This window comes from Puntigrus tetrazona, chromosome 12, assembly GCF_018831695.1.
Source record: "Puntigrus tetrazona isolate hp1 chromosome 12, ASM1883169v1, whole genome shotgun sequence".
Classification (NCBI taxonomy): Eukaryota; Metazoa; Chordata; class Actinopteri; order Cypriniformes; family Cyprinidae; genus Puntigrus; species Puntigrus tetrazona.
In genome coordinates, this window is record NC_056710.1 from 12877493 (window position 1) to 13381313 (window position 503821).

Sequence of the window (503821 nt, forward strand, 5' to 3'; positions counted from 1 at the left end):
GTGGTTTTGTTCCATTGCTTTGGCTGGGATCTTATAGTAACCCATCCAGCTGAAAGAAAACCTGATTGTAGTGGGTCTGAAGACTCTGCAGGCAAATCAAACTGAACTTAAACAGCTTAAATTAAGTCTTAGTCTCTTTTATTGATTGTCTTTTAAGTCTAGATATACCAGTTTTTCCCAAGGTCGCCCGTTTCATCTCACCATGTCTTGTCAGTGTAACTAATCAAAGTCTAGCTTCATTGACAACATGTTGTAAGGATACATGAGCAATTTGAGGACACCGTCACCTAGTTATCACCTTTTTTGCTACTCCTACAAGACTGGGATCAATGGATCTTCAAATCATGGCAGAAGAAAACAAATCAATGCTTTTTTCCTCAAAACAATGTGGATGTAGTAGCAACAGATAGTCAAGTTATGGCAGAAGGTAGTTTGTTCCAACCCTCACATATAGTTTTGCAGTGCGCCTACATATTTTTTAGCAACAGGCTTCTAAGATTTTATTGTATTTTTTATATTAACATGATGAATTTGATTAGGTGTGTCTTTTTAAATCTACTTGGACATGTTTGGGTAGAGATCATTGGGTCAGTTTAATGCATGTCGGTGTCATGTTACATTGGCAGGGGTTTGACAGGAACCCTTTGTGTCCGGGGTAATGGCTTTGTTACTTTTTTTTCTCTTTTTTTTAGTCATCAGCTGCTGGGAACTGTATATCAATAAGTATCTAATTTTCCATTCTCCATCAGTCTTATCAATCGCTTATGGCCATGGGAAAAACACCTGTTTTACTGGAAACATGTGGGTAAACTGAAATTGGCTTTCCCATGTTTTTTCCACAGTCTTTCATCACAGTGTCTCTGTCTGTTACCCTGCACCTACTCCAGTGTACACTGTGTTTGTCAGGTCTTTGTTGATGCTGCTATAGCTGAAACAGCTCCTTCCTTTTGAACAATGTGCAGATTAGCAAGGTCAGTCGTGCACTTCACAGTAACCCGATCTCCCCTCACGTCTCTGTGTGAGTGTGCAGGAAGTGAGAGAGGTTACTGTTGGTGCTCAGGGACATGGGACATGCAGAATCATAGACGGACACTTGTGTAGGCTGTAAAATTGGCAGAAAGACTAGCATTTGACACATTACGGGGTTGAGATGGTCACACTATGCTTGGATATGCACAGACATTTCATTTTTAGTTGCATAACGATGTTGCCATTCGGTTAGCTTGTATTTTTCCATGATAGAAGAACTGGAACAAAACTCATTAAAGTAGTAGTTCATGTAAAACTCAATTTTTACGCTTTCCTCAGGCCGTCCAAAAGGTGGAATGAGTTTGTTTTGGCTCAGATTTGGAGACTTTTAGCATTGCGTCACTTGCTCACAGATTCTTTGAAGTGAATGGGTGCCGTCAAATGAGAGTCCAAACAACTGTTAAAGGCATGACAATTATCCAAATAATCTAAAAAGTAGTAAGTGAATACATTCATTGTTAAGACGTTTTTGTTGCTGTCCTCTAAAATACAATTCCTCTATCCATAATATTGCTTACTCCTGTGAAAAAGTAATCTCATCTGAATCAGGAATGAAATATGCGGAGACATTTTGGTGTGAGAGGAAAACGGGATGGACATTTTCACTGGAGAAAGCATTATTATGGATAATGGACTGTTTTGGCCAGAAGCCTTTGTCCTTAATGATGGATTAAGGACACAGCTTTTCACTTCACAAAGCTAATTGATGGACTGGAGGCGTATGGATTACTTGTGGATTATTGTGATGTTTTATCACCTGATTCTGGCATTCTGATGTGGCTGATAGCATGAGCTACCCCACTACCAGCTTGATTTTCCAGCGGGAACAAAAGTGCAAGTTTTGTAGTGTTGGTATATTTTAAAATGTTACAGAATTTATTATTGAAAACCTAGGTTGTGACAGTACATCCTGTTGCCTGTATTCTCCCACTAGACTTTATGGAAGGTAAAGAAATATATATATATATATATATATATATATATATATATATATATATATATATATATATATATATATATATATATTTTTTTTTTTAATTTATATTTCAAAAGAGTTGACAAACCCATTATTGTTGAGTTAACAGTAGTATAATCATAGCACTTTTCATCCATAGTTGGTCTGTTTAAACATCCGCTTTTTTAGCATCAAATGATGTCTTAGATTACAGTATTTCATAAAAATTGTTTGCATTACAATTCTGGCATCCAAAGGCAAGAAAAAAACATTTTTTTTCCTTTTTTGCATTGATTTCACCCGTTTCGCTCCACTTGTTACCAGTGTTTTTCTGCCACCACAATGTGCAGCTGTAAATGACGTAACTGTGACATCTATTCCAAATCGGTCTATTTAGTTCTGTAAAATGTAAATCTCGCCTTTTCTATCGCCCACATGTAAACCGAATAATCAAGTGAATGCAAATAAAAAGTGTTTATTTACATTTGACAGAAGAAGCTTGGCATACTATAAATAAATCTGAGCCATGCTGTTGAAAAGATGTTAAGGCAAGAGACACAGTAGCCAAACTGAGATTCATAACCATAGAAACCATCACAGTAAAAGCCCTCCATAGTCAGCAGTGGAGCTTCTCGGCCTGCAGGGATCCTGGAGTAGTTCTCCTCCAGACGTCGTGATCACTTCCTCCTGCAGGAAAAGCAGATCATCGGCCAACAAAACCAACATCAGTCCTGGGACGACCGAGCAACGCTATCAATCCTCTGCATCAAACGCACAGATGGAAGGACAGGTGTGCTCGCCACATCTATGTTCCTCATGCCCCATGGGGTCTGCAGTCGCCTCATGAGCATGTTTCTCAGTCACGCTACGACAGTACTATTTGTCTATAGTTCCAGCTTACCTTATGGAAGTCGATGAGGTCAGCTAAAGTGGCGTGACGGTTCTGGTCTACACCCAGGAAGCCGTAAAAGTCACCCGATGCGTCGATGAGGAAGTGCTTAAAGCCAGAGGGGGTGCGATAGGACAGTGTGTAGCCCCAGATCCGCTCACTCACTCTGACCAAGAAACAGCCTTCTGCCGCATTCGCTAGCAAAGCCTCTGACTCCTGCCGTGATATTATTCCTGCAGTGGCAGGAGACGAGTGACAGTGAGAAAGACAGATGGAGAGCCGGAGACGAGATGAGGCAAAGTGACAGACAGGAAGAGGCAGATATGGAGAGAGATTGAGTGAGAGTGTGGCTGGAAGTGCAGGTGTTGTGCTCTGATCTTAAAGTGACGCTGGCAGCGCTCTCGTGTTTCCTGGTCGAATGGCGTCACTCAGATGGTCGTTAATCTTATCATTGTCCAATCAGAGGCCACACACTGCGGCTCCAATTATCCTGGCACAAGCAGTCATTTATTGAGTTTTTCTGTCTGCCTCTCTTTTCCTCTCTCTGTCTCTTTCATTCTTTTTTTCTCAATTTAATCAATGTCTTTTCTTCACTGCAACCACTAAACTACTGCCCGTTCCCAACTGTGACTTCTGAGTCCATTTTTAAAAAAATACTTTTTTTTTTTTTTTTTTTTTTACGTGACTCCTGTCAACATTGCCCCAGTGCAATGAACTCTTCGGAGTGCATCAGCGATACCCTAGCACCGGTCAAGCGCTGTAATGTGTTACTTGAAGTTCAAACAATTTCAACTCCAACTTCTACTGACCCCGCTTGCCACTGACCTTTTGAAGTGCAGTCAATGGTTAATGGACAGTTTTCATGATGTGTCTTTGCAATCTTTTGGTCTTTTTCTTGCCTTCAACTTCTGCTTGTAATTTTTCATACATGATTTTGCCTCTTTTGGCTCTTTCATCTGTCTATCCACTGCCATTCAAAAGTTTGTGGGCAGTAAGATAAAACTTATGTTTAAGAAGTCTCTAATGTTCAAATAATACAATAATGTGGTGAACTTTTACACACACACACACACATATATATATATATATATATATATATATATATACACATACATATATATATATTATTTGATGAACTGAAAGTTAAGAAATGTGTTTTTGTCATTTTTTATCAATTTAAAAAAAATTGGCATACTTTTTGCTGTTATTTTTTTATGAAATTGTGATTGTTCACATGTCATCATTTTACGTGGCTAAATGTCAACCCCTGTCCTTTGCTTTTTATAGTTTGTGTTTACTTTTAATTTTAATGCAATCTCATGAAATCACCCTACCGTGATGCTATCTGCTTGTTGTGTAAAGGGGTCAAAGCATAATGCTTGTAATAAAGCCCTGAAGTGAGCTGTGAAAGGAACCTTCTAGCCGTCTTTACCGTGGAACCAGGGTGCTATGCCGTTGCTACTTCTCTCATATCCCGCTCGTCTCGGTCTCTGCTCCTCTTTAAACCACCGGATGATGGATTCACGAGAGTTAGGTCTTGGGGGACGAATCCAGACTGGGCTGAAAAGCAGTGGAAGATATTACTGTGATGTTAGCAAGCGTGATAGCATGCAAATCTTTCATTATGTTTCACTTTCTGAATGTTTTGTTCGGAATGTAATTTCCTCTACGTTAATTTCTTGTTCCAATCAAAACAATATCACACTCGCAAAAAATAAATGGGATATGGTCTAGATATTTATTATAGATTTGATTATTGATTTTACCATTCCTTGAGCGACTGTGTGACTGGACTGCTGTAATGTCGGTATTGTCTGCGTCTGTAATGGCCTGAGGTAAGTTGACCGGAACTAGCTGCAGGTGAATGGCTAGCCTCAGCCGGTGGGGTCGGGTGTTCAATGGCTGGGGCGTGCCTTCGGTTGTGACCTGATCCGTTCAGGTGTGTCTTATGGAACAGGCCGCTGAGTCCAGCCACCAGGCCCTTCTCGATAGCCCGCAGAGACTGCCGCTTGTATTCATCTCTAGCCCGCCGTGCCTTGCACTTCATCTCCTCATCTGCCGCCTTGGAGCGTCGCACTGTGGGAAGCGGAGAGGAATTTGAATAGAAATAAGCTACTTTGTATTAGAGCAGCCAAACTACCCATTTTCTTTGCCATTCCGTTTGTTCTCGCACATTGTTCCCGCCATTCTTTGTCATCTCTCTCGCTCCTCTTTTCCTCCTGCTTCAGAGAGATGTACAACTCCTTTGCTCTCCTTTCCTCCGTTTGGCGGATTTCTTCCTCGCCCTTCTGTCTCTCTTCCTCCTCACATTTCTGTGAAAAATGAGAAAGAATCAGCTCTAGCTAACACAAAGGCACAGAAGTTTCGCACCGCCTTGCTTTCATTTTCTCATTTTCGGTGTCATTAAGCTTTGAATATAAATGATTAATTTGGTGGACAATGTCATTAACCCAAACATCAGTGCTTTCAACTCTATTATGGATCAGGCGTACAAATGTTGGCCTTGTGTCTCAGAGATCACTATCTACATTCTGAGAGGTTGCCAACTTTTAAATAATTCATCCTCTGAACATGGAACACATAGTAATTAAACCTAATTAACCTCAATCTCTATTATGAGACTATGATTAAAGGCCTGGTTGAGGAATGAATGCAAGGACCCTTAACTTTAGGATATCTTGTCACAACTGAGCCAGAGATCACGACTGTCATGCTATTTTTTCAAGGGGTTATACATCTATTTTAAAGGGTGCTTTAAAGGTAGTTACAATAAGTATCAGTCACCCATGAAAAAAGTAAATGAGTGTTTAATAATGTATGTGTAAGATATGTTTGTGAGACCTACCAGTCATTTTTGTTTTTTTTTTAATATCTGAGCTTTAAAGTTTTAATAATTATGTGCTGCTTTTCTCATCCTTTTACATTTTAATGTATAGCTTAGGTTTAAGTTTTAGCTATTTTGGTACATAAGGTAAACTAGTCGTAGTGTATATAATCTCAGTTTTTGTTGTAGTTTTAGTTTTTCTGCACTAGCTAGTTAGACAGGTCTTATAATGCATGACGGGTGTTCAACCTCAAGTAAAGTTAAAACAAAAAAAACGTTAAAAAAAGTAAAGTAGAAAATCATGTTTTCAAAAGCACTATGCATTGTCCTTATTTGTAAAACTTTTTAATAAGGACAAGTGTTGTTTTAAAATCCACTTGGCTTTAATATCTGAGGGAACACGAGGCATGACGCAGCATTTGATGTTTTGTTTAGAACTGTGTCACCCTTTCAAAAGATGCATAAAATATTCTGTGTTTTTGTCGTATACTCAAAGGAAAATATTCCAGCCAAACCCACCTTCAGTTCCTCTCTAATGCGATCTTCCTCTTCTTCCTGCTTGGCTGCCTTTCTGTCATCCGTCTCCTCCTTCCATTTTTCTGCCACGAAGCGAGCCTTTTCCTTCGCCATGGCATCTCGAAACTTCTTTTCAATCTCTGCCTCCTTCACACGCCTCGGGAAATTCAGCAGGGGTTGAGTGATGCACTTTCCATCCCTCTATACTTCTATCATTATTACCCTGCACCAACCCACCCCTCCCGCTCTCTCTCTTTCTCTCATTTTTTAGCTGCATCACATCTGTCAATCTTCACCCACCTCTAATGTCCCACTGCTCCCATCCCTTGACCCTGTCCCATGGTTCTCTCACCGGAGTTCCTGTGCCTCTCGCTGGGCCTGCTTCCTGGCTCTCTCCTCCATCAGTTCCTCCACAATGTCTTCAAAGGGCTTGTCCCCCGGGGCCTCCCCCATTACCCATACCCACACCTCTCCATCCGAGCCCAGAAGCCACTGAATGCCTCTGCGGTTGCCTGGAAAGAGACAGCAAACTGCAAATATGAAAAAAAAAAACATATTTCCTCCACTTTCCAGACCCATCAGACCGTATTCAGATAAGATAAAGACAAAATAACAGAGACGGTGCAACAAAGCTAGAAGAGATTATCCTACTGGGATCCTTTGTACGCTGCGGGAACATGACAACTGAACAAGATAATGTAAGAACTTTTGAAAACAAGGGGACATTAACTGTCAGCTCACAGACACAATCAGTGACGCCCTTTGATGCAGTGAGATTGCTTTTGCAATATGATGTAAACCTAATCCTGCTCATTTGCACTACTGCCTTAAAGCTGAAACGTGTCATTTTGTAGTTATACTTTTTCCTACACCTCTTCAGTATGTAGAGACAACTATACAGCATTTGTAGGTTGACTTACTGAGAAAGTGTTAAAACTGTGGTTCTGAACCAGACCTACATTGCAACATTGGTTCTGCGGAGTTCGAGGTGGGATCTGTTTGTCAAAACAAGGGAGGATGGAGAAGTTTTCAAACCATTATTTTTCAAATCATTATTTCTGCATTTTCAGTTGGTGGTGCTAATGGAACAAAATGGAACAAAATGACACACTTTAACCTCACAAGACAATCTAAGTAGAAATAGTTTTCTATTTCACTTAGAAAAAAATGATAATGACTTAATAACTACTTTAAAGGGCAAGATAATTTGAACTTTTAAAATACTAATTTGAAATACTTCTTATGATGATCGAAAGAAATGAATACTTTTATTCAGCAAGGACACATTAAACCGGTCTGAAGTGACAGTAGCAAAATATTTCTGTTTCAGATAAATGCTGTTCTTTTGAACTTTCTGTTCATCAAAGAATACTAAAGTCTCCAGAAAAATATTAAACCTCACAAATGTTTTTAGAATCTCTAATAATAAGAAATAATTCTTCAGCACCAAATCAGCATATTAAAAGATTAAAAGATTTGAATAATGGCTCTTGAAAATTCAGCTTTGTTATCACAATAATTAATTATAATTATACAAAAATAAAATAGAAAGAGTTATGTTTAATAGTAATAATATTTAAACTGTGTGTTTGACCAAATAAATGCAGCCCTGGTGGACACAAACTTTTAAATGGAAATGTATATGAATACCAAACAACATAGGACATAATGTGTATGTAATCATGCCTTGCCTAATAACTTATACAGACTTTATAACATAGTTTTTCATTACTAATGATAACAAATGACCAAATAAATGCTATCTAAAACCAAATAGATTTCTTTAATAAATGCCACTTGGTTTGGCTATTAGTTATCTAACACAAAGACATTTTTAAGAGTAGCTTAAATGTAATCACTGTTTATTAAAAACACTCGTGTTTCATTTGTAGACGTTATCAAATAAAAGTACATAATGAACCCTGGACTCACTCTTCTTTTTCACAGCATGGCTCGGATCTCTATTCTCCCTCTCATTCCAGCGTCGCACCTGCTCCTCCCGAATCTTGTAGAAGAGGATCTGTTTCTGCTCTTCATTGAGTTCAGCCAACAGGTCAGGCTCTATATACATATCCTGAAGAATCTGCTGCATCATCCTGACAGCCTGCCAGGTATATGTCTCTCTCGACTTCTTTGACCTTTGTCTGTAGTCACCTCAGACTGCTAGTCCAAGTGTCTGTCTGTCTCTTAGGATCAATCTTCACCGGCTGAGGAAGGCCCAAGGTGTGTTCAGAGTAATGCAAAACTGACCTGAAGCTCCTTTGGAGGGTGTGAGCTCTCCACTTCCTTCAACCCTCTATTTTATATACCTCTCTCTCTGCTCAACAAGTGTTGCTCACAACTGCATCCCTTCCTTTAATCTTCAGCCAAGTATGGTCTCTTTCTCTACACTTCTCGTATGCTGCAATGGTGTTTTGTTCTTGCGTTTAGATCCTTTATGGGGTTTAATTTCACCCTCTCCCCCCCCTCTATCTGTCTCCTGCAGTGACCCTACAGACCAGGTGTGTCTGACACTGCTACCTGTGTGTGTGACAGCTCGAAATGTTTTGTTAAGTTCTTTTGCAGATTAAAATAATCCACAAACATGTTATTTGATTAATTAAATTGCATAGAAATAGTTTTCTCTAAGCTACACCTGCATGTCACAACAATTATATTAAATGGCAGATTGATATCCACAATATGCAAGCAATTACTCAGTGAGGTCAAATTATGAAACATGCATACTATTACGAGAGAATTTATATGCAATTATAGATGCAGCATGAACATTTGGGATAAGTTGGTTTATGTATGTGTATGTGTGTGTGGGCATGTTATCTGACCTGTCCCTTTCTCCCCACCTTTTCATGGTTTAATCTTACATCTGCGACTCATATTGCCATAGCTCTGCACTAGCAGATGGTGTTAACCCACCCACACCCCCCTCTTTTAACCCTGGTAGTCCTTGAGAAGACAATAATGGCCTTAAAAGGGCTTTGGTTCGCCGTATAATTATTGGTTTGAAGTCTAATTTACAGGGTCTCATTTTCTAGTTTTATTGGTCACATTTAATATACATTATTTGGTCACATGCTGTTTAATGATGTCGGCCTAATTGACAACCTTATTATTTTTGTGCCGGATAAATACTGCTCTGATTGTGTCTGATGTAATGTCGTTATGTAAGTTTGATTGTTATGTATTTAAAAAGATATTGCCCCCTCAGTGTGTGAGACCAGAGGTCTACCAATGAGTGGATCTTTGTGAAATAGACTGAATAAAAGTGATGAAATTGACAGAAATTATACAAATAAATTCCTTATTGGCAAGTAACACGCTGAAGTAAATGTGAAATTTCGGAATATAAAGAATGAAATAGTAAACTTGGAAAGATACATTTAAACAAAATATAAATACAAACATAGAAAGTCAAAAACACACAGTGTTGTAGTTACATAATCATATTACTTTTTTAAAGTAACCAGAAAAATAACACATTTTTTATTTTGTGATTGAGGAAAATGAGTTAAACTTTCTTCTTTTGCATTCTATTATACAGATATAATTCAGAATGGCATTTTCACTACAAAACACTGCTAAGCATTCTGCAAGCTGCATTAAAAAAAACCTATTGTGACTCTTGAGAGCCAAGCGGATTTGTTACAAAAATATATGATCATTTGCAAAAAATAAATAAATAAATAAATAAAAATTTTATTGATATATGGGTGATTCTATAATTGCAGGTACATTTGGTGTCAGAAATCTGTTACAATAATAAATTCAGTTTTTTTTTGTTTTTTGTTCTACAAAATAACTCTTGGTGTAAGAATTTTTTAGATGAAAATATTTTTTTGTAACTCGATACGCTACATCGTCAAAGCAGCTTCCCCATCATTGGTTCTGTATAATGTAATTGACTTTCTGACGTCAGTGTTTTCATCTTCACGTCTCTCTTCACCTCTTGTCCCTTGGCGCCCTTTGGACTCTGGTTTCTACAAGGGGCTTTTCATGTTCTGCATAAAACCCCCCTGACCTCGTAATTACTCTTCTCTCTCCTGACTATTATTCCAGTGTCACTTATTCATCCTGGTCACTATTAGCCAAAGGGAACAGGGAACAAGAGCGAGGGAAACAGAATAAAGAATGAGCAGAAGAGAGAAAGAAAGAAAATGAACAAATTAATGCATTTGGTAATTGTCAAACTGAAACGTTTTAGGGAAATTTGACATTCAAAAACACTACAGCGGTAATATTTTCACATCCGCTGAAACCTGTCAAAGAGGTTCCTGCGTTCATGGGAGAACTCCAACACAAATGCTAATTACGCCATTGATGTAATAATCATGTCTAACAGTGAGACTCGTTATCAAATACAATTAATCAAAAACAAAACCCTGTCGTGGCTGTCCAAAGCTCAGTGTTTACACTAACGCAGCTAATTCATGGTGGGCGAATTTGGGCGAAAGATCGAGACTAATTATGTCATTTAGCCTTTCGCACTGCACAGCCAGCACTCCGCATGTTTACTTTCCTTTCAAACTCACCGCGGCTTTCCGCTCATCCCCGCAGACTTGCGACCTGAGAGGGCCTCGCTTCCATTATGCGGAAAGCAGTGGCTTTTAAAATCACTACTGCAGTACACAACATTATCAAAGATGTGTGTTAGATGTTTATGTCAGAGCTGCTTAATAAAACACGAGCACTTTTCATCTTCATCTGATGACCTGTCAAGCCAAATTGGCCCTTATAGACAGTAGAGGACTGGGAGGAGCTTGTTTCCATGCGAGCCCATTAAATAATGATTATTTACTCCATCTGATCGCTGTGCATCCAGATTGATACTTGGTGTTTATTTAATGTGCCACAGAGACATACGCTGAACTTGTTTGATCTTTACTGTCACCGAGTATTTTAAATGCAGGCTTGGGCGTAAAAAAAAATAAAGTGAAGGATGGAGCAGAGGAGACTGAGATCTGCATTGACAGCTGTCTGCCATTGCTAGGAACTGTGGGATTGTGGCTCACTGTAATTTCCACTAGAGGCCACTGTTTTTCAGTTCAACCACAGCGGGGCGGTGCAACCCATCATCAATCTGTGCCCTTGCCTCCCTCTCAAAACATAATTACTGCAGCCAGAATTGGTCCAACCGGCCCGAAAACCATCCTGTAGACTCTTCCTGTGAGTGGTAATGAGAACAGCTCACACGGCTCAGGAAATGAAAGTGGAGGAAAATGAGAGACAATAGTGACACAGACAGCCTGACATGGCATGTCAATTTGACCTGAGGATGAAGCAGAAAGAGACAAGACACAGGAGGTAATCATATACACATACGCAGCAGTCCTACTGTGCTTGGCTTGATGCCTCTAATTCCGTATTCAGATCTCATTTACACTGCAAAGGTCACACATACCTCATTTCTACATAATACGATGGAAGCAGTAAGTGTCTGAAACCAAAGCTTCATTTCACAGTGTGTGAATCAGTTTTTTGGTGTCGCAGAAACACCCTGCTGCTTTTCTCCTCGCCACCTCAGAGGACGCGTCCCCTTTTGCCTCCTGCAGGTCATTCTCTTGAGGAAGCCTCTGTCAGAGTCTGTCATCAGCGCCAGCTGTGCCTTGGTGAAACCAGCATATGGATAGGCAGTTTTATTTGCGGCTTGTCAAGCTATATTTGGGCAAAAGGTGAAAAGCTAACAATTTAACATACATTTTGTGTCAATTACTTTTGAAAATGTGAAAAAAAAGTACATATTAGATAGATCGACAAACGTTTTTTTCTTGTAATATTTAAAAATGAAACAATAAAGAATATTTTAAAGCATTGCATATATGTTTATATACCTCATCGCATATTTGCCTTAATTTGGGTGATTTTCTCCGCGATCATTGATTTATGCAATTAATTCGATTAACTAATCAAAATATGATGTCATTAACTCAATTAAAAATTTCAGTCGATTGACGGTTGCAAAAAAAAGTCTGTCAACATAAATTTAACATGAGATCCTGTCATCTCCTTACCAGAGCAGACAGACAAAGGACCAGACAAATAGTCAAAGGGAGAAACTCTGACACTGATAAATATTTTTATGTGACTGCTGGGAAGGTTGTGATAGTGCCCTTCACGTTTATGAATGTGAGTTATATTTTATTATTTATTGATTTGCCCGATTTTGATTGCAACCCATGAGATGGAGGTAGAGAAGACAGCTTTTCAACACCACTTTGTCTCAGTAGTCGAGGTTGTACACATATGCTCATTTATTTCTCTATGGATTTTGCTTGTGTTTACCTAAAACACAAGCACTGAGATATAATGACAGATACATAATTACATTTAGTAAAAAATAACCCAAAACATTATTATATTTTATATGTATGTTTTATACATTTAAAATAAATAATATGTCTGCAAAAATATATTTTCAACTACATAGTAGTAGAATTGTTTTGTACAGTATTTCTGTTTCATCTTTTATGTGGTAATTTATGTGGTAAAAAGCCATTTCTGGTTATATGTTTTAGTGACAGTATTATGAAAATTTAACTAATGTGTATTTTAACCTCATTTATTTATTTTATTTATTACGTTTAAGTTTCAGAAACCTTAATAAACATAAAACGTCCATGCTTTGTTTTGCGTTAGATGATTTGGAGTTCAGTGTGTTTGAAAAGGCGTTTTATTTTCAGCGACCTTGACGTATGAGTGAGTGAATGAGTTCGTCTGTGACTCGTTTCACTGAAAAGAATCAGAAGAGTCATTCACCTGCGAATCGGATGACACTGCCCACTCAGCTGTTGTGCGGGAAATGCATCCGTATTTTTCCGAATATGAATTTAATTTAATAACGACTTCCAGACGGTCGATGTATCGCTCCTTTTAGACATGCAGGTGAGTTTGATTCATTCACAGTCATAGGCTAACGCTTGCTTTATGTTGCGTTTGTGAGTTATATTCTTTGACCTATTATGTCCTAATAACAACCGCGAAAACTGTTTGTTTTTTACCGACGTCCAGAAACTGTCGCGAAACGAATTTGATTCAGGTGTTTTTTTTTTTTTTTTTTTAAATGGAGCAGTTCTCAATTCCCAGGCCTACTCAGTCAAGTCTGCACCACTGCTTTTACTTGTTTGTCACAGACCAGCACTGACAGTGCTCACTGGGCGAATACAGAAGCTCCCAGATTGAAACAGCAAAAGCTGAGAAGAATCAGTGGAGATGAAACACAGTTCTTGAACAAAGGCACTAAGATGTGACAAGCTCTTGCTCTTCTTCTGTCATTCACACAGAGTGTTTTCTCAAACCGCTTTTTGATTTGTGGTGTTACCTTTTGATGGGCTTCTGCCGTCTGGCTCCTATGGATGACCCTGTGTCCTTCCGCCAGCCTCTTTTTAACTGCACTGACACTGACACTGAGTGACAAACACACTATTTGTGTTTGCGACTGTGTGTATGGCTGTTAATGTGTGACAATGCAAACATAACCCTTGCAATGACCTCTCATGGGATGCTCTCAGCAGATACACGCTTCACCCCAGACTGCTGAAAAGGCAAACAAGTCTCATCAGAGCGGACAGGCCAAGGGAGCATCTCACAGCAGCGGCCTTTTACTGCTGTCACTCAAACAGCATTCTGTTCCTCCATCTCTCACAGTCCAGCTCTCAATTAATGGCCAGAGAGGGAGCGTGTGCGTATGTGAGCTGAGAAAGCTTTGATCCTGTGTTATATTTATTCTGTGGATTGCATGTATTTTAATGCAATGCCGATGATGCTTAGTGCTTTTCGCACTTTTTCATCTGCATGCATCCATTGCTGAAATAGGGCTGATTTCCACTCTTCCCCTGAGGCCCACAAAATAATAAGACATGTATGTCTCTTGACTAGATTAATATTGTTGTCTATTTGTCTGATTCTGGGCTGCACCTTTGTTCTGCTGTTTGTTAGGGCCGTCAATTTAACATGATAATTAAGTGCAATTAATTTTAACAAAACTAATAAATTATGCCCACTGATCTGTATGTAATCTGTACTCCAGCTGCTTTCAGGCGGTTAAAATGTTGCACATAGCAGAACAGAACAGAATGGAATGGAAAAGAATGAAGCTTGGGGTCCGTAAGATTACTATTAATATTTTATTTTTGTACCAAACTAATTCAGTGAGAACACATTCAGTTATTTAGTGACAGTAAAGAGGATTACATTGTTACAAAAATGATTTAAAAGCTTTAAACGTTCTATTATTAAAAGAATGCTAAACGCAAAATAGTTTCTTCAAAAATATTAAGCACAGTTAATCACAGTTGTTTTCAACATTGATCAATATATTGGGCCTTATAAGCATGTATAAAGAACCCTACATATAATTTAGATATGTTAATTATATATTACAAATTGATAATAAAGTATAATTAGAGGTCCAATATTAGAAACATACATACATACACACACAAACACATACGCACATATGTATATGTATGTATGTATGTGTGTATGTTTGTGTGTGTGTGTGTGTGTGTGTCTCACCTTTGGAGGCACACTTACTGCTTGAAGACATTGCGACGTGTGCAGAGAGCGTGTCTTTAGAGAGTGCACAGATATGTTTTCTGAGAGTAAGGAATGGCTGTTCAGTCCCTTTAGGTTGCCCAGAGAAGTCCTTATTGATTTAGCAAAACCTCACGTTCATTAAAGTTCTTTGTCTTTTTTTTCAGTGCCATAATTGTCTTCCTCTGGATGAGGGCCGCTTTGCAGAAAGCCCTTATATGGAGATGGTTTGGGTGTGTATTATGCAAATTACTAACCTTGTGCAGGTTGGCGCTCGTTTAGAAGACTCCAAATTCACTAACACTAAGAACGGGTTTAAGAACAAGCGGCCGTGCGTACGCACGTGTTGTGAATTAGGCAGAACGTTTTTGTGAGAAGTTCAGATGTGTGTATAAATAAGCAAAATGTTTACAGTTATTAGTGAATGAGACCCACTGTTTTTGTGCATGCTGCTTTAAATGCAAATGAGCTCCCCTTCCTCTTTTCAAGAAAAGGGCTTTGCCTTTACGGCTCATTCCTCAGATACTCCGTTAAAAACGATTTAATTTTGATTATCATGTCTGTTGCACAGAAATCATGTGTTTTAAAGCGTACTAGTTTAAAATTCTGATATACAATTTAATAAGTACTCACATCTGAAGCACACGCACAGAAAGCGGCTGTCACATGGCATTATTTCGCTTAAACTGTCAAAAAGTGTATGATAAAGACACATAAGTTACAAAAACAGCTGGGCAAGAAATTGCATGTTTATTTTAGATCTTTGTGGCAGCAGCTTAATATACAGTAAATAAATCAATAAATGCACTGTTCTCTTGCTCCTCTGAGGCTGGGACTCTAAATAGTGTTCTGTACTCATCTGTGCAGCCAAAGACAGAATAGTTAGCATGCTTTGCTTGAGCTTTTTCTACTGGGGTAGAACTTAAACACAGATATCATTTGTGAATTCTCAGTAGATGGTAATATGATATTAAGATCCCCATTTTACTTAAACGGTGAGATCAAAATTTGAGCAGCTTGATTTTTCACAAGCTTTCAGAAGAAGGCTTACCAAAAACACAAAAAATTGTGTGACCTTTGTTAATTCTTTGTTAATTTTCACATTTTCTGGGTTGGTAGATGCACCAGGGACCTCACTGTAGGACCTAAACAAGCAAAAATTCAGATTTTCATGATATATCACATTTAAATATCTAACGAAAGTTAGATCTACTTGACTGCTTCATTTGTTGTGCAATTGTTATAGTGTACTGCCAGATCACAAATCTGGATGTTAATTAAAATTTCTTTTTGTTTCACAGAAGAAAACACAATGGAACAACATATGGGTGAGTCAACAATGTCAAAATAAAACATTATCAGGTGTACCATGCGAAAGAAAAAAGTGTTATATGCAGGTAAAGTGTTTTAGTCTTCATTATGTAATTATTTCGCTTTGGGGTTTTGCAGCAAATATTGATCTCTGTGATTAATGAGATTCTTTTCATCATGTCTTGTGTAATATTTTCTTGATCAACACCCACAGTATCCTGTGTGCCTGTGTGTGTATTCGTTTGTGTTTTAGTTGATTTGACAAATTTTACACCAAAGAGTGTTTTCAAAAAAACGACTTCTTTGTAAGACTGGTGGTGAGCGTTCCCCCCTTGTGCTCTGGTAGACTGCTAATTGAAGCAGATCTAATGTCTGATTTGTTTAAACCTCTCTGTGTTGTCTCAGCACAGTTGTGGGTTTGGACCAGGATGCTTTGTTGTTGTGTTTGTGTTGACGTTAATTAGAATCAATTAAGCAAGTGTCTGGATGCATGCGTGAACGAGGGAAAGCATAGCTGGCTTCTGATTGAAGTGGAAATGGCAGTACCTGACAACTGGATCATCGCCAGAGCAAGTGCACGAGATTTAGGCCACGGCAGGGTCAGCATCGCAGTCTACGCTGAGAGTAATTTGTACGCTCGTCGCGGGGCCGGGCAGCCATCTTAGAGTGCTGTCTAGACTGCAGAGAAGATCCAAAGCCTATTGGGGCCACACGAACTGCCATTCATGACAAATTACTGTTGTATTAAACCTCGGACTACAGAGGCACAGAGCTTGCTCTCTACACACTGGATTCTTGGCGTATTTGGAAAAGGTTTGAGAGGGAAAACTAACAGTAAACAAACGTCTTACACCTGGGAATTTTTCACTGTTGAAACAAAATTATCACTCTGGCGTTTTTTAACCGTGGGAGATGTTGAATTATTGCATTCGTAAAGACTTTATCAGAGCTTGCGCGGCTCACATTTTTTCATTGTGAGAATGGAGCTGGTTGGAAAAATAGCCACGTGGATGTTTATCTGGCTCGCTAGCATTGCTGGGCTGTGAAGCATTAGTGGGGGTGGAATCTTCTTTTTGGTATCAGAGGTTACTAATGGTGATGTAGTACTAGCTCTCCATCCTATAATAAGTAACTGCATACAACGCACACTCGAGCACTGATAACAGTACTCCACCTTACACAACACTGTTTTAGATGACTTGTTAATACACTCCATATGTATTCACTCTGCATGTATGGATGGCCATAAATGAGTGGGTGTGATTGAAGGGTCATTCCTGATATGCAGGAACAGTCAATATGAGCAAAATGAACTTACTAAATGATTAGTTTACCCAAAATTTAAATACAATTACACGTGATTCCAAACATAGGGTACTCTCAGTGTAACAAAAGTTAAAGCAATTGCAGTTTTTTTTTTTTTTACAATATAGCCATATTTGTAAGCTTCAGACTCAATTTTTTTTATATGGCACCTATTATCATAGGATTTCCAATTTGTAATATTAGTTTTTATATTAGCAAATGTATTTCTCATAATTGAGTCTTTATAACACAGAATTTGATTTAATAGCTTAACGTGTGTGATTTATATTATTATTATTTTAATTAGCTTTGGCCTTTTTTTCTAAATCGCCAAAACTGCAGATGTAATGGCTGCACTTCTTGCTGTTTGCATTGGTAATGGTTTCTTTCCATCTTCTTCCTCATTGAATGAGATTTCATAGCTAATATCAAATGATACATCTATGAACAAAGTATCATTTGCCATGTCTGTTTATAAACAGATTAGCTATTTTGTAATTAGCTTATTGTGGAAGCGGTTGCATTTTGTAATTAGCTAACGGTCTGATTTCCAGTATCACTTGAATATCACACTTCTCTAAGCCAATCAGATTTGTATCATTAATAACATATATATATGTGTGTGTATGTGTAATATTTTTATAGTCATGACAATAAGGACATTTTAAATTTGAATTTATATATATAGCACTGAGGTTAAAAAATAATTTTAATATATTGCAGAAAATAGGTTGAAGACATGAAAACGTACTGCATAACAGGAATGACCCTTACAGCACTGCTCTAACCTGTAAATCTATAACTGTTTATTCCCCTCAGTGAATAGGGAATGATGGATTATCTCCAACAATAGAAACAATTTTTCCAAGGCGAGGATGGAGCACGTCCAAATAAAACATTGACCTCCAGGCCAGGGTACCTAAGCAAACACTTTCACGGTCAGGAGACCAAGAGGTCAACAGATCTAGTTTAAGCTGTGGTGACCCTGTGACCCCACAATGGGAAATCTTCCAAATGGCTGACTCACAGTTAAGTATTCTTATCTCCTGTTCCCTTCATTGTTTCTTACAATCTCTTTTTTTCTCATTTTCTTTTGCCTGAACCTTTTGTCTCTCTTTTCCCCAGCCTTTTCCTTGTGTTATTGCCGTTTTCTTTCTCACCGTCTCTTGCTTGCTTGCTTGTTTTGCAGCATTTGAATAGAAGAATACAAAAATGCACAACAGGAGAGAATTATATGCAGGAGATATCTGAAACTTAATTAGGCTAATTTGAATAGCTCTCCTCGTTAATGAGATTTACTGAACGCCGGATCAATCTGAAGAAAAAAGATGAAATTTACGGAAAAATAAACTAAAACAATGAGGTTAGTTTTATCAACACTATATTTAGAGCCCCGCATTTACAAATGTTTATCTATAATGACATCTTAACAATGTGAATTCATGCATAATGAACATGTCTGATTTGAATTGATTGTGCAGTACAACAACGAAGGGCATCGTATTGTTGAAGGTTGTATATCTTGGTCTCTTCATTTCTCTTGTGCCTGCCTGCGTCTGATACGCTTGTTCTCCGTTTCTTCCTTCTGTTCGATGCTCTTTTCCTTTTCACACGCACCAAAAATAGCTTACAGAAGTGTGTTTATTTGCCAGAGATCATGCAGAGCTCCCTCAACACGCTGTATCCTCTTTTCTTGTCCTGCTTGCGAAGATCTGCTCTCTCTTCCACTGAAGTGGATAAATTGGCTAGAAAAATGAACAAGAAAACTAGGGTTAGTTTTGTTTGAGGAATCCTCAGGGTACGAGCATGTGCATAGAGCCCAAGATCAAGTGAATGTAATTGTGATGATTATTTGTTTCATATGAAACTTTCATAAGGCTGTTTAAAAGATGTGAAGTCAGTGTGGTTTAGCCAGAGGTGATGCCTCTGGTTGCTTTAAAGGTTCCTGTAAAACCATATTTAGATGACTTTATCTGTAGAGCTGCAACAGAACAGCACCTGGCAAGACCAGGCTTTGAGTTTCATGCCATGTTTTAGATGCAAGTTATAAAACTGTGCTGAGTGTGTTCAGACAGCAAGTCATTTTATTGTTGTGTGCTGCTATATAAATAATTTATTCGCAATTAAATACAAAATAATGTAATAATACTGATTTCTAAAATTCCATTAAAATATATATTTTTATAATTATAATTTCTAAGAATAAACAGTATTTTTCAGTGAGGCAAAATATGCATAATGTGTTAATTAGCTAAATCATTTTTAACCCACCCTTATTTTAACACAACATAAATTGTAAGATTATTTCCATTTCAAGATGCTTTGGCAAGTACTCCATCTTTTGTTTATTTTGCAATTTAAAATTAATCACATGGTGGCCGGTATTCTCCCAATTCTTGGCAAATAATCATATCTATTAATTTAGAAATAATTGTGTGTTTCTGCTTCTAATTTCTCCGAGACACCCACTGAGGCTCGGTTCACATGTTATTTAGCCTCTCTGCACTCACTCATAGAGCCCCTTCTCTCCTCAGCTCATGATTTCCTGTAATGGTATTTGCATGAGAAATTAGATACCATCTTTCTAATTAAGCTCATAAGCATAATCTCATTGCTCTTATCAATTCTGCTGTACACGAGTTCAAAAAGCACACCAACATCAGTGGGGAGAGGCATCACAAAGCCAAAACCCATAATACTTATCTTTTATCTGATAATGTGGATATGTGCACGAGAGATGGAAAACGTGTGTGGTTAATAAGAGAGCGGTTGCTAGTTACGTTTTTATATTTCATTTATTTCAAATGGCGCTTTTACGATAAAAACAGCTTTACAGGAAAAACTCGACTCCTCAGGTGCAGATAAATAAATAAATGTGCTTATGCAAAACTACATGTGCAGTAAAAGTCATGTTTGTTTAATAATTGAATTCATGTTTTATGGACTGTCGTATTTGTGAGCTGAAGCGATGCATTAGGAGATCATCGAAGCATCCATCACTGTATGGGTGTAGTTGGCGGAAGGTCTGGCACGAAGTAGAAAAATCACTTTGGAATGGAGAAAAACACAGATTTAACAAATTAGTTGCATCTGTTGTTTGTTAATTCTGTGTTGCCAGAGGAAAGGCTTACTGTAAACCATTTTTAAATCATATGTATCTCATTATGATATTGACAGCCTAAGCTTTATGTCACATGTCACTAATCCTGGTTTATTGAAAACAGTCTATTCACTGGGAATTTCATTGTGAAAATCCAATTTAATGGGTTCTATTTACCATGAAATACATTTGAATATTTTAATATTTTATCTATCACATACTTTCTTAGTAGTCTCACCGGAATAATTTTTAATCAACTCCGTGATATGAAGTAATTTCACTGCATTTTATGGACACCTTTAATACATTGCGTTCAGACGCAGAGCAAAATGCATTTGACAAGTGCCTTATATCATTTGCTATTACAGTGTATGGGTGTCAGTTGCCTTTAACAATGACAGCAAATAAAAAAGTGCACTTTTGTAAACAGTGGCACTGGATTTATGATCAAGTATATTGAAGTAGTCACATATGTTTTACTGATCCACCACTGCAATGTAGTTAATCATAAGTTCCTTTTGCATGTAATCAACCTCATTGTCAAATTCACATCACAAAGCACTGTCTCACTTTGGGAGAATTCAAAGTTAGTCTATTGTGCACGTATTCACCTTTCATCTGCTGTATGAAATGTCCTTTGTAATATTAAGCCTCGGTGCTGAATGTTAATGATGTATAGTTTCACTTAACTGCCTAATTAAACCTGCAGTTTTGTACTTTTGTGTTCATTTAACACATTTTACACATCAAGAAAATGTTTTGTAAAGAGGCATCTGAATGGTGCACACTCACATCAGATTGAAAGAAATCTTCAATTATTGTATTTCAACATGTTTAATTGATGTGTACCAGAGAGAATCTTTAATCTTGGAGTGTAACAGTCAGGTTCTTGATGTAAAACAGTTTGACTGTATGCTGTGATTAACAAGGTTGTTAATGGAGCCATCAACCCTCATTATTTAGACATATTCTCATCTTCATTAGAATTTGTAGTTATTTTTATCATTTTAATTTAGTACCTAGTGACGTGTTTGTCATTTTATGTTTTACAGTTTTTATGTCTATTTATGTCTATTTAGCAATTTTTTTTTTTTAAGTTAAAATTCAAATGAAATCAATTCAGGTGCTTTCAGTAACTCTTTAGCTAGTATTAGTATCAGTCTTCTTTACACTTGTGGTATTCATACTTCAAGCTCAAAAAGAACTTCTGCTTCTTTGTATACTTAAACTACAAATACCACAAAAGAACCTCAGTGCTAATGCTGGCTAAAGAACTTCTGAAGGCATCTCAATTGAGTCTGGGTTAACATGGCCAGCAATATTTAAATGAGTGAAACGTCTCATTTAGTAACACATTTTTCATGTTAAAAATTCAGACCTTTTTAAGATTTCTTTGTAGGATGTGAGCAAATGACTTTCATTTCACATAGATTGCACCGATTTGCAAGTGTGATATTGCTTAAGCATCCCATTTGTAATAGAAAATGTGTTTTGTTATTAAACATGAGAAGTTCTTTACATGCAAACCAAAGCTATTAAAAAATAAGCAATCTGTTTATCTACCGTATCGCTGAATGCACTCATTATTTATTATCTTTTATCTACTGAATAATGAAAAAGCTAGTCATCCATCATAAAAACGCCTTTAGTTTGGGTTTGGGCTGCGAGTTGAATGGTAAAAGAGTTTTCCTTTGCAGTTATTACAAAATTACACACAAGTTGTGTTCTGGCCCAATGCGAACCATCTAGAGATTTTGAATTCTTTAAACAAATCAAACTAAAGGTACATTGCTGCGAAAAGAGCAATTTTGAAGTCCTACTGCTCATTTCAGGTGACAGATACATTTCACATCTCGCCACTGCTCTCATTGCGTCTACATTTTCCACGCATTGTGTTGTTCAGCTCGGCGCTCATTTCCCACCAGCATCTGTTGGTCTACCCCTGTTGTGCTGTGCAGTTGTACTCTCTCTAATGTTAGCAGCCTGCCTCAAGAAATATCCTGCCTTTATTAATATATCAGCATAGAGGAGAAATGGGCCTGCTCCTCAAACATATGCAACAGCACAGGGATGAGGCATTCTACCAAAAAAAAAACAAAACAAAAAAAACTAACACGCACACAGGACTCTGAGTCTTTGTGCATTACATCAGTGTTTTCATGGCTTCCTCCCATCGGAGCAAAGATTGACTTGAGATTGAATATTAAGCTGGTGGATGAACACATGTAATGTTCTCACAAAATGAAAGGATAACCCGTTATGAGTTTCAAAGCCAATGGCTCACGCTAGATCTGCGGAGAGACACGGTGCACGAGAGCAAAACAAATATGTTTGTCTGCAAATTAATTAAAAAAATTGCCAAATGTTGCTTCTGTGGTGCTCAGTTGGAAGAAATTGTTGGCGCAGCCTGCCAGCGGTTGCGTTTTATTTTTTCTTATTTGGATTATAATGTCACATCACGCTGAGACTCACGCTCAGAAAATTAGCCCGATAATTCATAAAGCGTTCTGGGTGCGACTCGCTCGTGTTGCCCTCGTTTGAGGTAAACACGACGAGAGACATCAATGACACCGCGCTTTAATCTTTCTGCTGATTAATTCCACCCTCACCTAAAAAAAAGCCGAGCTAGTTAAGAAAACTTTTTTCCTCCCCTTTTGCGGTTTCAAAATAGCTGATGCAAAATAATGAGTCTGGGCTTAATTAGCAAGAGCTACTTTCACAGGAGATAAACAAGTAAATGATTAAATCCGTTGATGGTCTCGTTGGATAGAGAGGCTGCTGCATCCGACTCCGCCGATCTCTGTTGCCATGGAGACAGACGGTTACTCTGCCGGTTTCTCTCCATTCAGCACGTTTGTTGGATCGTTTCAGGCGATGGTTGCGGATACCTGGCTGCGGCGGTCGGCGAGCTCTCTGCTAAAAACAGAAGGTGTGAGATGCACGACATCGATCGCACGGTTACGGCCAGATACTCTCTGATCAAGTGACAGGGTGACATTCAGATTTTATTCAGAAACTGCCGTTTTTCTTCTCAAGACCTCAAGCAAAACAGACAAAAAGACAGAGCTGGGCTGAGATTATAGAACAGCAGTTATTGGAAAAAAAGCTTCTGCATTACCATGTTTTGCATCTTTATTTTCGTCACTCGGTATGTCATATACATGGAATATATGACATACATATAGTTTTGACATCTATTATATTTTTTCTTCTTTACAGTAGAGAAACAACACTGAGATGAGACACTATTTGGTTTCTAAATTGAAGCTTTTTGTTAAATAGTGGCATATAAATCCTCTCCAATAACTCTTTAGATCACCATCCCACCAAAGTCTTCATTCTCTCGCATCTATTCACATTGTGTTGTCAGTAAGTCAGAGTTTTAAACCGAATTGTCATTAGTTGTATTTCACAATGCAGTAAAATTGTTCCAAAAGTAAGTGTTTTGCACAAGAGGGGACGTTCCGGCCCCCGTCCACACCGACGTGGAGCTTCCAAAGCAATCTTTCCGTTTATCCAATCAGCTTTTGGGATATGTGAGGCTGGCCACACCTCTAACCCCGTCAGAAAAAGAGCAGTCTTTTTCGTCCCCTAAACCGTCATCCTGCTGTCCTTCGCCGAAAGCAGAGCGGGCCTCGTGTCCTCCGGCAGCCTTAGACAGCGGGCTGGCGGTGTACTGCGTGGTTTTCGCCCCTGATCCCAGTACGGTCATAGAAATGACAGTCTTTGCTCTTCTGGAGCTTGTGCCTGATCCCAAGGCTGTTGTGTAGGTAACAAGGCTTTTGTGTTTGATTTGGCCCCTTGACATCAGTGCAGACTCGGAGCAGGTGAGTGTCTGTGGATCCTGCACCGCCACAGAGGAGCTGGCAAGTGATCGGCTGGAATTTGCCACTGACTCCGCCTCAGTCTCAGGATTGATTAGGTTGTAGCTGGAAGATCCCCTACCCCCGTTATGCAGCTTGTTCCCGCCCCCCTCCCCAAAATCAGGTCCCTGAACGGAGGGGATAATGGGTACGGAGTGGGCTCGGAAAGAAGGGGGAGGAAAGGTCGTTCCCTGGTCGAGACGAGTGCACGGAACGTCGGTGTAGCCCATCTTTCCTTTGGAATGGGCGGAGAGCATAATTTGCATATTCAGATTACAACGGCTTTGTTGATTGCTGTCCGAGTGAGACTGGCACCTAGAGGACGAGAAACCCAGGGAGTTAGTACTTACATCTCATTATCCATTACACTGATTTTGTCTGTTACACGCGAAAGAAATCGCTTGGCCACTGAGAATGATGTGAAAACAATTTAAGAACAAAAAACAATCACAGCAGTGATCAAATTATTTGGAGGTTGTGGGAATTTTGAATCTCAATGTAATTATTTATAATCTGCAGCTTGGGCTGTGAGCCTGTGGTAGCATAAATGTTAAAGCTGAGCTCGTTCAGTCTTCTGATGAATCAGTTATAGATTTAAGTAGGGCTGGGCGATATGGCCAAAAATGATAACCCTCAAATATATATCAAGTTTCCCTTTCAGATTAATTGAAGGGGGGGTATAAAATTGAATCATGCAATATACATAACATTTAACATAACATTACATTACACTATACTATGGTACAATACAATTTGCATGAATATCCTTGATTTTTGAGTTTTTAGTGGATCCAATCTAGTGGATTTAGTGAAAACAGTCCGTGTGGCACAGTTTAAATGAGTAGTGCTTTTGAATATTTCTCTTTTTGACATTATTTTATCTTTTGAACATTATATGAAACATTTACTGAAACCTTGTTATCATTTTATTGAGTAAATTTTTGTTGTGCTAATTATTGTTTTATCGCTCAGCCCATGATTTAAGCCATTCCGAGCAAAGCTTGTGTATTGTTCACCCAGACCTATGAGTTTATGAAGACCACGCTTCTTCATTTAGCTCTGGTTTTGATCTCGCAGGAGAGGACTGCTTATCGAATCCAGCACACCTTGTGGTGACAAACCTAAAAACCTTTTGGTATTTTGCTGGGAATATGCAGTGGAGTAGCACTCAGATCTTGCAGCTTGACCCAACTGGTTATCTAGGGTTTGTCAGATGTAGAATCATAGGAAATGTTGTGGGTTTCTTAATGTTGAGGTTCAAACTGGCCCAGTTATCACCCTTTATCTAATCCTTGACATGATGACATTTAAATACAGCTTTGGAAGAGCACCAAATCATTCTTGCTTCTGGTAAAATAAAAAAAAAAAAGCATCAGACACACAAAAATGCTATGTTTTGTCAGTTCTCAGAAACCCCAGTTCATCTAACCACTGAGTTATTGTCTGACATCAAAGACTGTTAAATAACAGGGCTTAAATAATTGAGCCCTATAACACAATGCATGGGTATTAAAAGTGTATTCTAGCTTCAGGTTAATCCGGCAGATCGCAGCAAATCAAAACAATATCTAAATATAACTGCACCGATGGCACACGCAGTTTCAATCCATATTTCATCTCTGACAGGTAAATATGTGTCTTTGCAGTGGGTTTTTTTTTTCATAAAACTGACAACATTCTGTGGGGGTCCTGCTGTCATAGCGAAGGGGGATAAGCAAGCACTACGTGCCCATCTCTCTCTCTTTCCCCCCTCTCCTCACTTCTTTTTTTACTCCATTAGACTGGAGGGTGTCTCCATGGCAACAAGAGAGAGGTTCGGGGATGGTGTTGGTGTTTTAAAGCTGTTAAGTCTAGAAATAGGTCAGTTCAGCCCCAGTCTGTCTTTCTCTGGGCTGGCCAAGACAGGCCTGAGAAAGGTTGAGAGCGGCTTATCAATATTTAATTAATCGTGAACAATAATAACAATAGCTGGACCCCTATAGTGGGGTAACCCATTGGTTATGCTTTCAGACATGAGCTTCAATTAATTAAGTAAAAATCAAGCTAACCCTTTAGACTTTACCAAAAAAAAAAAAAAACAACAGCAGCCAAAAAAAAAATAAAAAAAATCACAGAGAGCCCTGCTGCCGACACACTGGGAAAAAGAAAACCCCCTTTTCTAAGCGTGTTAGTACGTATGTGCTTGATCACAGGCTTTAAATGAGTCTCCAAGCTCAAAGCTGCACTGTTTAAGAATGTAAATTATGGAAATAGGTCAAATAGAGAGAGTTTGGCAGAGAGTGGAGTTTACAAGTCACTGTGAAGCTGGATCAAGTTGGCATGGTAATGAGAACATTGCTTGGAAATTCAGGAGTAAGAGCTACTTGCACACATACACCCTACTTAACTGAAGGACATTATTCCTGCCATGGGCCCTGTCAATGAAATTCAGCTTCACTCTCTGACTATATATTGTTTCTTGGAAATCTCATTCAACTCTCATTTAAATCTCATTCTGGTCTGTTTCTAGACCAGCTCTGTACAGAATAATTATGCAGTTATGGTCTTAACATAGCCCTCCCCCTACCAATGTCAGATGACCCTCATTCTAATAAAGATATTAATTTCCCTTTGTAAAAAATGAGAAAAACAAACCCAAAACTTTTGCATCACAAGAGAATAGTCAATTTTCCTTGAATCATTTTTCTGATCCAACAAGTGTCATTTCCACCACATTTCAAATAATTATATATATTATCATCATTTGAAATGTGGCAGAAATGACACTTGTTATTAAGTAATGATAATTAAAAATAATTGCTAAATAATAGTTATTTCATAATTCTTTATAAATGCTAAAGTGATATAGTGAAAAGGTTAAAAAAAAATTGTTGAAAGTTGAAATCTGTCAGTTTTGATTAAAAAGTGTCTGAAAAGACAAATTATTGCTATCATTGTATTGTTTATTGGATGTATTTAGCATTTTATTGCTTACCTTCTCAAGGACTGTGGCATCACCTCATTCACCTCCACTTCCTGGAGATGTTTATAGGAATGAAGAGAATCTCGAGATCCTCCACTGAGATGATGGCCTGCTCTAGAGATGGGCGGGGTCCACTTTGAGACAGCTCGATAATTGGTTACCTTGTGTTTTAGGGCAGGGCTTGAGGAGAAAGAGCAGCTTCTGTAGAAACAGATAAAAGCTTCTTAAGTGAGGAGACAAAGATGGTAGATATTTCATATGAAACAGCCTTAGGTTCAAACTAAAGTTGATGATAATTAATTCAATTAATACATTGTAAATAGCTATTGTGAAAAACTGATTTCACCATTAGGAAATGTAAATTGTCATGGTTGCTACCAATTACAATTATTATAATTCTTTCAAGTGGTTCATTTTTGACGTTAACATATGGTGCCATATTGAGAGCTGATTAAATTTCTTCTTCCGCTGCTTTCACTTCTGTGGAGAGGGATAGAATGTCAGAAGTTTTACAATAGATGTGAAGCTCTGGGAAAGTACCTGCAGCGCTTCCCCATGGAGAGACTGCGATTATGATTTGGTAGAGAAACTTTAGAGCTGCTGAGAACGATACTGGCCGCCTGCGGAGAGGAGAAACCATGGGCTCTTCTGCTCTGTAGAGACGAACAGGAAATAAAAGATATTGCAGACAAACCAAACTATATAGCGTATGACCTCAATGATTATAATTTCTATGCATGTATGACTCAAGTCATTTTCAAACACGTGCTAATGTGTGAAAAAGTTTTGAAATTGTGAAATGGTAGCAGCTCTGCTAATGAATATTAATTAGGTATTAATTAGATATGCAAAAATGTGAGCATAATATTAGACATGTCCCTGGAATCGTTTCAAAAAACAATTTTAGTAGCACACTGGTTTGTTAAGATATCACTGGGTTGAGGAAGAAATCTTAAGTCTTTATAACCAAGTTCACACGCCTGAATAATTCTGTGACATTTGTAAATGTGTGATATTTAATTTGACAACTTCATTCCTATATCTGCTACTGTCGGGTCATGATTTTGCAGGTCAGTGATTTTTTTTTCCCCCTTATTTAACTTTTTTTCAGCTACAATCAAAATTGCAGCCACTCATAAGTCTGGGGCTGGAACAATTTTTGTAACGCTTTTAAAAGAATGTTTTTTAAACGCTGCATTTATGTACAAAATTTAAAATGCATGTTAAGTGTTATTTACTCCGGTGCTCAAGAAACTTTTCTTATTATCATTATGGTTGAAAACAGTTATGCTAGCTACTTAATATTTTTGTGGAAACCTGATACATACTTTTATTTAAGATTCTTTGCTGAAAAGAAAGCTCAAAGGAAAAGAATTGACTTGAAATATAAATCTTTTGTACCATTATTAATGTCTTCACTGTCACTTTTGATCAATTTAATGCTTCCTCGCTGAATAAAAATATTCACACTTCCTTTCACTTTTGAATAGTAATGGGAAAACATTTGTTTGATTTTGTTTCGTGACTTAACTAGAACGGATAGAGCTGTGTGCATCTGGGAGCCATGTGAACACTGTCGCTTTCCTCCAGTGATGACAACCGCAACAACCACTCAGCAAAACATTAAAATCTAATTCCAGCGCCGGATTGCCACTCGTTATAACACACACTAACAAAATGACAACTCTTGTTTAGAAATTAGAGATGCTTCCTCTGTATTACATACATCGCTGTTGCAAGCTATTTCATGAAGTGGTGTGGACACAACCAGCTGTAAATAACATGCATGCTTTCTTAGTGTTGCACGGCATCTCATTTCACTTCTCCACACTTGTACAAACAGATAAATGTAAGAACACACACACAGGCTAAAGATAAAACGGAGGGATCGTGAACTCTGAAGAGAGGCCGTATGGAGATGTTCAGTCTGTGATATACAGGCCCCTCAGTGAGGGAAAGCCATTTTAATTAGACTTTACATTTAAACTGCAGATTAAGCGAGGCGCACTCTGATTATTCTTCCTTTCGACTTCCCCAGTCAGGAATTAATCTCAGACAAGATTACATTAATGAATTCCTAAACTATTTTTTTTTTCAGTCCCCTCTTAAAATTAAAGCCATTATCTTACAACAACCGAGAGCAGCCTGCAATAAGTATCCCGAGCCCCCCTCTCAGTGTCGCCAGAGCTGGAAAAGACAGTCGATAATGCAGTTATTCCAGTTAGTGAAATCTCCCTCCCTCTGCCTGTCTTGTGGAACATCATTAAAACGATTGAGTTTGACTTTAAACTAGTTTGGGGCCTTACAGCTGAAAAAGCATGTCCTTCTAACACTGCTGCTTCCTTGGGGACCTGTTAGCATTGTTCTTCTCTCCAACAAGAAAATTGGATGATTTCTGACCACCCTTTCATCGCCTTGGCAGGGTGAGAAAACTCAGAGGAAGAGAACCAGAACAGCTACTGTAATTGTAAAAAAAAACTTTTTGAAGGAGGGGTGAAACATGCAAAATCTGTACAAAAGATTGGAGCTCCCCCTCTCAGCCTCTTCTTAAATTACTTTTATAGTCGTCTGCTACTGGCTCAGCAGATTTCGGTGACGATTATATAAGCGGTCCAATTAAAGGTTTGCTGTGCATGCTTGGATTAGCAAGAGTGACACTCATCTGATATGCTGCACCCAGTGTCATTTACGCGCTATGTGCATTTTCATATAGATGACTTGCGCAGGGAAATGTAAATGTAAACCGTTGGGAATAATTTAAGCTCGGGTTCCTCACTCTCATTGGAGCTGATGGCACACATGGGAACGTGAGCGTCAACATTTGTGTACGGGATGAGAATGAACCGCCAAGTGGCAGCAGAGAGAGATTGATCTTCCAGTTTGGATAATGTAACTCTATTCATCCAGTTCTTCATCAGCTAGGTGGCTGCTTGCCTTTGACTGTTGCATCAGATAGATGCAGTGTTTACTCCCCGAGCTGCATGCAGTGTTATTTCTGTCAGCTTGAGGGATCTTCAGAGCAGGTGGGAAAGCAGTAAAGCCATGGAGGGCATCATTCCCCCAACTGCCTGCTGGCCAATTGTATTCATTACTGGTGACTGTTATGCACAGGGGACTTGATTTGAATCCCGTTAACAGCACATGTAGGTGGCTTGATTTCCGACTGTACACGTATATATTTGGTATTCACAGTTTTTGGACAAGCGATCATTATGTGCATTGTCAGCACAAGCGCAGATTTGCTCTCTGGGACATAAACAAACAGCAGCGAGTCGTCACCTTCTGAAGCTGGAGGGCGCTCTCGAGTCGGGGGCTGGATTTAGACATGAGACCCGAGGCGTTGATAGTACTGTCCCTCAAGTTGCGAATTTCGGTCAGGTGGGCTCGATTCTTCTCTCTTTGTCTCCTGCAAATATTTTTAAACCACAACATTTTATTTCCTGTATTGAGAAGAAAAAAGCAAAATTCTTTCAAAATCGATTCCTTAGGTTTCAAAAACATTGTGTTTTTTTCTTACAACAAATATAATAAATTATTAATTAAAAAGCAAAACAAATCAAAAAACAGTTAGGACATTTCATTTACTTTTATAAATTTGCTTTAGGTAAAAACACTACTGGTATGCATCTTGAGACAAAACAACAGAACTGACTTATTTTAGGAAAAGTCTGTGCAAGTTTATTTCAGTTAAAACAGTCCAGACTTGCATTTTAGGCTTAAGCCTTGTTTGTGGAAGCAGAGGATTATGTTTTTTGGGAGTTGCATCATGGTATTTTACAACCTAACCTTACCGTGTCACGAAAATGTTAAAACGATTAATTATTTCATGAGATCTTGACACGTGACTGATTTTACAGACAACAACTTTTTAAATATTAATAAGCAGTGAAGAAGTTTTGTTAAAATATTTATCCTCTAAGAAATAATAAAAGATTATGCCAAACTACTAAACGATGTTTTCTTTTAAGAATTTCAAGAGGCATAAGCCATTGTATATACAAATTGCAGTGTAAATACATGTAAATGTTTAATTGTCTTTTTATATTTTATTATTTATATTACCTTCAAAAACAAATACACTGAGAATTATGTTGAAACAATGCCATTCCAGCATCCAATGATGATTTGGACTCACTTGTTTTTGCAGTAAAGAGCCATGCAAGCCACTCCCAGCAGGCTGATCCCCATGGCTATGCTGAAGATGGACAATATCTGTCTCTGATAGGTTTCCGCACTCTCTGAAAAGACAGACAAGACAGCACACACTCATCTTCAGACTTCATTCACAGTCATCATTATGCCAATCTTGATTGAACAAAAGAATCCTGTGTAGCTAATTGGCTCTTAGAGGTTTTAAAAAAGTTCTGTCACAATAATGGAAATATTCCCTGTGCAAGAGAATATGAATTTTAAAAGATGATTGGAAAGCGACCGTCCTAAAACTAATCAGCTAGTTCTTTCATTTAACTAGAATGCAAGCATGTGCACACAATCACATTTGATTTAATGACCAGGGACAGAAAGCAGAGAAACATGCAGGGAGCTGTCAGCTAGATATTCATATGTGTCGGAGGTCAGGCAGGCTTGAAATGCGCTTAAAGAAAGAATCGACCTAATGACCGGTTGATAGACCACCAGTAGGGTCCTATGACATCCATTAAATTTTTTCGAAATATTTTATTTTTCTATTTTTAAGCATGTCTTATTAATTAAAATCATGAAACTTACTATGTTAAACAGCAATTTATTAAAAATAAAAAAGATTAAAATTCCATTAATTTTCTGGATTCCATTTCAATGATTTCTTTAAATATTTATAATCAAAAGCATTTCTCATTAAATGACTTCAGAAAAAAATACAAATTTAATTTTTTCCAGAAATACTGTTCTGTATTAGAATTTTTCTGCTAAATAAATTCCCCTCATTTTTTTCTGGTAAATATTTTTATAAAATAATGTATTAATAATAATTGTATTATTAATAGTAATACTTTCATTATATTAAATAATACTTCTGTCACAGTTTCTGTGCCATTCATACAGAGATGTGCGGAACATTCATATTTAAATAGTGTTTTTGTGACTAATAATATTCACAGACACTGGTCTATAATCATGTTTTGATTTAAGTGTACTGTCCTACTTTTGCTGTATCAAATTCGGCAACATTTCGCGTCATACAGCAAATTCAGTTTTTATTCAGTGCTTCTGTCCATGTTTTCCGCATCACGAGCACTACACAAGCATTACTAAACTGAACTGAAATTTGAATATGAATGACAGGAAGTTAAAAATAAAAAATAACATGCAGGGAAATTGAGCATTCTTCTGTTAGCATTTTGTCTCAATCAAACTTAGCTTTTCTGGTTACAAATAATTATTAACTGGAATATATAAAGCTTTCTCAGTTAATATCTAAATGATCATTATTACTTATCTAAGAGGAGTTCCACTAGATGTCAGAACGTAGATGCTGAGATTTGCTTTGTGACTCATATCCTGCTGTTCAATTGATTGTAAAGGTGTTCAAAGGAATGCATGTCTGAACTTTGTTCTTCAAAGCTATTTGTACTACACCAGAATCAGTAAATAACCTATGGATCTGTCTTTGTGCTCATCCAAAACGGTCCGGCATCATGTGTCTGTGGAAACCAAGAACAGCTAGCGGCACAGCAGGGACCAAAAGACCAGTCCTCGCAGGACACTGAGCTCTGGTTTGGTGGAAGGTCTCCGAGAGCAGATGGCTAGACTCCCTCACAAACACAGACCCGTGACTGAAACACTCTCTCATGCCACAAACGCACAGAGCTGACCATTCATGCACACGTGCACTCAACACCCCCCCTCCCCTCGTCTCTCTTTCTCATGAAAACGCTCCGTAATGGCCACAACTGGACTCGCTCACCATCCAGATTAAAATCACTGAGGCAGTCATTTCCGAGAAGCAGAAATGCATATCAGTTCCACTTTAACTATCTCTCCTTCTCTGACAGTTTTTGAGGAAATCTTGAGGCGAGTGTGTGAAGCACGACTAATGGAAAACTTCACAGGATTCACTCGTTCACTTAAAGAAATGCTTTCAGTTGTCAGGCACATGAGAGAGGACGGCGGGGCAGGGTGTGCGGGTACAGAAAGGGAGAAAGCCTGTGGAAAATCCATTTTCACAGCAGTTTTTGGGCTCCTGTTTGTTGACACTGCTTTAAGTCTGTGGTTTGTCAGGGTAAAGGCATCTATTTAGCCCAGGGCTGTGTGATATTTCTCGTCCCCAGAGACTTGCTATGCAACATGCCACCTCAGCAAGGTGCACACCTCTGGGCTTTGCAGTAATTAACAGCGACATACATAGCATCATGCGCAGACGAGTGCAAGCAGACACGCATGTACGCACACAAGCCGCATAGACCGCATCGCCCATACAGATGCTGCCCCGTGCCTTTACAATACATTTCTTTTGCTCTGTTTCCATGGAAACTCAAGAACATTACGCTTCTGTGAGGAACAGAGAGCATCATGTGTGTTTGTATACATTAATGCTGGTCAAGAATGAGGAGAAGTCTGTGGGTGTTTGTTTTTGAACATCAAGATACTAGGTTTACATGTACAGAAATTTATGAGAGAAAAATCTATCTTAAATACTTTTTAACCATTTAAAAGGTTCTGCGGTGTGACAAATGCATTTTAGTTTCTAAAGTCTAAATTGAAATGTGGTTATAAAATTGAAAATGACATGAATCATGAACAGTGAAAATGTTTAAAAATAAATGACAAATTATATATACACTGTCATTAATGTTTTTAAAGAAGTTATGTATGCTTATCAAGGCTGTGTCTATTAAAAATATAATTTATTCCTATTAGACAAAGCTGAATTTTTAGCATCATAATTCCAGTACTGAGTGTCACATTATCCTTTCAGAAATCATTCTTATATGCTGATTTATAATCAATGTTGGAAACAGTTGTGCTGCTTAATTTTTGGGACCTGTGAAAATGTTGATAATAACAATGTATACTACTATTCAAAAGCTTGGGGTCAGTAAAAATAACTAACTGGTATTTAAAAGTATATTAATATAGGAAAGCAATATTACAAATTGAAACAGTACTTTTTTTTCCCTGTATTTCCGATCAAATAAATACAACCTGGATGAGCATGAGAGAAAAAGCGTACTAATTACAAACTTTATAATATAAGAGAGAGTACAGAGAACTTCTGTGCACATGTTAATGAGGTAGAAAATAAGATGGGTTAAAGAAATAATAAAAAAATACATTTCCTTACCCATAAACTCAATGCCCAGCTCATCTGCTGCTTCAGGGAGTAATAACAAAGAGAAAAGTGGTTAAACAGATGGAGAAAAAGACAGAAACAAGGAGACTGATGTTATCATACAGATTTCCACAAACAAATACATATTAAATCACCCGGATAATAACCGTGAACAAAAAGCAAGCGAGTTTTGTGTCAACTAAAACTGCTCATTGTTCGGAAAGAAAAAAGATTCTATAGTGGCATCGCTTCGGCAACAAAAATAGCTTTCTCTTGATTACCCAAGATACGAGCAAAAACATATTGAAGAGGGTGAAGCAGTTTATAATCGAAAGCACATAAAATGCCTGTTAGTTGCCTGTAGATAAAATAGGCTCCCCTAGAGAAGCTGGATTTTGTCAAAGGCAGTCTTTAGAAATGCCTCTGTCAACTGTAATGCCCAGGAGATGCTTATAATTGTCTTTTGTAGTTGCAAACTTTTATTAATTCATCCGAAGACTTCAACCAATATGCCTCCTCTTTAAGGGAGTGTTCTCCAGCAGAGCACGGCACAAGCAAATCGCCTTTCTAAATGCAGACACTCCCTCTCTCTCTCCTCTATCCCACTGAAGCCTCAGAACTGCTGGTGCTGATAAAGAAGAACACTCATGCTCTTTTCATTTGAATAGTCCCCTTTTTCACGCCACTGTAATATAATCTCATTTAAATTAAAATGAAACCCTCACACTTAATTGCTTTTCTGACAGAGGTGGTCTAAGGTTTTTAAATAGACTGCGGCTTGCCCGAGAAAGATTATTTTAGTGGACATACTTAGAGGGGGAAAAACAGAAATCAAACACGGTGACAGAAAACCTTCTGTCAAATGATGAATCGCCACATAGTAGCCTCAATTTTTCAACGACACCTTTTTGCATATATTCATGCGGCAATTTAAACGTGATCTGTGGGAAAATAATGAGCCGAAATGTCTATTTTTTTCCCTCTCGAAGAGGTCGTGCAGCAGTTCCTAATGAGAATGCAGGGAACGGTAGTTTTGCCAATTCCTGCTTATGATTTAAATTCGTGGCGAATAAGGACTGAGCCCTTGTTTACTGGCAGCTGCACCATAGCGCAGGCACAATGAAGTATGAGGAATCGCTTAAAGGTTGTTTTAAATGCTAATGTAAGCAGAATTGTTGGTAATACTCCTACCCGAGATTTTAACACACTGTCTCTCCTCTGGGCCTTTTGAATTCGCAGTGTTTTGTAGGATCGGGTGAGATTTTTTAAAAACACAACACGGCTCTGTGAGACAAAAGGCCCAGGCGAGGATCCAGCGGTTCTGTCGTATCCCTACTGCCAGCATAGCTTGGCCCATTCATGCTGCGGCTGCCTCTGATTGCCCACAATAACTGCCACATTCATCCAGTCATAATCGCTGTGCTGTCATGAGCCACACACACAAAGTCATTAAGCACGGATATGCATGCATTCCTCGAATCCTGGCAGCAAGGTCCTGATGTACTGCTCCCATAAACCACAGCCTTCCATCCGTTGTCCCGTCACCCTTGGGAGACATTTACGCCTTGGAAGAGAGATGGGATCCAGAGCAGTGCATCAACGTCAGTCGCTCAGAGACTGAGTGGAAGAACTACAAAAATGAATCAAATCCTTAATCCTTCCGTTAGTTGGAGCAATAGGCGAAAGCTCCTTTGTGCGGCTTACTTACATAGCCTAATGCTCGAGAGATAAATACCTAAATGAGAGGGGCGCTGTCCCTTGAGCAAGCCAGTCATGAAATCCGTCTCCCTTGAGTCACCGGCTGAACCCCCGGTTTATCCACAGCTTGGAAAACTGCTTCACTAACCAAACTCCTTCCACACAAAATTAATATTCTGTTATCACTTCCTCACGAAAAAATTGTTTCTGAAGACTTTGCTGGTCACTATTGTTTGTCCAATTGCAATAAAAGATTTAAAACTTTCAAAAGTGTTCATAATAGTGGTTCATATGACTGGTACGCTATATTTCATGTCTTCTAAAGGCATACAATAGCTTTTGCAAAAAAAAAAAAAACAACAACACATTGAACATTTCCTCTCCTGTGAGCTTTTAATCACTACACCAGACTGAGTGAGAACTTGTAAAATTCATGATTTGTTAAGCAAATCATTTAACAGATTTAATCTAAAAGAGTAGATTTAAGAGTCAGACAATACTACTGATGAAATTGTCTCTTCTGGTGAGATTTTTAACCTCTACAACTGGATTGTTAAGTCAGAACATGAGAATCAAATATGTGAACAAATCATTTAGATCATTTTTTGAAAACAAATCAGAAAAAGATATAATTTAAACAATGATTTGTTCATGAATACTTATATTACTTTGCAAAAAGCTATAATTTGGCTTTAAAAATAATTGAAATACAGTCCATGATACTATGGACCACTTTTAATGATACTTTTATGCATGGCTTTTACAGCTCGAAAACATCAGTCCCCAAAAGAGCATAAAAACTAATTTTCTCCCTCTGTGTTCTGTGAAAGAAAAAAATTCATACAGCATTAGAACAACATGAAGGTGAGAAAATGGTTTCATTTACTGATAGAACTACTGTTCTAACACCTCCTCTCACACAGTGCAGGGAAAATTCCTCATATTAAGCAGTGGGGTTTTTGCAGACACTGACCCGCAGTGTTTTCTTATGCCAGGGAGCTGGGAGGAGGCAGGGGCCAAGCATAAGCAAGGCTCTTTGCAGCATCTCTTATGTGGTAGTCGATATGGAGACAAAAACGACAGTCGACAGATGATTTGCGCTAGTGTGTTGAGCAGAGATAGATTGTGAAAAGCTCGGGGGACAAAAGACTAGGTGGCAGATAAAGCCAAGCCGCCTCCAGGGGGTGATTTGTGGCTCATTTGGTGGGTTAAGTGAATAAAGATGCACTGGGCCATACACATCGAGCTCAAACTAGGAATTGGGAAAAACAAACAATGGCCTCTACAGCATGGAATAAAGATACATTGAAAACATAATATTGAGCACTGTCATTTCTCCTCATGTGGGCCGCTGCAAAGCCTGTTGTGTTTGTTTTCATGGCAGGAATGGATTGTAATTCAAGCATAATCTGGATTAACTGGATCATCTTTATCAGTGTAGTATAGATGGATATGAAAACCCCCAAAACAAAAACTAGAGATCCTGAAATCTTCACCTACATTTAGCAGATTTGCAACATCACTGGCCTACAATTGCTTTAATGCTAAACTATGTCAACAAGAGGGTGGAGGAGGCAATACCAGCAGGATTGTGTAGGTGTATCCATGAAGAAGATGATGGCACTGCTAGAGATGAGGGCTCCATCTCAGGGCATGATGGATAGCAGGCATTTGAATGCTCTCATTGAGAAAATCGGATATGAAAGAGAAGCATCAGGGACACAAAGTGGGCCTTGGCAGAAAGGCTACAGAAAGATCCCATTTCCAGCCACTCAGTGGGGTCAGCAACTCAAAGTGCACTAAATGGGAGTTTAGGTTGCTGTCTCACTCACTGTAAAAGATCACTCCCCAAAAGCTAGACAATTCATACACGCAAGCCATTCTGAGAAATAGCCTCGCTGCAGATTCATCGATGCGCTGGACAGCTCTTTTCTCTGCTTTCTCCTTCCATGGCTCTGACTTCCTTTCATATCGGTATAATAGCTCTCGGAAAGTTGAGTCACAGGAAGAAGGTTTTATGAATCAAAGCTTTGTGAGGTTTCACAAATCTCTCCGAAACCAACCTATGAAAAAGCAAACATCTCTCTTTGACAGTGCCTATGAGCTTCCCTTTGGCTACTTGTGTCCTTTTTTAACCTGTGAGACACTCATCTAGCACAGAAATTGCTAATGACTTTAGCATCGACCTAAAATTAGCAAAGCAATTACTTTCATTCAGGGACTTTCGTAATGGCAGGGGAAATGTACTCTTCTTGAAAAATGGTCACTTGATAACATTTCATAGCCACTTTGAGCCTAGTTAGACTCTTCAATCACATTGTGTAGCAGGACAATGAAACGCAGGAAAATATACGCACTATATCTGTCATGATAAACAAAATCCTTCTCTTGCAGAGTTCGAGATCAGCTTTCCCATAGAGAAAATAGCATATGCAAATGCTTTCTGATTTTCATGAGAGTGTGGCATTGTAGGGTGACGGCAATTTCAGCACTTAGAGCGAGAGGTATAATTAACTACTTAAGCAATACCGGTTCTGAGAAACGGCAGAGAACTCTCAGCCCTGGAGGCTAAGACACTCACCTGATGCTAGAGAGACAGAAAACTTCTAAAACTAAGACTGGAAAGCAAGTAAACAACAAGTAAATTATGTTCTCTCATCTTTGGTTTGCTGTATCATGAAACATTTTGTTGCCGAAGGGTTTTGTTTTGTTCATGCTTGTAGAAATGGAAATAACTCAATAACTTTGTGTTTATCCAAACCACATTCATTTTTCCATGTACTCCATGATATTAAAAGATTCCTTCATATTTTCCTTTGAAGAAAACATACAGTGAAAAAAATACGTACTTGGGTCTGATAAGATGGAGTCTGTCTTTGGGACAAACTGGTCACAGCGAAGTCCACGGTAGCCCTCTTTACACCTGCAAAGGAAGAACAATGTTCAACATTTCAGTACAGGTGTCATCAATAATTTAGTCTAGAGGATTTTTGAATTTTTCTGTACAAAGTTAGAACATCAAAAACAAATTGATCAAAAGTGACCGTAACGGCATTTATGTTCCAAAAGATTTCCATTTCAATAAATGCAGTGTTATTCATCAGAAATTTCTGTAGATCAAAATTATGGTTTCATTAAAATGTTAAGCAGGACATCTGTTTTCACATTAGTAATCATCCGAACCATCTAATAACCTTGACACTGAAAACTAGAGTAATAACTACTGAAAAATGAGCTTTACAAACACACAAATAAAGGAAATGTAGAAAAAATATAAAAATACAGAACCTATTATGCAGTATACTGTATTATATGGAGAAAAAAAAACAGTATGGTATTTCCTGTGGTGTAACAAATTTTTTAGAGATCAAACATTCAATGCAATCGCTCAACTAAAAGTAATAAAAACATCATTATCTAATTATACAGAAGTAGAAAAATGTTTAAAATAGTTCTGGAAGGATCATGTCACACTGCAGGGCACCACTGTTACTACCTGACATGTCTTGCCGACCCATTTGGAATACAGATGTGGCATTTATAATACCAAGTCCATGTGTCCATCCATCATTATGTCATTTTCACAGAGAGATTGACTCAGCATTAGAAATCAGAATATCCAGAAATGTTATGAATTAGCTTCATGCAGAAAAGGACAAGGAAGTAAAAGAGGGAGGGGTGATAGGGACAAGAAAGAAGGAAGGGAATATAGGGATAACAGGGCGGGTCCGTCCAGAGCTCAGTGGTGCCTGCACTCGCACAGATAACACAGTCTTGACATTTATGTCACATCCCCAATGAGCTATGGGACTATATGGAAAAGACGAAGGCATTTGACTAGACGCTTACTGTGAGATCTATGCGAAACAGGGGACTTTTTTCCAAAAGTAGTGATGTGTTCTGAATCTGTGTAGAAGAACCACACAGAACACCAGCTGTCCTCCAGCTAATGCATTTCAGACAACATCTAATCTCTCTCACCCTTTCTTTCTTTACATTTTTTTTTTGGAAGTCTTATCCTAACTGTAGTTTTCCCATGCGCACCTACATATACAACACACTGCTGCAAACACAGACTCATCTCCATTTACCAGCAGCATCACTGCTTTTATTCAGCACATGTTTACCAGAAAATTGCCCAATTCTGAGATCTGCCTCTGCGATCACTTCTCTCCTGTGCAACGCTAACATAATTTTGACGAGACATACCATGGTAATGGCGCTTCACAAAAGGAAACAACAAGCGTACAGGCTGAGAAGAATCAAATAAACCCTTAGCACAATGATCTTGATGTTGTTTCATCTGGCTTCGTCTGCAGTGTATGTGTGACAGCTGCCTAGATGCCTAGACTCAGTCTTGTCTGTGTGTCTGGCTTGGAGAAGCATGAATGAGGTTTGCTGAAAGAAACAAGCAAGAGATGACTGAAAAGAGGGAAAAACATAGTTAGACTGTAATTACAGTCACGGAAACAGGTGAGGAGCGTGAAGTGCGGTCTCATCTCCTGCTCCCTTGCGCTGCTAGCTCACTGTCTAGTTAACACTCGTATGTTGACGGCAGAATGACGGCCATGACTGTTGGCAGCCTGTTTGTTTCTTTCTCCCCTTTTTTGTTAGAATAAAGTTGAGCTTTTAGGCGTATGCCGAGAAAACAAACCGACAAATGATTTCATGCATCATCGTTTACTTGGTATCGAAGGAAAGGAAAATCAATGTGTGCGCATGTGTTTATGACATTTGAGGTGCCTACAGAGTAAACAACATTGTAAACTAGAATTTCTGCATCTGCTTCATGGCTTTTCATTATCATTCAAGGACTCGTTGCTTGGCATCAATGATCGTGCCCCCGTTGGTTAAATTACAGCTAGAGAGAAAAGCAGAGAAAGGATATATCTTCCCCGAAGGAGGCCAAGGCAATGAGCAGGACTTGCATTTGACTACCGCCCAGCTTGTTAATTAAAGCTGAAGTGTGTAATTTTTTCAATGTTAAAATACTCTCGTCTCAGCTTAATATGCAGAGATGACTAAAAGTAAGCCATTAGTGGGGCGATTTCCCTGAAAAGAGTAAACACTGTCTCTCTGTGGCCCTATCAAAACATTGCTTGCTTTGTTAAAGAATTCCGACCAGCACAGCAACAGCGACTCAGCCAATGGAATGAGTTAAAGGGTGGGGCACTCACTTTCTTGACTAATATAGATTCTTGAGGGAAACCTCTTTGAAAACAGTTGTTATTTTGCAGTAGCGTTTGGTGATTCTGATGGCGCAAAAAAATACACTTCATCTTTTGAAGGTATGTGGAGGTAAGTTGGAATAAACAGGTGAGCTTGTTTGTGCAGAAAAGCGTGTCTGCGAGTGGGATGTGCGTGGTGGTATTCTTTTCCTCCCTGTCAAACAGCTCCCACATAACAGACTGAGCTTGTGGCTTGCATGTGGGTGCTGCATATACTACCCACATTCACACACCCACATACTGTACAAACACACATTCGCACAAAGATATTGTCATCCCTCCTCAGGATCCTGTGACAACTTTCCTCCATAAATAAGGTGCAATCTGATCCTGACATCCTCTATATAGAGGCTAAAATAAGGCAAGTATTGGAAACAATCTCTGTTCAATTGTTCCTTACCCAGCATCCCTGTCAAAAAAAAAGTGCTGTTTAAGAAAAACCTGGCTTCTCTATTATCACACGGCCAATTCATATTCATATGTATCTGTCTGGGTTTGAGGAACGGGAGAGGGAAAGTGGGCATTGCAACGGAATGATTTTATTTGTCGAATGACATTGAATGATGCCTGCTTCACTATTCAGGATGTTTGTTTGCAAGACAACCTCGCTTATCAAATTCAGTACACAAACAAGGACCAGTTCGCTATCTCTTCAACAAGTGTTTTTTTTTTTTTTTCAGGTTAATGTCTCAGGGGTTGACGTCAGCTTGAATGAACAGATGACAAACTACTTTTTTAATAAAGACTGCATAATAACTTAGAAATATTCATTATTTAAGTACTATGAAAATGTCATTTATGTATGGCATTTATTGATTTACCCTTGTCCCAGACTCAGACTTGCAATATTAAACTATGAAACTATCCATCATAAAAATTCATTATTTCATATTAAATTATGATAATCTAAGCAAATAATGAAATAAACATAAACCACATCCATTATTGTGTGCAAATCAGTTATAATATTTAATAACCATGAATTCAAATATCATGATTCTTCTACAGTGAAATAATTTCCACTACTCCAAACAATGAGAAATGTTTGTATTGTAATTTTATATAAAGTAATTTATATAGCATAACTATATATATAAAATAATATTAAACTACAGTCATATTTAATACTACAGTTATTTTTCATTTTTATATAGAGTAAATATGTGTATTGAGTTTTTGATGTGTTTTTAAAAATTTTTCTGCCACCATTTCAATCACAATAAATGTCTAGAAAGAGTTTAAAAAAGGGTTTGCAGACATATATTCTAACATTCAACAGGACAAGAAAAATGCCTATAGTTGGATAAAACCCCACATAAGAAATACTGCATGTATAGAAACAAGACAGTAAAGAAAAATATATCTTCTTTCAGCAGCCATACATTTACCCTACGCTTTGTTAATCTTAGGGTTTTTCTACTTTTCGCATGCTCTTTAAACCACAAAAGCTCAACTTGAAAATAAACCTATTAAAATGGTAATCACGCATGAGTAGATAAGTCCCCTAAGCTTTTACTTGCGGGAAGCGCAAATACTCAACCGGGAGTTCTCCTGACGACGGTATTGTCATGGCAGAGCACTGGTTAGAGATAAGAGGAAGCACGGCGTTATATCACAAAACAGTTTGTGTGGAGTCTATCCACCAGCGTGAGGATCAGCAACCGTCTAAGAGTCACGTGGAAGAGGGAGAGAAATGATTTGGAGACATCGATGGCCATCTTCACATGTGACTTCACAGCTCTGACACGCACACACAGGTGCTATTCCATGAGGCTCCGATAAAAGGGCGATCACAGTTGGGTAAATAGAGCAGGGCTCTGTTCCCATTGCTCACACAATACTGATCTGTTCCTGTCAGACTAGCAATCACACAGGTGTCAATGGGAACTAAATGACATTTTGTCACACATCACATTCTGTGGTTGTTTTTAGGTCAATGATGATGGATTATTCAGGTAGGTGTCGGTGCGATCCTGCGTGAAAGTGCGCAAATGTTCACAGGATCATCTCACTTACATGCCACATGATGACGCAAACGGGCACATGTGCAGAGGCACACAGAAACTGAACTGCCAGTGTCTGTCTCTTTACAATGAAAGCATGAATATCTCATTTTTCATCAGATATGGCGAGATAATCCAATGAAGCTGTGAGAGCGGCAGTCTGTCTCAGAGGTGTTTAAAAGCTTATCCTCCTTAATATCATTTACATGGCCCTTCTGCAGTCAGGGCAATAAGTGTAATTCCGTTAAATTGCGATATTGTCTTTCCCATCATTCCTCAGTCTCTCAGTCTTTATATATAGACTCTGGTTAATCCTTTCCTTTTTAATCAAGCCGCTTTGATGTATTCATCATGCCATTTTATTTAATTTGCTATTCCCCTGCAGGGGAGGATAGAGGTGGACACTGATGGAATCAACGTGTTGATGAGATGTGCATAGGTTCTGCATCTCTGTGGTAACGTTCACCATGGTAACTTGACGTGATTGTGGGCTTCGTGCCCACTGGATTTTCGATGCAACCATAGAAAGGCATGTGAAAATAAGAACGATGGGCATTGTTGCCAATGAGATGGTAAATGTTGCTAAGAAGCCTCAGTCCATTAACGCCCTACAAAGAAAAATTGCTCCACGGATTCAGAGTTTTAGGTGCATCTCTCTAAAAAAATCAATGCATTTGATTGACAACTCATTACAGTCGAGTTGTTCCTGAGCACACATTTTCCCCATGGGAACAGAGCAAAATTTTCATTTGATTCAAACTAGTTATTTAGGTTATTATCGTAAGACACTAATCAAGATTTCATAGAAATTTTTGTGCCGTAGGCTGTATTGACCATATTGAAATCCTAATTAAATGCACTTCTTATCTTTTTTCTTTAAAGACGAAAACAAATGCTTTATCTGCAGCCACCTTATCTGTGTGACGGACATCTCTTTACTTGATACTGGAATAAAGGAATTACAGTCAATATAGTTTTTTGCTGTTTTCTCTCAATTCACAAAGACGAAACTATATCTTCAAGCAGTCCACGCATCCCTAAGAAAGCTTTCAATTAAATTACAGGTTGTATAAAGTATGTGCTAACATTACTCTAACCTCTTTTAGGCATCGTAGAATACTAACAAGGCCAGGAATTCGCAGGTGGCTGCTAATTTATAGTGTCAACCTGTTTCTGGTGTTGATGACACAAACAGAGTTGTTATTTAATCATATTTAGCTTGTTAAGGCTGAAGGGCTCAAAGTTGCCGCAGCCATCGTTTAATCTTGAAGTGTGTGGCATATGTTTACCCTGTCAACAAGAACCATGCCATTTTAGGTCTGTGTGTCTCCCTGAAGTATCCTCAGAAAGTTTGCCTTCATTTAGTGACAGCTCCCTCTTTCACGTCTTCACATCCCCGCGGGTGATATTCACAGAGGCAAACCACCGCTGCCACGTTTGAACAGAAGTGACATGCTCTAACCTGGGGTGGCAGGGAGCAAAAGGTCCGGGGGACATGGTTTCAACTTAAACACCCCCGCCACTACACAGCTTGCGACACTGCAGAATATGCAGAAAATATCCTGGGGCTGGACGAGATGCATCTCGGTTCAGTCAGGAATATTAACAGCATGGAAACGCTTGTATTCTTTCATGCGGCTGCTGCTTGGCTGATAATGCCTGTACAGAGTAAGACAAGCAGATGTAAGATCACAGGGGAAACCCGTCTGTCTGAGCTGAGTTTGGAGTCTTTTTTTTTTATACTTTTCCTGGAAATTTACTATAGGTGTTCCCTATTTGCTTGGCTGGGAGGTATGTTAGACAATTAGACAGGCCAAAGCAGCACTTTTAAGCATCTGGTGCATTAATTAGCAGCTCTTGTGAAGGCCTGAAGACTGAGCAAACATATCTTTGAAGAAGCTGATTATTCGCCAATTCATCAAGGTGTATGATAATAAAAATCGCGATTTTAAGTAGCAACGAGGCAAGGCTGTCGAACGGAAAGTATTTCTCAGGCACTGTTAACAAACCTGGCGTTCAGAGGCATTGTGCTTCCTCTTGCGTGACGGAACACAACCGCTTCGGGCACTGGATTTTGGCAGCCATCAGCTCGCATCTTTGCCTGATCAAACAATCCCCACATTTTCCATCGCTGGTCTGGCACTTCTACGCTTCTGTTCATCTGGCCAACTGCATAGTTTTTCGCGTGACCTCGACTCAGCTGCCAACTAAGCTAATGCTCTCTGGCGTTTTAAAATTGTTTTTGCGTAAATAAAGACAACGTTGCCTTTGTGAGCGACATTTGTGATTCTGACATTTGCTTGAGCAATGTTAATCCTGTCAGCGGCATTCAGGATGACTGAGCTAAAATAATTGAAGATGAGAGTGTGCTCAGAGGGACAGGATCTCACTTATGTGCCCCAAAAACACACACACAAATGAAACTAGTCATGCTAACTCTAAGACACAAGCTAATTCGTGAGTGGCCATTTAGCAGATTTAGGACACTAGCTGGATCTGCTGGTGATGGATTAAGGTCCTCTCTCACAGAGGTGTGCCAGTTTCTCCCGTCTCACTCTCCAGCACCTCTCAGGACTGGAAGTAAGGGCAGCCATCTTAAACCCGCTCTGAGCCGCAGCTACAGCTAAGACTAAAGTGAAAAGCTTGTCACCAATCTCCACCAAGCTCCATGTGTCAAGGACAGGCTTTTTGGGGGAAGAGGAAAAGCAGGCTTAAGGAGCTCAGGAGTGGCTAAAATCCATAACCTGTCTGTGTGCCAGCTGTAATTCACCACAAAATTTTTGTGATAGGATATGAGAGGTAATAGGCGTGTCATGGGTCATATATATTTGCGCAGAGCATATTGAGAGCATGGAATGTTCTGTACATCTCTGACTTGGCTTACTTGTAAGAAAATTAATTCAGAATCCAATCAATAACAAGTTTAACAAATAACTTTTTATTCTGGGAACTCACTGGTGAATAAATAAGAAAATATTGGTGTGTTTACAAGAACGTTTGGTACATATGCATCACTGTCAGCAGAGGACAAGAATAAATCTATAAGGTTGCAAGAAAGAGCACTTTGGGAGGTAGTTTTTCAAGCACAATTTTGCTATAATGAGCTTTCCATCCATAAATTTGCCTCAGTGACCCATTTTTCATTTGTAAATGTGCTGTGTGTTCTCACAATTGTCTAGAAGCCTTTGTCTGCCTGCCAAAGAGCTGTTTACTTGTGTTTACATTTTGCTTCTCATCACATTTTGGGATATGTTCTGCTCTAGGCTATATTCTTGATGTTGGCTTACACCTCATAATTTCGCTCTAATAATAAGCATTCCATCTGTGAATAATAAGATTAGATGCCATATTATGTAAATATGCTTCTTCAGTCTCTTTAAAGAAATGAATGATAGGTAAGGTGAGGAGAGTTGTCAAAATGTTGTTAAAATGAAGAGAATAATTTGTTCACCCTTGTGTTGTTCCAGAATCTTCTTGAGCGGAAAAGGAAGCTGCTGACTTGAGAGCTGCCGTGATTAGTTCATCGAGTCAGTGAGTTAAAGTTGATTCGATGATTCACTGATTTGATTCGCAAGTTTAATCCACTAAACTAATGATCTGGTTGCAGCAGTTCTCTAATTATTGGCTCATTGGAGATTAAGATCCGTATTGGAATACCATAGACTACCCTCATGGTGCCTTTTTTGTTGTTTTGGACCTTACAAGACAAACATGTTCTGGTAATAAACTGTCATTGTAGAGCATTTAAAATAACCTCTTTTTGTGTCGTTGGAAGATCATTAGGTGAGTCAATAATGGGCAAATCTTTGGGGGTGAAAACTATTCCTTAAGTTTAAATGTAAATTTTAGAATGTGAAAGTTTTCACGTATATTTTGCAAGTCTTTTGCCACCTTATCAATCTCTGACTTTGTCCACTTTTCTTGTTAGCATCTGGTTTGTGGGCTGGGCGACATGGCATGTCATTGTCACCGTTCATTACCTCCGCATTTCCTGTGCCTGCTGTGACAGAGAGGTAACGCCCTTCACAGAGAAAACTCATTCCAGCTCCACAGGAGCACTTTGTCTCTTCCACACTGCTATTGCACCACAGAAAATAACAAAAACGAAGAAATAATTTGATTTGTTTGTGTGGTAGGTAAGCGTTTTCTGAAAGGCACTGGAACCCTGACATCCTAATCCTTATTAAAACCCTCATTAATGAGGTCCTCCGAATTCTAGGTTTAGGTCTTGAACACAGGTAATAGAATTATTCGCACACACAAGGGCTTACCGTCAAGAACACATATTTCATTTAAAGACTTATTGCAAATAGAGAATTTAATATTTGCTGCAAAGGGTTTAACACCCGAATACTGACTCTCAGCAGGTCTGCCCCAAAAAGAATTTTTGTCTGCTCTCTGATTGGGGAAAAAGAGACTGATTAGAGCATCTGGCCACTTTCAATCAGACAGACAGACAACTTTACGTTTCATTAAAACATAATTAAACCATCCTTTTAAGTTCTGGTGAAAACATTATGTTAATTCAGCCCAAGTCCAATGACCAGCGCTTTTTAATTCAAAGCATGCCTTTCTCTATTAAACCAAATCGAGTTTCAACAATGTATCAGGTCAGTGCGTCTTAAATGAGCTTCTCTGAAGTAGCTCTCAATAACTTTTTGTTTTTAACTTGTATTTTCAAGACTATGTGCAAAATGGTACCGCCCATTGTTACTATTGTTAAGAATAAAATATTAATGCTAATGAAAATAATAATAATCACATGATTCATTACCTTTAAAATAAATCAATAGTTTTCATCAGAAATCTCCAAAAAGAAATTTACACTTATTTTTAAAATATACCATTATGTTTGTGGAGACTCACACCACTATAGACATTACTTTTAAAAATTTAATTCTTTTATTTGGATTTTTCTTCTTCAGATATCAGGGCATTTTTAACTTCATGCAACACAATTTTTTTTAAATGGTTCTTTTTTATTCAACCAACTTAACACTTTACTCTTTTCCCACCCAGTAAAGTAATATATAAATAAGAGCTTCAGAAAATTTTAACCAGAATATCATTATCTCATAATGCCACAGACCTCATATAATGACAGGAAGTGATAGTGACACACGTGTCATAGACAGAGAAAATATTCCTCTTCCACCATCTCCAAATTGCAGGCTTTACAGGCTGGGGGCGATGCTGTTCCACCTAATAACTTTGTTTGATCCCATACTGCTCAAGTATGCATTACCAATCAGGTCTCTCCTTTCAGGCCTTGCTTATAAACCTGATAAGTGCACGCAGCTTGGAATCCTAATCACTGACGCCCTTCTGAAAATGAGAAGCAGTCTGTGAAAATCAAATCTGATTGCACTCAGCAAACAAATACATATCATGAGTATGGAACATAATCAAGATTAACCAGAATACGTGACCCGCTTCTGTGGGCATGTTTGCGCGTGTGATTTGAGCATTAAATCGCTGTGCCCCCAGAATATCAAGTGATAAATAGGTGACCTCTTTCTAGCAGTAACCAATTTCCACATGAAGTGGGGAAGATAATCTGATCACAACAAGGTGTAAAAAGATAAAAGAAATCCCCATTGCCCCTCTTTCTATCTCAGAGGGATTTTATCCTGTACAACTCCAAAAAGCACAGCTGTTTTTGAGACTTTTTATTAACAACGTAATCAGAAGTACTTATCAGAATTAGTTTAAAGAAAAAAATTTAGTAGGTAATTACAGAATAGTACTGGCAGTACATTCCAGAAAGCAACACAGTTAAATTCTTTCTCTCTGCTAAAGCAATGTTCCAGGTTTAGTACAAGCTTTTAATTGATGGCACTTATAATGTTGAAAGCCTCAAAAGTGAACTTCTATCCTTTATTATAAAGAAAGTGCCAACATCTGGGCTGCGGAGAGACACTTACAAATAGTGGTGAACTGTGACTAATTCAGAAACACAGTAAAACAGTAAAACCACAAAACATTAACAATATGTTTAAATACAGTTTATTTTTAATGTGAAACAGTATCTTACTAACCTTCTCTGGTAACAGTGTTGAAGGTAACGCATTACGCATTACAAGTAACGCAAGTTATGATTACTTTTGAATAAGATTACTTTAAGGAACTAGTAAAGTAACGCATTACTTTTTAATTTACAAGAAAACTACTTTCTTTTTTATCCATTCATTTACTGACAAGACTCCTGTCCCCAGTTTGGTAGAAATCGGAAGTGCAGAGGTGCTGTGTGAATGCTGTAGTTCTGTACTAAATGCAAATTAATTCATCACACTCGCAGAAAACAGATTTAGTATTTATTGAAATTAATAAAAACAATGTAATTACTTAATGAAATGCAAAAATTAGACAAACCTTCAATATGTTAACGCAAATATCTAATCCCATTTTATTCCAATGTCTCTGCTGCTGACCTTTAATGATCTAGTTCAACCATACTAATAAGCAAAAAATAATACAAAAAAAACAAACAATTGTGCTTCATTGTTTTTAACTGTTGAATAGTATTGAACCATCTTCTCTCCTGTATTCTACTGTACAGATGTGAATAAATTTTTTGTGAATAAATAAAATGATCAGAATACCTTTAAAGATCAAATAATATACACTATAAGAATTAACGTAAGAACTTTCATATAAGTAAGGCTTCACAATTCCGCTAGTAAAATTCAGAAAAGACCCTTTTTCACTTGTAAGTGCATCACCTCATGCCACGAATGTTGCCAATTGAGCTTAACTCGCCTTGAACCCAAAATATTCCTTTAAGGCCTTTTTCTGCATTTTCTTAAAGAACAAACACCAATTTCTTGGCTCAGTCTTACACAATTCTCTTTTTTTATCTCTGCTTTTTGTTAATTGTCGTCTTCTTCTCAGTTTTAATAATCTTTTTGCCTAGACTTTCTGTGATTGCAAGTTGCTGACATTGCGGGGCTTTTTCCCCAAAGTCCTGGCGCAGATTCTTAGTAAACAGGGGTAAACAAACACAAGAAAACCATTAGCCGGTGCCCACAAACTAGAGTTTGCAAAAAGACTCTCTTTGGAATGAGGGCTGGTTGGGTTCTGTTTGCTTATGTTGCTTAACTCGCACACACACAGTACACACAAACACAGAGAGAAGTGACACAGAGGCTGCTCATTAACGGAAAAGAGGCGACGGTGACTCAGACACGCTCTCACGGACGTGCCCTCACCCAATTCCTCCAAGACGTTTCCAAATCCTTTCAGGCATTCATTTAAAGCAGGAAAGGTCATGTTCTAGTATCGCCACAGAGGATCTCTGACTGATTGATTAAAACAGACGGATACATGGCAAGCTGCATCGGATCAGTCTGAGATGCTCGTGTTGTTGGTATTTCTGCTAAAAGGCAAGAGAAGGAGGCATATGAAATACAAAGCATAGAAAAGGAATACCCGGCGTGACTCTCCGCAGATTAATTCTTCAGCTGAGCCTCTGCTCAAAGTCCCGGTCTAATGAGGTGCGCCGAACCTCAGCTAGGTTTAATGGAATAATAAATGTATCAATGCTTTGGAAACCTGCAAGGTCTCTCACACGAAAAACACACACACACACACACACACTCGAACAGGATAGAGATTCCTTTGCTCATGTGCATCTTAGCCCCTCTGTTTAGCACCACTGTATCATTGCCGATCTGTGCAGGATCTTTTGATAGACAACTATAGAATACAAACTCTAGATATTCTGCATCTATATAAACATAATTCTTTGTTCTTGACAGAAAGGATACCCGATTTCTACGGGTTTCCAGGTTGTGACAGTAGTTTAGTCCTGTAACAACAGCAACTTGTGAAAAAGAAACCCACTCAAGTAAAACGTCCAATTTCTTAACAAGAAGGAAATTATTTATCGTATGACTCCCCAGCTATAGATTAATATTTCTTTCCAAGTACATGTAATTGGAGATTTAAACACAATGTTCTTGTTTTTATTATTTAGTGCAGTCAATCATTTCAACAGCCAAATCACAAAAATGCAAAAATTAATTTTACACAATTCTAATACAAAAATTATTCAAATGTATCATTCATATATGAATATTTAAAAAGAAGCAATACATATAGGAGATTTTTCAGTTACTCTTTTTGGCAGATTAGATCATTACAGCAGTAGATGGTGACTGCTACAAGTGAGTTATTGAATCATGAAACAGTTCTTCTGTGTCTTCATTTAGAACTACTTTAGTTGGAGGAGTAATAAATAGGCAGAGTAACTAGCAATCACGGTGTCTACAGTATGTTTCCCAACGATCACTTCTACTTTAGTGCCACCACAAGCTACAAATCCAGAATATAACCCTTTTTATTTCTAAAACAACCATGCTGGAAGACATGCCTATGCCCATATTCCAGAATGACAATGCCGAAGATTTATCAGGCTCAAATCGTAAAGATTGGCCACCACAGAGACCTTAACCCCACTGGAAATCTTTTGGATGTGCTGAAGTACTTTACACCACCTGGCCAAAAATAATTCTCACACTATATTATTGATGTAGACCGCCGTAGCTCCTGCAACATGTTACATTTTTGCAATAAATGATTTTTTTTTTCTTTTCAATAGTGCTGTCATGCACTGAATATCTGCAACATGAACGCAGGAGACTGATAACAGTAAACTGACTTTTTCACAGAGAAGCAAGTTTTAAAACTATAAAATAATTGAACAATTTCAACATTTGAAAGGCAAACCTGGTAACTTATTGACAGATACAGCACTGCTGTTTCTGGAGTTTTACATTAAGCGGTTCAATAACACAGGTCCAAACTGCCTTAAGCGAGTCCTCAAAACAAAATTACCTTCACAGCTCTTGAGTCACGCATCTCCAGCACATCCATCCAATACTTCATATTTTTCTACAGACTGACTCATTCTCCAAAGTCTCTTGAGCCACAAATTCATAGATTCTTCTTTGATTTTGTTAACGCCTGTCACTATAGACCTCCTTTCAACTGTGGTGGTACACTCTGCTCTCTTTGCTGTTTTAAGGAACCAAGAGTTGATTTGATGCATCCTTCTACCTGGTTACCCAGATGATATGCTGCTGAACTGTGATACAGGATATGAAGTATCTGGACAAAATGTCTCAGTTACTCCGCTGGCCTTCCAGCTGGACCCTGCTTACCTGAACCATCCTGAAGGCAGAGGCGTGGCTTTTCATGGGGGCAACAAGATGCAGCTAATTATATGTACACAGCATTTAAAGTTTGAGGTCATTAGGCAGAAGAGATTGACAGGGCTGCAGAGCAGAGCCAAATGGATGAATATGGATGCCGCTATACTTGATATTAAAGCTTGTAAAGCATTACTGCGCTCATCCACTCTTGTAATTACAACAATTGTATTTGTGATTACCAACAGCTATTTGGCACTATGGGTGGAAATAAGAAGGCTGCATGTGGGAGGATGATTATTGATAACTCCTCATGGATGAGGGACGGTCAAGGCAGCAAGCGATAGAATAATCCCCTGATTATCTTGTAGCGGAGATTGGCTGTAAGAAAATTAGCCGTGTTGGCTTTTGCTAATGATCAGATTATTAGCCACAAACACATGGACTTCTAACTTTGATTGCAGCCGCAGATTGGGCCATGAAAGTGGATTAAGCCTTGTTTAGGCACTGGGGGCTGTATTTATAAGCGAGCAAGCTTAATGGAATGCAAGCAAATCAAGCTAAGCTACGGCTAATTCTGTCAACCCAAAATATCATTCTGCCCACAAGCATACAGTGAGAGTGAAGTTAAATGACCAACATTACCATGGATACACAGCGCTGTCGAACCAAAACAAATAACAAATCAAGATGAAGTCCTCCTCGGTATCTGCAGAAATTATGCTTATTCATATTATAGCCATGATTGCTAAATTACAAAAACAAAGCCAAAGCTGCAGAGACATACGGCTCCCAAACGAAAACAAGGCCTTCCAGGCTGCTTTTTCCCGCGACAAGATCCGATCGGCAACACCACTGTGCCTATAACGGTTAATTATCACGACAAACAACACCATCGTGTAATCTTTTATGGCGGGCCTGGTTTGTAATAACTTTTGTCACATTTGCTAAAAGACCAGGCACCTAACTTCCCTCTGATATTGTTTCCTGTTTATACACTAACGCGGCTTCTGGAGCTGTATATTCAACAGTTGTTGATTAATGGGCATGGTGCCTCACAGCTCGGTCTCAGTAAAAAGACCTTTGGCACAGTAGTCGACGCAGGCTGCAGATGGAAGGAGCCTGTGCAGTGGAAGCTGAGTCAGTGCCAATCATGGCCGTCTCTCGTCCCCTCTCTGACCCACTGCTTCAGTGCAAGATGGAGCTAACTAAATTATTTACAACTGCAGCATTTCCAGATCAGACTGAGATATTGTTGGAAAACGTAATGTTTAAAAACATGCCACTGAGCATCTCGTGTCTGGAGCATCAGTTAGGTCTAATTTTTGGCCGAAGCTGTTGTCACCGCTGAGTAAGACAACAGAACAGTGCACCGTATGAATTTTACAGGACATCTCGATGCATCTATTGCTTCTTCAGAATCGGTTTAACATCTTCAACATCACTCAAAGAAGTGTGAGAGAGAAAAGAGAGAGAATTGTTCAGCATGTCATCTTTTGAAAAGATGAATCCTGGTCCTCTGTTTAGCTCCATCTGACAATTTTTTGTCTTTTTGGTCATGCTGTCTTCTGTACTTACATTCTCTGTGTATCTCCTGTAGACAGACATACATAAACAAACTGACATAACTGACACTTTTTTCCATGATTTAAGCCTATTATTTTGTGAGCTGCAATACCGGTGGACTGCTGGACAGACAGCAAAGAGAAGATTTGCTTAATGAGATAGCCTAGAATGACTTGTGTGTGGTGAAAGTGCAAATCTTCTGCAGAAAAAGCAAGGCAAATCCTAAATGCGTTATTGATTCCCGAGGGACTAAACAGAGGATTCCATTCATCTCTCTGTGCCCTTTTGAAAGCGATCCCTCACCATCAAACCTTTTCTGGCTCAGTGGACTTATAAAAATGAAGGTAATGTCCCTTCTTTATAGTAATGTAAGAATTCATACAGGTCCATTTGATGTTTCATGGTTTTCAATTGAATGTCTTACAGAACCATTAGTCAACAAATCTCATAACAGCATATTAGTAAGACAAATTTCACAAACACGCCATTATGTTTTTGTTTTTGCGCTCTAGAGGAAGTCAAAGTTTCTATTTACACATTTATTATACTTCATTATTACATTTATTTGTGCGATTTGAGTAGTGTAGTTTTTGTTGCTCATATGCATTCAAATCTATCTTTATATAAAAGGTTGGACACAAGGTAATTCAAGATTCATTATTACATGTTAATGTGAACTATAATGTGTTTGTGGCTCTGATTAACTGAGATGATCCTTAAATGATTATAAGAATTGTTTGCAAATGTGATAATTATTTTGTACAACAGTTCAATAAACAAGAATACGTGACTTCTAGTAAAACTATTGTCTGATTTTGCTCCATTTCATCAATAAAATAGTAGCAAACAAAGTCAAGCTGAGCTGCTGCATCTCCAAGTAAACACAGCAGTGTTTTGTTTAGAATCTCTTTTTCAATGAATTCAATTGCATTAAAGTATTTATTTATTTATTTAATTTTCTTACCTGTACTGTACATACAGAGGAGTGGGGTTCCAAATAATATATATTGAATATTCCAGAATATATTATTGTCTAACTTGATGTCTCGGTTTTGTTTATTCATATTGTTTACTATTCTATTTATATTTGTTTTATGTTTATTGCTTTAATGCTTAGAATTTCCCACAGAGGATTAATAAAGTACCATCATCCCCATCTATCAATCAGATTCTGGACTATCTAAGGTAACCTTTAAATTCACAGTTCATCTAGAGTTCCATTTCATTTTGGCTGAGTGATTTCTGAGTGAGTGAGGTTGTTTTTTTTTCAATATTGGTTCCTCATGTATCTACATTCAGAAATTCTAAATTTAAAAAGAATTCAAACTAAGGTGTGAACTGATAAGTTAAAAAAAACCACTCAAAGAACATAAAAAAAGAATGAACAAAAGACTAAATCAAAAGAATCATCAAACAACAAATCAAAAGACCAAAAGAATAAAATGAACAAATAAACAACAGACACTTTCCAGTTGCATTTTCTGTTCTGCAATACCTCAATGAGAACACCATCTCAAAGGAGGTATAAAATCCTTCCTCTGATACTTATCTGCTAGTCACTGGTTTCAAATGGTATTTGAGCTCATATGTAGTAATACTCTGCGTTTTTATTTTGGAACTGTAGATTATTTTTCGCATCAGTGAAAATGGCCTTGATTCATTTCTTGCTAAAAGGCCAAATAGTGCTTAGCTTGCGCTCAGATCTGTGACAGCTGTCATAGGCTGTGACGTGGCAATTGTAATGAAGTGTCAATCACAATAAGGTACGCGTGAACAATGGAAGCGGTTTACTTATGAACGTGCGCTCTGGCTACTGTACCTTTAATTTTAATAATGCCCACACAGGAGTTCTGACAACAGCCATGTAGCCTCAGACATTACATCACCATTCATCACAGCCACATTACTCCTGCGGTCAGAATGCCAGACACACAGGGAATGCGAGAAAGGAGAAAGAAGTCGAAGACAAAAGAGACGGGACACATGGAGGAAGCCAAAGCCATCAAAGCACTTTATTGCATAACCATGGGTGACAGGGAAAAGATGAACTTTTATATAATCTGAAGTGGATCCAGGATGAAGGAGGATTGCCACTCTGCTTAAGCATGAGAAGCTGAGCATGTCCCACAATTGTGACAGATAGGCGCAGATCTCCTCGTCTGTGATCCTCCGCCAGCAGCACCATCCTGCTCGCCAGAGGCGCACACTTTTGAAGAAAAGATGCAAATCGCTCCCCGAGGAGTAACCTAGATGGAGCCATAGTTAAACTAAAGCTTGCATTATCTCTCGGGCGGTAACAGGGTTACCAGTTGTGTTCTGCTTTCATATCTTCCCACACAAACAAGCATGTCTAGACCTATTTAGGAAGGGTTTCAGCCCCCTCTCATATCAGCCCCAACCATCTCAAGTTGCTTGGCTGTCAGCCCACTTAAAAATCTGTGATTATGAGATCTCTCTTCTTGTTTATAATGCTTAGCTGCACAAAACATATCAGGTTATTTCATTAGAATCCGCCTTTTTTACCAATCGACTTAGAAGCTTAAAACTTTTAAATTAAAGATGTGCGACATCCTGGCATGGCAACACCACCAACTGAAGCAATGAAAAAACTTTTGGCATCTCATAATCAGGCTGAAAGCGAGAATCCAGCCCCTCTTGCTTCGCCTCTGCCTCTTTCCACTGTGAAATATTGTTCTGACCTTAACCTCCATTAAATTCAGTGTGATTTATTAAGTGTCTTCCCTACCAGGACTCTCCTGTCTCTTCTTTTGATGTGCGAGATCTTGGTCTTACACTTTAGATACTCGCTCCCCAAAATCAGGAAGTTCTTAAATGGATCATGCTATTTTTATTCTTTGAAACATGGCCGAGTACGGGTTTCAGCTAACAAAGAGGAAATCCAAGACTAGCGTGGCGTGAAAGCCTCAGCAGAATCAATAGAGTGGCAACCGTTTCCTAAACACAGACCTATCTGGGTTTTACTGTAGCTGAGTGACATTTATATGTGGAACTGAAGAATTTTGAAAGCTCTACTGTACTGAGCAGGAGAAAATATTGCCTCTGCGACTTCTGTCAGAAGGAAGAATGCTCGACCATAAATGTTTACAGAGCACATAGGTCCATGCAGATTTATTGTGGGAATAACAGGCTTCTGTGTTCAAGACACACTCCCTATCCTGAATCGATCCGCCTTACCTCTCTCCATAATGGGGAACACTGTTGCTAATAGGCTGTAATAAAAAAGTAACTTCATTAGCACTACTAAAATCTCTGCATTTGTATAAGTCTGCGATCGATCGGCGTCTTGATATAATTCAGCATTAATGGTCAGCCCATGTGGATCAAGACCTGTGAAAACAAAGCTCCTGACTTCAAAGGCAAGCATAAATATGCTGTGCTTTACAAGCACATATTAGCTGTGACAAGCCATTAAAGAGGTAAAATTTTCCCAAGCGGTGAAAAGTGCAACGTTCTGCCCCTCCTTTCTCCAAGAAAACACCCCAGAGCTGGGATTTTAAACACTGGATGATCCATGATTTTGCTTGACTAAAACGTTAAATATTCACATCAGGAAAACCAGTGAGGAAAAATCAACACCGTCGTTTGTTTGTTGCTTCCCCTGGAGAATTTTTAGTAGATGGCTATGGGAAAAAAAGAATTAGCATTTTCTCGTGCTATCTATAACCTTCTCTTGTTCTAGATTAATGTAACTGCCATGTTCAATTATGGTCTCAGCGTGTGACTGTTTCCCTCTCCAGTGCGAATGCATAGGATCTGAAACTTTTATAACCCTCAGCTTCTGAACAATGAATTGCTCACATACAAGCGAGCGCCTCAGTCTTCTTAGACACGTAAAGATTTTACCACGTCTAATGCGTGCGTCTGTCTTCGCAGCACTGTTTAACTGGGCCAATGAGGAAAATAAACAAAAACATTCATGGATTTGGGGATAAGCATTAATTTTTAAAAGGCCAGTACCCACCTGCTGTGGCAGAACAAACACAGAAACAAACAGTCCTTGCTCTCAAGTAAATGGTTGTTTCAGGTTCATTGCCAGTCAGGAGTGTTTTTTTTTTCTTTCTCTCTCTGGCTATGATTGCGTTGAAAGTATCACAGCTCTAATGTCTCTTCTCTCTCACCTCACTGCAAAACTCATTTGAGCTACTCAGAAATTTGAGCCTTCTTGCTCCCAAAGCACACATTAGGCTGAGCAGTTCATTGCAAATGGAAATTGATGCTGCCTCTGTCACTTGCTGCAAAGCTTTCAAGACAAAAAAAGAGGATAATTTTTCTGTGGCAGAGAGGATAAAAAAAGTGAAGAGAGAATGGAATGAGAAACAGAAAACATGTGGTTTGCTGTAGAAGATTTTGATGAGACGTTGTTTGAGAATACATTGTCCTCAAACCTGATTCTTCAGGCAGCTGGACTTCAGACATTGTCAGGTTTAGTAGAGAAGCGTGCGGTGTTCTGCAGAGCTACAACCATGTAAGCAATCACAAGTGATAATTCAGCCAAATAGGATTGCCTCTCATCTCGTCTCCCTTGCATATTTTGGTTGCAAGGAGGAAATGAAACAGTCAATCTGGTCTCATAGACATTCGCGAAGAGGGCTCGTGTCACTCTTCAGTCTTATTCGCGAGCATCCTCCTCTACTCTTTAACATTTCTAAACACAAAACATACGTGTTGGCAGTGACAAATCAGGTGATCATGTGATGAGATCATATCGCATTGTAAATATACACAAGGTGTCATTCATAAACCTAGATGATTTATAATCTGGAACAAAACAAATTTCTGAAAGATCGAACCAATAATCTATTACTGTGTGCATGAAGCAACATACGCTTTTTTTCGAAAAGCATTAAGCACCCGTCAATGAATAACCAAATAACGAAATATTCGCGGGTTGTTCATTCATTGTACATAAAACAACAATGAATGTATTATGTTTAATTTTTTCTTATTGTAAATATTAATGTTTTAATATATTTAATACATTAATATTTGAAATCATATCCTTATTACTGGCATTAATAAGTAATTATAATAATCACAGCAAAATAATAGTTGGCATATGGAAATATGTGAATAAACTTTTAAAATGAAAAAAACATTCAGTAAACTAAATATTCAGCAGTCATAAAATAATATTAAAGTAATTTGCAGCACATTAATATTTAAAACCTGTTTATTGTAAATGTAAATTATATTTGCCACATGAAAACTATAAAAGGAATAGAGATTTTTTAAAAAGGCCTATGCTTTTGGTTTTCATTTAAAAGTATATCATCAGTTGTAGCCTAATACAGATACAGATCTGTTTGTCGTTGCCTTGCTTCTGAATACACATACAAATAATGGCTTGACTACCTATCTGATGAGATCTTCCCATAAAACTGTCAGCTTATTTGAAACAAGTACATTTGCTGCATGACTGGATGACAGGCAGTTGCAGGAAAGCTCAAGAATAGGTGAATAGAATCACAGAAGATGCACTCTTTATCAGTCCACTTGTCTGCCCTTGTACCTAAATGCAGTATTTGTTCAAATAGGCTATTGAAATCACAACCTCTTTACTTTGATTGTTATAGCCAACACGCTCCGTTCCTCAGACAGCAATTCACACTCCACACATTCTGCCAGGGTTTGGGCATAAGCAGGCTCGTTTGCATATATTTGCATGTAATTAGCACATCAAACCTTCAGACTTGAAGGCGCCTTGTCAAAAGTATTTTGCATCTCCCTCTCCTCTCCACACCTCTCTCTCACTATCTCTCTCTCGCTCGTCTTCTGCTTCTCAATCTTAGCCTCTATTATGAATGTGTGTGATTAGAGAACAATTATATAAGTTAAACCTCTCTGATTAACCAGGAATTATACAGAGTTTTGATATTTGTTTCTCTGACTTTTATCCAAGACAAAATTCTGCCAGTGCGACCCACAAATGTAAAGGATTCATCTCACTTTGCTTCCACTGATTGTTGATTTTTCACTAATTATGAAAGTCACTGAGATGATGAAGACAATCCCATTGATCAGTGCGTTGCGCGTCAATTAGAGTTAACAATGATGTCGACATGTATCAGTCAAGCCTTTGAGTCACAAGCAAACATGCACTGAGCCATAAAACAAGTGCCCAAACAATTAATGAACTTGCAGTCATTTGCAGAACACAGGTGTAATATAAACCGTTTGAAAACAGGGCTCCATAATGCAGCTCAAGGGACTGTAATTTTTTCGTAAATCACTGCGACACTTCAGCCCCTGAGTGTCATATGACTGTATGTGAAATTTTAAGCATTATATGCATGGGTTGAAAGTGTTTCTTTGAAAGCTCAAAAGGCTAGGGGAGCATAATGTTAGCGATACCAAAGCGTGAGTTGGAGTCCCCGTGGAGAATGCATGAGCTGATCAAATGTATATGGTTGTAACAAAAGGATAGATTTGTAAAACCATCAGTTCTTCATTTAAAAAATGAAATTGCTATGATGAGTCTGCACAAATAAAGGTTAAACAAGATTCTCCTGTTTAATATTGAACAGAGAAATGCATGCTGTAAAACAAATGTTTGCTCAAAACAGTTTTAACTGTAATAGTGATGTCGTGTGGTTCTTGAGCCAAATTTAACATATTTCTAAGAAGGATTGTGTGACACACTGAAAACACAACAGTAATGTTTTACTGAAAATGTAACTGCCATCACATGAATAAATTTCATTTTAAAGTGGGAAGAAAATAGTTATTTTAAATTTTAGTAAACAAGCTCACTAAATATTATGTTTTTAAACATTAAAAAAATGTCCCACAACCGTAAACTTGCTCCCATTGTGTAAGTTGGGGAGAATAACACCTGCGCGGGCCACACACAAAAAATGGTTACAGGCAAAACGTGTACAACCATCCTAGTCTCCTTAACTTTTCAGATGCAAAACCATAAGAGCGCTCTGGATAATTGTGTTCATTAAATGTGTAAATGTAAATCTGAAATCTTGATTATTACTGCAACATATGCATATTCCAAGATGTTCCAATGCCAGAGATTTTAACATCTCATTTTACAGTATTATTCTAGCAAGAAATACATTATACACATGCCAAGTGGTTCAATTGACATATCTGGGTTGCACGTGCATTATATCTTAAAACAAACAGCTGCATTGTGATTACATTTCCCCATATTTAACTCTCATAATCTCCCTGTACTCTTATAGCTTGTTTCCAGTGATTATCCTTTGTCATGTGTTCATTGGAAGTGATGTAGCTCAGGTGTTTGTTTTATCATATGCTGTGGTTTGGTCATGTCAATCTCAGTTTATTCTATCTCAACATGAATCCTGTTTTAAACAGACACGTTGCTTGTTTGTGAGAAACTGGAAACTCAGCAGAACAGTTCTTTTCCTAAAGGAAGCATCACAGAACAAAGCGCCGTGGTTTTGCATTTAATGTAATTACAACAATAAAAACACTATAATAAATTGCAGTTATGTCCTGTAATGTCACGATATCTAGGGCTAAAATCCCAGTTCAGCACATTTCTGACCAGATAATCAGACTGGCAGTACCTCACAAGGCAAGAAATTAGTTCACTTGTGGGCCACCCATGGCTAAAACACTGCACTGAATTCGCTGTGCATGTTTGTAAAATACATGCAGAGATGAGGAGATGTGTCACTTGCTAGGTGTGGAGAGGTAGCTGCGTTGGGGATCTCGACACTGCAGCATAAGCTGACCTCACTTCACCCGGGGCTCTTAGGAAACACACTTGATGGTGCCCATCGATGATTACCCAGATGTTTATTCCCCTTTTCTCATTGTTAGTGCATAGAATGATTATTCGCTAACCTCTCTCACTGACGTCTCGTCTCACTCGGGAAAAACATGCGCTCACTTATGCCCTTGTCTCTTTCTATGTCTCTCCTCAGTCCCTCCATTCAAATCAAATTCAATTCAGAGCACTCCATCTGCCATCACACCACTATATAACAACTACACCAACAGTAAAACAGGCAACAAATAAATAAAGACACCCATACATTGAGAGAATAGTTAAGTGCGGTTTAACCCAGACTACTCAGTAAAAAATAATAAGATTTTATATTAGGCGGCACTTTACAAAGCGTTCCTGTCTCTTTCTATACTCCGTTGTCCATCTCTTTATCTCTGCCTCGTTCTGTTACAAAGCTGCTGGAGTTTGACATTCAGAGAGTGGTATCAAATGTGCTAAACTACCACTTATCACCACATCTGCGATTGTGAAATTCTTGTCTGAGAAAAGCCCTTTTATCCAAATAAACCTGTATATGTGTTTAAGTATACATGCTAATTAAAAACTCTGAACTGTCTGTCCACTATGTAAGTAATCCATTTTAAACACCCAGAATGAAGCATCCCCAGATGATCAATCATGTATACCAGCTGAGCAGCCAAAAGGGAAGGACAGTACCAGCAGGCACACTGTCTGCGTTTCAGGTTAGCCACCAGTTGCTGCCACCTGACATGCTGTTCACGAGCCAACAGATTTTGTTTGTGATCTGTTCCATTATCTCGACAAATCCGTATTTACCGACTTACCTGTAGACTATACATGTGCCAGTTTCCGGTGTATTGTTGTAATAAACACGCACTGTATTGATATCGACCAGGCACTTATATACATGAAATGCATTATTAGACCGTTTTCCAAGGCTGTAAGATATATTAAACCTATTTAAAAACTCTAATAAGGCATAATGCTATTGTGAATTCACAAATACTATAATTCAAATAAATAAATATGTAGCCTATGTGCAGTTTAATTATTTACATGCGTGTAGGTTACATATATGCCTTTGTGTGTCAGAATGGCTCTGTTCATAGTAAATGCTCCGCTGGCTGCTCTGCACAACACATTTATTGCACATATTATTATTCTTAAGCTTACTCACTGTGGTATTCATCATACAGCACAGCATTTTTATTTATTTATACTCAGTATATATTCATTCATGTCAAAGGTTGGTTAACAATGTTCTGTATTACTATTATTGTGTTAAGGTTTGCTATTAGAGAGACATTATTAAAATAACCTGAAATGTGTCTTTTTAACCTGTTTCGTAATGCAATTAAGTATTGTAACAACTGTTTCAGCAATTATCATGATACAATGTGATATTTTTGTAGCAGCTATGCAACTAACCTAAACAAAACCTAATCTTAACTCTATAATAAATGCCTACTTAGGTATTTACTTGAGTACTTATAAGTATAATTACACTGTAACACTACTAAGTGCAACGAAATTTTAATCACAAGTGTCCGTGTCCCCCCCCCCCATTCATTCTTCTTTCCAGTCTCATCTTAACACAGCCTCTTCAGCAACAGAGACAATGCTAAGGTAGTTCGCGTGGGATGTTTATATTCTTGAGTGAAAATTTGTGTATTTATGCATGCCATAATTATATAGTCTTACTTAGTTAACATCCTTTAGATGTTATTTGGGCGTTAAAGAGTGTACAAAGGGTACATCCTCCTAAGGCCAGCGAAAAGAGAGAGACAGCTTCCTGGATTAACACTGTGTGTCGAGATCTGACAGCTTAATCATAACTGCTTCTTCAGGAAAAGAGAGTGCTTGATAAGAAACTTGAAAAAGAGATATAAATCATCATTAATATGATTCATTTGTCAAGTCATATCTTAATACCCCTACCAGGGTTTCTGAGATCCTACTCCTGCATTATACATCTATGTCTTTATCATTTGTCTTCAGTGAAGTGCATCGAACAATCCCTCCTGTCAGATTTTCCTTCGTTAGTGAAATAGACACATTCTATTTATTAATCCTAACACTGTAATTCTCGCTCTAGCTCTCTTCCTGCCATCCTTGTAGACATTTACGGGCAAATAACTGTGATAAAATAACACAGCGTCTTTTAAAATGTAACTTTTAATTAACAGATACAACAGTATATCACATTTACTTATTATAACGTCAATGGCTAGTATTACGAGAAACCAGGTTTTCTCATTACCACTGTTCACTTTATAAGTGCAATAAAGGTGATGGAAAACAATTCCTAATTGCACAAACGACTGATATTGGAGGCATCCTATCTGTGCCGTGAACATTAAAATATATAAATAGTTTTATTACAGCAGCACTTGGACACAGCTCTATATTATCTGTGTGCATATAATGAACACCAAAGATCTGTTACCATGGCAATGACTGGGGAACAACAATCCCATTAGTGGGATTGATAAAAGCCAAATGGAAAAAAGGATGAAAAGAGAAAATGAAGAAGAGAAATAACTGCAATAATATGGGTAAAACCTCTGATTACGCTTACCGGATGTTGCTCTACTGAACATTAGCCTGCGTTAAGCCTTTAGCCTGAGGTAGTGGTGGTTATTTAAAAAAAAAAAAAAACACTTATTACATTTGAGTGTTAAAGAGGAGGCAGACAGGTTTGTCGGATGAAAAGGGCTTTGGGAGTAGTGAAGAGAACCTCTGATAGGGTATAACACTAAAAGGATATTTCTAAACATCTGCAAGTTCTCCTTTTAAAAACATTTTTAGATTTACAGCCAGAGATGAGCATAGTCATATGCTTCTGTTTCTGATTTCTTCTAACATTTCTGGTTACTTAATGGTTCTACAAATTATTCCTAAAGTAAAAACTTGAAATAAATAAATAAAACAATACAGTTCCAATTTCAAACAATGATTTTAATATTTAAATATTTACATAAATTCTTGCTAAATGTTTAAAAAGACTAATTTAAGACAATTAGTATGCAGTAATGAACGGAATTAAGACAGATTATTATGCTAATTTTGCAACATTGACACTGCAAAGCCATAATTTATGAATTTTGCAACATTGGCAGGTCATTGAACTAAACTCAAGCAGAAGTGAACTACTCTCAGTTGAACAATAGCACTTTTATCTTCTGTACAGCTGCATTACAGCTTATTTATTCTTTAATAATTGAGCAATTTACATGAACACTTTTGTTCAGATATATTAATGTGAAGCTGCTTTGTACAAAGTGATACATAAATAAATACGTCTGGACTTATCAATCATTTTTTCTTGTCTTTTTATAAGCATTATAAATGTAATACATTAATTAATATACTATACAACAATACTAATCAAAAAAACAAACAGTGTGTTTAAATGATTTTATTTTTATAAAATAATACTGAAAAATAACTCATGTTTAACCTGCTAATAAATATCTATTTATTAAAATCATTTCAGAAGTTAAACTATACAGTACTCGCTGAGCTGTACTGTATATTTTGATAACACAGAAAAGAACAGACCCAATAGCACCAAATACTTAGGAATTGGAGTATTCTGGCTGTCTCTGATTCACTAAAAAGAACCAAATCAGAATAATTTGTTCATAAATTGGACTACACTGGTTTAGCTATATGTTTTTGATTCACAGAAAAGAAACCACTCGATAGCTTTGCGCTACCTCTTTGATTCAGTAAAAAGTTTAAATAGAGTACTACATTCAGAAAAAGAAAAAGCACTGCCTGAGCATGGCTCATAACAGAGATGTTCTTTCTGAAATGATAGCACTGATTGCTCCGTAGATTTAGTAGCTGTGCTGTGGCACCATTTCATACGTATTGCAGGAATACTTCTAGAGGCCATTCGCAATGATTGCATTTTTGCATTCTACTCATGACTGCTTTTACATTGTTCTTCTATGCAAACATGCATTTATTATGGCGCCAGTGGGAACATGCACATGCAAGAACCATTAATAGAACATTGGTTTTAGCTCTACCAGTTCCCAACCTTATTCACAGCCCTTTCCTTTAGAGATTCCTTCTAAAGAACTTTAAACCATTCAGTAGTTTTTGACTCATTTGAATCATTAATGACAGATTATTTTATTTGCAGAAACATTCTGTGCAAAACAGCAGTATCTTTCACAGTCAGCCCCCAGCCCACCCACCACCACCACCACCATTATTTGTTTCAAGCGAAGCCACTCATCTTTGAATGAGCTGGACTCATCAAACTCTTCAGGTTAAGTCATTCAGCCATTCCATCATGGTGGATCAGCGTTCTAATTATACCCTTGAAATCCTGGCTTTTAAGACAACTATCGCATTTGCCAAGATTTTTAAAATAGACCACTTGCGTTCAGCATGACTCCTCCTTTCATCTCACATCATTGGAATAATTTGCATCTGTATTTTAGATATTTTCAGCATACGTTGAGCCTATCCACTGCAGCACGTCACCACAGCCTTTGTTTTCTGTGCATTTGCACATGGATTAGTTACAAAAGGGTTATAGCTACTCAAAAACCCCTGTAAAAACAGATCTTGGAGTTCGTTGTTTTCATTGAGGAAAATGGTAAAGATAGAAAAACCAATTTAATCTGTGACACACACTCACACACTCACACACACGCTTACCTGCAGTGTCTGTGTACACCTGCCACTGTTTCGATGATGAAGCATTCTCTCCTCATTCAAACAGAAGGCCATCTCCTGACTGTCTTGGCACGGCTTGAAGAACTCTGAACGTACGGTGGAGGTTGTAGGGGCAACTGCATTTGAAAGAGACACAGGAGGGCAAAAAAGATAAGGGGGGACAGAAAGAGATTAATCAAGATTAAATATGTTTAATTCAATGAATCAAACACTAATAATCCATCCATTTCCATAATGTCCATTCCAGTGATAAAATTACGTCTGAGTGATTTCTCAATATTATGACATGAATGGTGTTAATTGAATCACATGTTCAAGTACGATGGTTTCACAATCACTCCACTGATTTCAAATGAGCCCATGTGAGGACCAGAAAATATTCTAGAATCTATTATAGAGCTTATATAGGGTATGAGGGTTTAATGACACAGGCCATCAGAGATAATAAACCTCATGTAATAAGCTACAACGTGGGTTTTTCAGCCGTTTTTATGCCACTCTAGCTGCAAGGGACCGTTTATAAAAACAAGACAGTTTTTACGGCAAAATTTATAGAATTACATAGCATATTATTATCAAATGTATTATATATATACACACACACACACACACACACATGTAAAATATAATAACGTTTAATAAAATAATTTTATTGTGAAATAAAATATTGGTTATTTTGATAAATCATTTTTTTTTTTTTTTTTTTTTATTAAATAGTTATGTGCCTAATATTTACTAACTAAAATTACTTATGACTGAGACCCGCTGTTTGAAAAATCCTGAGCTACATATCTGTTTATTCTATTGCACCATCATTTCTACAAAGGCAATAATCAAACAAGCTGAAACAATGCCCGCTTCGCCCTCTTATAAGAAGCTTTGGGAATTCTGATTCATTGTAGAGAATCAGTTTGTTCTGATTGCTCTTTTAAACTAACCAGGATAAATAATACATATATGTATGCCCGGTCATCGTTGTATATATTTAGCGCTTAACAAGAAGGGACCATAATGAATTGCATATTTAAAATATTTAATTAGCGCTATTTATAAACCTAATCAAGACAGAACGATAATGAATCAGAACACTGGTCAAAGCTAAACATCCTGCATTAGCACCTTCATGTTGTTCTCTGTTTAAACTACAGTGATGATTCACAGAAACATGACTGCTGTTTATAAAAACAGCCTGCACCTTTTAATCTAAATCAGAATAGGGCTAGACTGAGGAATCTGGTTCCTCTGACCCTTCTTCGCTTCCTTGACTTCAACATGGACATCAACATCTGCTCTGCTGTTAGCAGGCACTCTGAACACAAAACCGAGGCCTGCAGCACCTGGTACGTGTTTACACAGTCATGCCACCACTAACCATGTCTATTAGAAGAAAACAATGCACTGAAAGCATGCACGCACATAATCTCCAAGACATCTGCCACGAGGTGCAATAAAGCAGAGACATTCAAAGATGCCACTGCTAGCAGAGGAGGCATCGCACGCGCATACGTCCTGGTCAAAAACAAGGCAATTCAAATAGCACCAGACACCTGCAGTAACACAGGAAAGGTCAAATCAATCTGTTGTTCTCACGTATTGATGGATAAATCTCCGGTCACTGGTGCAGAAGACGATGACGGATTTGAAAATTGTTGAAACGGGAAAAAGAGAACAAAGATGCTTCGTTCGTTTGAGAAAGCTGCGATGGATGACTTCATTACTTTGAGTCACACGGTAGCCAAAAGCGACTGCTTTGCACCATAAACAATACAATAACAGCACCAAATGCCTTATCCCGGCCCTCAGATTGCAACTGACTGGATTTTTCATATCCTCTTGTTCAAGTGTCCATAGAAACGGGGTGGGGTGTGGGGGTTATGACTCAGTATAAATCATCTGAGAAGCATCGATCAAATGACCATTGATCTGCACATTTTGTTGTTAAAACGGAGGATTCTGTTGGGTAGATTATTAGTCTCATTTTTCTCCAGAGTGGCGTTTCAAACCTGACTGGTATACTGCTGCTGACTGGCCAGTCGATCAGCAATCAGCAGTGTTTACTGTGTGACCCAGGGCTACTTATGGACTGATCTCTCACCACTACAGCTCTAATATAGGTGCTCATAAAATCTGCCATATTGAGCCCATCCGCAGGCTATCACTGGTGGAACATGCAATAATCATTGCACAGGACTATATTAAAAGGAGGGGGGAGGGGGCTCTGTATAATAAACACACGATCTCAAGAGAGGGTGGCGGAAGTGCTTGGTGAATTAATAAACATGGCAATCGATGCTCTGGGATTCAGAAGCGCTATTAGCAATCAGCTTCATTTTAAAAGTGATCATTGATGAGTTTATTAAATCAAAGGTACAGAACGCCTGCAGAGGCAGTACTGAAGCATAGCACCCACTATGCGTGCTTTATTCTTTTGCTTTCTATCGACAGGTTATTGAAACAGAACAGAAACTCGGAGCATGTGGGCGACGACCCCCACCAACCAGCCTAATTAAGTCTGCAGGGAAGTAATGATTTCCTCTGCCCACAACCAGGTTTCCTGTAAAGACGAAGTTTCACAATTGTGACAAAATCTAACGCAGGCAGATATCGTGCAAAGAACTGAATAAAGATGACTACCCAGATCCCATTCTCCGAGTTTGCCATTACCAGTTGAGGCCATCAGAGAAAAACGAGCGCATTCACACTGTGCACCTGCGCTGTGGGACTCGAGAGTGCTCTCTGCACATCAGACACTGTGGTTTCATGGGCGGCCAGCTCATGCATGACATGATAATTGCTCAGCTTCTGGTTATTTAGTGATAAATCCTCCCCTCTTGTTATTCCCAAAATGGTTTGTCATAACATTTGATTCATCCCGGTTGCTTTAAAATTAGCCTATTTTTTTTTTTTTTCTGGAAGGCAATCCACACAAGTAAGTCCCTTGATAAGGTGCACGAAACAGTCTTGCAGCAGTTCAAAACTGAATCAGAAATCCCTGTGGGTTTTTCGTCTGAATAGATGATATGTGATGAGCTAATGGACAAAAATAACATGTCCACCCTTTATGCATGCTGAAAAAGTAAATATATAAATCCCGCAGTGGAAGCTAAATTGTAACTGCAGCTTATAATTTAAAGTACTGAGTTCAATCACAGTCAGCTAACAACAATTATCTGTTTAAATAACCATCAGATCTATCTATCTATATATGACATTTAGGAAAATGATATATATATATATATATATATATATATAACATAAAAGCACTCTGTATGATTTATAAGAATTTTGAAAAGTAGGGACATAAGTCATCTTCTCCTCATAAGTCATCTTCTCCTCGTAATACCTATGTCATACCCATGTCATTATAAAAATTTGTGTCCTCATATGTCACAAAAAGCGGCACACACATAAACTAATTTTGTTACTTTAGACTTTTTTTCAAAAAAGAAAGTAAAATGTGCAGGCATCTAGGGTGGTTTAAAATCAATTATTTTCTGAACTGGTTCATTTCAAGCTAACCATGTCACTGAATGAATCACACTTTCGAATGTTTTATGTGAAATAGAGAAAGAGTGTGCAGGTTACCACATTTGATTAACACCTTAACAACACAACCTTAAAACAAAATGTATAGTAATACAGAATGTGTGAAAAGTACATGTTCTCAAGTCAGAAGAAAAATATTTATCAATGTAGTTGGGGGGAGAGCAGGGGCATTTGTAACACACAAGATTTCTTCAGGAACAGTGATGACACTTTTCAGCATCATATGTGGTATTCGGTAGTGTTCTCTCTATCAGCCTGAAAAAAAGTATCTTGTCACTTACAAAAAGCTGACACCCAATATTTTTTCTTATGTCTTTAACAATATGTTGTTGGTTAAAAGAGTCGTGGAAAATGCAACAACACTAGTTCTAAAAGAAAAATGAGATTACTCAACTAAAATTGTTTTTAATGCACGATTAACATCATTTCATTAAAACTATCAAGAGTACCGTTCTACTTAATTAAACAATTACTTTTTGTAAAAAAACGATTTTTCAAGTAATAATTACCTAGGTCTAACTACAACAGTACACAAATGATTTCTGACAGCTAAAAGAATTAGTGCCAGGAGAAAACTGTACAGTGTTATTAATAAGTATTAAAGCATTATGATATTAGCTCTCATGTGAGGTGAAGTGGACAATCACTGTGATAGGGAGAGTTGGTGCTCTTTAAACACACACACTAAAATACAGCTGATGCATTTGTAATAGCCTGGGAGTTCTGAAGAAAAATGGAAAGATGTTTTTAAAGTGCGGTTGCCTTGGTCTCCCCTACTTACAGCAGATTAAAATTGTTCAAGTCGCTTTGAATACGAGAGCAAATCATAGGCTGTTGTTCCACTAGCTAGTTCTGCACACAATGTCTTGTATTATGTAATGTATGTAATATAGCAGTTCAACAACTCAGCTGTGAAAATAATCAACCAATTTAAAAATCGCAGCAATCTCTAACTCTAATTTATAATTCCCTGGTGCTCTCTTTCGGTTTCTAGTCCCAAAACACCCAAGCTGAAGAGATGAAAGGAAACGGATTTAAAATATTAAAAGCACATCACTATTAATCACCTCCATGTATCGGACAAACTATACATATCCATGTGTAAAAACACACATGCTTTCTGTCACAGCAGAGACAGCCATGCACATTTACATTTGTAACGTTTTCCTGAAAGCCTTCTCGTAATCACCCTGCTCATTAGTGTGCTTATGCGCTGGCATATCTCTGGGGAGACACCAGAATGAGCAGAGTTCTTCTGTGCTGTTTACTGCACTGCACATCAAACACTGCACACACACAGAGCTGGAAGCTCTTCTGGGAACCTGGGCTTAGCTTTCCCATCATGCACCGCTGCCCACTGCCCTGCTGCTCTCTCCTGAGTGGTGTAGTGAGGCAGGGAGTCTGTGTCTGACCGCTGAGCGTACAGAGCTTCTGGGACACAAGCAACACTTAGAAGCCCCGGCATTTCTGTGGTGTTTGCATATTTTGAATAATGTATGCCGATATATTAGAATAAATTATGTAGGAAACTGTATCTGGCCTTCACTAACAAAAATAGTTATTAAGAGCATATTTTTGTGGGTCAAGGATTATACAATATTTAGTTCTGGTCCTCTAATTTGATTTTCGAATGGTGTCCCAGGATGGCTCATATACAGTTCAAAAGCATTGGGATGCTTCACCGTTTGTATAACTTTGCTCATCTGCTGGTAAATAGTGTTTGAAAGTATGTAGGGCTCCTAACAAATTCAGTTTTATTTTTTCCAAATTCCATTTTTTTCCCGTTTTTATTTAAATTTTTTTAGTGTGTGCTTTGATTTTCTAGACTAAATTAAATTGTATTCATCAAAAAGCATGTCTAATTAATTAAAATCATAAAACTTATTAAACAGCAATTTATCAAAAGTAAGGCCATATGAAATGCTTTTTCTTCCTAAATTAAAGTTTATTCTTAATTTTCTGCATTTCATTTTAATGGTTTCATTACATATAATTAATCTAAAGCTTTTCTAATTTGCGGATTTTTATTATTATTATTATTATTATTTTTCCCCAGAAATATTTTGTTGTGTATTTACATTTTTCTGCTAAATAAATGTTCTGGCAAATATTCCTTTAAAAACATTGTTTTATTATTACTTTAAGTAATATTTCTGTTACTGGTTTCAAGTTGAGAACTTTTATTTTGATGGGTTGCTGCGAAGACCTTTAGTTCTATATAATATGAAAATAGTTTTACCTAAAAGAAATGGTAAAATCCTTATGACGTGACTTTCCAACAGATATTATGCTTATGTGTTCATTTACTCATATATTGAGTTGACAGAGGCTGAAATCACTGCGAGCATCATGTGCAATTTAGTATGTGTGTAGTAAAGGAAACTGCACATCTGCGCCATTCACACAGAAACACACAGAGCATGCAGGATTCACATTCAAATAGTATTTTTGCAGCTTAATATTCACAGACACTCGTCTATATCACATTCTAATTTAAGTGTACTGACCTACTTTTGATTTATTCCTTTAGAATTTGGCAAATTCCATTTTCTGACCAGATTGCACAATTCTGCCTGCTTTTCGCATCACAGAAATCATGGGGCCCCAAGTATGTGCAATGAGTAAAAAAAAGAGTGCACTTTTCTTCTGGTTTGAAATTTAAAATGCATGACTGTGAGTGCAATTTTGCTAGTATATTGGTTCAAAAGTCAAATTTGAGTAACAAATTTTAAAAGGCATAAAATTCCCAGTTACACTGACTGTTTTTGTTTTGCTTGTTCCGTTGAGTCATTGTCTCATAAATAAAAACACTCGTTTTAGTCCTGTATGAATCAGTGTTTTGAACAAATTTGTTGAGTAAATGGCTCGGTGACTAACTCCTTCCTAAATGAATCAGTGTATAAAATGAATTGGCTCTGTATTTCTGTGTTTCTGCCATACACTCAGTAACCTGTTAATTTCAGGATGAGTCAGTGTTTTTAAACACATCATTTTAGACTGGATGATTCAGCGACTCACACCACACCATCTACTGGTGTAACAGTGTATCTTACAGAAAGAATCGCAGAAAAAAAAACTGACGGCCTGTCATATCATCTTTCTTGGAATGCTGTTCGCCAAATTTGTCAATGAATCAAATCTGAGAAACAGAACTAAATGTTAATTATAGTACTACTGCCATGTGCTCACTTAGTGATAAATTAAATGAGTTGATTTATCTCTTGTACACATTTCACTGTGTATAGGCCATGACACAAGTCACCTACTCACATGGTCACCTTTGACAGCCTCCACCTTGCTTTCCCTCTCACACCTACCCAGTGGGGCCACCTGTCATGGACAAATGGAGGTTAGTGGGGACTTGTGCGTAAAAGCATAAGCCTTTACTGTCAGAGGGACGGCGAGCAAATGCGCTTCTGTATACTGACAGCTCATGATGGCTGTACACACAGACATCTGTCACACAGTAACAGTGTGCCCTGTCCTTCACCGGTCAGGATGACAGGCCCTTGGGGCAACTTTCTGCAATAAGCCTGTTTTCTGAACTCAAAACTAGAGTTGGGGAGTGAGAACTGATTACATAAAAAAGATACCGAAACCCAATGGTCTTCATTAAATTCAGTTTTGTAAATGGCTGCTGAATGTCTCCATTCTTTTTGGATGTAGAGGAACAGTGCACTAAAAGCAGTGTTTCCTGCACAGCAGGACTGTGCTGATACCAAATCTACAGCAAAAGAAATCATGTTTTAGCTGAGTTGAGGCTTTCAGTCTGAACTGAAAGTGATGAAAGTAATACTTCATGTACTAAAAGAATTGTTAATGCAATTGCGAAGAGTGCAGGTTTTCATACTGTATGCTAAAATATTTGCACTATTGCATTTTCACTATAGTCTATAAAAACTTTTTTGACCAGCCCAACATGTCAACTTTGGCTCAACCATGAGGCATGAGATTTATAGAAAGAGGCAGGGGGTGTGTTGAAACCAGTAATTTTTGTATAAAATTTCATATGCACAAATTCTACGCTGCAGATTAAAAACGGAAAGGGAGTCATTAAATTCCTTTCTAGCCCTGCTTAACGTACAGGGTCTTTATGTGTGAGAAGACCCACAAAAAGCTAAATTCACACTAGGCTACTTTAACAAATTGAGATAAATGACGAATACCAATGATCGCCTGAAACACACTGAGGTTATGGATTAAGTATATAGATCTGCTAATGCCTTTAGTGTTGCAAGAGCATTTTTACTCTGTCCTTTGAGCATTTTCATTATGCTAAGCAAATTAAAAGCTTTCACCTCTGGATTACAGTGAAGATGAAAAAGATGATTTACTTCCAAAAAGGACGAAGCTAGAGAGTGCTACAGGGCTTACTTTTGTAAGACATGATGCTACCGAAAATCATTTTTTGGTCATGAATATAGCACATTTTAATCTGTTCATAGAGCCACCGTGAAATGAACATTTTTTTTCTTTTCTTTTTTAAAGGGAAGTACCCTGCCCATTTTTCATTTAGATATTCCTGCAGTACAGAAAGCTCAGATGACAGCATGTATGAGGCAAGCAAAACTGTAACAAACTCGTATAATGGATGGCTGCGCCAGCACAGCACCTTTACATGTCAGACAGTTGAAGTTTCAGAGTAAACAGTGATTTTTCGCGCTGCACTTGCATTAACATCATCACAATGGATCTCCTGGTCAGTCTCAATGTAAGAGGTCTGAAGTAGCATATTTCCTAAAGCAGGGACGATTGATGTTTAACATTAAGGAAGCAAGAAAGGATTGAATGGTATAGAACCCACTTATTCTAATTCTAATAAATAATTTTTTTGCCTTCAGTGAAAACCCTTTTGATAGATACCATAGAGAATATATCGCAGCATGCCTTTCACACTGGGTAAATATATAAAGATTCTGCAAAGTTCATTACAGCTGTCTAAAATAACCATAATTGAACAGGAGAAAACCGAGGGAAGACAATTTGTTGCTCTGTTAAGAAGAGTTGAAAGTGTCTAGACAGATGACTTCCCCTGAGAGGAAAGGAGACTGACTCATTAAATCCCCCTGCGGCGAAGACAGGGAAAACTTAAGACAGATTAATGCCAGAAACGAGACCCATTACAGCTCTGAACAGGAAAAAAAAATTCAGACAGAATAAGGGTGCGATCTAGAAAGGTGAATGGACTTGTCTTAGCACTTCCCCTAGAAATAATGACAGCCATGGCTGAACAAAGTGTTCCTGACAAAATGCAAGTGACAATTAAGACAAAACTAGCGGCCTGGAGGACTTAAACCAGAGTCTGCCATGACAAAAAACATATTCAAAATACACAATCATGATGTACTGGACAGGAAACTAATCTAAATTAGTTTTAGCACGCTAAAAGCAAACATCCTTAATTAAACTAAATGTCTCACATGCATTAGTAAAATATAAAAGGCAAATTATGTGCTTTCACAACCTCCGCTATGATAGTCGATAAATGACTCTGAACTGCACAACTTGAAATGGTATGAATTATTACGCCTTCCATTTATATGCAGGAAACATCTCACAAACATCTCCCAATGCCGCCAAAAGGGTTCTTATGTTCCCTAAATTAAAGAAATAAATGATATAAAAATAGATGATGTGGAGGCATATTAGTGCCGATTGTATGCTTTTAACGAACAAGGGGGTGGATTTCCATCTAGTCTCTAAAAAGCTTTTAACTTTTTTACCTGTTAATCATGTGACAAAAACAATAATTGTCTCGTAATATGATAAATGTATAAACAGAAAGCAGCAATAAATGTAAGAGCTGCTACCTTCCTTTTTTATTATACATAAAAGTCATCATAAATCTAGAGAACATGACAGCATTTTAAGGTATCAGATGCTCCTTGATGCGAAGGCTGTTAAAAAAGCTGGCAATTTAATTATGCTGCCTTCTAGCATAGTGTAATCTCTCTTAGTCAAGTACTAAGGCATGTTAATGTCATGAAGTACATGTTCTTCATGGTGAAGGCAATGCCAGAATTCATAGCGACAAGCTCGGTGTAAAAAAATAAAGATGGGAAATATGGTGATTATAAACATATATTTCATTCAATACTCTGAGAAGCACTGAACTAAAAATACTTCAGCGTAATTAAAATGGATCACTTCATTAATATTTGTTATTATATTTGTTTGCTTATTGCACTATTAGCTTTGCAACGAGCTAACATCAAACTCCTCATAAGAAAGCAGCCATGTATATAGCAGAAACGAAACATTCAGAATTGACTTGATAATGGATTTCAAATGCTAATTCAGTTTCTGAATTCGTACTTATGTAGCGAACAAGTTGCAAAATTGCAACCAGAATTATAATATAAATCAATTGAAAGTAATAGGTAACACTAGTATGGGCATAAATTCTCACTATATTAACATGCCTGTTATCAAGATATTGGCCATTTATTAGTACTTGTAAAGCGCATATTTGTCCTGCATCTCAAGTGTCAAAATCAAATTTGCCAAGACAAATTTAATTTAAAAAAATCTTTAAAAAGACTTGAAGTTTACTGATTTATTCCTACAGTCAGACAAACGGAAGTCAGACAAATAGATAGCTAGATAGAGGAACAGGGCAGCTCAAAACTAAGTTGTACAAATTCTCTGTACTTGTCAAACAAAGGCCATTAATTGATATTTTATAGCACATTATTCTCCCAGTGTGCTGATATCCTGCGGCAGAAACACAAGCTTTAAAAATCCTCGACACTGGAGATCCAGATTACACACTATTGTCTTTTATGAGGTCTTTCTGCACAAGGCAACAAACCCAGGACCCTTTAGCCTTCCAAAGTCTCCTGATGTACTGCAGATTTGGCCAGTTATTCATCATTTGATCTGCTCAAATCGCTCTGCCTCCCACACTCTCAAAACGTCAAACTGATTCATGTATTCATTATCCAGTGCCGAGGATGCATGCCTAAGCTTGCTCACTCTCTTTCTCTCCCAGTCCCTATATCTCGCTATTCTTATTCGTCTTCTTCCTCCTCCTCCTCCTTATCTCTCTCTGTCTCTTGTTCTCACACGAAGCTACTTTATGTTTCTGCTTGGTCTCATGTTTCTCCATAAGAGGAGGAGTTATAATGAGCCATGTCTCTAAAGGCACGGTAGATAACAGACTTCTCCTGCGAATGTAACAGATAAGCTTAACCAGCTAGAGCAGTGATGCCTTATCAAAGGCAATCTGCTGCTTTTCACATGCATCTTGGGTAGAGCTCCTAACATGCTGCAGCACATGTTTCACAGACTTCACCGGGTGTTTGACCAGAGTAACCTTGGCGATAAGAGAACAGCTGCAGGGTTGATCCAGGATGGAGGGGAGTCTCCTTTGAGTTGGGTGTCCTCTCGCCTCTCCTGTCTTATACGCCCTCCTCTTTCCCCTTAACTCCTGTCCTGGGGAGGAAGTGTAGCTCTGTCAGCTTCGCTGTGAGCACAGCTATATTTAACGCCCGATGAAATATTTATCCTCAAGTTGAGACACAGGAGGATGTGCAGAGCCAGCATAAATGGGAGGACTGAGATACAAGAGAGTGAAAGAGAGACGGGGTGAGGAAGTGCAAGGAACGAGTGGTCTGGATCGCCTGCACAAATAAATGTCAATGAAAAAAAAAAGCAAAACTGACAACTGTGTATGCAGCTGTTTGATTTGCTGCACACGTTCTAGTTAAATTGTAAATATTCTACTGTTAATTTATAAGATATATGTAAACTAATGAGGTGTTTCTTCAACTATGCACAAACTAACCTGATAATTTCATGACCATATCCAACATTTAACATTATAAATGCGACCCATGCTGGCAATATTATTCGGAATGCACAAACGTTCAAAAATGAGTTTTTTTATTTTCACATTCTCCATTAAAATACCTTCAAAATGATATATGACATAAATAACTGAGCTACAGCCGTTTGAAGGCAATAGAGGCAGCAGATCTGATTTAGAGAAAAATCAAGTCAAATATTTCAAAGTAAAACCACAAAGCAAAGTTGCATATTTTCTTAATAATAATTAATATATTATTAATCACAATATAGCTTTTTTATTTGTTATTAAAACAAGAAAAAGGTGCAAATAAACAGTAATTTTATCAAGAGCAGCGGGGGTCTTTTCTTTGAATGTGTTTAACATTAACAGATCTACTGTAATGCATGGATCGAATATAACGTTACACAGATTTTCCCCTATCCGCTAACTAATATAACAGAATATGACTATGTGAATCTTGGCAAGGCATATTTAGCAATAATGTATTTTATAAGAGAGATTGTGCGCTTGCAGAAATGTGCGTCTTATGTATTCGCTTTGCAAATTTCAGTCAGCGAGATTGTTTTGATTTCAAAATCTAGCTCGAAGAGGGCATAATAAACTTAATGTTTTTGTTTTTTTTTGTGAAAACCTCACATTCATCCAAAACTTTATTCACTTATTTTGCCTGTAGATCAAAATTAGTCAGTGCGTATTCTGATTATTTTTCCAGCACAGTTCACATACTGTGTTTAATAGAATCCTGTGATGGAAATATAATTTAAACTGAATGGCCAACTCGTTTGTTTTGCTAAAACATCCTAAATACCCAATATTAAAGGAATAGTTTAGTAACTTGAAGTGCGTAAAATTTACTTACCTCAGGTCATCCAAAACACAGATTCATTTGTTTTGTCATGGGAACATATTTTGAGCATAAAAATATAATATAATAAAGCATTGTTCATAAGTAAAAATAGGTTAGAACAGTTCTAAATAATTTCAGCTTCCCAAAAACTTGAATTAAGTATTAATAATTTTGGCAACGCTTTATTTTAATTAGGTGTCTATTAATTAGGTGCTTATTAGCATGCATGTCACTAGTATATTAGCTATTTATTAGTAGTAATTATGCACATATTAATGCCTTTTTACAAGACCTTATTACCCAATTACTCTATTATCTGTAATACCTTAAAAACTATCTTCATAACTATTAATTGGAATTTATTAATAGGAGACGTCATTGTTAATAGTGAATAAGTGTTCCCCATTGTAAAAAAGAGTTATCAAGATTTTCCCTACATTTCATGTATCTTATATTTTATCTTAAGCTCTTCATTGATGCTGTCTCCTTGGTAACCAAGGACACTCATTTTTATTTATTTATTTATTTGGCTAAAATGACACCACAGTTAAGGACCAGTCATAATTTGCGTTGAAATTCATTTCAAAACAATTTTAACACAGTTCCATTCAAAATGGTTTATGATTATTTCATACTAATGTAATCATTTAAAATATCATAATTAAAGCAATAAGCCACTGGAGAATGTGTGGTACAATAATTTTACTACAGCTAAAGGCTATTCTTATGATTTTATAAGAATTTTAAATGAAAAAAAAAGAAATCTATCCCTTGGACATAAAAGTGCCTGTAGTTGAAGAAACACCCAATTATGGATTCAAATACATCCTTTGACAGAAACAAGTGGTTTCTTATTTTATCTTACTTTTTCCCAACCGAGCATCTTGATTAAATCCTCAACATGATTTAGCGAATCAAAATCCTCTGTTGGTCCTGGAAAAGTACTCCTTTGAAACAATCATATCCTTAATCCTAACCTTAAACCTACCCCTAAATATCACCCCCTCCGTAAATTTGATTGGTTGATTCGACTACCAACAAGAGTGATTCAGGAGCATGTCCTACTTGGCTAAATCACATTAAGCTAGATGAAACACATATCCCTTTGAATTTAAAAAATCAGGTTTAAGATGAGTAACATTCAGCAAACAGCATGACCTAGATCTCAAGCTTCAGTAAAGCAGTACGTCTAAAAATCAGGAAAAATGAAACTGAAAGGTCTGTCTGAATTAGGAAACCTCAAACACTTTCCCGTTTGCTGTCACTGCTGTCTTCGGCGGTAAGCTAGCACAAAGGCTGCACTCTACCGGTCTATTGGAAAAAAAAAAAAAACTATGAATGAGAGATACTGGAGTGGAAAGATAGCAGCGAGTTACAAGTATAGGTGCGCTATGGTTATTTATTCTTTCAACCTGTATCTGTCGCTTTCCATTTTCTCTCAGAGCGCCAGACAAATCAGACGAGCGATTCCTCCACTACCCTCCGGAGTGAAATGTGATTCAGCAGTGGGCAGTGAGGTTGTGAGGTAGTGTATAGTCTCAGCAGTGTGTGTGTGTGTGTGAGATGAAGCAAAGCAGGGTGTGATGTACTGCTAGCAGGTGGCCTGGTTTTAGTATGCACGAAAGCAGGATGGAGAGCAGAGCGTGTGCATGCCAGTCTCAAAGTCTCTCTCTTCCTGTCTCTTTCCTCCCTTTCCCTTGGCTCTGCTCCCAGCATATGGCTAAAAGATGGGCATCCACGGGGCACGCATTAGGACCCACTGACACATAAACCAACAGGCCTGATGCAAGACTGACCACACTGACCTTTTTCTGCACTGTGGCCAGTGCTTGCTATTTGTTTGCTTGCGAAAATTAGCACCACTGCACAGGCCATTGATGTGGGTGAGGTGATAATATTAATGTTAACTAATCAAATGAATCACAATTAACTGCATATGCATCAGTATTTTCAGAAGCATGGAAAGGAGGATAATTTAAGTCATAACATTACATACCATGCCATCTGCTGGGTATTTTTTGCAGTAGGCCGCTGATGTCTAGATGAAGGATTGTATTAAGATCTGTCTGCAATCTAATCTCCATGTTAGTACTCTTATCCGAACTGTGGTTTGCTTGAATTCGTCCAAACAAACATAAGAGGTGCCAGCTCTCTGGATTCCAGAAAAGAGGATTACAAGGCTGAAGCTCAGCACACCCTCCACCCGTTTCCTTCACGAGCTGGGCTGATCCAATCATCCTGACACACTCTAAACAAGTGAGGGGTCATGCTCTTTGCCTCCTTGGAGTGTCTATGATGGGACCCCTGGGTGCTGGTGCATTTGAGTGACACAGACTCTGAATGTGTGTGATCCTGTTTAACCTCTGTGCCCTGCCAAGTGCCAGGCTCCCTGCCTGTTTAGTATGCAGACCTGTGACATCCATCCAACCACAGAGAGCAAAAGATGGACTACTGCCAGCCAACGCAGAGGAGAGAGGGAAATGGAAGAGATGAGAGGAGACTGAATAAAGAGAGGAAACAAGAGGGAGAGAAAACGAGAAGGGAGGAGACAATGGGAGAGGAGGAGAGACAAAAGTCAATAAGAGAGGAAAGGAGAGAAGCCATGAGGAGAACCGAGAATGAGGTGGATGAGAGGAGGGAATAGCAGGAGGTGAAGAGAAGAAACTAGAAGTGAAAAGGTCAACGAGGAGGGTTAATGGGGATGAGACAAGAAAAGAAGAGAGGAAAAAATCTGAGATTAGAAGAGAACAAAGGATGGAGGGATGAGACAGACGTGAACAAATAAGACATGAGGAGAAGAAAGAAAAGTGGACAAGAGGAGATTAAAAAGAGTAGACTAGGAGGTGAAAGGGAATAAAGGTGATGGGAAGGAGGTAAGAGGCAATTCAAGAGGACGGGCGAGGAGTACGCTAGAGTGGAGAACCAAGGATGGGAAATGAGATTAAAGGAGATGAGAGACAAGACAAAATAAGGCAGGAGAGAAGAGACAGGAAGGAACAATCAGATGAGAGGAGAAAAGAGGAATAAAGATGAAAGAGAGTGAATGCTATGAGCCAAGAGGAGATGGATTCAGAAGAGGTATGAAGAGAACAGAGAGCTGGGGGTGAGAGGAGGGAAGAAACAAGACAAAAAAGAGAGGCAATGAGGGAAGAAAAAGACAAGATAGATAAGACAAGACAAGAAAGAGAAAATACAAGAAGAAGGGAAGGAGAAAAGGAGACAGAAGGAGAGAGGATAATATGAGTCAAGAGAATAGGGAAGGAAAGAGACAAAACGTCAGAACAAAAGACACACTTTTGAGAGAAGAGATGAGAAAATAGGAGAAAAGCAGAGGAGAGGACTACATGAAAAGAGATGGGATGTGAGACTTATACAAAATGAGGGGAGAGAAGAGGGAAGAGACGAGAGTAGAGGAACAAGTGAAAAGGTTAGGAATAAGAAAGAAAAAGGAGGAGACAAAAAATTGGGAGAGGATAAGATTAGACAGTGGGGGGTGGGTTAAGAAGAGAGGAGGTGCGAGTGGAGGAAATTAGGTGATGCGAGAGGAGGCAAGATTAAAACAGATGAGAGGGGAGAAGAGAAATATAGGAGGAGAGCAGCACAGCCTATGAGAAAAGAAAAAAAGGAAAGGCCCTTGTTGCTGTGCTCACTTTCTCTCTTAGTATCACTCCTCTTCCCTCCTGCCTGAGATTTTCATTAACCAACAGCCCTGTGATTTACGAGCAGGAGCCCAGCTGAAGGTGGGGGAGTACAGCCTGTGTGCATATGCACTTCTGCACACACACACACACACACACACATACACGCACGATTCCTCTGCTCAAACGCACACAGATGTGCTGCTACAAACATTCCCTGAAACACAAACACACATTAATAATATACTTCATCAGATATGCATCAGTCGTGTTTGTAAAATGCCTCTTTTCACAGTGGGCAGCTGCAATTATCTTCTCTTCGTTTTTGATGAAGAACCAAAGATAAGATTTAATCGAGAGAAGGTACAGATTTGATGAAACAATCTGTCTTCATACAAATTTAAAGGTGAAGTCTTTCATTCCTGCTTTTCCCGCAGCGACAATCAGAAATGAAGACATAAGGACCGTTTTAAGCAACAAAAAAATGAAAAAAAGATTTCTAAAATCTTCTGTTTTTCAGCTGAAAAGCCCCAGCCTAAAATCACACAACCGGTTGAGCCAATGTTGTTCAATTGCAATTCTGTTTTGGTGCCACTAGTGCTGCACAAATTACACACTTCACCTTTATGCTGCAATCATTTCAGTGAGAGAGCAAATTATGTACTCAGAACTGCGAAGCCCATCTTACATGTTTTCAGCCAACATCAACCCTATCTGTTTATTCACATTTGAACTGTACTTATACAAAAACACAGAATTGCTTTAACAAAATATAAACCTGGCAGAATGTACTGACTGACACAGCAGAGCAGGCCAAGCTGATTAGTTGGCCGACATTTGGATATTTCAGAGATTACCAGCATTGACTGCAGTCACATGAATATCCATAGTCTAAGAAGATTTAGGAGTCCACATTTCCTGTTTTGAAATATTTAAATGTTAATTCATGAATTCATTTTTTAATCATTTATCAACTTGTAGGATATTTATTTTGCTCATTCATATTATATGAGATGTATGTCATTGCAAAACTATGTTTAATTTGCTTTTTTTTTTTTTCACATACTACATAGGCAGATGCCAATATTGATACCAATACCACTATTAATATTATTTCTGAGGATAAAATAAACAACTACAGCATATCCCTCAACATCCTATTCAAAAGCCATAATTTTTAAAGATTTAATAGGCTTACAATGTACATTTTAAAACTGTTGTTGTTGTTTATGATTTATTAGTAATAATTATAGAGCATGATCAATCTAACAGCCTTTAATTTAAACAATTATACTTGGCTTATGTGATAATTGTTGTAAGTGTTTGTCAGTGCTATCTGTCGAATAAAAGGCTGTTCATTTTATTATGAAGATTATTTTATGCAGTAATTTTCAGAATGATTAAAATCACTACTTAAAAACACTGCTAACACTGCTTAGTATAAGGACCGATTCTCAATATCAATGTCGAGTAGTTGCTTATTAGCATGCCTATTAATACTGGGTTTTTATTAGTACTTATAAAGCACATATTCAACATGACCGTATTTTACATCCGCAATTCTACCCAATACCTAACTATTAATGAGCAGCAAATTAGGAGTTTAGCTAATGGTTTGTAATTGTGAGTATAGGACCCTTAAATGACAGTTATAAATTATCATATACACTTAACACATTTTATATGTACATGCTTCACAATCCATATGAGCAGTATTAAACCAATGTAAAATATAGACAACATCTATTTTCCAAAAAGTCAGTTTGCCACTAGAAAAAAGATGGGATGGAAACTGATATACAGAAAGAGCAGAGAAACAGACGCAATGTAGTGATAGAGCGCAAGAAAAAGACAGGCCACATCCTGGAAGGACATCTGAAAGCGTGGCCCTGACACACAAAATGTAGCTTCCGACTGATGGACCTGTTTCTCAAAATGGTTTCCACCAGAGCGCAGCACTCCTACTAGACATATTTATCAAAAATGTTCTGCTCTGAGGCATGTTGTGATTTTCGCAAAAGCTAACTCCACACTCAACAAAAACAGCCGTTCAGGGGTGGAACGTGTGAGTGACACAGGCACATACGCCGGGGACATTGTGTCTGCATCACCCGCCAGTCCTGAGGAGACAAATCGAGTTAATTAGCTTCCACTTTTTCAAAACCTTGCACCTGAAGTATGTGTTTGCTTTCGTTCAGCATAATGCCAGCTATGAGTTTGCATGGGGTGCAACACAAACAGCCCTTTCTGTTCCCTTAATCTTGTTCTGCGTGGAGCGTTCCCATTCCACCTGAGCTCAGAGGTCTGTATGTTCGCTCACAGCTGAGATGAAATAGCTGCACCGAAACGATGTTTGCGAGCAAACAAATTATTTGGGGAAAAAATGAGATCTGTTCCTCAATTACATATCCGTCCTCCTTCAATCTGCTGCCTTCGGTAATTGCTTTCCTTTTCATATTTTTCATATTCACGCTAGGAGAGCAGCTTAAAGGTTTTGAAGCCTATTAGTCACATGATCTGACGGTTCTGTTCAATCTTCTTTTCTTCACTATTACACTAAATTCTCTGATGCAATGTCTTTTTGTTATTTCTGTTTGCTCACACGTTGGGACAGTGATATCATAGTGAACTGTGTGTAAACATCTGCTATTAACTTTACTGGTGTCTTCATTTTGTGTATTTCAAGAGTCGCCCTTGAAACATTGGGCTTGATTTGTTCTAGCATTAGTAAATGAAGGGGGGCATGTTTTTCCTGCATTGTGCAATTTTGTGTTCCTCCTTCATCTGAGTGGGGACGAGAGGTGATAATCACCAAATGAGACCGGCGCAGTCTCATTTTCTCTTGGAAACACACATGCACACTCCCTGCGGCTCTCTTCACTCTCACCATTTCTATCTGTTTCTAGCAGAAAATCAGGGTGAAGCCTGGTGCCAGCAGCCTTTACTGCAGCCATCAGTTCACAGCTGAACTCACTGCAGTAGCCGCCCATGAGCCGGCTTTCATTTCTGCCTGTATCTGATAGGCTACACTCCACCGCAGCCAGTTCATATAATTAACCTGTCAGCAGGATCAACCTGGGTTACACTTCGCTGTCCAATCTTATATTGAACCCAAACATTCTCACATCTTCATTCAACCAAAGAAGGACACTTTAATTTCGCAGACCATCCTGACCTGGTCTTCGCCGCTCTGCAGACATATGTGGCAATTAATCTCTTAGTCAATAATCCAATAATCTATTAGTATTGGTCACACTTTATCTTCTTTGAAAGTCTGGACACCATCTTTGGTGTTCCCTTTTCTCATTCCCTTCGTATCAGATCGATAAATTGTGAGAAATAAGATAAAAATTGGTCAATTACAACTGGTGAAACACTTTATCTTTAACTACAGACCTGAATTTACCTGTTTATGGAAGTTAAAGGTCAAGTGGGTAATTTGTGGATATTTATACTCAGATACACTAGTTTATTATATAGAGACAACTATCAGTAAGCCAATAGAAAATATAGCAAATTCTGTGACACAAATATTGTAAAATATGTTGTTTTCATGTACTTTAAAATGTAATTTACTCCAGTGATTGCAAACCTGAATTCATTCTAATATGCTGATTTAGTGTTTAAAAAGAACAGCATTTATTTGTAGATTTTTAGAATATTAACCAATTAAATGCATCCTTGTTAAAAAATAAGTATTAATTTATTTTTTAAAAAGTATTTATACCAATCTTATATATGTTATATATAGTATATTAACATAGGCCGAACCTACAGCTTGCAACATTATACTGTCATTTATTGTTTCCTATAAATGTAAGAGATGTCTTGTAAATCTTATTACATTATAATCCCTTTATAGTTACTGATCTCATAAAAATATTATTTGCGTTACATGTAGGATTTGCCACTGTGTCACTAAAATCCTACAACAAATATTATAAAAAATAAATATATTTAAGCAAACACTTTTAAGCTGCTTTTCTTTATTTAATGCACACTTGCTGACTTGCTCAAAATGAAAATAATCTTAATTGTATAACATTTACACTTAAGAATACAATTGAATACAACACATACCAAACATACCATAAAAATATATATATTTAGCCCCGCAAGAGTTCTAGAGTTGATGTTTTGTTCCTATTTTATTTTAGTTTTCTGCTGATGGTTATATGAGAAATGTCCACATATTCATATTAGCCCTTTGAAATGCATACTTGGTTTACAGCACTAGTAGTTACTATATGTTAAAATTTGACATTGAAAGTGCCATTGCAAGATTTATGACTCACCTACAACTCGCACAACAGTTGCTTATGAATAGAACTTTGTGTCTCCGAGATCCTGTCTTTAAATAACCACATTTACGTAAAAGAACACCATGTACAGATGTTCCTAGAAGTATTAGTACTAGTGTTTCTGTAAGTTAAGGCTGGCTCCTCTTACTCATTTTTACAGCCTAAGGAAGAGGGAAGAACTATCTTCAGTAAACTCTTTGTCAAATGACTGAACTTTAGATTTCACTTCTAGTCTTTACTGAGATTACTGGGGTGTTTATGGGGTGAAAACGATATCCGCTTACAATACAGATGATAATATAGATATCAGATAACCCAAGTCCTCTGTAATGCTTTCTATCTGGTGTGCACACATGGCAACACAGATAAAAAGGTTTAACTTACATTAACAGTAAAAGATCAATTATTAAAGATTAGTAGTAAGAAAAGTAGTAAAATTGCTACAAAAAAAGTCCATTATGGCATAAGAAAATACTGTACTAATAAGTAAACTAAGACAAATCTACGTTATAACCGAAGCAACTAATTTCTGTTTAAAATATGCTCCAAAACAGATATGTCTTACATCATACATTAAAACCCGACTCTCCCATCACTTTACTTTCAAAGGGAAAACCCACTGGAGTTGTTTGGATTACTTTAATGATGGATGAATGACGACATATACATCTATGAAGCGATATCTTGGAATATTTGGATCATTTTTGGGCTAACTACTCCTTTAATAAATACTATGATAGTGTACAAATACTAATTATTAAAACAGCACTACAAATACATCATAAATGCAAATAGTTCTTGAGTACTATCATTATCAAATACAAATTTTATCTCTTACTAGGCAAACCGAAATTGCAATATGGGATGTGGACGAGCTGTGATTGTTTGTAATGGGAACGGTGTGCTCTGAAGCGTACCCGTGCACCTATGCAAGAGGATGGCATTACTTAAGAATGCAGAGCGAAAGAGTGACAGGCGTCAGGGGACACGGAACGGCCCAGACGTGTACGGGACAGCCAGCAGAGGCGGGAAATTAGCGAGTGAAAACAGATCCAATGAGGCGTGAAGGAGCCTCTCCTCTCGTTCACTGGCAGTAAATGAAGCTCTTCCTCAGTCTAACTTCAGTCACGAGGCTCCGGGGCCCAGGAGGACGAATGAATGAAACGCCCGACAGGCAGACAGGGGAAAAACAGGAATGAGCCTCTGTAGGGACAAAGCACAAATGTGTTTGTTTGGCAACCATGTTTGTTTGCTTTGACAGTGGATAGTTATGAGAAGCTGTCCCCGTTGAATCTTCAGCAGGGATGGCAAATGTACATGAGGGCTTTCTATGTAATAGCACTCGCGGGGGAGATGCAACTTAACGGCGGCTGTAAACGCGAGGGGAGCGTACGCGCATAAACACACAGGCAATCGCGTAATCACAGCTCTAAAGAAGCAAAAATGCATGCCTATGCACTTATGTACATAATCACGTGCGCTTTCTGCTACACATCACGTTCATTTATTGCCACTGATTGGCTATTACACGTTGCAGTCATCATTATGCAGCTGACAGCGAAGAGGCTCTAAATGCAAACAATGCAGAGCTGGAGGCAATTTATATCTTCCTTATCATCATCATCACAGTTATGATTGCTCTAACCTTTAGGGGCATATGGGGGGAGAAGAGTGGTACTTGTTTTAATTACATCCACAGGGATTTTGGTTAACCACTTTAACTATTGTTGCTTTCTGCATACATTTTCCACCTCTACCTCCAGACAGTAAGAAATAGGTGCTTCTTAATCTTTCATCTTCCTCTTTGCATCGTGACTCTATTTCTCGTGTTCACACTTTCACACAAAAACACATGGGCGCATTCTCTTAGCTTAAAAATTTGAGGAACTCATCTTTGTCCAGACACTATCCATCATTTTCAGTAAGTCGTCAGTCTGGCAGGTCGATGGTAAATGGTAGACACAATAATAGGCTGGTCATTCATGTCACATAACGTGTATGTGTGTGTGTATATTGCTCGTGCTTGCAACAACTCTACCATCACTCATCCTCTTCTGGCCTAAAGGAGACATTTTTCTTTGATTCACCCAAACAGTGAACAATGTTACTATCAACTAGGACTGTCAATTATATGTAATCTGGATCAATATTTGCTAAAAGAATAATCAATTAATATACATTACTGTGGTAAATGAGAAAAGCACCAAACAGACATTACAATACATGACATACAAAGCCAACTTATTGTAGTCAGATATTTAGAGTTAGAGTTGGGTTTATGGCTAAAATTAGAGACCTGAACAACAGTGTAATCAGTCTATTTTTACTCTGATTTTAAAAGAAGGTTATAGAAAGGCCTTCCTTGACCAAAAACATCCTGCCTATATTAGGCTTGTGTAGTACCAGAATGCTTCACAAGCATACACCTCAGCACTGACTAACACTGACACTGTCAAAGAGATTCGGGCACCAGTGTCAGGTGTTGTTTTTTAAAAGTGGCAAAGCACAGATGTCACTTATCATTGGCAAGATGTGTACTCAAGCCTAGGTAATTATGATGTCTGTAATGTTGCACCTACAAACAGTAAAATTACTTAAAGTGTTACTCCACCCCAAAATAAAAATTTGGTAATTAATCACTTACCCCCATGTCATTCCATTCAAGTAAAAGCTTCATCCTTGGAACACAATTTAAGATATTTTGGATGAAAACCAGTAGGCTTGTAACTGTCCCATTGACTGCCAAGTAAAATACACAGTCAAGGTCTAGAAAAGGATGAACTACATTGTCTGAATACTCCATCTGCCATCAGTGGTTCAACCGTAACGTCACGAAGCAACAAGTATACTTTTTGTATGCAAAAAAACCCCAAAATAATTTAATTCACAAATTAAACATCTTAAAGTCCTCGTAGCACCATTTTGGTTCACTATGCATCCACTGGATGCACATAGCGTACGTTCTTCTGTATCAGTTGTGTCAGACACACAGATGCGCTGTTAGCATTCAAATCAAAGAGTAAATAAATGTATCTGTGTGTGACAACTAACACAGTGTTTTTTACTTGGCAGTCAATGGGACAGTCACAAGCTTCCTGGTTTTTACCCATAATCTCTTAAATTATGTTCCAGGGACCAACAAACATTTACTGGTTTGGGACGACATGGTCATAAGTTATTAATGACAAAAATTTCATTTTAGGGTGGAGTAATCCTTTTAATGAAAACAATTGACTATTAGCTCAAAACCGTATTCTAATTATCCCAATATCCCACCTCCAAGCACTCTTTGTTTGGTAAAGATTTTACTTTCAAATGCTGTCATTTGTTGCAAAGTTCCACTTATTTAAGATAATTTCCTAGTCTTTTCCTATTGTATGCAAATAGTACTTAAATACAAATGGATGGATACAGATAGTGAGACAGATATATAGATGGATAAAAGGTCTGACATACAATTTGATATGACAATGATATATAAACAGAACAATTGATACTTAGAGCAATACGAGACAGACAGATAAATAGATAACCATATTAAATAGCTAGACACACATTCTGAAAACCTAATAGAATGAATGACAAAAAGATCAATTAACAGATAGATGGACAGTTTGAACAAAAGAATGACAAAATGAAATGGACAGATCGACTGATAGGACAGAAGAATGCTAAAGGCAACAGAAAAATAGGTAGATACACAGATGATATACATAATGCTAGACAGAGAGATAGACTGATGTGTTTATGTATTTATTTTATAGGGCTTTTGGACTGTGCTGTTGCTGCAGACAGGCACCAATGACGTGAGAACAGGAATGAAGTGACAACCACGCTGACACAGACATGCCTCCAGTCACAGCGCTCCAACTCTGAACCATAACAGATCAGGCAGCTGTAACATGTTCCCAGTCAAACACACCTTTAGGGGCCAGAGCAGACAGGTTCTTGACCAATGCACTCATGGGACAATATATGACGTGTGCAGGCTGACCAGACTCGTCGCTAGAGTAGAGTTGCCGAATCAAAGACTGTCAAAGATCAGAGATAGAAACTGCTGCCAGAGCAAACTGGAACAGTGCTATGGACAGGTCCCAGATCTGTAGGAACACACTGCCTTGAGCCACAGAATAACACTCCTTACTACACTGGATTACTTTGCATCCCAAAGGTGCGGATTTGAGGCTTTGTATGAGAACACACCAAATCCTCACTGGATTTTCAGGACAATACAGTATGTACTCATCTCTTCACCAACTCGTAAATTCCTCTCACAGTGCACAGCAGAGAAAACAACCTGCTGGCGTGCCACTGCTGAGTCATACTTAAGTTCCTTCTAAAGTAGTTCTATCATATTGCTACTGTATATTAATCAAATCAAAGTTTATGGGATTTCACAAATAGATACCAATTGAAATATTTAATCTAGCTTAAAAATTCTAAAGTCTGACTGTAAAGTCTGACTTGAGTAAAGAATATTCTATTGGCTTTGCAGTAGATTTCTTAGTTATTTTGCAATAACATCCTTTTGACCCACACTTCATTCTTTAATGCCTGCAGCTATGAATATTATTTTATACAGTAATTTATAAAGAGAACTTTTAATCTAGTTTAACAAAAGCGGCCCTGGAGTCTCAGTGTTTTTCCAGTTCCTGTTCGACCCAGGTATGCTTCACTTTCCGTGTTATACTCAGCCGCGACACACACACACTACCGCCTACTGGGCTCGTTCTGTGTCAACATGTTGTATGTCGACCGTTCACAGAGTGTGTGAAAAATGTGTCATGATGACAGTGCGCTGATTGTTGCAGAATTAGGATGGCCAAAGTACGCCAATTCCAATGGAACAGAAATATTTTGCTATAAAATATGATATGCTTCCTTCTTGGTATATTAAATACCAGAGGACTGGGTACTGCCACAGATTTCACAATTTGAATTGATATAGAATCATTTGGAAATGTTTCAGATATTGTTTTAGATTTGGAAATATTTTAGTTTTTCTAAATGATGTAAATTATACAGAGAACCTTCTCACTTGTTACATTACCATAAAGTTCAACTGTTTTAATTCAATTTATTGTTAAATATAATAATCAGCAAAAATTTTAATTGCACACAAACCTGCCTTTCTTCATGGTTTTACTGTATTGAAACTTATTTTCTCATTTAAATTTTTGACGATCCACTGTCTCCTTTTTTTTCCAACTAATAGCAACAATTTATTTCACTCTCTGCACATCATACATGCTCTCTGCCCATCAGGAAAACACCATGCCTTAGCAGCCCTAATGAAAACTTCATTAATTCAAAATGAACTCACCTATTATTATTTATTTGGAAGCACGGTTAGCCGATGAGATTTTTTGGTCTATTATTCTGCACTGTGTAATCAGATAGATTTTAAAAGGTGCAATGCACATCAAAATATCTTTTTTTCACAGCATTTCTGTGACCTAGTATCATCCACTTGAAATAATCCCAACTATAATTATATCACTGGCAGGAATTGTTATCCCCTCCTCTCTGGGTAAGGAAAATAAGTGTTTTATAGCTGTCAAATATTATGTGTGGTATCATGTGCGTATTTGAGGGTGAAGGGGAGGAGAAGCAGTTTGCGCATATGTGCGTATATGACATTTCTATCCGAGCTGAGAGGTGCCGTTCTTTGAATGCTGTCTTGGACTCAGCAGGAGGTGAAAATAATTTCTACCCAGGCAAAGAAAAGTCACTAGTTGTGTCTCAACCATCATCTCCATATGCCTCAGTGTGACTCACTTTATCTGGTGACAACTTATAGATTTTTTCATGACATTTGACATTAGCAGTTCCAGTGATAAATAGTCACATTGAGCTGTCAAAAGTTTTTAATGCGCCTACCAGATTTTAGTCAAAAAAGTTGTAGATGATTATGACAAGCATTCAGACTAACTCTAACATCTCACATCTCAATCATAATGTATCTAGTCGAGGTTCTGATGTGTTGTTGATCTGATGCTCTTGTTGGTATGTATTTTGTGTGACAACTGTTATTCAGGGGCCTGATATGAGTGTGTTTGGGTCTTTTGTAACATTGCAGTAAACTGTGATTATAGCTTCTGGCTAAGCGCCAATCAAGCCAAGAGCATCCAGACTGCAACCACAAGCTATCTCAGCCAATCAGATTGGGGCTGCTGTTTGGTACCGAGATGTATCAGAGCGAGAAACTGCACTTACTGCAAGGGTTGCTATTTTGGATTTCCAAGGAAAAATAATCCAAAAAGGAAGGAAAAAAACGAGATTAAATTTCATTGTGTGTGGAGAAGACTGAAGATGGGTGAGTCAGAGGACAGGAAAAAGAGAGAAAGTAAGGAAGACGAAAGACAGAAATAGGGGGAGATAAGAGAGGAATCAAAGACTGGGTGAGAGGAAGAGATAAGAGGAGAGAAAGGGAGAACTGCTCCCATTCGCTGAATCTCTCGCCAGACCTCTGGGTGAAAAATTACAACCAGTCACCGCGGGGCACGAGTGACTTCCTAACCACTTTAATAAACTGCGGAGAATGTGATTGCACAGTTAGATAGTCTGTCAGTGTGTTAATGAGAAACGGGCTTTTATCAGAGTCAGCTACTCTAGAACCACCTGGACACATTAGGGTAAAAACCCATAATCACCCATCTATGGTCTCTTTAATAAAAGAGCAAACAGCCTTCCCAGCAACACTTGCACTTTACCTTCAGACAGACACAACAAAACAGAACACTCATACCAAAACAAATGAAAGAATCTGCAGAAGTAAATACGGGAAGCAAAAATTCCCCCCAAAATATTGGCTATGTATTGATACAGTTAGATGATTCTGTTAGCATACTGTCTTTTTATCATGATGGATAGATATGTTTTTTTAGATATTTTGTTGCATATACACTTTGACTATTAGTTGATTTAATCACTAAAAATAAATACTAGGCCTGTCATCAGAATAAAATAATTAAAAACAACAACTCATGTGATTTTCCATTGTTATTAACAACTTAACACATTCAGTTGTTTTTCTTTTTGGTTTTTTTTTTATGAAAAGAAAACAAAATATGCGCGAGTGTTAGGTTTGGCAATTTGTGTGGATGACACTTGTAGAAAAATATGCATATATAAAGACTCCATACAGGGGTGGATTTCTGCAGCAGTGCTCTTTACGCATCTCGCTCACACTTCTCCATAACAAAACAACACTCTATTTTTGCCTCATCAGATGACTCAGCCAATCAAACCAAATAAACGCAGTTATAAAATACAAAATTTCTCAAACTGCACTGAGTTTGAGAGAAAGCTACTCGGTAACTTTATCACTCACATTATTGATTGTCTTTAAATGACTCATTATAGTAATGCTCATTTTAGTAATATTAATGATGCCGAGTGATGCTAAATGATGCTACAAGTCCAGAGATGAAACGCATTTTTCACTTAAAGGACTAACTAGGGCCTGACTGGTGGGTGCACCAAAAAGACAAAAAAATTAGATGTCTAGAATCATCTCTGCTTTCAGACAGATTGAAGGGCTCATGTGATGTAACGGCACCCAAAGCTTATTTTTGGATACTCTCTTTGGGGCGACCCTTGCCTAGACCTTCTAAAGAATCAGTACAAGAACAGGTTTCAGGAACATTTTCCTGGCAACGGGGGAATGAGGCAATCTATGTAAAGCACAGTCAGGGCCTCCCTAAATCTGCTCAGAGGTAGCACAAAATCCCGCTGAGACTGAAGAATGGAGCACAAAGCATGCCGCTAAATCACCGTGTTATTCCCTGCACATGCTTGTTTGATTGGTGCACTCGCTTGAATATAAATAGCTATAGAAAAGGTCTGGCCACATTGTGCTCATCTTCAGTGCTCAAACGTGTTTGTGTTCGCCATCTCTCTTTTTATTTCTCAGAAACCTCTTTCTATGCTGCTTCTTTGTGCTTAATTCTCATTGCGAGTTCAAATGAACCCATAGGAACACTGAATGCAAGCAATTCAATAGACATACGAAGCACAATCTGCAAGGACGCGCCATTTTAGCTCTGATCAAAGAGGCCCGACAGGAAATCGCTTTATTATTCACGTACAGCAAGGTCTCTTGTACCTGTTTTACTCGGCCTCTAGTACCCATTTGAGTTAAGTGATCCGTGTTCTGAGGTCGAGACATGATGTTTGGGCAGGAAGTCGGCGGTGGGTTAAAGGCCTGCGGGCAGGATGGGAGTGACAGAGGAGCAGGGGTGGGGGGAGGTGGAGGTAGGGATGTTGAAGGCTAGAAATGAAAGTGAAAATGAATCCCACCAGTCTGCCAGAGCCAGAGTTGGAAGGTGAGAGCCTCTTAATCCATTTCCCGTGCCACCTCTGCCTGCCCTTGCGCTCTCTGCACCAGGTTTCAAAATGGAAGGTGACAGACTGTGAGCAAGAGTGCGCTGCGGAGAAGGCTAATCGGCCAGTCCTTCCCAACTCGGGCTCCTCCATCTCCCTTAGGGGCAGGAACAGGCCCAAGCCTCCAGCAGGGGATAGATATATATAAATATACATGCACACTCACACTGCAGATGCAAAGCAGCGGGTGGCTGATGACTTATAGGCAGATTTGGCAGCCTGGCTCCTTTTCTCCAATGTGCAGAGTTACTCATGTGAAGCTCGGGCTCAATCAGGAAAGTACGCTGAATACAGAAACAATCATCATTAATCACCGCTCCGCCGGCTCAGGGTGAGTTTCCAATTAGCATTTGGGCACTGGTTTCCCTGCCACCAATATCCCAGCATGCCGTGTTTGTCTTCTGCCTTACAAATCTATCTAGCTTCAGGCCGCGCACAGTTGCAGAAGTGCCTGCGTGTTTATTTTACGACGACAGCCGGCAGCGAAGTGCGAACGGCGGGAGCATGGTCCTCCAGGACCCGTGACACAACTTCGAACTCATTTTGCTTCCAATAGCGAAATTAATGAAGCAAGTTATCAAAGTGCCAATCAAGCGAACGCAAAGAAAAACAACGCTGACTTTGTGCGTTTTTAACAAGTATCTAATAAAAGCGCTCTAGATGCGCCATAAAACAATATACCGTTACTTATAATAAACCATAAACATTCATTGCTTTCTTATTCATTCGAAATAAACCGCAATTGAGCATAACGGTTTATGAAGATTGGCGTGTGATGGTTTTCCGTGGCTCCTTTGTTGCTTCGACAGTGGTGGAGGCGAGAATGGCAAGAGGTTTGTCGCGCTGAATGGAGGCACTGAGTCTCTGTTTGGTGCTGAATGGCATAATGTACTGCACTGTGCCCAATCTAGTGTTCTGGATGGAGTCGCCCTTTGTCCGGATATATCCGTGTGTGAGCAGACACAATGTCTTTTCAGACCTCAGGTCTCAGCTGGGCTTTCCACTCTGTCTCTCTTTATCTTCTCTAGTGTAAACTTGCAAGAATGGCATGGCGGGTACAGTCACTTCAATTTGCTTCAGATAAAGCCTAAACTCGCTAACAGAGATCATGAGCGTCTCTGTCGACCCTATCATTCTGAGGGGATCTCTTTGCAAAAACAGCATCTAGAGGCTATCTGATAGATACCAGCTACAAAAGTGCCAATCTCCCTATCAGCTTGCCTCAGTGTTAGCTTATGAAATAGCACTGTGTAATCTTTGTGATTACATAGTTGAATTATAGCGTATGATCATCCAGCACGTTTAAGCAAGCCAGCACTTCCCCACTAACAAGATAATGCTACCTAAACCATTCAAACATGGTTAAATTACGAAGACGGATGGGATTCTTAAGCACTAGATAGAAGGGAGCTGTTGCCATGGAGAGCAACTTTGTGATATTGAATGCAGGTGTCAATTGTTTTTTGTTTGCCTGAGACAACGGGGAGCAAGAAATAAAGATTTTGATGCAAAGTCAGTGAAGGACTCTACCCAAGATAATATGTTTTATGACATGATTTATACAATGATGAAGGGGAAATTCACTGTTGACTATGCAGCAACCTTGACATGCTGTGAATAACAAAGATGGCTTGATGCTTTGCTTTCAATTTCTTCAGGTGAACAACATCCGTCCATCCATCTATCTATCTATATAACAAACCATTAACTATGACTTTGCCTCAAACTCCTAATTTGCGTCTTCTTAATAGGTATTGGGTAGGATTAAGGATGTATATGTGGAATATGGTCATGCAGAATATGAGCTTTATAAATAATAGACTAATAAATAGACAATTTGTTGTTAATTGGCATGCTAATAAGCAACTAGTTAATAGTGAGAATTGGTCCCTATATTAAAATGTTTTATTCCTTTTTTTTTATGTAGAGTTGACTAACCCCACTTTGTGGTCATTGGAAGCCCCCAAACCTTAGTTTGAACTAACAAACTAGACTTTTTGTAGTTAAAATGCCTTATAGGGGCACCGTTATTGCATTCTAAACACAACATATGTTTATTACTGACTATGATGGTTGCTTCAACAGGGAATATCTCAGGGCCTAATAAAGATGACTCAGATTAGCCCAACATGTCATGCTGCAGAGGGGAGGGTGGAGGGAAAAACATAATTAGCAGCAAACAAACAGCGTTAGTTTGGAATGAGAAAGACGTAGTGTGATTTTCATAGAGAGTGCTAGAATCTCAGAGGGACGTGTGTACTCTGGGCCGTTTGACCACTGTCAGCACCTCTCTCTGAGATCAGACAGGCCGTATGCCAAGATTCAGAGAGCAGAGGCTGACGCAATCCTCTTAGTACACACGTCAGTCCACACTGCATACACATACATTGTCAAGTCTGCCAACTGGAACTACAAACACATTTCTAACCTGAGCATACAGTTAGGGCTTACAATTGGGGAACTATGTCACTAGCAAAACACAGCAGGTTATTGCTGAACAGCGTTTACAATGCACAGGCAAACAGACACTTGCTGCCTAGTGGAATCTGTCCTAGTGTGCACACTAGCACCAGTCAGCTCTTGTCACCTGGGCCCACTGGAGTCTTATGATCAAACCACATTTATCTGCAGGTTCCAAAAGACCTAATCTTATGATTTATGGTTGTGATTAGAACTGAAACATAATATAGTATATGTTAATATATATATATTAACATGTTATACATTAGCACATCGTAATATTACATACAGTATACCATTATCAAATTTTTAATCTGCAAAAGTGTTACAGATAACATAAGACAGTATTAGTGAAAGAAAGAGATATATGCAGGGTTGTCTTTATATATTTCTTTTTTTAATTCTGCATTATGAATGAATATGATGTCACAGGCTACATGGTTTGAGTAAATCTAAATAATTAGAATGACCAGTGCTCTTGTTGGCGTACAGCACCTTACTTCAAGCATTACCTCAGAAAGGCTTTCTTTTTAACTGTCTAATTATACCTTGCATGTTATTTTATCTTGTGTGTCCAAAGATGAAGTCTTTTTATTCAAAACCTTTACAATTATATGAATAATCAGAATTAACTTAATGGATTCTTTTTACATTTCTGCAGTTGGAAGCAGAAAGATGGATCACAGCAGTTAAAAGAGAGAAATATGATGAATTTTCTGTCACTTTCTCAAAATCCCCACTGAAGCAGTTAACTATAGTTTAATGTAATTTAATGTCAGCATAACAGGGGTTTTTTTGTTTAAAGAAAAAGTAATATACTGGCACTTATAATCTCTTTGTAAGATTTGCTTATAAAATATTATTCTGTGATGTATCCAATCCGCAACCAAACTGCAAAGTTGTTAAATGTTACTGGTATCAATTCATCCATTCATGAAGCTGTACCCCCATAGCTCTTCACTGCCAAACATAGAGCTTGAAAAACTTGCCTGTGTCAAGGGGCATGAAACACTCATTTATATCACTGGTATCACTCACATTTCCATGTACATTCACTGCCAGTAAAATCAGCACTCTGGGTGAAGTGGGCTGTTTAAACTTCACTTGTCTCCGCTCACCTGAGAGACTCTTGACACAAATGTCATTTTGAGATTGCTTGTTGTTTTTTGCAACTGCTTATTTAGGCACCTTTGTTGTTTGGCCCAGACAAACCACCGAGGCCTACATCTACCGCTGATACATTGTGTGCTTGAATACGTGTCCGCCAGCACAGCTGAGACACTTGCCAAATAAAGAAACCTTCAAACAGAAATGTCAGGTAATCTTTAACCTCCAGCAATGAGGGAAAAACATAAAGCACGCCACCATTATATTTCCCATTATGCTTTGGTTGAACCCCCTGCATACAAATCAATTTATTTCATGTCTTTCAGAGTTCATTGACTGAGCAGACAAGCCATGAAAGAGCTCCTAGGAGAATATTCAGTGTCTGGGAAATATAGTAGCATTGTTTAGAGGCAAAGTGCTACTTTACATTCTGAATACAGACATTCGAAGCGGACAACTTCTACATGCATGTATTGACATCTATATGCAGGGAATGAATGTGTTTGTGAGGACATGCCCTCGAGCATTTCTTTGTTATGGACAAACATGACATTTTCCCTCCTTTATTAATAAGTGCACCATCTTTTTTCTCGCTTCCTGTGTGCTCTCACCCTGACCCTGCCGCTTCTTCTGCCACTTATTAAAGTATATTCTTCTGAATATAACTTGGCTCCATAAAGGCTATAAATTAGTGATGTAGATGTACAATTTCCCTGTCCCTGTCCCCAAAAGTGGTGCTCTTCCATGCATGAGCGATAAGAGGAAGATGTGATCGCAGTCTGGCCAGAGGCTGACGGATACCTCTGAATGACTTGGAGATCGATGGAAGATCGCTGAAACGTGTCACAGAAAAAAATTTATCACGGCTTCTAGTATGAGCACTGATACATATCGCTCTGCATTTCAATGAGCCTCTCAGAGGCCAGGAGGTCCTCCACCGCAGCGACACAGAGACTGACAGACTCCCACGAACATTTGAGATGACCTTCAACCCGTCAACAATAGCACGGAAAGACAACGCTTTAGCCTCAGTCGATGTTTATCTGTGGAGCAGCAGTAAATTCTGCGACGTCTCAACTTGCGGTGTGCAAAAACAATTATTCCTGGAAAGCGGGAAGGAAGGAGGAGATTTAGACACACTGACAGACTAAAGAGATTTAGCGTGGCTCTGTAAACTAAGAACAGCATGCATAAACTGTAGCGGGTTGCATGAAAAACGAAACGAAAGAGGTTCTTTCAACTTGCGCGCTCGCAAACACACTTGTATGCTGACACAAACAAACATAGTAGCTTATAGGGAGTGCTTTGTCTTCAGCTGCACCAATAATCTCATCAAACATGCTTTCTGTCTGCTTTTCTGCTTTTTCCTCTCTTTCTCTCTCTCTCTCTCTCTCTCTCTCTCTCTCTTTCCCAAATAAACACATCACATAGACAAAGCCCATTTTGTGAGCTACTTCCTGAATTCATTACAGATTCGCTCGGAAAAAGGCCAAGCAACACTGTTGCAGAACCTATGTGAGGGATGCGGCCTTCTGCCACATTCTGCCTTAACAAGAGAATAATTAGACAAGTAATGCTTGGTAAACTTGTCTGCCAAACCAGTGAACCATGGGGAAACCAAACCAGCCAGGCTTCATAATAGAGCATTTTGTCCTTGGTCTCCAAGGTGCATCATTTCATATGCGATACATCAGTTGTAAATGACTGCAAGTCGGTTCAAGTCTATAATTGAGAGATGATCACAGATTCCTGTGACACGTAGAAAACGGGGTCTGCCAGAGTTTTGACAGAGAGTCTGCAGAAAGAAGAAACTGCTGTGTTTTTAACAAGTATGCTGGCTCATTGAAATGCCCTATTATAATACTTGAAGGTGCGCTGGGTCCTATTCACTAACAAGCAAGTACTTCTGTGTTTCTTGAACTATGGCCACTTTATGTGGACTATTCAAAAAGTGAACAGGGCGTTTGCGGGTGATTTCACCTCCGTATTGTGACGTACTTCTAAGATAAACAGAATACTGAATGAGGAAAATGGCTTGAGGAGGGCATGGCTTGTTTTTTCTACTGCAAATTGATTGGATGTAGTAAAGTAGGTGTTTCATTCAGAAATGAATAATAACACTTGAAGGGCGGTTAAGGATGTCATGCTAATGACCAAGACGTCAAACTGTTGTCATCTGAGAAGGCCTGTCATTTTAGAGGAAAGGAAAATTTTCTGATCTGATTACGAAGAACTGACTTTACCACCAAAATAAATACAGTCAATTTTGACTTCATGCTGACTTTAAAGATTACATTTTAACTAGCAATGCGACTACTAACAATATCTAATTCGGGTCATGCATGAAAAAGTAATATTCCCATCTTTGTGTGATGTCGAACATCCCCAATTAAGTTTTTCATTCTGTGATGGAAATTATTATTATTATATTTAAAAAAATATGGCTAGCTTGGTTTGTATCTAAAATGGTAAAATTTATTTTATTTTTTTCATTTTTTGCATTACTTGAAATGTTTGATTGAATGCAAAATAAAATATTGCTTTCAAAGCATTGGTTCTTTGCTGTGCTGCGCATATCATATTTTTGACAAACAAATTTATAATACATTATTATTAATATACTATTATAAATAATAAATGAATTTTACAAACAAAACCTTTATCAAGCTGATCAATCTTTAAATACTGAAACATTTCACTATTTTTTTAGCTATTCCTAGTTTTATATTATATAATTATAAATATAATTCATATTTTTATAATAGATTATCATATTTTATAGTCAGAAATCTGGGTCTGGGACATGAAAATAAAAATTAAAATTAAAAAAACCATGAGACAAAAGACCATGAGACAAACATTTGCCTGAAAATTTACCCATTTATGTGAGCCAGATTCACAACAGGAGCATAAACGCACATACAATTGAACCTACTCTCAAATGAGAGTGTGCATGCCTATATTTTTGTGATAATTATCATAGTGCATGCACAACATATAAGGACGGCTTATTCTCTCTAAAAACACACTTACGTCAGAGAGAATGATTATATAAACATTTTATTTAAATGCATATAATTTTGTTACACTAAGAAATAACTCAATAAATAATAAGAAATAAAAAAATAACTAATCTAGGCTCTCTTAATTATTCAATTTATAGTACGAACACGCACAAAAACAGCATCTCAACACATTCCATGTTTCTAAGGCAACTGGAAGTCAAATTTTTTCATATGTGTGGATTCTGTTGGTTGAAAATTGGATTGGATTAAAAAATTTACTTGTAAAAATAAAGCACACTAAAGTACAAAGAAACACATGAATACACGCGATCAGAAAATGAAACCTGATGAGGATGTCACTGCTCTATTCCTGTGGAGCCAGCTCAGACTGCAGATGAGCTCTGTAAATACCCTTGTGGCCTTACAACTGCCGCCCCCACCCTAGTCCACAAGCTCATTACAGACCTCCACTACACCCGTGGAGCTTCCAATCCGTGACTTTCACCTAACATAACCGCACAGCCAAAGAAAATTAGGTGACGGTTTGGAGCGAGGAGAAAGAGAGACAAAGAGATCAAAGACAACAACAGACGGAGATACAGAAATAATGTATAGCAGCTAGGGATGAGTCACGAAGTCATCCAACGATAAACTAGAGGATACGTAATGCCCACAAGTTTATGTGGATTTCTACACCTTTAATATTGTGAAAACTATTTTAAATGGCAACTGCTGAGATATTAAGATGGCTGCCAGTCAGTGAGGAGGAAGTGCAGAGAGAGTGAGAAAAAGAGACACATACAAACTGTTATAACGTGGCAAAATTCCCAAAGGATGCAGTGTGAGGGGGCGCTATTAATGAATGTGTGGGCTGAGTAGGACTCTTAATTTAGATCAGGAGTGAAGGTGAGAGTGTGGTGTTGAACATGTCGTCAGAAACGGGCAGGAGGCCGCTCAGTCTGGCGTAAAGCACTTGAAATGTGAGTGAAATATTTCTCATCACCACAAACCATGTTAATCCGGTGGATCAGCGTTCATCTGCCCCCCCACTTTGGGGATGGCTAAGCACTTCAGCTGGCAACATTGTAATTCTCTTTGAGATGTCACAATGGACCCACTGAGCTCAGTGACGTGTGTCGGCTTTAATTCAGCAGGATAAATCTAGAAAACTTTTATTTTCTCTTTTAATGTACACTGTTTAATCCAGACTGCACTGGATCACTGTATTGTCTTTTATATTACATTATTGTTATTTAATTTTTTGTATTCAGAGACAAATTAATGTAATTTGTAAGTAATTTATCGTAAGAGCTGAAAATATTTGCGTTACAGAACAGCAAGGTACGCTAGGGTACAGAAGCTATAGGAGAAAAATTTATTTTTATTTATTTATTTTTAATAGAAAATGTGATAGAAAATATCTCATGTTCAAGGCTGCGTTTTAGTTAAATGCACACATAAAATATTTCTTTATTTTTAATCAAATGCTTTTATTTATTTAGATTTTCTTAAAAATAATCAAAAATAGCTATATCCCCAGGGTTAAAGAAACATTTAATTTATAAAATAAATCAAAAGCCGTACAAATGTATTTATGAGGGATACTGTTTCCATTACAAGAGCGAGCGTGATTGTGTTCTCGTTTTATTTGTTAGAAAGCTAGCTAGTTTATTGGATGAATGAGTCCGTAATCATATTTAATGTTGTGTGAGAAATGCTACAGTAATTGTGAAATTAAATTGTTTAGTAGTTTTGACAAGATTTAACTGCGCTGTTTAAATGGTTATATTGCTTTCAACTCTACCACCTTTACAAACAAATTCATATACAGCTGCTGAGGGAAATGACAGTAAATTTGGCACCTTCCTCTTCTGACTGCTGTAATCCATCTCTCTTAATTTTTTCCCCTTTTATACAGCAAAGTAGTTTTTCATTTGCTGTTTGAGCAAAAGGAAATGCTGCATTGACATTTGCTGTTCTTCTGTTTTACCTTTTTTTATCAGTTGCCCTGCTGTTGTTTACTTCCGTAGCAAACCCAGAAATAAAAAACGGTCCATGCAGGGAGCTACTGAGACGCCTGAAGGAATAATTGACCCAAAAAAATAAAATTTTGTCATTATTTACTCAGCCCCAGGTTATATGCCGCATTTTTGTTTTATTCCTGTAGAACACAAAAGCAGAATATATAAAATCATAGCATAGCTATGAAGCTGGCAATCTCTCTTTTTTTTTCTCTTTTGCTTGGGAAGGCTGCATTTATTTGGATAAAAATACAGTTGAAACAGTAATATTTTTAAATATTATTACAATAAAAAATGACTTTATATTTTAATATCCTTCAAAATATATGTCATTATTCTAATAGCAAAGCTGATTTTGTAACACTCTCCAGTCTTTATATTAATAGGTTAATCGGATACTTTTCATATTATTTTACCTGTGCTGCTAAATCATTTTGTGGATACATATTTGTGACCCTCTCTGTGAAATCCAGACTAAAGTATTATGAGATCAAGCATCAAAGTTTGATTCAGCCATTCATTTCTAGTGCCGTCAAATAATTAATCATAATTAATCACATCCAAAATAATTTTTTTTGTAAGTTTATGCATGTATATATTTTCAAAATACATACTGTATGTGTGTATTTATACAGTATATACATAATAAATATACACAGTGCACACACATATATTATTAACACTATTTTATTTTTATTTGGGATTCAATTAATTGCAAATTGATTAATAGTTTGACAGCACTATTAATTTGTTGATGTTCTTAGTCAGTCAGTATTTAATATATCAAGGTTACATTTTCACAGAATGTTCTTTTCCTTATGAAGTAGGATTTTATGTAGAACACACTAAATTAACAAAAAGTGACTACAGCTGGGTTTTCACAGCCAGGGTCTCATTTCTTAAGCATCTCTGAATAACAGAAAGTTGAGGGACAGCATTTATTTAAAAGTAGATATATTTTGAAACATTGTCACTTTTGATTCATTTAACACATCCTTACTAAATGAAATATTGATTTCTCTTTAAAAAAAAATGCGGCACCATTTTTGCATCTGAACATGATCACAAATGAGATTTCAGAGCTTTGGGGCAAAAAAAAGATGATGAATGAATAATTTAAATGATTATTTTTTTGTAAACTCTCTTTTAACCAGATCACTGCACCCTTGGGGCAGCAGCAAATGATGTCATTTGAGCCTAGCTCTGGCTTTGAAGATGAGGCGCAATTCAATGTCCCTCTCGAGTTACATAACAAGTGCTTCCTCACACTGGGGCCACAGCTGGACTCCTCCTGGACCTCCTTGTGGGAATACTTTTCACCAGAGGATGGATACTTTTCAGACCAGGAAGGGTTAAACAGTGGATCCAGACCTGCTTCTCAGTTTCATAAAAATGGATTCAGCCCTGCACGCCTGGATTCGTGGCAGCTGGCATGGCTTACATTGGCCTCAACTCCAAGGCCACAGGCTTAATCTTTGATCCCTATTATTCATTTTTCTTTTTTCTCTCTCGCTCTCTCTCTCTCTCTCTCTCTCTCTCTCTGTGTCTTTCATAACCTCTCTCTCCTCTCTACCTCTCTCCCCTCACTTTTCACTCACAACCCCCTCACTTTTTTTTTTTTTTTTTTTTTTGGTGCAGCTCTGGCCAGTAGTGATGCCCAGTCACATGACCTGCTCCAGTCTGCAGTACTGATTATAGAGGAAGATAAAGGTGTCAGACAAAGACCAACATAAGAGAATCCGGACCAAGGAGGTCTATGATATCTGGCGAAACTATCTGTTAGTCTTCCCATTTATCTGACAGCTGTTGGGTCAGCACAGAACCCCCTGGAAGTAAGCAATTTGAAATCTGCCAACTTTGCCAATGGGAGATTTTTGAGCAAATCACCTGAGCTGTAAATGTCATGTGATTAATCACTCTGGAGCTAAAGGAGAATGATACCAGGACATGCTAATTAGAAGGATGTGAACGCATACAGTCTCAAACTCTTGCTGACTATCATGAGCTGTCATATGACAAATACTAGATAGAAAAAATATAATATAATATAATATACATTTTATGACTATCATAAGCTTTGTAAAACAGATCAGGAAAAGTAAATACAGTCATATAAGGATATAAATAAAAGTAATATCAAAAAGTACACAATATATTTCTTTAATATAATATACATTTTTTAATCAATTGTTTAATTAAAAATGTGTCGTTGGTGATTATATTAATAATAATATTAAGTAATAGTATTAATTTTCTCAATGTCCCCACATTTTTTTTATAGTAGCATATCACTGTCTCAGTGAAAATATCAAGCAGAAAGGCAGTTATTAACTCTAATAGCAATAAATGTTTCTTTGCTATCACAGACATAAATTACATTTAAAAATATTTTCAAATTACAGTAATCTGAAATTGTAAAAATGTTAATAATATTTCACAATATTACAGTCCACCCTGAATAGCATAAGATACCTCTTTTAAAACAATTACACTCTAAATAAATGGATAGATAATTAAGTGAAAACTAAATAAAAAAATTAAATAAAAACTTTTGTTAGCAAAAGGGAATTTTTTTGTGGGTCTAGACAGTTTAATCACAGCATTTGCCATCTGAAGCTAACAGGCCCGTTGCTAACCAGCCAAACATTGACCGCTTTGGCCCAGACAGTTATGGCAAGTGGGAGTTTAGCAACAAAGCACGTGTTCTCTCGTGCCCGTCCGCAAGACCCTACAGCTGTGTAGCCGAGCTGACATTTTTAAACAGGTTGCTTTTCATAACCCGTCACAGCTCAATCCTCCAGCTGACAACAGACCCACGCTCTCACAGATGGAAAGAATAGACTCCAAAAAGAGCGGTGGGAGGAAAAGAAAGAGAATGATATAGGGGGACGGGAATAAGAACATGGCACCACGCGCCATTACTGTCTGTCCTTCTCATTATCTTGTGATTGTCTGTGGTTGCGTGGGGTGTTCTTTTGAATCTGAATTGGAAACACTTTTGTCAGCTACCGTTGGAGTTTAGTCTCACACAAGGGCTGCAGACACATCCTCCTCACTACAGCTAGAGAGCAGCAGTTCGTCTACAGAGAACTCACTCTGTGTTAAGTGTACTCGACAAGACATATGCTGTGAAATTAGAGAGAAAGTCAATAATTTTCTTTTATTGGACTCCTAAGCACAACCGTGAGTACACTGTGTACCCCATAAAGTGTACTTTTTAACCCAGCATCGTGGAGTGGTCTCCAGCGTTGAACCCAATGCTCTTCCTTTCAATTTGCCAAATGGACACAATAATTACCCTTCTTAACTCATCCACCGCATGAGATACGTAATCGTCTGAGTCTTTTATTAAAACGACAAACTAATAACAAGCAGGAAAACAGCACTACCTAAGCGTATGGCGGATTCTCTCCAGATTTGATCAAAATCTCATATTTCATGCCAGGTCTGACTTCTGTGTCACAACTGTGCGACTTCCTGCCATATGTAATAGCATACTGGACAAGTTCTTTATTGATTTGGATGCTTAAATGGCGTTAAGAGCAACTGGGAACCTGCACGAAATAAAATTACGCACAAGTATTTGTGATGCAATATTTAATAAGCAAACGTGGTATTCATAAGCGCGATGGGACAAGCCCGCCTTCGTCCACATCCCAAGCTGACATTGCATGTATAATCGTAAAGCTGAAGCACACAAAGAACGTTGGTGTTATTTCAAAGATGCATAAAACTCATTCGTTCTGATTGCAGACGCCCACATAATTACAAAGACTCGTGTAGTGATGTGTGCAACATTCCATCACCCCGATGAACCTCAAACCCATATCGCAATAATCGTTAATTAATAATGACACCATTATCTACTGCAAGCCAAGACTGTCATCTAACGTTTCATGTTTTGTTTGAGGTACCGTAATCATTTGAAATTGTTCCACGGAAATGGCTTGCAAGAGTGAGATATCTCATTTAGGAAGAAAATGACTCTTAATTTTCTCCCTCAGTCCAGCAATTCACTTTGTCAGCGCCACTCTGACGGCCTGCGCTTGGTAACAACGTCTGAAACTATTCTGCCTGGTCTCTGCCGGCTTTGAAGCCTCTTTGTGAGTTGCAAACCCTAAATGCTATATGCTATTTCCACTCCCAAAAGTCTTTTCTTTCAAAGAGACTATTAATTCCAGAAAAGCTCTTTGGTCACCAACTGTGCATGTTCTAAAAGAGGGTAAAATATTCATGCAGTTCAGTTATAAATATATATATATATATATATGTATAAATATATTTATATATACATTCACAGAAACTTTATTCTCATTTTCTGTGTGGGTCTTCAAAAAGACGAAGACTATTCCTCCAAAGCCATGGAAATCTAAAGCAGCCTCATTTGTCAGCAGAACCGGTTGCCCATGGTGCACACTGAATACCAAAGCACTATATGGGTTTCATTTCGTGCTCTGGCGGAATACCCTTGTTTCTTGGAAATATTTAAATATGTGGGTAGTCGGCACAGACTAATAAGGTGGATATGGGAGGGACAACAATGGCTTAAATCAAAGAACCACAGTGTGGAAGAGCTTTACTCCAGGGGTTGAATGTGGTAGGTAGATAAATAAAGCAAAGTACAGAGTACATAGCCGCTTGAAAACTCATGTCAATAAAAATAAACCGCATTTTCTTTTGTGTCTACATGGCTTTTGGCATATAACAGGTCTTTGTACCTATGAAACATCCAACAAACTTCATAGCACGAAATGTCCTCATTATAAACAAAGGATTTATTTAATCAAGCTCCAAAAATGGCTTGTTTTGGATCTGAGGGGCAATGTGGCATCTGGATGCAGTTGTTTGCATAAACAGAAATATGGTCCTCTGCTCACCATAGACCCCACCCACTGGCATTCAGTTGCTTAACAGCTGACACTTTATTACGCTGAATGTGACTGTCGTGTCAAATGCAAATAGAAATTACAATCACTTGTCTTGTCTCGTCTACAATGGATACAGTATACAGACGCATATTCAATTTCTGACACAGTCCAAGCGCTTGAGCCTGTCAAATAGAACAAATGGAGTGAAAGAACGTTCGCTTTGACGCATTTGGTTTAAACAGCTCGTTTGTGTCAGAAGGCAAGCCAGATCATGTCAGTGGACCGATGGAGCATTTTTTTTGTAAACGAGGCACAGTGTCATGGAGAGTTCACAAAGAAACACTTGTTGAAAGATGATGCGATACTAGATCTGACAGCTGCATCATCACAAACCTTAGGTACATGATTTCATAATGTCTGGAAATTACCTTTTTATTTTGATTATGTTTTCAAAAAAGCTCACATGCAATAGTGAGGGGGCGTTAATACCGTTTTTAACGCAATGATGTTAGCCAATCATAGCACTACCTAAGCACTACGTCATTTTAGACAGATGGTAGGAAAGAGGGTTGAAAATAATAATTTTTTCACATGTTGATTTATTTATTTTTTTTGTGCAAAAACTTTATTAACAAGTAAAACTCAAGGAACATATTAACGTAAAAATATACATATATATGTCACGGCCAATTTAATAAATGACGCTCTTTTATAAATGACATCTTTCAGAATGTATACACAAATGTTTATTGCCTTTAAAAACAGCTGTAATCATTCTAAGCTAATTGCGATTGTGTTAGACAGCTCAGAGACGCTAATTCACAGCACAGCTGTATAATTTAATAGGCTTGACCCATGGGTCATTGCTGCCAAGCGGATCTCTTGTTGTCATGTACGAACGCGGAGGATCCCACTCCTACAGGACTCCAACCAGTGGAGTTCATTATCAGAAATGGGCATCGACCATCATTCTCCAACACTGTGGGGCCTAAGGGGAAATAACACTCTTTGATCCCACTGTCATTATCATCTATCCCCACTCCCACACCCTGGCTCTTATTCTTCATCAAGTCAGACTTTTCACACCCTCCCCTCCGCCCCACGGCAGCCATTACAGCATTTGGTCCTCCCATGTCAGGATGAGTAAGATTCTCTGACTCTGTACCAGTTCTTCTCCCGAATCTCACATCAGATGAAAGTCTGATTCAGCTGAGAGTCTGAATGCACTAAAAAAGATGTCAAATGACTGTATATAGCTAAATAAAGTTAATTAAGTAATTAAGTTAAAAGTCAAGCAAATACTGGCTTTTGTCCAGTCCATTCAATTCACATTTACATATATAGATCAATATATAAAAAAATCTATGGAAATGCGCTGAAGTATGAACTAGCACAAATGTTTTTAACACTGATAATAAAGCACCAAGTACATCAGTGACATTGACTTACAAGCTGTTAGTGCAAGATCTCTGAAGCTGCAAAGACTAAACTAAACCAAAGAGATATTCTTTATAAAAGTTATGACTTGTCCACACCCCCCTAAAACACCTTGTTTAAACTCGACAAATAGCAGTTCTCTACATCACTGTGTGGGTTTAGTTTCATAACACCGCCCAAGTGTTTACATAAAGAAAGAAGGCGGAGCTATTATTCTCGCTTTAGTCTTGCTGCTGGCACCATTTTCTGAAGACACTGTTTTTTTGTGAAAGTGAAACTACTTCGTTTGTGCTTCCAAAAGAGGACACAACTAGAAATCAGTGGTTAAGTGGTTGTATTTAGAACACTGTTCCAGAAAAGTTCAACCCAAATATTAGATGTATTGTGTTAAGGGCATTTACGGAGGACTGATTCCTGAACCTGGAGAGCAGCATATGCTGGCTGCGCACAGAGACTATAAAGTGGAGCAATTCTAACTTTGCAAGAACAGTCTGGCGCTTCTGACTCCTGTAAGTACTTGTGTATTCATATTTAAAGGATTTGAGCAGTGTCTAGAGTAATGCTTCTTGTTTGTTGTTTCTCTGATCACAAATGCAGGGATGGTAAAGGCATGATGCAACACAACACATAAAAAGATGGTCTAAGTCATTATAATCAGTAATTATGTCCCCACTGGATGTAACAAATGCCTTGTTTTATTGTTTTTGTATCATCACGCTGCGACACGCCATCACATTATGGTAGGGGCCTAACATGTCCGTCACACGCTTGTGGTATTTAATCACAATATAATGTACAGTATGTGGAAAACAATGTGTTTTTTGAGCCTTAAAACCCATAAACACATTGCATTATACCAAATACACAGCAACATCATATGACCCCTTTAAATTCACGATATTACTTTTTTTTGATGATACAAAATCATATGCGGCCTTCATGAGCTTAATAGAAATCTTTTACAAAAAAAAATTATAGTTTAATAAACTATATTACAGACTGAAAACTTCAGATCAGTAATATGCTAATTCAAATATTTAAACACATTGAAATTAAAGCCATTATTCACCAAAATTCTTGCTTTAACAGCTGTGGTGATGAAGAACAGCTTAAACATTCTACTATAAATACTGTTCCACAAAAGAAAGAAAGCCATATAGGTTTTTAAAAGAGTAAATAATGACAGAAACTTCATCTCTGGGTGAACTTGGCCTATTCTTTTTAAAGCACACTTTACAGTGTGTCTGGGAGCAGGTTTTTGTTTTAATGGGAATGAAACCGACTGACTGCAAGAGACGCAGGCAAATGAAGCCAGTCAATGCTGGATGTGCTCAGTATTTGTTAATGAGATGGGGCTTGCAGCACAGCGCTGAAATCCACCCCCTACAGATGGAATGCACCACGCTCGAGGGAGCAGGCTATTACTAATTAGCATTACATAAGGGCCAAATAAATACATGTTCTCAGAAATAAAGTGATGAAACCTTGAACATTAATGAATTACAGCTCTCATCTGAAATGTACCGATATCGCCGATATTAAAAAGCCTGACACGAAAGAATCTCTCACACATTTCCGAAAACAATAACTGAAGCTGAATATGAAAGGTGAGGAAATTTAATTAAAAACTAGCTCACAATGGTCCTATTAACCAACTCTTTTGCTGCGTGGGTTAACATGTTAGCTATGATTCTCTTATCTTACCGAGAACATGAGGAAGGAGGAGAGCACTGATTCAGTTTTTTCTATCTGATGGCTTACGGCAAGCCTCGCCTGACACACCTCAGGAATCAGTGCGGTGTTTCGACACACACAAACCCGCGCGTCCATATAAGCACATTTGTCATGTCTTTTGCAAGGCAGAGCTCGTGACAGCTTCGCCACACTCCACCCATGATCAGAGTCGCAACAATTCACACACATCTGCTTATCCAAGCACACCTAAGACGCTGTCAGGCAGTTACGCATTTCAAAGCTGCCCACAGCACACTGACAATACCGCCAGCTAGCCACTTTAATTGAATGTGGGTGATACATATGACGAATGTGGGCTGCTTGCCTTCGTGCATGTATATATATGTATGAGTGTGTTTGTGTGGGTGAGAAAGTCAGATAAGATCTGCTTCCGTCAGTACTCCTTTGGTGGAAATGTCATCATTAGTCACATGTGGATTGTCAATGGTCAGACGGTTAAGGACACTGATATGCACAATTATCAACCTGTTCCGACTCGGTTAACCTGTGCATTTCTAATACACGAAGCGTTCTTTTGAGTGGGATCTTTTTAATGAATAGGCTCACAAACTCATTGACAAATAGTAGTTCTCAAATTAACAATTTACTGACTCACTGAACTGAGAAAAATATCAGTTTGAGTCTTGCACCCATTTTTCTGAGCCGGTCTATTGAAACAAAACATTCAAAAGAGTCAAACCACAGAAATGTGCTGCATTTCCCATCCGTACTGAATGCTCAGTGGCGCATTTGGTGTTGCCCACTACATCAGGGGTAAGTAATCTGGCCGAGTTCCATCAGGCCTCCATTTCCCTGGTGTTTCCTCCCCTGACGTTTGAGAAACAGAAGGCTCAGCTGTGTTGTCCCCTCTTCGGTTATGATGAAGAATAGACACTCCATCAGTGTAAAATGAAGAGATGATGGTGAGTGCCAACTAACACGCCAGGCAACATGTCTGCCACAGGCACTCAGGGAACCTCAAGTCTCAACAGCCGATTTGATTTAGTCCAAAAAAAAATAAAGTAAAAAATAACGCAAAATCACTTCAAAGATTTACCAACCCAGTCCTTTGGGAGGCCCTTTCCTTGCCTGCTCTTTCCGCTTGATTGACAGATGAAGTCTTCTCTTTGTTGGGGTGAGTGGGACTGTCCATTCATTTAAGCGTGTCCACAGGCAAACACACACCGTGACACATTCTGATTACTTCATACTGACTATTTGGGCCTCTTGACAGAATAAGAACCAGATGAAACGGGAGAAAACTGGAGGGAGTCTCATTTTATGAAAGTCTCTAAAAAAACAGCAATATGATGAATAGAAGAAAATATGAGATCTCCATCCAGACATGTCTTGAAAATACCACATCCGCTCATTTTATTACTGCAATATGAAATAAAAAATAGATTTGCAGTCCCTCAAGTACTAGTCCAGCACCAGTGTGGGTGAAAAAAAATTAAGCAAAGCAAAAGAATAATGTTGAAGTTTCAGTTAAGATTAGGTTTTAGAATGCCACAGTACTTCATGATTATTTTGTCTTAATTTTTTTAAAGCATATTTTATACCAATACTTCAACTGGTTAAAGATAATCAGATGATTTTATACAGCCTCAAAAGCAAGCCAGAAAATTGTTTCCTTTTAAGTTTCCTTAAAAAGCAAATGAATTCTGCTATAGCCAAAAAACAGGTCAATCACATTTCAGTATACAAATAAATACAAATGACAACCAATCAAAATTGTGTATGCAAATATCATTGATGTCAGCACTTAAAGATTTTGAATGGCAGACTTTTAGTTTAATGGCAAATTATTTATTTATTTTCAAATTATTTATAATTACCCAGTGGTAACTGGAAAGTTAACAACAATATTTCATCCAGTTACTGTTTTTTTTACATTTTTGATGAAAAAATTATCCCCTTATTTTGAAAATGTATTGTTTTAAATGGCCTTTTCTAATTTTGTAGTCAAAAAAAGTTTTTCCTTTATATACTTTAAAAATAGACCCATTTCATAAAATGTTTTATTAAATAAGCATGTTTTATTTTCAAAATAAGCTGGTACATTTTAATTATTTAAAGGCTCTAAAAATTAAATTGCTTGTAAGACTCTACTATAACTACTCTGGTAAGGTATTTATGCTTGCACATGTTCATTTAAAAAAAACAAAACAAAACAGCAAACAGGAGAAATTCAACAATACATTTCTTGGAAAACTATTTATTAAAAAAATAACTTTATAAATGATTTAAAGGAGTTGGATTGGGTTTGCATATTAGACGGTTTAAGTTGAATTAATTGCAGAAATGTGTAGAGAATGAAAAAAACAGGGATATCAACCGCCTTGTAAACACTGTAATTAAATAGCAATAAATTAGTTAATGCAGAAGACATGGCATCTGTTCAGACGGTTCAAACTCATTTTAGCCTCTAAATGAATATTAAAGTATACTGACACAGCTAAGGAGCATTGACTCAGATCTTCCAGCCTGCAAAGGTCCCTATGAGAAAATTCTATGTATTTATATAGAAATACACAGTTTAATTCAGGGACTGCAGATTTTCTGGGAAACCATCTCCACCTTGGAGTTGTAATACCTCCAGTCCCTCACTGAGTTATTAAATTATGGATTGTGCGCCTGTGAAATATGACATTAAAGAGCAGCACAGACATGCTTACGGGCAGCACTCTCCTCTTGATACTGACAGTAATTGCTACTCCATAGTGTAACATGCAGCCCTACACGTGTACTTAGGCTAAACTATTCATTAAAGCTGAGGAGTATTAAACATCTGAAAGTGTTCGGTTCATTGCCGTCACTGCGGTCAATCAGTGTGTATGTTTTCTTACGTAAGTGAATCTTGTATGCAGCATTTTTCCTTCCAGTCGAAAATATCTTTCTGAGTGGACAAAAATGCATTATTCAGCGCTACCTTATAGATACTCAAATGAGCAGTTTGCTGACATACACTGACAGACTCAACAATCCAGCCTGTAACTACACCCAGAAACACACACACACACACACTATCTCTTTTTCTTTTAAATGGCTGACTGCACTGTCATATAGATTACTTCTTTAGTGTGCTGAAGGTCTACCAAGCAATTCCAGAGGTTACACCCTACAGTGACTCCATTAAACTCCAAAATTCAGAGTTACGCAACCTTTTAAAGGGCCACATGCTTAAAGCATGTAAGGTTGAGTTCACATCGAGCCATCCAGCTGGACCAAAACAAGAGGGCCAAAAGAATGGCTCTGATGTAACGTCACATCTAATGGCCGTGACCCATGCCATTCACTCTGAAACACGCTGCAGCCCATTCTGCATTAGCGTGCAAATTCATGATTGGATTGAATAGAGGATATAGCTAGCAACACTCAATACTCTCACATGCAACTAATCTGGCAGACTAACAAGCTTTTAATTGGCCTTCTCTTTCAGATTAAATGTGTTCCCAGCCATGAAATGAAATGCTTTTAATCAGGCTAAAGGAGTTAACTTACTGTAGATTGCTCCATTATACTATCAACATCTGCATTTAACATTCTCCATGGATGTTGAACAAGACTTTAGCCAGAAGTGAATAAAGAACAAATGGTAAAATGGCGATTTTTAGAGCTACAGTCTTCTGAATTCAAATTGAAATTTCATCTTAGATTCTTAGGGCTCTGCCTCTTACGAGTTTGAAGTCAGTAAGATTTCTATTTTTAAACAAATCAATATTTGTATCCAGTAAGGATGAAATCAAATAATAAAGAGTGACAGTAAATATGCTTAAATGCTTTTGTTTCGAACTTTCTATTTATCTAAGTATTCTAAAACATACATTATATGGTAGTATCCTTAAATATTAAGGTATTGAGCAATTAATTGGTATTGAGAAAAGTATTAAGCAGTCTTCAACACAATTAGATGAAAAATCTTATCAAATCAGCGTATTAGAATAATTTCTAAAGAATCATGTGACAATAAAGACTGGAGTAACAGCTGCTTAAAAATCAACTTTAACAATATAGGAAGAAATTATATTCCTACATATTTGAAATATAACAAAATGTAAATTGTGATAATGTTTCACAATATTCCTGCTTTACAGATCTAGTATAATTTAAAGATACAGATATACTATTGTTCATTGTTAATTCCTACATATGTAACAAACGTGTTCTAATACCTAATATAATACAAAAAAATATATTAGTATATGCAGGAATATACTGCGTAATATTAATCTAGATTAAATGCTGTGAGAATACTGTTAAAAAGTGTTAAAAAAGTTTTTTTTAATCTAAAGTTGCAAAATGAAGGAGAAATATGTAAGTTTATGCATTAATAAACTTAGTTCTTAGTTATTTTAAACATTTATGATAATGTGAAATCCTTGTTAATGAGATTTCTAAAGTTGCTCTTTAGATCATGTTCGAATCACGCTGAAAAACATGATCATCATATGGAGTTCATGTAGGCCCAGTGCAGCTATAATTATATTCTGAAATCCATATACATTTTTCAGTGCAACTTACCACTAAAACTGGTTATGCGATAATATAATTTGTAATAAAAATATTTCTATTAAATCAGAAAAATGGTCCCAGGCTTTTCGAGCTCTCAAATTCAACTGCTACACTGACATATTAACAAGACATGAAATACTATCCACTTTGTAGATGGTGCTCAAAAATCTAATGGAGAAAAATGTCCCTTCATCTCACAGGAAACAAAATTGCACAAACATGATTAGCTATGCAGATGATGGCAGTCAGACTGTTCACCTTGGGGTATGAAAATGGAACCTCCTGACTCATACACAATGGCTTCGCTACTGTTTCAGGATGTCAAATGTAATTTCTTGCCTCAGAAGGTCATGAATTGCAGATGTAACATTAATGTCAACTTTCAAATTCCTTTTAAATCATTTCCAGAGCTGCATCCTGTGATCTCTGTTGACACCAGAGCCCTCAGAATCTCAAGAAGGTAAGATTGTGAAGCTCATGCACCCTGACTGTTCCTTCCTGCCCCTGTGAGTTTCAACTCGATTGCTGGCAAGAGATGTGTAGGAGAGTGAAAAAGAGGTGTACATCAGAAGATCACCATGACTCATGCTCATTCCGTGCAATCTATAGATACAGATGTGTATACACACACACACACACACACACACACAATACCCTGGCTGGAAGATATTGTAGCTTAACCATCCAGACCCAAATACATCTATCTCTATTGAAAGCCATTCAAAACTGGCTGTGAATTTCTGATGAAACCTTCTGCAAGAAAAATGATAATAACAAAAATCTATTATTTATATACGCTCATGCTGTTTACAATATTACATTCTTATTATTCTGTTTGAGGCCAGTAAGATATGTGTTAATTGATTAGCACTTTTATCCAGTAAAGATACATTTGATTGAACAAAAGTGACATTTAATGTATTTAAAAAGATTTCATGTTTATTTGTCAAGTCTTCATTGGCTGACATCAGGTTTTATACTTCAGTAAAGGCAGAACATTCAAGTTGCATAAAGATAACAAAACCCTCAAGCAGCTTCAGTGGAAGACAGTAACTGGATGTAAAACTTCATGTGACACACAGCTGCATCTCTGAAAGTTGCCGAAACCACACATGCCAAAAACCCACTAGACGCATATGTGCAAGTCAGAGAGACGCTCACTCACTATATGATGGGTAAGACAACTAGTTGTCCGGTACCTATCTGTTCACGCAGCAGGGGTGTGAGTTTAGTTATAGAATGCTGTTGTCACTTCCTTATATAACCAAAATGTGTGAAAACACACTTGTTTAATGACTAAGATACAGTACAGACAACCATATTCTGCTGCTGTGTGAATGTTTCAAGAAAAATATTAAACTGTCATCAACACTGATAATAACTAATAAGAAATGTTACTTGTACAGCATATCAGCATCATGAGACACTGAAGACTGTGACCAGTATTTTACGGTTACAATTTTTTATGCATATTACTAGAATATTGGCCATTTATTAGTGCTAATTAAGCACATATTGATGCCTTATCAATACATTATTCTACATCCCTAATCCTACCCAATACATGAACTTATCAACTACATTACGTTTAATTATTAATAAGCAGCAAATTAAGAATTTACTGAAGGAAAACTTAACAAGTATTACATATTAATACATACATTACCTATTCTAAAGTGTTACCATTAATTTATATGTATGTATTAGGGCTGTTGACATTGCGATTCATTCAAAACCCTTAATGTGTTAAAATAATGGAATTAAATTAACACAAAATAACTGAAACAATTTACATAGATTTTTTTTTCACTATTTGCAATCAGTTAATTTATGCCATTAATGTTTTCAGTCTGGTAATCTAGCAAGTGAATCCATTGAAGCAATCAGTCCAAAATGGGCTAATGTAAAGAAAACCAGGCTGATAACATAAAAGAGGGTAGAGAGATGCTCATGTTGCGCTTTTGGTGAATTAATAAATCCAGTGTGTTTCGCTTTAAAACACTTACTCTGTGATTGTTTCTGAAGAGCACAAGAACTCACTCACGCGTTGTGCAGTGTGAAATACAGACAGAAAGTAACGTTGATACACTGTGTTTAAGCACTCTTGACAAACCAACCATATTTAGTATTTATGCACAGACACATTTCAGGACATACACATTATTTCATCATACATTCAGGATAATCTTTCGGTCTTGTGTCTGTTTCTGTGTTAACTTAGTGTGCACAAATGTATTGATTATTCTTAATTTGGTTCTTTGGTGTTCTGTTGGAGTCTACCAAGAGTCCTTTAAAGATAAAATAAAAATAAAATCTAAATTAACCTTGAAATACGCTTGCAGTAAATACAGCTTTGTGTGAATCATCCTTCAATCTTTTGTATTACTTTTGGACAAAATTACCATATTAAGACAGATAAATGTTATATGCTTAATATTTATATAGTGCTGTCAAATTCGCAATTAATCGCATCCAAAATAAAATTAGTATATTTATAAGCATGTACAAATACACATACATAAACATATATGTATATATATATATATATATATATATATATATATATATATATATATATATATATATATATATATATATATATGTGTGTGTGTAAATTATACAAACATAAGTTATAAATTTATATATTTAAATGATACTATATTGTAATTTATAATACAAATATTTCTTAAATATCTACATTCATGTGTATTTATATAAAACTTCTCATTGTGAGGACGAAACGTTACTGTAGTTTTCCTTGCACAAGATCATTGCAAAAGCATTTATACCTTAAATACTGCCTGCTACTCAACTGTGTCTTCTTTCTCGATTCCCCCCGGTACACTCCTCCTCTTCACTCAGGGGCATTCCAGTGTCAAGGAGGTAACAGCAGTGCAACCTCCAGCTTTCTACGTTCTGAGAAAGCACACATGGAAAAGCACTTCAAATCTAGTTTACCCTTGATAACCCTGAAAGCACTCTGGGTCAAACGCAGGCAGTGGCCAGACTGCAGGGAGTTGTCAAAAATATGAATAATTCTGTCAAATTCCCTTGTTAAGGGTGGTAGGTATATTCCTTGATAAAATATCTTATTCACCTCATATATAGGCCTTGCAATGTGCGCACGGTTCCCTGGCTCATGATCTGGTTGCTTTGCCTCACAGCAGTGCCCTGTCTGTGTGAGAGCTCACCCATTGCATCAGATGTTATTCTTTGCGACATCACCAGGCACGCAGAAGTCCGAGAGAGTAATCTCTCTAAATCACCGAATGCCACAGGCTGCCCCTGTGACGTACAAATAAGTGTATGTGCACGCAAGAACGGCTCCCTTTGATGAGATATATGAAGCTCCTGGGGTATTGTGTCATCAGCGTTTACTGTGAAGTTTCGAAAAATGGAACAACAGAGGCTCTATGGCTTTCTAACAGATCAACAAATTATTTATTACACACATGTATAAATGATAAAACCACTGACTGGAGATGAACTACAATTGTTCTATATAATGCGCATGGTGGCAGTAAGTCAGACTTCCACTTAAAGTCAGAAAAATTTAAGTGCCAATGACCCCTAACAGGGGAATGTCATTATGGCTGAAAACTTGGCCACAGAAATGGCAGCGTAGAGGATTGAGACATCTCTCCTCCCTCTCTGTGATGGGCATTATAGATTCTCGGCTAAAGGTCAGGTTATCACTGGAAAGACAGAGCAAGAAGACCCAAGTAAACTCTATCAAACTCTGTTGCTCGGCTGTTCGCTCTCTATCTCTCTCCCTTTTCATCTCTCGTTTTTGTTCGTTGCTGGCAACCTTGTGAAAAAAGAAGCTTCTTTTTTTTCCACTTTTGCACAAAATATAACTCGAGTGTTTTATTTCTTATAACATAATTTGTCTACAACCTTTTTTCAAGTTTGAGCGTTAGCGAGATTACAGTAAAATTTTAACACTAAACATTCTGCAGAGTACTAGAGGGTAAAATAAATACAAGCTCAAGGTTGAAAAACAAGTTTTGATTCAGAACAAGTATATACATAAATATACATTTTTTTATGTTGTCTTGTTTTGTTAGGGATTCTTAAATGTACATTCCAATTGATGCATACAGGGTTATAAACAACTCTGTCCCCCTGTTGAGTTGAGCCTGAAGCTGCTTTTCCACCTTCAGGCCAAACGGTTCTCATTGCTTAACCATTCCATGCTGAGCCGATCTGGCCCAGCAGTACAGATATGGTTTCATTTCCCACTGTGGGGATGATAACAGAGCTCATAATACAAATGCATCAGCAAACAAGTGACCAATTCTACCAGTATGGTTCCAGGATGAGGACACTTTGTGTATGCCTCGTCAAACCAAGTTTAAGTGGAAATATAATTGTAACTGCTCTTCTTATCTTAATAACAAGTCAAATCTTTTTGTGAAACAATTACTCTTAGAAGCCAGTTCTTTTAAACGACTCATTTTTTAATGACTCAAAAATGAGTCTCAAACGGCAGACTTTCTCACTGAATCAATCTATGCAGGTATTGGATTCACATCTGACTCAATCACTTTCAATCAATTCCGACTGGTGCTTCCTGAAAAAAGAATTGTTAAATGAAACCATGAAGGGACCAAATTCATAAAGTGATATTTGAACCAGAATTGTTAAGTCCTTAAGATTCCCATTGCTACTCAGCACTAGAGTAAACCTTATTGTAAATGTCACAGTCTACTTCGTGAATCTGATATCATGCGGCATCATCCTTTATTGTAAATGATTAATGCACCTCAGCTAGGTGTTCCTTTCTCTATCTGTGCCTTTCTTTCTTGTGTTAATCACGGTTGTAGCATTTGTTCTGGTTTGCTGTCACCAAAAGCTTTACACGTCTGTATAGAGAACAAACCCAATCTTTGTCACAATCCGCTTTCATTCGGACGATACAGAAACTTGTAAATCTACTGCACTAAATTATTTCTAATCTATAAATTTGATGCATTTACAGACATAAGATATGCAATTGCAGTGCACTATTGCAACAGTAATACCTTCAGATCTATTTCATGGACAACAGAACTAACAGCCTCCACAGGGAGCAATGAAACAACATGTTACGAGAAAACAGGCATTTTGGAAATCTACAAAGCCGTGCGAGGAAGACATTAACTTGTCAATCAAGAGATCAAAAAAGCAGTGCCAAACAGCTGAATTGTGTCGCTTATTTCCACTTGTCTGCCAATGAATTGTATCTCTGGATATTATTCTAATTACACAGCTCTGTCTCTAATGCAACAATGGATCACAGACTGTGATTGTGTCTAGCTTTTAACCACCACCGGGCCGTAATGGCTCTGTGAAATCAAGTACGGCCCGGCGCTAAGATAATGTATACGCTTCTCTCACCACGCAGAGGATGAATTAGAGCACATGGCCCCATTGGCTTGCCAGGCTTGGGGGAATTCAGGATGGAAATGAGCCGTGAGTGATGTGATTTGTTGGACGATCCGCCGGACCCTTCACGCGTCTGCCCACTGCAGCACAGCGACACACTGCAATCAGCCAGTGCAAAGCCCCCATTATGTTCCACCATTACTGCCACACAATAGCAGGTATTATCAGTCATACGAGCGAGTGACTTTGACTTGTGCGTGGAGGAATTGGTAGTGACGGTTTTAGTTGTCGCACGAGCAATAAAGGTAGATGTGATAATGCGACATAAGCCGTAATCATAAAGGTTGTGGCATTTGTCATTTCTGCCAGTGGGTTTGTACATGTGTCAGCGGGGCTTTTCGTCGCATGTATGTGTGGCTTTGTGGATTAAGTATTACAATGCACAGCTGTGCCCAAACTCACTGATTAAATGGCTCTGTATTAGTGGTCCATAGCAAACGGCCCTGTCTCCACCTGTCAATGCTTCCAGCCCTAAAGTTTTAAGCGGTCGGCGTCGCAGCGGCTAGAATGGGCTCATAACCTCTGCAAGTACCTGCTATAATTGCACACTGATTATCATTACTCATGCTGCCATTACTGCAGCACGAGTGTCATTAGCAGGCTGCCCTAACGCCATTTCTGACAGTTCACTATTCCCTTTTGTTTAACTTTATATTCCTGAGTGCTAACTCGAAGCATTGTGAAGTCAAATTGATTAAGACGCTTTTTTTTGTGGAGTTGAGGTGCTTTTGTTATGTAAAACATGCGATTTGTGTCTGCTAACATACGGTTAATGCCCCTTACTTTCGGCGGATTTAACGGTACACCAATTGGCGATGCAACTCGAATCTCTGTTTTGTGCTTTAACTGACCCTTTCGTAGCAATCCACCCTCTCATTCTGAAGCAATTTTAGCAGTTAGTGCCCCCAAACAATCAGACCGGCAGGTGGGGCTAATCCTAGATTAGATGAAATGGTTGGCCATGTTTGTTTACCATCCAGAGACTCTCGGACAGAGAGATTGAATTTACTGAGTAAAGGCACCCAATCTTGGCACTTAAATTGACATGATTTGTTTTGCATTTGCCGCAAGTGAGTGGAATATTATCAGCTCTTAGTGGGCCAGGAGGAGCCTGAGATTCAGAGAATTGTCTGATTCTTTTCCAGTTAAGTTTTGCTTATAAGATATTCCTCTAAGTGGGCCTTCATAAAAGTCATCACCTGCTGCTCTTTGCTATTTCATGCCGACTTCTCGGTATAACTTAATTCCTAGAAGCACTCTACAAGTCTCACGTCTGATAGCATAAACCAAAAAACAACACAAGGCTTGACACACTGCTCTTAGAAACAGAACATGTACTTGAGTATGTATTTGAGACAGATGTTTGCCAGCTAAATAAGTTATTTGTCATCAAGGGCTTCAGGGATGTAGGAGTGATAGCACTGCATTTTAATTTATTTCTATTTACCTACACTGTTATCGCTCAACATGCATAATCTCAAATACATGCACACATTTATAATTATTCTTTCACATTTGTTTATTCCAAGTGACTTCAAGGGATGTTATAGTACATTTTCTCAACATATATGGCCCCTGGGAATTGAGCCCATGACCTTGGTGTTGCTAGCACCATGGTGTACCAGATGAGCTACTGTATAGGAGCATAGGCTATATATAGCATATTCATACAGCAGTAACATTGTGTGCATTTTATGTCCAAATATTTACCGCATCTTCTGCTTTTTGTTAGAAAAACTATACAAAAATGATCATTTTAAGGGTAAAACTGCTTGTCAGTGGGGTAGTACCTAAAGGAGTTCAAATTAGTATATTAATAGTACATATTAGCAATGCAAATGTGCATATTAATACCTTAAAGTGGTGATAGCGTAAGTTTAAAGGTTCTTCTTAATTAACTGTAATTTGATGGCATATCAGTAGTTTAAATGTACATATTTGTTAATATCTGATGTGAACAGATAAATTGCTTGTCATTGGAATCTTATTTCATCACATGTGGTTAAGGCATGGTTTAAAGTTTAAATTTAATGTGCCATTTTAATACATTGCATGGGCATAGTAGTGTCTTAAGCGGCATCTTAGTGACCTGACATTAGTGGGTGCATATTAGCACAAAAAACAACAAAAAGATTTACTCAGAAATGTAAACAATAAAAGCTCAGCATCACACGCTCTGATTTTTTAGGTTTTGACTTCTTGTCACAGTATATGACTGTTATAAATTTTTAATATGACTGCCTCCGCTGGGAGAGATTTTGAATATATTTGTCCATATATTCAGTATGCAAATGACACATTGTCAAATGCATTACCGAGCCCTACCCTGTGCAGTCACAGTCCTGCGGTTAGCCTTTCAGCTCTCTAATGATACTGAGACGAAGGCTTTTATGTTGCATGTGGGGGTCACTGAGCTTTGATCATGCTTGATTGACAGCTAAGGTGAAGGGCAACACCTCCCAACAGGGTTCCCTATAGAATCAATTATCAGTTGTGCATGTCTGGAACTGACGCATCCTCTAAACACTCAGTGTGAGGGCCACAGGTCACCGAATCCTGTGCTTTTAATGCTTTACCCTTCACCCTTGTGTTTTTTATTGGTTTTAGCAGTTTAAGCTCTTCAAAGGGCATGCAGACTGGATATGATGAGCAGCACTGTGGGCCCATTTTTCTCCTAAGATGGCCTCACTAAGATGAAGGGAGCCAGAACTGCTTGGGAAAGCTAATGGCTGTCCATGAATCTTTAAACAGACTGAAGGATCCGAGTTTCAATGAGTATGACTTCATCCTGCGCTATGGGTGATCTTTTTGCCTGGACTAATGACTCGTGAATGAAATCATCATAAAATCTGCTATTTTAATGGGAAATTTCAGGAGTTCTTCGGATTTGAGAGGATGTAATAAACAGGATGCTGATACATGTTTGGTTGTATGGGGTGAGGAGGAGTAGCAGGTGTTCCTTTCAATGGCTTTTACTAAAACAAAGACGTGCTATAAAGCTTATCATTGGGACGGTTTCCTAAAACATACACTTTTGTACCTTGTCTACCCTTAAAAGTTGTATCAAAGTATTAATATGCCCATTTATGCTAAAAACAGGCTTTGTAAGGTGCTAATATGCACTCTCAATGATATGCAACTTTAGGGCATTAATTTTCCAAGTTAAGATTTGCCAAGATTTGTTCTAAAAATACATTTTTCTCTGCTGTGAAAAATACATTTTTCTCTGCTGTTTTAATCAATTTAATTTTATTACTTTAGTAAAATAGAATTTTTTTAAATAGCTGTGCTGCTCCTTTCCATACAATATAATAGAGGCGAATCGGGACTGGGTCTGTCAGGCTATAAAATAACAAAAGCAGCATAAAATCATCATAAAAAATATGACAAATTGGGATCTTTATGACTGATGCACTATATTACGTTACATTTTCTGAAGCCATACAAGAGTTTTATGGGAAGATCACAGTAAAATTGAAGTCATTATTCTTTAAAGAGACATACAGACTAAAAAATGACTTGTCAGCAAATGCCAAATGTGTGCGTCTTGCAATCAAAATAATATTTATGCCTTTTTAAAACCTTGAGCAAAGAGAGATTTTCAGAAATTATTGTGAACTACAGATTTTCAGTCTTTCGTGTCTTTCGATGACTTGGAATTTAAGCCATATAGACAACAGTACAAAAGTGAGGTTGAACGTGATAAAGGTGAGGAAATTACAAGAGATTTTTCATTTTCCAGTGAAGCACTGCATCACTTCGAACTTTTAACCTTACTGCCTGTCTCTGAGTTATTTTTGTACATTGTTCAAACTGCAGGGGCGCTCCCCGCTAAGCACACTCAGTGCCATGAACTTTAAACCACACACAGACCGCAAGATCACTGAAATTGTAACAAATGGCACTTGCACTTGCAAAACCACCCAAGTATGATTTCGAGCACACACATGCATATCTACACTCACATATGGCACACAAACATACCTCTTGGCAGCAGTCCCTGGGCAGTTTTTGCTCTGATGGAATAGTGGAACGTTTATTGGAACTGTTCACAGTGGACCGACTCTTCAGTACAGCTATCACAGACGGTAGCGAGAGGAGAAATCACCTGCTCAGGCTGTAGAATTACAGCATAATTGGCTTCTAAAGCGGAACCTGGCCATGTGAAACAATGCAACTCCAATTGACCTCTCTACTGCACTCTCTCCACACACACAAACACACGTAGAGAAGCACAAACACTGCAGCTTCCGCTCTGCCACTCCATTCGAGGCCTCAGATTTCAGCACTGGACAGCTCCCAGTCTGCCAAAGCACTCTGGAGTTGCATTGTTTCAGCACCACCACCATTAGACAGCTCTCCTCATGTTAACAGCTATTGGCAAAGAAGATCTTTTCCTCTTTGTCCTCTTTTCTATTGCTGACAGCCCTGATGTTTACACACTGTGGTAAGTGAGAACAGGTCAGAGAGAGAGAGAATAGGAAATGAATATAGTGGGCTGGAACAGATGTTATTGCTTACTCGAACTGCAGACTTCTTGTATTTTTTATGTAAAGCTCTGAGCAGAGAGAGGGCAGGGCACAGGGCTTTGGAGTCACATTCTGCACACTTTTAGCTGACGCTGAAGTCTTGGCACTAAGCGTATTAAGAAATTCCTGCTATACCGAGACAATGTTTTGTTAGGTAACCTAAAAATGTGATACAAATGAGTTTCAAAATGCGCACAACTAAACTAAGTGGTTTATTCCAGTTTAAATATCACTTAATTTGACTGAACAAACGTGAAAATCACAGGCTAAAGGTCAGATCAGGTAGAAATTATTCTTGGACCAAAAAATGTAAATTCATCTACTCATGAATCATTCAGTCTGATTTGCAAACTGGATCAAGCGGTTCACTGAAAAGCTTACCCTTCAAAAGAATGATTTGTTCCCCAATTCCGTCATCATGTTCAACTCACTGACTCAATGATCCGTTCACAGTGGTTCTCGAGTTAACAGCTCACTGAAGGGAAAGATTATCAGTGAATAATGTGTTAAATCTGTCTGTAGCTCACATAAAGCTATCATGGCGCTTGAACTCGTATTATAGAGCACGAGTTATATGGACAAGTAATATGGTGCTTTTAGTGACATTTGTAGGGCTGAGTAAACATCGATTTTTCTTAGATTAATCAATCCTGATATTAATTATTCAAATCCTAAGACTGATCCTTTGCTCTATATGTATGTGCACAAGCCAAGGATACTTCACTCTAAAATGATATCTGTCACAATTTACTCACCCTCATGTTGTTCCAAACCCTTACGAGTTTCTTTCTCCAGGAACATAAAAGAAGATATTTTGCTAAAAGATTTAACTCTACAGTGCAAGTCAACAGTAACCAAAATTGTTTTACGTAACAAATTTGTGTCGCCTGAGTAGAAAATCCTTCTTGCTTTACGCGCATTCATTCACATGGGAAATACAAGCTGCTGTTGTCATTTCACTTTTTGAAACCAATCTTCAAAAGTTGTATTTATTTGACTTGTTTTCTTTAAACATTTTGGTTGTGTTGGATTTTATGGATTTTATAATACTGTTAATGCAAGCCCTGTTAATGTTTAGACATAAAAAATTAACATTAATGTAAGTTAAAAGATTCAGAGTACAACTTACAGCATTAGCTGAGAGAGAATTTCTTTCATAAGTAATATTGACAATATCACCCAAAAGAATCAAAACTGCATTGAGAGCTGGTGAATTAGATTCAGAATATATCAGAATTGTATGGAGAGCTTGCGAATTAGAATCAAATTAAATCAGGAAAATTAAAATCAATAACCAGCCATCATTTTTGGAGCTTAAAAGCTATGATCACTGAACAACCTGATAAAGGTTCTTCGATATATATTTAATATATAAAGAAATTAATGCTTTTATTCAAATACACATTCAACTGACTTTTAGAATGTTATTTATTTCTTAAACCTTAACTAAGCATTTAAAGAATTCTGGGGAAAATGTTTCAACAGGAGAACACTGTTTTTGAGCACCAAAACATTTAGATTGATTTCTTGATTTTGTGTGACACTAAAGACTGGGGTAAAGGATGCTAAGAAAAATCACTTTTGCAATCACATGCATATCTTATATCGTAAATGACATTAAAATATAATATAAATAATATTAATAGTAAAACTATTGTTTTCCACAATATTACTGTTTTAATGTAGTTTTTACTCAGCAGTGTACATTATATTCCACAGTGGAAGCATCCTTGTAACCATATTTTTATTTAATGTGATCTTTATTTAAAGCTATGCCTTAACTTGCTGCACAATCCAAAAGCTAATTGTCATCGTGCAGTCTTGACAAAATACAAGAATGTGAATAAAATTCTGAGCCTGAGATGAAAGCCCGCAGCTGATGTACCTAACCGAGCGAGAAGCAGCATGGGGATGAAAAGCAAAAGAAGCAGTGGCTGAAAAGAAAACCATATCAGCACAGAGAGCGCGAAAGAGACACCGACAGCCATGCGCGGTAAAGAGGGATGAAGAGAAACTGAGAGAGACATACAAGAAGGGACAGAAAGCAGAATGGATAGCATTCCGTCCCCATCAAGAGACAGTAAGGGAGAACAACACAGAGAAACAGCAGACACATGGGAACTCGGAGGATACACTTTACTCAGCACAAAGCCCCAGGGTTTTAGGACCAGCAGTAAATGGAGAGTGACATTTTAAACAGTATGCATAATGAATAAGGCCGAGCGAGGAGAAAAACACAACCAAGGCATAGCAGCTGCCACCGCAGCCAGTGATCGAATGAGCGTGTGTGGCCAGACTTAAATACACCCTTACGCTGGCAAGGTGTAAGCCAGCGCAGTGTGCTGAGATTTAATTCACTGCGTTAGAGAGAATATATCACTTTGATCTCTGCACTATGAGGAATGTGGACTCTGGCATTCCTTTATGTCTAAGGCAAAGTGCTGGTCAAATCGGAGCATCAGGCACAACAGTCGCTGAAGTGCTCTCATTACACATGAGTGGGAGAGTGCGTTTTGAGATCCGGGCCCTTTGATTCTTTTATTGTCTATGAGAGGGTCAGTGTCAATCAGGAGAGCCCCAAATGTTCCTCCAGGCCAGCAGGGGCGTCAGAGAGTGGTGCGGTATCACAATATCATCACATCCCCGACATGCATCATTCAGGCGTCATCCGCTGCTAAGCAGACCTCACAGAGGCAGACGCTGTCAGGCCTAATCCTCTTAAACTAGATTTACAAACTGCAGGCATGGCGCAAACATATCATATAGCACGAATTCAACACATGTCTATTGTGTAGCTAAGATTTAAGCCCCCACTGTAGGTGAAATGAGTGAAGAGGCAGGAAAAAACACTGAAACAAAAACAGATGGATATTCCTTCAAGCATACACCGACAGCACACAAACCTGAGCGCGAGATGATGAAGAACATCACACCGTCAGGCAGCAGCGATATTTCATATCATAAATTTGCGAAAACACAAATCAAACAGAAGGTGTAGGGCAGGGTGATCAAATAACGCGGTAAGAAAATGTGACAAGCAAGAGTGTGAGTCCTGGGATGGGGCATCCCTCCCTCTGCTCGAGTCAAAGTCACCCTGCAGGACCTGTGACTACAGACTGATGGAAAAAGAGCGAGGAGGTATGAGGCTTTAATACATTTGATATAAAATATTCAAGCCCGCTGCATTAATCTGCCTTTCCTTCAGGCCCTTAGAGCAATGTTTGTCCTGTGCAGTCCTGACAGAGGACAAAAAGGGAGAATCTCACCTGCCTCTACCAAGCAGCTCTATACTACTATAGAAAGCTTCAGTACTGATAGCATTTCAAGCAGTTGCTTGGCTGGTGAAGCATTCCTTTAGGTGTGTACGGTTTGAAAATAACTCTTTACTGATGAGTAACATACTTAAAAAAAAAGAAAATGTACGTAAACAATAATGCGTCTAGTCATTCTTGAGCTTCAGCACAGTGACATCGTGACAATGCTGATTGGCTGATCACTAGCTGAGCTGTGATGGGAAAGGCAGCAGATGGAAAAATGTAATTGCATTTCACACTTGCAAAAATCCAAAAAGTGCTTTTGCTGCATGCATTGATTTTCAAATTGCATACACAAAGAAGATGTGCTGATAATAATTTTTTTAATGTTTTATGTTTTTAAGAAATAGAACATTTTTGTCATTAAAAATTTACAGAAATTTTGAGGTTCATAAAGACTATATTTTTAAAAATGTTCTTCTATATTAACAATCAATATTATTTACACTGTATTGAAAATGTACAGAATAATATATTGTGTTGATATAGGAGGAATTGCTCCTTTCCATATATTAAAAAAATGTGACATTACTTATGTATCATGCAAATGTGTACAGTTCACATTTTCACCCAATTTCACACATTTTCATACATGAAACTATTAAATAAAAGATAGTATATTCCCCACATAAGTTTGTTTCGACAGACCATGCTAAGAAAATTTCAACATTACCAAATCCAATGCTTTATTGTGACCACAAGCAGATTGTCTGTAATATTCGTATGATTAGTAAACATGCTTCTCTCCTGTGTATATGTTAAGTATATCTCCACATCTGTAATGAGAGATGACTGAGAGCCCAAAGCCACGGCCAAAAGCAGAGCTCACTGATGTAGTCCAGGAGGAATCGAGCACATGCTTAACTAGGACACCAGATCCACAGCTGGCCGCATCTGGACAAACAGGCGTTGCCCACATACACGCACACAAACGCAAATGACATAATCTAGAAAAAACACCCAAACACACATGCAGTATTTATTGAATAGTACGCAATCCACACAGCTGTTGTGGATTAGCAAAAACACAAGTGCTGATTTTTTTTTCCCCCCCATGCACACCAAGCTCGTGATAGGTTCGCCCTGGGCTTGACCTGAAGCAAGATTGAGCTTGCCTGAACCCCTGAGTCCCTGTGAATATATTTAGCTCCTCCCAAACATGTAAAACACACACATACACACACAAACAAGCAAAACCCTCACTCTCTCAAATGGTCATACACAAAAAGTATTGGCAATCTAACCAATCTTCAAGCAATCTACCACAACAAGTGTCTCTGCCTGGCCTTTGACATTGAGCACTGAGAGGCAGGCATCAGAGCCCTTAACTCTCTACCGCTCTATTATAAACATGCTGCCTTGAGGCAGTTTCACTGCTCTCAGGACAAACTGAGCTCCCTGACACAAAAAAAATCATCCATCGTCACAACCCATGTCACACAGATTGCTCTTAGCAGACTGCATGCTGAAAACAGGATCTCATACATACATCTATAGCTGTCACTGAGCACCTTGAAGAGATGAGAAGTGCTCTAGAAACAAAATAGCATTAAAAAGCACAACATTACTGTTTTACTGTATTTTGATTAAATAAATGCAACCTTGGTGAGCACAAGATATCTGTGAAAAACATACTGACCCCGAACGGAGGTGAATAAATACATAAAACACATTCATAGACACAACCAGCATAACATAGAACATTTTCAAGACATGCTGCCATGCTAAAATCATCTTCTCACACACATTTCTATAGCTGTCACGGTGCACCTTGAAAAGATGTGCACTGCTCTTAAAGAAGAAAATAATATTTTTTTTAACAAAAAAAGGGAGGCTGCTGGGCAGAAAGGGAAATCCATCCATTTACCGTGACTCTCAAATCTCTAAGCCGTATCTTTTCTTAATCTTTATTATTCCCTCTGAAGCTCACTGGCCTGGCTGGACGAAGAGATAGTTGGCAAACCGCATCTTCACTGTGATGTTTGGCCCTCACAAAGAAGGGAGGAGCCACTCACAAAGGATACATTAACAGTCCTTCCATCCAGATGGCTGAATGAGTTTCAGAGAGAGACACACGCACACACACATATGCACAGATAAGACAGGTGTGGAAAGGCCACTAGCCTTAATTTTACTTGAGACGGCATGCTCAAGCACATCTTATCATATTCCTGCAGAGCAGTATGCCACGCTGGGATCAAAGTGCTCATATTTAATGTTGAAGGGCCTGTATGCACAGCACGCCTACAGCCAAGCTACGGAGAGAGAGCTGGAAAGCAGACTGCAAAATATTTGCAGAGATGTGCATGTTTGACAAGGTGAAAAGGGGAGCCTTTGAACTCTACAGCCTAAGTGCTACATGAGCGATGTGGTATGTGTGTGTAAGCGCTAGGGAGTTGCATAGACTTAATTCTGCCAGAGTCGACATTTTGGGGCTGTGTCGACTAATTCTGGATCACATGGTTCAGTTGCATTTGTGCAATAATTGGCAACAGCAGGAGCAATCCTCCTCAGTTCATGCACTGGATCCTTACGGGGCTCCAGGACATTAACTTTAATAACCTTTAAAAGCCAAAATATGAAATATGATTCATATGGTACATTATATGTAATTATATGTATATGTTTTTTTGTTTTATTATTATTATTTTTATTTTGAGTAAAATAAAATAAAATAATATAATTTATGTAATTAAATATTTTTATATTATTTTATGTTAATATTAATATTTTACATAATTTTGATCATTTTTATTAATATATATATATATATATATATATATATATATATATATATATATATTTTTTTTTTTTTTTTTGCCTATTTAAATTTATAAATGGGCAAAAAACAGATCAAAATTCATGTAAATCTTGGGATTTAGAAAGTTTAAAAGTGTTTGTTAAGTCTTTTTCACCACCACAAACTTTTTTGGGAATAGTTACGAAAAGAAATAAATAAAAACAACTCATGAACATGTTATACTGTAAGAAAATCACACTGGCAGCTGACATGCTCAAGTCAAAAATTCTTGCAAGCAGAAACTAATCATGTCACGAAGTGGTTGGCACAAATGACACGACTGAGACATGACTGTGTGTACACGACAATGCAAACAGCATGAATCTGGCAGCAGAGATGATGCACGCTTTGTTTCTCACCCACGTCATCTCAGCTGCGTGGACATTCTCTCCTCACACACGCTCTCCGTAAACACAGCACTGGACTTGCCAAAAACAGCAAAGACCGCTGATGCTGCAAGGCGTATGGTGAGTCATTTCATAAGGTAAACACTGACCTGTGAATATTCTATGTGCTGGCTACTTTTCACAGAAAAATTAGTAGTCGTGTGAACCCAAGTAAACATGCGAGTTAGTTTCTTGCACTTACATACAGAATAGGTGCCCGCATTGCTGGGGATAATCAATATCAATATAATTTTTCCCCAGCCAATTAGTGAATGCCGCTAATATGTCTACATGTTCCACACATTTCTGTGTGAATCGTGCCACAGTACTAAACAAATTCAAACACGCTTAACACTAACTGTGTTTTAAGCATCTGAAAACATTCATAAACTTAATCTTCAAAGTCACTTTACACACTTTTGTGAAGCTATTTGCAAGGTCAAGCTGACAAAAATAAAAATCTGACATTATGTATATAATAACAATAATATTAATATTGCTATTTTAAGGAGGTATCATACAACCATTTATACAGTTAATAAATATAAATGCAGGATATATTTTAAGTATACTGTAAAAGTTGCAGTTGTTAAAGTTGCATTAATTAATTCAAATAAAAAGGAAAACATAGATTTTAGAGGAAAATACAATGGGCCTAAATCAAAAAGTAGCTACTCTGCATAGTATACTCTGAATGTGAACAAATACGATTTAACAAACATGTCAAAAGCATTCAATTCCTGATTAACATTTTGATAAGTAATAAGATACAGAAAACATATCGTGATAACATTTTGGACCATATAACCCAGCCCTAGGTACCCATGAAAGCACACACATTTTCACATACGGCACTTGCAGAACCTGATGGCAGCACAATAAATCTGCCTTCTGAAATCCTTAAGTAATGACATCTGGGCCAGCACCACAGGGAAGCTGAATGCAATTGCAGACATTTCTGCAGTACACTACCCAGTAAAGATTAGTAAAGCGTGCCGAATGCATGCGGCTGCCAGAAGAACCCCAAAACCATGCCACTTCCTCTCTATAAATACTTTTTCGAGACAAAGAGAATTGGAAAAATGCAGTCAAATGTGGAACACGCTGAGAAAAAAAATGACCGGTTTAAAAGCAATACAGTAGAGAATAAATCCGAAAATTTTTGGCATACCTGGAGGAACAAATCATTCCCGACACCTGAATTTTTACCTGAGTGTGATTTGAACAACAAGTATATTCAGGTAAAAGGAACAAACTACATGTCATGCTTGGCAAATGACTGCAAGTAAGGCATCACTCCAGAAGCGCGCCAACGTCAAAGTGCATCTCCTGCGTTTTTTTACAGAGCTATTTTTACGTGCTTTGTTGCATGTTGAGCAGATCAAACACATTCCCGCACTGGAGTTCCTTTCTGTCTGTCTGCGACAGGTGCTTCAAGAAATGCTTGGTATTGTTGGTGTGTAACTCAACTATCAATGATTTAATATTTCACTTCAAATGGAAAGTGAGAGATGTTGTGGAGAGAGAAGATCCTCAGCAGAGCATTCTATTTTATAATTCACACTGTTGCCTGACAGGTTGAGAAGCCCTTCGTGTAGCTCGAGTCGATGAGTCCCTGAGACTCGCATTTCTTCCGCTCATTATTCAGGAGATGTACAAAGCTTTGTTTTGGGGTGGGCACGGCATGCTGGGGTCATGGATCGTTACCGGGAAACAGAAGAGGAATGAGGAAAAGAGATAAACATGGAAGATGGGAGATTAGAAGAGAGCCAGAGTTTGGAGGTGAGCACAACATTGAGCTTGGAGTCATTTACATTATCCCTCCGAAGCTTTAACCATGCCAGGATTACACCAATGAGCCCAACACTACTGTTGTACTGGATGGCTCTGTTCACTTTCATCGCCCACACACGCTCATACACACATACAAAGAATACAAATCCTACAAATACATTAAATGCAAAACAAAAGCTACTTTTAATCTCTCTCTTTTGTAATTTTTCTGAACATAAATGTATACAATCACAGCTCATTTTGCAAACAATGTGTACTAGAAGCAGTAATAATCATTTTCTGATTACAGTGTTTACCGTCTCCATTTCTCATGCATTCAGAATTCATTTTATTGTTTCATCTTCGCCTGCTAAAAAAGGAAAATATTTTTTTGGCACTCATAGCCTGTAGGTCGTTCTTAAAATCAACCATTCATAACTGAATGCTCAATATTAATAACCTCATAAAAAAAAAAAAATATATATATATATATATATATATATATATATATATATATATATATATATATATATATATATATATATATATACATACACTATCTACACACACTAAAGATTGTGTATGATGGCGCTAAAAAATAAATAGACTGGAATTAAAATATTACAATTTTATTTAACAATTTAATCAGAATCGTTATGCATTTCTCCAGGCCAGCTGGATTATGCAGCGTAGCAGGAGTGAGCCTGCAAAGCATCTCAATGCAGTCATTTGACAGCACCTGCTCTCCCCACAGGCCAGTGTACCAACTCTTGCTAGAGAAGAGTGTCAAAATGGAGTCTCCATCCACAAATACATACAGTACCATTCTTCTCTAAGTACTTTTAGCCTCTTATGAGCGTTCCAGCGTACCAGGTGCAGAAAGCCCAAATGTCACTTCTATCTATGCTTATCTATCCATTGGGCGAGCTGATAACTTTGCGTAATTCAATACTGAGGATATGCAATAACTGAACTGTAATCCCTTTACTCTGCCACAGCAGTATGCAATAATGTCATGTCATATCTTGTTATAGGACAAGATGTGAGTTTCAGCCTATGAACGAATGGGTAGGTGGTGGGAAGGCAAAAGAGACTAAAGAATAAGAGATCAACATAGACAGCATGGTCCTTTTGTTACACAGAACTATTGTAAGGCTTTAGAAGACTTGGAATAAAGTGCTAAAAGTCACATGAACCACTTTTATGGAGCTTATTTGAAGCTTGAAAGCAACTAGGAACTATGTCTTAGTGTCTTCACAGAAGAAAGCCAGCCATACAGGTTTGGAACAGAGGTGTTTACTGGGCCACAAGCCCTAGTGAAATACAGCTGTGCCCCCCAGTAAAATATTGCTGATAAATCCTTGTTTGATGATAGAGATTGCATATGATTCATTCAGAGAGTTCACTCAGGCACTGAATCATTTTGCAGCTGTTTCTCACACCAAAATAGTAACAGGATACTTTAAGAGGCAAAAAACAAAAAGAGCACTGTATGAGATGTATATTTACAAACCATTGTGGGAAACAAAACTTATAAAACAAATGTCTTCTACTGTTTGTCAATGATGAAGCAGCTCTTTGTTGTGCTTTATAATGCAGCTTCTGAACAACTGCAAGCTGTGACAACTAAGCTAAATATAGGGACACTTTTTTGGACCTGTACTGATCTTAAAAAATAATATACAGACACCTCTGTCCAAACCAGACTTGACCACTATAGGATTTTTAGTCTTTTCATTATGCAAGTGTATATATTGTTTTCACTTCCTCGTGATACTGCTATTCTATGCACTGGATTGTTTTGCAAGTCCTGTCTATTCTGTGAATAACAAAGGATAAGAGAAGTGCTGGCTACTTCAGCATAGCGAGGTACAAGCTGGTTGTGGCGTTGTGTGTTTGCCCATGAAATCGCTATCATATCACTTATGTTGAAAGACTATGTTGTGGTGAAAAACACGCACCCGATTCCATTTCTAGTGCATGGAATAGGGCATTCTCACCACTTTTAAAAAGAGGCCTGATCAATTATTTACACTTCCTGCCACATGCGTTCTACATGTTTCTCTTTCTGTACATTAATATTTTAGCCTACACTGCGACATCCGTCCCCCCCAAACTCTAGGCTTCCCAGCGAGACATTTTTGTCCACATAAATCACACAGTGACATTAAAGAAGCCTAAGATGGCCTTCACTGCCATACAAGTACACATCAGGCGCATTAATCTCGCCCTCTCTCCAGACAGAGGAGAGAGCCCGGCGCTCACGGCGTACTAAAATGTCACTAACAAACAAGGCCGCTCCGGAGAGGACTGTCTGTAAGTGCACAGTTACAAAAAGACCACGAGGACAACTTGGAAGTCCGCTGAAAATGTCACGTCACTTTTTGCTGATAACAGTCAGCTAATCTGCAAGATAAAAGCAGTACTTCATTTCGGAGGCGGCCTGGAAAACATCAGGTGGGTGAGGAAGTTCTCCCCCTCAAGGTTCGTCTCTCGCTCTCTGAGCCTCTAAGGTTGTGATTGGTGGTCGGGTATCACGTGGCTACCCTGTTGCTGGTATCTGGGGAGAGCAGCGTGGCAGCAGCAGCTGGAACTACGCTCCTCTTGGCCCAGGGCGAAAGCCTCGCTGACCTCCCATGAGGCGGCGCTAAATGGATTTCTGTCTTTAATCCTGTGTATGATTTTTATGGTACACCTTTCCTCCGGAGCCACAGGGGTTGCTCGTACTCCGTACTGAGTGCATGCTACAGTGCGTGTTAGCGCGTCAAAAATTGTGTCGCCACGTCAGAGCTTTTCTCATCCTTGAGGCCTTCTATTTTAGCAGCTAGAGTGTGATTTTCTGGCTATGTTTTTCCCAGGCTTTAGCTTGACATGTTCCTCGGTGTTTCTCTCCCGATGCGCTGCGCGCTCATACCTGACAAAATCCGCTCAACCACGCGGCTTCCGACTGTGCCGCCGAAGGTGTGCATTGGAATCACAATGATGTGTCAGTGAAGAAACATCCCCGCCCCAAAGGCAGATAGCCAGCTGCATTTAGAGCGCCAGCCGCCCACTGCCTCCTTACACAGGAAGTAATGAGGCTTGGCCCCTGAGCCAAATCAACCCCGAACATAGATAGGACATAGAGACCAACTGTGAAAAACACATACAGGAAACTCAAGCATGAAGACAAGGCAGAGAGGAAAAGGAAATAAGGATAAAAGAGGAGGAGAGAACAGAATAAAGGATAATATTAGAGTAGGAAATGTTAAGGCGGAGGCGAGCGTGCATCAGGGTGAAAGAAATGGAGTCGGAAGGCAGGAAAGAAGATGAGCGGCTCAGGTTTCAACGCTGCGGCTAATGGACGGCTGCATGTCATCCTTCAGAACAATCGGATAATAATACAGATACGAATGAGAGATGCACTCTCATTGGCGATTTAAAACCATGTTAGTGTCTCGCTTATTCAATTGGGAACCTATGGAAAATACAACATAGTCTCTCTCGGTGCATTACCATACAAGTCCCACCAAAACATAAGATCATTTTGCAGTCGTAAAGATGAATGCGTTTGCACATAGCCACTACTAGTGCATTTCATCATATTTCCCTCTCAGACGATCCTCAGAGAGAAAGTCCAAGCAGGGGCGGAACAGGCTTGTATTATATTATACAGTGATGTATTACCCGACACAATATTGCACATTCAAATCTAACTTACAGTCCACTACTCTTTTTCCATTTGCCATTTCTATTCATAAAACAGCTTGGCCCAACAATAACACCTCTCTTGTGATGCAGATCCAAGCATCCTATATTTCAAAATATAAAGAAATTTCCCACTGTATGTATATATATATATATATATATATATATATATATATATATATATATATATATAGAGAGAGAGAGAGAGAGAGAGAGAGAGAGAGAGAGAGAGAGAGAGAAATTAGGTAGCACTACCATTTTCAGCTAGGATATGTGTGTTAAGACTGGACTAGTTTTAAACTATAATAATATTTCATATGATTATATGATAATGTTATTGGAAAAGTTGCAGTTTTATTGTATTGTTAATCAAATAAATGCAGCCTTGGTGCGCATTCAAAACATTTAAAAATGTTCCCAACCCCCAAATAATTTTGCTTGCTTGTTTTTCAGTAGCCATTTTAATATCTGCTTTTGAGAAACACAGTTTTATGGATATACAGACTGGGAAAAGGCCCACCCATAAAAATTTTGTCACTGTGAATTTTATACGACCCTGACACAGACAATGTGAACGTATTAATAAATAAAAAAGACAGCCATGTGGTCTGCAAGAACCTTGGCCGAAAGCATAGTTACTCGTCCTTCTCTGGCCTAGGGTCAGGGCCCTCCTTTGTCCCCACACCTTGCCTTATCAGTATTACAGCTCCAGGGCACTTTCAGCTCAAGAAAAAATTCACTGCAATGTGAAGAGAGAATGTGTAGTATTAAATTATACATCAGCTTCTCTTTATACAAACAGCTCGCTATGTTCTCACTGTTGACTAGGGTGTTGGATTCAGTTTACATATTCACACATAACTACAGAAAAAAATACATATATATTTTTTAGATAAAAGTGAACTATGGGAACGTCAGCCTAGAGGGCATAACAGAAGCAGATCTTGATTTGTTTCCCTTATGAGGAAACACAAACCATAGTTAACTGCATAGATTTGTGTATGCTGTAAACCTTTCTGTGATTTCCAAGATACAATTATTGAAGACAAAGCAGAAGCTCTAATGTGAAATTCATTTAAATTAGCTCTGCAATTGTATTTTGACTGTAAAGGGCTATTTAAACTCCCAGGATTGGATGACATTCAAACTCCACGCTAACTAATTGGTGCTGACACAAAATTGATGGCCTGCTTTTAACACCTTGCTTTATAAATAAACAACATTTCAGATTTGATTACAGAAGTACATCAAATTAGCATGCAGACTAATGCTGATTCCCCATTCCCTAATGAAACTGACTTCTTTTGTTACTGAAAACAAAGTTGGATTTTGTTTAGACAGCACATTCTTTGGGATTCATGACTGAACTGTGCAGTGTTAGAGAGAATACTTGAACTCACTCACTATTTCAGTAGCTTGAAATCAGATTGACTTTCTTCAAATTAGTATAGGCTAGCTTTTCCAGTAACAACCCATGTGTATCGTATAGTGTGACCAAAATGTGAACAATCAAACATACACTCCTGAAATGTCCCACACATGTAGCATTGCAATATCTGATTCATTTTATTGAACTGTTTAGGGTTCACGTGAATGAACAGATTGGGAGTGCATATTTGAATATTTCAGCATTGATCAATTTTCAACATCAATAATTAGAATGCAACAAATCAGCATTTTAGAATGATTTATGAAAAATAAGTTTACACTGAAAAATGGATTCTTTTGCCAAAACAGGGTGAAATTAATGACTAAAACTGCAAAAACATCTTAGTTCATCTCTGATTTGTCTTTTAATTGAGTATTTTGATCAGGCTCCTGTGAAAATAACATAGGATATTTTCAAAATTCATTCAATATTTGACTAATAACCTTCTCATTGCCATTAAAGTGAAAATACTAAACCTAATTATAAGAGACACTTAAAAACCAAAAATCTAAGAAAAACCTAAGACGGACTCAGAGGTTTTTAATCTAAAGTCTTCAATTGCATTTTAAAATATATATTTAAAATAGAAAATAGTTCTTGCAATAGTTATTTAAATGTAACATTTTGTATTTTTGTAGTATTAGTATAGCAACCTTAATTAACATTGCTCATTCATTAATTCAAAACCCACTACTACTAGAGAAATACGCTAAATTGTAAGGTACATGGATAACTAATATACCAGGATGTGTGCATTTGAAAAGAATAGGCTAAGCAGCCTTAATGTAGCAAAAATACTAGCCTGACAAAAAAAAAAATGAGTAGATTGTTGCCTGACAGCTACAGCTTGAAAATAGCAATGCTGCTGTATTATATAGATGTATAAGGACATACATGGAGTCACATACACACAGATTACAATATAAATACTATTTCCCATTTGTGGTGGTCTCCTATCTCTCTTCTTCAGTTCTCTGTAGTGTGTGTGTGTGTGTTTCCCTACGTGAGAGTCTTAGCGTGTATCCACTGCCTCAAGTCTACCTACCATACCTACTGCAGTACTCATATCTTTACTTATCTAAATGGAATCTCCACCCTAAGACCTGATCTCCACTGACAGGACGAGGCAGCCAGCACCCTCTCCAGCACTACACTTCCTCTTTTGCCTTCTATCTGTCTCTCTCTTCCTCTCACCATGACTATCTGCTTTAAATCAGGTGAAATCTCTCTCTAACAACAAACCTACTTTAAATGGGGGAGAACATGCTAATGCTATTGGGAAAAAGCGGAAGCAACACTGGCAGTCATTATTCCTGAAAACTGATATGAAACAAACAGAACAAGTGGGCAGCACCATGTCCACATGATACAGAGAGGATAAAGACAAAGATGAAAAACAGTTGCCTATGTGCTCTCTCATTAACATGCAGAACTAATGAACTCAGCAGCAGGCACAAAGACTATTAGACTGCTTGACTGCCTCTTTTGTAATGCCGAGAAGAGAGCTGGAATAGGTATCTATCCTGATCCATAAGAAGCTGGGAAAGGATTTTATTAGAAGAAAGATGACAAAAAGGGGTTTTATAAAGCACGTCATCACAGACGGTGTGACAAGCTCACACGCACAAACATATCTACACACATTCATGCATGTACAATCGAAATGTTTAAATGATCAGTCTTCACGTGTCCTGAAGCGTTGGTGTGGCGAGTAGGCTTGGTTGAAGGGCCCTTGGAGGCGGCCATGGTTCCAGCGTTGACCAGGTTTGGAGGCGGCGCGAGGGTGGGAGGTCGTTTGGGCGCTTGCGTGGTGCTTGTGCTCATCGTCATGTCGCGTAGTGGTAAAATGCGTGCTCGTGGTGGTGTGCCTCGGTGCCCAGCCCGTGCAGAAGGGGATGCATTTCGGCTCCCACCATCCCCATTGGGTTTTTGAACAGTGGTGCTGCGTGGGGTCACCTCCTTTCCTCCTGGTGGGGGCAGGATTGGTGGCTCGGGTGGCGGTGGTGGTGTTGGTCAATCGCGTTCCCACTCTGTTATGTCACCAGGTGTGGGCTCTGTTTCCCAGGCCTCCCCTAAAGGCCCGCCACCTCCTCCACTGCTGCTACTGCTGCTGGCCGTGTGGTTTGAGGACTGCCCAATTCAGAGTCCTTTGCACTGTGCCTGTACCCTCAGCCGCTCGGGTCGCTGAACCCGGGCCGCTGAGGTGGGGAAGAAGTGGTAGGCGTGGAGCCATCGGAACCCTTCGGCGGGGCACTGGGTTTAGATGGAAAATCGGGTCCTGTCCGATGCGTTGGCATCCACCAGGTCAGTCGGGACGTAATCCTGCACTGAGCACCACAATCCCATTTAAGAAGCATCAGGCTGAGGCCTCAGGCCCACAAAGCCCATCAGTAAGGGGCACAACGCAAAGCCAGGTCTGCTGGCGGGCCACACTTCACTGGGGGCCACATGGAGGGGGCCCTGGGGCCCGAGGAGAGGCTTATTTCACCCCGGGCTCCTCCAGGGTCATGGTCTCTCCATGGTGGCCCCTAGTGCCGTTCTCTCACTCATGCTTCTGGGGTTTCCAGGCCCAGCCAGGAAAGTAAAGTGCAAGCAGTGGAGGGGGCTGGGAGGGAGCCAAAACTGGGCATCTCATTAATATTCATTTAACACTCTTCCACAGATACAGATACATGCAATATTAGACTACTCATATGAGTACTTAGTACAGCAGACATCCAACCGATATATAAATATATATATATATTTATATCCTGAACACATAAAGAGTAATTCCTTACAATAAATAAACCATTCCTAAAGCTCAAAGACACCAATAGTCAACGTACACACGCACACATACACAAACAAACACACACACACACACTCGATCAGGAATAAAGAGGACTAGGTTTGGGAGAAGAGCGGGTTTTGGGAATGAGCTCTGTTTAGTTCAGCTTCCTTAGAACCGAAGAGTAATTCCAAGATGCTCCATAGATAGAGATGAAAAATAGAACAAAAAAATTAAGTTTTATGGATCCTCACGGTGTTCTTCCCGGAGTCAAATTTTCCATATAAAATCTGTGAGTGTTTAAGCAGGGCAGCTCACTGCTGCAGATCTTCTCTACAACTGCATTAACGCGCCAGTGCGTGGCGGCCGCCGGCGCAGCCCTGCCTCTGTATGTGTTTGTGTGAGTGTGTGCGTATATATATGTGTGTGTGTGTGTGTGGCGAAGCTCAGATGATGGCAGAAGCACAGCTCCACCTAAGGGACAGCCTCTGCATGGCCTCTCTCTCCCTGACACGGCGCTTCGTCTCTGGCCTACGCGGCTTGATCTTCCCTCTAGTCTCTACTACCCCGGTGCATCCCAGTGGACCACGGGCAGGCGGTAATCCAAATCCCACTGGGAAAGGAATAGCGGAGCGCAGGGAGAATGATGTACTCTGATATCAGGCAGAGAGACGGGGCCAAGTAGGAGCAATCCACTAGATCCTTTTCCTAATCCTCGCCTCCTGCCCCTCCTGCTCTGTCAGTGTACATCTGAGCCTCTGCCCTGCATCCGTCATTGCACCAGAATTCAAAGGCAGTCCTGTCTCTGGGCTTGCTACATTCCCACACTGAAAGACTGCAGATCATGGCAGAAACACAGAGGCACACACAGTGTGAGAGAAGCAAGCAGGAGGAGGGAGAGAGCGGAAACAAGAGAGAGAGAGAGCAAACGCTGAGCAGAATGTGTGACAGAGAGAAAGCAGAAGAGGGAGGGGAGAGTGAGTAGGTGAGCATGAGACTTTGGAGAAAGTGGAGATAGAGGAAGGAGAGGAAAGGAGAGCGCTGGTTTGAAAGCTGTTCAGTGCATGCTTTTTCTTAGAGGCTGCAGGTGTGTCTGCATGTGGCTTTTTCTAGAGTGTGTGTGTGGTTCAGAGAGGGGTGGGGGTGTGTGAATGATGTTAGTTATAAATTTCTTCAGTAGCCACTCTTTTTCTTTCCTGGCTCTTCCGTCTTTATTTAATGTATATGTCCAGATTGACAAACATAAACTGTCCGATGTACATGCACTTGAGCGTGAGCAAGGAAGAGCAGGGAGGGGACTGAAGGAAAGGAAAAGAGGAAGGTAAACATGAAGTAAAGAGAAGATAAGAAGGAAGAAGTGAAGAAAAAACTAAGTGGAAAGAAAATAGGAAAGCAGAAGAAAGGAAAGGAAAGGAAAAAGGAAAAAGGAAAGGAAAGGAAAGGAAAGAGGAAAGGAAAGGAAAGGAAAGGAAGGAAAGGAAAGGAGGAGAAAGGAAAGGAAGGAGAATTTGTTTCACTGTCACATCCAGCAGCAACAGTTATTTGAGAAAAGAGCAGCACAGGTAAAAGTAGTTTCAAATCCCTCCCAGACGCCTGCCCACAGATACACTTCGAGTGCCTGAGGGACAGCATAAGAAGAAGGCTTCTGGAAGACAGATGAGAGACATAAAGTCTTGGTGCCGTTGTAGGGTGACTTGTCTCAAACCAGAGAACATTCAAATGGGTGAGGGCAATCAAAAAAAAAAAAAGTATAGCAGTGACTGGCCAGTTTTTAAAGATATGGTCGTTGCCTCCAAAATAAAACGTGATTGTGGATGGAATTAGGTTTTAAAGCCTGTTCACATTGGACAGATATTCAGTGTAAATTGGTTGCAATAAACATTTTAAATTTGAATGAAACAACTGTTGTGTGTCTTTTCAGACAGGCGCAAAGATTCTGCATATCAACAAGGCCAGAATTATTTTTTATGGAAGGAGTTCTTTTAATATTTAGTAAGTGAAAAAAAAAAAAGCAATTATTGTTTGAGAAATTAATTTGTACAGAATTACAATAAATTTAATTTACTCAACCTCAAATTCCAAATTAATGTCTTTCACTTATTCTGTTGAGCTTCAAAAAGAAAATATTTTGAGGAATGTTATTATGGAAGCAGTTGATGGTCACGCTGACTTTCAGGTTTACAAAAAATATCATGCAAGTCAATGGCTGATATCTGACTGTTTACTTACTAACATTCAGCTTAATAAAAAAGAAACTTTTTAGGTGAAAATGGTTGGTCAAGTGCAGCACACATCAGCAAAGAGAGGTGTGTAATTTTAAGAAAGATCTAGCCACTCTGTTTAAACATTACAAGGTGTCAATAATAGTAATAATAATTCCAAGATCTATAACATACAATTCAAATTAAGTTCATGTTGACTTTATATATTACATTTCATAAATGATCAGCATAAAACTATGACACCAGTTCAACATCTAACATTGTCAGAAAAATCTTCTGTCAGTGAAGTAAAGCTTTTACAGTGAAAGCAAAGTACTTACTTACATTTTACATCTTGTACAAACAAATAGATGGGCTTCTTTCAAATTGAAGTAGAAGCAGCATAACTACAGAAAGCTGCTTGCAATGCAAGAGGAGCTGTAGGAGAGCAGGAAACAAGCTTGCAGACTTATCGTCCGCAGCAGCCGATACATTATTTATCGCTGCTCTCTGATGAAGTATCTGCAAATTAAATAGCAGTACTAAAGCAGCTTCCTTTGTCTTCAGTGTCACCTAATTCAAAACCACAAACAATAGAGGAGCAGCTACTGACACTCAGAGAGGGCAGAACAGAGGACAGAGAAGCAGGGAAAAGGCAGTGGTTTTATTTACTGAACGACACACCTCATTGAAATCTGGATAAGCCCAGGCATCTTGCCATCCTAAGAATATTGCATAATCACAAAATACTGCCTGCCTTTGCAAAAAAGAACAACACAAACAGACCACTTACCACAATACAGAAGAAGGTTAAAGCCCATAGTTCAAACAGATCCACTCTGCAAACAATCCAATAAAAAACCTTTGTAGAAAGCACTTTCCTCTGGGAGGCACTAGACTGTGAATACACACCCACATTGAGTGTGACTACAGAGGTGGATTGGTGCACTTAACTTGCTCTGATTGGCAGCACTTGATTGGCAGGTAGACATTTGTGCAGGAGCAGAGACAATTAAACGTGTGAAGTGACCTCACACTTAGGACCTATGGCCTAATAAGATAGGAGAAGCTCAGGGGAGAACACGATTGTGAAACTAAGAAAACAGGCACATAGGATGCCTTTGTTTGTCCCGCTGGAGCACCAGGAATACAGAAAACAAAGAGTGATTGTGAGGAGGCGAGATTGAGAGAAGAAAAGAGAAGAACTAGGTACATCCAGATGAGACAAAGAGACCACCAGTGGTACAGTTCTTTATGTGGAGGATGCAAATATTTACATAAAAGATGCCGTCATCTTCAGCACCGGATGACACAAAAGTCAATAATGCGTTTGAAACACAGGGAATTTATTCTTAAGCTCAGCATCCAGTTTTGGGATGGAAAAATCTTTATTTGCAACACAATTCTGGGCAGTTCTGAGCGTCAGTAAAAAAAGACATGGACTGTAACAACTTTCATAGACACAATATTCCTAATGTATTGGATCTCTTTTCCTCTGCAGAGCAAATGAAACCAATACCACTGGACTAGACATTGTAAATGACAGGGCTGTCGGTATACATCTAAACATTTATTTGTGAGTAACTTGCGCATGGATTTAAATAATGCAAGTAGGCTCCATAAAGAATTATTGGAAACCATTGACAAAAATAAATACAAAGAAGATTGTGCCATTAAAGGAAGGCAATCCTCTGTTGGGTTAATGTCTTAGTAGTCTGTAGCGATGGAGTAATCACTTCCCCCTTACTGGTCATTTTTAATCTTTAGGTGCAGTTGACCATAGATTGAACTGGATCCATCATTTTATGGCGAACCTTGCAGAACAACATAGCAATTGCATTCAGAGATTGGAAGAGATTCCGTCTGTTTAAAGGAAGAGTCTTTTTGCCTTGTAGAGCTGGATGAGATCCACCACATTCCACACAGAAGCACACATTTACATACCTGCGAGAAAACAGAATGCATTTTCTCTAACATACTGAGTAGGAAAAGCTTTTTAAAAGCTTTAGAAATAGTAAATACAACACTGATGCACAAAATATAAGATGCCCAGGCTTGGAAGAATATAACAGAAATAATAATAAGCCATTTTACATATATATCAGCATACATTAAACATTCGTATGAAATGCATCTCAAAATGTATAAATAAATTTTAAAGAGATTATGCCGAGGAATAACCAAGAGTAATTGCTGTCAACTGTGTCGCATTCAGATAATGGTTTTGACATAAAAGAAAGGAGTTTTTCATAAAGATAAATTTCTGTAAACTATTTGAATTTAAAAACGAATACAAAAACAATATTTATTATTACTATTATTATATTAATATATAAATATTTACTGTATATATATTTGTGTACAAATGTGTAAGTACACATACATATATTATGTAAACAAAAGTTTATTTTGGATGCAATTAATCATTTGGCATTGATTACTACTTACATTATACAAAACAATATATAAAATCATTGTATTGCTTAATAATAATGTATTATATAACAACAGTACAATTACAATACTATTATAGACGCTGTTGCTGGCTATTAAACCATAAATATTTTATTTACAAGAGAACTGCAGGAAACTTCACATTTCATAAATATTTTTTTTTGCAATTAGGGCTTAGTGAGTTTAACTTCGCAAATATTCTTTTAAAGCGAATGCATGCATCTTGATCTATTAGTCACTCTTGGATCTAAGCCAAGCGCTAAGTGCAGAGATTTGGATCAGCTGTAAAATTCAATGGCGGTTTCAAAGTATAGTTTAGCTGTGACAAAAGTTATATGTAATTTCAAATTCAAAGTACACGTTTTGATATAATATTGTAGCTGAACTCAATATGAAATGATTTCATTGCAATATAACGCCCAGTGTGCCCACCTCTCCCCAGGATTCACTCTATCCCTTTTGCTCAAACCTCTTAATCAAAAGAGCCCTCTTAGTTAATGATATGTCACAATGGGCCGCTGGGGCTGAGGCCCTCTAATGCATCTTCAAGTGCAGACTACCATAGCGGCTGTGGTAAAGCAGATTGTCTGTCCTGTAATAGATGCCTGTCACCTAGGATTACCACTCTCCTGAATTAAGAAGAGCGCTAGGAAGAAGTAGCCCTTTTGAACAGACGCCTCCTTGTATCAAGAGCAAAGAGAGAGAGAAGAGAGAGAGAGAAGAGAGAGAGATACACTCATGCAGGTTGAAGCAAGACCTCTCGGACTTAGAAAGCCCTGGCTATTCCTTTGTTATCTCACACTCCAGAATAAACACGCACCAAAGTGTACACAATCAGATGTACAGAGCATTCACAGAAGCAAGCAGAAACAGATATGGGTTCTATATCAGAGCTGTAGTCTACAAGAGAGTCTTGGCAGAGATCAGCGTAGGCAAGATGTCAGAAGACACTATGGAGGAGGGGACGCAATCTACTGTAGGGAAATATGACACTGACCATTTAAAGCCAGCAGGGTGAGCATTTTCATCTGAAACATAATCATCATTTATACAGATAGATAGAAGATAGATAGAGGCATAATCGCTGAAAGAACAACAACAATGTGTATAGATAGAACAATTGACTGATAAAATGGGTTTGCCATCTTTTTCCGTTCTTTAACCTGAGCACACACGGCTCTGGTCTCAGTGACTGTCGTGCTGCAGCCCGTCTTTTTGGGCCACAGTTGTGAGATGGATCCTCCCTAGAGAACTCGTTCATTGGAGCCATAAATCCCTCTCTTACACTGAAGGCAGCTCTACTCCTTTCCAGTTAGAAAGTCTATTTGCCCATCTCTTCTATCCCTCCTCCAGCCCCTCCCACTTTTTCTCTCCTAATTTTCCATCTGCATTTTTCTCTACTTGCTGATTTTTCATTTAGATGCTGTTGACTCAGTTGGTCATACCCTCTTGCAGATTCTCTTTGATTTTAGCTCCTGACCTCTCTCTGACACATCTAGCGCCCCTCTAAATCTATGTATGACTCTGACCTTTTTACAGTATCACTTTTTATTATCCTACTGTGCCAAACAACAACTCATCTATAGAAAATTGAACAGATCTTGCTTGGGAGAAAAGAAAAACCTGCAAGCTCCATGTGGAAGAAAGCAATTGGATTTGTAAAGGCTGTCCTCTAGGCTTTGATGGGCTGCAGCATGTACTATTCATTTAGTTTCCAGGTTTACTCCTATAGATGACCTTACTGCCTTCTTTTTGCTGATTTCAATCCAAAGAGAAAGAATAAGCAGTGCTACATCACAGTTTAATGCCAAATAAATGCATAATTAATTGTGACTCAGATGCAGATTTTGAAATGCTAATGCTCTGTACTGTCCTGGCACACCCTGTGTGCTTGATATCTTAGGCGCAGAATGGATGGGTACATTTAAATTGCAAACAGCAGACGACTTAATAGAATCTGAGTATATAACGACTTTGTTGCCTTTATTCTCAAACAATGATATATTAACATTCATAAAGAGTTAAATGACACCATGCAAAGAATAGATGTGTGCTGTACGTTTGGATAAATGGAACCTTATATCTGAAAGGGAGAGTATAACTCAATCTTTCAAAAGACTGCAACAAGGAAGACTTATTCATGAGGTGCCTTTGAGAATCATTTCATAAACAGGAAGACAGTTTTGGCAATCTAGCCAGCCATTGTTCCTTTTGTGAGCGCTTCTCGTGCATTGCTTTGGTTCATTATTCTCTGCGGAGCTGGTAAATTGTTCTTTTGTGATCATCATTTAAAGCCCCGCGTAATACTCCCAGGCAATGTGCTTTAATATAGAGCCATTCCGTTTGCCAAAGAATCCATTTATTCAATGTTCAAGATACATAATTATCTATTTATCATGGCTGGAATGTATTTTAGTGTAGATGTAGTTCAAGGTCGCTTCTAAGCTATATGACTGTATCATATGACTATATGCCATCATTACTATTCTCATGACTAAAGTCTCAGAAAACATAGCATTTTGATAGCTAAATGTCTGAATTAATATCTAGTTCCTGCCAGATGTCAGGGTAGGTGCATTCTTTTGAAAGCAGACCTGTTGGAGTCTTAAACAGCACCAAAGCACCTTGTTTAAACGATCAGTGGCTGCAGTCAGCAAGAACAAACAAACATGATGATAGCATGTCACCTTCCGTTTATTAAACAAAGGTAAATGGCTGTATGGTACAACATACACAACTAGGGATGATGTGATGGTCAATCATTTCCCTGAGCTAAGCCCCTGAAATCCATTTTATATATATTTTTTTAATTCAGTTTTCCATTACATTTTTTCTGTATGACTTTTTCTATTTTAATGTGAGACTAGTTTTAGTTTCTGGATTCAGTCAATCCCACATTCCAGCAAAAGCAAGTATAATTAATTTAAATCACAAAATCATTAAACAGAAATTTACTTTCTAAAATTGAACAAAAATATATTTTAAAGGCCCTAAGAAATGTGTTTTATTTTCCCCTCACTTCACTTCTATTTTTGCGTAATTCTATTTCCATTAATTTTCTGAATTTATTTTCTTAATTTTACTGAATACTGATAATCACAAGCATCTCTAATTAATTTAAAAAAATAATAATAATAATAATATAGATTTATTTATTTTAATGCGACCTTGCACTTTCTCCGTTCAGCACTCACCTGGCGATGGTTACATTACAGAGACCAGTTTAGTTTCTAGTCTTCCCTTATCCTATTTCTTGTGTTCTGAGTCCTTGCCTCTGTATTTTTGATTTACCCTTCTGTCTTATGGCTGTTTATTCCTCTTTACCTAGCCATTTGGATATTGTTTGCACCCAAAGATTGCGCTTGCCTAGGACTACTCTTTGTGTGTACCTGTACACCATACCTGTTTTGCTGCTATCAATCCTGCCTGTATCTTAGACATGTATTCAAATAAAAGCTTGCATTTGGATCAACATTTAGACCTTTCATCTGAGTCAACCCTGTATAAATCATTTCATATGTACATATATATATATATATAGCAGTAATAACGTAATAATATATTAAATACTGTTTAAATACTCTTTTAAATAATTAAATATTCTTTACTTTATTTAAATAAAGAACATGCAGGATTTTTGTGGCTCAGTACGAGACTGCTAGTCTATATCGCATTTTGATTGAGTGCTGACCTACTTTTGGTTGCGATTCCATGACATTTCCGCGTTATGCAGTGATTTTGTTTTTATGACTAGATTTTGCGATTTCTTCCCGTTTTCCGCATGACCAAGGCAGAGGCCCTACAGAGGATTTTAAAAAGACCAATAAGTTCAATGTTATTCCAGGCAACCCACCGACTTAGGAATTTAAAAAATATGTAGCTTTGCACATCATTGTTAAAATCAACAGAAATGAAGTAGCATTCTTGAGCAGTGACTGATTATTCTCATGAATTCAAAGATGAAGCAAAAAAATCATCTCTGTACTCAAACCATTCTGCACAGCTAAAGCAAAGATTTATGTAAGAGGAGAGCAGTATGAGTCTGCATACTGGGTACCCTGTCCCCAACAAGAACTGGCTGGCTTAATGGACCCGTGTAAAATCAGCCTCTCGCCGTGCATAGCATGCCACTGAGAGACTCAGAAAAATGCTTTTTGTAGTTGTTTACCTGTTTTTAACAGTACAGTTCAAACTTTTATACATACATTCTCTCCATGTGTGTCACTCATGATAGCAAAACTATCATAAATAATACTCGTAGCCACATGACAATATATAAAAAAGTTGCAAATATGCTTAAACTTCTATTTTTAACATAAAAGGTTTTTAAAGTTTGGGTTTTGGGGCCCATTATGCTTAGGCACAGTATCAGTCAAGCAGACTAAAACCGAAAGCACAATGGCGACTATCAAATCTGTTTTACTGTTTCATAGCAAAGTCACCGCTTTCCGTGATGTTTTCTACATCTCAGAACAGCTCAGTTCAAAGTGAATAAGTTAGGCTTTTTTTTTGCAGCAGATGAGATTCAAAATGATTCAAAAGTGTAGAAATATTAAGTTAATATGTAGAATGAGATATTAATTTTCCTACTGTAGTATAAAAGCAAAATAAGTATACCTATGAGTAATGGTGTTATTTATTATTACAGCATATTCTAATTTTTCTGCCCTACAACACTGGTGTGGATATAATTTGGAGCAAAGATAATATATCAGTAGGTTGAGTCCCATTTTAAAGCTCAGAGTTCAAGTGAATTCACTTTTTTTTTTTGTATTAAATGTTTTTTTTCTATTCTTAATTTTCCTTTTTTTTTTATCGGCATTCACGTCACAATATTTATCGTATTGTAATATTGTACATCATACATACATGAATGAATGTAGTTTAGGTTCCCAGACAGTGCATCCTGAAACAAAGCCACATATGCGGAATTATTTGATTTGTTTGCAAAATCAGTAATTATCAAATCTCTAGAAAGAAGCAATGCTTTGTTTGAGGTATTTATTGCAAATGGAAATTATAAAATTAGAGACTGAAAGTTCTGCTTTATTTACTTTCTGTGAAGTCATCTGCACTTTCAGAACATTTCTAATTACAGAGTCTTCACACATTTTATTACTAATTTATTTGTTGTTTTCTGTACAGTGTATTTCTGCTGTTCATTTCTTTTGAATGAGTTTCGTATTGCACATCAACAATTTCCAAAGTGACAGCCTCAACGGCACAAAACCAACAAGGTTGATTATCAGCATCGAGCAGGCGGTTTCTTGCTGTCATGCAGGTCTTTCTTTACCCAAATAAGATGCAAAGTGAATAAGACTTGATCAATAGGCGTGTCGAAAAGAGTATAGTTATGTAAGTTCAAATTGTAAATAGATTAATCACTGTGGTTATAAACACAGTGGTAGCGTGACTGGAGACCAAACTGTTTTATCATTCAATGCAATTATACCATGTAAAAAGAAACATGTATCAATGGGATAATTCACGAAAACAAGCAAAAAATCTTCCATCATTCACTCATGTAATGCCGGTCAATGCATCAAATAGCATATTTTTATGCTAGCTTTGCTAATGACACTTAAAATCAGGATATCATATTTATCACTGTAATCTTAATGTATTAACTCAAACTACAGGAAGCAAGTTTACTAACAGCAGTATTTAGTTTGGGACTGAATCAGGAAATTCAATGCCTTTCAGTGAAAACCATAGCCTTGGACAAACAAAAACATCGATGTAAATCAAAATAGATATATGTATTAAGTCTTAGAGTGAAAGCACAAACAAACACTCCTGCTTGTGCTCTGTGCGTTTTGTGCTTCAAGCTTTATTGCTGCATCAAACCTCAACTTTTACTTGCAGAAGAATCGCTTTTTGTATACTTCCATATTTTATTTTGAGTACATTATGTTTTAAATGTTTCGTTATAGTAAAAGCTGCAATAGTCACTGTATCTCCTTAGTGCTCTGCTGCTGAGTTATACTAGATAATGTCTTCATGAGGAAAAAACAACTTTTCTTGATAGAATACTAAAACATTCCCATATATACCAATATATATATTTCATTTTCCACAAAATCTGGAATAGACAGACAAGAGCTTGTTTGCTATATTGTCTAGCCCTAGTTTCAAACGTATCACAGCTTGCTTTCCTAGACCCCAAAATAAGATTAGAAAAACACAATTTAGATTCCATGACTTGCATTGCAAGGAAAAATACATTCTTTAAAATATCATATTTTTGTGTAATTAGGTCATGTATTAGGACAAAGTATAGGACCAATAAGTAAACTAATAAATAAATAATGAATGAGGCATATTGTATTGATCATGACACATAGTCTATGCTTCCCAGATAGATGTAATGTATATTATGCTTAGGGCAAAACTTAAAAAGACCGGACTACCATTCAGTATGAAGTATATTTCACAGGATTTTCATTGCTGCTGTTTAAAAAACATGTGTGACAAAACCCTGACCCTGGTCAGGCTGTAAATTAATAAATGTGTTATATTTTGAGCCTCTTTGGGACTGACCCTGAGTGCAATTCATTGTGCCATATGCATTCCATAGTATGCACCCCTCGTTGCCATGCTTATATACTGGCTTAGTAATGAGGTGTTGTTGTTATTTGTTGAAAAGGTAGGAATTAAATTAGACTAATTAAAAAGCAGTAGGAAATTCTGGAAGAACAGCTGCACTCTTAAACAGGAATGAGTTACATTGTATTATGTGATTAAAAATAAGAAATTATCAAGCTGGACAGCTTAATGCAGCTGCCACATCCAATACTTATACACATCATGTGCATATGCAATACTTTAATCATTCAAAAGGAACTGAAGATTAAATTAGCTCAAGCCTCTTTTAGTTTACCTTGAACTATTAAACGGAACCTAAATGTCTTCACTGTCGTAACAGACTGTCAGACTATTTAACAGACTATTTTATAATACCAAACACCGCATATAACTTTCAAGCTGGAATCAACAGAAGAGATCAAATTTTGATAGCCAAAATCGGTTAAAAGTGTCTCTTCGACATTATCTATACCTATTCTGCAGAAATACTGAGTGTTGTCATATTCTCTGAAATCTATCAATCCACTGGCTGCTTAGAAGCACCTAGGAAAGAGAGCTGTATCTTTAGCCTCTAAAATACTTGGCCAGTCAATTCAGAAATGAGCTAGGCTATCAAAAGCGGAGTGCCTGGTTTTGAGTGTACAGCAAAGGCAAAATGCGCGCAATGTCAAATGGAGTCACGGCCAAATCAGGTCTTTCAGGTTATGATCTGTCCTGTGACCCAGGCTTAGCTGTACTCAGATTTGAGAAAAATTGAATGTGAAGAAATTTATCAAAATCAATCAAGTCAAAATTTCTCCAGTGTTGGCGTGAATTTGCGGTGCAGTGTTGGCCTACTTGCCCATGGAAATAACTACGACAACTGACAAAAAAAAGAAAGAAGTAGTACTGGAAATTCTATTTGAGTAGAAAGAATAACAAAGATCAAACCACATATCTGGCTTCCAGAAGGCTACAGATATTTCTGCAGGCAAGAGACAGTGAAGTCATATTGTAAAGCCAGACATCAAAGGAAACCTAAGACTATATAAGTGTGCTTGAGTGCCTGTTTTATTCTTGCATTTTTAAAGAGCATGCGATTCTCAACTGTAAATACATATTAACATGGCAGGAGCTGTCAAAAACTCTTCAGTGGTGCAACATTCCTGTGTTTCCTATAGTGTCACTGTTTGACTCAGGTTCGACCTCTACCTGTGCAGCCATTAATTGCATTCTTCCTCACACTTACTATATGCACATGCTGATCTCACAATAACAGAATAGGAGTTCATGCCGCCTGCGTTCTACTCCTTCTCATACTTGCAGAGATATTTAAAAGTATATTTTGATAATAGCCATAAATGATGATCTTATCGAAGTGAGCAGTTGTGAATCAAATACAGACGATTGAAGTCATTAAATGTAACTTATATAAAGGCAATGTCACATTTATATTTTTAATCTCTTTGAAACAGAAACCAAATTAATAATTATTACAGATATATGGGTGGAAAATAAATGCATGCTACTTGGAGAGAGGAACCAAAATATTCAAACATTAACAAATCAAAATTTTCCATTCGAAAAACATTTTCCAGAAAAAAACGAAGTAAATAAAAAATTAAAGCGAGTTTTATAAGAACTATCTAAATGAAATAAGGAATGAAATAAGCAAAATAATATTTTTTTTTCTGTTTGTAAAGTCACTTAATTTTGACTTCTTGATTTTAGAATTTTTTGAAACCAATAAATCCCAGGCTAAATTTTTTTGCAGTGTATTTCATTTATAAATTATTTTCTATGAAGAGTAAGGCAAATCTACAAAATACTCTAAAGGCTATACAAAGAGCTACTCCTTGGGCAGAATATTGCATTAAAGTCTTTAATATAGCTAAGTCATTGCTCTTCAATAAACACCATGCAAGTAAATTGCAGATTTTTATATAAACTTACTATATAATCCTCGAGTTAAAAATCATTGTAACTCATTTAAAAAACAATGGCACATATACAAAGTTATTTTAAACATACACTAAACATATCACTAACAGTCAAAATATATTGAATATATAATAGTACATTAATTTTGTAGTAATGCATCCTGTAGAATTAGTTTCTGACCAACTTTGTATTTCAAAAACTTTTCACCAAATTTAAAACCTTATTTGTTATAGATCTAAAATGTTTCACTTATCTGAAGATTCATGCAGCCATCAACAGAAAGAAAGCATACACTAAAAGATCAATCTAAGGATATAAGAATCAATGCTGTTTCACTAAAATGCAGATATATTAAAATCACAGAAATCAATATGTTCATCCTAGCTCTAAAATACAGAATACATTTTTAAATAAATTTTAAAGAGTTGGATTTTTATCGTTTAAAACTTAATAGTTTTACAACAAAATGTTTTATATGTTTGAAAAGTTGAAACCTGTTCATTTAATTATTTAAAAAATCATTAAATTAAATCATTAAATCATTCTAAAACCTATTTTAAAAAAAGTAAATCAAAGAACAAGAAACTCAGAACAGACTTCAATCTACCAGCTGTACAGAATGATGGACTACATGTGAGGATCTCTGATCCGACACACTGGCACAAGCGTGCAGGGAAAAAAGCCTTGCAAACAACTTTAGATGGATATACTTGCAGACCCATCAGCATAATCTCAGAGACAGAGTACACAGAACACCCAGAACACACCAGTCCTGTATGCAGTACATCTCCTTTGTCTCCCCTCTCCATCCCTCTCTCTCTCTCTCTCTGCCATGGCTGAGGCATGCGTTATTCGTTAGAAAGTGATTCAAAGTGGCATTTACATGTCACTGCAGGCCTAGCACAGCCACAGGAGTGTGCATTCCGTGTGTCTTGCCTCTACACACACATCAACTCCAGCCCCATGAAACACACAGACATATGTCACGATCACAAATCCTTCATCTTAACAGGATAACCACTGTCCCTGCGCATCTGCGACAGGCTGCTAAGAGATACTAGAACACACAGTCCATGATGAAATGTACTAGATGAGAGAGAAAGAGATTTTCACACAAGCATCATTAGAAAGATTAGATTTTTTGGCATGTACTTCTATTCGAGCTAGGACTGATAAAGACTACAGAGCCAATTGCAAAAGTGATGCAAACCCTGTCTTGAGGCTGCCTCTTGCATAGAGAGGTACAATTTGTATCACAGCCAGAGGCAGATGTATTAAATAATCACACTATCAGTGATGAGGCTAACATAAATGAATGAGCATAGCGCTGAGTGCACAGAGTGGTGTCTACGAAATCTAGCCACCTGCTGTAATGAGCACAGAAGTAGAGTTGTGTGTGCTAAAGTGCATGTGATGGTAGATCTACACCCGATGTGAAATGACAGATTAAGAAATCAGAATTTATTTACTATTAATAGCTAAAAAACATTAGGAACTCTCAGTGTTGAAGTTTGCATTTTATTCAGATTTTTTTCTAGATCTATTTAAAATGACAAATTTTATGAAATACAAAATACATTTACTAAAAATGCTAAAAATACAAACATACTCTTCTTAAAATAGAAGCCTCTAAAGTAATTAGTGGATGTCAGTTTTTGCCAAGCAAGATGTGATCCTGGATCAAACATCTTTTTGTTGATCCTGGATCAACATTACTATCAAAAATATAGATTTATCCCAATCCCTACCCCTAAACCTAACTAACAAAATGTATTATAAAATCAGTACGAAATGATAGCTGAAGCACCTAACCTGAATTAGCGAAAACAGATATTTTATGAAAATTACACATGAAATCTGGTTGATTGTAATGTAGTTCCAGGATCATGGAATGTTGATCCAGAGACATCTTATGCTAATGAAACCACGCTTAGGTACCATGCTGGGGTATGTTTTAAAGCATCAATTAGTCAACTACTTAATTACATAGGATTCCGTCATTACCAGCATAGTTCAACTGTTATGTATTTCCTGAAAGCATAGTTCAAACGAATGTTACTTAGTCGCGTCACAGCGTAAATGGTTGGAACTTCTGGCCGTTGACCTGTGTCATAGTTTCTTATTGAAGTAAGATAAATAGGCTTTAATAAATATGCAAGATAACATGCATTACCTATCTATCTTCCTTTCTATCTAGAATATAAATGCATTTTAAACATGTATTTTTGTCGTCACGTTCTAAATGCTATTTTTTAAAAAAGCTCATTTTAAAAAGCTGAGGAACCCGGAGTATGAGGAGAGAACCTCTGATGAATCAAAGAATCAAATAAAGCATGACACTGAACAAAAAACTGTAAATTAGTCAATAGGTGCCATGTTTGCTTAACATCAAAGAGCATTAGATACTCTCTACATAAAATGTGATGTCATTAACAATGGCCTATATTTGATGAACAATGTGGTTCAAAGGCAGAATCATGCAGTCAAGGACTAGTAGTTGGCTTCAAAACAGCGCATTGTGTAATTGTATTAATCTGTCATTGTTTTGGTAAATGCACGCCTGGTTAATTTTTAGTTCATAGTCGTGCCCCAGTCCAATCTCGTGTAGATCATGGATTGGCTGGATTACATGACCTGCTAGACCTCAATTAAGCATGTTATAGTTACAATTAAAGACCTGCTTGACCATTAAAATGACAGGAGCATCATTTTTGTAGCACAAAAATGGGCCTAAAAATCAGCCAGTCTCACTTTTCCAGTGAGGCGACTGTTCTAGAACATACAGTACTTACTTTGTTTTAAACCCCTGGCCCAGTTTGCCTGTGTTTATCCCCTGTCACCTGATCTTAGAAGTTCAGCGAAAACCAGAACCACAAGTCCTTACATCAATCATAAAACTCCAGGAGTAAAGCTTTAGACTATGTGCTGCATTGTAGATTCACAAAAACCTGTCCCACTTTTACACAGACTCATCCCTACTTTCCCAGTATTTTCCAGCTAAATAATTTGCTGGACTAGATTAAACTGAAAAATCACCCCCCCAAACCCCACTTCACCTTAGGTCAAAATGGCTAGATCTACTTAGACCACAGAAATTGCACACTTCAAAGTTGAAGGAAGAGTTAGCAGAATATTAGCTTGGCCTTTATTACAATGCAGAAATTCATATTTTCACAGAAAAAAAAGAGATTACAAATAAACAGAGTTTAGGAAGCTCTTACAAATCTGCTCCAGCATATTGTTGCATAATTCAGGAGTTGTCATAGTGGCCCAGGCACTGAGCATTTAAAGCAATTTTATGTTGGTTATTTAAACTCTTGCAGTCACTCTCAGACTTCATTGCGTCTTTAATGATGTGCTTCTTTTGTTTGAATCTCCGGATCAGATTCATTCTGGCAACAGCATCTCATTTTCAAACTTACTTGAAAAATTGAATTACTTATTGTAATGCTGTAAATATATAATTTTAAATGGGTACTTAGTGGTAGAAGTCAGTTATTGTGTGTGATGTAAACAACATAATAGCTTAAAATATATAATATAAAGTTGTTTCAATTATCCACAGTGTTTTTTTATTTGTAAAGCAAGAAAGTTCCTTAGGAAGTACATTACAACCATATCATTAAAATTAATGAAAACTGAACCTTTTACCTGTCTTTAAGTTGCCCAAGTACAAATTTTTTGATAGCACATGTTGGTTAAAAATTGGTAACCCTTTAGATTACTGTTTCTTATTTACTATAACTAATGAAGAAATTATTGAAAATTAAAAGTATTTATTCATTAACGCCAACTCTCTACTGTAATTATATAGTTAACTAATCAATATAACCTACAATTTATGATTGTATTAAGTATAACAATTAACTAATCAATAACTAATTCTTAATTTGCTGCTTATTAATGGTTAGTAAGGAAGTTGTTAAAGATTAATGATGTAGAATAAGGCATAGTGCACTATTTTGCCAATATCAAGAACTTTCATTTGAGAGAGATGTATATATATATATCCATTTCACCCAAAATGTCACTTTTTGCCTTCTAGTTCTCACCCCCCTCCTTATGTATAATTGTAAGTAATGATTCCCTTTGGATGTGCAGCAAAAATGCATAATGCGCATTACAGTCCTAAAAGAAATAGTAATAGTGGACTGTAAATACAGATGCTACTGTAGTTGTACTTTGTACTTTTCCTTTTATTCAAGTTTAAAATGAATGAAGCCAGTTATAACTGCTGGAGTAATATTCCATTATTTTGTTTAGTGCTATTATAAATTACTTGGTTGGAGCCCTCAACCTGTGTAATATAGTTATTATTTGCATATAACTGTTCAGTAGTAGTTATTTCGCATAGTTCTTTTCTTTCAGACCTTAACTAATATTAGTTCTTCAGGAGTATGACCCAGATAGCATTAATTGTGTGTAAGCTAACTATTAGCCATGATCATGGGAATTTATGTTACACACTGGTTAGATTAACACAGCTTCCATAGTAGTGAGTTGGTTCTTTGCTAATTCCTTGTAGTTATGCAATAAAAACAGTATTCTAAAGTGTTACAAAACAATGTGCATGAGTGCATTAAAACTGTTTTGTTTTTATACAGGCATGCATTTACAAGCAAAACCATAATGTACTTCACTGGAAATACATTCGTTTCTCTTCCAAACTGTTGTGCTTGATACTAATAAAATCCTATATACTGAATAAGTTTCATAAACTCCCTCTTTGAAGTGACTTTTACTTGTTTTCATATTTAATAAACATTATTTTAAGGAGTGCTCAGACCTAGTCGGTAGAGTGTTTGATTGTTTTTCCGATTCATTGTTTACAAACATGGCATTTTGATGCAGGATTTTCAAAGGTTTAAAACTAAAAAGACAATGCTGTGCTGACTTGGATCTGCATCTAATCACACAGCATTCTCTGTGAAAGTCGTAAAAAGTCAAATAAGCCCATAAGCTAATTATAGCAGTGGGCAAATAACCTAATAGCCTATTACTTACTTTTAAATTGTAATTGTTTTTGATATAAAAATCTTGATATCGAGTATAAGTGAACATCAGAGAAAATCTTTTTTGAAATCGCAATTTAAGTTAAGCGCTTGTACTCTTTTTAAAGAACAAATGCAACAAAATGTATACCGCCAGAGGGTGTGACCACAAAAATTAAAATTACAGTGTGGCAGAGTAGGTAGATATAAATGAGGCATAGAAAAGCATTATTAGAGCAATCCTGAAACCCTACTTTCTGTTGATTACATAGACCTTTCAATAATGGAAGCTACGGAGACAATCTAATCTTCCTAAACCTTCCTAAACTGAAAAATCAAGAACTATGCTTATGATATCAAATCATTTAGTAGGCTTCACTTTAGCATGGGGGCAGCAGACATGCTGATTGCCATCTTATTAATTAAGAGTCTGGCAGTCTTAAATCTGCCTTGCAATGTCTGTCTGAAAGATATAGTTCATTTAAATTCATTTGAAGCAGTTCCTTTAATTCCTTACATAAAATCAGCATTTTACTGAGAGAACAGGCTGAAACACTGCACTCTTGTCTAAGTCTCATAGACTTTGTTCTGTCCTCAACCTCATACTGCTCCAATATCAGCCATCCAAAAACCATAGCTACCAGCCCCTCTGACTCAGCCATTTGCTCAACCACATCCCAAATTTCACCATCCTAGCCCTTGTAGGAGCTTAGAAATAAACACTCTTTGGGCATCAAATATATGACCTGCAGAACTCTGATTTTAAAGTCACAGCTTACCTCTCTGATGGAAGCTTATAGGTAAAGAGAAATACTCAAGTCCTGAGAAAGCACTAGCAGCACTGGAACAGCTCTGCGCCACATCCTTGGCCTGCCCAGCTTCCACAGGGATCGCCAAGGAGTCAACTCATTAAATGCGCTTTATCCTGTGTCCCAGTTTGAAACTCCTGACTGCTAGACCACAATAACATCTGGATGCGTGGACGAAGCACATTCTGGCCGAGTAATGAATGTTAAAGATTCCCCATTAATATAATTAGTTTAAATGCTTCAACAATACCTAAATTTAATAGTGCTGTTAGAATGATTCATTATTTAGAAGTCAAATGCATTCATCGTGCAATTATAAAATGTAATTTCATTTTGATTAACTGAAGGAGTGCTAATAAATTGGCAATATATTTTAGTGTACTTCTTGGTAATATCTGTTCTTGTATTTTATTAATTTTAATTTATTCTATTAAACTTCTTTCCAGTTAGTTGCCAAACAACATTTTAAATTGAGTATTTTTCAAGTCTACATTTTCATCTAATACTTAATGAAGACCTTTTCATGGCATAGTTTTAGTTAAAAATAGCAACACTGTGCACCTTATAAAAAAAATATTAGAGAAAAACATCCAAATATGAATTTACTCATTAAAAGTGACCTACCTGTATTTGTTTTCAGAATATATATTTTCTATCAAACATCAAAGTTATCTAAATCCAAGTTATTCAAATAAAGCCATCTTTGAATAACTGCATTAACATCAGATATCTCAGGGCCCGGGAAAGTGGGCTCCCTGTGGCAATATAAATATCAGAACACAGCAGTGAGTACAGGCCTACTCAAAACAAAGTGTGTTTAGCTGCCCTTTATACATCACAGCAGAAATTGAAATAATACTGAGTTCATAAGTTCTTGAGGTCTTGATCTGTGTATCCTAATGGGGATAAAGGGCCTTCAAGCGATTCAGGCCTTGAAGGCTTTTCTCACATTATCTAACCTAGCTCTGATTATGACTGATAGAGTATAGAAATCTCGTAGCAACGGGAGTCCAAAATCATCTTAAAGCAATGCTTCTCCTTTGCTGCTGGAAATGAAAAGGACTTTAAATTTTTATCTCAAGCTAAAACAATATGGCACAACTAGGAGTCTGAGAGCAAAATTAGTGTTGGTTAAACCAACGTGTTGCTTACTAATTCTGCAATCAGACAAAGATAAAGAAAAAAACACAAATTAGCAAATTGAGAAATCATTTTCCAAATGCGTCAGAATCACCTGGCTCTTTGAGTTTTATTAATGATGTCTCTAATTTAATTTATCTTTTCTCCCTCGCTGAAAATCGGAACTATTATCATGAGTGCTGCGCTAATAGCAGAATGAGTTGTTTGCTAACTGCCAGTCAAATTACAGAGGTTGAATTCTTTCTACAGCACATATTATGCTAATTGCACACTGTGGCATTTGAGTGAAGTGTTACCAGCTCTTGATAACACTGATGTTGATAAGTTTTGTACTCAATCACAAAGTAAACACAGTCTTTGATGAAATAATCTCTACCTCAAACTGGCCTTCTGTAATTTTAGCAGTCACATGCACAGAATTAGAAGCACAGCTAAATCATTACATTTACCGTGCTTTCTAACCGAAATCCATAAAGCGGTGTTTTATTCTTTTATCTTTTCAAATTTAGTACTCGTGTGTTGTACTCTGCAGTAGTCAATGCTGTAGCAGTCAATAAGAAAACTCAAAGTACAACGCTTGAATGGGAAACACAAGAAGATTTTTCACAGCATCATAAAAGGCCGCCTACACTCTATGAGAGTACACATATATGCAGAATTAATGTGAGACAGAAGCATGAAGGTTTCTTGAGGATCCGTGGTTTCATCCACTGAATGAAAATTGAAGATTCATCTTTCATCTGTGTTTCGTGTTACAGAAAATTTTGCATTGAAATGACTAATTATGAGTCCAAACACCGAATACACTTTGATGAAACTCCATCCAGCCATTGTAGATTTCCAATTTAAACTACAAAAACTGAAAGCCTTATAAAAGAGTCTGAATTACAAATGATCTCCACACAAAATAGCTCGTAGCCTATGCAACCTGTGTGGTATACAGATAGTGTAGGTTTGATTTTAACACCGCTTAGGGATACATTAAAATCAATTAAACTATACAGATGCACCATGTTTTCACCCACATGGTACAGTTGTCTGTTGTGGGTCTGGTTTAGAAAAACTGCATTTTGACCTCTTTTACAGACTAACAAAAAAATAATTTAAAATATAGAGAGATACAGCAGCTCCACTGATATTGGGTACCAAAGCTCAGTGAAACCCCACTGTATATGTTTTTCCAGTATATCATATTTAGCCAAGGTTAAAAGCAACAGGGTGATTGTGAAGAGGAATTTATCCAGCCACTTTCCATGTTTCACAGAAATATAAATAGTAGGAAAATCGAAGCTCAAAATTGGGCGTTAAAGGAATTTACTATGAGAAAAAAACAAAGAACATATTTCTAATGTGCAGCAAAGATAATTAGGTGAAGTGGCACTCAAAGGTGCTACACTTAGAATGGTTGAAACTTAGGTATTGCAGTCCAAATTCAAAGCCAGACCCAGCCTCTCCTACTGAGATTCTCTGAGACGACGCAGAAGCTGCCAGATTCTGACTCAGACACATTTTCATTTGCCAGCTTCCTATGATTGAAAATTAAATATCCTGTGTTTTCCACCAACTGGTAAACTCCGGGGTTCTGAAACAGGCCTGTAAACTAAGCTCCTGGTTTAGCCTCTGGGTCAAAAAGTCTTAAAACAACAACTGTCAAACAACAACACCTACATCATCAAATGCTGTTTGGGAGGATTTCAAAAGAAATTCTCCTTGCTTATCCAAAAAACTAATACCAAAGTATATTCAGTTATCAGACATAAATTCAAAATGGGAATGGCTTCTATGGTCAGATGAAACTAAAGAGCTTTTTCAAATAGCAAACTGGTTTTTTATAAAATAGGTTTCGTGATAAAATGACCTCATGTGTACAATAAAAATATACTGCTGTATTTTTTTCACGCCAGGCCTATATTTCTGCTGAAAGTCCTTGGACATCTTGTTTAGACACATCATGGATTCTATAAAATATCAATAGATGTAATCAATAAGTGATTTCTTGTTAGAAATCTCATAATGGCAATGCTTGGATCTTCCAACCATACAACAATCCAAACACAAACCTTCAAAAACAGCACAAAAAGTATTTTACTGAAAGAAAACCAAGCTTCTGCTATGGCCATTTTTAGTCCTCTCTGACCTGAACTCTGTTGAAAATGGAGTTGAACTAAAGAGAAAAAACATCAATATGAAGCTAAGTAATCTAAAGGTCTGGAGTGATTCTGGATGAAGGAATGGTCACTGATCTCTTGTCACATGTTCTATAGCCTCATCAGACATTATAGAAAATTAGAGCTGTCAAATTTGCAAATGGAGGTTTCAAAAAGTATTGAATTAATAATATTCAAAACTGTGCTCAATGTAATGCCCTTTTTTAACAGCTAGTACAAAATGAATCGTTAAGAATTGTTTTAGATTTTTTTTTGATCAATTAAACAGTAATACTGTAAAATATTATTTAGGCTGCAACAACTAATCGAGTAAATGGATAGTAATTGATAATAAAATTAGTTGTGTCTGCCCACTGTGCATTGAAAGCATCAGCTGAAGTCAAATTATACCACAAAATAATTTCTCTGGCCAAATGAATCTAATATTTGAAGAAATAGTACCAAACTTTTCTGAAAAAAGTGTGATCCAAGGTGCCCTGCAATATGAAAAGCTTATTTTAAACTTCAAGCTAATGCATTACAGTAATGTTTAACATGGCTCGTCCTAATGTCAGGGCCATGCTTTAAAACAGATTGCACAAAAGTAGAGAGAGTGAGAGAATGTGCTTTTAATATGCTGCGTGAAACTATTAATTTTGGCTGTTGGATGTCAGGTTTAAAACAATAGTAGCTGTGAAGGGATAACAGAGTGTAACTGCATATATGCATTTAAAGAAATCATCATTTACAGAACAAAAAGAAATGGCAATTTACAGGTTAATGTATTCAGAGTGAATGTGTATGTTCAATTTTCTAATCTGTTAACACTGAGTTTGTATTGTATGTATGGTTGGTGGGGGTGTTATTCTATTATTAATATCTCCATTTAGTGTAGAGATTCTAAATGTCCTTTGTCATGTTGGTGGAAACATTGGATCATTCAAACAACAAAAGACAGCAAACAAACTGATGGAATGAGTATAACTGCATGATTATTCAGATTCACTGAATGAAATTGTCAAACACCCAAACACCATCAAAACAGTTTCATGGCTCTTCACTAAACTAAAAACCATTCATCAGCAAGACTGGATGCATAGTCTCACACATATCCATCGACATTGCACGTTATTCAGAGCTCCAAACACACAAACATGCCCAACCCTCAGTGTGGGGAGGACATACAACGCCTTTTTTACCCGCACGGTATGCTGAGACTACTGTGTCTTTGTTTTTTTGTTTACTGTCTTCGCAAAGATGCAGTTGTCAGTATTAGCAAATAACTGTTTATCCATTTTTTTGTTTATCGATGACATCTCCGCTTTTACTAAGAGGTAAAAGTCACAGATATCCATCTCATCAGCACAGTCCTTACATATGCCATCATTGATTTGAGTAGTTGAGGAAAAAAAACAGCAGGGTGGTGGTCAACGCGGCAGAACAAGTGACTAAATCAATTCCACGTGCCTTCTCGCAGATGTAAAAGCTAGCTTTCAAAGAATCCCTGAGGGATGATGTTGTATCCTTCACTCACTTTCAGATATACCTAATACTCAGTCAATGTACACTTCTGCTCATGTGTGAGTTGATCGACCTTTACACTTCTTTAAGGGTGAAGCACTCTTCCCTTTAGCTTAAAAGCAAGCTTTTATTAAATGCATTGGTCATTTTCAGAGCACCACAAGCACTGCTTATTACTGGCTTATCTCATTTTTATCTCTTTATCTGAGGCTACTGCTGGGGTAGAACATTTGAAATCAAGTTGTTTTCTAATTTCCTCTTTTTATTTATCATCAGATTGTGTTTATCCACGGAAGTAATTACTAGCAGTAATTAAAAGACACATTAAAAACAATCATTAAGAACAATGTGTGTGTGTGTGTGTGTTTAGTGTATCTTGGTATTCCATATGTTATGGGTATAAAAGATAGTACTGTGTAGGACATTTTCCATGAGAAAACAAGCTTATATATCAGACAGAATGGACTTTTTGTAAATCTAAAATAGCAGAAGGTGAGAGGTTTAGTTTGGGGACGAGGTTAGGGAACAGAATAGAAATTTTTAGTAAAGTGTAAAGCCATTACTGCATGTCTATGGAATTTTCCCACATAAAACACAGAAACCCAACAACAATACGCATGTGCATAATAGAACATTTGGTTTTTAATAATGTATTTATGTATTTATTAATGTTGCAAATTATTAATAACTGTTTAGAAAAAAAAACATTTTATCTAAATCCTTTATATATGTATTTTAATGTGTGTTTTAATGCATGAAATAATTTACTCGCTGTTGAACCGTAAAAAACATAATGCATTAAAACACATGGTTAGGTTACAGTATCTAATACTTGTTGTAGTATGAAAAATGGGACACGGACATCGTCATTTGTGTAAATACAAGTTTGGGTTTTGGTTTGTCTTTGTCTAGCAAGACTGTGACTTCCATGAGCAACTCTCGCTAAGATTTCTGAAAATGTCTTCACAGATATAATAAAAACTCCAAAAATGACTTAAGGATGTCTGAAGTGGTACATTTGAAATGCTCATAAATCTACAAATCATGTTCCAAGCAAGCCTCATTCACACGCTGATTAAATTACTTAAAGACTTCTTCCTTTGGTTTTAAGGCATACTCTTCCACAGAACTCAACTCTACCATATATTGCTGCTCATTTGCATCACCAGCAGTCTTTGTTCTTAGACACTGGGAATCTCTCTTTAAAAAGAATCATGTCCGGTTGTTTAGTTGCAGCAAATCAATGTGAACAGTGTAACTGTCAACAGGTTTATGGGAGGGTAGCATAATTATCATGATCTTAGAAAAAGATTTCTCAATCTGTTTCAAGGGAAATACTGTAAAAATATTTATAAGTTAAAAAATAAAAACACTTAAAAAGAAAGATGCCTGCAAATAACATGATTAACTATATTAACCAACATCACAAACCATGAACATGTAAATGAACAATGTAAATGTAAATATAAGGGATAGTTCACCCAAAAATAAAAGTTTCATGTTTATCTGCTTAACCCAGGGCATTCAAGATGTAGATGACCATGTTTGTTTAAGATTTTTTCAACTTAACCATCGCAGTCTGTCAGCCATATAATAGTAGTTAATAGATAAAAGGATTTCTCTTACCACGTGTACATGTCTGAAACGCTTATTTGAGAAATACATCTAACTGCAATAAAGACGGTAAACAGTGCACCCAGAGTCAGGGAATCAGTGATCATGTGCTCCATTTTCAACTCCTCCTCGACTTCCAGCCGCAAATCTCACTGGTAAGTTCGCTTGAGATGCCTCTCCTGAATGAGGACGAAAACAGACAGCAGCAGTCATCCTCTAATCAGATTTGTGGAAGTTGTACAAGTGTCCGAGTGAACTCCACTCCGCTTTATTGTACTGACGGAAGTAAGAATACCCTTGCTTCTGAGACAGAACAGAAGTTGCGTGATCTACATGTGAAAAGGGCCTATTGTCCTATGGCAGATCACAGACTTATAAGTGTGCACATCTGCTACCTATCTCTGAAATAGACCATTGACACTCTAGCTACAATCTCAATTAGGAGTGGCCAATGGTCCATTTGAGAGATAGGTGACAGGTAATGCAATCTGCCATAAACGGCAGAAGATTTGTTAAGTGCTCTTGTTTTAATGAGCTCAGGACAATTTGACATCGCAGTTAATCAGATGTAAAATATTATATAAGTACTGTTTCTTGCACGGACAAATTGTTTTGTGTCTTTAGACGTCAATGTATCGTCACAAGCCGCAGCAATTAATTTGGTTTTGTCTGTATATGTTTTTTGACTCTCAAAGCCCAGACTGATTGCAACAGTTTAGTTTGCTAAAAATTATTGTGTTGCACTGAAGAAACAAAGTCACTTACATCAAGGATGCCCTGGGAGTAAGCAGATAAACAACCAATTTTCATGTTTGGGTGAACTATCCCTTTAAGATATCAGGTTTATAAGGAAATATTTTAGGTCGAAGGAGTGTCTGCAAAATTCGCTAATCTTAATATGACAATCATTAAGGCGTCTATGAGAAGTCTTAACTACAGCTTCAAAAATCTGTATGCATGCAAGTAGGGAGGGTTAGATGTACAGACTTGCTTCCAGAGTGAACATCCTTTTAGTTGGAGGGTCATTTAAACCATATGGTACTCTAGATGGTACAGATGTCATCGCTTTTGTAGTTGGGCACTGTGGACAAAGCAACAAAGTAAACACGACTTGACTTTAGAACAGTTTTTTGGAAAAGCAGACCCCGAGTGTCACTTTACCCAACAACAGTGATCACATGATCGGCAGAAGCTTAATTGTGCTAGAGCTGTTGACAGACAGAGTTTACGAGCATACACAGGATAACAGGAACAGGATATTATTTTCGCCTCTCAGAGTCTGCATCTGTCAGCCACATGTCATTGAGGGTGTCATTTCAGAAAATGTATCCATTACATTTCAAACTAAAAGGAAAATACAATAAAATGATGTTTCACAAGAAATAAAATGTCTACTTTACAATGTTTACTTTTCTGAAAATGAGATGTCACATGTGGCTGTGAAATACTGTGAAATATCTGAAATATTGTGAGCTGTTTGGGACATGTTTGATCTTTAAAGTTGCAGATATTTTTATGTTGTCTTGGAGATACTTTTAGTGGCAGCAGTTCATCTATTTTTGACTGCTTTTTTCTCCCACAGTCAGTCTTTATTGATTTATTTCAGATGTAAAAGTGTCCAATAACAAAGGGGTTACCAAGATCAATTGAGTATTATTCACATGGTCATGTGATCTCTATTTGAAGCAAACTAATCCATAGGAAATAAAACATTTCTTAGGCTACTGATGACTATGACTTTAAACACATTTCACAGCAGTTCAAAAACTTTTTTAATGAAGGAAAAGTGAGCTGTAATGTTTTGATGTCTAGATTCATTTCGATCAAATGCTGTTGTTTTATTATCTCACTTCACAATTTACAGCTCTTTGTCCTGTCAGTATCAAGACAAAAAAATGCACATTTTCACACGTTTGTGTGTACTTACCAACAAACAAATGCCACATGCACACAATCTAAAGGACATGTCCTTGGATAACCATGAGAGTTCTGCACTGGTTCACCCTTTCTCAAATTGATAACAAGTTTGGAAGGAGAATGAAAAGTAATTGATTTTCACTCTTGTCTGATCAGACAAGTGCAATGCTCAGACTTCCATTAGATTCCTATAGACCTTACAAAACCATTACATTATACAAATTGGTTAAAACTTAAATAACCAGCCGTGAAATAACCACAAAGTTTTATTCCTTTAGCCAATGTAAAATTCATTTTTTCAACTCGTTACAAAAGAAACAACACTGTTTTGCATGAGGTATCCCTTTGTCCTCCTAGCTGTTTCATCACATGCCGCGAGAAGTAATTTTCTCAATAAGACAGGAGAACAGGAGCAGAGTGCCACTGAGTAATGACTCACATTAGCGGCCATACCAGCAGACAGTCTTTATCTAGGCATCTTCATCAGAGCCCCCCGGCCACCACACAGAGCTGCCTGAACTGCATCCGTCCCACCAGCCTGAGCTATATTCACCTCGACCGAGTCAACCTTCACCTGGCCATCCACTATGTTCACCGCTCACACAAACTCCCTGGCTCACACTGAGCATTGCAGTCTGGCAATTATGGACAGAGGGAAAAAAATAAAAAAAATAAATAAACAAAAAACAGCTTTTTTTTATTTTCATGTCTTTATTTATTTATTTCCGGCATGAGCTTTAAGCCATTTATTATGACAGATGATTCACTCCTCTTTTGTGCGAATTGCTCAAAAGCTTGAGTCGGGTGTGGAATCTGAATAAAGCTACGACGTCCTTCTGCCACCCCTGAACATAAAATCCTGCCTGTGGTCTGTGCATTCATTCATTTAGTTTCTGAGGCAACGCTAGTGAACATATGGGCGACATTTCTACGTGATTTGAGAATCTGTGTGTGTGTGTGTGTGTGTGTGGCATTGTGCATGTGCTGATCCTCCCACACTTTGACATTTTGCACAATGGAGGTTCTTCCTTCAACATGCTGATGGCTTCACTGAGATATGATTCAGTCGCAGTCTGGATAAATATCAGCTCGTCTTGCAATTTTGCAATATCACAGTGCAGACTGTGTGGCCTGTACAGTAAGTAACACAGCTAAAAACTGGTTTTAGCACCTGCTTGCATTAGCAATCACAAGCTTCTGAGGTGACAGACCATTACCCTCTTCACTGCTAGTTATTTAATGCAGAGAGGATATCAAGGTCATGCATGCAAGCCACCTGTGCTCAGATGTGATGCATGGAGCTGCTCCGTTCGAATGTCAGTGGAGTCAACATTTAAAACTCAGTGCAACTCATACACTGTAACCATAAATGTTCAATAGAAATATAAAGTTTGCAAAAACAAACTTTCAGTGTGGGCATTACTGAAAGCTTTTGAAAAATGTTTATAGGTTTATAAACTTTGAAGGTTTATGGGCCTTACAAAGGGAACGATAGAAACAAATAGAAAGACAGACCCAAAGCAAAAACGACTGAAAGAATGATAGATAAAGATAGAACAATAGATATAAAGATAAAAAGACTACAATAGAAGAAACACAAAAGTCAGACTCGTGGATAAAATACAGAAGGAAAGTATGTCAAAACAATAGGAACACAGAGCAACATAGAAGGACAGATAGATAGATAGATAGATAGATAGATAGATAGATAGATAGATAGATAGATAGATAGATAGATAGATAGATAGATAGATAGATAAGCTGGGCTTTGCAACAGAGTAACTGGAAAGCACGGAATGAGCAGTGAGTTCCTGGCGTTCATTGTTCAACACTTTAAAGTCAGCTTCTGTAGCATTGTTTGCAGCAGTCAGTCTTTATTGTAGTTATTTGGAAGATCTCAGAGGGAGGCAAGGAGGCAAGTGCCGCACAGGACGGCCCTGTTGAATTGTGTGTGTAAACACGAGAGCAGAAGTGGAGAGTAAGACTAGAAGGACAAAATGCAAGCATTTGAAGAGTGGAAGATGAGATGCAGCTCTCTGTAGGAGATTAAGCAGGCCTCCCACAGTAACCTTGAAACACCGAGCACCACTGACTCAGTCTACACTCCACGATCTGCTGGAGCTACAAATCAAATTACTGTGCTGGGGGGCTGACAGCAAAATTGTCTGTCTTCTCTCTCTTTATTGCCAAGAGCAAACCCCCAATAGGTTATAATGACAGCAAATTAAGGCAGAGGAAGAGAGAGACTGGAGGGAAAAGGCATATTTATCTCTCCTGTCTCTTTTCTCCCCAGGCCTCTTCACATGGGTTTGATTCTCTCTTTTATAGTCTTCATCTTAGACATGTATGCAGGCTAATAAAGCTTATTGGCTTTTTATTGATCCGCACCTGGATAAGGTTTATGTGTGTATGTATCCTCCACGCGGACGCCTGATGTGATCGAATGGGAGTCGCAGACTGTCACATTTATCAGACAGAATATCTGCTTTTCCTTTTGCCTGTTATCACGTTTGCACGTCTGGAATCGCTGTTGTGTGAACTTGTGTGAAATCTAATTTTCTGCATTTTAGAGTTGTATGGGGAAAAACAAGAGTTGATAAACAGCTTTCCGAAAGGCTGATAAAACACATTAAATTCATCCAAGCTGAAACACTGCTCTCAGTAGGGCTTATGATGTGATATCCCCAGTGTCATAAAAACTCCAGGTTTTGGCTGTTAGCTTATAGTTGACCTTCCTACGGTGCACACAGCCTATTATTACTAATACCACTGCGCTTAACTGGTCAGAAATACATCCAGCTGTCCGAAGCGCATGAACACCGGCTAATGCAAATAAAGTGTCCCATCCACAACCCCTGACCATTGCTTGAAAACAGCTCGTGAAATAACATGGCTGAAATATAGGTGTAAATGACTCTATTGGGCACATTAGCATCATGTTAGCTAAACTCTCCATCCTCAGTCTAACTCTCCTGACCCTGAGGCCGCCATGCAACTCACATTTAAAAATGACTTTTGTGCTAGCTAGATAAATAGGGTACAAAGGGGCCACTATATGCCAGAAAAAATTAGGCATAGAACTTTACGAAACATTCACTTTCCAAGATTAATTTTTGTGTATTTATCTGATCTTTGGTGCTGTTGTGCACAGCAGTGCAAAGTTGATTCTGTGCTTACTTGATCTAATATTTTATGCTATTTAAAATGTAGTTCACTGATAGAAATTGTGTAGCTTGTCAGTGAACTATGGCTCTGTGTATTAAATCCAGTTGAATTTGAAAGCAGGTGACGGATATTTACTACTAATCACAGAACTGGTTACTGACAAGATGCGCATGATAATCTAATTGGATTATTTGCACAGGCCTAACAATTACCATGTTTAGAATGAAACCATCATATTTAAAAACATTCTATTAATTATATCATATAATAAAATTGAATTTGTGGTTAGTATTGAATCTACTTCAATAACCTACTTCTTTACTAATCTTTACTTATTGAAATGATTTTGTTTTTGTAATTTAAAATATGTATGCTTGAAATTAACATATTTTAATTATATATGTATGTTTATTGAACAAAAATAAGTCTTTTAAAATAAGCAAAAAATAGTACAACCTTTGCTAAAGTGATTGTTTGGAACAAGTATTTACTTAGACTAGTATTAGCTTAAACTATTTTAGCTATTTTAGCTATTTTAGCTATTTGTGCTATCTGCTCTACCCTATGATGGTGAGCCCTTTACCCTGTGTGGGGTAAAAGACCCCACTTGCCACCTCATGATTTTAAAAGATTTTTAAACTTAACAAACAACTTGAATTATTTATGTTCAAACTAAATATTAGGAGAAAGATGCAATGATGGTCTTGTGGATGGAAGGATAGAAAGAAAGAAAGAAAGAAAGAAGATGATAGATAGACAGATAGATAGATAGATAGATAGATAGATAGATAGATAAGATAGATAGATAGATAGATAGATAGATAGATAGATAGATAGATAGATAGATAGATAGATAGATAGAATTGGTCTGTTTTCATCATGTTAGCTCAACTCTCCTCCCTGTCTGATGCTCCTGACCCTGTGGCCATCTTGCAACTCACATTTTGAAATGACTTTCGCACTAACAGGGAGAGGAAAACTACATGCTGTCCCCTGACACTAAAGAAGGGTTCAAATTGCACTGTGTCCATCTCCCCAGGCAACATGTGCTAAAGTTGAAGGGAAAAGATGGTAAATCTGCTCACCGTTTGAGATAAATTAGGCTCAAAAAGCACCAGACTACAGCTTGGGCGTCATTGCGTCAAAGGTTACCGAAGCAGAGTTAACGGGGTGAAAATCAATTACATGCCTGGTTCACCTAATTGATATCTACCACAGCATGAAGATAACACCCAAAGCATTATATTTGTATTGAGCGTGAGTTAAAAAGCCTATTTATATTCAAGAAGGTGAGGATATTTTGATGGGAAGCACAACCTGCAACTTCAAATGTAAGATTAAATTAAACTGTTTATTTAGAGTGAAATGCCAATGACTGGGGCTGTACGAATGAGCCCAGATGGACTTGTTACAATGCAGGTGCGGAGCCTCTTTTATGAAAACCCAGCAGACCTACAACATCAGAGGGCTCTGATACAGATGGCTTTTTTCCAGAGCTTATGATCCTGTCTTCAATCAAGTAGCCGAGACGAAGGAGAAGCCTAACACCTCTTCACCCTTCAGGACATACAGCAGACTGTCAGTCTCATTGCTGCCAGTGATGGTATTGACTCTTAAAGAGGGATACAATAGGAGTGTATTACCGTGATCATAATCAATACAGCTCCAGAAAGATGACATTCTTGACTGGACACGTTATGAGCAACACAAGGCCATCTTATCACTATGTAGGCCATGTTCTCTAGCTATAGAAGGACATTGTGAAGCAATACTGTACATCAATCTACTATCTTATATATCTCAAACAATGCAACTAATAAAAAAAAAAAAATCATACATATTGACATATGTGTCACGTGCACAGTCCAGAAGTATTCAGTGCACATGTTTCAATCTCCCTCTAGTTGTTGTCACTGCGTGATGTGATGCTCCGCTCAATATCTTGCTTTATGAATGTGCCTTCTGCTCATGTACCGTTCATGCTCACCGGAAAAGCTCAAATAACACACTGACAGGAAATTTCCATGTAGTGCATTTGTCCCCGTTTGCGCTACTGTGCTGTGGCACGGTGTAATACAGCTTTACTGGGCAATGCTCATGAAACGACGCTACCCTCCCATCAGTCTATGCTCTGCTTACATTCTCTGATAATAATAGCTTTGTAGGACTATGCATTATTTGGATAATTAGTCCAAAAATATTTATATAGCCCAGAGTTTTCGTTACCGTTACTATACCCTGTATTCAACGATGAACGGGTTTTCGTTTTACATTTTTAGGGTTCAAAGTTAAGTCAGAGTCATTATAATTAGACTCATCTTCATGGTAATAAAAAACGATTAAAAGCTAAAATTCATGAAAAGAAAACCTTCAGTAGTTTAAGACTCCTGCACTGAAGTACTTTACTTAAAGGTTAAAAACTAATATAGACTAAAAATATAATAAATATTAGGAAAAGTCTGACAAACCCAAGTTATGCAGTAAAACAAAACAAGTACACACAAGTACATTTCTATGACCTTCACATATTTTGCACCAGATTTTATCTTTCTTTATCTTCACAAATTGTCATTGAACAAGGTATTCACGATGGCAACTGCTGCTGTCAGCTAGTGGAAAAAAAATAAATATCATACGTTAAACATTGAGTTCCTATTTAGCACTTTCCTCCAAGATCAATAGTCTTTTTTTCTTTCTTTTATTATTACTTTTTAAAACAGAATGCACCCAGTGAGAAGCTGAATTACTTGCCTACATACCTCCTGTGAAGAGCTATTGTTGAACTTGCCGCAATTTGCAGGCTTTGATTTGCCCACTCTTTGACTACGTGCATGGGGAATTCAACTTTGAGAGCACCGCGATGAAGAGGAGATAGCGGAATCACACGCACATGGAATTTCATTAAATCGACACTGTGTTTTCATTTGGCAGAAACGCAGCTCTTCCTTATCAGCGGATTACCTATGAATGAGCTCTATTCTGCGTCCATCAATCTAGGGAGCTTTCACCTCTGCTCGGAGATCGTGGGGCCGGAGATAAGAGAGTGGGCATGACTATGCAATTACACACTTTATTTTATTTTCCGTTCCAGAGTGGAGATGAAAAAACCCCATCTCGGACTCTAAATCGCATTATCGCCGTCAGGGAATTTATGACACGTGTTTAAGATGAAGTGGGGAGATAGGAGGTCGGCAAGAAAATGTTTCAGCACAGCTGAGATTCGGAAAAATTTCTGAGTGCTACCGTAGAGAGCTGATCGATGGCGGCTCAGATGGGGTCACAGTGAAGAGAGAAGTAATGCAGCCACTCTGAGACAGATAGGGGCGGCACTAGGATCACAAGGGTGGAGTGATAAGCCTTTGCCCTCTTTTCAGGTCAAGACCACACAGTTGCACAGCAACAGCAGGGCTCTTCAAAACACCACCCTGCTCCAATCCGCAGGCTGACTTCATCCAGGGGCTTCCTGTGAGTCAGTCAGACACATGGAGAGGGGAATGATTGGCGTGATACGTTTAACGGGATTATAGATTACTATGTGACAAATGCAGCTTCGGTCTCATAAATAGACCAAACACCCAACTCCAGCGATGCCGTACGTTTCCGAAGGATCAAATAAGGTCACCGTTTGTTCTACGTCCACAAATCATTAAAATGGAAAAGCTATTGGGCTGTTGGCAAGGTGTCAGCAGGAGGGATCGAGAGAGAGGGCCGTGAGAAGAGAAAGAGAGGAAGATTTATGCATGACTAAATCAATTGTGAATGCAAATGTGCTGAGCAGCAGACTTATGCGACCTAGGGAGGAGTCCAACTCCCTCAATTATGCAATTATGATTCATCAGAAGAATTCTCGCTTAAAAACCTGAAAATCAATGATATGCACTGTGCATTGGGCTCCTACCAGCCCAGGGGCCAGGATCGAGCTTCCCTTTTGGGTCAAACAAGCATAAAGTGCAACTAAATCCCTCTCACACAATTCTATAGGCTTAAAAACCAGTAGGCTGGGGCTGTGGCGAAAACCCCCTCTCTTCAATATATTAAAATAGTGTAGCTCATTAAAAAGGTGTAGCGATTTCATACGACTGCACTCCATGAACTTTAAAGAGATTAATCAAACATTGTTTTATTCCATGCAGTGGGTTTTCACCTGAAATCTGCTTGAGAAAGTGCTGAGACAGGAGACTTAAAACTGCATTCTAAGCTAATGAAACATTTACTAACATTTTCATGGCTGAGGGGAGTGGAGGCAGCTCATCTATGCGAGACTTATCAGCTGAACAAATCTGTTTCCAATACGCTGCGTCCAGGCTATTTAGATCATGGGGGTGTTTGTATTTTGGTTAAAAATAACAAGCCAGATGCTGCATGCAGAAAGTCTATAGGCACAACCACAAACCGTAAAAAACTTGGACGTAGTGCCTGTGACGTCACTCATAGGTTTCTAAAGAGTGTTTTTGAAGCCTAAAGTGGGCCGAGCCGACTGTTGTCATCTTGATTTTTATGGACAAATAAAAAAATTTTAAACACATTTTTCTCATTTTCCCACTCATGGTCTTTTTTCTTTTGTAGCCCACAGCAGCAATCCACCTGTCATTCAAGTGGCCACACCTTTAATTATGCAGAACTTTAATGCTTAATATAAATTAAATTGCTGCTACTAATATTACCGTCTGTAACATTTTATTTTTTACAGTTACACCTATTAGCTACTTATTAGCATGCGTATTACTAGAATATTATCCATTTATTAGTGGTAATTAAACACATATTAATGCCAATTAATAAGCAGCAAATGAAGAATTTGTTGAGGGGAAAAGTCGTAGTTAAGAATTAAGTGTTACCATCACTTATTTTTATCAAATTAAATGAAATTTTTAAAAATTACAATTAAAATGTAATTTAAATATAAATACAAAAACATATTTTTTCATTTTTACATTTTTGAAATTAAATTGTTATTATTATGCTGTTTCAGTCAAGATTCAAATTCATATTACAAATATGTGGCTTTCGTCCGGTGAAACACATCAAATTAAGCAACTAACACAATGTATAGTTGATATAAAAAACTGGATGATGAGTCATTTCTTACTGCTAAATTCTGAAAAAACAGGTGTTAATTATTGGACCTAAATACCCCACATCTGTAATACTGTCTAACACTTGATGGCTGCTCTGTCCATTTTATAGATTTTAAAATTCTGCTAATTACTTCTAAACCCTGAATGGCTTAGCTCCTCAGTACTTGAGAAAGATGTTATCACATTATAGTCCTCCACACCCGCTGAGTTCTCAAAAATCTGACCATTTGATAATATACCTAGAATATCAAAATCGCTTGCAGGTGGCAGATCCTTCTCCTATTTAGTGCAGATCAGATGTTGGATCAGCACTAAGAGTTGATGTCTACAGCCCTGATCGTCAACGGAGACCAGGACACAAATTAAGTGCTGGTTTCTTCTGGGCAGAGGAGAACTGGTCCCCAACTGAGCCTGGTTTCTCCCAAGGTTTTTTTTTCTCCATTTTGTCACAGATGGAGTTCTTTGCCGCGGTCACCTCTGGCTTGCTTAGGTGGGGGACACTAAATTTGTAGTGATTATCATCAATTTGATTACAAAGATTGTTGATTGATATATTATTCACTGTATATTCACTTGTGTCACAATTGCCCCAAATTCACAGCTGTGATAAAATATTTATCTACCAGTAGAAACATCTGTCATTCACATTACTTTTAAAATCAACAAGCTTGAGATAAAATAAATAGTTGGATTTCAAAGACATCACAATTTTACAGACTAAAAGAATAAAAACAAATGTAACCACAAGTGTTTTTCCTATTGACAATTTCACGCAAAATGACACGATCGCTCTACTTTTCCTCAGGCAGAAAGAAAATTCTATTGAGCATATGCTAAATAAGTGTCATCACCCTAGCTTGTTTGTGATTGAAGAAATGTAGTGTTAAAATTGCCTGCTAAAACGCAATCACTGACACAGCTCAACAGAGAAGAGAATTTCTTGATTGTGAGATGTTTCACACTATACTGCGAAGAAGAGCATGCAGATGAGCATCGCTTTGTACTGAATTTTAAATATTTGAAATAAAAAGCCTGTGAGATCAGATATCAGTTATCATTATTTTACATTTTTAAGTAAAAACTAAATAATAGCGACAATAGTTTTACGATTAGAAGTGTTGCAATATAATTTAAACAACCATATCTATTTACAATTTTTTTTAATATACAGATATATTCTCAGTAGAGGTAGAAATCACTCTTTCTGACCTTGTGTGCTCAACTGAACTCTTTACATATTTAATTTGATAATTTTGTTCCTATATCTTGTCCTGACATTTTGTAGGTCACTGAATGAATGTATGCAGCAGATGATTGTTAAAGTGTGATGTCTACTGCTAATGTTTGCACTATAAATATGAGATTTGGGGCCCAATACCATTCAAATGAATCAATAATGCAGCTATATATTTTATTTTAAGTTGCAAAATAGCATAAACCAAGTGTTTAAACCATGCCATGCTATTTTTTAAATACTGTGCAAAAAAAATATTTCTAAAAAATAGATATTTATCATAGAAAAATGATAAAATGCATGTAACCCTGAAATAAAAAAATGATTCATATTTAACATAACTCACATGCAGAATGCAGAATATTTACATGTATTTGCCAAACTGGTCTCATAAAAATACGTACCTCTGTGCAACAACACATATTAAAACACAGGTTCAATATGTCAAACCTGGCATGTTTTTATTATGTTGATATAGGTACATATTGCTCTGTTTTTATTAAGTTGCATCAATCATGTATTGCAACGGTTCAGAATTCAAATATCCAAGGACTGTTGCAATCATGTTGGAAATGTGCCCTACACCAAAACCAACCCTAAACCTATCCAAAAGTGTTAACAAATGCAAAACTGATATAAAAAGGCCAACAAATGCCTTTTGCACCCGTTTAACGTCAGCTACCTTTTATGCAGATTTGAACTATTTAGAAAATCCCATAGATATGAAGTTGAATATGTGTGATGCTAACATACAAAAGCATGAGTTCATAACAGTTCATGAGTTCTCATAATATGATATTCTCCAAGTAATTCCAAAAATATGCTTTATTAATCGAAACTCAACCTTGGTTTCCGCCTCCTTGTTACAGTAAATTTGTACTAACAGAAAATTAACAGGAATAAAAGTGGGCTGAGTTTTACTGCCTCTAGTGTTCATTCCTTTGGAAACTGTAGTGACATGTACTTATTGGTACGTATTTCGTGTCTCGCCAAATAGTGCACCCAGGTATGTCTATGCCATGAGACCAGGTAGGTATTTGCAGACTATCAGGGCAATGTTGCTTATAAGCGTCACAATAACTTATAACTGTCATTATTGAAAGCAGACATGACAAAACCGCAGGAGAAGACAATTCTCTAAAACTCATACTTTAATGAGGATGATGGACCATTTCTACAAGGTGGCACTGTTGGGAAGATGGGGAGTCTGAAAAATACTAGGCCTGTGCTCACGATTCTGGCCTTTAAACAGAGGCCTCCTGCAGGCTTCACCTCTGATGGCCTCATCGATTTGATGCAGGAGCCCAACAACCAGCTGATATGAAAGACATTTGTGTTATGAGGGCTTTCTAGTTGAAGGGCAGCGTTTATGTGGAATAAGAGCCTTGAGGACAGTATTTGCTCTGCCTTACTTTGAAAAAATAAATAAATAAATAGAACAACAAAAAAAAACAAAGCACCGGCTCTGAACAGTATTGAATAATATAATCTCTAACATTTGTGTCAACAATTCCTGTCTTATTCCCAAGGACTGAAATTATGATTCATCTAATAACCGTTTCATTATTCATTGAGACGCTAACATAAATGTGTATGGATTTATCAGCTTTTTGACTGCTTCGATGTTTCAAGGAGAATAGATTGATTTATTAGTGGCTGTTAAAAATTCCAACTTAAAAGAAATCTATAGGCCATCTTTTGCAGGAAGGAGATATCAAGGACATTCAGATGTTAGAATGATTCACCAAAAAGCACTTAGGTTTGGCCGTTACAAAAAAGATTTATAATGGTTGGCGGATGCATTATTGCTTTGCAGAATCAATACAATGCATTGTTTGTACACGCTAACTGAATTGTGCTATTGTGAAGAGTGAGCAGAGCACACTGCAGGCAACAGAGGACTGCACCAAATCATTCGATTTTTTTATCCTGTCATCGGCATCAACTGTTCATGTTTCATATCTAGTTAGCATTAGGAAGAATAATGACTCAATAATGAACAGCTAAACATCCACTCGTGTCAGCGCTGTGGCCTAAGCATGAGCACATATTCCAATTAATCTTAATGGACTTCCAAAACAACAACAACAAAAAAGTAACATTATGTCTCATGAGATCAGATTGAAATATCCAAGCTTAAAGACTTCCATTGCCCTGAACGTTTCCTTCCTCCAATATTCTGAATGAAACAACATCAGTCCCTAAAAATCTTTTTTAGCCTACCGCATGAGCACAAAATGCAATGTGCCTGATGAAAGCAACATTTTTAAAGCAGTATAACAAAGAGAACATTATGAGCATTTTCTTATTCTTCTTGTGCTTCTACAAAGAACGAAGGGAGATGATATTTATTAGTCCATCTTCTCAGAAATTAGCAAAATGAGCAATGTTTACTAGCAAGCTTCATTACTATTTGTCATCAACATAATTACCAAAAATCATAATTATTAACAATTTGCTACCATCACCAGGATCTACTAATAAATCTCCAGCTGTGCATGGGCCATGTTTGTGTTATGATTATGGTTTATATCACAATATAGTTATTTTAGCTGGAAATAATGCCAAAATGTTAAAATGGCGAAGAAATTCTACATAATACTAGCCTAACTAAGTACAACGTAACAAACTAAGTTAAGGGACAATTATAAAATATGAATTAAATGTGAACAAAGTTGTGTTTTAGGTAGGTTTATCTAACAGAAGAAAACAACAGAAAATAGAATAATTGAGTAATCAAATGTATAATTAAGCACAAACTAAAATGAAAATAATTCGAGACTCATTTTTTCAGCAAGAACTGAAACTTTTTTTTTTTTCTGCACGTTATTCGTCTTATTGCATTTAAACTTTTTTAAAATCACTGGAAGGTTCAAACTGGCAAAGGCTTAAAAATGCATGAAAAGGATCAACTTTCATGACGACACAGCACTGCAATATTACTGAAATAGAGATGATAATCTAAAATTTATACTGGTTGTCAAATTTCTACTAGGTTATGGTATATAGTTGTATATTGCCCACCCCTACATCCATCTCAGAAACTCTGAAATTATGAATTTATGGTCCCTTTCATGTGTGATCGTCTTGTAAATACGCTCGTTCCAACATGATTTGATTGCACCAAAACTCCTTGCAGCAGTTTGGCTAATACTTTCAGGGGAATCCTACAGCAGCCAAGCAACAAGAAAACTACTGCTTTTGAGATGAATGGGAATGCTAACGGATAGCTTTCCCTAGGTATTATAAATGTGCTTACATAAATCCATTTGATGCTTTTAAGAACCATCCAAAAACTGGGCACTGGTGCAACATCTACTGTAACATAATAAAATATGTGATTTTTATGGGGAAAAAATTGATTGGCAGGATACACTACTTTTGAATGAACATCAATGGAAAGATTGCGATTTTCCCTTGAATAATGGTAAATGTGCTCTAAGTGCTGCCAAAGCCAAGCAGCCAAAATCTGACCCCCTGAGTAGGGCTGCTCATTCGATGCAAGCTTGTGCTGTTTCCTGATCCTGCTCCCTCTTGTTTTCTTGTATCAATAAAAGAGGCAAAAAGGCTAAAAAGCTTTTTTCCGGTAGTACTTATGAATAATTTCCACTATTTGCATTCACAATTGGGTTAACACTCCACACCGGCCCGGTATCCTTTAGGTGAGGACACAAGAGAGGAAGTCATTTGATGTGTTTGCGCTTTATTTCTCTCTTAGAAATACAGTACACAGCGGCTCAGAGGCAGGCCTGCAGGAGATAAGCTAAGCCATATGAACAGTGCTGAATGAGAAGCCTCTGTAATGACCTCTCTCTCTCTGCTCTCTGTCGGGATTAAATTCAGGTCAGGGGAGCAAGGATACAAATGACCAGCCAGACAGCATTCTGATTCACAGTCTTCATTTATCTTTATCACTGCAGCACATTGCAATATTTGCTTAGTCAAATAAGGACAGATTGGTCACACTGTTGCGTGTAAACGCATACACACACCCGCAGACACTCAGGAGATATGTTTCCAGGTATTTACTGATCTTCAAGCCATCAATTGATTATATAACCTTTAAAAGAGGTGGCGAAAATCCATCCCCCAGGTTGCAAAGTGCTTTGCAAACATAATAAAAGCTCAGTAATACTTTTCATTTATCGCCTGACAACAGTAAAGGTTTCTGTTAAAAAGCGAAGCCTTTGGGATGACGCCATGTTTTTGCTTTCCTCCTCCAGCTATGAAATGAAATGATCCCTCATGGTGATAAATGACTAGATCGGTGGACACTGCCTCATGTTTGTTTTAAGCTTTATCTCCCACTTGCCTATTTTGATGCTAAGCAAGAAAAGCAGCTGCAGAATGAATTTGCACAGCTCAATATTCACGTCACACCATTATAGTGAGAACTTTATTAGAAATTCACAGTCCAGTGCCCACTGGGTTTACACGGAAAGAAAAAATAAAACAAGAATTAACTGACACCAAGATAATATGAATCTTGAACCACTTGAGCTTAAAAACTTCTTCAACTCTTCAGAACTACATTGATTTTTAGCTATTTAAATGCCGCTCGAAATGCATGCGGCCTAGTGATTGCTGAGCTTCGGCCCTGTGGTGATAACACATGTGACATGCTAGCTAAATCAGTGTGAAAGTACTGTGCCTCGGAGATGAGTGGGAGAGATCCCATCTTTAATGAGGGGCCATGATGTCCATCTCACTGACTGACAGAGTCTGCAATGATGTGGGGCTGTTAAATGAGAGAACGGTCGGTGTGACAGTGTTTGCCTGCCATCTCTACACAGAGGGCGATGAATATGCACGGGAGAGGACTCCTATAAATAGTATAGTCTGACTCAGTATACAATGTTATTGATGGCAATGCACTGGTTTGAGTTATTTATATTTAAGGATTGCAGTCAATAGTAATTAAGTCAATATCCATAAGTCTGTAATTATTTTCACATCATGGTCAAAAACTGATATATGGCTAATATTAAAATGTCATGCTATTTTGTCTAAATCAATTAAAAATAAAATGTAACCTAAAATCGGTTGATTGATTCTTCTAATAAATGTAGCCATCAAATCATTAAAATGTACACTTAAAAAGCCATGAATGCATTTGTGCTACTTGAAAAGAAATTAAAAACTACAAAAATTAAAACTAAGACATAACTAAAATTTAAATGGAATTAAAAATCAAAATCAAAATATTGATAAACCCTATATCTATCATTTATCTCAATTAGATAATACTTCACCCATATCCACGTCTACTGCTAAAACTCCCCTCTTCTCCTTCACTCACACACATCATCAGCATATCTTTTCTTACAGGCATTTTCCCCAACGCATTTAAGGAGGCTTGGGTGACCCCACTGCTCAAAAAACCTACATTAAACACTTCAAATACAGATAGGTACAAACTTGTCTTTCTCTTTCCATTTACAGTGAAAAAACTTAAACAATTTTTTTTTCAAACAAGGTATCTTCATTTTATTCACAGAATAACCAACTGGACACTAATCAATCAGGTTTCAGAAGTGGACAATCAACTGAGACTGTCAGTCACTGATGCCTGTTCCCAAAAGCTGATCCCAAATCATCAGTTCTCATTCAGCTGGATCTACTGGTTGCTTTTGACAGTGTGAATTATCAGATCCTCCTGTCCATCCTTTTATGACTCGGCATCACAGGGATTCCCCTTTGCTGGTTTGAATCCCATCTCACAGGTAGGCCTTTCAAGGTGACCTGGGGAGAGGAGGTTTTCTAAAGTATGTCAACTGCTCACTGGAGTTCCTCAGGGATCAGTTCTTGGACCCCTCATCTTCTCCATATACACTACATCACTGGGTCCCATCATAGAGGTACATGGTTTCTCGTACCATTAATATGCTGATGAAACATAGCTCAATTTCGCATTTCAACCAGATGATCCAACGGTAGCAGCTATTTCCAACTTCATGGTGGACTTCTCGCTATGGATGAAAGAATAACATTTAGGTCTTCAATGAAGCCCATAAGTGCCCATATTACACCTCTCTCAATGCCTTGTGGTACCATCACAGAGAGGCACAAAATATTAGATTGTTTTATTTTTTTTTAAAAACTTTACCATATCACTTAGCACAATTAATTAAATAATTGCTACGTCTGACAAGCCAGGGCACTTTCCTGCCACATATCATGTTCTCACTCCGACAGACAAGACAGTGCAGTTTACTTTTGGTATAAAAAACTCTCAGCTTTCAAATATTGTAATTTAAGATATTTAAAAAACATGTCAGCTGTCTGGTTTGTATTTATTGAAAGCAATTGTAGGAGAACCATCCAAAATGATTCGCAACAAAATACCAGAGATGTTTCTTGAGCTATAAAAGCACAACCTCTGAGGTACATTATTTTCCTCTGAGCACTGTGTCTATTCTCTCTCTTCTCCATCTCTCTCTTTCGGCTGGGGCTTGAGGCACTCCTCAGGGCAGTATCGCTCATTGTTTTCCTCCAGGGAGCGAGCTCAGGATCTGTAACGACTGGCCTCTCCTGAACCCTGTGCTCCTAATGTGAACTGGGACAGCACACAGGGGCTGCATTACTTGCGCAGGGTGCTATCAAGACCACGTCTGACTCCATTGCCTCCCAGCTTGTGACCCACAACCTTAGTCTGGCAAAACTCTGCATAAACGCAGCTCAGTTTGACATGCCCATAAACCAGCAACTTAGCATCTAGGTCTCTTCAAAATAAACAGTGTAACTGCAGTCTTTCAGCATTACTGTGTGATAAATGAGTTGTGGCACTGACTATGCATGTACTTTGCATATATTTCAGTTCGAAATTAATCCTACCCTTCTATTATCAAATGATTTTCAGCAAACGGTTCCATCGGGCCAGCGTAACATAAGACTTTTGGCACCAGAAATATTTTATGTTAAAATCGACACCACCTGACATTTGGCACAAGCAAGATCCTGAAGTTGACAGTGATTAATAACTGCACTGTGAACCGTGACACCTCCAAACCGCCTCTGAACACGTTTTTATCTACTGACTAGACGAAAAATGCATTTTCGACTTTTGCTAAATCAATTTGCTTACCTTTCCACAAAAATCGTGAACTAAAAGACACAGTAATGTGGCCACTCCATAATTCTTTGTTAGATCTCCATATTTTATAAACAAGCAAACAGCTTATCCCTAAAGCTGCAGCGATTTTTCGACCTAATAATTGTAACGGCTCAAAAAGCTTTTGGTGATGGAGGGTGAAGCCTTTATGACTCTATCAGAAAATTTTTCAGATAGAAAGGGGTTTTAAGAATATGCTGTCTTCAGGCATAAATTAAGTCTGAGGACGCTTACTCTGGGATACAGCCTAGAGGGAGAAGTAGTCTAGTACTAAGTGCATGAGGAGCGTGAAAGGATAGAAAGATTTTTCCATTTCATCTCTCCTCCAGGCATGATTCTCCTAGTCTGATTTCTGACCCATGCTTCCTCCCTGTGCCAAGAGTGAGATTTATGGTGATATACGAGCAGAAAAAAGACTAGCGAGGGTGCTAAGACGAGGCACACTGGGTGCTAAGGAGGTGACGTGCCATCATGCGGCGGTCAGGAAGAGAGATGTACTTCGGGACTAATGGAAAGACAGCGGGGAAAAATGAAGTCCACTTTAGCTGGCAGAGTGACTGATTTAGACTTGGAAGATAGGTGCGGTTATGTTATATTTGCCATTTAACCCCAAATATGTTGTTGCTAGGTTACAACCAAAACATAGCAGTGTCGATTGTGAGTGTCTGGAGCTCATTTGTACAGAACCCACTGCCAGACCCCATATCTCACTCACAGCCACCCACCCACACATATGCGTTCTCACACAACGCAAAGCATCGCTTTGCACAAAGCAACACAAAAGCACAAAAAACGATAGCGCTGTTGCTAAGGCATTCGTTTAGAAATTCCAGCACTCACATTTCCCATCACTCATTACATTTCTATGCCATCTGTTACAGCACCTTAGATCCCTTCCCCTCCCCCCCAAAGCAACCATTCTCATCACAAACATGCTAATGAATCTGTATCCTCGCTCCCACCGGTACAGCAAACAGTCAAACGGATCCTCACTCAAAACAAGCATCATCAGCAAAGGGATGAGACATTCTAAGATGAGACCCGTGTTCGTTAGCCACATGGTGATTGACATAATTACACCCTAGAGTCAGAAAGATAGAGCGGGTAATGCTATAATGCGCACCTGCCGCTGGTGATTCATGCACGCATTTAGCCTTTCATCATTAGCTGCCTCATCAGCGGAAGGTGGATGCAAAGGTTGTGTTTTTTTTCTTAATTGTTAGTAGCTCTACAGTACAGGGTCTGAAGCCTTTGTGTTCTAATTGTAAGCTCTAATTACAGTAAATGCTGTTTACAATAACGACAAAGACACTCGGCAACTGTTTACATTTAACATTTATGCTCCCACGCTGGCTTCACACTGACATGGACCAGAGAAGGGATTCCAAAAACATTTTTGTCAGCCAAACCCCTCTGAAATAAAATATGCTCTTTAAGTACCCCTGTTATTTTAATATTAATATTTTACATTTATATTTTAATAACTGGCAGAGTTCTCCGGTGTTGGTTAATGGTAACATGGCAGGCAGGTAAAATATTATTTTTGTGTGCGTGTTCTATTTCGATCAGTTTTGTCATTTATTGCATTTGCAATACTGTATCAAAGAAAAATTATTCTTAGATTTTAAAAACTAAAGAAATCCATTAGTATTGTGGTAGCACCTCATTTTACAGTACTGTTACCCATGTACATTATTATTACTAGGTAATAACTAGGTACTAATCCTGAACCTACCCCTAAACCTAACCATGCAGTAAAATTAAATTACCAAAACTCCTTACATAGGTACATTATAAGTACACTGTAAGTACAAGTAAGTTCACATACTGTAAAATATTGAGTGCAATTAGTATTGTAATAACACAACTGTATTAAAATATGTATTTCATAATTACAAAAAAAATAATTTTACACAATACATTAGAATAATATGGCAAAAATTCTTTACTTTCAACCATTCCAAGATTTTATTTTTGTGAAAACTGCAGAGAGACCTTTAAGTGTTTAGTCAACAGATTTAGAAATGCTTCATTTCTAATCTAACACAATGCTGAAAATGTATGAGCAAAAAGGTTTTTTAAATTATTTAAAAAATTAAGTGAACAGAGAAACTGAAAACACCAGGATATGAGTTGAGCATGAGTAAATGAACACGGTGAGGCACTTTAGTCTGCAGACTACATTGCAGTCTTTTGTGATTCAATAATCACACTAAGGCGTATACCAACTTCAACTATTTTTCATTGTAATTTTCATGACAGAATTAATTATTAGCTTCTCATTAACTCACAATCCATCAAAAAACCCTAGACTTGAGGGACAGGCAGAAGAAGACCATAAACTTGACTTCATGAGAGAGAAAGAGAGAAAGGCTGGCAGTCAAATAAACAATCCCATTTCTGATCCACAAACAGTTGCTCCCACATACTTGCAATGTCCTTAAATGTACTTGCATTGAATTGTTCAGAGAAGTCTGACAGCTTGAATGAGAGCCGGAATACGGGAGCGAGGGGGGAATCCCTGTGGACACACAGATGCATTATGTAAAGACACATTCAAACAGATGTTAGAAGTCTCATGAAAAAGCCAGATTGTCTCTGAACATTTTGAATATGTCTCCCCAACATCTGATCAAATCCAAAGTGAATAGGATATGTCAAGCATAGAACAGATCTTGGCGCAGTCTCAATATTTTAGCTCAAATGAGAATTCAGGGGTCCAGATTTCTCTCTACAAACACTATAGGCATATTATACACACGCCTACCATGCACAACAGCTTTGAAAGACAGCAGCAGCCAGCTCTCGTTTCTTATTCATGCATCCTTGGCTCCAGACTTGAGCGGGATTGAGTGATAAAGTACACTACAGTCTCTCCAGCTTGTACTGGAGACAACAAGCTGCTCCAAGCTATTAACACTATTAAAAGGACGTCCAGATTGCCACTGACATTACACACTCTCTCACTCAATTTGGTGAGTGAATCACATCAACTGAATAGTTAATTGATGTTAAATTTCCATATTGTGCACATCTGTGCAATAATTGCTAGCATTTCTAACCAAATTATGGAAGATGGCTGATGTATAATATGTTTTTCCCTAGTGTTCAACACACCACTTACAAGAGCTCTAATTAATGTTCTAACAGTTCTGATGGGGAAAAAAAACTTTTCAGCCCTCGTGATTAATTTTTTTTCTCACCATGCCATTCACAGTTCTCTCGACTCGCACCCAAACCATTTTCGTACTAGGCACCACTCCAAGATAAGCATACCCATCAATCTTAAGTGCGCTAATGGCAAATTAGCTACAAACGTGTGGGAAATGCACAGAACGCACTGTATGTCATACCATCAGTCTGTTGATGAGAGTGTCCTGATCTAAACCAAATGACTGACATTTCAAAGTAGTGTAAAGACAAGCTTGGAAGGCTGCACGCACTGTAATAACTATTGTATTTGAGCCAAGCTAGTGTTGTGCAAAATGGTGTCATAGTATATGTTAATCAGAAATGAGCACTGGACTTTTCTAGCTCAGCAATATATATCCACATAATTTATTGTGGCATTTATTATTATATGTTGTGATGCACCGATATTAAAATGATGGCTCATACTGATGGCCAATCATTTTACAGTTTTTCTCAACTGCTTTGGTACATTTTTCAAAACATTCTTATCATTCTCTAAACCGTCGAGTGTAAATGTCACAGCTGTTTGCTGGAACTTTAAAACTTTATTGCATGTCGGCAAAAAGTAGTTACTCACCTAAAACATTTCATTCATGCCATAAAACCTAGTTACCATGTCTGTAATTTGGCCAAAGACACCAAAATATAAAGTATTTAAAGTCGTGTGAGCCACACTGGTCAAAATGATTAGTTGTTGGGGGGTTTTCACAGTAAACCATGGAAATTAAGGTTTTATACAAATACTGATTTAGCTAGATATAGATATTTGAGAATAGCACATAGAAAAAAAGTATGTGAAAATTTATATTTAAACATTACATTTACAATTTTTTTTTCAATTGCTTTGGCTCAATTCTCAAATGTTTTTTTTCTGAAACAATAACTTCTGATCTCTGAACAATTAGCTTATTGTTCACATCAGATTGGAATTTCTTATTGATTTGAGGAAATTGCAAATGCTTTGGCATATGTGTGCAAAAACTGTACAACTCTTCACGATCATCATCACTGTATAAGCCAACACATTCAATACTGTATCAAAAACATATTCATAACATTTAAAGTGAAATTTGCTTGTCCAATTACTGTACATTTCATATTTCTTATGTTATCAAATACACAAAAATAGTTAATTTTCCATTTTAAATTTAGACTTTACAAACAATGTCAATGTCAGATATTAATAGAATACATATGCATGTATACCAATTTTTCATAATTGAATGGATCGTTTTGAACGTGATGGCTTACACAATGAAAAACGATAGAGAAGTTATAAAGACTTTGACAGTTTAAGTGAGAATCGCCTGCTGAGTTTAGATCAACAAGCCATATGCAATTCGTTTTTGTGCAAACTGCAAACAATTGTACTTACGTTGTGCTAAAGCATTTGCAATTTGCTCAAATCAATCCGAATTTCCAATATGATGTGTACATGAAGCTAACTGTTAAGAGATCTAAACTTATTGTTTTGAAAGAAAAAAAAAACATTAATTTGAGAATTGAAGCAACTAAGAAAAAATGTAATGCGATGTTTGATAACAAGCAATAAACTTAATTAAATCAATGAAGAATAATACTTAAGACTAAAATAAATCATAAACTTTTACATAAGCAATGGATATTAGCTAAGCAAAATAAATGTACAAAATAAGTTAAATAAGCATGCACAATTCAATATCCAGTGTCAGAAAATATATCCAGTATCAAGTTGTAACATATAAACTGACATTGTCTATAGAATATATTCTGCATAGATATAAACTTTACTCCTCAATCTAATGCTTGCCAATTATAACAAGCATGAATTCAATGCAATAAACCAAAAACACCCTGAATGCAATTCATAAAGCAACAAAACCACATATTTTTAGGAAAACAAATGTACACTTTTGAATGTTGTTTTCAAGTGAATGCTAGATATTACACATACGCGGTTTAATATCTTCTTCCTGTTTGCATGCCACATCAACTTTTGCAAGCCAGTCCTCATTTTAATGCATACAGCATGCAAATCACAATACCTATACGATCTTTGCTATTGAATTACCACACATTAGTTTGACTGTGTGCTCTGGAGGCTGCTCTTTCATATCGCAGCACAAGGCTGCCAGTCGGATTTACAGGGGCTTTGTGTATTTGGGAATGTCGCCTGATTGCACCCTGTTTGCTCAAGGCCCTCCTGTGTGAGATAATGTCAGCAAAGGCTAATGAGCTGTGAGCAATGCACTCTCATTATAACACCAAATAAAAGGAGAAAGCTACGGCTATTAAAGGTGAAAGAGGTTAAACAGCACGTTCTGAAATTATGCTAATTTCCCATCTCCAGATTAAAAAGTCAGAGGGTGACAATAACCCTTCCAATTGGCTCATTAAACCCTGTGTCATCCAATCACAGTCAAAGGGAATGCTTGTGGCACCCTAACTGAGACAGCGAGATGACACTAATGTGACACGTGTGGGGAGGTCAGGAAGTTGTCACGCTCTGAGTCAATAGCAAAACTGTGGGCAGTCACTCGAAGGGAACCCTTCACTTGAACTTGCATGACATTCTACCCATGATGCCATTATTGATCCATCACAGACATTTTTGGAAAAGAAAATACAGGATGCAACCATGACTCATTTTTGCCACTACACAACACTCTGGTATAGGATGCATGCAGGTTAAATCTGACCTCATCGTTTCTCATCTTGGCGCAAAATGTGCAGCAAGTCATCTTTGTTCCGTCACCTTGTGCTACTCAGCCTTCTGTCTGGCCCTCTCGCTCTGTCTGAGACACATTTAAGCATGCATCTGTTGTCAAATGCACTCCCTAGCCTTGTTATTTCAGCCCTGGATGGTGTTACAGCAAAGTGATGAAGGCCAGCTCAGTCCATGGTTAATGCTTCAAATAAAAAGCATTGCTCGGTTTCGAATCAAGAAGCAGAGGTATTGCCACGAATACTAAGCTGGCCCCTGTAAAACACGCGCTAAAGCGACTAGGTCACGCAGCAGTCGAACGGAAAGATCAAACAAAGCTGAAAGTCACACTAAAATAAAGACGACTCGGCATGTATTTTCAGATTTTAAAGAATTCAAGAGGGGTTTACAGCATTTACCAAACATGTCACATCACAGCAGCCAAAGAGCTGCGAGAGGCTGGTTTTGACAACTTAGTATGCAGTGCAGTCAGCCCATTTTACATTATTCATCTCTTTGGAGGATACGCCAAGGAGGCTCAAAATACCCAGTACCCTACATAACCCACTTATTGAGAGATGACGGGGACTCAGAGGTGCTCTTTCTGATTGTAGATGACAAAAAAAGGGTTACCCCTGGCCCCCTTAGATCCTGAGCACATCTTTCAAACTACTTAAATACCTGCCTCAGGTTCTTACTTCATTGTAGCGAGAACTGATAACTCATCTATGAAGCCCACACGCTCCTGCATCGCCAACAGTCATGTTCTAATGTTTCCCTCTCTGTTGCCCATGACTTCTTACTTTCGGTACGGACTCATTCTTCTTTCCCATTTACTGTCTAATCAGTTGCATGTCATTTGTCCACTCAGCTAATCGGTCACTTGCTCTGGGATCAATTGCATTAAATGCAGAAATTGCATTAATGCAGTGTAATGAACTACCACTGAGGAGATGCTTTGAACAGAGCCAAGACTCATACGCTGATTGCACCAGTCTAGCATGACTCTCAAGACAGGACTAACTATATTACGCTGTAAATGTAATGTTGCGTGCATGAGAAAGAGAGTATACAATACATTTAGTCATAGGCGGAGAGTCTGGTAGGAGGAAAGAACGTACTACGGTAGTTGAGAAACTCCACTGAGTAAGCTGTAGAGGCTAATTTATTTCCTTAAAATATTGTATGGATTTATTTTTTATACAGGGGTATACATTAATAAATTAGTCATGACAAAAAAATATGAAAACCAATTTATTTTTCCATGAGTGTGCAGTGCTAGCTGATTATAATGGTACCTGGCTTGTAATACCACAGCTTGTTGATAGTAAGTCATCCACTACAGCTAACATGGCAATAAGCCTATGTGTGAACTGATATTAGGCTAATATTGTAGATCTGACCAGTTTCGCTCAATATGTTAAGTGGCAGACCGGTGGGTTAGCTGCAGCTGAATATTTAATTAATACATCCTGTTTCCAGACAAAACCTATAGTAAGGTACTCTTTGGTATAACTTTATAATTAATATGACTGCCTAGTGAACTTATGAACTTAATGCATATTTAAACAACTATGGCTTTGTAGCCAGATAAAATGAAAATTATTTTTCAGTGCAACAAAACTCCAATTACATAAAATCAGTTTAAGTTAAGTTTAACCTTATTTAAGGCATAGGATCTTTGTATCCCACTTCAAAAATGGGAAATCTTGGCAAATTTTTATTACTATCATAAAATTTTATATAAATGCCACATGCTACAAAAGTACATTTTAAACCCAGCAGCACTGTCAAAAATAAATTGACAAAACCTTATTTATGTTAGAACGGTGAACAGTAACCATACTTGTGGGTCAACAGCCAGAGTAAGTCCGTTTAAGAGTATTCATATTGTAAAGACAACACAATGGCCTACTTTTTGTACTGACAAATAAGGTTAATGTATTGAACACCTATTGACAAATGAAAATAAGCATATAAGAATCATAACACAGGTACTAAATGTAAATGTAAATGTAAGTACTATGTAAGTAATAATGCCTATTTTTAACACAAGAACACAGCCTATGTATAGTAACACTGTATAATATATGCAAAAATTTTATGCAGCACGAACATTATTTAAATTAGTTAGGTAGGTTACTTACACTTTTCTCCTGTCTTCGTGGATTTGAGGGCAAGTTACTCAAATTCATATGGGGCTTCAGGACAGGTAGACAGTTTTGACTGATGGTAGCAACTGAATGTCATATTTTTAGAAAAACTAAATTTATAAGCAGATAGTTTAAAGAAAAAACAAGTTATATATTTCCGCAAAAGAAACGTTTAATGTCTCAACCAATCTCTCCAGTCCAGAATTCTTTTACAGCATCCACACGCCATTTGCTAAATCTGAAAAGCGTGAAATAAACCACTGTGTTCGCGTGTTAGACTTGTGGTTGTATTAGCAATAACATTCGATCATCTTTTGCCTGCAGAGACGTATGCTTGTTTTATTTAGACGTAGGACTGAATTTAATGAATTTTGTGCTAGTTTGGAAATTTTTTTCATATTGAATTTTATAGAACTATTAAACAACTATATAATATCCTCTTATAATGCATAATGTATAAGGGGATATATTTTACACTTCCAAATTATTATCCCGCAAATTTACTAAGCAATTACTTAAGCAAGTATGATTGCTTAAAACATGCACTATATTACCAATATTATATTGCCAAATTAAAAGTCGTAATTAAACATAATGATATTCTAGGAAATTGTGTGCTTCTAATTTTATAACAGAATTTATTAACAGTTTGTACAGTACCCTTTTTTATTCGAACACGACAATACCTCTGTGTATAAAAGGGAACGTTCAAAAATAAATGATTGATTCAGTCAATGTGGAAGAAACTGACTGGTTTGCTGAAACTCGAACACCTCTGATGTACAGACCTCAAGTCAAAACTCACCACCAAACGCCTATGAATTGGCTATCATTTTAGACACTTTTTAAACCTTGTCTTATACACAGAGGCATTGTCATGTTAGAACATGTTTAAACTGTTGCTTTAAAATTACAATAACCTAATTCCTTAGAATATTATCATATGCTTAATCATTAAGATTGCTACTCATAGAAATTACTAAGTCTGTTCATCAGAATGGAGTGTCCCAATATTTCTGGAAATATAATGTATATTTCAGATAGCCACACAGGGGACCAAAAATAAATAAATTAATGAATAAAACGATTTTACAAAGCTCATTCAAAAGCACTGACTTCAAAAACCAACTTGCAACTTGTTTTCTATCTAGACAATTTTAAATAGAGGAGAATTTGGTACGAGCCGGTCTGCACTTAAAAGGCTCTTTATGCATAAATAAAGAGGAAGGATGTAATGCCAATAAACATCATCCTGCACATGATTTATCCCATCAGCTGAAATGATCTTTAACATAGGACCATACAGATATGACATAGAAAAAAAAAACAGTCCAATCCAGTGAACCTTTTGTTCATCCTGGTTCAATGACCAGGCTGTAGGTCTGAACTGAAATTATGGAGGTTAACTCTTTTTTGTTTCCCGAAACCATGACCGATTTAGAGGTTATAAAAGCTTTTAGAATCCATAACGGCTTCTCAACTATGCTATTTTTTCCACAGTTGTTAAATTAACTTATGACCCTAATTGATTTTAAATGTCTTCTATTTTTTATTATGCCTGCGTAAAGCTCTTTGAATTACCACTGTGTATGTAATTAAACTTGCATTGCCCAGAGTATCATATTGCTCTATCTGTATGTGTGCTGTAGGTTCAGTCCTTTCTTGGACCGAGAATGGCAAGACCGATGAAAACACTGAAAGCTACTCTGACAATAAATGTTTTTGACTTGCACTCAGGCCCGTGGTGGGTTTCCATGGTGATGCTCTCACCTCTCTCCCGCTGTCACAGTAAGGCTGCAGAAACAGAAGTCATTGACATGTTTTGCATAGTTACAGCTCGCAGGAACACAAGCCCGCCAGTATCCGGCTAAATAGAAATGGATGAGCGGAGAGGGCATAAACCGAACGGTTTCAGCTCAAGACTAATTTAACCTCAGACATCATGCCTTAACTCCCACTCCCTGAACTTTTGCTTCTCTCTCCTCTGATCGCACACAAAGAAGGGGCGTGTTTAGGAGGATTCATCGCTCTGTTGGACATAAGCTACCTCTGTTCCTGAATCGTGACTGTAGGAGTGAAATGGAGTCTATTGGAGTTTGTATATATCGTGTGAAAAAAACATACCGAGTTTACTGTAAAATCACACTTGGGTCGTGGCAACTCCCACATAGTACTGACTATTGGCTCCCTACTAAGAAGCAACGTTATTCCCTGAGCGAAGGGCCCTTCAGACAGAGAGACTGAGCTGAACGGCATCGAGCTGCACAGGAGAGGGTCCCTGCATTAAAGAGACCGCCTTTGGCCGTAACATCTACTGACGAAAACGTCTGCGACTCTGACATTTGGGAGTGAAGAAGCTCCAAGTAAAACCTATTGACATGCACGCTGAACCCCTGTGGTCCGCTGTTGTCTTACAGCAGTTGGCAGGTACAGACGAGTGTTTGCAGACAAAGTCGACACCCGCTTTTCCCTTTTCATTATTTATTTCATTTCAAGTGCCAATCAGGCACTGGTGTATTGGCAGGTGGCAGGAGTCAGCAGGGGGAGGCTGGGAAGCTCTGTGAGGAGCTTGGAGGCTGGATGCAACACACAGAGATGGAAACTCCAAAAGGGGTGAAAAGGGACAATTGCAAATTCGGGAGGATGCTTCAGTGGGAATATTAAATTGTGAAAAATATGCTTCAAGTACACATTTCAGTTTAATATATTTGCACGTTTTAATGATGATAAAATAGTTTTTTAACTACTCACTTGTTTGTTTTCACGCAAGGACAACTAAACTAAGCTAAGGCTTCGGAAAGTCTTTGAAATATTTAATGAATAAATTAATTACGGTTATCATTAATAATCCTCAAGTTGTTCTTTCTGAAAGTTTTTGAAAAATGTTGGTAACACGAGGTTTCTGGTACCCAATGACTTTCATGTTTTTTTTTTTTGGGGGGGGTTTGTTTTTTGCTATGGAAATGAAGCTTTTAGTGAAAATTCGGTTAGATGAGAGGTAGGATCTGGCCCTGTCTTCGTCTTAAGGCTGGATCCACTGAATCTGTATCCCCCATGATTAGTGCTAAGCATAGGGCCTACCCCAAAGAACTTTTCTATACCGTTACACATGAATCATTGCAGCTCACGGCCATCTGTTAATACTATACGGAATAAATACCATGCAAATGTCAAAGGGCTGTTCGTTACCAACATTATCATTTTCCAATATATATACTTATATATAAATATATATTCAACAGAAGAACCAAACCAATACAGTATTTTCATTTTGCCCTTTAACGGTGAGATGTAATTTTGCTTTTTAATGCAATTTAATACAATACAATTTAATGAATTGTTAAAAGTTTGGAATTTTTCTACATTTTTGAAAAAGTATCTTATGCTCACCAAGGCTGCATGTATCTAATACAAAATGTAGAAAAAACAGTCATATTATGAAATTATTATAATTTTCAAATAAGTTGATAACACTTTACAATAACCGCACACTATGACTCATTAGTTAAGCATAAAAGCATAGTAGATAGTCAATTTATCTTTTATAAAGCATTGTTCCAACATTACATAAATGTTGCTGTAAAAGTTAATTCCTTAATTATGAGGTTATTTACAAACCAGCTATTTAGAAGTTCGTAAGATTGTTTAGAAAGCAAGTAAATGATCAATAAATATATATAAATGTACATTTGTAAATCTTATTATTTAGACACACGATAATAGTTGCTCACTGTGTTATTAAATGTGTTATTAAATACATTTATTAAATGTTTTCGTTTATTATTAAGACATATTCCTGCTGTAATTCATGATTAAGTCAGGTAGTTATAAAACCCTAGTTGCCAGCCATCTATTTTTGTGAGCTCATCTGAAGTGAGGACTATTTTTACCTTGTAAAGAAAATTCATTTATCTTCCAAACAGAAGTTAAACACAGCAGAGAGGGATACAAAAGACATATTTTTTTCGAGATGCAAAAAATCATACCGTGCATCTATACACTTAAAATAAAAATGTAAAAATAGACATCTGCAATTTCACAGAAAGCAATAAAATTAAATTGCAGGTATGCAGTTGTACAGTTTAATTTTTTGCATCTTTAAATAAAAATCTAAATATTTCTCAATCACCCCGTGTTATGTTTATTTGTTTTTTTGTTAGGAAGATCAAGAACAAGGCACTTATAGATGTATTTACAAACTGCTTGCTAATGACCATTAATGCTTTATAAAGGATGTACTAACAATTGATTGATGCTTACTTAACGATTCATAGTGTGCAGTTATTATAAAGTGTTACTTTATAAAAGTGTTACTTTTTATTTTGAGTAAATGTAAGATGTATAGATTCTACAAAAATATTAAGCAGCAAAAACTATTTATAATAATACGTAACATTACATTTTTACTGTTTTTGACCAAATAAATAGACCAAAATAAACGCACCCTCGATGAGCATGAAGATGACAAAGAGGTTAAATATATTACCTTTAATTATTCCAAACCTTTGTCTAATAGTGTATATCATCAAAACCTGACTCAGAATCCACATTCATGCGCTGCTGTGGTAAGTCACACGATTCCTAGGCGCACTGCACACACAGGTTGAGCAAGGAAGTCAAAAACAGTGTTGTGCATTTTATTTTTTTGATTCCCCGAGCCGCTGAAACATTCTCTTTTGAAGCCAGTTGAGGACACAAGCGTGATATAACCTTAAAATTTTCACACGCTCTGAAGATTTGAGTCCGCAGCATATGAACAGAAATGACCAGAGCCTGCTGTGAAATCCCTATATTTGCACTCGCTCGAGATGAACGCATAAAAGACCCGCACCAGAAATGCGTGCATCAGCAGCTACTCTTCCGAAATCCCTCTCTTTCTCCATTTGGTCACGTTTACAGCCTCGTCAAATCGACGGTCGCGGTTGTCGAGTTAGGTAACAAGCCGCAATACGAAGACACCCCTCGAAGCTCTTGAAGGCAGGGTAAGGACGAAGACGGATCTGCCTTCGCTTGCCCTTGCATGTCACTTTATATGTGCAATCATGTCATAGGTAATTAGCCGTGAGGGAGGAATACAAATCAGAGTATTAAGGATACCTAGGGTGGGCACAACAACCAGGCGAGTGTAGTATTCTAACTTGGGTTTAAAATAAACTTGAATAAACATTGTACCTCGGTGGGCGCTGTCACTTCCAACTTTCAACTTAATTACTGCAGGAACATAAGCAACAACATTGTTAGAGTAACACAAACTTATTAATAGAAAACGACTACCAGTCGGTCTTGAAACAAGTTGTTATTAATGGTGCCGTTCCTCCAAGGGATTTCAGATTTCCCCTTTCTTGTTCACGCAGCCTGGAGCAGAATAACTTGTAGAGGATAAGGAGGCAATTAAAACACGCAGTGTCAATCAACAGTTGTTCTAGAAAGTGGGGCAGAAATGTCAGTGATAAATAATTAGAATGTTGCCAAAAAATCTTCACAGACTCTCTCTGTCAGTAGCAGTTTGCATTACATGCATTGGTGTCATTTCCAAGAAAAACAAGGGCAACGGCGTCCAGCGGCACTCGTGGCTATGTAGAGCTTGTGAAGCCTAGGGATGTCTCTTAACTGTGCACTATCCCAGTTAGCCAGACCCGGTCTAGATTGCGCGCAGCACATTTTTCAATGGCCCAATGAGCAAAATACTTATGTTAGGATGGATGTTTACTGACCTTTGCGCTGCCTTTAACTCCTCTTAAAGCTGGTTTCTAAACTCAGGGCTTGTGCCACTCGAGCTGGAACTTAATCCTGGATTTTGTCCTGAACGAAAGCACAAGCAATGAAACTAGACAGAGAAATCGCATTTTCACAGACGCTTCAGACTGTATGACCTGCTCACAAACTGCCCTAAAATAAATAAATAAATAAATAAAATATATATATATATATATATATATATATATATATATATATATATATATATATATATAGATAGAGAGAGAGAGAGAGAGAGAGAGAGAGAGAGAGAGAGAGAGAGAGAGAGAGAGAGAGAGAGAGAGAGAGTAATGTGGTATTGTGTGTTTTTAGACATAGTACAAAAATAATCCTGTGTTTTGGACATGCACCTTTAAATTCTTAAAAGAATACAGTGTAAAAAAAAAAAAAAAAACATTTCATACGGTATGGTTATAACAGTCAAGCACTATTTGATTTCATTCGACTATGATAATCAGTACAGCATGAAACAACACTACAACCACTGAATAAATTAATGCAACTGCGGAAACTATTAATAGCCTGCATGTTTTAGTTCACGTTATGTTGTATGGTTTTTATTTTCTCCGTTGAAATACAAATGGCTAACCTTCTGAGCGCTGACTAATCACTGTTTGAAAGTGCGCTCCAAATGCGGAGCGGGTCTGGGCATCTTCTGAACGTCTTCGCGGAGTTTAGTTTGTTACGTCATGCGTGACACACGACAAACTGTGCAACATTGCCATCTACCGGCAACTCTTTAAACATCTCAACATTGTGTAAGAATATGGGTCAATTTGTATTAACTTATTCACATATTGATTTCAGTAGACTAGACTAAGATCTTTGCATGGACTTGCAACTAGTTATCCATTTAATTAGTTCGGTTTTATCTTCTTTTTTTTTGCCCACACTCAATGTTATGTTGTTGTAATGTTAAAGCACTAGAGGGCGCGCGACTCCTATTTGCTGCGGGAAACGTTGGGATTTAGACTTAAACAAACACACAGAGGTTAATTAGTGTTGATATATAAACAGAAGCGCAAATATGTTTCTGCACGTTTTAAGATTCTTATGCCATCTTCCATTAGTTTTGTATCCTCTGTTTCTTCAGTGAAAAGCGAGAAGACAGCAATCAAATTAAGCTCATTCGTTTCCAAAGGCACATGCAAAGTCAAGCAAATTGAAATTTCATATTTAGATTGTCCGTTAATCTTATTAGATCTGTATCAGATCAAAAATCTCATAATCTGGACTTGAGAAGAAATTGCGGTGATTAAAAAGTTGCACGCTCGGAAAATATGGGTATAAACTGTATACAGTGTAGGACAATAAGGTGCAGAGACGTAGCTGTAAGACGTCCGAGTCTTTACGCATCTCTGTCTGAGTAATAAATATTGCCAATAGTTAAGCTCTCAGACAGCTATGAGAACATACTGGGGGGAGAAATCCAGACACTATTAAGAGCAAGCAGACAAGAGGTGCAATTGACAAAGAAATGAGCAGCAGGCCAAAACGAGTGGGAGATTCTGTCCAGAAATCAACAACCTCATCAGCACCTCACTTACTCACCCACTTAGAGAGAGTGAAATGAAAGAAGCCACTTGTGAGAAATGTCAGTAATACCCAGAGTTTGTAAATGAGAAGTGTAATTTTTTCATTTTGGTCAGTGGTCGGTTTGTAGAGGAATACTCTTGCGTCAAACAAGAAATCATTTGAATGGGTTTTTGAAGCGCAACGTTGCCTGATAAAGACCTGACTGGTCGAAACATTAAAACTGTTTGGTAAAATTTTAAAGCTGTAATTTCGAAAAAAAAAAAAAAATCGAAAGAGGTTGCACTTTCTGAACATCACCATAGCTACTCCCTCTGGTCATTTTCGGTCTGTTTTGATCAACTATGCGCTCTGAATCAAACCTGTCACAGTGATCTCCGCAGTTTCCAAAGGCCTTCGAGAAGTCTATTAGCTGGCAGACTGAAACTGAAGCAATTTTCTTTTCTTTGATCAAGTAATCAAAAGGAACCATCAAAGTTGGCAATTACTGTTCCTCAAACGTGACTTAATTACACCCTATAGCTGTTCAAAGACAAATGTTCGCGCAGAACGCATTTGCCATCCGAAGGGGAAAATGAATGCCATTTCCTTTCTCTGCTAATTAATATATTATAATGGGGATCAACCGTGTAATGGCATCTACACAGACCGGATGCGCTTACACACCAATATAGCTTTTGCAACGAGCAATCAATTAGCTGTACGGATGACATGGATCAAATTACTCTCAATCGATTGCCCCAGAATATTGCTTACTCTCATACCGTCTGTGTGTTTCTAAGTGTGATGAATGAGAGCCACCCTTAAGAATTATTCGGGGGGTTGAGTTTTACAGCTATCCCTATTCTTACTCTCACAAACCAACGAGGGTTAAGATTTGTGGGGTACAAACGGAACAAACCTCTCCCTCGCTAAATGACTGAAAAGGCCACAGAGAATATGCAGACTTCCTGCCACAAATCTCTCATTGATTTTCTTTTTAACACTAGCTAAATGGAGATGCGCTGCAGCACTCTGTTTGATGAGACTGCTTTTATATGTGAATACACATATGGACAAAAGCGTATACAGAAGTGCATATACATAAAACAAACATGCCCTCTGTCATCTAAATTACTGCAATCAGTGATCAATCTACCCGTCAGTTGTAAGTAAAAATGACGAAAACAAAGATTATCGGACTATATTTTAGTCTTTCTACTTTAAAAAAGTCAAGTTACTATTTCTTTGTATCTATTATTATTTTATTTTTTACATTTAATAGCAATTTCCGGGTCAAATTATATACGCCACATTAGTTTCAGCGTAGAACTGGCTCCCGAATAAACCATACTCTTACGTTAGCTGAATATTCTGTGTGTTCTGCTGGAAAATGACTTTTAGGTCTCAATTATTTACCAGGCTGGGGTGTGGCATTAAAAAAAAACATAATTCATAGTTGCTGATCATTCATTATTTGTCAACGTAATAGTTACACAGTTTAACGCAATGGAACGTAAAAGAACCATCAATTAGAGTCAGCAAAATCCATTCGGGAAATGTTTTAGCCACGTGTTTTCTGTCTCTCGGATGGATTTATTGTCAGCTCTCAAACAAAGTTAATTGTCTGCAAAAGCACGACTGGATCAATGGTGCATCATTTGTGTAATGCTGTTATTCACATTATCTATTGGTATCCTGCAATGTCTTTGATTAGCTGACAATAAATCCAACAGACCCAATTTACTAGATGGTTAGTCTTTTGTACACAACCTAAAGGTGAGTATTGATCATGTATTGAGTTTCTAATCAAGTTCAGTATGCCTATGCAATCTGTTTAGTTAGACTGGTTTATCACGTCAAGCAATTGCTAGCTAATGATTTTGGTTTCGTGTAATTAATTCTTCATGTTGCTGAAAATTTCATTTAATGAAGGACATTGACCTTGGTTTGATTTCAATGCATTGAAGCTTGTTGACAAGCGAAGAGCAATCAGTGTACGACATACACAAACGTTTAAAAATCAATCATAGAAAAAAAAATGAAATATTGAAGTCACATGGTACAAGACACTGTATGAAGACACAATGGCAACACGGCAGATGTATATCTGGGAATGTGCTTTGTTTTGCTTGTTTATTGATGCATACATTATAATATGTCATGTGATTTTGGTTTGTAGTCAGTTTTGAGAAATTGCATACATAAGATATGATTCTTGTTCTTATTGTATTGTATTGTATTTATATATGCAACTGTTAACCAGTGAAAATGTATTCAAGCTCCTACTGCAAGGAATTTAAAGGGCAACTGTTATATTATTCTTCAGCAAACAGGTGGCGCTCGTGCTCTGAATTCCTCCTTACAATCAACTTCATAAAAGTTTATTTATTCATTGATTCAATTAATTATTTATTTTAGCATATGAGCAGGTTAAATGAAGAAAATCGGCGAGTTACATGTAGCCTAAATGTTATTGCTTCACTATGAAAAGTAAGCAAACTTTTACTATTATTGACGTCATACTCGCTATTTTAGTGTTCAAAACCTAAGGAGGTTAAGAAAAGACGGCGCTCATTAAAGTGTACATGCTTTTATACATAAGCACATGTATTCAGCAGCATTTTGCGGACAACATTTTCAGTACCTGCAAAACTTAGATTGATACGAGGACACCTGAGGTAACATCGACTAGCCTTACCTAATCGGCGGAGACGGCACAAAAACCATAAATATTATTTATTACGTTATTATAAATGTACACCTCGAAAACCGCGCGCATATTTTGCATGTCAAAAACAATAGAAATGGGGGGAAAAAACGGTCGAGACGGTGAAAAACTCGCACAGAGTGTGTCAGATATGGATCGCAAAGTAAATTCCATTCATGCTTGGACAGTCTTTGGAAAAGTCTTATTAAGTAAAGTGCTTAATGGTGCCTAATCAGCGAATATTCACTGTCCGACTGAGCCAAAAGACCGACCTTCTCCAGAGATCCGGGCACATGCGCAGTATCCTCACACTTTAGTGCGCGTACTTCGACCTTACGTGCATATTGTCGGGCAACTGAGCGCGCGACAGCACGCGCTGACAGTTGATGTGGACTGACCTGAACTTTAAATAATTGTGGAATGCTCTTTTATTCACGTTCACATACATTTTTAAGACGAGACGGTGTTTTGAACGGTTGCTGAAGAAATGATAAAGAAGATAGCAAAAGGTTAAACATAGCGCAATGTCGCGATATTAGCGTTTTTTTTTATCATAATATCGGAACTAAGTATTGGGTTTTATTCTGTTCTCGTGGGGTGTGTCCATCAGAGCAGCACTGAGCGCTTGTTGGAGTCTGTCCGGATGTGTATATGATGTCTGATCACTTGTACCTCACCAGTGCGCTGCTGGCGCGCAATGGATTTATTGTGGGAATTGTTCTATATCGCGTTTAACCAGTTTCTCTGCTCTCTGAATGGATCTGAATAAAGCAACGATGATATTCGCAACTTTTTGGATAATGTTGCCCGTCCTTGGTAAGTTGAGACGCATGCGTTCCAGTGTTTGCTTGCGCGTTACATCTATATCGTCACCTTAATTCAGAAGCATACATAGTAAATTATTTATTTATTTATGATCAATTGTGGTTAATATAATTATTATTATTAATTATAAAGCGGGGATTCGTAAGAAAAAAAAAATTAAGTGTTGCATCTTTTTCAAATAAGTCGTTTCTATTGGTTTGAATTGGGTCCACTAAAGTAACCAGGTGAGTGCTATCGCATCAGTTGCGAACAATGTGCCGGACGTTCTGTTTCATTCGTTCACATCTGTAACTTTGCATTTTCCCTGCGCAGATTTAATGCACTTCTCAAAGGCAGACGCGATCTCACAGTCTCGGTCGGTTCGGCTGGACTGCGTTAGGGCTCATGAACAGTGTTTGGCGAAGTACGGCTGCAGCACTAAGTACCGAACCATGAGACAGTGCGTGGCCGGGAGAGCCGGTAACTTCAGCATGCTGGCGGAACCCGAGGCGCAGGACGAGTGCAGGAACGCCATAGAGTCCATGAAACAAAGTCCCCTGTACGACTGCAAGTGTAGGAGAGGAATGAAGAAAGAGAAAAACTGTCTGCGCATCTTCTGGAGTATATACCAAAGTTTACAGGGTGAGCAGATCCAGGATCAGAAACCAGTATGAGAAATGATCATGCTTTGTAGAGCTCTGTAAGTCTCGGAAATGCTGTCGAAAACATTCAGCGCTTTAATAACACTTCTGCTTTTAAGAAAGAAACATGTAAGCATATTACTGTTTGTACCACACTCTCTTACTGGTTCTTTGCTGGTGTTTATCTTCCAGCCAACGACTTGCTGGAGGACTCACCGTATGAGCCAGTAAACAGCCGTTTGTCTGATATATTTCGTCTGGCTCCAATAATATCAGGTAAGTCTGATGATAATTTATCCCCACCTCACACTTAGCACTGAGTGCAAATCATTTGCCAGCTTTTTGTTTCGTCTGTATGCTTAATGTGCGCAATATGTCTTAGGTATATGCGTATGCCCTCTTTCCCTGCCTCGTTCTTGTGATGTGCTCATTTGGCTGTGGATAAAAGTGTCTGCCGAGTGAATGAATTTTTACATTTAAATTTGAATGTCTGGTGGCTCATGAATGGCCCGCCTGCATCAGTCACTTATGAAAGCGTGCTTTGTAATGGATGTTAGAGATCTGAGCGAACAGGTTTCAGTTATGTCCTTGGAAAAGAGTCAATGCCTAATGCATTCCTATAGAGGACTAGCAGAACAAGTGCTGCTTGATGGCCACGGTTTGGTCGTGTGCTGTAGATGGTGCTGTTCCTCCCCTGTTCGGCTACTGTGAGGTCTGCTGGTGTTCAAGATAACGCTGACTGAATCTCTCAATCTGAGTGCTTGACTGTAGAAGTTCTGCTGTAAATCTCCATGGTGACAGACATGCAGTAGATCTGTTCCAAAATCTAGTGAGTTTCCTCGCTGCCAGCTGCCTACATGGGCAGCATTCTAACAAACATAGAAAAACAGTGACCGATTTGGAACACTCCACTTAAAGTGTTCCACTCCGAGCGGTACACAAATAGCACTGCGCACCAATTCGAGACTCAAATAGCAATTGATTTCAGTAGTGTTTGACATTCTGCTGTCGTGCTTTTTAAAAAGGATTTCTGAAAGCTGGAAATAAAAGATAATATAATTACAATGTAATACTATTTCGGGCTTTCTACTTTACAATTTCACATTTGGGAAATTTAACAGTCATTTGTGCGGGAACGTTTTTTTTCTCAGTGTAGGCGTTAATTGAATATATGTTTAATATATGCTAATTGCAGTGCATTATGTAAAATCTGCAGAAAACAAGGTATCTTAGATATCTTAATTAACTTAAAAAAAAAGCATGTGATGCAGTCCAATATGTGTCTGAGGTTCTGTTTGCATTAGGTTTAGATTCATTATGAGTGTACCGTAGGTCCATAAGGAACATGTGAGCATTACATTAAAGTACATGCAAGACATCCTCCCCTTACATTACCCCTCAGCCGACTCCAAATCAATAAAGCCATAGAAGAGACACAGTTTCTGAGATTGCAACTATGTTTTTTCCTGAAGCGTTTATCAATAAGGTCAATGATTCAGAATGAACAAAAAAGCTTAAAAGCTTAAATATACCAGCTGTTAATTCTTTAATCACCAGTCTGGTGCTATTAGAGCATAATTATGAAATGAACATCACAGGCTTGCCGTTGTTTTGCTGTACTTCTGTGCATTTGTGCATCTAAAAGCCAGCTACAGGTGTTGTACATCTCCAGAAAGAGAGAGACATTCATTTTAATCATGTTCGTATTTGGATGAAACGCAATTGAATATTAATCCCAGAGCGAACCTCTTTGCTTATTCCATGCATATCTAGAGCAAAACAAAAAATTGGGAAAAGGTGCAACGGTTTTGGCATGTTCCAGCAACCCCTAGTAATAATTCACAGCTGGGCTTTACAGGAGTGAGCAGGATGTTTATGGCCGCTGCCAGTGCAGCTTCAATAAAAACTGATTTGGTTGAGAGACCCAGAGCTGCTGTGCCAGATCTCTACATGGCCCAGATGGAGAAATGTTCTGTTCTTGATGTGGTTCAAGTCAAGTTTATACGGGTTCGAAGGAACTGTTGAAAACCCTTTATATCAAAATGATGAACTGCATCAACCAAGACTAGCAGGTAACACATTGTTTAACACAATAGTCTGGAGAGAGAAAGAGATAGGAAGTAACTTGAGCAGTGCCTAATAAGCCAAAAAACCTTGGCTGGTTAGTGTTCATTGTGTGTCCTGTCCATAAAGTGCTTTTATATTTACTTTCAGGAACCACAGAATCAGCCCACACACAGGACCCCAATAATAACTGACCCTAATCTGTTATTCTCAGTGGGACATCTCTATACAACACCTTGTGTGGGTGTTTTCAGGCTGTTCACAGCAGAAATGGATACTCAAGTCTGAAGCTTGTTCACACAGTGCCAACAAGCACCAAATTCAAATGGTTGTTGGGCTTTGTGAGCATAACAGTTATATTAACAAACTATGTGACCGTCCACATTTTTTTATGCACATTTTGAGAAATCACATAAATGGTTGCTGCAAGATGCGCAAAAATTCTACAAATGCATATAAAATACTTATGTGCTCAGCTCGTAGTTTGAGAATAAATAAGTGAATAAATTTGTTATCCAGTAAGGAAAAATGAGCATAAATTACAATGTAAATACTTTTACAGAATAAATTCCTTGATGCGCATCAAAAAAGGCATAAACTGGAGTATTGCACAGTATCTGAAATGCTGGTTTTGGCTTTCTAAAATGCTTTAGGTCTTGTCAAGGTGCTTCATTGTAGTAAGATGTCTGTGTTTTGTCTGCACGCTCCGAAGCTTATAATTTACTGTAAAATTCTCCCACTGTAGCAAATAAATTTTTTCTTCCTGATATTTAGCGCAATTGTTCAGGAAGTAACGATTTGGTTCTCTGGATGGAAACATGCTTTATTCGGAAATGTATGCAATAAATCTTGCACAATCTTTGTAATTGTTGGTGAAATTAGCAATATCTAAGTAAAAAATTATTTTCAACACCAAATTTGTTTTAGTGACTTGCTATTTTTCGATGAACTTTCTAGTTTGAAAACCCATGCTTTATGAGACACTGTAATCTAAATGTCCTTACGAATAAAGAACCTCACAACCAATTTCTAATAACTATATATATATTTTTTTATTTGAATGGATTTGAGATGTCTTGACTTCATACTGTGACAGACTTGAGACTCTGTGGCAGAATATCAGAATACAGAATATCCTTGAGGGAACCATGAGGCCATGCAAAGAGACGAAACATAGTCAACAAGGTATCAGCTTTCTCGAACTCTTTTCATAGTCCTGTCCAACAGAAACGCCTGCTCATCTAATTGTAGCCGTCCTGGGCTCTAATGCAAAAACGCCAGTGTTTCAGTAAATGTGTTCAGGTTACACTTCCTGTCAGAAACATAACTGAGATCAATATGAATGGCCGCATTAAGCAGCTAATAATTGCTGAGCAAGGCAATTCAACCTCCAACTTGGCATTTTAAACATTAACAAACTTACTATTCTCCATGAAGGTGCATCACTGAGGTTATAGCAGTCAAAACAGATCGAATAATCACATACTTTTTACGTCATGTTTATGAGAAGCTGTGTTTGATGGGTATTGTTGGAACTGCAGAAGCTTTGTTCAGGATGCATCTGAATGCAATCTGCTGTACAGGCACTTTCTACCCTCATTATTTGATGGCATACCCTCCTGCTCTGCATAGCTTTGTGGGTTTGGGGCTTTAGTAACAGATCCCCTTCAGCCAAGGGATCACAAGAAAAAGGGAGGGGGAAGATCTGCTTCGTGAAAGAGGAAAGACATGCCTCGTTTAGTGAAAAAGTAGCCAAAAGGGTTGGGCAGAATTGAATTGTACCGAATTGTACAATGGTTGCCAGTAGGCAGGAAACTTGAAGGGATGGTTAAAGCATATTAGGTTTTCTACCGTTAAAGGGGCCGTTTACCCAAAAACGAACACTCTATCATCATTTACTCACCTTAATGTAATTCCAAATCTCTATGACTTTCTTTCTTCAGGGAAAATTGTTTTTGTGCATTCAGTGAAGGAACAACACGAGCAAATGATGACAGAATTGTCATTTTTTGGTCCATTTATATATTTGGCCTTACTGTAGGTCATATGGCACAAAAGAAACATGTTTATTGCGGCATTAATCATGAGATATTCAGACCAAATAACCACAGGAATATGTTTTCCTGGCAGTGTTTGAATTAAAGTCTTTTCCATAAATCAATAAAGAAGCAGTCATACGAGACAAAAAAATGATCATAGTGTCACTGTAGAGCGAGAGTTGTGCCACCCGATCAGCGAGAAGCTAGAGAAATGAAGACAAAGAGAAAAGCACCCATTGCTGGGTTAATAAAGGGAATATGAAAGGGATAGTTCAGCCAAAAATGAAAAATTAATTTACTTACTCTCATTTCTCTCCAAACCTGCGTGACTTTTTACTCCGTGGAACTTTTTGTGTACGTTTTCCACTTCCGACTTTAAACTGTTGAAACCTTCTTCAAAATATCTTTTGCATTCTACAGAAAAAAAAAGAAAGCCAAAGCTGAAAACAGCACAAGGTTAAATGCTGACAAATTTTCATTTTGGGGTAAAGCGTTTCTTTGCATGAACACGAGGGTAAAAATAAATGTGTGGGACCAAAGATCAGAGCTGGAAAAGAAGATGTTATGCTATGAGCTGCTCCTACCAGTTTAGACAGATGAATCTTGTTCCATTCCTTGTTAATTGATTTTCTCATGTCCCAGCTTTGGTCTGCAGGCTTGTCAATAATGAAGTGATCCCAATAGCTATTCATTTGTTTGTTATAGCATACAAGCTTCTCACAATCATATGTTCCCTATCTGTCGGTAGCGGAGTTATGTTGCTATTACATTAGCATTCCCCCGATGTCTTCACAACATAATGTCTCCGTACGAGCTGTTTTGTTTTGCATATATAACATTTGATTATATATACAATATATTATACATACATGTATACATTTATGCACACTACTGTTTAAATGTTCAAAAAGTGAGATTTTTGAAAGGATTATACTTTGCTCACTGAGGCTGCATTTATTTGATCGGTAAAAAGCAAAAACTGTAATACTGTGAAATATTATCACAATAACATGCAGAGGAGAATTTTCAGCAACTATTACTCCAGTTTTCAGTGCCACACGATTCTTCATTAATCATTTTAATGTGCTGATTTCTGTTATTTTACTGTTATTAATATTGTTCTGCTTAAATGTTTTTAGTGAACACTGCGAGAGGCCCACAAGTCTTAAAGGATCATGATTCTTTCTTTTGCTAGTATATTGGTCAAAATTCAAAAGTCTTTAATGCCATTTGAGATTAAAGTAATTCATCCTCGCTGAATAAAATGTATTATTTATTGTAAAAAAATCTCACTGGCTTCAAACGTTTGAACAGCAGTGTATGTATGTGTGTAATTGCTGCCGCAGTGGAGTGCAAATGTATCATCGGTTTAGGTCAAACATATCTACTATACGGAAATAAAGCACACTGTTTCTGATGCTCTTAAAACTGCAGTGCACCATCTCACAGGAAAGAGAGATGGAGATATAGTGGCATCCATTTTCTCTAACACACAAAACTGAGGTTGCCCTGGCCATCTGAATTATTCACACCCTCGGGTCGGTCCAGAATGTAGTAACTAGTCCCATGTGGCCTTGTCTTCTGAAAAGAACTGAGATGCATTGAGAGAGAGTGGAGAGACCACATTCTCTTCTCATGCAAGATGGCCTGCTTCCTTTCATGAGTCGCATAAATTTGGTTGTATTCAGTCACGCCACTCATCCAGAGAAATAATTTGACTGAATGTGAAACAGACAGAGAGTCTATTGAAAGGAGTAATGGGGTAATTATGAAGGAATCTGATGGATGCTAAATTAAATTCCTTTTCAGTGTTATTACATGTATTTTTAAAAAACGCCTGGCTAATTTATTTCTGGATGCGTTTTACTTCCTGCCGGTTTTGATCCATAATGTCATTGTCTCCATAATGACAGTAAATCCTATCATTGTTTTAAACATTCAGCAGGATGAAATTCATATGCGTAATGTTCATTCGAATTGCCATAGTCTGTTTTAAGAAAATCAATTCAGCCCTTCACTGGCATTGGCACGAATGGCAAAAAGCCTATAAGAGAGGAAGAGGTTATTAAATATGAAAAAACGGCCCTGTCAGCAGTTATTGTTTGGAAGTGCAATTTGATTTCCAATCTCATTTCACATCATTGACATGGATGCCAGGGCGGTACGGTTCATGAATTCCAACCAGCTGCCACACAAGGAGAAGACGACAAAAGACAAACAAAAAGAATGTTTCATGTTTGTATAGAAATAGACTCTTTTCCACATTAGATAATAAAACTCTGCTATGAGATGAGCATGTAAACACTGAGAAACACACAAATCAGATGCCCTAAATTCCCTTCATCTCACGCTATGAGAAATATGTTGGCCTTGTCAGAAAACACGTAAACAGCTTGATGACTGCCGGAGGCAAAAATGACATTTAAAGCTTGGGCATGCTGTGTTGTGTACAGCTCATAAGCGTTGGTAATTACAAATGTCTGGATGGTTGATTACAAATCATTCAGCATCAATAACTCCGTCAAGTGTGACAAAAAGGAGGAAAAATCATGGAAACAGCCAAAAATTCACTGTTGTAGCATAAAAGAAATGCACAAAAAAGACATTTAGACATCCACTTGATTCAAAGCTTATTCAGGGTCATTTTCTTGATTCCCAACAAAGGAAAGGAGGCAAATTGCGACATTAAGGAACTGTTCACACAAAAGACATTTTTCCATTCCACTGCAACACTTTTTTCATATAGTTTTCTATGTAAATGCGAAATGTTTCACTATTAACCAATGTCTTGCATTTTTAAAATCTAAACTGTCTGAACAGTCCCTAAAAGTGCAAGTACAATACATACGGAGAATTGAGTGAAACTATTCTTAGCAAACATTCAGGCTTGAGTAGAAACTTCAGTAATCAATTATTTTGGAAGATTTGATTTGCAAAAACTGAAAACGGCACTTAAAAAAACACACAGCATGACCTGAACCCTAAACACGTTTTGTCAAAATAAAAGCCGGTATTTTGTTGAATTTCAAGGCATCGTGAGTTCATGTTTACTGCATATAAGCCACAAAGTGCCCTTGTAGTTTTTGAACAGAAGCCGATAAATCCGTTTTAGTGAATCAGCTGTATTCAGGTGACAAGGCTACTTCCACAATAGTGAGGGAAAAGCTCTGTATTGCGTGTAATCACATTCATACAGTCTATGATCATCTGCTTTTACTAGAAAAGAAATTTTTAATATGTAAAAGAAAAACATGCTGTCAATGGACTTGAATTTATAAATGACCCATATTTAAATTATTATTGCTTATTATTAACTGCAGTTTGATTGATATTACTTGAAATGCACATAAAATGTGCATATCCTCACCTTTTTATGTGCTGTTATAATACTCTAGCTGCCATTTTTAAAATTTGCATGGCGTTTCAGTCATAAAAAGATCTTATACAAATACTTGTTATGGTACATCTTAAAGAGTCAAGCAATTTATTGGTGAGTGAACCTGAATTACCCTTTTCGGTAGATAGCTTTAAAGGAATAGATCAAAAACTATACAAAATCACTGTTACAGCTCTTCTGTAATGTAGTCTGATCAATGTAATAAATGCAATTGACCTTCAATTCCCAATGAATCAAATAATCAATTTGCTCTCATACCCACAAAGCTATTTCTTCCTAAAAGACAGTGCGGTTTTCCACGGTTGTTAAATATCACTCCTTTATTGCATTCATGTATGAAACAACATGCTATGTTCTGCATCATCATTTTTGAAATGTGACGGGCTGAGAAGGTCATAACTCATAAAGCTGCATCTGCGTGTCATTGACCTTGTCATCACAGAAGATTAGTGTTATTAACTACACATCATTAAACAGGTTAAAAGCAGAGCATAATGCATAATACAGCATAACTGTTCATATTTTCACATCAAACTCTGTTGGTATCTGATGCGGCGTCTGTAAACGACACCTCTGCCTATGATTTTTTTTATAACCGATCACAAAGTGCTTGCACTGCAGTACTGTGAGAGCTTGTATGTCCGTAGCATTTCGGGTCATCTAAAGCCACGTCATCTGTCACAGCTGAGATTAAGGACATACAATGACCCACACACACACACAGAAAGACTCAAACACCCACACGCAGCAGAATAGTACAGACTGAATAGATTGTGAGAGTGTATTGGCTGTCAGACATATATAATACAAATCCTTTGGAGTGGATTTTGGAGAGAAGCCTAGTGAGAGGAAGAGGAAATCCTTTATTCTAATGGGCTGGGTTGACAGCTCTATGCTGTCAGTCCCTAAGGACTGATCCCCCGCTGTGGATGTGTGCTTCAGTGTTTGTGATGTATGAAGCCTATAGTTATCATTTCCTGAGTCCAATATTGTGGGAATGTGTATGGGAGAGGAACGCAACCACCCCCCTCCCTCTCTTTTAAGTCTGCGCCTGCATTCATCAGTGGATTTATCACATATTATATATCTGTAGCTTACTTTAGCTCCTTTTCTCTGTCTCCTTATAAGCCATTCAGATTCTTTTTATGGAAAAACATTTATGTTCATGCCCAAACAAGTCTGATTTGGAGCATGCTTCGATGTTACTGTGCTGCTTTTAACTATAATGAAATGTTTATCTGTGGACAAAGGGAGGTGTGGCACAAAAGGATGAATGCAGGGTCTAAAATGATTTGTACCTTTCAACGAACGACGTATTGAGGACTGTTTTTACAAGCCTTGCATTTTTTTTAAATGGCTCAAAATAAGCTATTAAAAATATTTGATAATAATAAAATAAGAATAAAAATGACTGCGGTGGGTAGTTTTTCCCTGGCATATTTGTAACACATGTCCATTGTATAATTCTAAGCATTATATGCTAGATCATATATTATAAATTATTAAAATATATTAAATATATTAAAAATGGGTAACAAAAAGAGAATAAGACAAGCTGCAACATTGATATTTCTTTGAGTTGACTCACATCAATGAAGGTCAGCCAATCATTATTTTAATTCAGTATAAATTATGCCTTATGCTGCCGGGAAATTATACAATATCATATTCTCTTACAAATAAGAAAAAAACAACCTGGCCTCAGAAAAATATGTACCTCTGTGAACTTTTTGTGCAACACCGTTTCTACGTGCCTTTCTGCACATTTCACAAAGAGAAATGTCCACTGAGCGGCACTAAAATACAGGTTCAATACATGAATCCTGCCACATTTTGTCGAATCTTAGCTCCTCCCCAAGTACAGCTCTGTACTCCGTGAGCTACTGAAAAGAACTCATAGATATGAAGCTGGATATGCGTGATGCTAGCATTCAAAAGCATCGGTTTTCAAAAATCCCAGCATATTAATATTGTTTTGAAGTCATAACATTATATTCTTGAAGTAATTTATTAATTAAAATTTAGCAAAATTCAGCAAATCTGTGTGTGAAGGAATAAAATGTGTTTTTACTGCCTCTAGTGTTCTTTTCTTTTGGTATCTTGTCCCTATTTTTTCCCACGCCTCCAGATAACAGCATGTTTAATTCACAGGATGTGTGAGAGTTGCAACAGCTGTATGTCTTTAAATCAAACCTCTCAAATATTTGAAGGTCAGATATTCATCCTTTGAATTCAAGTTAAATCATGTCTTATGTTGCATTTTCAGTTAAAGTTACCGGCGAGTACCTCCATATTATTTGGCTGCCAAAGGCAATCTGACTTGCATTTGGCACTCAGTGAGTGTTCATTTTACACCCCGCATGCATCGTTCTTTCATTCTCAATTTATTAATGGCTCAGTCTTGGCTCGGTTTCTTACAGATTAATAAATAGTGGCTTGTATGTTTTACTGCTAATGTATGTAAATTGAAGGCAGAGACCCAGAGGGAAATTACTTGGCAGTTGTTGATGGTAAAACATCAAATACCAGTTTTATGTCTTATTAGACATTGATTTTTCTTCTGGATTGAAAGCCATCAACACTGTACTCTTTATTAATTACACTCGTGAGATTTTATGCAGTTTAATTGCTCGGCGGTTGGACATGCACAGGCACACACACACATATAGCCCCTAGTCATCATTTACTCAAATAGTCTCAAGCTCCGAAAAGCTTTCCGTCTCTCACTTCCAAACATCCAGCAATCACATGACTCCCTCCATTGTCACTTTTACAATAGCAGCTCCCTGGCAAGGTAAATCATTGCTGGAATTTCATGGCACCACTGGAGTATCGAATACACCACTGGAGCCCCAAATCCCTCTGGCTCTGGTAATTATTTAAGGTCATATTAATATGCCAGCACTGTCGGGAACTGGCTAAAGTGTCCATTACATCAGCCTGTTAGGGGTCAGCAGTTGACAATCACTAGTGTAAACTACCCATCAGATTACCAGGTCACCACACAATGATTTAAAAAATTACCAAAACAATTTCGACATATTAAATACTGTGTGTGTGTGTGTGTGTGTGTGGTCCTGGAGCACAAAACCAGTCTACAAGTAGCAAATATTTGTAGCGAAATCCAAAAATACAATGCATGGGTCAAAATTATACATTTTTCTTTTATGCCAAAAATCATTAGGATAGAACAGTTCCATTGACATATTTTGTACATTTTCCACTGTAAATATATAAAAACATAATTTTTGGTTAGTAATATGCATTGCTAAGAACTTCATTTGGACAACTTTTTTTGCACTCTCAGATTTTTTTCTTATGACTCTTTTTTTAGTCCAGGGTCACATACATTAATCATTCAATTGATTTACACTAATTAAATGCGTTTAAATAAATATTTTTGATACAGTAATTAAAAAATACAGAGTTTAGAAAAGTCAGTTATGTCAGTAATAATATTGTAATATTAATGAGATAAAAAAAGCAACAGGTCGAACATTAAAATCGTCAGGATGTTTGCTGAAGTAACATAGCGTACATGTTTGGCTAAGAACCATGCATGCATAGAGAGTTAATTAAAAGCATGTTGAAGAAGCTTGCCATCTTTTCAACCTCTTCTTGAAGACATTTCAGGGGATAATCTCTGGAGAGAAGTCAGCTAATGTAAATTTCATTATAAAGTTGTCCTGCTTTTCACCTCGTCAGTTGTTTGATCGATGCCTTCAACCGCCGGTCTTTCCGAGCAGAGCTGCATCAGCTTCAGATGGATCTGCTCTGTAAACATACACGGATCAGTGCGTTCATTAATTTCTTTTGGGTAAAAGACACTCATCAATAAACCAATAGACTCCACATCCACTGGATATTTTCAGATATCAATTGGACTGACTAATTCCCTTAAAGCACGCTCCAGAGGTCAGCCATTGGCAGGCATTGCTTCAGAGGGCCATTAAATGTCCCTGGACAGCAGTTTAAAAAGATAGTCTTTTACACAGAGCTCATAGTGTTGTTTAACTAGCAGTTCTCTCTATATTAAAGATCCCAGAGATGGTCAGACAGGGTTCATCTTGTAACAAACCCTCATTCTGCTGCAACGGCACTTTCATTAATTGATAGAAGGTTACGGTCCAATCGACTCATTAGCTTCAGTTCTAAAAAGAACTGAATACACAAAACCACCCAAAGATAAATTTTATTGCTCTTTCACAGCTCGGGAGATTTAATGAGGCTCTCAGTCCACGTTTCGTTGAAGTATCAGCTTAAGTGTTTTAGATGTATCTTGTAAAAAATAAAGAAACAAATTAGAGAGTTATTGTTATACATAAACATAGCACAATAAAAGGAATAGATCAGATAATCAAATCTTGATGAGAAATGTTGTAAAGTTTTTAGCCTTTGATTGCAAGTTTGGGCATTTTGAAAAATCTGAAGAGCAGGGAACTGAGAAAAACTAAAGAAAGTTAGGAATGTGAACAAATAAGTACAAGTAGAAAAAAATAAAGATAAAGAAAAAAAGAGCAAGAAGAAAGAAAGGAAGAAGAAAAGAATAATGGATGGAAGGCCAAATGTAGTGAAAAAGAAAGAAATGAGGAAGGAAGAATGAAAAGTAAAGTGGGAACGAAAAGAAAGACAAATCAAAAAGGCAAGACAAAAGCGAGAATGTGGAGATGGGAGAGATGGCAGAAAGAGACAGTGGCAGACACGGAGGAAGAAAGAGCGGGAGATCAATTATGGAGGTAGAGTCCTCGTAAGATTTGATTTGCTGCAGTGGCATGTGTTTTTATTGGATTGGAACAGTTGGAGGAAAGCTGTGAGATTATTAAGCATCCGCCAGAAAAGCTCCAGGTCTCTGCCATCAGCACTTTCTGTGTCTGCAGCACTCCCAATCTCTCAGGCCACTTAAGGAAGCGACTGAAGAGCTCACTTATTATTCCTGCACCCAAAGAGCAATAAACAACAGAGCGCTCTGCTGCCCGAGCATGAGGCCACATCAACACACACACACACACACACACACACACTGTTGCTCATTATTTCACGTCACACTGGAGTTCTCTTGAGGTGCACATGGCTCTCAGCCCAAGTAGCCTCTGGCTCACAACAGACACAGAGGAATGTAAGCTGAGGTCATTATACACACAATCACAGCACTGACAAAAATACCATGGCATTACAGACTATGGACTTTTTTTTCTGGAGGGGTTGTTGCAATAGTTCACCCACAAATTTATAATGTGCTAAATGGAGATGAGTTTGTTTCTTTTTAGAACAGATTTGGAGAAATTTAACATGTCATCACTTGGATTTCTCTGCAGTGAATGGGTACCGTCAGAATGAGAGACAGCTGATAAAAACATCACAATAATTCAAGTAATCTACACAACTCTGGTCCATCAGTTAACATCTTGTGAGGTTTTGAAGTTTCGTTCTGATGGGACCCATTCACTACTGAAGATCCATTGTTGAACAACTAATGTAATGCTAAATTTCTCCAAATTCACACTTTCTGAGAACATTTTCAGCAAATTATAATTTTTCGGTAAAATATTCCCTTCAACACGAAAATCAAACCGAATGTTGCAAATATAATAGCAGTCAGATAATAATAAATAAATATGCCCTGTGCTGTAAAATAGCCAGGAGTCATTTTAATAATGTACCATAATAAATTAATATCGCATTATGTTTAAAAATGCAGCTCAGGATCATTGTATCACAAGAAAATATGGGTTAGTTTTATAGACTCTGACATGTTGCAGAACCTGTCCACATGACTGCAACTTCTAATCAACAATTAAACATCCCTCCAATAACCTTGAGCCTCATGTCAACGTGCTTGTCAAACGTAAGTAATGGTTTTTGTAATAGGTGATTAACCTCAAGGATCTAGGCCGCTTTCAAATTGAATCACATCTAGTCATTTCACGAAAGCCCACAATAAGCACAAATTCCTCATCAAAACACATAATTGCAAAATGCAGCGTTCCATGCACATGCGAGAGCTGCAGCGCATCAAAAAAAAAAAGTTGAGTTACCGAAGCGGAAAGCAGAGGAGTGGAGAGAAGACTGAGTCATCATTAGGTAAAGAAGAATATCATCACTTATTAGACGGCTCACTGGAGACTTGATTCTGATTGGTCTGTATTTTATCATATATATATAAATATATATATGCAATTTAAGAATAATACACATTAAGATGATCATTATTGTAGCTTATGCCACCCAATATAATCTAAGCTATTTTTGATAATGCTCAGCACATTATACAGTACATTCTTATGTTCTTACTTTTTGCACCGCTATGTAGTCTAAGAGTATTTGTGTTCTGATGTGTATTTAAGCAAAAAGCATGCTTAGAAATAAGAGAGGAAAAGGCAAACTGAGTTTTTCAGGGTTGTGAACTTATCCAAAACGAAGCATTCACCTGAGGATGTTTGTTCAAGAGACGCAAATGCCGTGTTGATTGAGAGGAGGGAAACAAAAGGAAAAGTGTACAAGCAGCTGAGGGAAGTTCTTCAGGCAAAAGATTAAAACGCAACACAAATAAAACCTATTTTAAACCGAGTTTAGTTGCTTTATCTAATTGCGACACTCTGCAGGATGTCAGTTCTTGGAGGGAAATACATGAAAAAGGGCTGGAAATTGAGTCTCGGTGTGCTTGAGGCAGTTTGTGTGGGATCTGTTGAAGAAATTGAGAAACAATAATAAATGAGAAAAAATAGCGTTCATGTGATTTTATTTTCAGACACACTAGACTGGAGATGAACTATGTGAACTACCATTCATTTGGGGTCATTTTTTTTTAATTATTAATCAAGGACACATTGATTTTGACATTCTGCTAAAATTAAATATATTTCAATGTTAAACAGTTCTTTTAAATGGTAACACTTTTTCACAATTACTGCTTTTACTCGAGTGTTGATCAAATAAATGCAGCCTTTGTCAAAAAGCTATCCTAAACACTCTGCCATTGGCTGGTCAAACAGAGAGCCCCGCCCTAAACTCACACCATTGGTTGAGCCACTGTTGCTGTGCATGGAAACTCAAACAAACAGATGTTATAAAGTGCAACATAAACAAAGTGTTGATGTTCTTTTTTGTAAGCAACCTACTTGCTTGCGGTTGTCGCTAACAAGCCGGGACGTATATTTAAATATACTTAAAATTAAAATTTTATCATTTTCTGAATATCAATTAGTAGTACAGTTACTCTCACTCAGACCACATACTGGCTGACATATGGCCTCTAGTTCTGTGAATGCCATACGGGACGACCTCAGCCAGAGGACGTTCACAGAGAGTCCTAAAAGGTCAACAGTTGCCCGACTCTCAGCAAGTGTTCTTTGACATTTACAGCACTTGCATCAGTAAAACCAGCCAGTAGTGTTCGTAACTCTCCCTCTAAATCTCTGCCCTCATAGGTGAAGCGGCCTTTACGAAGGACAACAACTGCCTGAACGCCGCCAAGGCCTGCAACCTGAATGACACGTGTAAGAAGTACCGCTCTTTCTACATCAGTCCCTGCACCAGTAGAGTCTCCACCACCGAGGTGTGCAACAAGCGCAAGTGCCACAAAGCCCTGCGGCAGTTCTTCGACAAGGTGCCACCGAAACACAGCTACGGCATGCTTTTCTGCTCCTGCCCCTCCGGGGATCACACGGCTTGCTCCGAGCGCAGACGTCAGACCATCGTGCCAGCCTGCTCTTACGAGGACAAAGAAAAACCCAACTGTCTCTCCTTACAAGCCTCCTGCAAGACCAACTACATCTGCAGGTATTATAAAAGACGGCTTGGGTAAGGTGGAAAGTGCTGGAATATTCACTATACTTTTGAGTTCATTATTTATCCTGTGGGGTGGATGGTGCCTGAGAAGAGACGACTGTCACTTGTGTGCTCAGTCTGTTTAATGAGGAGATGTGGCATGTGGATTCTTGTTCACTCCTGCTTAATTTTTTTTCAGATCTCGTTTAGCTGACTTCCTTACCAACTGTCAACCTGAGGCTCGCTCGATTTCTGGGTGTCTGAAGGAAAACTATGCCGACTGTCTGCTGGCATATTCAGGTCTCATTGGTGAGTTAACTCAAACCAATAAATGAATGTGGCAGTGCAGTACTGCATAAGATATTTTATACCGTGGTACCAGAATACCGTGAATCAAAGCTAATTTCAAAAATTGTACTACTACAGTAATGTACAGAAAAACATGGTTGTTCCATGGTAAATGTCTGCAAAAGTCTTATTTGATGCAACGGATGTTCGAATGAACAGTAAGATTGAACGATAAGATTTAATAATAATGTATTATTAACATTCTAAAACTAAAACTAATAAACATTGTATGTGCATATATTTTGGTTTATATATGGATCGTGTTTATGCAATGAAATTTAGCACATCCTTTAAAACAAGACAGAAGTGCCACTTGGCTTAAAGGGATAGTTCACCTAAAAATAAAAGTTACCCCATGATTTAATCACCCTAAAGCTATCCTAGATGTTTATGACTTTCTTTCAGATGAATACAATCAGAGTTATATTAAAAATGTCCTCACCAAAATATCAAAGATTCAAGCTTTATAATAGCAGTGAACGGGTAAGGAGATTTTAAAGTCCAATAAAGCGCATCCATCCAGCTCACATGGCAAAAACATCCTACGTCATCTGCTGGAATGCTGCTCTCAACTGAAGGCATGCACAATTAGCAGAAGCTAATTGATAATGGTTTCAAAAGTTTTAAATATAGATATTTTTCTTATAAAAATGATTTTTTTTGCTTGAGAAGGCTTTATAAAGTAGATGGATGCACAATCTCCATTATAAAGCTCAAAAGGGCCAGAACATTTTTAAATTAAACTCCAGTTGTAATCATCTGAAAGTCATATGCACCTAAGATGGCTTGAGAGTGAGTAAATTATCGGATCATTTTCATTTTACGGTGAACAGTCCCTTCAATAATTTGTATGCAACGAAATGACTTTCATACACTTTTAAACATCTAAATGTTTGGGGTTACTCTATATTCACACTGGACTAGGATAAAATAATTTTGATCAGGAATGTTTTGTGCTAATGCTGTCTATAATGGCTGCCAGCTAGGTTTTGAAACACAAACTTCCACACAAATGACCTTTGAACTCTGCTCCTTGCTGTGTGTGACACAGGTACGGTGATGACTCCGAACTATCTCCGTGCCCCTGGCATCAGCGTGTCACCTTGGTGTGACTGCAGCAACAGTGGAAATGGAAAAGCAGAGTGTGACAAGTTCACAGAGTTCTTCACCAGCAACCGTTGTCTCCGTGAGTAGACTTCATTCACAGCTGCTGCTGCCGCTGCTATATCATTGGTCACATGGCCTTCAGCGCAGACTGACAGAATTTGCCCATCAAGACTGACGCTAAAGCTGAATTCTGCTCGGTTGCGTCTTCATGATCATTCACAGTCTGCACCAGTAAATCCGATCTCTGCGATTTGTGTTGCTGTGCGGTTCAGGACAGTCTGACGGCCGAGAGACAGAGAAATCCCTCTTAAATGGGGCGGCTGAGAGGGGGGATTGACATAAAAAGGCAATAAAGCATTACTCAGGTGTCCATGGGCCTGGAAGAGTAGGGAAAGCATGCATTATTTTGTCAGGGAGTTATTCAAAAACATCCATTTAGATGAACTGGATGCAGGGAGATAGACGCGGAGCAGATGAGAGGGAGGATTCTTCTACATGAGACAATGGCCTTTAGGATGACAGCCCGGATGATACAGCAGTACAGACACAAGTCACACTTCATATCTGACATCTTCTCATCTTTTTTGTGTTTACCTATAAAGAGAGAGGTGGAGGGAAAGGGAAACGACTGTCCAACGAGATGTTAAGGAGTTCAAACAGCACGAGGAAAATGTTTTCTTAGCTCTTTCTAGTTTGGATGCATTTGCACCATCAGATATAATGCACACATGTTGATAGGAATCAGTTTTGTTTATGCTCAATTAATAGTTGCAGCTTTTTGACTTGGTTCTGAAGTACTGTACCAATAGTTTTATTCATATTATATATAAAGATATATAAAGATCCAAGGTGTAAGCCTCTATTATCATATTAGATTTAATGATGAAAATAATACCATAGATTACTTTTCTAATAAACCTAATTAAACCAAAGGTCAATTACTTGCCTTCTAACTCTGGTAACTTATCTAATGGCCATCTAATAATGAACCAATAAGAGCACAGCAACTATAGACATGTGAGAATGTTAGAGAATGTTAAAGATCTTGAATTTTCAAGTAAAGAATGAACAGGCAATATAGTCCCTATAGTCCCCTTATCTTAAAGTCTGCTAAGATGTATAAGTAAAGTTTATGTCTGCCTTGGCTTTTACTCAAGATATCTCCAGGGTCATGTTGTACACCCCCCGAAACAGATACAAAACAAAGATACTGTATAAAAACTATCCAGAATTATGCTTGGAATATACATCCATTCTAATGAGAGCAATGCAATACAATGGAAACGTATGAGTTTTAACCCTTAAGAAGCAGAATGTGCTTACACAGCCTTAAGGGAAACTCAACGCTCACTCAATAATAAGGTCAGCCTTCTCTCATCTCTGTCAATAGACGGTACTTAATACACATGCAGTTTATTCTTTACCCGAGTACCCATCAATAATCTCCCACTTGCCCTTTAGCTTTCTGTGGCAAGAGGTAAATAACAGACTCTGAAGTCAAAAGTGCTCTTCAGAATAAAGTCATTTAAAAAAGCAGTAGAGTCATAATGGCTTCCTCCGTTTTATAACCGGAAAGGTCCCAGAAACTAAGTAAGTGAAGGTCTTACTGCACTTACACACAGACGATAAGTGCCTCTTTATCAGAGTTCATCTGCTTAAGTATTAAGAGGCGAAAAGAGAAGCTCTTAATATCCAAATAGGTGTAGATAACTAAAGGGCAATAATGTGATAGCGACATGTCAATGTCAGCTGTATTTTAAACAGGGCTGAATGGAGAATGCATTTTGCTATTCGAAATAAAGCTGGAATAAACAAAATTGAAATCAAATAAGTTGAAGCTGCACAATTACTATAACTAAATGACAATAAATATTGGAAATATTAAAAACTAAATTACAAAAAAGCACAATTATTAAAGATTAAACAAAACAAAAAACATGAAAACTGAAACTGATCTAAATAAAGCACTATTTTAAATAAATACTATAAAAGTAGAAAAGTATACTAAAATAATACTGTTCCAAGATTTGAATTGGCAAGCGGAGTATAAAATTGTCCTAAAATTCATTTTGATCTGAACATTTCGTGGCTTTGTAAGATAAAACTTATTTTATCAGTAAAAATTTTCATTCCAATTTAACTTCCTGTGTGTGGGTGATTCAATTCAAATTCCACCTTATTTGTTTTGTTTTGTTTTACTTTCTGAATTTCGCCCTACCGTGATTCGAAACACCTTTTCTTTATTTCCGCCTTACACAGGCAATGCCATCCAGGCGTTCGGTAACGGCACAGATGTTGGTGTGTGGCAACCCCAGCCGCCCATCGTGTCCACTCCACCCGACCCGTACACTCCACAGAGAGGACGGGACAGGACATCCAACACGCTGGACGACCCAGCACTCACCAATGACCTGGACAGTAACGCAGACCATCTCTACAGCTTCTGTGGAAGCCTACAGGTACGGAAAGCAAGCAGCGTGTTATATTTACGGAAATGACCTGCAATTGACATCCTAATTTCTGAAAGTCATCAGAAATCAATACGTTTATCTAACTTCTTTATTCCTAATCTGTTGATTAGGAAAGCGCGGTGAAAAGGCAGTGTAAAATGTCACCCAGACGCCCAATCTATGTTTTGGAATCTCCTTTTAAACCACCATATTGACTATCTCTGATGGGGAACGACAGCTGTCAGTCAGACACACACATTGCTGTTGGCCCACACAGATGGTTAAAGACGCACAGCCTACGTCAACTTTACAAACAGCCGGCAGCTTGTTTGAATGCATTCAGGCTTCGCTTGGCATACGATGACTTTCATTTTCCGAGCCTCAGAGTGAGATGAGGGTTTACTTTTGATTGATGGGTGTGGGCTGTTGCGGTGATAACACACACATAGGGCCTCTGGGTAGAAATGAGATACATCAAACTGCCAGAACTGTCATGTCAGAGCTAATTGGCTGGCACATTAACATGAGGAACACCCTTAAGCAGGATATACCCACCCATTACAATCTCTCTGAGGAAAAAGATATCTTCACCAATCATCTGCAAATCTAACTTCAAGACTGGCACACGCACGGTCTCTAAAACGACTGGCATACACGCAGATATAGATCTTCAGAGGAATATTCAGGTTAAATATATACTCTCTGAAGTATACGTTTTTGATTAAAACATAACGTGTGACTCGTCAGTTATTAGAAAGATTAAAAGCATCATATATCACCAGTGTTTTTTTTAAATAAGTGACCCTCAACAATAAAACCAGTAATAAGGATCAATTTTTGGAAACTGAAACTTAAACATAATCTGAATGAAGTTCTTACAGCAATGCATTTAATCAAGATTTTATACATTTTCTGAAAAATACATTTTATAATACATTGTAGGAAATTTACAAAATATCTTTATTGAATATGATCTTCACTTAATATTCAAATGATTTTTTGGCATAAAAGAAAAATCGTTAATATTGACGATACAATGCTGGCTATTGCTGGAAATATATTCCAGCAACTAAAGACTGTGATCCGGGGTCACGTACTGTTTGTATTTTATTTTGATTAAATAAACTGAATTTATATATTTTTAAAATTTGCTACCTTGGCTTAAAAAAAAAATGTAAATCTCTAAAAAGAAAATAGACATTAAAATTATAAGAAAAAAAAATAGAGGAAAAACACAAAGGACTCTGTCAAAAAGTAATCATTAAAGAATCCTGAAACAATAGGGGAGAAAATAAACACACAATGCGCTGAAGTCTCCAGATGTGTGAAGCATTTATTAAACCAAAAATATTAAAATAAACAGAAAAACTGCATTCATCTGGACTTTTATGTTTTTGGCCTAAGCGATGCCTCACACAATTGGAGTGCTTAAATTTTGTAAGATTTTATATTAGTTAAACACGGCTCAGTTTTTTCCACAGGGTTTTACAGCCTTCTGAAATCCATCTCACTTTTTTCTCCTAAGGATGATTGATACGGTTTTTCATCTCATCAAATTGCATTGATGTAAATGTAGAATGAGTTTATTTAAAAACAGGTTTCACATTTTAGTCCTTCAGAGCTTTTTTTCTACAGTTATTTTCTTCTATAATTAATAGCACGTTAGATGCTGTTGATAAAGCTTAACTTGTTTTTAAAATCCTCTTCTTCCCCTAAATCTGCAGCTCATAATACAGTTCAACTGCAGAACACCAGGCTACACTCCTGCAGATATAGCACAATTCATCATATCGGAGCAATAACAATATTATGATTTATTAGTAGACGGAGTTTCTTTCGTCAGATAGACTTCCAGGAAGGTTATTAATCATTCTATCCCACAATGCTTTTCGCGAGAATTAGCTCTGTTCTCTCTCCATTGTGCGGCACCTTTATTATATTCCAGATTCTCTGAGGAATCACTTTATCGTTCTAACAAACCAACTTCTGTGTGTGCGCTTGTGGGAAACGGGATAACCGAGCAGAATCGCATGTAACTGGGTATTAAAATGTATTGGCGTGTCACATATTAATGCAGACACGCCGGCCTCCTGCACACAGGGAAACACGCGCAGCACATTGATTTGAGCAGAAGCAGGACCTCAGAGAGAGCTCCTGACCACAGCGCTGTGTACGTGTGCTGTTTGCGTGTGGGCTGTGGGGCTCATTATCATAACATTACATCTCACTCAGAAGACCTCTTCTCTTTGAGGCCAATACTATATGACCTCTATTTGCCGTGGTGAATTACAGCGCTTTATTGGAGCTGTGCTTGACTTAGATCGCACTGGACTCAGTTTAAAGGGCTGCTGGATGGAAATGCTTCAGTGTGAGAAATGGTTTATAACACAGAACCTTGAAGAGCTTCTCGCAAGTAATTGACTTTTCAGCCCGTATTTCAGCTGGCCTCTTTCTCTCTTTCTTTATAGGCTCAGAAGCTGAAAAGTAATGTTACTCTGGATGTTCTTTGTGTGGTAAGATCCGTACATTTCTACTCACCTAGTATTTTCGTCAATAAGTGGCTGTTCACACAAGACGCATTCCGTACATTTTTGAGCGTTATGACTTCTTGTTGCATCTCAATAATCATGATAATGTAAGCTTTTACTTTCAGCAAAGAAATGTAACCAATGTCAACTTTTACTACACTATTATACTACATTCAACATTTTTTTTAAAAGTAAATTATCTGTATCCAATTCAGTTATACCTAAAAAAATGTTAACTTGAACTTGTTTAAAGGTTAAAGCAGGTGGAAACTTTATTATTAGTATTATTATTATTACATATATCAGTATGTTTTAGGGCACATTAAGCTTATTAAAAGGCAAAACATTTTGTTTGAACAGCCATTTTGATTCTATTCCATAAAGATACAAAAACCCCAGCTCAGAACAATAAACAAAATGTGTAATTATAGGTAATTATTTCCCATATTTTATATCTCCTAGTTATACCTCATTTACTTCTCATATTTTATATGACATGTTGTAAGATTGTAGATTTTATGTCTTACAGCTGCGACCATATTGTAACATATGACTGAAATTATTTGAAATAAGTCCCAACGTCTTAGTAAATTAACTGTTTTATTTTTTATTCTTGTAATTGTTACTGTATTTTTTTGCAATTGTGACCTTACAGCCGTGTCCTGTCAGAAAAGAGAGAATTATGTCCCAAGTATAAGATATAAAATCATAATTAACAGACAAACTTGCGATTGTGAGCTGTAAGACATAATTATTTGCAAGACATAATTACAAGAAAAAGTAAGAAACAGCTTTTTCTTTTTTTTTTAACTTGGAAGTAGAAATGGGCTTTCGTACTATTCACATCACGTAAAAAAGGGTTTCAGAATCCGCATATTTTCTGAAAACGGAGACATAATGAGGTTTCCAAAATTTTTAGGCATACACAGCTTTAAGAACAAAACAATCAGAAAATGTCAGGATGACTAACAATATGAAAACATGACCTTTTTGCACAGGATCCGCAGCTGAATGACCCCAGTAGCTTTAATGCAATATCTCGGAGCTCAACTAGTGGCGTGTGCCTGCTGGACTGGAGTGTGCTGCTGCCGTCTCTGGTCTCAGCTCTTCTAACAGCCCCACAGACATTATAGCCGCTCACCGATCAGACCTGCTGCTGGACTGCTGCCGTTGCCTCTGTACCATACAAAAAATGTTGTATTTTGAGTTTTTCCGCAAGTGGTTCTGTGCGCGCCGTGGTGTTTCAGTGTGATGAAACTATTCTTGGTCCACCTGCTTTTCTTTCTCACTTATCGGAGATAACGGACAAACATTGACATTTTTGAATGTCAGTGGAGGGTCATCTAGGATTACTTCTGTTGCGAAAAACTTTCTGCAAACAGGTGTCGTCCGAACTCTTACACGCGGCGCATCGTGCTGCAGTTTTTTCTATCATCAAAGCGAGATCTGGTCGAGAAAACAGAGAAGCGTGGAGATGCGGGAACCACTTCTGACAGTTGAAAGATTGACGCAGCTTCTGCGTACCAGGGTGCTGCAGATGATCATTTATTTTCTCTGAGCTGATGCCACTGGAAAGCCTGCAAACTCCCAACTTCTACTCAAACAGTGTCAAGCAGTGCAGAGAATTTTTTTTTTTGAAGGCTTATCAGCAAAACCTGCTGCTCCTGTCCCTTATTAGGACCTACAGACTCCATTCTCCCTCAAAGTGGCAGTGACTTTTTGCAGTGCTCCGGCTTAGATGATACGGTATGGGAAACGAACATCAGGATAGACACGACACTTTATCACGACAAAACACAGGCAGTTTTTTTTGTTGTTTTTTTTTTGAGTTTCTAGGCTCCTTTAAATTTGTAAATGTCACATCTATTTTAGCTCTTATCCTCTCCGGTGAAACACACCATGAGAATGAGTGCTAAGCACCGATTTGCTTATTTTGGGAACTTTTGGGACATGCCATTCATCCCGGATATTTACTTGTAAATACCATCTTTGTTTACAATTACCATATTATGCTTCTCAAAGTTTATTTCTAATCTAGGAAACCTTTTCGGCTAGTGTATCACCTCTGTTGTGTGAAATATGACTTAAGTTTTAGTGATGAAATTCATAAGTAACTACGAGGGTTGATACCGCAGTCCAGTATATGTCAAATGTGCTTTATGTACATCCAGTGAGAACGGTTCCTTATGCTCATCTGAAAGAAGTGCTCTCCAAGTATCATTTCTGCATTGTTGTTGTACTGGTTAGCTGTAAAAAGAAATATAAATATGTACGTATATAGACCAGGGCTGTAAGACACGCAAGAGCAAAGAGAAACTTGCATTAAACTAACTAAAGAAGGCCTTTTAACTTGTCTTACTTTTTTCTTCTCCATTTGTTTTACTTCAGATGCATAAGAAAATATGTGTGAAGTATAAGAGGGGTTTTCAAACCAGAGTTTTTTCGAGCACAGGAGACATTCAGAAAAACCTGCCTACCCAAAACTGAATGAAAGAATATGTGTGTATATATATCACAAAGAGTGTCAAAAGTAAATATTAACCCTAATGTTTTTATTATTATTAGAAAGAGGAATAAAATGGATCATTATATTTGGAGGTGTATGGCTTTAGAAAGTGTTAAAAACCCCCTGAGCTCAAAAGTACTCAACATTGAAGTGCACATCAGACAGTTCTCTGGCAGACTGTGCCATTTAGTGCTAAACAAGACATGCTGCCAGTGTCAGTAAACGTGTAAAGACTATAATTGAAGAGCTCTTGGATTCTCATTACTAAAATAGGAGATGAACTGAATGTCTACATGTCCTATGGATTAGCCCCATTCGATTCACTACGCCAGTATGTCCTTCACGGGCAAAAAATAGTTATACGCTTTACAGTTTACAACATTAAACTTGACACTTGAACAGGAAGCCATAAAAAGCTCTAGTGGTTTAGTGAGGTCCTGTCAGTTTGACTGATGACTCAAAAGTCACTAACCAGCTTAGAAGTCCTAAAAAAAAAATATTTGGGACAAAAAGGAGCTGCAAAACAGCGTTAGTGGTAACAGCTTACAGTTTTCCGTTGACATCACTTAACGTATTAGCTATCGTGAAGTAACATGAACAATGCTTTTGTAGTTCGCAAAAATGAAAATTAGCTGAGCATTTACTCACCCGCAGGCCAATCAAGAGATGAGTTTCTTCATCGGAAGAGATTTGGAGAATTTTGGTCGCATTGCATCGCTTGCACACCAGTGGATCCAATGCAGCGGATGGGTGCCGTCAGAACGAGAGTTCAAGCATCACAAGTAATCCACACAACCGCTTGTCCATGAACTGGCATCATATTATTAATAAACACAAACTGACAATCATAATTAGATTAATGCTACAAAAAAATTACATTTAGTGATACTTAAAGCAGTAGAGATGTAGAAGCCAGTCACCATTCATGCTTTAGCTTCAACTGTTACCTCAGTTTGACTGTTCTCGGCCATCTTATCAGGCTGGATTAACTTTCACTCCTAGCAGGCAGGATTAAGTGATAATGGGGACATGATTGTCAGTCGGATCACATCAGTCCACTCTCCCCAGGACAATAACGCACAAGGACGCAACCGGGTTCACCTAGAACTCACTCAACATGCTGTACTAGGACGTGGTGTTTCTTGACACCAGCCACCGCTTCAGACATGATGATTGAACATGTGTCCAAAAGATCAGTAGAGGATTTATTAGCTGTGTCACACTGGGGGGGGAAAAAAAGTGTATTTATGAGAAATTTGCACGGTAGGAAACAAGGAACGCTGAGAGGCGAGATTTAATAATCGCTCGAGCGGAGCGTCGGTGGCTGCGAAGTCTGCTCGAAAGAAAGGGATCACAGCGTGCCATTGTAATTGCGGAGCATCGCAGATTTGCATCAAGCGTAATATGAGCTGTGAAGCAGGAATGAAAAGCAAATGACACGGTATCAAATAAATGAAGAAATTTATGAGCTGGGTGTCTGGTCTGTTTCAGATAAATTTGGAATAAGAAAGCCAGACTGATTAAAAAATACCTTAGAATACGTCCTTTGTACACAACGAGCACAGCCACACGCGAACCTCAGTGAAAGACTAAAATAATTGTGTTCCTCAAATAAAAGAGAGGCAAAGAAGATACAGAACAATGTAATCAGTGTGCACTGTCTGCTCTCAGAGAGGAACTCGTATCTAATTACCTCACCCTTGACCTTGGAGCCTGGCAACGTTACTTTTTTCTCTCTTTTTTTTTTTCTTTCGGAGAACATCATTTTAAATGCTTTTACCATTCCACAAAAATGACACTTACGACTGTACTTTTTATCGTATTTGTAGTAAATGTCAGGGTTTCGGGGCTGTTTGTTATTGATTTTCTTCAAATCTACAGAAGGGCAGAGGTAATAACGGGTCAGTGATTTGATTCATTGATAACGGCAAGAAGATGTGAGATGTGAGAAGATTTTTGCTTTACTGGAGTGTGCTACAGGACAACTAAAAAGTTTGAGGAGTGAATTCAGTAAAAACCAATAGTGACAAATCCAACTGAATTAGACGTGCTGAATAATGTTGCTAACAATATATTTAAATTGAATGCACAAAAAAAAAAAAAAATTTATATATTGTTGTTATTGAATGTTTAATTGCGCTTGCTCGTGTTTAGATTTAGACTACACTGGCTGTCACCTAATGCTCACTTAGTTAATCTTTCAAACATTTATTAGTTTAGTAACACCCTTTTAGTCTTTATCAATCTTTAAAATAAATGTCTATTCTTAATATTGCACACCATAATGTGACGGCTAAATTCAATTTTAGCATTTAAACAACTGTTTTCAGCATTTTAATTTAGTTAGATAAAACAAAAAGTTGATTTATTTTAAAAGTCCATAAATAATTATCAGCTTACATATTATTAAAATTATTATTATTTTACCCTCACTGTAATGCAAGTGTATTTATTAATGCACAAATGTAACTGAATGTCGATCAATGCACATTGTGCCTAGATAGATAGATGGATAGGGCATTAAATAATAATAATAATAAAATTTGAAAATCACTGGGTGTTATTTGAAAATTATTTGATAAATAGGGAATATGAATAGGGCAGAAAGGGTCAGTCAAGAACCCCAAGTGTGGCCATCTTTAACTTGTTTGTGATGGATTACATCGTTTCCTAAGATGTATGTGCTTGTCGCATGTGATCTCTGAACTCTGACCTCTAAAATGAGAATTATAGTCGAAAGTCCATGGTTACTCTGGTCCACTTGTCAAATATTTCATATGTGAGGGTGGAAAGGTGAAAGGGTAGACCTATGGCCAGCACGCTCTCAACATGCTGTACATGACGATTAGTCATGGGCCATTTCATAGCTTGAAAGCAAAGTGAAGACGGAAGTGGGCAGAGGGACACTGAGATGGGACAGGGACATGACTCATAGGACAGCTGAGGGAAACTGAACATAGGAGCTTCTTTGTTATTACCAAAGGCAATTAGGAATAATGTCTGGTTTCTGAGCAGTCTTCAGTGCCATGTGCCCCGAGTTCTTTTAAGGGGCCTTGAATACAGAAAGACAAGCATCAGCTTTGTGACCAGATGAGGTCTGTCTGTGTAATTTGCAATCAAGCAGAAAAAATTACCCAACATCAGAAGGGAAATAATGCCAGGAGGATGACAATTCAGAGGGAGCATTCATGCCTTCTGCAGGGTCAGCAGGATTTGAGACATTCATTTTTTTTTTTATAAAGGTTTTGTGTCGGCTAATTATTTCAAAAGTTCAAATAAAAAAGCCTTGAAACAAGCCACAAGAAAACAAGGTGGAACAAAAGAGTCACGGAACCAAACCAAAGAAATCTAAGCTAAATGATTATCTGTATTTATTGCATTTGACCACAAGCATGTTTTACTTTTTCTGAAAAAAAAGTTACCATGATAATCTACAAACACAAGCAGAATTTTTGAAGCCTCTTGAAGTTGCAGCAAAAGGCAAGAAACAAACTAGGCCCTCACCTACTGTACATGCAAAGTCTCCTCATCCCCACCATTAAGCCTATGGCAACTATATATATATATATATATACATACACATAAGCAATGCTCACTATTATTAATATTACTTAAATGCAAATTTTTTGCACAATGCTTACATATGCTCAAATAAAAAGGAAAATAAAATTAGCCCCAGAGAAGCGCACCCCAGTGTTGGTAAACTCCTCTTCCTCCTTGCAGGTCTCTGTGTTACAGGCGTCATAAGAATGAATGATTTATCCGTAACCATCGCTCATTCTCTCTCTCACCTCCTGTATTACCAACAGGCCGCACTCTCATTAATATCTCTTAATGTTAGTGCCAGACACCTTGATTTACGCTGGGCATTTCCTGCCAACTAAAAGCAATAAAGGCACGAGGCATCTCTCACAGCACTCATCCACTGACGCACCCAGAGATATACGGCCGCACCGGATACACACTCCACCACTCCCCCACCATTGACTTATACCACTGATATTGACAGATTCATCCATACGGAAATGGCACGCCTCAAGCGCTCATCAGAGGATGGGATCAGGTGAAAAATGGGGCGAAGGGAGGAGTCCGGAGCATTAGGAGGAAGAAAATGGATCGTCGGACGATTTTATATTTCTTTTAACACTCGCCGTGCTGTCACCACTTCGACACTGATTGCAGCCGATCGCAAATTCAAATGTTATCAGAAGTTCAGCCAGCGTTGTCCAGAGACTAATGAGTAGGCTCGGTATTGAATGGTTTCCAGAAGACAGTGAGGAACGCTTTGACATGGAAAATGCAAAAACAAGCCAGGCTTATCCATCACTGGCTTTGATACATGGCGTGATGTTACGGCTGTCTCCCGTCAGCAGGCTGAAAAAAAAAAACGCACAGACACACGCAGATCCGCAAAGAGTTATCCATACGTCTCCCCTGAGCGTCTTTATGGGCATTAGTCAGCCGTGACAGCTCATTCCGTCTATGTCAGCCTGTACCGTGCACCTACCTGAGCAGACTGACTGACTAGCCAGGTCTAGTGACTGTCACCGTGAGGCGTCTATGAAACAGCACAACCTTCAGGAATCGAGGATACTCATCGCACGTCACGTATCAACCCTAATTTGGGAGACAATGTACAAAATCAGGGCTTTAAAATTTGGTTGGAAGAACCACAATTTAGGCTGTCGATTTATTATTTAAAGTGTGTTAATTACTTTTTTATTAGTATTACTAGTTAATTACTACTTTATTACTTAAGGTGTTGCGCTTTATTTTTATAGGTTGATATTTGGAATGATTTAATGACAAATTTGGGGCCTAATACTCATAGGTGGCAAAAAATCCTTTGATAAAAACACTTTAAAAGTTAGATTCATTAATAACAACAAACGTTTTTTTTGCCAAGAAGTTTAAGCCACCCGTATGCAGTTTAAGGTTGTACATTAATATAGCCCCTCTAATCAAATGATATAACATGCTACTTAATGTTAATGTAAATGACAACTACTAAAATATTTTAGTTGACTCAACAAAACATTTTTAGGTAGCGGGGTAACAAGTTATTTCAAGCTGAAACAACTATTGTTTTTTTACAGTGTACCTTTTTGATCCCACTTTATATTAAAGTGTCCTTGATACCTGTGTACTTACATAGTAACTAGTTGTGTACGTATAATTGGTACATATTGGTATAAGTATATACAAATATGAATATGCATAAATGTCTAACAGGAGATCGGTGACAACGCTTTGTTCACTTGTAGTCTAACATACATTTTGTAACAACATGTATAAGAGTAATTGGGTAGGCTTAGGGATATGTAAAGTAGGATGAGTTGGATCAGAAATCGGTGGAGTTGGTGTACCACTCTGAACCAGTGCACTGACATGGAGATTTCCCAAGAACTGTCCACTTAATATAAAAATGTAACATTCTGGACATAACCACAATTTACATGTAAAGCCTAACTTACAGGCTGCTGCTGTGCAACATCAGTGTAATTACATATTGTTTTCTTCATATAAAGTTTAACAATTTCTCATTTGTAGATACTATGCATGTACCAGTGTGGACACATACTATAAACACATCTAGTTAATATGTAAGTACACAGGTATTAGGGACACAGATCTGTAACATCACCAATAAAAATACAAGATCGCAACTATACAACACAAAAGTACTGTGTGACTGCGCATTAGCTGCTCTCTCTATGATTGTTATGTTGCTTGGCAATGGGCAAAAAAAAAAAAATACAGTTAGGCTAATGAACTACTTGATGGATGAATTGTATCAATTGAACATTGGCATTTTTATCATATTGCTGTTGTTGCCATTTTATGAAAGCAAAGGCACTCAAAGCTGTGGGTTTTAGGCAGTCCACTTCACATCGCTGCGTAGCACCCCTTGACTGTGGTAAAATAACGGGCCACTAAAACCATATTACAGAACAGAGATATTTGCTTTGCATGTCAGGCATAACAGGCTCAGATCAGATCAGCCTCCCAAATGTTTTAACAGGCAGAGGTCTTCTTGCCTCAGCGGTTCTGAGACTAATAAGGGTTGCTCTGGAATGAAATGAAAATACTTTCAAATACATGGCGTTTTTTTGATGGGCAAGGATAATATTGTAACTACACATTTATTTTACTGATTAAACAGCTAACTTGTTTTACACCTACAGTAACTCTATTATAAATGTATGCATTTGTATATTTTTTGGTGTATCTTCTGCAACCAACGTGCATTTTAACATTAAGGTATTTGCTAAGAGCAATGAGAACTACCAAATGATTGATTTTCATCATATTCACAGGCGCTGGAATGATCCGTGAACTTCTGAATATTCAAGTGTTTTATTTTTCCATTCATCTTTAAAATACAATGAAGATTAATGATATGCACTGAGGGATGAATGAATCAGTTTTTTTCTCAGGTACAGTGAGATGATTCCTGTGTAATCGGTCTGTAGAAATCCTGCGTGACAATCTCTTACTTCAAGATAAAAAATAGCTCTGAAACTAAATTCCTATCACGACCTAAAAAGTAAGTTCAAAAATGCCCAGAATAATCTAGATGAGCAGCTTCAGTTTACATTTAACTTTAAAAACAGATACCAACATGAACCGAGTTAGTTACATGAGTGACCCAAGAATCAAATCACAGAGGTATTACACAGGAATCAATTAGTTACAAAAGCAATTCGACATTTCTTTTTTTTTTTCACAAACATTGTAAAAGACATGATTATTTCTCATCACCGTCATGTACAGAGGGTGGCCCTAAAATACCTATTGACCTTTTAATATCCTTTATTAAAACCAGCAAAAAATACAAACAAAAACATTGAAGTAGCTACATGAAGAGAAAAAGAGCGATTCACATTAGATTCACATGTTCAAGTCCATCTAAAGCAAACGAGTGATGATTAGGATGCTGTACACTTTTTGCTGTTGCCACAGAGAGGAAAATAATTCACCCGGTTGTCCCGTTTCACCCGCGGAGGGCTCAGGCTCGGTCTTGCCGATGTGTTAGAGCAAGGCTGAGGACTTCAGAAGATCCAGTTGTATGGTGAATCCTGGTTAACCTGTTCTGAGAGGACTCGGTCCACATTCCTCTGTTGACATTCACAATATGTGAAACTTAAGAATACAAAAAGTTCCTTATAAAGAGATGAAGCGTTACTGCAATTTCAAATTCAGTCACTGCTCGTTTAAATCTGTACTGCTGAAAAACGACAATAAAAATAAAGAAGATCAACGGCTTTCCTAGAGTTTCCTTGCTTTCCTTAACAATCCTATACACCCGTTGAGATGTGGCTTCTGGCGTAAATCGTCCAGGTTTGTCAGTTCGGCGAGGCACGATTTCATCCCTCAACTAGAGTCCGACTTATCTCTGCGATTTACGACTGACACTCGATTTCACCCTCACCAGCTGGCTCCTCTATATTACGGTGCAGCAAACGGTGTGCAATATTTCAAGACATGAAGACGTTCTTCGTGTGACACGTAACCCACAAACTGTTTAAAAGTTTCAAGCATAGTGTGAGTGGTTCATGCAAAATCTTCACAAGAAGAGCATAAGTATGAAATGTGTGAAACCTATCTAGCTAAAAACGGATGTGATCCATTCCTAACACAAGTTTACCAAGCATGAAGCTACCAGCAGCAGAACGTCATTAGCTTACACGACAGACAGCTTCCACGCCATGGCAAACATTTCTATAGTCCATCTCTTAAATAAAATGTCGAAAGAGCTAAAAATTTAGCAAAAACATAAGTCTAGTTGGCGAGCATACAAATAGGTGAGCAACCCGTACACAAAATCGGCGATCGTCCCGAGACTACCAGAACGCTACTTCTGGTTTAGCAAGACACTCTGGTCCAAAATGTACAAACCATGCTAGAGGCACATCTGTGCTTGGTGTAAAGCTGATGGGAGAGACCCTCAATGTTGAGAAGGCCTTGAGAAGACAGAAAATGAGGGCTCAACAGTTTTGGATGAATCAAGAAGAAGCCATGGTTTAGTTGGTAGAGTCGAACTGGTAACGTTTGAGCTTGAGCAGGTGGAGATGGCAAGGTTGTTTGAAATGGACGAGATCTTTTTATGACGTGGAGAGATAAAGTGAATGTTGGAGTGGAAATAGAGGGCACTCTGTCGCCTAAATAATCCCCTCACATGGGGCCACTCTAGGCCACCGTCTGCCGGAAGCAGCACAAGAGAGGAGGTCACTCTGGTAAAGGACAGCCCACCCAAGGCCGCAGACGATTCAAACACAGGTGCCCTGGTGAGCGGGAGGCAGAGCTTTGCGGTTCTTCAAGCCTTGACTTTTCTCTTTGAAGTCCATGGGCTTCTGCTGGGACGTGTCGATAAGAGCGCTGGCGATGGCTATACCTGCAGACAACACACAACAAAGAAAGCCGAGGGTCAGAGAGAAGCAGTGCAGACTCGCAGAGAGCATTCAAAAGCGAAACTGCTTCATTTACATGTCAAAGCGAAGTTATTTATAAAAAAAAGAAAAAAAGAAAAAAAAAAAAAAAAAAAGAAGGGACAATGGTAACTTAAAGCTATCTCTTTCAAAAGAACAACTATCAGCTCGTTCATTTTAAAAGAGGGATTCCTGACTGTTCGTGAATAAAGAAGTGGCCTTGGAAGACTCTTGTTCATCACCAAGGTCACTGGTTTCAGAGAGCATCGCTTTCTCCTATTCTGTAGCCAGTTTTCTCTAAATCTAGGATGGGGGTATGAAGTGAGCTCAACTCCTAGCGCCCTGTGTTACGCGCCAGGATTCTGTCACGGACTGCTGTGGTCAAAACCATGGCCGCAACCCCAAAGCCATTTTTCAAAGCAGCATCTCACAAATCATCCTACAAACACAACGGCCACTTCTGTGCTAGTCTGGCACTGCTCCCTCCCCGCTATTGAAGCAATACAATTATCGGAGGGGAACAATTCATTACTTCAGACAGGCCAGGGCAAAAGGAATTGAATTCAGCACATCAGTGTGAAGCCGGAGCTTCGAGCATTCAGGCAAAGAGGATTTACATCCACGTACAACCTGAGCCTCAGACAGTTACACACTGCCCTACATCGATTTATTACCCATCACACCTGGGCTGCAGGGAGGAATCTGAAAACTACACGTCTGTCAACAGAACGGTCCTCGGGATTGAAGCGTGTGGTGTACGCCTACTGCTGGAGTGCTTTTAGAGCTGTTTTTGCATGAACTTAAACTACTCACCATTCAGGTCAAAAAGGATTGGACGTGTGCCAGTAATGATGGGTCAAGCAGTGTATAACAAAAAAAAAATGCTGCTAGATTTTTATTTATTTTTTAAATAGGTCAGATTGTGAGGACTGTGGAATAAAAGAGGTAATTTTAAGAACTCATAAATGTCTTATACAGTAAAAAGATAACATTTAAAACTACTGAGCTGCTAAATGTAAACATAAATTAACACCCATATATACTTATTTTTATTTTATTTTATTTCAAACATGGGGTCATTTTGGATATATATGATGTAAAGAATGTGGACATATGTGTTTGTAGCATTTTATGTAAAATGGAATCATTTTGGCAATGCAATGTAAAATATGAGAAGATATGTGCATAAAACAAGCAAATATCTCCACATTTTTTTTAAAGAAATTATCACCTAGATATTCTTGTTTTATTCAGTTTTATTCTATTTTATTTAAAATATGGAATTACTTTGGATATATGCTGTTAAGAATGCAGAAATATGTGCCTGTAGTCCTACAAATCCTAAAGAGAAGGAAAGAAGTTCACTTATATGATCACAGATGCATATAATGAATAAACATTTTTGTTAGCCAAGCACGGAACGAGAGAGACCTTCGGCACTACGGAAATCTTGCTGGTCCTGTGAATATAATCAATAGAGTTAGAAGCGATCAGCGACTGTCTGCTGGCTGAGTTCATTATCATATCCCAGCGCTAAGTCGAGTGGGAGGCTGTTTCAGGATCACACTCGCATCACACCAGGTGCAGCCAAGTGCAGACAGAGCAGGGTGACAGCTGACAAAAGTGGCCTGCTCTGCTCCAAGCTCCTGCATCAGTCAAATACAGATCGGTCTGCTTTGTGAAGGTGATGCACCGCTTTATCCTAGCAGACAAACACCTACACATCCATCCTGCTGTGAAACTTCCAAAAAGACGAACAAAAACAAAGATCTTTGACGACAAAGCGACATCTGTGCACAAAGCTCCTGTGCTTCTCTCCAAAAATATTCTTTGTTGATTCAGAAGAGTCTCAGCATTTTTCCCCTTCAGCCTCCTTCTCCTTTTATTCCTCACTCTACATCCGATGTACCTCTCTCCAAAAATGCTCATGACGAACTTCAACAGCTCAGCAAGCAGCCACTCTAAAGTTTTTACTGCCATGAAATTACAAAGCTCTGTCTCGAAAGATCCAACCTCCTTTAGATATCACCAAAATACTCTTTTTGTGCATATCAGTAGTTGTTTTTGTTATGTGCTGTTATTTGTTGCCTCTATTTCGTGCTCGACAAACAAACGAGACGCATTTAGAGAAGCTTTACCAAAACAAAAGTTGTTGTTTTATTTCTCCAGATCAGTCAAGCTCCTGGGGAAGATGTCAAGCTTAAAGGGACATGGTCCCATAAAGCAGCATGTTGACTGACAGGCGTGCAGAGAAGAAGGGGAGGTAAAAGGTTTTTTTCTTAGCCCAGTCTTATCACTCTGTAGCTCTTAAAGCCAGACAGAGGTCTATGAGACAGACCTCGAGCTGACATGGCTTTTAAAGCACTGCCGTCTAAATATATGCGTGTGTGATATGTCAGTTCAAGCTCTCTGAAAGGGTGCTGTCAGTTGAAGGTGAAAGTCAAAGATGGGGAAAAAAAAAAAGACAGAAACTGGACACCATCATTATCGAATTGATTATTTTTTGTTTGTATGTTTGTAGAGGCTGTTTGGTGCTCAAAGGAACAAGACTATCGCTTGTCTCAAAGTCGAGGACATTGAGAGATACAATGTCTCCTCAGATTTTCTTGGTCCAATAAGCTGTAAAAGACTAGATCTTTTTTTATTCGGGCTGTAGACAGGAGACATTCAGACTAGGGTGAGCCATAGTGGTGTAAGAGGATATGACCTGCAGTCACAGACAAACTTACATCAGACCACCAGGGGAACGCTGGAGAACTTCTCTGACTTCCTGCATGAAATTAATTCCCACATGGGGAATGAAGCAGACTGCAATATAATAAGTGAGCAGCGGGCATGTTAATTCGGTGTAAAACATAAACTGAGAAGCTGCCTGTACCTTTTTAGATTTTTAAATTTCAGTTAAATTTTATGCTAGGTATAAATATACCAAACCCACCTGGAGGTAAACCACAAAAGACATTATATATTAACTATATTGGTATTGGTCAATATTTGATTTATTTGTGCATTATCATTTCCTTTTTACATTTAGATTACCTTTGGTGTAACGCTCAAAATTTAATCTACAAAAGCATTAATCATTTAATTCATTCATTTGTCCTTTTATAAAATTCATTTTAAAATATTCTGTAATACTCTTAATAGTTAACTAATAATCTAGCAATTAACTTAATTAATGATTTCAAGCCACTAATAAATGCAATCTTTTACAAGATTGTTTTTCATGCTGTACATTATAATGCTGTGATGCCTACATTTATTTGTAGCATTCACCTGCAGCTGAAAGAGTACATTTATCTTATCATTTATCTTATCTCATATATATATACACACACACACACACACACACACACACACACACACACACACACACACACACACACACACACAGAGTAATGCTGCTATATTCAGGAATTTCAGAACAATGAGCCACTTCACACCAAGGTCGATAACCATAAAGATAAGGATACAGTCCTAAAAATTGTTCACAATATTAAAGAATTGCGAAATCCACACCACAGCTATAACAATAGCGGCACAGAGAAACAAAATCGATGGAAACACTTTCAGAAAGATTTTATGATAAATGTTACAAACATTGATGCCCAATCAGGATCCGTCCTTCTAAAATGTGCTTGAGAATTTAAAGCGACAGAGTCATATACAATTAGAATAAACAGACAATATCGTTCGCTGGTGTGAATGCTAATATCTTTACCTTTATAGTTATCGTTCTTAGTATGAACGTTTATTTTAACTGACACAACTTCTGGTAACAAAAACAGATTATTACAATATCAAAATATTATTAATTTGTGTCTGCATAATATTTTCCTATAATCTGTACTATGGAACAGTTATGTTTCAGATGGTAAAGCAAACCCGTTACCTCGTTGTTGCTAGCTCCGTTCCCACAGTTTGAGCTTCAGACAAGATACTTCACATGTAAAGTGGGCAAACATCTTTCTAAATTACTGACCTGACTGGCCAGGTGGAGGAACACCAGATGCCCCTCTTGGGAGGCACATTAACACTGTGAGCACCGCTGCTTTACCCCCTGAACAGGGTTCCACGGCAACTGGCTTGGGCGGTCCCTGTGGAGAGATCAGAGGAGAGGAAATGTGTCATCTATAACAAGCCTCCTCCCGAACACATCACCATCAGTCACAAATGTCACAGTACTCAGTGTGAGCTGACATTGTAGGATGTCTCTCGCACTTCGACAGAAAAGGAAATTTCACATCGTGATAATCTCAGTAACAAATCATCTCCCTAAAACTCAAAGACTCTAGCCACTTTCAAAGTTCACATCATGCACGCACAGGCGGAGAAAATCGGTGACATTTGAGGTTGTTGACTACCAACTCGGGTCGTGTTGTAGCACCAGCTTTCAGACCTATAAATGCTGCCCTGGATAGAAGTATGCATGAGCGGGTCTCTGATGCAACACAGTGGAATGAGGAGGAAGGAAGCCACAGGCATTTGTGATCTTAAAATGTCATCTTTTATCTCACATTACAGATCATTCAGAGCTGGTTCACTAACATACAAATGAATGCTTTTCTGAAAGGATTTGTCGATCGTTTTACGCGCTTTAATCACAAAGGGAGTCAGAAATGTCCCTGCCAATGAATAAAAGTATTGTCTTTTAAGATTCCCTCAGTTCATTAATACGCTCTCATTTCTGGCCCTCCTCACACACACTGACTCAGCTATAGAGTGGCTTTATTCACCGTTTAAAGAGAGTGCCTCTTCAAGAGCTCTTCCAAGAGCGTGCTGCAAGATCACAGACTTTGGCAGCCAATGGCTCTCCACAAATTGAAGCTTTAATATCTTACCTCAGTTGCCAAAGTGCGTAAAAAAAATGAAAGACACAAAAAAGAGAACAGAAGCCAACAATTTTTTTCTGCCAAGAATGGTCCTCATCGAGCCTATAAAACGAATTAAGAGCCAGCCGACAAATCAAAGTTACTCTAAGGTACATTTCTCTAAAGCAGAAATGTTTAATACAAATCTGGCCCTTTCCCACCTCAATATAATTATGGCAATTATTGAAGCACGCAGCAGACATTTAAATGAGCTCTCTGTGGCTTTGGACTGATATGCAGATCATTAAATTTTTTTATATTGCGTCATATCACACAACCAAACAGACCAACTCTGCCTATATCCATTTTTAAGATTAAATTAAAAATATATTTTAAAAAGGTTTTGGTAACACTTTATATGAAGTGTGTATTTATAATACACTATAAAGGTATTCTTAAAGCACTATAGTGAATGCATATTGCTTTATAAAAAAAACTTATAATGTTATAACATCACAATCATTAAACATAACCATTACACATTTTTCTGATCTTATGGCAGTTATTACTGACTATTATGACAGTTGTTATTGTTATTATTATTACTACTTATAAGTGGTATTTGTCTGCTTTAAGTAAAGTAAAAAGTAAAATGGCGAGATTTAATATATTTTGACTATATAATCCATTGCAATGAATTATGTTCATTGTGCTATAAAATGATCATACTCTTAGAAGTTATAACCACAAATAAGTAAATATAAGTATAACACATTAAAGCTGTTCCTATGAATATTCATAAGTGTTACCAAAGTTTTTATTAAATACATAGTTTCTAATGAAAATGTCAGTTGTGCTCACCATATAAACAAAAAAAAATATATAAATATTATTATTATAAATAGAATTTCTTTACATTTTTAAGTGCATATACAGATTTTTATATGTTCATCAAGGCTGTATTTGTTTGAAAAACAAAAAAAAAAAAAAATTATATTGTGAAATATTATTGCAATTTTTAAATATTTTATATATTTTAATATTTTTAATATTATTTTTCTGGAAGTGTCACATGTCCCAAAAGCAGCACAACAGTTTCCAACACTGATAATAAATCATTAGAATTAGAATTAAAATTAAATAAGAATGATTTTTGAAGGCTCGTGTAACACCGATTAATTTGAGTTATGCTGCTGAAAATTCAGCAATGCTTCACATGAATAAATTATGTTTTAAAGGATATTAAAATATAAAACTGTTACTTCAAATTGCAATAATATTTCAACAACAACAAATATATATATATATATATATATATATATATATATATATATGCTTATTTATTTGTTTGTTTACTTTTTTTATTAAATAGATACAGCCTTGATGAAAACATAAGAAATCTTACTGATCCTAAACTTTAAACGGCAGACAACAAAGGAGGTAACAAATGCATAAATATATATGCCAATACATAACCTTTCTAGCCAGATTTTTTTTTCTCGCCTATATAATCACAGCGAATGTGTTCAGTTCTAAAATGAAAAAATGGCGAGGAATCGTAAGAGAACTCATGGAACGTGATGGCACAGGCGTGGAGGGGCTTGTGAAAGGTCAAATTAAGCTTGTGCTGACAGTGATGTCCATCAAGGCCGGCGGACAGAGGCTGTTATCAGAGCAATATCTGTCTCTTTGAGAGGAAAAGAGGCCACTTGTGCTGCACTTAAAAAGTTCAAAGCCATTGTTTCTGAGTGACAGGGGGTGGCAGGGGGCGTCTAGCTTCCCTTCTAGCTCTCTCATTCCTCCGTGTGCAGAATATCATTGTTTTTCCTTTTGATTTTCTCTCTCTCCTTCACACCGCATACTATTTCTTTATCAAAATCAGTTTGTAGTCTGTAGAGATATATCCTTCTCTTGCTAATTAGATCTTAAGGACAAGGTTAAGATTACACCACAGACTAAAACATAACCATAACGATAAATGTCAATACAAATGTTTGCTCCACAAGACAGACTACAGGGGTTCGGCACCCCATTTATCATAAGTGATAGACAAAACAAACCGCAGCATCCTCAAGACTCTTCACTCTGCCCGTTATACAAAAATGCATCCCCTTGCTTTTGAATGATACAGCAAACCTCATTATTTCTAGCAAAACACACCAATTAAGTGATTCATGCTAAATATCACACTTAATTACATATCTCCATTTTCAACCCTACACTTACATATCCATTTCTGGCCGGTGCTATTGTCTGAGCTTGGTAGTTATGCATAATGTTCAGGTCCATTTCAATTTCACACCCAAACATGCATTACAATAGACTCTTGCTCAAAGTGTCCAAACCACTTCCTAACACTTCTAAGTACTTTTAACATAAATGAAAAGAAAACATGTTCAAAGCTTGTTCAAGAGAGTGCATGTTCAAAAACATTAAATATTGCAAAATAAAATTATTTAATAATAAAACAGAAAATTGTGAAATAAATACAGTAATGAATTCCATCTTTTATTACTCCTTTACACAACAAAGGGAAGGATCCTATTTAAAGAATTTCTAAAAAAAACATCCATCATCTAATATCAAAATGACCCTAAAAGGTTCTCATTAGTCTGTTATGAGTTAGTGGGGACCATGTATTTAACGTATAAACCGTATAAACAACCTAACAAGATCCCAACAACTCCAAACGATCAGACAAATCCATTTTCATGCACTTACTCTCGTCCCTTATGTTTTCGGATTCAGTGATATTCGTCTCATTCACATTAGCCTTGCACCATACAGATTACAGTAATCCAATTTCAGGCCATTTAGAAAGCATTGCTATGATGCAGTTAATGAATAACAATACCGTTAAGTCCTGCTAGCAAGCTGAGCTGAGGTTTGTTTGAAAAACGAGATTACAGCAGATTACATTACTGCAAACGTTCTGCAAAAATGCACAGGAGAAGGTAATTTAACGTCCACCGTTTGCATTATATAAGACAGAAATGTTCAAATTCATAGCTCAATTTATGGCTATATACTCAATACTATAGACCATGCAAGTCTATGGTATTACAAATGTATACAAAAAAATCTGAGGTTAGTAAAAATTTTTAAGAAATTGCTTAGAGACATATTCAACATAGACACGTTAAACTGATCAAAAGTTACAGAAAAGGCATTCATAGCATTGATATATAATGCTGGTTATTAAAGTAGCTGAAAATTTTTATCCTGAATATAATTTAGCATGGTTTTCGAAAAAATATTAAGTTGCCATAAATGTCACAACTGTTGTCATTGATAATATATACTGAGCAGCAACTCAGCATATTAGAAAGATTTCTGAAAGATCATGTGACACTGAAGACTGGAGTAATGGATGCTGAAAATTCAGCCTTGCATCACAGAAAACTGTTTGTTTATTTGATATTTCACAATTTTACCGTATTTATGAATTTGTGCCATACGAGGAAAACAAAACTAAACTTACCATGCTCAAACTTTTGAACAGTAATTTATACTCTGGGAAGTCATAAATAGTTATGGTGTGTTTCACACAGGCAAGCATCGCATTTTCTTCAGCAAAACCAAAAATCTTTCAGCTTTCGCCCAAGATCATGCACATCAATAGACCTGCTCATGAATAAACCTCAAACCTAAAAAGTAAACTCTAAAACTTAATTTTACAAAAACACACAGCTTTGAACATGAAAAAGAGGGACAAATCCAGAAAACTGAACATTCTTGAAAGACGTGCAGGTTTTGCCTCGGGAGAAAACAAGAAAGGCTATAAAAAAAAAGAAAGACATGAACTAGCCAAAAAACAGATGTCTCTCGCACAGCCCTGCTAATTTACAACTAATTGAGGTCCAACTCCTTCCCACTCTCCTGCATTGACTAACCTGATGAAAACAGCTCAGCGCCACTGAGCCACGTTCTAATTAGACTCTGAGACAAACAGGCTGATGAGATGCACTTTATGGACCAAGTCGACTTGTCTCGCCAATGTGTCTGACACTTTCTTTTTTTAACGGATTTATACTGTAAATATTTAATTCACTGGTTTTCCATCTCTCTAAGTGGCCAGCTGGTAAATATCTAATATTTTTATGACCACATTCTATCCCTTATTTCATTTTTTTGGTGCCTTTATTCCAGCAAACTCCAATTTCCTCTGTTCTGTTCATCTCTTTGCACATTTAAAAATATGTATCGCAATATCTGCTGCCGAAGATGCAGCTGATAAGCTGTTGCTGCTGTGAGTATTAAGCAGCAAAGAATGACAATGGAAATGCAAACAAAGCCATAAAGCAACGGGACAATCCTCCTCATCTATACGTTCCTCTAGCTTTTAACAGCCTTCGGAGCATCTCATTTGCATGGCTAATAGCAGCATTTGCAGTGACAGGAAGCATACAGCACTGGTCTGTAGATAAGAGCTCACTATTGAGCACTTTCAAACACAAGAACGGCTACGTACACAGTATAATTTAAATGGCCCTCTCTTTGTTGCCTGGTGACAGCCTCCATCCATCACACTCTGAAACTGTTAACGGGCCCATATGTTGTGCGCTGGCCACGGTGGCAGAGCAGCATCTGTGTCATCTGCACCATTTTAAATGGGACGGCCTCACATTGGCTTCATAATGCACTTCTGCTGACCTCGATGCACAACAATTTTTTCTTCACTCCAGTCAAGCCAAACACAAACCAGACCAGTCCGGCCTAAAGCACAGCCAGAGTCACCTAAACCTGACCTGAGGCAGATGCAAATGGACTGTGGACTAGTGTTATTTTATCCCCTTCATGTACAGAACTTCTGTGTGTGTGTGTGTGTGTGTGTGTGTGTGTGTGTGATATATATTAATAAACTCTGTTTGTTAAGGTATAACAAGATATAGGATATATAGGAATAAAGAAAAACACATTAAAAATCAACAGAGAGGAAAACGGCACAATCTGTCCGAAACATAAGACAAGCTTAAGCACTTAAAAACAAATTCATAAGCATACACTTTAAAGCAGCTTGCCCTTCATGTCAGATGCGCATATTGTTTAATGCATTCGGATTTTCTTCTACAGCACATAAATTATATTTACGGTTGCATCCTTATCTGTAAATGTTAGAAAGTCATGCATTTTCATTTTGCCAAAAAGGCTCATCGTGACATTAAGAAAGTCCCCGTTAAACTTCCCAGACTTCACTGAGTACAAAAATTTACACTAAAAATGTTACTTTAATTTTGTTAAGTTTTATATATATATATATATATATATATATATATATATATATATATATATATATATATATATATATGTACGTTTATTTATTTACAGTACATACAGAACCGTCGATTTTATGAAATATTACACCCAATATGTCCCAATACTATTATCTTTTTGTCTACCATCATTTGTTTCTCTTGGCAAAAAAAACAACTCTGAAACTTTAAAGGAATAAAAAAAAGTATATTAATATTTACTGAAAATGAAGAATATTTGAATATTTTTGTTTTTGTCTGCACAATAAAAGTAAATGGCATCCAGACCAACACTGGTCCCTACAGGTTTCAAAACATTTTAGGCCTCATTATAAAGTGTGCGTACACTAAGATTTGATCTTAAAGTGTGTGCACACTTAAATCCACGCCAGCGTTCATATTTATAAAAACTAGCCGTGTCAGTGTCTGAGCAGACGTACGTATTTTCTTGTCAAAGTACTGCCGGATTTTGAAAATGTAAGGTGTTCTTGCAGCTTGCTTTTTTTAATTTATAATGACTGGTGATATTTTATAATGACATTAATGACATTTATTAGAAGTCTTTTATAAAGCAAAGAGCTGAAATCAATCATGTGTACGCAAGTTCACGAACATTTGCAATTTATAGATTTCACATCTGAAAGAAAGGCGCACGCACGTTTTCTGCTTGTACGTTTAATCTATGGATCAAAAGTATGTATATTTAAGAAAAGATTATAAGTTTCTGCATGACATTTTAGAAACGAGGCCCTTCGTGTTCATACAGGTTTGAAATTACAAGAGGGTGAGTCAACAATTAAATGGATTTTCGCAGTATTGAGCTGTGGCGCTGAAGTTAGATTCAAAATCATGTCCTCCTTTCTTTCTACTAATACATTTCTGTCATACTTATCTTTTGATATTAATAACACTGCGACAGGCCTATAAACATCACAGCTACTGCACAGTAATGGGTCAAACAAGCCTTGGTTAAATCTGCTATTAGCATCTGTCTTGGGTGAGCTAATCTGTGATAACTACAGACAGAAGCTGAGCTACAAGTACATATTACTACGCTGAACCGTCTGGATTGTCCTCTTTTTTATTAGCAGGTTATGCTAAACAATTCAACAGCACCAGATGCTGTCTCATTAACCTTTATAGAACAGAATTGCTCTCATTTCCCTCCTTTCACCTTCAGCTGCTGCCAGATCCCAGCCTAGTGGGGCCAACATCTGGATCTGCCTCAACAGACTCCAAGAAGTGTCAATGTTGATCACCAAGCACATGATGAAGGCTGGGGAAGAGCAACACGAGGGGACACATATGCTGTAAGACTAAACCTAAATATATGCTTAAGGATTTTATACTACGATGTACAAAATTAAACAAACATATTAGAGAAGCACGTAGAAGAAGGACAAAATGGCAGAGAAGTTAGATCCATTACTGAGCATTTGTTTTTGGGTTTGATGGTGTTTCATTAAAATAGTCCCTGGCTAATTTTGAATACAAACTTGAAATGCTATTGCAATCAAAGCTTTGAGGGAATGAGTTGAAATAGAAAGGTGGCGGCTCATAATGGGCCTCCTGAGGTGAGCCTGTGCATTAGTGGCAAACACTTGTAAGATTGGTACTGGTCGAAATTAAACCTCTGAGATCGAGAAGCGAACAGCAGGAATCTGGTCTCAAATGGTGTCTCTGTTTCCACCACAAAGGTGACAGAACTTAAAAAGTGATGAAAAAGGTATCTCAGAAAAGGAATGACATGTTTTACACTCCTAAATGGCTTTTCTTGTTTAGTATTTTTGTCTCGTTTTTAGTCAAAATATCTCAGAAATCAAGACACTATTATTAAATATATAAATATATAATATATATATATATATATATATATATATATATATATATATATATATATATATATATATATATATAATAATAATAAGATATGCAGGTACTTTATCTGAAGCCAAAATGTTGATTATCAAAACAACTTGTGTTAGCAAACTTCAACTCTCAACAGCTGGCTTGTGGACGCAATTTTGCCAAACTTAAGTGGCTCTTCTCACAAGGCTGATGTCCCCATAAATGAGAGGCATGTGCTCGTAAGAGTGAATCTAAAGTTTGTTTAAAAAGATCCATGTTGAACAGCGTTCAGCTGGAGGATTGACGAGTATGTTGTTTTCTGCTCTCTTCATTTGTGGCGTGTCCTCCAACAGCCCATAATGCTCACTGAGCACCACTCCACTCTACACTAATGGATTCTGGAGAGGCACATCAAGTGCTGCTGGACGTGTGTTTTGAACGTCTCTGCTGAGCGGCAGGTACATCTGCTTTCACAGGTCTGCGTACGAGTCTGTTGTGTAACATCCATGAATCGCGATGCACTTAAATTAGAGCTGTCAAACTGCAAACGGTTTCTGCCTGCTATTGCTCATTATTAAGACTGGAAACCTCATTAAGCTGGTTGTAAAGGTTAGATACATTATATATAAACACAGTGTGATGAAAACATTCCAAGATTATATCTAAGACTATATATATTTTAAAAAAATTTACCTTAACTTTTATTACTTGCTTTCATTTTTAGTCTACATGGAAATAGATTATAAAAACTTCATTTCAAATGAGGAGGCATATATACACAAATGTGAGTTATTACACAGATATTTGTATATTGACAAACATTTAATTGATATTTGTAATGGTAGCCAAGTAAACCTAACTGGTTCAAAGTTTAGGTCAAACTAACCTCGATTCCGCCCTGAAGCAGTTCCGTCTGAGTGCCGCCCACATCCAGTGTCACCGCGACCGAGGCAAAAGGGCGACTGGCCATCTGCTGCCTTTCCCTCATCAGTTGCTGTGGCAAAAAGAGATTAAGGAAAGGGAGAGAAAAAGTATTATACATTAGTAAGTATCTATACTTAAACTTTATACTTTTAAACAACTCTAAGATGTCGGTTTTCTTTGTCAAAATCTCAGATTTAAGATTAAAAGTGGTGACTGACATCTTAAGTGACATGACTCACAGAAAGTTCAGTGACTGATATTTATCGAAAACAGAAAAACCAAAAAGCGCCCTGGATACACGCACACACTGTGAGGCGGTACGCAGGGATGCCGAGATAAAGAGGCAGGAAAAAGATTACGAAAAGAGAAGAGGTGAACGTGTAAAGAAAAAAAAAAGAATAGAGAGAGACTGAAAGAGAGAGAGGGAGAGAGGCCACTGACAGCACTTTGGCGGTTTTCCAGCACAGACTGAAACAGGTGGTTGAATAATTCATTTGTTCCATATAAAAAACTTTGGAGGACCTGGCTAATCAAATGTCTGCGAAGATTGGAAGGAAATTTCTGGTGCCACAACATGCATGACAAGCAATTATTTTGCCATTGATTGCGTGAGCATCAGTATTCCAGTGGTGGAGTTTAATTAATGATGCATTCCCTGTAATTTCTCCATTCGACTGACTGGCTGGTTGCCCTAAAAGCAGAATTCACAACCTTCATAAAAAATCCCATCCATAACCGACGGCAGACTGCTTTGCCTCTATGATAGACACAGTTTATCTATCATGTGCACATGGCGCACAATTTTCTTTGCTTGTGCATATAGGAGGAGATGACACGGGCCGGGTCAGAAGTACTTCTGAAGGTCACATCAATATATTTATCAATACCAACTTCTCATCTGTAATCAGACTACGTAGATGCCAGCGAATAAAAGAGAGTGAGCAATCATGAGCTTTTACAGGTGTGACATGGGAACAAAAGATCAATACAGTGCAATATAGAGCGTTCAATCATACAGGGCTGTTCCAGTTAGAGAAATCCACAAGGAACAATTAAAATACCTTTCCAGTGAAACCTTCAATAGGCATCTTAATAAGACCTCAAAGCTCTCCTTAAATGTCTCATTTCATTTCATTACCAACAAAAACATCAAACTGTAATGAACAACACTTCATAATGTAAGCCTCTGCCCTGGAGACAAACTTTGAAAGACGTTGTACTTAAAAAGAACACTTCTCTCACTTTGGAGAGATGGAGAAGTCACAGGTGATGCCTCTATTATCTCTGGATAATCAAGAGTTAAAACATGGAGTGGTCCTCACTGACGGCCGATCGATATCTAAATGCGGGCTGATTTGGGTACCAAGGACGAGGCTGATTGCTATTGGATTTGTGATGGAGAAAAGTGTGCTTAGTTAAACTCTAATTGTATCACATAACGAAAGACAACTGCTGAGCTACTGACACTATTTTCACATCAACTCTGTACCATGTTCACATTTTGTAGCATTGTAACAGTAAAATCTTCGCTCTGCTCAATTAGGTTCTTTCAGAAAGTTTGGGTTTCTGGAGATTAAAAACATATAAGACAAAATTAAGAATTCATAATTAGAGAAAGAAACCAAATTGCTATTAGTGACAAATGAAAAGAAAAAATATATTTGTTAAGCAAGGACGCAATAAAAAAAAATGCTGGTCTTTTCTGACCTTTCTATTCAAATAATCCAGAAAAAAACCATACAATTGAAAATAAGAATCAATTTATGATCAGCAAATCAACATATTAGAATCATTTCCGAAGAATCAAAATTCAGCTTTGGGCATCAAAGGAATAATTAACATTTTAAAGCATTATAATAAAAAACATTATTTTAATAAGTTTTTAGAATATTACTGTTTTCACTGTATTTTTGTATTTAGATATGCTCTGCAAAAACAAAAAAACGTTTTGAAATGTAGTGCAACTACTTCTAAAAAGCAGTGTTTCCAGCAAGTAAGGGATAATCAACGGCTAGCTGTGTTTCGTGTCAGGCGGTTCTTACCCTCCATATCGTGCATTTAAAATCCTTAAATGCATGGCTAGCCGTTGATTATCCCACTTATTCCATGGTCATTTGCCAAATTATAGAGCACTTAAAACTAGTATTGCTCTTGCAGCACAATATTTGACCGGAAGGGTAAAAATGATGTTTTCGTCCGTTACAACTCGTTGGTGCGAACATTCTGCTCACTTTAAATCAGACAAAGAGATGAAATAGTGCAGTAAGATCACATTTATTTGAAATAATTAATGATTGGGAGAGAGAGAGCGAGTTACCTACGTCTGCATTTCTACAAACGATCGAGCTGTAACTGTTTAGTTAACTTACTTCACAAATAGCGAGTTTACTACTTCGTTGTTGAGAAATACAATGTATTAATCTAGTATCTCTAGGCTATTTTATTAATAACAGTCACAGATTTGTGTGTGTGTGTGTGTGTGTGTGTGAGTGTGTGCAGAGTAATCTGTGATCTCCCCCCTCTCTCTCTCTCTGTGTGTGTGTGTGTGTGTGTGTGTGTGTGTGTGTGTGTGTGTGCGTGTGCATCAATTAAACAGAATTTGGAAATACCTGTGCATTAAATGATTTAACTGCATGCCTGCCAGCCAATCAGAATCCAGTATTCTGATAGACCATGGAATAATATATACAATAAACAACAACTGCTGAATCACAAACAAATGACTTTTAAAAGTAAAATAAAAGTAACAAAATATGAGTTTCTATTATATTTTGGGAAAATGTGAAAAAGAATATTTCATGATTTTTGTTAAAGTCACTGAAAAAAAGAACACATAAAATGGAACACTAGTGCATGCCTTTAAGTGCCTTGATTATAGCACTCGAAAGTGACGAGTTAAAAGGAGGCAAACTAAGAAGCTTTGCACTCAATAAACTGAAGTGAACATTCAGTTCCTATGAACACACTGTGTACTATTAGTCTTCTGCAAGCTTTCCACACGCTAACTAATCTTCTACCAATGGAAACATGTATTATTAGACAGATCACTGAATGCTTTCAAGATCATGAATCTTCAACCCCTGCAAAAGACCTTCAAAACTCACTCTGAAAAATGTACATAAAAAACTGTGTTTCTGAACCTGCATTTATACTGAACAATTCTGTAATTTGGCAATTAAAACATATCATTATAGACGAGCCTTCCTGTAGCTCAAACAGTGGAAACATGGCACTAGGAATGACAAGGTCATGTGTTTGATTCCTAGAGCTGAGCATGAACTGATACTTTAAATACAATGCAAGTTGCTTTAGATTACAATGTAAATGTGATAATTGGGCCAATAACATCACGTCCCCAAACACGTACATCAGTGTTTTATTATAAATCTCTGAAAGTCATTTCAACCTCAGACATCACATAATGAACTTCTTCTGTGTCCATGACAAACATAAAATACAAGAAGGTGGCGACGTCCTTGACGGCGCACATATCGGGCCGACAGCGCTGTCTCTGTGGGGGTGTCTATTCGGCAGTGACACAAAGAGGTCTCTTCAATGACTTCCGCTCAAATGGGCCCTGATGGCACCACGGTAATTAATCACTCATTATCTTTTCTATTAATCACCACTTGAGGACTGTTATGGCTGATCCCACCGCGACCACATTTATAATGAAATTATCAAAGCTGCGCACACTGCTCACGTCAAGGCTTCTCTTGACAATACGATCTGATAATCTCTGCAAAACGTGAGTGACACCACCCATGTAACTAAACATTCATGTGGATGACAGAAGAGACACTGAAGAGGTAAGTGAACTTTCTTTGACTGACTAAACATATTTAGGTAAAAAAAAGGCCTTTTCCATTTTCAAGGGGAAAAAAAGGTATTACCTGTATCATATTTTGCTATAAATGAGGTGAATCCATTTTGTAGTGGTGTGCAAATTCTGAGCAAACAATTGAACTCCATTTATTGTTTACTCTTATGATTGATGCTGTGCATCCAAAATAAACTTACATGTGCTATATCCACCAATGCAGAAAGGACTGACAAGTAAAATGAGCAAAAAGAGTAAAAAGTTCCCTTTATTTCTAAAATCTCTTTATTGCACTTGTGCTTTCAGTTTTATGATAACTCATTCATAAGACCTTAAAAAAAACATTAAACATAGCAAGCTAAGTGCCAAGAGAATGCAAAATGTTTTAAGTTAATGAGGCAACAATTTATAAAATTTATTTGTAAATAAAGCAAACATATTAAAATAATAATAACAATAAGATGCTTGTTCTGGTGATCTGTCCTTTATTACACACTTTTAAATTCTATTTTATTAACAAACTGCATTAAAGATCCCATATTGTACACCTTTTTGGAGTTTTATTTTAGGTGTTGGAAGTCCTCAAGAATATATATTTGTAGTATAAGTAACAAAAAACATCTCAAAATGTTTTTAAAGCTCTTCTCTCAGGAATTTTGGCCTGTCTAATTACTATTCATTACTATTCTTCAGATTGGCCTGTCCTTTTCTGAGTGACACACAAACAGGCCAATCGAATGTAACGATGTCACAACTGGAGGTGTCGTTGCTTAGTAATGTCATGGATGGTGGGCGGTGCTCGGGTGATGACTGAAGGCGGAGTAGATCAGACATCACATTTTTACAAAAGTCACAACTCATGAAAAAAAGCTACAGCTGTACTATGCAGATTGCTGTGGGTTTACCGTTTTAAAACTTATATGGTAGTTACATAGCCCCTAGACCTCACTTCTGATGAAAAAAGCCAGGAAAGTTCAGATTTGATAAAATAGGCCAACCAAAGTTTTTATTTTGTCATCATTTACTCACCCTCATGTCATTTCAAACTGGTATATGTTTTTTTTTGAGGACGAAAGAAAATATTTCGGATAACCACAAACAGCTGTTGGTCCCCTCTGACTTCTACAGTAGGGAAAGAAACACTATGGCCGTCAGTGGGGACCATCAACTGTTTTACCAGCATTCTTCAAAATATCTTTTTTAATTTTTAATTTTCAATGTAAATGATGATTTTTTTGGGGGGGTAAACTATTCCTTTAATCGTATTTATTTCAACATTTACAATACATATAAATAAATAAAAATGCAAACTGAACTAACATGAATGTACAATTGCATTTTTATTAACAAACATTAACAAAGTTTAATAAATGCTGTAAAAATACATTGCTAATTCTTAACTGTAACGCATTAACTGATGTTAACAAATAAGAGAAAATTAAGTGTTATGTCAGTTTAGCACAAAATAAAAGTAAAAAAAGTTGCAGGATAAAAGGTCAGCAATACAAGCTGTTAATTCTGCCTGTCGAGCTGGTTGATATCATCATGAAGCTGCGCTGAAATCAAACGCAGATGACATTTGTACCAGAAAGGTCCATTTCTGGGGGTAAAGCTTTTGCATATTTACCATTAAGTCCATTAATAACATCTTCATTAAATTTTGCTAAGAAGCTATTTGCTTTCCTTCATCCCCTTTGACAAGCATGTTTAGGCATGTATGCGTGAGTGAGAAAGCAAGCAAAAGAGACCAACTGAGATAAAAAAAATAATAATAATAAAAAAAAAACTGACAAAGCATGACAGGGAGAGAGCAAAAGTGAGATGGCGTGAGAGAGCATGGCAGGAAGGGAGAGAGCTGTGGCATGCTCTCATTTGTGCTAATAGATCTTCTCTCGGAAAACAGCCTGGCTTTGTTGACAGCCAAAAAGCACCATCTGCAATTTATCCATCTCTCTCCATCCCCTGCTATTACTCATCAGTCCCACTGCCTTTACTACATCAGTGGTATCTCCATAACAATTATGAAAGACAAAGCCAGTCCATCACTTAGAAATACGTAGATGCATCCATGTCCCGCACCCTCGTGGATGCAGCTGCCCTTTCCAACTAGGCTACATCTGCAGTGTTGTTGTGTGGCAAAAAATGGATTTTAATTCAGACCTATAATACTTTGAAATGTTAGAAACCAAGCTCGACGTGGAAAAGAGCGCGCACACACACACACTTGTAGGGTCTTAGGCTAGAGTTAAGGTCAAACTTATTTTATTATTCTTTGAAACGCTCTTAAAACCTTGCCCCAGGGAAGTGCTGTGTAAATCTCACTGATGTGAAATTGAGATTGATTGTTCATTGATTTTACTGTAGGCTTCGTGTTAAACCCTGCTGAAATCCCGGCTTTCTAGCTTTAGGATTTTCCTGTTAGACATTAAACAAGGGTTAAACTCTCAAAGCCATTTTGGCCAAAAATACAAAAATTTCAAGGAATGATTTTTCATCCTGGAAAGGAAAAAACCAATACAGCCCTTAAGAAAAAAACACCACTTACAGTTAAGGTTAAGGTTGTTAAAAAGCAAGCTCTTTCCTGCAATATACTTATAAAAGAAATATGCGAATTAGAAATATAATGAAACACTTCCAAATTCGAAATACTTTGGATTCTTAACTGATCGAAAGTAAACATACACTCTCAGATATAAAGGTACAAAGGCTGTTTCTGGGGCAGTTCCTTTCCAAAAGGTACAAGTTCGTATCTAAAGGGTCCATTTTGGTACCTTAAAAGGTACAAATTAGTACTTAAAGTGTACATGTTTTAAAATAATAGGTACAAAAGTGTACCTTTTGAAAAGGTACTGCCCCAGTGACAGCTTTTGTACCTTTATTTCTGAGAGTGTAAAATGCAATTACGTAATTATGTTAACTGTTAATTGCAATTACGTACTTACTCAACTTTGCACAAGCGAGGAACAGCCTGACATATAGGGGGAAATCATTCCGACTAGCAAAGAATTGTCACTGCCAACACTATATAAAATTATAACAAATTATTCACTGTAGAAATTATGTAAATTAAGCAACTCACAAACCAAGCAAATTAATTACAGCTGATCATAACTGAAAATGAGGTCTTAAATCAAGCAGAGAAATTTGCCCTGACAAATGACACAGAAAGAAAAGTTTTCTCACTGTGAACAAAAATGCCTAGTAAAAATGACTTGTCAAAGCATACTGCTAGATATAAATGCACCTACTGATCCTACGAAAAAACTAAATGCTCAAACTTCATAGCCTATAATTTTCACCCTAAAGATTTGCTCATGTTTAAAAGTACAATTAAGGTAATCAACTCAGAACAACTTTTGCATTGACCCATCTGATGCAGTTCTTCCTGAGAAACATCAATGACCTGATTAGCTCTTTAAAACATAGATTGTGGAATAACCAATGAAGCCAATTTCATAAAGACCTTCTGAGTGCCTGCTCAAAGGACATGTCACTCTCACAGGCTTGAAATTGAATTTGACATTGATCTGTTAGTGTTACCAAGTATGTAGATCAGGGTAGTTCAATTATGGTCAGCTGGTGACTGGTTGATCATTTTGAAACCTCATTTTCTTATATACACACACACACTCATATATATTATGTGTATATATACATATACATACATATACATATATATATATATATATATATATACATATATATATATATATATATATATATATATATATATATACATATATATATATATATATATATATATATATATATATATATATATATATATATATATATATATATATATATATATATATATATATATATATATATATATATATATATATATATATATATATATACATATACATACATACATATATATATATATATATATATATATATATATATATATATATATATATATATATATATATATATATATATATATATATATATATATATATATATATATATATATATATATATACATATATATACATATATATATATATATATATATATATATATATATATATATATATATATATATATATATACACACATACATATACACACATACATATACACACATACATATATGTATATATATATACTTTTGTGTGTGTGTGTGTGTGTGTGTATGTATGTGTTCTACAATAAATAAATTATACACATGTAAACATAAATGTATATAAACATGAGTAAAAAAAAAAAAAAAAAAAAAACAAACAAACATGAGGAAAATGGAGTGTAGATGGGAGAAAAACAACCTGAATGGTTTTGAAATAGCTGGAAATTACAGTGTTTCCATCTACAAGTGAAGAAGCCATATTAGAATATGCTATCAGTCTTATAGAAAATAACCAGCATAATCACAGGTATCTGTTTAGCGCAGTGGCCAGAGAATATCTAGGATGCAGACATTTCTACAATCTGATAACCCACTACAGTACAGCAGCAATTATTTTCTCACTAAAAAGATAAGAGAGAACATTAGAAAGCAAATTGGAAATGTGCAGCCAACTGTTGCTGAAGATCAGATACCAAGATGACCGTTTTTGTTAAATATTATTAACCCTTCAGTCTCTCTAGGACATGACCCTTCATATAAGCAAAATTTGACTTGTTGCAAACAGTGCTTTAATTATTGAGCACCTCACTGCTTTTTTCCACCTCAGAAACATCAGTTACAGAATATGCTTACTAGATGCAGAATGTTAGTTCATGCATTCATAACTTCGAGAACTGATTATTGTAATGCACTTCTGGCTGGATGCCTTATTGTCTGTATAAATAAAGCTGCAGCTTGTTTAAAACACCGGAGCCAGAGTTCTAACCAGGTCCAGCAAATATAATCATATCAGAGCAATATCAATATCAATATTATCATTGCTGCGCTGTTTACCTGTCAATACATTTACTTAGTCAAAATCAATAACATACAGATCTCCCACTATCTTATTAGTCTTCATGGTCTGATCTGCCATAAATTTATAAGCTTTGCATACTATTCCTACAACTTAAAGTACATATTGTGTGATATTTTATCAGTCGCTAATCATTCCAATTATTAACTATGCCACTAGATTACTTCAGTTGGAAAAACTAAATTAATCTAAAATCAACTAAAATTATGAACAAACACAAATCACCATGATGCACAAATTGAATAATAACAGAAAAGAATTACAATCAGTTCATATTATAGGTCATAAATGCCTCATTCTAAAGGTAGAAGCAACAGAATTTAAAACTGAATAATATTTTTGTTCACTTGTCTTGTACTGGGAAAGATTCAGTTAACCTCAAATAAATCAGTATTTTTCCCCTCAAGCACTGCAAAATGCATAGATACAGACAACAGGGAAGAGAAAAGGAAGCATGACCTTCTTTGACTGGACATATTTACCTAAACATTGAACAAGTATTTGGGATTCATTTCCAGATCACTGATACGCAAGCCTTTGCTTCGAAATTGCTAAGTGAACAGTTCTACTTCAGACCCCTGCATTGATCCATTACTTCAGAGCACACTACTGCATCTCTCTGAGCAATGCATGCATCATTTGCACACATCGGTTTGTGTGAACTTGTGATTTAACAAACTCTCAGAGAGTCCCACAGCTGAACTTGAAAAGTGAAGGCGAGTATTTGTCATAGACTAAAGGTTCCCTTGTGAGTGTGTAATGAATGAAGTAGAATCAGAGCCTCTGTGTTCAGAGTCACAAATGGTTATGGCCGTTTGCAAGGCTCTCATTATGGGCAGAAACATTCTTTTTTTCCAGACCGATCAGAGCTGCTTTTCTGCAAGACTGGAGAAGGAGCTGATGCATCCGTGCTCTCCTGATTCCATGAGCTCTCTCTCTCGCTCTCTCTCTCTCTCCATAACGTGTTCTTTCCTGACCAATTTCTGTCACACAGGATTGTACCTCATTCATTAAGCTAAGTAATAAGGTTCTGTTTTAATTATAGCACAGTTGAAGACAACTAGCTTTTAAAATATCAATAGTTTAAGGCCAATTGTTATATCATTGACACGCTTAAAATCTAAAACCCACCAAACAATCATTAATGAATGATCATCACTAAAAGCCATTGCAAACATCATATTAGATGGAGTACATCTGCTATCCTGCAGACCAAAAGCTCAGTTTCTCTGTCACTTGTAAAACCCACATCTTGGGCTGTAAGCCAACCAGACTGGTTTTATATTGGGGCTCATACTATGACCTTTAATTAATATTAAAAGGATAAAACTCTTGGTTCCCTTTGCCTGAAGTTTGCTGATGCCCTTGAAAAAGAAACATTTTTTATAACACATGGCCCTATCACAGAGATAAAAAGTTTTATCATAACTTCTCCATTTTTCATAATAATGGATACTCCCAGGAAAACCAAAGCATGTACTCAGCAGGCCTGGAATATAATACTGACTATATAAATTTTCCTGTCTATAGCAGCTTAAAATAGATGCAGTTATCAACAGTCACTACAAGGCCACCGCAGTCACGTATTCTATTCTTTAACACAACTGTGACAAGTAATTTAGCATTAGTCTCATGTAAACAACACGGTTAGGATGGTTATGAATGTTTAATATGAATATATTATGTATTAGCTTATGTTTTAACTGTTTTTAATATTGCAACTGGTCGCAAATGCCTGTATTCTACATAGTCATTATACAGAGTAGAGAGGGAAAAATTATGAAAAAGTCATAATCAGGGGGGGAAAACAAAAAATAAAGGAAATAATAAAATGTGGAAAAATAGGAAATGGGGAAAAAAATGGAGGGTTAGTAATACCATCAGCACTTGATACTGTGCCTTTTCTCCAGCGAAGGTGACACTGATAAGGAAAGCCCCAGGCGCCTTCTTCAATAATTCTCCACATGTTGGACACAAACATTCTAGAGATGTTGTTCACAATGTTTAGACAGCATTTGAGACCTTTGCCTCAAATGTGCCTGCGCCGTGCCTCCCGGAATCCTACTCATTACTATTTTTAATCTTTTAAGAAAACAGTCAAAAAAGTGCTTAACTGTATTTCACCAAAAAAGACATGCAATAACTATATTGTACAAAAGGCACTATATTTTAGCGTTTAAATGTTTTTAGCGATTCTGCCCCAGCATACACCACATGTATCAGTTGTGTACGTGACTTGAGCCTGATCACTACTGCTAACACGACCGCTTTAAAAACAACCGCATTGTGACGAGGATATGCATTCAAAGCAATGCTGTTCAATCAAATAGTGCTGTATGACCATGAGTATGACATTGCACAGCGAAATGTCAATGCCCACGCCGTCTGTTGTACAGAAGTCATTCCTCCCGACATTTAGTGTAGACGTCTGTCATCTGTCCCCCTGAAATGGTACAAAACCACTCTAGCACCTGTGAACTATTTCCACTGCAATGCATGGATCCCAATGCTATGCCTGTCAAGCATTCAAAAGAATCATCAAATCTTCTTGTTAACAAATCAGTCTTGTTTAAACAGGCTGGGTAAGACAACACACATTATTTTCCAGTTTTGTCTGAATCAATTAAAACATCCTTTTGCCAAAAATGATTAAGTTATAGGGCACAGCAGAGGCATGTAACCTTCATTATGAGTATATTCGCTCCTCTTCAGGCACTCAGAACTGAATTGAATGAGACTGCATGTTAGACGAAATTCAATAAGTCAGGATGACACGGTTTCATTATTCTTAATCACCCCTGTTCCGTCTTGTTCATTTTCATTTCGGCTTGGGGTTTGCAGTCATCCCTGTCTGCTGAGGCTCGATTGCTCCTGTCTGCTGAGAGGTTGGTTTGTTTGTAGCTGCGTGTAGCTTCGCTTTTCAATTTATCACCTCTTCTCTAACGATCAAATATAATTTAACTGTGTACATATCGTTGATACTATTAAATTAAATCTAACTAATTAGACTGCTGTTAGTTCGTTCGCTTTAATCTAAAACTCGGCGGTGAGTTAGTACTCGTTAGCCGATTCACTTTCGCTCCCATCCGCGTTTTCGCGCCGATTGTGGGCTTTTTTTTCCCCGATCCTGTTCATTTGTTCCTCGCGCTTGTTCGCTCCATTTTCACAAGCTCATCAAAACAAGAGTGGTAAGTGAATCCTTACGGTGAGTAAATGGCTTCTCCCTGCATCGTCACTTGCACCGTCTGTCACATGTATAGTTTATCCTTCTCTGTTAGCGATCAGGGATTCACGTGTGATAAATGCAGGGAAATAGCTAGGCTGACAGAGAAGGTTTTAGAATTAGAGACACGTATCCAAACTTTAATTGAGGACAGTAAGAATGCGAGGGCTGTAGATACTGCTTTGGATGCGACTAGTACAGTGAATCGTGTACATTGTTGGTTCCAGCTTCAGAGCCCGTGCAGCAGGGCAATTGGGTGACCGTGAGGCGGGCTAGTCGCGGGTCAAAACACCGCTCTTCCGTTCCGATCAGAACATCAAACAGGTTCTCCCACTCAGTGACGCACCCACTGAGAAACCTGATCAAAGTGCCCTAGTAATTGGCGATTCTATTGTACGGAACGTGAAAATAGAGACACCAGCCACCATAGTCCAATGCTTACCGGGAGCCAGAGCGTCTGACATCTTGTCAAATTTAAAAGTGCTGGCTAATGCTAAACGTAAATTTCGTAAGATTGTTATTCACGCCGGCGCTAATGATGTTCGACTTCGCCAGTCGGAGATCACTAAAAATAATATTAAAGAGGTGTGTGAATTTGCAAGCACGATGTCGGACAATGTAATATGCTCTGGTCCCCTCCCTGCTTACCGGGGTGATGAGATTTACAGCCGACTGCTGGGTCTCAATGGCTGGATGTCTAAGTGGTGCCCGCAGAACAACATAGGCTTTATAGACAATTGGATGAGTTTCTGGGGCAGACCTGACCTGTTGAAAAGAGATGGTCTTCATCCCTCCTGGGGTGGTGCCGCTCTTCTATCTAGAAATATGGCATATAGTCTTATAGCTCCAACATGACGACCAACTAGTGCCCAGGTCAGGAAGCAGACAGACCGGCTAAACCGACCGTCTGCTAGCTGCCTCACGTCACAGAAGGCAGTTAATTCTCAGCACATAGAGACTCTTTCACCTAGATATCACACTATAGAGACTGTGTCTGTTCCCGAATTAGAATATACAGAGAACGTCCAAACCTATTCAAAAGCAATAATTTAATTAATGTCCAACAAATTAAAACTACCTATAATTCAAATAAGCAAACGATAAAACTTGGCTCGCTAAATATTAGATCACTTTCCACAAAAGCACTTTATGTATATGATTTGATCAATGATCAGAAGCTAGATTTGCTTTGTTTGACAGAAACCTGGCTAAAACCAGATGATTATATTACTCTAAATGAATCTACCCCCCAAAACTATTTCTATAAAAATGAGCCACGCTTAAAAGGTAGAGGGGGAGGTGTTGCTACAATTTATAACAATATTCTTAGTACTTCTCAAAGGGCAGGCTTTAAGTATAACTCATTTGAAGTTTTGGTGCTGCATATAACATTATCTACAGAATCATGTGCTAGTGATAAATCTTCTGTCATGTTTGTACTGGCTACTGTATACAGGCCACCAGGACACAGCACAGATTTCATCAAAGAATTTGCTGATTTTCTAACTGAGTTAGTACTGGCCGCAGATAAAGTCTTAATTGTTGGCGATTTTAATATCCATGTTGATAATGAAAAAGACTCATTAGGATCAGCTTTCTTAGACATTCTGAACTCCATTGGGGTTAGACAACACGTCTCTGGACCTACTCATTGTCAAAATCATACTCTAGATCTAATACTGTCACATGGAATAGATGTTAAAATGGTTGAAGTACTGCAGCAAAGTGATGACATTTCAGATCACTATCTAGTCTTATGTGAACTCTGTATAGCTAAACCTGTAAACTCTGCACCTTATTACAAGTATGGTAGAACCATCACTTCCACCACAAAAGAAAGCTTTCTAAATAACCTTCCTGACTTATCTCAATTCCTTAGTTCATCCAATACGATGCAAAAACTTGATGATGTAACAGAAACTATGCACTCTCTTTTTTCTAGCACTTTAGATACAGTTGCTCCTTTGCACTTAAAAAAGATAAAAGAAAACAATCTGACTCCTTGGTATAATGACAACACACGCACCCTAAAGAGAGCAGCCCGGAAAATGGAGCGCAGGTGGAGAAAAACAAAATTAGAAGTATTTCAGTATTGCCTGGCGGGAGAGTATGCTGTCATACAGAAAAGCATTAAAAATAGCAAGATCTGATTATTTTTCATCCCTTTTAGAAGAAAACAAACACAACCCCGGTATTTATTCAGTACAGTGACTAAATTAACAAAAAATAAAGCATCAGCAGGTGCTAATATGCCCCAAGAGTATAGCTGCAATGAGTTCATGAATTTCTTTACTTCTAAGATTGATACCATCAGAGATAAAATTGTAACTATGCAGCCGTCAACTACAGTTTCACATCAGATAGTGAGCTTTAGAACCCTAAGGAAAAATTACACTCTTTCTCTATTATAGGAGAAGAAGACTTGTACAAACTTGTTAAATCATCTAAACCAGCAACATGTATGTTAGACCCTATTCCATCTCAACTATTAAAAGATCTGCTTCCAGAAGTCATAGATCCTATTTTGAACATTATTAATTCATCATTGTCATTAGGTTATGTTCCCAAAACCTTTAAACTGGCTGTAGTTAAACCTCTTATTAAGAAACCACATCTTGATCCCAAAGACTTAGTAAATTACAGACCAATCTCTAATCTCCTTTTCTGTCAAAGATACTAGAAAGGTAGTATCCTCACAACTGTATTCCTTTTTAGAAAAAATGGTGTCTGTGAGGATTTCCAATCAGGTTTTAGACCGTACCATAGTACTGAGACTGCTCTCATTAGAGTTACTAATGACCTGCTTCTATCATCTGACCGTGGTTTTATCTCGTTATTAGTGCTATTAGATCTTAGCGCAGCATTCGATACTATCGATCACAACATTCTCTTGGATAGACTAGAAAACTATGTTGGCATTAGAGGAAGCGCCTTAGCATGGCTTACATCATATCTATCTGACCGCTATCAGTTTGTGGCATTAAATGAGGAGGTATCATATCGATCAAAAGTGAAATATGGAGTTCCTCAAGGCTCAGTGCTAGGACCATTACTTTTCAACCTGTACATGTTACCTCTGGGAGACATTATCAGGAGTCATGGTGTTAGCTTTCACTGCTATGCTGATGATACTCAGCTCTATATTTCAGCGCAGCCTGGTGATACACACCAAATTGATAATCTAACAGAATGCATAGTCGATATAAAAAGCTGGATGATGAGTAACTTCTTAATGTTAAATTCTGAAAAAACAGAGGTGCTAATAATTGGACCTAAAAACCCCACATATAATAATCTAGAACACAGCCTATCACTTGATGGCTGCTCTGTTAATTCTTCATCATCAGTTAGGAACCTAGGTGTGCTGTTTGACCGCAATCTTTCCTTTGAAAATCATGTTTCTAGCATCTGTAAAACTGCGTTTTTCCATCTTAAAAATATATCTAAATTACGACCTATGCTTTCAACCTCTAATGCAGAGATATTAATTCATGCGTTTATGACCTCAAGGTTAGATTATTGCAATGCTTTATTGGGTGGTTGTTCTGCACGCTTAATAAACAAACTTCAGCTAGTCCAAAACGCAGCAGCCAGAGTCCTTACTAGAACTAGGAAGTATGATCATATTAGCCCGGTTCTGTCAACACTGCACTGGCTCCCTATCAAACATCGAATAGATTTTAAAATCTTATTAATTACCTATAAAGCCCTGAATGGTTTAGCTCCTCAATACTTGAGCGAGCTCTTATCACATTATAGTCCTGCACGTCCGCTGCGTTCTCAAAACTCTGGCCATTTGATAATACCTAGAATATCAAAATCAACTGCGGGCGGCAGATCATTTTCCTATCTAGCACCTAAACTCTGGAACAATCTCCTAACTGTGTTCGGGAAGCAGACACACTCTGTCAGTTTAAATCTAGATTAAAGACACATCTTTTAATTTAGCCTACACATAACACACCAACACACCTTTTATTATTCAAATCCGTTAAAGGATTTTTAGGCTGCATTACTTAGATTTGCTGGAACCGGGAACACTACTCCAAAAATACGATGTACTTGTGACATCGTAAAAAGAATGGCATCTACGCTAATATTAGTCCTGTTTCTTTCTCAATCTGTTTTCACAGTTTGTATCCAGACTAGATGGTGGATCAGCACCCAGAGATTATGTTCATCAGAGACCAGAACACCTAGATGCGCCCGTCGACAGATCACCAGATCCTGATGCACACACACACACACACACACACACACACACACACACACACACAAAGTCATTTACACTACCTGACACAGCAGCGTTTAAAATTGAACTGGAAGTTAAGTGCTGGGCGTCCGGTCAGAGGAGAACTGACCCCAACTGAGTCTGGTTTCTCCCAAGGTTTTTTTTTCTCCATTCTGTATGCATGGGGTTTTGTTTCCTTGCCGCTGTCGCCTCTGGCTTGCTTGGTTGGGGACACTTAACTTCTAGTGATTATCGTTGAATTGACTACAGAGACCGTCTCTGCATTTAATAAGAAATTGGTCACTTTCGTCATTATACATCCCTGTCATTATACTGTACAGTGCTTTGATGCAACCTGTGTTGTTAAAAGCGCTATATAAATAAAAATGATTGATTGATTGATTGATTGGTCCAAACAGTTGGAAGGGTTTTTTTTCCCAATAAGACGAATCATAAAACATGAGAGTGGACGAGGGCGATGCCCATAGCCAAACCTGTTTGTGTTGCTCACTGGAGAGCAGAGATAAGACTGTTTAATTGCACTTTTTGTAATCTTCCCTCTCACTGTCTAATTTCTAGCTATAAGAAACAAGGATGTTGATATGTCATTCTAAAAAAAAGGCAAGACAAATATTTAATCCATAAAGACAACAGATGCCTTGTTTTCAAAAGATTGATCTGTTGTATCATGCAGCACGGCAATAGTCTGAGGCAAAGAGCTACATGACTGCTGCAACTTAAATGAAACATAAAAATTTAAGGGATATTTTTGGAATTTCACACATTGATATAAAGCATAACCACCTACACAAATGCAAACAAACCCATAGGTACAGAAGACAGTGGCATAAGTGACTCTGTATAATGCTCCACTGCGGTGAATGCAAAACACCATTATCAAGCCCTCCGGCATCAGACGACAGTCCTCTAATGCACCTGGCTCAGCAATATCACTTAACATCAGGGCTAAACACACGCGCACACACTGACTATACCATCACTGTGATGACTCAAATCAGAGACATGGAACACATTTCTTCCTTCACTAAACATAAGCTAGGATACATTTTTCAGATCTGTCATACTGAGTCTTGATTAGAAAATGTCATACAATGTGATTTCACAAGGCCAATTGTCTTTGAGGACAATGGCCAAACCATTCTCTGCTGGATGGTGGTAGCAAGTCTGTATATGAGATCAGTTTAGATGTTTAGTCAGAGAAAAGTATGAATAATTCTGAAAATATATACAGTGGATATATAATTATGTGCTAGGAATTGTGATCCCAAATGCCATGCAGACTAAAAGAGCAACCATCAATAGTAAAAACTAATATAATACTACTACTACTACTATTACTACTACTACTAATAATAATTCATAATTAAATATATAGATTTTATGTATTAGATAAATTATCTATATAATATTATATTTATTTTAGAAATCTATTTTTGTATTCATAAAAGATTCTTGAAAAATATCACAATTTCCAAAAAATATTAAGCAGCACAACTGTTAAACATTCATAATAATAAGACTTGTTTCTTCAGCACCAAATCAGTATATTAGAATAATTTCTGAAGGATCATGTAATTCTGAAAACTGGAGTAATGTTTGCAAATTACATTTTAAAACATATGGGGAAAAAACTTTTTAAAAATGTATTTTAAACTGAAATAATAATATTCTATAATAACTGAAATAATAATATTTCATAATATTAAATGCAGCCTTGGTGAGCAAAAGTGATTTATTTTGTGATTTTATTTAAGCTTTTTCCCCTCTGTGTGCATGTGAGAGAGAGAGAGTGAGTGAGGGAGAGAGGAAAGAAAGAGATTACATACTGTAATCTCTTAAATACAATAAATTTTGTTTGAGAGATCAAATAATCGCATGATGCACGAGGTTAAGCACTAATTGGATGGTTTTAACCAGATTTGCAAGCGCTGTGCTTCAACACAAGAGACTTCAGAGCTAAAGCTGAAACCGAAATAAGGCAAATGCAAGTGTGCAAATATCCCAGCAGATGACAATGAGACATTCTCTAGAATTTTCCGGGAAACGACGCACTGAAGGAAATCAAAGGCAAGCATTCTGATTTGTGTTGAGCACTGCTGCTTTTTAGATATTCCCTTGTTTGATCTCTCAGCCAAAATCAGTGTAGTAGAGAACATTTGCATAATGGAAGTTATAAACATGTCCTTTGCTTTCAACTCATGTCTTTCAATAAGTCAGTCAGGACAAAAGGCGTTCAAAGCCGAGGTTGCAGGGCAGGACAGCTTCTGCGTTTACGCTCATACAAACTGAAAGTTACACTTCAAAATGCCAATAAATGACCACTACTCGCATGCCTCTGAATGCAAAGGAAAAATCCCTCTTAGTTTCATTTCTGTCTCCACCTCGTGCTGCCAAGGCAAAAATAAAAAACCGTGACCTTGTCAAATGATTGGTGCCAAAATGAGGTGAGCGTCATTCAGGCTCTTTCTTGATCAAGACAAAAAGGAAGGAGAAAATACATTTTCAGAAGCAATTATTTTTCTGGAGTGCCTTCTCAAACTTTTCAATCATTTTAAATTAAAAGATAAAAGCTTTTTTGAGAGTACTTGAGGGCAGAAACAAACAGATAATCTGAACCTGTGGAGTGCAGCTCTGCAGTGAGCCGAATGCTAATGGTGGAAGCCCATCTGCCCCCATCACGCATTATTGGATTTAATTCTTTAGATGAATATAGCTTTGGATCGCTGCAATCATAACTCTTGTTTATTTCCATACATCAATTAGTCCAGAAGCAAAAAGAGATCAACCTCCCTGATTATCAATGTCAATTCTGTCCATTAAAAGAGAATAAACGCATTACAGACACTACGACATTGGCTAATCATTCTCGTACATGTCTTAATAGTAACTTTCGGGTGCTACCGTGCAGCAAATGTACTCATTATCCAAAACCTAGACACTTTTGATAGCCTGTAATTCTGCCACAATGGAAAAAAAGAAAGGCATGAGAAATAGTGGAAGTATGGCATCTCTCTATTCGATGTGCAGACATCTGCTGCGCTTATCGTTCAGTCTGCTCTAAACCGCATTAGATAACTCTTGTCAGAGCTAATTGGCTCATAAGGGTCTCTAATTAGGAAGATGGGCATGTTTGTAAGCACTGGACTCTGTAGAGCTGGTTTATGTGGCTGTCAAGGCTTTACATGTACTTCTCAGAGCATCTCAAATTCCATGTGAAAGAACAGTGTACAGTCATACGATATATGATACAAAATAGCCAAGTATCTACTGATGGATTGAATTATTTGATAGTTTGAAATTACAAGGACTCTGACCCAAAGCATACAATGTCTTTATCGTGGTTGCTGTCTATTCTTGTGATGGAAAGCGCTTTATGTTTTGTGACATACCTCTCGTCGCCTGGAGGCCCAACAGGTCTGTTTGATCTTCCACACCACTGCAGCTACCAGCAAAAGCGATAGAAAACAGCTGTAGGGTGAAGAAAAGAAGGGATAGAAAGATTATACATGATGCAGAAATATATATATCAATCAATAAACCACTAGGGATGGGCATTATGATACTCGATGTATCAAGCGACAGTAGAACTGTGTCAGCTGGTAAAGAATTTGCTGTAGTTTTTCTAAAATATTAGATTTCTGTGTAACTATCAGGGGTTTATCCAGTTACAATTTAATGTTGGAGCAAGTGGTTAGCTTTACTGGTCTGAGCTTTTGAAGTGATATTTACAGATGCTTTGATGTATTGGTGTAAGATTTATTATTTATTTGTTATGAATAAACTTAGTTTGCTTCCAGGTTCAAAATAAAAATGTAAATAAAATAACAGAATAATTAAAAAAACATGCATGTGGTAACATTGCTATTTAAAATATAAAAATATATTTCACCAATATTCCAGCTAAAAACACTGCATCTATAGCATGGCATATTGTTACTCTGATATTAAATTACTATAATATCGTATATACATACTGTCCTATAAAATCTGAATCATATTGGATTCTAATCACTAAAATACAATTGACATTAATAAAACACAACTTCAGATTTCTTTAATGCAGCATCTCTCATCTCATACATCTTTATATGTAAATGTTAAAAAGAAGCTTATCACTATGGACAAGAAAAGGTCCATTTACAGATTTATGTTTATAGCATTCACCAGAGGGCAGATATGAACATTATGAAAAAAAAACAAAAAAAAACAACAACAACTGGATTTTCAAAAACAACACCTTATGAAGCTATTATTTGATAAAGAAAAAATTAAACAAAACGGAAATATATAGTCATGATATACCGTAAATTCTGGACTATAAACCGCTACTTTTTTCATAGGTTTTGAACCATGCGGCTTATACAAAGGTGCGGCTATTCTGCAGATTTTTTCCCACTGCTAGGGGCGCTCTAACCGGAATTAGAATCAAAACTAAGACAAAATAAATGCAAAGAAGAATACGCTAGTTCAAAAAGAATACGCTAGTTCCTCTTTAGCAGATATAAGTCGGTAGAAGCGGATAGAAGGACGACAAATTACCAATCCGGTCAAACTCTATCTTTTCAAATCCTCACCCCTTCATCATGGAACCCACACGAAGAAGTTCGTATGATGCAAGTTTTAAGTTGAAGGCCATCGATCTCGCTATACAATAAGGACACAGCGCTGCTGCTCGGAAGCTTAGCGTCAATGAGTCTATGGTGAGACGCTGGAGGAGGCAGCGGGAAGAGCAAAACTTTTTTAAATAGAGCGGATGCGGCTTATATGCAGATGCGGCTTGTTTATTTTTTTATTTTTATTTTTTTTTAAATAGAGTGGATGCGGCTTATATGCAGGTGCGCTTTATAGTCCAGAATTTACGGTATATATGTATGACCGTTTTGACTGACATTAAAACCCTTGAATAGCTTTGTTGCATATTGTTAAAGATTTTACAATGCAATAAAAAATAATCCCACTTCAAAAGTGTAAACGTACAAAATCTGAACGTCAACATTTCTGAAACTCGCAGAAGGCCTTCCAGTGGTCAAGCTTAGAAATCTGATCTTTTGAGTCAAGTGTTATGGTCTGGTGATGTGCTTCAAAAGGCAAATCTTAAAACTGAGCTGACAGCGAAGTCATGAATTGTAAGGAAATTGCTTTTGCTGACTGTATTTACAAAGATATGTGAGCATTCGTAAACATCTGCGTATGAAATTAATTCACGGTTTGCGCAGATGAAAAAAAGAATGATGAAATCCTTTTAATGCTTTCAAACGCACGCCATCTTGGGCTCGTTTGAAGATAATGGCAAATTGGAGACGAATGGGGAAGAGAGAAACTTGAATGGCTCGATTAAGTAGCAGTACGGGAGAAATCCCCCTTCAGATCGAAGCCTTTCATCCGGTGCATTGCAGGCAGTAAACAGGACTTAATCCCCTTCTCGGTTCCACCTGGAATTCGAATTAATACGAAAAATAAAGCAATTAAAGGTTCTCGTTCCTCATGTGGCGGTATATGTGTTGGCTTGAGTAAACGTGAGAAAATGAAGGCAGCGTCCGGGGAACATTCAAAGCAGAAGACCGTATGAAAGGTGTGGAATGAACTGTGGGAGAAAGAACGGAAAAGCCGACTGCTAAACAATGATAAAAAAAGTATATCCTAAGTTAAACACTTGTTTGCACTGATCCAACAAACAAACCACTCCATTGACTTGGAGAAGGATTTTTCCCCCATTTACAGAAACAGAAAAGATCCAGAGCAACAAATTGATGATTAAACTTTAGACTAAAGTGTTATTTAGATAATTAGCAGCAATTAGGTAGATAAGCAGCCTTGTATCGACCAGTTTCAATTCAGAAGTTTTAGGGCAAAATGCAGGTGTTATTTCAAAGAACTGCTTTCTTCTAGTGCAGTCCACGTGTTCTGCAACATTTACATTAATCTTTAAATAAAGAATACAAATAATAAAGTCAGATACTGGAATAGACAGCTAACTGAAAAGGAACTAGTAGATACAAACGATGCAATGAAGGTGACACATATTCCCTCTAGGTCTCATAAAGATCCAGTGACATCAACCAGACCATAAGAGACAAAAGTGTCACTGTCATCCCCCCGATGATTTCATTTTCTGCCAATTGAACAACCATTTTTAACGTTCCTGGCATCCCTGGCTGTCTCACTGCAGTGAAAGTAGGATCTAAAGGACGATCGTATGGCACGACACCCCTCTTAGAATCGATGTTTAGTCAAATCACTCCACGTTACAGTTTGCTGACTCACTGATCTCCATGTAAATGAGCAAATGTCTGGGAACTGTAATCATTTGAAGGACATTTTTGGCGATTTCGCAGACATCAAAAGACACATCTGAATGAAGCAATCTACGTGCAAAATGGATAAATGTGACAGTTACGGCAAACCTGAGAGGGGAGGTACTCATGTCCAACCCTGAAGACTGAACAGCATGCGCTAGATATTAAATAAAAGCAAATGGATTGCAGGAATTGAACTAAATGCATTATCTTGCATTTAACAAAGAGGCTGTTAAAAGCCATTCACGGGTGGAAATGCATTTTCGCTATTTCTCATGGTAACCACTCTAATTTCAGGTTACACACTGACAAGTTCTTAATCAGTGATACATTTTCAACACCCCCCTGCAGGGACCTTTTTACAGAGAAGGTCATTTTTTAGATTATAATAACTGGTAAGATTACATTATAAGGAAAGTCATACAATAGGTTTATATGTTAGGCAGCATCTGTAGCAGTTTTGGTCTTTACCACTATTAATTTTTTGTATTTCGGAGATGCGGATCATAATTTAGGGGCAGATGTGAGGAGAGATGTACCCTGTCAGCGACCATCTCTCTAGCTGTACTGGTAATGGAACAGAATCTGCCTGAGGCTAGTCTTGATTCCAGCTGTCATGAGTCTGGCTCGGTGGGGGAAAAAAAGCACAAATCACATTGATGAAATCAGGAAAACGCTTATTGGAGGAAAACACTTCACTGACAACACAAATACTGCCTACTGCTACCTTGTGCTTCATGATGCCATAGCCACAAATATATACAAATTATTAGCAAAGATTAAGTAACTTTTTGCTTAGAACAAGCAAAATAATCTGCTAGTGAAAACTCACTTAATTTTGACTTTTTTTCTGAAAAATAAGACTATTTTTCATGTCTAGAAAATCCTTCTTGATTTAGGAATTTTTAAATATTTTGGCTGTAAACGAGACTACAAATCTAGTTTTGAAAAGCATTTGTTTCAGTGACTATGGCATTGCTGTGAAGAACCTTTAAGCTCCTTTATTTTTAAAAGTGCACAATGATGCCTGAATATTTGTTTTTTGGAAAAAAAAAGTGACATTTTTTGAGAGAAATATACATTATATACACACTATCGTTCATTAAGTCTGGGGTTGGTAATTTACCTATTTATTTGATCATACAATACAGTAAAATCAGCAATGTTTTGACATAATACTACAATTCAAAATAACTATATATATTTTAAATGTCATGCATTCCTAATTTTCAACAGCCATTACAGTCTTCGGTGTCGAAATTAAAAAATTACGGTCTATAACTCAGATATTTTAAACTAACCGAATTCAAAATATTAAATGGAAGTGTACATGGGGTTGAACACTATAATGGAAGAAAAAAAAAAAAGAAAGAAAGAAAAATCATTGTTTGACACTATCCTATTTGACAGCTGTACCACACCTTGTCATGGCACATTTTCCACAGCAATTCACGAGGTTAAAACAAGTAATCTGGCAAGTACACAACCACTGAAGCATTTGATATCAACTATATGCTTCTTCTCACCTAGATGTCAAGAGAAGACGGGCTGAAGCTGGTGCAATTTCCTGTATGATGCGTGAGCGTCATACAGAGAACAGCATGTAAACTTCCCAGGGATGACAGAGCGGTTTTCAACGCCTGGCAGCTTCTCATTCACCTCAAAAGACTATGTTCTTTCTTCACTTATATTTAAATAAATTATATTGGTGAACATACGCTTTTGAAGGTGCTTCTGACGGTGCTTCTGAAGGTACGTTTGAATTTAACAGACTGCTAGAAGGAAATGCCAAGCTTATTTTACAGTTTCTAATTTCGTTAAAGCAACGGATTAATGGAAGCACGCTTGTGCTGCAAGTGTTGATGACTGCACACACTAAGGCAAGCTTGAAGTTAAGTAGTTAAACTGATTGCTCAGGCAGTCAGAAACAAGCAAGCTGTATAACATGACTGTTTGGAGCACAAGTTGACCCCGTGTCGGAGTGCATCAGCGTTTGACACCGGCTTCCAGAGGGGGTGTCTAATCCAGGACAATGATCTGAATCCAGGACAAGCACCAGAGGGTGCAGCAGCACCAAGAGATTGACCATTCAGAGAGAGAACGATGCCCTCTACAACCAAATCTAACAAGACATAATGGGAACAGGTGTGCATTTAATGACAAATCAAGAAATTGCACAGAAATTAACAAATCAGGATGGCAGATCCACCTTGTGGCAATGACACCTCATACAGATGAGGAGGTAGAGCAGTTTTGCATGAAGCATTGCATGGTAGCAAGTTGTTTACAACACAACAGTTCATTTTCAGTTGTGTTTTGTCTCATCTTGTGCAGCCAAAACAAAAAATGCTGTCATTGCTCACCATCAATTTGTTCCATTTCAATATGCATTTATTTCTGCTGTGCTTTTTGAAAGGAGAAATTCTGAAGAAAATGCTGGGTGTATTATTTTCCCAAGAAAAGTGCTGGTCGTATGCAATTACAATTAAAAGGTGCTGAAAGGTGTTTCAAAGTAAAAAAAAAAAAAAAAAAAAAAAAAAAAAAACATTACCATGGTTCATAGGACCAGTATATTCTGCAGTATATTCTGAAGTCATATGATAGCTTAATACGGGAATCAGAACTAGATTGAAATCATTAATAATATTCCTCCTCTCCATGAGCCAATACAAAACTTCTGCATTTAGGATGAGGGCGAGAAGTTGATGATGCTAATTTACAGAGTTTATCAACACAAAGCTGAATTGTTTGAAAGTGATTTATATGAGAGGAATGCATAAAGAGACAGTTCATCCAAAAATTTAAATTGTGTCATTAAGTACTCTCATTTTACTCCAAACCCTTCATTCATCTCCTTAATGGAAATTAAGATACTTTTGATTAAATCTGATGGCTTTCTCCACGTTCAAAACACAGAAGTGCAGGAATAATATTGCTAAAACAGTTCATGTGATTTCAATAGCAATTTTGTGGCACACAAAAAGCTTCGTAACACTGCAGATGAAATACTGATATCAGACTATTTTAATGGCATTCTTACTACCATTCTGGGCCTTGTACTTGGTAGTAGCTTTGCTGCCTATGCAGGGCCAAAGAGCTCTCAGATTTCATGAAAAATATTTTATTATTCTTCTCGAAGATTAATGAAGGTCTTATGGATTTGGAACGACATGAAGGTGAGTAATTAATAAAAGAATTGTAATTTTTATGTGAACTATTCCTTGCTACAATAATGACTATGGGACTTTTTCTCATGCCATTAAGCCATTCTTACTGCAATTCAAAGTGTATTACATCAGATCATTTAGGACTTTGGTTGAATATAGCAGTGTTAGCAAGTAAAGCTGAAGGACACAATGTAATTAGTCTCATTTCCTTTTGACCTGAAGAGCACTCTCAGCACTAACTCATTAAACTAAACAGGAAAAGGCATGAGACACCATGTGCTGAGGAATCCAACCCAGGAGGACTGTCGCTAAATGATGCTACATTGACTTAACAGCTGTCAAGATCAACTTATGTTACATCATACCTTTGAAATGGCAAGCACTCACCTGAAAAATGTCACAAAGAACTGCACCAGGTCCATAATGCTGTTGTGTTGAGAGAAGGCGATCTATGAGGGGACAAAAGCAAAAGTGAGATAAATGATGGGGTGACAGGTTACCAAAGAACAGCTCTTTACATGAAAAGATGATGAAGACCCTTGCTTGCGGCTAGGGTCCTTCACAAGAGATAATGTCATAACAGATTTTCTTGCTTGAGGTGTCGTAACGGATGTCTTTTTTTTTCTTCTTCCTCGTCCCCTCTAATTGTTAAATGAAGGCAATAATGGCTGTTCAGGGTTACCTGAGCTGACATGCCTCAGGCATTTCCCACATGCCTTCAGGGATTGTAGTTTGCATTTGACTTAAATGCACAGGTGTAGCTCAACCTGGCAAGGAAGGGACATAATGATACAACTGGATGAAAATTTGGAATTGCACATTTAAATGGGCTCCATTTTTGCACACAGGGATTAAAAGGTTATTTCATCCAAAAACTGTCATAATTTATTCACTTACTTATTCACACAAGTGTGGAACAACACGAGGTGAATAAATAATGAGAGAAGCTTCATTTTGGAGTAAATTACTGTCACTTTCATGGCAGCTTTAAGATGATGTTGTTTGAAGTATGCCAGGGCCTTAAGAACATGTGATCAACACAATTAAGTGTCTTTAGCTACCATGTACTAACATTTAAATTAGGAATTGCATTCAGAACGTACATACATGGTAGTTAAAGCTAAAAAACTAATATAAAGTGGGAGCAGAATATATTTTGTGCTGCTTACGCCTCTCCTGAGATATTATTCTGGCCACTCAAATTGGTTCACTCAATGATGTTTTATTCAGAGATTTCATATCGATATGCTCTATGACTCAGACAATAAGTTACATTTCTTGGCCAAGCTTCAGAAGACACTTTGTTTGAATGAGACATCATGGATCTGCCAGTGAATACTGCAGAGCCAATAACTAAGTATCAACACACTTTCGAAAAGTTGTTCGAGTGTTCATGGTGTCAAGAAAGTGTGTTCCCCCAGCATCCCGTAAGGCAAGGAAAATAACTACTTGGATAAATAACCAGCAAAAATAAATGGATTAATGCTTTAAATGTAGGAATTTGTAAGTCACCCTGACTCACCAGATGAATAATGCAACAATGGCTGAGAGGGGAAGGTCCTTTAGAGAGCCCATTCATTTCATTAAGCCGTTGTCACAGGAACAGGGCTAAGGCTAAAGACAGAGCTGGAGAAAGCTTTAACACTCCATTAGGGCTCAACCATTTTTGTCCCCAAAGACAAGCAAGCAAGATGCTGGGATTGAAAAGAGCAGTTGTGCAGCCCCACATGTGCCCGGGTAAGTCATTGCTCCCACTGAGACCTTGTTGTGCCATAAGTAATGCTTTGGCAGCACCACATGGACAACGTGTTAATTCTACTAAATAAGGTCATTCAGACATTGTAAATCATATGGGAACATATATTATAAAAAATGTATCTAGTATTTGCATTTATAAAACTAATTCAGTAACAATTTTTTTGATGTATGAGTGTGTTATAATGGCACGTGTCAAACAAGGAAAAATTCTGTCCTTATTGATCTCCCAACATTATATTCATGACCCTTCAGCACATTCCTTATGCTGCAACTTTTAGTAATTTTCATATCAACCTATTCCAAATTCAAGCTTTAATACAATATATGCATTACCTTTTTATGGACATTATAGAGGAAAAAAAATTAAAACATCTCTCAATAACATGAATTTGACTATAAGTGATCCTCCAACTAAACGAATTCCTTCTTTATAGTTATTCTAATTTTCAGTAATCATCATTCATTAGATCAATGTATAAAATTATAGTAATTGCTCATCATATTGTAGAATGAATATCCACTAATAAAAGCATCTGAAAGGATTGTCAGGAAAATTTTCCTAATGAGACACAAATATAAAGTGGAGAGAGAAAACTACTGAGAGTATCAAGCAGCCTTGCATTGTACCTTAATTGTGACATTTGTTTCCAGACCAAAGGTCATATTCTATTACGATGATGATGATTTTTAGATATATTTAGAGTGTGTGTATATGTATATATATGTGTGTGTATATGTTTACACACACACACAGACACACAAATATTATTATAATCATTGTGAATCAGAGCAACATAAACTATGACCCAATACATTTACACAACAACACTATAACAAATCTATACAAAATAAATTATTTTTGGTTCAAAAGGCTTAATTTATGGTGAATTTAACTACGTTCACTGAACAGTTTTGTTTACGGATAGCAGCATTAAAGTAAAAAAAAAAAAAAAAAGCCTGCACATAAAGCCTGCACATACATGGCTGAAATGGATTATTTATCTTGCTCATACTGGCTGACCTCACACCGACCCTTGAGACAGTGAGACAGCAGTAATGTTTTGTCATATTAGGTTTCCTGCACAACGAGAGCACTTCAATTCTCCATATCTAATATCTGATGCTTTCAGAGAGGTCGGGGTCCTCATATGTGCATAGTTTCACAGTCCCAATTTCCTCAGTAAGCTAATAAATGCTGATCACACTTTCTGATCATAAACATCAGAGGAGAGCGAGCTCACTGTGTCACGGGGGTCCATTTGATTTAATGATGCATCGGCATGGTAAATAAGTGACACTGCTTTTGGGAAATCTAATAGAAAACTATTACTGCTTGAACACAGCTCAACCGAGATGAAGGTCTGCGAGACCAACATAAATAAATGAACCTTATCAGAGGAACTCATCTCATACGTGATAGAGGAACAGAGGAATGAATGCAGATCAATATTAGGTGTATTCTTGCTGTTGCAGATAGTCGCAACAACAAATGACGTGCACTATCTGAGCGTCTCGGTGCACAGCTGGCGAATGGTAATGAACGACAGAAAGGTTGAGAGGATTTGTGGTGGTTATCTTTATAAACCATATGGATATCGACCAGATGAAATCTTGCTTTATTGTGGTGCATTTTTTTAATAAATAGCTTCACTAGGCACAGAAAACCTGTTCAACATCGAACCCTCTAAAGGGCTGCTATAAGTGTTTATCATATTTTGTGTAATATATTTTATTACCAATATAGAAGGTTATTACTTTTTCCTTCAGAGACTAGTCATTTAGGGAAAGACATCAGGGGACGAGGGAGCAGACATTACCCAGTGTGCACCAACTACCAGTGACATAAGCAAACAGACTAATATGCCTGCTCTTTCTAGCTATACGTCTTCAAATTAGAAAGCTATTTTCTTTTTATTTAATGTACTACTAATATCCTGAACTAAATCATTCATGGTCTCTCCAGCATAATAAAAGCTACAATGTGTCAGCACCAGCAGAGTTGCCTAAACTACCTTTCCTAAAGGTTTTTATATCTATATAAAGTCATACACAATGACTTGTTATGCTTTACCGACATACAGACTTATTGTACTCAATATATTAGTTTTTTGAAAACTTGGTTGGACGATACGTTGGGACAGGATCACTATTTAGGCAGAATAGTTTTTCCTATTATTATAAATACTTTGTTCAGTCTTTGTTCAAGTGTCGTTGTCGTTAATTAAAACTATTAGAATAATTTTTGTTAACTGTAATAACATAAAATATAAATATTAGTTGAAAAATGTAAGCTTTAAAAAAAATTAAAAATACATTGCCTTGACAACTAGCTTAAGTTTCATTTGATGTAATAAAATTATAACAAAAATGAAAACAATATAAAAATTAAAATCAAAACAAAAACTAAAAAAAAACATACAAAAAAGATCATTCTAAATATTAAATATTATTTATAATATTCTAAATAATAATCATTCTAATAATAGAATAGAACGGATTCCAAAAGAGTCAACTACATCGCACATATTCAGAATTCAAAAATCTAAGAAAGCTCAGTGAAAGGGAATGGTTATGTTACATATGTTCTGTGACAGTGTCCGAATCTAACAAGTCTAAGTGATGACATTTCACACTGGAGTATTATGCTGTTAAAACCAGAGTCACAGCTGAGGTGCGAGTTCATAGTGCCAGATCACATCTATGTCTGATCACAGAGCTGAGGATGTTCCACCGGATGGTCTTGATTAGAGCCAGCCATACAACCATATAATGCAGTGCTGATGTCATCGAGCCTTGGGCTGCAAGCTCAGAGCAGTGTTCAGAGGACAGAGAAATGGAGGAGACTATCAGGGTGGATAAGACTCTGCTGCGGCACATTTCCTAAAGCTTCTAGCACACGCATTAAACCTCAAGTCTCAATGGTCTCAAACCGCTACAGCTATTCTGGTCATTCAAGCCACACTGCCGTTCAGAAAGATTTTTTTTTTTTCATGCTCAACAAAAGTTGCATTTATTTGACCAAATAATTATCAGTATTGTGAAATATTATTACATTTTAAAACAACCGCTTTATATTTTACTATATTTTGAAATGCAATCAATTCTTGTGCTGGCAAAATTCTTGATTTTTTTTTCTTTGAAAAACAGAAAGTAAAAAGATTAGTATTTGCTTGAAAAGGACGTCATTATAGATAGTTTCTGATTAATTTAATGCATTCTTGCTAAATTAAAGCACTAAATTATTTAAAAAAAATAAAAGTACTAACCTTTTTAGCATTTTAAGCAACATATGAAAGACGCAATTTGGATAACTATAAGATTTAAATGGGTCCAGATAAATAGAGGCTAGATGTTTAATCTTGACAAGATATTTTTCTTCCTTCTAAAATGAAACTACCTGTGCAATGGCATGTATATCTCTCCTTCTGTTAGATTGCAGGCAATAAAGACTGCAAACATCCTTCATAATAAGACTAATGTACCCCAGTGGAGATTCAACATAAATGTTTTTCAATGATAGATAGCATCGGTCTGCACATTACTCCAGCAATGTCATTTTATGTCCATCGTCTAGGCATCTGGCAACATAACACATTGCCACTTAAGAGTTGATTCAATTTTATGGACCATAAGATGCAAACTTATCCCAGTGCATAACTGAATAATTGATTTCAATATCAAGGAGCATTGGATCTTTTTAGAAACATTTGTTTTTGTGGATTTCCATTTCACAAAGGAGTATTCAAGTAGAAGCCAAAAAATGTCCTTACCTGTATTTTGATTGGCCATGAGAAGTTGCTGACATATACATAGAAGGTGATGTTGGGATTGCTGTGAAAACTGAATTTCTCACAAGAGAAACTGTCTCTGTACTCTTTGATGTTGGTCTTGGACACGATGGGGATCTCTTCCCCAGAGATGGTCCCAGCTGTAAAGATTAAAGAATGTGATGGATTAATTCAGATGTATTCAGAAATGGTGTCTGATACACCTCCTAACTTCTCTTAATTAATGCACTGACCATTAAAGGGTAACATACTGACCTCTGCATGTTGAAGATTCTGCATACATATTTTTATTTATTCAAAACCCTAAGCAGAAAAACATCAAATCTTTGCCTACATTTATTCTGGGGTCTGAAAAAAAATTATGCATGCTTAAAATGTAGTGTGACCGCCACTTAATGCTTCCTGAGCTATTAAATAAGGGTGATTGAGAGCAATGCAAATGCAGTGAATTGCACCAGTAATCAACAAGGCTGACCGCATACACGGGCATAGCTGCTTGTTGATGTTTTTATTCATGGAGAAAATGAGTTTTAAAATCAACCTCTCAGTGTGACAATTTCATTATCTATTTTAAACATGAGAAACATGGTATAAAACCATAATTTAACAAAAAAAATGGCTTGGAGGAGGTGAAAAGAAAAGCATCCTTTGTCCTATTTTATCAAGACATTTTTAACTTTCCTGAAGTCCTCTAGTGAAACACTTAAGTTCCACCAATCGTCATTCCAAACCAGCACTATGAAACAAAGCCCTCAAAATGACAACCCAAATGCCACTACGTGGCAATGTTTATCTTAATTGAAATCGTTCAGTGCTCCTGAAGACGCTGCAGCCCCAGAATTCAGAGCCGCATGCTAGACTATTGTTAGAAGCCTTTCTCAGGGGAGAGTGTCTTTAAACAGAAAGACACCACTCCAAATATTAATTGAGGGGAGCTGGGAGGTCGAGAAGGAGAGGAGTGAACCTGTTAAAGAGGAGCGTGAATGTCAAAGTCACATTAAAAAAAATTGGCTGGTGACTATTTGGACGAAAAGGTGATTACAGAAATAAACAATAGAGGATAATGGCGACGTCCTTGAGTGTCTGTCTATTGTAAAATAACCAACACACCCAGGAACACACTGCGGTCAAACAAGGAATGCATTAGCATCTCTGTGTCAGACCCATTATGATATTATGCTAACATGAGAATGCACCTGACTGATTAATAAAGCTGACTTATTTACACCACCATTCAAAACATTACGGTTAGTAAGATTTTGTTTAGCATTTTATGTATGTATAAATTATATATATATATATATATATATATATATATATATATATATATATATATATATATATATATATAAAAATAATAATAATAAATAGTTTTGATCTGGTAATTAATATATAATAAAATTAATATTAATATTGTCAGAAATTATTAGAATTTTAAATTTCTTGAATTTTAAAATTCAATGCTTTTTCTTCTCTCATAGTAAACAAATTATTAGTGGCATCTTTTTTCAGGATTCTCTGATGAATATCAAGTTCAAAAGAACAGCAATTATTTAAAATACAATAGGTTCGAAACATTAAAAATGTCTGTGTTTGGAGTGTGTGGCAACCCGCTGTTAAATGCATGAATGCACAAAAGGCTCAGTAAACAATTGTAACAAATTACTATCAAAAAAGCAATAACTTTTATACAACAAAACAAAGGTAAATATTCAACAGAGGAAAAGAGCAGTCAGTACCTGTTGATCCAACTGACCAAGTGATGTTCAGATTGAAATTGTTTGATGCATTGATGGACATGTCCAAGTTCTTGCTGGTCTACAAAGTGGAAAGAGAAAAGATAGTTGATGTCTTCAAATGTAGCTCTTTTCTGTACAGTTTCTATACAGTATAAAGTTTAAAAAAACATGATGAGGTTGAATTATCATTTTAGGGTGAACTATGCCTCATCAGCAGACTATGATAATCAAAATTAGGTGAAAACCGTTCAGTTGCTTCTGTTCTCAGTAGACTTTGACTGACCTGTTCAGGAGTGGCCATGAAATTAATGGCAGTGTAGTGCTGGTCATCTTCTTGAAGAAGACTGAAGGTGAACTGGTAATCAATCAGCAAGTTATCTGTTCAGATCAAAACCCTATTGTTAATAAGCACATTTTACATCATCATGAACCGCACCATGCAATTCACTGTCATGTTAATGGTTGAAAGTTTCCATTTAAAGAACATCACGAAAGAGCAGCGCACATTCACTCTTACAATAAGAGGGCTACTTTGAAGAGCTACATGAATCATCAGTCACTTTAATTGCACTAAATTAATACCTCCTTTCTAAGTGTGTCATTGCTTTAATAAGCATGCACTCTGATTAAGCTCAATTGTTTTTAAGACGTCTACAAGTATTTGAATTCTACGCTTCTAAGTTACATAAAAGAAGAACTTGTTATCCTTTACCAGAACTAAGCCTAAACGTTTAAAAGTTAAAGACCAAACAACAAATTCCCGATTTTCAACCGGGAAGGTACAGTAAGTTTATTCTTTTTCAAGGTCTCTTAAAGCATTGTTTCAAAGACAAAAAGAAATGTGTGGATTGTTTTCTTAACTCCTGGGCTGTTAAATGACTGAATGCTGCCACAGGCATCTCCCAGAGAACAGCTGTTTTCGTGAATCACAATATGGCATTGTAAACATCTCTTTCACTCCCCATCAACTCGAAAGATGTCTTTATAAGGTTTTAATCAATTCAGATGTGACATGGAAGCAACATAGTTTCACACGTTTCCTATATTTTTGCTTGAAAGATCATGTAACATTCAGACACCAAGTACTGCTGATGTGCAAATCAACTACTGTGAGCATCAGTCCTTTTTTCCATTAAATCATCCTTCCAGAAGGAACGCTGTCACTTCTTAAAATTAGTTTCAGACGCAACTATCTATAGGTGACAAAACTTGAACCGTCCCCCAGCTTGCTCTTGAAGCATTAGGGTGATATATGCTGGATTTCTTCAAAAATGAAACAGAATGGTGATTCTAAAGTGAATGTCAGTGAGTTTCGTAAGTCAGACAGCTGTTCTAGGAGGAATGTCAGCAGAAAAGTTGTAAGTTATTAAATGGAAATATGGAATATAACATTTAAGGCTAAGAAAGAAGCTTGTCATCATGCATGCTTCAAAAAGTTTCATGTTCTCTGTCATGTTCTCAACTATTGTATAAGAACATACAGAACTAATCATAAACTATGAGCATCTATTACATGATCATTCTTCTGACTGTTGCTTCTCTCAAACATACTTCTAAAGGGATCTGTCCTCATTTACTTAAATGATCCCTCATGTTGCTCCAAGCCTGTATAACTGACTTTCTTCTGTAAAATTGTTTGGTGCAACAAGTTTCTTTTCTTACCAAAGCTGCATTATTTGATAAAAAATACTGTAAAAACTAAAATATTGCAACAATTAAAATGCATATAATGCTCAAGAAACATTTTGTATTATTTATTATACATTTCTAGGGTTCTTTCACAAATGCAAAAAATATTTTATTTCATTTTTGATAAATTAAATGCACCCCTGCTGAATTTCTTAATATGTGTGTAATTGGTTTTACTTCTAAAACTAAGTCTAGACTTTAAGACTAACTTCTCTTTTGTGCATTGGATTTAGTGTCCTAGAGTAGATAAATAAATCAACTAAGGCAGAACACAGTTATGCCAACATTAAATTACCATTTCAACATTAAATGCAACAAAAAACATTGCATTGAACTCCATTCATGTCATTAAAGAGGCTGCCCTCTGCAAATATATAGAGGACTGGTCATTGGGCAGAGTGCAAGTGTAATCCAGTTTGAGAAAATTAAGCATTACCAATAGGTCTTACTGGGTCAGAAGTCCGTTTTTACAGGATCAATCTCTGTTGATGGCGAGTCAAGTAACACTGACAGAACACAGCAGAAGCTGCTTCCGTAAATGCACTAGTCAAACCTTGCTTGTGTGAGAAAGCTCACACTTCCTACTGGATCCACGTCCACCAAACTTCTGCTCTTGTGTCTTTAATTAGTTCGAATCATTCGTTTACTCACTCTGACAGGGCTTGACACTCTCACCAGTCTTATATCGTCGCCTGCGGCCCACTCTCCAGCAACACTTCCCCCTACAGGACACTATTTGAGAAAATACGGGCGAGTGATACAATATTCTTCCAAACAGCAATTGAGCCGGAAGCCTGCGAGCACATGTGCTTCGTCTAACAGACGCAGAGGGAGAGGAGTGGATGGAAATTGATTGATAAATTGAAGGCTTTATTTAATCCTGATTGATGACAACGGGGATAATGCTGGCAGGATTTGCAAACGGAGTGAAATTTGATGTCCTAAATGCTACTGACTGCATTTAGCCTTTTCAGACTCCATGATGACTGTTGATAGTAATTGGCAAAAAAAAAGTGAAAGAGGAACATAGACGCATACCCAGAGAATATGCAGTTTTTGATATACAACAAGACTGCCCCCTAGTGCTGTGCATTTGAGCTCTGCGCACACAATCAGACTTCAACACGGTTTGCTTCAGATCTTCTGAGATGCTCAAGAGATCTATCTGTACTTTTTGATTTCTGCCAAATCAGAATGTTTCATCCGCCGCTTTTATCTTGTTGTGTGGTTGTGCATCAGCCCGTGGCAATTTCATCCAGGTTTTCCAGCATCTTAAGTCCCCTGAGTCTAATTTCATTAAATGGCAGACAGCCTCTGAGTTTGAAAGTGTCTGCAGAGTCAGATGAATTTTCAAGGTACAACAGGATTACGTTAAGGTCAGAGCTCAAATAGAGCATACTCACAGTAACAGGTTCCTCGGAGGGGGTTGCCAAGGTAACGGTTTTCTGAATCACAACTGCAGAGAGTGGAAAAAAAACAATTTAGATGAAGTACATGAAGTAATGAGCCAATGCAATATCTGATGCATGAATCTGAACATGGAAATGTCATAATTATTAAACACACACACAGAAAAAAATAAATAAATGGACAGTGAAACAAGAAAACAGAAAGGTTATTACTCAAATAAATAAGTATAAACATTTTTTGTTCTTTTTCTAGTGTTGTTTCTTTTTTATGGCATGTCTATGTACACCGGCATGTAAAAATCAGTTTTTGTCTTAATAGTCAACTAGACAACTAACTATGTAGCTTATTTTGTATATATCTTCTTTTGCGTATGCTGAATAACTTAATACTGAATCTATGAAATATTGAAAAAATGTACATTTTATATTTATAAATGCGTATCATAGTGTGAACAATTACTCTTATGCATGTTTTATTTTTATGAACATGTTTGACCTTGTCAAAATATCAATACCAGACACCTCTCTGGTGACATGAAAGACTACTCTGAACCTCATATTCATATGCGAAGCCCCCACCTAAAAAAACAACAACAATCAACCGATGCATATCTAAGTCTCTGCCCTATATTATTTTTTTCACTAATCTGTTGTACTCTGACGTATATCGTGATATAGAATGAAAGACTGGTGGCTACTTGCGTTCATGACACACAGAAAAATGCAAAACAAGCCTACTGCCACAATCATACAACAAATCCATTATAATGAAGTAAAGAAGCCGTTACTTAGCATTTGTAGCATATCTGCACACTGCTACCATTTATACATTATAACCACATTTCTTTTTAACCTCTAATAATGCAATTTTTAGTAAATTAACAGAGAAAGCCTTTAAGTGTTTCTTATATTTGCATCTTAAAATGTTTGAATTTGTGTGGTGCCTGCGGTATCTTTGTCCCTTTCCATACTAAGGCAGATTATGTAATTCCACTCTATTGTTGGGGTCTTTTATTTCCTCAGCTTCATTAGAGAGCGCCAGGAGACAGCCCAAAGCTTCCTCTACCTCAATCTCAAACACGCTAAACAATTAACACAGCGCTGTCGGCCCAGCTCTCCACCAGCCTAAGCAGATTACACATCCTGTTGCTCTTCTGAGCCAGGAACTGACGGTCCAATTAGAGTCTGCATTCATTTGAGAGCACAACTCGCTCACTCCCTCTCCTCACAGCAATCTCGCCACTTAAGTTTCTACAGAGGGAATTCACTTTCGATTCACGCCATTGTCCTGTAAGCGTATCTGAAGTGCAAATGCGATTAATCATTAAAGCCACTTTAACAAGTAAATGAAGCGATGTTATAGTTAATGCAGAATGCCGGGCTCCGGACAAGTTACTTTGGAGTTAATCTAACACAATGCTCCCAGTTCACATGCATTACAGCCAGACAAATACTTTATGTAAGTATGCAAATTCATTACAATTTTGCAGTCTAGCCAAATGTGGCTTTAGGGTTTGTATCGAGTGTGACGCAATAAAAATAACGTTTGCACAAAATAAAAATCGAAAAAACGTTTCATATAAAATCTGATTCACAAACAAATGCTGTAACTCTTAATCGATCATAATTATAATAACAATTAAGCACATTATAAGATACAATATCAAAATATCAATTTATCATATTTGTATCCTACAAATTATTATTAGAATTATAAGTCACATTTTTTGCCAGCATTAATCATTTTTCTAACAATTGAATCACACATTTTTTGTTATAATTTCAATTTATGTCAGATGTTTCTATATTCAATTTTTTTTTAAATGGCATAATTAGTTGACTTAGTATGCCATAATTAAAGAAAATTATATTAAAATTTTATTCTACTTTTCAATTTATAATTTTTAATTATCAACATATTTATTCATTCATTAATAGCTAAAATTAATTGGCTTCTTTGATCTATGAATCAACCTGATTCATAATGATAAATCGGCCATGTGATAGTAAAATAATGAAAAACAAACCAGCAAACGTACAGCCACTAAACTGCACCATTCTCACAGTCAAATATACTCAGACATCTCATACTGTAAATATCTTTGCCCTTAGCTTGCAGGGATCCACCTTTATCATAAGGAGCTGAAGCATTCATATATTTTTTTCTAGAGAGTTGGTGATAAATATGAGAGGACAAGGTAGAGTACACTTTTACCACGGTACAGAGGACACAGGACAAACTGCACCACAGGCATTTTAAAACCTCTGCATATCAGTCCTCTAGCCTTTAATCTGGATGACATTTCAGAAATGACTATTCTCTCTCACCCATACACTGCAAATCAGAAAGAGAGGTTTTCAACGTTCATGCCCACATACACACAATGTACTCCGTGAGGGCGGTGAAACATAATGCACTCTTACTCTCAGTATCTTAATTTAATCTCCAGTGAGAGCGCACCTACACTCTGTGCATGCTTTAATGCACTCTCTTTCTGTAGTGCCATAATTTGATCCCCATTTGGGTCACACCTGGAGCGCCGCAACACACACAACACACTCCATGACACTCCATCATGATGATGATGGACTCTACAATAATCAAACATGCTTTTGCTTCAAATTGTATCAATTTTCCTTCTTTAATCATGTGTATCTTTTCAAATATCTCTCGTTGAGCTGTCGTCTGATAGCATAGAATGACGCGATGCTCTAAAGTCCCGCTCAGGACTGTGAAAGGAAACTTTGGATTGCTCTTTCACAATGTCAGCGCACTAAAAAGGGGTCGACGAGCGATCACTGCAGCACATCAGGTCTTTAATCAACCATTTTGAGGGTGATCGTATTTGTGCGTGACAAAAATTGTCCCGGTGCTTCATTATGGGTCCTCGTTATGTAGGATGGGTAATGGCATCTGTCTGCTCTGAGTAATGAAGGAGAGAGAGAACAGAGTGAGGAGGAGAGGAGTAAACAGGAAGCGGTAACGGCCATCTCAACTGCATCCTGCGCGCTCATTTGTCCTTGTGATGAAGACATGCATGAATACATCATCAATGGACCAGGCTTGGCCTGATTGGGTTACACACAATTAAAAACTACCATTCACACGCAATGAAAAACAAAAATGTATGCGTGTGTGTATTTAGAGAGAAGCTTCTCCTAAGACCTTAGATACCATACACAGCAGAATGCTGGGATAAAACTTTCTCACTATAGAACTTGAAAAGCAAAGTACATTTAATCACTTTAGGTGTTTGGTGCTCATAACAGTCATCTGTTTATAAATCAAGCTAAACAGTCTTGCGAGTGATTCACAAAAAAAAAAAATCATTTGTATAAGAGATAATTCTTGTCACTTGTTCAGAAATTGGAGTAAAATGTTTAGATCCACTAAAGAGGACTATATGCTCCTAAGAGTCAATTGTTCTAGAATCAAAATACACTGGGGATAATGCATGTTTCTGTTTTACTATTAAGACTGAACTTATTAAAAGTAATAGTTGCTGAAATATAATTATCATACAATGCTCCTGATTCCCTAAAAATAATCAGTTGACAAGAGTCGAATGTTTGGGAATTGAACTATGCTGGACATATTACATATGTTTTTTCACAATAGATTTAATTGTGATGTTGTGGTGCACAATAGTTAGCTACCTCCGGTAATATTTTTGCATTGAAATAAAACTGAACTAAATGTATTAAAATATTAACAATGAAACCAGTAAAGCAAAGGCCTTCTATGATGACATCTCCTCCTGAGTCATTAACTGCGGTGCCAAAAAAATACAATGTGAAAAGAGACCTGCAGGGACAAAGGACACAGCTTCCTGTTTCCTTCCACAAAACGCTGTTAAAACATTAAGAAAGACCTTCCATGAGCTGCACACCTCTTCATATCCCAGAGTTACACGTCAGCCTATAACAAAGCATCTGCTCTTAAAAGAGCACAAAAAAGGCGCCACCATCCTCTGCTGTAGCTCTGAATGCAACACAGGAGCCTGGATTTCAAGCTGCTCACAAGCTTCTGTTTCTGTAACTGAAGCATCTGAGTGGGAAATTCAGCTCACACCCACGTCTCCTAAATAAGTATGACTGGTCAACCCACTCTTTAGAATTTCTGCACGTACATAACAATGCAGTGAGCGAAACACTTGAGTTTCATTATTCTCAAACAGAACTGGTCTCTACAATAGTCAAACACACGCCAGAAAACTCCCCCACCACACTTCCACCTCCATTAGTGCTATTAAAGTGTGTGCACACACGCAGACAAAATATGCTGTGTCTGCAGGTCAGCTTTAGCCAAACTTGTGAGGACACGGCGTCAAGCTAAATGGAATGAAGGGGGCTTAATGATTAAAGGGGTAGGGACGTATTAACTATACTTGGGAAAGATCCAGGGACAACCTTAATTAGTGTTAACAGAATTTATTCATGTTATATTCAAGAGTATTTTCATGTATTATATACATTATATTTAAAAAAAATTACATTCTTGGCATGTATTATATATATATATATATATATATATATATATATATATATATATATATATATATAAATATATATATATATATATATATATGAAAATATAAGAAAAAGATTGAATGCAGCACAAGTACTTACAGCTGGCACTGGTCACCTTTGATACCCTTGGTGGTGCAAAAGCATTTGCCCGTCAGCACCTGGCACACGTTGGCATGGCCATTACATTTACAAGCTGAAAAAGAAAGTGAGAGGCAACCAGACAAAAATGAGAGGAAGAGAAAGAACTGAATATACATATATATGAAAATGAAAAGAGCGAAAAATGTTGCGTAAAAACAAACACAGAAGTACGAGACTTATCACAGTGAGATCAGTTCATATTGTAGGTGGACCCTTTCTGTTTTCAGATTTGTTTACAAAGACTTGAGTTTGACTGCATTATATGAAATGAGAACATTATGTTACTGTCTTAAGGCAACATCAGTGATGGAAATCAAAATGTAATATAATCTTCAATTTTCATCGTTCAATGTATATATATATATATATATATATATATATATATATATATATATATATATATATATATATATATATAATGCGTGTGTGTGTGTGTGTGTGTGTGTGTATGCGTATATATATATATAAAGAACAAAGAAAGAATTTAGCACAAAGAAAGAAATTAGCACTATAAATGACAAACATTTTAGTTTTAAAATAAGAGTTTCAAAGCATGAGGAAAATTTTGTTTGTTATATGACTCACTTCAAGATCACCAGTTCTGAAACAGGTACATCTGCATTCAAAAGATTTTTACCAATGACAAAAACACTAGCTTTAAGTGCCACAGCCCTTTATCTGTACTGGAATCCATTTCTGCCTTTTTTGAGCAGTGGACTATAATTATTTCTAAAATAAGCTTTAATTCTAAACACGCTCTTCACGCTGCACTAACATCGCTGCAGATCACTGAGCTCTGACAGGCTTTTGTCTGCCTTGCTAAACATACATGACAGCATGTATAGAACCAATTCTATGCTGTCTCCAAATCCCAGAATCCTGTAGGTCGTATATCAAAGGTCCATGCTGATGTGCATATGAACGTCTTTTGTAAGCTGGTCTGCTTTTAAGAAGGAATATGAATATCATGTTTCTCAAGAATATGGGAAATATGATAGTGTCTAATGTTTGCAGGGCACAGTTTCAGAACTGACTCCCCATCAAGCATTAAATTAAAGGAGGCCTTGGGCAAAATTTCACAAATACTCTGAGGAACACAACAAATCCATTTACATTTGAAAATATGTTGTAAATAAAACATAAGCCCTTATAGGAGCACACTTTTAGAAAGTTTAAACAAGCACATGTTTTGTGATAGCTAGCTCTTAGTGTTAATGTTTCCTGGTGGGGGTGTTATCTCATATGTGTGAGCATAATGGTCTGTGACAGCATATCCTGTTTCACCTAGAATCATAGGCCAATGCTGTAAAACGACATCTCCAGGGCAAAAAAAAAAAAAAAAAAAAATGTGAGTGCGTGTCTGTGTGTGATCGTGCCCCTCAGCTCTGGCAGTGTAACCACATTTTTTACCTCAACATTCATTTCCCAGTGTACTCTTTTCTCTTTTACTAAGCCAAATGGTGTATCAAAATGCCCAGTTAGTAGCGGGTGCAAGTATTCTCACCTTGGCACTTTCCGCCATTGGTAGGGTCTCCATGGTATCCGGGCAAGCATGTTTCGCAGTGCAGCCCGGTGGTGAGGTTACGACACTGCTCACACACGCTGCCGTTCACACACGTGCTGTGCCCATTGCACTGGCATGCTGGGAAATAAAAGGAACAGTTTGGGTTTTCTGCAAATCTTGATGTCAGAGATGACTTAACTGAAAGCTAATGGATAACAAAACTTTTAATGAAACTAAATCTAATAATCCCCTTCTGAGGGGTCCCTTTCCTAAAATATGAAAGCAGCTATTTATTTACATGTTAAAAATCTATATAGTGTATATAGTGTCAAAAATATTAGCGTAAAATATAGTAAAGTGTGAATTAGTGTAATAGTGTGAAGCAAATTACATTTTATTCGTGAAATATCTCTAAAATTAAATAAAATTCACAAAAATATAAGGTCTGGGGTCAGTAATATTTCTTAATGTTAGAAATATCTTACTCTAAACACACTAAACATGTTTATGTGTGTGTATATATATATATATATATATATATATATATGTGTGTGTGTGTGTGTGTGTGTGTGTGTGTGTGTGTATGTGTCTTTTTCTATCAGTTGTGTCCCAAGGTGTTTGTTGCCCTGCAGTTTAAAAACTCCTGGTGGAACAAATTTGCTCTTTAAAAGGTCAAGTGTGCATGCGATTGTCAAAACGTGGGTGTTTCTCACCAGGACACTGGATGAAGGCCCACTCAAAGCCCCGTTCTTTTGGGCAGAGCCCCGTCTCCAGCACCATGTCTTGGCTGTGTTTGGAGGGGCTCTTCATGGGCCCGCGATACGAACCCTCCATGCACTGTCCTCGTCCGGTGTTACTAGGGTCCCCACACCAGCCGCAGTCAGGCTGCTCCAGACACAACCCGCATGTGCGCAAACCAGAGCAGTTCTGAGCTGCAATGACCGAGAAAAGAGAGAGATGAGAAGCTGAAGAAAAAAAAGCCAGCAGATTCTAAGAAATAAACAATGAGAAACAACAAAGACACAGTTAAAATGATACTTTCAAGCTCTCACGGGGCATATCACTCCACTGACTGAGTAATATGCTCTCAAATACCAGAAAGTTCACTCTCCCTAAAGAGCACATCAGAGTCCTGTGCGTCAGGCTCTTTCAGTTTGATCCACCTCCCCGGCAGCCGAATCACATCTCTTAGGATCTTAGACCTCACAACAACAAGCATTACACACAAAAGTGTGTTCAGGGTCAACACGATGGCAGCAATAACAGCGAAAAAGCACAATGTTAGTCATTATGCTGGCAGGAGTTCATGGATTCTCAGCCACAGGAGTTGACAGATCCTCAACAGCACCATATTATTTGATTCGGCATGCAATAAAAAATCATTTGTTTAGGAGTGAGGAGATGTCTAGACGGGTTAGGTATGAAAAACAGATGAGACATCCCTGTTGATTCAAATAGTGAAAGTACATGATTTTACAGCCAAAATTATTGGCACCCTGCAAATTGAAAGACGTCACTGGTACGTTAAGTAGGAAATATAACTGGCTATGAAATAACACAAAATCAAAATTCACCCCATATAGCTACCTTTCTTATGAATACTGATAGATATGGAAAAAAGTTTCTGTAATCCTTTAAAATGTACCGCGGAAGCTTCGCGTTTTGATGGGCCTCGCATTTAAGCCACCTTCTGTGTCTGATGTTTTTTCAGGAGTACTTTAAGCACCTGAAGTTAAAAAAAAAAAACAAAGCAACTATGAGAGCCAAGTCATTTGTGGAAAATGCAATGATGGAGGTGGAGGTCTGCTGAGCTGTATTTTTTAAGGTTTTTTCTAATATGACAGTTTACTCACACTGTATACCCTTGATTAGACTGACAGGATAGCTGCTTTGGTGATTGCCAAATTCACAGAGCACTGATCTTTTTGGAAAAAATACCTTTTTTCAGACCTTTTGGGGCCTTATTCTTAGTAAAGAAAAACAGTTCATATATATATATATATATATATATATATATATATATATATATATATATATATATATATATATATACACACACACAGTATATATATATTATTTTTATTTTTTTATTTTTTTTTGCACAGAAGAATGTCATACATGTTTAAAAAAAGCATTTTCTTTTTTGGGTGAAGTCTCCCTTTAAACAATAAAGCTCTTGTTCTGCTTTTTTCCTACTCATTAAATACATTTTACTCATAAATATGTGAAATTAAAGTGAGCCGCTAATGCCATTTCATGTTCATTAGCACTCAAACCACTAATTTATGATACCTAATGTAGTCATTCCAACAGACGACTGGGGAGAGAGGCAGAAAAACCAAGAAAGATGAGGAACAAGTCAAACTGTTGATCTCCGGTAATGCGGCAAGGACATGTTACAAAGCGACTGTAAACAAATGACCTTCAGTCCACCCAAGCAGCGGCAGCAGCCGCCAGATTTAAGATCGAATTTATCAGACTGTTACAATATTGGGGTCGACACGCACAAGCTCCCCACATCCCAGTGCAAATCACTGCTGCCTAAAAACACACACCTTCACAAGTGTGAGTCAAACTCATCCATGCATGCTCTGACAGAGACAAAGCACCCTGAAGAGAAAAAGAAGAAAAACATAAGAGGAAAAAAAAAACATGAAGCAGAAATAGATCTTTAAAATGGCACTGACACAGGCCGAAGCTTATGGCGGCGCAGTTGAAACGTTAAGTAACCATCACTCGGACAGAGAGATACATTTTGGTGACAAAAAGGTTTCCCGAGCCAGACAGATTCGCAGAATTGTACCACCTCCTTCTAGCAGAGAGCTTTTAATTCATTTTCCATCAGACTGAGCATAATGGAAGTTCTATCAGTAAGTCTAGTCCTGTCATAAAAACAGACTACAGTCGGAGAGTGTCCGTGTGTCCCCTGTACGCTTACCTCACTGTCTGATAGGGTGAAATAAGACATTATGAGCACTTAAACCATTAGTATGAAGGACAGAGATGGCTGTATAGCAAATTGTCAGCAAACAAGTTGCATTTCAAACACCGAATGTAAATGTGAATGCAAAGTGAAAAATTGGGAACATTAAAGGTATTTGAGGTATGTCAAGGCTTCTTTTTAATATTCCCTGAAGAACGTTTATGCCAAATTATGTAGTTTCTTTAAAGTTTTTATCACTTAGCGTGCGACGTGTGCCATAAGAATCCATTCTTGAACGGCCAAGAGGGAAGAGCGAACGTTTAGGCAGACAAATTGAAACACTAATTGCACATTACAGGCGGATCAGAGGCCAAGCAGTTCAGCTAATGGGATGAAACAACAGATCTGATAGAGATGAAGAACCCACACAACCCAGGACGCTGACAGGCACTGATTGGTTGTATCTTTCTCTGAAATGCTCCGCAGAGTAACTTTCTCATCACGGAAAAGGGTATACTCACACTGAAGTCCTTCCAAGAAACAAGGCTACGAGGTTTCTGGAGAAAACAGCTCTTGATTCGGGTTTTGTTTTAAGAAACAAAATGTCTCACCACTATATAACCATTTTAGAGTCCAAAAGAATTGAGATACAAGACAAATAACGAATAATAATGAATCCTTTTACAAAATAGTATATATAAATACTCACTGCAAAAATGTAAAATGTTTGGGGAAAGATTTTTGTTACATTTTTAAATGTAAAAAGGCTAATACTGTAAAAAAACAACAATAAACAACAGAACTTTCAGTAGCCATTACTCTAGTCTTCATTGTCACACGATTATTTATTTGGTGTTCAAGAAAACATGTCTTATTTATGAAAACTGCTGTTTGGTCTAATATGTTTAAAAGAATGGCTTTTATTTGAAATGGAAATCTTTTGCAACATTATAAATATCTTAGCTGTCACTTTTTGCTTATGCATCATTCCTGAATAAATGCATTAATTTTGTAAAAAAAAAAAAACAATGATCTGATCTGAATGAACAAAGTTCTCCACAAACTTTTTATAAATACGTCTACCAATTATAATGAGGTACTCACTGCATCTTTAACATATTTTACTGTGTTATGCATTCAGTTAATTTTCCCCCTAAAAATCAGTACTGAATATGTAAAAAAAAAAAAAAAAAAAAAGACCAAATATTTTCTCTGGGGCAGATTATAAGTAATGGCCACTATATGTAAATGAGAACACTCACACATGCAGTCTCCTGTCTGCCACTCCAGACACTGGCCGTAGGGAAAGGAGATGACGTAGGCATTAGAGTCCACGCAGCGTTTGGTGCTTCCACACCACATGCACTCCATGGCCTGACTGGTGCAGTTCTCACAGGAGGTGCGCAGAGAGCAGGGCGTCTTGCACGGGCGGGCGTTCTGGTTTGGGCTCACTGCAAGGGAGCAAATATGTATGAGGTTACTGAAAAGGGAATGTATATGCATCTTATTGGCTTATTTCCAGCCTTTACTAAGAATAACTGGGGAACAGAGACTCACCGACTGGTTTCTCACAGATGAGGCCATCTGTGTTGGCAGTGCAGGGATTGGCCCTGAGGCCAGAGACCTGAGCTCTCTCCAGGTAAGCACAGAAGCCTGAGTCATTGGGCTCACCAGGCAGCCACTGCAGAGAGGTGTTAGTGAACGGAGACATGTCCTCCCAGCCCCAGTATGACACGTTAATCTTCCTCAGGCCAACCCATGGGGATAGTTTCTGCAGGACAAACGCAATGAGTCACACAAACAAAATTAGGAACTAAAATTCTGGACAGAGTGTGCGTCAATCACTATTATTAGAATGTACACACTGCCATTCAATTTTTCTGAGGAAATAAATGTATTTATTGAGCATGGATACTGTAAAATTAATCAAACGTAAAAGGGACGTCTGTAATGTTACAAATGATTTGTACTGACATTAAATGATGTTTTTTTCAACCTCTATTCAAAGAATTATTTAAAACAAATCAGTTTCCACAAAAAATATTAAGAAGCTTATATACCACCCACAATAAGTTTGTTTTTACATAATAAATGTAAACTGTGTACATTTATAAGTAAATATATTTAAAAAGTACACACACACACACACACACACATACATATATATACATCCAAAATAAATGTGTTTATATAATACATATATACATATATATATATATATATGACATATATATATATATATATATATAATATAATTATGACCAGAGAGTGCAAGGCTGTAATCTAGGCACAGGTTAGCTACTTTGAAGAAGCTAAAATATAAGAACTTATTTTGCGTGACATTTTTGGTCGAAACATAATTATAGAGTTTGTGGATAAGTTGTAATGATATTTCTACTATTCTAAAATATGGAAAATAATTCTGGCCGTGCAAATATGAGCACACACAAACCTTCCCCTTCTGCTGGTACTTCTGCAGTTCCTCCAACACAAAGTCCACCTGCTTAGCTGTGGTAAGGGAGGCAATGTTTCCCTCCAGGTTCTTGCAGTAATGCTGAGCATTGTCATAGCTCTCTCTGCTGGAGTTGATCTGCAGGCAGGCCTCCCCAACATTGCTCCAGCCGTCTCCACACAGCTGGGCTACAGAAAGGTCATGAGATGCAGATGAATTAGGAGCTTTTAACTCAAGCCTCACATTTTTTTTCCCCATTCCTCGTTTGATCTCTGTTCTTCAGAGACAGCAGGAGAGCTCTTAACATAATGAAAATTACTCTTCAGAACCAAGTGAAGCTCTAAAAAGGCAGACAGCAAAGTGGCCGGTTATAGAAATTATAAAACGCCACGCACAATCAGACTGAATCATTTAGCAAATTTACAATTTATATAAGACAAAAGGTGTTGTGAATCACATGTTTCTTAGATCAAAATTTACAAAGAGCAAAGATCACAAATTCACGTACAACACAAATTCAATAAGGTCGATAGGCAAATTACGAACCAGAGATAGTGGCAGAATCTGCTGAACGTGGGCTCTGTTCCAAAAAACTAGTGACCTTCCTGTCTAGACAATAATTTAAAGTAACATAGGCATGCTCCTGTCACAAAGGCTGTAGCAAAATTCAAGATAACGTCTTTTGGCTAACATACAAACCCAAAATGAACTGCGGCAACTTCACTGATTAAAACTAATCTAGGATGGCAGATGCATTCGGAGTGTATTCAAACTACTTAAAAAGCACTATTTTATCAAATATGTGCGGGCTACATATTTTTAGATCACATCATTCATTTAGCACTTAGTAGCATATTATAGGAATAGTTTCCACAACGGTAACAGTTGGAGGAAGAGTTATTATGAACTGGAATTCTGGCCAGAAGCAACAATTCAAAGTTCATTCCGTGTTAAAGTAGCTTGACAAGCCCGTGAACGGCCAAAAATATCTCTGTTCACAAAATAAAATCTCTCTCTTTATCATCCTCTGCCATTCTTACCAGGAAGGGTGTGGCATTCCTGCTGTTGAGGATCCCATTGGCAGCTGAGATTGAGGGAGCAGCTCTTGCAGTTGGCCATCTTACTGCAAATCTGCTCATTTCTGATTGGACATTTGGTGAAATCCTTCACAGTCTAGTAAAGAAAAAAAAAAAAAAGTCAAAAGAGGTATCAACAAACATGGAAATACTAGGGCATGCTGTTTCGTGTAACATCGGTGCCCTCTGCAGGCCAACTTACAGAAGTGCAGTTACTGAGAGCTGAGATGCATTTCTTGCTGTCACACCACTGACATCCATTAGTGTTGGCGGTACAGCTGGTGCAGTCTGAGAAGCGGTAACATCTCTCATCCACCGTGGCTAGAGCACAGACAGAGTAGAGATGGCAGAGATGAAGAGCAAAAAATTCTAGTGCAAAAACAAATGGCAGTCCTAAGTATTAATATCCAACAGTTGCGAGTCATAGATTAATCTAGAGAGACATCTAAGCTCTTTCACATCTAACTCTCATATCAGACCTTTAACCAAAATAGAAGAGAAACATTTAGCACTTCAAACACCTACTATTCCCCATTTAATTCTAATCGCTAGACTTCAAACAGTGTGACTTATGCAGAGAATCAAAGAGCGCTCTGTTCTGTGTGTCTTTCTTTTGACAATCCTTTATTCAATAACAATGAGTGCCTCCATGTCCTTACTTCACTACATTTGTTTCTCCAACCCTAGTCTTAAAAAGCTCTCTTTAAATCACACAACGCTGCAACATTTCAAAAAAGTTCAAAAGAACAATATATATTGAAAAAGAACAATATATTGTTTTGTGACAATATAAGTCTTTACAGTCACGTTTGACCTATGTATTGTGTTTTTGTTAACCATATTATATAAAAAAGCAATAGTTTGTTTTATATTAATATTTAAAAAGGTATTCACATATTTACAAGTGAAAATAATAAAAAAAATACCAAACACAAATAAATATATAGAATACAGTAAGGACTGTTCAATTAATGTTTCACCAAACTGAACATAGTCCTTCCATAATTTGGACTTTATTCAACCAGGCATAACCAAATTAACTGGATCATTAGAGCAATTTGTTATTGGCTACAATAGTCGTGTTGTATGTGTTTGGCATTATTTCAGAGTACGCAGCCTTTTTTCTTTCATTCAGACTACACGTTCTTTTGTTTTAATTGCTGTTGCACTCGAGATTTAACAGCGGCAAACAGCGATGCAGAAAACAGAAACACTCACACACAATAAACAAGGCCAGTGCTGCCAGGGATTATCCCAGCATGCACCTCTCCAGACCTCAGGTTTGAATTTCAAATCAAATGAAATGAAGCCAAATATTGCACTGGCTGGAGGTCCACACACTCGCTTTCAAAGACTACATTTTGGCTGGTTTTGTGTGATTGGTTGTGTTCTGACAGGTGGCAAAAGATCAAACAGCCTGGCAGTCCTGCGGAGCAAAGGAGGGCTGTGGGAAACACTCCTCTGTGTCTGCTGCAGACAGCTTGTGCCCCCTCCATTACTCTCTCATTAACACAGCCAGTGCACAATGTAGCAGACAAACCCGAGGGCTTAGATCAGCACACACAAGAAGGGCTGATTTCTTGGCTCGGGCACGGTGGAAAACGTTTTAGCTGAGGGTGGCAGGGGAGTCTCTAAGCCTCTTCCAGATACCTACCAGCTTTGGCAGGGCAGAAAGGAGCAGGTGTAGCACTGTTAGTGAAGCTGGGCTCCCAGGACATGCAGCGGCCCCCTTTCCAAACGCAGCGCACACCAGGGCCTGCGGCTTCGCAGCGCTCCTGCCCAAGGAAGGCCTCACAGCTGGGTGGCCTGTAGATTAGTACATCATTCAGAAGGACGCTGGAGAAACCCCCAAACACATACATGGACCTAGAAGGAGAAGATTAAGGCTTTTAAGTATGCAACAACATTTTGTGAGTATGCATGCATGTGTGCGTGTGCTCATTTAGATTTCTCACCCATTACTGGTTACCGCTGTGTGTCCAAAGCGATTCACATCTCTGTGCAAGTTTGGTTTGGGAAGGACCTTCCACTCGACACAAGCTACAAGAAAACACATTTGAACAAATTATTGAAATATTTTTTTCTTGTGTACCGTTTCAGCAATTTCACTGTAAATAATTTAGAATTTAGAATTATTTGCACAGGTAAAATAAAACAATTTTCACATTTTTTTGCATAACAGTTTCACTAATCCCCTAATAATAAAACATGCAGTAACGTAGCACCACAAACCAATATCATAAGCGAGGAAGTCAGCAGAGAAGCACTTGGCCCCATTGCTAAGAGAGGTGTCGTTATGGGTATTTCCTCCAAAGATGAGCAGAGTTCCTCCCAGAAGCACAGACGAATGCAGGTAACGTGGGTAACCGCTTTCTCTAAGAATCGTCCTGCAACACACAACATCAAATTTTAAAATAACTGTTCCTTTAATATATATGTATATATATTTTCATCTTGAACACATCTCTGTGCTCTTACCATGTACGGCTCTGAACCTCATAGCGGTAAAGATCATCCACCAGGCCGTATTTGTTTGCAGGAAGAGATTTGTAGCCCCCATGGACATACACGCTCTTGCTGCCACTGTCATAGACGCTGCTGTGGCCGTACCCACCCTGAGCGATTGCTCCTCTGGTCTCTGGCACCAGCCATGTGTTTGTCCCTGTGCACGGAAACAAAATCATTTACTTTAAAATGAAATATTACACCTTTAAGTTTAATAATTTCCCGTATTATAAAACCTGCTTTGCCTTTCAATAACAAGTCTGTGAGAATCTGACTTGATGTTTCAGCATAATGAGTGGAATAACAATGAGTTACCTCATTTCAGTGAGATCTGGTTTGTGGTATGAGTTCACAACTCTTGTAAGATCACTTGAGAACATAAAGATTATGCAGTGATCCAGTAGTTTAACAGGATTAAAAAAAGGTACAGATTATCCAAAAGCTTCAGCCTGAGAGACACAGATCGTCTGGATATAATATCTTTTCACTGCTCTTTTCAAAGAACCACAGCTCCATCTACTGGAGCACTGGGTTAAAATTAAAAATAAAATCCGTTTCAACTGCTGCAGATCTGCTTGTTTTACAGCTGCTCTCAAAAGTTGCCCATATTGCCTATATTGTCTTTAAACAACAACAATATGTGCAACCACTGTTGTTATTGTTAAATTAAACTATTAACATTTTTTATTTATTAATGATTTAATTATTAAAATGAAATTTAGTAGTGCTGTCAAATGAGTAACTGCATCCAAACTAGGTTTTTGTTCACATAATGTGTGTATGCTGTGTATATTTATTTAATATATGCATATGTATGCACACACATACACGCTTATATATATATATATATATACGTACATTTTTCACAATACAAGTTAAGTGTCTTTATACACTTTATACATACATGCAAATAAATTATGGAAACAAAACATTTACATTTATTTTTGAGGAAATTAATCCTTTGACAGCACAAAACCAATTTTGTCAAAATAGAAATGGAAACATTTAAAAATTCTAAAACTAATACAACATTTTGCTTTTAAGTATTTGCAGAACTTATAATCAAAGAGACAACTCGGTCACTCACTGATATTGTACTCCTGAACATTGCTGATGTAGCTGTAGATGGAAGAGTAGCCGAAGATCACAACCATCACCACATCACCATTATCCAGGTCTACTATATGGGCGGAGTGGCCTTCCACGGCGTAGACCTGGCCATGGGCTGGCACACTGGGAGACTTCTGCGACCACGTCATTTTGGGTATGTTAAACACCCACAGTTCATCTGTAACATTACTGGCACCCATCTCCAACTTGCCTCCATACATGTAGATGTCATTCTGAAAGAAACAAATATTAATAACATTTACTAATAATAACATGTTACTAGAGGGTTTCTTAGTGATCTACTAAACAATATTTCAAACTGAGGTCTGCCCAAAACACGTCAGCACGTGTGAATGAGGGCCAGATTTAATCAACAAGGCAAATTAGCATAAAACGTGCAATAACAAAAGCACAGATGGAAGTGGAAAGTTTTGCAGTTGATCTATTGGCAGTACACACATTAAAGAACACAGACACGGCAAGATAATGATGCAATGCAATCAACCACACACACGTTATGAATGTGTTCACTGTTATTTTTGATCAGTTTAATGCATCCTTGTGAATAAAAGTATGCAAGTATAAATAAAAGTATAAATGTATACTATTAAGTATTTAGAAAACATTTTGAATGGTAGTGTATTTAATATAGAAAATCCAGAAAGGTTGCATTTACTTATTGAAGTATTTGTAGAAACGTTAAATGCAAAGACCATAAACTCCAGGTCAGTTAAAACATCTCTACAGATGATTACGCCTGTGGTGAACTGTGGAGAAAGTTGTTTTACTTTAATCATTGCAGAGAGAAGACGAGAATAACTCTTGCTCCGATAAATCAAAGGGGCATATACAGAACAAAACCTAGAACATGTAATCAGCTAACAGCCTTGTTCACTCATTCAGACACTGATTACAGTTATTCAGCTTAAAGACAAATAAAAAAAATATTCTTTCTAATGTTTTTGCTACATTTTGCCACTGTGTTGTTACCCGATATAGTGCCAAGGAGTGTCCGTATCTCGGCAGGGGTCCGCTACTGATGGGCACAGTGTTCCAGATGCCACTTTCCAGATTATAACTGCAGAGAAAAAAAAAAAAAGTTGACTTAAAGTTTATTTGCATAACCAAAGTGAAAAAACATTGTACAGAGCGAGATAGCTTCAGAATTACACAAATGATCCAATATTCCAGTAATTAGTACTGTCTCAGAGAGTTTGAGTTTTGACTGAAATGTCAGATCCACAATGTCAGGACTGCTTCTTCTACAAAGAGCTCCCTCTGAGAACATTTAGACTCACAGTTTCTCCCCCTTAAACTATCAAATTAATCAAACTCCTACCGTAGCTCACGCTGATTTATTATTAGTATTATTCATGCTGTTCTACAGTTTTATTTTGTATTACTGTCACATATGCACATAAGCCTTTTGGTTATGATGCACACAGCTCTCCGTCTGAATTATCACTTACTTTAGAACCATCTGAAAGTTGCTGTAGTTAAAGATGTAGCCACCAACAACCCACATGACTTTTTCCTGCACCACTGCTTTATGAGATGCTCTTCCCAGCGATGCTCCAAAAGGCTTCACTGTAGGCATGATCCAGTAAGACTCAGTGGAGGGCACTGTTAGTGAGCAGTCTGGACCTGAGAGAGAGAGAATACACTGTAATAATCGTCATACCTATAAAGTACATATTGAATTAAACTGGCAGAGGGAGAAAGAGAGTTTATATTTGACATTAAACATTTACTTAATGTACCTCTAAAATTTTTAAGCTAACACTTTAATAATTTAACAACACAATATTTGATTATAGTAATAATTGTATTTTACATCACATAGTACACCGCTAATGCTAATGTAATGTTTTTCACTTTCAAACTGATAACCTTTTTAACATTTCAAATGCTTTCTCTTTTTTGTGAAATTGTTTAAATTCTATAAACGTCATCAGTTTATGAAAAAGTTGCAAATCCATAAATTAAAATAAACTTGAAGCTAAAAGATTGGAATAAATAATTTTATTTATTTTTTTTGCTTTTTGAAAGATTTTCACCAAGGCTGCATTTATTTGCACGTAAACGTAGTACAAGACATAATATTGTGTAATATATTACAAATCAAAGTAACTGTTTTCTATTGGATATAAAATTCTCCTGTGATGCCATGGTTGAATTTTTTGAAAACATTAAGTTAGCGTTACATTAAACATTAAAAAATCATACTAATATGTTCACAGTATTACTGTGTTTCCGGCTTCTGTAATCATGAATCTTTATCTAAATTCTGATGCTAAGCAATTACTTCAAACTTTTGACCAACAATGTGAAACTCTTGAATCCCTGATCTAATATAATATCAGTCTCATTATATTTGCTATTTATGAACAGATCACTTAAACGAGGTGTTTCTGACAGCTTCTTACTGTCATTACTGTAATCACTCACACTTTCTCTAACTTGCCATTTCCTTTTTTTTCCCCACACGAGGCTTAATGAGAAGCTGGCCAGAACGGCTCATTAAATGAACCTTAAGACACGCTGATGTCAATCCTCCATCAGGTTAAACTGTGCTTTGACACCTTGTGCCACTGTGGCGGTGTCTGAAGAGATTGCTGCAGTGATGCAGAGGTGAAAGATGCACTATCAGAGAATCAACACCAGAGGGAGGCAACCCACATGACAACAAACCTACCTGAAACGCAATGCACTTTCTCAGCATCCTGTAACAAACAGGAAAAGGGAGGAAATGAGAGCGGAAGTGAGTAGTACCTTGCCAGCTGTCATTGCACACGCACAGCTTTTCCCCGGTGAGGTCGCAATAGCCGTGGTCGGGGCTGCCACAGTTGTTCCTGCAGTACGGGATGTCACAAGCCTCACCCTTCCAGTACTTATCGCATTCACAATACACACGGCTGGCTATCGAGTTCCCCGAGGTGCACTTCCCGTGGCCAGAGCAGTTATTCGGACATGAGTTGATTCTGTCGAGGGAGAGATGAAGAAAAAAGGTTGTAAAAAGCAAACAAGAGGAACTTTCTGCAGAGAAGCCTGAAATAGGTGAGGGTATAATGAACAGGACTAATCCTGAGATTACACCGAGAGTAAAACATGCACAGAGGAGATAAAGGAAGACCTCTTTGCGATTACATGCCGTATTAACAACTGGTCGAATCTGCAGGCCTTTTGCAATAAAACTAGTGCTGATGGCAAGTGTCATTGACTCACGAGTAGAAGATTTCAAATCCCGTCAGGTTGTAGGCAGCGTCGCTAAAAAAGTGCAGGAGTGCGTAGCCTGAGTTGGTCTCTACTTCAGGGACAGTCTCGTTCCCTTTCACTTCGGGGACAATGAGACCACTGTGGGACAATTACAGAAAAAAAAAAAAAGGTTGGTTAGGAATTGGTCTCTCTTTTTTCCATAACAGCAGTAGCTAATTCCATTTGTCATGCAGTAAAGTGAAATTTTCCTACGCTACGGTTCAGACGCTCTTGCTTACTTCTCTGCGCTTTGCTCCCTATTTCTGTACTTTTCTCTCATTTTCTAAAAATTGTACTTCAGCAAATCAATACTGCGCTCAAACAACACATTTATGATACTAATACTAAAACTGATTCTCTTTGAGACTGGAAGGATTTTCTAAAAAAGGGGACTTTTGCCACGATTATGAAATGACAAATGTCGATTATTCCCTTGAAATTATAATTGTGATTATTAATTACAATCATCACAATTTACATCGAATTATGTTTATACTATTGCTTGAAGCAACCGCATGCCATATGTTTTTCAGCTTGTTTATTTTCATCTAAAAATATCACTTCTCTACAATATTAAGCCTCAGATGTGAACTATACATCAAAAAGGTTTCTTCTTTAAATAAAGTAAAAATATGCATACTATTATAAGGTTATACTACAACTAAAAATAAAACAATGCAAAAACTGTTAAGATAACATGTAGAAAAAAAAGATCACCTCTTAAGCACACAAAATAATATAAGGGGGTTTTAAATGATTAATTGCCCCTTTGAATGATTTAGAGCCATCTGAAATCATTCTAATATGCTAATATTTGGTACCCAATTACCATTTTTGTATCATCATCATCAATCAATCAAAAGTTGTGCTGTTTAATATTTTATGGAAACTGTTTTTTCCCCTCAGTTTTCTATGATGATCAGAAAAGCATTTATTAAATCAGAAATATTTTGTAACACTATAAATGTCTTTACCGTGACTTTTGATCATTTTCAGAAACATGTTTTATTTTATTTTTTTTAATCACACTTGGGGCCAAATTTACTAAACTATTACTCCCTGCATTAAGACATGCTTTTTTTGGCCGTTAAATGGTGCAAATGCAAGCATTTATTCATTTTAATACACTCCTGCCATAAACTTTGCATCTGAAAGGGAATCTGAAACTCCTACAAATGCATATTCAATAAAGTCAGGTACAAAAATATTATTAATCTTCACTTCTCTTCATCCTTAATAAATCCTAACAGTACTACTTCAATGCTAAGAGACGGCTTGCACACTTACCTGAAGACAGCTACTAAGGGAGCATAAATCGAATCTCCATCATAGACATACATGTGGTCCCAGCTACATTCGGTCGCAAAATGGTTAAACCGTAACCTCAGGACTGCGTTTGGGCTGCAAAACAAAGGTGATGACATAATGCTTAAGAATGTGTTGCTGGCTGCGTAATCCATTATGAGAACATATTACAGCAGAATCATTTCTGCCAAGTCTGAAGGGTGCAAGGAGGAATGTGCTCCTCCAAGCCTTTTCTGGTAACCCAACACAGGAGAAAACACCCTTGTAAGGGCTGCTGAAATGCATTTAAATAGGGGTTATGCAAGAGAGAAGTGTGGGCACAACAAAACTTTGATGAGAAAGAGAAAAGAGGACGGAATAGCACTTACTAGCCCTCAATCAGCCAGGTGCACTTGGTTTTGTACTTGTAATTGATGGGGCCATCTGTTAGGTACCCAGACGGCTCAGTCAATCTGAAAAATAAGATAAGAGTCGCCGTTCAGAGGACCACAGCATGCATAGCCCGAGGGACAAGCAAAAAAAATGCTATGCATAAATAAAAAAAAAAAAAACTTCAAGAGGCGTTGCAGAGAAGTGCTGTTTCATTACGAGTAGGCACAATGAAGGAACTGGTTTCTGTGGTTACTTATGGCCATATGGACACAGGCTTGTGTGGGAGCAGATCCACAATGATTCACTGCTCCAAATGCGCTCATGACACAGGCCTAACCAATCAGTTTTCTCTCCTTCCGGACTGCAACAGAGCCATCGGGCCCATGAAGGGATAGCGCTTAGATCCGTATTGCATCATCACGAAACACTCAGGGACTGTCTGCGTCGCCCGGCCACATTAACCACACCAAGATGATGGCATTGTTTGCCCAGACAAGCCCTATTGTTTGTAGATGCCGACTTGAAGGGATGCATCCTTATAAACAACGACCTCAATATTCCACAGACACACTTTTAATTGAACATGTTATTGCTGCTTGCATAGTCAAAGACTCCTCAGGGCGTATTCTACAAGGAAATCAATCTAAGTGACATTGCTGAGACCTTCTGTCCCGCTGTTCTTGATGAAAATAAAAAGAAGAACTGAGCTGGTGATGCAAAAGCATCCTAGAGAGGATCAGAGGAAACCAACACATCAATATTCACAATATATGGCTATCCAAGAAGTAGATTGGTTTGTTTCTTCTTTAGAACAGATTTGGAGAAATTTAGCATTACATCAATAGCTCGCCAATGGATCCTCTGCAGTGAATGGGTGCCGTCAAAATCAATGAATATCTTGTTACGTAAATACGCATATTTAAATTTATTTTTATTTTTTCTTTGCAAGACATTAAATGATGGACTAGAGTGAGGATTACTGTAATGTTTTATTAGCTGTCAGGACTCCTTTTGACGGCACCCATTCGCTGTAAAGGATCTATAGGTCAGCAAGTGGTGTGATGCAAATTTCTCCTAATGCGTTTTGATAAAGAAACTCATTGACCACTAAGATGGTAAACTTTGCATTTTTTGTGCCAAATAAAAATGGTAATCAGAATAGAATGAAAAAGACTCAGACATTCATTAACTGCTATTGTCTTTTGGAAAAACAGGAGATGCTTGCTTTTGCCATTCATCATGTTGCTTTTTTGTAATTCAGCACAGTAATTGAATCAGCTCATTAATTCTCATTCATGTTTCTGACAACAGCGCACAAGAGAATGTCCTTGAGTCTTACTGTTCTATTGCTTGTCTGTTTATTTATCTGTTCATGTCTTTTAATGTGTGAAATTAAATCTGTCTCTTTCTCGTCCTATAAATGTGTTTCTTCCTAGACTTTTCTTAAATTCCTGTGTCACATCAGCAATCTAGCTGACTGGTACATTTTCTCATTTACCTTGGCTCATAGTCTGTAAAGCTATTTTTTGCCCTGTAAGCAAATTTTCCATTACAGTGAATATTCCAAACAAGGTTTTAAATCACATCACATCAGAATTATGATTAATACAAGGGTTCTATAAACCATTTTTGCCTTCATTTGGATATGTAAATCAAGTTAACACAGGCAAAGATATCAGAATCACTTTATATAAATTGAATAAATTGTTCATTGTTATGATTAAAGATACAGTAAAATATTATTACAATTAAAATAACTATCCTATTTTAATTTTAATATTTTAAAATCTAATTTATTTAGTTTCAGTGTTGTTCAGAACATGATCCTTCAGAAAATCAAAAATCTGGTACTCCAGAAACATTAATATCAATGTTGAAAGCAAATGATTAATATTTTTGGGACATTGTGAAGATTTTACATTTAAAATAGAAAGTTCTATCTTTAAATAGAAAGTTCAAAAGAACAGCTTTCATTTGAAAATCTAAATATTTTTTTGAGCCTTTACGGTCGTTTTCCAATCAATTTAATACATGCTTGCTGAACACAATTCCTAGGTAACAAAAAAAGGAATAACAAAAACTAAACTATTGAACAGTAGCGTATAGATCACAACCAGACTTTTATCTTTTCTTTTCCTTTTATACATGAACACATTTAGCCGTATTTTTTTAGCTTCAGAAAAAAATTATAAATGAATTTATTACTTTGATTGTATAGTCCTTCATCAATGGCAACACCATCGCAAATTTATGAAAACACTAATATTGTCCAGAATGTCCAGAACTTATCCAAGTTCTAATAAGTGTCCATCGCACATCAAAGTGAAAACAGCCTGCGATAACAGCCTGTATTTCTCTTGTAATCATTAATCTCACTCTGTGAATCATTCCTCACTTAAAATTGAAGACTCTCTTCAAAACTAAATTTCTGACGTACATCAAACCTAATGCGAATGCTGAAAACCTGGCCCTGGCATTCTTTTTGTAGGTTAAATCGTAGCCTATTAACAAGCTATTTCTCCACTCTGTGTTCTGTATGTCTATAATCAGACACTGAGATTTTAAGAGCAGTTAAAAACAGTAATCACGGTGCACCACTTCCTGTGCCGGGGAGGACATCCCTCAGGCTGAATGTTGGCGAGAGCGATGTTTCTTTGTGCGGGCACACACACTCATCGGCCCAGTAGAGAGGGAACAGTAGGTGAGTCAACAGTTAAAATATTCACCAGGTTTTCATGAATCTTTTATAGCCCAGTAACACAGCAAATATATCCACCAACAGCCAGGATTAATGCCTATCCCAACGGCTTTGAAGCCGTCCACTGGACAAGGTTCACTCGGCCTCGCTCAAAGGCTGGCCTCAGGCATTCAGAAAGGGATGAGAAGGGAGTTACATAAAAATCTGCAGAACAGCCAATACGATATTACAAAAAAAACAAAGACTTGTGTGCTGAAGGTAAATGGGGTCTAAAAGGTGCAACTCAGCACTGCAGTCAGCCATGTCCAAATGTTTGCCTAACAATTTGCAAAGTCCAATTAGAGATGGCCTCTTTGTCAGCTAACTCAAACTCTGCTACCTGCCACGTGAATAGGAGTCCATTCATATCTGTCCGTCACTTTCTGAACGTGCCTGTCCTCACAGCCCTTGCCTTCCTGTTGCCGCCCACCACTTGTTCGTTAAGCTGTTGTGTAACAGGAAAGCTGTTTTTAGTGCCAGTATGATGTGGAGGCAAGGACACTAGGTTAGGACTGCTGAACAATTCAGGTTTGTTCATTTATTTGGCAAGTTATGATATCATCTATCCGCTGTACGGCCATTTAAAGGGATAGTACACCTTTAATCCAAGCAACTTGATTTACATAAACATCTGAACTGTATGAACATCAAACTAAATAAAATCATAAAAATTAAAGGTTACTTCACAATACTTGAATTTAACCTGACACTGAGAGAGAAAGATTGAATGTACAACAGGAAGATCTGTTTAGAAAGTGACTCTGTGAAATGTAAACTGCGACACTTTTACTAACAAAGGGGATTTCTGAATGGAAGCACCATTTGATAGGATTCAGACACTTTGTTTTTGTCCAGGAGGTTTGAGTGAAGTGTGATACAGGAAACGTATCCAAACCGACTGAGCTCTGTGTATTACAAAGGACTGGATCTATGCTTAGTCCAAAGCAAGAGAGATTTTAAATAGATTTCATATGTTGCCTCCAGTGGACTCACCTTCTCTGGCCTACATTTTGCACATTAACTGGATCCTGAACGATAATCTATATGAACTGGAACCTAGAAGCCTGTGTAAAAAGCTTATATAGGAAAATGAATGGAAACTAAGCCATATGTTAGAAATTACAATCTTATATATATATCATTTAAAGTTGTGTTTATACTTGGACTTCGATTCTCTTAGTTCTTTAGTTATCTTATGTGGTTCAGTCCTATACATTTTGTACTGCTTAGCATTCACACTGTCATTTTTAACTGTTGTGTGCTGGGCTTAATATGTAACCATTAATAATAACCAGTCAGTCAATAACTCACAAACAGCTAATGAAGGACTCAAAACGGCACGGTGAATTACTGCTGAGGAAAATGAGGTTCCACCTGAACCAGATCCAATGATAAGAAGAACTACACCGAACAAAATTATGAATGCAACAAATTTGTTTTTGCCCCACATGAAAAAAACAGTATCTGATGTGACCACCATTAGCCTCACACAGTGCAACACATCTTATTCGAATAGAGTTGATCAGGTTGTTGTGGCCTGTGGAACATTAGTCCAGCCTTTTTTAACGGTTGTGAGAAGTTCCTGGATATTGGCAGCCAAATCATGACCATCCAAAACATGGTCAATGGGTGACATGTGAAGCGAGTGTTCAGGTCCAGGAATTGTGTACAGATACTTGCAACACGGGGCAGTGCATTATCATGCTGCAACATGAGGTGATGGTCGTGGATGAATGGCAAAACAATGGGCCTCAGTATCTCTGTGCATTCAAAATGCCATCAATAAAAGGCACCTGTGTTTGTTGTCCATAACATACGCCTGCCCATACCATAACCCCACCGCCACCATGGGCCACTCGAACCCCAACATTGACATCAACAAACAGCTCACCCACACAACGCTATACAAGCCGCCTGCCATCTGCCCTGTACAGTGAAAACTGAGATTCATCCGTGAAGAGAACACCTCTCTAAAGTGCCAGATTCTATCGAATGTGAGCATTTGCCAGCTCAAGTCAGTTACGGCGACGAACTACATTCAGTTCGAGACCCCGATGAGGATGTCGAGCATGCAGATGAGCTTCCCTTAGACGGTTTATGACGGTTTGTGTAGAAATTCTTTGGTTATGCAAACGGATTGTTGCAGCAGCTGTCCGAGTGGCTGGTCTCAGACGATCTTGGAGGTGGAGATGCTGGATGTGGAGGTACCGTGCTGATGTGGTTACATGTGGCCTGTGGTTGTGAGGCCGGCTGGATGTACTGCCAAAATCTCTGAAATGCCATTGGAGACTGTTTATGGTAGAAAGATGAGCACTGAGTTCACAAGCAACAGCGCTGGTGGACATTCCTGCAATAATCATGCAGTATAATCAGCATCTTGATATGCCACACCGTGTAGGTGGATAGACTATCTCACTAATAGTGCTCACTAACACAGATTTAGACAGATTTGTGAACAATATTTGAGAGAAATAGGCCTTTTGTGTACATGGAGAAAGCCTTAGATCATTGAGTTCAGCTCATGAAAAATACAGGCAAAAACAGTTGTTGCGTTTATAATTTTGTTTAGTGTATGCAGGTTGGAGCATTTTGTCCTTTTTAGGCAATCTTGTGCCAACAAATACTGTTTTAGGTTAGTTAAGATGTCTTGGTCTCTGTTGTTTTTATATATTAGTCAAACTGCAGTTCAGAGCTCCAGCCTGCGCAATGGTTGCATTTGCAATCAAAAATATTAATTTGCCAGTGACATTTTTGACAGTATAAATTTAGATGTTAACATTGATGTCATGTAAAAAAAACATTTTGAGTGCCAAAATATAGACAGGAAAAGCATGTCAGACATCCACAAATTCTGCGGCAGAAAAACATGTCAAAATGAAAAACAGCATTTTCAAACAATTAGGCTATCATCTCTGCTGACTACCAACTCTGATAACACACCGGCTGACAAAATGGCAGGTTCCAGTTGCGTCAAACTGAGAGAAACAGAAAACATCTGAGATGCATCTTTTTATGTTTATCGACTAACATTTAATTGCAAATTAATTTTTTTAATGTTTTGGATACAGTTTGAGAAGAAGTGAAATAGTGGGAGAAAAAAAGAAACAGTCAAATGCATGCACTGCTGTTATTTTTCTCATAAAAAAGTCAATGTCTCCTTAACTAATATTTTTGTCTGGAGCCCTGGAGTCCGTTTAGAGTGCACCAAGATTCTGATCGCAGTGTCAACTCTTATTCAACCACACTAACAGAGCAATATGACTTTATTTTGATTATTTAATTTTTTTTTTTTTAAACTTCCAAACACTAGAAAAAAAAAAAAAACATTTCAGCATCTGAGCACAAGACTCAAGTGTACCTTGTGATTAATCTAAGCCAAACATCTGTTAGGCTTATTTGATGAAGATGATGTAGCTTACATTGCACTTCAGATAGTCATCCATAAAGATCAGACTAAAAATAGTGCACAGATCATGTCGACGGACTTGGCTTAACCCAAATACCAAATCAGTTCTCCAACAACTATCCAGCAGTCTGAGCACCACAGACATATTTCAAATAGATGTTTGCACAAGGGCAGTTGACGCACATTTGGGAAGCTGACACGTCCTGTGGTGTGAAATGTTATACTCATTCTAAAACCATTTGAAAGGATTTTCCTAATTCTTTTATAATTACTAGGCATGCATCTTTTATCATTTTGAAATGATGGAGATCCAAAGAATATATGTCCTTTTAAAAATACATTTGTCACACAGCAGGATCATTTTAATTGAACTACAGGTTACAAACAAGAAAATCTATATTTAAAATATTAGTGTAAAAATAACCGGTGACACACCAGTAGTGTATTTCTACTGGGTTTAATAATCTTTGTACTTAATCAACGCAAAGAAAAGTATTTACGCTAATATCATTTGAAATTTAAACTAAATTACTTAATGCACTGCAAAAACTAAAATGAACAATGAACAATCATATTTTTGTGATATTAACAAAGATTGATAAATGCTCTAAAAATATACTGTTCATAGTTAGTTCACATTAACTAATACACTAACAAATAAGACTAGTTGTATGTTAAGTGTTACCAGAATTATGTATATCGCATCCCCTTACGCATGTACATTTTATGTGTGATTGATTTATGGTTACTCAAACATGAATCAATTGCCCCTTAACAAGTACTGAAAGTATTAAATTTTAAGAAATGTCTAAAAAAAACACTAAATTGAAAGGGAAAAAAATAAACATCTACCAAAATTAATCATTTAAAAGGAAAAATAAAAATTAATTAATTAATTACCCAGCCTCATGTAGTTTCAAACCCATAAGATCTTCATTCATCATCGAGATCTAAGATATTTTTGATGTAATAAACAAATAATTCCCTCCCATAGACAGCTAGTTACTAACATGATCGAGGCCCAGAAAGTAATCCAGAAGACATCATAAACCATCATAAACATAAACCATCATTTAACCATAAATTGTAATTTTATGAAGCTATGATAATACTCTTTGTGTGCAAAGAAAGCAAAAATTGCTACTTGATTCAACAATTTGGGAAGTATACAATTAAAAACATATTCAAAAATGTATTCAATGTGGTGAACAAAATTAGAATTTTTTGTGAACTATCCCTTCAACAAATGTTCTTTAGTTATAAAGCTCATTTTAAGAAAGCTTCAATAATCAATTTAGTTTTAATAATCAAGAAACTACGTGACATGAAGAGTGCCATTCTAAAATAAATTAAAAAATACATAATAATTACACAAGTTATAGACAAAAGCAAACAAGGTTTACCATCATGTAAAGTGTTTCATAAGTTGGTAGCATTTCTTTTTTTATTATTATTTATCTTTATTAAATATTAAGTAATTTACTGTGGCCTCATCTTAAGTATGAACTTTACTATTAAAAAAGGAATATACGTCATGAGATGGCACAACCACAGAAAGCCAACCCATCTACGAGCAAGACTACGTTTAGGCTATCATAAAGCTACTGCTCGAGAAATTCAAAAGCACTCACTTTTAATAATAAAGTTAACTCTATTTGAAAATTAACTTTGCATTGGTTAGACATTGATAACTAGTATTGCAAACACCTAGCTAATATTTCACTTTGTTGAATGTCTGGTTTCAGTTGTTGTTGTTGTTTTTTAATTTAGAGAAATAAAATAAATAAGAAAAATAAAAATGTTAATTTCCTATTTCAACTTTGAGCAGACACACCCCGGTCTCTATCTGCATTATTAAAGCACCATTATGCAGAGTAATTGTTGCTTATGAGTCTGAAACCTAACACAGTTCATTAATAATTCTACATCCTGATAAAAAAACATCTGCACAAGCAAGCCAGACACAATTTCTATGCCATGCATCCACTTAGCCAGTCTTTATAACAATAAAATGCTATCCGTCTCAGGATGACAGCCTTTGTTGTTTGATCACACATCTTTTAGAGCATCTAATGGGTTACGATACGTTCAGATAATAACACAGTACTTCCTGGTCACCTGGACCAGCATGAAGAGCCCAACAATAGTGCGAGAACATCAAAACATCAACACAGATCATTTCCTTTCATTCAGCTGTTGTTGTTTTCAACCTTTGTTATACAGGTCTGAGCGTCAAGCTAAAGTTTAGTTTGAGTGACAGCACTTATAAATGCCAATAGCGTCCTCTTGGCTGCTTCTAAGATGGAGAGAAGAGGGAGATCTTTGTTGCACCCGATGAGAGTGGGAAGCTATTTTAAGAAACGGTGCAGGAGCTTTGTTCAAGAGTTTCATTTATCATACAGCTGTCAAACTAAGATCGTTTAAAACTAAATCATGTCTACCCACAGTACCTTTGACATCCTTTGAGAAGACAAAAGGCACAGAATTAATAATGACAGTATAGTAGATGTTTGAAAACACTCATCAGCTCATGTCTGCGCAACTGTTTAAACAAACAATACTAATATAAACAGCGTGTGAAGTACAGGGTTAATGCAGGTTAAAAAAAAATAAAAATTGAGAAAAATAAAGAAAATCTAATAAAGAATGAAATTGAAGGTGGCACATGAATATGCTGTTTAAATATAAATGTCTAGGGAGCATACAATGAGTTGTATTGGCAGCATTTCAAAGTTTTGAGAATTCAACCTCCAACGCATCTTTTCATTACTTTTTAATTAATTTTGCACAAATAATGGCTATGGCTTAAGGCTGGAATAGGTTTGATTACAAACACTAGAATATGAAAATAGCTTTTACTGATAATAATTCTTTCTCAGTATGTTTTTTATATTTTCCAACAATAACAACAACAAAAAAAACCAACAACTATCAAAACATTTTTAAATCAAGACACATTTAATTGATACAGAAAATAAGTCTTGTTTTCTGTGAAACTGATCAAAATTAAATGAGTTTGATGTAAAAAGGAACAAATATTTGCCCATGTGTTTAACTTTATTCAAAATGAAAACTAGCTTTCAAGCCCCATTGACAAATATTTTCTTATTTTTAACAAACACAGTTTCTCAAAATAAATAAATCAATAAATATTTCTATGGAAAACAAGACAAAATACTGAGAAAAGACATACATTTTTAGCAATTCCATTGTGGCATTATGAATTTAAGACTATTTTGTTCTAATTTTAGATCTTCAATTTGTGGAAATAAGACTTCTTAGCCAACTTAATTTCTGTGTGCAAAAGTACAAAAGTTTAATTCAACTAAACTATGCCAAGACTCATGGGATTCGCCAGGAGTATAGCAACAAAGATTTCAAAGTGGAAATAAAATCTAGATTTTAAGCCACATGAAAATTGTCTGAGAGGAGGGAGCAGTCAAGAATAAATGCCCCTCGTATCAGTTTTTAACCAGATGGTGCACATGTGTGAAAAGTCCCTTTTAAGTTAGCCAAATTTCCCAGACAAATATGAAAATTCAGCAATCAGTACCATGTTTTCCATGTGATTGAACATACAATGAGACCGTGTTCCCTCCGGAACATCACAATAACAAAACTTAAATTTGAATAAACCAACAATGACAGAAATCACATACAAAGCTGCCACTGGATAGGTATCCTTATATAGGCTCTACCTCTAAATTACATTTGGAAAGGACAATGCGTCGAGTAACAGATTTGTACCTTTTTTTACCTAAAAAAAGCACATCTACAACAACAATTAGTTAATTTGACATACAAGCACTTGCCCTATTCATACAAATAAATGCCTTTTTAAATACTCACTTGAATCTTCCCTGGCAGTGTTGACACTGGTCCCCGACCCATCCTCGATCACAGACACAAGATCCGTTTACACACCTGCCTGACAGACAGCTCTTCTCGCAGGGCTTAGATGGAGAGCCCTCTGAAATCAGCACCAGGGAGAACATCATACACAGCCATAAATATCTCTGCATGCCCTGCAGTCTCTGTCTGACCAGGAACAGTTCAGGTCTGAGCATCCTCTTCCCAGCATTCATGGTTTAGGGATGCTGCTGCTGCTGTTGTTGAATTAGGTATCAATATCTTAGGGCCTTTCTTCCCTGCTTACTGGTGCCCAGATTGTTTCAATTATAACAGCAGGGGGGATCCGTTCACTTATAGATCATGAAGATTCCTTAAATATGAGCGATCGTTTCCCAAAACGTAAGCGATCGTTTAATTGAAATCCTCCAGATCCGAGCGCGATATGATAAAACGAGCATAAAGACAGGCATATTAAATCATCTGTCTCGCCTCATTGTGTTTATGAACAAGGGCAGGAATTTCCTACGTTACCTCCTGCAGTTACAGGGCTGGAAAATAATTCCCCATAACATTGAAAAAAAACTTTCCTTCCAGAGCATTACCATAACTCAAGCGATGAGATATCGCCAGGCTTTAAGGCATCATATTATTCAGCGGTCTTATTCTGATCCCGTCCGCAGCCATTTTAAAGCGTAAACATTCAGCTGGCTGTCCAAATACACTGCTGGTGTGCTTTAAAAAAGCCTCTAAACCTTGAGCTTTTCGTGGCTAGCGTTCATACGCCACGGGAAAAACGCTAAACGGAGAAGGTTTCGGAGTGAAAAGCATCCTTTATAACCGCAGCAGTCAGTAACACGGATGTTGTTTCTGCTGTTGTCCGTTGCGCTGAGGGATTTGGAAAACCTGAGGAACTATCCGTTATCCGCATATTTTTTCGCTGTTTTTCAGGCTGAGCGTGATGAACTCCTTAACGAAAGCGTAGACGCTCAGTGTATGTAGATATCCTCTTCGTCCCAGTGCGCTGAAACCTCCTCAGTGTGTGAATTTTTGCCCCTTCGACCACCGTTTAAGCACCCATAGTAAGAGCAGCTCGCGCTGGCTGCTCCTCAGGTTGGAGCAAACTCAACACAGAGATGTCCGCGCATGCGCAATGGGAAGAGGCCATATTTAAAGAGACAGCGACCGGTATGTGAGCCCCTGGAATGTCCATTGCAGTGCTTGAGAAGCTGTTAAAGCTTTGTGTGTGCTTTAGAAAGTGTGTGAAAGCTTTTTGGTTGTTGTTTATTTGTTTTGTTTGTTTTCACATCACAACATATTTCAAAACAGTCCAGAATTCTCCATAAATTATACTGATTACAGTAATGTATATACTCACTAAATATCAAGGTTTAATGATCCAGGTTTCAATGATATATTTCAAGACTCTATCTCAAAAATGAACATGAGTATCAAGGTGCATTTCAATACACTATGTGCTGCCAAGGTGAGGCTGAAATACTGTATGATGGTATTGGGTTCACGTACCGGTGTAAAACTTTCATGCTCCTCAAACATATGTGCTTGCTCGATAATTAATATGAAGCAATGATCATTTTGGTTGGTAAGATTTTTTTAAATGTACTTGTGTCATCCTCACCAAGGCTGAATTTATTTGATTAACATACAGTAAAAAATATCATTATTGTGAAACATCATTACAATATAAAATAGCTGCTTTCTGTTTTAATATTTTAAAAACATGTAATGCATCTGAGATCACAAAGCTGAATTTTCAGCAGTTATTAGGCTACTCCAGTTCTCATTGTCACATGATCCTTCAGAAATCCTTCTCATATGTTGATTTGGTGCTCAGGTTACATTCATTATTATCACGGTTGAAAACGATTGCGCTGCATTTTTAAAACCATGATACTTTTTTCAGATCTCTTATATGGATTGAAGGAACACGAGAACAGCATGTATTTTAAGTAATTTTTTTGTAAAAGTATAAAGGTCTTTACTGTCGCATTTACTCAATTGAATGCATCCTTGCTAAATAACAATAGCAAAGTGAAAGTATGCAGTTTGATCTAACGTTCATAGTACAGAAAGCAAACTCTAGGGTGGATCTATTTAAGACCGTAAAAAGTAAAACATATGTTCACACAACAGTAAATCTGCCGGTTGTTATACAGAACGTAATAAAACACTCAATTCACTTGGGAATTTGATACTCTACATGGACAATTAATTGGCTTTGTGATGATTCTCACACCTCACAGACCCGTTTTAGATCACTGCCATCACAACAGCCCCATTCAGTCAGGCACTGAACAGATGAATAAAACCACTGCATTACAGAGCTGAGTTTAGGAATAGAACTGTTTGGTTAAAATACATGGGTGAAGTGTATAAGTGTATCTCCATGCTAAAGAGCAAATTAAAAGTTAAAATAATTATTGCCAATTAAAACTTATATCATACTTTTTTTTTTTTTATTTCATCCATACAGTAAGTGCTCCACATATTCCGTGCCTGCATGGCAGAGGTTTACACAATATTCCAGTCTATGAACATTCCTGTCTCACTTAGAGCTACATTCTTTCATGGCCCACTGGGGAACATGACACTTTCTCCTCAGACCTTCAGGAATGAAAAAATCAAAGCCTCAGGCAACTGCAACTCAGACTCAGTTACTGCGCATGCATGTTCCAGCCTGTCAGAAAGCACATGCGGCATAACTGCCCAATGATGCAGCAGCAGTGACCTGCAGGATAAGACCGTATTGTTGTGTGTAAATCAGAGGTAATTTACAACTCATTCCACTGTGCTTCAGGCACGCCATAAATCCTTCAAGAAGCTAAAGCGCCATAGTGCCCCCAAATGGTAAACATTTAACAATATAGTACAGCTGTACAGTTAGAACACTTGAGTAGGGTGGGTGACGGTGAAAAATGATCAATTACCAAAGCAGAGAACCGCATTCTCTCTATATAATAGTATCTTATTATACAAGAAGGGAGGTTTGTACTTCGTATGATTTCTTTTCTCGTTCTTAAAGCCATTAAAGTACGGGTAGAAACAGAGTCTGGAAGCAGAGGAATTGAATGTGATCTTAATCCCTGGCTAAGAGGGATTAGTATCCAAGTATGCTGATTACGCACATAAAAACAGTATATTCAGTTCGCTAAGAGACCATGATATATTACTTTACATAAATCTTTACATACTGCCTTACGTAAATCTCAGCGTATGACTCAGTGTAATCTAAATCCACCTTTTAATTACATATTTTTTAGTCATGTATTCATCTTGGTTTATGTGTGAATTGTTAAGATTTTGTGTCACTTTTGAAGACACCTTTGCCCTTTAATGGCTATAATTCTTACCAAACCGTCACAGTATCTCTGCAAACTTAACAAGTATTGGGAATTAATACATTTATTTAGCAAGGATGCATTTAATAGATCAACCAACAATGAAGATTTTTTTACATTGTTACAAAAATATTAAAAATGTTGTTTACTTAAGTTTGATTCGTCAAAAACTCTTGAAAAATAAAAATGAAGGAAAAAAGAACTAAACTTATCACAGTTTGCACAAAAACATTATTAATGATAATAGTAAGAAACGTTTTTTAAGCACCAAATCAGCATGTTAATAATTTATGAAGGATCATGTGACACTGAAGACTGGAGTAATGGCTGCTGAAAATTCAGCTTTTCCATCAAAGGAATAATATTTATTTAAACAAATAAATCCAGTCTTGTTAGTTATTATGTAGACTTTAATAAAGACTTCAATAACCCCAAACATAAAACAACAGTGCAATTTATTGCTATTTTCCAATACATGAGTACTGCATTACTCTTTTGTTATGTATTGCTTCTATTACAAAACGTTATGGTTCTTACCTAACATGAAAACAACACGTAAATGACAAGAACATTTACTGACCTGGAGAAAAGAAATTTAATTACATAGGTATTTATTAACAAACAAAATAACTTTTCAAGTATTTTTTTTTTTCATTAAGTGAATTCAGATGCATTAATTCAATTGATGCCACCTGTTTTATCCTCATGGCCATGAAGATGAATACACACGGATGGTAAAGGCCAGATTAAATCGGAGTGGACCAAGCAATTTCCAACAGTTCTCTCACTGCAAATATGATTTGTAAGTTGTTTTATCACCTTTAATCGTTTTGATCTCCATTGTCAACCTCAGATTTAGATGCAATGGACTTATGCTTTGATTTAGCTTTTTTGGCATTCTTTTGCTGCCCCGATGGCTCTGGGCAGGGCTGCAGAGCCTGTGAAATATCGGTCCACGTCCAGCGATCCTCCTTCAATGTGTGCTCGTCCAGGGTGAACTGCCCCTGCTTGGTCCGAGTGAGGTCCTTGATGTGAGCACAGGATGACAGAGCTACCGGGGTACGAGGGTGAAAATTATTATTAGATTATTATATCAGGTAAATTAAATGCAATGTTCAAAATAAATATCCCTAGAATGCTACCTTTTGCAAGATCATCAACCAAGCTTCTGACATAAAACCCACCTCCACACTCAACATCTGTAAATGCAAGAAGCATAAATTAAGAAAAAGATTAACTAAAGTTGTGCAAAATTACAATGGTTTAAGGGGAAAATTTGTATTCTAACATATTTGTTGAAAAAGTACTCACCCTCCAGCCATCCACTATCCACAGATTTAGAGAAATTAAGCATTATATATTTCACTCCCCAATGAATCGTCTGCAGTGAATAGGTGCCGTCAGAATGAGAGTTTAAACAGCTTATAAAAAAAAAAAAGATTGACACTTCAATCCAGACAGGACTTCAGTCCATTAATTAATGTCTTATGACGTGAAAAAGTGGAAACAAAAAATTCTAAACAAATATGTCAGTGAACTTCAAAGTGGGAGGACAACAAGGGTTGTAGATTTTCAACAGAGCATGCATTTTTTTGAAATAAGAGCAAATATTCTGATTAGAAGCAATGGTTTAAAGCTAAAACACCTTAATGATCGACTTGTTTCTTAAAAGCATGCAGCTTTGCACCTCATTAGATGTCAATTGATGGACTGGGTCTCTCATTCTGACGGCACCCCTTCACTCAAAAGGTGAGCCAATGACGCAATGCTAAATTTCTCCAAATCTGTTCCGATGAATAAAACAATCTCATCTACATCTTGATTACCTGAATGTCTCAGCAAGTTTTCATTTTTGTGTGAATTATTTCTTAAACTCCCTCCATACAGTATTTAAAAATGAAATTTATGAAAGAAAAAACATTTATGAACATTTATCATATAACGTTGTTCCAAATTAAGCATATAAATAACGAACCTAAGGTGAAATATGGCGGGCTGAAGTCCTGTAAAGTCAGACTGTACACTGTGACTAGACGTGCAGGTTTAGCCTCAACCTCTTGACCTTGCTTGAGCAGTACAGACATGCGCTGGCCGTCCTTCTTCAGTGCTGAATATCTTTAAATGCAAACGTTAGATTGTCTATGATGTCAAGACTCATAATTCATTTAGGCGTCTATTAAGAGTGTATTGTACATCAAGCAGAACAAATGGACTTACAGAGGCGGAACCTGCATAATTTCACCAGTAAACTGCTTCAGCTTCTCTTCAAAAGCATCTTTTGTGATGTGATCTGGGAAAAACAAGCACTAATCTTTATACACTGACTTCTGTGAAATATCCATTCCCTCATCACAAGAGCAGCCACAAAATTATGATTCTCACCATAACTTTTCTCTTCGACAACATTTCCTGTGACGTCAAGCGTATCAGTTGCTTTGCCTAACTCTCCAACGGCTCTGTATTTCTATCAAAAAGAAACGTTACTGTAATAAAACATGTGGATGGCAAAAATACACAAAAACGTTATGGCCTAGAAAATACTCACCTTTGATCCTGCAAGCATCGTGGTAAGCATCTTTGTTCCTTCACCAATTCCAACCACTGCAAAAAATTAGGTTCAAGTAATATTCTTACATATTTTATACTATATCATATTTTTTTCACATTTTGTTTTATATATAGTATTACATTCCACTTAAGGCAAGACACTACAGGTAAAACTATTGTTTATCCATGCATTTTTATTGAAACAAAATCCCATAAATGCGTTTGAAAATTACAAGGTCATATTGAAATGTTTTCTTAAAAAGAGCTTTTTCTCATTTTTACATATTTAACAGGGGTTTGTATCATCTTTATGGTAAGATGAGTTTTCCAATTAATGTATTGACATTAGATAGTATTTAATTAGCTAGAAAGATAATATAAATAAACAAATGTTTTAAGTACCTTTATTTATCAACTGGGGAAGTAGAGTTATGATGGGTAAATTGTTTCCCTATTCATCTGTCCTGTCTTGTCTTTCTAATTATAATTTCTAGGAGAATGTTGGTAACTTTACCAGTGTTACGGTGTAAATGTTTGTTTGTATATTGTTTATCAATAAATTAAGATACTTGATTACATTACCAAGTACACCAGAAGCATTGCTGTCCAGGGTGCCACCATGGCCAATTTTTAAAGGTTGATTCTTCCTTTTGCGAGGATTGGGATTTGCGACACCTGCCTCTGTGTAAAGATAAACTCGTTACACAACAAAAAGGTATTCTGGAAATTATTATATGAGTGCTTATTTCGGTCTCCAACGCAAAGCACCGACATCTACTGCTAGGAATAAATCTCAAGAGACCCTTAAAAGAACAAAAATTTAAAAAACGCGCCTACCTTTTAAAAGCACCTTCTTCAGTGAGTTTAACACGTCCGCGGAGGTGGGACCCTGCTTCTTATAAATGGCAAATATGCCATTTAAAGACTGCAATTTGGATAGCGAACTGCTCTGTACAGCCATGCTTGTTGCTGTCGGCGCGCGATGATGACGTCATTCACATGCGGGTTTTGTAGTTCTTTCCTGAGTAACCGTTTGTTTGGGTCAGTTTGTTATGATAAGCGCCTCGCATAAAATCACCCTTATTTGTAACTGTAATATTTGATATTTCGAGAGCATTCATTCCTTGCATTCCCCCTAAAATCATTTTGCATGATTAGATCGCGATTATATTTCACTGGTCACTTGATTCTTGCTCCGGTATACAGTTTACAAATGCGGGTCTAGAATCAGTCTCAGATAGCAAATAAATTTGCGATATAAATTAAAACTGATTTTAGATCAGCTGTGGCGGACAACTACATTATTGCTTGCGTGCACAGAGAAAACTGGACATTTTTATAATTTGCTGCTTTCTTATAAAACATGAATTCGTTCTTCGTATTTTACTAACTCGTATAAAATCAAATCCACCAACATAAAAGTATAGCGATACATCATTCAAATCAAAGAGTCGAAGATTAACGTTCACGGTAAAATATTAAACCACACGATGGCGACATTTACCCACAATTACTGACGAAGTATAGACATAGGATAAACAAAAACAATGTGTCGGATGTTTGTTATATTTTCAAATATCAATTAAAGAATAGGGATTATGAATAAGTAGGCCTACTATTATTAGAATAATATTATAGAAAGTAGCCTAGGCTATTATGCAATATTGTGCATAGCCTACTAGAGAGTTTGTTAATTATTATTAATAATATTAATAATAATATTATTATTATGCAATATTTTTAACAAAATGCGAATGAAAGGGTCTAAGGTAATATAAAATATAACAACTTAAAAAGCAACATCCCAAAGTCAGAAAAGCAGTAGTTATTAAAGCAGGAGTGGCTCGTCAAAATAGAACCGCTTCAGCGGTAACTGTAGCCACATACCGTAGCAGTCAGTCTATCGTGCAGGACACGCCCATTGTGGAAGCCTCCGGTTCCCGTTATTCAGTCGCGCTCTGTAGCGATCACTGATGCCGAGCGCCAGAGCTGATCCGCCGCTGATGGACGCAGAGCTCGCACACTTTCTGCTCGTCTGAAGTCAGGAAACTGTATTTTGGATTGAAAGGCACATCGCCGACCACCATCATCTTATTTTCAGGAGGAAATCCACAGTTTTAATACCGCACCATGTCAACAAGAGGTAACAGTGCAGTTTTACGTAGTTTTTAAAAAAAAGGCATTTTCTAATTCGCGAGGACAAACGTCTTATTCGTACTTGCTTAAAAGAGGTCAGTCTATCGGACACGTGTTTCATTCTGCTGAGGATGAAGCCAGAATACATTTAAACTTGAGACGCGATGAGACGTTACTGTCACGACTCTACACCTGTCCTGAAACAGTTGTTTTTGCGTGTATGAAATATACTGCACGCGAGTTAAACTAGTCATGCTACATGCTTTATCGTATAGCGGTAGCCTGTTACAAAAACTGTTAATTAGCCTTTTCTGCTTTTGATGTGTGGGCTATTCAAATTGAATTGTGATTTGTTTTAGATTATTCATAAATTAACATAATTTAAAAAAAAGAAGAAGAAGTAAACTTTGAAGAACACTTTTGGTGAAAGGTCGCCATTCGTGTAATGACATTGCGTAATATCTCACAATTCCTCTTCATTGATTCCTGAAGGTCTGGTTCCAAACTTTCTAATCGATAAAACCGATATTTAATATAGGTCTGTATTCTTTACAGACATCAAGACAACTAAAGGGTTAAATAAAGCAATTACCTCCTTTTCCGAGTTCAAGAAAGGACACGGAGAAGAAACTTGACTAGTGTGTTATTTGCATTGTGTCTTTTCACTGTTGGATGCTCTTCTTTTCATATCAGCGTCACTCGAGATGATGCTATGTATACGCCCACTGAATGTTTCTTCTTATTATTCTTGCTTTGACAGTTCAAATGGTTTCTGGACTTCAATTACAGACTCACCACAACCACTGCAGATGATTTGTGGTGCTGAGTCTATTTAAAGAATCGGGCTACTGCTGCCACGAGCCACAGTCAAAAGCCTGAACATGCTATAATTACAGCATGTGTTCAAAAACTTGTGTCTAAGAATTTTTTTTCCTGAAAAGTGTCGCGATATTATTGATTCGGCTTTTGCGATTTCTAAGCGTGAGACATGCTTTTCTATATTAGCTAGAGAGGCCAGAGCGGATGAATGCCAGTATTACAGAGTAGTGTTTTTTTATAATTATATACTGTAGTTGTTGTCGAGAGTGGTGCTTTTCTTCAAACGGCGCAGTCTTTTTTAATTCAATCTAAATGACAAAAACGGCAACCTAAACTAAAGTAGATGCAGTTCCTTATATAAGTCTGGAGGTTTTTGGTCATAAAATTCCAGCTTCAGACATTTTGGATTGAAATGTGTTTAACTTTTGGTCTTGACTTTGCTTTCAGACCGTTACGTTTTGGTGAAGTCCTGTTCACAGCGCTGTCTACTTCCAAGAGCGAGTCCATATTTTTTTTATTTTTTGGCATAAGTAATAGACTACACTTTGAACTTTGCACTTAAGATAATTCAAGCAAAATAATTCATCAAAATCCAAGGCAAGCTGTCACAGAGGAGATTTTCAAAAAGGACGCATCTCAGTAAATACATACAGTTTGTTACAAAACAATGAATGAAACATCATGCATAAGCAAAACATCTATTTAATAGCAGGATCTGTTGTACCAGCTTTTAACATAAGTGCCACTTCTATTGGGGCATGTTGTCACAAAAAGGTTAATGTGTGTTTTTTGAACTTTTTTCTTGGCCAGTAATAATGGAAATGGTTAATGACTTTTATGTAGCCACGACGTAAAGGTACGTAATTTTAAAACTAAACCCTGAGAAATATTTATTGAAGTAAAACGTGTGACAGCTAGCTCCGTTCTCCTCTAGTCAAAAGAACAAACACTTAAACGCTAGCTGACAGATCTTCTTTACGTTATTCTCAATATCCTCCCCATTGTTCACTCATCTATTCGTGGTGCATTCCTTCTTTCTCTGTGTATCTCCATTTCTTGGACCCAAGATCATTGCCGGCCCCTGGGGAAGCCCAGTTAAAGCTGTCAGCTGAAATCAGTGTGAGAATCTGAAAAGTGAACCGTCTCTAACAACATCCAGCGAGTAGGAACCTCTCAAGACTTGCTTTTCTTTGGGCTTTAGACAGAGCAGTGATACCACTGTTTTCTTTCCCAACAGCCCTCACATATATTCTCCAGGAAACACATCTTTGGGACAGCTCTATCACTTTGACCTTCAGAAATTGGCAGTTTTTTGAGATGGCAAAACAAACTGATGATGGCTCATTACGTTTCTTAAAGGCATAGGTCAGCCGAAAATTCGAATTCTGTCATCATTTACCCAGCCTCGCTATTCCTACTCACGAAAATAATTCTAAGTTACTAAATTACGACTTCTTTCAGAACTGATTAGACTGTGGATTGTAAGCGAGGTGTGCTCTACTTATCACTGTCCCAATTCAGGTCATCCAAGCCCCTGTAAGATATGTCCCTTATCATTGCTTTAAGTGGTTGTCAGACTCTGAGACTTGTCTCTTGACGGGGGTGAGCAGGATGGAGGCCAGAGCGCTTGGAGATTTGCTGCAATAGAACCTACTCTGTTTGACATGGCTTTTCTTTAGAGACACGGAAACACAATCACTTTACTCCAACGGAATGACACATCATAATTCCTGCTGTCCAGCTCAATGCTGCGCTTTCTTTGTATCCCGCTTAGTCACTTGGGTTTAGTCAGAGTTGTGTTTGCTGGGTAAATAGTTTGAATCATTCCTGCACATAGCTTCAACACAGTCAATTAAGCTAAATAACAGGATCCGGCAAATAACTGTGTTAGAATATACTGAATTTGTGATGTTAGGTGATGCCGCTGTTTATTGATGCAAAAGGTGTTTCAAGAGGAGTTTATGATTAAGTAATTTAATATTTTTGAAACATTGCATATTGTAACGTTGTATTTTTGCTTCACTAGCAAAAAGCTGAAAATAGTCCAAAAACAAAGCAGGAAAACGCCGCTATTTTTGAAAATACTTTTCAAATTCATCTGAGGTCTCTGGGTCTGGCGTTAGCACTTTTAGCTGCAGCTTCGCATAGATCGTTGAATCTGATAAGACCATTAGCATCCGGCTTAAAAATGAGCGAAAAGTGTTGATATTTAAACTCTTATACGCATTACGCACTACATAATGAGCTGACGAGTTGAATCGGGTATGTTAGATGAGGGAGACAGTACTGCGGTGCTCCTATACAGTTTGCAAAACCATTTAATTTCTGCGTTAAATGTGACTCATATATATAACAAATGCCTACAAACACAATGTTAAGGCAACATTTATTACATTTTTGGTAGCTTTATGACTTAACTGATGACATATCAACAACATTGCATGCTTGTAGCTTCTTTCCCGCTTTGATTGAAATGACACAGGCTTCAGCATGGACTGGAACAGAGCACTCTCTATGAACACAGTACCGTTCTGCTTGGCCACAAAGCAAGGAACTTGTTTTGTTCTTGAATCTCCGTCTGGTTTGTGCGAATGACTGAGTAATAAAAGCAGTTGTTTCTTTCATTTTTGAATGAATTAGTGGTTTTGAATGCATCAGTTGAGTAAATGATTCAATGACTCAATTAAAAGCAGCCATTTGTCACTACTTAGTGCGCAATAACGTAACCTGCTAGTCTCATTAATGTCACACACCCACACTCTGTCTAAAATGTGCAAAAAACAAGCCAAATGTAAAAGTTTAAAAATTGGTTCTTTAAGAAGTCTTAATGCTACGCGTAGTCTTTGAACTGTGCAAGACGCTGACCTTTAGCCGCCGGCTTTGCTTCTTTGTGTGGACTTGGTGGTGATCTGCACTACAGACCTGCCACCGTTAGGATGACATGGGGAAGTCGAGCATGCTTGCTGATTGCTGGGGTTTCAGCCTCATGAAAGCCACAGGGCTTTAGTTGTTGTTCCAAGCTTAATTAAGCTTGATCCCACCAGGAAGCTGCCCCTCTGCCTCTCTCTGTTCCCAAGCTGCCCTCAACCAGCCAAGCCCGGACCCACTACATTCCTATAACTAGGATGTCACTTCTCTTTGGATGAGCTGGTCAAGTGGAGAGGGGGAAGGGATGATGGAGGAACCAGTGGCAGGACTTGAACCTGCAATTCTGTGTTATGTCACCAAGTTAAACTCTTTGAACCCATGTATGACTCGTACTTTTTCCTCTTTTTTTCTGTGTCCCCCGTTCTACTTCAGTGGTTTGGTGAGGCACATATTGTTTAGAAGTTTCATGGAGATCCTGTATGAAGTCACATCAGTGGATCGGCTCTCCCTGAAACAATGGCAGGAGCTGGGCAGGAGCCAGAGGAATGAGAGTTAGAAACATTTCCATGTGTTCTGTTCAGTGGGTTTTGTTTTAGACGTGTTTTACACCGCCTTACACTTATAAGATAACATCGGTTTGAATTAATCCAGAGCTCATTTATCAGTGGAGACAGACATCTCCAAAAACCTACTACTACCCTATTAAAAAAAACACCAGCAGTTTTATAAATAATTCTAAGAGAAAAGACAGCACAAGATGTTCTATAGAAATGCAAGAGGTCATACAGGGTAACTGTTGCATATTTCCCCATTCCATTTAATTTTGTTTCGGGTACACACAAATGATACATATATATCACTTACAGTGGGTCCAACCTATAAGACACCCAAAATGCTTTAATATTTATCTCACCTTTAATACAAAAAATAATCATTACATTACAGGTTGTTATGCAAAAGGAGTATTATTTGAAAATTATCCAGTGAGCATCTGACCTCTTTAATAATGGACTTTAAATGGGAAAAAAACTACTTAATGTAGTCCTGCTTAATGTATGTACAATGCACACTATGCAATTGCACACTAACACTCTATCACACACATATGTATATATATAAATATACCTTGCAGGTGTGTGAGCACCAGATGGAGGCCATCATTCTGATTCCAGCTGACCACACACTCCTGAGCTCTATATTCCCTGTGGGCAGCTGATTCTGTGCTTCTGCACAAAAAAAAAAATCGCCTTCCTGACGAATGCTTCATCTGTGCTCAGCTCCAGAGCCACTCGAGAGTCTACAGAATAAATGCTTAGCTTCAATTGGGAATTTATCTTAACGTGTATTTGGCAAAATGTTTCAGGCCACGTTCTCCTGATGCCTGGTTCATGTCAAAGCCAGTTTGCTTTCCTTAGTTTATCTCTATTTGTGGACAGAAGGCCAGTTACAGACCAGTGGGGGAAAGGGCTGCTGATATTACTGGCTACCAGCCGACTTTTGTCCCAATTATTTCCTGTGTTATTATAGAAGATGTGGCTAAAAGTAAACCTAGAGATCCCTCTCAAAACAAAGGATCACAATGCTCTACATTGTAGTAAAAAAAACTTAATCACAAAATCCAGATTGCATTTGATACCTTGTCTTCTTGACTCTTATAGTAACCTTGTGAAAATAAATAAGAACCCCACATTTTTAGAAAGTGTTATTAGCTCAGTATTAAAGCAAAAGAAGTCAAGGTAAAGTCAATGTGATTCTGCCCCTTTGGCCGCGGTTTAAATTGCACAATCATCCAATTTATTGCATTTTCAGACCTTCTGTTTTTACATACTTTATTACATCAGAAACCAGCTCATTCTCCTTTTCTTTCTTTTTTGACTTTTAATCCTTGAAAAACAAAGTCAGTGCTAAACTCCATCCCTATCTATTGCTAAATGAGAAAAGAGATTTGTGTGAACAGTGTGGCTATATTTCTGTAAAATACACGGGAGTGAATTTTGACATTGCAAAGCTCTCAAAGTTCTTTTGAATAAGAAGTAGTTAAATCGCACATTAACATGTTTAAAAGCCACAGAGTCTGCAAACTATTATCAAAGGAAATGCTTCTCTGAGTCAACCAAAAGAAGACATGCCTCATTTAAAGGAAATAACTGATAATTCAAGCCATATTTTCAATAAATAAATAAACTCTCTACGAAACAATTGTGACAGTTTATTGCAGCGTGGAACTATGACAGTTATGCTTTTCTTCAAAATGATTGATTTAGCTTAGAGAGGCCGCCATTACATATACTCTGACTTAATGTTGTTCAGTACATCACAGTAATAATCCTATAGTCCTGATTGATCCACTTATGGATATTGATGCATGGAGGTCCATTTATCATGAACCGAAGACAGAATGCAATTACAATGAAAAGCCTTAGCGATATTTTCAGTTTTCCTGGCAAAGTGGGTTTGTGGGTCATCTGCAAGGTCACAGCAGTATAAGGGCTTAATTGCTGCATCCAACAAGACCACCTGCAGTAAGAGCAGAAGCAATCACATTAATTACTTCTTAGCAGGGCACAGTTGCATTAATAATAGCTCTCCAGACCGTGGCTTGGGAGCAGCAGATGTAGGATCAGACATCACTGAAACAGTAGCATCCGTTTTGTTCCCCAGGCCAGTGCCCTGTATGTTTATAACACAGTGTTGGACTCTCATGTTTACCCAGCATTCTGTCAACCCACGGGATACAGCAACTGACCTTTTGATACCAAAACTGATGCTAGGGGAATCTCTCAAAGCCAAAATTTATATATGTGGAGCATTGGTCAAGGCGGTTTAGCTTGCTTGCGGTGTCAGAATGTGTTATTTTAAAGCCTCCCTCCAGCTCAGAGAATGATCAGGCTTGCCTGAATGATGCACACTGACATGACACTGTACGGGCTTTTTTAAAGGGGTCATTTTCAAATGTTTTTTTTTAAATCATAATTTCGTTTTCATGACTATTTTCACTTTTTTTTTATTCTCATCACTTTTTTTTAAACATGATGAAACCATAAACCCTTTGCTGTTTCAAATGTAAACAATTATATATTTTTGAATTATTTTTAATTTTATTAAAGAAATGGGAGAATATATAGATTAATGCACCCTTGCTTAATAAAAAGTATGATTATTTTTATTTTAATCTTATTTATTCCAAAGACTTGAATGGCTGTGTTTGTAGTTTCCGTAAAAAAATAAATACATAAATAAATAATAATAATAAAAAAATATGTAGCACAACATTTTTCAATATTGACAATAAAAAGTAATGTTTCTTGAGCACCAACTCAGCATATTAGAATAATTTTCTGAAGGATCATGTTAAGTATGCTTACATTAGTCAAAGGGGAGCATGATGAGGAATGAATAGTGCTGTGTATGCGACAAGGCCATCGCCAGTGGCTACCTGACATCATTTCAGAGCTGCTGCTAACATGCAATCTCTTTGTGTCATTAGACCCTGAGAGAGCTTTCGCTTCTCTGTCACAGTCTTCTTACAGTATATCCAGTCACTGCACATGATATTTTGCGGTCACTTATTTTATAAGCATTGCTTTTTGCAGCAACGTACTAAATGGTGCATCAGCAAATAGATTTTTGAGTTATGAACCCACTCAAAGCTTTTAATGTTTCAGTGTTAAGATGCATTTCAGATGCAATTAGATGCTTTTATACAGTGCCCATGTCCTCCTAACCGGGCATAAAGCAATAAAGTGGCAGGCAATAAAAGATTTTTTTTCAAACATGGAGGATGATGTGAGTGCCATTTAAGATAAAGAAATAAAGAAATCAATTATCAATGCATTAATCGAAAAATAAAACAAAAAGTGAATGAATAAATCACTTTTAAAAGTGACAAATGAATTTTTAATGTTTAGAAAACATCTCATGATTTAAAAAAAATAACAAATATATTTTTGCTTTTTTAAAACAAGTTTGCAAATGAATAAAAAATGTTTTTATTAATGCTTTTCATTATCAATCTTTTGTTATTTTTTAAAAGGAAATTGATTAAATTATTTCTATTTATTCACTTAAGTATATTTATAAGTGATTTAGCAATTTACAGTTTTATTTTTGAATGGTACTGTGAAATCTTGTGAGATTTTGTTTACATATGTATCTGTACTGTGTTTGTTTATTATGTGTATATAAATGCATGTACATTTATATACGCATAATATAATATTTTATATTATATATAAATATTTAATATTATTACATTTATATTTAAAACAATTTCTTAAATATATGCATACAGGCAATATGCAAATTACACATTCATATATACTCAGCATCAAAATAAACATTTTTTGGGTGCGACTGATCACGATTAAGCGTTTGACAGCACTATTTTTGAATAAATATTCTAACATTTGGATCGACCCTTTATGAGTGACAGGCTTTTCCACCAATCTCTTAAGTCTATTCCTATTTTTCGCTGGAAGCCCTGCCCACATTGAAATCTCACTAGTCCGTAATCCTTCTTATATACTGTAACATTTATCATCAAATGTGTTCGTTGCTTGTGGTATCACACCTGATCAGGACACGGTGTTAGATTTGTTTTTGTCTTGCTTGCTCGCATCTTGTTCTCTCCAGAGACCTTGGTGCTATTCACTCTGATGCTCATGGGTCTGTAATAGGACTCTCTTAAGGGCTGAGAGTTATCATAAGGTTTGATTCTGAGGTTGGCTGAAGGTTTGAAGGACTTCCAAACAAATAAACATCCCCGCAACGTTTCTGGGCAATCTCTGATACCGTGGGCTATTTGCGCAGTAGACCATAATCGCCAGGAATATAACTCGAACCAGGCTCACGTAAAATACAGAGGGGGAAAAAAAAAAGAAAAACTCTGGAAAGGATTACAACATTGTGAAAGAATTTCCCCAACATTTCCTCTTCGAATGAGTCCAATGAGCACTGACAGAGCAGTTGTTGAAGACTAAAAGCAGGAGGGTTTTTTTGTTACAATATTCCGTCAAGTGTAACCACTCAAAGTGGATAAGGCTCTCTTTTTCTTCCTCTTTTCTCACAGTATCTCACAGTGGTTGTTTCGTGAGAGTGTGTGTTTGTATATTTTGAACTCTGGAACTGATGTGGCACATGCTAGTTTTCGGAGTTGCAAGGCTGATCTAGTCGAATCCGCCAATGGGTGGAGCCGAACATACCGCTTCACCTTTATTGCTCCTGGAGAGCATGCATCTGTTTGCGAGCCTGTGTGTGAGAAACAAAGCAGGGATGCGGTCATTTAATCCACGCAGTGTGAAGAAACGCATCCTGTTCCATGTCGTAATTGTCAAGAGAACCTTGTTCTAGATTTCTTAACAGAAATGAATATGTCTGTGTGGTTTTACTAGCTAACGCGATTCTTATGGAGTTAAATTCCTTCAGGGATGTTGAATTAATGTCACACAGCCAAAAAAAACTGAAAAAAAATCAAACAAACCGATGTTGTATTCAAAGGATTTTGAGTTTTGACTATTTGAGAAACAAACCAGTTATATTTGAATATTTTTCTCATTTGTATAACATAAATAAGAAGGTGTCTTTATGATAAGACAGGCTGTTCATTGTTGCAATATAACATTTAAGTTTACCTTATAAAAACTGCACTGTTAGCACGTGTATGCCATTTTTATGGTGCATGCTTATACTTCATACTGTGAAGTGGATCTTGAGATGGTAATTGCGCATGGTGTGCAGTGGACTGTGTTTGATTGGATTAGATTTGCTGTTTTTTTGGCCATGGGTTTGGTGTGTAACAAGTTATTCTCTTGTACTTTTCAGAGGTGCAGCTAGGGGGAGCAACACTTAACAAAATTTGACTTGCTATTAGTTTATGTACATATCCCAGGCTGACTTAGGACTATTTTTACACTAAGGATTCCTTGGTGGATACAGAAATAGAGCAGGAATCCCCTGTTTAATATTGTACAAAAAAACTCCAAAATGCCTTGCATATATTTTTCTCTAGATCATAGATGGCCCAAAATTTAATCTCAACATATTTAAATGCTATTTTCCTCCTAATTTTGTCATTTTACAAATGACAAAATTTTAGCATTCCTGAGGGCTTTAAATAGTACTGAAAAAAATCCTGTAGGGTTTACTTTATTCAAAAACAATTATTCTGAAATTGTTGGTAGATTTCACAAAACAATGGCAAGCAACACACACATATATATATATATATATATATATATATATATATATATATATATATATATATATATATATATATATATACTGTATATAATTTATATATAATATATATAATTTATTGTTTTATTTAATTAAATTGTTTTTATGTATTTAAAAAAAAAAAAAGTTATATTTTATTATTCTTATTCTATGTATTACTCTTTGAAGGTTTTTACTTTTTATTTATTTATTTGACAAAATTAGGAAATGTTTCTATTTATTATACTTAGTAACACATTGGCTAATGAATCATCCTTCACATTTTAAACCCAATTCTAAAAATGTTACAGTTTAAAAATAAACACACATTCTTCTTAAGGGTGGCATCTTCCTCTACCAAATTAATGAATTGAGAGAGACTGAAATCTTGATGCATTGTGAATAGGTGTTATATAATGCCAGCGTTCCTCGTCATGATGCTCTTTACATTGCCTGCATTCATCTATGAAGTGATTCATTCTTGCCATGAGAAATTCTATACGCCACATGGAGAAATGTTATGCAATGAGACGTGGGCCCGAGTGGCGATGAAAGGGAGTATTGTTTGATGTTTTGGAGGAAGGTTATTAAACCATGCATGGTTGGTTTAATGACCTTCCTCCAAAGGGAGCCGGAGCGGATCCAGTACTATGTCCCATCTTGAGCTTTCCCAGTCCATGGATAACACATGCACATCCTTTCCTCAGCAGCTCCTCTGGTCAAGTGTAAGGATGTCAAGATGGATGGAAGGCCCGGTAGCATTTTTAAGGAGCTTGAGCTTCTCTTTTTTATGGACAAGCCCCAGAGCGCTTCTCTGTGCAGATTAGCTGCTTGATTGTGTTGACCTTGCCAGAATCAGAACATATGTGTAACAGGCCATAAGGTGGACAAAGATGTGCATTTTACATCACTCAAGAGTAACTATACATGATAGGCCTATATTTGTGCAGTAGTGGCTTTATATACTAATAGAGAATGTACAATACTTAGAATATGTTGCACAGTAGATTTTGCTCTCGCTTTACATTTGTCAAATAAATCAGTCACTCTAAGAGAGCTGTAATTAATATTTCTGCATTTAAAACAGCTACAGCTAGTGCGCAGTGGGCAGCATTTCATTGCGTAAGGAAGCAGGTTTGAATATTGACATATGTCAAGATACAATTGCCTTTTACCCAATCAACATTTATACTTTCCCCTGGGGCAGTAGAGGTAACTACAAGTTGTAATAAATAGTTTGAAATGTCAATATTATACTGAACTTCGACTGAACATAATACTAATAGGCTACTAAACATTGTCCGATATTCGCGCGTGTGTGTGTATTAATGAACGTGTTACAGAGACAATATAGCCTATATTTTGTTTTACATTGGGGTCACCAGCATGACTGACTTGATAAAGGTCAGAATCCTGTACTGCAGATTGAAGCAAAAAGGCCGGTTAAAATACCTAAGGACGAAAGAAAAAGAAAGATGCAAATAAACACAGTTTAGCATTCACCTCTTCACCTCTCGCCCACATTTGTCTCATCGCTGCGTATTGGTTTAACCTTCATGTTGGGGACTGTGAAGGGTGTGACAGAGGTAATGGATACTCTGTGGTGTTGTTCAGCACAGCCAGAGACCGAATGACAACACGGCGAAATGTCAGCAGGACTTAATCTGCCTCTTTGCTCTGTCATGTGAGGCATTTCAAGCATTTGAGCGCTGGAACACGAAGGGATTCATATACTCAAATGATGGAAATTTAATTTAGCCTGTTAAAATGGTGCACTGCTAATTTTTTGGGTTCTACTTTCTTAACTGGGCTACACAATAGATTTTCGCTAAGTGCTTTAAATTGTTTTGTCTATGTGCTTTGAGACATCAGTCAAATCATGACAGTATCCTTATCCTAAAATAGACCGTGTGGAGTTAGATAGTGTCTTGTAGTATTAAAAGAAAGTGTGTGTGTGTGTGCGTGTGTGTTTGGATCGGTCTAGACATTTCTACATCTGCTCCAGAACTTTCTGGGAGATAATCATTGCTGCTAGTCTCTCAGAAATTACACACTGCTTTTTTAAAGTGCCCCAACACACACTTTGCAGATTGTTTCTGCGCTCATGCATCTTTGTAAGTGTGCTCTAGCACATCTGACAGATGCTTTTTGCCCCACAGTTGGTAGACTGTAGTCATCTCTCTGAGGCTAAAGTGGTGATTATGCATACACAACTCTCCTATAAGCCCCTCTGGATGGAGACATAGGTGGTCTGGGCACTTTGTTGTAACAGTCATTATATATTTTATTGTCTCCTTGCTCACATAACCTCCGCCTGGGTCATACAAGGCACTGGTGAGACGTATGCCAGATGTAATGTCATAGTCATTATCTTAATGCACAAGGACACACACAGGTGAGGAGATTTAGATGAAAAGGCATAAGTGAAAAATGAGCTGCCACAGAAATGGGAATGAAGGAACGTGTCACATGAGGACCAAAGAGGTTGTAACACTCAGGATGTCTGGTTATGTTTCCTTTGTGTCTTTAATTAGCAGTCAGAGTAATGTTACTTTTCATCCAGATTGACTGCTGTAAAGTCATCCTAGTGTGTGAATATTATATCTATTTCAGCCATGAAACACTAGATGGCACAGGCCGATAGGTTCTTTACTTGCAGTCTGCTGTCAGTCACATTGATTATACATTGCACAAGCTTTTTGGCCTCTGCTGGATCTGCAGCCAATGAGATTGCTTGCTCATCGTTAAAAATTTTTGGTTCAGTGTTCACTGTAAGCAGGAGTGTGCCATTAGACTGCTTCTAAAACCCCCCACTTCCTCAGTTCCACCTGTCTAGATCTGTTACGGGATTTATGTATTCCTGTTCATTCAAGAGCAGCATATCTTGCATGCATAGCCGATCTAGTTTGACTAGAGCAAATATATTGACTCTGTCATATCCATTAGCATGTTAAAAATATTCAGAGAGTTGTCACGATTGAAAGGAAAGTCAGTTTTCTAAAATTATTAGAATTTTAGTGAAATCTGTCGTAATCTTCCATACGGAACTGAAATCGTCTTCTTTCAAACAACATTAATAATTCTTCAAATATTCTACAGAATTTTACATTTAAATCTTAAACTACTTTTTCGTGACGCACAATTAATAAATAAATATTATTTTGTCATAATTACCTCACCCTCTTGTAAAACTAAACCCTTTTCTCTGGATCACAACTGAAGATAATGTGGAAAAGTAAATGAGAAAGTAAATGGTGTCGTAATATTCACTTTCACATAAAACACATACAGAATTTCATCCACCCTTTTTAAATAATGTTTTTGTATGCATGTTTTAAATATCCAAAATGTTCCATGTTAGTTTTTACAGCTTATAAGACAACATTTGAGTGAAACAATGATCTGTTTGTAGGCAGGAATAGATTTTGTCCTTGTGTGACTGTTAAACCTTTAGTGTAGTGCTTCTACGATCAATTTTGTGCCTATTACTTAAACATGCAGTATTCATGTGCTTGAAAAAAACATTTTAAATAGCTGTTTATGTGAATATGAATGACTCTTAATATGAATGGCGGCAGTGCACTGCTGTTTTATTGATGTGTTGATGGTAATGTGCATGTATAAATGGTACTTTTAATACATTTAATAAAATACTCTTGAGAATAACATGCTTATCATTGAAAGCACTTCACTGAAAAATGCTTGAATGGTGCAATATGAGTCATCAATATTTTTTCCCTGCATCTCCTGAAGACAAAGAATGAATATACTGTAAATATGTATATCTGCTTAAATTGAGTTTTGTCAGCCATTAGGGGTGCGTACTGACATATACATTACTTTAAAGCTAGCAAACAAATACTAAAACACACATATCAGACCCTAACACCCGTGTAATTCCTGTATCCTGTTCTTGTTTCTTCAATGTATCATTTATATTTAATGCAAGAGAATTGTCATTTTTAATTGAACTATCCCTTTAAAGTGTTTGTGTTTCTTTGCTGTGCTGTCTGTTATAAAATGAGTGCATAAGACAAACAAGTATCGCACGCTTTCTGCTGATGCGATCATTTGAATAAATGACGACCTCAATGAAAATTGACGTTTTTATATAACAGCTATCATAACTCTGACAGTGACTGTGGAGATACCCCTTTATGTCCTTGCATAGTAATTGCTGTACACATAAACGTGTATGTGAGTGATATTAGCGCCTCGGTACGTATGGGACAGAGAAGCAGGGTTTATGATTCTAAAAGTACCACAGACAAGGTCCCCTTCATCAGCTTTGGTGACGTGCCAGTTTAAATGCGGACGCTTGTTCGGTGTGGGTTTACAAACTCAGATAGAAGCACTTTGGGTTAGAGAGGATCTTTGTTTTCATCAGAAATGTCAATTTAATCAAGCCGATGCATTATTGTATGCGTTTTATTTCCTGGTATGTCCAGTATAAGGATGATGATGCCTTGCTTTGTATTACGTGTAAGCCAGTCACGGGATTTAATTTAAATATGATTTAAACCGCAATATACGAGTGCAGTACCATTCAGTGTAAAACTTTATAATCTTCTTGAAGATTATAGCCCGTGACGCATTAGCCCCGGGATGCATCTGTTTTTGATATTGCAACTTTCATCCGCATTGTATCAGATCATGAAGTCATGACTCCCATGACTGTCCCATGCAGGTGCTCTTTTTCCATCCCACTGAAGATAATCACTAAAAATACATCGGACCGTAATCTGCTTAAGTAAACTAGGAAGGAGCTCACAGCAGGGGCTCAGCGCTGCTTCACCAACAACACAAATAAACCCCTGCGATCTGGACATTTAATCTAGTACCTGGGCTTGAGCTGTAACACAACTCACTATTGTGTGACCGATTTTTATGTTTATCTTGTATGGTATCTCCTCTAGTGATTAGAGGGTCTCGCCATGCCCAACTTACCCAATCTTAATAGCTTTGGCAAACTGTGCGGCTCCAGCCGGACCGACGACTCTGTGGTGCTGGACCGGGTGAAGCGCAAGAACTCAGTTCGGAGAATGTCCATTATCGAAGATGGGAACGTGGCTGAGGTGCTCTACCTCATTCCCAAACAGTCTATGATGGAGCAGCTGCCCTTCCTGAACCCTAATGAGTATGTCATCCTGGAGAAAATGGCACCTCCTGACATGGGACCTGGTAAGGGAGGATGGAGAATAGGAGAGATGCTAGACTCTTGCTAGACACTTATTTACTATCATAGAACATATTTTTATTATGCGACCGTCTGTGTTGTGTGCGGAAAATTATGTTGAAGCTAAACAAATTTAAGTAGCGATAATTGTTTGTAATAGCATTTTTCTAAGAGTTAAATGATTTTTATGAATGTACTTTTTTTCTTGTTTTTTAGGCATAAACTAGATTATTCTGTAATATTTTACTTAATTTATTTGGATTTCGTTTAATTATTTTATATGCAAATTGCATTTCTATTAAAATTACTTCGTTTTAATCGATTTTTTAGAAAAAATAATGAAAATCTTTAGATTTTTGGGAAACAGTGACATTAGTTAAAATGTTTGAGTAATTTCTAAAATGGGCCAAAAATATATTTAATCAAGGGATATTTTACATTTTAGCATAGCAGCAGTTCCGAGACAAGTGATATTTGTAGAGGGGAAGATTTCTTTTTTTTTTGGTTTGTTTTTTTGGTTTGCACCGAGCCACGATTGTAACCTATTACAAAATAATTGAGGAGATGAACAGAGATGCTGGTATTTGTGTTTATAAGGCAGTGGGATGTGAGGCTAATCTAAAGTCTGAGCTGGATCATAGCACTATCCCGCTGGCAGGATTATGGCTGAAATGGTGGACACATTCCTGACAAATCTTCCCATTAGTCTGCAGAGGTCTCTTTTTTTGCAATCCCTCATCCTTATACCCCGTAAAGGCTATATACCGGTATTGTAAATGTTTCACAATGTAGTCATTGCATCGCGTAGTAACATACTGACATATTTATTCATGCAGATTTAGGACATAACTTAGCACACGTATTTCTATTTGTCCGTCCTTTGATCTACAATAATTTTGTTCACACTACAGTCAGCTTTATATTTTTTCAACAGTTATTTTCTAGTACGTATATACATCCATTTTTGTAATATGTTAATTGCAAGTTTGCATAATTTATCGATTTCCAGATGCACATAACATATGTGGTCTTGCTGGTTGTCATGCTGCTTTTTGTAAGGAAATACCTGCTGTGTATTTTGAATATTTGGAGAATTGTTATATTAGAGATTGGAAAGAGGTTCCTCAGCATAGACGTGCATGGATGCGTAAGCCTGACTATTAATGTTTGACACTTGTGCTCAGAGAGTGCCAGCTCGTAGAAAAGAAACAGTGCGTACAGTAATTATGGCTCTGCTCAACCAATCAATCATTTATAGCCAAGAGAAGTCTGGATCCCCGCTGTGTGTAGCCCTTCAGGAAGTGGAAGTCGGAGATACCCTGAAGACAAAGGTATCGTCGCGTTATTCCTCTGTTCCGCATTTGCTGCTTTTCCTTAAGAATCCTGCGCTGCAGACATGGAAAAGGTGTGGGTTTGTGTTTTTTGGACAGTATGACGGGGAAAATCACTAAGCAACCAAATGAAACATCCTAGCAACCATCCCAGAACATACAAAAAAACACTCAGAAAATCAATATGGTTCAATAACTATTATTCGTTTCTATTCGCTATTCTGAAGCAATAAAGCGTTCGTAGTTGTAGTAGTATTTTGTGGTGTTGTACATATAAATGGAGAGTAATGACAGCGGTCTAGCATTTGTTCTTGTTGCTTTGGCTCAGTTCCTACTCTTTGCTCTTGCTTGTTGACAAAATATTCAGCTGTTTTCTTCTTTCTAATGATACAGACTTCAAGTTCCTCTTTTTATCCAGCACCTGCTGTCTGTGGCCTTCTCATGCTGACACCCTCTGTCTCTTTCTCTCGCACACATCCTCCCTTATTTAAAATTCAGCTAATCTCCTTTAACCATATCAACTCATACGGCTGTTTCTTGGGCTATGGACATTTTTGGCTATGGTTTGTCTTTAACAGTGTGCACACATTATTGCATTTTTATCTGAACCATAATTCTCCTAGCTAACTAATGTTTTATGTGGAAATTACATTTTATATAATGAAATATATTGGCTGATTGCTTAGTCGTGCATGAGCTAATTCATAGTGAGCATAGTATTTTATATATATATTCTTTTATTAAGCAGGAAAACAATAAACTGGTTAAAAAAGATTCTGTGCTTTTGAAATATTTACTTTTAAAGAATCCTGAAAAAATATCACAGTTTCAAGAAATACAAAATACAATTTAGCAGCCATTTTAAAAGAAATATTGCTCAAGAAATGTTTACAAATATTGTAATGATTTCTGAATAATTATGTGACACTGAATTATGAAGTAATAACTGCTGAAAAGTCAGCTTTTTATTAAAACAGAAGAAAGTTGTTTATTAAATAATATGTGTGTGTGTGTGTGTGTATATATATATATATATATATATATATATATATATATATATATATATATATATATATATATATATACTACTGTTTTGATATATTATATACTGTCTGATACAAAATACTGAGCTAAAAAAGTGTAAACACGTAACACCAAGACTTCTGGGTAATTCGTCAGAGCAGCCCCATTCTCTCAGTACACACTACCCCTAGTGACGCCAGTGCACCGTTGTGAATCTTAATAACGCCTCTCAATAAACTCCCCAATTCAATTGTCGGCCTAGTAATCCTATAATCTACAGCCATGACGTGTGGATAGTCCGGAGAGAGACTAGCTGATCCCTCAAAGGCCAGAGATAGCATATCACAGTTTTCCTGTTTTACCTCATACGCACGTGGGTCAGTGAAAGTGTGTTATATTCCAGCTAATTCATCTGCAGCAAACAAGTCCGAGTTCTAAAAGCAGCAGTCAGCACTTCACTGAAATAAACACAGCTAATCAGAGCATGTGATGAACAATGGGAGGGAGATAATATGTATGTGTGTGTGTGTGTGAGAGAGAGAGAGAGAGAGTGAATAGAAAAAAGCAGAAATGTGCAGTATATTAAACTGAGTCACATGTGTCCGTCCACTCCATCTCTCTTTGAAGAATTTAAGGTGGTGTCTCGAACTGGGAGGGATTACGGCTGTGGAATCTGCATTTGTCACACACGGCAGCTGCAACCTGGTTATTTCAGAAGAGCCAGGGCAGAGTCCACAAGCACACACACACACACGCACACGGTATGCGTGTGTATGAGGAGAGGGGGGGCTGCTCGAGAAACGAAGACCAAGCCAGCAGTTGCTGAGCGGCTGCTTAGTTTGAGAGAGCAAGCTCTTTCAATCCGTTCCTCTGCTGTCATCTTGCCGTTGCCTTGCACTCTCTCTCTTTCTCTCTCTCTCTCTTTTTCTCTCTCGCTCTCTCTTCCGTCGTCTCCTCACGTTTGGATTCAGTGGGGGAATAAAGCAGGAGAACCCAAGGAGGAAAGCAGGCAGGAGGAAGCAGCTCTCTCCCTCTGATCCTCCTCATCAGAGCCCCAGCAGACACTGAGGAGCCAATGGTCATGGTGAAGGAGAAAGGTAGCATGGCATTGCACAGCACTGGGTGGGGACCAGGAGAGAGAGCTCATGCAGAGGGAGAAAACCAGGCCAGCATGTGGGAGATTTGCGTGCGTGTTGAATGTAGGGAGGACAGTTCGCTGCTTTAGAAAGATTGCGGTGTATAAAAATGAATGAGATACTGCAGAGGGGAACATAGTGGTACTAGCAGTGATAAACAGGGCGATTAATTGGTAGTCATTAGGCTGTTTTGAGATTGTCGATAACTCTGCTTGATAGATTTCGCGACAGTATTTCGCTAATGCTAGTTTAGACACTTTTGTCAGTGGATAGTGTGCATTTTTGTTTATTTTTTAATAGCGTGTAAATCGTGTGACACTTCATGCTGCCATTTTTTAAATGATTTTTACGCATAAATATTGTGTAAAATAAATGGAAAATTGTGCATGTTTTTATTCTGTTAATAGTAAAAGTAACTGCACTTTTTTTATAGTGTAAAATGTTTAAAAATCATATATATATTGTGTATTTTAAGTGTAAACACAATAAATGATGTGCATTTTCTATTTCTAGTAGGCTATATATTGTTTGAAAATAGCCGTAATGCTTAGTTTTATCTATATTTTTTTATGATATGTTAATGTCGAATATGAGCCACCTTGTTCTCTAGATACCTTGTGTTGGCTTTAGGTTTTAAAAAGCTTGTGTTGGTCAAACACATAGTGGTGTGAATATGTTAAAACCTGTGTTTTCGTTTTTGTTTGTGATTCTGAAGCTTGCAGTTAATGTAATAATATTTATGAATTGTAGTCTGCGTGTGTTTGTCTTGGGTTGGTCTTAAAGACGATTACTTTACCACTGAATCAGCATGTGCTCTGCACATTGTACAAAAATCATTTGTGTTTATTATTATCCAATAGACCATTTTATAGACTTTTCTGTATATATGACCATTTGCGTGGTCCGGTACATATTTTCCACGTTCTAGTCTAAATAATATTAGGTCTATTGGTTGTGTGTGAATACGCATAACTTTTTGTGCAGGATATTTATGCTTGGTGTTCTTTGCGAATATTAAGTGGCAGTAACTTCAGAAGTTTCATGTCATCTGATGAGGGAAGCCGCATTATAGCAGGAACATCTGGTGAATCTTAAACGCTTCATTATCGTGTTTACTCAGGCCTCAGGACCACACCGCCTGATTAAAACAATACAGTGAAAAGCACCCGAAATAGGACAAAAAACGACTGTTATTTAACAAAAGGAGCTTCTGATGGCACAGTTTCTAGCAGAGATGTTGTGTAACACTATGTAGGAATTTAGCAGGCTATTGAATTATTAACTGAATGCAGGCGGTGCACAGTGCGTTCCTGTTTGGGATTTCTCCGGAAAAGGGGTTGTTTCCCGAAGAGAGCTCTTGTAACGACTCGGAGACGGAGGCGAAGGATGTTTCGTAGCAGCGACATGCGTGTGTTTTGAAAAGTAGATCATGCTTTAGTAAAAGCTAATAGTGGTCTGCGCAGGATGAGGGAGGTGGAGTGAGGGAGAGAGACATGAGAAGAGAGGGAGAGAGAGAGAGAGACTAAGAGAGAATGAACTCAATAATGCATTTAGCCTATCGCTGTAGCCATGGCAACTGGGCGATGACTGGTCTGTTGCTGAGGCCATACCCCGTGTGAATCACAGCACAACACACACTGCAAACCCACCTCACACACCTGTATTTACACACAAACACGTGCATGTCAGATGTCAGTGCTTTTATATATGGATATGGCACATAATATGCTCATTAATACATGCATGAGTTCCTTAAAACATTTATTCCGTGCATTAACATACAGGCTAGCTGCCACAAGCTAACACACAAAGAAATGCATAATAGATCTTTCTACAGTATTTTATTCAATAAATGTATTATATTGTTCAGAAATCTATAATAAAATATACATAAATCCCACAATATATAAAACTTATATTGTTGAAATTGGTTTTATAATAATAAAATATATTATTTGTGTACTTTTGTTTTATTACAATTTATGCATAAAATAACAGATGCTGTTTCTTGTATTATTCATAACATAACTGACATACACTTACTAGTTCTCATGGCATTAACATTACCTGAACCTGAATGTAAAGTATTATTTACAAAATGACCCTGCCATATTGTTAAAATATGTATGCAATATTTTTATATGAATTAATTCATTGATTAATATATTAAAGACATTTTAGATATATTACATTGTTTAAAATATAGCATAAAATGTAATAATTAAAAAAAACATTTAATATTGATTAGAATCAGTTAATAATATAATTAAGACTTCATTTACTGAATAAAAAAATCAGTGCCTATTTTTTATATTTATTTTATTACATTTATTCAAATATTATTCTACTGCATCACCAGCCAACTACAATCTCACTCCCCACTGTGCCAGATTTACAGATTGTCCATTTCCTCCGTACATGCAGCTGGGTGGTGTCTGAGCCTGGCTTAGCAGTGAAATCACATTCACAAACACTCACACACACACACACACACACACACACACACACACACACATCCAAACTCCACTCCATTTGCTTGAATAGTCTCTGTACTATCATTGGTTAGATGGGAATGCTCACACTGGACTCACGTCAAAGGCACATAACTCTGATAACCTTTCCATAAATGGTCACAGAGAGCTTTGCAGGATTTTAAATGAGACTTACAAGATCTAAAAAAGTTTTATTGTTCCTAATTAGAAGAATAGATATGACAGTTTTTAGCCCCACAGGATATTTTAGGATAATGATAGTTAGCCAAAGACATTGTCTCTAAGGACTGTTTCTGACTGCACATATTTATTTCACTACCCATATGAAAGGGTTAGATACCTGTATGTATTCACATTGTATGCGTAAACAGTTTGTCTGCTACAGTGTTATTGAGCTTATTTTTTGCTCACATAGCACACTGATCTCAGCAGAAATGTGTTGGAAATGCTCTTTAAACCTATTTATCAACTTGAACTTTTGACATTTAAAATCGAAAATGTAATTACATGTCAATAAATTAACAAATAGATGTAAATGTGATCTACCTCCTCATACAAAAGCATATTTTAGGACAATCAATGAGATCATTTTATCCATTAATTTAAGCAAAAACTCAGTCACCAAAAATAGTATCTTTTCCTTGTTATACGGCAGACATGTTTAATTTAAAAGCCTTCTGATTTTAATTTTAGCCTCTTTATATCAATACAGAAAATATAGCACAGCTTGCATCTGACCAAAATGTTAGTAATTTCCTTTTGTGTTAGTATAGTCCAACATTATTTTCTGATATGCATTTTATTGGCCTTTTAAATTCAGGGAAAGATCAGATTTACGCAGAACTCTTTAAATGGAATTGCATAAATCTGCCAGCCACATTCAAAGCAGATATCAAGATGTCAGATACAGAGACTAATAAGTGTACATATTTCTGTCCATGTCATTATCCCTTGGTTATTACACCTGATAATATGTTACATCGGTCACTTATCTCAAAGGCCTCATAGGCTATGGTACAGATATTCTTATCACATTTGCTTATCACAGTGGTATGTGTCCTTTGACCGGATGATGAGTTGGCTTTATGTATTAGTGCACATGCCAAAGAGGATACTTAACTTAATGCTTTAATAATAATCAAAAATAATGATAATACTTTACCCTGAAATAGCAAGTCATATTTTTGGATAAAATCAGCAATGAAACACTACACTATCTACGAATTCAGTGATGTTGAATCACATATTAATGTACAAGTCTACTGTATTTTGCTGAATTTATTTCAGGTATGTAAAGGACCTGAAATATATTGGGATTGATTCCCACCATAATATTCCAAAGCTTAGTATATAACACATTGCTGACTGAAACTATGAGATGTTATATTAGGCTATATATCGATCTTCATCAGCAAAAGGTTTCCACAGCCAAAACATGATGAATTATACTGATAATATTGCACTAGAGAACACTAGTGCAGTGTTCTGCTGTATTTATTTCACTTTTATGAAGAATTATTTTTACGGTGTTGGTTTTTGACATAGCGTATGCAGTCTTGTACCCGTTCAGTAGATGAAGTTGTTCAAAGACTATGATAGTAGCATTTGCAGATTAAAGATGAAGATCTATACAGTGATACAATCGCTTGAAATTGCACCTTTTTTACAAGCTTTTATTCAGCTGGTATGAAATAAATGTATCAAAAGTAACTGTAAAGACAAATAGAATGCTACAAAAAACTTCTATTTTAAATGAATGCTTCTTTTACACTTTCTATTTATTTTACACTTTCTTTTACTCCTTAAAAATATCACAGGCTTTTGCATCTGAACCCTTCAAATTAAAAACAAAAAAGAAATTGTTTCATACGCTTGTACGCATGTCCTGAATAATGCGCTGTATATGAATTTTGACATTTGGTCTATGTCAACTGGATTTATGGCAGCGGTCATGAGAGACGATATTTATCAGGTGCTGCGAACACTGTTCGGTTTTCCCGTTCTCTTCTTGGCCACAGACCCTGTTTGTGAGTCTGGACGTGGGCCAGCAATGTGAGGGCCGGCGTGACGTTGACTGGAGAGGAGCCAGGTGCTCATCACAATACAAATATAATATCAATCCGATACAAAATGATTATGAGGAACGAATATTTCACTCTGAATGCATTACCTGTAGCCAGAGGACAGCAATCTGGCCACGTCTGTGTCTAAAACAAGCTCTCTTTAGTATACAGCTCTGACACGTGTGGATTGCCCGGTCGTTTGTACTTGGCCTGAGCGCAAAAGGTTAGTATGGGTCAAGTATTGAGTTGAGAGGTGAGCTAATGCTGAGATTAGTACGGGGGTTGTTGTAAGGTTAAACTCTACTAAAATTAGCAGAGGTCTCAGACAAAAAGATGTTTAAACCTTTGTGGTCCGAGTTGAGGAGGAATGTATTGTATGTGTAGTTTGAAAATGGCTGCTGGAGGCAGTGTTGAGGAGTAAAACATTGACTCACTCTGTTCACACACACACACACACACACACACACACACACACACACTCATTCTGAGTCATACCGCCAGTTCAAGTCAAAATACACTTTTGCCTCAGGATTGAATAACCCTCTCCAGTAACACAGCCTGCAATAATATAGTGTTAAATTCTACTTAACACCATCATAAGCTTTTAGAATGTGTTCATGTGTATCTGTGTGTGTTAATGGACAGATTTCATACATTAAATCGCCACGGGTCTGCGTTTTCATTTGTTTTTACGCAGCGGTTGAGCGGTTGGGTGCTATGGCATTATATACGTACCGTGTGAAATTTAAATGCACTGTTTTAAATTAGTTTTACAGTTTATTGTATTTTTAAACTGAAGTGTTACATATTCTGAAGTTGTTTATTGAATATACACTACCAGTCAAAAGTTTAGGGTTGGTATGATTTAAAAAAAGAATAAAATAAATACTTTTATCCAACAAATGCACATTAAATTGATCAAAGGTTTTATATTCTTAGTACAATTTCTAGTAATAAACGGTGTTCTTTATTTATTAGTGGAACAGTAAAGCATCACTATTTTCAATTCAATCAAATAAAATATTTCTTGAGCACCAAATCAGCATATTATAATGATTTCTGAAGAATCATGTGACACTGAAAACTGATGCTGATGCTGAAAAATAAGCTTTGCCACAACAGCAACAAATAACATTGTGATAACATATCACACTATTAATTAGTTTTTTGTGTTTTATTTATTAGTGTATAGCTATTTTTACATTCAGATTACTTTTAGAAATCAATCGATCTTTGAGACCACTACTAATTTAATAATGGTTAAATGTAATCTTCAACAAATTTTCATGTAGCGTGCCATGCCGTGATATGAGATTTTTATTCATACCATTTACCATGTTTTTACATTTTACTGCAGACCTTTTCTATGAAAAACGAGATAATCACATATCTGTATTGTTCATAAAGCCATTCATTTTTGTGCAACAATTTGAGGATGTTTTATAGACATTTTACATGTAAATATGCATTGCATATGTTTCATGAATGAAGCTCCTAGTGTTTCAGTGTTTAGCTGTGCTGTTCTTCACCACCTGCCCACATTCCCTCACATCTGCGTCGAGCGTGACAGAGTAGAGGTAGCATACTCTGCCTTTGGCTGAATGCAGAGAACACATACTGTAGCAGTGTCCAAATCTGCCTTTTGTGTGTCTGCCTAATATAGCTACAGTGTGAGCTGTTGTATTAGTTACAGCATATGTCAGGAAACTCTCCTAGTTTAGCCCATCTGCATGATTGAAACACAAAACAGTTCATTCTTAGCTTGCCGTTGTCTGTCGACATTGCAGCTTCACTCTGGGGTTCCTCCGTACAAGCTCCCGGTGTCATGCTGTTGCCGCCCTGGTAGAGCTGGTTGCTATAGCAACAGCTGTCTCGGGTGGAGGGGGCTAGTTTGAGACAACATCCTATGCTTCAGTTTCAAGGGCCGGTAGGAACATTCTTGAGCACAAAACCCTTCCAGAATCTTATCGTTACTGATTAGTGGCTCGCTCACCGCCTCGTCCAGAGAAAGGGGAAATTCCTGTCATCCACGACAACTTAAGGGACAAAATAAGGGACGCTGTACATTTATTAACTTTTTACAACGTATTAGAGCTTCCATATTGGGATTAAAATCGGGGAAATTTTTATGTGCGTTCAAACTTCAAATGTACTTTCATCAGATATTGTTTTGAGTGTGTGCTTTTGTGTGAAGGGCCCTTCGGGAGGGATGTTCCAAATGAAAGTGATTCCCTTCACGATGAGCCCTTCCAGAAGTTCCCCCGTTTTAGCAAAGGGAACATGTGATGTTCACTTCGTGAAAGTGATTTCCATTGTGATCTTCGGTTAGGAGCTTTTGTGATGCACTTTAAAACAAAGTTGAGATTAATTTTCACTTCACTTACAAACCAAAGTAGATGATTAAATTTGTCTTTATTTTAATGCGAAACAAAATATTTTGTCAGTGGTAATATGATTTAAGATGGTAGTTAAGCAAGTTTAAGCGCTTTGGTTTGAAAGTTTAATAGTAAATAAGACACAGTGAGACAATATTGAAATAAAATAATAGTAATAAGAAGAAATATTTATTTGCAAAACTGTTGGAGGGCTGAATGCTGCGTCCACGCAGTGCGCTGTCAAGGTAACTTTTGGTTCGTCGCTCCCTTCGTCAAGGGAGTTATATGAGACAGAAACACCTTTTAAAAGAACACATTTCAGGGGCTCTGCCCTTCGCTAGTAGTAGGGCATAGGGCACTTTTGTTTGGAATTCACCCTTAGATTTAACGCAATTATGCTAATGATTTATGAGGCAGTCAAACTACACTTTTAGCTACATCATACGTGTACAAATGCGGGAGACAAAAAAAGCAAGCTCTTGTGAATTATGATGCATTAAACGTTTAAGTCTGCAGGATTGTAGGATTGCAGTAATGGGGATTGCACATTTACATTCTGGATGCATTAAATGTTTTTGACTTTATATTGTCTGTAGAAATTCTGCGCTCTCAAATTCTAGCACAAGCATGACATTAGATTGTGTGGCAGTATTTTTTGCCTTGATGTCCAATTCACAATCACCTGTCTCGTAGAAATCATTCTTTTTAATGCAAGTTTCCTCATAACTTAGCGGTTTGAATCAGACTCTCTCAGTCAGTGAATAGATCAGAGTTCAAAACTGATGACTCACTGAACTGTGAGTCATTTTTCTGTTATGTCAAATTTAAAATGAGCTGGGAGCCTTAAGGTTTATCATTTAATTAACGGGTTAACCCAGCCTGACTGGTTGTTCAAATGTCATTCAAACAGAAATATGTACACAAAAGTAAAGTATTAGCTATTGAAAACAGGTTTTTCATTAATTGAAGTCATGTTTCATGTGAGTCAAATCATATTTGACAGGAAAAGATATACAATGTTAGGAGACATACAGTACTTGAACAGGCCAACAGAGTGGTCTAAATAGTGGAGTCTATTGGGTGCCAGTATTATGTAAGCACATGGCCTGATAAGGAGCAGAGTGATGGTGGGAGGGATATTCTTTATGCTAATCTTGCACAAGCCTTTCAAGTGGCCAACGATTAGATTAGAGAGGCATGCGTTAACTCTCCAATAGAACAGGAGATATAAAGCGAAGAAGTGTCATTCTGGAGTGAGGGAAACGGAGAGTACAGGTTCCTGCGATTTTAAGAGTATCAGTAAATGTCAAAAGCAGGAAGGATAGCGAGAGTGAGACAAGATTCATAGTCACGCTAACGAGAAGCCACTCTGAAAGGTTCAGAGAACTTTAGCTTTTGAGAGCGGCCAGGTTTAGAACAGCAGCTTTGAATGGACACTGTCTTGGCCTGATGACCTTGAACAAATACGACACAGTGAAACACAGCACGCAAACACAGACACTGGGACAGATTGATTGAAGCACTGAGAGCCTCAGCACACATCTCATCCATTATTTCTGTCTGTGAAATGTCTGCTCTCCTTCAGGGCATGTAATTATCAAGATTATAAACAAATGAAGACGTGTTTTTAAGTTTTAATATCTGTTTACAGTGCTGTTTAGGTTTTAAAAGAGTGGTGTTAAAAACAAAAAAAAGAAAAATGTAAATGATTTTGGCTGAATTATTCTTTATGCTGTTGTGGCCGTAGGCTAACATGTCAGAAGTTAGTAAATGGCAAAGCACGTGTGACTCATGACCTTTGTTATGCAACTGTACTGACTCTAAATGACACTTATGATGAGCAGTACAGATATGTAAACAACAACATGACTCGTGCGAGTGAGTGTGAGCACCTCTCCGTGTGGCTGTGATAACCACTGCGTGGCAACCAGCTTGTCCTGCTGATTACTCCAAAAAAAAAACTCCCAACACCTACTAACACTCCTCTCACACCCACACACTGTGTGATAGCACCCAACACACGAGCAGTGGCCCGTTGAAACACTTTTTCGCCGGTTGCAGGCATTATGTAATGAAGGCCAGTTGAGGTTCAGCCTCTTGTTTATTAGTTTTGCATCTACATGCATATTTATTGCTGTGGAAATAGCAGCAGTGTTTAAATGCAGGAACAGTGCAGCCAATTATAAAAATAATTAAGGTTTCAGTTTTATATAACAGTGCCATTTGCTCAAAAAGCAACTGGACATTACAAAGCATTTAAAAACTGCTGTATTTTAACTAATGGTTTAATTATAATGCTCTTAGTGATTCGCTCGCCCTCAGTTTGTCCTTTTGTGTACAAAAGAAGATATTCTGAGAAATGTCTTTTAATATAAATGTAATTAAATGTATTTCTTTTCTGAATCACTTGCAGGTTTTTATAAACGATCTGGATAGCACATTACAATAAAGTTCAAAAATGAAAATTGCTAAAGCATTTAATTTAAGTTAATTCATGTTAGTATATTATTTAAAATCAAAAGTGTTGTCTTTTAACATTAACTTTAAGTACCTAAGCTAACAATAATTTTTTATTAACGATTTTCTTATTAATTAACGTAACTAAAATCAGCTAGCACAAGTGTATTGCTCATTGTTAGTTAATGCATTATCTAACATAACCAAATGGGATCTTATTGTAAAGTGTTACCATGATCTGTGTCAACATTAGCGTTTACCTTTTTAATGTGGTCAGATACATCAGAATCCATCGGTGGCCTGCAATTTCAATGTCATGGTCAAATGACTAATTATACAAGTTACTTATGTAGTACAGCTATACAGTAGGTTGTAGCATGTTTATTATCTTTTAGGTAGCTATACTTAAATATATTGTTGTGGGTTTGAAGCTTATTAATGATATAACCCTATCCTCTTTATCTGTGTAACAGTGTAGACTACTTCTATAACGTAAGTCTTTGCTAATCCATGTCTCTGTATTCTTTAACAGTGGCCCATCCTCAGGAACCGCACCATCCACCAGGAAAACTGGTCATCCAGTGTTATAAGTGTGGGGAGCCATGCAAAGGAGAGGTTCTCCGGGTGCAATCCAAGCACTTCCATATAAAATGTTTCACATGCAAAGGTAAAAACCTTTTACTACACATTGGCTGTTAGAATGTCTTAATCTATTTGTTAAAACTCCTGACAGCTTATTTCTTAGGTCAAGAATGATGGATTGGCATAGTAGAACAAAATTCCACTTTAGCCTGTTTGTTATTGAGGAAGTAGGTTAATTACATTTAGTCATAACTTCATTCATGTCAAAAATGTGACCAAAGGGTAGATGGACAAAGCTGGCTCTGATAAAACAGATGGCTTGTGTGGTTAAGTAGAGAGGAACCCAGAACTTCATTACCTGATGAATGAAACCAAAGTTAATGTAAAGCTGCATCCCGCCCCCTCGGCACAACCATAATAATTTAATAAAATGGGCCAGTTACTCTTTGTCTCTGTGGTCGTCTGTGTTCATACCTGTTTTATCGACATCATTTGGCAGGAATTATGGAAAAACTGTCTGAATTTGTTTGGTGAGTCCTTCTTGTTTATGTCTGTTGTGGTTGTGCACGAAGTTTTGACCTTCTTTATTTAGTTGAACAGTTTTTGGCTGTCTCTCTAAAAGCTGATTTTCATTCTTTGCTCTCCATATGGATTGACCCTCAGGTTGTATAAGAGAATGTAAGGTTTATGTGGTGGCATGTTGCCAGTCACAAAGAGCAGACAACTCATTTCCTCCTGGAAGCCTCGGCGAGAGCTCAGTGCCTCAATGTGCCTTCGTTTATGTGCTATCAAAGAAGAAAAACGGTCAGTTTCTGCATTCTTGATTAATGTGCAGCACTTCAGTATGTGAAGCATTGAGAACCTGTTGATAGATAACAGTGTCTTTAGCTTTTTGAATGCCATTGCAATGGCAAGCATAATATCAGGTGTCTGCATCGGATTGTAAAAACGTTGTATGAGGGGTCTTGACAATAAATGTCAGTGCCTCCATAAGCTTCTGTTTCCAGCAATTCTTTAAACAGCCCTCAGAAGCTGAGGTCTTTCCAGGTTTTCTTTAATCTCACCTGAGCAATTCACTCCACATGTACTGTAGCTCCGCATTAGTCACTAATCGCTGACGCCGCATTAGTTACCTGAAACAGGGTCATAAATGAGAGTGCCCTGTCATCACTGAGATGAGCGACTATATACGAGCTTTCCTTCCTTGCTTCTTTCTTTCAGTTACTCCAGCATTAGTTTAGCTCTTTCATTTGAAATCAGTGCATTAAAAAAGCCAATGTTTGGAAATTTAGGAATTGAATAAATAAGATAAAAACAAATACTATGACGTAAAATGAATAATAAATACTTTAGAGTCTGCACTCTTTCTAGGTCACTAATCAAATAATCAAATTAGTGAAATTGGTAATGTGACTCTGTACAGACGGTCAGATGTTTTTCTTCAAACTCACTGCATCAAAGATCATTCTGGATCATTCTGAAACTGTATAATGCTGAAGAACACGATTGTCAGGTTTTTCATCCAGCTCAAATGCTTCTGTCATTAAAGCAAATTATGCCCCTCAGGGGCCAAAATGTATTATTATATATTGTTTATTAGTAACACTAGTACTTATAGTACTTATAAAGCAAATATTCTTCATGGCCATATTTTACATCCCTAAAACTACCTTGCTAACTAATAATAAGCAGCCAATTCTGAGTTTATTGAGACAAAAGGTGTAGTTAATGGTTTGTTAATAGAGAGAATTTGAGAATTGGTTTATTATTATATTAAACCTCTTACTCAGTGTTAAATGTGCACATTAATTTTATATGCATACATGCATTTTTATGCATACAATACAAAAATAATATGCTCAAACCAAATATATTCTGAAGTTTGTTATGATGAGTAATTTACCAAGGAAAATATCAGAAACTTTTGTATTAAATCAGTATGGTATCAGACTGCAGGATCCCAATTTACTTGTGAGTACCATATGAATATTGAAACCATTCAGTACTATTATATACACTAAGAGTGTCCATGGATGCATGGAGATTAATGTATATTCTAATCCTCATCCTTCCTAGATAGTCAAAAATAGAATGAGTATGACTACTACTAGCCACCCATGTATTTCTTTAATACAGAAGAGTGCAGCACAAGGGCTCAGGTTAAGCAGGCCAATGACTTGTAGTCCACTTACAAGGACTTCATAATCTAATGGATCTCCCATATTGTAGTCAGTCAACTCCATTCCTAGAAATCAGGATTCAGACTGTTGCGTAAGGTCTGATGTTACTTTCTCTGTGGATACCTGGCAGGAGTGCTTCTGCTGGGGTGACCTGCCAATATCTGAACTCTGGCAAGAGAAGATGCAGTGCTCTACAGCTCGGTTGTAAACTAATGAGCCTTGCTCTGCTCTATTAGTTTCATTTGTTCACTCTAAGCAGGCTCACTTAGAGCGCTAGAGTGAGCATGTGCAGTCAACATCTACTGCTCTGCTCTCCTCTTCTCTACAGTGATCACTTTATATTCCTGTCCATGTCTCAACCTGTCTTTCTGCACATTCTCCCTCCCTCTCCTTCTATCGCTCTGTGTGTGAATGCTGTGTCAGTCAGCGAGCCTGTGTGTGCTATTTCAGGCACAGTCTCCAGGAGCTGTTAAAACGCTGCAATGCTGGAAATAGCTCTGATGATCCCCATTGGGAGGATAAGACGGCAGAGGAGGGGTCCGCGCACACCTCTACAGGGACTGCCAGTCTGTCTGTCTGTGAACATGTTTGTGTGTGTGAGTGTGTGTGCCAGTCACTCCGCAGCTGTGGGATTGAATTAATGCGGAGCGGCAGACGCCCCTCGGGGTCAAGGGTTACTTGCCTGAACATGTCATTTCAGGATGTCATTCTCACAACCAAGAAGATGATGTCACAGGTTGACCCCAAAGCAACAGATTCGTTTCAAAAGTATTTGAGCATTTCATTTATAGGAGGATAGTGCTTTGATGATGCTGTTAATGTTTCCGGTTTATGAGGCTTACTCTGTGAGAACCAGATCATGTGACGTACACAGAAAAATATGTACTATTGAATAGGAGGAAAATGAATCACTTTTTTTACGTCTGCAGTTTAAGACATTTTCTGGGGTAAATAGAACTGAAAGGAAATAATTTTGATTCATCACCCAGTTTGTAGAAAGAATAGAAAACATTTACAATGGAAGTCTAAGAGTGATTATACAAACCTCAGACTGTTTCTAATAGTGTTTTTTTAGTATTTGTAATATTTATGTGTTACTTCACCAGATAAAAGGGACATTTCTGCCAGTTGTTCCAAATCTGTGTGAATTTGTTTCTTTTGCTGAACATGAGAGAAGAATTGGAGAATGTTGGTAACCACATTTTTTTCGTACATTGAAAATCGATGGGGGTCAGCAAACGTTAGGTTACCCACATTCTTCAAAATGTGTTATTTTATGTTTAACAGAAGAAAAACTACTACAGGTTTGTTTTTGGGTGAGCTATGACTTAAAGTGAAGCCACACGTTACACTATATTTTGAATATTTGGGGTTAGTAAGATTTTTTTTGGTTTTTGAAAGAATTGTCTTATGTTAATAAACTGCTGCTAATAAACGGCCAATATGCTAGTAATATGTATGTTAATAAGCAACTAGTTAATAGTGAGAATTAGTACCAATATTTATAGTAACTGGCAGCATTCTTCTTGGTGGTGTCAATAGAACTTGCATTTAATCTGGATTATTGCTTTAAGAGTTTTAACAGACTATGTTTTAGCAGCAGGACAAGAAAGTTTCTACCTCTCGAGGTCAGGTCATCCAAATTTTGAAGACTAAGGTGTATATTTAGATATCTATTTTGTGTGTATGTGTGTGTGTGGTAAGTCCTAATGTGATTCTTTGTTTAGAAAAACGTGGAGCCAGAGAAGTTCAGGCAGTCCTTACTAAAATAGTGGAGAGGATTTTTCTGGCACCTGTCACTGTCAGAGACACACATTACCAACTAGACAGACTACATGGTACACACACAGACTCACGCACAAACACACACACACACACACACACACACACACACACTCATTTCATTCCTTCTCCCATTAACCAAACAGTTGTCAGTTGTAAAACAACCTCTATACTTTATGCAACCCTGCACACACATAGACACACATGCACGCACACCCTCGATCACATTTCTCACCCAGTCTTTCTCTGTCAGTCTCCGAAGGGGACACTCATAAAAGCCATTATAACTCATAACACAGTAAGCCATCATGAAAGCAACAAACAATTTACTGCTCCCTCTAAAACCCCGCATTAAGTCAAGTTGCCTCGGATACAAAACACAAACTGTTATGCAGTGATGTGTGCCTGAATCTAGCCCTGTGATGTCAGATTGAAGGCTGTAACGCTGTGGCTTCGCGCATGAAGCTTGGACAGAAATCAGCGATGAGTCCAACCAGAGGTCATCCCAAGAATGTCCATGAACTAAAATCTACCTAACCTAAGGCTTCCCTTACCTTAGAGATTAGGGAGGTAACATGCCGATATACTTCCGTCTCATTTGGAAAAATGTTATGTATCTTTTCCTCTGCAATTACATTTATTAATGATATTTGATATTCAAGTCTCCAAAAAACGACTACCAAAAAACTGATCCCAAAGAATTTTCGTTACTAAGTGCTATGTAATCTTTATGAGTAACCAGTGCAGTGGCTCAAGGGAAATTATTAAAAGAACAGGAAATGTGTGTTTAAGGATTTCAATTATATTTGCAGGCAGCATACAGTACCACCTGCATTCCTTGCTGAGGTCAGAATCAGAAATCATACATTTGTGCTATGTAGACTCAGCGGTTATTTCAACGATCGCTGCATTTTATTTTGCAGCTTTGCTCAATGTACAGTACACACCTCAACACAACAGCATGAATGATGTGTCGCCAAAGTCGCTATATGATCTTCATATAGCTCATATTCCAAACTCACATGACTTTGTTTCTTCAAATTTATAAAATATATACTATTTGCTTCTCCTTGCAAGTACACATAATTGGAGCCTTTAAAATTCATGCAAATGCACCATAAGCATATCATAACTCTAGTCTGGATTATTAATACAGTACAATATCTTTGAGCGAGATACAAGCTGAAATTGAAATCTTTATTCCATGATAATTAACCTGATCGTGAAAAAACACTGAATCAAGTACCGGATCAGTCCTGTTTATGAAAAAATCTGTATTTTTTTTTAACCAGATCTACCGATTCATTGAAAAGACGCTTTTGATACAAAATTATTCTTCTCTAATGAATGCACTTTTTTGGCTGAGCTGCTCTTTTACCTCTCCTCCACACATCCAGCCTGAGATCCCAGTAATGAGGCTGGACTGGCATGGCGTTCAACGTGGTAGTACTTTGTCATAATGGTGTTGTTGGTAGTTTCACATGGATAATAAATGGTCCCATGCTTTGTGCCAAAGGGCCCCTCATGCCAGCCAGGGTTCTTGTTTGGGAATCATTTTATCTGCTCCATTAGCTGATCTCACAGAGTGATTAAGTGCATAAAAATGAAGTATAAAATCACACCACAGTAAAAGATGAGAGCAGGCTGAGTGTGTTGGACTACCTGGTCTCATGGCATAAAAATACCTGGGTGAGGGGTATGACACAAAATACGTATCAATGAGTACATATCATGGCAGTTTCCAAAAGAAATGAACACTAGAGGCAGTAAAACTCTAATTATTTACATCATTTCATTTAATAAAGACTTTACTTGAAGAATATCAAAATGATATTATTATGCTGCGATATTTGAAAACTGATGCTTTTGTATGTTAGCATCACACGTATACAGCTTCATATCTATGGGTTTTCATAAACGGTAGGTTTGTTCGGTAGCTCACAGAGTACAAAGATGTACTTGAAAGGCGAGGAGCTCTGGTTCAAATCCTGTGTAACTACAGTTTGACAGAACAGTTCAAATCTAAATGTAAAAGGAAGTCGTACTAACAATATCAATGTAATAAATATGTGTCAGGGTTCACATATGTAACCTGTGTTTTAGCGCCACTCATTGGACATTTCTCTTTGAAACTGTTTTTGCGTGCCTTACTGCACGTTTCGCTATAGTTGTGCTATAGTTTTGCTACAGTATTGAGCAAAAAGTGCACAGAGGTATATTTTTTTATGAGACCAGGTTGGTTTGTCTATATATCCCACTGCTGATACATAATCAGGGTGAGGTGCCTCTTCATGCAGAAGTTGAAGACTCAAAGAAACCCATGCTAAAGAGTGCTGTCCACTAAAGTGCAGAGAAAAAAACAGCGTGCTGCGAAACTCATTAAAATATTGAAGAAGTCTGTGAAAGCTTGTTTGATGTCTGCACATACTATATGGGAAACCCGGGGCTTTCTGCTCTTCTGTACTCTGTACAGATTGCAACTTGGCTTTGTTTCGGAGGCTCTTTGCATCATATGAACTGAATCTGAACTGAACAGTCACGTTTGATTTAAATCAAATGTCCCCACTCTTCCTAAACCTTTCCAGTAGTTCATATAAATCTTTTTCCTTTTTTCCGTTTCCATTCAGACGCAGAGTGTGAGGATGGAGAGGTTGGCTAAGTGATTGAGAGAATGGATGGATGTTTGTTAACAGGGAGGAGTTAACAGGCTGTTCTGTTGAGAAGAGATCTGACAGACAGCCGAGAGCGTCATTACACTTGCGTCATTGCTCACAACACACACACACACACACACACACACACATGCACAGATGAACTCCTAGTCATTCCAGTCCATGTAACTACTGCTTCTCTTATGTTAAGAAGATAAATTTTTTAAACGTTTATATAGACACGTTTAAAATGTGAATGGGTTATATAAAAATTAAATGGCTACATAGCAGATATATGTAGATTTCACCTAACAATACCGCTATTGACCAAAAGATGGTGCTGTGTGCAAACTGCTATGGTGCTCTAGTTCATAGTTACAAGTTTTGTTTCAGTATGCCAAAGGTTACTGAATATAGCTGAAATCCATATCAGTACATTAAACGGTAAGAAATGGGCTAAATCAGTTCTTCCATTATTGTAACTTATAAAGTACAAAAATATATATAACACGTAATGCATATTTTTTTAAAGTTGTGCTTAAAAACATGTTTAAAATAATTAAATTAATAATTAACTGAATATTGTAGATGCTGAAATACATTGATACGAAAAACAACCTTTATTAAAAATGACATGTACATTTGACAAATAAGAAACAGCTTGTAACATATTGAATTAAATGTAAAATTTTCAACTATTTTCTTGTAAAATGTACACAAATAAAACAAAGGTTATTGACAGCAAAACAAAAGTATGTGTATTTTTGTTGTCGTCTCAAGATGGGGCAACCAACTTGAAAATATATAAGACGGCCCAGGATAGCAGCGAAGAGAATTGCAGTTGTGTTCCTGTGGTCTGTAGTTACAAGATGTGTGTGAAACAACATTAATGGGTATGACATTTTCTAAACTTGCATCCTGGTATTCTGTACCCTGTCAGTGAAGGTTACCCAAATGCCAGACACAAGTGAGGGCACTGGCTGTGACTCTTACACAACTCTCTCTCTCTCTCTCTGCTAATCACTGCTGTCTCCACAGCCACCTGCTTGTCACATTCGTCTGTCTGAATGGACCTAATCTTCCAGAAACAGAAGACAGATTCAATGAAGCAAAGGATATGTTAACAGCTATGGAAATGGGACTTCAAATAACAGTTTCAATTTGTGTTGAAAACATAACGTGGAAGATGTTTAAACAAAATGATGATTTTAAGTCAGATTATTTATTTGGCAAAGACGGGAATGAATCTCCTTAGCTAGGTAATCAATTAAACTATATTTGCCCACTTTTACTTAACTAGAGATGTATACTTATGTGCTGTTTTGTGTTGCCCGTAGGCCAAAGTTGGCCTGTGATGACCTTCGTTTTAGTTTGCAGTGCCAAATCACAAGATGAGGAAAAAACATAAGAGAACAAAGCATTTAAGCATATCTCTTCTTTTCTTTTCTTTTCTTTTCTTTTCTAATTTTTATATATATATATATATATATATATATATATATATATATATATATGAGAGCAGACTATATTTATTTATTTTAGTTTTTGCTTTGAAATACAAATTATAGAAATATAATAAAAATAAATAATTTAAAATAGAAATAAAGTTTTTTTTAACCTGCATATCATCGATCATTAACCTACGTCGATGAGCTATGAACTGTTAATTTGTTAAATTATTAAATAATATCAAATGCTGTTACTTCCCCATATTTTCCTGTTTTCATAAAATGGTGAAAAACTGCCCTCCTAATATTTTACAGGTTGGAATGTAGGAGGATAGACAGAAAAACCCGAGAGAGAGAGGAAGCGAGAGAAAAGCGGGCTTGTTTTGAAGGGGGTATCATGTGACACTAAACAAGCTGTTAAATATCAGTTTCGGCCTGCCAAGGAGCTTTCAGACAGATCTGGCATGCGTGACGGCAGGATTACACACAGACACGCTTGCCAAGAGGGCACAGACCTAACACACCTATTCATGCAGACCTATATAAAGTGTCTGAACTTGGGCCAGAGCCTTAAAAGCATCTTCAAACCTCAGCGAACCAAACTCTTTCTTCATACGCCTTTGTCCTCAGACACATTGGCCGAGATGAGCACAAGCCCCCTGACCTTATGTTTGCTGGCAGCCAAAAAGTGTAAATCCCAGTGCAAAAGAGATGGACTTGTGTGACTACTGAGTAGTCTCAACGAGAGCCAAACCAAGTGTCATTTATTTTGAAGACGTGTGTTTCAACATTGTGTTTCAGATTTCACACAAGCCTGTATTGCACTGGAAGATCTCATTAAACTAATGATTCTAATTTCGGGTTCTCTGTTCTTGTATTTACGTTCAGTGTGTGGTTGTGACCTGGCCCAAGGTGGTTTCTTCATGAAGAACGGGGAGTACCTATGCACGCTGGACTACCAGAGGCTTCATGGCACTCGCTGTAATGGCTGTGGAGACTTCGTTGAAGGAGAGGTGGTCACTGCTCTTGGGAAGACTTACCATCCAACGTGTTTTGTCTGCACTGTCTGCAAGTAAGAGTCACCCAAAAGCAGGTCCATGTCATCTATTTGAAAACGTGTATCATTTACATTTGTATGTTATAGACATTTTTGCCTTCACACAGCATAGTAGCTGGTATTAGTAGTGAATTAAATATTGTATTTTTAGAAAGATATTATTTCTTTAAAGATCCTACAGGTTAGAAAGGTTGTCATATCTGAATATTCAATTCTAATTCTAATAAATCATTATCTTTTACATCTAAAACTTTGTTTTAGACATAACGGTACAAATGCTTGGTATTAGAATTTTTCGACGAATATCTATATATATCACAATTTAAAATGTACTTTAGTGTTGCACAAACCTTCTGAAATCATTTTAATAGGTTGATTTTATGCTCAAGAAACATTTCTTATTATCATCAGTGTTCAACCAGTTATGCAGCTGAATGTGCTTTTTTTCAGGATTTCCTGATGAATATAAAGTTTAAAAGAACATTTATCTAAAATAGATTTTATTTGTAGCCTCCACTGTCACTTTTCATCGATTTAATGCATCATAAATATGACTAAACATTTTTCTTTTACTTTTACTGACCCCAGTCTTTTAAATGGTAGTGTAAATGCTTTAATGACTTTGCATCCTTCTTCTGTTGCCAGACGGCCGTTTCCCGCTGGTGATCGAGTCACGTTTAATGGAAAAGACTGTCTCTGCCAGCGTTGCATCCAGCCAACTTCCCCGACTCCTAAAGACATCAGCACCTCTAGTAGTGAGTCCGCATTCACACACACATGCGTTTGAGCTTATTGGTTATGTTTTAGTGTCCTGCTCAGCTTTCCCTTTAGGTTGTGTAGTTCATGCGTGTGTCGCCAGGTCTTATAATGTTCAGGACTCAAGGTCAAGCTCTCTATCTCTTTGTCTGTCTGTCTTATGTATCTCTTTTTAAAAAGGCACATGAGGTATTTGTATTCTGAACTACTTAAATCCTCAATCATTTAGTGTAGCACTTCCTGTTATCAATTACAAATTATAATTACATTTACATTACGTTGCAGTTACAAATACATCTACAGTTGCCAATTGTATGATGCCTAGTGTTCTAAGATCAAAACTTTTTAAAAGTAAAATATACAGTATTGCACTCAAGCCCTTATTAGCAATGTTCCACAAGCCAGTGGAAATACATTTGAAACCCCTAACAACTGCCAAAAACACCATAGGCAAGTATGAAGCAATGCGTTTATACCAGTCAGAATCCATGTGCTGTACATTGTCAACCACATAGGAATGCACGACGATGGCTTTTAAGTATTTATTCTAAAACATTGTTGTAATAAGGATCCCTGCTTCATTTCAGACTCTTCTAGGGTTACTTGAGTTGACAGGATGCTTAGACCAATTCCTGTGCTGTCAACCAGGGAAAAGCCGATCTCCTTATAAATGTTTCTCTCTTTGATTTCTCTCACTCTTTTATCTCACTTTGAGGAAGTTCTTCATCCTCCTCCGGTAGATTAGGGGTTCTCTTGGTGTAATTTAAGCTGCAGGGCCCCAGGAGTCAAGCAGACAGGCACAGAGAATGAGAGAGGCTCAGAGCCAATGAAAAGCTCAGAGCACTCCTGTGCCTGCTGGTCGTCCCGTTCTCTCTCCCTCGCTTTCTCTGGCCTTCCGCTTTCTGATACATTCTGGACTGATGGATGCTGACAGGTCAAGACTCTGCATGTGTAGAATGTGCCGACTTCCTGAGGCTTGGGATTTCCTTATTATAGTAAATGGCTCTAGTCATTAAACTCAAATTGTCATAATGCAGGGAATCATTGTTACATAACAACATCAGGTGATGGACAATTACAGGAGCAATTTAGCAGTGAATAGCTGCTGTGTTGCAGAGGAGAGAATTAATGTAATTCTAAGCATTGCATCATGGGATTGGGTTGATTGACAAAACATTGTGTAGACTATGCATCAGTGGAGTTTCACTGTTTTTTCTAGAGTATGTAAAAGGTGCAGGACACACTACTCTGTTCAAAAAACAGATGTTATACTTACATTCAAAAAACATTTATTCAAAGCAACAATGTCACAAATGATGTAAATGCAGTTTTTTCATCAAAAATATTAAGCAGAACAATTGCTTTCAGCATTTTATTTTCAAGTTACTTGAGCACTGAATATTGGAATGATTTTTTGACTACTGTATAGTAATGACGATTAGCACAAAATGTGAATTTTGAATTAAATGAAATTGAAAATTTCACAATAATGCTATTTTTACTATAATTTTGTGTCTAATGCAGCTTAGGTAAACAGCAGATTTAAAAATCTTACCAACCTCAAATTTTTGTACAAACTATAATAAAATAAAGTATAATTAGTATGCTACAAGTGTTTCTAGACATTACAGCATATTGTGTACAGCATGAAAAAATAATGATATGTTAAATACTAGATTTGTATTTAACTTCAAATGAGCGTTGCATAACAACAAATGTAATCTTAATGACAAAAAGACAAAATGGACATGCACAATGAAATATTTGCAGATGTCCTATCACTATTTTCGTATTTTTTTTAAATCTGCATATGTGTCCTTGTTTCGTTCCGGTTCTTCTTACCCACTTTCACAGTTATCGTTCTCTTCTCCTATATGTGCAACAAATCCATACAGCTACACACACATAGAGTCAGAGACGAGAGCTTAAATAGCCCTACTGAATATCTCTTTGTTATGCTTGGCTGAATATTTGTCATTCACAAACCCCAAGGAATGATTTGAGGCTGATGAAAGTCTTTAGCCCAGATATGTGTTTTGTTTTGAAAGGCGCTGATTGTTTGGAGCCTCCTTGCTTTGGCGAATCCCATAAAGCTTTTACCGCATTACACTTCTAAAAAATCTGCACCGAGTTTGATAGTTTAGATAAACCTCATGACAGGTGGATTGAACACAGGTCTCTTTGAAACTTTCCCTTTTACTCTTTCTCGACACACATGCGATGTGGGTCTCTAGCACACGCACAGTCCAGGCAGAGGTTGAGAAGGCTTAAATGATGCATTAGAGCGCTAGATGCAGAGCAGTGCATTATATACTCTCCTCACTGTCAGTGGTTACCATTGTGCCTGGAGCAACATCAGCAGCGTCTGGGACCTCCCCGCCCCTCCGCATCCATCCCTGCTTTTTAAAAAAGCTTTTGGGATTTCAGCCAAGGAACATAAATAGAAGATGACAACCATGAGCTATTTTTATCCCTCGGCCTTTTACACACGTTACACATGTATTAACTACATTTCTTCAGGAAGAAGCTCCATCTTGTGGAGGGAGGATGTTCGGCTTTTAAAAATGGTGCTGTAGGCCTTTATACAATTAGTCATGCAATGATGATTACCTATTGATCTCTACAATAATTTTATAGATTCAATATGCTTTGCTTGAAATCGCTCCTGACAGCTGTGTGTTGTCGATCAACAGGCCTCAAAAACCAGTTTTGTTTAGTTTTTTTTTGGTTGACACTGACATCCAGTGGTGAGATATGTTTGTGCACAAGTGACTCCAAAAACTTAAAAAATATGTAATTGTTTGAATATGCCTGCCCTACTGTGTATCATCGATGTTGCTAACTAAAACTATTTTAAAAGTTTTTGCTAATAACAATGAAATAAAATAAAATGAGCAAAAAAAACGAAATAAAAATAAAGCTGCACAGCTTTAGACAATGCTTTAAAATAATAATATTTACAAAAGATAAAAATGAAGCATGTATTGAAATGAATGTAGTTCGACATATCAATAAATTCTTAAATAGTATTTAATTAACACTAAATTGCTATGTCTTATAGGAAATGTGCTAAATGAAATATTTTGTGAATAGCAATTGCAAATCTTTTATGGCTAATGGGCGAAATATTTTTCGGCTATAAAAAAGCTGCTGTTCCCGCTGTGTGTGTGATGGTGTGCATCTGTGTGTGTTCACTTGCAGACTGTGCAGGATGTGGCAGGGATATAAAGAACGGTCAGGCTCTTCTGGCCTTGGACAGCCAGTGGCACCTCGGCTGTTTCAAGTGCAAGGCCTGTGGGAAAGTGCTGAGCGGGGAATACATCAGCAAGTGAGCTATGCCTTAATTATTTTTTATCTCTCGCCATCTCGTGTCTCCCGCTCTCTCTCTATAATTCCCCATCTCTTATCTGTCCTCTTTTCTAATAGCATTCAATTTTTGCTCTTATCCTGGTTTCATTGAGGTGAAATAGAATACAGTAAAAATATAAATCTCTCTTCTCTCCCTTCCTGTCCTGCTGTCTTTTTAAGGGATGGTTCCCCGTACTGTGAGAAAGACTACCAGATTCATTTTGGCGTGCAGTGTGAGGCCTGTCATCAGTTTATCACAGGGAAAGTTCTGGAGGTGAGTAACCAATAGGTGCATATACTGTAAACTGAACATTTTGGCTGTTTCTAATCCTACTGGGCTGTTGGCGTACAGTGTGTAGTATATTATGGTATCATAGCTGCGCTCTAGGTTAGAATGAACAACCCTTTTTGTCAAATAAATACGATTTTGAAGATGGATTTGCAAAAATTTTCATTCAAAGTTTTTGCTGAATGCAATCACAAAAACACACATATCCCTTACAATACTTAAGTATGATGTGAAAATATTAAAACATTAAATTAACAAATGATGCATTAGTCCATAGGGTTCCCATCAAGGTAACAGAGAAAAGGGTACCAGGTTATGTCAAACTTCTCAATTTTGCCCTTCAAATATTACCAAATTTGTTCCAAATTTAATGTAGAATCACCTCTCCAAGCCACAGCTTACATTGGAGGCTCCTTTTTCTTGCAGAAAAACAGTAGCACTTCTTGGATATAATTAATCTCTACACAAACAGTTTGTGATGTGATCCTGATAATGAACGCATGCATTCAGAAAAGTACAGGATCTGACTGTGGTTGCGGATCAAAAATTCCATTCCAATAACTCTGTATCCTGGAGCTAAAAACTAAAATATGGAACAAATCAGCATTTGCTGAATTACAAGAATGAAAAATCTGATCCCTTAATAATGCATTGGAGATAAAGCAAGAAATGTTGCTAGTCTATTTAAGATTTATTACCAAGATTATTACCCGTTATTTTGGAATCATAGATGGTGCCAAATAAAACTATTTTAAACAGTTTTTGATAATAAATTTAAAAATGAAATGAAATTTGCAAAATTAAAGAAAAAATTGAAAGCTACACAGCTTTAAAAAATGAAGCATGTATTAAAATAAATGTAGTTTGAGATTAGTTATTAATATTATTAATATTAATATTTGAATATTATTATTAGTATTTATTTAGAATATTAAAAAAATAATATTATGCTTACTTAGCAAGAACTTATTCAAGTATTCAAAAGTGAAGTAAAGATGTTTATGATGAGTGTCTGTTTCAATGCTGCTATTTTGGAATTTCATTTTATGAAATAATCTTTTTTTTAAATTATTGTTTCCACAACAGTATTGAGCAGCATATGTTTTCAACATTGATAACAACAGGAAATCATGTGTATCATGTGACACGCAAGACTTGCGTAACTGCTGCTGAAAATGTAGCTCTGAAATAAATTACAATTTTAAATAAACTGAAAGTAGAAAACCACCACGATTGTACAGATATTTCACATTACTAATGTTTGTACCAACCCTAAACGTACTACATCTTTCCTACCCACAAGTTCAGTTTTTAATTTATGCTGTTTTAACGTAACAGTTAAATTAACACTTCATTAAGAAGAAATTGTCACACACATACTAGAGACACACAGAGGAATTGGTCAAAACAGAGGCTTTATTGTCAAACATAGCCCAGAGCAGCGAATGGAGAGAACAGGAGCGAACTGATGTAAGGAGTGCAGGGTCAGAGTAGCTGAGTCACACGGAGAGTCCCACAAGTAGCTATGAGTCTTTGGAGCGGTAGAGACTAAGAACACAATACTCAGATCAGTCTGCTGAGGAAACACAGAGAAGAGGTAGTCATGCTTCACCTAACAAGGTGAACTCTAAGACCGGATGTTGAGTGCTTGGGAGGAGAGTGTTCTTGGAGCATGGCTTGAGTGCAGGGGACAGGTGCAGCGGATTCAGAAAACAGGTGATTGTGATTGGGTGAGTGAGGTGGCTGAGACTCCCTGACAGAAATAACAATAATTACACAAATGGTTGCCATACAGTAATGTACAGTACACATACAGAGTATAAAAAGCCATCAAATTAATATAGGTAGTAATTTGATCAGAACTGGGATCCGATTGAGATCATTGACATTTATTAGCAACAAAATATCTTTTCCTGACAAATTTGAGCAGTTTGAAACATTGTTGATGTTTCTTCTGAATGCTCTCAATTTAATCCCGTTGCTTTCTATAAGTCGCATCTGAGATATCCCTGAGATCTCTATTGTGAGTTTTGCTTCACGGATATTAAAAGCGGTCCCTTGTGGATTTTCAGTGTTTTATAGTCATGTCAGTGTGTGTCAGCATTCCAGATTCTTACACTTCCGCTCTCACTAAACATCTGGATCCCCTAAGTGGAGTGGAGTCGTTAGTCTGACCCATGTCCACACACACATCTCAACATCCCACAGCATGGCCGAACTTACATCATTGCTCCATTCATCAAACGTTTTAGAACTGACACCGGCCCAATGGGAATAGAGCAAAGCAGCGCCGTTGGGTGGATTCCAAGGTCCCGCCTAGCTATTGTACATGGGACGGCCCCTTTGAGGCCGGGCCCCTCTGATAGGGTGGGAGCGCTGTGAGATAGCGAGGGGGTTTAGGTTTAAAATTCTCAAGAAAAGTCAAAAGGAAAACGTGCGGGACTGAAGGGGAATATAGGAGCCCTCTCGAAACAAGAGAGTGCAAGTGGCAAAAGTGATTTAACTGCAAGGTCGCAGGGCTGGGGTGCCACACGAGCAGCCTGCCAGAGGTAATGCTTCTAATAGTTTCAGTTTTTTTATTTCAAAGCACTAGACAAACATGTTTGCAGTTATGTCACAGTGTGTGTGGAGCAACTTGCCATTTGATGGTGTTTATCAACAGAGCGTCAATACTTCAGAGCTTTGTCTTTGCTGTTTGGGTGATCGCGGTCAAGCTTTGTCATCCTGATTATGCTGACCTGTCAACAGTCTATTAGTTACCGGTTCTCATCAGTGCTTTCTCATACACGGTCTGTTTGCATTTATACACTCAAGTAGACTAGTTGTGTTTATGGGGATCTGTGCAGCCACAGATGGTGGAAAGGAAGTGCTCTGGAATCTTATGCATGTGTGAGCGCACGAGATCAAAACCAGCTCTCCGTCTATATAAATCCAAGCAGATATGTGTAGAATCGCAATGTAATGTTGAGAGCAACAGATGCCAGCATTGCACCCGTGCCAAGGAGGCCATTCACATTCGATGAGGGATGAATAGTGCTTATAAACATTGCTGTGGAACTCTTATTTTAGGTTTGGCTAGGCCTAGAATTAAGACTTTGCAGTTAGCAGTTTGTTTTCTGTGTGCTATTAAACATTTATGTTGGGTAGAGCCGCTCACGTGCTGTTTTGTTCCGCGTAAGCATGATTACTCTGGGCTGTCAGCTTCTATATGTCAAGCGTGGATAAGTTATTTAACTGCAGTGAAGTTTCACTCTCATTAAACCTCTCCAATAAGTGTCTAATGAGGCTATCCAGAAATGACAAGTCTGCCGCAGCAGCTGGCCCTGCATTATCTCACCACACATACACATGCATATCCAGAATATAGCAGACACCCGGAGGCAAATTGCTCAGAGGTTGTTCTTTTGAAGGTCACAAGACCTACTGGAGTTGTGTTTAATATCAGTAACTTGATCTTACATATTCCCCTCTAAACTTTTTTTCTTGAAGAATGCAAATGAGAAAATAGTTGACAGAGTAAGACTACAGGGATATAAAATTAATATGGATAGCACAGCTCATATAATTTGGCGTCAGAAAAAAAATGTATGGCTTTTACAAGTATTACAGGGACCAATTTCTCACTATTGACTTATTTGCCTATTATTAACATATTGGCTGCTTGTTATTAGTGCTTATACTGAATTTATTCTAAATGAGCATATTCTATATCCCCAATGCCTCAGCAAATTATGAGTTTATTGAAGCAAAGGTTAATTTAATGGTTTGCTAGTAGCTAGAATTGAACCTTAAGATAAGTTGTAACCAAATGTTTCTGCAAGGATGCTTTAAATTCATCAGAAGTAAAGACAGTAAAGCCACATCTATTTCAAATAAATGTTGTTCTTTTAATCAACAAATAATCTTGAAATAAATGTAGTACATTTTCTATGAAAATATTAAGCAGCTCAAAGAAAAAAATAGCAACATTTCAAATTATTATACAGTATTTTGGAATATTACTGTTTCTACTGTACTTTTGAAACGCAACCTTTGTGAGCATAAAACAATTATTTTAAGTACTTACCAAACCGAAATAATCCTCTAGAGAAACATGAGATTATGAAGATTATTGATATTGCTGTCTAGGAACAGACATTATGAAAGATAACTTTTTTTGTGTTTTTTTTTTTTTACTTTTCCTTTGGATGTATTGTTTATTTTAACACTTTGAGTCTGTTGGGTCTTGTTCACATGGTTTGTTTTTTTCAGTTTACCTTAATATTGTCCACTGTCTCAGCAAAACAGCACCTTGTCAGATTCACTTGTCTGGCTCTTTCCTCAGCGGGCAGGGTCGTGGAGCGGAGTGTTTAAGTTCAGCTAGGAGAGAAGATATATATACGCAGCAATACATACTGTGAGTCAGGCAATACAAAACAGGGTTATGTTACTGACTCCAGATGAAAATAACTCCTACTGGCATTCATACGCACCGCAAATGTTAGCACCCTTCCTAAAAATACCAGTGAAAGTGTTCAATAAAGTTACATTTTAGCTTAAAAAAAATAAAGTTTGGATAAGCAACTTAGTTAGGTTAGCTGCACATTAATAACATGTGCATGGGACCAGCAGCATCCAAAATCATAGTCATTTATCCAAGTACTTTCTGTTTTTTTTCTCTCATTTTCATACATATTTTGTTTCCCAGTCATCATTAGCTCTCGCTGTTTTCTCTTCATCCCGGTCTCCCTCCCTCTCTCTGGCTCTGTCTTCTGTCCACACCCCTCCATCTGGGCCGAAGCAGAGGCATGGACTGTTCTTGGCCCCTTTCTTCGAAGTTCACTGCACTATGTTTTCTGTGTTGGCTTCTTGTGATGCAATAGGAAATGACTGCTAGCCGTCTGTCTCAGACAGAGCGCTACACAGAGAGGCAGAACATGTTGTCACTCTGGTTTGTTTACTGGAAAACTGTTACATGGCCTTGTTGCCATGGCGAGGAGGCCCGGGAGCTGAGGGGTCACATCTGTGTGAAATCATGCGTTTCAGCTGCATTGCCTCATAGTTCAAGACAGCAGAGGACCATGGGATGTTTCCCCTGCAGAGGAGCCAAATGGGCAACTCCCTCCTCAACACTCAAAGCTCCAGCTGATAGAGGAACAACAAAAACAATTGAATTTTGAGATTAACAGCGCTTTAGGTTTTCTGGTGCAGTATAGCTAGTGTGAACGTATGATATGAATTTCATAGAGAAAAAGAAGAAGAGTTGTTTTAAAATCAATCTCTTTTTACATATTTTGGTGCGTCTAAATACATCTGTTTTAGCAACATTTTTAACAAAATTCACTATATAAATATTATAAAAGTAGTACTATATTTCAGTTTTTTAACAGCTAATAAATAACTCTACATGATGAAAGACAAAGTTTAGATTTTTGTTATTTATCTAAAATCAGGTATCATAGTCTGTATGACTTTTGTAGTTAATTTTCAGATCTTGTGCAGAAGGAAATTTATCATTGATTGACAAAGTTCAGTCGTTTTTTCCCGTATCAGCTACTCCCGTAAGTTCAGTCGTTTTAGCCGTATAGGCTACTTTTATTATACTGATTTTTGTCATTTTTGCAGCTCCAACCCTTATTCACTTTATTAAAAAAGAAAAAGTCATACATGTTTGGAAAAAAATATGAGGTTCAGTACGGTAAACAATGACAGAATAATCATTTTTTGGATTAACTGCGCTTTTAAGAAAGTATAAAAACAACACAGAAGGACAGAAAAATGAACAGATTAAGGGTACGAATCCAAATGAAGAAAAAGGGAAGTAAGACAAAGTGTTGCCTCAAGAAAGAGAGTTTTAAAGAGGTTTTGAAGGAGAGAGAGATGTCAGAACTGCAGGGCTCATCAGCATTCCCAGAGCCAACTGAAAGCAGCATAATGATGAAACAGTACTGCAGATGACTTACAGCTGTGGGCTACACGACCTAGAGTGATGATACATATTCACAACCATATGAATATTATGTGGAATGTACCGTACCTTTAGCTGTGACTGGTATTCTTCAAAAGTTTACAGGCAGTAAGATGTTTTTGTTACGTATGCTCACCAAGGCTGAATTTATTTGATCAAAATAAGCAACATAAGTACTGTGAAATTTTCTACTTTAATATATTTGTAATGAAATATATTTCTTTAAATGTCAAATCTACAATCTCCAGTTTAAAACAACAGTAATATTTTTAAAGTGAATAGAAATGTACACTATTGGTCAAATTAACGCATCCTTGTATTCATTTCTTTAAAAAAAAAAATCTTGACCCTCAAATTTTTAACAGTCGTGTACGTCTGCAACTGAAACCCCAAGATCTTTGCCTGTGACAAACTTTAGATTTTTCTTCTTGTGTTTGAGAATGACCTCCGAAGCTTAAAAAGACTGACAGACTGCAGTGTTTCTCAGGCTTGCAAGCTCCCTGGTGAACCTCCCAGTTCTCAAATATCAGCATTCCAGCCCATAGCCGTAGCGGGCGGACCGTGTTGCGGTGGTTAGCACACGTGCATCGGACATGCAGAGCTGGGTGATGCAGGTTCACATCCAGTTTGCATCATTATATAGCTGCCTAAAACTGTTAAATAAGATCTGTGTGTTAATGTTAAGTGTTTATATGTGTAAGCCTTTGTTCCCCTGACCTGGAAGCATCTGGAGGTCAAAAGGGTATTTTTGTGCGGTGGAGTAAGGTAATGCGGTATAGTGCAATGTGCAAACGGTGACTCTGCTGATCTTAACAGAGGTTCATTCATAATTATGGAGTGATACAAAGAATGAAGGAAAGAAGAGAGAAAGAAGAAGTGAAGCACACCTGCTCTGTCCCCCACAGACTTGTATGTTTTGTCACAGATGTTAAGGAATTTCAGTATGTTTTGTCGTTACATAATGCAGTGTCGTTATATTATTTTGTGCAGTGTCTCGCTGGAATGTTTTTTCTTGTGTTTCTTATAAATATTGTTGACCTTTGCCCCTGGCAGGCAGGAGATAAGCACTACCATCCAAGCTGTGCACGATGCAGCCGATGCAATCAAATGTTCACGGAGGGAGAGGAGATGTACTTACAGGGTGAGCACGGCACTTTGATACAGAGGATTGAAGCATTGCTCGTACTTTACACAATAAGGCCACTTAACAGTAGCTATTGATAAATTTATACTTTCCATAAATTAAAGATTTTTTTTTCTTACCGTATCTGGTAACAGGGTTGAAGTTAAAACTACAAGATATACGTAAACTGTTAATAGGTTTGAAAGGTTTTATTTACTGTGCTGTGTATTGCAATTTTTGTAATCATGTTACTATAGGTTGATATCTAAATACAATAATTAAAATAGTATTAAAATTTAATTAAAATTAAAATTGAGTAGTTATTGTAAGAGTCCAAGTATTAAAAGAACTCTGATGAACCCCTCAATTTGTCTCTCTTTCTCTCTCAGGTTCTACAGTATGGCATCCAGACTGTAAGAACAACAGTAGAGTGGAAGAGAAGTACAGAGTGAGTATCTATCTATCGAGACACTTACTGTCAGCCAGTCAGTCTCTTAATGAACCCTGTCCCTCTGCTGAGCTCCTCCCTCATAGTTTTCCCAGAAACAACAGTCTACAAAACCTTGGGAGATGTTTAAAATGCTCACATTCATCAAAGGTCGTTTTAAAACTTTCCTCAGTGGCTCCAAAGTTAAAATGAGATCTCAGGTGCTCTATAGCTGAAAAGAGAATGTATGTGTGTGTGTTTGTCAGTGAGTATTTTGTCCATTCTGTTGTGATTCTCCTCCTTAGGCAGCTTGGCAACATCCTAAAGGAAAACCCAGTCCGTTTGATATCTTTTACCCCCAGTCTCAGATTCAGAGCCGGGGCCCAGGTGGCTCTCGGCTGGGCCGGCGTCCCCCCGGCTCTTGCCTTTGCAGTCACCCACCAGCAGAGGGCTTTCCCTCCTCGCCAACTTCCCCATAACAGCCTGTGTGTGAACCATTATGCTTTTCACTGCTGCAGGCATGCGGCTCGAGCCCTTTCAGCGCTCCATTCACCATTACAGGAATGACGGCTCTTTGACTCTTCATGCAGAACCATCTCAGATATGAGCTCACCATGTAGCTAACAGAACTGGCCTCTCGTGAAGAATATTCCTCTTATTATCGTGCAATTTGGGTTTTTGGTGACGTTTGACCAAGAGTCATATCTGAGGGATTGGCTTCTCTGGCTGCATATTGTATGGTATGAAAGAAAATGCAACTTGGGAAGGCTTGCATTGGAGTATGAAGCAATAGGAGATGGAAAACCCTGTGGCTTTCTAATTTCTGCTGAATGAAAGCCTAAGATATATATGCCTCCCACACCCCCAAATTTCAACTTTGTCATGATTTACTCTCGTCGGTCATTGTCATGTCTTTAAAACCTCTATGACTTTCCTTATAAACAATTGTGCTTAGTTAAGCTGAACATCATTACAGTCATTACAAGTTTGTAATAACAAATAAAGAGTTTATTTGCAAAAACAGATAGCTCCAGGAAGTTCATTTTAAGTTAATTTTCAAAAATCATCATTTTTATTGTGTTTACAGCGGTTTATCTTTTATCTTTTTATTTATTTTAGTTTTTCTAAAACTATATATATAAGCAGTAAATTCAGAAGTACTTCAAAAATATGCAAGAAATTAGAAGTAATTATGAAATTACATATAACGATAGGAATCTGTTTCATGAAGACTTGAATTTAGTGCAGGATTTACTTTCTGATGCATTTATTGTCCACTTTTGTCGCTTAAAAAGGCCCGGTCTAATCTATGAAAAAGAACAGCGTTAACATTCTTTAAACCCTCTCCTTCTCCGTTTAACTGAAAAATGAAAGTCATATAGATTTAGAATGACATGAGAAAAAGTAACTGTTGACAAAACAGAACAGTTTTTAGCTCAGCTGCCTTCTTAAGCTTCCCACTGGCATTTATGAGTGTGTTTGGGAATATGTGTGTGTGCATTATTTTCAGCTTATTGCTAACGCACCTCGTTCTCCCGCAGCCCACGAGGTCATCGTCTGAGAGTATCTGTTCGAGACCTGGCTCGAGCATCCCTGGATCTCCAGGTCACACCATCTATGTGAGTCCCACTCATCGGTGCCCCCAATCGTTTCCAGAGTCTGTCAGATCCTACCACTCAGTCCACAACGGATTCTGATGCTGGTACACTCCAGGGTCAATGTAAAAAAAAACACGCAGGAAAAGCACAGGAGTTTGCTTCAACTTCTCTCCACTTTTTGCCTTCGCCTTGTATTTGGTATCTGTAGCATCTTTTTAGCATGTAACCGAATTTAGAGAATCATTTACGGTTAAGCAAATGTTAAGCCAGTTAGCTTTTCTCATGAGCACGCCTCCAAAAACGATCCAAATAAGTGTACGTTCACCTTGTGTGATGACCTTTGTGACAGCTGTAGCTTTGGTCGGATGTGATGTGGATGACCTTTGACCTGTGCCCTGACCTTTTCCTCATCAACACCTTTTCTCCCTGTGTTTCTCCACCTATGTGTCCCTTCCCTCTCCTGTGTCCCTCATCCTCTCCTTCTTCCAGGCAAAAGTAGACAATGAGATTATTGATTACAAGGACCTAGCAGCCATCCCCAGAGTCAAGGCCATTTATGATATAGAGCGTCCAGACATGATATCCTATGAGTCTCTCCATTCCACCTCCTCCACCCTGGAAAGACAAGGAAGACACAGCCCTGGAGAGGTAACCCAAATTGTAAAGTTTTAGTGTCTTTCTAAAAAAACGATGTGCTATTATGACTAATGTGAGCTATATAGCCACTGTATGGCTGTGGAGGCATTATGATGTTGCAGATTTATACTTATATATTTATTTATTCTCATTTTTTGGATAGGTGTGGCTTTCATAAAAAGCAAACTTTAGCTCTTTTAGCTCAAATCAGACAAGCGCACCTGCTTACAATATGTGAACAGCCATACTCTATACATTACAACATCATTGTACGTCAATTTGGAGATCTGGACAGTCTAGTCTGGTGGTTCTCAACCTTTTTAACTCTAGGGTCTCCATCGCCCCAACAACACAAGCCTAGAAATTTGCTGAGGCCCCAGACCCTGGTTAAGAACCACTGGTCTAGTCTCCATTACCTAACCAGCGCATGGGTTTTGGCCACTTTGGCCACGTAGTTGCTACCCCTATATAACCGATCCCACCCTGCCAATGCTCCATCTTTTTGATAATACCATCCCATCCTCAGGTCCGTACTCTTGTCACAGTAACCATATTAGCTCTCTGACCCCATGATCCCATTAGTGTTCCAAAAAACACTATTGGTTGAGGCTCTCAGGCCGCAGACAGAGCAGATGTGAGCAATTGTGTGTATTTGCTCATTTCTCTGTATGTGATCATGTACATTGCATGTATTCCTGTCCACATGTTAGCTGTATGTCTATGCATGAAAAGAATGTATGAGAGATGTGTTTTTTTTATTTTCTGTGACAGCTCTTTGGTTCCCTTTGTCTATTAAACATTGTTCTGCTGTACCTGAAAACGCCTGTGCGCCTTATCTATGTAGAGACAGCAGTGTCACAGCGCCACCTGGTGACTAGAATCAAAATCTCAGACAATCTGCGGCGATGGAAATACATGATAAAGGGATATTTGCGTTTTTTTTTAATCTGTTTCTGCGGTTGATTGCCAAAAGCAGTAATTGTTAGACTGTGTTAAAACAAAAAAAGGATATTACAATTACTCACTTGCAACTGAAGTCTATCTAGCAATGGGCCAGGTTTTGGTTTGTTCGTTTTTTGGCGCTTTAAAGTTGTCTAAATCATCAGGAGCGACTACTTTTTAGGTGTAGGAAATTTTGGTTGGTTTTGTTACCAACATATAGAAATAAAATAAAATTACATTATAGCATATATTAGGCAATTTCATTATGTTTCTGAAAGAATTATAAGTGATAATATTGTGAAATATTTTTTTTTCTCCGTTATAATAATTATTATTATAAATTATTACATTATCATAGGGTATAAATAATTGAATTTATTATTTATTTTATTGATATAAATGATTTTATTATTATATGATAATAATATAAATTATTATTATTATTTTACATAATTACTGTTTTTGTAGCAGTTGTGATTTTTTTTTTTATTTAAAATAAGATTTTTTGTAATAAAGTAAAAACTGGCGCATAAAATAATTATTTCCTGCTAAACAAAAGCATGAATTGCTTTTTTTTTTTAATATAAAAATAAATACCCCAAATACATTTTTGTAGCCATTTATGACACACATCTATGATGTTATAGCAGTTATACTGCACAGAATGGGTCAGTAAGTATTTTTTTCACACCAGTGTTACATCAACACTTGGAAGTTATACTTTTGACAGAGCGTAGTAACCAAATAGACTTCCGTTGTAAGTGTATTACATTTAAAAAAAATTACCAAGAATATCTCTTTAATGCATACCATATTACTGAGTCACAGACAAGTTCACAGAGTAACCGGACTCAAACCCTTTCCTCCCCTACAGCCTGTCAAAGCCTCAGGTGGCAGCCCTCCCAGAGGCAGAGCCACAGTAAGTGTAAGCAGGGTAGAAATAAAGCTGCTGACATAACATTAGTTTGTGGATCACCACCCAAACTAATAGGAGCTCAACTAACATATTCATTTACAAAACCTTACCTAATCAAATAAGCATGAACATCTAATGCCTCTTAAACGTAGTTTCTCTCACCTCATTGGCTGCTAATTGAACTCTCATCTGAATAGCCACTCTGTTGATACTTTATAGTAGTTTGCTAGTGACAGTAACTTGTGTACTCAAGAACCCAGTGGAAAACTGAAGAATCTTTCAAGCTTCATGGCAGTGGTGTAGAGTCATGCCAAACTGATACGATTTTCCCAGAAAACATAGTCCATAGCCCATCTTTAGCGTATCACTATCACGAGACAGCATCTAACATTTAACACTGCAAGCGCTTTTTTTGCAATTCTTTCACCATCATTCTATTTAAAACATCATCCAATGCATGTTGGGTCACAGAAAACACAGCTGTTTCCATGACGCATAACATAATGTTATTTTTAGTGATTTTAATTCTGTGTCCACATTCCCAGACCCTGCCACAAGACCCCTCCTCACTGTCCGCAGAAACAGTAAGTTGTCAGTGACATCCTCTGAACCCTGGCCTCAGTTTTCTGTGTGCTCATCATGAAGATGGCACTGAGCTTCAGCTGACTCTTGAGCACTGGAAGAAGTCCTCTGTTTAATTAAATACTCAAAAGTTTTGTGCTCGAGCGTGTGCGTTCGCATTTGTAATGTCTGTCTGTCTGTCTGTCTGTCATTGTCCCAGCTACAGCTGAGTGAATCTCACAAATTCACACACAAAACCTAGCTTTTTTTGAATAGTTTTGTATATAATGAATGAAGAGAATCCTGAACAAAAAAAAGATCACAGTTCCCCTAAAAATATTATTCAACTTTTTACAGCACTAGTAATATTAAATTAATCTGTACTTCAGCACTAAATCAGAATATTAGAATGATTTCATGAAGGACACTGAAGATTGGAGTAACTGCTGTTGAAAATTCAGCAATACATCTATTAAAATAGATAATGGTAATTTTAAAAACAGTAATATCTCTCTCTCTCTCTCTCTCTCTCTCTCTCTCTCTCTCTCTCTCTCTCTCTATATATATATATATATATATATATATATATATATATATATATATATATATATATTACTTTTTTAATGTACTTTTGGTCAAACAAAAATCTTTTTTTTTTTTTTTTTTTTTTTATTAAGGTGAAAATATTTGTGAAATTCACTCATAAAACAACTTGCCTAGTAATACACAAAGCAACACATTCATAGGACTTAAAAGCATATACCACAGTAACATTCTACTCTTTCCTAATCATATTATTTGCTGTTCTAACCAGCTCTGTCACATACAGCCTCCTGTCTCCCTTTTATGTACTGATTCTGAGTCATACTTACATAGAACTTTTTACTTTTTATTCCTGTTCTCTTTCAGTCTCCAAGGACACTGTCTCCCACCCCATCCGCCGAGGTTAGAGACAGTTTATAATGCTTAGTCTTCTTTAATGCTACAGAGCCTATAGTACATTAAACCACAGTCCATTCAAAAATGAAAATTCTGTAATGATTAAGCCAACCTCATCCTACTTCTGTGGAACCCAAAACATTAAGGGGAATGTTGTTAACAGTTTCAGTTGAGCATCCATGAGTTTTAATTTTTGGGTGGACTGTCCCTTTAATGCATTTAGTAAAGTAAATGTGTTTTGAACCTTCCCATACAGTGTGTAATGTTATGTGCGCATGTGTATGATAGGGTTGTTATGACATGAGGGAGCGCATCATGCAGAGATCCACCAGTCAGGGCTCCATCGGCTCTCCGGTGTACCACCGCCATAACTACATACCCCCTCTGTCCAAGTCGCCCCAACACTTCCACAGACCAGGTGAGTCAAATAAAATGATCCGAATCCTCCCTCAGTAGGATTCCAGCGGAGCGTGCGGATGAGCAAGATCTCCTTACAGCATTTTGTCCGTTTCTTGCTTTCCGTTTCCTCCTGAGCTTGTAACCTGCCTCCCTCCTCTGCTCACATGTGCTCCTTCCATCCTCTTTTTTCCTTCATCCTCCTCCTCTTTTCCTCTTCCTCTCCTCTGAGCGGCCGGCAGGAATGCTGAAGCTCTGCTCCTCTTTGCGCTCCAGCGACACGCGCCCTACCTCCCCTTTCCGACATCACTTCCTCCCCCACAGCAAAGGTAAGGCCTCTCCACTCCCTGTTGCCCGACCTCTTCGCCTCATTCTCGGTGTCAGTATCGTTCCGTAAATGCAAATCCACCTCCCTCCTTGGATTCAGGCCTGCTCAAATGTCTTGACTGTGACTTTTTTAGCTTGTAAAGCTGTGCTTTTGGCGGCTCTGTTTGAGAAATTCCTGGAGTTGAAACGCTCGAATGGCACTCTTATTCGGTCAAGGGCTGCGTTTGATCTGTAAATCCAACTGAAGCACATCTAATGCAAGTTGCTAATGCACAGTTTACTAATTACATGCTCATGTGTGTAATGTCCCTCTGTCCTCTCCACAGATTCTTTCTGCATAGGTATGTCTTGGCTTCATGGCTGTTGTTAACTGCCTGTGGCAGTTCAGAAGCATGCTGGTCCTGTGTTTTGACCATTTAGAATTTGGTTTATTTGACAGTTAATTAACAAACAAGTTATATGACAGTCCATTAACCGACTTTTAAACAAGTTACTGCGATAATACTAATAATTTTATACTAATAACTCTGTTCCAAAACATAGTGAGCTGCCTTGCCGTTTACTGCATAGGCAGCTGACTACTAAGGCGGCCAGCTAACTGAAAGTAAACTTGTATTCAAAACATTATCATATTTTTATCATTTATTTTTGCATAATATAAATATTATATATTGTTATTAGTTGGGGGATATACTTATCAGATATAATATACAATATAATAAAACTTGTTAAGAATGTTCTTAAAATTAAAACAGATAAATACTACTACTACTAATAATAATGATAATGACAATCATTATTATTATTAACTCATTAAATTAAAATAACACAACAACTATTTAACATTTAAGTAAGCAAAACACATTCGTATTTTAAAAAGCAATTAAAGAAAAAATCTTTAAATCAGCATTTCTCAATTTTTCCACCTTTTATGGATTACTGGAGATTTCAGTTTCAGTGTATGGTGATATTTCTCTCTATATTAGAGGTGTCTGCAATGTTTCCAAACAGAGTATATTTTAGGAGACAGCATAAATGCTTACCTTTTATAACAGCAGGAGAGTGCACATGATGCCTTGAAATGCTGTCTATGAAGGCGGCCCACTAGTTTTTGGAACATGTACATGTTGCATGCTTACATTTGTTTCCTCACAGGCCTAAAGTACCCTTTAAAGGATATTCAGTTATATTTCCATCAGACACAGAGGCCTCCTAACAATGTGAATTTTACATCTATCTATCTTTTATTGTGGTGGTGAATGCTAATGTGTTCGTGACTGTGAAGTATTTGCATGCTGCTTTCCTGAGGCATTCCTCTTTTTTCCAATCTGTATGTCCTTCAACACCTGTTCTTTTCGTGGGGCCGACCCACTCCGTCCAGTCCGTCTCTCTTTCACCTCTCTGTTGAAGCCCTTTTCTGTTCGTCCATCTTTCCGTCAGTGAAGATTTATTCCGGCATTATTCTCTCTTTCTTTCCTTCTTTTATTCTTTCTTTCTTTTTATGTTCTTTTCTTTCTTCCGCTTATTCTGCTCTTCTTGTTTGGAGGCACTGAGCCATCCAGTGGCCGGAGTTCTCCCCTTTCCTCTCGGCCGGCCACCCCGACCCTCTCTCTGACCCCTAAACATTTCCACATCCCAGGTAGGAGCCGGAGCATCATCTCCCTATTTTTCTTCTCTAGAGATTTTTTCTGCTCTGTCTCTCTCCCTCCATTCTTTCATTTCAATCCCCTCCGTAATGCATCTATGCTTTTTCTTATTTATTGTTTTGATGGTAGACTTTGGTTACCTCTTATGCTGAGTACATGTACTGCCACAAATAATTCAGAAATGTTGGTCATCCTTCATATGCATCATTTTCCCAGATCATCATAATAACTGAAATGATTTGTAACTTAGGTGGTATTAAAAATGTGTTGCTAAAACTAGATCTTTATTTTCTAATTCACAGACCAAGGCATTAACATGTATAGAAAACCTCCAATCTACAAACAGCATGGTATGGTTGCTTCAACTTTTACACGTAATCTCTATCCATCTATCTATCTATCTATCTATCTATCTATCTATCTATCTATCTATCTATCTATCTATCTATTTTTACATGCCAAAAAAGGTTTTTGGTGCCTGTCATGGTTTGTGTTCAAGCATGATTTCTGACAATTATTTTTATTATTTATATTCATATGTTTATGTGTGGTGATTCCATCCATTAATGTGTGATTATGATGCTGTGATCACATCCTTTGTTCACATGTAAGTACCATTTCCCATCATAAACCTTCCTCCATCTTTGAGACTTTTTCGATTTCTTTAATTGCTCACAACCAACTCATAACAACTAAAATCCTTACTTCTTTACTAATCGCCGGAAAACTTTTATTCTACCTATGCTGATTCTGCCTTCTAATTGCATGGAGTTATAACCTGCAAGATCTCATAAAAAATCCAATGAAACCTCAAGATGACTCTGCTTGGTCTCTTTCATACTCTGTAAATCTACACATCGGGCTAGTTACAATAAACTAAATGGAGCCCACAGTTGCGCTTACCGGTTTCAAAATACAGTTCGTTTTCTGCTTGTTTAATTTTATAAACATCTGTACATTTGCAGTAGCATGTGTGCTCTATCCACTTTCTACCGTCCTGCACTACATGCAGTACTGGCCATTGACATTCAAAGCTTTTGTTATCTCTGAATAATACACCCTACTGATGTTTTACTTCAAAAAAAAGCAACAAATGAAAAACTGATAAACTGCGTTATGCCTATTTAACTTTTTTTTTTACACATAAAAATCTTCAAATGCTTTGAACCGAATGCCCAGCACTGCACTTATTACCAGCCTATATAAAGTATGAGAAAACGTCACTGATAGTCCAGTTCCCCTCAAAATACCGATTCAGATTCAGCTGCACTGGCAGCCCAAAGCAAGTCCGCTGATGACATCATCAAATCCTCCAAGTTCCCCGCTGCTCACGCCCCACAGCCGGACGAAACCCCAAAGATCGAGACCGACTACTGGCCGTGTCCTCCATCCCTCGCTGCTTTAGGTACGCTCCTGCTGCTGGCAGCAAACAAAAACTAATGGAAGCCTTCTGTGAATTGAAACGATGCTCTGTGGATTGAGAACTCCTGGATTGCTGGTGCTAAATTTGGCCTGATGTTCCCATCTGACTGGTTCTAGAGTAAATCTGGACAAAACCTCACATTGACAGGGACATAGATTTGCTAAAAAATCAAACACATTTTCAATCAAAAATCATTTCACCACCCAATCTGATCATGTTTTTATTTTTTATGATTTCTTTTTCTATTATTTAACTCATTGCTGTTGTTTTTCATGTGTACGACTTGGACTTCCGTTGCAGGACACCAAGGGGTACAATTAAATAGCAACGTTGCAGTCCGTCTCAATATCTTTTTCCCGTTTCTTCCTTATTTTATTTGAAAATTGGTAGGCTCAGACGGGAGGAGTCGGTCACGGGATGAAGAAGAAGAAGAGCAACTGAAACGCAGACAACTTCAGGAAGAACATCTCAGCAAGGTCAAGCGTGTATTAAAGCTTAACGTGTCATTTATTAGTCAAAGCAAGTGACAAATTGCGCTGCATTGCAGTTATTTACACGTTGTCTGTGTTTTGTCTCTAACTTAAACACCTTATTAAAAAAAAAGAACGATTTTTTTGGGGATGTTTAGTGAATAAGCCTAATAAATGCAGGCTAATAAGCATGCTAAAGTGGAATGCATTCACCTTCATGTGTTTGTACTTTCAGTACTCACATGCTTGTGTTTAACTGCAGATCCAGTCTGGACTCGGGAAGCTCATTCTGAAGGAGGAGATGGAAAAGGAGATGAACAGAGACAGATATATAAGAAGTGTGGCCGCCCAGCGCTTTGACTCCCAGTATGCTAACTGTACCACAGGTATAATGGCACATATTTTCCAAGCAACCACAACAAATGTAGCTTTATTATGACATTAGTAACCAAAAGTATTCTATCCTCTGCTACAGACTCCCAGACTGTAAAAACATCATCTCTGCCTGGATATGGACGGAATGGCCTCCATCGGGTAAGTCTCAGCCATCCACCTCTTATTTATCTATATGTAATAAATGCATGAAAAGCTGTATTAAAATGTAATTCGTTTCTGTCTGATTTCTTATTATTATCAATGTTGAAAACAATTTAATCAAATAAATGCGCTCTTGGTGAGCACACTATAACTAAACTAAAACGTGTCATGATTTTCGTGTTTTGTCTATGCTTCCAGCCCCAGTCCACAGAGCTCTCTCAGTATAACAGTTACGGGGATGTGTGCGGAGGACAAAGAGGTAAATTGCAAAACGTATGAAAATACATCTAATAACCCAAAAAAGTTACATATTAATATAATAATTTGTCTCTTTCTTAATTACACAGATTTCAAGGTATGTGACTGACCCGCAGTGTTTACTGAGCATGTGCATCAGCGCTCATGCACATATGGAAATCAAATCATGCTACATGTAACCGGAATGGCACTCATGCCCTCATTGCTATGCTTGTGTCTGAGTTTGAGCGATGGAGTAAAACAAGAGCACAGTCAAGGGCTTGATATGTTGAAAAACTCCCCCACCCCTGAGAACACATCACATGGACAGTGGCTGGATCCACTTCCCTTCCGAGAACTTGATACAGAGCAATAGCTGTTAGGAATTAGATCCAGACTATTTCCCAAGGTTCTGAATTCTTGAAAACAGTTTCTGCTTTCTTTTCTTATCATTTGCATCACGTGTATGTGTTCTGTTCTATAGCCCACCCAAGATGCCCAAGATTCCATTACGAGAATGGACAGGGGAATGTCTATGCCTAATATGTTGGAATATAAAGCAAGTATCCCAAATATTTTCAAAAATTATGTTTCTCTTTTCTCTTCCATCTCCAAGTGCTCCTCTGTGTTCAATAATTAACTCCCCTCCTCTCAAAACCGAGACTATTCTGTCAGGACTGTGATTTTAGATCATCTTTACAGACGATGGTCGGTGGGAAGAACAAGACTAGCATAACGGTGCTATGAAATGATGTCATCACATGACATACTCTGTTGTAGCAGTCCATAGTCTGAGATCATTCGATCATTCTGAACTCCTGGTTCTCGTTAAAGAGGCTTCACGGTTACATATGGTAATATTTTGTGAAAGTGGTTGCTTTAGTTACCCAGAAGCCTGATTCTCTAGGGCCGAACTTAAATTCACGCAACGGTCCTGGCTAATGGTTATTGGCTAGATTAAATAGATTAGGATTCAATAGGCTGTCCCAGCAATGTAAGAAATAATAACTGGCATGATTGCAGACTGTTTGGAGAAGTCTTAGCATTAACGGCACTATAATTCCTTCCTGTAGATAGAGTTGGCAAAAACACTGAAGGGGAAAACACATTTCTGCGACCATAGTTACCCTTTCATTTCAGAGGGGAAAATTAAAAGTTTTTTTTTGTAAAGCACTTTCTGAACATTTTCTACTGAATATCAGAAGCAAAAAAGAAAACTATACTATAAGAGATGACTAAGGAATTATATATAGTATCTGCATACAAAATTTACTAACTAATGAAAATATTGTTCATTTTAGCTGGTTCAACTGTTAAATATGAATTACACCCCAGTTCACAAGTTTTCGTTACATTATGAATTATTCAGTGACCATTAAATTGATTAAAAGTAATGGTAAAGACTTTATTATTATTATTATTATTTATATTGTATTAATTTCCCCCCATACAAATGAATATGGTACAGGAAGCAGGATTTGTTACCCTCCATGCTAAAGTTCAGACCATACCCCCAGTTTATTATGTGCTGCTAACCTATTTTTGCACTTAAAGCATTGTATTACTTCTATCTAACCTTCTTTCCTATATTGAGAAACAGAGGCTTTCTGCTTTGGAAATCCAGTACATGCTCACACTCTCTCACACACAAGGCTCACCTACTGTTTGCTCCTCTGCATGCTCTGACCTACTCCTGCATACTCACTCTCTCACTCGCACCGTGTGCTGCATTGTGTTGTATTTTGGCAAGAGTTGGTGTTTGTGTGCCCTGTTAGAATGTAATGACCGTGCATTATTCCCTCGTCCATTTGCTTTCAGCAATTCATTGTGTTTGGCAAATGCCTCGCATAGCATTCTCCATAACAACACAATCCCTCCTTTTGTAAAGGTGTACCCATATGAAATGCTCACTGTCACCAACAGAGGGCGTACTAAGCTCCCGAAGGATGTGGACAGGACGAGGCTGGAGGTAAATAGCACCTAATATGCTTACTGAAAAGAAACGAAAGAAAAGAAAATGACAAAATGACTGCGATTTAAAATGCATTTTTTTTCGTTTTGTGTGTATTATTAAATACACACTTATTGAATAATACAAATATTGTTTATATAATTATAATAATTTGTATTACTATTAGCATTATTATATTAACAGTAAAGGCTATAATACTACTGTGCAGTAAAAATTACCGTGTAATAAGTAGGATATTATATATTAATGAATTATTTTGAACTCAAACACTTATTAAATAATACAAATATTGTTTACAATAATATAATTCCAAAGAAATTCTATTATTTAAATTATAAATACAAACTAATAAATATATTGCTATTTATATGCAAAATAGCTATTATTGTACAGTGACAATTTTAATTTAATAAAATGCTTACAATTATTGTTGTTGTGTAGTCATATCAAATGAGGGTAAAAGTTGGTTTTGCTCTGAGCTGATCTATGCCCGATTACAATTCTTCTCTCTCCTTATTTATGTACAGCGTCACTTGGCTCCCGAGACATTCTTTGATATTTTTGGGATGGAGATCCACGAGTTTGACAGACTTCCTCTTTGGAAGCGCAACGACATGAAGAAGAAAGCCAAGCTCTTCTAACTAGCTGATTGTGCATGTTTTAATTTATCAGTCACTCATATAATGTATTAGAGCGATAGTCCTATTTTTTTTTTTTTTCTTTTTTTTTTCTTTTTTGCATCCAATTACATGCACAAAAAAAAAGTTTTATTTTGCTTTAAAACGACCACCTTTTATTTTCCAAGATCTAGATATCTTTATCTTTAAACGAGTGAGTGTTTGAATAGGAACAAAACGCGGTGACCCCTAGATGCGAACACGCGAGCGAGAGGAGCCGATGGTGTGCTTGCGCTCATTAAACCTGCCTCCAGGACCAGAGAGATTTATCCTCCTCCCTCCTGGCCCTCTTGTAAAACAGGACTGTAATTTTTTAGATGGGGACCCAGGGGCTGTCAGCGGGGATCTCCCTCTAAACAGGCCGTTAGGTGGTGGAGTTGTAGGGATCCCTGGAGCCCTCCCGCTGCTGCGGACCTAACGAGACCTTTGAAGTGCGTTAAAAGCGGGAAGTGAGAGCTACTGAAGATCCTCCACCTGCGGAGCAGAGCTTCTGGAAGACATTAGAAACTGAAATCGGCGTCCTGTCCCACCAGCACTCTGCTGCCTTGTCACAAACCTTAAAAAACATCCTACCTGTAAAGTAGCAAGCATGTTCACCATAACCAAAGCCCAAAACAGCACCTGAAATAGATAAGTTCTTTATCCAAAATCCACTAGTCTGATAGCCAGAAGAGGCGGTGGTGATTTATTATTATTATTATTATTATTATTATTATTTCAAAAATGAAACCTCAATTATGTTTTAAAATGATTATTAAATGTCGCCACTAGAGGTCAGACGTGGGACGATAGCAGACATCGACCCGCTCTGAAACGGCTTCCTCTGAATCAGACAATCCGTTTATTGTGACTTCCGGTTTTCCGCAATATTAAACAGCGTTTTATTTTGAGTTAAGCAAGAAAAGCCTTTGAAATGACTGCCTCGGGCTAATCATACACAGGGCACCTTTTTGAGATATGTTGGCAACCAGGTGAAGCCCGTGACCAATTTAAATTATAGAAATGGAAATTATATTTTAAATTGGAAATTATAATTATATAATTTGTAACCCATTTTCAATGGCAGTGTTGCCAATTTAGCTAATTTGTAGCAAGATTATTGACTTTCCTCCCTCCCCCCCTTTTGAGACTTTTTTCAAAAGTTTAGGAACAAATATAGTAATTACTTTATCTACATTCTCACTCTTATCTATAATAATTTTTACATAGATCATTGAATTTGCCGTCTTGATGTCACCTAGTGGCATTTAGCTACCAGTTTTGGCTGCTTTCAATTGAAAGTAGTTGGCAACACTGTTCAGTGGCAAGCAACATTGCTCAAATAAATGTGCCCCGTGTATCATCAGCATCAGAGGTGTTTCAATACTGCCACTGTGTTGACTTGGGATTGTCGGAGCTGTAGCCATAGCATTTGTGCCAGGTGTAGACTCGATATCAGGGCCGTGTCTCTGTCGTTCATTCACATTGCTGCCGAATAATGCTGTTCCCATAGACACCGTCTCGGCGATGTATTATGGGCTATTATTCTCAGCAGCTTCCTGTGTTGCTAGCAGGGTTAATGACAGAGAACTAGGACATATAACAGCATTGTGCTTTTATAGTATCACAAAACATATGACTATAACGAGTGTGATTACTAGAAACAGACCTGTATGTCACTTTAAAATGAATGAAGAGTTGGTTTTGATACCCCTACTGTGTACCTCACCTTTTTCTGTCTTTTTTGAGGGAAAAGATTTGATGAAAACGGTGTATAAGCTCTGCTGAGTAATAAAACTCTGCTTCAGATCAAATTGTCTGATGTAGTTATTATTGTGTGGTGCACTTTACATGAAATACAAGCCCCTGTGCCATAAGGGGGCCGTTACAACTGGGAGGTCCGCCTGTTGAGTCACTTGGAAATCCCTGGGTGCTTTCCTTCATGTTCTCTGCTGCCTGATAAATGTACCCGGTGGTATGACCTCTTTCCCAAAACTCTTTCCTCCCAGGCTCCAGAGTCATTCGAATTTAAAACAAACCTCAGCACTGTGTTACTCTACAATGGTTCCAGTCTGAATTGTAGAGGTATTTGAGCAGGAGAATGAGTGCTTATTGGTGTTTCTGGTCACCCATGCCACGGTCATCCTCCTGCACAGTAGGGAGAGGAAGACACATTTATACATGTTTGACAGATTCATCAGAAAATATACATTAAAGAAATGAGTCAGGGATGTGACTTAATTGTATTTTACGACCCATTATATATTAGTAATGATAAATAAAAGTTTTTATTTGCATAAAATATGTGTGTACTGTGTATATTTATTGTGTGTATATATAAATACGTACACATTAATGTATATATTTCCGAAAAATGTTATATTGATATATTAAAAATATTTATACATAATTATCAATATAAGTATTCATGTAAATACATGTGAATATTTTGTAAATAAAACATGCGAATAAAAATATATATACTGTAGACATACATGTATGTATAACTTTTTTACACAATTGTAATTTTTTTTACAATTTAAATAATTTAATTTTTGAACAATAATTGTTACAGTGGAGTCGGTTTATTGCCGTTCTATTTATTTCTAAAATGTGCATTCATTTGTGTAATGTATTAATTACATTTAATACTTTGAATAATAATTGTACATATATATATATATATATATATATATATATATATATATATATATATATATAATTAATTTTATAAATTGTCATATCAGTATTTTTTCCAATTTATATAAAGTTATTTATTCAGTGTTATTGGGCAGCATTATCAGAGAGCAAAAAAGTTGCATCCTGAGGAAGAAAAAGTCAGCACAGATTGGCTAGAGTGTGACCAATAGAATGATTGTTGATTTAGCGTTAATACCCTAATCAAATTTAGATGCTGCTAGCTCATCCTGTCATATCCCACGTTCAACAAATGTGTCCCTTTAAGATATCAAACTACCTCCCATAGATACATAACTTTATGTATTTAATGTAAATTAACCTCTTAATAAGCTAGGTCCAAAATGACATTTTACACTTGTCTTGTGCACACACATATATCAAATAGACTTCCTGTTATCTCTCAGCTCATTGAAAAATCAAGCAAGTTAATCAAGAAAGGCAAAGAAGACTAAATAAATAAAGCAATAGAGCAAATAAAGATAATAATAATATATAATATATATATAACATTTGCTAATAAACATTTAGTAATACAACAACATATTTTGAATAATAATATATTTATAACAATAATTATTATTTTCAAAATGCTCTATAATAATTAATAATAATAAAGATATAAGAATTGTGCAAGTACAAGGCCCTGTGCAAAAAGAGGGCCGTTATATGGGAGGTTTTCCTTTTTTCGTTCTGCTCTGAATTGTATAATGGGAGCATTTAAGCAAGAAAATGTGTGTTTATTAGGGTTTTTGTTCACCCTTACAAGTCACACTCATTTTGAACAAAAAAGATGTTTTTTTTTTCCATGTTCAACAGACTGTGACACGGACACACCAAAAGATACGCATACACACAAGGTTCCCATCCTGTGGAGCTTATTACCATGCTTGGTTTGATTTGCTTCTTAGGACGCCTATTCATTACGATTTTAGATGTTTTTCTGTCCAGACTTTTGCTTCTGGCAACTCAAGCCTGGTTTGTATTTTGACATAATCCTCATCCATGCCATCTCACTGCCATATCCACTGAACATTTAGGGCGGTTATACGCCGGTCTTGAATTTCAGACCCCACAAGCCCCACACTATTTCCTGACGAAAATGTATCAGTAATGAGGGGCTTTGCCTCAATACGTGCCACCCTGAATGTTCTCAACAGACCAAAAAACTGTTTTTTCTTGTGCAAACTAGACCGAACCTGATCGCTCAGTATGGGAGTGGCAGAATAATATTATTTCATGACATAACGCTCTCCTCTCGAGGATCCATGGGAGCTCAAAAAAAAGTTTGATCGGATGCCTTGCTTTCCCTGACTGAGCGAAAAGCTACACCGACTTGCCAAGGTGGGTTACTGTCAACAGTCAGCAAGACGGCACAGTAGGGCAGAACTTCAGAAGAACATGGATATGAAGCATTCAGACCAGGTATTCCATCTCCTATGCTTTTATCCGCCTGGCGGTCAGTTTTTGTGCTCAGTGATGGACGGCATCTCATCGCTCCGTTGTTCCGACTGATGTACTTGGCACGTCCTGAGCACCTCTTTGTGTACAAAGACTGTAATGGTGTTTTGTGAGTGCATGTCTATGCGTGTAACATGGGAAAGGTCCTTGAATCAAAAGGCCCCAGTGCTGGGATGGGGCTGAATCAGTGACCCCTGCTCTCTGACTCACAGCTGTGGAATGTTCTTTGTGCTTCCACCAGTAGCAGCCAGGAGGATCTGCCAATGTCTGAACCCACACCACCGAGCTGATACACAGCATCCAAACAACGTTCCCACAATGCAAGCCTTTCAAGCATCGGAATTCCAGACTCTTCATAAACGTGATACCTGTTAGCCTTTGAACTTGAATCTTAAAGTCCGTTCAAAGCGTATTCCCATTGTTCCTTTCATGCTCCGTGAGTTTGAACAATATGACTCCCCTCATTTTTTCCTCTACAAACAAACCTTTGGGAAGCAGACCACCCTCCGTCAGGCCCCCTTCCCACACACACGTCTCACAGACAGTTTTTCATTCACGCATCCACCTCTAAAGCCACGGGATCAGCTGAGTCTGAATACTGACTGGAAACCTGGTAGATTAACTGAGGCAGTCTATATAGGGCTTCGCATACTGACTCAGTTAAAGGGAATTACCCAGTCGCTGAGTAAACACTGTCGCTACAAAATATTCTCGCATCCGGCCTTGATATTGAAAAATGTTGGCTATATATATATATATATATATATATGACAAATAAATGGCGCTGGTGATATTTTCTCAATATTTTCAGTTCAAAGGACTGATGGTTTAGATCTGTTTAAACATTCATTACATGAAGATTTCAATCTCTTATATGAAAAGGCCGTTAAGAAGTTTTTTGAAGAGTTTCAAAATCTCTTGTGCTCACCAACACTGCATTTATTTGATCAAAATTACAGAAAAAAACAGTACTATTGTGATTTTATTGTGATTTAACAACTGTTTTCTATGTTTTCTTTAAATGTAAGTTATACAAAGCTGAATTTTCAGTATCCATTACTCCAGCCTTCAGTGTGACGTGACCAGAAATCCTTCTAATATGCTAAAACATTTAATATTATGTGTTGGAAACTTATTTATTTTTTTGTGAAAACTATGATACATTTTTTATGATTCTTAAAAGATTACGTTTATATTACGTTTTGTTTTTTTATTGTCATTGTTTATTTTTGTCACTTTTTGTGAATGTGCTATATTTTATATGAATGTTTTATATGAATGTAAATCTTTTAAACATGAGAAATTGCATGCTCTAAATACATGTTACCATACATATTTTAAAAGGAAATTCAGTTCTACCACTGACCTACTTACATGCTAAGAAAACAAACACAGCATATAACGAATTATGATTTATATGCATCTAATCCCCTAGTTCACAGAAAAGGACTTGACAGGGAAGTGTAGAGATGGAAAGTTCTTGCAACCCCTTGGGGTTTGGTGGAGGGGTCAGCTTCTCAGAGCATGTGACTTCTGTTCACCCAGTTCACAGACAGGAAAAGGTTCTCACACTCGCTGACCAATTAACACAAAGATATAATGTATTCCTAAAGTAATTGTTCTTATCTACAGCAAACAAGTTTGGTAGGGCGGTAAATATTCCTGTCAGGTTTATGCAGCTGTTGTGGTGGACCCCTAACCTGTCCAGATGAACCTGTTTAGGTATATTTTGTGTACACAAAAGGGAGGCACAGGAAGAAAACGAACCTGTTCAACCCTCACAGACAGGTGTAGCAAAAAAGATCACCCAAATTAATGTCATCATTGACTCACTCTCAAGTTGCACTAAAAATGTTTCTTTTTTATGTTGAGCATAAAAGAAGACATTTTGAAGAACATGAGTATCCAAACAGTTGCTGTTTCCTATTAAATTACACAGGGTGGAAAAAGTCTTCTTCTCAAGAATCTATTAATTTTGCTTTTCGCAGTAGATTATATTATGTTCTTTATGCATTTGCGTGCCCTAAACAATTGCCTTGTTTTATCTTAATTGTCCAATGTATATAGCTCATTTAATACAATATGTAGCCTAATCTAATCTTGGTTAGCTAGTGAAGCGGAATAATTACACAATGATTTAGGCCTTTTTTAATATTCCCTAATGCACTGCAAAGGCTTTCAAACTGGGGCCTGGAGACCAGTAAGCTGGAAAAGTTAAAAACACTGTAAAAAAATATATATAATAGTAACAAACAATCACCTGATTAGGATGATCGTGTTTTAGGGCACATCTACACGGCAAAAAGTCCAGTATTAAATTAACTCCCACAGAGTTGATTTCAACACTTTTTCGGAGTTTATATAGCTCCACACTCTCTGGAGTTAAATTAACACTTTTAAAATATTTAACACTGTGCCAGAGTTCCTCATTTCACTCCAAAAAAAGAGTTAAAATAACACTAAAAGAGAAACAGAAAACAAAACAACGCAGAGTTGCATGTTTAAAGGTGGTTCCATTTAGTCTCAAGAGCAACAAAACATTGTTAAATAAACTACAGCACACAAAATCATTTCCATTCAATTGTTTATTTCTAATTCTTACTTGCAATGCAATTTAAAGTCAAGTTAAAACATTGCAAAAGAAGGTTTTCTGGCGTCCAACAGCAAGAGGTACGGATGCTGACGCTGGTTGCTGTTGAGGTGCTCCTCCAAACTGCAGCATGACCAAAGTTGAAATGAACATTGCAAATTAGACACAAACAATGTCTAGACGCAGAAAACATTATAAAAAGCGATTGTTCAAACAACTCAATGGCTAATGAAGTATGTGAATGACTATTTGATTTTAATCTTTGATATTGATATTGTTGCTAATTTGAGGTCACTAAATATTTCTGCATCAACTGCTGTCCCTGTTGCATCCTTGTCTGTAATGTTTGCATCTGGTGGCAAGCAAAATCTCTCAATGAATGAAAAAAGGTTTTTTTTAATTTTTTACTTCGACATCCTTTCTTGCTTCACAACAAATTATTATGTTGAATAAAATGTCTTTATGATACAAGCATAATGTAAACACGCTGCACAGTACTTTATCTATAGTGCCGATTATTTAACCACAAAAGTTTCAAGAAAAATAAAATATATAAAAAATATATGGAAAAAAAGTACTGTGCAATTTACTGTCATGTCTGCAACGTGTCTATTGCACATAAAAGTCTTAAAGACTAAATAAACGCATCAGGTGAATGTTTTAAATGCGCTCTATTCTATATATAAATCACTTTAAGTTTGTAAATCTAACGTTTTCCTTTATAAAGTTTTACACAGCTTCAGTAGCTAGCTAGCTAATCACGTCATCGACAGTGCTAGTCCTGACAATAAACAAGGTTTTGTAAAAATAAAAAAAAAAATCATTCGATTTATTAATTCGGTCCCGCATTTTAATGAAATAGTGGCCACACTGTAATAATTTGATTTCTTGTTTTAATTAAATCGAAACGAGAGAAACCGCGGCCACGATGTGCATAATATAACAAGGCTGTGTGTGCGTTTACTTCCGAATTTTAATATTAAGTTTATGTGCAGTGCTCCACGGCACGAATATGGTTACTGTTGACTTAGCACCAAATTACAAATGCTTAAGTATGACTTAATGTAACTTACCTTTTAAACCCACTCGAAGATAATGGCGGCGTCTTCACGGATTTCACCAGCGGCGATTTGAACTGAGTGGGCGGAGTCTAATGACATCTTCACGGAGTAGTTTTAACACTGATAATCAACTCTGTAATAACTCCAACACCAAACGCCATTTTACGCTGAATGTGTTTTAAAATGACTCTTTCGGCGTTAACTCGGAAGTGCTTAAAACCGAAATTTCAACTCTCCAATTTTGCTGTGTATGCAGTACAACAATTTACTATAAAATTAACTGGTTTTGTATATATATATATATATATATATATATATATATATATATATATATATATATATATATGTGTGTGTGTGTGTGTGTGTGTGTGTGTGTGTGTGTGTGTGTGTGAAATGTACTTTATATATATATTCCTGCATATATTTTGAAAGTTGTTTACTGAACTGTATGTATATATATATATATATATATATATATATATATATATATATATATATATATATATATACACACACACACACACACACACAACTCAGAGCACATTGATTACAGTGCAAATGAAAGTTGTGTTGGGCAATGACGTGCGCCAGAGGAGGCGCGGCTGTCGCGCGACACTGAGAGGCGCATCCGACAGAGCTGTAGAAGAGGAGAGGATAACATCACATCTCATCACATCACATCAGAATCAGCCTGAGGAATCGGGACTGTCCAAAAAGAAAACCTGACACAGACCAGTCTGGACCGATCTGCTTCATATTAAGACAACAGACGGTCGGGAAAGCTTTCTTCGCTTGTGGAGAATGGATAAGCACAAAGGTAAGCGGAATGATAATGTGAAGTTTTATCGCTCGGAGTCTTTTCGCTTGGTGTCTTCTCTCGTATAGCCTTCAAACACAGCTCGGCTGTAAACAACCTTTGCGATGTTTCAGTATTTGGGATAACAGATCGTGGGAAACTGTGGGGTCGCTCTCCAGAGGGATGCAACAGGAGGAAATTGAGTTTCCAAGGAAAGTTGACTTTTCAGTGCGCTCGTCCATTGATTTCCTCTATGTGTGTTTCGCATTCTTCCTCGGTATTAGTATACGATTTCTGAATGCAAAAATAAACACGCATTTATTAGAGACGCTCACAAGAGACTGTGTCCAGTAGCAACAATTGTTCTTCCAGAATTCTTTGGATTCCTGTGGTTTAAGCTTTTTGTATGCATAGGAATGCAGAGCTCTAATATTTTATGACTAAACTGAGATAAGAGTCTTCTCCACGGGAGGAACAGCAGCTTTGTGCAAACTGATGTTTCTTCCTGGAAAGGTTCCTGAAATAGTGTTCATCAGTTCAGCAATACCGGATTGGGCATATCTAATGTTAATGATATTAACAACAACAACAACAACAACAATCCAAAACTAATGATCATCTATAATGTAGTAGTAAGTAGCTATTAGACTGACTTGTTAAGCAGCAATAGACCACACTTCTTGGACACCGTGGAAAGAGTTGTTTGAACAATAAAAACCTCTGTACTACAACAGACAAAGATTTTCAGTTCACAATTCCACTTCCTGTTCTGTGCAGACTTGAGTTGGTGAAGTAGATCATTTGGTCAGGTTTTGGTTTAACTCAAATCTGTAATATATTAACAGTTCTTGGTATTTGCATGACAGCAGTCTGTTTTTAGATTTTACTGAATATGTCACTTCACTATTCCAGTCTGTCAAATTGATTCAGTGAATCCATGAATGAGAAATATCAGTGATCCTTCAGCACGCTTAAAATTTCTGTTAAAATACTGTTGCTGTCAAGTTATAAAAAGGACATTGCGATTGACTGTGCAGTGTCATCTGTAAACACTCAAGCTTGTTCATGTTAGGTGGATTCTGAGTGGCTTTCAATGTTTATATTGTTTATTAGCTGGGAAAAAAAGTTCTGAAACTCATTTCAGTGATATTGTTCCTTTTGTGTTTGTCTTCATACAATAGATGTGGTTTGAACTTCTGTTTTCTCATAGAACTAAGGCCTGTTTACACCAAAAAATTATAATTCTTAGGATAACTATTCACATTAACAGACTGTAACACTGTACTTATTTGATGCCTGCCTCTTTAAATCCTCACACTCTTTAAAGTCAAGTGGATTCTGATTGGCTTTCAGTGTTTTTATTGTTGGTTAGTTGGAAATCAGCTGGAGAGTGATTCCAATGATGTTGTTCTTCTGTGTTGTTATTGTGTTGTGAAATTCCCTATAAACGATTATTAATACGTACTAATTATAGCTATTGTTTTTGAGGTGAATGACCATAACACACATATAGTGTTACTGTAAATGATGACAGAATGAACTACTCGTTTAATTAACAGGCATGTGTGACTTGATATAATGTGGTGAGGCTCTTTTGCACACTGTGTTGGTAAATGCTGTCAGGAACAGGCCTGGAGTTGTTGTGGTTAGACATCTTTGAGGCCTCTTGTGAATTTTGTTTTTGTGAGATAAGACATATAGGGAGGGGAGGAAGATAGAGGGAGGAAAATAGAATAGTGGGAGGAGAGAGATGGCATTTTGAGGAGTATCGCATAATTTCTCCCATGATAAAACACTGAGTGGGTGACATATTTTCCAAAGTCATATGATGCTTTGTTTGCGTGTAGCATAATGTAGTAGAGACAAGCTCTGTAATGCTATTTACATAATTCATGGGATTGAATCACAGAACTGCGTGGATGACATGAACGTGCATGTTTTGAGTTCAAGGATATAGTTTTGGGTTGTGGTTTTGGATAATGCAGTGTTTTGAGGCTTAGAACTCACAGTTGGTATCGCAAAACTGTTGATTCTGGCATATTTCGTGTCCCCTTTTACATTAAAATGCTTTTGTGTGGATATCTGAGCCTGTGAATCTGAACTAAGAGGCTTAGTTCAAACTCTTGTTCCCTGTTTATTGCTGTTGCGCCATAGCAGGGTGTGTTAAAGATAAAAGACATACAGGTGAGAGCGTGTAGAATTTCAGTAATGAGATGAACAAGTCATTTACATCCGATAGGTACCCAAATGCACCCGAATAGGGTGTTTAAACTTGTGCTCTTTTCTTATCCCTCCGGTTTCCGCCATTCCCGCCTTGATTTCTCTCTTCAAAGGGAGCCCGTGGAACCAGATCTCACCCTTGAGGTCCGGCATGATACCAGCATGTTTCCGGACCCACCCACAGGCTCCTCCGCCTGGGCCTGCGCTCAGAACGCGTCAGAGTTCCAGAATGTTGCCGGAGACACAGGGACGTCTCGTGCATCTTAATAAAGACAGCCTGCGTGCTGGAAGCAGCTCCAAAGGCGTCCCAAAATGAGAGATCAGCACTTTTTCAAAACGGGTCCTTGAGTTCATGCCCTCATTACGCGCACTTCTGAAGAGAGTCAACAGGGAAGCAGCACGCTTATTAGTAAACGGAGAGAGCACAGTGGAGCTGAAATACTGAGAAAAAGAGCCAGGACTCAGCACTTTTCCTGGGATCGGCCTGGAATAAAGTTGGGTTCCGGAAGGATAAATCTCATTTATTTTCTCCTTACAGAAATTTATTTTAATAAAAGTAAACATGTCAGTTCGGGCCTACAGTGAGTTCTGAGGTTTTTAAGCAATGATGTATGTTTCTGTATGTCTTGAATCAGCCAGCTCTTTGAATCCTCCTCTTTAAAGTAGTTGTTACCAGGGAAATGAACAGGCAACTTTCCAATAGACTGTCCACTCCCATGAATTTTTGAGTTTATTTGCTCAAACAGGTCATTTTCAAAATATAATGTTTTTTATTATGTTTTTTTTATTATGCTCCAGTTTGAGATTAATTGATATGCACAATGAAAAAACATTTTTGAACATTTTTTACAGTATTGTGTAACTATTCATCAAAGAATCCTGAGAAACCACATTTTAAAAAAATTTATTTCTAAAATTTATAAAAAATTTTATTTCAGCACCAAATCAGAATATAAGAAGTTTTTTTTTTTTAATTGTGAGACTAGAGTAATAGCTGCTGGAAATTTGTCTTTGCTATCACTGGAATAATTATTGAATAAAATATTGAATTTCTTTATTGTTATTGTATGCATGCAAATTAGTACCCATCAACAAAATTTCTTATTTCAAGCTCCACACTAAATTCAATTAAAACTAAATAATAAATATTACTAAATTCAAACATTAAATTCCATTTATTTTAAATAGTAAAATATATTTTCCTGTTTTTGCTGTATTTTTGATCAAATAAATGTAGCTATTGGGAGCCTTATTTCAAAAACATAAAATCTAAGATCGATCTTGTATTTATTTATTTTTTGCATTTAATCAAAACTCATGTCATGCTTTGTCTCTGAGATGGTTGGTTTTGTTCAGTGCTTACAAGTTATTAGTGAGGAATTTGTTGAAATCCCAATGGAGAAATGAATGGGAAAATACTTCCGGAAACCAAGACTGCTGAAAAGCGGGTGGTCACTCTTGCACAAAAATTAAACAAAAAAAAACTTGCAGAGAACAGATTAAACTCCAAGTTTCCCCTGAATGATTACTGCTCTGACTAAACTGGCCTCTCAAGTTGGTTGAGTTTAGAGTGTAATTTGCACAACAATGCTATCACAATATCTTGTTTAAGGGTGGTTAATTCAGGCGTGGAGGTTGTGATTTTGAGATGGCTTGGTAGTTCCACGCTTATCTCTTCACAGGAGTGTCAGTTGCGATTTGTCCACAGTTAAGATTACAGACCGGCATGCAGTACACGTCTGAGCCGGCAAAATAAAGCAGTTGATCTGCTTGCAATTGTGAGTCAGTGCTGTTTCAGATCCTTTCTTGATCAAAGCATGAGACTCCCGATGAAGTCAAAACAAAGGCATATTTGTTGTTTGTTATTGTTTTGGTTAACCCCTGACCTCTTGTTATGACTTTTGCGGTACAAAATTTCGATATTAAGCGAATGTATTAATTCGCCTTGCGTCATCATTCGTCAGAAGTCAATCACAGCGAGACAGAGTGGACGCCAAATGATGCTGGCTCAGTTGTGTGTTTAAAGTCTTATCTGTGTATGATTTCAACGGTATATGTCCATTTTCCAAGTTAGTGTCACTTTGTTTCTGTATCGCCATTCAGATATTCCACTCCCTTGACAGTGTAATGGCAAGAAAATGGTTTGAATTTGGTCCCCTAGATTTGACCCATGTTAATGTCCTTTCAGTGGCCAGGAGAAGATAAAGATTAAACAGCGTGGACTGAGCCGCTTCAATCAGGCTTGTCATCACTCATTTCTCTTCCACTGAAACTATGAGGTCAGAGGCAGCTTTGCCGAGTCAAACAGAGGTGAGCCAATCAGTGGCTGGGCTGAGAGAGTTACGCTAACATGGCATGGTCCTGTTTTAGGCCATCGAGGGGTCATGCATACCTGCTACAAATTAACACTGCTTATTAAAATGAAATTATAACATTAATCCAATGTTTATGTAACCCGTGCTTGATTAAGGTTAATGTTTGGGTTTTTGGCCGGCTTCCATTTGTATTGTTGGCCACATTCTGCCTTGACAGGATGATAAACAAACTTACATAATGAAACGAGTTTGGGAACTTGCCAATAAAGATGAGCTGCGCAGCTTCTAGTCAAGGTTTTACTTTTATCTGAATAAAATTTATAATTATAATAATAATAATTTTAAAATGCAATTTATTCATGTGATGGCAAAGCTGAATTTTTAGCAGCAAATAGTTTGTTGCCAACAGAACAGAAACAGAAACTTATATAGTACAAGGGAAATGACTTAATTAACGCAACACACCTGAACACAATAAGACAATTAACTGAAGACAGAAAGCAGGGCACACAGAGCACATGGGACATGTAAAAACAACAACAAACAGTCCAAACATGTGACAATAATAAACAGTTGTGCTGCTTAATATTTTTGTAGAAAAACATTTATTTAAAGTAGATTTCTTTTGTACCATTTTCAAAGGCTTTACTGTTACTGTCACGTGTTCTTGCGAAATAAAAGTATTAATAAAAAATAAAAACCTAAATAGTTGAAAGAAGTCATAAACTATTAATAATTAAAGCCTAAATATTCTTTTCCAGGAAAACTGACCAAAAATATTAATGTCTCCTTTTGTAGACAGGGGCGTATGCAAAACATATGCCAACAGCAAGTAGCAAATCATGCTTTTGCTGCACTATAAAGTTATCTAAAGACTTTTGGCTATTAAAAAAATAGCACCATAATGTCTTGTTTTAATTGGAAACATTTCAACACTGGAAGGAAAACTGTTTGTTGAATCATTTCAGTGACTCATTCCAGATGAAATTGCAGTAAAAACGATAGGTTATCACTGGATGTGTTGCTAAACCATTTTCCTGACAACTTTAAAACTTGGTCAACATTCATGCATGTTAATGAAGTTAATCTTTAACATTTTACAAAACATTTGGCATACAGTCCTTTTTCACAATATCAGTGTTCCTGAGTGAATATTGAAGTACGTAAGCACACAAACGTACACGAAAAAGTTGAGTAAGAAGTCATCCATAGATTAACCAATTAAGCTATATATATATATATATATATATATATATATATATATATATATATATATATATATATATATATATATATATCACCTATTTTTGTAAGAGGGTGGTGTTCCTGTGGCGCCCTGCAGAGAGGGACTCCTTCATGGATGAAATTAATAACGCTGCATGCGAAACTGTCACAGAACAGTTATTAATTATTGTCATCTGTGCAGCAAATGTCAATCAAAGAGAAGATACTGTATCTCTGTAAGTCTGAAGGGAAGCCGCTAACGAATGCATGCCTGTGTTGAAGAGGAACAACATAAACAAATAAACCATAGTCAAGGGATATATTTCTAAGTCCAACTAAGTCACAGCCAAAACCCATAAGCAGCACAGCAGAAATATGTGTGAGAAAGCAGCAGACTAGAGGAGTTCTTGGGAGCTTAAATCAGTGTCTTTTGTGCCTGTAGACAGTTAGAAAAGAGAAATGGGAGCGACTTAGTGTAGATTTTTTTAATTAAAACTAAAACAGATTGTTAAAGTCAACATGAAATACAATTCTTTCTTTTTTACCTAACACACATTTCTGCTTTTATTGTACATGTTTTATTCATGCACATTTTTACTTAGTTCTTTGTGTTTTTGATCTTTTATCAGAGTGTACTAACTTCCTCCACCTCTGAAACAGCTTCCCATTTTGGCACATTGACATAATTTGGATACACTGCCTCTTATTCATGTGCTGTTACAGTATTTATCAAAATTGTGAATTGTGATTCATCTTTATTTTCTCTTTATTTCACTTTAATTTTAGTATTTCTTCTGTTGTAATTTTTAGTTTTTTTGTTTCATTTAAAAAGTCGCCATTTAATTTAATAATTGAATAATTATTTTTATTTAATTATATTTAATTGAATTCAATTTAGTTTTTAAGTAAACTGAATACAGCAAAGTTATGTGTTTATTTTGCTTTTTTAATTAATTTTTTCCCCCTTATTTCTGATTTATTTAATAAAGAAAGTAATTTTTAATAGTTTAAGGAGTTTTTTATGCGGTGTACTCAGGGTGTAGGCATTAGATGACACAGCAAATGCCTTATAGTGTTGACTGCATGAGATAAGATTCAATGCCGGGGGAAGTTAAGTCATGTTTCAAGGTGTTGCAGTGTTCTTAACAAGAAATGATGATGTGGTGCATAGGTGCACCCACGCATGTTTTTATGTAGCTTTCACTGCTGTTTTTGCTGTAAAGATTCTGTGGCTCAGGTTCAGTGTTCTTCAGAAGCATTCAATTAGAGACCAGACAGATAAATCATCCGGTTCACCTTATCATATGTTCTTATCTATCTCTCCATCAAAAGGACTAGTAGCCTGATTCGATTTAGTGTGGCTGAATTATACTTTAGTATATTTAATACAATCTCAGAAACTTTGAAACAGTTTTTCCATCCGGGAGTTTGTGCTGCTCTCTTGTGTATTCTGTATTCTGGCAGATGGTTTAAAGACGCTGCTCTTCTTTGTGCATCATAATACAATAGGTATGTATTTGGCCGTTGGTCCCTGCAGACCTCATTCATAACTCGTTCTCGCTCCAAACTTGTGATTACAAGTGGTCCAGACAAAAGAAAACATTTTGGCTCTGTTTGATAAGGAGTAATTGTAGGAAATGGAATTTGTATTCCAGTTTTTCTGAGCAATCTGATTTTCTGTTGCCAGTGCTCCTGATTGCTCAATCTAAATAAACTGAAAGGCAGTGGAGCCAGACCATAATGCAGCATTCCTGGGCTGAGACATATACAGTATTAGGCCATATGTAGTAACATTTTAACTTGCTGGCTATTAGATGAATGTTAAAGTGCATGGGTGTGATTAGCATTATGCTGGAACGTGACACATTATGTTTTAATTTATGTAGTAGAGAATTACATGTAATTGATGCAGTTTTACTGAGTAATGGCATTTGGGCGGGCACATATATTTTTGTGTAAGTAAAGATTCTTTGTGGTTGTGTTGGGATTGAGAGGAAAAGAAGCCAGACTATTACACTGTCTCACTGAACATGATGAAACCAGTGAATAATTACCTCTTTATTTCTGGTGGCATTTAAAGGAGCGTGTGTGTTTTTGTGTGAAGGCAGTTCTAATTATGTAGTGATTTTTTGTTTGCTGGCAAAAAATCATCAATTATACTGAGTTCACTGTGTTGTCTGTTAATGCCGAGTGTACAATTTTTGGAGCATCTACGAAACAGATGTAACAGATTTAAAATAGATACTTTAAGCTGGGTTGGAGTAATCAAATAATATTTGGGTGATCAGAAACTGGCAGAACAGTTAGGAGAATTAGAAATGTTAGCTACGACTGGTAAGTGAAGATTTTGGCAAAGTGGAACGTCACAATGTAATTTACACTTTGCAAACAGGGTTTTCTTGAATCTTGACAGCACAAAACAGGACAGAAACTGCAGTGCAGTAAGTTTTGTGACCACAGGCAAGTGTAGTTTCTCATTTAACTTGCAAAAAGGAGTGAAAAAAAACAACACATGCTGGTTAGGTATTTTTCGAAGCTGGGAAGCTGGTTTTAGCTGGTCCTTTGCGTGTTTATGATGGCTTTTTTGTTGGTTTATGCTAGACCAGCATAAACCAGCAAAGGACCAGCTTAAACTAGTTCCCAGTTTCAAAACATATCTAACCAGCACATGCTATTTTTCAGCAGTGGATTTGCTGAGTGTTATGGTTATAGTAGCAGAAACACAGCCTTTTTAAGGGTCAGGGAGGATGGAAAATGGTCATGCAAAAATAAATTAAGACTTAACATTTATAAATAGACCTGAGGGGAAAAAGAAGTCTTAAAAAATCAACGATATAGTCCTTTTAGAATAGCAAACTTTGACGTAAATGAACATGTACTTTAAAAACATTTATTTATTTATTTGTTTTACTTAGTAAGAGCTATAGCAGCAAATATTAAAAAGCATTTACTTAAAATCTCTTTGGCTTGTGTATTGTGTATGCAGCATGCATATTGACCAACGTGACATTTAGCGTGTTCTTTCAAGAGGTATACAACATATTGGCGGTTCTGTACTGCTTTTCTGTGGTTTCAGGATGGTTAGTGTCATCTGTTCTCTTTAAACAAGAATAGAGAATGCTATGCAACAGCAAACACCAAAAAACATGCCATCCCTGTGGTGATCGCCCTCCCACATGGCTGACAGCCCGTCATTTTAGAGATTGAGGGTTTGACTCTGGAATCAAATAAATGATGTGCTATGACACGTCGCCTTGAGCTGAGCTAAGTATATGAGCCACAGCTGGAGCTGGGCTGTATTTTAAGTGTCAGACAGGAATTGTCTTTAAAAATCAAACCACTTAGGACACTAACGCAAGCCAGAGCAGAATGCTCCTTGTCCACTCGATTTAAACTTGTGTTTATTATCCCAGCTCTGATACAGCAAACGCTCTGTGGCTTTGATTCTGGGAAGAGCGGTTCTTAACCTTACAATTTACCATAAGCATGTGTCTAAAATCAGTTCGAAAGGCATTCAGAAAGAGGAAGACAAACAAGCACAGCGTCAATGTGCACAATATCAGATGGTTTTATTGAGGTCCTCCTCGTTCCACCAAACACTTGCACTCTGTATAAGCCGAAAAAAAATTTTCTTTGTCTATCTTCACTCTCAGAAACAAAGGTACACAAGCTGTCGCTGGGGCGGTACCTTTTCTATTGAAATGTTAGGTTCAAATATGTGCACTTTAAGTACTAACATGTACCTTTAAGGTACCAAAATGGACCTTTTGAAAAGGTACTGCCCCAGTCACAGCTTGTGTACCTTTATTTCTGAGAGTGTTAAATTTGAACGGCTAGAAATAGTGTACAAAACAGCATCAAACACCTTTTTTTGCAATCATTGTTTTTCCTGGAAGAAGGAAGTGTTTTTTTTTTGTTTTGTTTTTTTTACTTCAGAAGAAATCCCCTCTCTGCTGTAGAGTTAGCCAGACAGGTACCGTCAGCACTGAGATCTTTCTTTGTCCTCATACATAATTCAATCAGAGCGAAATGATTGATTATTGTTATATTTTGTGAAGCGCTGCTCTTTTAGTCGGTGACTGTCATGTAGTAGACTGTCTAACTTTCCACTGTCAAACCCAGGTTTCATTACTCTGAGGAAGTGTGGTCTCAGGGATGACATTGATGTGACATGCTCATTCTCACCGTTTGTGTTGAGTTTAGTGGGATCAGGGCCAAAATGTAACCAACGGAAACTCTGTCCTGATTGGACTAGAGTCAGCTGATTCTACATTCCCATGGTCCCTCCAGAGAAGGGCATCGAAGTCAATCTCTGAAAACACACGGCAGAGAAAATGTTTGGACAGAAGCTCAGCTGAGCATCATGGGAAGAGAAAACATGATAATATTAAAGGGATATTTCAGCTGAAAATTTCAGTTCTGCCATCATTTACTCGTTGTTTCAAACTCCAAACATGTATGACATCGGTTCTTCTGTGGAGAAGAAAAGATGTTTTTAAAAATGTTTTTTTCCATGCAATGAATGTCAGTGGTGTCCAATGTTGTGTTAAAACTTCATTGTCTTTCATTGTATGGACAAAAACAGTTCTCCTTCAGCTGCATTCATTCTTTAAAATTCTTTCTTTATTAAGTTGATTTATATTTTTTCTTAATTTTTTTCAATCTCGAAAAAAAGTTGTAGGCAATTCTTGTGGGTGAGAAACCAAAGAATCTTGTGAATTCTTGTGAACATGGTGTTAGTGCTAAGAAAGCCACGAGCTGTTTTGGAAACATTTGTTTTTTCCTTCAAACGTGTATGTGACCTCGTTTTATACACATATTCATACAAATAGTAATTGTATCAGGTTTAGATCAAATCTGACCTAAACACATAATAGCCAACCAACACATAATAAGCACTGAACACACTAATATGTGATGTCCACTGAGTTTGCTTGTTTGTTTGGCATCTTTGTAAGGGATTTCATCTTTCATACAGACGTTCTTCTCAGGAGTTATTTATGCATGCAGAGATATATACTGTAGATGTTATCTGCCTCTGAGGAGGCGGCCGGGAATGTTTGATTAAATCCTGCCTTTCTAAGCTGTGACTTCCTATTGTGTTAAATGCTTAAAATGTCTTGAAGCATGCCTTACTTTCACAGTAATTTTAGAGCTGTGACTATTACTACCTATTAATAATCAGCAGTTATTAAAATATAACTTACAAAAATAATAGACACTTTCATCATACCAAAAGCAGCATAACACATATCTTGATAGACCGTGTGGGTTTCACTATAGATGCAAAGTGTTTTCAAAACGTTTATTTAGTAGGCGCTTTGCAGTTGTTTTCATGTGGCAAATTAAATTATGTAGTAATATTTTTATTATAGTATATTTATGACCTCTTAATTAAGCTGTATAATTAAAATGTGTCTAATATTTAAAAAAAAAAAATGGTTAGAGGTTTAGATTCATAAAACATATCACTCTGCTTTCACTCCTTGAAATCTCAAGTCAACAATCCTTAAATGAATGCCATTCAGCTCATTGTGCATGCTAGAGATAACTGATTGTCTGCATTAGTCATCACAATGAGAAATGCATTGTTACTTTAATTATTTGATGACGCTCGTTCTTCTCGTTTTATTGTCCAAATAGCAGATCATCTGATCATAGAGATGCTGGTTCTGGAGAAAGACAGATATTACTTAGTGTTGCATCATTTTACTGAATTGGGCTTTCTTAAAGGCAGGACAAAAACACTATGGTTCCACAGTAAGAGGAACTTAAATATAGATGGCAGTGAGATGATTCACATCATAGCTCTTTGTACTTCCTGTTTTTGCTCTATTGCAAAGTTAGCATCCAGGACCAGAACTTTTCCCTTTTAGAAGATGCTGGGTACAATTTATAAAATGCATGCATGCTCAAAAATGGGGCAATTAAATCTCATTTGTCATCCTCAAGACATTGTAGCATTACATAAATGTCATGTTTGAAATTTTAAGTATGATGACCAAATATTTCAATGAAAAGGAGAGTGACTGTTAGTAAGTTAACTAACAGCCAGCACTCACTCCTTTGTAATTTATACCACAAAATAAAGACAAATAGCATATTTTATATGACAGAATGCAATGTAATGTGGCAAAGAGGAGTTTAGTAGTTGTTTTGCACGCACCAGTGCTTTATAACCTAATGTGTAGTTTTGATGTGATGTGATGTGATGTTTCCTTTTTTCAGCCTTTTTCCAGTAAGCTGTGTTCTGTTATAAAGCTATGTTATTTACAAACAAAGTATGGACTTAATAGTTGGAAGCCCAGTTTGCTATTGAACCCTGAAGGGTGCGTGGGTAGAATGACAAAGCCTTCCTTATTAAAGCCATGACTTGTTCTTGACCTCAACCTTGACCTCAACTATATTCACACAGACACAAAAGACCAAATAGTATGGATGTTGTCCACGATAAGCATGACATTCAGGAAATAGCTACATTCTCAGAAATACAGGTACAAAAGCTGTCACTAGGGCAATTGGGGGGTTTGTACCTAAAGAGTCACTTTTAGTACCTAAAAGGTACATATTAGTACTTGAAGTGTACATATCTGAACCTAATAGGTACACAAATGTACCTTTTCAAAAGGTACCACCTCAACGACTAACTTTATTTTTGAGAGTGTACTTGGTTTAGTGTGTGTATTATATACAGGAGCTCGCATAACTCGTTTTCGAAGCCTGTGGCTTTTAGAGACACAAGTGGTTCACCTTTGTGCTAATAAGCATTAATATTTTTACCTTTGTTAACTGCTTTACTTGTTGGCAAATTGCACATATCCCCTCAACCTATTAAGCTATGTATAACTGTGACTAATTTGTAATCAGCATGAGAGGTATTCACTCGGAATCAAAGGTCAGTGCAGGAGATCTAGTGCTGTAACCTGATGCTTTAATTTTTTGTTTCTCTAACTAACCACAGTATGTTGTGTATGTGTGCAGTGCTGGAGCAGCTGTTAGAGCAGCTGCAGAGGTTCCTGAAGATCCTGGATGGAGAGAAGCTGAGTGGAAATGCCACAGTGCAGAAGGGCCTTCTGACGGAGCTGCTGCAGTCGTACAAGTCTGCCAATGGTACATAAATTACATTATAATGTTGCACTAACTGTCTGACTCTATTTGAGTGCTTCTTAAGGTGTGATCTACTTGGTGGTCCGTGAAGGATTTGTAAAGGTCTGCGAGTTGGTTGGACAAAAAGGATTAACAATTAATGAATTAAGTAATTATTTAGTATGCAACCTTTCAATAGTTTGGAAGAGAAGTCTTTTGCGTGCATTTATATAAAAAATACAGTAAAAACAGTAATAATTTGAAATATGATTGCATTTATAATATGATTGCATATTTTTATGTAATTTATTCCTGTGATAACAAGCTGGTCATAAGATCCTTTAGAAATTATTCTAACACTGATTTGGTTCTCACAAAACATTTCTAATTATTATCAATGTTGTTGTGCTTAATGTTTTAGTAGAAAGTGTGATTTATGTTCAGGATTCACTGATGAAAGAATGTTTATAGAAGCATTTATATGAAACTGAATTATTTTGTAACATTACAAATAGTTTTACTGTCCTTTTATGATTGATTTAATGCATCCTTACTAAATAAAATCTTTTAAAAATCTTACTAACCCACTTACTAACCTACTTTTCAGCAGTACTTTACATAAAGATTAGCTGATTTCCACCTGATCTTTTTTTTATTGTTAAGTCAGGTTTGCCACATGAAAAAATTAAGAATCTATGTTTAATGCACGGTTATATGTTATACGGTTGTGTGCTGCTCATGTAGGATCACTCAACTGGTGTAAATAGAAAGTAGCAAAAGGTACAACAAATATGCACTTTTATAATCAGTATATTTGTTTTAGCATGACACTTGCACAGCACAATTGTCCTCACAAAGAGCAACAGTTGTGTGAACATTTATAGCTTCTGTGTTGTTTAAAGAATCTGCTCTGTTCTGTTTTATTAAGGAGCCCGTAATTTTGGTCCGTGCGTGTGCTTCTTTCTTCACACAAGCATGGCTGTAGGTTTTTCATGTTCTGGTCTTGGGCTTATGCACTTCCTCCCCTGGCTCCAAACTGTATCATTTTCCAAGGCTGTTTTTATCCTCTAGGGACACTCACTTCCTTTTAGTAGCAGCTTATAAATAGCTTTCATTTCCATCTTCCAAATCCCAATCTGTTTTCACTGTACCATCTAAACATTTTTGGCTTCATCATAAGGTTTTATTTTCCCCAACAAAAGCTTTATTACCTGTGGACTGCCATGTTCCTTGTTTCTGCCGTGGTAACATCTTGTCCTGTATGCTTCATTTAATTTATCTGAAGTAATCTGAAGATCCAAAAAAACACCCTAAAATGTTTTCTGTTTCCTTCAAGCTCTATAAAACCATCTCCTACTTTCTGGAACTAAATCAGCACTTTTATTTTGATAGAATATAACCTCTTTCTGTCTCCTACTGGCCTGTCTTTGATGTGTACAGAAGGGGGGATGCCTGGACCCTTACACAAGAGAAGTGTAGCACAAAACTCTCACTGTTCTTCTCTATAACAGAAATCTATTACGTTTTTAGTAAAATGAGGGATGAAAGGGTCCAGAATCTGAGAAAGCATTAAATATGAGATGAGGGGGAGGAAAAGTCAAAGAAGGCCTAGAAGTTCCGGGCAAGGTTATTTGAGTGGAGTATCTTTACTCCAGTAAGTTCACAGTGGCCCCAAATGTGTTTGGACAATTAGGCCACACTTAAAGGGATAGCTCACCAAAGAAAAGGAAAATTACCCCATGATTTACTCACCCTCAAGCCATTCTGGGCATATGTGGCTTTCTTCTTTCAGATGAATACAATTGAAGTTATATTAAAAAATATCACAGCTCTTCCAAGCTTTATAATTTCAGTGAATGGGGACTGAGATTCAATAGTCCAACAAAAGTCTAAAAAAGTGCATCCATTTGTCATAAAAAGTGCTCCATATGGCTCTGGGGGCATTCTGAAGCGAATTGAGAGGAAACGCCTCTCTCTCATGAATGCAGTTATGACAGTTAACAGAGGTTTTTAAAATACTTGTGCTTTTTCATGATACTTGGTTGGCAAATTAAGTGTCCAGAACCTTTTTTTTGGTTCTTTGGCACAAAACCCCAGCACAAAAACCAGCAATTGTGGCATGTGAGAAAGTTTTCAACAAGTTTCGGCTTTACACAAAATTTTAAACAAGATACAACTTTATAATCCAGTCTGCAATGATGGTTATTTTTGCAGGAGGAGATGAAGAATACATCTACATGAACAAGGTCATTGTCACATGTCAAAACCAAGACAAAACATACAGAGGTGAGTCTATAATCTTCCTATAGTACTTTACTTACAGAAACTTTTGCAGGTGTGAGGATGAAAATGGCCCCTGACCTGAAAACTGTCCCATATCACAGTGGTTTATCTTTTTGTTTGACAGGGCTTCTGTGAATGTGTATCATGTTTAGGGGTAGATTGGGTTATGGCTGAAGTGTTAAGCTCCCCTTCCCCCACTCTTCACCATTTCCTGTCTGTTTCTCAGTAACTCCTGTCCTCCTCTCGCTCTTTCTTTGCCAGACCCCCATCTGAGGCCAAGCTGCTTTGTTTAGATTTCACTGAAGAATGAGAGTAACAATAAAACCAGACTTAACATTCACATCGCAGTCGTCTGCAACAAAAATATGTGTGCATTACTCAACAGTGGTTGCGTTCTTTGATCAGATTCACAAACGGCACCATTTTAAAAAAAGCTTATCAAGAATACAACCCTTTGAAGTTCATCAGCTCTATGAAGTTAATTAGTTTCATCATTTCCTGTTCATATGTGAACATTTCTCCAACCTTGCGTTATTTGCATCTCATAATTCAGTTATAGAAATGCAGTGAGTGGCTTAATGTGGCACAACATGACCACATAGTCTAAATTAATAGAGCACTAGTATTTTAACCTGTTAAAAAAGTTTTAAGTTATTTCTATCCTGTGCTGAATTGTGTCAGTAGGAAATATCAATTTACATTTTTACCATTAATTGTAATAATCCAGGGAAATTTGTGTTTGCACAAGAAGTCACAACAGGCAATGCTTCACATAGAGGTCTGATCTCATTATCATCCAATCTTACTGGAATAACATGAAGAAACAGAACGAACTGAGACAGAATAAATACAAAAGAAATGTGGTGAAGTCTCCCAAGATGTTTCAAGAAACCTACCTGCAAAGCTTCAGTACTGTTTTAGGCACTTGCATAAAAATGCTGTAAAATGATCATGCTTTCGTGCCTCCTCGTACAAACAATTAATGGCAAAATGATTTGTACATGTTTGACATGTTTACTGATATTTCTTCCTAACACACTGCAGCAAAAGATAGAAATAACTTACTTTTTTTAGCTGGTGAAAATACTAGTGTGCTCATAATTTTGGCCACCACTGTAAGTTGTGTGGATAAATCGAATTTTAGTGAAAAGCAGCTCTTATGGTGTCTTGACTCTTTGGTGACTTTTAGCTCTCGCTGTGCGGGTTTAGTATACGTCTTGTGTTTCTACGGCAACCCAGATGTTACCGTTTGAAAGGAAGTTGAAGGAATGTCTGATGGGAAGTCGCTGAATATGGCCATCAGCTCTAAGAGACAGCCACAGGCTATGCAATGTTACCAAAGCTGAGCTGCTAGCATATGCAAACAGTGGTAGATGAACAGCAGAATTCACATGTTTACTTGTTGCTTGCAAGCACAGTTGTTGGATGTTTCTTATTGCTGCATTTGATGAATGCTTTGGGAAGTCTCCAGTCTATTTATTAACAGCTACTTTCTGTGTGAAAATCAATATGCTCCTCAGACTACAGTTCAGAAGCCAATGGAGAACCAGGTAGACACATCCCTGTGAAGAACCCTCCAGAGCCGCCGCCTCCCAGACCAGTAAGTCTCATTTCAACTTGCAAAAAGAATTATAGAAATGAATTTTACACTGAGTTTGTTTTGAAGTGCTAGTATGAAAGCAGTGTTGCCTTACAGAGGAACTTCCTTTTGCCTCAGTGAAATGGTGAGGGTGAAGGGGTGTGGTTGGACCCCTACTGTTGGCAAAAATAAAACCACTTTTTGGTTTTAAAAAACATAGGCAAGGCCAGCCCAGGTAACAAAAAGGAACACAATAAAAACCTACCATTAATTAAGTTGCACAATACTGTAATGCCTTACATTTAAAACTTTCCTCAACATAAATGCAACAATAATTTGCTATTAGGGTTGGACAATACAGTAATTAATAAATAGTTATGCTATATTTGCAATGATTTTCTGTTCATATCACTATTATTATGTTAACACACTTTTCAGTGCGTTTTTAAATTGTTGATTCATAATTCAAATATTCAGTGATTAAGGAGTCTGTGATTTAGTAATTCAAGAATCAGTGATCTGTTTACATCTGTAACAAATGTTCATGGAAGTTCGGAAGTAGCATTTATTTCATGCATTAAAATATTTAAGTTTAATATATGTTGCTTAATATTTCTTTTATAAGTTCATGTTAAGCATACTTAAACATTTTACACTCATAAAATCTTAATATTATTGTTGTTGCTGTTATTATTATTCCTAACCCACTATGTGAATAACACACCATTTTAATTTGTAGCTAGATTTGTACTTTATTTTACATAAACATTACATAATTCAATTCTATTTAATTGCAGTTTGGTTAAAAGAAGCCATAACATATAGCGAATATAATCAATATACATAAAAATATAGCTATGTATGTATTTTCATTTAGCTATATGAGCCTTTCAATCACACTGTAAACCAAGACGCTGTGGTCCTGCTGTCATTTATTATCTGCTGTTTACTTCATTTTGACCACATATTTGTTATGTGTCTGTTTCCCACACTCACAAAATGCCTCTGTGTTTTTGTTTATAAGCCACAAAGAAGCCAAACCAGTCATGCAGGTCGATAATGAAACCTGCCTTGATTAGAAACAGTAATTGTTCTAAAAGATAACATACTAATTTTTTAAACGATAGAAATACAAGCAAGGAAGCAAAAAGCGTGGAGTCTCTGCGTTGAAATACTTTGTAGCTCCTGTATCTGCTGTGGGAGTGTGCAGTCGGTCAGACGTACAGACAGACAGGAGGATGGAGAGTATTAGAGCTCTCCAGTGAGAAGACTTTGAACTTCAGACCCATCTGCGGGGTGCTGGGACTGATTAACAGCAGCTGCGCAAGCGATCGGGGAGCTGTTTATAGAGGCTAGAGAACCTCAGTTAGAGCATGGACACGTGTGCATATGTGTGGGAACAAGAAACGTTTCACACCTATTTATTTACTGCGTGTCTTTCATTTGCAGTTGATAGCATGCAAAGTAATAATTTACTTTATTAATAATTTAATAAACCTGTATGATTTAACAGAAGAGGAGATATTATGAAGAATATAGAAAACAGTTTACAGTGAATTTTTTTTAAGTATCTTTTGTGCTCAACATAAGAAATAAAGTCATACAGGTTTGAAACGCTTTGTAATACTGTTTATTTAAAAGGTTACTCCACTCCCATCACAACATTACAATTTTTTCTCATTAATCACTTACCCACAAGTTGTTCCAAACCCATAAAAGCTCCATTTTAAGATATTTTTTTTTGACTGTCCCAATGACAGCTAAGCAAATAATGTATGCTCTTCTGTGCCAGCCGCAAAATAAGGTATGTTTTGTATGTATATTTACACTTGAATGAAAACAGCTGACACAAAAGAGCATACGCAGTTTGCTTCCAGCGGATACTCTCCAAAATGGTGCTACGATGTGGCAGAGAGACACAGAGTAGACAAAATGTTGATGTTATTTTTCTTTTCTTTGTGTACAAAATGTATTCCCATCACTTCGGAAAATTCAGATTGAACCACTGATGGCAGATGGAGTATTTTTGGACTGTTATGCATATATGTGTTATTTACTTGAAAGTCATAAGCCTTCTGGTTTTCATCCAAAATATCTTCAATTCTGTTCTGAGAACAAAGCTTTTACAGGTTTGGAACAACATGATTAGTGATAAAATTTTCATTTTGGGTTGGAGCAACCTTAACTTATAAAATAACAGATTGATCTGCAATCCCTAAAGTGGATAATTAGCCTCTACTGAATTTTCTTCCACACTTTCCACATTGGGGTCCATCACCAGGGCTTCCTCTGCATCACATTTCTGCTGTGCATCTGTGATCTTAGGCAGTCTGAGTAAGCAAGTCCAAAGCGAGCCACTTTTTGGAAAACCTGTCATCTGTCTACGAGGCTTCCAGGTATCACCACAAATGACATATTCCAGGGTCAAATTGCGGTTGACAGTGAATGCAGAGTTCCCCCTTACCATAGCCGTGAAGAGGGCACCCCTGCTATTGACGTAGTGTCCTGGCATGGCAGTCCATTGACCCGTAGTGATGTTGTAGCAATCCATGAGACAGCGTAAGAAGTCATCACAGGGGCCGTTCCTCATGAGATACAGGTTGTCACCGTGAGCCACCATACAGTGTCCGTAACTCTGAGGCTTGACCATAGTTGTAACCAGCATCCATACGTCATTTTTAGGTGCATATTCATAAATATCAGTAGTATCCGGTGGCTTCCAGAAACACACAAATATCCTACGCCTGGCAACTGCACTAGCTGCCCCAGCCACCGAACGAGGCGCGTGCTTGCAAAATGTCCACGCGCCTGTAGAAACATCACACACTTCCATCGAGGACATAATCCTTTTGTCAAATTCACCTCCGATGGCATACAAATGTCCGTCATGACCCACAAGGGTGAAGTTATATCTAGACTGCTGAGGACCATCAAACAGACTCCAAGTGTTGGAATCTGCATCATAGCAGAAGCTCAAGTCAACAGTTTCCTTGCTAACTCCTCGAACTCCTCCAACGATATACAGTCGGTTCTCCACAACAGCCACCCCGGCCATAGAGGTGCTGGCGTCTGTCGGTAAGTCAGTCAGATATTTCCAAGCTCCCAGTTTCTCATCAAGGTAAAACACCGTCCTGTAGCAGTCCTGCAGAATCTTCATAGACGGTGAATGAGTTCCTAGAGCAACAAAAGACGCTGGTGAAAGTGACTCAACGTAGCAGAACAGCTCTTCTGGAAGTGCCTCGAGAGCATCTTGCACATCGCTGTAAGCATCACGAATGAACACTGCAGCACTCTGAAACAACCTCCACAAGCCGTACACCGCTGCTGTGTGATACAGAAGAATGCAGTTGTCGGTATCAAGAATGTCTATCAAGTGCTGGACCAGGACGTCGATTTGGAGGAAGGCCGCACACTCGGCAGCCTCCACGATCTCGTCTGGGTCTCTTATAGCAGGGCACTCACCTCTGGAAACTGCCATGGCGATGAGGAAACCCCTGGCTTTTAAGCCTCCCTGCAGGTGAAACTCATTCAGATGACTGTCCTTCATCCCAGAGCGGAAGAGAGCACGGAAATACTCACAGTTCTGTCCCAGGACAGCCCTGTCTATGGTAAAAACACTCTCTTCAACACGTACTCTAAGAATTCCAGAGGACTCTTCGACTTGTTCTTCTCTTTCGTCTCTGCTTTGACCCAAACTGCTAGGGGGCCCCATAACACCTCTCTCCTTCCTGTTCGTACCCAGATTACTCTCTTCATGAACCATAAAGATAGACGTCTAGTCAGTTAGTGTTTCTGTTTGGATTTGACTTGTAAACAGAAGTGTGCACACACTGCAGCCTCACAGCAACTTGCTGGACTGAAAATAGAAACACACTAAAATAGCATAGAGGCCACAGACTTCAAAATAGTAGTGCTAAATGATCAGCACTAAAAAGTTCCAATGTACTTCTGAATTAATGGAGTTTAAATTAAATTGATTTGATCAAACAATTTAATTAAATAATTTTTCCAATGGTTGACTTCTACTGATTTTAATAAAGACAGAAAGCCCTAAATGAAGTGATGACAGTAGTTTAAAAAGCCACTCCTGTTTTTAATAAGACTAAAAAGATTATTTTCCTTCAGTACCCTCTCTACCTCAGAAGTGTTTTGGCCCTGGTGAGTTACATTTTTTTCTTCACTGGATTTTTGGCATGGGAACGGGGGGATTTTCCATGTTCTGGGTGTTCTTTGGTATCTTGCCCATTTGCATTTTTTGCTTTTTGTCCCAAATACTGGTGCTTTATCATTATTTATGTCTTAGTCTTGAAATGTTTCCTATAGACGCATACAAGGTTTTTTTTACTCTTTTTTCTTTTTAAGGAGAAGATGGTGTGATTTGTGGATTAGATTATGAAAACAAGCCTTGGGTGGAGTTCAGTCTCGACATACAGTACTATGGATTTTTGGATTTTCCTTTTACTGACAGTGATTTTTATATCCAATTAACAGCATATAAACAGATCCCACTGTTGTCATGTTGATTCTGGAATGTGGACATGGTCTTGACCTTCAGAAGTGGCCGGAGAAGAAAGGATAGATATTTGTAGCCTACACTGAAATGCCTACTCTTCCTTTTTAATCATTGTCAGATGCCTGAGGACTCAGCGCACTGTTTTCTGTTTGAGAGATTTTATGTTAGTATCAGAAGAGCGAGGGCGGGATGAAGCAAAAAATGTGGGGGTTGTGAGTTGGGGTTGATGTGAAAAAAACAATACTTTCTAAGCAGTTCAATCAACATGATCCTTCTCCTTTGGGCTACTCTTATTTTCCCACCAAAATCCTTTATATATAGTTTGTCCCTTTACATTTGAGATAACTCTTTGACTCATTGTTCTGCATCACTTACTGGAGTGGAGCCTCTAGCAAGCTTTTGCATTCAACTTCCTGTGTCCTTGACATCCAGTTGTTTATATACATGCCTTGCCATCACTTAGCCTGCCTGTTTGCCTCACTTCTGCTTTCGAGGAGCACAAGCACATCATGTCAAACAGGAGGTTTCAATCCAGCCACTTAGTGTAAAGTATAATGCAAGCAAGAGGAGATTTTCCCAGCCGTCTGTCTGTAACCTCTTGTCATCATTCAACTTTATGGTTCACAAGCTACCGCTAGCCCTAATCAGCCCTACGTGTTTTTTCTGTGTCATGAAGAGAGGATCAGTGTTCAGTTTGCCCGGGGGCTGTCATTGCATTATGGGTATCAGTGGGGAATTTAGTAATTTTATGAACCGGCTGATTTGGGAAACCTCATCGCTAGCTCCACACCCTTTTAAAACCATTACTCCTGCAGGCAAACACGTGTGGAATTCCTTTTCTAGCTGAGCAGGGCTGAGGTCAGAGAGAGATCAGTTTCGAAGAAGAATCCCCCTTCGGTCAGAAAGAAAAGCCCACATGAAAGACAGGTGCAGAAATGACTTAAGCTCATCTCTCGAGAGTCCTTCTATTTGATTCATTACATGGGAGTGTGTTAGAGATGTTCAGCTTGGATACATTCTCTGGCAAGTTTATGATGGTTGATTGGTGGTGTAGCTTCAGCAGAGTCATGCAGTTAAAGCTGGTTGACTAGCATGGTGTGGTCAAGCTGGCTGAGCAATTTTTCATTACATTCAATTACACTTTTTGGTCACACTTTTTTTAAGGTCCAATTCCCACTAATTATCTGTATATTTATATGTGTGTAAGTGTAATTTTGTTTATAATTTATATTTTATTTTTTATCATGTGCAGGAATTAATATAATCATTTAATAATTTTTATTTATGTTCTGAATTACTTTTTAAAATGTACCTTTTAATATATATATTTTTTATAATTTTATATATATATATATATATATATATATATATATATATATATATATATATATATATATATATATATATATATATTTGATCCACCTCTGAACATTTGACTGCAAACGTATGTTCAGAAGTCCAGAATCCAATATAACATCATTTTCAATAGGAAAAACATAAATGTGGCATTATAATTAATTTAAATAATCAGTATCTTCACATAATAATGTTATCTTTGTCTTTTTCTCATTCTTTTTATCTCAGTGCAACTTGGGAAGGAGCCGTTTCCTCTGCCACCAGCTCCTGCTCCTGCGTGTATAGAGACTGAAAGTTACTATGAAGACCCACAACCCTATGATCCTATTAGCATCAATGGTACGTCTTAAACTGAATGTAAAGTTGGACTAAATATACATTATCCTCTATGGTGTATTCTTTACTTTGACATCCATGTCAAGCCATTTATAACCTGGCTAACATATATATTTATATATATATAATATATAATATATACTTCCAAACATTAGGTTAGTGATTTGTGACTTCTTATTTTGCTCAGAATTGTACTTCTCACTTTTGTCTTACAAGAGGGAACCTGTGGTCATTGAGTGCTCTGTTTTAGCTCCATCCCACTGTAGTCTACAGCTTTACTGTGATACAGAGAAGCCTGCAGGCAGGGAGCACAGAAAACAGTGATGGTCTTTGTTCAGCGGTAACCGGTTCTTTGGCTCTGGACACACAGTGACGGAAGATTGACCGTGAGCCCAGGAAATGGGGCCAACAGTGATGGGGCATTTGGCTGGGGTTGCAGAGTTCAGCCCAGCGAGGGGACAATCATTTACAATATTCTTCTGCAGATGACGTCTCTTCTTGGTCAAAGGATACAGAGTCATTAGCATGCAGCTGTGCTGTGCAATATCAACACACAAGGGCTGTGCGTGGCCAAAATCGGATGTTTCGGCACTTGTTTTGGCAGATGATATTAAGCCAAAACTCATGGTTTAGGATCGGTGAAGCGAATTTTAGGTTGGATACATTTTGACAGTGATGAAACCCTAAAATAATACAGCAGTGATGCTGCTGGTTGCATAAAAACCACAATACACAACTATTTAGTGCAGCCCCAAAATATTAGTAGTGAGTTAATGCAATACTAATAAACATTTCTGACTTATTTACTCTTCCTGTTTCTTTCATGTGACATGTAAGCCACATAAGGTTTCACTATTTACAGCTTCTCACCTGACCTTTTTTCTCTTCCTCCCTTTTTGCATTTCCCCTGTGTTATTGTCCTCCTGTGTTTCTGTAGATTTTGGGTGCTTTGCCATCATCACAGGGGTCAGGAAGCGCATAGAAGCTTCAAACAGTGTGGTCTATGCTGTGATCACTCGGGGTATCTATCTCTGTTTCTCTCAGCGTACATCAAGAGAGAAAAACAATCAACCAGCACTAACTTTATAGGCTGTGGTGAGGTGCACGGCTCTGAGAAAACCTCATTGTTTAATATATCCAGGATTAAGGCTGCTGACTTTGCATGTGCTTGCTTGTTTAAGAGCATGCCTGCCATATTCATGATGCACTCTCACTTCTCTGTGGCCCAAGAGCTCTCAGAAATCCCTTTATCCAGAACTACTATTTAGACAAACCAGTTAAAAATAGTCATTTTCTCATCATGTCCTTATTTACTAATCCTTGTCTCATTCAATTTGTTTTCCATGGAAGAAACTCACACAGGACTGAAAAAAAAAATAAAAAATTGTTACTATTCTCTCACACAATGCTAAATTCAACCGAATTTGTAGGGAATTACTCTTTCAGACCAAACAAGGCTCACCTTCTTTGCTTACTGATTCATATATTTTTCATATTTCACATTTACAGAAGATACAGAACCAGTGAGCAGTTCGTATGAGTCATATGATGAGGAAGAAGTGACGAAGGGTAAGTCCACCGCGCAGCACCAGTGGCCATCTCCCGAGGCATCCATCGAGTTAATGAAAGATGCACGGATCTGTGCCTTCCTCTGGAGGAAGAAGTGGCTCGGCCAGTGGGCCAAACAGCTGTGTGTTATTCGCGAACATCGTCTCTTGGTATGTGACATCATTGCTTATGTCAGTGACACCCATTTCCCACCCATAGCTGATCTATGATATGCATGTTTATACAGAATCTTTACATGAATTACTAATACCAGTAGTAATTATTAACTTTAATCTTTGCTTTTAACCTTAATATGTCCTTTAAACAGTCAATTTAATCAACATGCATAAAAACAACCATATTTTCTTTATTAATGCACACTACTGGTATACCTGTGCATGGTTTATTTTTGCACATAATTATTAAGAATAAAAGTTTGTCTTTTTGTAATCTTAAATCAAAATGTAATAAGCTGAGCCACCCCAAAATTGACATTATTTGGATGATGTCATGAAGACATCACTTTCATCCACCTCTTATGGAACTTTTCGTAATTAAATCAATTTTCAGTGGAAAAAAAAAAACAAGTTCCACCCATAAAAACCCTCAAAAATGTGTCATTACAGAAGAAAAATGGGATTCAAATATTTTGCATCCTTTCATTTACATTTATGCATTTGCCAGATGCAGACATAAACTGCACTGAAGCTATATCAATTCATGCAATTATTGGAATCAAACCCAACAATTCATTATTTTTTTGACATTTACTAGCACTAGTGGAATATCCATGTTGTTGTTTTTTTTTTTTAAAGAAGTTCCATTAAGAATTACACTGAATTAATCTTTTTAATGCTACTGTGTTCAGTGCTACAAAAGCTCAAAGGATCAGACTCCACTGTTGGAAATCAGTCTGCTGGGTTGCAGTGTTGTCTACAAAGAGAAACAAACTAAAAGGAAAGAACACAAGCTAAAAATAACCCCATTAGGTGGAGAAGCGATCGTCCTAGGACTGCAGAGCAAAGAACAGGCTGAACAATGGCTAAAGGTGAGGGACAATGGGGTCTGGCTCATATAGAGGAATTCTGTTTGTGCAGACATTGTTTATAGCCTTTCGTCTTTATTCAAGGTGATTCAAGAAATCAGTCCGAAGAATACTGGAGGATCTGCTGATGTAACTGACTCTCCAACACTCATCTGTACTAAGGTATGATGGGTTTATTTTCTGATCGATTTCTGATCGATTTATGTATGAAACTTGGGTGAATTTTTTTTTTTTTGCCTAAACGTTCTGTTCTTTCTGGCAGGGTGAGCAAAGTGAAAGATATTCAGTGGCATCTGAGAGTGGCAGCAGCACAGACAGTCACGCAGAAAACCTGGAGAACAAAGATGGTGAGATTGGAGCATTGCAGCTATTTTAAGTGTCTCTTTGCATGGCTACATTGGAAGTGACTTGAAGTTGTCTTGAAGATGCTTGTCACCTCAGAATGTTGCTTAACCATCAACCAATCAGCTGCCAGTTGCAGACTTGACCACAGCATCAATAAAATTATAGTTATAATACAATAATTTAGTTATTAATGTATAATGTATATAATAATTATATTACATTATTATATATATTATATAACATTATTAATATTATAGAATTTAAATATAATGTTTCACAATATTACAGTAAGAGTTGTATTACTGTAATTCTGCATATAATATTTACCTTGAAATTGTCTTTTAAACTTTAGTTAAGAAGAAATACGGCAAGTTTAGCAACCTTATGAATATTGGAAAAAAGAAGATTTCCTCTTTGGAAAGTCAGGAGAAGAGTGTGGATACGTCAGGTAACCAATCATCATTATTACTAGTTGACAAGTTTTAATAACTTCCACAAAACCTCTCATTTTCATCACATTCTCTTTGTTCCAGGCTACCTAAACGTCCTGTTGAACACCCAGTGGAGAAGCAGGTGGTGCTCAGTGAGGGACAGGCAGCTTTGGATCTACAACGACAAAAGCAAGAGCAAAGTGTCCCAGCAGCCATTGGCTCTGGAGGGGTGCATGGTTCTTCCAGACCCCAGCCCTGAGCACCTGTATTCATTCCGCATCCAAATGGATGGAGAGGAGCTTGCAACCCTAGAAGTGAGTAGAGAGATGTTAATTTCATCATTAAATATTCCTGCATAGCAAGAAGCACGACTTTACAGCTCATTCTTCCCACTTAGAAAGAGATTGTCTGATTGACCTGCAAAACAGATATTTGGGAAGATAATAAAGTCCAGAATAGCAAAAAGTCATCAGAATATAGAACAGCAGTCATGAACAGTCTTAATGCACTAAAGCACTAAAAACATGAGTGGAAATGTGTTTAGATTTTGTAAATATATATCCATCCAACAATAATATCTCACGGACAGGAAGCAAACAGAAGATAAAGTCATATACAGCTCGTCATCTTGCTTGCTCACTCAAACAAAAATATCTTCCAAAGTTTGTGGTTTATAATGTCTGTATTAGTCAATTGTTTGTTACAATAAACCAGAGGACCAAAAGTCACCGATTAGTAATTTTTCACACTCTCATGATGAGCCACTGGTTTTCCAAGTTTCACTGTCTCATGCTCTCACAGCTCATTTTTTATGTGCTAAACAAATAATGGACAAATCCAGGTTACATATATTACGATTCCAAAGTTTGGTGTTGTGCTTACCAAGCTGCATTTATTTGACTATTCCTGTGATGGTAAAGCTGAATTTACAGCAGCTATTACTCACAAGATCACAAGAGCTATTACTCACAAGCGTCACAAGATTTTTCATAAAACATTTAAAAACACTTATTATTATCATCTATGGTATGTCGAAAACATTTGTGCTGCTTAATGTTTTTTGCAGAGACTGCATTTTCTCTAGGATTTTTAATACATAGTTTTTTATTAAATATAGTATTGATCTGATATAGGCATTTTTGTGTAAATAAATATTTTCTGCCACTTTTATAGAAATGAAATGCATCATGGCTGAATTAAAGTATAAACTTAAAAAAATATAAAAAAAAGACCTTTGGATTGCTGGTGTGTTTGTGTAACAATTTTGAATTACAGTACAGCTCATGAACTTTTCCTACCCTCATCCTTGAGTTGTTTATCATCAGCTTTCAGTAAGACGCTTCTCAGTAAACAAAGACTGAGAGGACAAAATGGTAACTTCTCCAAAATTACTTCACGTGATAGTGATAAATAAAAACATGAGCGTGGCTGCCATCTTCAGGCCAGAATGAAGTCAGTGGCAAATTAACTTTTTGTTTTGTTATTACCAGATCATTGAGAATATCTTAGAGAGCATCAATGGTAAAATATCCTCCTCTTTCCTCTCAGGCTAAGTCCTCTGCTGATATGGGCCACTGGCTAGGGCTCATCCTGTCACAGACGGGCACCAAAACAGACCCAGAAGATCTCACCTACGACTATGTGAACTCTGAGAGAATATCCAGTATTGTTAACGCTGCCAAAACATCCATGTAGTAAGTTACTTCATGCACTTCAGTTGTTATTTTGTCATCATTTGTTGTCACAGATCTGCATGGGTTTCTTCCATGGTGTACAAAAGGAAAAAATTTGAACAATAGCCGTTGGTTCGAGACTGTAAACAGACAAAATGAAAGAAAGGCAACACAAATCTACCATAAATAGGGCCCAAATTACGTATGAATTATACTGATAGTCATATGAGAGGTTTGTAAGCTTTTTTGAGATTTTGTATTTGTCAGTCTAATGCAGAGGAGGTACTCAGAGCCCAACACATACACAGACAGCCCTCCGTCAGACCCTCATACCTGTGACGACATATACGATGACGTGCCATCCACAGAGAACGAACAGGAGGTGAGACACCCTTGCCTTGCTTTATTCATTAATCTGCAGCACCCACTTTCATGCAGCTGTGTTTATTTTGAGTCTTAGGCTCAGGATAGTGGAAGATTCACAAAGCATTCCGCCAAAAATAACACGAATGACAGGAAGTCATTGCTGTGGCAGTGTTGTGTTTTTGTAACCCTGCAGGCCATCCAACTTTAGTAATGTTTCTCTGATACTGTTGCTTTCCCCCGGCTGTAGGAGGTTCAGGAGGTTCAGAATGGCAGCGAGGAGGGAACAGCAAGCGGCGAGGAGGACGGGAAGGACAGAGTGTATCTGGATCTGATCCCGGTTCGCTCCTTCCTACACACGAGCTCGGGCAGAGTGTCACCTCAGACGTCCAACACCACACAGACAGAGCTCGGTCCCTCAGCTGCTCCGCAGGATGATCAGCTACAGCCTAAAGAGGTTAACATAAAATGGACATGTTAATAGATCTAAATTCGAGCTGTTTATTTATGTATTTCTTTAAATTGACTTTGTCAATTATACATGTCTTTTCTGTCACTTTCATTGATAAAATATTACTCTAGTTTTCAAGGTTGCATGGTCCTCCAGAAACCATTGTAACATTATTCGTATTTTGTTACTTAATATTTTTTTCCGAACCTGTGATACCTTTTTCTTAGATGCTTTGCTGAATAAAAAGTTTAAAAGAACAACATTTATTCAAAGTAGAAATAGTTCATCATTTAAGACATCCTGAATAACAGTATCAATTTCTTTTAAACATTTTTTTGCTCATCCCAAACTTTTAAATAGTAGTTTATATTGTAACACAAGCTTTTCTGTTTTGATTCTTTTAAACTTTTTATCTATCAAAGACATTTTCAACATTAAAAATCGGCATATTACAATGATTTCTGAAGGATCATGTCACAATGAATACTGTATTTATGATTTGCTTCACAGAAAATATTTTTTTAATAAATAATATTTTGATATTTTTAAAATCATATTTTAAAGTACATTAATATGGAAACTATTATATATATATATATATATATATATATATATATATATATATATATATATATACACACACACAAATACTTTAATACAAATGTTTTTCTTGTCTATAACAGAATGAAACCAATAAGACCTCATTATCAGGCAGCACAGAGAATCTCGACCCTCCACCTGTTGCTCCTAGAGTGGACACAGACCCCTCTCCGGCCCCCAATCTGCACGTCCACACACAAAAAATCAGTTTCCTCGGTCAGGAAGGCCAAAAGAGGGCCTCTCCCACCTCGATGCCATCCCAAACCCAAACCCTACCCCATACATCTGCACAGACACCTCAGAGTCCACCCACCTCCAGAGGAAGAGCCGCCAGCACAGACAGATTTCTCGAAAAACTCAAGTTCTCTCCAGCAGGTGAGGGTCGTTACTTGTAAAACAGACCTACAAAACTTTTATTTATTTACCCTGCTGTGCTTTTCCCAGCCATGCACTCAAGTATCAGTACGTGAATGTAGGTCATGACTCAAAGCTCCTACACGTTCCCTCCTGTTTAGCAGGCCCAGGGTCGGTTGAGGTGAAATTAGGGAAAAACAGGACAGAAGCTGACGTGCGGCGTTACACCGACGAGAGAGACCGGCTGGAGCGAGAGAGGGAGGAGGTTAAAAACATTCTGGCCACACTGAGGAAAGACAGACGAGATGTGAAAGAGGAGCTGAGCTCCTGTCAAGGTACTGCAGCGCCACCTATTGGTCATGATTGGAAATGCCCATGTGTTTATATTTTTATATATTACTTGTTAGTTCTAAAATATCATAACACCGCAATGTAACTGTAAATGTAAAATGCTAATAATAAATGCTTTTCATTATTACTAATATAGACCCCACTCAGCAGGCCTCTCTGGAGGCTCGTCTGAAGCAGATGGAGGAGACGTGTCGTGAAGCGGAGCGTCGGCGAGTGGAGGTGGAGCTTAGCTTGATGGAGGTGAAGGAGAATTTGAGAAAAGTGGAAGCTGGACCCTTTACATTGGGCACCACGGTAGACAGCAGTCTACTGGAGCCTTCAACGGTTAGTATGATGACAGCAATTAGAACTTTAGATTTTTAAAATATATGATATATTATAAATTGTAAAAATATTTCACAATGTTACTGTTTTTACTGTGTTGTTATTTGTGAGTATAAGATACATGTTTCAAAAACAAACAAGAAAAAATGATTTTATATCCTAGATTTGTTGCTCTTGTCTGTATAAAAAATATGTAAAAAAGGAGGAAAAATATATTGTCTTGTTTTCAGAAAAGTAGTGAAAATTAAGTGACTTTTTGCTTAGCTAAATAATCTGCAAATGGCATAAGCAAAATAATCTTCTTTCAAAGACAAAACAAGATTATATTGTTTATAAGTATTTGTAGATATTTTGGCTGGAAAAATCTAGGCCAAAACGGTATTTTTTGGCAGTGCAATAATAAAAAAATTAACTACTCTAACATCTGAATACTAGTGTATCATCTGTTGCAAAACCAAATGTGCTGCTTACCTGACATAGGCGTATTCAGTGGAAATATTTTATATACTTAAGAACAAAATAGCACCGTGCTTTTAATAATTTCAGTCCAGCTTATTATATTGTTGTGTATTCTAGCCCAAGATGGCACCTGTATCAAGCCCTGTTCCAAATATACCCACAAATACCATTAACAATGGAGATTCACCAGTCAACTGTGCCACGGCGCTGAAGAACAGACCTCTGTCCATCATGGCATCTGGCAAAGGAAATGTTCTGCAGAAGGCCAAGGTCAGAGTCCACTTTTGCATCCATAGTCCTAACAGAGAGCTTAGGCTAACATTTAATACATTTTTCAATCAAAGCAACTATGCACAGAAAAGTACTAATTAACATAAATTGCATTGCATTCTTTGAAGTACATTAAAGAACCATGTAAATAACAGTATACACACTGCCATATAAAGGTTTGTGGTTGGTGAGAATTTAAAATGCTTTTGATAGAGGTCTCTTAATTTTATAAGGTTGCATTTATGGTGGTCAAAAAAAAAAAAAAAATATATATATATATATATATATATATATATATATATTTTTTTTTTTTTTTTTTTTTTTACAATATATTTATGTCATTCTCTTCAGGAATGGGAGAAAAAATCCACAACCTAGTGGAGGGAAACAGAGAGCACAAATTGACTTTTTAGCCAAAGCTCAAAGGACTGCTAAGGCAAATGCTTCAAGCAGGAAGGAAGAGAGAGAGAGGGTGTGTCCAAGAACCTGTAGGCTCCGCCTCTCTGAAACGTCTCCTTCCACTCGTCCCTGCTACTCTGCATTCAGAGGCTGAGGTGGTACTGGGTACATGCAGGCAGCTGATCCTAGACAATATTTTCTGTTCCCTGCCAAATAACGCCACTGGACGACAGCAAATTTGAAATCTATACAAGTCAAATTTATGTGAGAGAAAGGAAGGGAATAACTAAAAAAAAAACTCTGCCAGTGGTGTGCACATTATTTCATGGATGTATTACAAGCTTGAGAGGAGACCAAAAACAGAACCACTATTTTTAGATTGAAACATTTAGATTAAAACAATTCAGCCATCAGCCATTTGGTACATCTGGTACATTGTAGCTTGGTTCATGTATGCTGGTAACCAAGATGTGAATATGTATTACATATCCGTTCAGTGTTTTTGATTTGTTACTGTACGCTAGCTGAAACATGCACTTTTTATTCAAATAAAAGTTTGTACTGACAGCAATTCCTGTTTATGCAAAACCATTAGTTGAGAACAAGGCATCCTGCATTTCGTCCAGTAGGTGGCACCAAAACATCACTATAAAGTCTTTAGGCTCAAAGTTTTGGAAAAAAAATTTAATAGCTTTACAACAGACTTACACACCAATGTAGTTAATACAAAATAAATATACTCAAAAACATAAGCCTCTAACACGAGGCTTTCTGTAACAAGGATTTTTCAATATGACAAATCTCAGACAGAATATATATTCAGGATTTTCAGTGCTGGATAAACTATATAAACAGCATTAAAACCCTTAAGACTGACCACAAATAATAATAAAAAAAAATCCTCAATTAAGTCATTAATAGCATTTACAAAATTCATGAAATAGATCCCACTTGGTGTGTTACCTGAGTGTTCATCAGTATTTTAAGTCAACGTGAATTGAGAATGATTTCTACCTCGCATTGCTGTGTCTCTCTGTCTGTTTTTTTCCCCTTTATCTGTGCTGTGCTGGGGATGCTTGTCTCCTGCGGTGCTGCCTATAGCGCTGCAGCAGCTCTTTTTCATTCTTGTGCTGACGGCGTCTCAGGCCTGCAGGTTTAGGAAGATCTCCTCTGGGTGGCTGCTCTCTGCTTCCTGAAAAACATGTTCACAAAATGCATAAATCAAAACACTTAAACACACCCTGCCACCCCACGTCCATTCTGAAAACACCAAAGTTATGACCCATCTGGCAGGCATAGATGAAAAAACATTAGCAGATGTGTGAAGCCACGTTACACTGTGTTTATAAGATGGTTTAAATAATCAGGTTTTATACTGCAATCAGTTTGTTAATCAGTATTAATATTATAAAACACATATCTAAACTAGAGCTGCCAAATAAAAAGTTTGTTTACTTGTTAATCTGTGCTATGTATATTTAATATGTATAAATTCACACACATATGCATATATATTTATAATATAATGTAAATCCATATAAATATTTTCAAAATATATACTATATGTGTGTGTATGTGTGTGTATATATATATATATATATATATATATATATATATATATATATATATATATATTTTTTTTTTTTTTTTTTTTTTTTTTTTTTTTTTTTTTTTTATGCAATTAATCATTCAATCTAAACTTAAAACAACTAAAATTAGGTAAAAACACTTACTAAAATACATAAATACCAGCATGGAATAAAACGATAAATTACAGTTAAACAGTATTATCTTGAAATATTATTACAATTTATAAATAACTTGAAAACACTAGTGTTGCTTAATATTTTTGTAAAACTAAAAATTCTTTGATGAATAGAAATAACAAAAGAACAGTATTTATTTCAAAGAGAACTCATCAGTAACAAAACTGAATTAATATTAATTTATTTATATGTATTTTAATAAAAATTTATTTAAAATAATTACTTAGGTGTAGTGTATACACTTTAAATAAGAAAAACTAAATAAATCTCATGACTAAATTGTGAGATATCTTGGAATATTTATACATTTTTGCCCTTTTTCCCTTTGTTTAGATAGGAAAGTTTACATAGAGAATAGGAAAAGACCAGGAATTGAACTTTGCCTGTGGTGCAACTACATTATGTGTTGGAGCACTGTCTCATAGGCAGCCTGAAGTAAACTAAAAAAGTAAAAAGCTTGAATGAAAACACCTAGATATTTATTATCACTATTACCCACTATTGTCCAAAAACGAATTAGTAGTTATTGGTACTGACGTGTTTCGCAGTGTGGACCCTTCCAACCATTGCAGTCACAACGGTAACTGCCGTTGAGCAGCACACAGGTGCCATCATTCATACACGGGTTTGGATTGCACAGGTTAACAGGTTTCTTCACATCTGTAGAAAGAGGAACAAGTTAGAGAGCAACACAAGAATATAAATACATCGGAGATGAAAACGCTTTCAAAGAGGAATATGACTTAGCTCGTTACCTGCACACACCATCTGTACCAGCACATCCTCAGAGTATTTCAGGTCATCATACGAAGGTACAGAGATCATGTGATCCTCAGAGCCGGTGATGCGGAAGAGAACCTCCTGATGTATGTCCCCGATGCCAATCACGAACACTGACACTCCGCTATCCCGGATCTTCTGAGCAGGAACCGCTGCATCTTCGGCACTCGTCCCATCAGTCAAGACCACCACGGCCTTGTTGACTCCAGGCCGTGCTCCTTTCCCCACCGTCAGGCTTTGGGAGAGCACATGGAGCAGGGCTGAACCTGTTGAGGCCTTCCCACCCAGAAAAGCAGCATCTCCCACCGCCTTCAGCACAGCGGAGCCCGAGTCATACTTGTCCAGGTCAAAAACTGTGACGGGTCGCCTCCCATAAACCACCAGTCCCACCTGAGCCACATCTCGATTGATGTCAAACTGCACCGAGGTGCTGCGAACAAAGTCTTGAAGTTGAACGAAGTTGTCCTTTCCTACACCGCTGGAGGCATCCAACACAAAAACAAGGTCCAAAGCTTGACCCAGACAGCCTAGCAAAGACAAAAAAGCTTTAGTGTAATAGTTAAAAACTAAACTAAAAAGAATAGTTTACCTTTTCTTTTTCTATTTACCTGTTTCTGTCATATTTTGGAGCACTGTTATGCTAAGAGTGTATTCAGAACATGATTTACACATTACCTGAGTGCACTTAAGAATATGCAAGAATATTTTGTGCAGATGCACACTGTACTATTAAGTTTACATGCATGTTGTGTACTGGCTCCTAAAGGGACATAATAAAATATTCTGAGATGAGAGGAAATATATATATATATTCCAATGCTTCAGCCTCATTTTGCTAAAGCTGTTTAATTTCCCAAAGAAATATTTGCATACCATTGCAAAACTTTTGCCTTTGCTTAGTTACTTTTCACTAGTAACTTACACTTAGTAACTAATAACTACAATTTCATCTTTGTAACTAATTTAACCACAAAATATTTGCATTCCATCTTAAAACTTTGCTTTCACTCGCAGAAACTTTCAATATTAATACATTTTGTACACAAGTTTTGCTTTCCCCTGAAAAACGTTAAGCTCGCCTTTGCGTTTCCTCAAGAAACAATGACTTAAATAAGGGTTCCACATTTTCACCTTCATTTAACTCTTTGTTGATGTTTGTACATTTTTGTCAGTAATTTGCTAGATGAGATTACTACTATTTGTAAAATCTGCTTTTATAGTGCTTTTGGTCCTTTTTGGCACTTTTCACTTAAACTGGATCACTATTCACTTAAAATTGACATTGTGCTAAACATTTTTTCCACTTAAGAAAGAAAATATAGACTGCCAGTAGAGTTACTAAATCATAATTCTGGGTGAACTATTTCTTAAGGAACAACAATCTCAGATGAGCATTTTCGAGGACTTAATGGTGGTACCCTGGTTGTCGACGCTGCAAATTTTGGCTCTTAGCTCTGGGATCTTTGCGCTCAATCTGTCAGGTGACTGGTATGTGATGGTGCGCTGGGGGTTCGCCGTGATGTTGTTTATTTCAGCCCTCATCCCATCCGGTGCTACACCAATGATGAAGATCTCTCTGTCCCGCGCGTACTTCGACGGCTCCACCACAGGGTCCACAGATGGTGTTCCCGTGAGCAGCACTACCACCCGCGGCAGATCGTCCTGAACATCGGCAAACACGGGTGCGCTTTGGAAGCCGTGGTGCGTGATGTAGCGAAGGGCGTTTCCAGCCTTGGCCTGCCCACCCCGAAACTGCATGCCCTCAACAGCCTGGATTAGCTTTGCAGGATCTCTGTGCTCCCCGATTTTGGCTTCTATCTTCACGTCCCTTCCATACTGGGCCAACCCCATCTTCACAGGGGTGTCCGAACTCAGTACAGCCTGCATGAAGCGCTTCAGGAAGGACTTGAGGCGTAAGAAACCCTCCAGAGTAAGTGCAGAGGAGCCCTCGACCAGGAAGAGCACATCCACGGAGCAGTCGAAACTCAGAATGGGAGCTGGAAAAAGAGGATATGCTTAAGAGCTGCTCTGATTGACATACATTTAGATTACATTCTCAGATCTGAAGAACACGCTTAACATACCACTTCTGCATTATCTCATGTTTATTTTAGAGTTTAGTTAGGATCATGTGAGACACAACATTGTTCAAAGAGAAGGGCATATGGGCATTTATCCATTATCCCATGCAAAAATGCATTTACAAACAGCATAAACAAACAAAAAGGTCCATCTTTCACTCAGCAGTGAGGTCATCTGATCTAACCCCTGTCTGTAATGTCATTCACACTGACTGACAGAAGGAGGTTATGCGTGTCATCACGTTCTGATTGGCTGGAGGATTATTTGTCAGTGTTACAATGGAATTTGTGGGGACTGATGATGGCTTCTATCTCTGAATCTCATTTGGGAAACCTCCACCGTCTTGAAAATATGTTTGTGTATGCTTATGTGATCGGAAAAAAAGTCTACACACATTTTGTTCATGCTAATTTTGTGGTAGTTTTTTTTGTTGTTGTATGATTGTTGTTTAAGACTGCTGTAGCACTATTATTACTATCATCCCTGTTATAAAATTAAGAACATAAAAAAAAACATACATGGTTGTTGGTCACTTTACAGTTCATAACCAGTATATGTTGCAATAGAGACCATCATGTTATGCTGACAGGGGAAAAAAGGGGCCTAAACATATGTATTTTTTATTTATAATTTTTTTTTTACTTCTAACCAACTTTACAATAAATTGTATTCATAAATCATAATAATATTAACAAATAATAATAATAAAGGTAATGTAATAATATTAATAGTAGTAGTAGAATCATTATAATAACTTTTTTTATTAATATTTATAATGTGTCTTTTCTTTTTTAGCCACTGATTGTGTTGTGTACATTGATGTTTCGACAAACAGTAATAAATATGCATGTAACAATCATAAAAGATATTATGTCTTTTTTGTAACTGTGTTTGTTGTGTGTCTTGACGGTTTAGCATACCGTGTAGAGTATATCATACCAAAAGTTTATCAAAAAAGTTTTTGATTAATTTGATGTTTGCATTTCACTCAACAAGGCAACACATTTACAAGGTTTCTGTTTCTTTAAAGGTATTTGGAGATTTGAAGAAGTGGTATTAGTTCACAATTACAGTGTTCCTTTCATCTGAGGGGCATAACGTGTATTTCAGTCAGCCGTGACCCAGGCCGAAAGCTGACCCCCTTTGTAACGTGAAACCATGGGCTGTTTATGACAACTCCAACCCCAGCACATATATACGATCCAACCAAACTCACCAAAACAAAACAGTGAATGTGAGACTTGAACAGCTCATTAGATGCTGAGGAGTGTGGGAAGAGAAGAACTCACCGCAATTGGGGTCACTGCCGTAGCCTGCGGGACACTCGCAGCGGTACTTGTCCAGACCCTCAGATATACACGTCCCACCGTTCTGGCAGGGCTGAGAGTCACAGGGGTCTGAAGAGAGATGAGATCACGGATGTTAATCAAATTGTTTATGGAATTAAATATCCATTTTTCAACATTGCAACTAGTAGATCTTACCTGGACATGTAGTTCTGTGACACACAACAGGGTGTTGCCTGTAAACTTTGTTATACCTGTAATGCAAAAATCAATTTCAATTCACAAATTTCTGTTAATGAACTTTGTTTTACCTCAGGTCATGAAAATTCTAAAATTATAAGGATACTACTACTACTACTAATAATAATAATACCAATACCTAAATAATAGTAATAAACTATTAGTATGTGTGTGTGTGTTAAAGTGTGTTAGAGTGTTAAAATAATAAGTATAATTACTATTAAGAGGGTTTTTTGTAAAGAGTTTCTGAATTTATGTTTTACCTCTGGCCATGAAACATCAAAGATAATAATAACAATAATAATAACAAAAACAACAAAATTATTATTATTCTCAATAATAATATTAATAAAAATAATAAAACAATTTATTCATTTATTTACTTTTTGTCAAATGTTTCATGCCATATGATTCTGCAAGCAATCTTTTTAAGTTTCAGCTGAGGCCATGAAACTTCAAAAATAAAAATAATTATTTATTTATCAGTTTATCACTTTATTTTTTATTTTACTTTTTGTCACGTTTTTTGTCAAACGTCACGAAGCCAGTTTCATGCCATATGATTCTGCTAATGATCTCCTTTAACTTTCACCTCAGGCTATGAAACTTAAATATGAGCCTGGGACACTTCAAAAGAACAAAAACACATAAGCTCAGACCTGAAGCATCTCTGTAACTAATGATCCATGCTGGTTTGGAGTCAGACTGTGCATTTTTTAGTATACATAGTATAGTCAAACTTCAGTTAGTCCAAATGCATCTCAAGACCATTGTGTTTTGCTCTATTTACCTGTAATGAGGGCAGAGGGATGTGAATGCTGAGTGTCCCTTGGAACCCTTCCAGCACATGAAGTTTCCCTGAAGCTCTTTGACTGTCTCCAAGGTTTTTTGAACACAGGGGTAAGACTTCACTTTACACCCTGCAGATTTCACAGTGCAGGAAACGTTACTCACTGTTTGTAACCCAAATGGTGCTGTTGACTGAGTAACAGGTGAGTTTTTTTACCTGAAGGTACGGCAGTGCAGACAGATGAGGTGGTGAGGGTGGTGAATAATCCATTTACAGCATCACTGAAGTGCTCCGCGAAAAACACATGAGTGTCTGAAGGGCTGCTCGCCAATTCACGGAGCTCTTCCCATCTTAGGAGAGAAAGACAAGGCATGATTTAGAAGCTTATATGCATTGTAGTTCAATAGTTTTATTACATTTTAAATGAACAGTTTTCAATTTATTATTACGATTATTTTTTAAATTGTAGTTTATTCCTGTGACGACAGCTGAATTTGTGCTGATTTGCTGCTTAAACATTACTTATTGTTGAAAACAGTTGCACTGCTTAATACCTCAAACTTCCGAACACTTGTGTAAGTCACAAAGTCAGTTTAGATTCATATTACAGAACATATGGGGCAGTAAAATTTAGCCGGTATATTTCAAGATGTCAGAGCATATGGTGCTGCAAGAACTTCATTCATTTGATCCCGAAAACATAACTGATACATTCCCAGCTGTTAGATAGGGCCATTAAGGTGAGTTTATCCACTAATATTCCCGCTTCCTCTTGCTACTGTTGGGAAGCTGCCATAAAACCTCAAAGTAAAGAGAAAACACAGGAATTAGGATATCTGCAGGATAACCCACAGCAACACACAGCCAAGCTGTCAGCAGCCTTTTAGTGTACAATAACACACCTGTCAGTGAGACACTACTGTGTCTGAGAGCTGTCAGCTAATCAGTTCACTGACTAATAGAGCTGAAAACATTCACAATATGAAAGCACCTGTCCCTGCAAAATTCTTCAAAACAATCAGAAACAAAAAAGCACTGAAATGTACTAAAATAATATCTTAATATTACCTATCCTAAGGCATTCTTATATTTTATTTTTTTAGAGTACCTTTAAATACCATGTTATTACAGTATTACTATCTGATACTATCATTGTTACTATTACCGAAAAAGTGTATTAAGAACAAGGACACAAGATAAAATACTTTACCATGCACATACAGTTGTGGTCAGAATTGTTAGGCCCAATATAACAAAATAATCTGATTTGTTTATCCTTTTGATCTTTTTGATGTCATATTACAAAAAAATTAATTCAAAAATCTAACTTTTTATAGAACATAAAACTGTTTCCAAATGAGGGGCCTCATTTAAATGAGAACCACCTTATATATATATATATATATATATATATATATATATATATATATATATATATATATATATATATATATATATATATATATATATATATATATATTTTTTTTTTTTTTTTTTTTGATGACAGATATAAAAATTGTTTTTGTGCACTACAGCAGAGAATAAATAATTAACATTTTAATTTTAAAAAAGTCACATCAAAATATCTTACAGGCTTCATTTCCTTTTGAAAAAAAAATTGTGAAAAATTATTTTAGCTAATATGACCCAGAGATGTTCATGACAGATGTGAAGCAGGGAATTGGAGATGTGAGGGTTTTATTTCGCTATTGAAGTGACTGCAAATGTTTTGTGTTACCTGGGGTAACGGATCCCCACAGCAAACAGAGTCACTCCAGACAGTTTGAGCTCAGAGGCAGCCAGCTGCACTGCCCCCTGGGACTTTCCGTCGGATAAGAGGATGACGACGCGTGTCACTGTGGAATTGCGTCCGCCGGAAAACCCCTTCCTCAGAACGAACTTCAGAGCCAGCCCTGTCTGTGTGCTTCCACCTCTGAGCAAAAGAAAGAGACACACTTAATTTATAAATATAGCATTTTTAAGACATAAAACTGAGAGCCTAGCATATCAAAAATAAATACTGTGAAACAATGTTCCAGTCTTTATTACTGGGCTTTGTGGCTTGTCACACGTCCACTGTGTAAATACCCACAGCAGCCGTCAAAACTGCACAATCAGTCTGATCTCTTATTAATTTACCTACAGTGGTCCCTCAGAAGACTCAGGATAACACAGAAGCCTTTAGTTCCCTTCACTGCACTGTGTCCTTAATGCACCCCTCATGATGAAACCTAAACCAATTGCAGCTTTCTCAGATTCACACCAGCTGATGATTAAAAACTGCAGTTGATTAAAAACTGCAACCAAATCACAAAGTAAAGAATGATTATCTCACTTGTTTTTTTTCTGACACAGAATGGGGGTCCAAACATTTTAATTCAAAATCAAATTTACATTTAGTTATTTAACAGAAAATGACTTTACAAATGTAAAGCCAGTAATAAAGGATTTGATTGTTCTTTGATTTGATTGTTGATTGTCAAAGAAAAATGAGGCAAAATTAAATAAAGATTCTTCACTATTTCAGAGTCACCAATTAAACAAGAACATTTCTGTCAATGACCATGTAAATTGCTTTATTCAGAAGCTCAGAAATTGTTGTAAACTGTTAATACTGATATTATTTTGTAATTAAAGCATCATTTTCTCCAAATATGTGTGTGTGTATATTTTATATATATATATGAAATTGTACATTTCAGTATTTTAATAGTAATAACGATTACTGATGTGATTTACTGCAGAAATGAGATTAACATAATATAAAAATAATACTGTTTTTTATGTATTTACAAACAAAATACAGTTTGATGAGTGACTAGTGAAAAACAACTACATTTTTCACCCGACCTACTGACAATACTTTATCCTGTGCTGAAATACATGATCTCCTATATCCTACAGGGATACTGACTGAGTGCCAGTTGAGATGCAGACATGTGCACAGCTGGGCTTCTCTCCATCATCTTCACTCACAGTTGTTCCACTAGACAGACAAGTGGTGATATTTTCATAGTGGGAATCTGAAACGGTAATTTCACAGCCTGTCGAGGAAGATGTGGTATGTCCTGACTGGTTGACGAGGTTCGGGCCAGCTGTGCACTCAGAGTGTAATTCAGCTACTAGTCAATACAGATCCTTGCACACCCTACACCACAAAAACCATTAATTCAACCTCATCAAGCCGTCTATCACGGCACAGTGCACTCAGACACACTTGCACACACATGTTGAGAGTGTAATGTAAACACAAGTCCCCCATGTCTGTGTTGACAAAATCTCCAAGATATAAAACAGAGTGAGGTATTTCTCATCCTCCACAGGAAGTGCCAAGGCCTGATAGACGCACAATAACACTAATCTCTGTACCTATAGTGGATTTTCTTCATCTTTTTCTTCAGCTCCTCTTTGCTCTTGTAAGAATCTAGACTGATTTCCAGCTTGGGTGTGGAGCCAAACTGAATCACGCCGACTCTCACCTGCCCAAAAAAAGAGAATATAGTTTAAACAGGAAGAGGACTGAACATAATGATAACAGAAGATAAATATAGGCCATACAAAACGTAAAAGACTACAGTGTTTTACAATAACATTTTATTTTGGTCTTAATTGTTCACAATTTCAAGTTACTTGCAGTTGCTTTGTACTTATGTTTTTCTTAGTGATTTTTTTTCTACACCAAATGTCTTTAAGGTTGGTTCGCCCTCATGTCGTTACAATAAATTTTTGGTAGTGATCAATGGCTGTCATATTACAAAACAGGCTTAAAAAAAAGAAAAGTTCAAAAAAGATCATTTCAACACTTACAATACACATACAACAAGGTGCCTAATGTTAACTAATGAACCTTATTGTAAAGTGTTACCAAGATAATTTATATGACTTGTAATGTTCTTTTATGTGAAAATAAACAATAGCCTTATTCACTATTACTGGGTATTTGGTTTTCATATGCAAAAATAATGGCGTTTTGAATACAAATGCTTTTTGGTGTTTTTTATTCCTTTTAGAACCTGAACACTATAAAAAGCAAGAGTTGAATAATAGTAGTCGATTAAATAATGACAATTTTTTAATTTTTGGAGAACTCTTCTCTTAATCTGAGCAATCTGACCTTGTCTGCGCTGACATCGAGAGCCTCACTCAGCTTCAACACGTAGTGGCGGGACCGCTCAAATCCTCCTTTCCCAACGCTGTAAGAGCTATCCATCACAAAGATAATATCCATTGCTGCGGAGCACTGCATCACTGCCCACACAAAAAAAAAAAAAAGCTTACCCATCTAAACTCCATCTTTTCCTACTGAATGGCCAAGAATGTATAATATTAGTCCTTGAAAGTCCAGACTGATTAACCCAAAGGCACATAAAACAACACAGTGGAAAACAGCAACATGTTCACATAAACACTGGCCTGTATTTGACACACTTGAGCAGCTCAAAGACCATCTGTGGCATGTTCTAGCAGAGATAAATACTCATAAACACATTACAGCATGTTTGTGCTAGTCAACCGGCTAAATTATAATCCATGTAGTTGTCATGTTAGAACCCGCCGCCTGTCATAAAGAAGGCGATTAGACAGAGACGGCATGCCGCTGTCTGTAACAGCACACACACTTTTGTTTTCCATACGAGGACACAATGTAGACTTCTATTGGTTTTATTTAATAGTAACTTCTGAAAGACAACTTCTGGGGGACAATTTTGTCCCTAAATTATAGGTAAGGAAACACACAAACTCTCACAGCCTTTCTGCAGAGTCATACCTTCAGACGTTCAACGTGAAACTAAACCTGCTCCTTACAAGTAAACACAGGTTACGCGCTCACACATTTATATGGAAAGACATTGGCAGTGGATCAGTGATTCTTTATACAGACATGAATTCTCTGTTCTAGAAAGGCTTTCGGTGCTATTCATCTTCACTACAGAGCTGCTTTGTAAATGTTTGATTTGATTTTCTGACTGAGAAACAACAAAAAAAGTCAACACTCACTTTCTCCAGCAGCATTTATCTTCATTATGGTTTCAAGATCCGTCTGCATTTCCTGCACAGAGGAAATGGACCAAACTATAAAGAAAGAGATAATGTCATTAGAAGATAGTAGTTAGTAGATGGAAAACTTACCAAAAAAAACTAACAAAACAAACAATACACACACACAGACACTATAATGAATGAATATATGAATGTTACATTCATTTAAAATTTTAACAGTTTGTAATATTAAAGCTCTGAAATTGGCAAAGAATGGGTCATATGTCATATTTCACCCAACAATCAATTCATTTTTTTAAAAAAGGTTTATCTAAAATAGAATAGAATAGAATGCCTTTTTATCATTGCACTGCTGTACAATCACATTTTCTCTGCTTGGAAGTGCACACACACAAACAAAAATATAAATATAATTATTTAAATATTTAAAACCATTAAATATCAACCCTAATCCTGTCAAAGCAAAAATAAAAAACTAAATGAACAAACAAATGCAAAAATCACAAAATCATAATTAAAAAAATATATAACTGTAAGAGTTGCATAAAAAGTGTTATGAGAAACACACTTAAGAAAAAGACAAACAAATAATAACAATAATAATAATATGGTCAGTTGTCATGCATTACAATACAACACACATAAAAAACCTGAATGTTCCTAAAAGCATTTTCAGGTGAAATGTGACCTGGACATGTTTTGGTGTTACTGACCCAGGTACTCCCTCAAGCACTGTCAAAGTCAACAACAGCTTACACAAATCTGAGCACAACTCCTAGATAACTGAGCTGACCTCTGGCCCCAAGACACAGCTCCGCATGAAACTCACTAAACATCCTTCAGAGGGGACTAATTCAGAATGATTGGCATTCCAGCAACGCCCACTGGACGTGAAGAGAACGGTCAGGCTGTCCTGGCCTGTGTTTGCCGCTCGAGTGAGCAGGGTTCAGAGCGACGTGCTCTCTCATGCATACATTCGTTGATTGAGAAGCAGGGGCCATGTGAACAGCCCAGGGCAGAGACGAAAGATAAGTCCCTGCGTAACGCTCCTGCAGAGTGGAGTGCGCTTGGGAATCACATACTTTAATCATGCGCTATTGTGTCCTAACACTCATGGCATCATGAGGAGGGCCGCTCTTAACGCCTTGCCATGGTAACAGGCCTTGGCCTAAGAAACCTGCAGGACCCCATGGGGGGATGAGGGGCTGGGGGTGTCAGGGAAAAATGATGAGGCCACAAAATGCTAATGGGTTAATTCCACTGATTGTGAAGGTGAATACAAATCTGGATCATTTAGAGTCAGTGCTGTTCTCACAAGAATTCCAGGAAATTTAAAAAAAAGTTCATTAAGTATTTTAAAGAGAATTTGACAATACAATTTGAAAATTAAAAACAACTACATAAAGAAAAGGAAAGGACTGATTACTCTGGAAAGGGGATGTCTAGGATTTTTTCACATGACAGATGACTAGTATCAGTGATATATGGCTCTGAACAAGCCAACTTGTACTTAGTCACGGTGAATCTTCCCTCAAACCCTGCAGTGATCCTCTCTGACAGGCTGCACTGTGGAACCAGGAGACATTTTATCGCCTGATTTAAGCGGACTGAAGGACTAAATCCCTTCTCAGATTCATGGCGTATGTCCAGGAATGTAATGGGAAAATTCTTAAGGGAACACACGGGTCTCAATTCAGAAACTCCACACTCTAACAAAAAATATATACGGTCAAAGAAAAGTTAAGGGCTCAACAGGACGGCCTAAATATATATATAAATATAATAAACAGAAACCAATTACAACATCTTCACATAAATCAGTATTTCTCACAGGCCAAACGCTATAGAACGTAACATACTTCATGAGTAGTACATATCCTGTTAAATTTCCTAGTTAATAATGCTATAATGAACTACTGAGACTGCTACCAACAATACAGCCACAGATGTGCTGCTGTGAGCATGTAATAAATACTGTTGCTGCACATACAACATAAGAAATAACGCCCATGTATAAACTACATAAAATTACCAGATAGCAGATCTGCACAGGTGGAGCTGGGGAAGGTGGAGGGTTTCTGAAGAACACTGCAACCACTACAACAAACACTAGCCAAGTTTTTCAATATTACACAGCAAGCTTATTGGTTGCTGATGCTAAAAAAACAGCTGCACCAACCTATCATCCAGTGCCATTTAGGCCAATGATACACTGGGCAACAATTTTTTGGAAATGTTGTCGTAAACGAGACACAAGAGCCAAGACTGATCTAAATGAAATGAGAAGTGCCAAGGCAACATTGCTCAAAAAAAGTAATCTGGGATAACTTCTGGGCTACACTGATGATACACTAATGATACACTGGATAAAAAGTTATCCAGTGTATCATCAGCCTTAGTTTTATGACAGAATATTTCCTATGTTTCTATATTCTAAGCGACACAATGATAAAACAGAACTGCATAACTACAGATTAAGAATGATATGATTTAAACCTCTGCACTTTGCAAAATAAAATAGCATACAATCTTACTGTTTCAAGCTGTCAGGTATTCAGTGACTTACCTTGACCAAACAGGAGCATGAGAAGAAGATGCAACCGGCTACTAGAGGACATTTTTACACCCTGAAATGTGAACAAAACAAGAATCAATTAAAAAATAGTTCAGCAGGAAGCCTTTGAAGAGGCCAACAACTGAGCAAATGTACCAAAAAAAGGCTTGATAATGCTAACAAAGAGAAAAGCAGCTGTGAGTGAGACTAGAGATAGAAAGAGAAAAGGAGAGAAACATTTCTTGGAATTTCACTCATGAGTTGGTGGTCTTGAGGTTAGTGGGGCAGCGATTTTTATTGGCCCTCTAGGGCACTGGTCAGGCGAGCAATGAACGTAGGATGGGAAAGAGCCAATCTGAGGGCTATTCTGGGATCAAACACTAGCAACTAATGGCTGAGGCATTTAGGTAGCAGTGGGCTGTAGAGTCTGCACACTCACATATTCTAAAATGACTGACAGAATTCAAGGCCAACGCCACAACATCACAACTACTCTTTATGGGTGGCCTCCTGTCCACTGAGCCTAATGAGTAGGCACTACAGGGCCCCAGACATTGTTCCTAGCTGTCCTCCTGATAGCAGGCAAGCTCATGTTTAAGCCAATCAAACTGTCGTCACATCACACTAATCATTTACCCGTCTGTGTTTTGAGAAAAGTGGAGGGAGAGCCCAGTGATGTGTGGAGAAAACAGCATGATACTGTTCATCTCGGATTAAGTCTCCCTGCAGTCACAAAATCCTCCTGTGGCACATTCCCAGAGCTAAGGTCAAAGTTCACATCTTTAATAGCCAAACTTTATTAAATTAAACATGTTGACAAATGCCAACTGGCGTCACCAGACAGGAGAATTAGTCACCGCTATGGGTCACTGTATTCAATCTGAATGCCTACTTGTTCTCCTATGCGCAGTCAAACCGACAACCATTCAAAAGCACATAAAAAAGGCTCATGCTTAGACTATATGGATTAACTAATTATTTGCAAATAAATTATAAATTAGCCACATTTTGACGTTTAAAAGTTTGAGGTCATTAAAAAACTCTTTTTTTAAAGAACTTTTATGTTTATTCAGCAAGGATGTGTTAACTAAATCAGAATGGCAAGATTTCTATTTCAAATAAATGTATAACTTCTTTTAAACACTGATATTAATAAGCAATGTTTCATGAGCAGCAAATCAGCATATTATAATCATTTTTGAGGCATCCTGTGACACTGAAGACTGAAGAAATGGCCATTCTATTCATGCAAGTGTGCATTCGATTAAATCTTTTCTTTAAATGTGTTTGAGAGACAAGCAAAATTGTGTGTGTGTGTTTGTGCGTGTGTTATGTCTGCACGGCTGTATCTGATTGGTCAGGATCCAGATGTTAAGAGCAGTTTTAAAGGCAGAGTGGTTTATCAGTTTTGGAATGAAATGAAGTGAGTACTGAGCCAATTCTCACCCGTGAAGTCACTCTTTGATCATCCCACTCTCGGTTGCACTTCTAAAGATACCCACAGAGCTCCACTTAAGAGAGGAAACTTTAGGAATAGCACCTGACATTCTTAAAGATAGAATCTGTTTAGTAAAGAAATCCAGCAAACTGAGGGAGCGACTTTCGGCCAATTCAGCCAAACGGGACTCTTTATGAGGCTTTAGAAAGTTGGACTACAGTTGTCGAGGGAAATCTGATAAAATCTGAACCTGATAAGGTGCATTTCCTGCCAGTGAATGAAGAGCAGGAAGTAGACAGCACTTGTTCAGGTGCCATTTAAAGAACCTCCTTTGAGACTGATAATCATCTGGACTCTTAGAGCACCTCACAAACCTGTCATACGATAACCTTGACTAACAACCCGTCTTGGTCTGTGTAACAAGTGGAGCCGTCTAGGGCCACAGGAACCCAGTAAGAGCACTGACTTTGCCCTCCTAACTCTCTGTTATTCCCCATTTCATACATTCCTTACTGTTCTAATCTTTCAATTTTCATTATATCCTACTTTTTCTATTAACAACTCTAAGCTGAGACAGCGTAACTCAGAGCTTTTTAATGTTAGATGCTATGGACTATCTCTTAATTTGTTAAAGGTAGCCATATATGTTTTTTTCCCATTCCTAGAAAATGTATATTTATTTAAATCTGATCATTTTCAAAAAACATTCTCAAAACATTCCCACATGCAGCCACAGGACCCTAAAACGAACTTCATTACCTAATAACCTCAACTAACATCTGTGTCTTCCTTAAAACTTTTTTAATATAATTTGGTGTAACAAACTACATACCGCTGTATATTTTTAAATAGGCTAAATATATTCGACATGCAGAGCTTAAATGTCAATGCTTGTTAATGGACAAGACACAGGTGTATGCAGCTGTTGATCCCTAAGTAGGGAGCAAATGACCTGAGCAACATTTGACTCTCCTATAATCACAGGAGTGACCGTTGAGGAGAAGAAAAGCTGAGGATAAAAGAACACCACACTTAATTAGCGCCTTCTGAGTTACTCCCTATTTAAGACTCACTTATTAAAACGAACATGCGGCGATCTATTATTGAAGGAACATGTAAAGACATTTAGAATAGTTTAGTAGCCTATAATAAGATAAATTGCTCATTATTTATCACTAAAGGGACGATCTGCCTCACCTGTGCAATGACGTCACGCCTGCAACAAGACGGCACTATCGCAGAAATTTGGTGTATTTGAATAATCCTCAAATGTGTCATCTTTTAAGAAGTTAGATAATATTTAAGCGTAATTTTGATACAACTTGCTTTTTTTTGACATGCCGAAGTTCGTGTAAAGTCCATTGTTCTTTCGTTTGTGTTCCGGCTGTTTAAAGGGTTACAGTTTACGACCAGTTTTACAGCAAATCTTTAAATAAAAGTTGATTAATCCTATTATCTCACAATATTGTTTCCAAGCAACAAGAATACATTTTTTTCTAGTTTTTAAGCGACGAGGTCTAATGTCTTCCGCCACGTTAATTTATTTAACTTTATTAAAACTTTAAAGCGGTTGACCCAACTCATTAAGCCACGGCACAGCAATAAAGCGCGAGACTCTCGGATCTGGGTTATTTACAGCGCCGCTGCATCGAGCGTTCTGCACTGTTCGACATCGCCAAACGGTACTTCAGTCTTCAAATAATTACATTTCAAGTTGGACAGATTAAAAACGGATAGTTGAATGAATGTCTCACCTCGCCTCTCAATGACACGACCGTCCTGTTCTCCCCGCAGGTACTGAAGTGTCAGTCTCACTGCTGGTGAACAGGAGAGGGTGCTCTACTCTGCTACTTCCGTACTGACTTCATCCTCATTCAACTCGACTTTTTTTTTTTTTTAATCCAGCCAAGTCCCAAATTGTCTCAAAATAAAGTTATCAAAAGGTCTCACCAATTTCTATTGCATGAAAGTTACTAAAATAATGCAACAAATTGAAAAAACCCAAAAAGAACAGGTTTTGTTCATGTTTATAGCATATTTCTTGACAGAATCAAAAAAGCAAATTGTGAATGGAGGCAGGTAGCTAAACTGTTTTAAAGAAGAGACTCGCTAGTTTAATATGCACAGGTGAATAAATCAAATTGCGGAGAAAAAAATAAAGGTTTGAGTCATACAAGCCATTAAGCAAAAAAGCTAAATTATCATTCTGGATATATTATAATAATAATAATAATAATAATAAAAACACTACTTCAAACAAAGGATTTTTTTGTTGTTGTTTTTGTTTTGTTTTTTTAATCGAGACATTCAAAGAAAACTGGCCTTTAACAAAACTGACCATGTAGAACTTAAACTGAATGGCAGTGCTCCACAATTCACGGTTAATAGTTTTTCCCCCCATTGACTCAAGAAATAAAAGCATGAACATTATATAATAAAACACCAGCAACAATAATGCTGGTCCAATGTAAGAAATAAAATACCCATGCCTTTCGAAGTATAAAATCTTTTTTTCCCCCAAGTGCTGACTTGACTAAACATGGTTTGAAACCACTGATACAATAACTCAAACAGAACTAAATAAAGAAACTGACAGTGGCCATTAGTTTTCAACTTGACACTGAAGATCTTGTTGCTATTGGGTTCCACCAACTTGTTTCACAAGGAGGAGAATCAATTTCTCGATGTGGTCAATCTGAAAGGGGAAAACATTTAAAAGCTAAATAAAAATGACAGTCTAGTGTATGCGTCAACTACGCATATTGGTCACAAGTTATGTTTGCAGATTTCCCAACCTTTTGTTTTAACTCAAGACAACAGCATGTTTGAGGACCTGGAAGAAAGAGGAAAAAAAAAAAAAGTGTGTGTGTATATAGACAAGAGTACATTTGTATTTTAAAGTTCTTCAGTGTAAATCACTTAAAATGAAACCAGGAGTTGGTCATGCACTAAGCTAAACCATATAATATTTCACCTTTCATTGATTGCAAATGTCACACATATACATATATACACACATATATAAAAAAGACTCTGTTTATAAGTTTCAGTCTCAAAAATGAAAATAATACCCACCATTGCCACTTTTTGTGCTTGTAACATTGTGTGGCTCAGTGCATTCCACTGCAGTCATAGCCTTGAACATGTTTTCTGAAATCAGACATAATAAACGTTTGACAACTGCTCCCCTGGATATGATGACAAGGCTCCTTTTAAATAACACCTTTGCGTTACAGCTGAGAATACCAGGTGGAACAGCACCTGTGCATCACAATTTCATTGCTAGAGATCCTGGGCAAATTCCTGCACAAGCCCTGTAAATACCTACATTAATACACATCTTGACAACATGAATCCTGCTTCATGTTTAATTCCTCACCTGGTTCTTCAAGCCTGCTGCTAGCACTTGGAGGCAGGGCTTGATCTTCAAGGTGAGGTTTCTCGATGTTTGCAGATTGAGGTTGATCTGCGGGCTTGATTGAGCTGACAGTTTGTGTCTTCCTCTGATCTACAACCTTTTTATCCTCAACAATTACAGGTGACTTTGAGCTAGACTTGCTCTGACCTTTTTGCATAGCTCCAAGGATAATGGAATTAATGTCCCTGTCAGACTGACCAGACAGCTGGGTAAGAGTTAGTAGGTTGGAGGTCCCATCAAAGCCCTGCAGAGATGCCAGGACGCCACCACTCAACTGAATCCCAAAGAGCTCCAAAACTTCAGTGGGCCACACTGTAGGGAAGTTCTCTTTGCCTGTAAAATGACAGGACCACAACTATGACTCAACATATTTAAAATAAGAAATCCAAACCTGTCCTCTGACCTTCAAGTGTTTTAACATTGGCAAAGATTTGTGTAGATGAGTGTAGGCTTACCCGCCAGTGCACATCTAACAATCTGGAATGGATGCTGCAGAAGTTCTTTGGTGATGGGAAGAATACTGGAGACAGGGATGGTCTCCATGTTCCCATAATCAGCATAAATTACATGCAAATGCTTGCTTGTAACCTCCAGAACAACAGCTCGGTACCAATTTTTATCACCTGAATGATCAGAGTTGAATTTGACTGGTTTAAGAAAGCAACCAATTAATTCTTACCCGCTGCTTTGATAGGACTGCTACTGACCCCAAACTTTTGAAAAGAAGCACAAGTAGACTATGTAGATTAATAACACAACACATGTATAATTGATGATTCTACCTATATAACCTGGTAAGAGTAAGCTATAGATGAAAGTGAAACTGACCTGAGAACTGTGCACAACAAGCAGCTCCTGGTAAAGGGTGGCACTGATTGGGGATTGACTGCTTGCTGCAGTACTTTGCAACATCATTCATGACAGTCTTCAGACCCTCTACATTCACTGGGGGGGTAGAGAGGGACAAATCAGCTGAATGTAAATCATTCTGATGGCCATGCAATGATAGTTATAGTATAACCATTATAATAGCTGCTCTTGTTATAAATTATTTTTCAAATGCGACGAGTGCACACCTTGTCCGGGATTCATTATGTAAAAGAGACTAGGGCTGATCACTGCTGCCACCCTTGGTTGAAATGTGTCAGTGCAAGACAGCTCTAATGTCTTCCAGTTCAAAGGAAAAAAGCCACCTAGGTGAGAGTAAACTTAATTACACACAAGAACAACTTATTGCATATTACTAGCAATAACAATTTAAAAAAAAAAAAAAAAAAAAAAAAAAAAAAAACTGATAAAATACAAGGGAAAAAAGTTTTCGCATCAGTTATGCTAACTGGTGGGCCGCGAGGTTGTCAGTGTTGGGGAAAGTTACTTTTAAAAGCAATGCATTACAACATTGTGTTACTAATTACATCAATTTCCATATAAAAAAAGTAACCAAGTAATGTGTTCAGTTACTTATTAAATATGAGCAGGGCTTGATTGTTTGTTTGTTTTTAATAAATTACTTGAATTAGAACTTATAAATCATTAAATTGTTCACAAATGTCCAAAAAGTTTCTATATTTTTCTTATTTAAAACTTGACTCAGCAGAAAAAGGAGAAGTGAAATGCACGACTCGCCAATGGCTAACTTACTTGATGAGGTTGAATCTTCCGTGTCTTTGGCAACTCTCTTGTTCAATTTCAAAGGCTCTTCAGCAGTTGGATTCTGATAGATGGGTTTAAGAGTGGGCAGATCCTCAATCTGACTGGTCGGTTTAGCTGGCTGCACTGGAGATTGTTTCATCTGTCCGTAAGGTTTAGCTAGGTGCTCTGAGATTAGCACAGCAGCAATGCTTTGTCCAGAGCTCTCCAGCTCCAACCCATAACCCTTCTCAGTGATAAACATTACTTTGCCACTCAACGGCTGACCAGCACAAAGACCCTGAAACTTATGCACTGCCTCTTTTGTCCACTGACCCTCCAGTGGTTCCACCCCTGCACACACACACACAATACATTTTATTTAGAGAAAACATACTTGAATATTGAGAATACCAAAGCCTGACCAATATTTTATGTATAATAAAAATCTGATATTGATGTGTGTAAAATATATCTAAATATGGCTGCCAAAAACCTATATTAGTAGGGTTCTGGAGAATGAAAAAAACCAACACAGTCTAAATTATTTATAGACAAACAGACAGCAACAGAGAAAGCAAACCTGCAAGCCAGCAACGAATTGCTTGGAAAGGCAGTTTGAGCAGGTTTGGTGTGATGGCCTTGAGATGTGTTGCCTCCACATCACAGGAGTTACCATAGTCGACAAAATAAACTTTGGCCTTATCCTCCCCACACACTTCTAACACTATGGCCCTGTACCAGTGTGCATCTCCTGCAAAGAGCAAGCACAAATATTGATTTTAATTTCTTTTTATAATTTATTTAGCAAGGATTAGTATTGCACAGGGGTGGAACGTTTCGGAAAGATTTATTTTGCAACCCAATGATATTGAACTAAAACAATCATACCTACCCCAAACTTTACACAACATTTCTAGGCTCGTAAGTATAGTCTCAGCTGTCAACTTTTCCGCTTTCAGTAAATTAAGTTTTGATTCAATAGAGGGGGAAAGAAATTTCTCAGTTTTCAGTTTCTTTCATTGTAAGTGCATTACTGTAAGCATGGGGTTTGCTTCTGAAAGATGAGTCAGCATCACCTGTAAAAAGAGCACAGCATGGTTCTCCCACAGTAGGGGTGAAGGAAGCTCTCTCCGATTCACAGTGCTTCATGAGCTCATAGGACAGCTCTGTCAGGATGTGTGCACCTGCAAGACAAATAAATACTTGGTTTCAAACATATATATAATGAGTCCCACAAAGCAGAAAGAATAACATTAATTGACAACCACACCTGCTTTGCTGTAGTTGTAACAGTAAAATTCATCAAGGCTTTTGAGACTACTGATTACCAGCTCCACCTTTTGGCCATCAAAGGGAAGTTCAGCACAAGACCACTCCATTTTTTCAACAACAGGTGGACTGAGAGCTACAATAACATAAAACGAGTCAATAAGTCAATAAAAAAAAAATGTAAAAAAAGTTAATACAACTATTCCTCACTTACAGGCCAATCCAGGGAAGGAGGTTTGAGTCGGTTCATGCTTCTCTGCCTCTATTCTTTCAATGGCAGCATAACCCATGTTAACCAACACCTCAGCTGCATTGGTCTGAGGGTCACTGGACTCGTCAATCATCGACACCAGAGCCCTACCATCTTTCTTACCCAGTATCTCTACCCGAATGAAGCGGTTGCATACTAGACGTTTCACCATCAAAATAACCTCTTCTGACCAGGTGCCTGTGGGACACTTTATACCTAGAGCAATAAGAAATGTTCAAGCGTTAAGATGAGTAATTGACAGATCAAATTGTTTGGGTGAACGAACCCTTTAAATTAATCACAAACCATTAGCTCAGCATATAAAGATTTGCATGGACGGACAGTTACAAATTAGTGAACACTGTACTGTACCTGCTAGAGAGCAAGGGATTGCTTGAGTTGCCAAAGCCAGCAACTCTCTGCTGATTGGTCGTAGGCGGTTTAAATCAACCTCCTCAGAGTTACCAAAGTCTATGTATCCAACACACACACGATCTTCAGAAGAATAAGCCAGAACCTTAGCTCGATACCATTGGTTGTCTTCTGTAATACATGGAAATCAGTTCAGTTTTTTGTGAGAATGACAACTATAGGCATAAATCAAAAATTAAATAAGAAAAAACTGGACTGACCAGTTTGTTTAATGCAATTCCAGCATCTATACCCATTTTACAAGCAAGAAATAATATAGCCAAATTATAATTTCACTAGACTGACCAGAGAAGAGTGAGCAGCAGATAGTTCCTGGTGCAGGTCTGAAGTTCTCACTGGCCGGAGTTTTTGAGCAGTGCTCCCTTAAATTCAACTGCAACTGTTGGATTACACCTAAATACATGAAGTTTGCATCATATACTGAACCTATTGTAAGAACGGCATGCTTTTTTTTTTTTTTTTTTGGAAAAAAACAAAAAAACTACAACAGATAATGCTAAAACACTGTAAGAAAGCTTAGAGGAAGAGTTCAGCCAAAATTGAAAATTACAGCAGATTTTACACACCCCAAAGACATCCTAGGTGTATATGAATTTCTTCTTTCAAACAACTTTTTTTTTTTTAAATGTATCCTGGCTCTTCCAAGCTTTGTAATGCTTGTGGATAGTGACATTTATTTTGAAGCTCTGTAGATTGGATATACCCACTAAATACTGCAAGGTAAAACTAACCTATATGCTTTCAGGCGGTTATCATGTCCTCTGAAGCAGATTGGTGGGTTTTTGTTACAAAAATATTACTAGTTTTCAAAGTATAACCCAAATACCTGACTTCCTGCAAATGACCGCATTTTGGCTGATTTCTGCCTCGACACATGAAATAATCTGCATCATACATTGAGTCAAAGGTCAGCCAAAACATGTTCTTAGGGACTTGTACACGCCTGTTTGCAAAAACCCATTGATCTGCTTCAAAGGACATGTGATAACCCCCAAAGGTGTATAGGTTAATTTTACAGCCGATAACAGATTTACAGAGCTTCAAAATAACAGTCACTATTGATGAGCATAACCAAGCCTAGAAGAGTCAGGATATTTTTTATTTTTTTAAAACTGTGTTCGTCTGAAAGAAGAAAGTCATATACACCTAGGGTGGCTTGGGGGTGAGTAAAACATGCTGCAATTTTCATCTTTGAGTGAACTATTCCTTTAATATAAATTGTTCTTTATAAATCAAGGAACGCACATAAGCAAGGATGCATTAAATTGATCAAAGGTGACAGTAAAAGATATTTATAATATCACGCGAGATTCAAATAAATGTTTCGTTTCTTCAAAGAGAAAATTATCAGTATTCACAAATACTAATTAAATTAATAAATCATATGATTGTTTTTACTATGCTTCAATCCAATAAATGCAGTTATTAATTGCTAAATAAAAACAAATTAAACAATGTATAGTAACCACACGTAGTAATGATATCGAGATAAGTGTTTTAAATTGAGTTACAGAAAACTCACTCGTATTTTCAAGCTTTTGACAGAGAATTTCTGAGGGAGACTGGAGATGGGTGACAACAGCAGTGAATGCGTCACCCACTCCCTGAATCAAAGGCTCTGGAGGCCTGGCATCAGAGTTCTCATTCTTTCCTCCAGACAAGCGTTTGAAGTTCTCAAAGGATGCCGTCATCAATGAATCTGAAGGAGGATGCAGTAGAAGGAAGTTAAAAACAAAAAAATGGTCAAAAATTTCATGAAAGACGAGAAAGCAGCAACTCACTGATGTCGTGCTCAGTCTGTGGTTTGACAGAAACATCTTCCTTTACAGCATAGCCCTGCTCTATCAGGAACGTGCTCATGTATTTACCTGTAATGCAAATACAGATCTTCTAATTAATTCTTGTGGGTTTCAAACAAAGCTCTCAAAACAGCCACTGCAATAAAACATGAACACCCTACCAAGAGTGCTTAGAGGAACATCTACAGTAAGCAGAGCTCCATCATTCATGATATCCAACACTGTGAAGGTGAGAATCTTTCCAGCAATTAACTGCCTGACAGCAATAGTGCATTCGCCTGTCCAACTTCCTGTTAGAGGCTTTACCCCAGCAACACAACACTGCAAAGCCTGTCAGACACACAAAAGCAGCTTTGGCAATGGAATGGTATAGAAACACCATCAAAATATTAAAGGATTTTAGTAAAGTATTATACAACGGAGATGCAACTCACAAATGGTGGTGCAGCATCGATGCTGTCAAAGAGAGGCCTTATGTTGTCAAACGTAACATTCTCCTCATTTCCAAAGTCGATGTAGAACACACTGGCAACTCTGCGGGCTACATCTACTGACTGAACCTCAGCTCGATACCAGCTCTAAATCAGCATGAAAGAGACCAGACTGAGCAGTAGAATATTCCCTAAAGTCTATGTTTTGGGATAGATAATTCCATAAGTCATGTTTAGCATTGCACTGAAACATGGGAACACTAATGCCGATTTCACAAAATAGTAAAATCATTCAGGTTCTGACAAATGGAAAGAAGAAGAAAAAAAAGGCTCACCTGATCAAATAAAAACTTTACACCACAGAGCTCCCCAATTTCTGGCTTGTACTCAGCAGCAAATGAAGTGCTATAGGCCTTCTGGAGCTCTTTGGTGATGTTTTTCAGTGACTCCATCATCTCTACTGACTGCAGGTGAATGGAAAATTTCCCAGGGTTCCTCAGATCAATTACTGTACCCTGAAAAAAGAAACTCTGAGCCACAATATCGGTTTATGGGTCACAAAGAAATGTAGACCTAAACTGAAAAAGTACCTGTATTTCAGAACCTTTAGAAACAACATTCTTGCGCAAATCACGCCGATACGTTCTCTTTAGCTGTAAAAAAAAAAATAATAATTTATACATACATGCATACATGAAAAAAAGGGATTCTCACTTATTGAATTAGACAGAATAACTAACTATTGTAAATATAAGTCAATATAGCAACCAATTAAATACCTTAGCTTGAAGCCCACCAACTCCATTTCCACTTGGAATAGGTGTGGATTCCTTAGTTTTCTCACTGCTTGGAAAACAAGTATATTTTTACATTGTGCTACCAACATGCAAATGACAGTAATAGAGAAAACATCCATTCTAGTACCTGGCAACTTCTGGGACGCTAGCCTTGCAGACATGTCGATGAGCTTTCCAATCCTGAGACTGACAAGCTACAGAACAGTAGCATGTTTTTTTACAACGAGTGCACCTGAAGTTTCCTACAAAGAATACGAAAAAAACAATTACAACTGACCTACTCATTCTGCTCATAAAAAAAACAATCTAAGAGCAATCTTAACCTTACTAAGACTTGTGTTTTAAAATTAATAAAGAAATTTATAAATAATAAATACATTTTAAATGCTCTTTTTCTTACCATGTTGGCAGATTTTTTTAAGCAAATAATTTTTACAGTGTGGCAAAAAGTCATGAAATCAAGCAGAGCAACCTACCCTGGTGACTGCAGTAATTGCACAGCTTTACCAGCGGGCCCACCATAGACCCTGCTGTCTGTGGGGGAGATAAAAAATCTCCACACTGCAGAAAAATTAAACACTTTAATTACTACATAATGCTTTCTGCTTAAGTGGATAGTTCATCCAAATGTTTTTATTATTTACTCGCCCTCAAGTTGTTCCAAATCTGTATGAATTTATTTCTTCTGCTGAGCGCTAAAGAAATTTGTTTTTAAGAATGTGGGTAACTAAACGGTTTCTGGTCCCAACTAAAATATACATATAGGTTTGGAACGATTTGATATAAGTTACAAAAAAATGCTTAGGGTTTAGGTGCACTCTCTTTAAAGCCTGAAGAGAAAAAAAAAAAAAAAAAAGAAATACTAGGTATTTGAATTTTTAAACATAATTTTGAAAAAACAGAAATCACATACATACCTTCTGACTATTTTTTGCAGAAATCACATTCTCCTTTCGAGCGGCATCACCCAAAGGACCTAAAGGTGAAAAAAACAACATGCTCTAGATGCATTTTTAAAAAACATAAATGTGTCATTTTAAAAATATTTAATTCACCTATACCATCTAGAATGTCACTTGCTAGACTTTCTTGAGCAAGCTCGTGAAATGTTGGTGCTGGGCCTCTAGGAGTAAGGTTAGGTGAACTTGGTCCAGTCGCAGGTCTCCTCAAAGGGAGATTGGGTCTCATCAAGGTCTGAGTAAAGGCGCGATTCATTCTTCCTCAAAGTTACTGCGGGATGAAAAACACTGTTAAACGGTACCATTGGTCAATGTGTGAATGTTTAAGACTACGCGAAGCTAGTCACTTCTGCTCCTGAAGATCCAACTTCCTGCAGAGTTTAGCTCAAGCTCTGCTACAGTAAGGTTACACCCGTCTGTCATTTTCAAGCGAACCCAAAGACCTTCATTAGCTGGTTCAGGTGCGTTTGATTAGAGCTTCAGGTAAGTAACGGTTTATCTCAAGCAAGCGAGACGCACGTGGTGGTTCATGTATGCCCTGGAATACTTCTGCTTTTGTATAAATATCACAAGCCTATCTGACATAACACTTAAAATACAGTCTCTGTACCAATTCCAAAATATTGTACAATGCATATATTTATGGTAGTATTCATTCGGAGAGCACCCCGTTGCTGTTCAGCTCACACGTGGCTTGCTAGTTTAACGACAGCGCACGCTTATTCCTCACGTATCCTACACCCTCCATTTTGTTACGTTTGTTGAGCAAGACTTAATAAGGTATATGGATAAATGCGCAATATGAAATTTACCGAGTATATAATCGCGGATGTGAAGAATATTCCTCACTTTGGACAGGATCAGGTCACTTCGCGGTAAAATGCACTCTATGCGCGTGCTCAATTGAACCTCGTTGTGACCTAAGGACTTCACGTGACTGGGGAGCTTTTTTTTCTCGTAAAAAGTCAATGTTGTGCAATATATTCCGTCAGATACTCACATTTTTTTATAATGAATTTTATTTTTTTTTTTTTTTATGAATGTATAAAATCTGCACAGGTATCGCAGACGATAACATTTTAAACATTTTTAAAAAGCATAAAAAAACATAAATATGGTAGATTTTAAGTAAATATAGAAGTTTAAAGCAATGTGTATGTCTCTCTTATAAAACAAAAACAAAAAATATACACACAGAACACACATGCACTGGACATGACTGAAGGCTTTTTTTGGTTGTTCTTTTCACACTAATATTTTTTAATATATTAATACAATAAACTTTTTTAACAAAAAAAACTTTTTTTTTGAATACCTACATTTCTAAATGCAATAATCACTTAAAATTATTTTGTTTTAAATATTGTCATAATATCTTTTTCTCTTGGTATTAAATTCACTACTTAGCCATTTGTACAATTAAGCATAATTTCACTTACAGCTCCTTAATTATGCCAAAATGTACGTACAGCTTCCTCCAAACGAACATTTCTACATATAGAATATACACACAAATGTAAATTTATGTATTAATTTTGACTGAAGACTTGTTGCAGACTGAAACTGCCACAAAAATTCCAGTGAGTTCTGGACAAAGCATCTACAGATTCTTGAGAAAAAAAAGTTACAACAAAAAGAAACTGATTTGTGCTGCATCTGCATGGGGTTTGTTTAACTGGAAAAACCAGCTGTTGCAGAACGTGGAAGTGGTTGCAAAACAGTGCATTTGGCACTAAATGGACGGTCCTGTTGAGAACTCTTCAAACTTTCATCATAAAAAGAGTTTTGAAACAGGTAAGACGAAGATTTACTTCAATTTTTCACAATTCTTCTTTTGGCTTGATGCCTGTTTGCTTTTTAGAGTTAACCGCGTAGGAATTAAATTTAACTAGCAAAATTACTTCAGTTGGGTGAACAGGAAGAATGACCTTATTTAGCATTTAGCCTGTGTTTAGCATTAAAACAGGCACTTATAAGTGTTTTCGTTAATATACCTTTGGAAGCAAACACAGATGTTACCTCATTAGCTGTTCTCAAAATGAGTCAGAAATCTCATCGGGAGCACTTACATACTATACATTACACATTTTTCTTGCATTAATGTGACACGGATGGCCAGACCACTAAATGTGACTTTATTCAGGGTTCTTATTTTTGCTTGAACAGGACTGAGATAAATATACAGACGTCCATTTAACAATGAACAAACTGAGAAGAAGAAGTACTATCAACTTAGTGAAAGAACTGGATGCCTTTCCTAAAGTTCCAGAGAGCTATGTTGAAACGTCAGCTTTTGGAGGGACAGGTGAATTTTTCACATTTGCTGTCTGAATATTAGAGATTAGCAACAGTGCATGACTTTTGATTCTCTTCCCAGTGTCACTGATTGTATTCATCCTCATGGCATTTCTGACCATCTCCGAGTTGTTTGTGTACCAGGACTCATGGATGAAATATGAATATGAAGTAGACACAGATTTTACTAGGTGCGTAAATATTTGTCATGCTTGCATTTGCATATTAAGATTTTGTCAAACACGTTTTTTAGAGAATTTAAAAGATCTGGCCTGTTTTTTGTTTTTGTCTTGTTTTTACAGTAAATTGAAGATAAAAATTGACATCACAGTTGCTATGAAATGTACAAGTAAGTAGCCTATATCTTTTATGCATTGTATTTAATTAATTAATTATTTTATTATTATTATTTTTTGCATTTTAATGCCATTGTGTATTGATTATTTTTAATGAAGGCATCCCATGTTAAAGCCCATGTTTTTGTATAGGAGTGGGTGCAGATGTGTTGGATGTTGCTGGGGCTGTCATTGCATCAAAGGAACTTAAATATGATGATGTAAGTGACTTCAAGCCATCTGCTACATTTCATATTTCACTAGACAAATAACCATAACCCATTGTAACTGTTTCGGTTTTTTTTTCAGGTAAGCTTTGAGCCCTCTCCAAAGAAAAAAATGTGGTATCAGTATGTACAACATCTTTTTCAGTTATTCATAATTGAAATTATAGTATATATAAACAATTATAATTTAATATATATGTATGTGTATATATATCCACATACGGTAAGTATTTATCTCTGATTCTTGTTTTTAAGGATATTACAGCAGATTCAAAACAGACTGAGGGAAGAGCATTCACTTCAAGATGTACTCTTTAAATCAGCGCTGAACGGATACTTTTCTGATCCAGTTCCACAGTAAATAATTATTATTATTATTGTATTTAATCCAACATGTACAGTGACTGTTAAGCGTTTGATAAAACATGATTGAGCTAAAGCCTTACCTTATCTAACAATTAATTTCACGGTTAATCATGCAGTAGACAATTAATTGAACATTTTTTTCTTTGCACAGAAATGGTTCTACATCCAATTTCCAGAATGCATGTAGAATACATGGGCAAATATATGTCAATAAAGTGGCGGGAAATTTCCATATCATATTGGGCAAGTAAGTATATGCTTTTTTTAGCAACAGAAATACAGTTATAAAGATGTCTTCTAAGAAATTGTTTCTGTGCTCATAGACCAATTGATACTATCAGAGGTCATGCCCATTTTGCTTCATTAATCAAAAATGAAGGTAAGTTTTACTTTTAAGTTTTATTAAGTGAGGTAATTATTTTTAGATTTCTCAAAATATCATTGGAACCAATGTAAAAATTGTAATTAAATTACATGCCCGTCGGGGCACAAACCATTTACTTTTAAAGACATATTTCAATACCTTTTAATTTGTCTTGGAATTCTTTAGATGTCCCCTAGAAGGAATTTTAGAATTCACATGTAAATTATTAAATTAACATTAAAATGTTTTCTAATGCAAATCCTTATATTTACTTGTCTTTCTCATTTCTCCAGCTGCTCTTAACTTCTCACATCGAATAGATTATTTATCTTTTGGAAACGATGCTCCTGGACACATCAATCCCCTTGACGGCACCGAAAAAGTTACATTAGAACGTAGGTTTTTTTTGTTATTTATTTCGATGTTTGTCCAACATAACCCACAGCACAATATGCAATCAGGGTCAATATTAGACTGCTTTTATGTATGCAAATAAGCATATAGGCATGCATTTAAAAGTAGATTAAGTGGAGCAAAATACTTACCAAGACTTTGATTGTAAGACGTTTTCTTTCCAGAAAATATGCTGTTTCAGTATTTTATCACAGTTGTGCCCACCAAGCTGCACACATCAGGTGTTTCAGTGAACATGCACCAGTTTTCTGTTACAGAACAGGTAGGTTCTAGGGTATTTGTACAAGTATTTGTATGTGTGTGAAAGTGTGTGTTCCTTACGGTCATGTTGCCTGTTATATAGGAGCGTCTTATAAGCAATGAGAAAGGCAGTCATGGTATATCTGGGATCTTTATTAAATATAAACTGAGTCCATTAATGGTGAAGGTGACAGAGGAGCACATGCCTTTCTCTGTGTTTCTTGTGAGACTGTGTGGCATCATTGGAGGAATCTTTTCTACTACAGGTACTGTGAATTTCACAGATCATGCAAAGTAATATCAGACTAAATTAGTTACAGTAATGTTTATGTTGTTTATTGTAGCCATTTTCAGTATAATTAAACACCTCAACTTCATAAAACGCATTATTGTGTTGATGGCATGCAATGATTTTTGTGAACATAGATAGCAGAAGTCGTTAGCTTTTATAGGTTTTTCTTTGACACAGGTCTGCTGCACAGATTGATCGGGTATTTTGTTGACATTGCCTGCTGTCACTTTAAACCAGATGCAGATCAATCCCAGGAGGTGAGTCACTACTAAGTCACAATGCATGATTTACTTTGGTTAAAAAGTAAAACAAATTATAACTATGTATGAATTATGTTCTGATCTTACTAATTGGGTTTTGTGTTTTTTAAGGTCATCCCTGATTAGGACCCCTGGTACGTTTACATGTATTTATTTTGCAGAGACATAAAGCGACAAGTGGCATAAAAAGGTCCTGGACAGTAGCCTAGAAACCAACATATTATTTTGTTTACAACTGCAATTACATATAACATACCATTTGCAATGCTTCATTTGATTGTAGAGAACAATTGGAAAAATACTTTTTTGCTGTCAGGTTGCAGTCATTCGTTTTTATTTTTTATTTTATCAATGATAAAGTGGAGAGTAAATAATAAATAAAACTTGTGACAATAATTAAACATTTTAATAAATAAATATACAGTTGTGATGGTGTTTCCTTCTGCAGTATCTGACAGTTTGAACCTTTTGTAAGAGACTTGTTACGAGTCCCTCAGTTGTCCTGTGTGAAAACATTTCTCAAAATCATAAAAAAAAAGCTGGTGATCATTCAGATTTAAGAATCAACCATATCCAAACTTTTGAACTGGGTCATTTTCAAAAAAATTCCTTTTTTCCTTGTGGACTATATGTACTGTAAACATCTTGTGAAATATCTTATTTATCTTTTTCAAAACAATAACATGCATTTTATATAACCCCCCTTTTATTTTGGTGAAGTAACATTTTGTATACTGTAAAGTGTATGTAAAATTTTGACAACTGTATACTTCAGTAATGTTAAAAATAATTAGAATTATTTGTATTCATGTTGGTTAACTCTGAAAAAAAGCATGCAACTAATTGTGAATAATTATTTTAATCGACTATAATGAAAACAAGCTTTTACAGATCACCCAAAAATGCATAAAGGCTATTTTTTTCCATTTATGAAAAAATTATTAGCACTTGTGTGATGTGATTTAGAATGCACATTTAATCAAAAGCAGAGCGATCACAAGATGCAGGCATAAGTTTTGTATTGTTTACAAAAAGGATGCGCGTTCTCATAATTGTTTCTGTTAATTGTTGCGGTCAAAGCCTAAACGTAGAATGCCTAATGTTGGTGCTACATGAGAAGTTTAATAATTTCGCCTCCCTAATGTTTTTTTGTGGGTGCGGTTCGTTGTGCGACTCGCGGTCTGTCAAACGGTTCTGGGTTCTGGTACAGAATTAAATGAGTGCTGCTGTTAGATAACGGGTCGGTTTTGCTGGTGCCCGCTTACGAAACAGGACCTGTGCCTTAAACTGCTTTGCGTTTTTCCGTCAGTTAATCCCATGTACACGATGGCAATTTAGGCTAATTCCCCAAAGCGCCACACATAGCTCATATATTTTTCCACCAAGGAGTGACAACGTAATGATTACGAAAACTATATTTTTGCCAGCCGTGTGAAACTGCTGAAGGAATCTATCTTTGCAGTCTAAATGTATCTTTTGTGAATGAACAGGCATACGCCCATACATTGTTCACATTAGAGAATCAGAATCTACGTCACGTAGTTGGAAGCTGGGGCTCCGCCGCCATTTTGAGAGGATCACCCTCTGCTGCAAATGCTGATGATTGAAGTTACTTTTGCAATTCTCGATGCAGCATTCGTGACAAACAATAAAAGACATTTTCCACAGTCTCGGCAGAAAATCAAAATCCTGCCCTGAACTTAATAGCGGAGAGGCAGCGCGATCCTTTCAAAATGGCGGATAAACAAAGCAGTTTGCCAGAGCTCTACGTGGCATGACGTCAACTTCACGTTAGATTTTCATCCTTTGTTATCTTTTCCCCCTAGTTTATGAAATATCCAGCAGCTGACTAAATGAAGCAAAAGCAGTAGTTTTTTAATCGGCCTTGATTTTGCAATTATACAATGGAAAGAAACGTGAGGTCTTCAGTAAGTTGAATAAACTTGAACTCGTGTAAAAAAATTAACAGCGCCTCCCACCAATCACAACACAGGACAGGTAACCAATCACAACACAAATCTATTATATTATATTGTTCCATTTCATAAACGAAAAAGCAAAACTATTTCAGCCTTAAAGGCAAAACCCAGCGGTGTTTTTACTAAACAATTCAGCACTTTGAACGAATCGGTTCAATAAATTACTCAAATGACTCGCTCATTAAGTTATTTGCTGCCACCTAATGGCGGTTTAGTGTAATGTTCAAAAAGTATTGCATTTTTCCAACATTTCTTATTTGGATTAACAAAAATGAATGTAAAACATTTCATAACACAGTTGTAATTTTGCATTATAAATTATTTCATTTGGTTGGTGGTACAGTTCTACGATGTATTTTTATAACTGAATTTATTGGTCAGATGTAAGAGTTTGTTTATTTTAAAATATATTCCTTTTTGTGTGTTTATTTTGGTTTCATTTAAATGTATTTATTTATTTTTTACAAAACCACAAGATAATTTCCTTTATTTCTTGTAGGTGCAAAGAATAGCAGTTGATGTGATGAAATGTTTGACGCCTTAAGACTCTCTAAAGCTGATTATATTGGGTAATGTATTAATTCTGTTGTAAATCATCTGATAAACTTGTATTTTAGATTACATTTTGTACTAAAATACCGTGTTGTAGGTTACATTATTGCTTATATTTATTAATTTCATGTGCACCCGGTGGGTTTTCATCCTTCGAGGGTCCCATGGTTGTGAATTCATCCCTCAGCTTCAGTCCACTTCAGCCGGGCGTCCTGGGAGCAGGCATCTTTTGCACGCTAGAATCTTTCAAGGGTAGTCCTAACATGTTTTACTTCAGTAATTTCTTTTCTGGAAAAGGTTACTTAATTCGTTTAAGCACTGGTAAATGCTGATTGTATTGCAAGTGGCATTTTTACATTTATTTTACCGAGCTAGTTTCATTCAATACTGAACTTTATTCAAAACCTCCTGTTTGTTTTTATGTGCAGATGTTTTGTTGGAATCACAACATTCACTGGATACAAGACGGATACATAGAGGCAAAACAACTGGAAAGGGCTTAGAGAAGACAGACAAACCTCCTGTGCTCATCTCAGAAAGTTAATGGACTTTCAATAAGTAATTATTAAATTGTTGTTAGATTTGCAGGAAGATTCTTAATTTTATAGAACATAAACTCGGACAACGGAATTTGTGGTAAAATGCTGATTTCAGCAATTTTATTTGAATCCTTTTCTTTAAAAAAAAAAAAAAAAAAAAAAAAAATGTTTATGTGCAACATCTTTGAAAAGTTTTTTTTATTAATTTGTAAATATATTAAGATTTTAGTGGTCACAGTAAAGAATTTAAATTTTTTTTTTTACCGATTTCACAATCCTCAATTTCACCCCAAACAGAAAAGCTAACTAATATTACAGACTGTATGTATGTCTACCCAACTTACCCGTATATACACAAGACTGTGATCTTCTGCCGGGAACATCAGACCAGTCTGCTGCTGTCCAGATTCATGTGGTTTGTCTTCGTCTGGCATCTCAGCTGAGACCTGTCCACTATGGGAGACCCTAACAGTAGTTGAAGTACCAGTGACGTAGCTCTCAGCATCACTGATGCACACAAGCCCTCACAGCACGTCAAGCTGCAAACCATGTGAGGGACCCTAACCTACCCTAACCCAACGGTGAAAACCAACCGCAGCTCAACCAACTCCTAACTAACAACAATGCATAACACATAACTAACAACCATGTAGCAACGCACTAAAAACACTCTGAGGAGAAACCGTAAAACAACTTAACAGCCGCACAGAAAACCTGGACAAAACCCTGTGAATGCACAAAGACCGATCGAATCATCCCGACAAGCACGTATCAAAGCACTGAAAACCCAATCAGAATGTGCCGAAAACTTGCTCTGCAAACAAAATGTACTCTACACACTTTGTAAACCTATGAATAAAACTTACTCTATAACTATATACAGTATTTACATACTTCAGGCTCCATGTGACACTGTGATGACTCAGTGTCTGGGCTTCTTTCTTCTGGGCTCCTCGGGCAGGGGCTCTTCACTGATGTCCACGTGAATTCGAGGAGCAAAGCTTCTGCTGTTGGTGGAGAAGCCTTCTGTGATCAGGACGCGTCCATCAGGCTGCTCTGTCTCCACCATTGAGGGGCAGCCGAGTGTCTCCCATAGACGCTGCTTGATCTTCAGTCCCAGTTTAAGACTGTAGGGACGGCGTCCACAGCAGCGTGTCTCCATCACGGGCTCAGCCACAGAGCGGTAGATGTCCTGGTAGCCCTGGATGCTGCGGCCGTGAATGGAGACAGGCTCTTCCTGCTGACACAGAGGTGTCACCGAAGAGTCTGATACTGCTGCACAGATGTTGGGAAGGACAGCAGCGTTCTTTAGGTAGTGCTGTTCTAGACCTTTGGGTCTTCTAGCTTTCGCAGAGATGCAGCTGTAAGAGTGGTCCAACCTGATTACAGCTGCCAGTCGTGAAAGCTCACCTGGGTCTTGAATGGAAGAGGTACCCTCCATAACGAATCCATTCAGATGTGTGGGAAGAGACCTGGTTCTTCTCGTCCGACGCTGCTCCATGCTAATGAATCAAGAAAAACTTCACAGACCCAACAAATTACCGAAACTCACCAAATTGTAGAGTCGTGAAGAACTTGTAGCAGAGCTTGATCGGATTCAAGGCTTCAGAAACAGTTGTGTTGATTTTCAAATATCAGCTCAAGCTGCTGCACTGACACAGAATGTTGACATTCATTTGAACGTAAACAACACTTGATGTCATCAATAAGTCTATTAGAGCAGCATGAGCTTATGTTACATGCACTAAATACTTCTCTTTTACCATCATCATCCTCATTTTTATTCTTGTACGTGCAGTCTTCATCTGTGTGTGTGTATGGCTGCCTGTTGAGAGCAGAATCGGTATTAGGAGCTGCTCTATGTTAGTAGTTCATGAAGGAATCTGCGTGGTGAATGAATCTTTTATGTGAATGAATCATTCTTGCACTGAATCATATCTTTAGTTCAGTGAACTTTCTTCCTTTTAAAGGGCACAACTTAGCTTTTTGTTCTTGCATCCACTGAAAAACTATAGCACAAGCCAGTATTATTCAAGACCGGCCTGTGAAGGAGCTTTTTATTGGTTGAGAATCTACTGAACAAATCTTAATGAATTTCTAAAAGGATGTTTTAAGCACATTGCCTATTTGTTTTTGTATTATTACAGACACAAAGTAACAGAAACTTAAAGGTGTAAACAATTTAAAGAAACTAAAATCTGTTAATACATATGGAGAGGCTGAAAAGAAGAAAGCAAAGACACATTGCATGTTTAGCATGATTTATATAGCGATTTTGTGCAAGTATATCCATGACTCTTAAATGTACTGTATGTATATACATACATATATACACACACACACACACAAATATAAATATATCCTATGTGTTTATCATTTCAAAACACATTGTCATGTTAGCAGACAGATTGTACATTCACATGTGACCAACAATTCCACATCTGGTGGCGGGGATGAAAACCTGAATTTGTAGTCATTTTAACTATTAAATACATTGGATCAATTATTTACCATATTTAAAACAAACAAAACAAACAAAAACAAACAAACAAAACAAACATCTTGGGTTGGTGACATCTGACAGTGTTTGCCATTTCCTTTAAATAACAAATAGAGTTCATGAAGGAGTTCATGTATTGTTTTCTCTGACACAGGAAGTATTAACTTTAGGATTTAAAATATTCTAAAACTAAAAAACTTAGCAGAACCTGTCTGACAGTGATGTACTCTGAAGAGGCGACACCTACAGTGACGGCTGCCCCTGATATTACCCGATTTTATTACATTTTTATGAATGTTGACAAAATGTGGGGGACACAACTTTGAAACCTTGCATGTATCACTGAAAAACAACCTTGCTTTGATATGAGCTATTATAAAGAGTTGCTTTTTAATAAAAAAAAAACAAAACATTTTTTATCCTTTTTTAGCATATGAATGATTGAACCCTTTTCTGTGGACACACTGTTTTATATGTAGTGAGTGTCTTAGATAATTAGTGTCTTAGATTTGGTATAATAATGAGAAAATTAAACTGAAGGTTAAATACATTATATATATATATATATATATATATATATATATATATATATATATATATATATATATATATATATATATATATATATATATAATGTGCAAGTGGTTTTCCAGATAATCGTGCACAACTGGTTTGGGCCGATTTGGCTCCCCCTGTCGGCGGTATTTGATCCTGCGTGCTGCGTAGCTGGTTGCTGCCCGTCTCGGAGTTAGTAGTTCTTCGCTATCAATGCGTACAGGGGCCATATTGTTGATGTGTCACCTCGGGAGGAGATCACTCACACGGACTTGACACTCACTATTTATCAAGGCAGTAGGTGTATGGTAATTTAAATGGATTTAACATAAGCGGTAAGTCACATATTTAAACTAAAATATCTAGATTTTAACTACAAAGGCGAGTGTTTATTTAATTAGCCTGGAAGCTAAGTCAATGGGTGAACTCAATGGCAGCTGGCTGGTATACTGCTATTGTCAGTGTAATATACCTTTAATAATCTATAAGTTTATTAAAAACACTGTATGCCAGCTCAATGTCTTGTTAGATTCGGTTATGGCTGTTAAAACTCATCTGATCAGCTTGTAATGCAGGACTAACGTTAGATCTCCACCACACAGCTGATTTTATGTGCATTTTCATATTTGTAGGCATTTCTGTCATTGACCATTGTGTAATTAGTTACAATAATACCGTATCTGTTTTAATTCGAATAAGCTAAGCAGGTAATATCTCATAAACACGTAAAATGTGATGTATTTGGAGAGGTTAGCCGACATGCTAAAGCTAACTGCACCTGTGTGTGGACAGCAGTATCTGTCACCGGACTTTCGCCTCTAAATTAATAATACAATGACAATTGTAGATCTTATGTGCAGTTATTTCTGTTATGAGCAGAAACGAATAGATAAAATAACGTATTTGTTGCGAGAAAAGGTGGCAGTGCTGTTTTTTTTGTGGCTGAGCACTGTCAGTCCTCCCCCCTGGATATCACGTTAAATACTACAAATATGTGTAAGACTGAAGATAGCAAAACGAAGACATATCAAAGATAATAAAGAGAAAAAAGGAAGTTAACATGCTCAGGAAATTGCTTCACTCATGCGAGTCAAAAACTGTTTTCAAAAAAGTCTGCCTAGACGTGTGATAATATTTATCATCGATTTAACATCTTTTTGAAGTACTTGTATTTGAAGTATCAGTCAGTGAGAGATATTAAACCTTTCAGTTTGGTGCCAGTTGACAGTGGATAATGTTTGCTTGGAGAGATCCATGAGAAGCAGGTGACCTTTAAAGTTTTAGCTTATTGGCCGCTCCACATTTACTTTCTCAATCAGTATGTGTGTACTTTGCAAGAATACATTTTATTAAGGATATTAAAATAATTACTTCATTATAGGAAACTAACTTGCTGTTGTGTAACTGTATGTCTGTATGTCTTTATGCAGTCATTTATGCTGATAATGAGATAAAGGTGTGTTTTATATGTAGGGCTATCATATTTAACATTTGTTGTTGTCCAAATAAAAAAAATTAAAAAAGATTTGCGAAAAATTGCTGATATGCAAACTTACTGTACTGTTAGCACTATGCTGAAAAAGCTGTTCACTGAAGACATAAATCTGTTAAATAAAGCTGTTGGTAAAGTTTAACATTAACTAAATTTAACCAAACATTGACAGATAATCAAAAATCTTTTTTTTTATTTCCTACTAATTTGACAGATAAGAAGACACATACTGTGTTTTCCACCTGTGAAATTCAAATTCCATTCCCGCACTTAAAGAGGCTTAAATGGATTACACATAAAAATGAGAGAAAATGGATTTTTAATCTCCTCTACAAAAACGTTTTCCCTTAATTTTTTTCTTAAAGAGAAAAAGCAAAGAACCTGCAACTCAAGGATTAAAAAACGTTCCTTATTTTGGCTCAAGGTGCCCAGGCCAAGGTCCGTTCTTGCACACTGGTTAACTCTCACAGTAAGCTCCTAAAATAGACCTATATTGTAACACTGATCCTAATGGTATTTGTAATGCATTCTTGATTATCCTGCTGGATGGGAGTCTGCCCCAGTTTCACTCATTCAGTGTGAATCACACAAAATCGGTATCTGTTTCCTCGGTGTCAAACAGCATTCCCTTTTGTATGCTCCAGTGTCATCTATAGGCATTTAGCTGGGAATGCAGGAAACCACTGAATCTTGATACAATGGCTTAATAAGCCGGTGAGAAGGGAAGGGCCACCTTAGTTTCACAATACTGGCATCACAAAACTGCCTCCAGGTGGAAGGAGAGTCGTGTGTTCCTATTTTGCAAGGCAGTACCACACCTCCATCGTAGAAATGCGTGGGCTTGGAAAACTACTACTTGCTCTATTAATGGCAGTGTCCCGACAGCAGGTGTGGCAAGACTGTTTGCACAAACATTGCACACAACATCCTCAATTCCTGGTTCCAGAAGGAAATATGATAAATGTATGATAGCCTTATGAATGTGTTGCTTTATTTTATAAAGATGTTTTATGGTGGCTTCTTGGTGTTGAACATAAAAGTCACGTTTTTGGTTATCCATTGTTGATGAAATGGTGTTAGCAATCGGAGATTCTTAACATTAAAATTACACTTGACTGTCTTATTTTATTATCAACATTATTTTACACCACTGTTTCTTACAGAATTAAGTTTTGTTTTTTTTAACATTTAAAATATTTTTTTAAATAAATAATTAAATTTATTATGCATAATTTCTGATTTTATTTAACTAGGCTGAACAACCAGTCAGTCAGTTAAGTTTTACATCCATGTGACCTATTTTTTTGTGTTGTGTTTTCCAGTGCCAGTAGCTGAAGGAGATCATGGAGCCGTCGGATCGTCAGAGCGAACTGACCCCTGCCTCTGACCCCTCCCAAAGTTCAGAGGTCAGCGTGGTTCTGGAAGAGTCAAACAGTGTTTTAAAAGAACAGGAGGAAGACACTGAGCTGGAGAGTCTTGAGCTGGATGCTGCTTTTTCAGATGGTGTGGACAGAGAAGATCCGAAACCACACATGCGCATGGAGGTCCAGCAAGATGAAGAACTTGAAGGACATGCACAGGGTGATGGGAACACAAGCTGTGACAGTGGAACAGCCTCCATTGACGATGTCAGGACTCCACCTGCTGTTCAAGACAGTGCTGTAGAATCACTTCCCGCTGTCCTCGATGGAGAACTCAAGTGTTCTAGCCTTAAAGAACCAGTGGAGGTGGTTACAGAATCAGAATGCCGGACTCAGAATAATGTTGAGGAATCTTCTCCATCTGTTCTTAATGGGATAGATGACATTTCATCCACACCACTTGATACATTTAATATACCAACAGAACTTAACAGAACTCCTATGACTCCTGCACCGGCTCCTCAGGGTGAGGAACTGCCAGATGTTGTTTCAGTTCCCCAAAACCCGCAATCTAACTCCAACGTGAACCCGTATGACACGGACTGCAGCAGGAAACTGTTGTCTGAGATCCAGCGCTCTCTGTCTCAGGAGTCTCTGCTGGATGAGCTGGAGGATGAGCTGTTGAACAGTCAGTCAGATGGCATCCGCAAGGGAAGTCCTCCCAATGGGCTTCAGAAGGACCAGAACTCCATGGTTTTATTTGAGAAGTGTGTACAATACAAGTACTCCCAACAGGAGAAATCCATCAAGAGGTAGGCTGTTGATTTAATAGCTCACCTCAATCAGCTCACGAGAGATTATAGTCCATTGCTGTTAGATTTATAGCAGCAGGAGATGGTAAATCATTAGTCTAATTTGGCATTCTTACCTGTGTGAAAATTACACTTACTATCTTTCTTTGACAGTGTGTGGCAATAAAATCTCTTCACATGTTCACTCCCTGTAAACTTTCCCTAATCAAGAGGAATGAGTTCATGAATAATCAGTATTGTGTTTCTATAAATTGATGATATTGTTATAATTGTTTTAGTATATATTATATATTTTTTTGTATTATAGTGTAATTATTATTGTCCTTCACCCATTTTTGTAAACTATTTAATTAAGTAGGCCTATTATTATATTAATAATAAGTTATACATTAATTATACCTAACTTATTGAGATGTTAGTTTGCATTTTCTCAATTTTAGGAATAGTGAATGATTTGTTAGGATTATTCAAAACAGTAAATCTCTAAGTGGGATTTTTCTTTTCTTTTTTTTTTTTTTTTTTATTAATTTTTCATGATTTATTGAAAGAGCTGGCTAAGATTTATGCATAAGAACTACAGTGTTTGTGCTTTGTTTTTGCGTCACAGTCACTGAAGACCATGCAAAGGAAAGACTGGCTTTGTTTTATTGTATGGTTCATTGCATGTTCAACTCATTACATTTATTTCAGCCATTTATTTCTCATTACATTTATTTCAGTTTTGAAATTTTGATTTCTTAGCTCTCTGGCACTATTGGTTCTTTTATGCTGTGATCAAACTTAGCCTGCCTGCTCTAAAACCCCCTCCTGTTCTGGCTTTATTAATTTTTGCAAGGGCATCTGGCTGGCTCACTTATTGGAACCAGTCCATAGCTCTTCTGTGCTTGGCCTGCTGTTAATATTGTCTTATGGGTGATGCGCACAGACACCTGTTCCCTTTGCTAATGTCACATACTCTTTTCTACATTATGGCACATCGGTGCCTTGTACTTTATTGAAAGCAATTAGCTGTTGTCCTCGATATGGTTTAGATCGCAAGTTTAGCACAAATATTCATGCCATTGACAAACGAATAACAGATGGGCACAACACAAGCAGTGTTATTTCACAGTATAACGGCTCCTGTGTATTACAAAGTGCTGACATTGGTAGTGACAGCTGGTAACTGTTTTTCAGATTACTTGATGAGAATAAGAAACATCAGGAGCTGATTCTGGGCATCTGCTCCGAGAAAGACAACATGAGGGATGAGCTGAAGAAGAGGATGGAAACAGAGAAGCAGCATATTTGCACCATTAAGAAAGTAATGGCAACCATAAATTGTTTTTGTGTGTGTGTGTGTGTGTGTTTCTGTCTGTCTGTCTTCATTTGTGTTTTGCATAACTTGACTATCTATTGGTTCAACCTTTTGATACAAGGAAGTGATCAAGAAAAGTAGTCAAGTTTAAGTTCTGATTTGATGCTCAAAAACCATTTCTTATTATTATAAATGGTGGAAATTAATATTTTTGTTATATTTCTTTCAGGAATCTTTGGTAAATATAAATTCTAAATAACAGCTTTAAAATATAAATCTTTTTTTTTTTTTACTGTGCATTTAGATCAATTTAAAGCAAAAAAATCTTACTCAATCTTACCCAAACCTCTGAATAGTTGTTTATAATAACGCTCTTATTACCATTTCACTTCTGGTTCATCCAGAAATTAGGTATGTTTCGCTCAATGGCACTATTTGTTATTTAAATGCCCCTTCAGTATTTGCGTGGCTATCCATGGCTGTCCCTTGTGCACTGATTAGAGAACACTTGTTGGCTGAAGAGCTTTCATTTGATACTGAAAAAACGTTTTTCTCTGAGAGCTACTTTAGGCTAAGAGAGACCCCTGTCATGGAGAGTAATAGCACAGATCAAACAGAGCAGCCTGGGGGGAACGGGTTGCGAAGCCGTAATTAAGTGTAGCAGTAATAACGTGAAACTATTGAGTGCATTTTGTTGTCATGGTTTGTCCTTATAGTCAGAACAGGCATTTGAGGCCACACAGACAAACGTTTCTTTTAAATGAAACCTTGCCCGTCTGTTTACTTTCATTCTGTAGTGGCACTGTGAAGAAAATGTAACACTTGGTTCCTACACATGGTTGCCAGAAACCCTATTTATTAATCATTTTTCAAAACCTGAATGGAGCCTTTGTCTCTTATTTAAAATTTGATTTGAGTTTATTTTCATAAGCTGTCCAGAACTTGAAATTTAAATGAAGGCGCAGCTCATATTTCACTCGCTGTGTATGTAAACACTGATCTGTTTTGGACCAGCTACTCTCTGTAAGAGCTGCCTCTTTTGTTATCATTATTAATATGTTTATGGTTACCACAGTCTCTCCCTTTTCACCGATTGCCTCTCTTGTTTTACCAGTTTGAAAGCCGGGTGGAGGAACTTATAAAGGAGCTGAAAGACTCCAAAGACAAACAGGTTCACCAAGATCAGGCAGCTAAGAATGCAATCCAGCAGATGCAGAGGGAGATGGCCTATCGACTCGAACAGGTGAGAGGTCATCACTATAGAGACATTCCAAATAAAGCCCTTCTTGCATAAGGACACTGGCTAAATTACTGTTAAATCAGTCTGCGTTCCTTGTCCAGCATCGTCTTCAAAATGAAATTATGTCAGTCCTGCAGTGATGTCTCGTTTGCACAAAGTGAAAGAAGGTCATTAAGATGGGTTTCCATTGTTCTTTTTGTGCTCGTGCTGTTTTAGTCCATGCAACCGTGGCTAAATGTCCAGCATTTGGATCTCACATGACCCTAGTTTGACAAGACTTTTTAAAGAGCCTTTAGATGTGTAAAATAAGCTAAATGCCCAAATTACAATAGGATAGTGTATATTAAGGCTGGCAAAACCAAATGGTCATGGGTTCAAATCATGCCTAGTTTGGTAAACAACAAACAACCCTTCACTCTCATGAAAACTTCCCGTCAAGTACGAGGGCTTGTCTTTTGTGCTTTCACTGCATTTGGATATATACAATCTGTTAAATGGCCTAGTTATTATAGAATGGTGTTTATTCGGGCTGATAACTAGATGGTTATAAGTTCAAGTCCTTCAAACTTCTAGTTTGGCAGGGGTTGTTCAAACATCCCTTCACTCTCATGTAAATTTCTCAGTCAAGTGTGAGGGCCTCTCTTTTGCTCTTTCACTGCCGTTGGATGCATAAAACATGTCAAAAGTTATTATACAATAATATATAGGCTGGTAACCACCAGATGGGTATAGGTTCAGATCTCACATGATCTTTAAACAATTTTTGTTCATTTGTGTTACTTTTCCCAGGCCAATAAAAAATGTGAGGAGGCACGGCAGGAGAAGGAGACAATGGTGATGAAGTATGTTAGAGGTGAAAAGGAAGCTCTGGACCTGCGGAGGGAGAAGGAGCAGCTGGAGAAGAAGCTACGGGAGGCCACAGCGGAAGTAGATAAACAGGCTCGGCGGGGAAATACACTAGCTCAAGAGAAAGGACGCCTACAGCAGCTCTACGACGCAAAGGTCATACATGAAAATATAGATGATACCTTGGTACTTGATATGGTGTGTTATATACAATCAATGCATATTGTAGATTAAGTTCTTAGGAGTCTGTCTTTGATTGATTTTCTGTAGGAGAATGAAGTGACGAGACTATCCCGTGAACTGGAGAAAGTTAAGGAAGAAATTAATTCTAACGTCATCAAAGTAAAGTGGGCACAGAACAAGCTGAAGAGTGAAACAGATGCTCACAAGGTAAACGAGAGAACACTGAATGAAGTTGTTCACGCAGGGCATGAATTATAAGGATAATTATAAAGTTTTAATACTCTTAATACGGTCTATCACAGCTTTAACTCTAATAGCACAGAGGATACTTTATCCAACTTGTTAAAGCAAGGGATTGTAACTACTTCATTGTGTCATTTAATTGGCATTGTCTACCAAATTTGTCTAATTTATTAATATTTGAATTATGTTTTATTTTATAGATTTGTTTTTTAAGTAATACTATCGTGTGTTTTTGTCATTGTTACTTTATTTAGCTTTAATTTTTAATGCAATTTTTAGTCATTTATGTACTGTAAATAAACACATTTATTAGTATTAATTTTATTAGTAGTTTTTTCATCTAATATTTACGTTTTGTTTGAACTTTAATTCAGTTATTGAAAATGAGTTTTATTAAGAATAACAACACTTTTTAATAACAGGAAACAAAGGACAAACTAAGAGAAACAACTGCCAAGCTAACTCAAGCAAAGGAGGAGACTGAACAGATTCGCAAAAACTGCCAGGACATGATCCGCACATACCAGGTACTGTATATTGATGTAAAATCAATACTTCCCACTAGAGGGCACCATTTACAAACACTTTCCCTGCACGTAGAACGCAAAACAAGTTATCTATTATGACATTTCAAGTAGTGCATTTATAATTTATTAGAAAGGTTGCTTCAGTCCTCCACTCAACATAAGTGGCTTATCTTTATCTGGGGCTATATAACCTAATTTGCGGTTTCTGTTACTTGTTATAAACTTAAGTGATTACTCCCCTCTTTGTCTCCTGCAGGAATCTGAGGAGATTAAGTCAAATGAATTAGATGCAAAGCTGCGAGAGACCAAAGGAGAGCTGGAGAAGCAAAAACAAGAGCAGACAGACCAGCTAGAGGTACAGTTTTACTTCATTTACAGCAATTCCCTTGAGTCAGTCATTTTAAGAAAATAAACGCAAGACAATAAATAAAAAAATAAAAAAATAAACTATCCGGATTGTTTGCATGATATCAGTATATTCTTACCCAGCAGGTACTGTCATAATATTAAGCCCTAATTAAATCAATTTCTTAATTCGTATTCAAGTCATGAGCTTCGGTAGGGAATAGAGGCCTCGTAAAAGTTTGGTTTTAAAACTTTTTGGGGGGCAGGTGATTGTTCTTTTTACACATCATATGTCTTTGATTTGCTTTTTTTTGCGGGGTCTGCCACTGCGCCTCTGAGATAAACCGTTTAGCCCATATGGCACTTTGCCACCTGCTTTTAAATGTATTTATGAGGAAATGAGCCTCCATTCACCAAGCGTCATTAGTACCTGAGGCCGACAATGAGCGTGTGTACTTCCTTATCAATGAGTCGCCCCTGTGCAAGAAATAGTGTTATTACCATTTGCATTCTCATTTGCATTATTAACATAGTGTTGCCTAGCAGGCGTCCTCTGCTGATTGTGATTACAATAATGAATAATGGCGATGAGGTGTGCGAAAAGGAGGGGTGTTCAGGGTCATTTTGTTTGATTGGCAGATGCACAAAGCTAAGATTAAGGAGTTGGAGGATCTAAAGAGGACTTTTAAAGAAGGCATGGATGAGCTGACCACCCTGCGGACCAAGGTGGAAACTCGTTTCTAAAGATAACACTATGAAGTGATTCTGTGTGAGAGTACATTATTCTGATGCTTTGGCACTCTCTCTGGCCCTTAGGTTAAGTGTCTGGAGGACGAAAGGCCCCGTTGGGAAGACGAACTCGGCAAATACAGAGAGATCATTAACAGACAGAAGGCTGAGATCCAGAACCAGAGGGAAAAACTCACCGCTATCACTAGACTAGAGGAGCAGCACCAGAGGTCTGAACACTTGTGCCTACAACAACCTACCACTGACCATGTCTATTATTAGTTCAGCTATCAGCTCAGTTTTTCAGATTATGAAATGAGATCCATTTCTTGAGACTAGAGTTGTCATAACAATATCAGAGAAATTTTTCATTTAAATTTCACTGCAATCCTTTAAAACTATTTTCAAAGTGTATTATCGGTGCAAATAACATAACAAATTGAACCTAAGTTAAGTTTTTACAGAATGTATTAATCTAGGTATGCAGTAAAATAATAAAATAACAAATAATAATTCATAATAATATTAATAATCATTGTTAATGTATAATTCAAAATAAATAATGCATTAAAATATTGCTATGAAGCCTTTATGTATTAAAAAATAAATTAAACATTTAGTAATAAAATGAAGAGAGGGAAACTATATAAGATATTGATTAGAGTGTTATTTTAACTAAAATGATCACTATTAAAAATACCTATTAAAAATACTCTAAAAATAGATAGGTAATAATTATTCATTGAAAGAAAAAACTAAAAGCAAAAACATTTTAGATAAAAAGACTAACTGAAATAAAATGTTACAATTGAAAAAGTAAAATCAATAAATAAAAATGGATATCAAAACAAAAATGCTAATGAAAAATACAGCGCTACTCTATTTATATGTGCATTCTACTCTGATTTCTAATTATTTCAACAACACTATAGACTTTATTCTTTTTAGCATGATTGAATGGCATCTGCATCCCACTTTCAGATCCTCAGACCTATTAATATTGGTGTGCCTCTGTTGAGTAAGTAGCATCAGGACAGCAGCCTGACCTTGAGCGATCTCCCAGCGGTTGGTGGACCCTGCTGAAGCGGGAACTGCAGGTGGATGTGAATCCACTGTAGCATGATCACATGGGCCCCTGAAGCACTGACAGAATAATTCATACCTCCTTGGCCGCCTCACAGGGGCTGCTCTGATTTCACTTCTGGTGGCCAGATAAACGTGTCATTCAGCTGTATTAGTTCATTCTTATTTTGAGGGTGTTTAAAAACTGCTGCAGATGAGTTATGTGTATTCCCACAAATGACACACCCTTTGTCTTTAGTGTATTCATTTAGAGGCTTCAGCCAGACACTTTTATGGTCTGTGGAGTCATTTGGTCAGGTGGGAATACTGGTACACCGTTGTGATGGAATTAGACTAGGGTAGAAATCACTTAAATAGCATGGCTTGTACACGTGCCGGTCCTCATGTCTGACTTGTACCTATCTTTTTCAGGGATGAGCAGGAGATTGCGTCTCTGCGGGAGGAAGTGGAGAATCTGAACTCTCAGATCACAGATTTGCAGAGGGACATTGAGGGCAGCAGGACAAGAGAGGCGGAGCTACTGGGCTTCACTGAGAAACTGACCAGTAAAAATGCTCAGCTGCAGTCTGAGAGCAACAGCTTACAGGCCCAACTGGACAGAATGAACAGCAGCTCCAGAGAGCTGCACAGCAAACTAGAGGAGACTGAGAGATCCCTCTCTGAGATGGTAAGACGATCGCTTGCTCTAAACCGCTCTATCAGTGTTGGCGGGGTTTTTTAGAAACCGTACCATGCCAACTAACAAGCTACTTGGAATTAAAAGTAGTTGGAACTACAGCCAAGCTACTCTAGACGTAGTTCCACAGTACAAGCTGATTAAAAAAAATATTACAATCCATATTTATTCAAGCTGTTCAAAAGTCCAATGTATTAACTATAACTATATAATTAACAAATAATTTATTTGAGGATTACCTTAATAAGGGGAGAGCGTGAAACTTTGCTATTATTAACAAATAATAGTTTATTTAAATTTGTATTAGCCCCAGAAAAGGAGCCGTAAAATACTACTCAGAAACACTACTGAGTAATGACGGAAATTAAATTTTAATGATCTCATTTCTTACAATGAACCATTGCAATGAAACAAATCGAATTACTTATCACTAGCTACAGTGATACCTGTTAGAATAAATAGCTTCTTTGTTTGGTACTGGAAACATACACTATCATTGAAATAGCTATGATTTTGTCATAATACTATTTTTTTTTGGATGGTTACTTCGAAACACTGTGCACTAATTTGATATCAGACTTTTATCAGTATGTATTGACTGACCAGTTTAATTTTTAACAACTCCTTAAAAAGGTAGACACACAAAAAAAAGCTTTTATTTTGAAGCATTATTCAGTTTGTGTATGTTTTTAGACGGACAGATTGAAGAAAGAGGAGCAACAAAGGCAGGAGGAAGTTCTGACATTGCAGACAGAGAGAACAACACTACAGACGGAGACCTCACAACTAAAGACACGCGTGGAGGAATTACGAGATGAACTGGTCACTCAGAAGAGAAAACAGGCGGCCAACATCAAAGATCTCACCAAGCAGCTCATGCAGGGTTAGCGCTTTTCACAATATTTATTGATTTCCATTTATTGATTTTATTTTTTAGTATATTTTAGTTATGTTTATTACTTACTTATATATCGAGTCCAGAAATAGTGTGAAATGATCTCAAGTGCATCTCAACATGTTTTTGCAAAAGTTTTCATGGTTAAGCATCAAACCCAAATTTTACTTTTGCCACCCAAATGATAAAAGTAGTTTACTGTAGGAAAAAAAAGAAAATAATCCGTAAAACCTAAATCTGTATTTTGTTCAAATATTTATAGTTATGTAAGAAAAAGCAGTTTTTAATGCAGCCTCAGTGTGTTGCGTAGTTACGCTCATGTTTTCTGAGGATAAGAACATGTCACACAACAGGTCCATGCTGGCATCTTTCTAATTTGGCTCGTTTCAACCAAGCATCTCCCGCCAAAATACTGTAGAGTTGGACGCACAACCTTTGACGTCAATGTGGGAAATATTCTCCTCCCTTTTTTTATCCTAAATATGCACAATTGTAAATTTCATTTGAAATTGCTTTTTATCCTCATTCTGTTTTCTCTGTCAGAGCAACCCCGCGACCCATTGGTGGGATGCGTTATGACCCTCCAATTAAAAACCGTCGATGCGAATGATTTTAATGCAAAATGAAAGACAACAAAGTAACAATTCATAACTCAATTGCGAAAAAAATCTCATTCCATTCTCATATTGTTTTTCTCCTGTGTCTAGATGTCTTAACTAGAATTCGATTTGTTATTTTAATAGGCTCGCAGTGAGTTACTTCTCCACGCTCCCAGGAGCCCACAGGCACTGTTAGTAATTATCAAGCCATATTGACGCTCTCGGTGGGGCAGACTGACGTTCATTGCAGACAGATTGAGTTTATGTATCTGTGCCTGCCTGTAGCCGCAGGAAAGGCTAGGTTAGGGCACAAGACCGTTTCATAGCATCTTTTCTTTGTGAGTGAGACGAGGAAGGGAGGGCAAGGGAGAAGAACGTGCGCCATGGGACTCTCTTTAGTGTCGGAGGAGGCATACAGTACGTGAAAGTATTTTTAAACAAATCTATTTTTTCCTCCTCTTTTTTTGGGTCCCCGTGATCTTCAGGATTTTTCAAGGTCTGCATGTTAAATGTGAACCTAATTCTGAATAGCTGACAGACGCTACAGATGAGCCTGGTGGGTGGGGGTTTTATGGTGGGTCACAACCCCCCCCCCAGCAGGTGCGACGCTGGAATGAGGCACTGAGCTGTAAAAGCAGCTAGTCATTGGCCCATTACTGTTATTGAGGTGTCTGTCTCAGCCAGGAGTGTGAGTGTGTGTTTGTCAGTGAGAAAGAAAGAACTTATAGTGTGCTTTTGCCCTTGTGTAGCTCGCAAGAAGCTGGAGCAGGTGGAGAATGGAGGATGTGATCGAGAGGGCAGCAGCATGGGCAGCCGCTCCAGTTCTTCAGGTACATCTATTTAACACTTCATTAGAGACGTTGAGAATGACACGTACTCAGTCATTTTTATCTTTTGTTCACGAGGCCTATATATAATGCAGTATTCATAACACCTTATACAACAGTTCACCCTTGCTGATTTTTAGACCTTCTGCTCATGTGATGTTGCTTAATTTCAGTACACTTTATCATCCATATCTTTTCATAAATAGTTGGAATTACAGTTACAATTACAGTTACAGTTATAATTACCTATTCATGTAATGAGCTAATCCATTAAAGTGCATAATGAAATTGGGTCATTTCAAAAAGCCATCTATGAATAGGCAAGTTGTTATGTAAGTTATTGTGAAGGTCCACATATATTCAAACAGAAAAGTGTTATTTTTAAACTTTAATATTTTAAAGTTTTGCCATTTATGATCCGAATACAGCTTGAGTGAACATCTAACAAGCCAAAAAACAAAAATTAAAAATACAGTGACAAGTTATATGCTGTCTTTCAAAATATAGAAAAGTGTTCTGACTTTAGATAAAACTGAAATACTGAGACTAAGATATCATATAAATGCTTTAACACAAATCTAATCTTAATATTTATGCATTTAAACCCTCTGGAATGCTGACCTGGTTTACTTTCTTCTAAGTGTGTTACTGTAACCTGCAATTTTTGAGAAATGAGACAAAATACATTTCTGTGGTGATCATCATTGTCCGTAGCATTTGTTGCGCATATCTTAACATGTACTGAGCCCAGATTGTTTTTCTTATCTTTGTGTCAAAATTTCTTAAGTTGTTTGAAATAGTGCTCTTATAGTGTAACTGTAGCTTCACATTATTTTAAATCTCGTTCTTTCAGGCTCTTTAAACGCACGAGGCAGCAGTACGGATGATCGTTCACCAGAGAATCAGTCCGGTTCCTCAGTGGTAGTGGTGGACAGCTTCCCCGAGGTGGACAAAGCTGTGCTGGTGGAGCGCATCGTGCGGTTGCAGAAAGCACACGCTCGTAAGAACGAGAAGATTGAATTCATGGAGGACCACATTAAACAGTTGGTGGAGGAGATCAGGAAAAAGACAAAGTGAGTGAGAATGGAAAAAGACAAAGTGGAAGGTAAAAGACGATGGAGAAAAGCTTAATTTGCTCCCAATCCAAAGCTTAATTGACGTTTACAAATGGGCTTGAAGCTGCCTGGCTGACACTGATGCATATGTTTTCCTATATATCCAAAGTTGTGAAGAAGAACACCAAATAAAATCCATGAGCTTCATAGAAAATTAATAATGCAGAAGGATACAGTGGCACCAGAAAGCATTTGGACACTTATACCACACTGAAAAATGTATGAATGTCTAATAAAATATCAAAATGCAGCATTTATTTTTAAATGAATATAGCACATATTTACCCACATAAAAATAGTGAAAAAGACAGTCTTATTAATAAAAAAAAAACAAGTTTGGCATGTGTTTAATATTTAACATATCTGACCGATCAGGCAATTTTTAAGTGTCCAAATATTTCTGTAGTGTTACCACTGTAGAATAGCTCTGAGCTCATCGTTTGGAGAATTTCTCAGTGCTGCCCTTCCTTTCCATCTGGTTTAATTTGGCTAGTCATTGTCCCTCTCTTGCATCATCTCTTTCTCTTTATTTTTCTTTTGCTGTTTTTTTTCTTTATTTATTTGTCTGGGAGCTTCCTGACCAAGGCTTGTATCTTGACTTTCATTACAAAAGGAAATCTGGCAGACATTCATCTTTTTCTTTCACACACACACACACACACACACACACACACACACACACACACACACACACACACACTGAGCTAACCTATGCTTCTAACAGAGAGGTTTTGGCAGTGATATTTATAGCTGTCAGTTCGTGCGGGAGTGATGCGTCACCGAGGTTGCTAATGATGCCTGATACATATTCATATGCACCTCCATACACGAGGAATCAGGCCGCAGATGCCCATTTCACCACAGAAAAAAACATCTTTTTGCTAAACAAAGTAAATGGTCTTCGAGAACGAGAGCACTTTGTTTATGTCTTTGGATTAGATGAATAATTTAACATGCTGCAGAGGGCTGCAAGTTGGGTTGCTGCCACCACTATGGACAGAAATGCCATTCCTGTCCTTTTCCCATCACTTGAGTAATGATAGGCCTTGAATCGGTCCACCTGCACTAACCCACATTCATTAGTTCTAATCAAAGACGCATCCCATTGAGGTCAGGCTTAATTTAGCCTCCTTAGCTGATCTTTAGCCATTACTTGCAGCTGAGCTTCCTCAATGAGTCCAAATTCCCCAAGGAGTGGAATGGTTCCCAGTGTTTATCGACTGTTGCCATTTGAGTGATTCTTTGACATGCAGGAAGGTTAGATCTGGTCTGTATATCGCTCAAGGCTCAGTGGAAATTGATTACAGCATAAAACTGAGGTTGATTTAATAAGGTTTCCTTGATTTAACAGCATGACTACACCTAGCCCAGGATTTCCATTTATCTCTAAAGAGATAAGGCTAAGTATAATACTCACTGCGCCTCTCATCAAGGGCGGTTGGAGGAAATCACTGATGTTCTGGAATTGATACCAAGTGACGTTGGATTTGCATGTGATTAATTTTTATTGGAATGGTGCATAAATCATTGCTGTGTTTAGTGGTGATTGCCACCAGCAGATGAAATGTGTGGGGGGAAAAAAAAGATTGAATGTTTTGAATACGAGCCCCTCGAATTGACATGCGTTCCCCAAAGGACCAGTATATCATTGGAAATTGATCGTCATTTAAATTAATGATGAATTAATTGACGAATCGTTAACCTTAATTCTGCAAAATGCATTATTGTATGGGCATATAGTCACCGGCATGACGGGATGTGCAAATCGCTCTTTAAATGCCAGGTTCTTTACCCGAATGAAATGATTTTTAGTCTGAATAAAAGGCTAGGAGCAGGATAATAAAATGAATAGGCCTAGATGTGATTATGATCATTTGATAAACAAGAGAGAGCGCTGTGGTTTCGCGTGGGAAATACTTTGTAATGTTTTAGATCCCACCCCTGAACGCACCTCTTTTAAAGGGTTTCATGGCACTCATAGTTTGATTTTAAAACACCATAGCAATGTTTGCAATTTACATCACCGGGATTTAAAATAAAAGGATCTCAAACGTAAGCATGTTACGACGCCCGGGGCTGTGACGTGCTGTCAGTGAACCGCTTCCAAAAAACTGGTGCACAAATTTCCCAAATCCTCGATGTGCAATCCTCTAAATTCAAAGGTATATTTTATTGTTGTTCACTTTTAATCATTGTTTTCACATCTCTTGCTGTGGTAAATACGCGGGGGAAATGAAAGTGAATTAAAAACTCGTTACTATGACTTAAGTTTTTCCTTCATTTAAGTTGGGTTTTCTCTGGAAAAGTTAACAAAACGTGGACAGTAGCCGCAAGTTTGCAGTCGTAATGTATGAAATGCTATCTGACTGCAAAAGCTGGTTAATAGTATTTTTTATTTATTTATATTTTTTTTTTGGTAACTAGTATGGGTATTTATATTTTAATCAACAATTTTGCGTCTTGTTTGAAACAGGGATATGCTGTCTAGATTTATCTTTGATGTTAGCTTCAATTTGATAAGCTCTTTGATACAATCTCTCATCTTTACTCAAGCTGTCTTGCTAGAAACTCACAATCCTCATAAAATAAACATAAAGCTTCACACTTTGTCTTTTGATTTCTTGAATGAAGACAGAAGCTTAGAACTCACATATATGAACAGACTGTCAAATCCTAACTGTCTTTATTTGACTCTATGGCTTGTGTCTGTTTTTCTACACTGTCCTGGTGTTCCCGCTGTCTATCTTTCACTTTTTCTGCCTCTAGGCTGTGAGAATCAGGCCATGCCACTGAGCTTAAGCTATAACTGTGATCTCTTTTATACAAAATAAAAATCAAATGTCAGAATGGTGTCGGAGCTGTGGCACATGATGTAGTACATCTGTTGTCTGGCCTGGGTCATGTCCTGATCCAATTCTCCCCTCTCTTTCCCTCAAATTTACTGTCAGTTCTCTTCTGTCCTATATAACCAATAAAATTCAGCAGTGGCAGTAGATTAATAAAATTGTCCAAAAAAGTGCAGGATACAATGAATTTTCTAGCTATAGTTCATGCACATTTAGTTAGAGACAATTTTTTAATTTCTTTGTTTCATTTTGTTAAATACTACCGTTACGGAGCTGGGGTCCACTTGGTGGACCCCATATTAGTGAAAGGTAAGTTATTTGTTTTTTCTTTCTTTCTTTAGTGTGTGTCTGTGTATGTATATGTGTGGGTGTTTGTCTTTTATTTAGAATCGACACATCACAGACTTTTTTTTTGCCAAGCATATGTGAATTTTCCCGGTTTCTTTTCTGTCACACTGATAAATAACAGCTATGAGACATTTTGAGTCATCAGGAAGGAAAAAATGCAACTCTTTTTAAAAGTTTGTTTGATCGATGCCCAGTGCTTTCATTTTAGACTCCGACAGTAAAATGAGAATGAATTCATCAATTCAGAAAGCACTTGCATAGTTTTTTTTTTTTCTTTTTTGTTCTCAGGCAGAGACCTTTAGCCTCACGTCCTCTAATGTCTTTGTCTCGAGCACTGGTCTAAAGAAACCATTAGAATCAAATTCTGGCTTTATTTGGGCCATGCGTCACTGCAGAGAAAATAGATTTGAAATAGTGGTGGCTAAAGAGAGAACTCTCTCCTGGAGACTAAAAGATCACTTCATCACTACATTATCTTTTATACAAAATCACACAAGCTGTTTTTTTTTCTATTTTTCTTTCTCCCATTCTATTCCATCATATTAAATGAAAAAGATTAGTGATGGAGATGATAATTACTTTTAAATTTCCATCTGCCCGCCGGTGTGGTTTAAATTGAAGCACTTAAAGCTGAATTATGTTTTTTATAACTTGTATAAGATCTCTTTTTTACATCAGTTATGATTACATCAATTAAGGATTGACATTTTGGTTGCAATTTGAACTAGTAAATTTTTGTTATTATTATTATTATTATTATGAGCATTGAGCTTAGGTTTTTATATATGCTCCTATTTTCAAATTTGGTGAAAAGCTGTCATCTCTTTTTCTGTGCTTTGGTGTACTTTTATTTCTCTGAGCCTTGTTTCATTCAGGTAAAGTTGCATATAACATTTTACCAGAGGCTGACCGTAGTATTTTTTACAGTATTTTATTTTACTTAACTCAAATTTAGAAAGTATCTGTAGTTTATCAGTGTGTTTTTTTGGAAGACCTTACTTGACTACATTTTAAAGTATAATGCCATTCTTTTTACTGTACTACATTTCTTAAATAAAAGTTATTGTGTGTTTTAGCTTTAATATTTAAGAACATTAAAAATATAATACTTTCTTGTACTCAAGTAAATCTTTGAATTACATTTACTTTAAAAGAAAGTGATAGATTTCTAATGCAATCAAGTATTACATTTATGAAACATAAATACGAAAAATGTACAATATAATGCTTTGGATCGTGGTAAAGGAAAGAAAAACAACAATTAAAAGTAGAGATACATGAAAAGTACTTTTAAACCAAACTAAAAATACTTCACTGCTGTCCTTTTCTGCATTTTACGACTTTTTACGCAAGGTCATTCTATGACTTCAATTTAATTTGAATAATTGAAAACCAATCTTTTATAGAATTTCTTTCAAGAAAAGCCGTTAACCAAAAAACCTTTCCGTCTTAAATCTAAATCAAGAAGCCTGTCCCTTATCTACACTTGGTAGATGACCACTATTTTCATTCACTAATTAAAAAAGGCTAATTGATTTTTTTTCTTCTTCCAAGAACTACTCCTGCAAAAGTGACAATGACATGAAAAGCTTTTTCAATGAAGTGAGTGTCACATTAAATAAAACTTATGAGAGCGGCTGACTGAGATTTAGCCGTTCCAAGCCTTCTAATCTGTCATTTGAGAAACTCATTTATCATCTAGAGTGTAAGAGAGAGAAGGAGAGAGACACTGATGAGGTGGATATGACCTAATGGGGTCCTAAAGGCTGCCATCTTTCCCTCTTCTGTCCCTGGGCTTGTTAGTAATGTCACCCTTTTACCTCCATGCTCAGGGTTATTAGTGACAATGGCCTTTATGGCTTGAGATTTCATTGACGCTTTAAATTGCTATGTGTGCATATATTCTATTCAGTGCAGAATGCAGTTAAAACTCTTTGTTTCCTGCAGGATTATCCAAAGTTACGTGCTCAGAGAAGAGTCTGGAGCTTTGTCTTCGGAAGCCTCGGATTTTAACAAAGCCCACCTGAGCCGGAGGGGAGGTATCATGGCATCATTGTACACCTCTCACCCCGCCGACAGCGGCCTCACTCTTGACCTCTCACTGGAAATCAACCGCAAACTCCAGGCTGTGCTAGAGGACACCCTGCTTAAAAACATCACACTGAAGGTAAAAGTCCAAATACACATCCACACATCTGACATTCTGAGTTTCTTGGTCATCACTCATAAATACCTTAACAAGGTCTAGAGCAGTTTTAACCATGCCTGGGGACCATTTTCCACAGGCACTGTGTGATGTGATATTGTGCCTGCTGTGGTCATGTTACAGCAGCAAACATCCTTGATTATTACGCCTGAATGGGAGTATCGTTCACATTCATATCGGCCGAGAAAATCACAACTTTTCATTTTCTGCTGGTCTTAGTTAACGATATAACTATAGAAGAGTCAAGCTTTAAATGGGAAAAACATCAAATTTCTTCGGTCATTTTTGAACACAATGCTACTGGTCTAATTGGATTCAATGATCTATGCTAAGCTATGCTAAAAGTGCTATGGCCACACCCGGAGATAGATAAAGTGGAGTGTTCCTTTTAACAAAAATATTTTACTAAATGAAATATAACAAAATATAAAACAAATTTTTAATGATTATGAAATGATTTATTACATTATTATTTTATTAAATGTTGCCCAGCTCTGGTATACTCCTAAAGGCGTGATCATAGGGGAGCTATTTTGCCATTACACAAAACTCATAATTAGGTTAATTTACATAGATTTGTGGCTGCACAAAAGAATTGATAAACCCAGTATTAAAATTCTGTAAGCCAGCAATTATTTTATAGCCAATTAGAAATCTTCGTAGCATTTTGTCTAAATAAATTTGAAATGAAATGCTTTAATCATAAATCAGTCATTTTGAATACTACAAGTATATTTAGGCATCACACCATTCTATAAAAAATACAGTTTGGATTACTGGACAATAATTAAAATTGATTGATGCAATAATTAGTATCAGCCAGTAACCGTTTGGTACCAATATATTGTGTATATAGAAAAGCCACTCAAACCTTCTTATTCAACAGGAAGTACATTATCACCTAAGAGCAAATTGCATGCAATCTCACCGTATCCTTTCACAGCATGCGTTTGCAACTGTGTGACCATATATAGACAAACTAGGTGTTGATATATTTATGTTAGTATTGAGTTCCACAATGGCATCCGCTGATGTAATTGCAATTATTAAACTAAGCTTCTGCGTAACTAGATTCCTGGTGATGCTATCGGAAGAAAAGCAAATTTGGTGGTGATGGATGACTGTTGAGTAAGTGGGCAAATTCCCATGCTGGCAGTGACCAGTTCTCTCACTTCTAAAGCCACATCCAGGTCACAACAGGGACAGCAGCTTTCCTGTTTGAGGGAGCACATCAGCGGGGAGATCAGAGAAATTAATAAAGTATGTTTTGAGGACAGTGCGCAAGGGGAACGCAGAGCTCCATTCGAAACACAATGGCAGGATTAGGGTCTTAGCATGAGATGAGCAGGAAATCAGACCGTTTCGAAGCAAAACAGCCAGAAATTGCCTGATTATCCTAGCTTACAGACTCTCTTCTCTTTTTGCTTTCTGTGTATATGAATGACAGTGGAAATAATAGCGTTAGTCCTCACAGCTGCCTGATTTGTTTCTCTCGCTACAGGAGAATCTCCAAACGCTGGGTTCGGAGATCGAACGACTAATCAAACAGCAAAGAGTGCCGGACGACGCAGCCGGAAGGAAGTGAAGTCAGTCGAGGGGAAGGATGTTACAATAGCACGCGCTGTACGACAGAGCCCGTTACGAAACGATTTACTCCATTTGGGATCCAAACAGCGCTCTTTTCATGAGACAACTTAAGTCTGTTTTATACACTGGAGTCACAGTTCAAAACAAGGACTGAACTGCGCTAAGGATACCTGTGTGACAGATGACTGGAAAGCAAAGAGATTACTTTTTTCACGTCGTGCCCAACTGTCCTCTCTTCGCCGTCCCCTGCGATGTAGCCTCCTCATCCGTGCCTTGATGACTCAGTTCATCGGGTTCAGAGCAGAACTGTAGTCCAAATCCAGCAGCGTGGTGTATGAAGTTGGTAGATGAATGACTATTCTCATAAATGTGACCCCACGCTCTTACGAAGAACAAAATGTGCTGGACTAATGGAGATTCTGCAGCTCTTTAGAGACTCTTTCCTCTATTCATTGCACCGCAGGTTAATGGCCGCTCTTCACCGCTCTCATGCAAACGTGCCAATTAATGAATGTATTATGTAATGAGAAGGACCCTCGCGTCTAATCCCACACGCTCTGACACAGGAGTGTGGGCAACATTCCCCGTTCGAGCTGCTGCTAGGTTACTGCTACACCCGGATAGCATTATCTCTCGCAAAGCACTTAGGGCGAGAAGGGCCATGCCAAAAAACACAGCTCTTGCTTTGTCTCATTATGAAGTTAAAACACATTAATCAGAATGAATAACTACATCTCAGAAATTTTGATACATGTTGGGCTAGTCTTAAGGGAGCTTGCGGTTCATTCTATCTGGATTAAGTTGTAATTAAATATTATTATACTTCTGCTTTTCCCCCCTTCTACCTCTGGTTATATGTTTCCTGTAGAAACAACCTTACAATTATTTTTATTTTCTTGTTCCATCTTTTTTTTATTTTGTATTATTATTTGTTTTTCGTGCATATGACGCTCCTGTGCTGCTTTTGAAGAGTTTGTTGCTCCCCTATAAAGACGTAGAGTGTAAAATCCCTGCGAAATGAAGGAGATATTGTAAATATTAAAGGGCAAAAGTGCAATTTTAACCCCCCTCTTTGTTTGTTTGACTGAGCCGTAGTCGCCCCAGCCAGCGTCCCATCTGAGACTCCAGCAAAATATCCCCTGTCCAATTCCGTGGTGATGTAACATATGGTACACAACATCGTGCAGAGTTGAATCCATTCCAACCGATGAATTGCGAATGCCAGAGGCATCACTAGTTTGCTTCTCCTTCCGTCCCTTCTTGCAGGGGAGTATGATGAAGGATCGCCCCGTCGGATGCTGCTGCTGATTTTTTCACCTTTAGAGTAGATAACTGGCAGATATCAGTCGGTTTACCAACCATTTCAGTGCCATTCTCAGTCTTCTGGGTTTTCTCACGCTTGAGCCGCTATTGAAAGTAAAATCATGCCCATACACTGTGATAAAGGGTTCATAATAACTTGCCATACTGCAATATAAGCTTGTCAAGGTCATATCAGTTGTTTTAACACTGAGAGCATGTGCTGTAGCTCTCAGCACTCCAAAATCCCAAACACATTGCAGACATTCCGGAAAACGCTGGATGAAGGAAATTATGCAATGCTAGCCGAAAAATAAGCATTTACACAGAGCCCTTAATAGCAAAATGAAGACTCTATAATCTGTCGGTAATTTATCAGTGTGCTTTACATTCATCATTTATTTAATGTCTCAAAATACAAAAAAGATCTTTTGAAGTATGTATGTATGTTTGTTTGTGAATGGTGAATTGAAACTGATGAGGAAAAAAAAATGCGTCGATTCTGTTTCTGGTCTGTAATTTGTGCTCTGCTTGATTGTATAGTGAGTGAAACTGTGATTATAAATTTGTAGATATATTGTACAATGGTCCAGTGTTTTTAAACTTCTGAGTTTACTGTATATATATATATATATATATATATATATATATATATATATATATATATATATATATATATATATATATATATATATATATATATATATATATATAAGTTAAAAGGGGATTAAAATGAAAATATTATAATTGGGCGCTGTTTTCGTTTGTTTTAAACCTTTAATCTATTTTCTATAAAAATGGTTTTACAATATTTTACATTTTTTTTTATTTCTTTAAGATGTTTTATTTTTTGTTTTAATTACTTTTCTGTATTTTAATATTATTTAATGTAAAAATTCCACATCAGAAATTCATATTCCATGCAAATAAAGTAGCAGGGTTGTTTTCTTCTCCCTAATAAATGTATTTTTTGCCGCCATAGCTATTCATAACTAAATGGGTAGTTGCATTTCATTACTCTTAATCTTTAAGATTTAATCTTGCATTTTCTCTGTTGTCTGCAGCCATATCAGAGCTGCTGCCCATTTTTAACAACTTACAAGGTGACATGGGTCAGTGCACAAACCACGTGTCTCCTCCCACCAATTTTACCTGCATTGCTGTAAGTAACATTATGTAACAGTAGCAGGTGATGTCCAAAACCAACAGTTTTTGTGTACTGGGCCTTGACTTTTCGCTCTTCTTTCCCACAGAACACACAAAAACAGAAACACACGAAGTGCTCATATTAGGCAGGTCAACATAAAGAAGAGTTCTTAGAATTTTATTGCAAGTCTGGTGGTAAGAATAACATATAAGCTACTTTTACGAATGCACATTGCATCTACCCCAATTTACTGTTATTTTTAGGCAAACTTCCCCAGGACACTGAGTACTGGAAACTCACTTTTGAAAAATAATTTAGGTGGTGCATTTCCTGTTAGCTTCGACCTGCACTAATAATAGACGTATTTACACAAATGGCTGAATGTGTTTATCAAACAGAAGCTCTGTCTACATATGAAATGCACACAAGTTTTTGCCATCTGAACAAACCTCCTACATGTACAGCAACAGCTTCAACTTTCGAAACTGAAACTCTTGCAGCTCTTCCTCTACTCCTCTGTCTTTTATGCTGGACACCTGCACTCTTGCACTCGCTCGCTTGCTTTAAATTCATCTCACCTGTGTGGCATTTCAGAGTCTGCCTGAGGTGTTGAGAGATGGCAGGTTAAAACATTCTGTACATGGCAAAGAGCCATTGCGTAAACTCAGATCAGTGGCTATTTTTAGCACTTCAAGATAACGTGCTACGACACTCATATCAACCTTGCAGACCCCCAGAGAATTCAATGCTTTCGACTATCTGCGAGGCCTTGTCGTGAGCAACAGTACTGCAAATATATCTCTACGTAAATATAATCCGTTCCAGATTCGTATATTTGGGAAGTAGCATTTTGAAAGCATTTTTAACGTATTTCCCGCCCGTGTCATAATCGTAATGTAATTTTAAACTGCGTTTAATTTTATCCAACGAAAATAACATCTGTTTACAAGTAGAAAATTAAACGTTATTAGAGTAAACACTTTAGAATTAAAACACTGTGTAACCTATACATGCATCTACTCCTAAATGAATGTTCTAAGGAGAAAACTAATGCATTATTATTGTTCTTATTAATATTCTTATACGTTTTAATTTTACGCGAGACTTCTTACGAAAAGCTTATTCGCAAGATGATTTACATATTAGATCACGTGACAAATTCGTAAAGTAAATTCACCTGCGCTTTTATTTATTTTATTTTATTTTTTTAGAATATGTAAGTACTTAACTGCAATATTACGTTTACGTTGTGTAGTACCTATCCGCGTTATTTAACCCTCAGGAAACGTGTTTTTTTTAATATCTTGTCAGCTTCGCTTCACTAGTTCAAACTGGCCTACATACAGCCTAATGCAGATTTTCCTTACGGTTTTAACTGTCGTTATGATACTTGGTTTTCGTTTTGGTCGTCGTAAAAAAAACCCCACACATTACAGCGGTATACTTGAAGAGAATGACACGGAGTTACGCTGTTGTTTTACGTGCAAAGCCCGTGAAAAGTATTATCATAGTTTTCATCGCACACTTCGCAGTACAGTAAGTGTGAGCGTGGACTTTATGAACCAAAAGCGCCCTTCGGGAAAGGTGTTGAGTGGAAACTACGACACCGGAATGAATGGAAGGCGGCCAGGCGCGCACAGGTACACGGAGTGGATGCCGCTGTCTCAACACCTCGTAAGGCAAGTATGTATTAGTATTAACCGTGTAAGCTGTTGGCCAACTTGAGAAAGAAAAGCACGAGAGCGTTTTATCTTCATGGCGTGCTCTTGGCAGCCACTGACTGACACAAAACAACGTGCTGCCTCTCGGACCAAGTGACCCTTAACTGAAGTAAAGATCTGGAGCGGCAGGCAAAGCTCAGAAAACTTTTTGAACTCGCTCACAACCGCTATTAATAGACATTTAACGTTTTTGAAGTAGGCAAATGTACCGTTCACTGATCACGGTGAGCTAATGTTTTCTACTTGGGTCAGTGTGTGTGTGTGTGTGTGTGTGTGTGTGTGTGTGTGTGTGTGTGTGTGTGTGTGTGTGTGTGTTGTTTCCTGATTTGAGCGCGGCGGCATGATTTGAGCCTCCGAGCAAATAAAAGCAGGCCCACGTCGGGCCGTTACGTAAAAGAGTCATCAGAGAACGATAAACTAAGAATAAGCTTTCTGATTAATGAAGCAGATTCAATGCTGATAAAGCAACCGAAGCCCGATCACACGCGCACCATTTGTTTCGACACAAGGGCCCTCATCTGTCACGTCTGTCCGGATACAAATTCCTGCCAAGCAAACGGTTACTAATAACAAGGTGACATGCAGCCAGGAACTTATTTATGATGTGGGCAGCGTTGTTGTTGTTGTTTGCTCTGTTGTATTAGCACAGGTAATCACATTTAAATAAGGTTCATTAGCCCAAGCGATGTGGACATATTGCATTCGGCGACCCCGGGGCAGTGTTAAATGCGAGAGGGCTCTGGGGACAGCTCAGAGCAGTAATGCATTTTAAAGCATCCAACCTCTTGTAATTAATAGCGCACAACTGTTCGAATTAATTTTATTCCTTAAAAGCTTCTCTCTCTTTTTTCTTTACCCCCTAAGCACAAGGCATTTGATAACTGGTTAGGCCTATATCTAGAAGGAAAAAATGGAGGAAAAATACAATTGCATTATAAATGATATGTTATACATAATTTTAAAATGCCATTTAATATTTTTTTTATTAACTGAATTAAATATTCAGCCATTGGAGCCACTTCGGTGTCACACAATCCTTCAGAAATCATACAGATGTGTTGACTTGATGCTCAAGTAACAGTCATTCCTTATTTTAAATTAACATTTAAAACAGTTTTTCAGAATTTCTGAAACAATGATATATTACCATTGCAACGTTTAGGGTCTCTGCATTTAAAAGAAAATAGGTTTAAGGTAAGATATGTTGTAATTTTCTATGTAAGGTAAACACTGTTCTTTTTTTGAACTTTCTATTTATAAAAAAAAAATTAATAGCGTAACAGATTTCAGAAAAAAAATTAAGCAGTTTGATAATATATAAAGATAATGATAATAAATGTTTCTTGATCAGCATTTTGATGGCTCTAAAGGATCATGTGACACAGAAGTGGTCAAATACAGCTTTGTCATCACAGGAATAAATTCTTAATTAAATACTTAAATACTTTTTGTACAGATTGTATCGGTTATATATTTAATGCATGCAGCCTTAATCAGCAGAAAAGATTTCTTTCAAAAACAAAGATTTCTTTGTAAACTAAGCCAGGAAATCACACTAACCAATAGGCTATACGGAAATAATGCATCATGTTGTCAATCAGTGCTAAGTTTGACGCTCTGAGCTGTAAAATGATTTAAGCTGGACTTCACTTTAAACAAAGTACTCCCATATTGCGTGCAACTGATTCATGGAAGGCATAAAGCAAGTTGATCTGCAGAAAATTTGAATTTCCATATTTTCCTAAAGCCTTTGCTAACACTCCAATGATGCGGAAAATTATACCATTAGGAAGTATTTCCTAACGCTTTGTGTTCACGTTGTGATGTGAATCTTAAGCAAGGGACGCACACCCTGCATCTCAACACATGCTTTTAATTTGCACGTGTGAAACGATGCCGTGTCGCGTTATTTTTACAGTCTGATGTGGTCTAAAATGGTGGAAAACCCCAACAGTGATGCAAGTGCAGCAATCAGATCAAACTAAACGAGGTCAGCACATAAATATTTAAGGCAAACTCTAATGGGAGGCCTTTGGTAGACATTAGCCATTTTGAAAAGGACTTTTTTTTTTACTTTTAATCAACTGCAGATGAGAGCAGTTCACATATTGAGATGTAAATCGCAACTGCGTAGATAAAATAGTTTAAGATCTGTTGACATACAAGTGATCCCTCTTTTAGTATGTCTGAAACGTTTGCCATAAAAAACAAACAACGTATCGAAATCCCGACAGATGATGGTGATAATCTTCATGACAAATTCTTAAGTAATTACAAAAGCAATGTGCCTTTTCACGATATCACATTTTATTGCACGCTATCCAACTTGACGTCAACATGATGAATCTTGCACAATACTTCACATGAGGCACTGGTACATAAATTATTTCTGTAGAAATGTGAAGTTTAGACGATATATTCCTGCCCAAAAATATGTCTGTGCGTCTCATTTACAGATAAATCAATCTAACATTTATAACTGGTAGAAATTCAAAATGAATGGAAAATGCAAGAAGCTCTTTGCCCCGCGGGCAGCTCACATTTGACACAAATAAGGTGCAAATCACAAGTAATATTTAACATTATAACATTGCCACGCTATTTTTTTTTGTATATGCTGTACAATGCATCAAATAAATACTGTACATTTTAACATTTGTTTAATATAAACAACGTCCTCCTTGTACAATTTGCACATTATACAGGTATGAGGTAAAACAAGATTTAATATCACACATTCGAGAATTAAACATTCCAATGAGCAATGCAAAGGCTCAAAGCCTGAAAGCATTGCTGTGAAGAATGAAGAACACTGCTTCAGTCAGGCCAAACTGCCATTAATTGCCGCTAAATACTGAATGGTTCGTATTTAAAAAGCTTTCAGTTTTTACAGTTCATCCCTTGCACAATGTTTGAACCCATTTAATCCCACATTAACATTTGTGACCGCATTTCCTCTTTGCATACTCGGAAAAGCACAAAAAGTAACTAATTATTATTTGCTTTAGGCTTTGAGGGATCTAGAAAAAGTTTTATTTCTGTATTTATTTTACATGCGTTTATTATCAGCAATATATGAAGGCACAGACTGCCTTGATGTAATGCGATCATTTTAGTTTGCTTTATTTAATGGGTCTATCATTAATATAATTTTAAGAACACTGTTTTGTATGAATCGCATTGCAATATAGACTACGTTTAATTTAATTTCATGTCATTGAACAAATTTGTGATTAATGAGAAAGCCATTTTGAATGACTGTTTGATTGAAACTTGCATACATTTCAATGCATTTTAAGGAATTTTGTTACATTTAACGAAATAAAGAAATGCATGTGGCCTGTCTTTGAAATGCATTTTCCACACAATCGCAGAGTAGTAAAAATATCAATTGATGAATTAGCAAATTTCAAATTTTGCTTAAATTTAGCCAATTGGCTTCAACGTCTCAAATTTTTGGTCTGATTTAGCAGGGAAAATTTGGGATTAAATGGGTTCGTTTTGGACACCGTTATCTAGCTATTACGTACAACAGTTAGTTCCGGTCCACGAATTTGATTGGATGAGCCGCTTTTTGATTTTGTTATGCGGACTTTTCACTGTTCGTATCACTCCGCTTATTCGTGTTCACGGAGAAACATGTCGCCGCAGAAGCGGAGCGGGTGCGCGTTTTTTCGGAGTGGGGAGTAAAATCCGGAGCGGAACCGGAGCATTGATTTCGCGTTGCGTGGGGGAAGGGGGATATGTCGCTCAGCTCCACCCATATATGCTATTTAGTTTGTGCGTTGCTTGGCGATAGTTAAAAAAAGTTTTTTTTTCATGGAACTATTTTCGTTGACGAAGAAGAAATGTGCGACTGGCCATTTTTCTCAGAAACGCAGTTGACTTTACATTAATTTTTAATTGAATAATTAATATCACACTTTCAGCGCAGCCGCCGTCGTTACCTGATACGAAACACAAACAGCGCTCTTGCTCGCGTAATATCGATTAAATAGCAACGGTTGTACTTTTACAGTTGGGACTCCGAATGGGACATCCTGCCGTTTCTCTCCAGACTGCAGTCGCTGCTGTCCGCGCCGTTGCAGTCCGACCACGTCCCGAGCATGCTCTGCTCCATTGAGTTCCCGAAGCCCCCGGCGCAGCGCGACAGATCGCACGAGCTCACGTGCAGCCGGCGGTCCGCCTGCCTCGGACAACACAACAGCCTCTTGAAGGCTTTCCTGAAGTCGGGACTCCGACAGTATATGATGGGGTTAAAGGCGGAGTTTACGTACCCTAGCCAGTTCAAAAACACGAAGAGCTCCTTATCCACCACTTGCGCGCAAAACACGCGCACCACGTTAACGATAAAGAACGGCAGCCAGCAGAGCGTGAACGTTCCCATGATAATTCCCAACGTTTTCAGCGCCTTCTGCTCTTTTAAAGCCAGGATCTTGGTGGTTCGTTTTCGGTTAGGTTTGCAATTAGTACCATGATTGTTGTAGAACCTTCCCTCACATTTGTTGATCTTGTTCAGCTGTTGTTTGGCTTCTCTGTACACTCTGGCATATACGAAGATCATGACTATTAAAGGGATGTAAAACGATATAATAGAGGAGGAGATGGCATATGCGCGATTGGTGATGAAGTCGCAGCACTCGGGATTGTCATAGCACTCGGTCTCCTCGCTGTCCCGGGACCAGTGCATCAGGATGGGTGGAAACGACACCAGAGCCGATATAGCCCACACTCCGCAAACCACCACCTTGGCTCGCGCTTTCGTCAATAGACTCTGATAGCGAAATGGAGAGATGATGGCGATATACCTGTCTATTGCAATTACGCACAGGGTCTCGATGCTCGCCGTGACGCAAAGTACATCAAGAGATATCCAGAATTCACAGAAGAACGACCCATACATCCAGGCTCCTCTAACCTCCAAGGCTGCGCCAAATGGCACTACCAGTAACCCCATGATGAGATCTGCGCACGCCAGAGACACGATGAAAACATTGGTGAGCGTCTGGAGCCTCTGATTCCGCGCTATGGCGACTATAACCAGTATATTTCCCACTACAATGATGAACACTATCAGACCCATGATGATTCCCATGCCCACGAGCCACTGTTCTGATAAGTTAAGATCCACCGTGCCGCGTTTAGAGTCATTGCTGTAGTTTACGGACGGTAAACCGTCTCCCATGGTGTGGAGAAATGAAGCGCGTTCATTCAGAACTTCAGGTCCGGTGTGGAGCGCTTCCATCCGCGCTTTGCTGTCCAGCCCAGCGCCCGCACGCGCTCACTGAAAGAAAGAGAGGAGAAACGAATACAACGGTGACGTCACAGAACGGCACAGCCAATGGCTCAGCATTTCTAATTGTGAGCCTTTCACTATCTGATAAACACAAAGCGCCGCGCAAATCTCGGTCCTACCCAAGTGCCGGCATTGCCCGGCGCTTTTACGCATGGTAATTTTAGGACTGAGAGCGGACCACGTGTTACATAAGGGTCCAAACAAGGAAAGCCAATTGGTGAACACCTTGACCCTATGTCAGAAAGTCCATAAAATGATCATAAAACCCTCCAATGCACAATAACAAACATTGTTATTATCGTTTTAAAAAAATTGTGAATGCCCCTTTTGGAAATACGTTTTAATAATGAAAAAGCTAAATTCACAAAAACTAATGTTTTACATATTGTATGCAGTGTAATTTCTGCATTTGACTAAAAACCTTTTTTGCAGTGCTTTACAGTAAAATGTAGTAGACCTAATTAAAAAATACTAATGAGGTATGGTAGGTTTTAATGGCTAATCACTTTAGGAATTACAGAAATTATATAACAAGCATTCTCAAGCATACCTTTCTTTACTTTTATGCTGCTAATGTTTAGCCAACTTGTGCTTATATGTGCTACACATGAAAATTTTACACCGCACAGATGCTTTTTATAGTGGAAAAGGGTTAAGATTTTAATAATGTTTTTCGAACTAAGAAAAAAAAGTTTTCTTTTATTCTCTACTCACAAAAAAGATATTTGGGGAAACAAAAAAGATTGTACGCCATTGCTACGAAACCCCCCATTTAGTACCTTTACATTTTTAAGAGCATGCAAACATCAGTGCAGACTTCTCAAACATCTGGAAAATAATATGCAACAACACTGCCTGACAGCACAAAGCAATTACAGGGCCCCTGAAAAGATACGGTGCATGTTTGCAAACTTCACAATGCTCGATTCAGTTGTTCCATAATTGTGCCCCGCGCTTTCCTGGACAAATCACCACCAGCCAAGCTATAAAAAGAGCCAACAGTAAGCCACTTGCTTTCCTTCTGAAAATGAATCGGCCCGGGCGAGAGGTGTTTTTCTAGCAGTAGGAAGCTGTTACTAGATAAGATCATAATTGCACCTCCTTATAGCCGGGACACAGACAGGCACATTAGACTAATGCTGCCACTACAGAATTTCTCTCTCGTTCTCATTTACATTCCGGCATTGTAGAACAGCAATCTGACCTTTTCCTATTTTATTCTTTTTAAAAAAATCAACACGTATTAGCGGTCCCAAAAGCAAAGGGATATTTGATATTAATTGCACCGACACGCAGTATAATAACGTAGGGCCGTTACCGCACTTTCAACCTCTTTTGTCATTGTTTGATCCATCAGATAAAGTCCTGGGACTCTTGTGAACGGAATGACCTCACTCTTTCTGAGCGAACGAAAGGAAGTCTACTCATGTTGCATGGCTACAAGCTCTGGTGCAGGAATCAGGATGCAGGACTAATAGCGTCTATTAGTTATGCAATTTATGTAGCATAAAAATCCCATTCAGGTACCAATGCAAATCGAGACATGCATGCATTGGATCGCTTGGAATTGGGGTAATACAGTCTAATGATGATGACTACATAATTATAGATGATTTAGTGACTCGTGAATCATGTGAACAGCCACGAGTGCTATTAGTTTATACTATACTCACCCTCAGGCCATCTAATGATGAGTTTATTTTTTTTCATCAGAACATTTGGAGAAATATAACATTTACACCACTTGCTCACCAATGGATCCTCTGCAGTGAATGGGTGCCGTCAGAATGAGAGTCCAAACCGCTGATAAAAACATCGCAATAATCCACAGGTAATCTCCAGTCCATCATATTTTTAAGAAACAGTTACAATGTTACAATTTTAATAAAAAAAAAACTAGTAAAACCATAAACAAAAACATGACTGTGGAGTGTAAAAATAATACTGGCTTTAATGAATTGATGCTTTTGACTGTTAATTCGTGGAGTTAATTTAATGAGATATATACATCGTAAGGATTCGTCAGACTGATTCAAAGTGTCAGCATCTAATTAGAAGAAGTTGGGAAATAATGAGACTGCTCTATAAGTCTTCCTTTACTTAGAGCATATAAGGATTTGACCACCAAATTAACTAGTTTATACCAATTTAATCACAATGGCTTTCTGCATTGACTATTCTTAAGCCATAACCACAGAGCAGCTAATAAAACATATTCTGAATTTAAATGAGTCCATGCAAGGCCAGTGCTAAATACAGCATGGAAAATGAACATTCTTTTCAGTATTATCAAAATGAAAGGATTAAAACCACACAGTCTTATGTAAAGTACTGCGACAATTATGTAAGCGAAACCCAGGTAACTTTTCATATTTCTATTCACAGCAGTCTAATTATCTTTAGTTTCATGCCGTTTTATTCAAATTCACAGAGAACAGTTTTCAAGTCATGGTAAATGTCTCCAGAATATTAATACTGGGTAATATCACATTATAAAGTTTCTCGCATATTTACCCAAACACCTGCACCAAATAATACGCTTTCATTTTCTGACCTTCAGAAGGAGATCTGTTGTGGCTTTGAAGAGAAACAGTATGAAATGAATAAGTAATATAATGCTTAGGAAGCGGAAAATGAAATGTAAATGTTTCATTATATGTTATGCATCTGTTAAAGTATGAATTTTGATTTGAAATACTTGTTCCAGACATTCATTCGAACTCTCGAGGGAGCCCGGATACGCTACATCTGTCTGTCAGTCTGCGCTTCACACTCCATATGTTTCATACATTCCATACGTTTACACTTCTGGCAAATGTCACAGATCAAAAACAGCATCTGTCTTCCCCTCTTCCTAATGGAAAGAAGGTTCAAAGGGTCATTACCTGACAAACAGCACGCTCTGATCTCAGCCTTGGCTGTTAACCTCTGAAAACATGTTGTTCATTCAATGAGCTTCGCATATGCAAACATAAACACGACTGCAGCTGAAAGTTCATTGTGTTCTCTTCGAGGTGCGTTATTGAATGGTTGGAGCTTTGGAAGTGTATATACAGCATTTTACCCCGGAGAGGCAGATGTCCATTAACTTTAAAACTAGCATTTAATAGCATTTGAATTGGTAATAACTCAGCAGCTGGTTGGATTGTAATGATATCAGCTAACCTTAATGTGAGAGTAGCGATACTTATTAATAATAATGGTCTTTTATCAGCAACTACGGCTCCAAAAAGAACCTTTAGCATCCATGAGATGCTTATAGTTGGAAACATTTCTTTAGATTAGAAGAATCCTTTTGGAGTCTATATTTAAGAGCAAGTGGGGTTCAGTGTTGTTTTGGACCCCACTGAATTGGATATTTATTTTGTGTTCCCCAGGAAAAAGAAAGTCATGCAAGTTTGCAACGGCATATATGTGAGTAAATGATTTTCAGTTTTCAATTTATGGTGAACTATCGCTTTAAGCATGACGCAAGCTTTGAATGTGCTTCAGTCAGCATATTTGACATGCTCTTAAATGTCATTCTGCAAACTCCATCATACAGATTAATACCGACTCTTTTTTTAATGGTTAAAGTGAACTGTACACTACATTAAACACTAATAAGAGTGGTGCTTCATCATGCATGAATAAGAAGGTCATGGGTGGTTATAACATGGTTACTATATAAGGTGGTCTGAGTGATTTGTAGGGCATTACTATAAGGGTGCTAGGTGCTGCTGACCCTCCAGCAACGAAGCTCTGTCGTTGTGTCCAAAATGAGTAGGGTTCTCAGCAGTGGTTCTCAAACCTAGTGCTGGAGATCCCCCAGCAATGCACATTTGAATGCACTTTTTTCTTCCTGATGAAACACACTTGATTCAGCTTATCAGCCCATTATTAGACTCCAATATTTGTCTGTGTCAGATAAGACAGACATCACAAATATGATTGGGAACCACTGCTGTATACTATCACTATACTCTCAGTGAATTGGATTAGGTTATTTTGTTATCCAAAAAAAAAAAGTAATTCACTACATATGAAAGCTTTGCCCCATGAATGCATAATGTCCAGCATTTCACACTATAATGTTAGTCAAGCAAGTAATATTTAAAGTGTACTTTCTTTTGAAAGTTTGAATATGCTACTCACACTATTTATATTATAAAATAGTATAATGAATAAGTACGGCGCACAAACTCAGTTTGTGAGTTTTTGCTCAGTTTGTGAGTTTTTGCTCAGTTTGTGTGGAAATGAATTTTTTTATGAACTCTTTCCACTTTTGATTTAATTTATAGCAAGAAATTATTGTTTGCTGTTAAATATTCGGTTATTACCAAAGCACTTTCTCAATCTTTTGTTGTATTTTGCTGTAGATCCTTTATCCCTTATATTTTATGTTGGCTCACAAATCTCTCCAAAGTAGAATGCGCACTCTCAGAAATAAAGGTGTTACCTTTTTAAAAGGTACGTTTGTACCTAAAGGCACCATTCTGGTACATATTAGTACTTAAAGCGTACATATTTGAACCTAATAGGTACAAAAGTGTTTCGAAAAGGTACCGCCCCAGTGACAGCTTTTGTACCTTTATTTCTGAGAGTGTGTGGAAAGTCATTGCTGGAAAGTCAGCTGTCTTAGCTTCGAGACACAGCCTATCTGAGTTTGATCAGAGAATACGTTGCAGTTATTTTCTGTTTCCAAATTGTAAATCTGATCACTTAGAAAGTATCAAAGAAGATAGCAGAAATAAGCATAGTAACACTGAGACCGAGCTTTAGAAATACAAAATGTATTCGATCTAACTATACTTGACAGGAGTGCCGTAAGCCGTGAAAGTGAAAGGGACTGAAGAAAGTAACAAGACTCACACAGGGTTAATAGTCCTGTCATGGAATCGTAACTGAACCTGAAAGTCTAATATGGGGGTTTTACAGACAACTTCTGTCAACCATCACTCCCAGTATCACCAGATCTAAACACTCAGGCCTTGAGTTCGTGCTGCTGATTCTCTCAACCACCCATGGCATTCTTTAGATTATTTTAGTGCTCTTGAAAAATTATTAATGATTCTGGCAAAGAGTGTTTTTCCCCTCCAACCCAAAATCGCGGGAACGTCTTTGCTAAATTTGCACAATGATATGTTCAAATGTGTAATCATTTCAAGCGCAAATGCTCTTTCATCCACTGCTGTGATGAAAGCAGATGTGTGTCAAAAAGCAGCTGTCTGATTGACTGCCTGTTAAATTCTAATGTTCTATTTCTTATTTGCGCTTCTGTTAATCCTGCATATGGACTCGGGCTGTGATTGGTAATGTGCTTTCTGGTTAAATATTAGCCTGTTGCGCAGTAATGGGCGCCGCGGTTTCTCTGGGGGATTCATATGAGTGGAAATGAACATTCTGATGGCATTCGGCGTTTGCTGAGAGATTATGAGGATCACATTCAGCAGCACAAAGCATATATTTTCAGAGCTCAGCTTTATTTGAAATTGCTGAGAACATTAAGCCAAGGAAATGGAGCATGGTGGCAATACCAGTTTTTTTGTTTTTTTTTTTTACAGCCAAACACTTTAGTGAATAGAGCACATGGTCATCTGGTGTGTGTGTGGATCTTCACTGAAATAACAACTTACAAATAGGATAATAAATCATTAACATTAGTTAACTAAATAAGTGACATACTTTTAGATTTTTTTTCAAGCAAGAATGCATTAAATTTATCGAAAAGATAAATTTTCTATTGATCAAAGAATCCTGAAAATAATGTTTGGTTTCCACAAAAACATTAATCAGCATAGAAAAGAAGAAAATCTTCCCTTTAGCATCAAATTG

At 37.4% G+C, this 503821-nt stretch overlaps 13 protein-coding genes across 39 annotated transcripts; 5 read left to right on the forward strand and 8 right to left on the reverse strand.

Moving 5' to 3' along the window:
- Positions 1-2107: 2107 nt before the first annotated feature.
- Positions 2108-8672, reverse strand: sh2d4bb (SH2 domain containing 4Bb). Its single transcript, XM_043254153.1, has 8 exons — positions 8146-8672; positions 6566-6725; positions 6217-6370; positions 5047-5185; positions 4640-4949; positions 4306-4433; positions 2886-3106; positions 2108-2671 (listed from the first exon to the last, which is right to left on the reverse strand). The coding sequence occupies exons 1-8, from the start codon at positions 8306-8308 to the stop codon at positions 2579-2581; spliced, it is 1368 nt and encodes a 455-aa protein (XP_043110088.1). The 5' UTR covers positions 8309-8672; the 3' UTR covers positions 2108-2578.
- A 14770-nt stretch (positions 8673-23442) lies between these two features.
- nrg3b (neuregulin 3b) lies at positions 23443-142211 on the reverse strand. Its single transcript, XM_043253152.1, is given in 21 exon segments — positions 23443-24636; positions 27296-27484; positions 27824-27936; positions 30563-30689; positions 31419-31521; positions 34566-34595; positions 39101-39174; positions 66625-66674; positions 66676-66758; positions 141348-141536; positions 141539-141635; positions 141637-141743; positions 141746-141800; positions 141802-141859; positions 141861-141927; positions 141930-141950; positions 141953-142003; positions 142006-142030; positions 142032-142058; positions 142060-142176; positions 142179-142211. Coding segments are annotated over 21 exon segments (2274 nt in total). The 3' UTR covers positions 23443-23978.
- A 62469-nt stretch (positions 142212-204680) lies between these two features.
- On the forward strand, positions 204681-229819 carry gfra1b (gdnf family receptor alpha 1b). The gene is made up of 9 exons (XM_043253231.1): positions 204681-205141; positions 205463-205771; positions 205963-206046; positions 220698-221049; positions 221237-221346; positions 222437-222571; positions 224752-224951; positions 227411-227455; positions 228469-229819. The coding sequence occupies exons 1-9, from the start codon at positions 205081-205083 to the stop codon at positions 228601-228603; spliced, it is 1431 nt and encodes a 476-aa protein (XP_043109166.1). The 5' UTR covers positions 204681-205080; the 3' UTR covers positions 228604-229819.
- Positions 229820-236317: 6498 nt separating this feature from the next.
- atrnl1b (attractin-like 1b) lies at positions 236318-319593 on the reverse strand. Its single transcript, XM_043253691.1, has 29 exons — positions 318475-319593; positions 308479-308562; positions 308093-308206; positions 306776-306904; positions 306323-306531; positions 305020-305194; positions 304541-304628; positions 303528-303783; positions 302414-302597; positions 302168-302322; positions 301891-301975; positions 301590-301801; positions 300138-300256; positions 299900-300032; positions 298860-299047; positions 297965-298178; positions 297670-297858; positions 294198-294416; positions 293485-293622; positions 291939-292032; positions 287304-287356; positions 284495-284589; positions 284212-284290; positions 282455-282612; positions 277314-277375; positions 270853-270931; positions 251203-251310; positions 242388-242502; positions 236318-238371 (listed from the first exon to the last, which is right to left on the reverse strand). The coding sequence occupies exons 1-29, from the start codon at positions 318708-318710 to the stop codon at positions 238247-238249; spliced, it is 4095 nt and encodes a 1364-aa protein (XP_043109626.1). The 5' UTR covers positions 318711-319593; the 3' UTR covers positions 236318-238246.
- Positions 319594-322271: 2678 nt separating this feature from the next.
- trub1 (TruB pseudouridine (psi) synthase family member 1) lies at positions 322272-325378 on the reverse strand. Its single transcript, XM_043253229.1, has 8 exons — positions 325218-325378; positions 324963-325061; positions 324379-324434; positions 324216-324297; positions 324051-324123; positions 323809-323948; positions 322976-323032; positions 322272-322884 (listed from the first exon to the last, which is right to left on the reverse strand). The coding sequence occupies exons 1-8, from the start codon at positions 325339-325341 to the stop codon at positions 322655-322657; spliced, it is 861 nt and encodes a 286-aa protein (XP_043109164.1). The 5' UTR covers positions 325342-325378; the 3' UTR covers positions 322272-322654.
- A 911-nt stretch (positions 325379-326289) lies between these two features.
- ablim1b (actin binding LIM protein 1b) lies at positions 326290-391129 on the forward strand. Of its 20 annotated transcripts, none has more exons than XM_043253574.1 (27): positions 326290-326523; positions 355002-355136; positions 364001-364184; positions 364815-364924; positions 368127-368253; positions 368454-368547; positions 375563-375650; positions 376022-376080; positions 377601-377678; positions 378147-378305; positions 380110-380154; positions 380697-380735; positions 381622-381657; positions 381940-382069; positions 382290-382376; positions 382701-382715; positions 383921-384013; positions 384323-384370; positions 385279-385425; positions 385834-385919; positions 386176-386299; positions 386389-386447; positions 386649-386709; positions 386798-386805; positions 387172-387246; positions 388576-388656; positions 389187-391129. In XM_043253574.1, exons 1-27 carry the CDS (start codon positions 326511-326513, stop codon positions 389298-389300), a joined length of 2295 nt encoding a protein of 764 aa, XP_043109509.1. In that variant the 5' UTR covers positions 326290-326510; the 3' UTR covers positions 389301-391129. The 20 variants fall into 20 exon arrangements, with proteins under 20 accessions (XP_043109509.1, XP_043109520.1, XP_043109516.1 ...); XM_043253581.1 differs by lacking the exon at positions 326290-326523 and adding an exon at positions 344673-345043 and having other exon boundaries at positions 388611-388656; positions 389187-389323; XM_043253572.1 differs by lacking the exon at positions 326290-326523 and adding an exon at positions 344675-345043.
- Positions 391130-397740: 6611 nt separating this feature from the next.
- afap1l2 (actin filament associated protein 1-like 2) lies at positions 397741-430016 on the forward strand. 4 transcript variants are annotated; one of them, XM_043253838.1, is made up of 20 exons: positions 397741-397941; positions 410661-410789; positions 412980-413051; positions 414569-414652; positions 420725-420835; positions 421770-421853; positions 422342-422550; positions 423249-423428; positions 423510-423587; positions 423688-423772; positions 424123-424218; positions 424304-424515; positions 425750-425895; positions 426142-426256; positions 426488-426694; positions 427372-427663; positions 427804-427977; positions 428130-428317; positions 428894-429046; positions 429398-430016. In XM_043253838.1, the coding sequence occupies exons 1-20, from the start codon at positions 397926-397928 to the stop codon at positions 429422-429424; spliced, it is 2658 nt and encodes an 885-aa protein (XP_043109773.1). In that variant the 5' UTR covers positions 397741-397925; the 3' UTR covers positions 429425-430016. The 4 variants fall into 4 exon arrangements, with proteins under 4 accessions (XP_043109773.1, XP_043109770.1, XP_043109771.1 ...); XM_043253835.1 differs by lacking the exons at positions 397741-397941; positions 410661-410789 and having other exon boundaries at positions 412993-413051; positions 414569-414648; XM_043253836.1 differs by lacking the exons at positions 397741-397941; positions 410661-410789 and having other exon boundaries at positions 412993-413051; positions 414569-414648; positions 427807-427977.
- On the reverse strand, positions 416244-418762 carry LOC122355472 (kelch repeat and BTB domain-containing protein 13). Its single transcript, XM_043253840.1, has one exon. The coding sequence runs from the start codon at positions 418388-418390 to the stop codon at positions 416843-416845; it is 1548 nt and encodes a 515-aa protein (XP_043109775.1). The 5' UTR covers positions 418391-418762; the 3' UTR covers positions 416244-416842.
- A 112-nt stretch (positions 430017-430128) lies between the features above and the next one.
- Positions 430129-447203, reverse strand: vwa2 (von Willebrand factor A domain containing 2). The gene is made up of 14 exons (XM_043253834.1): positions 447137-447203; positions 443957-444017; positions 441388-441462; positions 440504-440637; positions 439759-439868; positions 438128-438322; positions 436606-436739; positions 436390-436519; positions 435558-435613; positions 435363-435470; positions 433410-433988; positions 431967-432518; positions 431749-431871; positions 430129-430637 (listed from the first exon to the last, which is right to left on the reverse strand). The coding sequence occupies exons 2-14, from the start codon at positions 444006-444008 to the stop codon at positions 430498-430500; spliced, it is 2388 nt and encodes a 795-aa protein (XP_043109769.1). The 5' UTR covers positions 444009-444017; positions 447137-447203; the 3' UTR covers positions 430129-430497.
- A 457-nt stretch (positions 447204-447660) lies between these two features.
- Positions 447661-457300, reverse strand: tdrd1 (tudor domain containing 1). 5 transcript variants are annotated; one of them, XM_043253061.1, is made up of 26 exons: positions 457182-457300; positions 456466-456640; positions 456328-456386; positions 455887-455971; positions 455538-455652; positions 455393-455459; positions 455204-455266; positions 454949-455128; positions 454617-454760; positions 454344-454512; positions 454165-454251; positions 453906-454082; positions 452669-452776; positions 452324-452494; positions 451916-452167; positions 451703-451837; positions 451509-451616; positions 451013-451183; positions 450442-450783; positions 449877-449993; positions 449629-449745; positions 449256-449423; positions 448762-449133; positions 448458-448532; positions 448178-448215; positions 447661-448101 (listed from the first exon to the last, which is right to left on the reverse strand). In XM_043253061.1, the coding sequence occupies exons 2-26, from the start codon at positions 456623-456625 to the stop codon at positions 448018-448020; spliced, it is 3564 nt and encodes a 1187-aa protein (XP_043108996.1). In that variant the 5' UTR covers positions 456626-456640; positions 457182-457300; the 3' UTR covers positions 447661-448017. The 5 variants fall into 5 exon arrangements, with proteins under 5 accessions (XP_043108996.1, XP_043108997.1, XP_043108999.1 ...); XM_043253062.1 differs by lacking the exon at positions 457182-457300 and adding an exon at positions 456717-456828; XM_043253064.1 differs by lacking the exon at positions 457182-457300 and having other exon boundaries at positions 456472-456628.
- On the forward strand, positions 456734-461573 carry si:ch211-225b10.3 (endoplasmic reticulum-Golgi intermediate compartment protein 2). The gene is made up of 15 exons (XM_043253067.1): positions 456734-456852; positions 457926-458163; positions 458536-458674; positions 458747-458855; positions 458967-459013; positions 459153-459220; positions 459309-459349; positions 459482-459583; positions 459744-459839; positions 459916-459971; positions 460250-460351; positions 460535-460632; positions 460714-460876; positions 461080-461159; positions 461274-461573. The coding sequence occupies exons 3-15, from the start codon at positions 458569-458571 to the stop codon at positions 461286-461288; spliced, it is 1083 nt and encodes a 360-aa protein (XP_043109002.1). The 5' UTR covers positions 456734-456852; positions 457926-458163; positions 458536-458568; the 3' UTR covers positions 461289-461573.
- A 5916-nt stretch (positions 461574-467489) lies between these two features.
- ccdc186 (coiled-coil domain-containing protein 186) lies at positions 467490-490428 on the forward strand. Its single transcript, XM_043253833.1, has 16 exons — positions 467490-467622; positions 470102-470952; positions 472129-472255; positions 473364-473492; positions 474279-474491; positions 474606-474725; positions 475184-475288; positions 475545-475643; positions 476273-476359; positions 476450-476592; positions 477857-478112; positions 478815-479004; positions 480365-480445; positions 481296-481515; positions 486699-486918; positions 488459-490428. Exons 2-16 carry the CDS (start codon positions 470123-470125, stop codon positions 488540-488542), a joined length of 2904 nt encoding a protein of 967 aa, XP_043109768.1. The 5' UTR covers positions 467490-467622; positions 470102-470122; the 3' UTR covers positions 488543-490428.
- A 4568-nt stretch (positions 490429-494996) lies between these two features.
- On the reverse strand, positions 494997-497996 carry adrb1 (adrenoceptor beta 1). Its single transcript, XM_043253077.1, has one exon. It carries the CDS (start codon positions 497954-497956, stop codon positions 496724-496726), a length of 1233 nt encoding a protein of 410 aa, XP_043109012.1. The 5' UTR covers positions 497957-497996; the 3' UTR covers positions 494997-496723.
- Positions 497997-503821: the final 5825 nt, after the last annotated feature.

Coding starts and splice junctions, on each gene's coding strand:
- sh2d4bb (XM_043254153.1), bottom strand. CDS start 8,308: ATGATGCAGCAGATTCTTCAGGATATGTATATAGAGCCTGACCTGTTG. Junction 6,726..8,145: donor CCATGCTGTGAAAAAGAAGA/GTGAGTCCAGGG, acceptor GTCTCTTTCCAG/GCAACCGCAGAGGCATTCAG. Junction 4,950..5,046: donor CAAAGAATGGCGGGAACAAT/GTGCGAGAACAA, acceptor CGCTTCCCACAG/TGCGACGCTCCAAGGCGGCA.
- gfra1b (XM_043253231.1), top strand. CDS start 205,081: ATGGATCTGAATAAAGCAACGATGATATTCGCAACTTTTTGGATAATG. Junction 205,142..205,462: donor GATAATGTTGCCCGTCCTTG/GTAAGTTGAGAC, acceptor TTCCCTGCGCAG/ATTTAATGCACTTCTCAAAG. Junction 222,572..224,751: donor CACCAGCAACCGTTGTCTCC/GTGAGTAGACTT, acceptor CGCCTTACACAG/GCAATGCCATCCAGGCGTTC.
- atrnl1b (XM_043253691.1), bottom strand. CDS start 318,710: ATGAATGCTGGGAAGAGGATGCTCAGACCTGAACTGTTCCTGGTCAGA. Junction 300,257..301,589: donor TTTCTGCCCTGCCAAAGCTG/GTAGGTATCTGG, acceptor TCTGTGCTCTAG/CCACGGTGGATGAGAGATGT. Junction 277,376..282,454: donor CATGGCCAATCAAAATACAG/GTAAGGACATTT, acceptor GTCCCCTCATAG/ATCGCCTTCTCTCAACACAA.
- trub1 (XM_043253229.1), bottom strand. CDS start 325,341: ATGGCTGTACAGAGCAGTTCGCTATCCAAATTGCAGTCTTTAAATGGC. Junction 324,435..324,962: donor CAATGCTTCTGGTGTACTTG/GTAATGTAATCA, acceptor AATTTTTTGCAG/TGGTTGGAATTGGTGAAGGA. Junction 323,033..323,808: donor CCCGCCATATTTCACCTTAG/GTTCGTTATTTA, acceptor TTGCATTTACAG/ATGTTGAGTGTGGAGGTGGG.
- ablim1b (XM_043253572.1), top strand. CDS start 345,022: ATGGTCATGGTGAAGGAGAAAG. Junction 380,155..380,696: donor CTCCCAGAGGCAGAGCCACA/GTAAGTGTAAGC, acceptor CCACATTCCCAG/ACCCTGCCACAAGACCCCTC. Junction 385,426..385,833: donor TCCATCCCTCGCTGCTTTAG/GTACGCTCCTGC, acceptor GAAAATTGGTAG/GCTCAGACGGGAGGAGTCGG.
- afap1l2 (XM_043253838.1), top strand. Junction 424,516..425,749: donor AGGAGCTTGCAACCCTAGAA/GTGAGTAGAGAG, acceptor CTTTCCTCTCAG/GCTAAGTCCTCTGCTGATAT. Junction 428,318..428,893: donor GTCTACTGGAGCCTTCAACG/GTTAGTATGATG, acceptor TGTGTATTCTAG/CCCAAGATGGCACCTGTATC.
- LOC122355472 (XM_043253840.1), bottom strand. CDS start 418,390: ATGGTTCATGAAGAGAGTAATCTGGGTACGAACAGGAAGGAGAGAGGT.
- vwa2 (XM_043253834.1), bottom strand. CDS start 444,008: ATGTCCTCTAGTAGCCGGTTGCATCTTCTTCTCATGCTCCTGTTTGGT. Junction 440,638..441,387: donor GATAAATGCTGCTGGAGAAA/GTGAGTGTTGAC, acceptor TTGTGTGGGCAG/TGATGCAGTGCTCCGCAGCA. Junction 433,989..435,362: donor CGGCAGTGACCCCAATTGCG/GTGAGTTCTTCT, acceptor CTCTTTTTCCAG/CTCCCATTCTGAGTTTCGAC.
- tdrd1 (XM_043253061.1), bottom strand. CDS start 456,625: ATGAATCGCGCCTTTACTCAGACCTTGATGAGACCCAATCTCCCTTTG. Junction 455,653..455,886: donor CAATTACTGCAGTCACCAGG/GTAGGTTGCTCT, acceptor TATTCTTTGTAG/GAAACTTCAGGTGCACTCGT. Junction 452,168..452,323: donor AATCCCTTGCTCTCTAGCAG/GTACAGTACAGT, acceptor TTATTGCTCTAG/GTATAAAGTGTCCCACAGGC.
- si:ch211-225b10.3 (XM_043253067.1), top strand. CDS start 458,569: ATGAACAAACTGAGAAGAAGAAGTACTATCAACTTAGTGAAAGAACTG. Junction 459,014..459,152: donor AGTTGCTATGAAATGTACAA/GTAAGTAGCCTA, acceptor GTTTTTGTATAG/GAGTGGGTGCAGATGTGTTG. Junction 459,972..460,249: donor TTCATTAATCAAAAATGAAG/GTAAGTTTTACT, acceptor TCATTTCTCCAG/CTGCTCTTAACTTCTCACAT.
- ccdc186 (XM_043253833.1), top strand. CDS start 470,123: ATGGAGCCGTCGGATCGTCAGAGCGAACTGACCCCTGCCTCTGACCCC. Junction 478,113..478,814: donor AGAGATCCCTCTCTGAGATG/GTAAGACGATCG, acceptor GTATGTTTTTAG/ACGGACAGATTGAAGAAAGA. Junction 480,446..481,295: donor CAGCCGCTCCAGTTCTTCAG/GTACATCTATTT, acceptor TCGTTCTTTCAG/GCTCTTTAAACGCACGAGGC.
- adrb1 (XM_043253077.1), bottom strand. CDS start 497,956: ATGGAAGCGCTCCACACCGGACCTGAAGTTCTGAATGAACGCGCTTCA.